The following is a 576716-nucleotide window of genomic DNA, read 5'->3' as shown; positions in this document are numbered from 1 at the left end:
TCGAAGATTCCCGAAGTGCCTTTTGGACTTTGATATGGAAATTTGTAATTTTGAAGCCTTTCGTTGTATGTAACCTACAGAAGCTTTCTCGAGCCATTCCCTTTCAATTAATTTGACAAACATAACAAAAGTCCAAAAATATAACAAAACTGCTGTAACAAAGGATGGCCGAACTATTTAAGAATGTCTTTCGTAATTTGATTTCGAGAAAGTTATCGAAGAAGAAAAAAAAACTTTAAACTCCTAGAATCAACCTAGTTCTTACCGGAGGCATCTCTATCATGATCCGTGAATTCAAGTGAAAAACCACTCACTGTTTGCCGTGTAGCTCAAATTTCGTCAACATACGTCCAGTATGTATGAAATGGCTGGCAGACAGCTTCATTTCTGCCTTACTTCGGATATGTATATTCTAACGTCTGACATGTACATCGTACATGTCTGACGTATAATCATACATAATGCTCGTGACTATTCGTGTCACTCGTATGTTTATACGTCGAACATGTATGATATACATGTCAGACGTTGGAATATACATATCGGAAGTAAGGCAGAAATGAAGCTGTCTGCCAGCCATTTCATACATACTGGACGTATTTCGACGAAATTTTTTTATCAGTGCAAAAACGATGAGGTGACTTGGAATACGTGGAGAGAGAAACCAGAAATTTTCTATTAAATTGCGTTTCGAAATAATTGAAATATTTATTGCTGATATCGATGTTGCTTCACCTTAGAAAATCGCTACTGACAACATTACACAAAATTTCCCATTCCAAATTCACCAACAACATTCCACACAAATCAGGCGCTCTCTTTGTTCCACTTTTTCTCGTGCTTTATGTGCTTTTTCATTAGATCTTGAATATGATTTCGTGACACTCCATATCGTTTCAAATATTCGCTCATTACCGGCCAGGATACCCTAATGCCCACTTCAATGTCACCGGTATGCATATCCAAGTAAGCTCCGTCGCCACTTTCCAGGCCTAATACGCCGGTATCCAGAAAAACGTTGTTGATCTCGTCGGATGCGTTGCGATCGTATTTCAGGCGATTGTCCTCAACCGATAGAAAAACCCCAGTTATCTCGTCGTAGCCATAACTAACGCAGATTGGAGACCCTTGAATTGCGTGCCGTATCGCTGTTATTTTCGGCGTATTCGAGCTCGAGGCCATATTGAATGAATGTTATTTCGGCTTGGATGCAATGTGGTGGCAACCTTTAAGAATTTGCAATTTGTAATTTGTTTTCTCAATTTCGTGAAGAATGGGTGAGTGGATGAGATCGATATTTACCTCAGTTTTTAGGGTAATAACAGCACGATTTTCTAGCTAGACTTTTTTACTTGCTTTACAAATAGTTTTATTTCGGTAAACACTTTATAACAAACTGATTGAATGAATTGTTCCGTTGGTAGAGTGACATATTCTCCTATGAAACACTGTAACACACACTCGAGCTGAACCGTCTACACCTCACTTACACACAGACGAATGAAGGTGTTGTTCAATTTGTACTTGCGCTTGGATATTCGGTTATGTGATACAGAGCTTCTGAATCCTAAAGAGATTATAGAATACCAATCCAACATTGAGCGAGAATATTGGTTTGATCATTGGTCATTCTTTGCTTGCAACTGACGTTTCTGATCGAATCTATTAATATCAACACACAGCTACCAATAGACTGAGTTACTACTACTTTCGCTCCATTAAGTGCATGACCACATTCAGTAAAACATATTTCAAAATATTCCGTCATTTGCTCTTTGTGTTTACGTGTTCATCTCTGTGGACATTGTAAAAATCTACTACTTCACCTTCAAGAGATGGATTATCTTTAAAAATCCGAAGTGAAGATTTTTGAGGCTATGGGATGAGTGGGTTGGCCTGTAGAGGCGCCACATTTTTTTCATAGTACTTCATTCTCTGCGGCCTATTTTCATATGAACCAACTTCACATTTGTCATTACAGAACAAATGTCACCATATGAAGTTGGTTCACATGAAAAGAAGCACAGTGACAGCAGTAATTTTATGACAGAATGTAATAAGCTTAATCATTACAAGGTGTCAAGTCCTGATAATATTCCGTCAATTTTCTATAAGAGATTGTCTCCGTCTGTCAGTTTACCGTTATCAATTATCTTCAATAAGTCGGTCCGTGAAGGCTCGTTTCCGTTAGCCTGGAAAGTTAGTAACGTGACGCCAGTTTATAAGTCGGGAAAACGGTCAGATGTGTGTAATTACCGTCCGATAAGCATACTGGCAGCTGCTTCAAAGGTTTTCGAGAGAATTGTCTTTAATAAAGTTTATCAACATGTGAAAGATTATATTACGCCAGCGCAGCATGGCTTCGTGACTGGTAAATCGACTCTTACGAATTTACTAGAGTTTGCTACACGAGTCACTGACTCGATTTTGGACGGTGGCCAGTTGGACGTCATATTTACAGATTTCTCGAAAGCCTTTGATCAGGTTTCTCACGGGTTGTTGCTTCTAAAGCTACAGAACTTTGGAATTAAGTCAATTACGTTGCAATGGTTTCGATCATATCTTTTCGGAAGAACCCAATGTGTCGTGATTGGAGGGGGTAAATCGGATAGTATTATGCCGACATCCGGGGTTCCGCAAGGATCGATACTAGGGCCTCTCTTGTTTTTACTCTTTATTAATGATTTGCCAGACATCTTCACTTCATCTAGCTCGTTATTCGCCGACGACAACAAAATCTTTCGAAAAATCGAGTGTTTGGCAGACGGAACTAGCTTGCAATCGGACATCTCATCTTTTTCGGAATGGTGTGATAGCAATAATCTAAATCTCAACCCAGAAAAGTGCTCGCCGCTGTCGGTAACCTGCAAACCGCAACCGATCAACTATCAATACTCCATAAAGGATAAGCCGATAGAAAAGAAGACAATCAAAAAGGATCTCGGTGTCACGTTTGATAGTAAAGAAGGCTTCGCTGCTCACGTCAATGAAATCACGAAAAAGTCGTATCAATTGATTGGATTTATCTTTAGAAGTACTCAGAGCTTCAAACGTCCGGCTAGCCTGATCAAGCTTTATAACACGTATGTTCGGAGCAAATCGAGAAGGTGCAACGTAAATTTACGAGGATGCTGTATTATCGTTTCAACTGGATTAAACCCGACTATCAAACTAGACTGGAACACTTGAAAATGAAGTCATTAGAAACCCGTCGCCTTGAGCTAGATGAAATGGTCTTGTACAAACTGGTTCATGGAAGAATTGCCACTAGTCTATCGTCGCGCATCAAACCTCAAGTACCTCAACGGTTTACTCGGCAAAGTGGTCTTCACCTATTCCGCCTTCCTACGCCATCGTCGAACATACAGCTTAATTCTCCAGTATACCGCATGCAGCACCACCATAATATCTATTTCCGGCTCAACGACATTTTCAATTCGTCTTATAACGAATATAAGTCAATGGTTAAGGGACTGTACCCGTTTTAGAATTTCCCCGTCATGTCCATATACTTTTTTTCAATTTCTAAATTTTTAATTTTCTTCTTAATCTTTTAAATTTTACTGTATCAACTTTCTAGTTATAATTTAAGTTTAAGTTCAATGTATAATTGGGCTTCGACTGTTCGTTGGAACTATAAATAAATAAATAAAATATGGGAAAACTCTAGTACATTTCTTCTTAGTTTCTAAACATCATTCTCCTATGTGCTTCTCTTCGCTACTGTGTACGTCCATTGATATGTAAAATCTACTACTTCATCTTCAAGATAAGAATTGTCTTTAGCCCCGTACGAAGTACAAAGGGGCTTATAGGATTACGATGCCGTATGTAATTGATGGAATTCGAAGCAGACGGTAAGGGCAAAGTGTTTGCCTATGTTCATAGATGACGAATCTGCAATAAAAATTTTGTCTGTCCGTCTGTCCGTCTGTCCGTCTGTCACGTCGATATCTTGAGTAAATCAAATCCGATTTCAAAATTTTTTTTTCCCTGAAAGATAGTCGAAATAGTGAGGCTAAGTTCGAAGATGAGCATATTCGGGTCGGCCCTTCGTGACTTAGGGCCACCTAAGTGATTTAAGGTCATTTGGTGATATTTATGGCAAAATAAACGATGGAAATGTAAATGACACGGCAAATGATAGGTATTGTCAATACCAATCCAGGAAAAAAAAGTTTTTTAAAATCGGGTGAGTGCACCGTGAGTTAGGGCCTTAGAAGTGAAATGCTACTAGGGCCCTATGTGTATTTTACATAGAACTCGAGTAAATTTCATTCGTTTTTCGTAATTTTTGTTTGATTTGGAAGGTAATCGAATGCCGAATAGAATGTTGTTGGAAAAAAAAAATTTGGGTCCTTGGCCTAAGGCCGCTACTAGGGCCCTATGTGTATTTCACATATAACTCGAGCAAATTTCATCCGTTTTTCGTAATTTTTGTTTCATTTGGGAGGTAATCAAAGGCCGAATAGAATGTAGTTGAAAAAAAAATTAAATTTGGGTCCTCGGACTGAGGCCGCTACTAGGGCCCTATGTGTATTTTACATATAACTCGAGCAAATTTCATCCGTTTTTCGTAATTTTTGTTTCATTTGGAAGGTAATCAAAGGCCGAATAGAATGTTGTTGAAAAAAATTTTAAATTTGGGTCCTCGGACTGAGGCCGATACTAGGCCCTTCAAAAAAATAAAATTTTAGGGCGATTTGAAATTTTTGTTTCATTTGAAAGGAACGTCGTACGGGGCTTCGTAATTGCGCTATGCGCAATTTGTAAGATGTACACATTACATAATAATTTTACTTTAACTACATTAACCGGCGCAATAGGCTTACGGTCAAAGTAGGGTGACAGACGCACTAGGGTCACGTACGCAATAGATATACGGGTTTGTACGGGGCTCAGTCGCAGCAAACGCTCCGACTGTTCTGATGGCTCGTTTGAAACTATAGAACTACTACAAGCGTAAACATTTATGAAGCTTTGTTGTTTCTATTATGTGTATAGTAGACGTTTACAGCCGGTGTAAATTAATTGATACTTCTGAAGGATTCACAATTAGCACACAAAAGTGATGATTGAGTGTTGAGTGAAAGCTTCAAAAATAGCTCATAAACACTCATATAATACATTTATGATGTAACCACTTTTACTGCCCCATAAACCTAACAATAAAGCTCAATTTTCATTTATTGGTTCGGTAAATAACCGACGAACAGCTGTACAATTATTCATAATAAATATATTTAAAAAAAAAATCTTTTAAAAATGAAAGTTCAACGAAAAGATTTATGATGCTTCAGTCGTATTTACGGGTCAAACAGAATTCTAATAAAAAAATTTATTTCAACAATACTGTCAATAATCATTAGTAAAGTCATAAATCCAAAACTTCAATTAATTAAATAATTTATTTGGAAAAAAAATTGTGGAAAAAAATGTATATCGACGAGGTAAAAAAATGATAATATTAAACCAAAACCGATGTTACGACAGTAACAGCACATACAAAAAAAAAATAAGTTATTTGTGCGTAGTGCTATGCGGGCATAATGTAGAGGATACTCTCCCAGCTATACAGAGTATGAGTATTATGAAAGAAAATGTTTGAAATATTTTAATACCTTTGACTTGATTGATGGTGAAGTTGATGAATATGTTAGAATAATTTTCGGTATATTCCAAAGACTGCCATACATTATATATGTAGACCTATGTGCGTATATATGTAGTATATCCCATATATAAAAGCATATTTTCGAAATGAATTTACATTCTTCGGAAGCTCAAACACTTTAACATTAATCAGGTGTTGTATTTTCATGGTTACATTTTGATTTATTTTCACACATTTCAAACAGTTTATTATTAAGGGTTGAGAGAGTGAACCGTAATTTATCGACAAAATAACAGCCGAAGAAGAAGAAAAATAAAAAAAATCAAATAAAATGTTAAATCCATCAAAAAAGAGTTCTAACCATTTAACCACAAATTTATGTGTATCATGATTGTAATTTATCGAAAATATAATTACTTTCACAAGCGACTCTCATTTGATTCGAGATTTTATTTTGGATTTTTTTTCTTCTTCTTCTCTATTTCGGTTTTCAAAATCGAATAAGTTTCTCGACGGAAAATATTTCTTCCACGACATTGTGTACTCATAATCGTATGTACATTCGTATACATATATTATGCGTACGTATTAAATTATATGATTACAATTAAGGCTTTCGGAGCGATTAGAGAAGTCTCCTTTATTAAATGCAACGAATACAATGCACAGTTGATTGACAAGTTACCGCCCTCTTTGGTCCCAATTTAGAAAATTTACCATTCATTTCACATTCACATAAAATAATATTTAATAATACGAGATGTTATATGTACAGGCTGTGCATGTTCCTGGTTATGTTGGTTACGTTACCAATCTGGAGCAATACTAGCTGCAATTATAGCTAATTTTTTCGGTGTTGTTGTTGTTGTTGAATATATTTCTAGTTTTGAGGGCCCAAGGAAGTGAGTCGTTATCGAGGGACTAAATCACAGCAATGGAAAGTGAGCGAACAAAATATTCAAGAAAATGTCTGTCTGCTAGAGTAAATATGTAATGTTTTGTGGTTTCGAGAGTAGATTTCTATGAGCGCATTTTTAAATGGGTCGCAGCTGCGGTACCAAACTTTTCTGTTAACTTACACTAAGAAATCAAACAAAACTAGATAAGCTAGTATATCCTTATCAAGTTTTCGTTTCAAATTAATCAATTTTTTGAAAAAAACTCTTACAATATTAAGTACCCGTAACGACATTTTAGTCACTGTAATTAAGCACTACCAGTGGAATAGTGCAAAATAGTACTCTTGGCATCTGTCAACTATGATCACTTTTGCTTGAAGTGCGTTGGCGAGACTCAAATACTACATCTTGCAGACACATTGCACATCGTGTCTGTAGAAGAATCAAACTACTCATGCATGAGCATTTGACTTGTTTACAGGTCTGTTGTGTATGTGTCCACACATCGTTCTGATGTGCTCGTTCTACGCAGTATGCTGCCTTGTAGTGGCTATAGCTACAGTACTCCAGCACGTACAGTGTGAGTTTTTTGGTGATGAGGCGTTTTGAAGAATTTTATTTCTTCATTTTGCTAATGATTCGCTAAAAAATAGCGTGTATAAAGTTATGACTACCTCTCGTAGTTTGGTCATTTCTTTGCCACTGTCGCCATGGCCTGATGAGAAATGGTATTTTTGAGCTGTATATTAATGCAACATGTCGAAAGACATATTTAAGTTTCTCACAGATCGAAACAGTGGCCAAACGTACCTCGATTACATCTTGCAGGTACAATGTACATTTCAGTCGTAAAACTTTACATTCTTATCGTAAAATTTACGAAAGACTTAACTATTATTATTGTACTTCACACGAGTAAGTTGTACATTGTACGTACAAGATGCACTATTTGCGTGAGTTATTTTAATTGCAATTGTTGTGTCTCATATACCACCCACACCCTTCGTGAGTCAATTTTGTTTGTAATTACACTGATAGTAAACTAGACACGCCACATACGTTAAAATAAAAATGTCAATACGAGCACCAGAACAATGATAATTGGCGAGATAGAAGGGATATGAGAGAGAATGGAACCAATTTTGTATGCAATTCTCTCACATACGCTCTCTTCTGTCTGTCTTATAATTCTCTTTCAAGATTATCTGTGTATTTTAACATTTTTTGCAGCAAACTGTATTGAATTCAAAGATTTTCTATCATTTTTTCAGAGGATTTTTCTTCGAGTGACCAAGGTTTTTTTACGATTGTTCGACGTTCGGCTAAACTTTTCTTTTTCAAATTTTCAAGTGTATCGCGATAAAATCGTTATAGTTATTTATCTACCAAGGTAGGTATGAAGGTATTTTTCGCACTAGATGTCGATTGTCGATCCGAGGCGAAGCCGAGGTCGACAGGACGTCGTGTGCGAAAAAATACCGGCATACCTACCGTAGTAGATACAACGTTTTTCGCAATTTCGGGCCATAATCACCTTTCCAATGCAAAATATTACCAAAATTTCTACCAAACATTCATATGCAAACATGAATTCATTTGAACGATCAAGCAACCTGCACCAAATACACATTGCAATGTGATGAATAGAGACGCGCCAAATAAAATCAAGTAGTCAATGCTTAGTATGTACGCTTCAACAATACGTTCTGTATAATTGTGTGACTCTGTAGCCGAATGGCTATGGTCGTTGCTTGGTGTTTGGAAGAATTTTGGTGTTGGAAAAAAATTATCAAAAACGCACTGTGAAATAAATACCTTCAAAACGACATTAAATGGATGCATGGAAAGGTGATGATTATGGACCGGAATTGCGAAAATTTTTTTACTTCTCTCGATATAACACTTTGCAAGTTGTTGATACAAAATCTTTTACTTCATTGTCATTAAACATTCAATTTTGCTATATAGTAACACTAGACATAGATTTATCGCCGTTTTAATTTTTGCCGTTGTTGTTGATAACAGATGCAGCTACGCTCTTCTAAAACTAGGAACTTGCCGTGCACCACAAAATCAAGAGGTTCCATGAATGAAAATAATTACAAGACTCGCGATTAGTTGTGAAAGAAATGTTCACGAATTTCAATAAATTTATTACGGCAATGAATCTTTCGCCTTAATCTGATAAAAAACCGTTCGAAAAACAAACAAACCTAAAAACGAACTCTCCTCAATTTTTTTATATTCATGTCATTAGCACAACATTAGCAGTTCTGCTATTAGCTGCGAACTTGTTCTTCAAATTATCGAAGATGGTCTCGTAATTAATTGAATGCCCGAATCCAATATCATGATAGCTAATATGAAATTCGTGCGAGATGTTCATCATTTAATCATGTTTGACGTGAGCATACGACTTATAATTCACTCGACCGACGTTCCGTATAGTTAAACATTCACCCCACATTTTCATCCGATAGTAACTATTTTTCCATTGAAATTATCATGGGGATGGTTTAAATAAGATTATCGTTGATTGCATCAATATGTTTCCTTTAAAATTGAATTATTTTGCGTGCCGTTCTTTTATGAACTGTGTGTGTGTTGTGCAGGCAGTGGAACTGTATTAGGCTGATGGTGGTGATAAATCTGGTTGAGAAGTTTGGTTCGTAGGTAGAAAGAAGCCTATTCTCGGCAGCATTTTAGATACTAAAAGTTACGACAAATTTCAGCGAAAATACATTTAGACGTGAGCAAATATTATAAATTAGCCAAGATCGTGAGACAATCCGTTTTTGTGCGACAGGTGAAAAGTTATTAATTTTCCTCACTTTGCCATGTACTTCGATTGTTTTTGGAAAATGTGTTGGAATATCCAGAGGAAGCAGCTTGATTGAAAGAAAGAATTAGAGTTCAATCTGAATAGCTTTTATTGCAAACAAATAATTTAGTGACTTGATGTGACGAAAAACTTTTATCGAATGAATATTTTCCAGAATGAATTTTGACCGATTACTTGATTGAATACTTCAACACACACCCTCAATCTTGTAATCCAATTCAAATTCTAAATTTTGTATGCTTCGCAACTGGAATCCAAATCTTGCTTCATATAGACGTACAACACGATCGAAATGATAAATCTTTAGTATGCGATCAACCTTTGTCCATTCAAATTCGATTGTATTCTCCCGATTGCGTTCAGATCATGATGACCTGATTCTCTATGCCAATGATGGAAACGATTACCCTTATGTTCCACCAATGCATTCACTTGATGCGATTGCCGAAGACAGTACGTATTATACTTGATATCACCAACACCAATTGTCTCACCATTGCGCTTGATACTGCAAACTGATTCGGTGAATTTGACCGTAAAACCCATTTTTGTCAACTTTTCTTGAAAATTATTTTCCTCCGAAAGTTTGCAATGAAAAACTGATTTAAACGATTGAGCTGGGCCCATAACCTGTTGGAATATCCAGAGGTAGCAGCTTGATTGAAAGAAAGAATTAGAGTTCAATCTGAATAGCTTTTATTGCAAACAAATAATTTAGTGACTTGATGTGACGAAAGGCTTTTTCCAGAATGAATTTTGACCGATTACTTGATTGAATACTTCAACAAAATGATGCTTGCAAGCTATGCTAGCATATTATGAAATTTAGTCCCAAAAAATGTGGATCACTTCTCGGATACATTGTAAGGGACCCCTTTAACAAAATAAAAAAATAGATCGTCTCTAGCATCTATATAGTTTCAACCGATCAAAATTATGAGCAGTGTTATTATATGATTTTGGATCTATTACTTCCTTTTACAAGTTTTAATAGATGGGGTGACGCACTTCCATTTAATCCATTTAATCCATTTAATCCATTTAATCCAAAAAAAATTTTTTAGTTTTACCGAAATAATTAGGCTACCGACCTGAAAAATTTGTAAAGTAATTGCGAAAAATAGATTTGCACAATCCCCAGCTCGTTTAAGAACTCGTGAGGTATAGGAAAATTTTTTTTGTGAAAAATGGTATTAAATTTATTTAATCCATTTAATCCATTTAATCCACTTTACACCAAAAACTCCTAAAAGTGGATTTTTTCGCTTTTTAACATTGTAGTATGAGTTGTAGTACGTGGTTCGATCAAAATCAACAATTTTTAAGACTTTTACAGTATTTGGTAAAATGAACTTTTTTCCTATTTAATCCATTTAATCCAATTTTTATTCCATTTAATCCATTAAATCCATTTAATCCATTTAATCCATTTAATCCATTTAATCCATTTAATCTAGAAGTGAGTTACCCCTCGATAGATGGTGTGAAATCTTTTACTTCATTTCTTTTAACATGGATTTTGCTATATAAGCACACATTAATCAGAGCTTGCTGTTTAATTTTAGGAGTCATTAACGATAGCAGATGAAATAGTTATTTACGTCACTAGTACGGTTCGCTTTCGCGTGACGTATCACGTTTTTCAGGCTTGTTATGGGAACCGAGAGTAAAAAACGTAAATTTAGAGAGGCGAAAGTTTAATTCTACTTCTCAAAAGAAAATCCCTGAAATCGACAGAAAGACTGTAAATTCGCTCGAAGGTTTATAGAGACCTTTATGAGCTACATTTTCGTTCCTTTTTAGCCCCGTACGAAGTACAAAGGGGCTTATAGGATTACGATGCCGTGTGTAATTGATGGAATTCGAAGCAGACGATAAAAATTTTGTCTGTCCGTCTGTCCGTCTGTCACGTCGATATCTTGAGTAAATCAAATCCGATTTTTTTTCCCTGAAAGATAGTCAAAATAGTGAGGCTAAGTTCGAAGATGGGCATATTCGGGTCGGCCCTTCGTGAGTTAGGGCCACCTAAGTGATTTAAGGTCTTTTGGTGATATTTATGGCAAAATAAACGATGGAAATGTAAATGACACGGCAAATGATAGGTATTGTCAATACCAATCCAGGAAAAAAAAGTTTTTTAAAATCGGGTGAGTGGACCGTGAGTTAGGGCCTTAGAAGTGAAAAGCTACTAGGGCCCTATGTGTATTTTACATAGAACTCAAGTAAATTTCATTCGTTTTTCGTAATTTTTGTGTCATTTGGAAGGCAATCAAAGGCCGAATAGAATGTTGTTGAAAAAAAATTAAATTTGGGTCCTTGGACTAAGGCCGCTACTAGGGCCCTATGTGTATTTTACATATAACTCGAGCAAATTTCATCCGTTTTTCGTAATTTTTGTTTCATTTGGAAGGTAATCAAAGGCCGAACAGAATTTAGTTGAAAAAAAAATATTAAATTTGGGTCCTCGGACTAAGACCGGTACTAGGGCCCTATGTGTATTTATACTCAATAAATTAAAATTTTATGGCTATTCGAAATTTTTGTTTCATTTGAAAGAAACGTCGTACGGGGCTTCGTAATTGCGCTATGCGCTATTTCTAAGATGTAACATTCCATATTAATTTTACTTTAACTACATTTACCGGCGCAATAGGTTTACGGTCAAAGTAGGGTGACAGACGCACTAGGGTCACGTACGCAATAGATATACGGGTTTGTACGGGGCTCAGTCGCAGCAAACGCTCCGACTGTTCTGATGGCTCGTTTATTTACATACAGTGCTCTATCGAACAGTATACCGATTTACACATGAGAAAGTCTAGCGAATCATAGTTGCAGGGATTCCACCGAAAATTTAAAGTAAAAAAGTGGAAAAGTGAGTAAAAATAACGAAAATAGTTGCTAGAAATAGTTGATTTTCTGATGAAAAAGTTGGTAAAAAAGTGAGTTTTTAGGAACTTTTGTACCCTATTCTACGTGAAGTCAAGGGTTTTACCACGCCTATGTTTCCCCTGCATGAAGCTACAGGTCATTATAATCGTTTAGCGATATAGCAAAAAAAGTTAAATGAAGAATATACTGTAACCAATGAATTTCATAGACATGAGACAGCAGAGAAATGATAAGTTGGTACGCCTGTGGCGAGATGGAATGCGCATGAGGATGACAGCTGAATTGTATGGGAGAGAATTTCATACAATTTTAAGGCCTGTCTCTCCCATAGCGCCCAGCTGTCATCCTCATGCGCATTCAATCTCGCCACAGGCGTACCAACTTATCATTTCTCTGGGAGACAGGAATACGTCCGAATCGAATGCCGACAAATCAGCATTTACAAAAACCTGAAGCGTTACTTCGTTCATTACTTCAAGACTTTGCTTGCAGAAAGTGGCAAAACATTACAGAGAAATCAGTAGATAGAAAATGCTTTATTCTCCTTGCAGTTTTGTGACAGTCCTAACAGCAACTGGCTCAAAAATACGTAGAAGGTAAAAATTCCAATCTGAAATTGGTAGAAGAATTATGTACAACACGAGAGGTTAGGTCGACGGAATTTTCGCTAAGAAAATTTAATGCAGGATGAATGTTAGGAACTTTTTTAGGATCATACTTCAAGGGTAGTTTTGTTCCTGTAATTTTTATGTCAATTTAACATCCATCCACAAAATACTGACTACAATATAGTGAACCCTAAGGTTCTTCAAGTGAAATAGAAATATTACGCAAGTGACTCAGGTGGAAGTTATTTGTTTTATTTTAGACACTTATAAGTCAGTAGCAAATTTTAAATTTGTTTATAAAATTTCAAAAATGTTGAGGTTGAAGTTTTTGGATGTTTTGAAAATTTACTTATAAGAGCCTGACTTATAACTTGAAAGCGTCTTGGTTATAACGTAAACCTTCCACCTTATACGTTAATTCAATCATTTGCGCAATCCTTCTAAACAAAAAGCGAAAAGAAGGTGCACTATCAGTTAACTCTTTCAATTAACGATTTCCATCCTTATTCATAAGGATTCCAAAAGGAATTGCAATATACTAACAATTTTTAGAGCTTATGATTTTTATAAAATCTTTTTTTTGTGTGTGAACTCGTAATATCAGATGCAAAGGTTAAAAAATATAGCTATTGATGCATAAATGCAAATACGCAGCGGAGATACGTAGATTCATCTCAGAAAAGTGCAAAAACATAAGAAGTAGATGCGGAGCGACGGCACGACGTTTTTATGTGCTCTAGAGTTTACTCTGGTATAATGCCTTTTGCAAGGTAATAGAATTTTTATGGAAGTAAAGAAAGGAAATTTTCCAGCGCCGCAGGCGAAACTTTACAATTCTAACATTTTCTAATCTATTTTAATTGATTTAAAAAAAAGTGAGTAAAGGGTCTGAAAATAGTTGAAAAAAGTGAGAAATAGAGCAAATAGTTCCTCACTTTTTCAGATCTTGAAAATAGTTGGAAAAAGTGAGAAAAGTGAGTGCGTGGAATCCCTGTAGTTGAAATTTGAAATGTAATGTCAACTCATCACCAAACTTCCAAACTCTGTGGTAAAGGTAGCACTAGCTGAATTTCGTTTTTTTCAATTGAAAATGGATTTTTTTGAATTTTTACAAGGTTAATTGATGTAAAACACCATTCTTAGCACAACAAAAAATAATCGTTTTTTTATGATGAACGTACAGCCGCTCATTTAAAAATTTAGAAATGGCGGCCCTGTATTTTGCCTCAACTCTCCTGCAACTTGTAACTATAAGTAAAAAAAATCGCAACTCCCAATTATGGTAGGATATAACAAGGCTGATATATGTTCCTATTAAACATGTGCAGTCTCTGGACGGTTCTCAAATTAAAAAATTTGTTTTTTTTTTCTGTCCATGCTGGATTGAAACATTGCTCATAATTTTCGAACAAAGTTCATCGGTTCAAGTTCATAAATAAAGGGTTTATTTAAATCATTTGTCGAAAGCAAAATTATAAAATTTTACAAATATTTTCAGAAAATCATTTTCCCAAATATCATTGTAGTCAACGTACATTGAAGTATTTATACATTTTGTGTATAAGTGATATACTTACATGCTATGTCTATCTCGCTATATATATACACATATACAGCACACAATGTTGTATATATTATGTGTAAAGCATTAACGTTTTAAAATTAAATGAATAATCCCTCGAAATTATTATTTATCATGTGAAAACACTCTTGAAACTTTTCAAATTTAAACAATGGAAAATTGTATCAAAATATTGCCAGTGGTAACCTAATAAGTATTTTATATATATGCTGTATAGGAAGGTATAACTGTAGTATAAATAAACATAAATAAAAGAATATGGCTGAGAGTCGCTTATTATACGTAAAGTGGTAATTTATGCAAATGTTTGTATTTCTGTATATCGTTCCATATATACAATTTGTTCTCGGCAGCATACTTGGGATACTTTGTGATATTAAAACTTCTCTAATTAGATTCGAATTCAAAAAGTGGGTGAATTGAGTGAAAATGGGCGGAACGGGAACACTTTGGCATAAACATCTAAATTGCTTAAATTGTAAATCATTAATGTAATGCCATAGAGTGTGTCCAACAATTTGCAATTAATTTTAACTTTATATTTTACCAAGCATCCATTAAGAAATCAAAACTTGAATGAATTGTGATCGTTGTGAACGTCCTTAGGTGTCCTTCTTTTAGTTTATAAAGAAAAGGGAACCGTTACATCTCTATATGCCAGCGATAGGACAGTGCTTTCATTGTGTGCACCTTCCCATTCAAAGTTTTTTTTTGCTGCTGATTTTTCTGCATATTACACCGTGAAAAGGTCGAACGGGAATTGTTATTATTTAACAGAAAAAACTCTTCGCTCCATCTAACAAATTCATAATTAATATTTAAATTTAAAATTTCTTCGTTTATAAGTAAAGCGCAGAGCATAGAAGATGAAGAAGAAAAAAAATTGTGCAAAAAAAAAAAACGAGAAAAAGAAAACTTGTATATTAAAAAGGCGTTTCTACATTGAGAAAATTTGTTAAGAAAATCACGTCAGTATAATTTTTGCCCGTGCCCGTGTATATATATAATAATATTTCCCCAACAAGACAAAGTTTATGATGGCATATAATTCATTAGGAAACTTCGCGACAAAGTTTCCTTCACATTGCTTTTCTTGCATTATGTGCGAGAAAAGTTATATTAATTATAAAATGATGAAGCTTTATTCTTATAACATTGATGATGAAATGTATATAAGAGTTTTCTACAAAGTTCCTCGATTCGTTTTTTTTTTCCTTCAAATTTTAGAATAATATTTAAACCATGTTTGTCGGGAGTACGACGGTGTACATATACTTTATATGCAGCTATAAAAATGCTACATCATTGAATAGTTCACAATTCAAATAAATTTAAATTCAAAAGTTTTAGTTCTCAATTTTTAATCACATCGAATGAAGAGAAGAAGAAGTAAAAAAATCTTTCACTTTTAATTAACGTATTTAATCTTTATTATTTTACAGATTATCGGGGAATCATTGTGATGAGACGCAGGGTAAGTAACTACAAAGTTCTTGTTCTGGATGTTGCATTTGATCGGGTTTCATTTTGGAAATTTTAACTCTAATTACGTGTTTAAATCTAGCTCATTTTGATTCTAAAAGTGACACAAAATTGTGAATATTACGACATTACAGTAGATAAAATCATCAAAAACTCTACAGAAACCTAAAATCTTCGGAAGGTCTATGTAGAAACATTAAATGTAATGGGAAATCCCTTAAAAATGTGTGAAAATCATTGAAAATCCACCAAAAATGGTGAAGAAAATCCTCTCAAAATCATTAGAAAATCAATGAATTTTCTTCAGGAAAATCCAAAGTAGTAGTAGGCGCTGTGAAAATGTCTGGATGTGAACATTTTTGCTCGTCGAATTTTTCTAAATTTTTCAAGTTATTTCTTGGTTTTTGTGGTTTGTTTTATTTCAAAGTTGTTTACGGTTGTTTACGGTTGTGTCCGATTGTTTTCGCGAGCGATTGCTGTTTCCCGAATGAAATTTACGACGGACGGAGACGTAGGCTCATGGGCGGTGAAACGGGACGGTTACCAGCATTTTCTGCTCAACAAGCTGTTCAATGGAATTCATGAATTTGAGGGAAATGGCAAGAAATAGGGGCCGAATACCAATGCGGAAACTACAGTGGGTTCATTTTAGTTCGGAACATATTTGAAATTTTTGAGAGTTCTAAAAGTCATCGATGTTCCCAGTCAATAAAGCGTTTCCAGGTTATGATATTTTGGCACAAAATTTGAAAATCCCATAGCGAATTCAAATTTCGCGCCAAAATATCATAGACCGGGAAGAACTTAATTGACTGGCAACCTCGATGTCTTTTAAAACTCTGATAAATCTGAAATTGTTCTTTCTAAAGATGAACACACTGTAACACGAGGGATATCGAAATGAACTGTATCCAGGTCAAACAGTAAAACTCAATGATGAACGCAGGCTCTGATTCTGGTATCAATATGTTGCAAATACGGTTTGTACCGCATATATGATACTCAACTGATACGATCGGGACCCAGTGCAGCACGGTTCGGAGAAAACTCTGACTCCAGTTGAAGCAGATACGGTTTGTATATATGTTAACGGTTTCGGTACGTATGCGATGTAACTTGATGTGTGAGTTGTTGATGCTTTCCAATTGTCATTCTTTGAATGCATCGTTTCTCACAATTTTTCTTTGTCATTTCTTATAAGGAGCATTTACGCTTTTAGTTTGGATGTGCTGTTTTGCCAGCTTTGTCAATCAGATCCTTCACGGATAATCCGGTACGATTAGGAGCCGTAGTCTTGTTTACGCTGTACATTCGTGCCCAAGTGCAAACAGTTTGCAATTGTTTGTGATTTCTCTAGAGTTTTTTCTTTCCGTAATGTTGCGCGCTTCGAGTTTCAGTCTGTTGTTGTTTTAGTTGTTGTCGACGTCTGTCAAGTCAACGAAAGTTGAAAAAACTTGCTAACCGCTGACTCGTTGTGTGACCCTGATCAGTGGAATGTGCAGACTGATGCACTGAAAGTTACGCAAAAGAGTGGAAGTGTTACGTAAAAGAATTTTACTTCGAAATTTTTAATGATTGCTTTAGCGGGCCTTAGTCGACCACTTGGTTGAAATCCCTGTGTCGTTTCTTGTGTGAGATTTTTGCTTTGAGTTGCCTTTCGTGAGGTAATTAGTTCGCTAGGACTAAGTAGAAATTCTCTAGGGTCGGGCCTTTGCGTTACCTTTCTTAAAAGAAGGAAATCTCTAGAGCCGATTTCTCTAGGACCGAAAGCGTCTTTGCGTTACCTTTCGTAGAAGGAGAAATTCTCTGGGACCGAAAAGAACGCCGGTTGACAGTAACCGACTTTCGTCCGCTTTTCTATACAGGATTACGTTAGTTGTCTTAGTCTTCGCTTTCATCCTTCAACTCTTGACTCGTCAACCGCTTTCTAAACCTTCGTTCACTCAGTGGAAGATATGAAGATATACGCATCTAATTTAATATTATCTCCATCGTATGTACCTTGACCTAATGACTTCCTGGAGAACTCTGTTTCGATGGGTGCGAAGAACAAAAGAGTGATTATGAAATGTGGAATTAGGCCACTTAATGAAACAATATTATCTAAAGACTGAACGGAACAAACGGAATGGACAATGGTGAGATTAGTGAGAGTCTCCATAAGACAGGTAATTGTAAAGTTATAACAGGTGAAATTCGAACAACTAATTCGTTATCAGGTAATTGATTTCTCCTTGTGGCATTATATTGTGTCACATTGTATTGTATTATACCTCAATATTTTTCGAGCTCAGGTAGTCGGTTCATCTCCCCACTGCCGTGTAGTTAGTCCGATCACTTTGTCGAGCGACGGTGATTGTTGTTAGATTAAGTTTCAACATACCTCGAGTTGTGATCCAGCGCTGTTCACGGTAAACGTGATTTGTTTAATATACAATGCACGCTTACTATGAACCGGAGAGTAAAAAGGGGGATCCAAGTGGATTAGTCCCACTCTCAGCGGTTTAACGTTCAAACTCTGCTGGTTATGTACACAGGCACCAGCTCTTGATATGTCACGGTCACGGTCACGGTCACGGAAATTTTAACTCTAATTACTTCGTTCATGATGGGATAGAATATTATCCAAATGAATTTCAATAGGCTCGTATGCCATATTGAAAGGGATGAGTAGTCACGGAGAAGGTACATACATTTTGAATGGTTTATGTCTTCATATACAGCATTTATGTTATGGACAGGTATATGGACAAAATCTCCTAAACTACTAAAATTTCAAAATTCTTCTAAAAGCTCCAAAATCTCCTAAAACTCCTAAAATGAATACAATCGATGGATGAGTAAACTAACATGAAAAATTTAGCCTGTGCCGCTTGTTATTTCTTTGATCTCAATAAACAATTATTTCTTTTGGTGATTATCATTTATCAACTTAAAGCTTTGTGGTAGTTTTGAAAAACTACAATTTTTCTGAATATATCCATTTCTGATCCGCTAAAATCATCCTCAATATCTAGTCTAAGAGTATGCTACAACATGAGTAAGAGTAGCCTCACACAACGAGCTATTCTACAAGGAAACATAAAAGGTTGTCAAAAAATATTTTCTTCCCAGCGAACGAAAGCTCCTAAAATCTCGTCACACATAAGTCGAAAAACCTCCTAAAATATGGGGATTTTTAAAGCGTCTGCAGGACTTTCAAGAGATAATACGTTAAAATATTTCGCTTTTCTTGTCAGAGAATGTAATGGTCCATTCAAAGAAAAATAAGTTAGAAAACTCTCTACATATCTTTCCACCGGTTTCAAAAATGGCTTCTGTTGAATAGATCTTGAATTTCTCTTTCCAAATGTAGATTACATGCGAAGGAGCAGAACTTATTGATTACATGGGTGATATTCAGTGCTATGAGCCAATTGAACATTTATTTAGTCTTAGAAGTTTGTAGCCCAAACCGAACCTTATATTTTATCCCTTAATTAGGGATGGGAAACGTTCAAAATTATCGATAATATCAATCGAAAGAAATTATCGATAATTGATTAATCATATCGTTATCGATAATTTAATAATTATCGATAATTATCAAAATATCGAAATTCGATAATTATCAAAATATCGATATTTTGATATTTATCTGAAAATTCATGATAATGTACCGATATATCGGAATATATCGATAAATATCGGATTTTCGGACCGAAATATCGATATATCGAATTATCGATATCTTGATAATTATCAAAATATCAATAATTATCGATTATCGATTATTTGTTTTGATAATTTTCGATAAAAAAAGTCGATAATTATCGATTATCGATAATTGATAATTATCGATAATCATTTTCATTATCGCCCATGCCTACTTTCGGGGAAAATAGGGTCTTATTGGGTTTGAAATTCATCAACACTGAGATATGTACAGTTGAAGTTTTCAACCGAAAAAAGACTGAAAACTCACACTTTTCATACAGCAATTTCTCGAGTTACACGAAATGTACATGGTCATGTGGGGTGTCATATGAATGGTAATTGCATGTACTTTCAGGAGAAGTAGAGCTGTCGGAAGTTTGGTAGCATCTCCGATGCAATATAAGCACTTAAACATTTCAACTTCACATAATTCATCGTAGATGGTACCAAACTTCCGTAAGCTCTACTTCTCCTGAAAGTACATGCAATTACCTTTCATATGACACCCCAACCCCACACAACCATGAACGTTTCGTGTAGCTCGAGAAATTTTTGTAAGAAACTTCAACTGCACATGTCTCAGTGTGGATGAATTTTAAACCCAATAAGATCCTATTTGCCCCGGAAGTACATGCAATTACCTTTCTAATGACACTCCACACGACCCTGTACGGCTCGTGTAACTGGAGAAATTTTTGTAAGAAAAGTGCATGTTTTCGGTTTTTGATCACCTTTCACTAGCCACACAAGCTTCGAAGAATTTTTTTTGAAAGTGGTTTTGGCTTCTGGGGTCGAAAACCTTATTGGTCATATATAAAAAAGTCCAATGGAAAATGCGTCTGATTTCAAGATTCTGTTTTTCAAAAGAATCCCTCTTTATGTTATGGACAGGTACACCTCCCAAAATCTCCTAAAACTACTAAAATTTCAAAATTCTTCTAAAAGCTCCAAAATCTCCTAAAACTCCTAAATTGAAACTTCGAACATCTCATTAACCTTTTATAAATCAGGATCAATACAATCGATGGATGAGTATAACATGAAAAATTTCGCCTGCGTCGCTTGTCATTTCTTTGATCTCAATAAACAATTTATTTGGTAATTACCTTTTGCCAACTTAAATTAGCTTTGAAAGACTACGATTTTTCTGAATATATCCATTTCTGATGAGCTAAAATCATCCTAAATATCTAGTCTAAGAGTATGCTACAACATGAGTAAGAGTAGCCTCCCACAACGAGCTATTCTACAAGGAAACATAAAAGGTTTTTAAAATATTCTTCCCAGCGAACGAAAGCTCCTAAAAATCTCGTCACACACAAGTCGAAAAGCCTCCTAAAACTCCTAAAATATGGAGATTTTTAAAGCGTCTGCAGGACTTTCAAGAGATAATACGTTAAAATATTTCGCTTTTCTTGACAGAGAATGTAATGGTCCATTCAAAGAAAAATAAGTTAGAAAACTCTCTACATATCTTTCCACCGGTTTCAAAAATGGCTTCTGTTGAATAGATCTTGAATTTCTCTTTCCAAATGTAGATTACATGCGAAGGAGCAGAACTTATTGATTACATGGGTGATATTCAGTGCTATGAGCCAATTGAACATTTATTTAGTCTTAGAAGTTTGTAGCCCAAACCGAACCTTATATTTTATCCCTTAATTAGGGATGGGAAACGTTCAAAATTATCGATAATATCAATCGAAAGAAATTATCGATAATTGATTAATCATATCGTTATCGATAATTTAATAATTATCGATAATTATCAAAATATCGAAATTCGATAATTATCAAAATATCGATATTTTGATATTTATCTGAAAATTCATGATAATGTACCGATATATCGGAATATATCGATAAATATCGGATTTTCGGACCGAAATATCGATATATCGAATTATCGATATCTTGATAATTATCAAAATATCAATAATTATCGATTATCGATTATTTGTTTTGATAATTTTCGATAAAAAAAGTCGATAATTATCGATTATCGATAATTGATAATTATCGATAATCATTTTCATTATCGCCCATGCCTACTTTCGGGGAAAATAGGGTCTTATTGGGTTTGAAATTCATCAACACTGAGATATGTACAGTTGAAGTTTTCAACCGAAAAAAGACTGAAAACTCACACTTTTCATACAGCAATTTCTCGAGTTACACGAAATGTACATGGTCATGTGGGGTGTCATATGAATGGTAATTGCATGTACTTTCAGGAGAAGTAGAGCTGTCGGAAGTTTGGTAGCATCTCCGATGCAATATAAGCACTTAAACATTTCAACTTCACATAATTCATCGTAGATGGTACCAAACTTCCGTAAGCTCTACTTCTCCTGAAAGTACATGCAATTACCTTTCATATGACACCCCAACCCCACACAACCATGAACGTTTCGTGTAGCTCGAGAAATTTTTGTAAGAAACTTCAACTGCACATGTCTCAGTGTGGATGAATTTTAAACCCAATAAGATCCTATTTGCCCCGGAAGTACATGCAATTACCTTTCTAATGACACTCCACACGACCCTGTACGGCTCGTGTAACTGGAGAAATTTTTGTAAGAAAAGTGCATGTTTTCGGTTTTTGATCACCTTTCACTAGCCACACAAGCTTCGAAGAATTTTTTTTGAAAGTGGTTTTGGCTTCTGGGGTCGAAAACCTTATTGGTCATATATAAAAAAGTCCAATGGAAAATGCGTCTGATTTCAAGATTCTGTTTTTCAAAAGAATCCCTCTTTATGTTATGGACAGGTACACCTCCCAAAATCTCCTAAAACTACTAAAATTTCAAAATTCTTCTAAAAGCTCCAAAATCTCCTAAAACTCCTAAATTGAAACTTCGAACATCTCATTAACCTTTTATAAATCAGGATCAATACAATCGATGGATGAGTATAACATGAAAAATTTCGCCTGCGTCGCTTGTCATTTCTTTGATCTCAATAAACAATTTATTTGGTAATTACCTTTTGCCAACTTAAATTAGCTTTGAAAGACTACGATTTTTCTGAATATATCCATTTCTGATGAGCTAAAATCATCCTAAATATCTAGTCTAAGAGTATGCTACAACATGAGTAAGAGTAGCCTCCCACAACGAGCTATTCTACAAGGAAACATAAAAGGTTTTTAAAATATTCTTCCCAGCGAACGAAAGCTCCTAAAAATCTCGTCACACACAAGTCGAAAAGCCTCCTAAAACTCCTAAAATATGGAGATTTTTAAAGCGTCTGCAGGACTTTCAAGAGATAATACGTTAAAATATTTCGCTTTTCTTGACAGAGAATGTAATGGTCCATTCAAAGAAAAATAAGTTAGAAAACTCTCTACATATCTTTCAACCGGTCTCAAAAATGGCTTCTGTTGAATAGATCTTGAATTTCTCTTTCCAAATGTAGATTACATGCGAAGGAGCAGAACTTATTGATTACATGGGTGATATTCAGTGCTATGAGCCAATTGAACATTTATTTAGTCTTAGAAGTTTGTAGCCCAAACCGAACCTTATATTTTATCCCTTAATTAGGGATGGGAGACGTTCAAAATTATCGATAATATCAATCGAAAGAAATTATCGATAATCGATTAATCATATCGTTATCGATAATTTAATAATTATCGATAATTATCAAAATATCGAAATTCGATAATTATCAAAATTTCGATATTTTGATATTTATCTGAAAATTCATGATAATATACCGATATATCGGAATATATCGATAAATATCGGATTTTCGGACCGAAATATCGATATATCGAATTGTCGATATCTTAATAATTATCAAAATATCAATAATTATCGATTATCGATTATTTGTTTTGATAATTTTCGATAAAAAAAGTCGATAATTATCGATTATCGATAATCGATAATTATCGATAATCATATCATTATCGCCCATGCCTATCCTTAATCGATTCGTCGTGGAGAATTTTTAGAAAATGTGGAATTAAGGGCAATGACTCCAAAATTCCAATCGGGGGTACAAACAACTCATTTTAAATCTTCTCTTCGAGAATCGGCAGAAGTCATGGTCGGGGCCTGTGGGATTTTTATTTCTGCCTGAAAAATGTCTCGTTATTCCCATATGGGTAACATAACTGTCAGGATCGTTCATTTTCTTTACCAAGGCCAGAGTTTTGAAAGCTCAACCGATAGCATTTCAACTTATGGTGTTTATTGCATTTCTATGGTTTTTCTCTAACAGTGACACTGTAGTTTGCGATAAATTGATTCATCGCATTCGTAATATCTTATGATTTCGATATCCGTTCGGCAGTAGAAGAAGAAACGATGTTTTAAGAACGGTTTTAAGGTTTCTTACAGTCTGGGAAACGTTGTGTATCATACCATCTACCTGATCAGATCATCACTAAAAAAAATATCGAAACAAAATGGATCTTAAATGAAAGATTCTTGATTTAACATTTAATATTCTAGATGAATGTTAACAGTTCTATTGAAATCTAGTTTCTCGAATATTAGTTCGTCAGTGCTCCACAAATCCCACAAAAATTTTGCGATAGAGAAGTGATTAAAAAACCATGATCATGATTGATTAATTCAATTTGGCCGAATTACAGCTTTAGTTCAATTCGACAATCAAATAACTCACCATTATCGACAAGCTCTCTTTTAACAGTAAAATGTGACTTTAAATCACAACACTAGACGAGATGAAAAGGTTATGGAGCACGAATGTACAAAATTGTGAATCGTGACAAAATAGAATGCCGTGCTCTCACAACACGACAACATTCTTCAAATAGGATTTCTCTTCTAACTTTATTTTTTTACTAACAAAAATATTTCAGAAGTTCCTTTCATTCTAAACAAAAGCCATAACTCACCTTTCACCTTGTAAAACGTTTATATTTGCGTAAAAATATATCACTTTTGAAATGCGACATCGTAGGGTAGGTACGTGTGTATGCCATTATTATTCGAATTTTCTACTTATCAAACATTAAATATTTTTTAGCTTATGTTCAGTTGAGTGCTAAATAACGTATATATGCTTCTTCTAAGCGATTAGTAATTGGGAATTTCAATAAACCACGCATGATTGAGTACACGGCAACAAAATTTTGATGTCAGAGCGTCAACATAAATAGGGAATGGTATCGCCTTACGGTATGGCATTGATCGAGCACATCATGATTCATCTTACTATACTAAACATTAATTCCGCATTGATTGTAAAATTGTTTATTTTTTGACTGAATTTAATTACGACGACGATATAAGCGAACGAAGAATTTATAATTTTAATGAATTTTGTTTGGGGTATCCAACGTTGGATGATGCAGTTTTCATCACATATGAACGTCGCTGATGGAAGGATAAGTTTCTTTAATTATAGTGGGTGGTTGGTCTTTCGAAACCATCAGAGATGTTTCCTATTTTAATTTCTTAAATAACTTATGACTCGATAGTATGTCCTGTCACGCATCCCTTCTTTGTAGTAACCGGTCTACTTTAACTTAAGGATTTTTTTTTGTCAGTCTGGTAGATCAAAGCGAAATAATGATTTTTATTGTGGGTGATAACGTCCAAAACCTTACAAAACAGGTAAAGTTATGACATTCCTTACAGAAACATTTATCGGTTAAAAATGAACATTTTGGAAAGGAGTTAAAAAAGCAATTCTGCCATTCAAATTTTGTAATGATTGGATGTTATAACTCGCACTACTTAAAAGATTGTCTGTAATACGTCTCGTTTATACGAGCTATCGCCCGCTCAATGTCGATAAATACGTATGCCTATTACAAACGCTACGCATATCCCCTCTTACTAACGATTTGCTCGTCACTGTTACCTCGTTTTCACACCAAACCAACTGATTATCATTTGTTATTAATAATGACTGCATGAATAAACGACCAGCTAAATAAACGACTAATGAGGTTTTATATAACAAAAAGAATGTTTAAAACAATGAAGTAACAGATCTGAAATCTACGGCTCGAAATTGCTTTGATCAAATGAAGTAATAGATCTGATAGTAAAACTGTTGACATGCTTCTCGTCTTTGACAGGATACAGGCCCGTAGCAAGAAACAAATTCCAATGCAGGCATTGCCCAAACAGTCTTTTCAAAATATTAGTGCAGATAGTAAATTAGTGTTTTATTCCTCGACAACACTAGGTATGTAAGAGTGATATCGCCGAATCTTCAGGTGATTTTTTTAACTTTGGAAACAAGCGGTCGCCGATTTTAATGAGTGCTAGCTCGTTGGATTCGTCTTTCAATTCTAAGAAACTCGTATCTTTCACTTTTTCTATAAAAAAATTGTTCTCTGTGAAAAGCGTTCAAAAGTGAAGACATGTCAGAGGGTACCGAAAACAGTTTTTCGACAATGTACGAATGTCGGCCCTGGAAAGACCTACAGGTAGAGTATACGCACCGCTTGGTACGAGTAGATCGACAAGAGTTATGACTAAAAATATATTGAATGTTCGGAGAGTCAATTTCGTACAATTTCGTACGTTTTGTATTCTCTTTTTATAGTCCATACAGAGAGGAGCACCTTAAAATGAATTTTACCTCACAATGCACAATTTCGTTCACATTTTATCTAAAATCATCGTCACAAAATTTCCAGGTTCAAGTTTGGAGGTCCTTCACATACATTCCCAAGTTCACATCAGCTCCAATTTAGTTAGCGTAAAATCAGTAACCTTTAGTTTTCACCCAATTGTTAAGATTGCTAAGATCTAGGACTTGAGAATAGAATGCAATGGAGTCCGCAGATTTTAACAAACAGCAAACATTATTATTAAATCTGCTACTTCGATTGTTCAAACTTTTTGAGCAAAATCTTTCACATTAAAGTGCACTTTAGTATCATAGATATCTATTACTTCATTAGTCCTAACATAGATTTTTTAATATAATAGAAAACAACTCATCCAGAGCCCAGATACGCTTCTAAAGCCGAGAAGATTTGCTATGGTGTACATTTTACGAAAATGATCACGGTCTATTATTACAACCTGTAGCCATGATAATTCGCATTTAACAGATGATTTTATCGAGAACAACGACAACAATAAATGATGTCCTATACGGTTAGTGCTACTTTATTTAGAGAAATGTGTGGTAAAACTACCGTAAAAGTAGACATTTTGCCGAAAAGTCCATGAAAATATTTTAAACGACAGAAGTGTAGTAAATTTACTTGTTATACCGTGAAGTGCCTGTCGCTTCTGAAAGTCTAATGATTGCATTTTTGGTACAAAAAAGCGTGTTGATTTTGTTAGTGTTATCGACACAATGTAGTTGGCTCGTAAATTATGACCCAACTAAAATCTCTTCGAGAAAAGTGTGACGCAGTCTTTGAAGTACAATTTCTAAAATGAATGATATCGCTAGAGTTGACGCTTTCAGCTTCGTTACGCAAAAATTAAATTTTACACCCAATTTTAGTTCAAACAAGCTGGCTTAGGTTTTCTCATCATCTGCCAAATAATTTTTACCAAAAAAAATTTAGACTGGAAACAACCAAAATTTTACCAAAAAAATCTGCGTCGCAAAGTGGCAGATGTTCAGGAACAGACCAGCAAGAAAATTTATCTGCCACATGCGACGCAGATTTTTTTGGTAAAATTTTGGTTGTTTCCAGTCTAAATTTTTTTTGGTAAAAATTATTTGGCAGATGATGAGAAAACCTATGCCAGCTTGTTTGAACTAAAATTGGGTGTAAAATTTAATTTTTGCGTAACGAAGCTGAAAGCGTCAACTCTAGCGATATCATTCATTTTAGAAATTGTATTTCAAAGACTGCGTCACACTTTTCTCGAAGAGATTTTTGTTGGGATATCAGTCGTTTTAGAAGTGTAGTCAACACTGCTTTTTATAACAGTTTATAACAGATGAAATTCAAAAATTTGACGAAAATCAAAAATTTGACAAAATTTGAAAATTTGACGAAAATCGAAAATTTGACAAAATTTGACGAAATTCGAAAATTTGACAAAATTTGACGAAATTCGAAAATTTGACGAAATTTGAAATTTTGACGAAATTCGAAAATTTGACGAAATTTGACGAAATTCGAAAATTTGACGAAATTTGACGAAATTCGAAAATTTGACGAAAATCGAAAATTTGACGAAATTCCAAAATTTGATAAAAATCGAAAATTTGACGAAATTCCAAAATATGACGAAATTCAGAAAATTTGACGAAAATCGAGAATTTGACGAAAGTAATTCACTATCTGCCACCATTCAAGAAATATCTCCAAAACCCCAATTGACCCACCCATTTCCAACTTTCGACATTTTTCACATATGCCCCTCTGTTCTACTCGTAAAACTCTGAGACTTTGCCGAAGAAAGTAATTCTCTATCTGTCACCATTCAAGAAATACCTCTAAAAACATAATTGACCCACCCATTTCCAACTTTCGACATTTTTCACATATGCCCCTCTGTTCTACTCGTAAAACTCTGAGACTTTGCCGAAGAAAGTAATTCTCTATCTCTCATAACCCAAAAAAATATTAGTCCTTTCATCCTACGCTCGAGTAGCTCAAAATTTGGTCACTCTAATCACTCTAGCTCAAACGAATTTTTTTAATTATTTTTTGTTCGAATCGTGTTACGAATACCTTTCATTTGATGGGTCGCACGCCTCTGTAGGTTTCAATACAGCTAAGCTACAGCCGAAAACGCGTTCCCGACCCTCGAAAACCACACTCAGAAACCACTTCCAGGCCAATAAAACAAAATTCTGGTTTTTCTTGGGGTAATGGCGTATCACATTTTCATTTTTATGCCCACCCTGAGGTTCCTGCAAAATTTCATGGAGATTGGCTGACTAGTTTCCGAGATCGACCGTCGATAGATAGACAGATAGACAGATAGAAACATACAGAGTAAGTTGAAAGATTTTGATTGTTTGGAAAACGTTAATTTGGTGCATTTTCTATCAAAATGACCAACTTCAAAACGATGTATCTCCGGCAATTTCAAAGTTACATAGTCGAGTGATAGCTCGTTTTACTCGTATTTGAAGCGCGAATAAGATAGAATAGGATTTGTGGTGATACAGGCCAAAGGAAAGAAACTGAAATGTTCGGCTATATATAGTTGCCGCGTCTCAAAAAAATTTCTTCGTTCTTTTTTTGGAAGTTAGACTGCGTCAAGTCCTCCGCTATCGATTCGGACATGATTTTCAGCAATGCAATCCTACTTGTGACATTTGTATTAGGTAGGGTGCCCCACCCAAACTTAAAAAAATAAATTTTCACCTAAAAATAAAACTCAAATTTCTTGACATCGAATTCTATATTTTCCGAAATAACCCATAAATCCACCACCGGTATAATGATGATGATGGCACATTACTTGTATTATACATAACACCGAGTTAGTGGTAGCAAATGTACGTACATATCTATAGCTTGAATAACACAATATTGTGAATATCAACGAACTCGATATTTTCGCAAGTCACTGTAATGATTGATATCACCTCTCTAATAATTAATAACACACTAGCGCATCGAGTTTATGACAGCTATTCGATTCTTGTGGCTTAGGCGATTTTTATTTTTTCTCTTCCATAACATTTTTCTTTATGGTTTTGAAATAAATAATATTTTGCATCAAATGAGGCAGTAATTTGATTATAGATTATAAATGATGGTTTGGATATTATTCAATGGAGAGAGAGAAAAAAAAGGTTAAACCGCGCTGCTTTACTTTTCAAATCCATTTAAAAATTGCCTAGCCAGAGTAATTGCATCTTGGCAAAAGGTTTCGAAGATATACTGTGCTTATACGCGTAAAATGCTTAAGAAATGCGGTATGAGGTTTTCAAGTCTGCAATGCCTGTTTTCATACGACGAAAAAAAAAATCAAATCAAAATTATAATTAAATTTACTTGATGAAGTGAGAGATACAGTGATGCTAAACATCATTTATAACCAATCCGTTTTTAATTACTGAACCTCCATTTTTGCTGTGGTTGTCTCTATTCGAAATCAACACCAACGCATGCGTTCGTTTGGTCGTCGGAACATTCACATGGAATTACATTCCACTTTTTTTTTTCTTCGTCCCTGTATACACAAATGTCCTGCCGGCATCTCCTGCTACCTATAAAATTATTATTTAGAGTGAAAATACATACCAATAGAGATACCAATGGCAAACATATCTCTCGCTATACACACTACATGCTGAAAAACGTACGAATGAGTGTTCGATGTTGATGCTGTAACGTTTACAGTACGTTTGACTGATTTTACAACACAGTGAAATGAATGTGGAAATTTCGGTTTGATTGGATGGGACACATAATCCGTTTATCGAAGTTCGAACACGGATGGACTAAATTTTCATGAAAATAATTCTTTGTGCAAGGTACCGTAAATTGATTTGTTAATTATGTATATATGTGCAGGTTGGGTATGTATACATACATTCAGACATGTACGTATGGACCGTATATAAGTTACAATGAAATATATGAACAATTTACTGTTTCTCCTACACCAAAATCAATATTCAAATTAACGTTTTGTTAGATGTGGCGGCTGATTATGATTATGGTGAACTAGAGAGAGAGTTCTACCTACTTCAATAGCATTTTGAATTTCATTGAAATGCGCTTTATGTGTGCATCGAGACATCGTGGATTCGACATTGAAATGTCTACTCTATCGATAAATCAGTCAAAAACACTCAAAAGAGTAAAAGTGACGCAAGTCCCTGTGCATACTTCCAAAACAACTGATATCGCTGGAGGTGACGCATTCTGCGCTTGACGCATTCTGCGCAGAATGCGTCACCTCCAGCGATATCAGTTGTTTTGGAAGTATGCACAGGGACTTGCGTCACTTTTACTCTTTTGAGTGTTTTTGACTGATATCAGTTGGAAGAATTAGTAGATTGAAAAAATTTAAAAAATTTAAAAGATTTGAAAAATTTAAAAAATTTAAAAGATTTGAAAATTTTGAAAAATTTAAAAAATTTTGAAAAATTTAAAAAATTTTGAAAAATTTAAAAAATTTAAAAGATTTGAAAAATTTAAAAAATTTTGAAAAATTTAAAAAAATTTGAAAAAATTAAAAAATTTTGAAAAATTTAAAAAATTTTGAAAAATTTTTTAAATTTGGAAAATTTAAAAATTTACAAAATACCAAATTTATGAAAAAAATGAGGCGAGCAGAGCTTCTGCGCAGAAAAATTTGAAAAATTTAAAAAATTTTGAAAAATTTAAAAAATTTTGAAAAATTTAAAAAAATTTGAAAAATTTAAAAAGTTTAGAAAAATTTAAAAATTTACAAAATACCAAATTTATGAAAAAAAAATGAGGCGAGCAGAGCTTACCAAATACCAAAAGCGAACAAAGTTCTACCATACCCATCCACACACACACTTAAAGGTGTTCTTATATGGGGCCTATATGTGAACTTCGAGGAGCCCTAGCTCCGAAACGAGGCCGGTTCCCCCCAATTTTTTTTTCTGGAATGTCTTAGAATGACGACTAGAATCTACTCCCAAAATTTCAACAAAATCTAAAGAAGACTTTAGAAGATAGGAAACACGGACGGACGGACGGACGGACTAACAAAGTAACGTAGGATTTTTTCATTTCGTTTAAAGTACTGAAATTGACCAAAATGAATGGAAATGGGGCTTCTTGGAAGATTTTTTGCGTGGCCAAATTTTAAGCTGCAAGAACGTGTGATACCTCGTTGAACTCGTACGGACGCCTAGTTTTTTTTAATGGTAATTTGGAGTCATTTGTCTTTGAATTGTAGAACTTCAATATTTGCTGTTAATATGGTTCTGCAGTGTACGACAAAAAAAAATTTTTGAAATTTTTTCTAGTAATAGGACTTGCGTCACGGGCGCTATGCTAACGCGCGCCCATGATATAGAACCACACTGACTCTGATTTATTGGCAATCTGATCCGAGTGCTTAATTGTTGTGTTCGTTGAGAGCTCGCGAGATTCTAATGAAGATATCGTAACTTTTATAACAAAAGAGTCTTTTACATGTTTTTGTTTTCCGTAGGATCGAAAGTGGCTTATTACGCACCTATAGGTGGTAAAGAAAACATACAAATTGATTTACGTTCCTAATGCCATCGAGGTTTCTTTCGAACCGTTGTTACAGAAAAAAAATTCCGGTGAGATTAAAATACGTTCTTTAGTCCCTAATCGTCCCCAACAAATCGAAAGTAATCCCACACAGGCTTAAAACACTTTAATCCCAAATTTTTATCTGTGTTGCATGTAAAATGTCTACCACATTCAGTAGCCTATGTCTGAAAGAGTTAGTACAGAAGAAGCATTGGTGAAGATACTGTTGTGATGTATATACTGCAGTATAGCAGTCTCCGATTTCAAAAATATAATTTAATCGCTAAAATACAACCCGTTAAATAATCTAAGCCTAACCGTATATAGTACAGTGGGCACATCATTAAAGTAATTTAAATTCAAATATAAGCACTGGTAAACACACCATAAACTTGGCAAACCCAGTTTATAGCCATTTGCTTACATATACGTATACAACTCAGCTCAGCAACTAACCTAAGATGACATTGACAAATTTATAAAGTTTCGGTCCGATGTGCTATGAATAGGCGTAACTTAGTTATATAATACTCTTAAAAACAAAGAACCGCATGGCCTTGTGGTAATTGAATAATCTTCTCAGTCCTCATTAATCTTATACTCCACCTAAACAACACCACCTCCCCCTACATCTTAAAGGTCTCTCGGTGCGATTGTTCCTCCATTTAAACCATTTATATTTTGAACATTTCGTCTATCGTTTTATACACATAAAATTTTCGGTTCGGTTTGTTCACTTTCTATGTGTTTAAATCCTAAGAGCAACCCTTATTTATGTGTCGTTTATTTATTCAGAATGAATTTTTTTTTCTTAATTTTAAACTTTATAAGAAAACTTCCATGGACTTCAAAACACACAACGCTAAAGGTGCTGTGCTTTTAATGTATTCAACAATGTACGATGTTAACTCTTATAAGTAAATAGGTATGCGGAGAGAGAGAGTGTGGAGACATATACATTAATTTTATAGCCATTTCCTAAGTCCTGACTAAATGTTTAATCTTACATGATTAATAATACTTCTTAGAAAGTATGAAATTTATGTAAACTTCGACTGCATTGTAAAGTGGAACCCCTTGGTCCCCTTGGCGGTGGTACATTATTTTGTGTGTATACGTTGGTTATACATTTTTGTTTTGTTTTAAGTAATGAAAATTTAATATAAGGAAAGCACACTGCTATTGTTGTATTTTGTGCTGCGACCTGCTTATCCATTAACATGACTGGATGCGTATAAGATCGAAAAAAAAACATTCAAAATTAAGTCGATGAAGAAAAAATATCTGCTTTAAAGGTGTAGATTCTAACTAATTAGAGACGACAAGCATATCAGCAGTTTTACGATCGAATCTGTTACTTCATTTGATCTAAGTATTTTGAAAAAATTGATTTCAAATCTTTTACTTCATTGTTTAGAACAGTGTTTCTGCTATATACGTCCGCGTTAGTCAGGCGTTGTCGCTTTTATTCATGAATTTGTTATCGATAACAGATGATAGTCTGTTGCCGTTAGACATAATTGTCCTGAACACTGATCACTGAACACACCGATCAAGAACCGAGTGAAAATGTCTACTGAACTTGCCGACTAAAATGTTATTAGGGTTTGAATGTCGAAAGTCAATATTGTCGGTATGACAGTCTGTCAGCGACGTTTTCGATAGTCGGTAAAACAAACTTCATCGCAACTTGCGTCAAACAGAAATTGTTGTCGTACAAACGAGGCGAGCTTTGGTGACTAACTCTTTTCATTCTTCGTTGATGTACAATTTGTTGAACAAAATAGTTACCTCATGTCCGGCGAAAAGTCTAAACTGCACGCATAACCAGACACCATATGACCGGTGAATTTCTTTTTGCAATTTATCTTGAATCGATTCAATGCGGAGAAAATGACAATTTTGTTGACATCCGACTTCACCTCACCACTAGCTGCAACTTGACGAAAACGCATTCAATTTGTGTGCAACATAACAATACTGACTTCACCTTTAGTGTTTACGTTCTTTGGTCTGAGACGCATATTTATCTTACTTTCGAAGCCTGTCTACCGTATTAATGATATATAATAAAGAAAAACCACATATGGTGACAACTCGCTACTTCTGCTATCAAAATATTCAAAATCAATTGAAATTAATTGAAACTTATTAACTTGTGGAGTAATAACTAGGCATGGGCGATAATGAAAATGATTATCGATAATTATCAATTTTTTTATCGAAAATTATCAAAAAAATATCGATAATCGATAATTCCCTTGACTGAAAGTCAAGGGTCTTATGCCAGAAAATACCCTAAAATGTTAGTAACCATACAGTGTATGAAAAATTATCAAAACTTTAAATGTTTGAAATATTTTTTTTTGTCACGACGATAACTTGAGTAATTCTTAACCGATTTTGATGATTTTTTTTTTTAATCGACGAGGAATGTAATTCCTGAGGTTAAGTTCGAAGATAAGCCATGTCCGGATAAGGTTCTGGAAACTATTCCAGAAAAACATGATTCTATTGATAATTTTAATTGTTGATAATTGTAATTGATAATACAGTGCTGATAATTGATATTTTGATAATTTAATGTGTTGTGGTGATATTATTATATAAAATGTAACTGTAATAACTGATAATTGGTAATAATAATATTGTTCACTTGGCTGAAAGTCAAGGGTCTTACGCCAGAAAATACCATAAAATGTTTGTAACCTAACAATGTATGAAATGTGAAGGAAAACGTAATTGTTTGTAACCTATTTTTTTTTGTAATCACGATAACTTGATTAATTCATAACCGATTTTTATGATTTTTTTTTTAATCGACGAGGAATGGGATTCCTGAGGTTAATTTCAAAGATGGGCCATGTCGGGATAAGGTTCTGGAAACTATTACAGAAAAACAGGATTTTACTCTGTTGATAATTGATAATACATGTTAATTGAAAATTAATATTGATAATTTAATGTGTTGTGACATTTTATGAAATGTTATGAGAAACGTAATTGTTTGTAATCTATTTGTCACGACTTGAGATGACTTGAGTCATTCTTAACCGATTTTAATAAAATTTGTTTTAATCGACGAGGAATGGAATTCAAAGATGGGCCATGTCGGGCCTAAGGATCTGAAAGCTATTCCAGAAAAATTCATTTTACGCTGCTTATAATTGATAATTGATAATTATTGGTAATTGATAATTCCCTTCACTGAAATGTTTGTAACCACACAAAGATAGTTGGAGTTGGATAGGTCATGTGGGCCTAAGTATCTGGAAACTATTCCAGAAAAACAGGATTTTACTCTGTTGACAATTGATAATTTAATGTCTTATTCCCTTGGAATTCCCCTGGCAGAAAATAGTGAAAAATTTTGGTTCCTAAAATTATACATCTGACATTTGGAAGGTTAAGTTCGACGATAAGCTATGTGTGATCAACGCTTCGGAAGTTACCCCAAAAAATAGAAATGCAATGTAATAAATGAACAATATCATTGATATTCGATTATTGGTATTTGATAATTGATAGTTGATTTTTATATTTGATAATTAACAAGCAGCATATATCTATACAGTGAGTATATAGTATTACAAAAGTCAAGCAATTCTAACATTAGGCAACTTCGACGAGTGTGAAGCTTACGGCCCGAGCGAAGCGAGGGTCGTAATTCACACGAGTTGCGGTATCATATTGCAATATTAGACAGCTCGGCCTTGCGAGAAGTTTGCGATTAGACCAAACCTAATATTAGACAACTGATGAGTGTGAAGTTTGCGGCCCGAGCGAAGCGAGGGTCGTAATTCACACGAGTTGCGGTATCGTATTGCAATATTAGACAGCTCGGACAAGCGAGAAGTTTGCGATTAGACCAAACCTAATATTAGACAACTCTGACGAGTGTGAAGTTTGCGGCCCGAGCGAAGCGAGGGTCGTAATTCACACGAGTTGCGGTATCGTATTGCAATATTAGACAGCTCGGACGAGCGAGCAGTTTGCGGCAAAGTATCAAGCAGAGTAATAGAAAAAAATAAAGCAGTTAATTTTGGCGGTGTCAAATGTCATTTTGATTTGGTAAGATTTTTACACTCGTAAAATTGCGATGAGAGCCAACGTATATTTGAAAAATAGGCACCAACGTTCTTTCAATGAAAATGTGATCACTGAAAAAGGCTTTAAAACACAATAGAATTTCATTGTGTCTTTATCGGATGCGCTTCTTTGTCACGTTGTAGACGATTAATCTGATATGAGATGAAAAAATCAGTTAAAATAAATTAAGATATTTATAATAGTGTAATATAATTGGTTAATTATTTTGGAAAAATTATCAGTCATGGGACCCGACCCGCCCAACAGGTGGGACCTAGTTATTGATATTTTGATAATTATCAAGATATCGATAATTCGATATATCGATATTTCGGTCCGAAAATCCGATATTTATCGATATATTCCGATATATCGGTATATTATCATGAATTTTCAGATAAATATCAAAATATCGATATTTTGATAATTATTGAATTTCGATATTTTGATAATTATCGATAATTATTAAATTATCGATAACGATATGATTAATCGATTATCGACAATTTCTTTCGATTGATATTATCGATAATTTTGAACGCCTCCCATCCCTAGTAATAACATTCTTTCAACTATACTTGTGGAAAACAATAGTTTTCTCACAGACATTTTATACTATATTACACCCATTACCTCTGGCTGTTATCAGAATGTTCGTTTCATCTCATTTTTACCGTTTAGCTGAAGTATATACACACTGATAGAAAATTGAAAGTGCTGGACGTATAACTGGCCATTTAGAGAGCGACTTTTGGTAGATGTATAGTGTCAAAATTGACAATAGAGCAAAAGAATTCTGTCAACTTTGACACTATACGTCGCCCATACGTCGCTCTCTAAATGGCCAGTAAAGGTGCCAGCGCACTTACACCGTTTAGCACTCCGTTTACGAGCGAACAATGTAAGCTCCTCCCACTTTTCATTGTTAAAACATCAACGGAGAACTAAACGAAGTAAGTGCGATTGCAGCTTAAGTGTACGTGGTAGACGTCTAAAATGGCTGGCAGACAGCTGTTTTCGGATCGTAGTTCGAGTACGTTAGTTTACCGGTGGTGCGTATGTAAACGTCCCATACGTATGTTCGAATTCGATATTTTCAATTTTTGTATGGAAATTAACATGCAAACGTTGATGTCTCCGTTGTTTTTAAAGAATAAGAGCCAGATTTTGCTAGGTACGACACGTGAACCATTCATACCCGACGTATACTGCACACATCCGAAGTGTATCATACTTCATACATATCCAAGGTATACACCTCAAACATCTTTTTTATCAGTATAGAACTTCAAATGACTGAAAAAATCATTAATAACTGGGACAACCGGCTTATCTAAATGAAATTCTTGGTCGGTCAACTCGTACGAAGCAATTTGTCATGCCTCTGCTTTAAAGGTGTAGATTCTAACTAATTAGAGACGACAAGCATATCAGCAGTTTTACGATCGAATCTGTTACTTCATTTGATCTAAGTATTTTGAAAAAATTGATTTCAAATCTTTTACTTCATTGTTTAGAACACTGTTTCTGCTATATACGTCTGCGTTAGTCAGGCGTTGTCGCTTTTATTCATGAATTTGTTATCGATAACAGATGATAGTAATGAGTCGCATTTTTTTGATGCAGTTAATTGATTGCAATGTCTATATCCCCACTCCTCCACAACAACGACAAATTTCCATAATACTCATCAAGAAAGAAGGTTTTACTCTGCAGTTTTACAGAACTAAATTTCACTATATCATCGGATGAGCGAAAGCACTGCTTAGAAACTATCCATATGAACCAATTGCACATTGCACATGTTTGTAAATAGCCATGATGATCGAAAACGGAAATCTAATGTGTGTTGAGGGCTATCAAACTAAGCTGGTACGGCTGATGTTTATTTATTTTTTCTCCTCCTTGAGAGACATACAAACGACATTGTAATACATTTTCACATGCATGTGTCCATACTGTGTGTGCAATAATTCCTATTTAGAATATTCCATTTTCCACTCAAACATTTTCGTTTAACATTCAGCCCATATAATAATACGAAAATGTCAGAAACGTAAAATGGTCAGACCGAACTGAAAACCGGACACTTGCCAACTTTAGTTTCCGTTGCTTGACATCCACTGATGACATCTTCCCTGTAATATTATTTATATGATTTTAGTTATGCCAGGATGTGTTGTGTCGCTGCTGAACATTTAAATATGTGTCCCTTGTGTAAATAAAACTTCCCTTTTGGTTGGGAAAAAAAATTATCTTTTTGCTATTTTATGTTGAACCAATGTCAACGGCTTCATTAAATGAAGCATTTCCAACTGCTGGATTTTTCCAGCCACTCCGTGGTTCCACTTTTCCCATTTCTTGCTAACAGAATTTATACATTTCATAGAGCCTTGAAGGTGTCTACCTATATTTTGACGTTTCCTTTCAACGAAGGCCACGCCACGCCTCAGATGATAAGTTCTGTTTTAATCCAATTTGATTTTTTGTGTGTCAGCAATTGTTGGTGGAGGGGTCTTCTGTTACTTCAAATATGATTTTTTAAAGAAATTATCAAAAATGAATAGGTCATGCCGATAAACCATTCTTCCTTGAACAATTAAAGCTTTCTCGACAGTCAGTGTCTAATAATTTCATTTACAAAATATCCATTTCTCATGGAACATTTCTAATTCGGCGTTCACCCCGTATAAGATGCTAACAAGATATATACCCATTCAATTGAAATCGAATCACAATACTTTCTATAATGGAAAAGGAAACATTTAATTTTCTCATCAAAAATTATTTTCATAATTTTTTTTCATTTCTTTCTTTAAACATCGCCATTCGTAACGTACTTCCAATAACAAAAGGGAAAAAAAAGGTAAATCCACCCTTGTTGTCAAATAATAATAAATAATGCATGTTTATACTTAATACAGAAAAATTCCAATTTCTCTGCCCAGCCTCCCATTCTACGCGATTGAAATTTTAGAACAGTTTTCCTGTTTCGTGGCCGCAAAACAGAGGGGTTACTCAAATTATTTTTTTTGTTATTGCTTTGGTCTCGTTTTGTAAAAAAGGAATAAATCGTTGAAAATATGTTCGGTACGTGATAAGGAAGCTTTTTTCGGTAATAACCAGAGTAGAGTCGGTTAGCGTGTTCGTCCAACCTCTTAATAATATCTGACAATTAGGAGTTCTACTTGGACGTTTATAGTTACACTACAGAAAACGTCATTGAAATTGACGCATGAATTTCTTTCAGCTGTTTTCTCTCTGTATACGGTTTTATAATTACCACGCGAGCAGGTGTTTAGTAATGCGTACAAAGACGAAGAAGTATAAGCAGTTTACGTCATGTTTAAAGTTTACTGACGTCGACTGTACTTAAAACGGTAAATGTTGGGGACTTTAATCGTTCTTATAGCTCAAAATCAATATGTAAATTTATGGTCAAACAAATGAAGTAAAAGATTTGATATGTCTCTGTGTGGTAAGACTAACATTATGCATCAGCTCGGAGATGGAGTTTGGGTTTATCTTTGCATCGACACATAAAAAATGACATGCACCTATGTCCAAATGTTTATTTTGACAAAGAGGATTATGATCCGCGTCTTCTGTTTAGGATCACAATCACCAACTCGTCAAAATGAACATTTGGACTCAGGTGCATAATATTTATTGTTTCACTCCCTTGGAGACTGCAGAACAAAAGGAGTAATAGATTCGATAATACTGAAGGTTTCACAAGAAACGGATCGTTACCTTTTGCAGAATGGATCCGATCGTTGACTGTACGTAGGTTTGGACAGTCCTGTCTCTAATTCCCTTGACTGAAAGTCAGGGTCTTATGAAAGAAAATACCCTTAAATGTCCGTAACGCTAAGTTCACTTTGATATTTTGAAAATGTTCTACACTGGGAAAAAACGTTAAATACAGAAAACGTCCGTACACTTGTGGACTCGATAACTCGAGTAATTCTTTACCAATTTGCTAAATTTTGGTTTTAATCGACGGAGAATGAAAATCATGAGGTTAAGTTCGTAGATGGGCAATATTGGGGTAATGAGATGGGAGTAATTCTCAAGAGAATTTTATTCCTTGTTACCGCGATAACTTCCCTAATTCTTATCAGATTTTCAATATTTTTGTCTTAATCGACGAAGATTGAAACTCTTGAGGCTGAGTTTGCAGATGGATAATGTTCGAACAACGAGATGGGAGAAATTCTACACAGACGCTATAATGATATTGGAGTAGTGAGTTTGGAGTAATTGTAAACATAACTTGTTATACCACGACATTTTTGCAACGGATTTCCAGAAAAATTTCTTATTTGACGAGTAGTGAAATTCTGGATTTCTGGTCTAACAATTTAGATGTACTTCCCAAAAAAGTTTTTGCTTGCTTGAGAAACCAATAGTAGGAGTAATTCAAAGAGGCTTAAAAATCAATTTCGTCCAGTAGCGTAATTCATGTGGTTAAACTCGAACATTAAATTTAATTGGACTAGTAATCTGGGATATACGAAAATTTTTGCGTGAAATCGTATTCTTAAAAGATTTTTTTTCGTTCCTAAAATGTTTGAACGAGTGTGAACTTTGTCAGAGCGAAGCGAGGGTCGTAATTCACATGAGTTTTTTTCGATCTTTCGATCTTTTGATCTATTACTTCATTTGATCGAAGATTTTCAAAGATTGATTTCAGAAATCTTTTACTTCATTTGTTTTGACCACTTTTTTTGCTGTACAATACCTCATTTGTCGATGCTTGTCTTTTATTATTGCTGTCGATGTCGATAGCAGATGACAGCCGTCTGTAACATGTTAAAAGAAATTTTTTCGTTCCTAAAGTGTTTGTACGAGTGTGAACTTTGTCAGAGCGAAGCGAGGGTCGTAATTCACATGAGTTTTTTTTTCAAGAGGTAGGCAAGAAATGCGCCACCTGTTCAGCGCTTCTAGTAGACTATATAGGAGACTCATATTAGGAGTAAGACATCGCCCGCTGGCTCAACTGATAGCTCTTTTTGTTTCTTCATGAAATTTGTTGAACTTTTAGTTTTTTGGTTTTTGTCCAACCCTAATCTATTTGCATTTGTATAAGTATAAATGCCCTCAGCAGTATGTGCACTTTGCGTATACTTGAACATATTCAGTTCTGTACAAACAACCGTGCAATAAAGCTGTTCTTTAAAATCGAAACTCACTGCGTTCTAATTCAAAGTCAAAAGGTTATAAGGCCCAGTTATTGCAAAATCGTTTTTTTTTGTCGGAAGTGTTATCGGAGCTCGCGGATACTGTTGGTCAAGTTACAGTGCGTGGATAACGGACAATAAATATACAGAGGCTTGTGCGGTTGTTATCAAAGTAATTCGGAAATCGGAAACAATCGAATATGACGGACTCTAAAGAAAGCGTTGATTACGCAAGAATCGAAAAATTGGATTCAGTTGAAGGATGGTTCATCTGGAAGTTTCAAGTCAAAGTAATGCTCAAGGCGAATGGATTGTTTAAAGCTGTGGATGGATCATATTTGAAACCGGCGCTCGCTGCACATGCAACTGTTGATTTATTCAGAACAGCGTTGGAGGAATTTTCAAAGGTCGACAACAAAGCGCAGAAGGTCATCGTTCAAACAATAGGCAAGCAGCCGACGCTGCATATTATGAATTGTGCCACGGCTCTCGATATGTGGAAAAAGCTTGAAAATGTTTATGAGCAAAAGTCTGAAACATCGATTCATATGCTACAAGAAAATTATTATTCCTATACGCAAGAACCGGGTGATGATATAGCTACATATATATCCAAGTTGCAAGCATTGTGTCAGCAGTTAAAAGATCTTAAAGAAGAAATTTCCGATTCGATGCTCATGACTAAGATTCTTATGACATTACCTGATAATTTGAAGCACTTTCGGAGCGCATGGGAATCAACAGCTGAGGCACAGAAGACGATTGAAAATTTAACAAATCGATTGATGGTTGAAGAAACACGAGCGAAATTGGATGGACAAACCAGTTCAGGGTTTGATGCTTTTGCCGTTAGAAACTCTTCAAGGAAATTTTCGCATAAGAACGCACAGCAGAATCAACAATATTCACGATCAAAGCCTGGAAAATGTTTCACTTGTAACGGAACGGGACACTTCAAGCGCGATTGTCCATCGAGGAAGAACAAATCAAGCGGCGCAGATGAATACAAACCGAATTCTTCTGGAACTGAGCCAGTCAAGCAAAAGTCGATTATTTACAAACGAGGCGATGCATTGATGGTCAGTAACGTCAGTAAGGCAGTTGCATTATCTACAATAAGTCAACCGAATGACGATTGGTTTTTCGATACGGCCGCCAGCTATCACATGTCACACAACAAAAATTGGTTTCACAATTACAAAGAATTTGACGAACCGGATGGCGTTCGTATAGGTAATGGAACAATTTTACCTGTTTTGGGCTATGGAAATATTTCGATTTTGGCACACAATGGAATCGAGTGGAAGCGCAGATACATGGAGAATGTATGCTACGTACCGAGTCTTCAGGTCAATCTATTTTCCGGTATTACGGCAATGGACAAAGGATTGCAATTGGTGGCGGATAATGTTGGATGCAAGTTGATCCGAAACGGCGAGACAATTGTTCGTGGCATCAGACAGAATCGAATGTTCAAACTTCAAATCAAAGTGATGGAAGAAGAGTTCGAAAGTTTGGAGGATAACGAAACTTGGGAACTAGTTGAATTACCAGCTGATCGAAAGGTAATTGATAATCGTTGGGTTTATAAGCTAAAATTAAAACCGACAGGCGAAATCGACCGATACAAAGCGAGGCTTGTGGTTCGTGGTTTTACGCAACGTTTTGGCACTGATTACGATGAAACATTTAGCCCAGTCGTAAAACTTCCATCTGTGCGAATGATATTGGCAATAGCAGTGGCGGAAAAGATGGAAATGCAGCAATTCGATGTGAAAACGGCGTTTTTACATGGCGAATTGAAGGAAGAAATTTTTATGAAACAGCCAAGGGGCTTCGAAGACGGCACCAATCGAGTTTGTAAGTTGAAGAAGAGCTTGTACGGTCTCAAACAAGCGTCGCGATGCTGGAACAAAAAATTCACAAGTTTCCTGGAAAAGTTCAATTTTCGAACGAGCACGGCAGACAGTTGCGTTTTCATCAGTGATGTGGAAGGAAGAAAGATCATTTTGGCTATCTGGGTAGACGATGGTCTGGTTGTGGCCAATAAAGTCGAAGACATCAATCGACTTATCGAATTCATGCAAAAGTCATTTGAAATAAAGGCCAAACCACTCGAGTATTTTCTTGGACTTGAAATCAAGCGAATGAAAAATGGTTCCATTCACGTCAATCAAGCAGCGTATGCCAGGAAAGTGTTGGCTAAATTTGGGATGCTCAATGCGAATCCGGTATCTACACCAGCGGATTCATCAATTCAAAATTTCGGTTTGACTGACGATGTGATCACAAAGTATCCGTATCGTGAAGCTGTTGGAAGCTTAATGTACTTGGCAGTGGCAACGCGTCCAGATATTTCGTATGCGGTTGGTGTAGTCAGCAGATTTCTTAGCAATCCGAAAGAAACTCACGTCAATGCAGTCAAACGAATCCTAAAATATCTGAGGGGCACCATCGATTACGGTATCATTTTCGAAACGAATCAAAAGCAAACAATTTTGTGTTACAGCGATTCGGACTATGCAATGGACCCCGAGACGAGACGTTCAACTAGTGGTAATGTATTCATGTTGGGTACAAGTGCCATATCATGGGCTTCACAACGTCAAAAATGTGTTGCTCTCTCGTCGACCGAAGCAGAATTTGTTTCTGCCTCACTTGCTGTGAAGGAAATGGTTTGGATCGATCGGTTGATGGTCGATATTTGGTCGAAAATTCAAAATCCTTTGTTATTGGTTGACAATCAGAGTGCCATTCGGCTCATCAAGAACATGGAATTTCACAAACGCTCAAAGCATATCGATGTCATGTACAACTTTATACGTGAAAAGTTTCATGATGGTTTCTTCACACTGTCGTACATCGATACGAACAATCAGATCGCTGATATATTTACCAAACCGTTGCCGAGGAGTAAATTTCAAAAATTCAGAAGTTTGATGGGAATTTGTCGGTGCGAATAATTTTTAGGGTGTTCCCGTTAAGCTGTATAATTTTTTGTTTTTTGCGAAACTTTTTTGAATTATTTTTTGGTTAAGCGGTTCCACCAAAATTGCAATTGTTATGATATTAGGGTCGACAAAACGGGGGAATGTTGAACTTTTAGTTTTTTGGTTTTTGTCCAACCCTAATCTATTTGCATTTGTATAAGTATAAATGCCCTCAGCAGTATGTGCACTTTGCGTATACTTGAACATATTCAGTTCTGTACAAACAACCGTGCAATAAAGCTGTTCTTTAAAATCGAAACTCACTGCGTTCTAATTCAAAGTCAAAAAAATTAAATAAATATGAGTATAATGAAGCATGTGATGACTGCTGTTTTCTAAATAAAAGAGACATCACCTTTTCATGTGACTTTAATTTTGTGATCTCAAAAACACCACCTCATTTAACCTGTCACAGACAGAAAGCATGTTAACAGTTTTACTAGCTGATCTATTACTTCATTTGATCGAAAATTTACATAGATGATTTCAGAAATCTTTTACTTCATTTGTTTTGAACATGCTTTTTGCTATATAAGACCTCATCAGTCAGAGCTTGTCGTTTATTCTTGCTGTCGTTGTCGATAACAGATGACAGCCATCTGTAACAGAAATTATAGAAAAAAATAGCCAGTCATGGGATCTGACCCACCCAAGAGGTGGGGCCTAGTTTAATTGACTTCATTATTTCGTAGCTGACGGATTACATGTGGATTAAAATCATCATCATTGCTTCAATATTAGAAAAAAACGAAATGATTCAATTGCGCATCCCCTTTGTCATCGGGTTAACTGTTTTTTATTTGCGTATTAGAGAAAACTCATCTCCATTTTCGATTTAAATATTTTAACAAATTATAAGTTACACTTTTACTTTATACGCAACAACTTTTTTTTTTGGTACATAAAAATGTGAAACATGCAAAAATCTAAAGAAATTGTCCACCATGTTATATGGTAAGTATATACCAAAGTAACATATAAACATGCAATTTCATTTTTTTTCCTTTGTATCACATACACATATTGTTCATGCGTTAAATTTGAGATCCTCTTTTTAATCTTAATCACTGAGGCTAAATGCGATGTGCTCTATTGTTACCCAGGTGTGCATGCTGCGGCATATTCTTAGAGATTTTTTTTTTCTTCTCTTCGTTATAGTTTTAGTTCTTTTCTTTCGTTATTTTTTTGTGTTAAGTTTGGGGTCAGAAGGAATAACACGTGCATGCATATGGATATTCAGTTTTTTTTTCAGATATTTTTTTTTTTAAATCTTCAGAAGTAATTTTAAAATGGTAGTTTTGTTATGTTATGCATATGCATTAAAGGTAAGAATTAGTTTTAGAGATTATTGAAGATTTTCTGAAAAATTCAATTTATTAAGTATAACGTTGCTGGCATGTAATTTATTTAATTATGCATTTTAAATTAATATCCACATCCCATACGAGCACCATGTAAATGTCTCAACGAAAAGGAAATTTTCGGATTACCTTCAAATGTCTGGTAGTATTTTGAACGATAGAAGACAAAAGGAAAGGCTTCTGCAGTATAGATCCTAGATTTGTTCATTTTCGTTCAAAATTTCGCAAAAGGCGAGAATATCATAGAAGAGAGTATTATAAAGTCCACCTTTTATCTATAACTGTAATAGCGATTCAGACTAAGAATGTTACAAGAGTGAAGGTAGTATTAGACTAAGCGGGTTTTGATAAATCCTCTGTTTATTACTCCTTTCGAACAAAATCTTTTACTTCATTTGTTTAGCCATAGATTTTCTTATATAAGGTCACATCAACAAAAGCTGATTGCTATTCTGTTAATGATCAAAGAAAGGCTTCTACAGTGTTGATTCTAAATTTATGCATTTTCGATCAAAATTTCGCTGACGAGGCGAGCATATCGCAGAAGAGAGTTTTATCAAAACCCGTCAAGCTTACTTTTCATCTACAATAGTAAGTGCGAGTGAGATAGACATATGTCAACTATGAATGTTACAAGAGTGAATGTAGTATTAGACTAAGCGGGTTTTGATAAATCCTATGTTTATTACGATTTCCTATGTCCTTTTATTTTGTCAAAGTAGATTGTGATCATTTTACATGGGTTTGTTTTTTAAATATTTATAACTTGAAAATTTCGTCAAACTTATTGCTTGTTGGGTGGGTACCTAAAATGCTGGCTGCGTTGCCTTGTTGAATAGCCAAAGATAAACGGTTGTATAAGAATTGTTTCGCTCGAATGTCACCAGTTTCTTCAATTAACATTTTGCCAATTGAATCTACGAATAATTTTGTTTCCTTGCACCACGGGCCTAATGTTTCGAATGCTAAACCAGCCAACAGAAAACCTGACGCTTTGAGTTTCGTATAATGACTGTGCTTCTGTTGGCATGCTCGTTCAGCCGCTGAACCTGTTACCTTGCTTGTAAGGTGAAGATATGATGCTGGCAAAGTGTCGACACAGGTAACGTCCCAAATTAATCGTTTTCCTTTGGACCATGGTGCGAGTGTGACGCCATCTGAGCGTTTACCATCATCACGTGAAAGGCCTATCGGTTCCAATGTATTGCCACGACGTGCAGATGTCAAAGACCTATTGAAGATCTGATTGAGGATAACGTGTCTTGGATATGTTCCCTTAGCGTTCGGGCAGCTAAGGCCATGTGTACCAGATTCGTCTACTAACGAATTGCATATGCATTTGTGTGCGGAGTAACAGTTGACACCGAGACGGAGAGCAACACAAACTTGAAAATCTTGATGTTTGTTACTACTTACGAACAAAATCTTTTACTTCATTTGTTTAGCCATATATTTTCTTATATAAGGCCACATCAACTAAAGCTTATTGCTATTCTGTAGATGATTAAAGTAAAGTCTAGTATTTAAGGACCAAATACGTCGAACGTTTACATTTAAGTTTTTAATTCTAAAAGCGTTTTTTTAATGCTCTGGAGGGAGCCTTGCTTCTTATACCTAAAGGAAAAAGGCTCCCTCCATAGCATACCGGAGAAATGCTGTCTGCAGAGGAGATGTTAAAAACTAAGTTTACACGTTTACACGTTTGGCGTATTTTGGTCCTTAAATACTAGACTACTTCTACAGTTTTGATTCTAAATTTACTCATTTTAGATCAAAATTTCGCAGACGATGTCTAACAAAATCTTTTACTTCATTTGTTTAACGATAGATTTTAAGTTCACATCATAGTAAAGCTCACGGCTTATTTTGTCGACAGATGATCTAATTCCAATTTTTTTTAATGACATCCTGAGGGGGACTGACCTATATTCTTCTAAAAGTAAAAAACTATTTTCGAAAATCGGCTTGTACCGCTGTTCCGATCATAGTTCCGAAAACATCAGAAATCGCGTTCTTAGTCGGGGGTACGTAAAAGAAATGTACATAAATGTGAACGTAATCTGGAGATCCCATGTTCAATTTACATTTTTTGTATCTGAGCACATCTAACACAAAAAATAATCCGAAAATGATCCTCTCTCGTACTCTTTCTAGCGTAAAGTGAATCCTAATCACAATTTTTTATTATTATTAAAAGTATTGTTGTTGCTACGCTTTACAATATTTAACGAGCTGTTATGAAGACGAAAGAAGAGAAAAAAAAAACTTTTTGAAAAAATCGTTGCGACGATCGTAAAGCCATTTGATATAAACGGTGCACTTCACATTTTTATGAAATCAGCAGGACATGGTCTGATTGACAGCTACTAGTTTTTTTTAACAATATTACTTGAACATTTCAAACGATGGGAGGGTTGTTCATATTTTATCGTTAAAATAATTAATTTACGAATGGATTTCTCATTATTAATGCCTTTGACGATAATTGGTTTGGTTCGTTATCGTAATAACAGCGATGTGTGTTTGCCGGGAACGAAGTCAAAAACTGACAATGTTAACTGTTACAACGTTGCTTAAGCTGCCGAATCTTAATGAGAAATGAGTCTTAGAATGCAGACTCTTCATTTTTCCAGACCATTAAATTACAGATTACAACAATGTCAACAACGTTGCGTCTTTATTGCATCAATGTAGCCATATCTCCATGGTTGCAGAAAATTTGTTTCCTTAAGAGAGTAAAAGACTTTTTACTATGTTTTAAGATGTTACACAACTATTATATAGTCGAATTTTCAAAGACAAGCCAAGACAATGGCTCCACAGAAAGGATACGTATATAGGTACTGTATTATATGCATATAATGTACACACAGGAAAGATGCTCTCAGGTAAACTTTTCAATTATATATTGTACATTGTACAACCCACACTGACATGATGTTCTTATGTCTGAAAAGGAGAAAAAAAAAGCGTAAGCAGAAGCAAAAATTAAACTGAAAATATATTCATGTAACATGATCTCATTATCAAATCCACCGCGTTTACGATCTATGAATGAACGATATGTTTTCGTTATTATTTCTTCTATTTTTTCTCTCCCGTAAAACGGATGCCTTATCTTAAATTCGATGAGAAATATTATACACATTACACGACTCACGGTATAACAGAGTACCAAAATACAAATTTATCTGCGTCTAACCTAGAATTCAATATGACTATAAAAGTGTAGATGGTTTGTTGCGAAATTATATTGCTGTAAAGTTTCGTAAAGAAAAAAAATCGAATAAATTTTCTTGGAATATATTGAAACATAATACATGCTACAAGAACGTTAGCTGAATGGAATCAGATAATTTTTATGATCGATAGATATGGATCCGGAGTTTGAAAGATCGTACAGTACCTTTTTTCATGTCTACATGCGGTTTTGTTCTATCACTACAAGCAAGACAAAAACAAATATCGAATCTTCCACATAAAGTTCAATTTCAAAACCGATATTGTTAGTAACTTGATATGCTCTTCTGGTTTCGTTTACTTCGAAAACAACCTGGCTAAAATTACTGACCGAAATTACTCGCAAAAATCTATAAATTTCATTCAACATTTTGACGGCACCTGGGCATGGCTCAATTACTTCCTAGGCAGTAGCCCGAACCGAGTAGATTTCGTTTTTATCAGATTTAAAAATCAGACTCTGGCATAATTAACAAAATATTGATTCTCAGGAACGCAACGCAATCGAAAATGTGTTATGCGTTACCATGCGTTTCTTTGCGTTTTCATATTGCGGTGCACGTTCAGAAAAAGAAATAATTGTCAATCATGATGCTCTAGAGTATTGTCTAGTATCAGATAGAGAAATGAAATCGACATCGCTCTGGAAGTTCTGAAGTTTTTTCTTACGTGGGCAGAGCTACTAGGTAGTGCACCTTTTCCAGTTTCATCATACAATTTCGGCTTCTGTTAAATGCCCTTCGGCAAAGATCGATTCTAAGTCGCCTTAAATGGTATTCGCAGTTTGCCTGTTACATACGACTACTCATCTGTTATCGATAACGACGACAAAAATAATAGCAAGCTCTGCGTAACATTGTCATTTGTATAGTAAAATGCATGTTTAAAAAAATTGAAGTACAAGATTTGAAATCAACAGATTAAAAATACTTTGATCGATGGAAGTAATAGACCCGATAATACCACTGGTCATATGCTTGCCGTATGTAACAGGTTAACTGTTATGTCAAGGGTCTTACATCAGAAAATACGTCTTGAAGTGTAAAAGAACGTTTCAATATCTTTTGATACCTTCGTCAGTCAAGGGACTCTGACCCAAACCTACATTTAGACCTTGTATCTTTCAAGCACACATTTGTATGACTCGATTTACGCTTTCGGCGTTATTACAATCTAGTTCGTGATCGTGGTATAAGGGATCGTTCAAAAAGTATATTACGAGTGTGAATGAGATGCAAGATATACTTGAAAATATGATAGAAAGAGATGCAACACACCAAACATACTTTATAAATGATGCCTAAGGAAAAAGCCTTAAAGTTCATCACTCTTACCATACATTTCTCATTGTGATTTCATGCCAAAAATTGGAAAGATCAGATGAAAACTGAACTAGAGCCTATTTCGACATATTCCACTGCTATAAACACTTATAGTTTACGGTGTACCATGGTTGACATAACTCGACTCCCTATATTACGGCTCTGTCACGGTACTGTGTACACGTTTTCCCCATTGATGCGTGACATACTTTCCGAACGAAGCCTTATTTACTAAATTCTCTACAGCTTCAAATCTGTTATCAATAGGACGGCTTTAGTACGTGTTCCCCGAATAATTAATTGAAGTATTGTCTCCCTCCACTCAATCCATTATACTAATTTATTTGTTTAAAGGACAAAACAAGTTCCATTGTGCTGCCATATGTGCAAAAATGTATTTCCAATTATTATTGCATAAATTCCAGACCGTAAATATATCCGTTGACGCTAAATACATCATCAAAATCAGAGCTTAAATAAAATACAATCTGGTGCGTCTTAATAATAATAACATTCTCCCAATTTATCCGATTCAGTACACCAACAACATTGCATGGTTTCATGAGTATGGTGTGTATACCTCTCCATATCCAGATATCAAAATCCGACGAGAGAAAAAAAAAATTGTGGATATGCGTCGGGAATCCATTCAACTCCAAAGGAAATAATAATAAACTACGTACAGACATCAGGGTGGAATATTCTATACCAATCACATCAAACAGAACTCTAAATATCGCGGTTTTTTAGGGTTATTAGAAAACACTATACAGTGCATGTACGTTTGCGAAAAACCATATCCACAGCGGTGAACATTATAGCAAAAGTGACATAAGCATGGGATGGAATTATGCAATCAAATTGAGATTACCCTCACAAAACGCCCTCAGTTATATTATTTAGATTATTTCCAGGGAACAAAAACCGGGAGTATTAATAATAAGAGTGGAGAAGTAGATATTAATTCGGTAGTAGATTAAAGTCTCCTGTGGTGAACTTAATAACGATTGGGTATAAAATGTACTGACTACTGACACTGCACACTGTACGGACTTTTTTTTTATTTTGTTAGATCCATTGTACCAGTGCTGAATTATTGTAATGAAAAAAGAATTTTTGTCTGAACATTTTAATGAAAATAGAGTAAAGCTTTGATGTAGTTTGCGGAGCTGTTACATGTATGGTACAAGTTTTTCTTGGTCCATTGCAAAGTTGTTCCATTTTTTATCATTTATGAAAATGATAACCTACATAAACGTTTCACACAACGACGATAGCCAGCCCACGACGAACAGACAGAGAAGTTCGAGCATTTTTACACTTTATAATAATGCGTATGTACCATCGAATTGTGTATTCATTTCGTTTGGGTTTTTTTTTTTGTCATACACAATGCATGAAAGACATTAAAAGCATTAACTTCATGGGAACGAAACGCATAACGACACATTCATTTCACGTATATATATGTATATCGAAGTCATACGACATATCATTTGTTACTGTCGTCTATAGAAAATGCTTAAGTACATATGATTCCGGCAATAAAGATATTCATGATATGACAATTGGTGTATTTTGTTCAAAATTGTTAGAATGATACAAAATTGCCAGGAAACATTTAGGTCCACAATTTGCAAATATTATGCATCGTTTTATCTGTGTATACGTATATCTCTCGATGAACGAACAGTCAAACCATTTGAGGGGATGATTTCTGGCGGTTTCCTCTAATTTTGTATAATGAATGATGGATATTGTTCTGGGAAGTTGGGATGTGTTTAGAGGGTGTGTGCTAGATGGATATGGAGAAGAGAAAAAATTAATTATTTTGATTTTATGAATTTTGAATGGCTACGAAATTTTGGCCGAAAAAATGGTGGTGGTCATTAGGGGGTTTCCATTAAATGTAACTGAAGACTAAGTGAAATGGTTATGTGAAATTCAGTAAATATTTACATTTGTAACCAGGGACTATTTTTCGGAAAATAGTTTGCCATAAAAAATATTTTTGTGAAATTTAGGAAAATTCGGAAAAGGGTTTTGAAAAAATGGGAAAATGTGTTTCCCTGTTTATAACTGACAAAACAAAGTGGAGTTATTGTGACACTAAAATCAACTCAATTACCGTGCTCCACATCGTTCTACATGTTGTCAACAAAAGAAGCGTAAAGAGAATCGTTTCACTCACACGTACGTGTGGAATTGAAGAAACGTAAATAAAAGCGATACTTCTATGGAGTTACTTATGTTCGATGATCAAATTTCAACATAGACAGTAGTGTCATCTGTTGAACGTGAAAATCACGAACAAAGTACGGTTTCCACTCAACAAAAAGTACTCCGTGAGAGAGCAAGCTGTCAGTTAAACAAAACAAAAATTGAATAAAATTCAATTTTGTCTCTTACACGGAGTTCTTTTTTGGTAAGTGGAAATCAAGCATAAAACTCCAGCTGCCGTTGTTACGATAGTAAATGATAGACTCGTTTGTGACTGTCACAAAGTTTCCGATCAGATAAATCGTTAAAATTGTGCACTATATAGCAACTATCCATCACTTGTATAACTTCTCGCCTTTTACAACGGAGTATTATGGAACAAACCTATGTCGAAGTGTCTAGGGGAAGACCTGATGCGAATCAGGCTTACTAATTTCAGGATCAGGTCAATCTGAAAACTGTCACCGAAAATTTCAGGTCAACCTGAACCTGAGTTGAACTGGAAGTTATCAAACGTACAATAGAAATTTCGGGTTCATGTTCATTCAGTACCTGAATTTCAGGTTCAACGTGAACCTGATCTGGTTTAATTCAGGTTTTCTCCGACCATTAGTTTCTAGTGGTTTTAGCAGGTCTGACGCTTCTTCCAAGCCTTCGCCTTGTCGATCAACGTCGACGCTAATTGTTTGCAATACCAATTGTCCAACAAACATACACAAATACACAAATTTAGTGATAAGTTACAAAAAATTCTTAGATGATCTTTTCCAGTTAAACCGCTAAGTTCAATCTAATTTGCACTCTGAAACCAAAAACGTGCTCTTCACAACACACTTTACAAAATTAATATCCCGTTAAGTCTTAATTCTGCGAAACCACCCCCTTCACCATACCATCAGTTCAGCATATCCTAGCTTTACATCAATATAATGGATATACATTTCATTTTATTAAAAAAAACACAAAAGATCTGTTTGAGTTTATTCACTTTTTTTCCTCGCTCTCGTCATATTAAACTCATTCAAAAGTTATTCTCCATTCTATGGGTACACCGTATCCTTCAACTATGAACATAAGTTGACTTAATTGTTCCAACACATTGTTGTTTTCAAATTAAAAAACGTAAAGTGAATGCTGCTTAATTCACACCTCGAAATGTTATGTCTACAGTTAAACAAGAAAAGCGCGAATCTCATAAGTTTATGGAGAAATTCGTCTTTTTTAAAAAACACTTTAGACTCGAGCTTTTTTCTATTATTTAAGAAGTAATTTTCCAGTTTTGTCTTAATTAAGTTTAATTTATGCGTTTTCATTGTGAAAATGTTGTTGTTTATCGTGATTAAAATAAAAATTGCTTCGTTCTGGGAACATTTTTTTTCACCCTCTTCACGAGTATTGTTTTCATCATCGCCAGGGATACACACGATGTTAAAGTGGAACTCTATGTGTGTTTGTATATATATATCAACTCTACTCATATTGTGTGGCATTATGCAAACTACAATGTAATTATGAATGCAAATGACCTTATTTCAGTCTCAATATTTAAACTTTGGCGCATAAGTTTTTAATGATTTTTTTCTCGACTTAAATTAATTTTTAATCTCAATCTAAATTTTTCTTTCTCTATCTAAGACGCATTCATAGTAGATTCACTGCTCCCGACATGATATTGCAATATGTCCGGTGAGTGGGACTTTCTTGAACTTTGCACGTATCTTATGATTCTTTGATTATTATTTGTTGTTTTTTTCATACGTGGGATATGAGCTTTGAAGGTGACGTTGAGGGGGAGTAAACTGTTTCCGCGACTACAGTCAATGTGATATGAATCTATCATTGGAACGTCTCACGGAATTTATAAATGAAGTTATAATAGTACGTTCTGTAAGAGATGAGATATTATGTACTAAGACGTATGTTCGTAGTTTGTTAATCTCTTAAGGCGTATCGCGATGTCATCACTAAATCTAATACATCTTTTGTTTAGATACTATAAAATATGGTAGGCAAATCTGTTACTTCTTCCTTTTAACATACATTCTGCTATATAAGAACACAATAACCGGAGGTCATCGCTTTTTTTGGTGGTTACTGGCGATAATAGATGACTAGCCGCTTCTGAAAGGTTTCTCCCTCCATAAGCTTGGGTAGTGGGAAAGTTCATAATTGTTCAATGACAACAGTTGAAAGTGAAAGTCAGAAATAAAATCATTAAAATGGTTTGGTAAATTTATTTTCTAAGATACGAGGTAAAAGCGTAATATTTTGCATTGTAATCCATATAGGACATTTCAAGTCATTTTTATCTGTGTTATGTGGTTCTTACATTTGACAGATATGTCACCATTATGTCAAATACGGAGCGTTTTCTTTATAATTTTACCAAAACAGTAGGACTGACGTTAAAATATTTGTTTCTCATTTTTCATCGGTACCAATTAATTTAAAAGTATTTTTTTGATTTCTTCCATCTTTTGCCAGCTTTTAAACTGTGAACGCGACATCTTGCTGGGATGTTACCCAATTCTTGCTTAACTTTAATTTTTATAGACGTAATATCATTCTGCTGACATTTATGTGAAATTGTTTCATAACATCATTCAAATTTTATGAATTCAAGTAAGTTATGGCTGCTGAATATTCGTAAGGGATAGTTTCGTACGACTATTATTTATGAACATTTCCCGCAACTCCAGAGATGAAACGTCTGCTTTTTTTTCGAAAGGTATAGGAAACAATAAAACCGGTGTACGGTTTTCAGTGATCAGACAATATGGCAGTGGGCCGCCATCTTGCATTTTAGTAAAAATGATGTGACTCAGTAAAATTAATACTTAGAATGTTGTTATAATGTGGGGAGTGATTGGGTATGTGTTGAGCGAGTTTAAGGCTCATCTATAGATAACTACTTACTTCCATACTGAGCTATTTATCATTGTCTTCGGCCATATATGACTATAACTTATCCTTTTACAGCTAATAATGTAGTTCAATATAACTGTCTACACATGTTTATACAGTCTTTTACTATATACAGTGTGTGTGTGTGTGTGTGTGTGTGCATATGTTTTGTATGGGTTTGCTGCAATCAACTTTGAAGATAGTTAGATTAGAGATGAATTCAAATGGGAAGATTAGATCCGATCTAGATTGGGTATCTTCAGACCAATTCCTTTCCTTTCAACGAGATCATCTGAGGAGAGATATGCACGAACCGATTTTTTTTTTTTTTTAATGTCTTTTTGTGATAGTTAGTCCATAACTCTCCTCATCTAATACTTAGTCAATATAGGGTAATGACACTAGCTATGAGCAAAACTTATTTCTGTTACGAGTCGTCCAAAGTCTTTTGTTTGGGGGCTCGCAACTGAAACCTGAAACATAGTTTCTCATGTTGATAAAACGTCGTCGTTTGATCTAGACAGCTCATAACCGGTGTCATTACTCTAAACTATTTAGACGAAAGACTTTAGTTTTTGCAAATTTAAAAATAAAAATTGCACGAGATGAATGACTGCGTAGTACCTCAGCAACCATACTCCTTACATGTTAGATTGAGGAAGTTTTTCCTATGTATTAATATTGCTCCTAACAACAATGTGCCACATGTGAATTATTTAAAACCACGTCTCTAGATGTCCGACAACCGACGAACAGTAAAACCACAGTCGTATAGCGTGGCATGTCCACATCATATTCCTAAAAATCACCGCCACCTAATTTTTATTGACCAAAAACTAATTCAATTAATCCATCAGCATTTTATTACCCAAATTAGCGACTCTTTCACATACCACACAAAAAAAAATCACTTCAAAACAGTGTTTAGCGGAACAATGCCCGAAACAAAACCATTTTACATACACACACTTTCCACCAACAATAGTAGAAATTCCTTTTCACAAAAGAACAATAACCTCGTAGTAAATTCAAACAATGTGAAAATATAATAATAAAACGGCTTAACAAATATTTAAAAAAAAAGAGACGAAAGAAGAAGAAGAAAAAAAAACAAACAACTCACCGAAAATCAACAAATAAAAAAAAATTTATCAATGAAATTAAAGGTGCTAACAATGTAATCAATAGATTATTCACTTTAATAATATTACACATGTTATGTGTGGATGAGGTGTATATTTTTATTGACAAAAACTTGCCATGAGTGTACATACAAACACTGAACCATTCCTCCTCACCGTACTCTCCGATTCAACTGTACACAACAATGCACAAAGTCGCGCGTCGTCTTTTCAAAATGTTGAATAATAATAAAAATATAAAAAAAAACTTTTTTTTTGTGCTTCTTATTATTTGGTAATTGAATGGTGAGACTTAGAAAAATACAAACCGTATTTCTGGTACCTTTTTTTCTCTCTCGAACTGAAGTGATCCAAACGTTTTTATTTGCAACAAAATGCTAACAATGCGCCTAAATAGATCATGGTATCAATGTGATCTGTAAATTGAATAAGAATTCAAACACCATTTATAATTCGGTGGCAAATTTCCTTCGTATGCAGCACACGAATATAATGTGTTGTCTAAGATTTTAAGGAGTTAACAGGTATTACGTACAGTTTATACTGACGATTCACACACTAATTTTGAATGAAGACTAGTCCAACGTTAATGTATTGTTCAGAATGTGTATAACATGTTTCAATTACACATTAATATGGATTGTGGATGTCTATCGTGCACTTTTTGTGTACTGAAGACTTTTCTTATTGAATTTAAAGTCTTCTTTTGTTTCCATATTCCGCTGTGTGTCTTGAAAGAAAAGTTTTCTTAGAAAACAGACAACGCTTTCACAATTGGATGCCGTTTTAACAATTTTAATTTGAACTTTGATATACTAAGATCCAAGATTGAACAATAGGCTCAACTGAATTACCTGAAACTTCATTTGACCAGAACCAAAAGATAAGATTTGTGACCTGGTTCGATTCGATCTGAATTTGAAAATCGAAAACCTGAATTGACCTGATTTGTCTTGTTGGACCGGCTTACATCAACTTTTGATAAGTAACGAGGGACAGATATTTGTTAATTTCGTTTCAAAATAGAATCCTCTGAGGATTTTCGAAGATTTTCAATGATTTACCTATTATTTTCCAAGGATTTTTTACTATTCTTCGTATCGTTTACATGTGTTTATTGACCTCGGCTTCGTCTCGGATCAAAAAAAATTTTACACGGAAACTATATTTTTCAACGTTTTGTCTCTTGTTTTTCAAGGATTTTCTTCTTTTGATTTGAGTTTCTTGAACCTTTTACTGGATTTGCTATGAATTGGAGAATTTTCTTTTGTAAAATTTTGAACGATTTTCTCAGTATTTTCTTTTGACTAACAAAGGATTTTCTATGAATATTTGCCCCTCGAACGTTTTGTCTCTTGTTTTTCAAGGATTTTCTTCTTTTGATTTGAGTTTCTTGAACCTTTTACTGGATTTGCTATGAATTGGAGAATTTTCTTTTGTAAAATTTTGAACGATTTTCTCAGTATTTTCTTTTGACTAACAAAGGATTTTCTATGAATATTTGCCCCTCGATATATTACTTACTGTTAATATGAATTTAAGGATGAGTGACGTTCTGTTATGTCCATAAATCCGTCAATCGGGTCATTTCAGGTTAAATCTAAAGTCAGATCAGACTTTGCCTATTTATGAGAAATAATATCCCTAAATTTGCTAACATTTTCTAAAATTTCCCAATATTGGATAGAATTTCCTAAAATTGGCTAAAATTTCCCAACGTTCTCGTCTCATTTCAATCTTCCAATCATTTCGGTGGCGACACTTTTCTGGTATACATTCTTGAATGCTGTGCGCCCAATAATTGTGATCGGCTATGCTCATACCATTCGAAACAATAATCGTTATAGTGACTCCTACAACTCCTAACAACAATACTCGTTTGTGATAAATTTGAGCTCTTAAGACGTATAGCGATGTCATCACTAAATCTAATACATCTTTTGTTTAGATACTATCAAATATGGTAGGCGAATCTTTTACTTCTTCCTTTTAACATACATTCTGCTAGATAAGAACACAATAACCGGAGGTTACCGCTTTTTTTGGTGGTAACTGGCGATAATAGATGACTAGCCGCTTCTGAAAGGTGTCACTTTCCATAAACTTGGGTAGTGGGAAAGTTCATTATTGTTGAAAGACAACAGTTGAAAGTCAGAAATAAGATCTTTTACATTTATTTGCTAAAATGTGAGGTAAAAGCATAATATTTTGCATATAGGACATTTCAAGTCATTTTTATCTGTGTTGTGTGGTTCTTACATTTGACAGATATGTCGTCATTATGTCAAATACGGAGCGTTTCTTTAAAAATTAGTTTTTTAAGATCTTCCATTTTTTGCCAGCTTTTAAACTGTGAACGCGACATCCTGCTGGGATGTTACCCAATTCTTGCTTAACTTTGCCTACGTCAAAGGTAATGATTTTGTCTGCAACAAAAATTCATTGTCATCATCCGAGTGGACTGCCGCCATCAAGTTGAACAGCAACTATGCTAATCTGAATGGAGTTCTTGCAGTTGAAAGCGCTTCCAACCTCTGTCGCAAATGCAACAGAGAGAACGAAACAATAGCTCACGTGAACGACGTGAACGGAAGTTGTCCTTCAAACAACCAGCAAATTGCATCCAGACATCACAAAGCGAAACATCAACTTTCCGAGCTGCTGCGGCCGAAAGGATACGACTGCTTCGAAGAAGTATACGCAATTGACACCGAAGGCCGATCCAGATTCAGTGATATCATTGCCATAGACAGCAAATCGAGGAACGCATTCATAATCGATCCAACAGTACGATATGAGACCAGTGACACCGAACAAGATTCTAAGATCCAATCAGAAAATCAGCAAGTTTCGGAAAGTTGAAATGATCAGTTCGTGGGCTTTGGTTTGGGTCGTGCGGAACGGTGGGGAAAAGTGTGATAGATTTCTTCAGAGAATTTAACTTAGATATTTTAAAGCCTAATCAAATTACGAAAGACATTTTGGTCGATACGATCCGGATTATTAACGAACCACATATATGGTACCTAGTCACTAATAATTTAAAGTTCAATTTTGACTTAGCTTTTCGCTGTGAAAATTTTGTAATTTATATTGATGGATATGCTGTGTGGACGGGCAACCTTCTCTGAGAGGGCAGCACACTTTGTTTTATAAATAAAGATTTTTCTTCACGTAATATCATTCTGCTCACTTATGCTCAGTACCGGACTGGCTCGAAAAAGCCCATCGGGGGCTCCATGCAACTCAATTTAAAAAGGCCCACAAATTAAAAATTCTCATACAAAAATCCAAAAGGCCCATCGGGAATTCCCCGAATTCACCATATGGCCAGTCCGGGCCTGCTTATGCTCATTTGCTCATTATGCTCTGCTCATTTATGTGAAAATTTTGTGCGTCCAATAATTGTGATCGGCTATGCTCATACCATTCAAAACAATAATCGTTATAGTGACTCCTACAACTCCTAACAGTATTGGTTTGTGATAAATTTGACAGTGTAAGCTTCTACATTCGCTCAGGTCACAATAGTACACTGTTAAGTTCTAGACTTTCGTGGTCTTTATATTCAAAAGTATGTCAAACTAACAAACAATTCAACGGGCAATGCAAATAATGATTTATGTTATTTCAATTAACCATTGAGGTAGTTAGCATTTAGCAGCAATAAGGAATCTTCAGTATCGGTTGGCTCTAAAAAGATTTATTCTCACTTAGGGTCCGTTCATAAATTACAAAAACGCTTCAAGAAAAACAGGGTTTATCTACACTGTCAGACAAAAGCTTGTACGGAGAGTGTTAAGAAAATGTTGATTATGTGTCGGTAAGTCATTTATGAACGACCCCTATGCTATTCGGATAATATTGTACTACATTGTGGTACGGAGATAAAATCATAAATTTAAACGAAGATATAAAACGTTTAATGATTGCACGATCGCTCGTGTGAAGAATATTTACTTTTCGATTACGGTAGCGAAAAATCCATAAAAATTTATTTAATAAAAAACTCATCCATAGGCAATTCAGCTGGTTAATGATGTTTTTTCATCCTCTTCTTTTTATTGTAAATCACTTTTTCGGATCGCATTTTTATGGTGCAATGTGAGCTCTGACCGTAAATCAATTGCAAATTTTATTGCGAGCTTATATGCTTCACATTTCTTTAATGGATCGTGGTGATATTGCGTTGTCAATTCCAATGTGAAATGAGATGTTGGTATGTTTTACATCTTTGATTGGAACACACATACCAATCATACTAAAAATAGAAACCTTTTTCTACGTTCAATTTTTATGCAAAACAGTAAAATGTTATTTTCGAACAAAGAACTGGGTATATTACCTATACGACCTATGTCTAGCGATAAATTCAACTATCAAATTTTATGATTCAATTTTTAAAGTCAGGGAAAATTTTGGTTCGTCGTCACAATTACAAATTTAAGAGTGATATCGCCAAATCTTCAGGTGATTGGAAAACAAGCGGTATTCTATTTTAATGAGTGATAGCTCGTTGGATTCGTCTTTCAATTCTAGGAAACACGTATCTTTCACTTTTTCTTAAAAAAATTTGTTTTCTGTGAAAAGCGCTCAAAAGTGAAGACATGCCAGAGGGTACTGAAAACAGTTTTTCGGCAATAACTCAAGAAAAAATTATTTTAAATGGTTGTAATGTTGTACGATTGTCGGCCTTGAAAAGACCTACAGGTAGAGTATACGCACCGCTTGGTGCTAGTTGATCCACTAGAGTTATGACTAGAAATATAGTGAATGTTCGGAGAGTCCGCCTTCTCTGCAGCTTCGATGTACCACGGAACTGAGTATGTGGTGTTGTAGCTGGCCTCACCCACTATCGTGGCACATATACAAACGCTGTTCTGGCAGTTGGGCCCTCAGACAGAAGGAAAAAATCTACATTTTGGCACCAACTTTTTTTTCAAGACTTCTGTAGGCTTGCAGGCCAAAAGTACTGGATTCATTTATATGTGCAACGATAGTGGGTGAGGCCAGCTACAACACCCCATACTCAGCTCCGTGGTACATCGAAGCTGCAGAGAAGGCGGACTCTCCGAACATTCACTATATTTCTAGTCATAACTCTAGTGGATCAACTAGCACCGAGCGGTGCGTATACTCCACCTGTAGGTCTTTTCAAGGCCGACGATCGTACAACATTACAACAATTTAAAATAATTTTTTCTTGAGTTATTGCCGAAAAACTGTTTTCGGTACCCTCTGACATATCTTCACTTTTGATTGCTTTTCAAAGAAAACAATTTTTTTAAAGAAAAAGTGAAAGATACGTGTTTCCTAGAATTGAAAGACGAATCCAACGGATCACTCATTAAAATCGGAGACCGCTTGTTTCCAAAGTTAAAAAATCACCTGAAGATTTGGCGATATCACTCTTAATGAAATAAGAGAAGCCCATTTTTCAGCCCAAAAACTTATGATTATGGACGGTCCTCATTTTTGGGCTCCGTTTGCGACAATAAAATTGATTCCAGTCGCAGACGAACGGCTGCTCGTTTAATGTTTTCAATACGATAAAAGAGGACACACCATCAAATGCTGTTTTGGCACTGAAAGTTTTAATGTGTTCGATCAACTTGTTACATTGACTGTATCGAAGGAAGTTTACATTCTGATATGGAACCGGTGCAATCGTAATTTGTTATTACGGTGATTTTAACAGTTTCCTTTAAGTTTTGCCAAAAAGGAAGACAAAACTTTGTGTTGTAGGCATCAAAAGTTCATAAAATGCACAACAAATGGCTCTCCTTATCGTTGTTAGATTGGTACAAATTGTCAATTTAAAGTTTTGTTATTGAATCTGAAAATTGGGAGATCCGTTAATGATTTACGTCCTGTCGGAATATAATCAGGGCTTATTTTAGAGAATTTTAATTCTGAAAATTCCGAAAATTCTGAAAAAATTCCGAAAAAGTTCCGAAAAATTCTGAAATAATTTTTCCGAATTTTTCAGAAGTTTTTCGGAATTTTTTCAGAATTTTCGGAATTTTCAGAATTAAAATTCTCTAAAATAAGCCCTGAATATAATACTTAGGAACAGAATCATGTACTTTTTGACAGTTGTCGGTTTACTGATACTGAATGTGTCTTTACATTTCATTAACTTATTAGCGACGACACATCTGGGTATTGTTTAATAGTTCACATAAACCATCCTAATAGCTAATGCATGACTTCTCCGAAAATTACCAACACATTCAACGACAATCTGCAACTTGTTAACAACGGATTGAAATCCAGTATCTCGTTCAATCATTTCAATGAGTTTCTATCGACAAAACACACGTCTTTCTGCTCAACATAAAAAAAGTGAAAAAGTTTTGTGCTCCGAACAATCAGTTCAAACTGATGAAAAGGTACGTTTTACATCAAAATAAATTATTGTTTCAATGAGCTTTGGTTAATAATAATTTCTAGATGAGAAAGGAAACGTGCATGATCGAAACGTTTCTTTTTTTCGTCTTATTACGAAATTTAGTGTCGGGCTAATTTTTTGCGTTGCGAAATGGCGGTCGATTGGTATCGGAACCGTTCGGTCGATATTTTTATTTTATGAAATATTTTGAGCCAAATCGTCATTACATATCAAAGTACTTGATATTCCCAAAATGTTTCAAGTGTAAAAAATTGCGTTTTTTTTCATCATCATCAGACACTTAACGGTGCGATGTTTTGACCTTGAAAAAACTACGGAAACATTTTTCACGTGTTCCCTTCGAATTTCTTCCAATTAGAGCAATACTTGTTATTGGGAAGCTAACACTTAAAGCAATTCTGGTCAGAAATTATATTAATTAAAAATTGTTAAAAATCTCATCGCATGATTCAATATGGCGTCGATAACTAATTCTTCCTAGTTGAGGCAACCAATCAGCTAAAGGAAGGTCATGATCTAATTGGAAATCATTGAAAGCCTCATTGTAAGTCATTTATGATTTCGATTCCAATATCTTGCTCTAACCAGATACGACTGGTCATAAGCGGCGTCGCCCGAAGGACCGATAGTATTTTTATATGGATTGGGACTGTCTTGGACTGTCCTGGACACCCGGAGTGTCGACAGGTGAACGAGTCCTGTCCTGTACTCTACTGACCTTAGTTCATCGACAGTGCTTCCACTTCTGTTCGATCAGAACTTTTAAAATCGTTGAGTTCATCAAACATCTTTGAGAATATCCTCCGCGTTCTGCCGCTTCAGACAGTAGATTACAGCGATGCTTCAATGATTTTAATTTTATTCACCCAGTCGATGATCCGACCACATATTCCCTAATTTATTTTGTTAGAAAAAACTCGGCGAAAAAAACGTTTAATAATGGAAATGCTAATAGTTGTTTGCATCTCAAAGCAGCAAGATATTTGGTATACGATTAATGTTAAGACGAGGACAATAAAGATGAATAACAGAAAAAAAACTGAATATGCACCATTGCTGCACGAATAGACTTTCTCAAGTACAACCGAATAATGCAACAATTGTTTATCACCCTAATTGTTGCAATTTGAGTCTCGACATTCATGTTTTTTGTCTAATTTTTTCTTACGTTTTTTTTAAATTCTTTTTTTATCCTCGTTAGAGACATCAACATGCGTACGATTCGTCTGGAGAAGTCTGAAAAAACCCCATTGCCAGCGTTGAGTTACCGCATTCTAACATGGCAGAAACAGGAGAAGCTGGACGAAGTACCAAATGTTTTGGTGTAAATATATTTTTTTCGATTTCGATTTTATTATTTGCTTTTCGTTTTCTGTTTATTTAAATTACTATTTTCGTTTGCATGATTCAACAACAGCGATTTTTGTTTCTTTGTTCAAGTTTTTTTGTAGGACGATTTTTTCCTCTCAGTTTCGTTGGTTTTTTTTACTCGTTCCGTTGTTGTGTGTACGGTTAATTTTTTTCTGTAAACATTGTCGTAATTTCACGCTACTTTTCCAGCAATTAGTTTCAATTATTTGATTACCGAGGTTTGAGGGTTCACAGTTTGGTTTCTTGTTACTTCAAAATTCGAATCCTCACTTTGTTTACAATTGTTGCATGTGTGAGAATCATTGGTTAAACGGAGACATATATGTACAAAATGTTGTATAATACTCGGATGGTGTCATGTTTCTCCTCTACAATTTTAGTTCAACATTTTGCGTATAGTATGTATTATGTATACATAGGACATTCTAACACTTTCCAACAATGGGACGCGTAACAATTTAATTTCCATTGAAAAGGATGAGAGTGACTCAAATCGTCTATGCGTAATTGATTATGAATTTGCATTACGTAATCATTCGTTTGTGTGATTCAAGGCGGAAAAGTAATGAATTATCGCCAAGAGGTTTCGTAGGAAGCGAAAATGAATTTTGCATGATTTGCGAGAATTTCCTTTTGTGGACTCCGCGAAAATAAAAATTGAACAAAATAAATCCCTAGATTTTAGTGTCAATTCATGTAATTAGAGGGACCATTGATATAATTTGAATTATTAAATGCAGAAAAGGGATGTATTACATTAGCAAATTAGAAGAAAAATGAAATTTCATTCATTTAGGTCTTGCCTTGAATAGGCTTACGATTAGTTTAAACTATAACCAAAATAAAACTTCTTTTGACGTCGTCAGCCTATTTGAAGCGAAACCAAATGAATGAAATTTCATTTTTCTTTTAATTCACTAATGTGATCCGTCCCGTTTCTGAATTAACTTTTCATATAGCAAAAATATGTAATGTCCAGCAACGTACTGCTACAACACGTGTATATAAGAGTGCCAAAATTTTGTATCTGTTAACATTATTTGTGTCTGTGTACCCTGTGTACAAACAACAAATACGTTCAAAAAATGGCATCGAATTCAAAATGACGATTCCAGATTCCAATTTTTTATGTCATTCGAATGATGTCCATCTTACACTACTATTCTTGTAGCGAATTATAACCAAAATGAAATTCCTTTGATTAAAGTCTTGTTTCGAATATTAAAAAACAACAAAAATTTTGTCGTCGTCAGCCTATTTGAAACAGATCTGAATCAATCAAACTTCATTTTTATTATAACTCTCTAATGTGACACGTCCAGTCTATTCATAAAGCGATGATATGTAATGTTCAACAACGTTCTGCTAAAACACGTGCATAATAGTGTGCAGGAATTGCGTATTTGTACACACACAACAAAACTTTACGTATTTAAAATGGAACCGAATACAAAATACCGATTCACGATTCCCAATTTTTATCGAATGAAAATAAATTTTCATTTGAATGAAATTATCAATGAGCGGTACGAAATTGTACATCGTTGTGGCTATGAGTGGTCTATACGGCAAGTTTCACTCTCGCAACATTTTGGTAATTTCACAACTTTATTTAAGTTACTTCCCAATCTTTTAGTTATTTTAAAAGAACTTCTTTTGAAAGAAATGTTGTGACAAAAAGAATTCTTCGAATTTTACACTAAGAACCGAAATTTCAAAGAAATTATTTTCTTAAATTACACGAAAGTTTTCGCTATCTGTCGACCTAGTTTTCTTTTAATGTTTAATTCCCTAAATACATAATACGTTAGCCCAGTCGTAACACATATTGCAACTCTTTCTTTGTTCGAAAAAAGGAAAACATCAAAGTCGAGACATCCTGATAGTTTTTCGTTGCTCGTAGTTGTTGCTTACCCATGGTTAATTGAATTATATCCACCAAAAGTATCCCTAACATATCGAATTCCAATAGTGACTCAACCACTAAACACAGGGGTGTAACTTAGAACGTTTTTGATTTTTGTACCAGCCCTGTTGAATGTCGCTCAAAAACATCGACTCGTTTTTTAATTTTCTGAATGTTATAGTTTTCGGCAACAACGATTTTTCTGTTATAAAAGTAACTTTTAATTGTCTTCGGCAATTGCCTAAAATCGATGGTATTTTACGACAATCTTTATGGTAAAGTGGTACACCCGTGCGTGCCACTAAACCACCAATGCATATGTAATTGTCAAGTATATTACGCATTTTATTTATTCATTCAGCACTTATTTAGGCCATTACATCCGCGATGAACTATATTTTTGATTTTCAATTTTTTTTTTCTTTCTCTCTTCATTATTCTGGTGCTTTGTTCTGAACAACAGAACCGAACATAACAGATCTACCTACTTTAACCAAATATACATAGATAGGTAACGCCGTGCCATATATATTCGGAAAAGAACTACAAATAATAAAACTATAAAAATTTTGACACATAAAAAAATGTACTTCTGCTTTGGATATCTCGTTCAATTTGATATTAACAACCCCTACTTAAAATCTTCAACATTAAAATATATAAAAGCAAAAAGAAGCAGAAAAAAAAAATTAGAAAAAAAAAGTCTGAAAACTCGTTGCTTTTACCCCTGTCGCTGTATATCACCCTTATTTTATAAAATGTTCCACGATATAACCAAACTCTGTGTGTACACTCTCTCTACCTTTCGTGTACACTATCCTGTACGTATAAATTTTATTCATAAAAATGCTGTGTGTATTATACACTGTCGTATACATCCGTTAAAGATCTGATTTCGTTTGCTCTGTGCACCGCACAGTATGTATACTAATTTCACAGAGTAAACCAATGGATGTATGTGTATGTATGTGTGTGTGTGTGTTAAAAAACTCATTTTTGCTTTTGTATAAATAAGGTTGACCCCAAGCAACCTTGTAAATTCGGCAACAGTGCCCGACAACACATCGAAAAGCTTCATTTCGAAAATATTTTCTCAAATGTCTTCCACAAACCGAAACAATCCGGTGGGGTATCGAAACTCCGCCCGTTTTCCTATCCGTACATGCGTTCTTTGTAGTTAATATAATTGGTTAAAAATACATCGTACAGGCGTCACTTCGTCTTCATGTTTTCCAGTTTTATGCGACATGGTAGGGATGAGGTCGACGCGTTGGTACCTCAAAACAGGTTTCGCCATACGTTTTTCATATTTATTCATTATGCAAACAGAAAGGTGCCCGTATCCGTACAGTGTTGAGGTATTTTTTCGGTCGCTCGTGAATCGAGCACATTTTAGTTTCGTCTGTGCTACAGATCAGTCGTGATTTTTTGGTCAATCGTACAAGGAAAAGAAAAACCGAATAATCTGTGTGTTTTGTGTCGATATAAACGCAATATTATAAATAGTGTGTCGAAGAGTTATACGTTCCACCATTCGTTTCGTTGTTTTTCTTTCCACTACGACACGTCTTATAAGAAAATGCATTTTGTCGGAATTACGATCGCGGTCGATCAGTTGAATTGAAAAGCGCAAATTGAAATTATTAAAAAAAAGAAAAAATTGGGTGTGTGTCGGACAGAAAGTGGTCGAACACCTTCATTGTTTAACAGTGTTTCGTTTTGAATAAATGATTTGTTTGTCATGTCGAACCGATTAAATTGTTATGATTTGTTAGACCATTATTATACAAAGACAAAGTTCCGGTGGTGACAATAGCAGGTCTATTGTGAAAAGACTATTCGGCGGTTCATTCATAAAATCAACACGATAAGAAAAAAACCAAAACAAAAATTTGAACAAACAATCAAAAGCGATAAATAGCGAACATTCCTGTGCTCGTCCCTAACCATTACGTGTGTGTGTGTTTCGTCTAACTTTATGACTCGAAATTAAACAACATTTTCTCCAAACTGTTTGCACATAGGGACACCAACGATATGTTGACGATGGAGTCAGACATGAAGGGCATATTACATGCAACAATGCCCCCGCATCATCCATCCTCAATACACAGTCATTCGACATCGCCGTACTTAGGATCACTGAGTATGATGAACATTGGACAATCCCAATTGTCCCAATCGCAATTATCGCATCAGCCGCATATGGCTCACATGTCGTCGCACAATTCGAGCAATTCGAATCTGGTCGGCATGTCCTCCCAACATCACAATCAACATAATTCGCATAATACACACGCGTCACCGTTGCATTCGCAGCAACAGCAAGTGACTGGCTTAAGTCCCGTCACATCATCGCAACAGCAGCAGCAACAACAACAATCACAAAACCAAACGAATTCCGCTCTCAGTGGCCATCACATCACATCGACAGGTCAAACTCATCCGCACGGCCTTACATCAAACAATAACAACAACACCTCAAATAAGAATCAAAATTTGGATCGGGTTAAACGGCCGATGAATGCATTTATGGTGTGGTCGCGCGGTCAGCGACGGAAGATGGCGTCGGATAATCCAAAAATGCACAATTCCGAAATATCGAAACGACTCGGCGCCCAGTGGAAAGACTTATCAGAGGCCGAGAAGCGACCGTTCATCGACGAAGCGAAACGATTACGTGCCGTTCATATGAAAGAACATCCGGACTACAAATACAGGCCGCGACGCAAGACAAAGACATTGACGAAGAATAAGGAAAAGTATCCGATGGGCAATCCACTGTTACAATCTTCCGATCCGAACGGAATTCGTAGCTCAGCATCTATATCAGCCGTTCAACAAGCGGCTGCTGTTAATCGTGATATGTATCAAATGCCACCGAACGGATATATGCCTAATGGTTACATTATGCATGATCCGACCGCTTATCAAAGCCAACACAATGCCTACATGAGTAACTACCATCGCTACGATATGGGTCAAATGCACAATGCAGCTGGATCGCTGAATTCATATATGAACGCAACTGGCTACGGTATGTACGGCACAGTCACAGGTGGACAAACATCGCCGTACGGTAACATTCAACAGCCGGGTTCACCATACAGCAGTCTGCAACAGCAACCCGGATCCCCATACGGTTTAACGCAGCCCGGTTCCCAGTTATCTTGCCAAAGTCACAGTCCCAGTGAATCAAGCGTAAAGTCTGAGCCCGTGTCGCCCGGTCCACTGCATCCATCTCATTCGCAGGGCGGCGACATGCGAAGCACATCGACCAACAATAATTTAATGAAACGCGAATACGGCCAGCAACCGGCCGGTCCCGATCTAAATCAAATAATGAACATGTATCACAATATGCCGGACGGTATGTCAACGTCCGAACATCAACGCAATATTATGCACTATCAGAACAGTGTGTCGCCCGATTTGCAAATTCAACAGCAACAGCAATCGCTGCGATCGATGCCACTGGCACATATGTGAGAATCGGTGTCGCTGTTGTCATCGTATCGGCACAGCGGCAGCTGTGGTGTGATGCCGGACACAGGACTAATGGACATATCGACACTGTAATAAAGAAAATCGGAGAAAAATTGGAGAAAATTTCCTCAAAAATTTTTTGTGAAAAATAATTTCGAAAAATGTTTTTAGTGATTTTTGTATAAAGGACAACCAATGAACAAGAAGGAACAAATTTAAAAAAAAAAGTAATATCGAAGACACAATTGTAATTCTAAATAACAAAAAAAAAATGATTTTCATCCAATTTTCCTGATGATGACTAAAACCATCAACAAGTTTGTTAATATTTATAAAATTGAAAAGAGAATTTTCGTTAAAACAAAAAGAAAATCTAAAAAAAACAAACATTGAAAAACCCTGTGTGATATTTCCATAAAAAAACAAAAGTATATGAAAGAGAAGAGAAGAGAAAAATGAATTAAAGTAAAGAGAAGAAGAAGTAATCAAGTGTTCTCGGGTCGTTATAATTCTTGTATGGCATTATAAACGGATCTATACAGGTACATTAGACATTAACAAAAATCCTATCGCAATTTACACTTTTGGCAAAGTTTTTCTCTCCAATTTTTTTTTATTGTTTCAAATTGATTATCATAGATCGGACCGACAGTTACAGATTTTGTTTAACTCGGTCGATGTTGTGATTCTCAATTATTTCATTATGACAAAAATTCTTTCTTTATTTTATAAAATGTTCAATGCAAAATCAACCTTTTTTCCATATTTTTCGTTCGAATACAAAAAGAAAATTCAGCAAATAATTCTCTCTAGTCGAAAACCAGTGCGACTTTCTCACAACCAAAATGTTTTCTTATTTTAATAGTAAATGGAAGCATTTTATTGGATGATACAAAATTTAACGAAAATTGTTTATTTTTTAAGAAACATTGAGAAAGCCGAGTAGCATTATGAATGTAAAAGAAGAAGAAAGAAAATAATCGGATCCACTTTCCACCAAAAACGGTATAGACATAATATCGTCGGGCTTTATGATACACAAGAAAATTAAACATTTTATTATTTGAATTCTCTTATATTAAGAAAACTATGAATTAGAAGACGATTTTTTAAAGACAAAATCAAAATCAAAAAGAAAAATATTTTAATTTCTCGGTTACAAAAAAAAAAACAAAATTAAAATTGCGGAAAAAAGAATTAATTAAAATTGAAAAATCTCTGTATATTAAACACTAAAATAGATGAAAATGAGTTATAAGTAATTTATCAAAAAAAAACACTGAAAAAATGATGCAAATTGTTACTTTTCATTAATAAGTTTTTTTTTGCCTCTCCCCTTCCCCTTAAGTTCTTTATTTACGAATAAATTTTGTTATTATATTTGATATTATTACGCTATGATTTAACTTTATGATTTTTCAAATAAAACATATTTTGTCGAATTATGAAAACCAAAAAATCTTTTCATTTTCGTTTTTTGGCCATGGCCATTTTGAGCCATATGGGCAAGGTGAACGAATCCCGCTGCTACAGTTAGGAGTCGACGAAATTTCCCGAATCAATTTTGAGAGATAGATAGATCGGGGTACTTTATTTGTTTTGAAAAAATATTTACAATCATGTCTGGTTGTTTATACAACGTTTAAATAAAGAGATTCAGACATTCAGTCTTTACAGCTCAATTCGGCACTGATTAAATACATCGAGGAGTTGTTTAATTTCTTTCAACGTTCTACGTTAACGATTTAAGAATCAATCAGTGGAAAACTTTATAAAAACCACTTGCTCTTAACTAAAAGAAAAAGAACTTTTAACTTGGCGAATGATGTGTGGTGATTTACGACGTCGTGTGAACTGGTGATGATGACTAGGAACTAATCGCTGTTCCATCGCATTAACTTGACGAAAGCGTTTGATCCCTTCAGCCTGGTCGACCCAGCGAAGCTTGAGGACCTCTTTCAGTCAGTCAGTTCATTTATTAATGGGTTTGAGGAGTTTTGGCAGCTCTTCATGAATTTCGTGGATTGTTTGTCCCAAACGCCCGCCAGCGGTACCACCTTTGTGGTTTGGTGCAATTTTGAGAGAATTTTGGAACCAATTGATCCAATTGTGAGAGAATTGAAATGTACATTTTACGACACCGTTGTTGGCGATTGACGAAAGTGTTTCGATAACAATTGATATTTCTGCGACGGCGAATTGTGTTAGTTAAACAATCTTATGATTTTTATAGGTTGAAGTAAGACTTCACAATTAGATGTTCATTCCACCATTCAAAACCAATGTTTAAGTTCCACAGAATTTCCTTTTGGTTCAAGTCGATAATTTTTGGTTCAATTTGATCATTTTTAAATGATTAGTATCAATCACTCCATCTTCTTTCTATATCAGCACTAATGATTGCTTAATATCATGAAAATACGAGACCTGCTACTCATACGCAACAAACACAATCAAATTCTTCGAAAAACATTTTTATCAAATTTGATTTCACCAAAGTATCACCCACTCTATACCAAGAAGAACTTTAACGAGATTAACGAAGGAACCTAAACGAAGGACGAGATTTATTACCGAATCGAATTTTAGTAATTTAGACAAACAAGAGATCTGTTTGGTCACGGTCAGTATCTTGAAAGACATTATGTTTAGGACACGCCATCTTCTTTTTCATTTAGATTTGGTTTGGGATTGTGAGAGATTTTGCTCTATTCCGGAAACATTGAAGATTCGGAAGAATTCTTGCCAATAAAATCTTGACAAACTCTTAGCTTTAACTATGATGACCATTTGATCATTTGACCATTTGATCATTTGACCATTTCATCAACCATTTCTTTCCATCAAAGAAGAAAAATCATTTGCGAAACGATCACCAAAGCCACACAGTCATTGTACAATTTCAAAGCAAAGTTAAATCCTCCCTTATTCAAATATATATTCATCGACAAACAACCGGTTTTTACAACATACATTTTTTGATACTCATGTGCATATCCGACGGGAGATTTCTGTCTCAGCATGTCTTCACAAACTGAGCAGAAAGGGGGTAATTTCTGCTTAAAGCCATACGTATAAATACATCGCATGCATCACCCTTCGAACGGAATAATCGTTCTACATGTTTCTCTACGTTTGATATCTGATTAACCACACTGTCGTCATCTTTCTTGAGGTGACTGGTATCGGTCGTTTCATGAATTTTATGCAAATGGAATCATTACAACGTGCAAATGCGTCATTTTAATGAGTATTTTTGAAAAATGTCAGTTAAATGATGTTAAATCAGTAACTAAAGTCGTCTAAAATTTATCAATTCTGTTGAGCCTTGAGGGCTTATGGTTGACCGAATACAATTTTCTTCCAATGAATTGATTTAATGATAGAAATACATTTAAGGGCGGTTTATATTGTCGACTAATTTTATGAGAAAAATCTGTCAATAGTCAATTGGTTCTCGTCCAGTACTGGTTACAAGAGAACCATCTAAAAAAATGGTTTTAAGTCAACCAGTTTTTCAAATGGTTTTCCTTCCGTAATTTTCAGACTTTCGATGATCGTTTCTCTTCTGCTTGTGCAGGTCGTAAATGTCAATCAAATTGCATGAAGTAATTTAAACGTTGAGCAATTGAGAAAAATTAATAAGAAAAAAAAAAATTCCGACGAGTTTTTCATTTAATTCATTTCCACCAGCCGCAGACATGATTCAATTGTTTTCGTTCACGTTTCAATTTAATTTTTTTTTTCTTCTTTCGAGATTGACACCTGTAAGAATGATTTAAATTCCTGTATGTGCGCAGTTGTTATCGACCTTACATTGCAAACATATAAATCATTTTACTTTATTTACTTTTCCACGTCATTTTTTTTGTTCGTCTTTCGTTTTAAACTGCATTGCATTCGACCGAGTAACCGAAACACAATCTTGAATAAATTTAATGCAAAATTGATTACAATGAATGGAAAAAATAGTTTGACGAAGTTTTTTGTTGGCAATTTGCTTTGATAGTTAGAGCTTTTATTTATGCTTAATTTCCTGTCTACCATCCAATTTGTGTACTTATGCTTTCCACTTACGAAAAAAGCACTCCGTTTTCTCCGGTTACTTATTAAACAATAGAAAATAGGCGTGGTTTAGCTAAACGGATCCAAAACTGAGTGGTTTTTTGTAAGTGGAAACCACACTTTAAGCAATTTGTGACAGATCAGCACAAAATTCTTCGTTAAATTTTCAAGAGAATTCGAACAAAATGATTTCCGAGAGAACAGTTGTAACATTTCTCTAAACGGAGAGCCTTATTTTCCGTATTTCTTCAATAATTCACACAGGTCGGTGCGTTGAAAATTCAAATATTATTGACTGCGATGGACCAATATAACGTTCTCTTATAACGTCTTGAGCGTTAAATGGTCCTCTGTACGCAATATTAATTTGAATTAGTGGCGCACTACTGATAACTTTGGTGGACGTTGCACATAAAATTGTAAATAAAAATTAATTAACAGAAAATGAGGTGAAGACGAGGGTGAAGAAGTTCGGGAAATGAATTAAAAAATTTGTAAAAAGAAAATCTGAATTAAACAAAATATGGATACGAGGAGTAGAGGAAATCACATGAAGGAAAAGAATAATAAATTGAGTTAAAGAAAAAGAAAAAGAAAAAGAAAAAGAAAACGTAAATTAGATATATAAAATTTGATAAATTTAGTGTAATTTTTAAGTAGTAAATAAAAAGAAAATCACAAACCATCAAACCCACACAAACACACGAAATCACATCATCTACAACACACTTGAGTATACATAAACTTAGTAAATATCTAACACTAACCATTTCTTTTATTTAAATTAATTAATTGATTTCGTGCGTAATTTCTACTTATTAATATTTTTGCAAAATTATTTTTTACAAAACAAACAACAAAAAATTAAAACAGAAGAAAAAACCACAAAAGTATTAAAAATAAATAAGTGACAATTTGTACAAACAAAACAATTAAAATAAACAACACCCAGTGCGGAAAAACAAAAAAAAAAACACTCACACGCAGATAGAGAGAGACACACAGAGAGGGTGATGGACGACATATGTGAAACAAAAAAACAAACAAAAGAAAAATTGTTAATAAAATTACAAAAAAAGATTTTTTTTTTAAATTATATTATTCTGAAGTGTAAATAACTGTGTTCATAATATTTTAGCCGTAAATATTATTTTGAATCGAAATATAAATGAAAATTATGAAATTGAAAAATCGATTATGGAGTTTTGAGTTATTTATATCGGGTGTGGCAATGAATTGCGATCATGGTGACCAAAAGATTAACCGAAAAGTTGTTCTCGATAAAATTTCAGTTGTAAGAAAATCCAGAAAATCGACTCAAATGTATGGACAATTCAAATCATCACACCACACGAGGTATTAGAACCCATTTTGTAGCTAACTGGAAAATGAAACTTGTCATCGACATCGACCAGCTAGAAATTAGAAGTTTATTTCACAAATCTCCTTAAATTTTTCGAGTTTCCTCAAAGTTAATGAAATAATTTCTCCTTGGAAAATAAAACTCATCGGGAAAGTTAAACTAGGAGTAGCAATATTATTGCATTTAATGCAAATTTATATTAAATTATAGCCTATCAACAGGAACATCTACAACAGGAAATGTATCTTTGTTGCTGATATAATGTACTTCTTCCAAAAAGATTTACCGGCATTCATTATTAAGTTTAGTTTTAATTTAAAATTCAACGCGATTGTACGAGTTTGGTTTAACCCAGGGACAATTTTTGAAAAACGGTTTTCCCATAGTTTCCTATATTTCTCCGAATTTCCTCATTTTTTCGGAAAATTACGGAAAATATGGGATAATTCAAGAAAATATGAAGAGAAAAAATCCTAAAAATAGTCCCTGGTTTAACCAATTACAAATGGCAATCGTATAGCAAAATAAGTAAAAGATTTCAATTTTGTTGGAGTTAATATCGCAAAACTTAAAATGGTAATTCAAATGCCATTCGTGACTATTCTCGTAGCCTTAGAAACTCCAAATATTCGTTACTTAACAGTTGCATGTATAAAATTCCATAAGAACTGACAAGTTATGACTTCTTAAAGTTACGAACGTTTCAAGAATCGGCTCCCAGTACTTTGTTCGAGGTGTAATTTTCTGATATTCTGAGATTATAATTAAAATTACGCATAGTCGATTATTGATTGGATTGATAAATATCGATTACTTTCTTAGAATCGGTTATCAATATTTTCGAAAAACCAATATCAGTGAACATCGACTGATAATCAGTGAACATCGACTGATAATCAGTGAACATCGACTGATAATCAGAGAACATCGACTGATAATCAGTGAACATCGACTGATAATCAGTGAACATCGACTGATAATCAGTGAACATCGACTGATAATCAGTGAACATCGACTGATAATCAGTGAACATCGACTGATAATCAGTGAACATCGACTGATAATCAGTGAACATCGACTGATAATCAGTGAACATCGACTGATAATCAGTGAACATCGACTGATAATCAGTGAACATCGACTGATAATCAGTGAACATCGACTGCAAATCAGTAAACATCGACTGATAATCTGTGAATACCGACTGATAATCAATCGACTGATAATCAATCGACTGATAATCAATCGACTGATAATCAATCGACTGATAATCAATCGACTGATAATCAATCGACTGATAATCAATCGACTGATAATCAATCGACTGATAATCAATCGACTGATAATCAATCGACTGATAATCAATCGACTGATAATCAATCGACTGATAATCAATCGACTGATAATCAATCGACTGATAATCAATCGACTGATAATCAATCGACTGATAATCAATCGACTGATAATCAATCGACTGATAATCAATCGACTGATAATCAATCGACTGATAATCAATCGACTGATAATCAATCGACTGATAATCAATCGACTGATAATCAATCGACTGATAATCAATCGACTGATAATCAATCGACTGATAATCAATCGACTGATAATCAATCGACTGATAATCAATCGACTGATAATCAATCGACTGATAATCAATCGACTGATAATCAATCGACTGATAATCAATCGACTGATAATCAATCGACTGATAATCAATCGAATGATAATCAATCGACTGATAATCAATCGACTGATAATCAATCGACTGATAATCAATCGACTGATAATCAATCGACTGATAATCAGTAGATTATCAGTAACAGAGCATCAGTAAATCAAACGTACAGTGATGGCTAATGAAGAAATTTTATGAAATTGCTTCAGCTGTTTTTCAGCTGGTTCCACTCATACACACAAAACTGCTTCGTCTTAATGCGTTTTAACAACTACAACGCTCGCATGTATAAAAAACATCAGCAGTTTGTTTGTATGAGTGTAACCCTTAGACGAATTAAGGTGGAACCAGCTGAAAAACAACAGAAGCAAATTCACGAGATTATTTGATCGACCTTCACTGTATGATATAGGCGTACACAAATTTACAAACTAGCGGAAAAAACTCTAAAAAATTCTCCGAAACTAAGGTATCTTAGTTAACCTCCTTACTTTCTAAATTTTATTATTCGAAAAACAAACGTTATATCTTGTCTAGCCCATCAGTGTTGGACGATTTCTTTTCTCGAAATTAATTCAATTGAAAGAAAACCATTTCTTGCCCAGTATATGTAGCTTAAAATCGGATTCTAAGATAAACGAAATCGGCATATTTGCTCTCTTAACCCTTGGATTCTAAAGCAACGAAAACAATTATTCAGTTGCGCTTACGGCTAGAAGCATCCGATAAGAAATGGGTCAACGAAATAATATTTTGCTCATTAAAAAGCAATTCTTTGAACACACGAAACACAGAGAATAGCTCAGACAAATGTTAATAGTTGCAGTATAAGTATAGATAATAGAAGTGCAACAATTTAACAATTTTATGAGCGCAAACACTGTCAACACTTTGTCGCTAAATTTCCAGAATCCGAATTTATTGTAATCTCATATTTTTCACTCCCATAGCGAGCTTAAATTTATCACATTGTTGTCAATATAAAAATTATAACCCAAACATCGTCTGTATCCATAATTCCGATTTATCACATCATAAATAACGTTGAAAAAAAAATCCAAATCTTACGCAACCGGTAATTTACAAATTAAATTACCTGATATCTTGCTGAATTTGTTTTCTTCTCGCTTTTTTTTCCGTCGTCTTTTATTTCAAGCGATAAATCATCCCTGAAAATTGGTCAGTCCCACCTATTAATATTATAAATTACAATTTAGCTACTAAAAGGCACACGAATGCAGTTTGGAAATAAAAGAGCGGAGAGAAGAAGAAGAGGGAAAAAAACGCCAAATTGATGAGATCCTTTAATTTATTCGCAGTTTTATACACCAACGAAATTGAGATATATTTTATTTAGATTATGTTAATGTCGATTTCGCGTGTTGTTGTAAACACATTTCGCAGTTTCGGTTGATGGTTTTTTTTTTCTCTTTTATTTTTATTTTAAGCAAGACCATTGACCAAAGCGACAATTACAAAATACACCGTGGGCCATATCGTAAACGTAAAATTATTTTGATACTTTCCGTGACGATTGTACAACAAAAAAAATCACATTCGTACGATTTAGACCATAAATGAATGTAAGTCTACTAAACACCTTTCCGTCTTAATTGGTGAGTTAATAAAGAGTTTGTTACTGTCCGAATGTTATTCGAATTAGCAAGCTTAAAGGTGTAGTGTTACTCTCGTGTCAAGAAGAAGACGAGGGAATCCTTTGAAAAACCGCCTAACGAAATCAGTATTTTTCAATGTGTCCAGAAAGGTCCCTAGAAGCCAAAACCACCTTCATAAAAATTTCTCGACGCTTGTGTTAGTGTTAGTGGGAGGTTCTCAAGAACGGAAAATATGCATTTTTCTTATGGAAATTTCTCTTTAGTACCAAATAGAATCATAGGGTTTAAGATTCATCCACACTGAATGGGGTAAAAATTTGACTATTTCGGTGAGTTTCTAGCTGTTCTTCTGCACCCGAAACGGTGAAGGTAAGTATCCAATTGCGAATGATGCACGTGATTATTTAAAAGAATATGAAATGCCTCTTTGGTACTGGCTTTTAAAAGTCGCATTTAGCATGCGTCACAAAGCAAATTCTTTAACTTCTCTTTTCTTCAGTGTTGTCAAGGATCATTTCTCTTTTTAGGTCTTTTTTCCATACGAAAAAAAGACCTATTGTGGGCACTTCATCTGTCCGTCCGTCCGTCCGTCTGTGTCACAAATAAAATGTGATTGATAAAAGTTAAAATTGCAATGCTACTATGAGCAAACCAACACCAGGCAAATCAATTATTATTTGTTATCTGGTAACCGATCGCTCATAGCAGACATTGCCATTTGGTAGTTGTTGGTAGTTAGACCCGCAGCAGCCCCCTGTAGACCCCTATATAGCAGCAAAGATGTTTCTCACTTGAGAGACGCACACCGACTGACGAAATTATTCGGCCTGCTGGTCTATTTATAAATCGAGTATTTGGTAGTTGACTACCAAAGTGGTAGTTGACTACCAAAGTGGTAGTTGACTACCAAAGTTGTAGTTGACTGACTACCAAAGTGGTAGTTGACTGACTACCAAAGTGGTAGTTGACTGACTACCAAAGTGGTAGTTGACTGACTACCAAAGTGGTAGTTGACTGACTACCAAAGTGGTAGTTGACTGACTACCAAAGTGGTAGTTGACTGACTACCAAAGTGGTAGTTGACTGACTACCAAAGTGGTAGTTGACTGACTACCAACATGGTAGTTGACTAATACGGATGTTGTAGATATGTTTACTGTTTGAGAGCTGCACACCGACTGATGAAATTAATCGGCTTGCTTGCCTATTTATAATTCCAAAATTTGGTAGTTGAATACCAAAGTGGTACTTGAATGAGTACCAAGCTAGTAGTAAACAGAAATTGAAAAAAAATGAAAAAAGACCTCACCAGGCTTCAGACGGTCTATTCTTGTTATTCTTGTTATCACGTCAATCCATTTCTAGGAAAACTACGTTCCCCTGTTACATTCGGCACAGATCAATAAATTGCACTACTGATCGTCACACAGAATCGCATATCGTAATTGTATGTCGCTGTAAACGGTAACTGATTATAGTCTCACGACAAAAGATTTATACAAATTAATCGGTTCGTAATCGTAACTGATATCCGCTGATGTGTACGTTTTCATGAACAATATTAAACCGACCTACACATGAAATCCGAAAAGAACTGGCATCATAATGAGTTTGTAATGAAATTAATACAGATTCACTGAGGGAGATACGGGCAGTGAGCGTGAACTGAAACCTTTAAAAAAAAATTTATTCTGCTGATTATTTGGTTACAGTGTGTAGCATGTAAAGTAGTGTGGTTTACGATTGACAAGGTTTCTGCTAGAGAAGATTTCAAAATTCATATTGTCGCTATCGCAATGTGTTAACCCTTTAGAAACGTCCCGTGATTAATTTATTAGATCTTTTACTTCTATCCAATGGGTATCAACCAATGATTGATTTTGTACTTCCATTGTTCTAACATTCGACTTAATACTAAGAACAAAATTAACCGAAGCTTATCACAGATTTTTTGAATCTATTACTTCCATTGTTTAGGACATTACCCAATGCTTGATCTTGTACTTCAGTTGTTCTAACATTCGACTTAGTAATAAGCTCTAAATTAACCGTAGCTGATCTCTTATTTTTGTCGTTTCTGTCAATAACAGATCACAGAGCCACATATCTTCGACATGTAGGGTCATCACGCACATAATCTAATTGTTGCGTTAAATTGGAGTTCTGTTAATTCCACTTATAATGCCACTACTCTGTACCCGTAACATACGGACCGATAGACATTTTCAACGAAAAATATGGTCAATAAACTTTCACATCAAGCACCGCTAGACTGTTCGGCGTTCTTGCCATGCAAGCATTATAATTCTTATCTTAAAAACTTCACTGAAACAGAACAGGTGTAGATATGTTGACCAGAAAATTTCTACGTAAAGCAATAATTCATCGACTATATTTGGTTGGGTTGGGTATCTATATTAGGTTTTTGTTGAATTTTTAGTTTAGGTTTTTTTTATTACTGTGGCTGCTAAATCAAAACTGAATCGAAGATTAATGGATTTAGTATGTTAGAGCAATATACGATGGTGAAGCTAACTGATTGGTGTGTGTTGTGTGTAAATGGTGTAAATGTTCATGATAGATGTTCATTCGGTACCTGTGTTCAGTTTGTAAAATCGACAATTTCTCATTCGAATAAAAAACTAACAAAAAATCAAATTAAAGTCGATGAGAAGGATAAAAGTCAGCGACATAATTTTCAAAATCGATATTTCCCATATTTTCGAAACTCTTTTTTCTTCAACTGCTGTGTACTGGCCATTACAACAACAAAAAAATCCGATTAACTCTTTTATTAGATCAGAAAATAAGAAACGTATTTAACGATCAATTTACGACGAAATTATAAATTATCTAATTGAATAATGACTTAATGGGCTTAGTGTTTACGTCGGTTCGATAATTATATGATCTTAATCTCAACGTACAATCGTAATACATTACATTTTTATGGGACAAATGATGGATGAGTGGAACGTCTTCGAGTCAAAGAAGAAGTGCAATAATCACCCAAAAAGTCGCTTTCGACTTGTGTGAAGTTTAGTAATTCTCGAGGCGAAGCCGCTGCAAGCTGAGTTCCATTGACTGAAAGGCAGGGTCTTACAGCTACACATTACTCAAAAATGTTTGTAATTTTTTTTTTACAATTAGCAACAACCTTAGGTATGAATATGTTTGTCATGCTTAATCAATCTCTTGATAACTCCATATTTCTTGTAATTCTCAAAGGTTTGGCCAAACTTTTTTTTGTTAAATCGGTCTAGAAATTGTATTCTCAATTTTTGTCTCGTTGCTTCAGCTGTTACTTGTTTGTACGGTTGAAGCTGAGCGTGGTAGTGGTGTACGCAGTTTTGATTGTTTTTGAGGATCAGCTGAAGAACAGCTGAAGCAAATTTATTCACTGTAAGGTCTTCAACCAGTCACTTACGGCTATTCATCTGTTATCGATAAAGACAACAAAAATATCGACAGGTAATATGGTCCTTTATGGTAAAATACATGTTAAAACAATTGAGGTACAAGATTTGAAATCAACAGATTAAAAATACTTTAATCATTGGAAGTAATAATACTGGTCATATGCTTGCCGGAGTTATTCCGAAAAGAATTATTTGACTGATTTCTTTTTAGTGGTTTTTATATATTAAGAGTGATATCGCCAAATCTTCAGGTGATTGGGAAACAAGCTGTCTCCGATTTTAATGAGTGATAGCTCGTTGGATTCGTCTTTCAATTCTAGAAAACACGTGTCTTTCACTTTTTCTTAAAAAAATTTGTTTTCTGTGAAAAGCGCTCAAAAGTGAAGACATGTCAGAGGGTACCGAAAACAGTTTTTCGGCAATAACTCAAGAAAAAATTATTTTAAATGGTTGTAATGTTGTACGATTGTCGGCCTTGAAAAGACCTACAGGTAGAGTATACGCACCGCTTGGTGCTAGTTGATCCACTAGAGTTACGACTAGAAATATAGTGAATGTTCGGAGAGTCCGCCTTCTCTGCAGCTTCGATGTACCACGGAACTGAGTATGGGGTGTTGTAGCTGGCCTCACCCACTATCGTTGCACATGTAAATGAACCCAGTTTTTTTGGGCTGCAAGCCTACAGAAGTCTTGAAAAAAAAGTTGGTGCCAAAATGTAGATTGTTTCCTTCTGTCTGAGGGCCCAACTGGTAGAACAGCGTCTGGAACGGTTCTACGTGAGTAATTTTGGGCCCTCAGACAGAAGGAAAAAATCTACATTTTGGCACCAACTTTTTTTTCAAGACTTCTGTAGGCTTGCAGCCCAAAAGTACTGGGTTCATTTATATGTGCAACGATAGTGGGTGAGGCCAGCTACAACACCCCATACTCAGCTCCGTTGTACATTGAAGCTGCAGAAAAGGCGGACTCTCCGAACATTCACTATATTTCTAGTCATAACTCTAGTGGATCAACTAGTACCAAGCGGTGCGTATACTCCACCTGTAGGTCTTTTCAAGGCCGACAATCGTACAACATTACAACAATTTAAAACAATTTTTTCTTGAGTTATTGCTGAAAAACTGTTTTCGGTACCCTCTGACATGTCTTCACTTTTGAGCGCTTTTCAAAGAAAACAATTTTTTTAAAGAAAAAGTGAAGGATACGTGTTTCCTAGAATTGAAAGACGAATCCAACGAGCTATCACTCATTAAAATCGGAGATCGCTTGTTTCCAAAGTTAAAAAAATCACCTGAAGATTTGGTGATATCACTCTTAAAAAAAATCCAATGAGTGTGAGAGCGAAGCGAGCGCCGCAATTCACACGTGTTTCTTTTTCATTCAACTGGTACGCAATAATATTTTACATGACTAGGTATAAAAAGATGAGAAATAGAGTTTTCGTGTGAATTTTGATGATCCGAGACGTAGCCGAGGTCAATAAACACAATAAAACGAGACTTTTCATTTTCATCCCAAGTTATGTAATAGTACTTTATTGGTAGGCGAGACAAATTCGAGAATTACTTCGTATGTACATATTGTATATAACAAGTGAGCGTAGCGAACGCGTGTGTATACAATATGTACATAAGAAGTGATTCAAGAATTTTTCTCGCCTACCAATACAATGCTTTATCTTCCATGTGTGACTATTTCATACATTCAGCGTTTCTGTATATAAACTCGAAGACATACAAACACAAACACCACTGAAATATTTGGTGTATCTAGTACACAAGCATCATGTGTGACAATCAAGCAAAATCATGGCAACATCGAGACGTAACCGTAAGTCTCGGTGGCCGAATCGGCTAGAGCGCGTCAATTTTATGCACATGATCGTGAGTTCTATTCTCACAACGAACATTTTTGTTTGTTTTTTTTTTCAATCTTCTATCAAAAAATTGTAAATAAACTGATCTCCGGTATCGTAGGTAGATTTTCAATCGAATGAATATCTGCTGTAAACCGAGACCTTAGCCTTTTTGTCATATTGATTTGCAATGACACATTTCTCGGCAGATATTTGTACAATTGAAAAACTAATAACGTTACAGAAATCCTGATATAAAACACTAAACAACGTAATTTTGAATAATGAGAATCCGTTTAGTCAAAATTTGATTATTTTTCGTTCTAAACATACACACGCGACATTTTGTCGTGCACTTTTTAAATTGATCGGACTACCTGCGACAGACTTACTAACACATCTATGCGAGCATCTGTGTTCATTGCTTTTATGTTCTACATACATGTGGGGTTTCATGACAACAAAACTATTTGGAATCATCAATCTCAGTGGCCGAATTGGCTAGAGCGTGAACTTTTTATGCATGAGGTCGTGAGTTCTCTTCCCGCACCAAACATTTTTTTTTATTTATTCATTTTATTAAAATAAATTGCAAATAAACTATGCTCATCTCTTTATCGTAAGTTGATTTTCATTCGTACGAATTTCTGCTGAGCACTGAGACCCTACGCTTTTTTACACATTTTTACACCACATTTGCGATGGCATATTTCTCGGCAGATAAGTTCAATCGGAACACTAAATAATTTACAGAAATCTTGAGGTAAAACAAAAAAAGAAGAAATTTTTGAATGAAGAGTATCCGTTTCATCAAAATTTGATTATTTTTCGCTCTAAACGAATTCCAACATGGCATTCACACATACACGCGACACATTTTGCAGTACATGTTGCTTATATACTTTATAAATTGAGTCGCACAATGCGGCATAAGACAATCATGAGGGTATGTATATCTGATATACCCGAAGACTCTGTGGTCAAATGGTTAGCGTAGTTTGTTCATAAGTCGGAGGTTCCGTGTTCGAATCTCCGTCGGGTCACTGGTTTTTTTCTTCAAAATAAAAAAAACGGAAATAAAATTTACCCTAGAAGAGTAATAATAGAATTATATCCCTAGAAAACCAGAATTAACGTATGTCTTAGAGTTTATATACAGAAACGAGTAATGTATGAAATAGTCACACATGGAAGATAATGGATTTTACATGCTGAGGGAGTTGAAAGTAGTGCTTGAAACATGAAAGGTACGGATTTCAACGCATTTAAAAAATATGTTCAGCGACTTTTAGCAGAAAATATGACCTAAATCAGTTTGAATCAGTATGTTCTTCTTCACATTTACGCATTTTGAAACAAAGTAAAAATTACGTCCATCAGTAAGTCATACTTCCCTTTCTATTTTGAAAATTAATTTTGAATAATTTACATAAGAGGAATGCGAAAAACAAGACCTTTTTATGATATTTCCAAATGTCTGTGGAGAAAATCAGTCAGTCAAGGGACCTTACCCAAACGAAAGGTGGGACCTAGTTACAGAAATTTTATTATTACAATAAAATTGCGATAGGGTTCATGTTACATTGATTACATTCGTTATACACGAACACTTTATGTTTTGCTAAAATTTAGACTGAGCTGTAAACCTTCATGGCATTTGTTTCAGAACAATTACAGCACAAGGCACTTGAATCTATACATAGCTCTAAATGTTTAAGATGCAAATGCTTAGACATCTGTTAACGACAACAACCTTCATGGATAGCCTAGTTTTAATAGCAAAGTTTACAATAGAACAAATGAAGTAATAGATTCGGTATAGTAATCTAGTTCATACTTTAAACTATTGATGTAAAATATTTATTTATTTTATTGTGGTTTGTGAAAGGATCAATTTCCATTCAAAGAAGCTGATATTTACACACAACAAATCAAATTCCAATTAATTCTATCATTTTCATACACCCAAATATTGACAAACTTAATTTAATCATCACTTTCGTCACTACACAAAAGTTAAACGATAAATAAAAACCGTCATTTGTACCCTTGACTCAAATTTTATATAATTATGGAATTAAAATGTACGATCTAACGGTATAAGGGTTAAAATGCGTTTATATCTTACAATAATGGTTTCACATACCAACAACAACAAAGCCAACGAAAAATATAATGAATGAAATCCCTCTACTTTGCCATCAATATATATAGACTCATATACTCACTCATATAACAACCCATCTAGAAAAGATTTGCGTGTTCAGTATACTTGTCTATCTGTCACTTTATTTAGCAATTACACATATTTCAATATGATCACATTTTGCATTACAATGTTTGTGGATGTTATTTTGAACATGTGGGAGACCGTTTGAACGTTCTAACGAAATGCATACCTATTAGTTCTAAAATTATAGGGGTACAATTGTGTGGTTAGTCAACGAGCCAAAGAGTGTTGTCGGCTCGTCAATGTTTCGATGTGATTACACTCATATTTTAAATAATAATTTATTGTTTATTGGGGTGGATAATTCACTGTTCAGATTAGAGGAAAATTTAAAAAAAAAAGTATTTTAGGGCTCTACCAATCACATTTTAAATCCGTAATTGTTTTTTTTTAAAGTCAATTGAAATAATAGTTGGGCAACGGCACAAATTAATTGAGACTGTTCACATCTTTTAACGAATGAACCATTATTTTATGCCAGCAGAACAACCCCAACTAATCAACTTCGACTTCGAATTCGTTCAATTAAAGAAGAATTATAATTTTTGCGAACAGATGAACTGTGTAAATAATGAATTTTATTCATGCTCTCTTTTGAAATTCTTACTAGAACAATCCCTTGAAGATGAAAAGTTTCGTACTACTTCATACCTTTAAGAAGTCACCTGTTACCAATAAGGACGACCAAAATAAAAATTGGTTTTTGGCTGGAGTATTCTTATAAATAGCAAAATGTATGTTATAACAAACGAAGTAATAGATTTTGCCAACAAACTTGAAACAACAGAACTAGCAGATTCATTGATTTTTACTAGATTTTTTGCATTCTGTTCAACAGTTGAAGGACTACAGTCTTTTAGGCTTTATATCCCACCCATCCAATAAAGGATATCAATACACCCATGTTCCCCAAGTCTATATTACAAAAATCTCCGAAACATATTCTTCAAGAGATGAGGAACTTTAGGAACTCTGTGACTTTTTCTCTTGTTCCGTATGACTCCCACAGTGTTTAGACCCGTACGAAGTACTGGGGTCTTATAGGTTTACGCATACATCCGTAACACGTCGAATTGGACTCCCTGAGTAAGGGGAAACCTATTGTGGTTGTCTAGAGATGCCAAATCCGCGAAAAAAAAATGTCCGTCTGTCCGTCTGTCCGTCTGTCTGTCTGCACGATAACTTGAGTAAAACGCATCCGATTTTGAAAATTCTTTTTTTTCCCGTTTGGTAATGTCAAAAGACAGGCTAAGTTCGAAGATGAGTGATTTTGGATCGACCCCTCCCGAGCTGTGGCCCAATAAGTGCTTTACGGGTTTTCGAAGATATCTCCGGACATTTAAACGTTAAACTTGTAAGTGATACGTCAAATAAAAGGTATTTACAATACCGATCGACAAAAAAAAGTTTATGGAAATCGGATGTCCGACTCGTGAGTTAGACCCCTTGGTGTGAGACAGGCACAGGGCGGCAAGCAGTTTTTGCTTGTAGGTCGGCCACATTTCAACATATTTCGTCTGTTTTAGCTTTATTAGATAGGTATTGACCGTACCAATCAGGGAAATTTTTTTTTATGAAATTATGTTCTCCGGAGCGTGAGCTAGGTCTCTTGGAGTGAGCTCTTATCTGGCTACTCGGAAGTACAGTGAACGTGGTGTATTTTGACAATATCTCGAGTAAATTTTGACCGAATTTCATGAATTTTTTTTTGTTTGAAAGGTATTAACGAATGTAAAGCGTCGGTACTATTTCCGGTCTCCTAACAAAATGGCTGCCGGCGGCCATATTGGATTTTAGTAAAATAGAAATATCTTGGGAAAAAGGATACTTAGAGAGTTTCTGTTAACATGGAAATAATTTGTTATGTGTGTGGGGTGTTTCAGGCATTCTATGTATGGACATCTATATATACCTATATACAGCTATATTGAGCTATATACAGGCATATAGAGCTATATAATAGCATATTCATCTGTGAAATGTTTATTTATAGGAAAATATAGGTAAATATAGCGGTATATAGCTGTTTAAATAGGAATTTATGAAAGTTGACTTCGTACGGGGCTGTCTATATTGCCTCCGGCAATTTATTTGTATATGCTAACAAGGCAAAGAAAGATAAAGGGCGAATAGCTTTTCAGTAGAGAATGAAGTAAAAGAAATGAAGAGTTTCACAGTAAAGGCTTTTGATACGAATAGGTGTTTCGTACTGGTCGGCGTTAGCTATGTTTTATTCTGAGCTATAAGTATCCTACCATTTGGGGGAAAACATGTTTTAAAAAAATTTCCTCAACTTTTCCGAATTTTCATATTTTTTCCCTAATTTTCCAAAATTGATTTTTGGAAAAATTTGAGAAAATGTGGAACAATGTAGCCTACATTATGTAGGAAAATGTTTTCCTAAAAATGGTTCCGACAACTAGATGCAATGCCGCCATTTCTTGGCGTAGAATTTTCTCTCAAATCTGTTTTGTAACCATGAAGCCATGACAGCTTAGTTCTTTTGCAAATGTACAAAAAATGTTGATCCACATGTCGTTGTGACCAAGAATGCATTTTTTTTTTAAATTTTCAGAAAAACGTAGCTTCATGGTAAAAAAGGATTTAAAGAATGTCTCAGCCAAAAATATGTCTCTAAGTTCCACGGACCTTTCAAAAGTTAGCAAGGACTTCCTTCCAACAAATCAAAACATTTTTTTCTAAACTATTTCTCACTCTTACAGCTACTACACTCCATACACCCGCTAGTGACCATCAATATACCGCTCTGTTTCCAATCGAACAAACAATGGCTTCTAAAGTACTCCAATATACCACCCACTTCATCATCAACACCGATTATCGTCTTTTTTTTTCCTCTCTTTTCTCTTAAATATTTGTTCAAATCTTGTAAATTCTACACAACCACCTCAGTAAACATGCATGCATAACGCATTTTGAACGAACGTATCAATGTTTGTACGGGAAATCCTCACTCAATAACCAGAAAAGTCTCATGTTCATAACGTGTTAAAATCATTTAACGATAGACTATTGTTTACAAAATGTCAATATTTAATTGCCAAAATAAACAAAAGGAAAAATTATGCGTGTAATGTTGACTTTAACAGTTTATCCAACACCCTTCGTTGGGTCTACTGAAAAAAAAATTATATCGAAAATACGAAACGAACTTCTTCACCGATTCTGTCCAAATAGATGATGATGATGATATGAGCGACTAAGTATATTGTTAATGTTGGATACGTGCATTTTGACAAGATCGTTTTTTTTTTGTTTCTTCTATCAGAATAATAAATTAATGAATGAATATTAATAATGGGATGTATGGTTCGTGTGTGTATGTTTTGTGTGTATTATATTGTGGTTAAGTGTTACTTTATGCTGATTAGATGCCGCATGAAATATGTTACAAATTTTTGGGTAAAAGATGAAGAAAAAAAATTTTTGTTTAAAAAAATAGAAATATCTTGGATTTTTTAGAGAAATTTGTTTATACTAATTTATGACTTAATTTTCTTTAAAAAAGCATGTTTTTTGAAATTTATAAACAGTTTCGATTTACCTATTCATGACAGCCGAGAAGAAGAAGAAAAAAAAAACCGAACAATTTTATCAAAACACTGAAAGTTATTTATTGAATTGAAATTAAGATGTTCACAATAATAATAATCATTTTTTTCATATTTAATTTATGAAAGAATATTTTACAGGGCAATGATCTCATTCTACAAAGAAAAGTCGTTGTGCGAAATATATGACTTCATTGATTCTTTTCGTTGATTGTGTGTAAAAGGATATATCTAATGGATCTGCCGCATATAATTGATATTTGATGAATAAATGAATTTTTTGATTGGAATTTACTAGGCCCCACCTCTTGGGTGGGTCAGGTCCCTTGACTGTTTTTTTTCTTCTATAATTCCAGTCTTAGTTTTCTAACCATTTTTAAATGAGGTGGTGTTTTTGAGATCACAAAATTAAAGTCACATGAAAAGGTGATGTCTCTTTTATTCAGATAACAGCAGTCATCACATGCTTCATTTTACTCATATTTATTTAATTTCCTGAAGAAACAAAAAGAGCTATGAGATGAAGGTCCAGCGAGCGATGTCTTACTCCTAAGTTGAGTCTCCTATATAGTCTACTAAAAGCACTGAACAGGTGGCGCATTTCTTGCCTACCTCTTGAAAAAAAAACTCATGTGAATTACGGCCCTCGCTTCGCTCTGACAAAATTCACACTCGTGCAAACACTTTAGGAACGAAAAAATTTCTTTTAAGAACGCGATTTCACGCAAAAATTGTCGTATATGGCAGATTACCAGTTCAATAAAGTCCAATGTTCGAATTTAACCACATGAATTACGATACTGGTCGAAAACACTTAATATTTTCAAATCTGCGATTTTTGAAGCCTCCGAGAATTACTCGAGTTATCGTGTTATCAAGCAAGCAAGATTGTTCTAGACTTCTAGATTGTTCGACCAGAAATCCAGATTCACTTATTCGTCGAAAAAATTTTTTTTTACAATTATAATCCAACCTCACTACTCCAATATTATCCATCTACAAACTTAAAATCGGGTAGAAATTACTGAAGTTATCACGATAACAAGGAAAAGCGTCTGAGTATAATTTGGCGTATTTCCTGGCTACCTCTTGAAAAAATATAACTCGTGTGAATTACGGCCCTCGCTTCGCTCTGGCCACAAAGTTCACACTCGTTCAAACATTTTAGGAACGAAAAAAATTCTTTTAAGAATACGGATTTCATGCAAAAATTGTCGTATATCCCAGATTACTAGTCCAATTAAATTCCAATGTTCGAGTTTAACCACATGAATTACGCTACTGGTCGAAATTGATTTTTGAAGCCTCTGAGAATTACTCGAGCTATCGGTTTCTCAAGCAAGCAAAAACTCTTTTGGGAAGTACGTCTTAATTGTTAGACCAGAAATCCAGAATTTCACTACTCGTCAAATAAGAAATTTTTCTGGAAATCCGTTGCAAAAATGTCGTGGTAAACAAGTTATGTTTACAATTACTCCAAACTCACTACTTCAATATTATTCTCTGTCAATTAAAACTAAAAAATTGAAAATCGGGTAAAAATTACTCAAGTTATCGCGTGGTAACAAAAGAAAGCGTCTGTGTAGAATTTCTCCCATCTCGTTGTTCGAACATTATCCATCTGCAAACTCAGCCTCAAGATTTTCAATCTTCGTCGATTTAGACAAAATCTTTGAAAATCGGATAAGAATTAGGGAAGTTATCGCGGTAACAAGTAAAACAATCTCTTGAGAATTATTCCCATCTCATTACTCCAATATTGCCCATCTACGAACTTAACCTCATGATTTTCATTCTCCGTCGATTAAAACCAAAATTTTGCAAATCGGTAAAGAATTACTTGAGTTATCGAGTCTACAAGTGTACGGACGTTTTCTGTATTTAACGTTTTTTGCCAATGTAGAACATTTTCAAAATATCAAAGTGAGCTTAGCGTTACGGACATTTAAGGGTATTTTCTTTCATAAGACCCTGACTTTCAGTCAAGGGAATTATATTGCATTCAATTTGAAAATGGCCAATGGCACGTGATACAAAGGAATGAGACACTTTTCTGATCACACCAATGCAATGTCTAGAAACCGCATAATGTTTGTTTAAAATAGGTATTTGGTTACCGGTGGAAAAAAAATTGAAAATTCTATCAAGAGAGAAGTTTTTCGGCCAGAGCGCAGCGAGATCCGCGAATCACTTGAGTTGGAAAAGGCGTCTTGTTGTCATTCTGAGAGTTGACTTTTTAGGTGAGAAAATAATCATTTGTTTGTCTAGTGTTGAATTATCGCGACTTCGTCGCTCATTTCCAGCACACTACAAACAAATCGTTGTTCCTAACTTATGCTAATAGGCTTTTTCAGCGAACTTGATTCCAGCACTCGCCTCCGCCTCTTGCTGGAAACCTCTCGTTCGCTAAAAAAGCCTCTTAGCATGCGTTAGGAAAAATACTATTTCTCGCCTAAAATGGCTGGTTAGCCTTATTGGGTGAGAAAATGATCATTTTCTCACCTAAATTATGGTTGAATGCCAAGACACGGTTTTTAATTTTATTTTCTTCACAGTGAACAAAAATGCGGATTTTTGCAAAACTCAAGCATGAAATAGTTATTTGTGTGTTCCGTAAATCTTGGTTCACAAACTTCTCATTCTCATGTTACAATACCCTCTCAGCTCACACATCCACCTCGAGAATTTTTTAAAATCGTTTTTCGCCTCTCATGATTTAAATAGCTTGGGGAGAAATAGTAAATTCCACCTTTAGGGCCCGTCATAGGGAAATGACAGGACTTCCCGAAAATGTATGGAAAATTTTATCACAAAAATTCACCGAAAAAATTCAAAGAAACTCACCTCTTATGCTTTCCATTGTATTCGGGCATAGTCTATTTAGGTCGCCAAGACATATTTTCGAAATATCGAAATATTTTCTGTGTTTTTGTCGCGACAAAAAAAAAACTTTTTGTTTTTTAATCGAGTAAAAAGTGTTTTAGTGTTCAAATATGCCTTGGCGACCTAAAGAGACTATGCCCGAATACAATGGAAAGCAGTAGAGGTGAGTTTCTTCGAATTATTTCGGTGAATTTTTGTGATAAAATTTTCCACACATTCTCGGGAAACTGTCCTGTCATTTCCCTATGACGGGCCTTAGCGAATTACGGCCGTTTTTTAAATTTCACTTCAAGTTACATTGAAATTGGAGATACATAAGCTCTGTTGAAAACTTATTCTGATCCGATTAAAAGCAGCTTTCATCATACATTGTCTAGCTGCGAATTTTTTTACTCTTTGCTTAGCTTGGATCTTATCCCAAAAATATTAGTGTTACTTGCGACGATTTTCAATATTTACGAAAATGAAAACATTTCCACGAAATGACTTAAATTTACAACGGTTTTCGAATCCTCTTTTGAACTCTATTTGAAACGACTGACTCATGTTGGTTATCAAGAACAATAATTGTGGGGTATTTTTATTGGGGTTTTTGAAATTGATTACCTGATTTACCTACGAAATCTATCAAAACGGTGGAAAAGGAAAAAGTCCACGCTTAAATTTTTAACGGATATTTCTAAAATGCAGTTTCAAGAAGAAATGAAACAATCCATTTTGTGGCATAGACGAATTTATTATATTTTAAGTGAGAAAAACATTTACAATATTATTTAAAAAAAAAATTGACTCTGACAAACCGCTCTCATTCAATGAAATTAGACCTCTGCAGTTATGGGCAACCGCTGCAAGAGCAATCAGAGCTAGAGTTACACTTGGAAGATTTACAACTTTGTAGACCTATTATATCGAAAAGTATAAAAATTGAATTAAAGTTGTTCTTGAATTCGTACTATAACACATCTTCGATTTTAGCAACTTACCACATTTAAAACCACAGGCAGCTACTTCACCTGTAGTGCAATCTGCAGTTGTCTCTGTTGTAAAAATTACATTAGGTTAGAGCATCCTAATGCAACTTGGATTACAGTTTAGTAATTACCTGTAGGAAGTACGGCCATTGCAACCAGAGTTGCTAGAAGAATGACGATAAAAGTAGCCTTCATTTTCAGTGCTGATATAGATAGGTAGTAGTTAAATTGTATCAACGTTTCAATATTATTCGAAGTGAATGTCGTTGTGAAGCTTAGTTATAAACTGAATCGATATTATCCTGAGACTGCCTTTTATATACACTCAATTCTTGTTAAAAAACATAGCTAACGCCGACCCGTACGAAACACCTATTCGTATCAAAAGCCTTTACTGTGAAACTCTTCATTTCTTTTACTTCATTCTCAACTGAAATTCGCCCTTTAAAATCACTTACATTATCTTTCTTTGCCTTGTTAGCATATACAAATAAATTGCCGGAGGCAATATAGACAGCCCCGTACGAAGTCAAATTTCGTAAATTCCTATTTAAACAGCTATATACCGCTATATTTACCTATATTTTCCTATAAATAAACATTTCACAGAGGAATATGCTATTATATAGCTCTATATGCCTGTATATAGCTCAATATAGCTGTATATAGGTATATATAGATGTCCATATATGGAATCCCTGAAACCCCTCACACTTAACACATTATTTCCATGTTAACAGAAACTCTCTAAGCATCATTTTTCCCACTTTATATCGTTTTACTAAAATCCAATATGGCCGCCGGCAGCCATTTTGTTAGGAGACCGGAAATAGTACCGACGCTTTACATTCGTTAATACCTTTCAAACAAAAAAAAATTCATGAAATTCGGTCAAAATTTACTCGAGATATTGTCAAAATACTCCACGTTCACTGTACGGCCGGGTAGCCAGATAAGAGCTCACTCCAAGAGACCTAGCTCACGCTCCGGAGAACATAATTTCAAAAACTTTTTTTTCCCTGATTGGTACGGTCAATACCTATCTAATCCTAGCTAAAACAGACGAAATATGTTCAAATGTGGCCGACCTACACGCAAAAACTGCTTGCCGCCCTGTGCCTGTTCCACATCAAGGGGTCTAACTCACGAGTCGGTCATCCGATTTCCATAAACTTTTTTTTTGTCGATCGGTATTGTAAATACCTTTTATTTGACGTATCACTTACAAGTTTAACGTTTAAATGTCCGGAGATATCTTCGAAAAACCGTAAAGCACTTATTGGGCCACAGCTCGGGAAGGGTCGATCCAAAATCACTCATCTTCGACCTTAGCCTGTCTTTTGACATTACCAAACGGGAAAAAAAAAGAATTTTCAAAATCGGATGCGTTTTACTCAAGTTATCGTGCAGACAGACAGACGGACAGACGGACATTTTTTTTTCGCGGATTTGGCATCTCTAGACAACTACAATAGGTTTCCCCTTACTCAGGGAGTCCAATTCGACGTGTTACAAACGTATGCGTAAACCTATAAGACCCCAGTACTTCGTACGGGTCAAAAAATAATTGTTTTCGCTTTTTTTTTCAAATGAAACTTTTCCAGCAAATTCAGAATATTTCGGTATGTCAACAAGATTGCATATCTGTTTACTGCACGACGGTTTGCTTACTTCATTGTTAGTTTAGATAAAAGTTAGTGTGAGTCACTACGCGGAAATGTTTTCACTTTTGCACTGATGTTGGGGTACACGCGTTAGTTTTATTTAATTTATTGGATATGTGTTGATAAGTCGGTACTTGTTGTTTATTAATTTTAAGCTAATTTAAGCTATATATATTGGAATGATCGTGCGTGATAGTAACTTCCTAAGAATTCATTAAACTATTCTCTACATCGAGACAACTTTCACAGGATATAGTTATAGGTATAGGTAGTCGGCGAGGTAGTCGGTTTTTTAACATCTATTAATCCTTTTGGTATCTTTGGTATGTATACTCAGCAACAATAAAACATGGTCCAAAATTCATGGTTTTGTACCAAAATGCAATAAGATGCAATCAAGGAGTCCCACTTAGATCTACAATGTTTAAATTAAATGATGCGTATACCCCAACGAAAGGGAAAACATTTCCGCGAATTGACTCACACTTGCTGTTATTGTAAAGTGTAACAACAATGAAGTAATCAAACCGGCGTGCAGTAAACAGATATGCATAATCTTCCAATCTTGTTGACATACCGAAATATTCTGAATTTGCTGGAAAAGTTTCATTTGAAAAAAAAAATCGAAAACAATTATTTTTTTTAAACAAGAATTGAGTGTATATAAAAGGCAGTCTGAGGATAATATCGATTCAGTTATAACTAAGCTTCACAACGACACTAACTTCGAATAATATTGAAACATTGATACAATTTAACTACTACCTATCTATATCAGCACTGAAAATGAAGGCTACTTTTATCGTCATTCTTCTAGCAACTCTGGTTGCAATGGCCGTACTTCCTACAGGTAATTACTAAACTGTAATCCCAATTCCGTTATGGTGCTTTGACCTAATGTAATTTTTACGACAGAGACAACTGCAGATTGCACTACAGGTGAAGTAGCTGCCTGTGGTTTTAAATGTGGTAAGTTGCTAAAATCGAAGATGTGTTATAGTACGAATTGAAGAACAACTTTAATTCAATTTTTATACTTTTCGATTTAATAGGTCTACAAAGTTGTAAATCTTCCAAGTGTAACTCTAGCTCTGATTGCTCTTGCAGCGGTTGCCCATAACTGCAGAGGTCTAATTTCATTAAATGAGAGCTGTTTGTCAGAGTCAATTTTTTTTTTTTAAATAATATTGTAAATGTTTTTCTCACTTAAAATATAATAAATTCGTCTATGCCACAAAATGGGTTGTTTCATTTCTTCTTGAAACTGCATTTTAGAAATATTCAATGTATGGACATTTTTCCTCTTTCACCGTCTTCATAGATTGTTTTATTATAAGGATTTTACATTAATTCTAATTAATATAATTCACTTGAGTTCTTGGAAGGTGGGATTGTTAAATAGGGCGTATCGAATTTTTAGAATTTTAAGGGCCGCGATAGCCTGTGTGCGGAAAACGTAGATCATTGAAAACTAATTCCAGGCATATGGTTGATGGATCCGAAGGTGCCCGGGAAGAAGTCCCCCCGGACGACTTTAACTTTCAAATGGTCATAACTCGGAAAGTTGAGAGTATTTCTGAAAACAATGTTCTAGCAGGATGTAGAGCGTTAAAAACTCTACAAAACTGCCAAAGACCGATGGTAACCGAATTCTTAAATATTTTGTAAAAGAGTTCAGCTACTGTTATGGAATGTTATGTGCACTTACTGGCCAAGGTTACCTCGACTCAGCAACACCGGTTACATTGTCTGGCTTCGTGGGCGACGTGGGTACACTTAAAAAGTCCATTCAAAAATGTTGAAAAAATGGTTTCGGATGGATCGCCGACCGGGACAATGCCTAGTGTACTGGTAGTACTCGACCTCCTCTGCAACCTCATGCCAAAAGCTAAAGTTAATAATTTGTCTCTCAGGAAATAAAAGTCAAAAACCAAAATGTCGAACTTTCGATGTTAGAAAACCTCGACAGACACACCTTTTGGACCATCGGTTTCTTTGGCAGTTTTGTAGAGTTTTTAACGCTCTACATCCTGCTAGAACATTGTTTTCAAAAATACTCTTAACTTTCCGAGTTATGACCATTTGAAAGTTAAAGTCGTCCGGGGGGACTTCTTCCCGAGCACCTTCGGATCCATCAACCATATGCCTGGACTTAGTTTTCAATGATCTACGTTTTCCGCACACAGGCTATCGCGACCCTTAAAATTCTCAAAATTCGATACGCCCTATTGTTAAATCAGGCAATCAATTTAATCGAAAATGAATTAATTAAAAATCCAAATTTAATTAAAATCCTATAATTATTTTGCTTGATGCTAGGTTCCTCCCAAGTGCTATTCATAACTTCTTAGATTAGAAGATCGTAAAATTCATTGTAACTTGAGTTCGGTTGTGTGTTATATTTCAGGATGCATTCATACAGGGACGTTCGATATAATACACTGGGGGAAAAGATTCATGTTTAATCGGAAGTAAATAGTCTCAATACTAAGTTAGTATCACTAACAAATAGCGACTAACAAAAAACCAAAAAACGTTTTCGAACTTAAGAGGCATCGGTACTTAGCTAAACTTGTAGCCCACATTTGCGTGTTTCGTATTTCATTTTTGATGATATCTTTTCATCAGAATCTTTTTCGAAAAATGTGCGACCGCAATAGCGACCACGAATGTGTTAGCTTTAAATAAAAATCAGTTTTGGTTGTAGACGTTTGACCAGCTCTGAGAAACGTGAGCAGTTTAACGAAATTTTCTTAAACTGCTCAGTTTTCTAAGAGCTGGTCAAACTGCTAGCTGCTACAACCAAATCTATTTTCTTTTGAAAGGTTCGCTCAAGGTGAAATTTCGTATTTCTCCCCGAGGTGAACACAACGTTTTTCATGCTTACGTTTTGCGAAAATCTGCATTTTTGTCCACTTTGAAGAAAATGAAATAAATAGAGGGTTTTGGTATTCAGCCATTTTTGGTGAGAAAATGATCATTTTCTCACTCAATATAGCCGAATCCGCCATTTTAGCGGAGAAAATAATTATTTTATCACCTTTTCAACATTATTCAAACAAATCAATTAACAATTTTAAGAATAAAAAAATTCGCTTTCAGAATGACAAAAAAATGCAATTTTCACAACGCTTCATAGTGGACAAAATAAGGATTTTAGCATCGCTAGCATGAAAAGTTTTTTGGCCAGAGGTGAACCCAACGTTTTAATATGTGCAAGGTGTGATTAACCGTCTTTAAAACATACATTTTCTCCCCCCAACTGTCATTAGACGTCAATTAAACGTAACTTTCTCATGACCAAGTGGAGAAAAACATATGAAAAATTATAAGACTGAAAATCGGACAGCGTAGCAAGTCATTTCTTGCCATGGAAAAATCATACACTTCCAACATAAACTAAAACATTTTCAATTCACTCAACATTTTCATAATGAATTTCATTTTAGGGGTTACGTTTTTACTTCCATTCAATTTCACTTCTCCTCTTCGTATGTTTACTTTTACCGATCTTAATGCCTACCAAATTTTAAAATAAAATTATCACAAAATCAACATCCAAATTATTGGCCAACGAAAATATCGGCTTCGCCTCGGGATGACAATCGATAACTAGTGCGATAAAGTACCTTCATACGATTCATAAATAACTATTACTTAGAATGTTTTGTCGCATATTTTACTATGGTTTTACAAAGTCCTATTATTGAAGTTCTATTTTTCTCTCAGGTTTCGGATGACTCAGTCATGGCCCTACGTTTTTGAAAAGAAAAATTCCGCAGGACTAACGAACTTTTTGAATTTTGCCCCTTTGCTCCTACTACCCCCAAAGTATTTTATTCGCAATCTGGGCGTCCATACGAGTTCAATGAGCTATCACACGACACATAAGGTTAAGATTTGTCCGAGATATTAAATTTCAAAATTTGGAAATTTGTATGAAGAAACGGATTTTCATACGTTTTGAAATTAAATGAATTTACCAACCTTTGTTACTTTGTATTTCTGTTACGGTGACACTTTTGAATTACTCGGTGGATTTGGCTGAAATTTTCAGGGTATGACAAGGACGTAATTCTAAGAAACTAATTTGAAGGAATTTTCCTAAAAGTTTATAATTTAGGAACTATGAGCGTTTTAAGATATGTGACATATAACTCAGAAAATATGGCAGATAGAAAGTTCGTTTAACAACAAAGTTAATGTGTTTTGGATTCTAGTCGAGACGTGTTTCAGGGTTTATTCCAAAAATCACTCATTTGGGAGCCATAAGCGTATTAATTGTGAGCTTTGTGACCCATATCTCGGAAAGTACAGCAGATAGAAAGTTCTATTCAACGGCAAAGTTATAGAGTTTTGGAATCTAGTAGACGCGTGTTTCAGGGTTTTACTAAAAAGTCTCGTATTTGGGAGCTATGAGCGTTAAAGTTAGTTTTAAAGACAAATTCATAGGGATTTGGATTCTAGTCGACACGTTTTTCATGGTTTTCAAAAAGGCGCAGATTTAGGAGCTATGAGTATTTTAACCGTAAGCTATGTGCAGGGATGCCGACTTGTGTTTGGGAGTAGTGGTGCTCATACAACAAGAGAATCTGGGAGTAGTGGTGCTCTTTCAAGTAAAGCTGGAAAGATGTAGTGGTGCTTGTCATTCGAGTAGTGGTGCCCGAGCCTCGCTTGTCCTTAGAAGTCGGCGCCCCTGGCTATGTGATCTATATCTTGGAAAATATGGCAGTTATAAAGTTCAGTTCAAAAGGAAATTTATAGAGTTTTGGATTTTAGTCGCCAAGTGTTCTAAACCATCTGTTATCGATAACGACGACCAAAATAATGACAAGTTCTGGGTAATATGGTCCTTCATATAATAAAACGCATCTTAAAAAAATTGAAGTACAAGATTTGAAATCAACTGATTGAAAATACTTTGATCGATGGAAGTAATAGACCCGATAATAATGCTGGTCATATGTTTGCCGTCTGTAACAGGTTAAATTGCGTTGAATTCTATATGACCATAAAATATATTCAAAGAAACAACAAAAGTGAACGCTTATGTTTTATAGTATTTTAGTCTCCATATGCATTCCTACTACACACATATTATGTGCACGAAAATTTAATTTACTTCCTACGGTCGCCTCGAGTATTTCGTTTATGAATTGTTCCGCAAATTCGAGATTCCTATAAAATCTCGTTATATACGATAAAGCATACGTTGACAAAGAGGATATAATTAAAAAAAATGGCTTTAATGTCATTTTGTGCATGACATCATTATTGTCTTGTGTCAGCAATTTTCATTTTATTTTTACCTACCAGAATTAAATGCTAACATTACTCGTAGAAGACATATGGAATGACGTTCAAGTGTATAATGTAGACTAAATAATTTCGTAATTATTCACTTAACCACAATTTTATGATAATTTAGCATATATAAGATGATGATCAAGATTAATGCAAAATTGTTAAACCGCAAGAGTTAGATTTGAAAAAAAAAGGTTCGTGGTTTGTAATCAAATTATATTTTATATGGTCGTCTTTTGCGCATGAACGTCAATATAACAGAGGCAACAATCGAAGGCTGGTGGTAACGAAGAAAAAATTGTTAATAGCGATTCTGTTACAAAAATGCACTTGTGTCAGTTTAGGCAAAAAAGGTAGTAAAATATTGTTTGTCTTCGCAAAAAAGAAGAAGTTTGATTGAACACAGAAAGATTAGATGGGATGTACTTCTAAGGAATAGAAAATGTTCCGATTTTCTATCTGTTCCTACAACAGTTGCGGGTTCGCCCTATCAGGTCCACGATAATGACATCTGATTGAATCGGATATTAGGTTGCGTCTTGGATTTAGTACCTTTGTGTTACATGTAATGGTTCGTTGATAATGTCATTCAGTCAGTTAGGCGAATAGCCCGTTGAAGGTGTGTGTTGTCTTTAATATTGCTTATGTCAAACAGAGTAATATTTACACTCATGACCTTGAAACAGTGTAAAAATAAAAATTTACGGTACACTGTTGTAATTTATTACTCTATTCCATATAAGCAACTTTCTGCTATCCCACTAGATGTTTTCGTGTATTGAATTCGACTTTTTCTGTTACAATGTTTGGTTTGGCTTTATTCCAATTGGCTGAAGCCTAAAAGACGTATAGTAGCTTTCAAACCAAGCACAGAATAGTACATTTCGTACCTAGGACTAAAAGTCTTTTTTAGCGTGTGAGAAGTTTCCAGACAGAGCCGAAGGCGAGGTCTGGAATCGAATACGCTAAAAAAGACTTTTAGTCCGTGGTACGAATAGTATTTTTCATATTGGACGGGTCCTAGGTATGAAAAAATGATTTTTACGAAAAATGTTTCGTATTACATCTGATTATCATGTGATCACTTGTTCAAAACCAAAACATTTACCGATGGTGACGTCATACAGGTGTAGAAAAATGAACAATCGAATATTTTTATCAGTAATAGTGACTGAAATAATCTAGAATTTGAAGTGAAATTATAATTGAAATTGAAATTGAATTGAAATAAAATTTTGGTGCCACGACTGGGACTTGAACCCAGAATCTCCACCTTGCCGGGGTATTACTCTAATCAATTGAGCTACCATGGCCATTTTAATTTCAGATCTAATTTCGAACCGTTGTTACATTACTATAGCCAATCGTGGGACCAAAATTTTATTTCAAATTTAATTTCATTGATTCAATTTCTCTTATAATTTCACTTTAAAAATGAACAAGTCTAGCCCTGAGACAGTCGGCCCTGAGACAGTCGCATATTTTTTGTGAAGTTTGTAAAGAACGTTTGTGGCATCCTTTGTTTTTAAGTTCATCTGTTATCTACAACGCCGATCAAAATAAACATTTAGCTCTGGAAGGTGTCCTCTTTATAGCAAAGCAAATGTAAAAAAAAGAAGAAGTAGTAGATTTTGTGTCAAAATTCTGAAAATATTTTCATTGCGAAAAGTAGCAGATTTATTGAGATACGCTCGTGTATATCATTCAATGGAAGTATATATTGGCTATTTATACAAGAATATCTGTAAAATATTGTCTCGGATCCAGGTGAAGTAAGTGGTCCGAGAACTGAGGCATTAATTTGCATAAATAGTTTTACATATAGAGTTTGAATGTTTGAAAGGAAAAATTATGCTCAAATTCAGCTGAAACGTTATTGAATACTGTTTTCCAAAAAAAAGTCTAAACGAACACGAAAAATGTCACAATCTCTCCTAAGTAGGACTTGTGGTATTTTTGCAACCAAAAAAAAAATTCCATTGAAGTTTCCAAAACCGTAAGCCACAATATCTCATTTCGAAAAGCAAGAGAAAGACTAAAGAAATATAATTTCGTCGTAAAAGTTACGAAGAGTTTAACAATATTATTAATCATTTTCGATAAAATGGAGATACTTAAGTTGTAATGGTTAATGTCTTCATTTGTTTTAAGCTTTTTACGAATAAAATGGCTACGGCTTATCCCAAATAACATAATTCAAAAATCTACATAAATTTCAGAGACATTTTTCAACAAACAAACAAACACACAAAAAATTGACGATTAATGAATCAATTTACCCAACTCAATTTTAACATCCATGTTACGGTAATCAAATCATTAATCCTTGTCTGTTCTTATCAGAAAGTTTTAGCACTTAATAATACCTATGGAAATGAACATCTCCATAACATATACCGAACAGAGAGGGTACCAGTGCTACACTATATGATTCTATTCTGTAGCTCAAAGTGGAAGTTTTCCTTTTCTATATTTCACTTCACGAAACAGATTTCTAGTTTTGGTGACGGGATAGTTGAAAACAAAATTTTTAAAACAACGAAATGATAAAATCTCGGTGGAATAAATGACAATAAATAAACGATAGCTGAACGAACACAAATTATAAATTTTACTAATCGTTAATACAATAATAATAAAAAAGATTATTACGGTGTGCGCAGCGCAGTTTTGCAATTTATCCGAAAACCATGATGGCAATTATTCCAGTGGTTTATTTTCATATCTTTTTCGGGCATATTTTCTCAAAATGTTTGTTTTATTAATGTTGCTAAATTTGTGCAGTCATGCATTATGCCATCATGTGCTATGGTGTGTGATGATGGGTTTGTCTTTTATAGAGATAGAGCAGAGGAATTGCTACATGAGAGAATTTACGGTGAATTTTGTTGCACGAACGAAGTGTTTATGTTCGATGTAACATTGTGGGTAAAATTTTTTAAGCGAACGCTTTCGGGTGTTTAAGGATCAGGTTGTTAATTGAGACTCTACTAATGCCGAGTAGACTATGTGCGAGGGCAGATAAAAAGCAGGGGCAGATAAGAAAATCCTTGAAAATCATTTGTGGGAATTTAAATATCATTAAAATTCTTCGCTGACGATGCTGAACTGATAGGAAGAGGGACACTAGCAGTCAAGGAACCTTTCATAGATATGGAAAGAGAAGCGTGTAAAGTTGACTCGTGGTAAACGAAGAGAAAACCAAGTATATGGCATTAGAGCGCAGTCAAGGATCTCGTGTGGGGCAAAACGTGACCATGGATACGTACAATTTTGAAGTCGTGCAGTCATTCAAGTATTTTGGTTCGACATTAAACGTAACCAGTGATATAGAGGAGGAGATCAAAATGAGAATTACGCAAGGAAGCAGAAGCTTCTATGCACTGAAACACCTGTTCAAAAGCTCACTGTATCCCGTGCAACAAAACTCCGACTCTATGAAACTGTAGTTCGACCCATCGTCATGTATGGTTGTGAGACGTGGTCCATGACATCCAAACAAGAGCAGATGATGAACTGCTTTGAAAGAAGAATATTAAGATCGATTTGTGGACCAGTACATGAAGCAGATGGTTGGAGAAGACGAACGAATATGGACTTGTCCGAAATTTTTGGGAAGAATTTCATCACAACTGCAGTAAAATCAGCGAGGCTCCGATGGGCGGGGCATGTGGCTAGGATGAATGATGACCGAACTGCCAAGAATCGAGGAAATTCGAAGGACGTAGACCGAGAGGGCGACCACGGAACAGATGAATAGACTGTGTGGTCGAAGATACTAGATCATTGGGGGTCGCGGATATGAGAAGTCTGGCCGAGGACAGGAAAGAGTGTAGGAAGTTAGTAGAGTCAGCCAAAACCCGCTTGGGTTGACAAAGGCTGCTAAGTAAGTAAGTAAAATTCTTTAAAAATATCCTTAAAATTCCCAAATTCTTGTATTCCTAAACTTAAGAATTTTAAGGAATTTTTAACAATTTTTAAGAATTAAATTCCTTAAAAATTGTCCTTAGAAATCGTGTAAAATGCTTGAAATCCCATTGAAATCGACAAAAGATCCTTTCGAATCCTAGAAACAGTGCCTATTTTTAAGAATTAATTTACAAAAATCCTAGAAATTCTTAAAAATTACTAAATGCAAATTTTGGAATTTTTTAAAGAATTTTTATGGAATTTTTAATAGTTAAACAAATGCAAAAAACACTTCGCAAAATCCTACGAGGATTAAAATCTCGTACCAAGATAGAAGACTAGCACCTCAACACTCAACTGGTTTAGGTTATTGAACGCAGCCACAGTGAGTAAACCAACAAAAATTTATGCAAACTAAGTCTTAATCCGCAATTAGTATAGGTAAATCGATAATTAATTGGATTGTGTTTGGTTTTGTAAAGATACCTCTTAGTGCTTAAAATGATGTAATTAATTGATGATGAACAACAATTTATAATATTTCTGAAATGAATTAATAAAAACTATCTCAAATCTCTGGTTGTAACAAATATATTTTTTTTAGATAAAAATATTTAGTCATCCAACGAAATATCTGAGCACGTATCGCCATATACACCGAACGCATATACTGAAGAAACCAGTTTTCATTTTTAAATACATTAATCAATAATTTGGCACTTAGGTGAACACCAATGGTGATTTTTAGTTATGTTACTGTTGTGTTTTTATAATGCGGTATGGACCGATGGTGTGAGATGCGACACCCGGCAAAATGCTGTGATTAAAGAGAAGCAATAAAATACGACCAAAAAGCGAGAAGCACGAAGAAGGCAAAAAAAAATAATTTTGTTATGAACCTACCTGAGTTCTTCTCTTTTTTTTCCATACTTCGGTCTTCGGCTGGTGATGGTGATGTTTATTGAGAAATTTGTTGTCGTTTGTAGCTGTCGATGTCGCGCAGAGAAACACTCTATCTGACAAAATATAACGAGATGCTAAGATTAAGGGAACGAAATTATTTTTCATTTTTTGTTTTTTGGGATTTGATTGCATACTCAATTTGTTTACATGATTAAAGATTATGACACCAACGACCGCACGGATATTATTTACCGATTTGCATATATATCAGTTTACTGCGTAGTGAATATTGTTCAGTAATGACTGTGCGGTTTCCTCAAACTATTTGAACGCAACACAGATTTGCACAAACAAACACATTTAATGTGAAGATACCGTAAAAATCGTCTCAAAATGTTGTGTAATCGAATCATACGCGGGGTTGTAAAATGATATACGGTAGATTTAATTCGAAACAAGTTTATATGTGAGCATGGGGGCTGTATGTAAACTATATTCCAGTAAGTACAAGTACAGGGTACTTCTAAAGTACCAGTAGCTCTTTACCTAAGGCTCGGAACGGGTCGGGTTCGGTCAGACCGGAACCCGAACCTGAACTAAGAATTCGGGTTCAACCCGAACTTGACCCGAACCTGAATTTTCGATTTTGGGTTCAAACCGAACCCGACCCGAACCCGAAGTTTTTCAACCCGAACTTGACCCGAACCCGAATTTGCATTTCGGGTTTGACCCGAACCTGATCTGAACCCGAGATCTTCAAATAAATCAAGTCCGGTTCGGGTTAACCCGAAATTTTTGGCATTTTTTAGTGTAAAATTTTCGGGTCACCCGAATCGGACCTGATCTATTTGAAAAATTCGGGTTCAGATCAGGTTCGGGTCAAACCCGAAACGGAAATTCAGGTTCCGGTCAAGTTCGGGTTGAATAACTTCTGGTTCGGGTCGGGTTCGGTTTGAACCAGAAATCGAAAATTCAGGTTCGGGTCAAGTTCGGGTTGAACTTAAAGTCTTAGTTCAGGTTCGGGTCTAAAACCGGTTCGGGTCATAACCTGAACTGATCAGGTCAACCCGAACCCGTTCCGAGCCTTACTTTACACTCAAAGCCAAAATGTCATTGAGTGGATGCTATTCAACGGAAAATGTTGTTAGTTAGAAAGATTTTGAGGGATTTGTGAAAAGGCAACTTTGATTTGAATGTAGGCATCAACAGAATCTTTTACTTCATTTGTTTAAAATATAAATTTTTCAGAAGACTAGTTCAAGTTTCACCATCTGTAGGTTCAATTCATTCCTTCACTTCTCGCGGATTTTCCGACAAAATATCCGCCCAAAACACTGATTCGTCAATTTTATTAAATTTAATCAAACGTAACCCTGTACATTGGCATCCTTTAAAAAAAAATGAACCCTCGTAATAAAATATTATAACCTACGATGTCTACGTAGCAATAACAACTCGATGCAGCTGTTTTCTGACACCCAGATTATAATTCTAATTTTTTATGGATATCGAGATTTATACGTTGTGACATAATTTATATGCCACGGTTGATTCGCTTTCAAATTCAAAGCTAAAACGAGCAAACGTACGTTCAATTTTTGCATCAAATCAAATTCATTTAATTCGTTGTGTTCGCTACTAGTCGGAATAAAACAATAATCAAACTATTAGCGAAATTAAAAGAATTTTTAAATCACAGTTATAAAACTGATTCACGTATATCCTATATATATATAAATGTGTACGTGTATAGTCGTCTCACATAACATAGATGGAACGCAAAAGGTAAAAAAAAAATCTGCAGCTGCATGACATAGAATTTTTGTGAAATTACTGAACACGTACTCTACCGGTCTATTGTTATTTTTCCTCATATATAATATACATAATATTCTGTGCTATATAGAGAAGCAACCCCCAACTATGATTTTATAGATGTAAACGACATACAGCATACACATATATATATGACTGGTTAGATTGCATCCCTCTCAACAAAAAAACCAGGTGTCATTAAATTATTGAGTTGAACAGGATGATTGAGAGCAGAACAATTTTTGTGTTTACTAGGAAAACAGGAATTTTGTTTTTTCTAATTTATTATTTATAATGTTTGTATGGTTCGGTCATTCTCAGTAATGCAGCAACAACCGTTTGTGTGCGACCTTTACAAATATTTGGCAAATTGGCAAATAAGAACAACAACAAAATCGAATAAAAAACCACGTCGAACGGCTGTTTTTGCGATTAACATTTTTGTTTTGGCGAGGCGAAAAAAAAAATGATAATTTTAAAAATGTCTATGATGTCAATAGCTAAAATTATGCTGACAAATAACATCTAAAAAATTCAAATTTTTTCTAGAGATAAAAATTTATTATTTTGTTTTTTGAGGCGAAAATTATCAATTTATCGCCCACTGGCAAAACATTTGTTTTTTTTTTAATTCCATCGATTTATTTATGATAACCAGAGCTTTTAAAATTCTAAAATATTTTTTTTCGTCTCGATAAAATGAAAAATTCACAGAAGTACAGTATAACTGGAAAAGTGTTATACGATTAACTTCATATAACAGGAAATTTTTTTTCGTTGTTGATAGATCTAGTCAATAAATATGGAAATATCGTACATCAAAAGTCGTTAGAAAGTCACACAAAATTTTGATTTAATAAAATGTGCCGGTAGCTAGATGTATTATACCTTCCATTTCTACAATTATACACAAAATTAAGGCTACATAACTGGAACAGTGTTAAGATGACGAGTTAGAGTTACAAGACTGAGTGATCTTTGCTTCGATGTATAAATGCATAAATTTGCGCTCTCTAGGATTTGCCTTAATAAAAACATCTGAAATTTCTTTGAAGCAATGTGTCAATTTAGTCAAATAATTAAGAATTTATTACAATTTTCAGCAGTGGATTCCATTGGGTCATTATATGCATTTGTACCAGGGCCTATTTTCGTGAAATTACTTCATGAAAATTCTCGAAATTTACACTCACTAAACCAGAAGCTTGTGCATAATCAAGAACAGCTGAACTTCACCAGCTGATCAACAAACACACTCTACTTGTATTATGTACAATCAAAACAACGAGTTTACTACAGTCATACGTGTTATGTGCGTACGTAGTGACCTCAAGTGTATGTAGCTTGCCTTTGAATTGTTTTCAATACATATTGTTACATCACTCCAAATACATGCACAAGTAGAAAATTTTGTAAGAAAATGTTAGTCGACTGGCATGATAACCATGAAGAAACATGAAAGTCGACTAACATTTTCTTACAAAATTTTCTACTTGTATTTCGACTGCTGTGGCTTTCTTATTTCAGGGGGGTCCGTCGGAAAGTTTTCTTAATTCAATCTATCTTTCTATGGCAAACCAAACACCTTCCTAATACAATTTATTGAAGAGCGAATTCAGTTGCCGTCTATAATTTGGCTCTGTAAATTTAAATTAGTTGAGATCTTAGATGAGAGATCTTGGTTGAAAATTGTCTACACAAAAATTGGCACCATCTTAAAAGGGGTCAGCTGGAGATGTTCTACTGTTGCTGATTCGGCACAATGGTTTAGTGAGTGTACGAAAATTCTCAAGAATTTCAGCAAAATAGGCCCTGATTTGTACGAAAGATGATTGCTTCTGCTGATGAATGAGTTGAGGAGTCACAATAAACGATTGCAGACATGTCGAGTAGACTCAATCAATTCAAATCTTTTATTTACAATTACAATATGCTGAATATAATATATGCTTAGTGTAATACTGTCACTATACACCACTGGCTGCGAATAACATCTGCCTAATTGTAGTTATTATATTAATGTGGATAACAATTAATGGAAAAATAATTAAAAGAATGAAGAGAGCGGCATATCCTAGTGTTATATTTGAATACTTAAATACAGAAACTGGATGTGTCGCATCAGCGAATTATAAGAAAAATGAAATTACTTTCATTTAGCTAGCACCGTTTCGAAATAAGCTATGTTTCCTCTTTTTAGTTAAAAAAAAAGTCTAGTGACATCGTCAGCCTATTTGAAACGGAACTAAATCAATTAAATTTCATTTGTCTTATAATTCGATAATATGACACGATTCATCCTTGTATATAATTCTTCATTTGTAGTTTTTGTTGGACTTATTGTTCCATTGTATGATATCCTTTTGTGCTTGCACCTTTTTTGTAAAATTGATATGAGGCAAATTCAAACATCGATCAATTTATCCGCTCTTCAAAGTAAATATTTAATTCAATACCTGACCAGCATTTCGTCCTTCAACGACTTAGTAAATCATTGCCATCCCATCATCGCCGTACATAGATGGTGTTGAAGTTTTTGTTGTAGATTTTGAATTCAAACTTTTATTATCCGCCTCATCCCAATAATCGAAATCATTGTGATCAAAAGTTGCATGACTGTCTAAATGGCTCTCCGGTTCATTATCATTACTTGGATATGCATATTCGTCATCGTTCTCATCCGAAGGTGCGTAGTTCTCTAAGTGGCTATCCGGTTCATCATCGTGACTTTGATGGGAAACAACCTGTCCATGAACAACATTTGCAACGTTAGGATTGGCCCAATTACCCGAGTTACCGAAATTATTTGTTGGACTTCTTGAACCGCTCTGATGGTGCCTGTTGTGGTTCAATAGGCTCGCATAAAGTATTGGACGCATTGCTGTTCGTCCCCAGCCTCCACCAGATACTCGTCTCGGTGCACCTTTATTTAGCTCTACGCTTACAAATAGCAGAGCTAATAAAACAACAGTACGACTGATTGCCATCGCGACGAGGAGTTAAAGTAAGAAAAAATTCCAAATTTCTTTTTCGAATTAGTAATTGTCTTATCGTTTCGTGTTGAATCAGTCAGACCACAATATTATTACTGAAGTCGATGACAATGAGAGAAGTAGTCTAGAGTCTTCTTGATTCGTACCATACATTATTTCATTAAATTCAATTGACTGTTTATTTGGGATCATACTAGGTGCTATACAACGTTATTAATAGGTATTAGGTTATGGTACAAAGACTATAGAATACAACAACAACAGGAAAAAGTTCTGTGACATGTACTTTACGTGTTGTCTTGCCCTGATATTGAAATTAATGTCTCCGTCGGCTTACATCTTAGTGAAACCAAATTGCAACCTAAGTACAAAACATTATTACCTGTCCCTTGCGAAAGTTGACCGTTACGTAGCAATTTGCTGCCTGTGAAAATGAACCATTACATGAAGAATATTTTCGGTTTATTTTCGGTGGGTGAATATATTGGACACGTAATTCCCCACTGTAATGAACCATGCGAGCATAGTTCTGAGTATCAATTAAGTGTTTCCGGCCTTTGATATTTTGGCGCAAAATTTGAAAACGCCATATAGGGACTTCAAATTTTGCTTGTTGCTCAAAATTTTGATCAAAAAACACCAAATTGTTACTTTATGGAATGAATTACTTTCGCCGCATCTAATGTAACCTCCTGTTATGGAAAGGTCTGTCTGAAAATTTCATGAGCAGAATCCAATAAGAATCACAAGCAGATGACACCGGGGGACCGAAGCATAAGACATTGTTTTGGGTATATAAATATCTCTTTAAAATATGCTAATTCCATATATAACATGCCACGGATTACATAGGATTCATTTCATTGAACAAATCACATGTGTCAATAATCTCGTAAATCTTTCAATTTTTTTTAATGTTCACTGCTTGGCTACCACATTTACATATCATATATGTACCTTAACATTATAACCACTCAGCTGCTAAACACAAAATCATAAATTTATTTTAATCAACAATTAAATCAACGTTATGCCTAATTTTAGGGACTCAATTATTTCACATAATGGAAATCGATTAGGTTTCAGTCACAAATTCATAATCTGATAAGAATCAGCAGGGCTTTAATTATATTCAGAAATTTATTTGGAATCCCATAATAATCTATTCGAAGTAAAATGCTGGGTTTTATGAAAATCGTTTTCTCTTTACGACCGCTATAGTAATTATGTTTCATAGTCGATGGAAAAAAAAATGTTTTTTTTTTGTTTTGAAACGTAAAATGACTTATATGCATAATGGGATATATAATGTATGAACGTGTGACATCAACGAATGATTACATTTTCACGGAATCAGCAAGTGCATACAATTTTCTTGAACGTTCGGTGCGCCCTACCTGAATTTTTCAGAATTAATTTTTTGAGAATATTTTCATGTGGCACCTACTATCGATATTTTAATCACAAAATCATGTACGACGATATTTCATCTTTGAAAAAAATCGTTTTACCAGAAAAATCAATACAATTTGGCAATCAATTTAATAATTTTATGTTTTTTCAAGCCTTCTTCTACACACAACGGAATGCTTTTACATTCATTTAAATGTCCAATAAACACTCAATTTAAATTTTTATTTCACTAAACACGGCGATATGTAATAACATTATTAATGTAATATCCATTTGAGGCATGCTTTATTGTAAAAATAAATAAAAATAAAAAAATATTCAAAACACCAGCGGTCAGTATGAGTAATGCAAGTGAAGTGTTTGTGTTGTTGAATTTGCACATAATCATTATTTTTTTGTATTGGAGAAAAAATTAGGTTTAAGTTTTAGTTTCAATTGGAATTACGTATTGCAATTTGATTTTATAAAAAAATTATTTTTTTCTCCTTCGTTTTCGTAACCTTGGTGAGAGGATGTTGGAAAAATATCTTAGTTGAAAACTAGTTCAAATAGGTATTTTCCTAGTGCATGCTAAAATGTTTTTTTTAGCGAATGAGAGGTTTCCATCTCGAGCCGGAGGCGAGTGCTGGAATCGAGTTCGCTAAAAAAAAAGTCTTTTAGCATAAGTTAGGAACAACGTTTTTCTTAAACGACGTCGGAAATAAGCGACTATATTACAACACTACTTAGGAAAATACTTTTTTAGCCCTATAAATCGATGAACGGCGAGCCCGAATCTTTTTACAGCCCCTGTTCTAAATAACCTCTAATTCCTGAGTCCGTCTGAATTTCAAATCAAGCAGCTATCGACATTTGTAGTCATATATGTAGGCATTTCCTATATATAAACGAAGCAAAGCTCTTGTGACATGAGAATGCCCAATTTATGAAATTTAGTCTAGTGATGAGTCGAAATTGCATTTCAACTATGTTTCGCTATAGTTGTTCATGTACAAAATGGTATAGTGTTCATAGAGCATTGTAGAAATACCACAGTCACTAAAAGACTCATTCCAAATGTTACACTTATTACCTATATAGGATCACCGAAACTGATTGTAACAGAGCCAATTAATTCCCAAAAACTCCCTAAAAATCACAAAAAAATCAATTCAACTATGAACAAGCAAAGAAAAAAAAACTTGCGAATTTTAGTGAATTAATTACCAAATATAAGCTCTGGATTGTAAACAGTCCATAGATAAAGAACGTTTTTAAATAAAATTGTAAAAAGTAAAATTATCATTTCTAATTAATAAAAATTATCTCAGAGTAAAAGAGCTTAAAGTGAATTTCTATGCTTTTTTGAAACAATGTGTAATCTGTTATCGACAGGGACGAAAAAAATAAGTGACTACCTATGGATAGAGGGATCTTATATGGCAAACAATATGATAAAAACAATGAAGTAAAAGATTTTTTCTGTCAATCTTTAGGTCGTAAGAATTAGAAGTAATAGATTTTAAAAGTGTGTTAGTTATAAATTGGACTTGGTGCTCTGATTATATGGATCAGATTTACACACTCATGAACTTTCAGTCCTCGTTTTCTCACAACCTAGACTTGCTTTCCTTATCTTCCAATTCTTAGTCAGCATGTACGTATGTACTTTAAACGTAAAAAAAATGGTTCAACCTTTTCATTTCTTTGAGTTCAAAGTCTAATTTTTCTTTCAGTAGCAAATTACTTGAACATTAAATTTCGAAATTGACCCATCAAAATCATTTGTAGACCCAGTCGATAATCCAATAAATTTGTTTTAATGTGATACAGCAAGCCACATTGAATTCATTAAACACTGAAAAAATAATTTAAATTATTCGACATCCTATCTCCACTGTTGGCGTTGTTTCTTATGAGGTTTCTATGCGCTGGTATTTACAATATATAAAAGGCACCTAATAACATAAAAGTGTCGCACGTCTTAAGACTGAAAAATATGGAGAAGACGACGACGAAGAAGAAGAAAAAAATTTCTTTTAAATAAATATTAATTTAATAATTTTTAATTTAAAATTTATATTTTCTATATACACCGTTTCGAATAATAATAATAATAATGGCTCAGCTACACTATATATATGTGTAACATAACTATGTGGATCTGTGTGTTTTATTGTAGTTAATTTTAATCTTAATTTATATGATTTTAAATATCACAAACATTTTGCATGACACATTTATGTTACAAAACGGTGAAAATACATATAATACGACAAGAAGAAGAAGAAGAAAAAACGAAGTTTTTTTTGGTACAACAATTGACAATACAATCTTCTGTGTGTTATATGCGAACATACCAATAAATTGTTCCTACGCTACGATTGTTTGGCTTCCATAGATTGTGTATTTATGTAAGATTTGGCACTTGGGAGAAGCCGAAATATTTTTTTTTTTTTTATTTATTTACATTATTTAGATTATGGTGGTGATGATGATATGTTGTGTGTTGTATTCTTTTGTATTTTTATAAATTTTTTTTGTTGTGCGTGAAAAGATATTGCTAATGCTACCAGTACGGTAGTCAATGTCTCTGTTTTATTTATCTTATTGATTCTATTGTAATTCGGAAGTAAGGACGCTACTGCGTCGTTCGAACAGGATGTTGATGATCCAAGAATACTACTCAGTCGATTTAATTTCATTTAATCAGTTTTTAACCGAAAGGAATGAAAGTAGTTGGAATATAGCAGAATTAAAGTCATTCTAAAGAAAATCGTAGCGAAAATTTAATGTTTTCTCTGGAGGTGTCAGATAACTGTTCTTCCATTTATAATCCTTTTATAATCATTGATAAAATAGATTTCGGTTTTTTCAACGATTGTATACGATTGTAAATACGTCTTTCGACGTTTTGCATTAATATGCAGTTCAAAAATACCATTTCTCATCAGGCCATGGCGACAGTGGTACTCGATACAATGCTCTAAGAACACTATACCGATTTGCGCACGAACAAGTCTAGCGAATCGTAGTCGAAATGAAATTCCAACTCATCGCCAAATTTGCTAACTCGTGGCCAATCAGTGGTTTCTTTACATATGCCTCTCTGATGACACGGATTCGTTGTTGAAGTGCTGAATGCTTAGCATTCAATTCAACCACATATAATTAATGACGTAGTCGTCTGGTGGTTGAAAATTCAACAAATGTAGATACATTGCACTTCGTATCTTTAGAAGAGTCAACCTTAGTCGCATATGTGTGACTTATGAAGGTTTGAAAAAACGTTCATTTGATAACATTCAAACATATGTGCAAACATTTGCCTAAGTTATGATACATATACATACGTAAATATCGTATCATTGGTAATACATGTGGGATAAATAGCTTAAACAGTTTAAAAACGACGGTCTCAGTTAATTAAGTGATTCCTAGTAAATGATATTTTGGCGCAAAATTTGAACTCGCTAAGGGATTTTCAAATTTTGCGCCAAAAGATCATAATCTGGAAACACCTTTTTGACCAACGATGATTTCTAAATTTCTAAAAAAATCTGAAATATGTTCCGAACTGACAAAAACCCACTGTAATTGGATGTTCCACGAAATCATTGTGTTAACGGAGAGTGGAACGAAAATGATGCAAAATTCAGGTTAAACAAAAACAAACAAAAAAGTGAGTTGTTGAAACGTTGTTTTAAGAAATTGGCTGTAATAATTGAACATTACTCCTGCTATTCCCATTATTTCCAATTGATATTACTTCACTCCTCGAAACAAAATTAAAAACAAAAATTCTTGGCAAGAAATCGGTTCGAAAGAAATGTTTAAAATTTGCTAGAAAATATTGACCTCTGATGAACAACAGAATTAGAAACATAATATGTCGTCAACCTTTCCGAATGTTTTTCAACTCATTAAAAGGTGATATTTTAATCGATCTCTGCAAAAAAAAATGTCTTGTCTCTCATTCGATTGGTCGATGTAAAACACGAACCGGATTCTTTCAGCTGAATTACATCGATGATCGATGGAGACACGAGAATCTTTTGTTTAATTTGTTATTTTTATTGTGACATCATATTTTTGGTGGCATATCTGACTCAAAGGAATTCTAATTTCTTCGGTATAAATACTCCACCGAATGTCAGACACACTCAGCTCTGTTGCTGATAAGAATTTTATTTGCTTAATGCTCGCATTCCCGGCGTAATTTCTGTAAAAAGGAGCACTAAAACAACTTTATTCGTCGTATTTACCGAAGACGAAAAATCGTTTCTAAGAAGTTACAAATAGGAATTACATTCTTCAAGACGAAGAAAAAACCCCTACACACACTAAACTTGAGTACATAAAAATATTAAGATAAGTCCCTGAATATCCAAAAGATGCTGTGTGATCATACTGAGAGATTTATTATCCCAGTTTGAGCTTATGCTTCTTCTGTACGTGCATCTTAAAAATCAAGGTATAAATTTGTACACATATCCTTAATGCTTATGTACCAATTTTTGTATATAAATAACATTTTCATTTTCAGGTAAAAAAGGACTCCCTAATCATACACCTTATAGCTCTCGCTCTGTGTGTAAACATATATGGATAGATATATGCATTTACCATTTTTGAGCGTAGCATTAAGCTCTTATGTACTATAAATGATCTTGCGGCATTTTCATTTCTATTTTTTTGCTATATATGTGATGCGATGCGTTGGATGATTTATGAAATTGAATTTGTGTGTGGCATTTTTATGTTAATTCCATCTGATCTGTTTTTACTTGAGATTAGATGTTCAAGGATAACCATCGATGAAAAGCAATTACATTTTCGATTTAAACAAAACCACCGTTTTACAGAACATCCTATGTTTATTCCAGAGAATCGAATTCGTTTACAACATCACAACAATCTGGTAAACTTTGTGGTGTAAACATTAATTACACCGTCGCTTAGTTAAACAGATTTCGTCCAAAAAAAATGTAAAAAATTAGGTTGAACTTTGGTGAGGTGAGAACCTCTCTGCCATGCCATTAAACATTAATAAGACAACGAACTTCGACGAACTGGATACGTAGAGGTATTTTCATTTGATTTCCCACAAACAATATAGAGCACATAAATCTTGTTACCGAACTACTCAAGCCTGAACTATTTTAATAACTCAATTTCTATAACAATGAAAAAAAAAGAGTTCGAATCATTAGTCCGAGTGGAAATATTATGTTGCGTTTTTTTCAAGCTTCATCTCGTTAAAGCATCAACGAGAATTAAGTGCGGAACAATAATAAATCTTCAATTTCTGTGACGAAGATGTGAAAATGTAGTTTTTTTTCCATCTTCTTCTTCTCCATCTTCGATTTGGATAATAAATGTGGATGGACTGTGCGATGTTATTCACGCCATTACAAATTAAAAACAAAAATAAATTACATTTGTACATTTGGAGTATTATAAGTAAATTTTTCAATTAATTTTAAAAGTTTTTTTTTTATCCGTATCATGAGTAAAATTACAGTTGTATGTACAGTATACAGTACACACACAAAAAAAAACAACAAAACGTGTACGATTCACACTTATTAACGGCCGTTGAAAATCATAAAAATATTTAGGATGCAATTGGCAATGTGGTGAGAAAAATCACATGTAGCTGTTGACGCTGTTAAATTAAATAAACTTTGGGATCGCTTCAATTTTGAAATTAAAAAATTTAATGAATTTGCATGTTGCAATTAATTTCAAAATTTTAACAGTTACGCAAATTCTAGTGGCATTAATATACAATTCGCTGAACAACATCAAGACGTAAAGGGTATGTGGGTTTATAAGGCAAGTGAAAAATTGCCACTTAATTAAAATGATTCTCACTTACTCACTTAATCCCATTTAACCGAAGTGTTTCAATTCTCGTATCTTGGGAATTTTGCTTATCGGAAATCAAATTTTGCAGAAAATTTAGCAGATCTTGAACTACCCTTAGACTAAATAGTTACTGTTTAGTATGAGTACCTCGCTAATATCAGTCATCAAAAAGAGTCAATCATCCAGAGCTTTGCATGTTTATACAATGATTGGACACTAGGTTCCGTAGTCAATACTTTTAACAAAAGAAGTGATAGATTCATTGATCAATTTGTAATTTGTCTAACTTTGATGGATGTGTTGTGTTAAGTTCGCGACCTGAGTTTCTACTTATCGTATAAGTTTAACAAAGCCTCCCACTTACACCTGACTGGTGCTATTAAATTCTTCACTACCATTGGGTCACAATATTACAAGGGAAATAAAGGTGATTAAATAAGGTTAAATAAATTGGCCATATTTTCTGATTTTGGAGTTGTCCACAAGAATTTCGTTGAACAAACGGAAATCTAGATTTTTATTTTCTGAATCATTCACAACAGCTTACAAATCAGAAAACATGTCGAATTTCACTTTTCTCTCCCTGTATAATTTAGTCTAACGTTTATGACTGATCTGCTTCGATCAATAAGACTTTCCTAGAGATAAATGAATGATCTTGCGAAAACTTATGAAAATTGTGAACGAACAGGACGAAAAGGAAAGAGGGTAGAAGTCACCTGTTGTGTATTTCACATTAACACACTCTTTAAGATTGAGTCTCATCGTATTTTCTGATGCAACTCTTTCGCCCATGGTAAAAAGAATTACAAAAAGACTAAAGTTGACAAAAAATTATTTGGTTTTCCAACCTTAAATCCAAACGAAAAAGATTCAAGGATTTCGTTTTACCTGTTGCTTGACTGAAAAGAAATGAGAGGATCCAGATTTGTCTTACCGAAAAGACGAAGAATATACAGTTTTTTTCAGGGCTTCAAGCTATTTGTTTAATTAGAACATAAATTAAAAATTGAAGTGAAAAAATAAGAAAAAAAAATTGTCCGAAAATCACTATGAGAACCCCCGTGGTGTCTTTAATTTATTTCATTTTCTATTTTCTGTTCAGTTTTTAAGTAGACAAATAGGCGCTCCATTTACGATACACCTTTTTTCATTAAGAAAAAAATATATCGGGTACAGAAACCCATAAAAAATGGAAACCTGGGGCGTCTTTTCGTCTACCTTTATTACAATCTGAATGGTATTTGGCATTGGAATGCGAATATAATGGATTTATTTTAATTTATCGATCATGAGGAGGATATTTTTTTTTTATTTTTTTTAGAAATCTAGGACTTTTTTACCATGTAATTTATTAAATGTCATGTGACAGGATTGATTGAATGGTGTGTTGGTAATGGTTTTTTTTTCTGGTTTGTTTCAATGGAGGTAGAAAATGTAGGGAAAAAAGTATTTAGTTTTATCAATGATCATTTCGCCCATTATATTATATGTACCCTTACTCGGAAAAAAGATTTCGTTCGGTGATAGTTTTGTTGGTCATTGATAGTTTACCAGAGTTTACCGGCCTTAACAAACTTGTACTGATTCTGATTTTTTGAATGCTCGAAGTGTTTTTTCTTATTAGCTGAGAGATTTATCTTCAAAATTCGTCGATCCACAGCATATTTTGTTCGCGTGCGATTTGAAGAAAAATCGTGAAATTGAACGAGACAAATGTTCATTATTTTTCAGAACTCGCGAAATTGTCTAAAATCTGCCGTCCACAACAGATACGATCATTTCTTTCAAACGTATCAAATTTTAAGGGACAGACTGAAAAAAAAAACGTTCCAGTTAAATGTAGGAGAAAGCGAGAAAGCGCTTAAAGTAAAGAAAGATGCCAAAAAGATCTATTAAATAGCAACCAAAAGTAAATTTAATGAAATTACTATAGGCGAGCTTCATATTTCCAAGTCGCCTCACATGGTCAGACCTTGGATGAAAGAAACGTGTTATTATTTGGTCCCGTGGCATGCAAACTCATTTGTTATTTAGATAACGACGATTTAGGAACGACGATCGAAAAGCGATACGCGATGTTTAGTATATTCTTATATAGCAAAACGAATGGTAAAATTAATGAAGTAAAAGATTTCGTATCAAAGGTTAAAGGCTTATTAGATTATTTTGATATTTGAACAATGAAACTATTTTACTCATACTTTCGGCAAGTGATACATCGCTGGAGCCTGTCCAATTAACCAGTCACAGACGACAAGCATATCAACCGTTTCACTATCAGATCTATTCCTTCATTTGATCAAATCATTTTCAAGAAATAAATTTCAAATCTGTTACTTCATTGTGTTAAACATTCTTCTTGTCATAAGACCTCATTAGTCAAGGCCTGTCGTTTATTACTGCAGTCATTGTCGATAACAGATGATAATGCAATCTTACACTATGACTGGCACTTATCTCTGTTGTACGGATATCGGTGTCAGGAAGAAGTACGAATCGCAGGCTCTCCACAAACATAGAAGTGTTGGAATCAGTGCCGGACCGGCCCTATGGGCGTTCGGGCGATTCCCGAAGGGTCTTTTGATTTTTGTATGGATAAATGAAGACGAAGGGCTTTTCGAGAAATTTCTCCATACAATGCCCGAAGGGATTTTTTGAGCCAGTCCGGCACTGGTTGGAATCGGCAGGAATCTTGGACATAAGTTCCAGTGAAATAACGATTTATGTAAAGAAAAGTTTAATGAACCAGAACACGACAAACACACAATTTAGACTTAAGTTCCTATGATCACAAATTCGATGTGATTGCTAAGTTGATCTCCAACACTCCTCGTCAATCAGATCGACTTGATGACCTTAATTTTTCATCCTCCTCCTCAATTTATGACCTCCGAAGATACCATACCAAATTGGTTCTTTACGTTAGTGTGTCCAATCAATCCTTCATTATATATATTGACTGATGTTGTGCTTGGTTATACTACGCTATGCATGACTATGCATCTTGCTATGCTTAGCTACGCCAATTGCTATGCTCAGTTAGCCATTTGCTATGTCGTTGCTGTGCAATGCTGTACCAAAGCCACGTCTCATAAATCATCAAAATTCACCGAAATAAATAATGTCTACAGTTGATCGTGACATTTAGATGTGCTGCTATGCCTTGCTACGCTGCTATGAATTCCTATGCTGCCATGCCTTGCTATGCGAATGTATGTCGCTATGCCTTGCTATGCTTCTATGAAATTCTATGCCGCAATGCAATGCTACGCTTAGCTATGTTAATAATAGCTTCCACACGACTTGATAAACGCTCCTGGGCCCATAACCTGTTGGAATCGGCAGGAATCTGGGACATAAGTTCCAGTGAAATAACGATTTATGTAAAGAAAAGTTTAATGAACCAGAACACGACAAACACACAATTTAGACTAAAGTTCCTATGATCACAAATTCGATGTGATTGCTAAGTTGATCTCCAACAAGAAGTTCCTGGCAAAATATCAAATCTACAGAATTTATTCATTCCACATGCGTAACATGAAGGGGATTGAACTTGTTGGATCTGAAATTACACTGCTAACAAAAATATCGTTTCTTGCTCTTTGTTACTGAGTAGAGTTTTCAACAGCTTTCATAAGTTTTATATTAAGCCGAAAGAGACATCAAGATCAAAATAAATATTTTGTTGACGTAGCTTAGTTTGTTTTAGAGATAAATTAATGACTCAACCACCAATAAACTCATCCACTGCATTGATCATTTAATTGACAAACCAGAGAACACAAACGTAAACGAATTGATTCAATTAACAGAAAACAAATTTATAATTTAACAGATTTACACGAGCGCACAGCACAAAGTTTACCTGAAATAATGCTAACTCATATAACAACCAACACTCACCGCACAGTTTTGTTTTACGCCGTGTAATTTATGTATTTTATTTATTTCCAGATTCGTCAAACAAAATGTTAAACGAAGCGCATTATTTAAAAAAAAAAGAGTAATGCAAAAGCGAGTCGAATCAAAGAGGATGCCAATCCAAATCATTGCATATACATGTATATGCATGATCGATGACTACATATATTATACCAAGAGTGTAGAACGACGCTAGTGTGTATATATAAGTACATGTTATTAGTCGGTGTTCAGTCATCGCAAAATCAAAACATATCGAGATATACCGGATATTCATCTAGCGATACCAAGCATAATATATTGTATGGTCGCGTACCATGCACCGAGGTATGTGCGTTACATATTCTAATCTATAATATTGCTCGTCGTGTACATAATAATTTTAAGGTGGGAGGAGACCGTAAGGGGCTAAACTCTCGACGATTTGTATAATTAATTATGCTGCATAGGCAAAACCGGAACCGGAAATATTATCTTCGTAATATATGTAACTAATTGTATTGATAAAATTTTTTTGTATATGTGTCTAAGCTAATGGAAGTGATTGATTTGGAACTAGAGCTTTATGTAACAGAATAAACTACATTTCCAAATTACATCGTCAAACAGTATTATCAGAGCCATATGATTCTGGTGGTTTTCTTTCTTCGTCATCGTCGGATTAGTTTGATTTATAATTAAATTTAATTGCGACAACATCGATCCAATTTATATCAATCAGTATGTCAGTTGTAGAGACAATTCGATCCACATAATCAATTTCCGAAAAATTCGAATTTTAAGGAATTCGTCAAGAAGAAAAATGAAAATCGAAAAAATTTCTTTTGTGGAACAATCAAACCGTTTCACATAGTTCGCGGAACAGCTAACCACAAAGTGCTCGAACGTCAATGAAATGTGAAAAATGTTTCAAAATTGACAACCAAAACATTTTTTCAATAAAAAATGATTTCGAATAAAAATAACACTTGGACGTTGGACGTGTATCAATATAAAAGTGTTTAAGTTAACCCCTCTGCAAGCGTTATTTTTTTCATCAAATATTTTTATCGTCACGCGGTCAATATTAATTGTGGCGCATTCTTGGCTGTGTATAATAATGATTCGGCATAAATGTCAATTTTTTTTCATAAGATCACCATACCAACATATTATTTCTATTTCTTTCAAGTGAAAGGAATGCCGACAACGATTTATTACAACTTGAGAGTGTTAATAGAGCTAACGTTTTGGTGCGGGAGGAGTTTTTTTTCTTCATTTTTTATTTTCCGAAATATTTTGTTAAAGATAATTGAAATGGAACGCGTTCAGCCATACGAACCGTAATTTTTACTCAATACTGAACTAAGAGACGAAAAGAAATTTTAATACTGAGTACGCTTCATATGGTTTTTAGAATTGTTTCTAAGCTCTCCGGTATCCTTAAGTTAGTATCTTTCTTTGAAAGAAGGTAAGGATTTTCTTCAACGTTTCTCTTTAAATGTTTTATGACGCTACAACGGCAATTATAGACCCACTAAAAAACTCTACGACTCTACTTCGTTCGGTTTATTAGACTAGTGAAACAACAATAAAAATACAATAAAAATAATCCCAATTGTAACAATTAGAATCAGATTCAAAATGATATAATCAGACAAAAACAAATGATGAACTCTGTCTGAATTTCTTTTATAATAGCAAAATATTTGCTAAAACCATTGAAGTAATAGATTTCAATTTCGCGAGTTGTAGCCCGAACGAAGTGAGGGCAACATGCGAAAGTATGCCTAAAATCAATCGTCCAAAACAGATACTGAAAAAAAATTGCATGTAAGTGGTCGAAAACCAGAGAAAAATTTCAAAACTCCCTCATTTTCGGCCCCGACACATGAAAAGGACAATTAACAGATTTCTGAACATTTTTATTTTACATTACCGTGATACACTCTCTAAATGACAGTCTTTTTCTAAAACTCTTATTCCCTTGACTGAAAGTCAGGGTCTTATGAAAGAAAATACCCTTAAATGTCCGTAACGCTAAGTTCACTTTGATATTTTGAAAATGTTCTACATTGGCAAAAAACGTTAAATACACAAAACGTCCGTACACTTGTGGACTCGATAACTCGAGTAATTCTTTACCGATTTGCAAAATTTTGGTTTTAATCGACGGAGAATGAAAATCATGAGGTTAAGTTCGTAGATGGGCAATGTTGGAGTAATGAGATGGGAGTAATTCTCAAGAGATTTTTTTACTGGTTACCGCGATAGCTTCCATAATTCTTATCCGATGGAAGATTTTGTCTAAATCGACGAAGATTGAAACTCTTGAGGCTGAGTTTGCAGATGGATAATGTTCGAACAACGAGATGGGAGAAATTCTACACAGACGCTTTCTCTTGTTACCGCGCGATAACTTGAGTAATTTTCACCCGATTTTCAAATTTTTTGTTTTAATTGACAGAGAATGATATTGGAGTAGTGAGTTTGGAGTAATTGTAAACATAACTTGTTTACCACGACATTTTTGCAACGGATTTCCAGAAAAATTTCTTATTTGACGAGTAGTGAAATTCTGGATTTCTGGTCTAACAATTAAGAAGTACTTCCCAAAAGAGTTTTTGCTTGCTTGAGAAACCGATAGCTCGAGTAATTCTCAGAGGCTTCGAAAATCAATTTCGACCAGTAGCGTAATTCATGTGGTTAAACTCGAACATTGGAATTTAATTGAACTAGTAATCTGGGATATGCGACAATTTGTGCGTGAAATCCGTATTCTTAAAAGAATTTTTTTCGTTCCTAAAATGTTTGAACGAGTGTGAACTTTGTGGCCAGAGCGAAGCGAGGGGCCGTAATTCACACGAGTTATATTTTTTCAAGAGGTAGCCAGGAAATACGCCAAATTATACTCAGACGCTTTTCCTTGTTATCGTGATAACTTAAGTAATTTTTACCCGATTTTAAGTTCGTAGATGGATAATATTGGAGTAGTGAGGTTGGAGTATAATTGTAAACACAACTTGTTACCGCGACATTTTTGCAACGGATTTCCAAAAAAAAAATTATTCGACGAGTAAGTGAAATTCTGGATTTCTGGTCGAACAATCTAGAAGTCTAGAACAATCTTCCTTGCTTGATAACACGATAACTCGAGTAATTCTCAGAGGCTTCGAAAATCGCAGATTTGAAAATATTAAGTGTTTCCGACCAGTATCGTAATTCATGTGGTTAAATTCGAACATTGGACTTTATTGGACTGGTAATCTGCGATATACGACAATTTTTGCGTGAAATCGCGTTCTTAAAAGAAATTTTTTCGTTCCTAAAGTGTTTGCACGAGTGTGAATTTTGTCAGAGCGAAGCGAGGGCCATAATTCACATGAGTTTTTTTTTCAAGAGGTAAGCAAGATATGCGCCACCTGTTCAGCGCTTTTAGTAGACTATATAGGAGACTCAACTTAGGAGTAAGACATCGCTCGCTGGACCTTCAACTCATAGCTCTTTTTGTTTCTTCAGGAAATTAAGTAAATATGAGTAAAATGAAGCATGTGATGACTGCTGTTTTCTGAATAAAAGAGACATCACCTTTTCATGTGATCTCAAAAACACCACCTCATTTAAAAATGGTTAGAAAACTAAGGCTGGAATTATAGAAAAAAAAACCAGTCAAGGGACCTGACCCACCCAAGAGGTGGGGCCTAGTTTCTCCCATTTCTCCATAACGAATATACAGAAAGAAAGAAGTAAGTAAGAGAAATAAGAAATTCAGGAAAAGACGGTCATTTAGAGAATTTTTAACAGTACTGTAGATTAAACTTGTCAGCCGGGTAGATAACGGATATTTTTGCGCTGTATTCATTTATTTGCTCACTCATTTGTTAGTGAAATACCTTTTAGAAACACGCCCCTCCTCAACAAAAAAGAAGTTTTTCCGAAATAAACCCAAAAACTAAGAACGCACATAGATTCAGTTACCTATTGGGAGCTCAAAACAGCATTCAGTAAAATAGGACCAGTTCCTTCCCCATACAAAATTTTTCATTTCAAGAAATTTCATCCACCTCTCTGAAACCGTTGTATCACAAAGGTTCAGTGAATGGACATATTTTGATTGAAGCAAATTTTTATCTTATAGACAGAGGCGTAGTGGTCGGTTCATCCCAGCACATAAGCGTAAACAAATCTATATGGCCTATGTCCATTGCCATCTAAACTACATGCTGCGTATATACAGCGACTGTCCAGCGTACAAAATGAACGAGTTACAGATTATACAGAACAAATGCCTCAAAGCGATGTATCGTCTGCCAAGGGAAGCGCACACCACCTACCTATACAGCAGCCGACTGTTACCTATTTCGAAGATGGGTTTCGTTGAGAGAGTAGTAAACATGCACCGGATGGTGAATTCGATGACTAAACATAAGTTTAGCGTTATATCTCGTAACGCCAATGATAATGACGTTTGTGCGATGACTTCTGTGATTAAAGAATATAATGATCTGCCTGTTGACTTGAAGAGGATAGAGTGTCTGAAAACTTTTAAGAGGAATGTTGAACTAGCTGTGATGACCTGTGATGACTATCATGTGATTTCTCCGTTTTTGTTTGTGAACTAGTTTGTATGGATTTTATCCTTAATTAACCTTGACCCAATTTCTTTCTTTGATCTTAAGTTTGTTCCAATTCTGCTTGTTATTACTTTTAGACAAAATTCTTGTTGTTTCTATTTTAGTCCACTTGTAAAATATTAGACACCAGCAAATAGTGTTCCACACGTGTCAAACACTCGGAATGATAATAAAGTTATTATTTAAAAAGAGGACCTCTCTAACGATACCCCAGTCAATTTCGTGTGAGAAAAATCACTTTGTTCACTTGTAAAATTGTCGTGAAGTCTTCTTCCTTTTTGTTGAGGAGGGACGCGGAAACTTTATATTTTAGCGCTACAAACTTGGGAAAATAAAAAGTTCCAAACAATCACGTAATCTACGAATTCTTCTGACTTTACTAGATATTCGCTCAAGACCTGCAACGAAAACCTAAAACATACGTATAATCTAGACTCTTTTACTTGTAAGACTAAATTTATGTTTTAAATTCGTCGAATCACACTTCTCCGTAAGTTTATAAGTCAATTTGAGAAAAATGTAAACATGCAGTTGGGACGAGGTTCTTTCTTCAATCAACTTTTCTAGATGTCTCAGCATTTTTCTCTGAAATAATCATATTCACTCCAGAACATTACCATTAACATGTTAATCGTCGATTATTTGAATAATTAATAGTCATATATAGAAAGGACATGTGTCACATTGGCGAATTGTAAGAAAAATAAAAAATTCCAAAAAGGCTGACAATGTTTTCTGTTTGAAACTATCAAACATCGTTAGTGAATAGTTTGTCTTTATAAATCGTTTCGAAGATCGTTTGCAATAAATGACTCCTAGGCATAAAATGTAATTAATTTTAATCTGAAAGTAAACTTCTTTCTTCTGTGAACCCCATAATATCACACAATAACTGTATTGATTAACATAAAATCAATTATTTTTTAACTAAACTTTTCATCCCCTGCTCGAAAGGGTGCGAAAACCATCACTCCTGAATGTTATTAATTGAGTTAATGTCAACACTTATTCGGATATCATATCTCCAGGTAACCATTCATCATTAAAACGTATGGGTATGAAACTATGAACTGCAGTTTGCAATCGAGCAAGGCAAAGAAGATCATAAATTTACTTGAAATCTTTATACTTTTAAGTACTTTGCCAAACAATTTCGAAACGTGAGAAAAGAAATTCAATTTGTCAATCATTAAAAAAAAAAACTTTTACGACAACCGCGCAATTTCAAATTTGTAAACCACGAACCTATCGTATTTATCATGTGTTTATAAATAAAGCGACCATATATTACACAAGAGCGTAATTTTAAAAACGAACGAAGTAAAAAAATTATTAAAATATTGAATAATATAAAACTCATTACATATGCATCCCACATAATGACGCATTTGCGGTCTCTTTACCACTCATTTATTAGGTGAGGTACGTGAGATTACTTTTTAAGAAACATTGCATATTGAAATTGAGTGTTATAAACGCGTTTAACAGCACAAAAATTGATGCATTCGAAAATTTATGATTGTCGTGTATGTTATTCTTAGGAGCTCCACTTCTGATCATATTTTTCGTCAGACGAAATATTATATTCAAGACGCCATCTTGACGGATAAGATGGACGAATCACATTTGTCATTTTGAAAACAATTTTTCATTTTTCATTGAGACGATTAACACTCGTTCCATAGTTACATTATAAATGTACAAGTACTACATTGAATATGACTTTGATATATTGTGATTTTGTTTTTGTCACACACAGCCTTTTTTTCTCTCTCGTTTCTCATATGGGACGAGACATGGGCACTTGGAATACGTTCCATTGAATGGGGTTATACAAAGTACTACATTGTAGGGTTAAATATGTAGCTGGAATATACCATAATTGCCCATTTAAGAGTTGGTCTGACGATAGACAAACTCTTTTTCCATTAGGAGTGAAATGTCTTTTTTAAGATTTATGAGCTTTTGAGCAAGTGTTTGAGAGCTCATTCCACTCCATAGAGCTATTGAAATAGTGCAGACGCAGCTAAAAAAGATACGAAGTGTCCTCAAACGCTGGATGTAGGAATTGGACACAAAAATATTATCGAAATGTATGTAGATAGCATTACTATGAAATTGCTGGGTAAAGTTTAAGTTTAAGTTTAAGTCATATCTTTTCATTATTATCTACAACGACGTCCACAGAATATGGATTAGCCATGAAATCTGAGCAGCATGATCTCTTATGGATCAAAATACATTTTAAAACAATTGAAGTAAAAGATTGTGTGTATTACGAGGCGAGGGAAGTAATATTGAGGGAAACTCACTACGTTTTATAACAGTTATTTTTGTGCCAATGGATAAAAGGTTATACAATCCAGTTTTTGTGTGAAGTCCGAGTCGAAGCCGAGGTCAATAATCACGCGAAAACCTTACTTTTCACTTTTATCCTGAGTTGCGTAATGGACCTTACATAACTAGGGATTAAACGATGGAAAGTATAGTTTTCGTTTGAATTTTGTTGATCCGAGACGTAGTGAAGGCCCGTCATTGGGAAATGACAGGACAGTTTCCCGAAAATGTATGGAAAATTTTATCACAAAAATTCACCGAAAAGATTCAAAGAAACTCACCCATGATGCTTTCCATTGTATTCGTGCACCGTCTCTTTATGTCCCCAAGGCATATTTAAACACTAAAACACTTTTTGCTCGATGCAAAAACAAAATTTTGTTTTTTGTTTTGTCGCGACAAAAACACAGAAAATATTTCGAAACAATTGTGACACTCCGCTATTATAAGTACTAGAATGAATGTTTGCTGTGTTCACTTCGGCGGTAAAATATTTTCATTCAAAAAAGTGTCCGACCCTTCAACGATGGTTTCAACGACATTTATTAAAATTGTAACATCTCCCACTTCTTTAGTAAGCTAACAAGAATTCGCTGAGTCTAATTATGCCACCTCTTTGAACAAAAATATCGGCTGAGGTCGAATAATTCTCCGCTGAGCTTTAACAAACCTCCGCTGAGCTCTAATAATTCTCCGCTAGGCTTCAGTAAGAGTCCGTCAGACCTTAGCACGTTGTAGTCAATAAGCATCAGCGGATACCTAATAATTGTTGCTATGATTTAATAAGACTTCACTTAGCTTTGGCAGATCTCCGCTGAGTGTCCGATTCGCTCCATTAAGCCTTCCTGCAACTTGCTTAGGCCCAACGGACACTTCCTGAAGCCTAGCGGAAAATTATTAGAGCTCAGCGGAGGTCTGTTAAAGCTCAGCGGAGGTTTGTTAAAGCTCAGCGGAGAATTATTAGAACTCAGCCGATATTTTTGTTCGAAGAGGTGGCATAATTAGACTCAGCGAAGTCTTGTTAGCTTACTAAAGAAGTGGGAGAGGTTACAATTTTAATAAATGTCTACCATCGTTGAAGTGTCGGACACTTTTTTGAATGAAAATATTTTACCGCCGAAGTGAACACAGCAAACATTCATTCTAGTACTTATAATTGCGGAGTGTCACAATTGTGTCGAAATATTTTCTGTGTTTTTGTCGCGACAAAACAAAAAAGAACTTTTTGTTTTTGCATCGAGTAAAAAGTCTCTTAGTGTTCAAACATGCATTGGCGACCATAAGAGACTATGCCCGAATCCAATGGAAAGCATAAGAGGTGAGTTTCTTTGAATTTTTTCGGTGAATTTTTGTGATAAAATTTTACATACATTTTCGGGAAACTGTCCTGTCATTTCCCAATGACGGGCCTTTTAAGGTTAATAAACACACGAAAACAAGACTTTTAACTTTTATCCCGAGTTATGTAAATGGACTTTTCATGCTGATAGCATCGAAAGTAGCGCTTCGACTCATGGAGTATCTTACCACAATGTGACTCGTGTAGTATCCTATCACAAGGTGTCTAATATACCTGCTTTCGTTTATTGATAAGTATTTTTTGATTGTAAGACTGCGAGTCTGACTGTGCAAATATATTGTAATCGGGTCTCATTACGGTTCTGCTAAGGAAATTCATCATTTTATGATATGCAACGAAGCGATACACATCGAAGAAGTGATTTCTTCAACTGAACGAACTTCAAACAATTTTGTGCTACCACAAATCACTATCTAAAACGGGTCAAAAGAACGATTTTCTAATTGAAAATATTGCTGCTAAACCTTTGAAATTGTAAGAATAAACTTTTCATCCATCAAATTTGTGGGCTCATTCGAACGCATTAGAAATTACTTGAAATATTTGTACCGGCGAACTAAAAAAATGTTTCGACGATTTTTGTTCTGACGACCGTAGAAGGCAAACGTTGTATTATCTAATCTTTTTTTCGGTTCACTGTTAAATGAAGTTTTTTTTCGTAATTACTGATTATGCCAATAATCCACATGAGAACATGGAACTTTAGCTACTGGCGAAAATATTGATTTGCCGGCCACCAGGATTTTATCATGTTTATTTCTGTTTATATCAAAATATTGTTTGCCACTAATAAAACACTTTATTGCTAGTGGCCATCGATATAAGGTACGTACGCAGTATACACTCGATTTTTGACCAAATCCCCCTTCTGTATGCAATTTTATATGGAAAGAATCCGAAAATGATCAATTTTAGACATTCCCCCAACGCACTGAAGATAATTGCGACTCGCTGAATTTCGGCTATCTCGATTGCTGTTAAGGAGTCAGGACATACCTCCAAAAAAAATTCTAAAAATCTAGAGTCTGACTAGCCGCAATTGTCGGCACTGTGTTAAGAGCATTTGAATAAACTAACTTGTGTTATTAGTTACTACGATTGATGACAAAAACACCCAATGTTCGATATAAAATCTTCTACTTCACTTGTCAAACCACACGATTTCCTGTATAAACGAACACTCAACTTACCAAATCACTGGTATTAACCTGTCACAGACGGCAAGCATATTAACAGTTTTATTTTCTGATCTTTTACTTCATTTAATCGAAGATTTTCAAAGACTGACAGAAATCTATTACTTCATTTGTTTTGACCACGCTTTTTGCTATATAAGACTTCATTTGTCAAAGCTTGTCGTTTATTATTGCTGTCGTTGTCGATAGCAGATGATAGCCGTCTGTAACAGGTTAATAATTGCCCTTGAACCTCATTTATTCGTATTATTATGCTTAGCTGTAGATCATCTTCAAGGCCGTTTGAAATGCCATCCACGATAAGAAATGCCATCCACGTTAAAACAAATCTCATACAAATGAATGAATGAACGAAACATTTAACGAAACTTAAGTGAGGTTACGTGTGAAAGTACCGTATCTTGAAGATGATCTGTACAACAGGTTCCGTCGATCAGGCCCTCTTACAACAATTCGTGTGTTTTGTTGTTAAAGTGTCTTAGAAAGAAATACATTTGTTAAAAGAAGCCAGTCGAATGATCTGCTATTCGTGTTGGATAGTTTTTGAGCTAAATTGTCGCATATCAAAGCGGACTATGAATTTTAGGTTGCTGAATTCGAGGAATCACACTGAGGTTTCCATTGTTTAGCAGCATAATTGCCCCAGCAATACAACACTGGTAGTGTATTTTCAGCTAACATACACAAATTAAGGACAACAATTTCCATTTATTTAAAAATTAACTTTTTCTTTCTGCTAGTTTTTGTTGTCATCTTCATTTGTCAATGTATTTTCAAGGCCACTGTGTATAGTCAGCTGGGTATTGGCACTTTGGATACATACGTTGCAAAGATTCTAATTGCTCTTGATTCCTTGGTTTAGGTCTTGAAAGAAAAAGAAAATCAAAACATAATCAACACTTTTAATTATTGTAGAACTCTCTCTATCTCGTAATATTTTCTCTCGCTCTTACGTAAGATAATACAGTGAACGACATCTCAAATGTCTCACTGTCATTTTTTTCAGAGAATGTCATTGTGAATTTGCAATGACACAATAAAATTCTCAGAAAAATTTGACAGTGAGACATTTGAGATGTCGTTCACTGTATATCGAACCATACAATTTAAGAGTGATATCGCCAAAACTTGAACCAATTTTGGTGAAAATAAATACAATGGTTCGGCGATCCAGGCAAGCTATAGCTCGTTAGAATCGTCTTTCAATTCTAAGAAATAGGGATCTTTTAGTTTTTCTGTTAGTTTCCCATTTTCGGAGTGAACTCTTGAAAAGTCATAGCATGTCAAGGGGTGGTGAAAACAGTTTTTTTGTGATAGCTCAAGATAGACATGTTTCTAAAAGTTGAAAATTTGTAGGAATATAGGCCTTTGGCAGACCTTTATAAAGAGTATAATCATCGGTATGGGCCGCCACCCGTTCTAGACTTATGACTCAAAATATGGTCAATGTTTGGTCAGTGCTACTGGCTTGCAACAGAATTTATCCGCGGAACTGACTATAGGGTGTTGTAGCTGGACTTACCCTCTTTCATTCCACGTATAAAAAACCCCAGATAAATTCTGTTGCAAGCCATAAAGTTAGTTGAAGTAAAATGTCGCTCCAGGAGACCCATATTTTTCAGTGTTTTCAACTTGTTTTTGGTCTTCAAACAGGCTGGAGCGATGGGAATGAAATAAACTAAATCAAAATTACATGTTCAGCTCGAAATTGTCCTGAACCGCACGATCATTGGTCTTGAAAATGTTGCTTTCCTCCTTCTTCGTAGAAGGTGGAAAACCTCATTTCTTTTACTTCACAAAATGAACAGAAACTCAATTGCTTGCTACGAATATAGGTTTATTGTAAAGCAGAGATGCGCAGCGTTCGTTTACAGTCGGCCCATACCGATGATTATACTCTTTATGAAGGTCTGCCAAAGGCCTATATTCCTACAAATTTTCTACTTTTAGAAACAAGTCTATCTTGAGCTATCACAAAAAAACTGTTTTCACCACCCCTTGACATGCTATGACTTTTCACGTGTTCACTCCGAAAATGGGAAACTAACAGAAAAACTAAAAGATCCCTATTTCTTAGAATTGAAAGACGATTCTAACGAGCTATAGCTTGCCTGGATCGCCGAACCATTGTTTTCAAATTGGTTCAAATTTTGGCGATATCACTCTTAAGAAATGTCTAAATCAAATTTACCGTTAATGAACTTACACATTTTTGAAATCGCATGGATCTGGAGTTGGAGGACTCGTAGCTCCAGCGAAAACAGCAAATAATGCAAAAATTACACTCAAAATCACAAACAATTTCATTTTTTTTCTTGTGTTTTAAGAAGCTTAATCCAAATTAAACTGATTAGAAACTGCAGATTCTTTTGGTTTTTATACACAGTTTTCTAATATAATCCCAGTTAACAGAAGCTGAATTTTAAAATGTGATGCTACCCTCGATGCTACCTAAACGTGCATATGTAAGTAAACGTATGTGCCTTATTTTTTGAGCATTTTAAGAGAGATGGCAATGCGAAGGGTTGCGCACTTGGGTAAATGATGACACAGGTGAAAATACCATTTGATGCCAAGGAAATGAGGAAATGATGACACCACTCGAGGTTATGTGAATGTGGATTGTAGCATTGCTTGTAAACATATGTATTAATCAACTCGAAGACGTAGTGGACGAGAAAGTGAATAACTCATCGACATCACTCGACTGCTAATAATGTCATGCATCGATAGCTTGATGGGGTTCTGAAGGGAAAACTGATAATAGTTTTAAGAGATTTATGCCCCACTAGTACTGTTCACAGTAGGCAAACTTCTGCCTGTCTTGTCTTATTTTTTGAACAATAAGTGAGGATTTAGTGTTTGATACACTGTCCTGTTTTAGTACTCTATTTGTGACAGTTGGAATCAAAAGTCGGTCTATTCCATCTGTCAAAGTGACGTTTTAAACGTCAAACCAAACATTTTTGGCCAAATAATCACAAAATCGTTAATTTTTCTATAAGTCATTTCACTTATAGAATTGAGGAAAAATAAACGACTTCTTAACTATTTGGCATAAAAATATTGGTTTGACGTTTAAAACGTCACTTTGACAGATGGAATATATCGACTTTAGATCCCAACTGTCACATTTAGGGTGACCACTCATGCTTGAAGTGCGTTGCGTGTATGCAATTGTTAATTGGGAATTATTTTTTGTTAGAAAAAACTGATTTCGCAGTTTTTTTTAGTGCCAAATTTAATTTTTGTGAAGGCCAACAGGCTTGCAAATATTAATAACAAACATTTGCATAATGTCTTATCAGTTTGATTATTTAATTAGCTGGTTGAACTTATACTATGTTGTCGTCGGGATAGGTCAAATAAAAGACAATTTTTTTAACACAAAGTCATCATCCAGGGCTGTAACAAAGTATTTCAATGATAATAGTTCAAATTACTTGCTCTACGAACATAAACTCTGCACCCAAAGCACCAAGCAAGTAAAAAATTCTTTCTTTGTGCTCCAGATGCTCTTCTGGCAGTTGGGCCCTCAGAAAGAAGGAAACAATCTACATTTTGGCACCAACTTTTTTTTCAAGACTTCTGTAGGCTTGCAGCCCAAAAGTACTGGGTCCATTTATATGTGCAACGATAGTGGGTGAGGCCAGCTACAACACCCCATACTCAGCTCCGTGGTACATTGAAGCTGCAGAGAAGGCGGACTCTCCGAACATTCACTATATTTCTAGTCATAACTCTAGTGGATCAACTAGCACCAAGCGGTGCGTATACTCTACCTGTAGGTCTTTTCAAGGCCGACAATCGTACAACATTACAACCATTTAAAATAATTTTTTCTTGAATTATTGCCGAAAAACTGTTTTCGGTACCCTCTGACATGTCTTCACTTTTGAGCGCTTTTCACAGAAAACAATTTTTTTTAAGAAAAAGTGAAAGACACGTGTTTCCTAGAATTGAAAGACGAATCCAACTCATTAAAATCGGAGAACGCTTGTTTCCCAATCACCTGAAGATTTGGCGATATGACTCTTAACTTTCTTACATCCAAAGTAATCCAAAGTAATGGAAGAGCTCTGGCTGAGCGTACTATTCGCTGACGACATTGGCCAGGCAAGCTAAACTAAATTATTAAACGCTGACCTGGAAAGTTGAAACAACTAAAAATCAGGAATATTTTTGCATTCATTAGTCGTAGGCAAAAAATTAAGCGAGGAAGAAGAAGAAGAAGAAGGACTATCGTCCTATTCCTTTGATCATTGGTCGAACGTTCTCCTTGGTCGATTCGGCCGCTTCTTCTTGCTAGAATACCTTCACTTACTTTTAAACAATAATGTTGTAACTGAATCAACAAATAAATGATTTAATTCGATTCCATCAAAAGATTTTTTAAATCTCTTGACTTAACTAATTTTAAAAAAATGGATGAAGTAGATTCCCAATGTTTCCTACATTCCACAACGGTCACAAAACGTTTTCACGTCTCCCCCTCTAAACGTAATTATTCGTCAAACAAAATCGATTTCCGTTCACAGCAATTTTCAGTGTAATTTGTTAATTTAACGAAAATCGACTTATCGCGTCGATCTTATTTCAAGAAATTAAAAATTCATGCATCAGCCACGCACTGCTATTATAATATAGATGAACCGTAAGAGAAATTGATTAGACGTTTTAAATATATGCTCACATAAATGTGGTCAATAGAACATAGCACGTAGGTAGGAGAGATATTTTAATATGGACCATATACCGTCAAAATCAACCGTTCAACACTCAACATGAAAATGGTAAATAGCAATAAATTATAATATGCGTCGAAGGGAAATTAAAATCTTAAATATATATAAAAATTATGTGTGACTAATTTTATTAATTGTGTTTACGATCAAATTAGTCAGATAGGAAAAGATTTTTTTTTTTACTTCGTGTCTGTTTTGTTTTGTTTCGCATTAATTATCAAAATTATAACAAAATGATTGGAGCCAACACCTCGGCTCGGTTCGTTTTTTTTTGTGTTTTGTTAAATATGAGGATGAGGTAGATCTATCTATTTAAGCTATGAATATTCCAATAATCCAACACCGTAATGTATAATTATCAAATAACTTAAATGCTTAATGTTATTTAATTGCCTAATTTATTAAAAAAAAAAGAGGAACGACGAAAAAGAAAGAAAGAAAAAAAATCTCTTGAATTAATGTCGTATAATCGCTAAAAAAGAAAATTTCAATATTTTGTCGATAAACGATGGATTTAACAGGTATATGAATTTATGTTGTTGTTGTTGTTTTTTTTTTCTACTTTAACCGATCAGAGACCGTTCAGAGGATAGGTGAGAAATGTGTGGCTTACGTCGTGCTATACATACATGTGTGTGCTTAGGTTTTAATAAACATTAATTTACATTATTGATAAATTCGTTATTGATAAAATCAGAAAGAAAAATGTTAGAGAAGTTTTATGCAAAATTAGTCGATTTTTTCTATTCGTATGCATAAATTAGACATTAAAATTTTCTTAAGTTACATCTTAATATTTAATTCGATGAAAATTTATGATCGTCGATGGACCGTGGATAGGTATGAGTTCTTAAATAAAAGTGCAATAAATTATCAGCGTTTTTTTTCACCTCTCTATCGCTATCTACTCGAAAAGCTGCGATAATGATTATAATATATAAGAAATTTAAGCAATTTACTGATGGGATATTCAATATTATTTATATATTGATTTTAACATATTCATGGACTCTATGGAGATGTTTTGTCGTAACGGAATGTGAATATATCCATCTCCAATGTCCAATTCATGTATAAATATTTATAACAAAAAACAAATGTATTTGAAGGAATGATGAAGAAAAAAACCACGTCTTCGATATAAATTGAGATATCAAATGTACCTAGTGTTTGCATTTTTATAAGAATATAATTTATTGCTTAATTGTATTATATATCTCTCGGTGTATAGCGGTATCCGATTTCTATTCGTATGATACACACTGAATGTTTAACCTATCGGGAAATATTATTTATGAACTTAGCGACAGTAAATAAATCAAACGATTTCATTTAGTCCGATAAAATGGACTTTACATTGAAAGTTACAGTTGATCAATCTCAAATTTCCAAAATCAAAATTAGAATTATTTAAAAGCTCCAATTTAAAGAAGAAATGACACATAACAGTTTAGATTATATATCCTAAACACCAGCAAATATTTATTAGATTTATTCTTGAAGACTTAAGAACGATTATAGTAAATCTTAAGTATTAACTAACATTTGTCATCGACAGCAATGCAAAGAGAAGCGATGACCTCCAGTTAATGTGATCTTAAATAGTAAAATGTGTGTTAAGATGGAATGAAGTAAAAGATTTTGTATCAAAGATTGGACTATATTTTGAACAAAAGAAGTAACAGATTCAATGACTCTAAACGATAAATTTAAACCTAACATCAAAAGACTTAGCCCTCCTCACGTAGTTATAGTAGGGCTCACTAGCTGCATTTTGGTGCATTTTGGTAGAAAAGCGTGAATTTTTTACCATTGATAAATATGCATTTGGGGATTCCAAAACGATTAGGAGACTTTTAAAAAGTGACCTCTAGCGCCATCTACATCCGGTTGAAGTTTTCGATGCAGAGGTAACTTTGATGAATTTCTGTGGGAATCGAAGCTACGCAGGTGATATTGGTCTCAAACGAAAGCTGAGGGTTCAAAGTTTTTTTTAGTGCAAAAACATTTCACAAATTTTCCGATTTTCCCGCAGTTTTTCCGAATTTTCTTTAAAATGATATTTTAAAACTGAGGTGAAAGTTAAGTAATTTTTAAAATTGATTCAAAAAAGTTTTTTTTTCTTCGCTATTATCGCTGCACGTTCAGTTTCCAAACTTTTAACGATGAAAAAGTTTTTGGATGTTCCGCAGCAGTGGTAAATAGTTTCAGTTTTCATCGAAAATGTGAACCCTTTTGCACGGCGAATTTTTTTCGGCGAATTTTTTTTTCGTAAATTTAATGAGACAAGTGCTGGGAATGCTGGGCATATTCAAAAAACAAAATAAAACCAGTTTCCGATTTTTAAGAAATATTGAGTTTCCGAAATCTGCTAAAATCTATAAACGCCGCTAACAGCACAAGACTACTTTAAATGCTTAGCTGGGACCCTCAGCTTTCAAACGATACCAAACACTCCACCTCCGGATCAAAGGATGTATGCCTTGTGATGTGAGATATGTGGTTGGACCCAATTTCAAGCAAATTTCGAAATATATGAGAGGTAAGTGGAAAAGCCGCAAAAATCATTTTTAAAGGGATATTGATTAGAAAACGGAAGTTGTCAAAAGCTGACTCACCCAAAATAATTAAAATCGTTTTTGTTTTGCCTTTTCCACTTTCCTCTCATATATTTCGAAATTTGCTTGAAATCGCGTCCAACCACATATCTCACATCACAGGTCATACATCCTTTGATCCGGTTGTGGAGTGTTTGGTATCGTTTGAAAGCTGAGGGTCCCAGCTAAGCGTTTAAAGTATTTTTGTGCTGTTTGAAACGTTTATGGATTTTTTAGGGTCTGTCAAAGGTCGCCGAAGGAGGAAAATTTACAGATTTTAGCAGATTTCGGAAACTTATAATTTTTTTAAAAATCGGAAACTGGTTTTATTTTGTTTTTAGATCATGCCCAGCACTCCCAGTACTAGTCTCATTAAATTTACGAAAAAAAATTGCGCCGAAAAAAATTCGTCATGCAAAAGGGTTCACATTTTTGATGAAAACTGAAACTATTTACCACTGCTGCGGAACATCCAAAAACTTTTTCATCGTTAAAAGTTTGGAAACTGAACGTGCAGCGATAATAGCGAAGAAAAAAAAACTTTTTTGAATCAATTTTAAAAATTACTTAACTTTCACCTCAGTTTTAAAATATAATTTTAAAGAAAATTCGGAAAAACTGCGGGAAAATCGAAAAATTCGTGAAATTTTGTTGCATTAAAAAAAACTTTGAACATTCAGCTTTCGTTTGAGACCAATATCACCTGCGTAGCTTCGATTCCCGCTACACAGAAATTCATCAAAGTTACCTCTGCATCGAAAACTTCAACCGGATGTAGATGGCGCTAGAGGTCACTTTTTCAAAGTCTCCTAATCGTTTTGGAATCCCCAAATGCATATTTATCAATGGTAAAAAATTCACGCTTTTCTACCAAAATGCACCAAAAAATGTATTTTGTTCAACTAGTGAGCCCTACTATTATAAAGAAAACATTAAGGTGACTAGTTCACATAAGGGACCATTCAAATAGTGCGCCCGCTAAAAACACGACACAAAACATCATTTTTGTATGCGATTTGAATCCCATGTTTTAGAGTGTGCGCTATTTGAACGGTCCCTAAAATTCATATCCTAATGGCGCTATTACGATGGCGTCAATTCAGCCTCGACCAAAAAAAAATTAGTGGTCGAATGTTTTGTTTATTTGTTCGATAGGTGTCTATCTAATGGCGTATTCGTTGTTGATGTGATGAGTGTTTAGCATTCGAGTTAACCACATATAATGATGGCTTAGTATAGTCATCTGTTGGTTGACAATTCAACAGATGTAGATATAATTGCACTTTGTATTTGTAGAAGAATCAAGTCAAGTAGCATGGGTACGTTTGGCATACGAAGGTTTTATGCTGAGGAATTAAGTGCTTTTCAATGGCTTGTTCCGTGTCTAATGGAAATACTTTGCTCAAATCGAACTGATTTACCATTTGGTGATTTACACCTTCTAAGAACGCGTACACTCTCTAGATTAAGTCAGGACTTATTTTTTTAAGAAAATCGAGTCGACAGAATCCTTTAATTTTTCAGAGATTTGCACTTTTTTGAAAACGAATAGTTCCGGTTTGATCAAATTTTTTGACATCAGTGTCCTTCCATATGTTGACACTGAGACAGAAAAAGTTGTCCTTGAACCAAAAATTACTTGAAAACCAAGTGATTCTCGAAAGGTCGTATATCAAGCGACAATTTCGTATATCCGCAAAAAAATATGAATTTTTCGAAAGATTGGAACTTTAAATTGCTCAGCATGGTTTCATCGACCCAACGAAAAAAAAAAACGTACTGTCAATCAGAAACACAGTATATTGCGTACAGAACTTTGACTTTTTTCCTCGTCAACGTTTACCTACATGTAAATGTGAGTAGTTTATTTTTATATTTGCATTGCAGGGGTCATGTCTAGATGCTGTTTAAAAAAAAAAAAGTTTAATGAGAGACCATAAATCAAATTCGCACTTTTATCCATATACTTTACTGAAATATTATCTTACATTATGCGTCAAGGGTGGCCAGTAAAAAAAATTTATTGGTTTTGGTAATTAGTTAGGTTTTCAGATAGAGAAAGTTTTGGTTTCGAAGTCATGTGTCGTTTGCGTAACATTCTATAGGTAGGATCGAAAAAAGAAGAAAAAAAAGGAAAATTTATGATTTTGACTTTCGCAATTTTTATAGCTTCGGGCATTGTTACGGCCTTTATTTTCCATTTTATTGTGCCGTATACCACTTAGCCATTACGAATGGTTATTTATGAACCACAACCCTCTTGTTATTTATAATGTTTTGATCGGAAGCAATGTTTGAGGACGCATTTTCGCGTTAAAGAAATTCGTTTATTGAAACGATTTCAATGATCTCATTCAAAGATGAAATTTGTTTCAGCCAAGATTCTCGCAGAATCATTCATTTAAACAAAATGTCATCTATTATCGACAGCATCTACAAAAATAAACAACGGCTCTAGCTAAAGGCCACTTATGTAGCAAAATGTATCGTAAAACTATTGAAGTAATAGATTCTCAGTTTTTTCATTACCTCCAAAGATTCAATAGATTTCAATATAAGAGTGATATCGCGAAATCTTCGAACAGCTCTGGGAAAAGGGGTCACGGATATTATTGAGTTATAGCTCATTGTCGACGATCGAGATCAAGAAGTAAGGGTCTGCCAAAAGAAGCCCAAAATCATTTTCTTGCGATTAGTCGAGGGAAACAGTTTTGAGAAAAAAACTTTTTAAGCTAGGCTTCTAGGTCTTGAAGAGACGCACATTTTGAGTATACACACCACCAGGTCCATGTTGACCTGTTGGTGATAACAATGATTTTAGGAGAAAAAATAGGTGATATTTCCAAGTCCCCTACCGCCTGCAGTGACACAAGTCCGTGACATTTTATGTCTGGTAAGATTGCCTAGCCTCAGTAGTACCATGCTATGGAAAAACATCCTTGGATAAGTTTCACCGCAAAGGGTTGGAGCGACTTTGGCGGGAGTCTACCCCAAATCGACGAAATTTTCTCACTTTTTTCCCATTTGTTCCGCTTTTTTGAAGTTTTTTACGTGGTTTTTCATTATTTACCGCTGATTAGAGTGAGATTAACTAAAATGAAGAGTTCCTAGATGCATCCACGTGGGTCACTTACTCTTGGAACCCGAATTGGGATCTATTTGGACTATTTTCTGTATAAAAGTGAGGTATGAAGCATTTTTTGGTCTTTTTATTGGATATTCAACAGTTATTTTTAATAAAATTGTAATTTAAAGTGAAATAAGATAAAATAAAGAGTTACTTGATATATCCGCGTTGGTAACCTTCCGGAGCAAATGGGAAAAGTCGCCAAAGTCGATCCAACCCTTTGCAGTAAGACTTATCCAATGATGTTTTTCCATAGCATGGTACTACTGAGGCTAGGCAATCTTACCATACATAAAATGTCACGGACTTGTGTCACTGCAGGCGGTAGGTGACCTGGAAAAATCACCTATTTTTTCTCCTAAAATCATTGTTATCACCAACAGGTCAACATGGACCTGGTGGTGTGTATACTCAAAATGTGCGTCTCTTCAAGACCTAGAAGCCTAGCTTAAAAAGTTTTTTCTCAAAACTGTTTCCCTCGACTAATCGCAAGAAAATGATTTTGGGGTTCTTTTGGCAGACCCTTACTTATTGATCTCGATCGTCGACAATGAGCTATAACTCAATAATATCAGACCCATTGTCTTAAAATGTCTGATTTTGTTCGATGTTTTGGCGATATCACTTATAATAAATATGTTGGTGGGGTATACTAGCTGTCTGAAAAATGTATAACAACATTTTGTAAGAACATGAAGGACAACTACTTCTTGTCCTGCTATAATCATAGAACATAACGGCGTTGAACTCGCTAGTAATGCGACTGGCATTTTATGTAAATAATAAGAAAAGTTTACTTGTTTAAGGTCTTGATACTGACAGGTAATTACTTTTCATAGATAAACATTGGGCCAGCAAACCGTTCCTCAGTGCATTGGCTTTGATTGAAAAATTCAGCTTTCACAAGGTGTACTACTACAATAATGGTAAGTTCACAAAATAGTTTCTTTTATGATGATTCTATGAATATTGAACGTTTTCCGTATTTTTCCATGTATATACCCACCCAACCTAATAACAATTTAAAATTGAACGTATAATTTTATGCAAACAGAATGCCGATGTGTATATACATACCGGGGTATTATACTCGGTAGAGATAAGTTTTTTAATTACGAAATGCTAATTATGTCCGCCAATGCAGCACCTCTCTATCGAGGTAAAAACTTTAGAAAAATTGCATTGCACGGTGAATGCAAGCATGTTACTGTAGCATAGTGTGTTGGGAATGGGAAAATGTTAATGTAATGGCTATTTGTTTTCGGTTTCTTTCTTTTTTTTTCATAGGCTATGTCGACGTTAACAAGAATTGTTTTTATGTGCACAGCTCAGAGTGTTCCTAGAATGAGTGTGATTTCTGTTTCGTTTTATGCGAAACTATGTGGTTCTATAGCACATTAGAAGTAATAGTTTCCAGTGTGAGACGGAGACGTATATCTAATAGGAAGAGCAGGATCCATATGATTCAGCAAAGTGGCTTAATGTCACGTACCGAAATTTTCATAAATAAATTGCCAAACTCGAACAAAATATTTTCCAATTACTAATCAACACACGCCATATCCTCGAAGGCGAAAAATATTGTTATATGAAACTACATATTCTTCCCTCGCACCGTGTCCGTCAACCACAAACAATGAACACATTTCGGACACAAATAAAAAAAACAAACAAAAATGAAACAAAAATCTCTGCACACTCGCACTATCCATCCAAATAAACCGAACACTTATATTGCTTTTGAATCTAAATCAAGCTATGATGGCAATGTTATATGAGTACACATTTCCACACATGAATGTGTAGCCAGCCACATTCATATAAGTACATCAGTTTTCATATACATGCGATTTTTGTGTGGTGAAAATGTACGGGGTGGCAGCAAAAACATATTTCATTTTTCTCTTTCATGTTTTTGGTAAACACATTAACATGGTGGCATTTTTGTACCATTATAGATCATGTGACGGGTATATTCGCACCATATAGTTATATCTACTCATATATGGGTAAAGTGTGGCTGAAACATAATTCATTATCGGATACAATATTACCTAGCACAGCGTATATGTACTAAAAAAAAATTAGTCAATGAAACTGCGTACAATTTATTAGCTGGTGCTATTAGAGTAACGATAATATGAAATATTGCTGTGTAATGACCTTCGGCATTATGTTTATTTTTTACATGATGTTGTTGGCATGTATTTTGTCCAACGATTTCAGATATTCTTGATGTTGACATTTTTCGGATTAACTTTTTTTTTTGTGTGTAACAATTGCAACAATATTGTTCTGGCCTTTGGTCAGACCTCCCACATCTTCATCTTCATCACCTTTAGTGTTTCTAATAAATTTCCTGTTTTTTGTGTAACCTCGGTGATAAGAACGAAACTTTGGAACTCTCACACCTGTGCCTATAATAATTAGTAGGCAGCACGGGTTTCGTGCATGGATGGCAGCATAGTGTTGGATAAGTCTCAGTGCATTTGGTACGAAACATGCATCCGTTGGTCTCAATGAAGTCTGTGGTTCAGCTGCATCGGCTTAACAAAAAAGTAACGGGAACTGGACAGTTATGAATGCAGCAAATATCTAGGGTGTCCTAAACCCATACAGTGGGTTTCCACTATCTATCATTTAGTACAATATCGAAGGTAGACAAATATGGGGAATTTTTATGTATACCTTTGGAGTGGTCATTTGAACTCATTGCACCCTTGATACCCGCTGCATTAATAACTGTCCCGTTCCCATTACTTTTTAAATTTAATTTTTGTGAAGCGACTGCAGTAGAGCCACAGACTTCATTGGGACCAACGGATGCGAGTGTCTCACTTAGTGCATCGAGACATATTAAACGCCCTAAGCCATTCCAAAAGTTAAAAATTGTTTATAATTATCGTTCATTGATTTCCGATTCGGCGGTGATAAGAACGAAACTTTGGAACTCTCACACCTGTGCCTATAATAATTAGTGGGCAGCACGGGTTTCGTGCATGGATGGCAGCATAGTGTTGGATAAGTCTCAGTGCATTTAGTACGAAACATGCATCCGTTGGTCTCAATGCAGTCTGTGGTTCAGCTGCATCGGCTTAACAAAAAAGTAACGGGAACTGGACAGTTATGAATGCAGCAACTATCTAGGGTGTCCTAAACCCATACAGTGGGTTTCCACTATCTATTATTTAGTACAATATCGAAGGTAGACAAATATGGGGAATTTTTATGTATACCTTTGGAGTGGTCATTTGAACTCATTGCACCCTTGATACCTGCTGCATTAATAACTGTCCCGTTCCCATTTACTTTTTAAATTTAATTTTAGTGAAGCGACTGCAGTAGAACCACAGACTTCATTGGGACCAACGGATGCGAGTGTCTCACTTAGTGCATCGAGACATATTCAACGCCCTAAGCCATTCCAAAAGTTAAAAATTGTTTATAATTATCGTTCATTGATTTCCGATTCGGCGAACACATCATGATGCATTCCACTCAATTAACTGAATCATCGTTGACATTGTCGCTTTTAAAGTTTCTGAAAATATTTCCCGTTCACATCCGAAATGAAAACCTATCCCAAAGTCATCTAATTACACGAAACCTTTGAATTGTGTGTGTTTATACATGTATACCTCTCGCCGTACATACATACGTCTGTGAACACAATACGAGAAACTTAAAGCATTCCCTGCGGTATTTTAGGTGATGCTTACAATCCTGAAGGGATTTCCCTTTTTCACATACGTCTCCACATAGGGCGAACATGTATATTGATGCTAGCGATGTGTTGTACTATAAAATATGTTTCGCTAACAAGGAAAACGCTTTGTTCAAACGCGTAACTTTGTGTAAATTTAATCTCTCAAGGGGCTTTTTCAGTTTATATAAACAGAAATTCATAAATTATGAATTATAATCGCGAATTCAAAACATATTATGTATGTGGTATATATGTAGCGAAGTAGCATGAGACTGCTGGTGCAGTGTTATGCTTTATAGTATTACATTCTACAATAACACACATATGTGTACATACAATGGACTATGTGCAAACACAATCTAATATACATGTGATATGAAAGTATGTTCCACTATTATGTACTGCGTTGTACTGTACACACATGCTTCTATAAATTATTTAATAGTACATAATGCACTGAGGATATAACCGCCCGAATCGAATCAATTTAATGGAGTATGAAACAATTTTTGTTGCCTTTAAACTTGAATATCTGAACGAATAATAAAATATATCGATTCTCGAATCTGTATATATATTGGGAAAAGCATCATTCATGGATTTGGTGCATGTTGGTGGACCGAAAATCAAAAACAGAGGAGTGTAATTTTGCTTCAACGCATTCCGAATGTCATGGATGGAGATTTGTTTTTTCATTCGGTGAATAAAAGGGGTCGTCGCAATGGTACATGCTCAGCGTTATATCGTGTCGAATGTTCAAAAATTTGGATTTGGACTTCCGGTTTCCGGATCCGGCAAACGCACCGAAAACTTTTTTTTTGTAATGCACTTTAAACAATTATAAGTGCATGGAATGGAATAGCAATCTTCTGCATCAGCTGAAACAGTCGAAATGGTCGTTTTTCGTATTTGTTTTTGAAGTTTTTATGGAATGAATATGGTGGAAAGATAAAACTATATTCGATTTATTGTAAATGGTACAGGACTGCTCATGAACTGCGTGTGTGTCTCTGTGTTATTTTTTATCAGCATCCGCGTGTATCCATCTCTCTTTCTCTCAGTGCCGCCTTTTCCATATGGGCCAAATGGGCAAATGCCCGTGGCGCCCGAAGTGGAGCAGAAGTAAATTGCGCCCGAGGTCCTTAAAAAAAATTAGCTTTACTAAATTGGCGCCTATTTTTCCAATTGCCCGATGGCGCCCAAAAGCTAAAAGCGGCACTGTATTCTCTACAGCCGGCAACAAAGAACAAGCATTTTTTTCGGTATCTACGACACCTGACTTATCGTTTATATTTTGGAACTTGTAACAATTGGAGTCCACTGTTTCCATAAGTTCCGTAAAAAAGACTTTAGTTACGCTCAGACCATCTTTCCATCTTTCCATCTTTCCATCTTCATCATGTGTCATTACGTCCCTATTTTCAATTATGGAAAATGAATCTCACTGGAAAATAACGTCACCTTTGTACGAAAAATGACTTCGTCTTCCAGTGAGATTCATCTCCCATGACTGAAAATAGGAACACTGTTTCGAAAGACTCCCGCCTCCTCAAATGGAGGCAGCATTGCACAAAATTATTCAAAAATCATTACACCAGGAACTTGGAGAGAATTTGTATTATTTACAATTTAGGGAAGAGGCAGGTACAACTCCAACTCCAGCATACGTACCTTGCGGCTTTTTTCTTCTACTTCAAATCCACAGAAATCGATGTGTGTGCGAAACTGTTTTCACGAAAATTAATCTTTTCGATCGTATCCAAAAAACTGATAACATGGCACAACGTACAACAGTACCTATAAGTTCGTCCAATAAAAATCTACAAAAAAAGAATAATTCTCCTAGTCCGAACGCGTATGACGTCATCACTAATAATATTACAAAAGTATCCTTCATTCATTTGACCTTTTTCTTTTGTTGTTCAGACAGATTGGCGGCACATTTTTGTTCCATTTTCTTAATGGCCATTTCTTGTAAATGATACAGCCAAATTGCTTTTTCTGACCAATTCGTTTCACATAGAAATTTTTGTATGTTATGCACTCACAGCATTATAAATATGAATGTGTCATACAAAACATTAAAAAAAAAATTATTTCCATTTTCAAGAGTGGTGGAAAGAATATATTTTGAAGATAAATGTTTGGTTAGCCAAGAAATCAGTAAAATTTGAGTAATTAATTTGGATTAAAATTCATTTTACTACCTGCGTCATGCGAAAGTTGACCATTACAAATCAATTTACCCCCTATGAAAATGATCCATTACATGTGTGAACTATTTTCAATTCATTTTTTTCATTTTGTTGCTTAAAAACACACTTTTGCTTTTACATCAAAATTGTTGCCTAATGCAATAAATTACTCTCGCAGCATCCAATGTAACCGACTATTAAATGGATTAAGTGGATTCTAGGATAAAAAATTAGGGTAGTTCCAGAATATGTTACCGTTACCCATATTAGCGACACTTATACCAAATGCATTTTTCCAAACTTCCATCCATCTGTTGTTCAAAATTTTTTACATTTCAAAAAATTTAAGTGCAACTCATGTCATCCTCAAGATACTTGCTCTCGGTATATACATATTATGCCCAACAATAAAATATATAAAAAAATCCGACAGCAATTTTTACAAGATTCACATTTCATTTCCACATACCAGTTAACCGTTATACACGATACATCATCCACATATATATATACCTCACTCTCATAATAGTAAAGCATTTTTTTTTCACGTTGCAAACTCGCCCTTCAATGTTTAAAAAAATGAAAATTAAGAGCGTCTAGCTATACGGTACGTCGCTTGTAAACATTTCGTTGTTGAGTGGTTCGCTCTTTAGACTGGCAAATCCAAATTCCACACAAACACTTAATGAAATTTTTTTTTGTTCATTTGAATCAATGATGATAATGATGCTTAGACCAGTTAAGTACTTCAAAAATGGCCGTTTTGATGTGAGAGTTAATGAGCTTTCCCAATTATATATCGTAATATTCTTGTTGATATTCACAAATACCTGGCACTGGCATTTTGATTATTGGCTGAATTTCTCAGATACGTTCATTATATGATAACTGCGAACATTTCTCACTCTCTCTCTCTCTCTCTCTCTCTATCTGTACGGTGTATCGACTAAAAAAAGACACCGTGGCTTTGTGTATCAAACCAATTCATTTATCAAGCAAAAACAAGATGTCATTTATCTCCAACAACATCAACATTATAAATTTTTTTGTTCAATTATTTTACATTTGTTATGTCATATCGAATTAGCTGCGATTAGATTTGTATAACATGCATCAATAGAATCGGTTTTATGTTTTCGGAAAATAGGGTTAAACATCTTTGTCAAAACAACATGCTCCCTATTATATTTAGTTAAACTTAGACAGCTATCGCTATATATATATTACGCATCGACCACTATCATTGTTATGATTCGTTCAATGAAATAAATACCATTCACAATGTCGCATTTAGTGCAGTGAAGGATCTATAATTACATTTTGTATTTTTTTGTTGTTGCGTATATTGTTGTTCAAATCTACCTTCTAAAGATACGATGTACCGATGTTTGATTTTCGAATGAGGTCATATTAAAACTTATGAAGTAATAGATTTGACACGGCTCTGTTGAACTAAAATTTACTATGACGATGGACGGGTAAGGTAGGTATATTCCCATTCCTTAGAATTATAGCGCATACGCGGTGCATTTAACACGTAGGGGATAATGCTCGAGCAGGCACTTTAGACACACCGGAAAGTTCTAACGGAGTCGATGGACACCTCCAAATAAATTTCTAAAAATCAAAAGTCAAATTTTTGATTTTTAGAAATTTATTTAGAGGTATTCCTCGACTCCCTTAGCACTTTCTGGTGTGCCTAAAGTTGACAAGTCGCAATAACCGGCAACGTGTAAGAAAATATTTGAAAATAAATGAACTTGAAATTGATAAGATTAGAAATTCGTGTTTCTCGGCCGTATGGACATTGAGTCAATAAAATTTGTTAAATGCAGGTTTAATGCAATTTTCCTAGCTCGTGCACTAATTTTAACTTCGTGAGTATACATTCTCGTGCAGGGCCTATTTTCGATAATTTAAATTCTCGAAATTATCAAAAAATTCTCTAAATTCTATAAAAATTATCGAAATTCTTAAATTTATTTTTGGAGAATTTTGATAATTTTTCGATAATTTCAAGAATTTTTTGATAATTTGGAGAATTTAAATTATCGAAAATAGGCCATGTTCTCGTGTCACTGAAAAGTTTTGATGAAGAAAACCACTGATAAGTAATCAATAAAGTAATCGGGGATAAACAAACAACCTACACCTAACGAGCCAATTCTAGAGGTTCAACCATCATTTACTTACAGTTCCCATATTTTGAAGTACTAGATTGCCGATTTGTTTAAATCTCGATGCACATTCTGTCCCACTTATGCTATTTTGACTTTCGAAATACACGAGCCCGTTTCCTTCAATTGGAACTGAACTAATTGTTTCAAGTTCTTTGAAAATTTCATTTAATCGCGTCTGATCGTCTCTGATTTCTTCTAGGTTTAACCTCCAATGTATAGGTGAATTAGAGTTCAACTTTAAAGAACTGTAGACACTCTCGTCTCTGTTAGTTTTCCCCACAGATTTTTCGCGTCTACATCCATTTAGTACCTAATTCAGTTTAACAAAGAACACTGTCGGTGCACAATGCATAAAATGTGTTCTGGATGTTCATCAAAACGAAGAATGTACGGAAAGTATATGTATACGTGTGCATCCCATGCTGTATTTAAACCCGCACCACCGAAGAACATCTAAATATTCACAGTAAATTGAAAAAGAATATTTAAACATTTACCTGTACGATGCCAAATTGTCTAGCAAAGTATCTTAGGGATTTTAGCAGATTAAAAAAAATATATATATATTGGAATATAGCAGCAACAGCAGCAGCAGAAGCAACAACAACAACAGCAGCAGCGGTGTTTTTTAAGTAAAGCAAAAAAAAATATGAAAATACGAGAACAAAGAATTAGTGAGCGAGAAATTACTAGGAAATATTCTTTAATATTGCCGTAAAATTAAATTCAGTTCTTTTTTTGCTGCATTTTTTTGTGAAAAGAAGCTATTTCGATGATTAATTATTCTTTAAATTGATTTATTAGATTAAAATAACAATGGAGATAATTTCAGGGGTGGATGTTTCAAATTAAATGAAATTTAGAAAAACCATATCCGTAATGGACTGATAGACTTGTCCCGTATAGGTTTCACACTATTTATATGACCATCCCTAAAATTGATTAAAATACAAGAAATGGTCATGAGTGCGTTATCGACATCGGACCACTTAATACAAACTGGTACATACAAACAAAGGAATCGTTACCGACCATTGAGTAACCACAGCTTCCGAAACCATAACTTTAAAACATTTTGCTTATATGTTTACCAAACCATATCCACTTCTGTCATTTATTTTGTACATCTGATACACATCATGTTGTGCCAACAAGTTATATACGAGAAGTTAAATATTACGTTTTACAAGAACATATGGTTTTATTTGATGGAAATCATGTTACCGGTGGGTACGTTATAATATACATTGTAAGTATATATCGACTATGGTTGAACAATATTGCTAAACTACTTGTTAAATATTGCGGATTTATATTTGCGTTGTTGATGTAACTGAAATTTTCAGTTTCCAAATCCAATTACACGATTTCAGCTGGTTCGATAAAAATTTCTTCCCAGTTGTATCAAATTTCTCGTTGATGTTTCGGCAGAGAAACTCCAATGCCAATCGTTTGTAGACCCTAAACGAATTTAAATTCCATTTCAATTCGGTATTTATTTTAAGCGTCTCCCTTCTATAAGTGCTTGCTTTTTTAATAATAATGCGACGTATTGGTGATATCGACTCGGATATTTGTCGCGGCAACTATATATAGCCGAACATTTCAGTTTCTACGCTTTGGTTTATATCACCACAAAACATATTCTATCATATTCTCGCTTCAAATACGAGCAAATCTATCTATCTATCTATCTATCTATCTATCTATCTATCTATCTATCTATCTATCTATCTATCTATCTATCTATCTATCTATCTATCTATCTATCTATCTATCTATCTATCTATCTATCTATCTATCTATCTATCTATCTATCTATCTATCTATCTATCTATCTATCTATCTATCTATCTATCTATCTATCTATCTATCTATCTATCTATCTATCTATCTATCTATCTATCTATCTATCTATCTATCTATCTATCTATCTATCTATCTATCTATCTATCTATCTATCTATCTATCTATCTATCTATCTATCTATCTATCTATCTATCTATCTATCTATCTATCGACGGTCGATCTCGGAAACCAGTCAGCCAATCTCCATGAAATTTTGCAGGAACCTCAGATGAAGTGGCAAATGTTCAGGAACAGACCAGCAAGAAGTCTAAATTTTTTTTTTGTAAAAATTATTTGGCAGATGATGAGAAAAACTAAGCCAGCTTGTTTGAACTAAAATTGGGTGTAAAATTTAATTTTTGCGTAACGAAGCTGAAAGCGTCAACTCTAGCGATATCATTCATTTTAGAAATTCTACTTCAAAGACTGCGTCACACTTTTCTCGAAGAGATTTTTGTTGGGATTTTGAATTTCAAGAGTCTTGAACTCCCCCCAAAGCGTCTGAAAATTTCTAACAATCTCCAAAATGGTGCGAATAGTCACTTTATAATACTTTGGCTATTCGCACATTGTGCGAAGTATTATAAAGTCACTATTCGCACAAATTTCGAATAGTCGTTTTTGAAATCTATGGAAATTCCTAAAAATTCACGAAAATTTCCGAAAAATTGTACAAATTCTTGAAACGAGGCACGGTGGAGGATTTTTTCGAAAAATGGATAAACTAATGTGACGTCATTTGTGAACTGCCCCCTGATGATCCACATTTAGTGTAATTGAAAAAGTGTTTTGTCTAACTTAGCTCAGATGCATCTCCAAGTAAGTTTTCAGCAAATTTGCAGATACACGAAACAATCTACAAATCAACAGCCTTCAGAGTGACTCTGACAAAGTCTGTCTGTAGAGTAGAGCTCAAAATTCTGAGAATTCGTAATTCGAGAAAAATAAAAATAATTTTAACACAACCGGTCAACCCGACAATCATTAATCAACATTTCATTCTAGCAAACTTACGAATTAAAGGATTTTTGTTCGAAAGATTGATATTGACTTAATTTTTACCGATTAAATCAACCAACTAATGTAAAAATAATAGACGGATTAAATCAATCATAATACGTATTCGATTGCGTGCGATGTAAATATAATATTACTAATAACAGCAGTCCGTCATTCCGCGTCATATACCCCGTCCATGTCTTTTATCGAGACTTTGTTTTGCTGTGTATATAAATTACAAAAAACCACAATCCATTACGGGTTCACATTTTACGTGTACGTAATGAATATGGCAAAAAAACAAGAGGAAAGCGAGTTTTACACTTCAAACATTAGACGAATTCCAAAGGTGAACAGAACCGAATTGATATTCTCTCTAACAGAAATGGAAATAAAACAAAAACCACAAAGTGCAATGTGTGACATCGACATGTGAAGATTGATATAGGCTGCAGCTATGCATAAAATACATAATTAGATCAGTCGATTTTCCCCCTTTTGTTTTTCTACGAAACGGTGCAACACATAAAAAGTGTACACACAATTGAATGCAAGTACGTTTTGAGACTTACACGGCACATATTCCCACGATTTAATGAAAATTTGAAAAAATATTTATTTACAGAGGGGAAGTTTGATTTTTCTGTTGATTTAATCGAATTGAATTAATTGTTAGTTTGTGTGTTTGGTAATTTCGAATTAATGGCATTTACAGAACATTTTGTTTAACGACTTATGGATGGATTGTCGTTTAATTCTGACGGCTAGGTATTAATCATAAAAATTAATGGAGTCATAATTCACGGAAATGTTACGATTTACATTGATTTAAGTCTTAGCTGACCGGTATAATTGTCGAGGCTGTTTCTCTGTGAGTTCTATTGATCTAAAGATTTTCAACGGATTAAACCAGAATCTATTACTTCATTAGTTTTAACATGCACTTACCTTTACAATGTCACGTTGGTCAGTGAACATTGATTCTTTTTCTCATCATCGCTGTCAACAGCAGAGAAATGACATGATAAAATAAACTCGGACGATTGGAACTACCAGTAAGAGGTAAGAGTCTCTGAGCTACTTTTCTCCTGAAACTTGATTGAAAATGTGTACAACTGAGGTTTGGTCAGCCGTTTCTGAGTCCTTTATCACTTTTCGACGAAACGATAAATTCTGTAAGTGTAGATACGATAAAAATGGAAACGAAAGGTGTTGAAAAAGGCTTTGTCACAAAGCAATATCAAAGTGGAAAGAAAAAGTAATGGAAATTGATTCAATGTGCTGTGCGCCTTCCGGGATGGGTTGTACTAAGAGTTCTGTGTTTTTACTAAAGACTGAGTAGATTGACTGACTATATCATATTTTCTGTTTATAAAGTAAATGGACTTCCAATTCCGAATAGAAAGAGGAAAGAAATTGCGAGGAATGCCTAGGAATTTTTACAGAATCTAACGGAATTTTTGGGAATTTAAAGAAATGGAATGGATGCTCGGACATAGTATATATTGAGTAGCACAATGGAGACCTCTGTGGGCGTTCCTTTATTCGTAGACGAACAAATACCCTTTATTGAGTAAATTGTATCAGTTTTCCTGATTCCTAAAAGTTAATTCATGGATAATAAATCCATGACCCGCCAATCGATAACATTGACTAAATTTGCATGGAAAATCAAGCCGTTATTCCGTTATTCATAGTTTTCAGGCTGTGACCAAAAATTGACCGGCGCACATATCTAGTTAGCATTCTGTTAACGACGATCTAATAGTATGAAAGACAAATCTTTCCTCTTCATTTTATAATCGTATTTTATTCCCTTGACTGTAAGTCAGGGTCTTATGCCGGAAAATACCCTAGAATGTTTGTATACCAAAGGTTGTATGAAATGTTATGAAAAACGCAATTGTTTGTCCCAATATTTTGCTTGTATACACGATAACTTGAGTAATTATCAACCAATTACCAATTTTATTTTTTTAATCGACGCAGAATTGAATTCCTGAGGTTAAGTTCGAAGATGGGATATGTGGGATTAAGGATCTGGAAGTTATTCCAGAAAAACAGTATTTTCCACTGTTCGAAAATTCAATCAATCGAAAAAGATTACTTTGATGAAATTTGATTTTGTCGGTTATATTAGTTATCGCGTATGTTAGTTGGCTATCATGGTGATAGTCAGCTATCACGGTGATAGTCAGCTATCACGGTGATAGTCAGCTATCACGGTGATAGTCAGCTATCACGGTGATAGTCAGCTATCACGGTGATAGTCAGCTATCACGGTGATAGTCAGCTATCACGGTGATATTCAGCTATCACGGTGATAGTCAGCTATCACGGTGATAGTCAGCTATCACGGTGATAGTCAGCTATCACGGTGATAGTCAGCTATCACGGTGATAGTCAGCTATCACGGTGATAGTCAGCTATCACGGTGATAGTCAGCTATCACGGTGATAGTCAGCTATCACGGTGATAGTCAGCTATCACGGTGATAGTCAGCTATCACGGTGATAGTCAGCTATCACGGTGATAGTCAGCTATCACGGTGATAGTCAGCTATCACGGTGATAGTCAGCTATCACGGTGATAGTCAGCTATCACGGTGATAGTCAGCTATCACGGTGATAGTCAGCTATCACGGTGATAGTCAGCTATCACGGTGATAGTCAGCTATCACGGTGATAGTCAGCTATCACGGTGATAGTCAGCTATCACGGTGATAGTCAGCTATCACGGTGATAGTCAGCTATCACGGTGATAGTCAGCTATCACGGTGATAGTCAGCTATCACGGTGATAGTCAGCTATCACGGTGATAGTCAGCTATCACGGTGATAGTCAGCTATCACGGTGATAGTCAGCTATCACGGTGATAGTCAGCTATCACGGTGATAGTCAGCTATCACGGTGATAGTCAGCTATCACGGTGATAGTCAGCTATCACGGTGATAGTCAGCTATCACGGTGATAGTCAGCTATCACGGTGATAGTCAGCTATCACGGTGATAGTCAGCTATCACGGTGATAGTCAGCTATCACGGTGATAGTCAGCTATCACGATGATAGTCAGCTATCACGGTGATAGTCAGCTATCACTGTATTTTTTTTTTTTTTTATTTATCACGTGATAGTCAGCTATCACGGTGATAGTCAGCTATCACGGTGATAGTCAGCTATCACGATGATAGTCAGCTATCACGGTGATAGTCAGCTATCACGGTGATAGTCAGCTATCACGGTGATAGTCAGCTAGCTCATGATAGTTTTCTACAACGGTGATAGACAGCTATTACAGGCAAAATTAGCATATTTCACGGCATGACATAAAATATTTATAAAATTTTATGAAAAACCATTTTTTCGTTATTCAAATGTATGGAATGACACTAAAAAAACAATCAAACAGAAAACTTTAAAACTCCCACGAGTGTGAAGTTTGCGGCCAGAGCGAAGCGAGGGCCGTAATTCGCACGAGTCGTGCTATTTTATTCATGATTAAAGGTTTTGTGAATGTAGAAAGTACCGGGGGGTACATAAGTGTAAGGGAAGAACGACTGCTAGGAATTTCGCGCCGCGTCTTATATTTTGTATAAGGAAAATGTCACTTTGTGGGTTATTGTGAATGACACGGCGTGAAATTCCTCAACACCGGAAGAACGTCTACCGTCCTATTTTATATTGTACCAAAGTGAAAGAGTCCTCTAATCGTTCCAAATTCGCATCTTTTACTTTTGTTTAACAATTAGACTAAAACTGAATAATAGACGACTTATACGAGTGGGAAGTTTGCGGGCAGAGCGGAGCGAGGGTCGTAATTCACACGAGTCTCTGTCTATTTATGTATATTGTTGATCAAAAATCTGGCCGCAAATTTACAAGAAAATAGAGAACAGAAAAAGTGATTTTCCAAAAACCTTGTACTCAAGCGAAGGTTTTATATCAGTTATTTGTGATGTTTCCGAAGATTAACAATGGAAAATCAAATGAAATTGATTAAAAATATATTGAAAAAATTGTCAGTCAAGGGACCTGACCCGCCCAAAAGGTGGGGCCTAGTATAGTCAAATCTATTACTTCTATTGTTTAACACTTTTGACAAAAATCTGTTGCGTCATTCGTTTTAACATTAATTTAACTAAAAAAGACCACTTTGAACAGAGGTCAGTTATTGCATTTGTCGCGCGTTGCTGTCGATAACAGATGATAAGCTGTGTCTAAAAGATTATACTCGCTGCATTCAAATTGTATTGAACAGAAGTTTCGGCGCTAAAAATTCATTCAGACATAAAAATTGCGACAAAAAGCTTTATCGAATAAATAAAAACCTGTGTACGCTCTGTGACAATCAACTCGTTATGTGGGTTAAATGCAAAACAATATCGTACACGTCCATTTCCATGATCTGAATTAAATTAAACTTAACAACCGAATGAATTTGCGTATTTGTAGAAAAATAAATAATTATATTTTGCCTCTCCGCTTCTAGTTTCCATGTTCTGTATATGGAACGTTTTATCGAGGTAAATTTCAACGATATTACTAGCCCATGTGCCCCTTTTCCGGTGACCGGAAATATTAAATCGCATATTCATTAAATTACAATTTTATGTGTAATTTTCTCAATCAGAAGCACAATCACTAATCTAGTTGTCAAATCTAATTTGCCTGTTTATTTTCTGATTAATTTTTCGAGTATATTTGGGCAGGGAAAAACACTTTTTTTATTATGCACCGATTGAACATGGTTGAGAAGATTTTTCTGTTGTTTGTCGGTCAAAATTTCTTGGTAAACAAAAAGAAAATGTTTTCATTTGCAAGTCAATTTTCCGCTCAAAATTCTTATTCTGTCTTCTGGATCAATGCGAATTTAAGGAGCATTCTCGAAGATATTGAATGCACCAAGCCTGATGTCTGATTTATACTTTCTCAAATTAAGATTTTTCTTTGTTACATTGCATTGGGAACAATGTGCCCCGTTATTGATGGAAACAGTCAATCAGATGCAGCATAATTAAAGCAATAATTTCAAGATACAAAAAAAACACCAACCGTCCACAAAAGAAGTTTCCTTCAACTTATTTCGTAACACGGTTGGCCGTAGCAGAAGGTGTAAATAAACCATAAAAGCGTGTTGTGTTTTGTTGTTGTAGCACGTAAGACATCTGTTGTTTGATCATCATTAACCGTAATTACTGTTGCATATAAATAACATTAGACTCCAATATCTCGTTGAACATATTTCTTCTTCGTATGATCTTCCGAATTTCCCCATGTAATACAAGTAGAAATTTACTAAAAATCAATTATTTCCAGACATATGTAGGATAAGTTAATTGCTGGTACATGCAATAAGAACACCGAACAATTATTACAATTTAAGAACCCATCATGCGATTGATTCTACCGATTCATTTGATGGTTCTATACACGGTACTCGAAGGGACGATTGACTTTTAACGACAAATTCGCTAAAAGCATCCATTACACTTGGTAAAATAATTTTCACTTAACAGGCACACACACCCAAACTCTCATCGGTGCCGTGAAAAAAAAAGGAAATTCTGGAAAATGCATTACCATAATTTATAGTGTGTCACGTGTCACAATCAAATTTCTGAACTTGTTTTTTTTTCCAAATCATTTGTCATGCCGTGACATTAGATGATTTTGAATTTTGTGAACTGCACCGTAGTGCCTGGTAGTAATACCGGGACTATGTCATATCATTATTAGTTTCCGCAATATACCGAAAAACCGGAAACTCTTGTCACCTTTTACACACCGTACGTAGTCATAGCCGCGACGTTTTATTTTTTATTCGAAATATTGAAAAAAAAAAAAAATTCTTTTCGGATGGAATGGCATGAACTGATATTTTCGGAATATTTTAGAAGTTTATGGTTGAGGTTTATGATGTAACCGATAAAATAGTTTGAAAGAATTTGCCACATAAAATGGAGTTTTTGGCATATTGTGTGGCGGCGAAATGGAAAACATTATGCTGTGGAATGCTGATAAGCAGGATGAAGTGCGTTCAAAATGAAATTTCGATGTGGGCAACTGTTTCGTTATTTTAGCGACGCGACAACACACACTGAATATATTGAAGAATTTAGATTATTTCATTTGAATTTTTGAATTGTTGAGTGTAATTAACAAAAGATAAAAAACAATATTTTTTGGAGATTAAACTGTGAATAACGACGACAAAAATAATGACAAGCTCTGGGTAGAAACGTAATATGGTCCTTCGTATAGTAAAATTCGTGTTAAAAATATTGAAGTACAAGATTTGAAACCGACCGATAAAAGGTACTTTGATCGATGTGATGAGAATTTGACTTAATTTTTACAGTACTACAAAAGAAAACCTTTTTTACAACACTAGGGCTGTAATAGTAGATTACGTTGAATGCGGCGGAAATCATTCATTACGTGAAACAATTATTTTGGTAGGGTACAAAGTAACAGTTTTCAAACCGAAACAGTTTTCAAGAAATAAACCGTCTGCCCAAAGGAAATGTTACGCAAATTCATTGTAGCTCGCAGGTCAACTTATGCGTTCGTATTGCATTCTTGTGAAATTCTTGTGTCAATTGTAAGCCACAATAACTCCCAAACCAGAAAACATTTCGAATTTCACTTCTATCATTAAAAATGTAGAAAAATAGGGAAAATATGGGAAAATGTTGCAGTCCCTGCTCCTAATACAGTTCGTTTTTGTGCAAATGTAGAGCCATAAATTCGTCACATTTCCCAATCTCAGTCTGGGTGTGTATATTCTACGGTTTGAAGTTAAATGCAAAAAAATCGCAAACCACAGTTTTCTCCTAGACGAATCATAGACTTCTCTTACCGAGGCTGATCCCTCGCGTCCTGCTGAACGGTATTGTTATCCCCTATGTTGATGAAGTTAGGGACGCCGACTTGTGCTTGGGAGTAGTGGTGCTTATACAACAAGCGAATCTGGGAGTAGTGGTGCTCTTTCAAGTAAAACTGGAGAGATGAAGTGGTGCTCATCATTCGAGTAGTGGTGCCCAGCCTCAGTTGTCCTTAGAAGTCGGCGCCCCTGGATGAAGTGCAGCATAAAGTCCAAAAGAAGACGTTGATGGATCAAGTAAGCGATGTTTGCTCGAAAGTTTTTGGAAGGCTTCGTAGAGCAGTCATCTTTTCTCTCAAAAGACTCGAATTATGCTGGTTGGGTCTTTTGTTTTGCCTGCCTTTACGTATTAGGATTCAGTCTAATCTACCAACCTTTCTGCATCTGCTATCCGGTCGTTGGAAGGAGCATTTACAGTATGTTTGCGATTCGTTTCTTGCTTGAGACGCTACGCCAGTACTCGCGGTGACCATAATGAAGTCCTCGTCATCAATACCGTCTATACTGTAGATCTCGATTGAATGTTGCTTGGGCGTGCTGTCACCCATGTGATTAGAGTCTTTTGTAACGTTTACTTTTCCTTTTTACGTTTTTTAATTTTGAGGATGATGTAAGTGAGTGGGTGGGACTATCTGGTGCGTGATAATGTGAGTCAATTTACTTTTATTTAATTTCTTCTTCTTCTGTTATCAAACTTTAACGATAACGTCTTACTTCCGACTAGTATAGTATTCGGTTCCATAATATACATCCATTATAACCAAAAAAAAAAAAAATTGCAATTCCAAATTGGTCAGGGTTTTTACAGTCGAGTTACTTTTATTCCCTTGACTGAAAGTCAGGGTCTTATGAAAGAAAATACCCTTAAATGTCCGTAACGCTAAGTTCACTTTGATATTTTGAAAATGTTCTACTTGGCAAAAAACGTTAAATACAGAAAACGTCCGTACACTTGTGGACTCGATAACTCGTGTAATTCTTTACCGATTTGCAAAATATTGGTTTTAATCGACGGAGAATGAAAATCATGAGGTTAAGTTCGTAGATGGGCAATATTGGAGTAATAAGATGGGAGTAATTCTCAAGAGATTTTTTTACTTGTTACCGCGATAACTTCCATAATTCTTATCCGATTTTCAAAGATTTTGTCTTAATCGACGAAGATTGAAAATCTTGAGGCTGAGTTTGCAGATGGATAATGTTCGAACAACGAGATGGGAGAAATTCTACACAGTCGCTTTCTCTTGTTACCGCGCGATAACTTAAGTAATTTTTACCCGATTTTCAAATTTTTTGTTTTAATTGACAGAGAATGATATTGGAGTAGTGAGTTTGGAGTAATTGTAAACATAACTTGTTTACCACGACATTTTTGCAACGGATTTCCAGAAAAATTTCTTATTTGACGAGTAGTGAAATTCTGGATTTCTGGTCTAACAATTAAGAAGTACTTCCCAAAAGAGTTTTTGCTTGCTTGAGAAACCGATAGCTCGAGTAATTCTCAGAGGCTTCAAAAATCAATTTCGACCAGTAGCGTAATTCATGTGGTTAAACTCGAACATTGGAATTTAATTGGACTAGTAATCTGGGATATACGACAATTTTTGCGTGAAATCCGTATTCTTAAAAGAATTTTTTTCGTTCCTAAAATGTTTGAACGAGTGTGAACTTTGTGGCCAGAGCGAAGCGAGGGCCGTAATTCACACGAGTTATATTTTTTCAAGAGGTAGGCAGGAAATACGCCAAATTATACTCAGACGCTTTTCCTTGTTATCGTGATAACTTAAGTAATTTTTACCCGATTTTAAGTTCGTAGATGGATAATATTGGAGTAGTGAGGTTGGAGTATAATTGTAAACACAACTTGTTACCGCGACATTTTAGCAACGGATTTCCAGAAAAAAAAAATATTCGACGAGTAAGTGAAATTCTGGATTTCTGGTCGAACAATCTAGAAGTCTAGAACAATCTTCCTTGCTTGATAACACGATAACTCGAGTAATTCTCAGAGGCTTCGAAAATCGCAGATTTGAAAATATTAAGTGTTTTCGATCAGTATCGTAATTCATGTGGTTAAATTCGAACATTGGACTTTATTGGACTGGTAATCTGCCATATACGACAATTTTTGCGTGAAATCGCGTTCTTAAAAGAAATTTTTCGTTCCTAAAGTGTTTGCACGAGTGTGAATTTTGCCAGAGCCGTAATTCACATGAGTTTTTTTTCTCAAGAGGTAAGCAAGAAATGCGCCACCTGTTCAGCGCTTTTAGTAGACTATATAGGAGACTCAACTTAGGAGTAAGACATCGCTCGCTGGACCTTCAACTCATAGCTCTTTTTGTTTCTTCAGGAAATTAAATAAATATGAGTAAAATGAAGCATGTGATGTTTTCTGAATAAAAGAGACATCACCTTTTCGTGTGACTTTAATTTTGTGATCTCAAAAACACCACCTCATTTAAAAATGGTTAGAAAACTATGGCTGGAATTATAGAAAAAAAATAGCCAGTCAAGGGACCTGACCCACCCAAGAGGTGGGCCTAGTAAGTGATATAGAAAAGAAAATCAAGTCAAATTCAAAATAATTATATTTTACACTGCAATATTGTATAAACTAATGTCCATTGCCACATCTTTTCAACATTCAATTAGGAGACGATTCTTATTAATAAACTGGGACACACGTCACCGACATAATCACATTTACTTCTAACTCAAGTTTTTATCCGTTCACACGCGATAAGATTACAGTATCTGTTGCAGTATTTTTTGAGCGATTGAAATTATGCGAAATTGCGAAATTCCACTGCCAAACAGACACGTAACACAATTTTATTTACAAATCGTGCAAAATCATGAGATAAATACTGAAACTCCTCTACTTTTGTCCCTGAAAATTTTAAGTGTGCCTGTTGCTAACTCACTCCGCACAAAGCTCAAAGATATTACATTCATTCAATACACTGTAGAGCTGCGCTCCATTACTATTTCCTCTGTACTAAATAACTCATGATGTTGACTACAAACACACAGAGCGAAATTGAGATGATTTTCAATTTACTATTTTTAAGTGAAGACCCAGACCCCGAACCAATCCGCACAGGTATTGATTGTGGATTTGTGTTAAAGTAATCGTCAGGATCAACTTCAGTTTTAATGTCAATTAATCTCTCCAAATTCACGCCGTAATATCTATCCAAAAAATCATCCATTTCATCATCCGGATAGTTTTGATAGGAACTCGTGTGATTCAAAACTTCTTTGCTCCGTTCGAAAAATTCATTCAATCTGATCGACGTTTCTGGATCGTCTTCCTTCTCACGAATCATGTAAATATAAACGTAGTAATATGCGTCGCGATGCAGGAAGACCGAGTCATTTTGTGCATCATAATCCTGCATTTTTCCGGCAAATGTTTCAGCGCCTATATGTATGGTGGGCAGACTAACATCAATGAGTAATTGCTGCAACGCCAATATTTCGTCTGGATTCAGAAGTTTTCGCACAAAAAACGATTTCGATTTGAACCATTCGGATCCAATGCCGTAACTGTTGATTTTCATCAGATCGCTTGGTTCTGTCAGGTTGAAATTTGGTTTCAAGTAGCCATAATCGCGTGTAATTCGCAAAAAGTCTGTTAAAAGTTCTCGGTATTGAAAAACCATTACAACACTTTGACTATCTGGAGAAGGAAACAAAGCGAGTACTTCTTCAATTCGGCTTACGCTAACATTTTCTGCCTCTGCTGCATTTTGCACATCAAAAAATATTCCGCTCACTTCCATTTCGTCCACCATGAAACCGTAAAAGATGGGTCTACCACGATTTTCGCTCATGAATGTTTGATAAACCGAATAAAATTCATTAAACCGGTGCAAACTGAATCCTACGAGTCCCTGCACAATCTGATGAGGTGCTGTATGTAACTGATAGGTGAACTTCGTCACAATGCCGAACGATCCAGTCACTCCGGCACCACGTAAAGCCCAAAACAGATTCACATTCGTACTGTTGTTAATCGTAAGCAATTCTCCATTGGCGTCCACCATCTCCATTTCGATCACATTATCCGAACCCATACCATGTAAATATGAAAACATTGAATGTCCTCCTCCGAGAGTATATCCTGACACTCCTACTGAGGCGCATGTCCCATACGGAATCAGAAAATTTCCATTTTGCCACAATTGGTAAGCAACATGTCCTAAACGTGCACCAGCCTCGACAGTAGCAATTCTTCTTTCCTGATTTACTGTTATACCATTCATATTCTGCAGATCCAAGACGAGTGTTTTACCATCGTGTTGACCATAAGCATACTTTAAGTAACCATGACCACCAGCCCGTGCTACGACGGCCAAATCAAGACTTCTCGCACATTTAACTGCAAATTGTACATCGGATGCTGATTGGACTTTCAGGTAAGCCAATGGCAGTCGATGTCCACCACGTTCTTGCCATTGGAAATTGATGTCAATGTATGATGTGTAGTTCTCAAACGTTCGTTCAATTAAATTTGTAGTTACGTTGATACCGGCTAATTCAAGACATTCAGATATATCCGATGCGTTAGACGTTGCGACTGCGACCGTGATAATCAATAGACTGAGTACTTTTGCCATTTCGCAAGATATTCTCGTGCAAATATAACGCAACAGTTAACGTAAGATTAAGTATTTATACAATCGCAGTTCCTGCATGGATTTCACTCGAATTTTGAATTCGCTGACTCAAGCACTCCAACCTAATCTTATCTTTAAGTGGGACAATTAATATCAATCAGTGGAGTGAACCGAATGCTTAAGTTTTGACCCGTGTAAATCTTGTTAACATCTTAGAAACTGAAGATGATAACATTGAAAGAAAGCGAAATCTTTGCGATAATCAAATAGTTGTAAATTTGGAAGTTTTTAAGTTTTAAATTAAATTCGCACGGAAAAATGCATTGTCATAGGTCCGGTTAGTATCTCAAACCATTTCATAGTACGAAGTAACATTTGTAAAAATATGTTGCCATCGCAACTCACCCTGATTTGGGATGGATTCGGTTGAATAAGAGCAATGATTCACTAATTCCATCCATTGAGATGGTTCCAAAATTTTATTTTGATGACCTTATAGCCCGATCTGCAGGGTATTACCACTCGTCAAAAAATTTTGAACCACGTACGTACTGAACCATCCGATGCGGTATGTTACGGTATTTTACTCTATAATAAAGCAACATGTTATCTGTTATCGACAGAGATGACAAAAATAAGCAGTACTATCGCATTTTTGGGTTATTATGTAGCCAACCGTATGTTAAATTATAATGAAGTAATAGATTTTTCTGCAATAGTTTTGTCAATAGGGGGATTCGAAAAAAGATGGAAATTGGATTTTCTCGGGAACTTGTAGAGAGAACACCCTCGCAACGCAATTTCCAACTTTTATTCTCTCCGTTGAACAAAGAACTATTCCCATTTATTGGCTGTAAAAGGCTGTTAGTGAGGTCTGTAAACGGACAGATCAAATAAAACAAGACAAAGACTTCGCGGCAACGAAACTTTACCTATCAATATGACAAACGATAAAAAAAATAGCTTCTTGTGTGTTGATTGACGTCGGCTTCGCCTCGGATCAATAATTTTCACACAAGAAATACCATTTCCATATTTTCCATTAGTAAGTAATGTACTGCTATACATACGTTACCATCGCAACATTGATAATGCATGTGGATTGAATAATGATAATTGGATGTTAACTTCGTAATTTTCTTCGACTGTATGCTTTACCTGTCGTATACGTTGAAAAGGATTAGACACGTTAAAAATTGAATGTATGTGTGCAGCGATGTACCAGTACGAAGGAAAGATCTTTATAAAGTTTACGAAGAAATGTAGGTGGCGGGACATTTCCACACCGTCAATATCGTCAGGAACGATTTTATCGTTTTTTTGGACGATACTATCGTCTAAAAAACGATACTATCGTCTAAAAAACGATAATATCGTTTTTAGACGATATTATCGTCCAAAAAAACGATAATATAGTTTTTTGGACGATAGTATCGTCTCAAAATCGATATTATCGTTTTTTAGACGATACTATCGTCCAAAAAAACGATATTATCGCCCTAAAAATTTTCATCCAGGACGATAATATCGTATAAATTGAAAAATTCTAAAATATTGTCTGGACGATAGTATCGTTTTCTTGTCGATATTATCGTTCAAAAAACGATATTATCGTTTTCTGGACGATATTACCGTTCTAGAAAATCTAATGGATATTTTCGTTTTCTGTACGATAATATCGTCCAAAACGATAATATCGTCCTGGGCGATATTATCGTTTTTTTAAACGATAATATCGTCCAGGACGATACTATCGTTTAAAAAACGATAATATCGCCCAGGACGATATTATCGTTTAGTTTTGGGTGGTAATATTGTCCAGGACTCAATTTTACTCAGAGGTGCAGCAAGAACCGAATTCTCTTCCAAAATATCGAAAAACAATTGTCAGAGGAAATCACCTACACATCAGTGTTTAAAAAAGGCGTTTAGTTCGTCCCTAAATAATTCATCTTTTTACGAAATGAATACCAACTTTGATTGTACATAAAAAGCGTTTTAATACGCCGAGTGATCCGGCCCATTGCCCCGGAGCGAAGCGGAGGGCCGCAATGCGAGCCGGGCGCCGGAACGGTGACGGAACTTAGGAGTTAATTTTTTTTTCTCGCATCGTCTCATAATTAGTCTGTGTAATTTTTCTATATAAAATTTAAATTTACGGAACCAAATGAACCAATTTTTAATATATATTTGCCGTCTATAAAAAGGTGTTTATCTACAAGATTTTGTGTTTCGTCTTCAACAACCATACAGAACGATAATTACGCCCAGGACGATATTATCGTCTAGAATTTTTATTTTTAATAAATTAAAAACGATATTATCGTCCCAAAAATTATCGCCGAGGACAATAATATCGTCCAAAATAACGATAAATTTGTTCAGAAAAAGAAAATAACGATAATATCGTCCAGCGGATATTTTCATCCAGGACATTATCATCAAAAAAACGATAGTATCGTCCAAAAAAACGATAGTATCGTCCAAAAAAACGATATTATCGTTTAAAAACGATATTATCGTTTTTTTAAACGATAATATCGTCCTGAAAATATTTTAAAATTTATAATTTTAGACGATATTATCGTCCTGGATGAAATTTTTTTGGACGATAATATCGTTTTTTAGACGATAGTATCGTCTAAAAAACGATACTATCGTTTTTTGGACGGTACTATCGTCTAAAAAACGATAATATCGTTCCTGACGATATTGACCGTGTAGTTATGTCGCCTCATCAAAAATTTAATTCGGGGCGTATAATCAAAAATAAATTAATTTACTAAATTTTGACACATTTTGCGGCCTGCTTACCTATGTGCATTATTAAACGATAATTCTTAGAATTACGCTAAGTGTTACCACCTCAAAGCGTCTAATTTATTCACCGTGTATATATAAGTATAAAATTACACTTTATGACTTTATCAATTTGTAGATAATTTTCATCTACTGGTAACCTGTAATGTTATTTAATTTTTTTGTATAATTCGTTTTTTTTTTCCTATCCACATGGAAGATTAGAATCTCAATCACCTATAAACTCAATTATAAATCGTTTATGAAACGCCCACCCGTTACAAATGGAATTATACATTCATTTTCACCTTCTATCCATCCGTTGTTACAATAATATAAAATACCAAAAATTGTTTTCTAATTCGGAAGGTGTTAAATAAAAATTAAAAAAAAAAAATCGAAATGAAAATGTGTGTTATACGTATGTATGGTATGTTGTAATGTGGTGATTACATTTTTGTAGACTATATTGATTTAATATTATAATAATAACGGTTGTTATTCGAGATGACTAAACACAAATTATTTTACATACATTTTACCGTGTTCGGTATATATACATAACATGGTATCAGCACCATATATCGCCTAGCCGCAATAACATACAAAATAACACGAAAAATGTTACAATGTTGTTTTAAATAGGAATTTTCGGGTTTTGCTGGTTAAATTGGAAATGGCTTCTAATTTTCGTAGTGACCAAATGTGTAAATATTTCAAAAATCTGTTTTTGTCAGTCCAGCATTTATTTTGGTACCGCATTGTAGCAATTAAAAATCGATCGAACGGATAAAGCAATGCTGAGAGCCGATTCGAAAATTTCGACGGCTAGGAAGTCAAATAAAAAGGTTTCGAAGTAGGTGAAAAAGTGCCTGGAGACGCTTAAAAAAATCGGTTTATCCAATTAGGTTAAAAAATATTTTTAAAAAAATCCATTACAGCTGTAATGGCAGCCGGGCTTCTCTTCAAACTCCTGAAAGAATTGAAGTCTAAAACATCTCCGTGGTGCTAGTTTAACTACCATAATGTGACATATACTTGTGAAAGAAGTCAATGGAGTTTTAGTGTAGTTCACAAAGAAAAGGAAAGTCGGAAAATTGCTGATAATTTACGATTTCTTTTTGTTCATCAACTGTTAGAGCAGTAGCCATAGAAGTGCCCGTGTCCATGAAAGGTGCACGGGATGTCTTGGGTGATTTGGATAGCTCTTGGTACACTGAAAAAGAAAAGTTCGGGTGACAAGCTTAAATCCTGTCAGTTTTCGGAAAAAGGAGGGGGAAGTCTGGAGTGCACTTTTTCAGTTTTCGATCATTTTCGAGCACTGTGAACAAAATATTTCGTATTTTTTGTGGATTTCCATGGACACCGGGTACTTCCATGCTACTGGACTATATAGGACCTTTTAAAATATGTTTTGTGGTTGTAGTACACAGATCTTGTATTGCTTTCGATGATACTCAGAAAAATAGTTGAAAAATCTAGGTCATCACAATTGTCAACATTTACAGAGTCTGAGTTAACATCAGAACCATATGAATTCATTAATCGGTTTGGCATTTCTACAGCAATCATGTTTTTAAGATATTATTGATAACTTGTGGATTTTGTAGTCGGGGTTACCTTTTTTGAGTAATTCGAGGTGGCTCATCATCGAACGGTTGCACAAAAAATTGCAAAGATAATCTAAGACCCTAAAATTGAAACACTTTTCCTACTGCCACACATTTTTCAAATAGACACACACATACACCCAAAACACTCATTTTATATACACCTATATTGGGCTTCTATGCCAACTTCCGGAATCCTTTGTTCCCAAACGAGATCATTGACCCCAAATTTTTTTTTTGCCAAAAATCTTAGAATAATGTCCAAAAACTACTCTTAAAATTTCAGCAAAATCGTAGGAGCCGTTTTCGAGATAGAAATTTTCCACAAGCAAACAAAGATTGGGTCAATTTCGACCATTTCCAAGCAAAAATTTAGATTTAAAAATACAAAATCTCGGCCAAATCTAAACCAATTATAGTTTGAACATGCGTCACGGTGCCTTACTAACAGATACTGACAATGACCTTCAAGAAGTAACTAGTCATCTATTATCGACAACGATGAAAAAATAAACGATGGTATCTGGCTAGTGTTATCCCATTTATTAAAAATGTTTGCCAAAACTGATCAAGTAAAAGATTTACCGATAATATGTAATAAAAGTAGTAACAGATTTAATGCGTAACGCCGTTTGGCATTTATAAACGCTACGCTAACAAACTGTTGACCGATACTGTTGTTTCAGGAAATTACATTTCGCAAAATATTTAAAATGCGATTGACGGAATTTCTTTCCAGGTACTCCTCAGCAAGATCAAGAAAATATCATGCTGTTGAGTGGTTAGGCGTAAGATCCTGCTGTGAAATGTCAAAAATATTCCTTTGAGCGGTATTCATGCTGCTTTCTATTTTCTATATGTTTTTTTGTATTTGTTTCAAGACACAGATATTCAATAATATTAGATCGTTTCGTATGCATTCTAATAAGAAACTACTTATAAGAGTACAGATTTCGGTTAACTTTTAGCGCATGAATGAGCAGTAAATCGTAAATTAATGAAACAATGATAAAGGGGTTAAAGTTTCCGAACTACTTTTTTTGCGCTCACGAACCGGTAATAACGGGTTTTACCAGCGCCTATTTTTGGAAATTTTGGAATTTTTTTTCCCAAAATTTCCAAAAAAATGCCAAAAATTTCCAAAAACTACGAACGTCCAAAAACCAAATTTTTTCACCATTTCGAACGGTTTTGGCAACTGCTGAATCAGCCTTGCGTTTTAACTGACTCTCGATTATTTCTTGACACTATCAGGTTTCAAATGAAGACGAGCATGATTAATTTGAAAGATGAGAGCGTCAATAATCAAACATAAATCATTGAGAGCCGGCTAAAACATACGGCTGAGCTCCGGGGTTGCCAAAACAGTAAGAAATTATGGAAAAACTCGGTTTTTGGACGTTCGCAGTTTTTGGAAATTTTGGAAAAAATTTCCAAAAATAGGCCCTGGGTTTTACTGTAAAGCTTATAACTCTAAAAGGTTTCGGAAACTTTGAACCAATACCTAAAACTAGTACAAATTTTTGTCAAGTGACCAGAACTGCCTTTTCACGGAAAAGTTGCCCAAAAAAACCTCTTATTTTGAGGCTCATTTCACTGGTCATTTCTTATTCAATGTTGACCCCACACTTTTTGGAAAGGTAATTTCGCTGGTCGAGCTCTGACAGCACAAAGAATCGGGCGCCACAGCTCTAGGAAGAACCAGTACTTTTCTCTCAAGTTTTTTTGTTTCACAGAAAACTGTGTGAAATAAGCGTTTCGAACGATTTTTACTTTAGAAATTACAGGACTATGATACCTTTGAATGATATGTAACTGTAGGACTGGATCTGAGTCTTCCCAAATGCATACCAAAGCTAGAACTCAAGGAAAACAAACATTTCTAGCAGTTTTTGTGATGTGTCCTCTGGATTTGAGGAAAGATTGATGTGTTTAGATGTCAGTTCTTAGAATTACATCACTGCGAAAGATCTATCCTCTTCCCAAAGTTAAGAATCAATGAAAACTAACATTTCCAGCAGTTTTTAGAGCCGTACGAAGTAGTGGGGTCTTATAGGTTTACGCATACATCCGTAACACGTCGAATTGGACTCCCTGAGTAAGGGGAAACCTATTGTGGTTGTCTAGAGATGCCAAATCAGTGAAAAAAATGTCCGTCTGTCCGTCTGTCTGTCTGCACGATAACTTGAGTAAAACGCATCCGATTTTGAAAATTCTTTTTTTCCCCGTTTGGTAATGTCAAAAGACAGGCTACGTTCGAAGATGAGTGATTTTGGATCGACCCCTCCCGAGCTGTGGCCCAATAAGTGCTTTACGGTTTTTCAAAGATATCTCCGGACATTCAAACGTTACACTTTTAACTGATACGTCAAATAAAAGGTATTTACAATACCGATCGACAAAAAAAAAGTTTATGGAAATCGGATGACCGACTCGTGAGTTAGACCCCTTGGTGTGAAACAGGCACAGGGCGGCAAGCAGTTTTTGCTTGGCCACATTTCAACATATTTCGTCTGTTTTAGCTTTATTAGATAGGTATACCGTACCAATTAGGGAAAAAAAAGTGTTTGAAATTATGTTCTCCGGAGCGTGAGCTAGGTCTCTTGGAGTGAGCTCTTATCTGGCTACTCGGCCGTACAGTGAACGTGGTGTATTTTGACAATATCTCGAGCAAATTTTGACCGAATTTCATGAATTTTGTTTTTGTTTGAAAGGTATTAACGAATTTAAAGTGTCGGTACTATTTCCGGTCTCCTAACAAAATGGCTGCCGGTGGCCATATTGGATTTTAATAAAAGTGATATATATTGGGAAAAATGGTACTTAGAGAGTTTCTGTTGACATGGAAATAATTTGTTATGTGTGTGGGGTGTTTCAGGCATTCCATACATGGACATCTTTATATATCTATATTCACCTATATTGAGCTATATACAGGCATATAGAGCTATATAATAGCATATTCATCTGTGAAATGTTTATTTATAGGAAAATATAGTTAAATATAGCGGTATATAGCTGTTTAAATAGGAATTTATGAAAGTTGACTTCGTACGGGGCTGTCTATATTGCCTCCGGCAATTTATTTGTATATGATAACAAGGCAAAGAAAGATAATGTAAGTGATTTTAAAGGGCGAATAGCTTTTCAGTAGAGAATGAAGTGGTAAAAGAAATGAAGAGTTTCACAGTAAAGGCTTTTGATACGAATAGGTGTTTCGTACGGGTCGGCGTTAGCTATGTTTTTTTCTAGATTTAAGGAACGTTTGAGGTAGATCATTGCTTAATCGTGTACCTACCGTTTTTGTCGAGAACATGTGAGGAATTAAGAAAATTGTTATTGTCACAAAAGTATCCGGAAAGATAAAAGTTAGTTTCACGCTCGGCACGTTTAGTGCACCAAACAGTTATAAGCTTAAATTTCCATCATCCAAAATAAAAACCCGACAAAATGTGAAGAAACGTTCGTATTACTGTACACAAAAATAGCCCATGCACATTAAATTTAAATTTGACTTTGACCGGATCGATTTAAGCAAGAAGAAAAAAAAAACGAAAAAGAAACAAAATTTTACGATAAATATTTATTGGAATTGGTATGCTGTACCGTAAGCTGCATTTTTATCTTACCTCATCAAGAATGACAATCAATTCGAAAACACTCTGAAAGTATAGTCATGGTATGTCAGCTGGCAGTAATTAATCGATCAGCCTGGGTGTCAATGTAACAGATACAATTCGTGGATTTTTTGTTTGTATCTTAATGTGTTATACAGCAACGTATTCTATGACCTTCGTATGAGAATTATACGTGAATATATATGTGGACTAGAAGAGTGTAGAATGTAATTTTATTGAGATATTTTATATATAAATGTGGTGTATGGTATTAAAATACACAAAATGATGAAACTTGATGTTGTTGTGGATATTAGGTCATGCGTATTCATTTATCCTTGGGATTATGTTAAGTTCATGGTTCACCTATTTGGGTTCAGCCAAGAGCTACAATTTCTTACAAATTAAAATCTAATTAAATTAATTCCACTTATCTGTCCATCTCTTTGACATTTAATTAATTGTGTAAAGGACTTGATGGAATTTTACGTACGAAATTCGTTGGCGTAATAGTTCTTTGATAATAACACAGCATACGAAACAGAATCCCATGCTATGAAATTAGATCACTCCAAAAACGCAGACATAATGCTTTAAAGTGATTTGTGAATGTTTAATGTTTAATCTACTAACTGTAGATTGTGCACCTTGGTCCAGAATGTTGGGTGGTAACACATAGTCACAGTAGGAGTTTATAAAATAATTTGAATAAACACATAAACGTTGGTTCGGCCTCGCCGGTCGCACAACATAATTTTCATGTACCATCCACCGGACCGTACGTTTTCTTTATTTTAAATAGTCTCTACAATTCTAAGAAAAACAAGCACAATTAATCTGCGAAAACTAGTGGGACACCGATATCGGCTGAACGAGAGAGCGACAGCATATTACATATAATGCAGAAATATAGGATTTCAATAGAGTTTCCAATACGCGGGATTAATTTTACAAAATTTGAGCTACAATGGGTAAATTTCACTGATGTGCAGAATTTGCAGCACCTGATGTTCTAAAATGTTTGTCTCAAAATGTTCACTATGAAAATGTTTGTCACACTTTGTCCTTGATTCCTTGATAACACGATTACATGATGTAATCCTCAACGGATTTCCAAAAAACCTTTTTATTCCACAATGAATGAACCAGCTATATATGGCAAGCGTATGACCACTATTATTATCGAGTCTATTACTTCCATAGGTCAAAGTATTTTTAATCTGTTGATTTCCAATCTTGTACTTCAATTATTTTAACATACATTTTACGATATAAAGGATCATATACCCAGAGCTTGTCATTATTTTTATACCCGTACGAAGTACTGGGGTCTTATAGGTTTACGCATACGTCCGTAACATGTCCAATTGGACTCCCTGAGTAAGGGGAAACCTATTGTGGTTGTCTAGAGATGCCAAATCAGTGGAAAAAAAAATGTCTGTCTGTCCGTCTGCACGATAACTTGAGTAAAACGCATCCGATTTTGAAAATTCTTTTTTTTCTCGTTTAGTAATGTCAAAAGACAGGCTAAGTTCGAAGATGAGTGATTTTGGATCGACCCCTCCCGAGCTGTGGCCCAATAAGTGCTTTACGGTTTTTCGAAGATATCTCCGGACATTTAAACGTTAAACTTGTAAGTGATACGTCAAATAAAAGGTATTTACAATACCGATCGACAAAAAAAAAGTTTATGGAAATCGGATGACCGACTCGTGAGTTAGACCCCTTGGTGTGAAACAGGCACAGGGCGGCAAGCAGTTTTTGCTTGTAGGTCGGCCACATTTGAACATATTTCGTCTGTTATAGCTTTATTAGATAGGTATTGACCGTACCAATCAGGAAAAAAAGAGTTTTTGAAATTATGTTCTCCGGAACGTGAGCTAGGTCTCTTGGAGTGAGCTCTTATCTGGCTACTCGGCCGTACAGTGAACGTGGAGTATTTTGTCAATATCTCGAGTAAATTTTGAACGAATTTCATGATTTTTTTTTGTTTGAAAGGTATTAACGAATGTAAAGCGTCGGTAAAATTTCCGGTCTCCTAACAAAATGGCTGCCGGTGGCCATATTGGATTTTAGTAAAATTGAAATATCTTGGGAAAAATGGTACTTAGAGTGTTTCTGTTAACATGGAAATAATGTGTTATGTGTGTGGGGTGTTTCAGGCATTCCATATATGGACATCTATATATACCCATATACAGCTATATTGAGCTATATACAGGCATATAGAGCTATATAATAGCATATTCCTCTGTGAAATGTTTATTTACAGTGAAATATAGGTAAATATAGCGGTATATAGCTGTTTAAATAGGAATTTATGAAAGTTGACTTCGTACGGGACTGTCTTTATTGCCTCCGGCAATTTATTTGTATATGCTAACAAGGCAAAGAAAGATAATGTAAGTGATTTTAAAGGGCGAATAGCTTTTCAGTAGAGAAGGAAGTAAAAGAAATGAAGAGTTTCACAGTAAAGGCTTTTGATACGAATAGGTGTTTCGTACGGGTCGGCGTTAGCTATGTTTATCATCTTTAACAAGGTAACAGGTGAATAGCCCTATATGACAGATTCCTGAGGTTAAGTTCGAAGATGGATGGGTGGTCTTAGATATATTGATATCTTGAGGAATCCTCGACGAATCTACCCTTTCTCTATATATTCGTTATGGAGAAATGAGAGAAGCTAGAGAAATAACAGCTTTAGAAAAATGCGGTCAATTAGAGAGTTTATCACTGTACTGGAGTAATAATCCAGGATTTATTCCGAAAAGAATTTTTTGAGTGATATCTTGGTGTTGATGATAGGAAAAAATAAAGTTTAAACGAGTGTGAAGTTTACTGCCAGAGCGACGTGACAGCCGTATTTCACACGAGGTTCATTTTTATTCAAGAATTATTCTTTCCAGCGTCTTTTAGCAGACAATGAGCTTCAAGTATCGCTTGTATGAAAATGGTTGTTGGGAAATCTGGTACACGAAGCAAAAATGAAGTGTATCTTTAACACAACTCAATAATGCAACTAAATCTCACCCTTCAAAAAATATTGTGATTTTCTCGAATTCAACAGACAATAGGGTCCTATAAGTTATGTGTTCCGCTGAGTACTTGCATTATCTTCAGTTGTTTTATGACGAATTCCATGATCTGTCCACTGCTGTAATTCGGAAGAGAAACAATTTCCAATGAAATTACAAAAGAATTAATAAAAATTCTTTTGTTATTTCCACTGGAAATTGTTTTTCATCCAAATTACGGCAGTCCAGTAATAGACGATTTCTTTTCATCCTTCATGGAACTTGATATAATCTACTGAATTCAAAATAATCCAAGTTGATTTGAGCCACTTTGGTTAGTGACTTCTATACTTGCCGATCAAATTATTTCTTTCGATAGCAAGTTAGACTCGATATTATACCAATCAGATCGAATGGAATTTCTGGATTTTTCAAATATTATAAATAATTCTCTTGAAGATTATATTAAGTATCCGGTAGGCTATCAAGTTAAATGAGGAAGTAGTTATGCCATACATGTTTCACTTAAGCTAATATTTTATTGATGATGATGCCATTGGACGCAGCTTTAAGTTTTAATTTATTTAAATTTCAAGAAAGGTATACACAACTCTTCTTCAATATCTATCTCCCCGGTCCAAAAAAAAGCATAACATCATCGTCAAATAAGGATTGGCATTTCATGCTATAATTTACTACTCCGTTTTAATTTTTCTAGCCTGAATTTTATTATCATCGCCTTTCCTATATATACCAAAAAATAATATCGGCTCCGAAGAAAAAACCAACCGAAAAAAATACATTTTTCATATACGAAATTTTAACGATCGTTCTTCACACTACTTAAAATGTCATAAAAAAAACTTTTTTTTTGTTTCAAGAAAAACAAGTTTTGTTGAAAAGCGGAACCAATCGTCTCAAGATTTTATGTGTGAGCTGTGTTTTATAGGAATATAAACCGTGCTCATGTGTCGTCTTATTTTGTATCTGAAATGTACACACATAGGGACAGTACTGTCAAAATATCGTTTTTTTTTTGTTCTGTTCATCTTTTTCGAGTATTACCGGTCGTCTGGGTATGTATGATATCGAAATAAATTATTATTAATTGATTGATATGGGAACTGAGATTTTTTTCCACTTCTTGTTGTTGTTGTTCGTCTGTTGAAGGTATTTCTGTTGGTAAGGTTTAGACTTTCGATTATAAATACGAATTTGATTACACAACTTTTTTTTGGAATTAGAAGAATTGAGAGGAGAAAAAAAAAGAAATTGAGAAGCTGTAGATAATGTGTTAACGAGTAGGGTGACTTTGCGTGATGATTTATTAACTACGGTGTAACCTTAAGTAACAGTTGAGGAGAGGACTTGTCTTTCAGGAATTCAGTTGGTGCTCAAATAACGTAACTTGAACAATAACCGTAATTTGATTTTGAATTAAAAGTTATTACTGAAGTTCGAACTCAATTAGTATTCGTTTTCCATAGTTGCCACTAATTTCCTCCCTGTTTTTAAATGCGTTTGCTTGAAGGAGTAGATTATAAGTAGTTATAATTTGGGTCCATATAACGAATAAATACAATGAATTGTACCATTGTTGGTTGGCATCGTAAAAATAAAGTTCTTTTCGCTTATCTTTTCATTGATTACCCTTCCACATTAGAAAACTTTATCACTTTTATATTTTTAAGGTCTTTTACTTCATTTGTTGTCAACAGATCTACACAAAAATCGTTTACGTCATCAGTTTGCACATACTTTTTGTTGTGAAAGACATTCATTGGCAATTGGCAGGTACCAATAGTTTCTCAGAGTACTTCTCGCTTATTTTTGTTTTAGCTCTCGATAACATATGACAGAGGAGGTTGGTAAATTTTGCATGCCTTAGGCATAAATTTCGGAATTTTTCTCGTAATTTAGGCCCTCAGCATCTGTTGTGAACGATTGATTTTAGGCACTTTCGCTCGGCGACCTCACTCCGTTCGGGCTACAACTCGAGAGATTGCCGAAAATCTAGCTTCCACCACAGATACGTAAATAACTATTTTCTTAGTTCTGTGGATGAAATTTCTATTTTCTTCCATGTCAAAACAAGAGAAGAAAAATAGAAATTTTCTTCACTGTCAACGCAAGATGGTAGAAAATAGACATTTTCTTCACTGTCAACGCAAGATGGTATGAAATAGACATTTTCTTCACTGTCAACGCAAGATGGTAGAAAATAGACATTTTCTTCACTGTCAACGCAAGATAGTAGAAAATAGATATTTTCTTCCCTGTCAACGCAAGGAGGTAGAAAATAGACATTTTCTTCACTGTCAACGCAAGATAGTAGAAAATAGATATTTTCTTCCCTGTCAACGCAAGGAGGTAGAAAATAGACATTTTCTTCCCCGTCAACGCAAGATGGTAGAAAATAGACATTTTCTTCACTGTCAACGCAAGATGGTAGAAAATAGACATTTTCTTCACTGTCAACACAAGAGGTTAGAAATCAGACATTTTTTTCACTGTCATCACAAGAGGGAAGAAAATAGACATTTTCTTTCCCTAACTGTCACCAGACAAACTGTCAACCAAACGTCATTTTCTCATGGTGTTTTGAGTGGAGAAAATAAGTTTAATCACGTTGCTTATTGGTCTATGTTTTATTCCTGCATTTTCTTTGCTTTCTTTTTCGTACAACAATATCCTTGTTTGTGTTCTAGTTCATCTTTGTTCCTAACTTAACTTCTATTAAATATTCGACCATCGACCATTAATCGTATGTTGTTCACGTAGAAATAAATTTTTTTCTGATCGCATGGTTTTTGTATGTTCCGTACTCTATTTATTCCTAACTTTCTTCCTGATTGAAGAACACAATATACACAAAATGTATCCAACCTGAATAGCAAACAGTATGCTCTCCTGTATATATCTGCGACTATATTTTATATTATACAATCCATTTCATAACATCTAGCGCAATGTATTCATCGTATACAACTTACTATATATGTAAGTTCATAATAATGAAACTACTTAGAAATGCATTTCATATACTCTACTGGGGCAGTTTACTTAGGCACTGTGTGTGTTCATGCCTCCGAGCGTCTTTTGCATTAAGAACACAATTTCATCGTGGGTGGGTAAATGAATATTGTCGGGTGGAAAAATGTGGGTGTTACCTTCAAGTTGGCTTGTAAAAGGTACGTTTCTGCATTTAGCTATTTTGTTTAAAGTACAGAGAGCGTCTAATTGAATGAATCTATTTAGAGTATTTCCTTCAACAGCAAAATGGGAAAAAAAACTTAATTTACTTTTTACAACAAATTTAATTAAAATAACTTTAATAAATATTCCTGTGTATCACTTGTCATTATCTAACCTTGGTGTGTACATGAATTGAAGTGTAATTTTTAGTGATATACAAAGATCATGCTGAGTTGCGAGAAAATGAAAGATTTTTTTTTTAAATGAAATATTGTTAGCATAGGTCAGGTTACCTGACTCAAGTATAGAATACAAAAATAGTAAATCGTTTGTTTTGCAGCACAGCTGACATTATTAATATTGGCACGGAAAAAAGAACAACGACGCAAGACAATGGGATAAAATAATTAATTTAAAAAACGAAAATAAATTATTAAAATTCGAGATAAAATTTCTTCCATTTTTTTCCGATTATAATTAAAAACGAGCTTACGGTCGAGCGAGAGAAGAGAAGAAAATGTAAATGTCACCATCATCAATGCCAGCATTCGACAATAATGTACCAACACATAATTTCTAATCAGTTAATGGGATGCTGTACAAAACATTATAATTTCATATGAAATGTTAGCGTGTGTGTGGTTCTTGTTTTTTAAAAAAATGTTAAAATTTTTGTTTGTTTAAACATTAAACTGGGTCGTTAAGTTTTATGATGGAAGATCAAATTAATTTTATATCTTCAATAAATCTCCGATTAATTTATGCGCGAAGAATCATGCTCACCGTGTGTATATATATCTGATGTTTATACAATGGCATTGGGTTATTGAATTATGTAGCTCGATGTTTTGATTGGTGTTTAAATGATTTTGAGATCAATAATGAAATCAATTTTACTTAATCTACATATGATGAGGTCGGTGGACGTGGTCAGACTTTCAAGTGAATAACATTTCGGTATTGAAGCGAGTGATTTATAGTGGGAAATTTCCATAGAAGAGGAACGCTTATACAGTTGATTGAGAGAATACTCCGTGTTTTTAGTGTAGTACAACATGAACAAATAGTAAAAGGTTACCATCGTCATATGTCTGACCGGTAACTTCGACGATAAATCACGTCAACCATGCAGCCTTACCAATAAAATAAATTGATTGCATCAGATCTTAACATGATGATACGTGTACAACATGCATGGTAACGTCCGTCGATACATCTATTGGAATGAATAAATTGAATCCTTTTGCAGCGTGATGAGTTTTGAATCTACCGGGTATATGGTTGGGGTACAGAGAGAAAGCACAAGCACGTCAAGAATAAACTTGAGTCAAACAATAAGGGTCTTCCCAGTCCTTTCGATTGTGCATAATGACCGTGAATTTGCTGTTTTCGCTTTGAAAAATCTCTCATTGTAAATTTCAGCCCTTTCAGCCTTTGCTGAATAAATAAATAATCGAGGATAAAATCAAGACTGGGAATATCGTTTTTCATTCTGTTTTTCGAAAGTGTAAAATTATGTGCCGTCACGAACCATAGAGTTATTACTCGAGTGCTAATCGACACCCAACAATTAGATGAGTACACCAGACATGATCCAAATAACTAGAAAGTAACCCTATGTCAACTCTACCGATAGAGAACGATTCACTATTTAACTGAAAGGTGTCGCTGCAACAAAACCAATGTCAACAGAAAAATAATTAATTTTTGACTCGTGTAGCACATGACCTCAGGAATCCGGAACACTTATCAGTTTTTCAATCGGCCGTATATTTTCTTGGAGATAAGGGTTTGAAATCATGGGCGCGCGTTAGCATAGCGCCCGTGACGCAGGTCCTATTACTAGAAAAAATTTCAAAAAATTTTTTTGTCGTAGACTGCAGAATCATGGGCGCGCGTTAGCATAGCGCCCGTGACGCAAGTCCTATTACTAGAAAAAATTTCAATTTTTTTTGTCGTAGAATGCAGAACCATATATACAGCAAATATTGAAGTTCTACAATTCAAAGACAAATGACTCCAAATTACCATTAAAAAAAACTAGGCGTCCGTACGAGTTCAACGAGCTATCACACGTTCTTGCAGCTTAAAATTTGGCCACGCAAAAAATCTTCCAAGAAGCCCCATTTCCATACATTTTGGTCAATTTCAGTACTTTAAACGAAATGAAAAAATCCTACGTTACTTTGTTAGTCCGTCCGTCCGTCCGTGTTTCCTATCTTCTAAAGTCTTCTTTAGATTTTGTTGAAATTTTGGGAGTAGATTCTAGTCGTCATTCTAAGACATTCCAGAACAAAAAAATTGGGGGTAACCGGCCTCTTTTCGGAGCTAGGGCTCCTCGAAGTTAGCCCCATATAAGAACACCTTTAAGTGTATGTGTGGATGGGTATGGTAGAACAGATTTGTTCGCTTTTGGTATTTGGTAAGCTCTGCTCGCCTCAATTTTTTTTAAAATTTTTCTAAATTTTTAATTTTTTTTAAATTTTTTAAATTTTTCAAACTTTTTTAAATTTTTCAAAATTTTTAAAATTTTTCAAAATTGTTTAATTTTTAAATTTTTTCAAATTTTGCAAATTTTTTAAATTTTTTTAAATTTTTTAAAATTTTTTAAAATTTTTAAATTTTTCAAATTTTTCAAATTTTTCAAATTTTTAAATTTTTTTTTTCAATTTTTTCAATCTACTAATTCTTCCAAAAGAACTGATATCAGTCAAAAACACTCAAAAGAGTAAAAGTGACGCAAGTCCCTGTGCATACTTCCAAAACAACTGATATCGCTGGAGGTGACGCATTCTGCGCTTGTACGCAAAAACTGTAACAGCAAAAATTTGACCAAAGAAATTCTAGAAACAAAATTTTACCAAAAAAATTTTGCGTCACAAAGTGGCAGATGATTCGGACGTATTAGGACGTATTCTTGCCTATTTTTAAAAAATTCTTAAAAGTACTTTCCTCAGCATCTGCCACTTGTGACGCAATTTTTTTTTGGTAAAATTTTGTTTCTAGAATTACTTTGGTCAAATTTTTGCTGTTACAGTTTTTGCGTACAAGCGCAGAATGCGTCACCTCCAGCGATATCAGTTGTTTTGGAAGTATGCACAGGGACTTGCGTCACTTTTACTCTTTTGAGTGTTTTTGACTGATAGTCATTTATAACACCGAGTGCGAAGTACTTTATTAGGCTCTAGATGTGTAATTATGACACGAGGCCGCAGACCATGTGTTATAATACACATCATAAGCCAAATGAAGTATTTTGCATCGAGTTTCATCCAACATTCTATGCCACAGTGGCATCTAAAGTTTGCAAATTTTTCATATTACGATGCTGAATGGCATAAAAACTAATTACTGTTCCAGAGTCCTGAGGTTATGTGCTTTATTATGCCATTTTATTTCAACGATATATTTCAGCGAAATAGTGAATGATTCTCTATCGGTAGTAGAGTTGACATAGAATTGAGAAAAGTGAACTGATGACGTAATCCCTCTCCACTAAAGAGTCTCCAGACGAAGGAAGGAGCCTAAGAAACCTTTTTAATGTTTTTTTTAAGGTTATATCATCTGCTATCGACTGTAATGAGAAATATTTATATTCGCCATGACGTCTGCATTCTATGGTCTTATATAGCGAAATTAAAGACGTAATTCCCTTGACTGTAAGTCATGGGTTTTACGAAAACAAATACACCGTACATAACACGTTCACTATGATTAAAAATGTATCGAAATGTGATGAAAAAACGTTAAATGTAAAATTTTGTGCCCTTTGTTAACACGATAACTTGAGTAAATCTCAACCGATTTTCAAAAACTTTTTTTTACTCGACGAAGTATTGAAATCCTCAGGTCAAATTCGAAAATGGGCGGTATCGGTTCAACCATCTGGGAGTAGTTCTCGAAGAAGCCTTGTCTGCTTTTTGTTAACACGACTGGAGTAATTCTCAACCGATTTAAAAACAAAATGTTTGGTGGAGAATGGAATCAATTCCTGAGGTTAGGTTCTAAGATAGATTATGTTGGTCTAACGAACGAGCTGATGTTGCTAACAGAATTTTTGTATCTATTTCAATAGTATTTTTCTTGTTATGTGACTGCCTTGTAAACAAAACCGAATAAATAGAACAAAAATTAACGAGTGTGAAGTTTGCGGCCAGAGCGAAGCGAGGGCCGCAATTGACACGAGTTAAAATGTATTTGAAAACATACGTCATTTTTTACCGGGGCATTTTATATACATAGTTTCGAAGATTTTCAGTGAAACTAAACAGAATTAAATCATCAATGAGAGATTTATTAGACCGTTCGTAGTTCTTCTTCTAAATGCGTTTTTGTGGCAATTGGCAATCAACATACAAAATTACATTTCATTGAAATAAATCAATAAATCATTGTCAATAAAAATACTATTGAGAAGCTCAGACAAACAGTCAAGCGATCTGACCCACCCAACAGGTGGGGCCTAGTTAAGTAAAGTACTAGATTTTTCTTAGTATCAATCTGTTGAAAATTATAAAAACAATAGAAGTGACATAATCCGGTTATACTGCTTATATACTTACTGTCCGTGAAAACTTTTATTGTTACACTAAACTTCGACAATTCTAATCTAGCAATTCTCTACGAATATTCTGTTGTTGTTCCATCATATTTGAAAGTCTTGAAGTCTCAAAGTTTTTCTGACTTTTCGAAATTGTCATACACAACCATTAAATGTATGAACATGTAATGTATTAATGTAATACGTGCGTGAAATTAGTTGTAAAATGTAACGAGCCATGCAATGCAGCCTCATGCTCAATTTAAAAAAAAAAAATAACAAAAAAAAACACAAAACTACAGCTGATTTTGTAATTAGACATTGATGTGTACTTATAAGAAGACATGCTAATCGACCAGCTATCACAAAAATTACATAGCGTAACGACAGAGAAAAAAGACCCGATGAATGCAGTGTTTTTTAAGACATTAACTTCAGATCGAGATTTAACGGTCAATCAATAGTTTGTAAATTGCATGTGAGTGCCGTTAATGAAGGAGTTAAGATTTGACTTAGAACATATTGTTCTAAAATTCGGTTTACATTCATTAGGTGAAGTTATTGACTGAACTAAAGTAAATGATGACTCGCGATGTTTTCTCAGCTAAATTTGTATTGAACTAAGATATCTCAGGACTGAATCAGAGACATAATGATTGCTGAACGTACCCATATTTAGTGATTAACGTCGCTTCATATGATGTATCACATGAATCGATGACAAAACAAAACCAACATTTCTCTCCCTATCACTAATATTTTCCATATTTTTTTCGGTTGGTTAAAGGATTCAAAATCACAAATTACAACCATCGACAGACAAACTCATAAAATTAAATTGCCCTGAATTCCCAGCGGAGAATGCAATAATTTCCTCCCAATTATTTCAATATCAACTGCATCATCGCTAATATTTTCTACTTAATTTACCCACATAATATTTTCCATTTCACGATATCAACATAAAATCAAACAATTGTGCATTGCGTCTAGGTAGCTGGGAGGTTGGGAGTATAGGCAATACAGAGGATATACTGATGACTAGACTTTCACCACAGTATATTATAATACAGAGAGCTCTATGATTTCACAATTTTCTTCTCGTTTTGTAAAATGAATTCATATATACCCGACAAGATTGCCTGAGGGAATCATTAAGGATGGATGTTTTTATATAATATAGGTTTACCATTTCCCTCGTTACTTATGTTGTGCAAGGCAAAATAGAGAGAGGAGAAGAAAAAAAAAAACATATTGCCACAATAATGCATTTTTGAAACATTTTATTCGCTTTTTTATGAATAATTTAGTGAAAATTACGAAATAGGAACATTTGAGCAAATATTAATTAAAATGCGGCTCGTGACGATGTTTACTTTGTTGATCGTTCGATGCAATGTTTAAGTAGCAATTTTATGGATCATTAATTTGGATGCCACACCAACCAGGTATACCAATTTTACTTTCTACTTCTTCGTTCTATACAGCAGTGTTAATATTTTAGGAGGGTAAATTTCCATATTAAAAATTCTTTTGCATTTTTGTTGGTTTATTGAGATACATTTCAGTGGCCGTAAATTTGTTTGATACACTGTACCGTTTCAGTACTCTATTTAGATTACCACTCATGCTTGAAGTGCGTTGAGTAAAGTGTATGTGGATGAGAGGTTGCACAATGATTTTCTTTTGTAGCGAACATCTATATAAACAAAATTTTAGTCATGAAAAAGCTGTAGGTGCCGAAGGAACCGATAAAAAAACCTGTTAACGTACAACGTGGACAGCACCTGCGAACCCTATTTTACTCCACAAAGCGAAACCAATTTTGAGAGCATGAAATAATATTCGATTAATCTCCATAATAAGACTCAGACCAAGGGAAGTAGTAGACTAGATATAATTGCTAGAAAAATCCCATTTGGAATTGTCTGACACGGGAATCGAACACGGATCATTTTGGTGGAAGCCTAGTACGTAACCACTGAGTGATACGTTTATGTATTTAAGGAACGTGAAGGAGCAAAAACGTTTCTAACTTATTTTTGTCCAATGAATTTCATTGAATGTAGGGTAGGTCACAAATTTCTCCGTCTATTTCGAACGATGGTATGTATTTCCAGATTATATGTAATTTGTTTGGCTACTAAATTAAACATCTATGTCAGACAATCAGAGCCTAATATTTGGAAATTAATTCTCTAAATTCCCAAAATTCTCAAAAATTCCCAAAAATTCCCTAAATTCCCAAAAATTCCCAAAAATTCCCAAAAAAAACAACAAATATTTCAGAACATATTGAATATAATATATTCAGTAAATTGAGCTTAAGCTGCATATCGCCAAAACTGGAGATGATGGTGATAGGGGAACAAGTGGTCTCCGATTTTAAGGAGTGATAGATTCGTCTTCAATTCATATCTTTCATTTTTTCTCGAACATTTTTTTAAATTTTCGGTTAAAGTGTTCAAAGGTTCAGAGGGAACCGAAAACCTTTTTGCGGCTATAACTCAAAAATAATTATTTTAAGAGCAGTCTACACTCCGACCTTCTATGAAAAACATTTTCGATGATAACTTCTTATTAGAATATTTTTTGAAAAAAGTGGTTTCATCGTTTGGTGCCACAACATATAAAGTTTCGATAGCCACCAGAATAAACCGCGAGCCTTTTTTAATAAAAGTTTAGTTTTGTTATAAAAACTTTTTCTATTTTTTTATAGAAATTAATTAAAAAAAACCACTGCCATGATGAACTCACGTACGGAAACTCTAAAGAATCGAAATGTTATATTAGGTATCTGTCAGCTGATAGGAATATTTTGTTTGTTAGTGTTGGTTTTTTGGTTATCTCGGTGATCACAATTAAAACAAACTGTCAACAAATAAAACATCCCAATTTGTTAAGTCACGAAATTGTTTTGTTTTTTTCAAGCGCGAGATTTTTTGAAAATTGGAGCGGCTTTTTAAACTGAAATTAAGAATTTAAAATTCCACTTTTCCAATATCAATATACATTTTCAGTGTGTTTTTGATGTGTTCATTGAAATAAAAATAATATGGACTAACGCTCGCGGTTTATTGTCAAAATTGATGCAGTCTACGCCGAGAAAACTCAAAAGTCCAAAAAATATCACAAAAAACACAAATTTTAGGAGTTTTGAGTCTTTTCTCAGTACACTACATCAATCTGGACAATTCCAGTGGCTATCGAAACCTTATGTGTTCTGGCACCAAACGATGAGGCCACTTTTTTCAAAAATAATTCAAATAAAAAGTTATCATCAAAAATGTATTTCATAGGGGGTCGGAGTGTAGATTGCTCTTAAATTATTGTAGTGTTGTACTAATGTCGGCTTTGGAGAGACCTACAAGTAGAGTATACGCCCTGGCTGGTGCGAGTACATCGACAAGAATTATATCCTTCAGAGCATAATATTTGGGAACCAATTCTCAAAAGTTCACTAAAATTCCAAAACAAATCCAAATTTTTTTTGCTTGTTCATAGTTTTTAAAGGTTTTTGAACTTTTGCTGATCTTTTACGAGCATTTAATTATAAAAATACAGAGAAAAGAAATTTTTTGGGAATTTTAGGGAATTTTTGGGAATTAATTCCCAAAATTCCCAAAATTTCCTAAAAATTCACTAAATTCCCAAAAAATTCCCAAAAATTCCCTAAATTCCCTAAAATTCCCTAAATTACCAAAAATTCTCAAAAACGATTCCCAAATATTAGGCTCTGCAGACAATGTATGAAAAAAATCACGAAATCCGTAAGAAAAAAATCCGTGTAAAAGGTTGAGTGATCAGCGACAGAATCAATTATGAAACTGAGCATCTTTTTCCCCAGAAATTATCATTTTAAATTACAGAGAAAAAACGTTAGAATTTTTGTGGAACATAGGCCTAAAAGGTTTATCTATCAATTTTACAGTAAGTCAACATAACGAAGAAGATTATCCATTTTTGTTCTAAATTTAATTTATTTAATCGATTTTGCATAATAAATTTGTCTCTTTTTTTTTCTTAATTTTTTTAAGAAAATATTTTGAATATTAATTGCATGTAATTAGTAACTTAATACGTTTTCGATTAATCAGCGATGCGTTTAATGGTACAATTTATGTGAAAGCTTGATTTTTATATCGAAAGCTAAAAGTTAACATCATCAGCAAGAGTATTTGTTGATATTTCGGTTTGGATGGATAAGGTGTGAGCGAACAGTTATTAGTGAAAATTAAAATAAAATTCTGAAATTTATTCTGCGTCGAATGTCGAAGAATACACAAAATGTGTGATTTAATGTTCAGAAGCATTTAAGATATGGCGAAAAGGTGACTGGAATGTGCCATTATCAGTTTTAAATCAATTAGCGTTTTGCGATTTTTTTATGGTGTGTGTTAATAGCCAAAAATAAATTAGTGAAAATTGATATTTATTTCGCAAAATGATGAGCAACCGAGTGTTAGCGGAAGATCGTAAACGGAAGATATTCATGAACAATAGAACAAATATGAAATATCAGATATCAAATTCCTTCACTAGAATAGTCACCAGTGAAGAAATTTGATATCTTGTATCCAGATGAGCAATAGAATCCGAGTGCTTTAGCCTGAGGTACTTTAGCTAATCGTGATATCAGATATCAAATTATTTATACACTTTATATACTTTACCAGCGGTTTCCCTAGCACATTCCTACCCTAGTAAAGTCCTTGCTGCTAAGCGATAAGAGTTTGTAATTGATCAAATGAGAGCGAACGGTTTTCCTAATTCTTATCGGGTAGCAAATATTTGGCCGATTGAAAAACTAATTACTGTACCATCGCTTTGAAATCTCTACATGTTGGCATTTCAATTGGCCTAAATTCATCTAGTAAAAACAGTAAAAACACAATGTTCTACCGTGCTTCGCTATTTCACAAAAGATGTCGTTGCAATAACGGGTTTATTGTAACGACATCTTTTGAGAAATAGCGAAGCAGGATGAGTAGAAAATTACTGTCGTACTGTTGCTACTGCATATATTAGGTTGATTATTATGTCTCTTAATTGTAAACAGTGTAAACCATAACATTCGGGCCATCCATCAAAATAATCTGAGTTCCATTCCAGTGTCAGAAAATTCAACATGGAATTTTTCGAGCGATTACATCGCAGTGTAAACGTCCTTAAATTCACTCACTTGGCTGCAACGATGTATACTACAATGTGTAACTCCGGTGACGTTACCTAAATACGATTAATTTGTACATGTCTAGTTTAGCATACATTTAGGCGGGATATCAATTAAGCACCTAACTTTCGAAAAACGCACCCTACCCTTCGAACAAAATTTGTTTGTTTTGACCCAAAAAATTGAAATACGAAGAGAAATTAGAGGTAGAATCGCCTTTTGATGAACTGAGTGGACAAGGAAACGACTAGTCATCTGTTTGCGACAACGACGACATAATTAAATGATGTGCCCAGTTTCTGTTAATAAAGTTTTAGCAAAATCTAAGCTTAAACTTTTGAAGTAAAAGATTTTCCTTCGAACTCTAAACAGGAGAAGTAACAGATTCGACAATCAGTAAACAAAGCTTGATTATGTGTGTCGTTTATTAAAGGTTAAGCTTCTGGTTATATTCTAACGACCATAACATAGCGTTATTACGACACTAATTTTTTCGCATTCAAATTTTGAGCACAAGGTTATCAGAAACGTTGATAAAAAAGTGAAATTTTTAGAATTCAATACAAACGACTCGATAATATCAAGTCAAAAAAAAAAAGTCAAACTAAATTCCGAATGTCATTTATCCCAAGAATTATTTTTCTAACCAAAAAAAATTTAATCTTCTAAATGCTCATGGGATTAAAATATTTCTCAAAAAAAATCCGGTTAACCGAAAAAATCGAAGCATCTAAAAAATCTGAAAATAAATTTTTAGCAAAAAGAAGAAAAAATCAACAACAACAAAAAAACCGATCTCCATTCCATACATAATTTCTACTCGATGCTGCACCTGTTTAAGCCTTGTGTATGTGGTATTATGCTAACCTTAAAATCTTATCTATTCGATACGATGAATGTTAAATTTACGATCGATCATAAACAATCGGGATTTATTGAACAAAAATACCAAATAAACAATTTGTTAATCATTTCCAATAAAATAAAGTAGAAAAGAAAACAACACACAACGATCATCGAAAATGATCCAACGCACGTATCACATTTTGATACCACCAAGTATGAAAGCAATAAAAATTATTATCTCCGAAAAAAAAGTGTCATATTAAGTATACTTCAAATCGAATTATAACTGTCTCAAAACATAGGAATTAAAATTCTTCGTAAATTTAAATTTAATTTAATGTGTGAATAATCTAATAAAATAATCGTAAAACTTACAATATTGAATTTTACAATTTTCTAATATTCACCGATGTATAGATACGTGAAGTATATTAACGAAGGAGAAAAAAATTTACCGATTTTTATGGGCTTATTTAACCGAAAATTTATTTTAAATTATTGGTAATAAAACTAGCCAATAAATTTTTTTGTTGTTCCAAATCAAAAATTATTTTTTTTTTCAAAATCATTTTTTTATCTATTTTTTACTGTCTAAACAAGATGAGAAGAAAAAAACCACCATCCAGCCAAATAACTATAATTTTGTCACCTTTCAGTCCAGGTCAAAGAACCGCTGATGAATTAACAACGCGTTTTCTCGATAATAAAAAAGCTACTCGCATAATAGCAGTTTATATTGTACTAACGACCAATTAATTAGTAGTCAAATAAGATCTTTCGGAGAGAAATAAATAAAAACAAAATCGCATTGAATAAATTTGGTTACATTTCTTCTGTACAACAATCAAATTTTTTTTAAATATTTTATTGTTATGCATAAAAGATCGAATTTATTTAAAATCGGTCTTAACATATTAATACCTATCCCCAAACCAGTTTAAATTATCTTCGATTTTTCTCTCCAATTTTATTCCTTTTTTTCTTGCAGGTTGTATTAATATCGGACTGAAGCTTCTTTTTTTCGACTATTACATCCATGCACCGCATATAATATATACATAAATGCACTCAACATCCAAGAGTGGTTGGCCGTATATATATATATATTTAACTACAATCATCATAGCACACACACGGCTTAAACGCGTTAACATACCAAAAGAATCAAAACATCATCATGTCGCAATAACTGTCAGAAATACTGTTTAGTCACTCATCATAACGAGAATTTCAGCCACGTCGAACAGAGATTATCATGAGATAAAATTAATAAAAATTTTCGAAAATTAATCGAATATTATGTAAAAAAAAAGAAAAAAAAAATAAAATTGAAGAAAAGATAAAAAACGAACTGCTCTCCGATTCGATGGATAATTGTCCACCAGCAAAATATATTTTTCTCAAAAATTTTAATGTCGAATTATTTTGTACACTTTTGATATTAAATATTTTCGGTGTGAATACCAGTGAGTGTTGCGCAATGGTAAGGTTTTCACTGATATATAAGCGAAATTTTGTTATCGAAGAAGTCAATTGAGTGTTAATTCGTTACCACTTGTAAGTGGATTTCATCACCAAATTGCAATGAAATTAGAGAAAGAGAGAAAACCCGGTAAGAATCGACAGATTTTGAAATTAATGACAAAATTACATTATAAGTGTTTGCAAGACAGTCTTGCCAATATTTAAAGTAATTGATCTACACTGTTACGAGAGCACCATTTCCCTGCCTGGTCATAAACCGATCAATTACATTCCACGATATTTCCAATTATTTTAATGAAATGATTGATTGCACCTCGCAATTGGCTTCATTCATAAATTCTATTATCAACTTATTACTCACATTCTGCATCTTCATTTGTGTCTCTACATGTAAAGCGTGTAAAACCAAATCCGAGTGATTCTGTGATGCATCCAACCTTTGTTATCCACTTCAAAAATAAACAAAAAGTTTGGGGCTAATTAATGAGCTAAAAAATCTCGTATCAGAGACTTAGTGATTGAATTTGAAGTAGTAGATTTGAGGGATTTTTTTGAAAAACAGCCTACCGAAATCGGACGCATTTTCTATTGGAATTTTGTATATTTGCCTAGAAAGGACTTCGACCCTAGAAGCCAAAACCACTTTCAAAAAAATTCTTCGAAGCTTGTGTGGCTGGTGAAAGCTGATCAAAAACCGAAAACTTGCACTTTTCTTACCAAAATTTCTCCAGTTACACGAGCCGTACAGGGTCATGTGGGGTGTCGTCAGAAAGGTAATTACATGTACTATTGAGTCAAATAGCCACTTATTGGGTTTAAAATTTATCCACACTGAAATATGTGCCGTTGAAGTTTTCCCAAAAGCACATAAAATTACCTTTCAAATGATAGTTACCCCACACGATCATGTACGTTTTGTTTACCTCGAGAAATTTCTGTAAGAACAGAGTAAGTCTTTGGTTGAAAACTTCAACTGCACATATTTCAGTGTCAATCAATTTTAAACCCAATAAGTCCCATTCGGCTCAATAGTACACGTGATTACCTTTCTAATGACACCCCACACGACCCCACACTGATCTGAGTCATATGATTTCGCCTGAAGTATTGTCAGATGAACTGACAAGTCGGTTCCCGGAAGAAGAAAAAGAAAATAATTTCTAACTATAAGTCGCATAGTATACGAACGAAGTCGCTCGTAGTAAATTAAAATCCAAATTTATTCAGAAGTTATCGAAGTGATTAGAGATAAGGAGAAATCGTTTTTAACTGTGGTGCGTGTGTGCTAACGTCGTTTCATTTGTTTTTTCTAATTTGCGAGACTAGCTGTAAAGGTAAAACGATTGAAATGTGATGGCGTACCATGTGCGTGAAATTGAAGATATTTCTTTACTTTAGGCTTATGTCTCTATTGAATTGAAGAAACGGCGACGAATTTGTTCTTAGCTAATAGGTGAACGAATTCAGGTAATTTGTTTGGTCGTCGCATTGAAAATTTCAGTACTCAAGTAGATTTGCATTTAGATTAGCCAAAGAGTACGCACACGCATATACAGCCGTTAAGAAACGTAGTCGTTCTATCAAAGGGAAACTAAACGTAAGATTGATTTGTAATTGATTTCCTGAGGTAGTTTTCTTACAAAATTGTTATTTCTTTTATACAGAAATTTGAAGTTTCTTTACCGTGGAAACTGATCAATAAATTGTTAAGCATCAATTGGATCGTGTTTCAAGTTACTATCAGATTGAACTCCCTTGTGATACGCCGTTGAGACGATTCTCAACAGCTCGTGTAACTGGAGAAATTTCTGTAAGAAAAGTGCAAGTTTTCGGTTTTTAATGCCCTCTAGCTAGTCACTAGGGTGTAGCGGTTTTACAAAATGTGTTAGTTCTGTTAAGGCTCAGCCGGAAATCCACTCAGCTGGTCCATCTGATCATTTTATGGAAGAAATTTTTTTTTCAAACTTTGATTTTGTGCTGCCGCCAGATCGATTTTTGAAAATTTCGTCGTTTTCGGTCCACGTCACATATATCGATTTTTTACGGTGGGCTCGGTGTACATAAAAAGTTGAGTCAACATGGTAATCTAATCTCCAGGCTTCACAGATTATGTTATAAAAATGATCAAGTCTAAAAAATATTTTTTGAGTTCATGACTGATTGTCAAAGTTCCCCGATGGTGATTTTGAGACTTTAATCTCGCCACAAAATTTGATGAAAATGTGCAAAAATGTAAATTAAACTTTAAATATGCTAAATGGACCGCGGTGAGTCAAATACAACATCTGATTTGATTTGGGACACCTAAATTTGATATTTATCTGACAAAAAGTTGTGTTTTTGGTACATGGAATATTGGTGGCGAAAGTCGAATTACCTGAAATCAATAATTTTTTAGCTTATAATGTATTCCCAGGTTCTGACAATGCGAAACCTTCAATTTTAAGCGTTTTCTAAGCTAATTTACAACATTAAATACATCAAAATTTGAAAATGTAAAGAGACGTAGCCACTGGCTCTAGAACTTGTCAACAGTACGTAAATTAGCTTAGAAAACGCTTAAAATTGAAGGTTTCGCATTGGCAGAACCTGGGAATACATTATAAGCTAAAAAATTATTGATTTGAGGTAATTCGACTATCGCCACCAATATTCCATGTACCAAAAACACAACTTTTTGTCAGATAAATATCAAATTTAGGTGTCCCAAATCAAATCAGATGTTGTATTTGACTCACCGCTGCCCATTTAGCATATTTAAAGTTTAATTTACATTTTTGCACATTTTCATCAAATTGCGAGGCGAGATTAAAGTCTCAAAATCACCATCGGGGAACTTTGACGATCAGTCATGAACTCAAAAAAAAATTTTTAGACTTGATCATTTTTATAACATAATCTGTGAAGCCTGGAGATTAGATTACCATGTTGACTCAACTTTTTATGTACACCGAGCCCACCGTAAAAAATCGATATATGTGACGTGGACCGAAAACGACGAAATTTTCAAAAATCGATCTGGCGGCAGCACAAAATCAAAGTTTGAAATTTTTTTTTCTTCCATAAAATGATCAGATGGACCAGCTGAGTGGATTTCCGGCTGAGCCTTAAAAGAACTAACATATTTTGTAAAAACCGCTACACCCTACTAGTCACACAAGCTTCGAAGAATTTTTTTGAAAGTTGTTTTGGATTCTGAAGTTGAATTCCTTTCTACGTACATATAAAAAATTCCAATTTCGATAGGCTGTTTTTCAAAAGAATCCCTCATTTCTGATTAAATCGGAAGTACTAGATTCAATGATTTAATTGCGGTACGTATGCTGTTTATGCAAGAAGAAGGAATTGTTTCCAAAACTTTAAAGTTACAACAATTCGAAAATCCTCTACATAGCAAATCCGAGACTATTTATTTGTAATATTTGCCGAATCCAAAACAGTGACACTCTAGCTCTTCTATTTATTTACGATTATTCGAATGTATAACCGCTTAGTCTGGCACTCTGTCATTAACAGTTTCCTCTTCGTCGTTCAATAGCTGGGACACAATTCTTATCCATTAGCAGAATTAAGCAAACAAAGCGCAAAATTTTTGTTAATATTTGAACATTTAATTGCTCCATAATTGTATGGCAATTACAAAGCGTTCTAATGGATTTATTTTGTCTCTCTCTCTCTCTCTCGACATTTCGAATTTTATATTTTTCGACATTTTTCGCTTAAATTTGTGTTGATATAATCGATGACACAAAGTGTTTCAGTTGCGATGGTGTGGCATCTGAATGCGTTCCGAAAATGTAGTGTTCAATTCAGACTAATGTAATGGGTACTACCACTTGGGTATAGTGAATGGTATCAATGAATGTTAGAAACAAATGGATACAAAACTTTCGAAAGACAACATCAAAGTGGGAGGTCGGGAAGAGTTTCTCATACAAAGTAGAAAATAAATAAAATTTTCTGTGAGACCTAATTATGCTTGATGGTAAACCACAAGTACCCGTGAAAGCTGAATCAGTATACCCATTTTACAAGCAATTTCATTTACGATGTGAGGTAAATAATTGTGGTTACAAAGATGATGATCTTCTATCGTGAACCTACCAAATTTTTCGGAGAAAACTCATTTTTTAGCCCCGTACGAAGTACAAAGGGGCTTATAGGATTACGATGCCGTGTGTAATTGATGGAATTCGAAGCAGACGGTAAGGGCAAAGTGTTTGCCTATGTTCATAGATGACGAATCCGCAATAAAAATTTTGTCTGTCCGTCTGTCCGTCTGTCACGTCGATATCTTGAGTAAATCAAATCCGATTTCAATTTTTTTTTTTCCTGAAAGATAGTCGAAATAGTGAGGCTAAGTTCGAAGATGGACATATTCGGGTCGGCCCTTCGTGAGTTAGGGCCACCTAAGTGATTTAAGGTCTTTTGGTGATATTTATGGCAAAATAAACGATGGAAATGTAAATGACACGGCAAATGATAGGTATTGTCAATACCATTCCAGGAAAAAAAATGTTTTTTAAAATCGGGTGAGTGGACCGTGAGTTAGGGCCTTAGAAGTGAAAAGCTACTAGGGCCCTATGTGTATTTTACATAGAACTCGAGTAAATTTCATCCGTTTTTCGTAATTTTTGTTTCATTTGGGAGATAATCAAAGGCCGAATAGAATGTAGTTGAAAAAAAATTTAAATTTGGGTCCTCGGACTGAGGCCGATACTAGGGCCCTATGTGTATTTTACATATAACTCGAGCAAATTTCATCCGTTTTTCGTAATTTTTGTTTCATTTGGCAGGTAATCAAAGGCCGAATAGAATGTAGTTGAAAAATTTTTTAAATTTGGGTCCTCGGACTGAGGCCGATACTAGGCCCTTCAAAAAAATAAACCTGCGCTATGCGCAATTTGTAAGATGTACACATTTCATAATAATTTTACTTTAACTACTTTAACCGGCGCATAGGCTTACGGTCAAAGTAGGGTGACAGACGCACTAGGGTCACGTACGCAATAGATATACGGGTTTGTACGGGGCTCAGTCGCAGCAAACGCTCCGACTGTTCTGACGGCTCGTTTTTTTGAAGATATCGTGCGATGCCAAAGTAAATAAATATTTTTTTTTTTGTTTTATTTAAATGTAGTGCATCACACATGACTACAACAGACGGTAGAAATATTATATGAAAAAAAAACCTCGATGCAAATTGTCGATTTTAGTAAGGGAAAACACGCAAACTAAAATCGTTAATACTGTCTGTTCGAATATGGTTGTTGACTTCGACGGTTCCACTTAATTAAATAATGGATAGCGCCAGCAAACGCAAATTTTTAATGAATTAAACCAGAACCAGTGGGGTTGTATGCGATGTCCTTTAACCTATTTTCAATTCGCTTCTCATTCAAGAGGTCTGACCAACTAATATGAATATGTTCATCAAAAAGACCAGTTTGGAAATTCTTCGTAAATCGCATGATACGGACACTACAATTATCCAATCGAATTACCAATAAACCAAATCAAAGGTAAGATAATTATTATTCTTTTAGCCCCACGATATATAATATACTTTCTACATATGTGCCGAGTACAATCGGGGCATCCAATATATTTTACCTCAATTATTATTTTGACCCTTGTCTCTTTTATATCTATACATCAATTACTTAATCGCCTTCTGTTTTACAAGCACACATTATATTAAGAACAGAAAATAGATAATAAACGCCCCACAAATCATAAATAACATACCGTTTCCATTGCCCCGTTCAATATATATATATGTGTATGGATGTGTAATGTTCGAAGGTGTAATTTATAATATTTCTTTTGTATCACACATACATCAATTATACACCTCTAATATTGGTATTATGTTTAGATCATTGAATTAAATTAGATATTGTGGTCGGTTTCGGAGAGACGGAAAACCGCTCCCTATAATTTACGGCGTGAATAATATGATTATAGACAAACCGACCGAGAATTTCTTCATATCAACGTCGAACATGTAACATCTTCAATATTATACGTATAATCGGTGAAAATACATAAAATTTCTGTTGGATTTGAACTTGTAGGAGGTGCATTGGCACGCGAACCAATATTGTGTGTGAGAGTGCGAACCGGATTCGATGGAAAAGTGTTTCGCATTTCCTACCAATAAAAATCAAATTTTGTATTTAATTACGGTTGCGTCGGGCATATAATTTAATTTCAATTTCTTGACACCTTCTCGTCAGAGGAAAGAAGAAGAAATGTGTAACATTCCATGTTAAAAGTAAATTGATATTTTCGATCCGGAAGTGGATGCTTTGAATGGTAGTATTGTCTCAATGATATAATAAATGGTAGACGGAGTGAATAGGAAGACTATTTTTGTTGGTAACGCAGCAATGAAATTGTATTGCGGGTTAGTTGGCACTATACTATATCCCAACAAAAATCTCTTCGAGAAAAGTGTGACGCAGTCTTTGAAGTACAATTTCTAAAATGAATGATATCGCTAGAGTTGACGCTTTCAGCTTCGTTACGCAAAAATTAAATTTTACACCCAATTTTAGTTCAAACAAGCTGGCTTAGGTTTTCTCATCATCTGCCAAATAATTTTTACTAAAAAAAAATTGACTGGAAACAACCAAAATTTTACCAAAAAAATCTGCGTCGCAAAGTGGCAAATGTTCAGGAACAGACCAGCAAGAAAATTTATCTGCCACATGCGACGCAGATTTTTTTGGTAAAATTTTAGTTGTTTCCAGTCTAAATTTTTTTGTAAAAATTATTTGGCAGATGATGAGAAAACCTAAGCCAGCTTGTTTGAACTAATTGGGTGTAAAATTTAATTTTTGTGTAACGAAGCTGAAAGCGTCAACTCTAGCGATATCATTCATTTTAGAAATTGTACTTCAAAGACTGCGTCACACTTTTCTCGAAGAGATTTTTGTTGAGATATCAGTCGTTTTAGAAGTGTAGTCAACACTGCTTTTTATAACAGTTTACAGTTTTAATTCAAAAATTTGACGAAATTTGACAAAATTCGAAAATTTGACGAAATTTGACGAAATTCGAAAATTTGACGAAATTTGAAAATTTGACGAAAATCCAAAATCTGACGAAATTCAGAAAATTTGACGAAAATCGAAAATTTGACGAAAGTAATTCTCTATCTGCCACCATTCAAGAAATATCTCCAAAACCCCAATTGACCCACCCATTTCCAACTTTCGACATTTTTCACATATGCCCCTCTGTTCTACTCGTAAAACTCTGAGACTTTGCCGAAGAAAGTAACTCTCTATCTGTCACCATCCAAGAAATATCTCTAAAAACATAATTGACCCACCCATTTCCAACTTTCGACATTTTTCACATATTCTACTCGTAAAACTCTGAGACTTTGCCGAAGAAAGTAACTCTCTATCTGTCACCATTCAAGAAATATCTCTAAAAACATAATTGACCCACCCATTTCCACCTTCGACATTTTTCACATATGCCCCTCTGGTCTACTCGTAAAACTCTGAGACTTTGCCGAAGAAAGTAACTCTCTATCTTTCATAACCCAAAAAAATATTTGTCTACGCTCGAGTAGCTCAAAATTTGGTCACTCTAATCACTCTAGCTCAAACGAATCTGCCCCGATTTTTTTAATTATTTTTTTGTTCGAATCGTGTTACGAATCAAACCTTTCAATCAACCTTTCATTTGATGGGTCGCACGCCTCTGTAGGTTTCAATACAGCTAAGCTACAGCCGAAAACGCGTTCCCGACCCTCGAAAATCACACTCAGAAACCACTTCGAGGCCAATAAAACAAAATTCTGGTTTTTCCTGGGGTAAGGGCGTATCACATATTCATTTTTATGTCCACCCTGAGACTCCTGCAAAATTTCATGGAGATTGGCTGACTAGTTTCCGAGATCGACCGTCGATAGATAGACAGATAGAAACATACAGAGTAAGTTGAAAGATTTTGATTGTTTGGAAAACGTTAATTTGGTGCATTTTCTATCAAAATGACCAATTTCAAAACGATGTATCTCCGGTAATTTTAAAGCTATATAGTCGAGTGATAGCTCGTTTTGCTCGTATTTGAAGCGCGAATAAGAATAGGATTTGTGGTGATACAGGCCAAAGGAAAGAAACTTAAATTCTCGCCTATATATAGTTGCCGCGTCTCAAAAAAATTTATTCGTTCTTTTTTTGGAAGTTAGACTGCGTCAAGTCCTCCGCTAACGCTCCGGACATGATTACTTGCACAAAAACATGTATAAACAAGCACTATATCTTTGAGTGCAATCACGCAATCTTACTAATATCGAGCTTATTGACTAGACTGTTTGCTGTTTGCCCAAGCGACATATAGTTTAAAAGTCAACTTATAAGTTGGAAATTATAAGTAATAGTCCAGAGCTTCTTCTATGAGTAATGTGACTTATAATTTCCAACTTCTAAGTTGACTTATAAATTATATGTTCTTTGTGCAAACTGTCTATTGATTTGTTTGTTTCGTTTCACTTTGTGGCCAATAAAAAGTTCAGTCTGAACCACCAGCTTAATGTCATCTCGAAGTATGCAAATACTCTCTGACTAAAGGTAGATGCTTAAATGATATATCGCCTAAATTTAGACTAGGCAACATGGCTAAAGGGCGTCCTACCAGTTTTTAAATGACCATATCTTTGCATCCATTGGTCGGATTTCGATAAATTTTTTTTTCAACTGTCAACATTTGAGAGATTTTAACCAGTTACAGACGGTTGTCATTTGTTATCGACAACGACACCAAGAATAAATTACAAGCTCTAACTGATGAGGTCTTATATGGCTAATTCCAGCTAATTTGTGAATTTTCGAAATATTTTCACCGAAATGCGTCGTTTAAGCCCCATAATAGGTCGGTGGCCGAAAATCTCAGAGAGATACCACCCTAAAAATGTATGCTTGTTTTTAGCAAATTTTTGAAAATTCTAGGTTATGTCACGAAATCTGAACCGATTTCATTAAACTTTTTTTTTGCTGAAAGCTATAGACTGTTATGATCAGAGCGAGAGAACCGAAGACTAGTTAATTATAACTTGCCTTGGGGTACTTGTCAAAATATTGCTTTCTCTTTCAACATGTTACGTTGAGAGCGAGAGGACCGAAGACCAGTCTATTCTAAGTTGTCTTGGGATACTTGTCAAAATATTGCTTTCTCTTTCAACATGTTACGTTGAGAGCGAGAGGACCGAAGACCAGTCTATTCTAAGTTGTCTTGGGGTACTTGTCAAAATATTTCTTTCTCTTTCAACATGTTACGTTGAGAGCGAGAGGACCGAAGACCAGTCTATTCTAAGTTGTCTTGGGGTACTTGTCAAAATATTTCTTTCTCTTTTAACATGTTACGTTAAGAGCGAGAGGACCGAAGACCAGTCTATTCTAAGTTGTCTTGGGGTACTTGTCAAAATATTGCTTTCTCTTTCAACATGTTACGTTGAGAGCGAGAGGACCGAAGACCAGTCTATTCTAAGTTGTCTTGGGGTACTTGTCAAAATATTGCTTTCTCTTTCAACATTTTACATTGAGAGCGAGAGGACCGAAGACGAGTCTATTCTAAGTTGTCTTGGGGTACTTGTCAAAATATTTCTTTCTCTTTTAACATGTTACGTTAAGAGCGAGAGGACCGAAGACCAGTCTATTCTAAGTTGTCTTGGGGTACTTGTCAAAATATTTCTTTCTCTTTCAACATGTTACGTTGAGAGCGAGAGGACCGAAGACCAGTCTATTCTAAGTTGTCTTGGGGTACTTGTCAAAATATTTCTTTCTCTTTCAACATGTTACGTTGAGAGCGAGAGGACCGAAGACCAGTCTATTCTAAGTTGTCTTGGGGTACTTGTCAAAATATTTCTTTCTCTTTTAACATGTTACGTTAAGAGCGAGAGGACCGAAGACCAGTCTATTCTAAGTTGTCTTGGGGTACTTGTCAAAATATTTCTTTCTCTTTCAACATGTTACGTTGAGAGCGAGAGGACCGAAGACCAGTCTATTCTAAGTTGTCTTGGGGTACTTGTCAAAATATTTCTTTCTCTTTTAACATGTTACGTTAAGAGCGAGAGGACCGAAGACCAGTCTATTCTAAGTTGTCTTGGGGTACTTGTCAAAATATTTCTTTCTCTTTCAACATGTTACGTTGAGAGCGAGAGGACCGAAGACCAGTCTATTCTAAGTTGTCTTGGGATACTTGTCAAAATATTGCTTTCTCTTTCAACATGTTACGTTGAGAGCGAGAGGACCGAAGACCAGTCTATTCTAAGTTGTCTTGGGGTACTTGTCAAAATATTTCTTTCTCTTTTAACATGTTACGTTAAGAGCGAGAGGACCGAAGACCAGTCTATTCTAAGTTGTCTTGGGGTACTTGTCAAAATATTTCTTTCTCTTTCAACATGTTACGTTGAGAGCGAGAGGACCGAAGACCAGTCTATTCTAAGTTGTCTTGGGGTACTTGTCAAAATATTTCTTTCTCTTTTAACATGTTACGTTAAGAGCGAGAGGACCGAAGACCAGTCTATTCTAAGTTGTCTTGGGGTACTTGTCAAAATATTTCTTTCTCTTTTAACATGTTACGTTAAGAGCGAGAGGACCGAAGACCAGTCTATTCTAAGTTGTCTTGGGGTACTTATCAAAATATTGCTTTCACTTTTAACATGTTACGTTGAGAGCGAGAGGACCGAAGACCAGTCTATTCTAAGTTGTCTTGGGGTACTTGTCAAAATATTTCTTTCTCTTTTAACATGTTACGTTAAGAGCGAGAGGACCGAAGACCAGTCTATTCTAAGTTGTCTTGGGGTACTTGTCAAAATATTTCTTTCTCTTTCAACATGTTACGTTGAGAGCGAGAGGACCGAAGACCAGTCTATTCAAAGTTGTCTTGGGGTACTTGTCAAAATATTGCTTTCTCTTTCAACATGTTACGTTGAGAGCGAGAGGACCGAAGACCAGTCTATTCTAAGTTGTCTTGGGGTACTTGTCAAAATATTGCTTTCTCTTTCATCATAACACTCTATTGACAAGATGCGTAGTTTGACACCAATATGAGGTCTTGGACATTACGTCTCGGGGAAAACGCTACGAAATGACACGAAATTAAATTTTTAGAAGATTTTTGGTTCATTCTGCTTCGAAGTAAGGTAAAATCAGCTCGACCCAAACGTTGCCGAAATTAAATTTTTTCATATTTATAGAAAAAGCATGTTCAAAACAAATGAAGTAAAAGATTTCTGAAATCAATCTCTTAACTGTCTTAACTCTCAACTGTTTATATGCTTGCCTGTGAAAGCCTTGTATAATGTCAATCAAACCAATAGTTTGAAAGATATAGTCGTTTAAAAAACGGTAGGCCGCTCTTTAGTCATGTTGCCGACGATATGTAACACAAATTTATCGTATCTGGATTACGTCTTACGAGTCGTTCATCATGTTCATCGTTGCAGCAGCCAAACACACTGCAACTATCCAAATTATGAAGCTTGAGAACTTTAGGACATTGCCAATGCTATATATTTCCCAGGAAATTCCATCTAACACGGTAATCGAGATCGAATCATTTTGGTGGAAGGCTAGTACTCTATGTATGCGGTCATTGATCACATGTAGTTTATTCATAGTACATCCCAAAATATCGAACTGCAATCGTAATCAGATTAATCCTCCCTGTTAGTTAACAGTTAAGAATATCGCTGTTGAATCGAAATGCTTTTAACTAAACACGATAACGATCGTAAGTGATTAAAATGTTAGATTTGACAAAATAATGAAGTGACTGTTTCAAAATCGGTTAATCATCTGTTAATAAAAACGACGCCAAAAATAAGCGATCAGCTCTGACTAGCACTTTCTTATAAATGGAGGAAAGTCCATGTTAAAATTTATGAAGTAAAAGATTTGGAAACAAAAACCAGAAAATATTGTTAATATCAGAAGTAATAGATTATGCCGTGACCACAGTGGCATTCTATTGAGAGTAACACCCTGAGTAACAGTAGAAATGATTCTGCTGTGTTCCCATTCACTTCCGACGAACAGACAGTGTCTTAAATTATGTAAATGACTCTGTAAATGCCATATGATGATGAGAGAATACACTTTTCTCATCGTTAAGTGTATCCCGAAAAACAATTGAACCAAAATCGCATATGATCGCAAAATACAGAAGGATGCGTGTTTTTAAACATTTCGAAAACAATTCGGACAGCATGACTGAATTTACTCGAAAATGGCAAAAAAAAAGAGCTCTCTCAATCATTTAACCGAAATAAAAGCAAAACGATATTCCCATTGTTAAACCGAATTTGACCTTTTCCGTCTTTGCATTACCTTTTATGTTTATGGTATAGATTACCACTTACATTATTATATCCTTATGGTGCGATGAGAAAAATAATTTTTTTGGGAAAAGATGATGATTCTGCGTACTTTACCATTGCGTGAATATTAACATTATCTCTATTGCAACTTAACTAATGTTTTTGCTACTGTGTGAAAATTTTACGATTTTTTTTTCTTCTTCTTCATTTCATCCGAAAATTTTTAATGTTTTTTTTTTGTAAGCCAAATATAACAACAAAAGATGAACTTCTCGTAATATCTTAATTGCCTTTACTTCCTACTTGCATCAAACAGATAACGTTCATAAATCATGCGAATGTATTCCGACTTTATCTCACACGAACTGTTGCCTTTAAAATACAATATTAATCGATATCTTTATCTTTGGTTGATTATTATTTAAGTTTCGTTTTTTTCTCTCTCCTCTGTCGCTGTGGAATAAATTGAAATTCATGTCAGAAGTCACACATAAGGCAGGCAGCAGCTTATAATCGTATGATAAATCACAGCGCACTTAAAAAAACAACCTTTAAATATATTTATGAGTAAAGGGTGTGACACCCTCCTTTTATTTAAATAAAATCCATCAATAAAACCAAATCAAATGAAAATAGCCTTTAAATGTCGTAAGTGAAGTTAGACCTCCTACACGATTAATACATCGTGTTATGGGCGACACATACATATATACATAACTGTTAAAGGGGCACAAAAACCATATTCTCGATCGTTATTAACAAACATTAACAACGGATAAAAGGGTGCATAAATTTAAATGCAGTCACACATCTATTACGAAATCTTAGCTGTTGGATCTGAATGTAAATTGATTTGTACGAATAGCAATGGAAGGAAATGGAGACATTTCAAATCGCGGGAATTTGAAATACTTTAAAGTGATTTGTTTTAGGGATTTTGAAGTTGAAAAATATTTCGCAATTTATTCACTGATTTATCGACGGTGGGTGCTCAATATTGGAGACTTGGAATATTTCTGAAATTCATGGGAAGTGAGTCCGAAATAACATATTCTAGAAGGTAAGAAAAGCATTGCTGTTTGCCTGTGGCCTCGTATCATAATTACACATCTAGAGCCTAATAAAGTACTTTGCACTCGATGTCATAAATAACTACTACGTTGTGTTTACCAAACGAGCGAAGCGAGTGACAAAAACAACCACATTTCGCAACTTGCGGACCAGATGGCTCAGTGGGTTACGGACTAGCCTTCCACCAAAATGATTCGGGTTCGAATCCCGTGTCAGACAAATTGTACATGGAATATTTCTAGCTATTATATCGCATTGGTAACGTCCTAAAGTTCACTCAAGCTTCATAATTTGGGTAGTTACACAGGGCGTTTGGTGGCTGCAACGATGTACACACGGAATGACTCGTATGACGTAATCCAAATACAATGAATTTGTGTGCACAATGTCTAGCCTATATTAAAGCGAGCAGGGCCTATTATTTGGGAATCGATTTTAGGAATATTTGGGAATTTTTGGAATATTTGGGAATTTTGGGAATACTTGAGAATATTTGGGAATATTTGGGATAATTTGGGAATATTTGGGATAATTTGGGAATATTTGGGAATTTTGGGAATATTTGAGAATATTTGGGAATTTTGGGAATATTTGAGAATATTTGGGATAATTTGGGAATATTTGGGAATTTTGGGAATATTTGAGAATATTTGGGAATTTTGGGAATATTTGGGAATTTTTGGAAATATTTGGGAATTTTTGGGAATATTTAGGAATTAATTCCAAAAAATTGATCCTTTTGAATATATTCTGCCAAAATGTTAGGTTTCTTTTTTTGTATTGTTATCAACCAGGCTTTATGAGTCGTGTCTAAATGCCACTGACATTTAATGACATCCATCAGAAGTTTTTTTTAGAGGGTATTCTTTTGAATTTCGACTGACCGAAAGCAGCCCCATTTTTTCGGAACTTTCTTATATGTAGTGGTAGTATATAAGAAAGTCCCGGAAAAAATAGCGCTGATTTCGGTCAGTCGAAATTCAAAAGAAAGCTAAGAGTAGCTGTTCACGAGTGACTTAGGAATATCCAGCGACATTACAGCAGGTATTTTCTATCGTATACATTTCTTCAATCTTCTACTTCCCAAATATTCCCAAATATTCCCAAATATTCCCAAAAATTCCCAAATATTCCCAAAAATTTGCAAATATTTCCGAATATTCCCAAATATTCCCAAAAATTCCCAAATATTTCCAAATATTCCCAAAAATTTGGAACCTCGGACGTAATGTGCTTGACGTGATTAGGCAATGTCAATGCATATTCCTTATGAACAAAGTGTTATTTTCACTGCACTTAACACTTAAATCTTTTGGGGTTCCTCCATAGGCTTAAAACAGGTCATTTTGTGTAATAAAAAGTTTATAAGAATAATATCCACTGATCGTTCAAATATTTAAAGGGTAGTTCCTGAGTGAAAAGACATCTGCGTCTCTACAGACGACTTCTTCAATTCAGTTCAATATTTGGGAATATTTGGGATTTTTTGGGAATTTTTGTGAATTTTTGGGAATTTTGGGAATTAATTCCCAAATAATAGGCCCTGAAAGCGAGATGTCCATTACACAACTATTTGCATACTTCGAGGCGTGGTTCGGAAGTCACGTTAAGTCGGTGGTCCAGACTGCACTTGAACAAATCAAATCAAATCAAACTTGTTGCATAAATTACTATTGTTTAATACCACGGGCACTTGTCCAACGTTATCATATAGAAAAGCCGGCAATGGTGTCATTAGAGTCTAAGCGTACCAATTTAAAACAAAATGACCGGCATGTAAATAAGAAGCGTAAGAAGCTCATTCAACTATACCCTACTTAATTCGCCACTTTGCCCATCCTTCAGCAACAATAAACCAATAGATTGTTTGTTGTCTATTTAGCATCACTTGAAGAAAAATGGTTAGTTGCATGATCAGATCACGTCAAGTTCTCTTTTACTATGCATACGAACCGTATGATCATGAACGTTCGCGGTCATAATACACTTCTTTATTCATGAGAACGCATTGCATGATCTCGACTAAATATGCATGCTGTAAGTTTTATCAATGAATTCATTCTCAAATCTTCGATAAATTACATTTGAATGTTGTAAAACTCGCCAAAATGCAACATTTTCGCGTTTTATGAAATTCTCGTAATTAAGCGCACGCAAAACGGCTACTGTGCTGAATGATGCTGGTCTTTCCACGCTTTTCATTCATATTTTTATTACTTGGTGTAGTTCAATGCAATCGAAACTGAAGAAACATTTTCCCTTTTTTTTTTTGCTCGTAGTGCCCTTGAGGCTACCCCAGCAATTTTTTGATAATATTTTTTTCTGTTTTAAATGCAGATTTTGTTTTGGTTTTCTTTAAGACGATGAACAGTCGATATAAGTGGAGCCTTAGGGAAGAGCATACTACAAGAGTGAGTTTTAGAGAGAGTACAGCCAAACTTTTTCTGTGATTTTAAGTTCCTTATGAGAATTCATCGTTAATGTCGGCGACAAAAATAGACAATAAGTCCTGAGTCCAACGCACGAGTAATTCAGAGCAAAATAAGCGAATCGTCACTGAGCAAACTCTTAGATTGGGTGTGCTTAACCATGGAATCACAAGCAGTTCCACGTCATAGTAGTTCAACGTCTACAAGAAGTTTAACCTGTTTTGTTATAAAGGTCGGAAGTAATTGAAATTGGACCTATCTTTAAACTACCATTGAAAACGTTAAAACAAATGAAGTAAAAGATTTTGCTGCAAAATGATTTAATCAAATGAGCTAATAGACTTAATGGTTGAAGTTAATCTTGGTAAAGTAATGGACACAGCTAAACGACAACATTTTTCGTCTGGTAACGTTCATTTATTGACTTTGTCGTCTTTCTTTCAACTAAGATCAACAGAATAATCGAATGGCATGGTCGAATTGGCTGGGAATGTAACTGTAAAATTTTTATAATCCTGCAACAGACCATTGGGATCATATCTGACTTCTGGTGTAATTAGTCGCACAGCTACAGACCAAAAGCCAACTTCAGCGTTAATTGCAAACTGATCGTTGAACTCTGATCTTTCCTGACCACCATGGAACCATCTGATTTCTAGACTTTCGTCCTCTACTTCATTATCAGGGGCTCTCAATTGACCCAGCTTTAACGTGTTAACCTCCACTCGTTTAGTTTTGTTGTCATTCGGAGTGTTGCTTACGGTGACGTCGTCTGTGTGTTACCGATAAGAAACGAAAACTTTGTTGTCCATATCAAGAGGTAACTACTACGCCCTTACCAATAAGAGAAATTCTCTGCAAAAATTGGTACCACATTCCTTCCTTACAAACCGGACAGAGTTCCGAGTGCGTCATATTTCTCATTAGACAACCAGCGTTTGTTGGACGATACGTAACTAACGTGAAGACAATTTCAACTGTGTGAGACAAATTTAAATACCTGCAATTTACTCACCTCGCCTCCTTACATCCCACGTTGGGTATGCTGACACAATATCGTTGTCCATGTGGTATTCTTCCTCATTCCCAAATTCGTGCAGAGTAATAGAACAAATCATTCTCGGAATGTCTTCGTTTGTTGAATTGGTCTTAGAGCGAACGGAGAATACATGTTCACCTGAAGCAGTAATGTGTTTCTACGTAATCAATGTTTCGTAGTGTTTCCGTGAATTACCTGCAGTAAATCCAATTTCTCCAGACCAATCATAGAATTCTCTGTCATCCGAGCCTCGTGACTCCCATGGAAGTACTTCACCGTCAAGCATAAACTCAAGAGAATCAGCTTCGCCTGCAGCACTTACTGACAAATCAAGGTACCATCGTGAGTACAGTCCATCCGAAGTGAATGTAAAACTTTGTTCGCCAAGAGATAAGTCTGCCCATGGATACTCGAGCAATCTATAAATGGCTCGTTCTTCTCGAACATTTTCGTGACTTAACCAGTGTCCCCATTTAGTCGTAACCATTGGTAATGAGGGCGCCGAATTTACTCCAGAATACACTGATCCGTCATCGTACTCTTCTCCCACATTTACGAAATTGTGTCCCATTTCATGACGTAGTACAACTGTACCTGTGCGATTAGATTTGGTTGAGATGACAAATTCACCACCCAAACCACCGTAATAATCATCGTTTCCTATTAAGGAAGGGTAATCACAGCCACTGGGTCCTGTTAGTCGACAAATCTAATAGAAAATTGAATGGCACGTCTTATCTTCAAGAAATCGTTCATTCAGATAATCTCAACTCACTTCTCGTGCAAACTGTGCGTTGCCAGGGAAAATTCCCCTTAACTGACCAGCTGACCTATAAAGCTGAAACGCAGTATCTTTAGCACCATTGTACCCGATTCCGCTCTCCACACTTTCAACATAAATGGCCCAAATATTAAAAAGTGGCAGATACGACCGGAACGTATCGCCATTGAACATATCATCGGTCAGGCGACGAATATCACTAAAAAACTTGTCGCGTTCTTCGGCTGTATATCCATCACCCATGAAAACAACGTCAATCCGATTGGCCTGATCACCACCGTCGATAATTTTTTCGATTTCTGGATCTTCCAGAATTTGTTGTTTAGAGTACGACGGAACCAATTGCTTGGTTCTACAAATTGCGTTCGTATAGGTTTCCAAGACGTGCATCGTCTTTGCGTAAATTTCAACGATTCTTGAGGTGTCGTTGATTCTCAGCTGCATTTCAGATGGTGCGGAAATGGCAGGTTTAACGAATGTTTTGAATTCATTCGTGTCGGATGTCTGAAAGCCTTTAAAAGTGCGAGCCGAATTTTGCTCAAGAATCAAACAACTGTGGTTCTTCTGAGGACTCTGCAGCAGTTTGGTGTAGAGAGCTTTTTCTGCCAAAATCCTGCACACGTTTTACAGTCAAAATGTGAAATTAGAATCTCAAGAAATGGATAGTTACGGTAAGGCAGCAAGTAAAATCAGCCAAATGTATTTCATCTTCTTCGAGTTGAATTGTTCGTGTCAACACCAATCTGTCTGCTAGATTGAATTTGATTGAATTTTTCGGACAGCTTATCATATTGAGAACATTGGGCTTCAGGCTGTTATCGTCGCATTGCTTTATCATCTGTCTAAAACTGATAATTTTGAAGTGATGTAGGTACGACTGGTGGTTTAAGACCGGACTGTATTTGATTCGAAGAACTTATCATTGACTCAACGAATGAAATTTTAGACCCGTACGAAGTACTGGGGTCTTATGCGTTTACGCATACGTCCGTAACACGTCGAATTGGACTCCCTGAGTAAGGGGAAACCTATTGTGGTTGTCTAGAGATGCCAAATCAGTGAAAAAAAATGTCCGTCTGTCCGTCTGTCCGTCTGCACGATAACTTGAGTAAAACGCATCCGATTTTGAAAATTCTTTTTTTCCCGTTTGGTGATGTCAAAAGACAGGCTAAGTTCGAAGATGAGTGATTTTGGATCGACCCCTCCCGAGCTGTGGCCCAATAAGTGCTTTACGGTTTTTCGAAGATATCTCCGGACATTCAAACGTTACACTTGTGACTGATACGTCAAATAAAAGGTATTTACAATACCGATCGACAAAAAAAAAGTTTATGAAAATCGGATGACCGACTCGTGAGTTAGACCCATTGGTGTGAAACAGGCACAGGGCGGCAAGCAGTTTTTGCTTGTAGGTCGGCCACATTTCAACATATTTCGTCTGTTTTAGCTTTATTAGATAGGTATTGACCGTACCAATCAGGGAAAAAAAAGTTTTTTAAATTATGTTCTCCGGAGCGTGAGCTAGGTCTCTTGGAGTGAGCTCTTATCTGGCTACTCGGCCGTACAGTGAACGTGGAGTATTTTGTCAATATCTCGAGTAAATTTTGACCGAATTTCATGAATTTTTTTTTGTTTGAAAGGTATTAACGAATGTAAAGCATCGGTAAAATTTCCGGTCTCCTAACAAAATGGCTGCCGGTGGCCATATTGGATTTTAATAAAAGTGATATATCTTGGGATGGTACTTAGAGTGTTTCTGTTAACATGGAAATAATTTGTTATGTGTGTGGGGTGTTTCAGGCATTCCATATATGGACATCTATATATATCTATATTCACCTATATTGAGCTATATACAGCGGTATATAGCTGTTTAAATAGGAATTTATGAAATTTGACTTCGTACGGGGCTGTTTATATTGCCTCCGGCAATTTATTTGTATATGATAACAAGGCTAAGAAAGATAACGTAAGTGATTTTAAAGGGCGAATAGCTTTTCAGTAGAGAATGAAGTAAAAGAAATGAAGAGTTTCACAGTAAAGGCTTTTGATACGAATAGGTGTTTCGTACGGGTCGGCGTTAGCTATGTTTTTGATCTGATTTTTATTTTCAAACTCAAACGGAAAACATTTTAAAAGTCCGATGGATAGATTGGCATCGTTGAATTGACTGGGAATGTTATTGTGAAATTTTCGGAGTCCCGCAACAGACCATTGGGATCATGTCTTACTTCTGGCGTAATTAATCGCACAGCCACAGACCAAAGGCCAACTTCTGCGTCGATTACAAACTGATCGTTAAATTCCGGTCTCTCCTGACCTCCATGAAACCATCTAACTTCCAAACTTTCGTCCTCAACTTCATTATCTGGTGCTCTCAACTGTCCCAGCTTCAGCGTGTTAACCTCCACTCGTTTCGTTTTGTTTTCATTGGGAGTTTTGCTAACGGTGACGTCGTCTGTTTAACAATGAGAAGATAAAAGCTTTGTTGTCTCTACCAAAACGTAACTACTACGCCCGCCCCTTACCAATAAGAGAAATTCTCTGCAAAAATTGGTACCACATTCCCTCCTTACAAACCGTACAGAACTCGGTATGGGTCATATTTCTCATCAGACAACCGGCATTGGTAGGACGATAGGTAATTCTTCGGCTGACATCCCAAGTCGGATATGCGGACACAATATCGTTGTCCATGTGGAATTCCTCCTCGTTGCCGAATTCGTGAAGAGTTACAGAGCAAATCATTCGTGGAATGTCCTCGTTGGTTGGAGTTGTCAGAGAGCGAACGGAAAAGGTATGATTGCCTGCACGAATGGAATCGATTCTCTAAGGTTCTAATCTATCTAGCAAGCACCGAGAAAACCTTACCTTCAGAAAACCCTTCGTAACCGTACCAACCGTAAAATTCTCTGTCGTCGAAGCCACGAGATTGCCATGGAAGAACTTCACCATCGAGAACAAATTCAAGAGAGTCTGCCTCTCCAGCCGCACTAACCGACACATGTAGATACCATCTCGAGTAGTTTCCATCCGAAGTGAACGTGAAGCTCTGCATGCCATTAGCAAGATCTGCCCATGGATAAACCAACAGCCTATAAATCGCTCTTTCGATTCGAATATTTTCGTGACTTAGCCAGTGTCCCCATTTGGTAGTCGCAACAGTCAGATTAGGAGCCGAATTGACGCCTCTGTAGGCCGATCCGTTATCGTATTCCTCCCCAACATTTACGAAATTATGTCCCATTTCATGTCGCAGTACAACCGTTCCCGTTCGGTTAGATTTCGTTGAAATAACGAACTCACCTCCCAGACCACCGTAATAGTCATCGTTAGCAATTAGTGATGGATAGTCGCAACCACCGGGTCCAGTTAATTGGCAAACCTAAACGAATCGGATGTAACGAAAGGATTTTGCATAATGCCACTTTCAGTGTTACTTCTCTCGCATATTGAGCGTTTCCTGTATATATTCCTCTCAACTGTCCCGCTGATCTGTATAATCTGAACGGAGTGTTTATTGCACCATTGTACCCTATTCCACTGTCTTCACTTTCCACAAACACTGCCCAGATGTTGAATAAGGGCAGATAGGATCGAAACGTTTCACCATTGAACATATCATTGGTAAGTCGACGAATATCGTCAAAGAACTGATCCTGCTCTGCAGCAGTGTATCCATCTCCCATAAAAACAACATCGATTCTGTTGCCCTGATCGCCTCCGTCGACAATTTTTTCGATCTCAATCGCATCGGTAGTCACTTGTCTTTCGAAGGAGGGCGTCTGTAAACTTTCTCTTCTCCTACAAATCGTATCTAAATATGCATCGGCGACGAACAACGTTTTTGCGAAAATCTCAATAATTTTCGAATCGTCAGCAGAAGATAACTGCATATCTGCTGGAAATGATACAGCGGATTTGGTAATAATTTTCAGTTCATTTGCGTCACGAGTCTCAAATCCTTTAAAGATGCGAAGATTGTTATGTTCCAGTAACAAACATTTGTGGTTCTCTTGTGGACTTAGCCGCAGCTTCGTGTAGTAGGCTTTATCGGCACTGTAAGGGGAAGACTGTAGTGATTTTAATAGATTTTGATAAAAATGAAGTCGTACGCAAAGACAAATGGAATGAGCAGAATCGCCCAGATACACCGATTCATGTTGTAAAAGGTCTCGTCTATTCACGTTAAATATCGAACAACGACTCACCTAAACATTGCATCAAAATTAGGTAGACAATCGCATGTACTACAGCGTACAATCTTATCAGAGCAAGGTAGGTATTATCAAAGAATAATTAATCGCTTCGCGCACGAGACTTATCTTCACATTTGGTTTTTTTTCCTCGAAATATCTCAATAACTCTGGCTCTCATTTCGTTGATATATTTACACAGCCAAACAGCTGCATGATGCATCACAAGAATGTTGCAAGAGTCGCTAAAGCAAAATACAAAGTGATGTGCAATCATATCATTTCGACGGTGGTTTAGTCTGATTGCGTTTGAAAATTATCGTCGCGAGCTAGTCCTTCGGCGATTTTAATTTTATAATTTTTGCCATTTATATGCATCTTACATCTGAACGAAACAAATAATTTCATTGCGATGATGATAATTGGAAGTAAATTTAATTTGTGCAACAGAGTATCGAAGCTTCACCCGTTGGCTATGAAAGACTTTTTTTTTTTTAAATAACCTTTCGTAGTTAGAATGCGTGACTTAAACCAAATTTGTCACAAAGTAGTGATTCTGTTTTGCTCTGACTCTTGTGCAGGGCCTATTTTCTAGAGAAGTTTTTTTTTAATTTTTCTCAAATTTTCTAGTTTTTTCTACCATTTCTAGAAGTGATTATCATGTCCGTAGCGGTAGCGGAGGACTTGACGCAGTCTAACTTCCAAAAAAAGAACGAAGAAATTTTTTTGAGACGCGGCAACTATATATAGCCGAACATTTCAGTTTCTACCCTTTGGTTTATATCACCACAAAACATATTCTATCATATTCTCGCTTCACATACGAGCAAAACGAGCTATCACTCGACTATGTAGGTTTTAAATTGCCGGAGATACATCGTTTTGAAATTGGTCACTTTTCGTACTAAATACACCAAATTGACTTTTCCCAAACAATCAAAATCTTTCAACTTACTCTGTATGTTTCTATCTATCTATCTATCGACGGTCGATCTCGGAAACTAGTCAGCCAATCTCCATGAAATTTTGCAGGAACCTCAGGGTGGGCATAAAAATGAAAACGTGATACGCCATTACCCCAGGAAAAACCAGAATTTTGTTTTATTGGCCTCGAAGTGGTTTCTGAGTGTGGTTTTCGAGGGTCGGGAACGCGTTTTCGGCTGTAGCTCAGCTGTATCGAAACCTACAGAGGCGTGCGACCCATCAAATGAAAGGTATTCGTAACACGATTTTAACAAAAAAATAATTTAAAAAATCGGGGCAGATTTGTTTGAGCTAGAGTGATTAGAGTGACCAAATTTTGAGCTACTCGAGCGTAGGATGAAAGGACTAATATTTTTTTGGGTTATGAAAGATAGAGAGTTACTTTCTTCGGCAAAGTCGCAGAGTTTTACGAGAAGAACAGATGGGCATATGTGAAAAATGTCGTAAGTTGGAAATGGGTGGGTCAATTATGTTTTTAGAGGTATTTCTTGAATGGTGGCAGATAGAGAATTACTTTCTTCGTCAAATTTTCGAATTTCGTCCAATTTTCTAATTTTGTCAAATTTTCGATTTTCGACAAATTTTCGATTTTTGTCAAATTTTCGATTTTCGTCAAATTTTCGATTTTCGTCAAATTTTCGATTTTCGTCAAATTTTAGATTTTCGTCAAATTTTCGATTCTCGTCAAATTTTCGATTTTCGTCAAATTTTCAAATTTCGCCAAATTTCCGAATTTCTGTTATAAACTGTTATAAAGAGCAGTGTTCTAAAACTTCTAAAACGACTGATATCTCAATAATTTTTACCAAAAAAAATTTGACTGGAAACAACCAAAATTTTACCAAAAAAATCTGCGTCGCATGTGGCAGATAAATTTTCTTGCTGGTCTGTTCCTGAACATTTGCCACTTTGCGACGCAGATTTTTTTGGTAAAATTTTGGTTGTTTCCAGTCAAATTTTTTTTGGCAGATGATGAGAAAAACTAAGCCAGCTTGTTTGAACTAAAATTGAGTGTAAAATTTAATTTTTGCGTAACGAAGCTGAAAGCGTCAACTCTAGCGATATCATTCATTTTAGAAATTGTACTTCAAAGACTGCGTCACACTTTTCTCAAAGAGATTTTTGTTGGGATACTTGAATTCTAGAATTTTCTAGATGGTTGAATGTTTCTAGAATTTCTTAAAAATGTTAGAATTTTTAAACATTTATAAAATCTCTAAAAATTCTAAAATATTCTAGAAATTTTTCTAAGACTTCTACAAAATTCCCAAATTTCTAAAAAAATTCTGTAAAATAGGCCCTGCCGTCTTCAGTTGTTTACTTTAATATTATGTTCTAAAGATTGCTACCAATACAATTAGCCGTTTAAGATCCGCTCTCTCTCCCTACAGCAACTTACGGTACTTTATTCACCCCAAAAATATAATTTTATCTTCGAACTGAATATAATTACTAAAATTAAGGCTAAATTATTATAAAATAAAATGGCGGAAGGAAGAAATAAAGATTTCAGTTCTTTACGACATTAACAGTGCTTTATGGTTCTCATATATTGCGTTTTATTATACGAACCCCTACCGTTGTAGAGATTGCTTAACACATATACTCCCCCCACTCCGCATATATATACATATACATAACCAGCAACATAATTTCCACCTCACCTTAAACCACAAGAATCATTAAATTTATTTTTCTTTTAAAAACCAACCATTGGACTGATTTGCCGTTCGTGAGCTAGTTGCTCTACTCTCTATACGTGTTTTTTGGAGGGTTGCTTGCAAATTTATTTTTGTTATGGCGCGAAAATTAATGGTGTGAGAGATATCTGTTTAAGACGAGTAAAGATCATGCATCATCCTATTGTTATGGGAAAAGTTAGGCGGTAGAGAGATATCAAAAGCCATTAGTCGAGAGGAGAGAGAGAAAAAAAGCCCATCTATTACGTACAGATACGTTGTTTTTTCGGTTATCGCAAGGTTGTGTTGTTGTAAGATGCATAATTTATTTATTTTGATGATAAATTAATTGTGGGATACAATTATAACAGTTTCCCAACCGGAAATTATTTTCTTTTTGTGTAATTTATGGACGAAACGATTAAAAATATTTTTAGTTTTTTTTTTAGAGAATAAAAAATGTTTCTAGCGAAATTGGGCTACCCAATCAATGAATTTGCATAAATTCAGTGTTAGAAAACCGAATTGGTTTTAGCTTTGTCAACGACAGAGACCGTTATAATCCAATATAAAAGTCTCAATTGGAAGAAAATACGAAAGAAAGTTAGCCAACCAACATATGCATAGCAACACACAACAGAAACTGCTATCATAAAAAATGGTCTTAATAATTCACGGTGAATTGAAAAATTCTTTATTATTTTATCCGAGACAAAGGTAATTTATAAGAAACATTATCCTCGCGATAATGAAACTAGATATGTGGAATATTATTAATTGGAACTGCAGCAGACACAAAAATATTTATATTTTGTCAAACATACGTGTGGTGTGTAATATGTAAAAAGTCCGGTAGCACCAAAGATATAATTTTTATTCACTTTTTTTATGGCATTTAAACACCGATGTATAAAAGTCGATAAGGATATTTTGTGACATGGTTATGAATGGCAGCTATTAGTTTATTAATAATTTCAATCATATAATGCGTACATGCTTATATGGATGGTATTTATAACTTCGTTTATTTTGAACATTTATCAGATTCGATACACCAGATTTTTTAGCACAGATAATAAACAAACATTGTTTATACTCCACTCATATGGTGTGTAGTTTCGTACTGGTTGTTGGAATTTTTTTTTTTATTATTCTGAACATACAACTTTTGAGGTGGAAGGAGCGTGGAATGAGAACCGATGATGCCATTATCAAAATTAAAGACTTTTGTTTTTTTCTTGAGGCTTCTTGGAACGATAGCTATTTCGTTTGGTTCCAGTGCATACTGATTTACACTGATTTATTATTGCAATTATGTAATTATGGATCAATGGTCCTATCTCTCTAATCTGTATCGATTAGTCTAATCTGGTCCCACGACTTCTAAATGTTAAACTTCAAGTCTCATTGAATTGTGCAAAACCGAGCCTATCTAGTGGATTGGCTCTCGCTAATCCGTTCTTTTCGCATCTTCTTAGTCTTTATTTTTGGTTGTACTAATCAGAACTGCTTGCTGCTTTAACCTGTCACAGACGGCAAGCATATTAACAGTTTTATTTTCTGATCTTTTACTTCATTTAATCGAAGATTTTCAAAGATTGACAGAAATCTATTACTTCATTTGTTTTGACCACGCTTTTTGCTATATAAGACTTCGTTTGTCAAAGCTTGTCGTTTATTATTGCTGTCGTTGTCGATAGCAGATGATAGCTGTCTGTAACAGGTTAAAAAGTTTCTGCTTTTTTGTATTATGTAAGTCGTGTCCTTCTTATCTTGTATTGTAAACAAACGAAAATGTAAGTATAGTCAGTGGAATTGATGAAATAAATGAATAAAAATAATAAGCACAGTTACCCAATTATTCAATACAAGTTCAAACGGCTATAGACATCTGCTATCAAGAACGACGACAAGAATAAGCGATGAGCTCTGGTGGTAAAGATATTGAAGTAATAGATTTTGTATCAAACATTAGGATACACTTTAAACAAATGAAGTAAGAGATTTGATGATTTTGTTGTACATTTTAATACATTTTTACGAACTTAATGAATCAGAGCCTATTATCATAGCCTAATGCCCTGGTTCTACACATCTTTCAAAGCTTTCAAAACAAGCTTAGATACAATTGGAATTTCAGTGTAACTTAACTTAATAATGGCAGTTTCCAACCCGTATGTTAACCAAATTAATTAATAAATGTTTTAAAATAATGGCAGATTGGGCAAATTATTAGCGAAAAATTGGGCCGATGTTAATCGCACGCGCGTGCGATTAGTCTATTTAGGACGCACACGTAAATGAATTAATCGTTGTGTAAATGTAAATTTAAATGAGGGTCCTTTATGTCGTAATCAGTCTAAAAATTTTAACTGTTGATGCCTTTTACAAAAGGAAAAGTTTCGCTGCACGCGGTTCAAGATGTCTCTTATTGTTTCTATTCGCACCATGCCAAAGTTTTATAAAGAGACTGAGAGTAAGACACTGACAGTAAGCAAAAAGCATCGCTCTCTTTCATAATATTTCTTTCGTAGCACTTTGTAAAAGGAATTATCACTCCTTTATAGTTACATTTTGAAGAAGAAATTACAAATATGCTATTGGCATCAGGTGCCAATAGTCTCTTTATTATTCTGTGGCTAATGGCACCAGGTGCCAACAGTCTCTTTATTATACTAATGCTAATCACACCCGGTGCCATCAGCCACAGTATTATAAGGAGACTATTGGCACCAGAAAAATTTAAAATTTTAATAAACGAGCCATCAGAACAGTCGGAGCGTTTGCTGCGACTGAGCCCCGTACAAACCCGTACATCTATTGCGTACGTGACCCTAGTGCGTCTGTCACCCTACTTTGACCGTAAGCCTATTGCGCCGGTTAATGTAGTTAAAGTAAAATTATTATGGAATGTGTGCATCTTACAAATTGCGCATAGTGCAATTACGAAGCCACGTACGACGTTCCTTTCAAATGAAACAAAAATTTCAAATCGCCCTAAAATTTTATTTTTTTGAAGGGCCTAGTATCGGCCTCAGTCCGAGGACCCAAATTTAAAATTTTTTTCAACTACATTCTATTCGGCCTTTGATTACCTTCCAAATGAAACAAAAATTACGAAAAACGGATGAAATTTGTTCGAGTTATATGTAAAATACACATAGGGCCCTAGTAGTGGCCTTAGTCCAAGGACCCAAATTTAATTTTTTTTCAACCACATTCTATTCGGCCTTTGATTACCTTCCAAATGAAACAAAAATTACGAAAAACGGATGAAATTTACTCGAGTTCTATGTAAAATACACATAGGGCCCTAGTAGTGGCCTTAGTCCAAGGACCCAAATTTAACTTTTTTTCAACCACATTCTATTCGGCCTTTGATTACCTTCCAAATGAAACAAAAATTACGAAAAACGGATGAAATTTGTTCGAGTTATATGTGAAATACACATAGGGCCCTAGTAGCGGCCTTAGGCCAGGGACCCAATTTTTTTTTTTTCAACAACATTCTATTCGGCATTCGATTACCTTCCAAATCAAACAAAAATTACGAAAAACGAATGAAATTTACTCGAGTTCTATGTAAAATACACATAGGGCCCTAGTAGCATTTCACTTCTAAGGCCCTAACTCACGGTCGACTCACCCGATTTTAAAAAACTTTTTTTTCCTGGATTGGTATTGACAATACCTATCATTTGCCTATCATTTACATTTCCATCGTTTATTTTGCCATAAATATCACCAAAAGACCTTGAATCACTTAGGTGGCCCTAACTCACGAAGGGCCGACCCGAATATGCCCATCTTCGAACTTAGCCTCACTATTTCGACTATCTTTCAGGGAAAAATTTTTTTTTGAAATCCGATTTGATTTACTCTAGATATCGACGTGACAGACGGACAGACGGACAGACAAAATTTTTATTGCAGATTCGTCATCTATGAACATAGGCAAACACTTTGCCCTTACCGTCTGCTTCGAATTCCATCAATTACACACGGCATCGTAATCCTATAAGCCCCTTTGTACTTCGTACGGGGCTAAAAATCCGGATATTTCGAAAATTAAACTTGTTTTGTTCACAATCCAAGGGAGATCATCTCTTTACGAAATGTAACGTAAAGGTAGTTTGTTCGATCTTAGGGAATTCGACCCCTTGCGAAATATAACGTAAAGACGGGTTGTTCGATACCTTGGAACTAATCCCTTTACGAAATATAAGGTAAATTCGTTTTGTAGAATACGAGGGAATTCATCCTTCTACGAAATGAAACGTTACAGTTTGTTCATTTCATTTTTACACAGTTTCTAAAGATTGTCGATATGTCAGAGTTTTTAATGTACCCAGTCAATTAAGTTCTTCCCAAATTGCGCAATATTTGAATTCGCGATAGAAATTTTAAATTTTGCGCCAAAAATTCATAATTTGGGAAGAACTTAATTGACTCGGTACATTCAAAACTCTGACATATCTAAAACTGTGTAAAAATGAAATGAACCAACTGTAAGCCGTTTTGTTGGATCACAGGGAATTCATTCTTTTACGAAATGTAACGTAAAGGTATCGAGCAATCCCCCTTTACATTACAATTCTCAATAGGATGAATTCCCTAAGATCGAACCAACTACCTTTACGTTACATTTCGTAAAAGAATGAATTCCTCAGGATCGAACAATCCGCCTTTACGTTAAATTTCGTGCGATTCGCGAGTCACTTCGTTTTTTTCTTTAAATTTTTTGCGTTCACATTTTACTTGCCTCTACAAAGAAAGTCAGCCATTATCGTTCTTTTGACATTTTTCCCATATATTTTATGTCAAACACCTACTAAATATCCAACTTTAACCCTAAAATATCTATGTGAAAATATCTATAAATAAGTTGAACGATTTTTTTTTTCAGCCCAGCTTTTGACTTGACCAGATTCGAGACTCTAAGATATTGATTATACATCAGATCGAAGGATATTATTCTAACTTTGTCTCCTCTTTTTTAATTATTTTTTTCTACTTATCTAAAAACTTTCAATTTTTTCTGTAAAAGTACGTTCTATGTAACCGGAAACTAAGTTGCACAAACTACCCACTAAAATGTAAAAGAGTTACACTCCGTATACGACCTATCAGTATATATATTAATATGAACTGAGCTGAACCGAACAACACGGATAGTAAATTATTTATTAAAATAAACATGAAATTCAATATGTTTTAAGTTTATATTGTTGTCTTTCATTCATAACCATAAGAATAATATTAAAATAATACTTGGTAGCAAAAGGGACCCCACAACTGTTTTGACACCAAAAACAAATGAGGTTACGTGCACTATCTTGATTGTAGGCATAACACAAACATATATAGATAGATACACACAAAACAAACCCATTTATGTATCGTTTCTTGGATTTTCTACATTTTGTTGTTAAATATAATTTAAGAAAAAATGATCATTTCGGTCGGTTATCACTGTTTAATATTTATGGAGAGACATACACACACGTACATCATACGTAGATGGGATGCTGCTTCTTAATAAAATGTTTTAAATTTAAATTTCGAAACAAATGTTTGTTATATTATACTGATTATTTGAAATATAAATCTATCCATACTCAACTCATATATACATCGCCAGCCCCATAAGCACACCTGTGGCGCAATTTTCTTTGAAGAATGAATCCGATGATTTTTTTCTTCTTCTTTTATATTCACGATAATAATGGAACCGTAAATAGACTATTGTATACAGGTGTGACATATTAATTTTTAATATCATTTGCATTAAATCATTCGACGAACATATGAGATGAGCTAAAAAAAAATGTCCGATGCACGAAAGCATTTCACCCGTTTCGTCGATCAGTTAACTAGAAATGATACGATTCCCATAACAACACTATTTTCGTCTATTAGCTGGGGGTGTAGGGTAAGTTTTTTTGGGGGAACGTTCGTTCATCAAATGGAATTAAGAACGATCCACAGATTGAGAATCGTTGTCTTTGGTTTTGTTGTGGTTTTTAAATGATTTTACACAAAATTTGTTTAACAAATGAAAATCTAGATTTTTATTTTAGTATTTCATTCTAGTTACGAGCCCGTACTTTAGAGGCATCATTCATAAAGTATATGTCATGCATGCAAAAGAGATGTAAGATATGGTTGAAAATATGATAGAAATAGATGCAAATGGTCGTAACGCGTGACACACTTTATGAATGACTTCTAACACAGCCCTGCTACTAGCATGAACACTGAATTGGGGCTACCGCTTAGGATTGTTTGTATTGTATGTTTTAATTCTTACAACAAAAACAAGTCATTTGTCTGTACAACGGAAACGAAGTGCCTTTCATCAGCCTCCGAATATTGTCTATGTTCATGCTAGAAGCAGTGCTGTGCTTCTAACCAAAATTCAGAAAAAGGAAATCTAGATCTTCATTTGTTCAACGAAATTTATGTAGAAATAATTTCAGACCACAACAGCTCCAAAATCATAAAATATTAAAATTTGCTTCTTGTGATACGTGATTTGAAAGGCATTTCGATAGTGCATGTATTGAAAAGTAAAGAGAAACTTTCAGAAATAGTTAGATTCCAATTATTCTGAGGTGTCACTGATGCAAGGCTAAAAATGGGACAAAACTATGGATGAAACATAGTGCGGTGAAGTAATAGATTTTCCAGCCGACGAAATGTCTGTAAATATGCAATGAAAAGTCGAAGAAATGGGAAAATAATGTCGCACAATTTTGAGTAGTCGAGATTTTCTATTACGCGCCAGGCAATCCTTCAGCTAAAAGAAGTAAAGGACTCGATAGTCACACTGGTGAAAATCGTCTTTCAAATTTTAATAAAATTCGGAAAGGTTCGGAAAGTATCTGAATTTAACAATTCCAGGGAAAAATGAGAATTTACAAAACTTGGCCACATTTCTTCATCGGAGTTTTAGCATTAATAAACCTCAATCACAGGTAGGTCTATGTCCGAGCTGTAAACCTTTAAACCGATATATACCCCCTAACTACAACTAATTCGACAAAGCTCATACTTAACCATAAAAATGCTAAATCATTCTGATCAATCGACAATCCAAAAATAGTTTTAAAAATTTTTTTAATATTTTTTTCTTCCGATAACTAAAATCAAATTTGATAAATAAACACGAATTAAAGATCTCTCGAAGTGTTAGACATATTGAAATATGTCGAGAAAAGTGTAATGTAACACAAAGTACTTTGCCGACAATAAGTTCAAAGTCATCAATGTCTCATTTTGTAGACTGATTTTTTCTCTCCTCCAAATTTTTTATTTTTTTATTTTGATCTTTTCTTTGTAGATACAATTAAAAGTTGGTTCAGTGATATAGCAATAATTCGATATAAATTGATGTTACATTTTGTGTTACACATGTCCATAATTTCGAACGTAGAAATTGGTCTAATCAGTACAACTGTCGAATTAATTTCAAATAATTATTATCGCTTTTTCGTATGAATACCAACGATTTCTCAATGCATAAAAATGTCAGTTCATTTCTTCAGAAATTTTCTTTTCATTCCATAAATTACATGCAAAACATTCGTTTCTATGGGATGCCATCACACAGTATGATGCTTCACATATTATCACACACAACACAAATTTAAATCCTTGTCAATTATACAATGCGGTAAATAAACGTCATAATTATTTCCCTCATTTGCATTATTGGCTTGATTATACATCTACGTGCACAAACCGAAAACCTTTCAACGGAGGAACACATTCACAACCATCATAGATAACACTGTCACTGGAAGAGTTGAAGTGTGTGTAGTAAATACTTTGAAATAAATATTGACTGCAACGGCAGTACATTTCATATTTTTTGAATTAACGTCAGAAGGAGTTGAAAGAAAATCATACAATTTGAAGCATTCAAACAAAATACATCGTTAAGATTTAATGACGCGAGTAATTAAAATAAAAATAAAAATTGAAATCTTAATTGCAATTAAATCTCGTAAAAAACGACCGAAAACTATATTCGCTTTGAATTTCATAATGGGGATGATTTCAGCATTCAGTGCTGCGAAAACAAAAGGGCTAAGTGTAGGCGTTTAAAAAAAAGAATTTACTTTTTGTTTTCAGAACGATACTTTATAGTCATCTTCTCAAGTTTGTTTGCACAAGATCCGTTGTGTTTATCAGGAATTTGAAAATCGCAAATTAAAAGCTGCCACTCAGGGCGGCATGTCTCCTCACTATTCTCACTTTTCAGACTATTTTTGAGAGGAGTGATAGTGAGTTACTTTTTTTTGCATTTCCTCACTTTTCTCACTATTTCTAACTATTTCAGACGAAAGCGGATAACTTAAGGAAAATTTTCATTACATTTAATACTGAAGTTACAAAATCAGTATCAATCAGTAACTTTAGGATCAAAAATTTCGCCTGCGGCGCAAAATCTACTCAAAGTTCAAAACATTGGTTCATACAATTCACTAGTGCAGTTTTAGTAGCGATATACACAAGAAGACTGGATTTTTTCGGATGAACAGGTTTTCGTTATTTCGATTTTTACTAAGCGTATCCTTATCCTTAGACTTTATTGGCTTTTATCAAAATGCTAACATTATATGCACGGCATAGTAAAACCAGGCAGGAGCGCTTGATTTAGTAAAATAATTTTTTTAATCAGCATTTGAACGTTTATACAGTTAAATTTAGTTTAAATTTAGATCGCAGATCGCAGGTAAAACATTTCCTAGTAAAATAGAATAAAATTAAGAACTGACGTCAGTGTTCATTCGAATTCATTTTCATAATGTATGGATAGGTCCAGCTGACATCAGCAAAATGAGCTGTTCCTGCCTGGTTTCATAAAGCTAAATGTAATAAATCATTGATCGTTGGTGAGGTGTCGCTGGTGGTTGAATATAGGGTACCAGTTTATTTTTGAAATACATAAGATTAGAGGAAGGAATTTGTTCGTGTAGTTTTCGTTTGATGGCCCTGCCACAATGATCACAATCGTACACATTATATTTTCAATATTTCTCAATTGTTGACAGTTACTTTACACAAAATTTGTAGTTGTGTTAGTGTAATTTCAGCGGCCTCCCTTCATTTCAGCCATGTTGAATCAGCGATACAAAATTATTCATTTACGAGCCAAAATATTTTTTCGAATATCTTTGGTAATTCTTACCAGAAACGCTTCCGATCGCAATATTCCTCTGTTTTGGTTCATCTGTAATTACTGAGGTCTGTCGTCCGTCTCAAACTTTGTGTTTACATTTTGACATGTGAAGGTTGGTCACACTTGCTCATATTTGGAAAAAGTTAGATCATGACAAGTGGACCGCCAGCAGCTTTCAGTGGGTTTTGAACTTTTGTTTTTTACACGTTGTCACACTTACAGTTGTCAAATTCAAGATTTTCATACGAAGGTCACTCAGATTGCTTGGTGAAAAAGGACTCTACCTCGCACAAATTCAATTTCTTGGCACTATACTTTCTGCAACATAAAAAAAATCAAAAACCACTGAAACACAGTGTTTTCACCTACGTAGTAAACACAAACTTGTCGAGCCAATCTCACTCTATGGACTTATGTTAGTCCTAATTTTTAAAGTTGACCTGATTTTGACTCGATGGTGACTGACAGGTGTGAGTGATATTACTGTTTTTACACTACAGTCACTCGTTTTTAGTCACTTTTCAGTTACTTTTTTAATTCAAAATAATAGTGTTTACCAACTATTTTCGGAAAAATCGCTCACCTATTCACTCTTTTCGCAAGAAAAATCACATGCCGCTCTGCAATTTTATTTTTAAATTCGGATTAATGCTAGTCGGCGAAGTAGTTATTCTGAAAAAATTTGAACCATATGGAATCTACTACTTCTTTTGTTGAAACATCGCCTGTGGTGCCCGTACGGTTTTTTAGGAACGTGACTTTGTTTAAATTTTGACCCGTGTCAAAAAATTCAATAAAATAGCGTAACACAATTTGTGTGCGGTCCCTAATGTTCACCACAAACTCTACTACTTCTTTAGTTTTGCCTCATCATGTATCTATAAGAGAATAATAAGGTAAATGATCTGCATTTATTATCATAGTCGTTTGTCGGTAACAGATTGATGAATACCATTGCGTCTAAACGAATGCTACACTATTTTCGTTATGACTAACACCCTTTAACGGAAACAACAAGTTCAGTCTGGACGACTGGCTTAACGTGACTTCCGAACCAAGCCTCAAAGTATGCAATTACTATGTACTAAGAAAAATTGGGCACATAACTGATATGTCGCCTAAATGTAGGCTAGACCCAAGCTAGATATATGGGAGGAGGTAATGCCATGTATAACCGAATCAGATGTGCTGTGGCACATTTTGTGAAACACAAATAAATCATAGTATGAAATGAATAGTAAACCATTTTAAAAAAAGGTGTCATTAGCATCGAACTATTGTGCTAGGACGCGAGTCTTAATGGCATTACCTCCGCCCATATATTTTATATTTTTTTTGGTATTTGGTTGGAATCGAAGACCATCGAACAGAGCGAGATTCCTACATTAGGGTATGATTTTCGCGCCCATTCAATTTTTTCAAATCTTCGTGATTTTTGGAAATTGATGCGAACTCAGAGTAGAGTGTTTTCCAATAAAAACTAAAAATTTGGAAATGCGTCCGTCCAATGAACTAAAAATGGGAAATGCGTGCGATCACGACGTTAAGTTTTTCCAGCACGGTGGGGCTGAACGAACTTTAAATAAACATGTCGACTTCCATCTCGGTTCTTTTCATAGCTGAGTTAGGGGAGGCGTGTACTATCCAACGGCACATGTTGCGGGCGCAACCGCTGAGCCGTTTCTGAGAACTAGGAATATCGTCGCCTGGCTCCGCGGAAGTTGCTGGAACAGTGTTTGAAACTGGAATCGGTAGAGGGACAAATTCTAAGAACAACCATGTAAAAATTATTGCTCTCGGTCATTTGGTCGCAGAGCAATAGAAGCTGAAAGTCGAAAATTCCACCTCTTCAAGGGGTGATGCCTCCTCGACGAAGTTCTCGATCCAGCACTTTAATAGCGTTTCTAGACAAGGTTAATGTGCTCTTTCGAAAGGCAATAATTTTTTTTTGAAAGATGTCTCTTTTGGTACATTTTCAGAAAAGTCACTTTTTTGCAACCCTCGGTGAACTTTGGCTACTCCCATACCTTGCCGGTTGGAATATTTCAACACGACATACCTTGTAACAGTTAGCCTGATGTCTAAGCTTTCTAATGATACCAAATATGCCATGTATGATTTTCAACAAGAACTGTTTATGATAAAGATTTTGCAACGAGGTCGGGCTACTAGCAAATTTAGGGTCATTGAAAACGAAATTTACAAATATTACAAATTAATGTCTTTGAGTTATGTCTCATCGACTAACGTGAGTTATCCATTGTTTCATGTCTGCTTATTTTGCCATAATAAACATAAAAATAGAAATTTCGTTTTCAATGACCCTAAATTTGCTAGTAGCCCGACCTCGTTGCAAAATCTTTATCATAAACAGTTCTTGTTGAAAATCATACATGGCATATTTGGTATCATTGGAAAGCTTAGACATCAGGCTAACTGTTACAAGGTATGTCGTGTTGAAATATTCCAACCGGCAAGGTATGGGAGTAGCCAAAGTTCACCGAGGGTTGCAAAAAAGTGACTTTTCTGAAAATGTACCAAAAGAGACATCTTTCAAAAAAAAATTATTGCCTTTCGAAAGAGCACATTAACCTTGTCTAGAAACGCTATTAAAGTGCTGGATCGAGAACTTCGTCGAGGAGGCATCACCCCTTGAAGAGGTGGAATTTTCGACTTTCAGCTTCTATTGCTCTGCGACCAAATGACCGAGAGCAATAATTTTTACATGGTTGTTCTTAGAATTTGTCCCTCTACCGATTCCAGTTTCAAACACTGTTCCAGCAACTTCCGCGGAGCCAGGCGACGATATTCCTAGTTCTCAGAAACGGCTCAGCGGTTGCGCCCGCAACATGTGCCGTTGGATAGTACACGCCTCCCCTAACTCAGCTATGAAAAGAACCGAGATGGAAGTCGACATGTTTATTTAAAGTTCGTTCAGCCCCACCGTGCCAGAGGAGGTGAAAATTAAAACGGAGGCGAACTCGATCTAGAATGTTTTCAGAAAAAGTGAAAATGAGTGCGAACACGACGTAGAGTGTTTTCCAAGAAATTGAAAATTTTGAATGGGTTCGAACTCGATCTAGAATATTTTCACAGAAAACACTCCACATCGAGTTTGCACCCATTTCCCATTTTTAGTTTCTCAAAGAAAATACTCCACATCAAGCTCACATCCAGCCACGGGAATCGAACCCGAATCATTTTGATGGAAGGCTTTTACGTAATCACTGAGACATCCCATCTGTCATTTTACTTTGTTATTTCCTCTACTCGTTTCTTTTCTTTTTTACTGATGATATAGTGCACTGACAAAAAAAAGTTGAAAAACTTACCTGCAGCAGGTAACTTTGTCTCCAGGTAATCTAGAATAGCTTTCACAGCTGAAGCGCCTCATACAAAAAATACAGCTGCAGCAGTTATTCTAGATTACCTGGAGACAAAGTTACCTGCTGCAGGTAAGATTTTCAACTATTTTTTGTCAGTGTGATGATGGATGATGGTGATGTTGGTTTAACTAATAAAACTGAAAAGATATTTCCAACTGATAGGTTATCGTTCCTGATTTTAGTTTTACTCATTAGATATCTAAAAATATTAACTTTGAAACCGAAAGATTGTGAAAACAGAGAGCGCAATATTTTCAAAATATTTCCTGTTGAACGATTTCCGAGATAACTCGACCCGGTTTTATTTCGTCGATGAAACATTAACATACCCAAAGAAATGGTAACTTCTGGTGCACAACCATTTTATTTACGGTTACATAAAGATAAATTGAAAATAAATAAACAACAAAAATGCTAAATGTTCGAAAAGTCATTTTTCACTCAACCACAAATTAAATTAATTAAAAAAATTGCACGTCACATGAAAATATTGCATTCATTAATATTCACCTTTTTTTTGTCAGATCTCTTCGATACACATAAACGAAACCACCGTCGATATTTGTTAATAAATTAATAAGACGTAAAAAATCCGCAATATTGGCGTATTATATGCGGTAAGTATATTTTCAAACGTGATGCTATACATAACATGCATGCAATATACAACCTCAAATATTGCACTCTTCGGTATGAGATGCGAAAAAGTCGTAAAGGAAGATATAAGACAATTTGTAAATAAATGGTTAGGCGGTAGAGTGTGTGTTGTGTATTATTGAGATGTGAGGTAAAATGTTCACATATATATAGTATAACAACTCGATCAAATCGGATACGATACATCGCAGCAGGGTGCTTCTGACTACTGGCACTGAAATCGACATGGTAGAAAAAGTGGCTGGAATGTAAGAAGCTAAATATGTCATTCATACAAGAGCCATCTCTTTCATAGGTGGGTAATAATTCAAAAGTGTTGTGGAGCCACGGGTAATATTAACCTTGAACATCTTTATTGCATGTCAATACATATATCGCAAATGAATTCATCGACATTTTGTTTCCATTCAAAGTTGGTAAAGTCCTGGGATATTAGGGCTTCGTATCGCAACAACAACAACATCCACAAATCTTTTACTTCATTTGTGTGGACACCTATAGTAGGACGTATCGAATTTTTAGAATTTTAAGGGCCGCGATAGCCTGTGTGCGGAAAACGTAGATCATTGAAAACTAATTCCAGGCATATGGTTGATGGATCCGAAGGTGCCCGGGAAGAAGTCCCCCCGGACGACTTTAACTTTCAAATGGTCATAACTCGGAAAGTTGAGAGTATTTCTGAAAACAATGTTCTAGCAGGATGTAGAGCGTTAAAAACTCTACAAAACTGCCAAAGAAACCGATGGTCCAAAAGGTGTGTCTGTCGAGGTTTTCTAACATCGAAAGTTCGACATTTTCGTTTTTGACTTTTATTTCCTGAGAGACAAATTATTAAGTTTAGCTTTTGGCATAAGGTTGTAGAGGAGGTCGAGTACTACCAGTACACTAGGCATTGTCCCGGTCGGCGATCCATCCGAAACCACTTTTTCAACATTAATGAATGAACTTTTTAAGTGTACCCACGTCGCCCACGAAGCCAGTGCAGACACTGTAACCGGTGTTGCTGAGTCGAGGTAACCTTGGCCAGTAAGTGCACATAATATTCCATAACAGTAGCTGAACTCTTTTACAAAATGTTTGGGATCTCGATGGCCGACCGGGACAATGCCTAGTGTACTGGTAGTACTCGACCTCCTCTACAACCTCATGCCAAAAGCTAAAGTTGATAATTTGTCTCTCAGGAAATAAAAGTCAAAAACCAAAATGTCGAACTTTCGATGTTAGAAAACCTCGACAGACACACCTTTTGGACCATCGGTTTCTTTGGCACTTTTGTAGAGTTTTTAACGCTCTACATCCTGCTAGAACATTGTTTTCAAAAATACTCTTAACTTTCCGAGTTATGACCATTTGAAAGTTAAAGTCGTCCGGGGGGACTTCTTCCCGGGCACCTTCGGATCCATCAACCATATGCCTGGACTTAGTTTTCAATGATCTACGTTTTCCGCACACAGGCTATCGCGACCCTTAAAATTCTCAAAATTCGATACGCCCTAACCTATAGACCTAGTGTTTGATACAACATCTATTAATTTCGCTATTTAAGAGAATCTTGGTCACTGGCGAGAGTTCATATCTCGTTCTTGTCGTCGTTGTCGATAATAGATTCTGTTTCACTCCACTTTCTTCTACAGATCGACGCTCACGACCCTGTTGTTCCAAAGTCTTTGTAGAATAAGTCCTTGTTTTTTTCGTTGCGTTTGTTCAATTTCAACGCTATTTGCTTGATTGTGACTGGCCATTAATTCCATTTAAAATAGGCCCAGGTAATACGCTCCTTTATATGGTAAAATTAGTGTTTAAAAAAATGAAGTACAAGATTTGAAATCAACAGATTCAAGATACTTTAATCGAAGGAAGAAATAGACAGAAGTACGAAAGGTACCTCTACTTTAAAATAAAGAAATAACAGAAAGAAATGAGTTTTAAGGCTCATGTCAATGATCTAATGATTTCCCCGTAAGGAAGTGACTAAAAAAAATTCTTAACCTTTTACAGACCGCAGGCGTATTCTGCTTCCTCTTTTCTAATTATTTTCAAATTCGTACAGATTTATTCAATTAATTCGTTTAAACGAATATTTTGCTACGTGAGATCGGATGAGCCTGAGTTCATCGCATATTTCAGAAATAAAAGCCATTGTACGTACAGGTCTAATAAAAATGAGATAAAGTGATGTGATAAAGTTGGAACAATAACTTTATAGAATTGCTTTTCCTGAAAATAAGATGACAAAACCATTTGAAAAAGTTCTCATGGTTTTGCCATAAATCAAGTGATCAAATTACTGTGTCGAAACGAAACGTTTTGGCATAGCCAAATTTAAGAAATTTTAATAGCTTGAGCTTAAGTGAAAGAAATGCGTCAAATGAAGCTTGTGTTAAAAGCTTCAATTGTTTGCGAAATCTTCCAACATCTCAAACCCATAATTCAACATAAAATATTGAATTACATTGACCTTTTACTAATCTAAAGAAGATAACGGGCGCCCGATACTGACACTTCAAGAAGATTTTTTTGTTTGTTTGTTTGTTATAATGTTATAATAAAAGTATAAATTACTATTAACATTTTTATTTTTATTTTCATTTATGCTAATATTTGCCACTAAAAAAATTTTCGACAGTCAAAATATCCACACCTAACTATTTAATATTAGATAAAACCTAAAATTATTTATATAGATTTTACCAATAAAAACGAGAAAAAAAAACCATTTCGATCAATATATCAGAATTAACTAGAAATTTGAGAAACCGATCGCCAAGAAGAAGAAGATACTCAATCGAAAATTGATAGTCGTGGAGCCTCCTGCCGATAATATTGTTTAATGAATTCTGAATCAATCTTTTGAAGTTTACTTATTTCTAAGTGTCACGCAAAGAAATAGCGAATTATAAAAAAAATGATAATTACAATCTTTTGATACTTTAAAAAGAGAATTCAGCAAATACCGAAGTATATTCAGAAAAACGTATCAGTGGATGTATCAAGCTTCCTTTGACTGTGTTGGCTATACATTTATTACCATGAGAACAGGAAAAGACGAAACTTTATGTGACCATGGAATCACAAAAATCACTCAACGTAAGAACGAAGGTTGCTAAGAAATTGTCACACTTTCATGTTTACATTTCGTTTTCTCTGTAATTCGCTAATTTCTTCCATCTCCCACTTGCCCTGTCTCCGTCTGTACATTTCTCTTTGTAATTTTGTTCGTGAGTGTCTTTACCTGTTCTCTCAGAAACATTGAGTCTAATGACGATTGGAATACGATTTTAACTCAACACGATTTCCCGGACTATACCTTGAGTATTTTTTAAGTCGAATCATATACCCAACACCATTTTTGACATATGACATACCGACACACTGTCTACATGAGTTTTTTTTCCTCATGTTATTTTGTCAGTTGGTGTGAGGTATTATGCATATTAGGGTATCCATATAAAACCGAACTTTTTTATTGGATGTTATTGGAATATATCGGGGAACCTGTTTTTTTTTTCTTGTTCAATCGTCTCTTCCATTAAAGATTGTTCGCATAGATTCAAACATATTCCAATATTTATTTGACACGAGCCAAAGGAATGCCGCACATTTATCTTTATATAATTAATTTTATAGTCAGCATAGGTTCATTTACACCAATAATAATATTTATTATGGTTCATCAACGGGATCATATACTATACATGGTGTTTGTTGTAATGCCAATATCATTTCGTAATCGCATTAGATGCTGCATGAATTGAGAGATGAATGGATGTTGAAATGTGGAATCAAACGGAAATTGGTGATCTTGTATGTCTAATCTAACGACATGGATGTGCGGTGTTGTGTTAATATATCTGCAAGTTGATAATGAAAAAAATTATAATAAAGTAGCGAACTATATGAATACGATACGAATAGAGTCATCGAGAATAGTGTTATTAATGGGGCTGTTTATAAGTTACATAACGGTTGACGAACTACTATAGGATGCAGTTTCAGCCACAGAAATTTATTATAGTCTCATAAGAGCCCCAAATGCAGGGAGCCCACTTAAAATTCGGCCTCCTTTTTAAGGAATAAAGGAGGATATTTCGATAATTTAAGGAGCATTTCAGGAGTTTTAAAATATGAGACTTTGGATTAAATTTGATGAATTCGAAATTTTGTTGACTATCCAAAGTCATATTAAGTAGATTTTTTGGTGTTTCTGAGAGAATATTCTTTGGAAAATATTTTCCGAATTTTTCACAAATATTTTATCGAAGATTTTTCCAAAAAATGTTTATTCTAGATAAGATACCCAACGTACCCTAAGTTCACGTAGTTAGATTTTTTTTTAAATTAGCCTACTTACTTAGTTACTTAATTTTTTGTCTTTTTTTCATTTTTTTGATTTTATCTTCTTGCTACTTGTAATGCCTGCATTTAAAATCATCTTTGCCTTGGCCACTGATGATTTATCTAATTTACGTTCGCTAACTACAGCTGATGAAGTGTTATTTCCATCATCAATTAACTTTTCGGCTACTTTTAACTTTAAAGTCTCCTCTGCTATTTCAACTTCGATGCTTTGAATTTTGGCCTCTTTCTTATGCTTTACGTTTTTGTCTGACTCGTTTTGTTTCGATTTTGCTAATAACGCCTAGGCATGGGCGATAATGATAATGATTATCGATAATTATCGATAATCGATAATTATCGACTTTTTTTATCAAAAATTATCAAAAAAATATCGATAATCGATAATTATTGATATTTTGATAATTATCAAGATATCGATAATTCGATATATCGATATTTCGGTCCGAAAATCCGATATTTATCGATACATTCCGATATATCGGTACATTATCATGAATTTTCAGATAAATATCAAAATATCGATATTTTGATAATTATCGATAATTATTAAATTGTCGATAACGATATGATTAATCGGTTATCGATAATTTCTTTCGATTGATATTATCGATAATTTTGAACGTATCCCATACCTAAACGCCTTTTGCTCTTTTTCTACATCTAAATGTAAAAAATATCTTTTACGGGCCGACGAGCATAGGTCCAACAATTTTCGAATAATTGGAAAATCTTCCACTTTATCGTAGAAATACAAAGTATTCTAACTATCCGAATAGCCGCAATCGTTTCTTCTAAGAGCTGCTCCTTGAAATTTCGGGAAACACAAATTTATTTACGCTAAATCCTCACTCAGGATCAGCATTCCTATGATTGAGGAATAAATACCGCATTGGCTAACTTAGCCAGATGGCCAAACTTTTCTCAAACACGATACACACCAGACGAAAGTTAACAATTTATTGACAATAAATGATTAAGTTGCCAGTAGCATCAACACAATCGATGAAAAGAACAATTGAAGCAATAGGGTTTTGCAAGTACATTTTAGCACTATCGATCTCATTTGTTGAATTATTTAGGTTTCATGAGCTTTTTTTGGTGAATATATATGGTTCCACAGTCAGAATTAAAATGTTAGATGTTTTAACTAAAGTGAAACTAAAAATAAGGAGTTTGAGGAGATTAAGGAGGTTTCAGAAGGATTTTTGAAAATCAAGGAGATTTAAGGAATCAAGGAGGAGTGGGCTCCCTGCAATTGGCTTTTGGAGGTACCAGTACCACTTTCTCCCCAAGTACTTCGGTTTTTGCGTTTTTTCAGAGAGAAATCAGAGAATATTTAACGTTACCTCACTCGAGCAAAACCACAGGACTGCTCCTAGCATGAACACTGAATTTTGACAATTGTCAAAGTTGGAGGCTTCAGTGAAAAGAGCTACAGCTTAGAATTGTTTGTATTATATGTTTTAACTCATACAACGAAAACAGGTCATCTATCTGTACAAAAAAACGCAGTTCCCACTGTGATATCGTCAGCCTAATGTCAAAAGGAAGGCTAGGTTCGAAGTTGGGCGGATGGGTTTATATCTATAAAGGCTCAAGAATATCTTGACGACATATCCGGACATTTAAACGATATACTTGTAAATGATAAATTCAAACGAAAGGTATTGATGTGAACCAGATGCCAAGCGTTTTTTGCAAATATATGAAGCAAATTTGAACAATTTCGACAGTTCTTCCTTTATTATATCGGCATTGACCATACCAATGTACCTTGCAGTGAGCGCATATCCGGCTGTATTAGGGAATGCAATCCCGGAATTAATCCCGGTACTAATCCCGGAAAACTCCAGTACCGAAAACCGGTTTTCACCAAAAAATACCGGGATTTATCCCGAAAGATTAAAATTAAATAAATTGAAAATTTTTAGTCGGATTTTTAGCATTTACAAAGCGATTTCGTATGGCAACAGCTTTTGATGATTAGACAGGAGTTGAATTTTTTCGAAAATGGTGAGAATCTAGTGATCAAAAGCATATGACAAAATGACAACGTGTTAACTACGCGTTTACAACGCATCATAAGGTGCCTGACCTTTGATTTGGCATGGCTACATACATTTAAGCGAGCAGATGTTGTACATATCAATAGATAAGGTTCCAGGTATTTGCCTACACAAGGATTGATTCACGCCTTCTGTCCTGAGAATCTTATACAAACATCGGAATAAAGTCCAGAGATACTGGATCACTTTTTAAAAAAGTCGCATCATGAAATGGTCTTAATGTACATGATTTAATGTTCATACATATTCATGAGTGTAAACTACTCATCAAACCGACTAGCGTAGAGTTGAGTAAAGTAGAGTAGAGATGGCTTTTTCTGATTGCGGTTATTTGTGTCGTTCAAGATTAAACGGTGAGACGCTGCAACACTTGTGCTTTCTTTGAGCGTTTTTCAGAGAGAAAATTGACGTTGCTAATGTCATTAGAAATGAGTATATTAAGGTTTGTACGTTAAATTTAAGAATTTGTCAAGCCCGTAGTTAGGAGGAAATTTGCTGTGATCCTTTTGGGATTTAGAAAGAAAATAAAAATTTTAAACTAATAGGCCAAAAAATTTTTTAAATTCAAAAAATTCTTTACTTGCCTCTGGCATATTTCTAACTTTTCATTTATCTTGCATACTAATCAAAGAAAATCTAATAATTAGCAATGTTAGACTTAACATTTGTGTAAGTTGAAACGAAAATTTCTTTGCTTTTGAAAACTCATGTAGTTTCATAATATTGCACACAGCCCGTCTTGTAAAACCACCCCGACTACAGGACCCAGAGTATAGACTACATTGTAAAGTTTCAAACAAAACGACGATAAGTTTTTTGAATTCTGCTTTTTAAAATTTCTTCTTAGAAATCCAAATTTTTATCAAGAAATAAGTCATTTCGATTTTTCTTTCCAATCCCGAAAATACCGGTATTCCCGGTATTGATACTGAATCAAATCCCGAATCCCGGTTTTGTAAAAACGGTCCGGGATTGCATTCCCTAGGCTGTATAGTGAAGGTGGTGTTTTTTGCGTATATCTCGAATAGACTTTGACCGAATTTCATGATTTTTTTTTAGGACCACGTAGCGTCAGTACTGGTATCAGTGCCTAACAAAATGGCCGCCGGCCGCCATATTGAATTTTAGTAAAAACGATATAACTCCGTAAAAATGATACTTCTACTTTCTGTTTGTTAAATGGTAAATAATTGGGTATCTGTTGGACATGTTTCAGGTAACCATGCTGTGGACATATACAGCTATTAGCTTAATATACACCTACTTTGGGAGCTATATTAGACCTATTTGGAGCTATATACTAACATAGTTAACTGTAAAATGTTTATTTAGCGTTATATATAGGTGAATATAGTGGTAAAAAGCTTTCTAAATAAGAATTTATTAAATTTGACTTCGTACGGGGCTGTGAAGATTGCTGTCAAGAATTTTAATGAGATGAGTGAGTTAGTTTATGAATAAGTTTAAATTATAGAAAGATTTAAAGATTCAGTGTTACAGTGTAGTTTCAAGATATATGACTTCTATGGACAGGAAAAGGTATATTGCGTGGACTACGTGGACTATTCGTACGGGTCTCGCATTTTTGTTTTGCATAACAAACACGTCATAGTGGCGTTAATGTTGTAGCAATATCAATCAACCCAAATTTGCAGACATTAACACAACTCTTCGTTATTACAATGAATGTAAATATATATCAACTTCCGTACCATCCAAGCTGATTAACATGAACGTCAACGACTGACTCTTTTTTTACTGATGTGTGTATTGTGTAATACACATGTCTTTTTTTAGAAGTTTCAAATAATCAAACAAGATCGTTTAACGCCTTCTGAAGTTCATTGCTTCGATATTGCTTCTCTTCGCATTCATATATATACATGAGTAGAGTATATACATAATTCCGAAACCACAATCATTCATTTATTGATTGCTTTTGTTCACGTCCCATTAAATTGTTATTGTAATTTAATTCGTTTTGGACACAGGCACGCGACAAAAAAAAGGCACCAAAATAATACAAAAGAGACCAGAGGAGAGAAAAACAGAAAGAGGTGCATTAATTAGTTTTACACCAAACCTGTTCGATTTTATTTACAAAAGATCAATTAAAATTAACGAAAATCATTCGGATTTAAATAAAAACAAAAAGAGTTTTTTTTTCTCTCTCATCGTTCGTATAACATTGGGCATGGTGTCAGCACAATTTGTTGAATTCGTTAAATTATTGGAATGTGCGGAATGGAATGTTGAAAATTACTATTCCAAAAAACGGTGGTACAGAATTTATACGATACTGTAGATGGTGATAGTTTTTTTTTTCTTTAAACTACAACGCTAACGGTATAAATGTGCTCTGTAGCGACACATCACAATAATATAATGTCATCGATTAGAATAATTAGCAAATTAAAATCTTCTTAAAACAAACATTTTGGGATCTCACAATTATAGTCTTCCACAAATAGAAAAAAAATTACGTCGGACACGTATAAAGTGTGATAAGGAAGTTATACGCCAGCCAGACACGTATGCGTGCTAACGTACGACACGTATTGTTATACATACGTCTTGTATAAAATACGAGTGGCATGTTTCTTACCTTAGTCATCGTATATTAGTCGTGTGTAAGTACGCATACGTGACTGGTGTATAACTACCTTACCACACTTTGTACGTGTCAGACGTAACCTTTTTTCTCAGTGCATAAAAAATCAAAATTTTGCCTTTATAAATAACGACGAGCCAAGACAGTTTCTCACTTCGACTTAGGTGTGGATTTAGTTATTATAACAAGAGTTAGGTATGAACGTAACTTTTCGCACCATATGTTGGTTGTCCGAGGCGAAGCCGACATCAAGTTTTAGCATACCAACCGACATTCCCATCAAAACATAAATTAATTTTACATATTTATGCACGGTAAAGTGCACTTTACGACAGTGAAAATGCACTTACCGTACAAAAGCATGTCAATGCATTTACATGGACGATTCAAGTAAAGCACTGTTCGTGGGTCAAAATTTTTATTTTGACGAGTGTGAATTTATTTCAGTTTACATTCTAAGTTGCCTTAGATGCTCAAAGATTCAAGAATGACACTACTAATCTCATTTCGTTTCGTAATAGACCAAGCCTCGGACTAAGTTCTCAGGACTTGCAATCATAATTTTCCTATTAACATGCTCACAATGAGGGATGTGACCTGCCCCTAACTAAAGGTGTTATCGTAAAGTTCCTCAAAAGTGATTGCTTTCGCACTCATTTATTTTACCGGAAACGTATACACATTTAAACTTAAGCGTTTCCGCTAAAACGTAATTTTTAAGATTACCGCCGACATTTTATTTCTACTGGGTCATCTCTTTTGAACTTCACATCACACCAAACGACAATATGGTTGTTTGTTTACATGATTGGTCAATGTAAATTTTTCGTAATTTCGGTGGTTTTGACGAATATTTTAAGTCAACCGTTGATTGCACTGTTAACAAAACACAAGAAGCACATTTCCGCACAAAATCTGAATTAAATCACATCGAAATCACCGAAATGATTACAATTTTCACAGTCGACACTAAATTTTTGTGTTGGTGATTTGACGTTTCAAAAACAATACTCATGTTAAGATTAACGACTTTGACGACGATTTTCTTCGTTAAGCCATACTTGACTAAGTTCAGAGTGGATGTGATTTGGGTGTGAAACTGAGTGGGAAGTGCTATTTTCATCGATTTTCTTTTTGTAAAATCTTTTATATGAGACAATATTTTGAGAATGCCCGATGTACCAGTTTCTAATTTTTCGTGTTTCTACTGATATGTGACAAAAAATCGCGAAAAAAATCGATCCGTCCCTCCCTTATTCTTCATCTTTTTCTGACTTTCACAAACATTGTGATCCACCCTGTTTTGTCCAGATGCTTGTAACCTAATTTCTAATTGTTAGATATTCGACAATGAGTGAACATTAAAATGGAATTTTGCTATTTTGGAAATGTCAATGTATATCAAAATACTGGAGTTTACAGTAACTCAACATTTGTTTAAAAATTTTCCTCGTGAAATCTTATTTCTTTCTTTCCCTGAACACCATGTTACACTTAACAAATCTTTGAGAAATATAATTCCATCGTCATTTTAGGACATTTAAGCGACTTTTGTTAAAAACTTCTATCATTATTTCCTTACATATGAGAAATAATCACTGTTCAGGACCGTCCTGTAACCTTCAGGGGCCTTTAGGTATTTGAAAAATTTTATATTTATATCCGGGCAACAATATTGTAGAGCATTATCTAAACATAAAATGTTTGTTTCCATCTGAAATATGATCAAAACAGTGAAAAAGTAGATGTTTCAAAGTATTTCTTCACTTTGACCACATTTTTGGACCACCCTGCCTATGTTGTCCAAAAAATTGCAAAAAATTCTCTATAGATATAAAAACACGAAATATTAAGTTTAAGAGTGTTCGAAAATGGTCGAAATTTAAACTGAAATGGTGCAGAATTCCCCCCGTCCTTCTCCCTAAAACTGACAGGATTTCAGCTTGGCCAAACTTTTATTTTTCAGGATATCAAGGCCTATTAAAATCACCCAAGTAAAAGAGAGATGTACTAAAATTTGCTACATTAAAAGTGGAAGTCGTTCAGACAATTCATTGATATGCCTGTGAAATGTTACCTGAAACTTAACTGAAATTTTTTCGACCTCGCTATTTTTGTATATAATTCTTATACTTTTGCATGTGATTTAATAATTCATTCGGTTGCAGAAGAAAATTTACATAAACCGTTCAAATTTGGGTAAATACCAACTGCCTTCGTGATCAAATGGAACCATTGAAATTTCCCATAGTCGCCAAGATTTATTTTTCAAAATGAACCCACCACTTTAAATTATGTCAACGCCATCTGTTTTATGTTGATGACACTTAAACCCATTTTTGACTGTAAAATAGAGCAGCCGTTTTGACAGCGTTGACATTTTTAGTGTCACGACACAATAGAACTATTACGCTGAATAGCTGACAAATAAAAATGGTGGACAAAAAGTGCTAGGAAAACGAAAAAGAATTTTCTTTTTTTCCCGTAATCAATTCCAAGTGTTTGTTTAGCGTTAATAATAGCATATTTTAGTCAAGTAATCACAATGGGACGTTCTCGATCGAAAAGTAGAACTCCAAAGAAGCACCACAAAAGTAAGCATCGCAAAAAGAGCAAATCGAAAGAAAGGCGTTCATCATCACACACAAAACACCGTGACAAAAGTCGTGAACGAAGCTCTAGGTTCGTGATTTTTTTTTTTTCAATCCATTTTTTTGTTGTTATCGACTTTACAAGATCAATTACGAAAATTAATTGTTGTCGTTCAATTATAGAAAACGTTCGCTTTCCATAACGTCGAGTAGCAGTGATGATCTGTCATCGATACAATTACCAAAACACAGGAAAAAGCATCGTAGCCGGAAAATGGATGAAGTGGAACGTTTGGCTGAAATGGAAAGACAAAGAAGACAAAAAGAAGCTGAACAAAAGGTAAGCGTTAGCTCGCGTTGTATATTTTCCGGATGTTATTTGAATGTATGGAAGAGGAGGGAGTGGTTAGGATTTTGAAGAAAAATCCTAGCTCTTCAAATAAGTCCTTTTATTCGAGAAAAAACACGATCGGAATTGGGTGTCAATGTCAAACTATATTCAAGTTGTCAATGGCTTCCTTGTCGGTATGAACTCTTAGTTCCTACGGTTCCTACTCTGTTCCAACACTACATTTGATTCACATATCGTGCATATTTGCGCAGATGTATAGTGCAAAGTGAAGAAATGTCTTCAACGAACTAAGTAGTGGCATCAACCATGGTGTACAATTGATCAATTACTGTTCATTCTAAAGACTTAGTTCGAAATCGTTGAAACATGAAAGGTTTTTGTAATTTGTTGCTAAATGAAAAGACATTCACAGGATCACATTTCATATATCGATCAAGTTTCTGTTGTCTTGTGTCTTGTGTTATAATATCGAAAATAAAGAACGAATCGCAATGTATGTCAATGCCAACATCAAACAAAAAAAACATTCCGTCTTGTCTATGCAAATCATATAGCCACCCGTCATCACATTACGGTAGTAAACGATAAAAAAACAACTTAAATTTCCATTTTGACTGCCGACAACTATCGATCGACATATCGTGTCATATCTTGCGAAGAAAAACAAGTGTGAAATCTAAAAATATTTTCGTTTTTCGAATATCTATGAATGAGTGAAGCGGCACGATTTCTTTATTGGTTTTTATGTTTTTCCACAAGTTTTAAGTGTCACAATCATTCAAGATTGTACAGAGAATTTCGTCAATCATACTTGGCACTAAGCACGAACGAATTTTTCACAATTTTTAACGGCTACCTCAAATTAAAATTTATGAGAAATTCAAATGATCGGCCACAGGGTTCCCATTAGGGGTGTCCGTTGGATAAAGGATCGAGACTGACGTCAGATATTCACAACAGGCTAGGGACAAGAGAACAAGGGAAACAGCACCATAATTACCAATCCCACAACTCAATCTCAGTCGCGTATTTTCAGCCTAGAATTTAGGCTTGGAACCTGAAAACCTGAATAGTTCCAGCGATCTGAATCTGACCTCAACGTGAATAATTAAGATCAGATAAGACTTCTTAGAAACCTCATCGTTCAGGTTTTATTAGGTCAGATTAAACTAGGTCAGATTGGATTAGGTCAGATTCGATTAGGTCAGATTTGAATAGTCAGATTTGATTAGGTCAGATTCGGTTAGGTCAGATTCGATTAGATCAGATTCAATTAGGTCAGATTCGATTAGGTCAGATTCGATTAGGTCAGATTTGATTAGGTCAGATTGGATTAGGTCAGATTGGATTAGGTCAGAATCGATTAAGTCAGATTAGATTAGGTCAAATTCGATTAGGTCAGATTCGATTAGGTCAGATTAGATTAGGTCAGATTCGATTAGGTCAGATTAGATTAGGTCAGGCTAAGTCAAATTCAGATTCTGATAAATATCAACAAGAACATGTCCAACTAATCTGTTCCAAACAGAATTAGCAGAAGTTGATATTGGACTTAAATTTTCAATTTGCCTGGATCTACAATATCCAATTTATTACCTACGAACTCTCACATCTCATCGAAAATTTCTTAAAACAAACCACAACGTGTTTCACATTCCACCTAGATATAAAGAGCACTACACAGTCTGTTAAATGCAATCGTTTCGTTGCATGTAATACGCCACACGTCGAAAGGCATTGTTACCGTTTAAAGAGATCGCTTAATCCATTATAATTGAATAATAATTTTGTTATGGCAATAGTACAATTGCTGCCATGCAAATATTTTCGAAAATGAAAAATTGTGAAAAAATGTAATGGTCAATTGAGTCGAATTAACCAAACCAAATCAGGTTTTTACGTATTTAAGTGGTGTGACAATCGTTCTAACACTTCAGTATACGTCCACTGTTCAGCTTGTGTGCTTCGAGTCCAAGAATTTGGAGACATGAAATTGGCAATTCATTGTCTTGTTATTTACGTGCAGTTCCTATGTCTATCTGCAGAGCAAAGTGCATTTCACGATGGCGAGGCTTGTTTGATTCAATACTTGCAAAAGAAAGGAAAATTGGATGACAATTTCAAATCGATGGAAAAACCGTCTCCGAACTGTTTATTTGTTATGCCGCTGACTAAAATGGTTCTGCGGAAGACATTTACGGATCGGATCGACAGCGAAATTCCCAACCATTCCGACTGTTTGAAGGCCAGATTCGACAGTCAAGATACATTGGACTTGGTGATCAAGATCAGTGTCATTCGGGAAGTGGATATAAAAACTGAATTGGATCCGGTTCGGCAAGCACTGCATGAAGATCTTAAAGGCATCATGTCCCATTGTGACACGAATGACGAAAGTTTTCTTGCCATTTTCAATGATTATCTGGGAAATAAAAACGAAACCTTGGCGGTGCTGCAGGAGGATTATTGTGTGTCAAAGTATGTGGCCGATAATAAAATTTTAGACTTGACGGATGTCGAACTGAACCCCAGTCAGATCGACATTGAAAATCTGAACTGCAACCAAATGGTCGAAAAGCTGAGAAATGATTCGGAAAAGGAACTCAGCGACAAAATCTCAACGTTGCCACATGGTCAGAAGATATTGGTGTGCGTTATGGATGCGTATAAGATTAACAAGATCTTCGACACCGGTATTGCGCTGAAAGTTCTTTACAATCTGGACGTTCCGAAGGATATAAAAGAGGCGGAAAAAGTTCGACTGACTCAGATACTTTCTGGCTTCGGTTTGGCAACATTCAATTGTTCTTAGGCTGATTTGTTCTTCAGGTGCGGTCATGATTATTATATCAATGGCTAGCATATCCACCTATACATCCTTTACATTATTGTTAAAATTTTGTTAGTTGATGGAAAGAAGAGGAATAAAGAGTCTGATGAAGAGGAAACACTTTTGTGTTTTGTACTTAATCGGGATTGCCAACTGAACTGATCCATTGTTTTATTGAATCTGAATGTGAGGACATTTTTGTTGTTTGGCCAATTTCGGCATTCGACATATTCTTATACCTCCCATTCCCGAGTTGTTAGCTTATCAATTCGAATTTTGGTCGGTTTGTCGAAGTGGCAGCAAAGTTCAGACTGAGCTTTACTGTTAGCATTGGTAATGATCCTATTTACTTCGTAACTGGTCACATTGGCCGAAACGCCGAAAAAATTAGTTCGATTTTGGGAGTTTAGGGAGTGCATTCTGTGGATTTTTAAATGGTTAAACTCAATTCACCCTAAGTGTTACTAGTATTGAAGTCCCTCTTCTGAATTTGTTTTATTCCCTTGACTGTAAGTCAGGGTCTTATGCCGGAAAATACCCTAGAATGTTTGTATACCAAAAGTTGTATGAAATGTTATGAAAAACGGAATTGTTTGTCCCAATATTTTGCTTGTATACACGATAACTTGAGTAATTATCAACCAATTACCAATTTTATTTTTTTAATCGACGCAGATATCAATTCCTGAGGTTAAGTTCGAAGGTGGGATTAAGGATCTGAAAGTTATTCCAGAAAAACAGTATTTTCCACTGTTGGAAAATTCAATCAATCGAATAAGATTACTTTGATGAAATTTGATTTTGTCGGTTATATTAGTTATCGCGCATGTTAGTTGGCTATCATGGTGATAGTCAGCTATCACGGTGATAGTCAGCTATCACGGTGATAGTCAGCTATCACGGTGATAGTCAGCTATTACAGGCAAAATTAGCATATTTCACGCCATGACATAAAATATTTATAAAATTTTATGAAAAACCAATTTCTGAATCGTTATTCAAATGTATGGAATGACACTAAAAAAACAATCAAACAGAAAACTTTAAAACTCCCACGAGTGTGAAGTTTGCGGCCAGAGCGAAGCGAGGGCCGTAATTCGCACGAGTCGTGCTATTTTATTCATGATTAAAGGTTTTGTGAATGTAGAAAGTACCGGGGGGTACATAAGTGTAAGGGAAGAACGACTGCTAGGAATTTCGCGCCGCGCCTTATATTTTGTATAAGGAAAATGTCACTTTTTGGGTTATTGTGAATGACACGGCGCGAAATTCCTCAACACCGGAAGAACGTCTACCGTCCTATTTTATATTGTACCAAAGTGAAAGAGTCCTCTAATCGTTCCAAATTCGCATCTTTTACTTTTGTTTAACAATAAGACTAAAACTGAATAATAGAAAGGAAGTTTGCGGGCAGAGCGGAGCGAGGGCCGTAATTGACACGAGTCTCTGTCTATTTATGTATTGTTGATTAAAAATCTGGCCGCAAATTTACAAGAAAATAGAGAACAGAAAAAGTGGTTTTCCAAAAAACTTGTACTCAAGCGAAGGTTTTATATCAGTTATTTGTGATGTTTCGGAAGATTAACAACGGAAAATAAAATGAAATTGATTAAAAATATATTGAAAAAATTGTCAGTCAAGGGACCTGACCCGCCCAAAAGGTGGGGCCTAGTTTTTTTGGAAGATTTCTGTCAGAAGTCTTACTGCTCATTCGATTCGTATCATCATCTTTTAAGTGAGTACATTCAGAACATTGCAAATGATGTGAAACGAATATTCGTAGGACAAACATTGCATCAATAGAAATAGAAGTTGCCTGTGCGTTCTGGGCGTTACTAACAACCACAAAATCAGACCCAGGGCTTAATCATTGTTAGAAATACGCCTGGCTTGACTCAGAAAACTTATACTATCAGCTAGGTTGCTTTCGCAGTCTATGTAAAAGAAACATGCTCTCTGGGGTGCTATTACCATTCTATTTCCGAGGTTATTATGGTTTTGTAAAGTCCTTGAGCGTCGGTCAATGCAACGTAGTAATTGTAGCGTTTATAGCTCTGTGAGTGTTATTAGCTGAGTTTTAATGACTCTCGGGGGATATCGACTAGAAGGTCAATGTTCCTCACATTGTATCAATCGATTGGTGGCGGGACATTTCCACACCGTCAATATCGTCAGGAACGATATTATCGTTTTTTTGGACGATACTATCGTCTAAAAAACGATACCATCGTCTAAAAAACGATAATATCGTTTTTAGACGATAGTATCGTCCAAAAAAACGATAATATCGTTTTTTTGGACTATCGTCTAAAAACGATATTATCGTTTTTTAGACGATACTGTCGTCCACAAAAACGATATTATCGCCCAAAAAATTTTCATCCAGGACGATAATATCGTCTAAATTGAAAAATTCTAAAATATTGTCTGGACGATAGTATCGTTTTCTTGTCGATATTATCGTTCAAAAAACGATATTATCGTTTTCTGGACGATATTACCGTTCTAGAAAATCTAATGGATATTTTCGTTTTCTGTACGATAATATCGTCCAAAACGATAATATCGTCCTGGGCGATATTATCGTTTTCTTAAACGATAATATCGTCCAGGACGATACTATCGTTTAAAAAACGATAATATCGCCCAGGACGATATTATCGTTTAGTTTTGGGTGGTAATATTGTCCAGGACTCAATTTTACTCAGAGGTGCAGCAAGAACCGAATTCTCTTCCAAAATATCGAAAAACAATTGTCAGAGGAAATCACCTGCACATCAGTGTTTAAAAAAGGCGTTTAGTTCGTCCCTAAATAATTCATCTTTTTACGAAATGAATACCAACTTTGATTGTACATAAAAAGCGTTTTAACACGCCGAGCGATCCGGCCCATTGCCCCGGAGCGAAGCGGAGGGCCGCAATGCGAGTCGGGCGCCGGAACGGTGTCGGAACTTAGGAGTTAATTTTTTTCTCGCATCGTCTCATAATTAATCTGTGTAATTTTTCTATATAAAATTTAAATTTACGGAACCAAATGAACCAATTTTTAATATATATTTGCCGTCTATAAAAGGTGTTTATCTACAAGATTTTGTGTTTCGTCTTCAACAACCATCCAGAACGATAATATCGCCCAGGACGATATTATCGTCTAGAATTTTTATTTTAAATAAATTAAAAACGATATTATCGTCCTGGACGATATTATCGTCTCAAATTTAAAAAAATAAATTAATTAAAAACGATATTATCGTCCCAAAAATTATCGCCCAGGACGATAATATCGTCCAAAATAACGATAAATTTGTTCAGAAAAAGAAAATAACGATAATATCGTCCAGCGGATATTTTCATCCAGGACGATATTATCGTCAAAAAAACGATATTATCGTTTTTTGAACGATAATATCGTTTTGTAGACGATAGTATCATCAAAAAAACGATAGTATCGTCCAAAAAAACGATGTTATCGTTTAAAAACGATATTATCGTTTTTTTAAACGATAATATCGTCAAGAAAACGATAATATAGTCCTGAAAATATTTTAAAATTTATAATTTTAGACGATATTATCGTCCTGGATGAAATTTTTTTGGACGATATTATCGTTTTTTAGACGATACTATCGTCTAAAAAACGATAATATCGTTCCTGACGATATTGACCGTGTAGTTATGTCGCCTCATCAATCGATTCTATAGCTGTGACAGAACATCTCTTTTTGCGCCAAAGACTTCCATCGAGTTTTTCATTAGAAATTAACAAAAATTTTAAAATTTCTCCCACAGATTATTGAAGATGAAGCTGCCAAACGCATTGAACTGCTGGTGAAGCGGCGCGTCGAGGAAGAGCTCGAAAAGCGCAAAGATGAAATCGAATTGGAGGTGTCGAAGCGTGTCGAAGCGGCGAAAAAGCAAATGGAGCATGAAATGATGATTGAACTGGAAAAGCGGCGTGAATTAGCTCGCGAAGAAGAACGTAAACGTGAGGTAGGTGTCGCAATATTGCGATTGTTTGTTTCCATTATTCGACCGATATACTTTTCCGTTTTTACTATTTATACATCCTTCTATTTATCTACTTTTTTGGTATAAAATTTAATTTATTTATTTTTTTTAACAAGACAAATCTTGAAATTAATTTAACCACCCCACTCACCCCACCTCAATAAATTAAAAGAAAAAAATTATTTATTTTTTTTTGCTTCGATTTTTTTATTATCATAAATTGAGATTTGATGCGAATGACTGACCGTATAATTGTGATATTGCAGTGTCGAGTGAATGTTGCAAAATAATTTCAAATTTTTCAGATGTCGAGCTGTTTATTGCAGCAGCTCTGTAATTTTATTAAACACTTTTTTTTGTACAAATGTTACACTTTGATGAACGATTACTTATAATAAAATCAACCAAAAATAATTATTTATTCAAATTGAAGGAGTAGACTAATATTTATATTAAGTTGTAGCCATTTTCCATAGACAATTCTATGAACTGATTCGATTGATATCTGTAAATATTTGAACATATTGCCGAAAAATTGAAATTTTCAATTGCTGACTCGAAGCAAACCTGAATGGATCTGATTAGTTCTTGACTCGAAACTGTTGTAGACCTATTTGGACCTGTGCCTATCAGCTCGTTATAAGGTCACAGTGTTTGGAGTCTAAGTCATGTAAAAAATTGCCAAAGATTTCCAACCGAGGCCTCGTAAGTGAATGATATGGACGTGACTCTCGGTCTATTTAGATTACCGAAATCTAACTGAAATAAAATTGTACAGAGAGTGTCCTCTAAATTGTAGAATTGTGACGAAAAAAAGGTAAGGTAGGCAATGGTAACAGTATTACCACGGTAATTGGTCATATTTCAAGCTCAGAAAACGATTTTTTTTAACTGGTCATCGCCATGTATGGTTGTTATAAAATATATAAAATATTAGTCGCTCGTACGAACGAAGACAATTTCTGATTTTAAATCAGCTGTTATATCATCATCTTCTCTGAGAACTCTCACCGAAGTTCCCGGTTCCCAGTCACTTTTTTTTTTAAAGAGTCAGATCAGTTTGTTTACATTTAGTTAATCCTTTGACTTATCACCAATTCAGATCTCGATAATTTTTTTCAAAATCAATGAAACTTTTCAGTTAGCATGACTGTTTTGAGATATTGGTATGCGCGTAGACCTATTGATTATGTATTTCCAGTTTCAAGCACTTTATTATTGCCATAGAAGCCTCATAATTGCACTAACAAATATTATTCTCCTTCCTCTATTTCGTTTTCTTTTAATTTCGTTTCAAATTCGATTGTATGTGGCGGTCTATATCCTAGCTTTGATGGTCTGGAACGTATGAATGTTTGTAAATTGGATTTTAAAATGACTGAGAAAAATGTGAAAGATATTCGCAGAGCCGAAGAAGCTTTTGCAGGCACAGCAATGATTTTTGACGAAAAAAAAAACGTTTTTGTTGTACTTAATACAAGAAATATGAACCTCTGTCTTTGTAAAATTTGTTTTTGTAAATAATACAGCCAGACACACAGTCTTATTGTGTAGGGAAATGGATTATGGTCAACATTTCACCATAGTCTACGGTTGCCACAGCTTATCCCAAAATTCGGGAAAATAAGAAAAAATAAGAAAATCGAAACATTTTCTCGAAATTTTATCGATTTTTCCAAATTTCAGAAAACTGAGAAAATTTTGGAAAATTGGAAAATTTTGGCAAATTGGAAAATTTTGGAAAATTGGAAAATTTTGGAAAATTTTGGAAAATTGGAAAATTTTGGAAAATTGGAAAATTTTGGAAAATTGGAAAATTTTGGAAAATTGAAAATTTTGGAAAATTGGAAAATTTTGGAAAATTGGAAAATTTTGGAAAATTGAAAATTTTGGAAAATTTTGGAAAATTGGAAAATTTTGGCAAATTGGAAAATTTTGGAAAATTGGAAAATTTTGGAAAATTTTGGAAAATTGGAAAATTTTGGAAAATTGGAAAATTTTGGAAAATTGGAAAATTTTGGAAAATTGAAAATTTTGGAAAATTGAAAATTTTGGAAAATTTTGGAAAATTGGAAAATTTTGGAAAATTGGAAAATTTTGGAAAATTGAAAATTTTGGAAAATTGAAAATTTTGGAAAATTGAAAATTTTTGAAAATTGGAAAATTTTGGAAAATTGGAAAATTTTGGAAAATTGGAAAATTTTGGCAAATTGGAAAATTTTTGGAAAATTCTGGAAAATCAATAAAGGTTTTCTAACGCCCTAGGCTGATGTTACAATTCATATAACATACCGAATTTCGTGTTAATGACACTTATAGATCCGAGTGATCCATTCGGTCCATTTCTCGAGTATCTTCTAAAGCAGTTTATAACTTAGCCTCCGAGAGTAACACATTTATCAGAGCTATATAGAGGAGTTACGTGTCCCGCACAGTATTCTTCCTTAACAAAAATTCCTCAAGAGTAACGAATGCTCAACAGCTTAAAATGCTCCGAACTCCGATTACTTATTCGAAAACTTTGAGGCGATACACTGTTTATGATCATCGAGTCATTTCACATTAGTTTGATCTCGATAAAGTAATCTCGCTACTTTCTTATGCCACATTAAAATGGTCTCATCACAACCAGGGAGCTTCGGTGAAGGTTTTCTCATGAAGAGCAAAATTGACCATCGATCGTTTTTGAATACAACTCTCGAGTCGCTTGGCCGCTCATTTTGTGTTGAACCGATGGTTGAGTCCGTTTGCTCTTTCGCTGAACTCTCATCCAAATTTTCTATTTACAGAATTTAATTTTTTTTTGGGTATTTTGATATTATATTGAGTTACAATTGAAGGTGTATTCACTGAGACGTATAAATACCTTGTAAGTGTCCGTCTTCTTCTTTAAAAGAATTTGTTTTTCGAATTTTAAGAAAAGAGTTAAAGGGAAATGAGAACTTAATACATTTTGGAAGACCAGTCCATATTGGATCCTTTTACTTGGCAGACAGGCATTGATAGTAAATCGGAAACCGAATGTTGATAAAAAATTCTCTTAAAAATTATATATTTTTGTAGTCGAAGTTTATAATGACGTGCGGTCATAAAGAAAGAAAAACAGCCAAACCAACACGAAATAAATTGTCTGACTAGCTTTGAGAGGATCTATTGATATAATGCACGAACTGAACGAAATGCTTTAAATATTTTGGATTACAAACTGCGAAATCAAGACCGAAAAGAAAAACTTTTACAAATTTTATCGATTCGACCACACTGTAAGAAGAGAGAGACAAAAAAAAATTATTGTAAAAATCATGCCGTTCTCATTGATAAAAGCAAAATGAAAATAGGCACACCTATTGCCGATGAGATGGATCTCCTCCTCTATTTTATTATAAATAGTATACAATGCAACGCCGGAGCAGGTATTATTAATTTAAATTTTTTTTTTTGTTTTTTTTTTTTAACGTTTATTACAATTTTTATTATTACAATAAAATTATGAACAAAATTTCAATTCCATCTTGAATGGTACTGAATTCGCGTTGATTGTGAATGATGTTCAGTATTGTTTCGGATTGATTTTGTTTGTTTAAAAAAAAAAGAATTTTTGATTTGGAAGTTCATTAATGTTGAAAATTGTTCGATGAAAAATTAATTTTCCGGTGTTAAAATTCGGTCGTCCAATCCTATGGAACGAACAAACAATTTTCAACATTAAAATTTCTGAACAAACGAAATGATTTGACATCAAATATAATCTGCCCCATCAAATGTCATTAACTTGGAGAATAACTAAAATCTCATTTATAGGAAGAAGAACATAAGAAACGAGAGGAACTCGAAACAATTCTTGCCGAGAACAATAAAAAGATCGAAGAGGCTCAAAAGAAATTGGTAAAACTGGCGTGATTCCCAACTGTGGTCATTTTACTAAGAATTTTTTTTTTCTTCACAATTCCCTGCAGGCCGAAGAACGTCTCGCTATTATTGAAGAACAGCGAAAAATGGATGAAGAACGGCAAAAGATGCGCAAAGATCATGAACGTCGTGTAAAGGAAGAACAGAAAATGATTTTGGGTAAAAACAATTCACGTCCAAAATTATCGTTTTCGCTAAAAACTGGCGCATCCTAAAATTTTGACATCCGGCGCGCCATAATTTCAATGTTTTTTTTTCCTTTTCGTTTTATTTCAATTTATCATTTTCAATTAATTCATACGTGTCGAATGCTTCAAATCTCTCTCTCTAAAAGATCATCTTGTGAGTATACAAAATGGCACTTTAAAGTCCAATTGAATAGTGGCTCTTCAGGTGACTCATTTCAATGATCATGCCGTGTCCATGACAGCCATTTGATCTTTAGTTGAATGTGAGGCGCCTTAGGGGTTGCTGATTTTGTTTAAACTAAATTTACAAACAAGAAATCGTTACGGCTCACATTATGGGAGCCGATTAAAGTCAAAGAATGGTAAACAAATAAAGAATATTTAAGCCGCTAAAAGAATAATCCAGCAAATGATTCAATAAAACGTAATTATAACAAAAAAAAAATCCCGAAGATGTGTTTGATTTGAACTGACTACAATTATGCAGATCCACCTAGCCCAGCGATTAGTAGAAGTTCCGCACTCTTCAAGATTTATTGAAATTTATTGGGATTTTGGGATTTACAGAATAAATAAATTCTAATAAGAATTTCGTCAACGGTTATTATCACAGTCCAGTCGCTTTATTGATAGGTATTGACCGCACAAATCAGGGAAAAAAAGTTTATGAAATTTGGTTCTTCGGAGCGTGAGATAGGTTTGGAGTGAGCTCATATCCGGCTACTCGGCCGTACAGTGAAGGTGGTGTTTTTGCCAATATATATCTCGAATAAACTTTCACCTAATTTCATAATATGTTTTTCTGTAGAAAGATATTGACGAATGTAAAGCGTCAGTACTATTTCCGGTTTCCTAACAAAATGGCTTAGAGAGTAGGGCGGACGACTTTAACTTTCAAATGGTCATAACTCGGAAAGTTAAGAGTATTTTTGAAAACAATGTTCTAGCAGGATGTAGAGCGTTAAAAACTCTACAAAACTGCCAAAGAAACCGATGGTCCAAAAGGGGTGTCTGTCGAGGTTTTCTAACATCGAAAGTCCGACATTTTCGTTTTTGACTTTTATTTCCTGAGAGACAAATTATTAAGTTTAGCTTTTGGCATGAGGTTGTAGGAGGTCGAGTACTACCAGTACACTAGGCATTGTCCCGGTCGGCGATCCATTCGAAACCACTTTTTCAACATTAATGAATGAACTTTTTAAGTGTACCCACGTCGCCCACGAAGCCAGTGCAGACACTGTAACCGGTGTTGCTGAGTCGAGGCCAGCAAGTGCACATAATATTCCATAACAGTAGCTGAACTCTTTTACAAAATATTTGGGATCTCGATGTAGTGCCTAGTGTACTGGTAGTACTCGACCTCCTCTACAACCTCATGCCAAAAGCTAAACTTAATAATTCGTCTCTCAGGAAATAAAAGTCAAAAACCAAAATGTCGAACTTTCGATGTTAGAAAACCTCGACAGACACACCTTTTGGACCATCGGTTTCTTTGGCAGTTTTGTAGAGTTTTTAACGCTCTACATCCTGCTAGAACATTGTTTTCAGAAATACTCTCAACTTTCCGAGTTATGACCATTTGAAAGTTAAAGTCGTCCGGGGGGACTTCTTCCCGGGCACCTTCGGATCCATCAACCATATGCCTGGACTTAGTTTTCAATGATCTACGTTTTCCGCACACAGGCTATCGCGACCCTTAAAATTCTCAAAATTCGATACGCCCTATTAGAGAGTTTCTGCTAACAGAAAGGTATTTGGTAGGGGGCATTTCGTTTCTAGCAATCGTTTGAGTTTCTCAAAAAAAACTTTTTTTGGGATAATTTTAAGCTAAACCTTCGCCGCAAATTGTTAACGTAAGTACAAGATGAACCAAAATTTGGCCTATTTTTTAGGAAACTTTCAAGAAACATTTAAGAAACTTCAGATACATTTCCGAAATTTAAAACTTTTCATTTTTAAAGTCTATTTGTCAAAACAAGTTGTATGAGACATGAAAACAAGCCATCGGCGATTTTTGGAGGGTATACAGTAATTGAAGTAGGGGACCCTCCTGAGTCATTTGCAACAAAAAAAAAATCCTCAGAATTCACGCCAGAAATCATGAAAAAATGGTCTGCACTAGGGTGACTAAAATAGTTTTTACTATGCTGGTGCATGTAATAAGGCTATTACATGTATAGGCAATAACCTTTTCATCACTCGCATAGTAAAACGTCGTACTACACACGGAAAATAAAGTGATATCTCGTATCACGATGAGTAAAAGTACCTCGGGCTGCCGCCCTCGGATACTTTTTCTCATCTGGATACGAGATATCACTTTACTTCCCTTGCATAGTAATGTACTATTGTTGCACATCACCGACAATACGTAACGCATTTATCTGAAATTAATGTGGTTGGCAGAGGTGTTGAGGTGTTTTTCGTGTATGTGTGCAGTACGTAGCTATTTTAGGGGAGAAAAATTCGAACTTTTGGAGAGTGTTTAAAAAAAAAACTATGATACCATGAACCTACCGCGGCACCGCACGACTTATGTTGAGCTTCAATTTTGATTGAAGTGTACTAACACAAAAATTCTCTGGAATTCCACTTTTCTGACGTATGACACAATTTAAAGTCAAGGCTGGAGTTAATGTCACCTTACGCTTCGGGAAATTTTGTTTAATTTGAAGAAAAACCAACTAATTCAATTTTGTCATATGAAAATTCATCGGGTATCTCCCGACTTCCCAGTATGGCCAGTGCGGCACTGTATCAAGTGTTTACGAGCATATTAAAATCATATTTTGTACGTTGTTCTATTTTGCAAATCTTTTGGAAACGAAATAGTAAATTTGACCTAAATTCTTCACAACTTCAATCAGTGCCTTTGGAAAATTCTTCTAAAGCCTGATCTATTCAAAGGCTTTGAAAGCCTAAAATTGACGGTTCAAAATATTGCCGTAATTTGCATAAGAGACTTAACTTTTTTCCGAACAATAGAAATTCTTTTGTTCAAAAACAAGTTAAGTCCCTTGTGCAAATTACGGCAGAATACTTTACAGTTTTCGCGAGATCGTCTAGAATTAGTAGTGTAAGACTAATCACTAATACGATCTAAAAAGTATAAGAAATCAAAAATGGTTCTGTTTATAAAGACCTAAAGAACATAATCATTATCTCGGTCTGAAGAGAATAACTTGTTTAGGTCGATAGCATTCGAAAGTTTGGGTAGCTGTGGCCCCGAAACGGAAACGTTTATCGAAAGTTTAGAGAAGATGATGAAGAAGGCTTCGGGAGAGAAGAAGTCTTTAGATTACTTGCTTCAGAAGATTTCTATATCGATACAGAGACGCAATGCGGCTTGTATATTAGGAACTTTTGAAAAAAGAGTTCATGATTTTTATTTACTCTAGTTTTAATTTTTGTTCAGAATGAGTGGTATGATGCATTTTCGAAACAGGGCCTATTTATCAAAAATGTTTGAGAAATTTGAGAAATTTTAGAAATATTTTAGAAATTTTAGAAATTTGAGAAATGTTTGAGAAATTTAAGAAATTTTTTAGAAATTTTGGAAATTTCATACGCGTTATGTTAAAGAAAATATTTACGTAATTTCAAAGGTACTTTCTAAAAAATATTTACATGCCAGGACGCGGTAAAGTACACTTTACTTCATTGTGAAAATATGCTTACAGGACGCTTACATGCAACATGACTTAATTTAAAAAAGGTATTTTACTCCCTTGCACCCCTGGATAATGATTCATTACCTGACGACATTTGTCAGTAAAATAGCATACGTGCATCTTTCCGACTGGCTATTTTGACTAGCGTGGTTCAAATTATATGAGTCAATAGGATATAGGATAGTTAGAAGTGATGGCTTTGTATTTGGGATAAACATCGTCAGTTAGATTCGGATATGTGAATTATTTTTAGAATCTCCAGTTTTATTCCTTACAATATTTCGAGAAATTAAATTTTTGAAACTTACGAAATTATATTGTATGTAAGTTCGGTTAAAAATGCCACAAGTCTGGGTGTTAAGCTATATTTTAAGAAGTGATTCATACTTTTAAGCAATTTACCTATCAAATTAATTCAAGTATAAATCTAATCGCCCGCACAATACAGAGTTCTGTAGAGTACAAATATTTCTTCGACAGAAAATTTTGTCAAATATCTGCATAGTATAGGTTACTCTGGATACTGAGGTAACAATTTTGTGATAAAGCAAACTCTCAAGTGTGTTTTTGAGCAACTTGTTCCTGTAACTGTCTTTTTGACAAATGTAGAGTCTTTATATCCGAGATGAAGTCGATGTATACATTTACACTTGTCGAAAAACAGTTACCGACGCAAGTTGCTCAAAAAGCCACAAATGAGTTTGCGAGTATCACAAAGAAGTTTCCGGGTTAATGAAGTACGGAGCAGCTTCCAATGTATTCTGGTTTACTACCTGCCCCATACGAAAGTTGATTTCCACATATGGAAAGGGAAGGGAAAAAAATTAACCCAATAGTCCACATTTTCAAATGGAAGTAATTTTTATCTAGAATAGTGATACCCTACTGAACTTTTTCATCCTGGAGTACATAAAATCTTGTTGCTAAGACATTGGTGTTCTCATCTCTTGCGCAAAACTATTCCGGTGAAGTTTCAACTGAAAATCGGTCGATTCAAATTTGTTCGATTCTACAAAATGAAAATAAAAAATCTTTTACAAATCGACCGTAATCACAAAACTTTCAATTTTTAAGCACTAGTTAAGGGCTCCCCATAAATAGAGTGTGCACTATTAGAATGGTCCCTAACGAGTGCTTAAAAATGGCAAGTGGTGGAAATGAGGAAAAAGGAAATGTGGGTCTGAAAATCAACTTTTTTACCTTGCGCACTATTCCGAGGTCCAGATTTAAAAATCAATAATGAAGAACAGTTTATTTTTTCAAGTCAATTCCGAAAAAAGTTTGAAGACTCGTTTTTATAAGTGTTTACAAAAAAAATAGTGAATTTCAGGATGACAAAGTAATAAAGTATGCAAATTTAACTAATTTGACAATAAAAAATCATTGAAATTGACGTTTTACATTCAGCACTTCTCAAATTTTAGAAATTTTAGAAATTTGAGAAATATTTTAGAAATTTTAGAAATGGCATTTTTGAAAAATAGGCCCTGTTCGACAATGTGGATGATATACCGAAATCATTCAACTATGATAAAGTCTGGTGTTTATTTGGCTGAGTTCTTTGTAATGAACAATAATTGAAATTTCCTGATCACTCAAGTTTCTCAAGTATCTAAAATTTGAGAAATTCAAGAAACTTTGAGAAACGATGAAAACGATGTTTCTAAAAAAAATAGGCATTTGAACCAAATACGATTTCTTCTTCGATTCGTACAAAATTTATGCATACGAATTAAGAAGCGACGCGACGTGACGTATAGAAAAAGAAGAAGAAATCTTGTTTTGTTTTGCAAGCTGTCATAGAAATTTTGCTGACTGCTCTATCCAAATCACGATACATTCAGAATCGTTCGTTTTAATTTGAGTTTACTTTAGATTAAATGTATTTTTTTTTTTAAACAATAAAGTGACAAGTTACTGGAAAAGTGTAGGGAAAATCGAGAGAAAGATAGATGGAGAAGGAAATAAAGTTGATATCCTAAACAAAAAAAAGGTTCTTCTAAAATTGATATCTTCAAAAAATGTACCCTAAAAAAGGCTATGATTCGCCCGATTAGTCCTATGAAGTTATTCTAGAAGTTTTGTTGTAAAGTGGAAAGATCTAATCTAGACATTTGTTAAGTACAAATGATTTAAAAAAAATCGTCAACATATATGTATGACATGGCTGGTAGACAGCTTGATTTCTGTCTTACTTCGGGTATGTATATTCCAACGTCTGACATGTATATCGTACATGCCTGACGTATAATCATATATACTGCTAGTGACTATTCGTGTCACTCGTATGTTTATACGTCGAATATGTACGATATACATTTCAGACGTTGGAAAATACATATCGGAAGTAAGGTAGAAACGAAGCTGTCTGCCAGCCATTTCATACATACTGGTATGTTGACGAATTTTGTTTTATCAGTGTAGATTTAAGTCGGTTTCTCCACACATATAATAACGTAAATATAATGAAGCGACGACGCAGTTTCGACCTCGGGATTGAGTGGTGGTCCGAATCTTTTAAAGTCAAATTTCTGTAGTATGTTGTCTGCTCACTGTGCTGCAATTTCTGATACATTTTAAACATCCAAACCATTGGTTGTGTAACACTATTTCTCGCACGTCAAGAGATAAATTCAAATTTCAACCATTTTTCAATTCTCTTTAATTCAAATTATCCTGAATGTTAATTAAATTCATTTTTCGCGAGAATATTGTTGAGAAAGCCTTCAAGCGCGCCAGCATCGTCCATCCCTAAAACATCCGCAAGAAATTACGCCATTACTAGTGCAACAGACTTGACAATCTGTACGGCAGAAGCAAATTCCCCAGCCGCATGGTATTGTCCCTTCACAAGCAATCGGCTAAAAAAATACATTATTTACTTTGCATTCAATCAATGGTCACTGAATGCTAAAAAGTCTTTACTATAGACGAATTGGTATCCAAAGTAGGAAGCGTATTGGAAATTTCGTCTACGTTATCCCTAGCCATGGGAGTACTCTCAACATGACCAACGCACACAGAAATAATGACAACCACAATAGTGGCAATTGAGTAATTGAGGAAAATTCGCATCTGAAAAAACATTAAATTTTGAAATATCAACGACAGTTTATATAAATATATGGACGTTAAAAGAAAGCTCCCACGTACCTTGTCTATTCGGCAGACTTAAGATTTTTGAATTGAAGCGAAATGAATTTTTTCTATTTATAAGGAAACGATAGAAATCTATTTATTATCACAATTTACGCGATGTCCACACATGTGGTACGTTCGTCATTGCATGTGAAGTGAATTGATTCCTATCTGTGTTTGAACTTTGTCTAATAAATGAGGCGATTTTTAGTGTCTGTTCACATCCCAATTTCTGTCCATCAAATTTAATTTGGGGGTAAAAGAGGGACTGGCTTTTTAGCCCCGTACGAAGTACGAAGGGGCTTATAGGATTACGATGCCGTGTGTAATTGATGGAATTCGAAGCAGGCGGTAAGGGCAAAGTGTTTGCCTATGTTCATAGATAACGAATCCACAATAAAAATTTTGTCTGTCCGTCCGTCCGTCTGTCCGTCCGTCTGTCACGTCAATAACTTGAGTAAATCAAATCCGATTTCAAAAAATTTTTTTTCCTGAAAGATAGTCAAAATAGTGAGGCTAAGTTCGAAGATGGGCGATTTTGGGTCGACCCTTCCGGAGCTGGGGCCGAATAAGTGCCTAACTGTTTTTCGACGATATCTCCAGACATTTAAGCACTACGCTTGTAAATGATACGTCAAATGAAAGGTATTTACAATACCGATCGACAAAAAAAAAGTTTATGAAAATTGGATGACCGACTCGTGAGTTAGACCCCTTGGTGTGAACTAGGTACAGGGCGGCAAGCCGTTTTTGCTTGTAGGTTGGCCAAATTTGAACGTATTTAGATGGATTTTGCTTTATTAGATAGGTATTGACCGTACCAATCAGGGAAAAAAAAGTTCATGGAATTCGGTTCACAGGAGCGCGAGCTAGGTCTCTTGGAGTGAGCTCATATCCGGCTACTCGGCCGTACAGTGAAGGTGGTGTTTTTTGTTAATATCTCGAGTAAACTTTGACCGAATTTCAATTTTTTTTTTGTTTGAAAGGTACTAACGAATGTAAAGCAGCCGTACTACTTTCCACCTCCTAACAAAATGGCCGTCGGCCGCCATTTTGGATTTTTGTAAAATCAATATAAATCGGTGAAAATGATACTTACTTAATTTTAGGTCAATTCGAAATTTGTGTTACATTTGAAAGGAACGTCGTACGGGGCTTCGTAATTGCGCTATGCGCAATTTTTAAGACGTACACATTTCATAAGAATTTTACTTTACCGACGTTTACGGGCGCAGTAGGCTTACGGTAAGAGTAGGGCGACGGACGAACTAGGGTCACGTACGCAATAGATGTACGGGTTTGTACGGGGCTCAGTCGCAGCAAACGCTCCGACTGTTCTGAGTGATGTTACACCGTAAGATGAAAAAAAAATCGAATTATAAACTTTTTCGTAAAAACACATTGATTAAATTTTGATTGATTGATTGTCCTGTTATGAAACACCATTTCGTGGTTGATTCGGTTGATAACTTGTGCATTACTGTCTTGGTGATATTTTTTGCAGAGACGTATGGTATCGTTCATCATTCCAGGAATTTTTTTTTCTTGCTGCACTGTTAACCAAGTCATATCATTTCATGTTTGATGATACAATTCAGAGTACTATAAATAAATTATCAGATAATTTGTCGATCGTGCGTACTTCAATACAATTTTTAGGTTTTCATATTTTGCATAGCTGAGATAAATGTTTGTTGGAGGAAGATAATGTCGCTCACCAAAACCAACACATTGTCACCTCAATAATCTCGAAATTCCAGAAGGGAGCCCAAAAAACGTCACTAATCCTTCAAATTCACTCCCATGGTAGACCTCTTAAGAGGCATCGATTCTTTGCTGAAAGACATATATTTGGGCGTTTTTTTAATACTGGATCAGGCATGAGCGCCGACGGAGAAACCTCGGCGGCGGCTAGCCGAAAAAAAATTCTCGGCGGCGGCGAAAAAGTCGGCTTGAGCCGGCTTAAAACGGCTCGGCTGGAGGTTCCTTTTAACTTTTTTTTTTTAAATAAAAACGTTCAGATAAATTTATTTATTTATTTATTTATTCCGTTTATAGACCAAATAACAGGCCGAAGCCCAATAACAATTCAGTCTGATCACAAAAAACAAATAACTAGATAAGACAAGATCCGTAAAACATTATATAAGATAAAAACAAAACTAAGAAAATGAAAAGAAAGAAAAAAGTCAAATAAAAGAAACCATCAAGATCAAGCATAAATTAAGTTATAAATCAATCAAACAAATAAGATCACCAGACAAAATATTTCTTCACTGATCTAGCAAACGCCACTGATGAATTGTTGACAATGTCGAGATCTCTGAAGAACGTATCATGATTCCTTTGCATCCTATGTAACGGTGAATTCGATTGATAGTTTGTGACCATCCTCGGAGGATAAAACACATCCATCTGCCTCGTGGTCCTAACTGGATGCCGAAATGAGAGACGCTGAGAAAGCACAGAGTTAACACGATTATGAATCATCTTGTGAAGCATAATTTCATCCCCGACCAGGCGACGCGTTTCCAACGATTGAAGTTTTAGATGCATTAGACGTTCATCATACGGAGGCCTCGGGTGTGCAATACCAAACTTGAAATAGAACATTCTTGTTAGTGGAGGTCCTAACTGATTTTTTTGTGCATTTGATGATAAAGGCGTGAAAATTGCACCATCGATAAAGATTAAAATTCTGAGTATTTTTGGATAGGGACCCCAAAATTTCCGCCCCATGTGCCCCCCTGACCCCCCTTCAAAGTTTTCAATGTAGAGGTAACTTTGATGAATTTCTGTGAAGCGACTATCGAAGATAGAAAGGCAATATGGGGCTCAAATGAAAGCTGAAGGTTCAAAGTTTTTTTTAGTGGAATTTTTTTTTCAGAATTTTCCGTTTTTCCTGCAGTTTTCCACGTTTTTCCGGAAGGTCAACAAAAAAAATTGGTTTTGAAGCTATGTACCTTCTAAATTACAATTTTTGGATGATACATATGTTCACAGCTTTTGTTCTCCGTTCAATTTCCTACAAAAACCCAGAAGAAATGAATTTTCTATCTTTCGCCCAGGAAGATCTAGAACCAATTTTCCACCATCAGGCGAGTAACTAAGAAAAGAAAAACTTATTTTATTCTGTAACATTTGTGCGTCTGCTTCGCTTCTTTCGACTAAAAAACACATTTTCAATATGGGACTAATGTTCCTGGTAATATTTGATGATGTTCAGGACTTCTCATCCAGAGGGTCCACCACTCAGAACTGGTGGATTAATTGAATTTTCGAGAGATTTTTTTGTATGTGTTCAGAACATTGTGTTCTGCACTTACAACAATGGAAAATTGTTTACGTTAGAGTTCTTTAGATTATGGACGCATTTCGCAAAGAATATAAACTACTAGGTAGCTGTGGTACAGCTGCAAATGTCATAGATTTTATTCTTCATTTTGGTGAATAATTTCATTATTAATTTTTGGATCTAATTGTCGTTGACAGTTTCCTTTGCAACCGCAAAATATCGCACAAGCAATACCAGCCTTCTTGCAGCCGCACCTGTTAGAACAGATGCCTTTTTTGCAGTTGCATTTTGTGAAGTCACGGCAGGCCTTCGATAGCTCCGGCAGATCTGTCCAGTGAAGAAAATATTGTCCGTTAGACAAAGTCCAGCCCCACAAACTAGGATCAGGGAGAGAAATTGTTTTTTTAGAAGACCCCCAGCACATAATTCCTTGATAAACGGCCCGTTTCAAATGCTGGAGAAACGATGCGTTTGTCGGTGGAAGGTTTTCAATATTTGTTCGACTTTGCTCAACGAACAAATATTGTCGCAAATTGTCCAACTGTAGGCAAAAAACTTTTATTAATTCGACATCAAGTCATAAGGATATCGTAGCTTACAGTGGCGTGAGTGCGTTCCGAGAATTTACAGTCATAAAGCATGCTAACAAATTTTTGGATCATTTTGTAGTGGGATGAGCATTCAATTTTTTCCCACGATTCTCCGGCTATGCACAAGAATGCTTCAGTGAGCTCATCTCCAATTAAGTCCCAAACTTCCCAAGCTGTCTTTTTACCGCGACCATAAAACCAAGATACTGTTTCATGCTATAACTGGTTGCGATACAGTATCTTGGTTTTATGGTCGCGGTAAAAAGACAGCTTGGGAAGTTTGGGACTTAATTGGAGATGAGCTCACTGAAGCATTCTTGTGCATAGCCGGAGAATCGTGGGAAAAAATTGAATGCTCATCCCACTACAAAATGATCCAAAAATTTGTTAGCATGCTTTATGACTGTAAATTCTCGGAACGCACTCACGCCACTGTAAGCTACGATATCCTTATGACTTGATGTCGAATTAATAAAAGTTTTTTGCCTACAGTTGGACAATTTGCGACAATATTTGTTCGTTGAGCAAAGTCGAACAAATATTGAAAACCTTCCACCGACAAACGCATCGTTTCTCCAGCATTTGAAACGGGCCGTTTATCAAGGAATTATGTGCTGGGGGTCTTCTAAAAAAACAATTTCTCTCCCTGATCCTAGTTTGTGGGGCTGGACTTTGTCTAACGGACAATATTTTCTTCACTGGACAGATCTGCCGGAGCTATCGAAGGCCTGCCGTGACTTCACAAAATGCAACTGCAAAAAAGGCATCTGTTCTAACAGGTGCGGCTGCAAGAAGGCTGGTATTGCTTGTGCGATATTTTGCGGTTGCAAAGGAAACTGTCAACGACAATTAGATCCAAAAATTAATAATGAAATTATTCACCAAAATGAAGAATAAAATCTATGACATTTGCAGCTGTACCACAGCTACCTAGTAGTTTATATTCTTTGCGAAATGCGTCCATAATCTAAAGAACTCTAACGTAAACAATTTTCCATTGTTGTAAGTGCAGAACACATACAAAAAAATCTCTCGAAAATTCAATTAATCCACCAGTTCTGAGTGGTGGACCCTCTGGATGAGAAGTCCTGAACATCATCAAATATTACCAGGAACATTAGTCCCATATTGAAAATGTGTTTTTTAGTCGAAAGAAGCGAAGCAGACGCACAAATGTTACAGAATAAAATAAGTTTTTCTTTTCTTAGTTACTCACCTGATGGTGGAAAATTGGTTCTAGATCTTCCTGGGCGAAAGATAGAAAATTCATTTCTTCTGGGTTTTTGTAGGAAATTGAACGGAGAACAAAAGCTGTGAACATATGTATCATCCAAAAATTGTAATTTAGAAGGTACATAGCTTCAAAACCAATTTTTTTTGTTGACCATCCGGAAAAACGTGGAAAACTGCAGGAAAAACGGAAAATTCTGAAAAAAAAAATCCACTAAAAAAAACTTTGAACCTTCAGCTTTCATTTGAGCCCCATATTGCCTTTCTATCTTCGATAGTCGCTTCACAGAAATTCATCAAAGTTACCTCTACATTGAAAACTTTGAAGGGGGGTCAGGGGGGCACATGGGGCGGAAATTTTGGGGTCCCTATCCAAAAATACTCAGAATTTTAATCTTTATCGATGGTGCAATTTTCACGCCTTTATCATCAAATGCACAAAAAAAAGTGGTTTTATATGAATGTGGACCTCCACTATGTGAACTTCTTCTGAACTCCTTCAATCTGCTGCATAGCCTCATGATAACAAGGACTCCAGACCGATGAGCAGTATTCAAGCCGGCTTCTGACGAGTGATGAGAATAGTAGCTGAAGACTAGACTGGCTAGTAAAGTACCTTCCACAACGGAATATGAACCCAAGTGTCTTGTATGATTTACGAACCAAATGATCAATATGCTCACTAAACGACAACTTGTCGTCCATAATAACTCCAAGATCCTTCTTTATTGAGACTCTTTCCAGCAATACTCCATCAACAGTGTAGGGAAACGATATCTTGTTTAGACTATGAGTAGTAGACATAACTGCACACTTTTGAACATTAAGAGTCATGTTATTTTCCTTGCACCATTTGACCACCGTCCCAATGTCATCTTGAAGTAGTTGGCAATCGTAAGATGTACTTATCATTCTGAACAGCTTGAGGTCGTCCGCAAAACCCGAGCACGATGGCAGCGAAGCTAACAAGTCGTTTATAAACATAATGAACAACAAAGGACCTAAAATAGAGCCTTGCGGAACTCCTGACGAAGGCACCAATGCATCCGATCTGAAGCCACCAATAACAACGATTTGAGTCCTGTTACGCAGATATGACGGAAACCATTGAATTATGTCAGCCGAAAGACCAAACCGTGTCAGTTTATTGAGAAGAATGCCGTGATCAACTTTATCAAATGCTTTAGCGAAATCTGTATACACTGTATCCACTTGTCCACCATTTACAATGGTATCAGCAACTGACGAGACATATTCCATAAGATTAGTTTGTGTAGACCTCTTCTTGTAAAAGCCATGCTGGGATTGATGTATATCGTCCTTAATCGCTTCGAACAGTTTGTTGAACACCAGCCTTTCAAATACTTTCGATATTGCACATAAAATACTCACCGGTCTATAGTTCATAACGCAGTCTTTATCACCCTCTTTGAAAATAGGAGAAACAAAGCTCAATTTCCAATCTGAGGGAAACTTCATTTCAGTCATCGATTTATTAAAAATAATAGATAGCGGTAATTTGAGTGACAGCGATAACTGGATGAAGAACATCATAGGAATACCATCCGGACTGGAAACTTTGTTTTTATCAAACCCCTTCAGTGCCTCTTCAACCTCATCAGGACAAAACGTCATATCGGACAACACTAAAGAGCGGGGTTCATGGTGACCAAACGGATCCATAACTACTTCACGAGAAATTGACACAGTCGGGTTGTAAACTGAATTAAAGTATTTAGCAAACAAATTACAGATAGAAGGCCTATCCACGGCTTCATCACCCAAGTACTTCATGCTGCTGGGCAGCGAGTTGGTCTTCATCAAAGACTTGGTGAAAGCAAAAAAGCACTTAGTGTTGGTCTTCAACTTCTCTTCACAATTACTCACATAATCATCGAAGCACTTCCTTTTCATGGTCTTAACTGCTTTACGAAGCACACTAAATTCATTCTTAAGCCTCAATTCAGACACTGGACAAGACACACCTTTCAACTTCAACCTCAGGGAGTCTTTCTTCTTGATCAGAGAAATCAACTGATAGGAATAATATGCTGGGTAGTCTCTAGACGGGACAAAAACTTTAGGTATTTCATCAATAAACGGCTGTATCACATAATTGAATTTCTTAACCGCATCATCAACGTCTGAACCATCCAATTCAGCATGCCAATTGACTCTTGACAGACCCTCATTAAGCTTGGCATAGTCCGCCTTGTAAAAGTTCACCTTCGATGGTCTATTGTCAGCTAACAGCTTGAGCCTCTGAGTCTTCAGCTTCACAATAAGCGCTGGATGAAAACCATCTTCCCTAACCAACGTCCCTAACCATGGAAAATGAACTAGTAAGCATGAAAATGAAATTGTACGGAAAGCGAAAATGTAGGTAGATTAGGTTGTTCAAAGTGCAAGTGGAACTGGTCTTGTTACAAGAAAGTCTCTAAGTCTAAGGTTCACTAACACGTCAAGTGTTGTTGCCTCAAAACTTGAACTAAATGGAAAATCATGCTCCGGTACACTCATTTAACTCATTAAGAAAATGGTTTTCGAGAAGAAATCGAAAGCTCACGAAAATCAAGTAAAAATTGAAAAGAAAAAAAAATCGAGAAAATTCGCAAAGATCGATAAAGTTTTCTCAAATTTGTGAATTAACTGATTGTGCGCCTTCGGCTCGTTCCGCAAAGCTCATACTTGCCAAAACAACAAACTTAGAAGCGAGGTCGTAATATAACATTCTGGAAAATTCATGAAAATTCAAGAAAATTTTCAAAATTTTCTTAATTTTGAAAAAAAAATTCAAAAAGTACTTGAGCTGCTTAGGATCAACAGGAATCTCGGTTTTCAAAATTATTATTATTATTTTCGGCGGCTCATTTTCGGCGGCGCTCATGCCTGTACTGGATTTTTGTTTACTTTTGATGATATTTTTACACCAGAATCCGTTTTCAAAAGCACATTCGTGGTCGTTATTGCGGTCGTTACATTTTTCAAAAAGGACTCTGATGAAAAGATATCATCAAAAATGAAAAACGGGACACGAAAATTAATGTAGGGCTACAATTTTAGCTGGCATCGATGCCTCTAAAAAGTTGGAGGGATTTAACCAATTTTGAACCTAAGCTTTACAGCGATACCCATATTATTTAGTAGTTTGGCACGTGATTGAGCAAAAGATAAAAACTGTGTGTTCCACTCCGCCTCCATAATTGTCAATCCCACAACGCAAAATTGGTCGCGTGTTTTCAGCCTAAAATTTAGACTCTGCACCTGAAAATCTGAATAGTTGCAGGTCAGCTAAAGCCATCTTTTTGGCGATCTGAATCTGACCTCAACGTGAACAATTAAGATCAGATAATCTTCTTGGAAACCTGTTCAGCCGACTTGAACTAACAAATTTCCGTGTTCAGGTTTTATTAGGTCAGATTAGGTCAGAATGGATTAGGGCAGATTGGATTAGGTCAAATTGGATTAGGGCAGATTGGATTAGGTCAAATTGGATTAGGTCAAATTGGATTAGGTCAGACTAGAACTAGAACATGTCCAACTGACCCGTTCCAAACTTTAAAAGAAATTGGACTTAAATTTTCAATTTGTCTGGATCTACAATATTCAATTTATTACCTACGAACTCTCACATCTCATCGAACATTTCTTTATGCAAACCACAAAGTGTTTCATATTCCAACTAGATATAAAGAGCATTACACAGTCTGTTAAATATAATCATTTGGTTGGATGTAATCCGTTTAAAGAGATCGCCTAATCCATTATAATTGAATAATAATTTTGTTATAGTTGCAATTGCCGCCATCCAAATATTTTCGAAAAAGAAAACTTGTGATGGTCAATTGAGTCGAATTAACCAAACCCAATCTGTTTTTTACATATTTCAATAGTGTCACAATCGTTGTAACACTTCAGTATACGTCCACTGTTCAGCTTGTGTGCTTCGAGTCCAAGAATTTGACATGAAATTGGCAATTCATTGTCTTGTTATTTACGTGCAGTTCCTATGTCTATCTGCGGAGCAAAGTGCATTTCACGAAAGCGAAGCTTGTTGGATTAAATACTTGCAAAAGAGAGGAAAATTGGATGCGAATTTCAAATCGATCGGAAAGCCGTCACCAGACTGTTTGTATTTTAGGATACCGGTGACCAAAATGGTTCTACGGAAGAAATTTACGGATCGGATCGACAGCGAAATTCCCAACCATTCTGACTGTTTGAAGGCCAGATTTGACAGTCAAGACACATTGGACTTGGTGATGAAGATCAGTGTCATTCGGGAAGTGGATACACAAACTGAATTGGATTCGGTTCGGCAAGCATTGCATGAAGATTTGAAAGGCATCATGTCCCATTGTGACACGAATAACGAAAGTTTTCTTGCCATTTTCAATGACTATCTGGGAAATAAATACAAAACATTGGCGGTGCTGCAGGAGGATTATTGTGTGTCAAAATATGTGGCAGAGAATAACATTATTGATTTGACGGATGTCGAACTGAATCCCAGTCAAATCGACATTAAAGGTCTGAACTGCAACCAAATGGTCGAAAAACTGAGAAATGATTCGGAAAAGGAATACAGCGACCCATTGTTACCACGCGGTCAGGAGATATTGATTTGCGTTATGGATGCGTATAAGATTAACAAGGTCTTTGACACCAGCATTGCGCTGCAAGTTCTTTACAATTTGGACGTGCCGAAGGATATAAAAGAGGCGGAAAAAGTTCGACTGACTCAGATACTTTCTGGCTTCGGTTACACCGCAGTAAATTGCTTTAAGTATTGATCAGTTGATGCGGTGATGCGACCCTCAGCATCATTATTGTATCAATGACTAGAATATCCAACCACACATTCTTTACATTATTGTTAAAATTTGGTTTGTTTTGATATTTAAGTCGATACGATGGAAAGAAGAGTAATAAAGAGTGTGATGAAGAAGGAAGACTTTTGTATTTTGTACATAATCGAGATTGCCAACTGAATTGATCCATTGTTTTATTGGATGTAATGTGGGAGCATGTTTGTTGTTTGGCCAATTTCGGCCAAATATTCGATATTTCTAACGTTTAACGAATTGTCAGTTGCAATGCTGCGAGCCAAAATGGTTTGAAAGCAACATTTACAAACGCAGCCACATGAAGTTTGTGCTGATGATGGTTAGAGTGTAGACTCGGAAAAAATTCCTCAAAAGTTTTCCTACTTGTGACATCTATCACTTGAAAATCCTCAAAAGTATGGAAAGTGAATATGTTTAACGACAGACTAGCAGGTAAACAATTTATTGGTTTATTAATGTCTTTGGTTCTCACCCTCGCATGTGCATTATATTTGATCATTATGTGGGATTGAGTCATCAGCCGTTTTTTAACGGTTGTATTTGGTTGTGCGTTTGAGAATATAAAAACTCTTCAAAGGTTACATTTGTTCATGTTCGAAAACGCCTGTGACGAGGCAATTTGTTCGATGTTAAAAGCATAAAAGGAGCTTTGACAACTCATTTGTTCTATTAGTCCAGTAGTGTAGAATCGCTACACTACAAGTTGGGGCTGCAGAACCGGTGCTGTTACGTAGCTTTGGAAATTGGACATATATCCATTAACGACAACAAATCCTACGAATGTCAGGGACAGCACAAACGAAGCATTGAAAACGTATTTTGGTCCTAGTTTTCATTGACAGATGCAGCAATCGCAATTTTCGATAGAGAAATTTCTAACTTTATTTGACAGTTACGACAATTTCGTCATGAAAACAAGGACCAAAACACGTTTTCGATGCTTCGTTTGTTTTCAGCCTCAGCGGTTCAATCAGAAATGCCTCTTCTCGGCAGGAGAGAGTCGTTGATAATTTATGTAACTGTTGTCATTGATGAGGTTGTTCAGAACATCCGTTGAACTTTCAAAAATTGAAATTTTCTTCTACGTTACAACAATTGTTGCCATAGCACTAGCACAATATGCGAAAAATTCGTTAGAAGCCAGAGTATGGTTCCGCTTCGGGAACATAAGAAACCTGCGTGATCTTGTAGTAAAGGCGCCGAGTGATTTCCAAGGGCTATCCAAATAACACAAGACTATATGTCTTCCGCAAAGGGTTTGCCAATTTTTGATCGCGTGTTTCGAGAGATGGCGAAACTACAACCTATTGTTCCATCTCGGGGTCTGCTATCAGATTGTTTTGTATTATCGATGACAGCAGACCCCGAGTTGATTTTCCATCTCGCTCTACTTAAACACCGACCGCATTGACTGACTGTCCCGAGTTTTGTGAAGGATATGAACCATCGTAGAAATGGAGATGAAATGGACAATGGAGGTAAATAACGTGGAATTGAAACATTAATTCAATAGGAATTGAAAGAAATTGATGGGAATTGGAAGAAATTGAAAGGAAATAGAGCAGATCTGTCAATTAGATGAATTTTTTCGGTAATTGAGGTATCGTTACTTGACACACCGTACATGTGTGCCAGTTACAAGTTCGAAAACCTATGGAAACTTTTCGCTCCTGATTATAAATCAAAAAAAAAAAACAAATTTCTAGGACGTCTGGGTCAGGAGCTAGTCCCGGTTCTAAGTTAAATGGGAATTCCATTGAAGTGAGCGTGACAAATTTTGTTGTCTCTCTCACACCAATGGAATTCTTATTTAACTTAGAACCGGGTCTAGCTCCTGACCCAGACGTCCTAGAAATTTGTTTTTTTGTGGATCTAGAACCAGGAAGTAGAAATACCCATAGGTTTTCGAACTCATATCTGTAGAAGTTTTTTATTTACCTTCTGTAGAGTAGTAGAGTAGTGAATTGACGGAATTCGAAATTGATTTGCCACCGTTATGGCCAGTGAAGGACCACTCGGAAAGCATAAACTATTTACTGTGCATGAGTCAGATAGCATGAACAACCTCAAAAAATTGTTGTTTCGAACCATGGAGAGTTGCCATGCTACTACATTTTCAGATTCACATGTGCGGCCACATTGATTCTGGACATTTTTTTTTGTAGATTTAACTCTACACCACTAATCGTTTTCAAGGTGACCGTTCAGTTTGTTTTAGTAGTTGGGATAGCGTAGACCTCAAGTTATAAGGAGAGAAAAATGGAATTCGGATTTTTGTGGGCTGTTGCTTTTATTCAAGCTGCTACAGGTGGTAAGAACCTGGATGACGGTCTATTACAAAATGTCACATACGGTAGAAATGAAACAATTAAAATGAGCTATGAGGACGTGTACGCGCTTCATCATGCCGTCACGTTTGAAAGAAGAAGATGGAAAAATGCGGTGGTTCCTTATGTAATGGACGAAGCATTTACCGGTAATAAGGCTAAAACGTTTATTTATGTGCAATGCAAACATATTTCAATTCGATACTCTATTGACCACAGAGAAAGAACGAGTTCGAATAGCCAATGGAATGATGGAGATTGGTCATGACAGTTGTATTCGTTTCACTACGTATAATGCAAGAATACATACGTCGTATCTGTCGATCATAAAGGACTATGAACATGAGTAATTTCTTTTGTGTCAATGTTATTATATGGTGATAGAACGTGACTCTCTTTTGTGTAGATTGATCGCGCGATCTGATTACGGATGTTGTGGGAGTTCAGAACCATCTACATTAGAATTTGGCTCTTCCAGGCTTTCTGTAAGTATCATTTTCATCTTTTCTTGACTGTTGTCATGATAATTGTCGCCGATGATGTAGGGAATTTATGTAATACCAGAGGCGCGGTCTGCGTGGGGAAGCAATAGTACACAGCCCCGGTTTGGTGTACATTTACACAATAATGTGACGAATGTAATCAAAGTAGTAAAGATTGACTAGATGTCATATTGCAAATCCGAGGCTAAGCCAAGGCTGGCAAGACGTCGTGTGCGATAGTATACCAGCATGCGATTAGTGTTGCATACAACGTTTTATGCAATGAAGAAAATCGAATAGATATCAATGATATTCGTAGTGTGACGTCAGCAATACATGTCTTTTTTCGCACTAGTGCGAATAAAGTCCCTTGCAAATCCTTTATCGCACAGGTTGCGTAAGTCTCAAATATCATCACTGAATTGGATAAAATAATTTTTGCAATTCTGCGCCATAATCATCACCATTTCATGCATCGATTGGATGTCATATGAAGGCACTCTTTTCACTAACATTTTCAATATGGCCGAAACGTTCTCTCGCACGCTTTTTGACTATTATCTTGAATAAACGGTAAATTTTTCTATAATAAATAAACATCTTGCCGAGACCAGATTTTGAACCCCCGACACCAAATACGTTTTGATTTCGAAGCAGCGACTATTGATCATTTAAGAGTGATATCGGCAAATCTTCAGGTGATTGGGGAACAAGCGGTCTCCGATTTTAATGAGTGATAGCTGGTTGGATTCGTCTTTCAATTCTAGGAAACACGTATCTTTCACTTTTTCTAAAAAAAAAATTGTTTTCTGTGAAAAGCGTTCAAAAGTGAAGATATGTCAGTGGGTACCGAAAACAGTTTTTCAACAATAACTCAAGAAAAAATGATTTTAAATTGTTGTAATGTTGTACGAATGTCGGGCCTTGAAAAGACCTACAGGTGGAGTATACGCACCGCTTGGTGCGAGTAGATCCACGAGAGTTATGACTAAAAATGTAGTGAATGTTCGGAGAGTCCGCCTTCTCTGCAGCTTCGATGTTCCACGAAATTGAGTATGGGGTGTTGTAGCTGGCCTCACCCACTATCGTTCCACATATAAATGAACCCAGTACTTTTGTGCTGCAAGCCCACAAAAGTGTTGGAAAAAAAGGTGGTGCCAAAATGCAGATTTTTTCCTTCTGTCCGGGGGCTCTACAACGTAAAAGAATAGTTGACGATAAAAAATGAGTGACATAGTACCGTTCCAGATGCTGTTCCAGCTGTAGAGCCCCCGGAAAGAAGGATAAAATATGCATTTTGGCACCAACTTTTTAGACCCGTACGAAGTACTGGGGTCTTATAGGTTTACGCATACGTTTGTAACACGTCGAATTGGACTCCCTGAGTAAGGGGAAACCTATTGTGGTTGTCTAGAGATGCCAAATCCGCGAAAAAAAATGTCCGTCTGTCTGTCCGTCTGTCTGTCTGCACGATAACTTGAGTAAAATGCATCCGATTTTGAAAATTCTTTTTTTTCCCGTTTGGTAATGTCAAAAGACAGGCTAAGTTCGAAGATGAGTGATTTTGGATCGACCCCTCCCGAGCTGTGGCCCAATAAGTGCTTTACGGTTTTTCGAAGATATCTCCGGACATTTAAACGTTAAACTTGTAAGTGATACGTCAAATAAAAGGTATTTACAATACCGATCGACAAAAAAAAAAGTTTATGGAAATCGGATGACCGACTCGTGAGTTAGACCCCTTGGTGTGGAACAGGCACAGGGCGGCAAGCAGTTTTTGCTTGTAGGTCGGCCACATTTGAACATATTTCGTCTGTTTTAGCTTTATTAGATAGGTATTGACCGTACCAATCAGGGAAATTTTTTTTTATGAAATTATGTTCTCCGGAGCGTGAGCTAGGTCTCTTGGAGTGAGCTCTTATCTGGCTACTCGGAAGTACAGTGAACGTGGTGTATTTTGACAATATCTCGAGTAAATTTTGACCGAATTTCATGAATTTTTTTTTGTTTGAAAGGTATTAACGAATGTAAAGCGTCGGTACTATTTCCGGTCTTCTAACAAAATGGCTGCCGGCGGCCATATTGGATTTTATTAAAAGTGATATATCTTGGGAAAAATGGTACTTAGAGAGTTTCTGTTAACATGGAAATAATTTGTTATGTGTGTGGGGTGTTTCAGGGATTCCATATATGGACATCTATATATACCTATATACAGCTATATTGAGCTATATACAGGCATATAAAGCTATATAATAGCATATTCCTCTGTGAAATGTTTATTTACAGTGAAATATAGGTAAATATAGCGGTATATAGCTGTTTAAATAGGAATTTATGAAATTTGTCTTCGTACGGGGCTGTCTATATTGCCTCCGGCAATTTATTTGTATATGCTAACAAGGCAAAGAGTGGATAATGTAAGTGATTTTAAAGGCTTTTGACACGAATAGGTGTTTCGTACGGGTCGGCGTTAGCTATGTTTTTAGTCATAACTCCCGTGGATCTACTCGCACCAAGCGGTGCGTATACTCTACCGGTAGGTCTTTCCAATGCCGAAATTCTTACAACTTTACAACAATTTAAAATAATTTCTTCTTGAGCTATTGTCGAAAAACTGTTTTCGGTACCCTCTGACATGTCTTCACTTTTCAACGCTTTTCACAGAAAACAATTTTTTTTAGAAAAAGTGAAAGATACATGTTTCTTAGAATTCAAAGACGAATCCAACGAGCTATCACTCATTAAAATCGGAGACCGCTTGTTCCCAAAGTTACAAAAATCACCTGAAGATTTGGCGATATCACTCTGAAGCGTTACGCTATTTAGGTCAAGATTCAATTCGGGAAAATGAAGCGTACTTTACTATTCGTAGTTGAAGGCGATTTCGTTTAACAATTGTCAGTTTACACTCCCACTGAAATCGTTTCTTTCTAAATCTAACACCAACAATCAATTATCAACAGAAAGAAGACTACAATGTCACCATTCTCCATGAACTTCTTCACGTGCTAGGAATCGGTCATCAACATCAACGTTCGGACAGAAACGATTACGTCAAATTTCATATAGAAAATATGGATCTAAATAAAACAAACCTTCAAGCAGATTATTGGAGAGCAGTGGAACCAGATAAAACCATTGAATTTGTAACACAGTTTGACTTTGAGTCTGTGATGCTGTATTCTCCATACGCACACTCTAAGAATAATGAGTACCCGACTATAAGTTCTAAGATTGTGGATAAAAAAATGCTTCGAACCTCCGAAAAGCGTCACCTATCGAAGGGCGACAAAGTTTTGTTGAATGAATTCTATAAATGTGCGGACAAAAATCAAGCAGATGGTCATTATTCGTTGACAGAGGAGCCTTTTAGGCCATTCGATCTTTCAGCAGTGAAGTTTCCTAACTGCACATCTGTCGGAGGATGTCTTAATGATACTTTGCTGAACGAAACGATGGCTGCAGAATATCCCGTTAAATAAAAAGGGTTTATTTACAATTACGGGATGAAATATTTTCGTATAATCGAAATTTTTATGTGCAACTATTTTCATGAATACTTTACAGTTTCGCGTGAAAGTTTTTTATTTATTTATTTTGTCAATGAATTTTTGTGAAAATTTCTTTTGAAAGTTATAAAGAATCGTGAATTTTTATGTTAATACAAATGTGAATGAATATATTGGTAAAGACTTTTCAATCACCTTCACCATTATAGGTTAGAGGTTGTCCCTATGAACATAAAATGATATCGTCTAGGACCAAAACCATTTGGGAGTTAGGTAAGATACAAACCCATCAGCCAGCCCTTGACCAAACCTGTAACAAGCGTTATTCATGCCACTCAGCATCATAATATGCATTTGCAAACTTTAGATGCCTCTGTGGCATAAAACTTTGCATGAATCTCGGTACAAAGTACTTTATTAGGCTCACTATGTGTATTGTGAATCTCCTTCTGCCGTCTCGATGTCATAAGTTGTAACTATTATGTAACTGACGGCACACAGCATGAGCTGCATCGTTTTTCGTTAAGAGTGATATCGCCAAAACTTCAGGTGATTTTTGTAACTTTGGGAACAAGCGGTCTCCGATTTTAATGAGTGATAGCTCGTTGGATTCGCCTTTTAATTCTAGGAAACACGTATCTTTCACTTTTTCGAAAAAAAAATTACTTTCTGTGAAAAGTGTTCAAAAGTGAACACATGTCAGAGGGTACCGAAAACAGTTTTTCGGCAATAACTCAAGAAAAAATTGTTTTAAATTGTTGTAATGTTGTACGAACGTCGGCCTTGGAAAGACCTACTGGTAGAGTATACGCACCGCTTGGTGCTAGTTGATCCACGAGAGTTATGACTAGAAATATAGTGAATGTTCGGAGAGTCCGCCTTCTCTGCAGCTTCGATGTTCCGCGGAACTGAGTATGGGGTGTTGTAGCTGGCCTCACCCACTATCGTCCCACATATAAATGAACCCAGTACTTTTCTGCTGCAAACCTACCGAAGTCTTGTAAAAAAAGTTGGTGCCAAAATGCAGATTTTTTCCTTCTTTCTGTACGCCCAACTGCTGAAACAGCGTCTGGAACGCTTACAAGACTTCGGTAGGCTTGCAGCACAAAAGTACTGGTTTCATTTATATGTGGGACGATAGTGGGTGAGGCCAGCTACAACACCCCATACTCAGTTCCGCGGAACATAGAAGCTGCAGAGAAGGCGGACTCTCCGAACATTCACTATATTTCTAGTCATAACTCTAGTGGATCAACTAGCACCAAGCTGTGCGAATACTCTACCTGTAGGTCTTTCCAAGGCCGACATTCGTACATCATTACAATAATTTAAAATAATTGTTTCTTGAGTTATTGCCAAAAAACTGTTTTCGTTACCCTCTGACATGTCCTCACTTTTGAACCTTTTTCACAGAAAGTAAATTTTTTTTCAAAAAAATGGCAGATACGTGTTCGCTAGAATTAAACGACGAATCGAATGAGCTATCACTCATTAAAATCGGAGACCGCTTGTTCCCCAATCACCTGAAGTCTTGGCGATATCACTCTTAATCAGTAAGCTTCCACAAATTTTCCAATTTCATTTATTCACGCAGTGAACTAAAAATACGTGAGAAGCAACTCTTTCATTCTCTTTCGTAATTACGAAAAGTCGAAATTATAAGCTCACGAATCTATAGTTCACAACATAGCACTGAAACAAGCAGTGGAACGAAAATTTGTAAATGGTATTACTCGATGCAGTACAGTCAAAATTTCGGAAATAATATACGTTGGTATGGTATACAATGCTCCTACATCCCAAATTTCTAATTTCGGTTCTAGGTGCTGTTGGAATGCTATGGTCAAAAGATATCATTCAAACTAGCTTCTCCTCCTCAGTTGTACTGTAACCAGAATTGATGGTATACTGATTTCGACGTTCTGCAGTTGAATTTTTCCCACACGCTTCCATATTTTAAGAATGAATTTGCCAAGGTATCGAACAACTGAGATTCAAGCCACATCCGATCCGAATGATCGATGGCTCTATAGAATCGCTAGTCTCCCCTGACAATTTTGTGAAACAACTTTTTTCTGGTTGTCTTTTTATTTTTTGCAGTAAAGTTGTAAAAGTGAGCTGTGTCGCATGTTGAATAATATTTATTTGTGAACTAAAAGTTGAATTATTTCACCAATAAACAGACGATTTATTTGGAAGTGTGCAGGTTTGTAGGGCTTAGAAAGACGCTGCCATAGATACCCAAAAAAAGGTCGAAAGGTCCGTGTGTGGAAGCGCTAGACATCGAAAATCAGTATATGGTTTCCGTTTTCGGAATCTCTTGGACAGCAGCGACCAAACAAGTTTGACGATGGATAGTAGAGAGTAGTCCACCAGGAGTCCAACGATACTACGGATGCCGTTGGCTGTCGCTGTCCAAGGTTGTGACAGGAAATTGAGAAAATTTGACTACGTCGGAGAACTTCTAAGGGCTTCTATGCTATTAAGCCACTAAAAAACGATACTATGGGTCTCTACTTTCCAACGATATCAAACACGTGTGGGTAGAGACTCGACGAATGTATTTTTTGTTAGTAAATGTAAATGTGAATCGTCTATGTGAAGAGGGAAAAAAATGCGAAAAACGACGACAGAAGTTAACGACAAATTCTTATTAATGTGGAAGGAATGTGTATGAAGGAAAAATCTTAAACAAAAGAATTTGACTACTTCCCGCATAGTAGAACAATTAAAATTTCCCCGTCATAACAGTCTATTTTAGTCGTCTAGTGGTAACGTCGCAAGGGCTTCAAGTAGCTGGTTATATTTTACTACCAATAATGCTATTTCTTCAACAAGAGAATTTTTTATCCAGAAAAAGAAAACTCAAAATGTAAACAAATCTCACAAAGAACTGGAAATTGACTGAACAAAAGAGAATTTTTACACTGCACGCATGAAATAGTTATTTGCATCACTTGGATTGAAACCACGAAATTACAACGTGTGAATTGGTATACCGAGAGAATACTTTTTGCATGAGTATGTATGTTTCGTCGAGACGAAGTCGACGCCTCGTGGTATACGAATTCACACATATACTGTGATTGAGTGGTTTCAATCCTGTGATGCACAAAATTTTACACTTGCCACACCATGAAATACACAAACAACAAAAACAAATACAAAGCATTTCTATCGCATTTGTACACATCGTTCAAGGTAAAACTTAAATGTACAGAAGAAGACTAAGAATAAAAACGAAACAGAAAATACGCGATACAAAGCCGAACGAGTCGATCGTTCGATGTTCATTATAATACGGATAGTAAGCTCCGCCTTCGTTTTCATTTAAAATCAAATTTCTCTCTTTGGCGAATAACGTAAATAACCACAGGAAATTCCACTATTAAGTAAAACATTGCTCACATCCCTAGACCTGTTTACAAGGTCTGCTGAGAGAGAAATAAAAAAGTGTGGTTTCCGATAACGTTTGGCGCGTGATACAAAGAGTTCCTATCCTGTATAGTCCAGATGATTGTTAGCCGGTAAATAAAGCAGGACGAAACCTGTCATTAAAACAAAATTTTATGGAAATAGGTTTAAAGTTTCACGCACTCACCTAATATATTGTACGTTTATAAAATGTGTATAATTCCCAGGTCGTCATGGTGTCTTTAAGTTCGGTACATTAAAAGTGACAAAAGGCAAATTCAAAATGTTAAAACATGAAAATATTGTTGGATCATTTTGTTGCATTAAATTATACAAAACTGACATATTTTCGACTTAGCTTCGCTTCAAGCTTTACCTATTTCCACATTTTCTGAAGAAATCTTTCTAATTGGCCATAAAAATCGGAACACTTTCAGCTGAAATTTTAGGATATCCTCGACATATTTGCCATTTTTAGCACTTTTTGCGAATATTTCTCAAATTCTCAAATAAAAGAACTTTAGAGTAAATTTTCCATCAAATTCATCTTTTTGTAGCGCTTTATGCAGCGCCGTAGCGCAATTAAAATGGTCAAATTCTATACTATTTTCTAGAACTCATCGAGACCTTTCTAACGAGTATGATCACAGCCCTGCTACTAGCATGAACATACAAAATATTCGGAGATGACTTCGATGTGTGAGTTAAAACATACAATATAAACAATCATAAGCGGTAGTCCTTATCACTAAAACCTCCAAATTTGACACTTGTCAAATCAGTGTTCATGCTAGGAGCAGTGCTATGATATGACACAATACGTTAAAATTTTGATAATGACATCAAATTTTATCCTATTTCCCAGTACTCGATTAAAACTAGGAAATAGTATGAAATTTGACATAGGTAGGTTGCGTGATGGTTTTGCAAATTCCTCCAAACTATTCATTTTCCAGACAATTGGTGGGTTTTCATTTGATCTCAGTATTTATATCAAGGAAGAGACTATTGGCACTGGGTGCCTATTCGTTATATAAATTAAAGATTTCAACGATTATCCATCGAAATTTGACTTTCAAAGTTCGAAACATACCCAATTTTTCTTTGTCGATCATCAATAGTACATTTCGTACCTAGAGTGCAGTAGCCATAGAAGTGCCCGTGTCCATGAAAGGTGCACGGGATGTCTTGGGTGATTTGGATAGCTCTTGGTACCCTGAAAAAAAAAAGTTCGGGTGCCAAGCTGAAATCCTGTCAGTTTTCGGAAAAAGGAGGGGGGGAAGTCTGGAGTGCACTTTTTCAGTTTTCGACCATTTTGGAACAAAATATTTCGTATTTCTATGGATGATATCGATAGAGAATTAAATTTCCTAAACCCTAGAAGTTTTTTCAAATTTTTTGTACAACATAGGGTGGTCCAAAAATGTGGTCAAAGTAAATAAATATTTTGTAACACCTATTTTTTCACTGTTCTTGTCATATTTCAGATGGAACCAATGATTGTATGTTTAGATAATGTTCTACATTCTTGTTGCCCGGAATATTCTAAATGAGGGATTCTTTTGAATTTCGACTGACCGAAATCGGCGCTATTTTTTCCGGGACTTTTTATATATGCCTAGTTAGGCCTTGGTGCCTAGGCCCCAAAACCAGTCTCAGATATTTTTGATCTTCCATACCTGGCTGGTTGTAAGTGGCCAAAAGTCGAAAAATGAGGTTTCGTAGTTCGGATTTCATTTCAGTAAGGTGGCGAGGACACGGGCGTGTATGGGTTCGTTGGAAAGCTGAGGTCAAGTACTCCTGGGGCAAATATTAACTTCATAAAATTTGCTGATAAAGTGCCGAAAATATGACTTCTGGAAAATTTCTCAGAATCGATGGAACCTCCGTGAACTTTGATGAGAGCTGTGACCTCACTAATGCAATTATTTGATTAAATTATTACTTATTATGAATGTGGAAGGCCTCAGCTTTACAGCGATACGCATATTTACTAGTTTGGCGGAGTGAAACACACAGTTTTCATCTGTTACGTAGTCACGTACCAAACTACTAAATATGGATATCGGTGTAAAGCTGAGGTCCTCCACATTCATAATAAGTAATAATTTAATCAAATAATTGCATTAGTGAGGTCACAGCTCTCATCAAAGTTCACGGAGGTTCCATCGATTCTAAGAAATTATCCAGAAGTCATATTTTCGGCCGATTATCATCAAATTTTATGAAGTTAAAATTTGCCCCAGGAGTACTTGACCTCAGCTTTCCAACGAACCCATACACGCCCGTGTCCTCGCCACCTTACGGAAATGAAATCCGAACTACGAAACCTCATTTTTCGACTTTTGGCCACTTACAACCAGCCAGGTATGGAAGATCAAAAATGTCTGAGACTGGTTTTGGGGCTTAGGCACCAAGGCCTAACTAGGCATATATAAAAAAGTCCTGGAAAAAATAGCGCCGATTTCGGTCAGTCGAAATTCAAAAGAATCCCTCAATGAATTGGACAGATGACATGTCATCTGTTATCGACAGCATCGACAAAACTAAGCAGTGAGCTTCGACCATTGTGATTTATTTTTATACGTAAAGTAAGTGGTAAAACTAATGAAGTACAAGACCGATGTGTCGACCTGTTGAAAATTACTTCGATCAAAATAAGTAGCAGAATGGTTCATTATGCTTTCGATAAGGTTAATTTCTGTATATACCTACATTTCTCTGTGCTGTCGGAGGAAACCCTAATCTTAATCAGTCTTTGAAAACTTTTTCAGCCAAACCTTAGAAATCATTCGACTGACGAAGTATTTGGAATATTTCAAGATCACATCATCAATGTTGAAAACACTAGAGCGATTGAGATTTCTTTCAGAGAAACTTGCATTTTCGTTCCCTCCTCCATTATCATTATCAAATCATAGTCGAGTTAATAAAACACAGAACGTCGAGTTCCTATTAATGTTTTACAACAATCAACAAACAGGAGTTACCATACAGCTTAAAAACGATTTTTTTTTCTCTAAAACACAGCTTAGGCTCGTTTAACACGGATGTGTACTTGATCCGAATGCAACGAATTGTCGGGACTGGGATTCGGAAAGGATTCTTCCAACAATTTGATGTGTTCAATACTTTGCGGATCGTCCATTGGATTCACCGCTGGTGATTTAGCATCCACCGACCGCTTTGTTCTGGATCTCGGTCCAATCAAACTGTTGAAATAGGGATTTCGAACGGCATCCCTTGCGGTCTCACGTTGGTAACGTTCTCTCCTTTTGAGGGAATTTTCAATTTTACCTACTGGAACGATAAAATCGGTTCGAATTTTGGCCCTTTTCTCGTCAGAAGATACGACGAACTTACTTTCCGATTGTCGTTTGTAATTATCTTTCAAAAAGTCGATTCTGGCATTCATTACTTCTTCACGCGTCAGCGGTGAGAATCGACTGAATCGCTTGAATAATTTGCTCGACCTGTGTCGCTCACCTACAACTTGAGTTTATTGAACGTTCAAACAAAATCTCTTTTGGCTGTGAAAATGTTACCCGGTTGTTGTTCGTAAGTTATGATCTGCTTGTAGCTATGCTCGCCCAGATCTTCTGAATGCTTACTATTACATCCATACCGCGGATCGCAAATTTTATCCGAGTCACTATACGCAATGCCCCGTTTTTTTATAGTTGACGTCGATGCCTCATTGTCCACAACCTTTTCCAACACTTCCAGTTCTCCTTCGCTTAATTTGGACAAAGCTTGTTCAATATCCGCATCAGTAAATGATCGGATATCTATTAATGACGGAAGCACAACGAATGAGTGCATTTTATCGAAATCTTCATTTTTTTTGTGTCAACCCACGAACATTACCTGTAATCACTTCTGTCTCCCTTTTCTTCATATTTTTTACATCTTCAGTTTCATGGTCATCAATGTCTGGTTCGGCATTACCATTTCGATAGTCATCGTCGTTCAAGTCTTTCTTGATGTTCGTAACGAGATAATCATCCGACCATTGATAGTCTTCGAGGGATCTTTTCTCTTTTCCGAATTCTTGTTCATTTACTTTAGGCTCAGCGTTGATGGCATACGAACAGATGATATTGGTGCAGTTAGGAAAAACAGCAAAGATAAGTAGAAAAATAAATTTGGTGTTCATTTTGATGGGAGTGACATTGAAGTTTTTGAATTAAATTGGAGGGCTGCTACAAGTTAAAAATTCCAACCATTGTCGACTGGCAGCGTTATTTAGACTTAATGGATTGGAGCAAGGCCTTACTTGTGTTGATTTGAGGAAGGACTGACAGTGGCGATCTACGTCACCTCCCCAAAGCTTTCAGCCTTGCTTTCATCAGTAGCAGTGGTCACGTGATAATATATACTTACTTACTTAGGCAGGCACTACAACCTACTATTGGTTTTGGCCTCTTCCAGCAATCTTCTCCAATCGTACCTATTCCGCGCCAACGTTCTCCAGTTGCTCACTCTTAGTACTTTTAGATCAGACTCAATTGCATCTTTCCATCTCGCTCTTGGTCTTCCTGGTCTGCGTCTTCCATCGGGATTTGTATTTAGCAGTTTCAGTGGTACACGTTCCTCGTTCATTCTTTGTACATGACCGAGCCATCTTAATCGATTGATTTTGATGAATTTGACTATATCAGGCTCCTTGTACAGCTGATACAGCTCATGGTTGTATCGTCTTCACCAGTTACCGTTCACATTAACACCTCCAAAAGTTGATCGAAGAATTCTTCTTTCAAAAACCAAAAGTGTCGTCACTTTGTGTCATGCACCAAGCTTCCGATCCATATGCTACAACTGGTCGAATCAGCAGTCTGTACAATTCGCTCTTAAGTTTGCAGTTGAGTGTTGTTGATCGGATGAGTTTTTGAAGACTGTAGTAACTCCTGTTACCAAGCGTTACCCTTCTACGTATTTCCTCTCCGATGCTATTATCACTATTGACCAGCGACCCAAGGTAAATAAAGCTGTCCACAGTCTCGAAGTGTTTTCCATTCACCTCCAGCGTATGGTTCGTTGATCTGCCATCAGACAATGAAGTTGTCATGTACTTGGTTCTTCTCTCACTGACCTTGAGACCGAACTCAGCACCCCTATCTTCAATTTTCGTGAAATTCTCTTTAACGATGTCAATGTTCCGTCCAATTAAGTCTAGGTCATCAGCATATCCTAACAACTGACTCAACTTTCTGAAGATTGTTCCGCTGGTTTCCACGTCGCTCTCTCTTATCACCTTCTCAAGAACAATGTTGAAGAATAGAGCTGCCAGTCCATCGCCTTGTCTAAGTCCTTCCAAGGCTTCAAAGGTCAAGTGAGAATATTGTATTTAAACGACAGTAGTAACATTTCACGTGTAGTCAATGCGAGAGCCCTGGTACAGTTCATCCTTTTCTGATTAAAAATTAATTCAAGCTCACCGTGACTTATCTCACAAGGCGAACTAGCTAAAAATCCACTCAAATATAGCTCCTGTTATGACGTCACTAGTCGTTTATGTTTCACGTTGTTTTCTTTGTGACGTGTACACATTCCTCATCAACCAAAACGGAAGTTTCGGAAATCGTTGTCAAGTAAACAAACTTCTCGTGAATTAGGGTCAATGCAAGTGTATTTGTCGAATCCATTCATGCCAGCAATGTTTTCATTTCTTTAAACTGGGTTAACTTCAGGTTGTTGCACTGAATACCAACATTTCTGTGTTTATCAAATGAATTTTTGCGCGCGCATAAGGGACACGAGGAATGAAAAAAGCCTTTGTTAACGTTATTTTTAGTGATGTGCTGAGACAGCGAAATAAACGAAATTTAGTCGAATTCGAGCACTTCAATCAAATCGAAATTTCTTCAGTTGAACGTTGTGCTTTGAATTGATAGAAAGGAAAATCTTACCTTTGGAACGACTGTGGTGAAAATATGGCTATGTTGAGTGTAAAGAATAAATCAAATGGAAAGCTAAAAGCTACCTCAGCTTATGTTCGACCTAATTTGAAATCGACATACACCTCAACCCACCAAACTCTATCCGCTCGCTCTAAAGTAAGTCAGAAGACAGACATAACTCCCGCGGATAAGAAACCAACAGCAGAAAAGCTCAATACCAGTGAAGATAGTGACAATGAAAAAGAGGAACACGAATCGGCCGATTGTAACAATGAACCTGAAATTCCTGAAGTGTACAAAAAGCAAGGGACTGCCACATATTCCTCGTGCACAGGGTATTCAGAGACTACATGTCTATGCAGTAGTTACGACGATACGGCCGCCCTAATTAACTCGAAACGATTGTCGTATTCGGATCGACGAAACTGGATCAGCACCGAACGTTTGTATGAGCTTCGAAAGAAAGCTCAAGACGCAATCAAACACAAGAAAACGTTCACCATTCGCGGTTGCTTCTATTCGATACGTAAAGGATTAATTGAACGAGGCTGGGTGGAAAAACTGGATATTCATCGGCGGGCTCCTGTTACCGGATTGTGTCAAGTGGTGTTGGAGGATTTTACCCAACATTTACCAATTCGACGGCCGGGTGAATCACGGCGACAGCATCTACTTAAGTGTGAAAGGAACATCATTTCGCGGTTCTTGGAGCATATGCCAATTGACTTTTTGTGGTCAGCCCGGAAGGAGAAGACTGACTGGATTGATATGGCACGGAATCCGTCGATGACAATAAATAAATTCCACAAAAGTCCATTCACTACGAAAGAAGGTATACGCGCGTAAGGCTGCCATTTTAACATCAAATTTACATAAGACCCGAATATTGTAGGCCTGAACAATGTGTTACACGATTTTCATTGGTTTTTCGACGAAGGCAAGTCGGAGACATATTTTCCGCGAAGTTTTAACGTTTGGAGTCAAGACGAACTAGGCGAATTCATCGATAATTTCCGTCTGAGCGCTTGCATTTCCCTGCTTCGATTCATTATGGAAACATCAAGCGAAAAAGGCGTTGACGCCATTATATCTCCATCGGGTCAAATATCTGCCGCTTGCATTGAATTCGCAATGAAACAATGCAAGCTGTACGTTCGTTCACGTTTGCATTTCGATATTGATGAGGATGTTGAACGAATTTGGGACCATGAATGGGATGTGTTTTTGATGCAATCACAAATGGTGATCCAGGAGGGGGCTAAGATAAAAGATTCCGAGGTGAATTCGGTGGAAACTCTACTCATGATCATCGAAAAGGTGCTGGAAGAAATGGCCGAACATTGGTCACAGTATAACCTTGACGGTGTCTATAACATTTGGATCGTTAAGCCGTCGAATAGGTGTCGCGGACGTGGCATTCATTTGATGAACGACCTGAAGAAAATTTTAACCTTCGTCAATCCACCAGTTGTGAATAAAGGACATTATGTTCTGCAGAAGTATATCGGTAAGGTATCCGTTTAGCCGTAAGGCTCGGAACGGGTTCGGGTTGACCTGTTTTAGTTCAGGTTGACCTGAACCGGATTCATGACCCGAACCTGAAAAATTATTTCGGGTTCAACCCGAACTTGACTCTAACTTGAATTTTCGATTTCGGGTTTAACCCGAACCTGACCTGAACCCGAAATTGTTCAACCCGAATTTAATCAGGTCGGGTTCGGGTAACCCGAAATTTTTGACTTTTTTTAGTGTAATAAACGCTCAAAATTTCGGGTTACCCGAACCCGACCTGATTAAATTTAAAATTTCGGGTTCAGTTCAGGTTCAGGTCAAATTCGGGTTGAACAATTTCGGGTTCAGGTCAGGTTCGGGTTAAACCCGAAATCGAAAATTCAAGTTCGGGTCAGGTTCGGGTTGAACCCGAAATAATTCGGGTTAAATCAAGTTCGGGTTCCGGTCTGACCGAACCCGACCCGTTCCGAGCCTTAGTTTAGCGAATTCCCAATACTTATTTTTATCTGATTCATAAAAATGTCTGCATGGTATGTGTAATGGTGAACGTGTGGCATATAAGTTACAGGCAAAATAATCAACAACAAAAAAATGTTGCTCTGAATGTCTTAAGTGTTGCGTGTACATAAGGATTATGTGTCTTTATTCCAAGTATAGGTTTCGCAAGCTATTTCGGATTCTACCGTCTACACACACGTTTGTTAGACACGCGAAAATAAATTTATCGACGAAACTATTTCCGAACTTTCTTATCTTCGTATTGAGAACAGACAAAGTTTTTACCACTGCATTCCACGCGGTATTTCATTTGGCCTAAATTAGTGGAGGTTTTAATGTACGTTTGTAATTGGGGTTTAATTCATTTCCAAATGAGAATTAGGTTGATTAGGCGCGTGTTTCTGGTCTGGTAAAATTTCCGAACCTTGGTACGTTCAGTTACAAGCGATTGTTCGGGACCGCACTTCATTTCACTATTATGCTTCTTGTAGAGTCGATTGAACTTATGATTTTTGTTGTCAAAAGTTATTACGGTTTAGGGGATAGGTACACAAAATTAGTGTTGAGAAATTCAGAATGTAGATTCTAATCAGGGAAAATGAAAATTGTTCGTGTTCAATGATTCAAGAATGTTTGTGTTGAAGATTGTTTGGCAGACAGTAGAGAAAGTGTGTCGATTTAATTACTAAAAATCAATGAGCTAGAGAGTGATAACGTGACTTTAAATGATGGCCAATAAATCGATTGTTTCAGTCTTTATAAAATGTGACCTATCCATGAGTCGATTTTAATCGTCTGGAATTTGATTTTGACCTAGAAACCGGGACTATTTTTGGGAAAACTTTTTCCTAAACAGCCTCGATGAGGCTTTTTAAATCATAACACTGTCAGTGCTATGCCCAAATCTATTTTTATTTAAGAGTGATATCGCCAAATCTTCAGGTGATTTTTTTAACTTTGGGAACAAGCGGTCTCCGATTTTAATGAGTGATAGCTTGTTGGATTCGTCTTTCAATTCTAGGAAACACGTATCTTTCACTTTTTCTAAAAAAAACAAGGCATCAGAACAGTCGGAGCGTTTGCTGCGACTTAGCCCCGTACAACCCGTAATCCTATTTCGTCCGCAACCATAATACGTCCGTAGCCCTAATAAGCCCGGAACCCTAATACGTTTACAACCCTCTAATGCGTCTGTTACCAAAATGCAAGTCAAGTTGGGCATTTTCAAATTTACTGAAACTGTTCATTTTTAAAATTGCGCATAGCGCAATTACGAAAGCCCGTACGAAGTACCTTTCAAATAAAACCAACAATTTACGACATTATTTTAGAAACCCAAAATTTTTTGCCAACTTTCCATTGGGTATTCAATTACCTCTCAAATGAAACAAAAACTAGCAAAATCGGATGAGATTTACTCGATTTATGTGCAAAAAACACGTTGCATCTTACCCAAAAACAATGTTCAGCAACTTTGTTCTACTCGTCAATACCTTTCATTTGATATATCACAAGCAGCTATTGCGTGCGTATTTCGGTAGATATCGTCGAAAGACTGAAAAACACCTATAGGGCCCTAGCTCTGGAGGGGCCGACCCTACCATGCCCATTTTCGAACTTGACCTTACTTTTGTCGATACCAATCGGGGAAAAAAAGAATTTTGAAAAAAGCTTGTGATTTACTCAAGCTAGAGGGGTCACGGACGGACGGACGGACGGACGGACATTTTTTTTATTGCGGATTCGTCATCTATTAACATAACCAAATGCTTTGCCCTTACTGTCTGCTTCCAATTCGACGTGTTACAAACGGCATATTAATCTTATAAGCCCCCAGTACTTCGTACGGGGCTAAAAATGTTTTCTGTCAAAAGCGTACCGAAATAGTACATTTTGTTACGAGTGATGAGACCAATATTTTCTACGCGACAGGAGTTTGTAGGTTTGCACCCCAGAAGTACTGGCTTCATTTATATGTGTAACGATAGTGGGTGAAGCCAGCTACAACACCCCATTCTCAGTTCCGTGGAACATCGATGCTGCAGGGAGGGCAGACTCTCCGAACATTCGCTATATTTTTAGTCGTAACTCTCGTGGATCTACTCGCACCAAGCGATGCGTATACTCTTCTGGTAGGTCTTTCCATGGCCGACATTCGTACAACATTACAACAATTTAAAATAATTTTTTCTTGAGTTATTGTCGAAAAACTGTTTTCGGTACCCTATGACATGTCTTCACTTTTGAACGCTTTTCACAGAAAACAATTTTTTTTAGAAAAAGTGAAAGATACGTGTTTCCTAGAATTGAAAGACGAATCCAACGAGCTTTTACTCATTAAAATTGGAGACCGCTTGTTCCCCAATCACCTGAAGATTTGGCGATATCACTAGCTAACAAATTCGTTGTCGTCGTAATTGCGACTGCACATTTAAAAAAAAAATTCTGATGAAGAGGTATCGATCAAATACCACTTACGGTGGAAGTGTATCGCAAATCCCTTTATCCACTTACAAAAGAACAGATATCGGTGGGGGTGACGCTCACAGTTTGGACAGACAAAAACAAATGCGTCACAATCGGCAGGTGATGAGAAAAGCGTAAATAACTGGTTCAAGAAATTGTTTTTTGAAGATAAGTTACTTTTTTATTATAAGAAAAATGCGTCACAATACTTATAGTAACTTTGCAGACCCGTACGATTGCATCCAACTCCCAAACTCAGCTTAAATTTTCAAAAAAAACCCTGAAGCGTGTGCTGATTAGAATCTTAAACTCTATAACTTTGTCTTTGAACCGAACTTTCTATCTTCTACAATTTCTGATGTACATCCCACATAGCTCACATTGAAAACGCTTATAGCTCCTGAATGGGTGATTAAAAACCCTGAAACTTGTGTCGACTAGAATCTAGCATCCATATAACTTTGTCTTTTAAACGAACTTTCTAACCGCCATATTTTACGATCTATGGCTGACATAGCTCACACTTAAAACGCTCATAGCTCCTAAATGAGCGATTTTTGCGGGAAATTACTGAAACACGATAGTTCCGAAATTATTAACTTTTATGAAAATTCCTTCAAATTAGTCTCTTAGAATTACGTCCTTGAGATACCCTGCAAATTTCAGCCAAATCCACCGAGTAATTCAAAAATTTTACTGTAACAAAGTGACAAACTGACAAAGGTTGGTAAAATTCAGCAATTTCAAAACTGAATTCATACGAATTTCCAAATTTCGAAATTTATTTTTTCTGCCAAATCTAAACCTATTTTAACGTGTGATAGCTCGTTGAACTTGTACGGACGCCCAGATTGCGAATAAAATACCATTGTTCTGCAGTTGTGTCAAGTTTCAGTACCCTATTTAGAGTACCACTCATGCTTGAAGTGCGTTTTGTTGTGTCACATTTCTAGAATAATTTCAGATGTGGAGTTCCGACCACATTTTTCTGAATTCGCTATTCATCTGTTATCGATAACGATGAGAAAAATAATGACAAGCTCTGGGTAATATGGTCCTTTATATGGTAAAATGCATGTTAAAAAATTGAAGTACAAGATTTAAAATCAACTGATTGAAAATGCTTTGATCGATGGAAGTAATAGACCCGATAACAATACTGGTCGTATGGCTGCCGTCCGTAACAGGCTAACAACATAATGAATGATTAATTTCATATGTTCGCAACGAGTCTGAAAAGCTACGGATTGGGCGATAGGTTCCCGGATTCATTATGTGATAGGAGTCGAGTAGTGTGATAATAAGTTATCGACAACGACATCAAGAATAAACGACATGCTCTGACTAATGAGGTCTTATATAGCAAAAAGCATGTTCAAAACAAATGAAGTAAAAGATTTCTGAAAATCAATCTCAGTAAATTTTCCATCAAATGAAGTAATAGATCAGATAATAAAACTGTTGATATGCTTGCCGTCTGTGACAGGTTTTAATGGATTAGTTTTTTGATTTACCGCTGCTTTCTTGCATACCACCATTCTAGTGGTTTATTTTCATCAATATAATTGCCATTAAATAACCAATAACCATAGAACGCCCACTAATCATCCACAATTGCAAATTTGATATTCGTCAATGGTTTCTGGTAACCAGTGTTCAGCCACTCGTCATATGTGAGTGTAGAGTTGGATGTAAAAAATAAGTTTCAAAATCAAAATTCCAAAAATTCATCTAGGGATGTACAACGAAAGTTACTTGCGGTTCAGTTCCCAAGAATTTACGTTGGTGGACTTCCATGAATCGGTTCATCTAACAAATCATGCGGTCCAAAAGCGTTACAAAAATGGTCAACGTGACGAAAGGCTTCCCCGAGAAAATATGTGGGATTGTCACACATTCCAAGCGTATTTGCGACAAATTGGCAAAGCTGAAATGTGGTCGGAGAAAATCTATCCCGGTATGCAGAAAGCACTGATCGGTGAGTCGATGACTAAAGCACAAAAAATGAATTTTTATTAAATTCTGAATTGCAAAGGAACGCTGCTGGCGTCACAAGACACAATGGATCGTCGATTAAATACCTTTGAGTTGTTTGGCGCAGATTTTATGGTTTCGGAGGATTGTCAACCGTGGCTTATTGAGATTAATTCCAGTCCGGATCTAGGTGCTTCCACTAGTGTTACAGCACGACTTTGTCCACAATGCTTGGACGACGTACTGAAAGGTACTCATTGTTATTTTGGTCGATTGACTAAATGCCTGATTCCATAACGTTTCAGTTGTAATAGACTACCGTAACGACCCAAAAGTTTCCACCGGTGGATTTCAAATGATCTATAAACAGGTAAACAAGATGGATGTTTATAAAGGCGCCTAAAGTTCGACCAACGTAACAACAAGACAATTTCTTAACAGGTCATTCCTCCTGCTCCTGCCTACTTAGGTCTGAACTTATTCCTCAAAGGAACGCAGATTCTGCACCACAAAGGATCAAAGAAAGACAAACTGAACAAGAACGAAATGCTGCGGAATACTAACATCAAGCCACCACCCGTTATTCAGCCTCATTACACAACCAACAAGGAAGTAATGCCAACCATAAATGCTAGCCGCACATTTATCATTGACTTCACCGAATGCGACAGCAAAAGTCCCGAACGAATCAATCGTATACCACGGAAACCAAGATTGCCATTGTTTAATAAGAAGTCGAATTACTTGACGGACTCCGCCGTGAAACCCAAAATACAGTCGTCAGTGTTGAGACGCACATCCGGATCGAAAATTTTTAATGAAAATAGTGCCCGAGGGAAACCACTTGATTCGGCCAGACGTCATGCGAGCTGTGGACCTCGTCTCACGAGTATAGTGCAAAATTCGAATGTGGATGAGTTACCACCGACGAATTCCATCATCCAGCCGGATCCGATCGAATCGAACAATAATAAAAAGGAATTCGAATGCATCGGCAACAAGTGTTGCGTTGAGGGTTTGCCGCAATTGGCAACTGATTGTAATGAAAATTCGATTGTAAGCAAAAGCTGTACGCCGAGGAAAGGATCGGTAGAGAATTTAAATTTGAACAATAAAAAGCAGAAGATGGGACTGGTGAAGTCAAAAACGAGCGGTAGCATTCCGTTGACGAAAAACGGCAAACTGTTGGCCTGCATCGACAAAGACTACCAAAAGTTTGTCGGCAAAAATGTGAATGCAAACAAAATTCAAAATCGGCCAGTCAATGATGGATACTGTTCACATTTCTTTGCCGTTGGTTTGAGCCTGAGAGCGTGGCGGTCGAAATACAATAAAATTGCTAAGCTCCAAAAAGATGGTCCTCTGACACCAATACCCAGTAATGTTCATGCCACTAGCGATCGAAAAATTAAGAGCAACGAACTATTGAAAGTACCAAAATCCAGTGAGACCTTATCGTTGAGTTAATAAACTGTACCAGATATAAACTGCACCTCCGAAACTTTACGTTGCATTCGAAATTAAAAGCTTCTAGTCTCTGCGAATATAGAGCGTGTTCAATTTTTTCTGTGATGTTAACTCCGTACAAAAGTAAAATTTAATTCAATCAATAAAACCCGATGAATACAACAGTGCGGTTGCGTTTTTTGATACACCCTAAGCAGAATTGCGATCTTCAGTGATCGCGTGTGCAAATTATGTGTATCCGTGGTATCCAGGATACCGGGAAATTTCTGAAATTTTTTTTAGGATACCGGGATATCGGATTATAGCTGCGCAAACCAGCGGGAAATATATGTAGTGGGAAGTCACTTTTACATTTTTGGATACCGGGAAATCCGGGAAATCTTGACTCGGATACCGGGAAGAAAATATAATTTGCACACGCGTCAGTGATGTTATCTCAACGGATCACAAACGTTTCGGAAACCAATTTTTGGTTACTAATTTTGTTGACTGAGCGATAGAGTGTAAGATACCAAATCTAGTACTTCATTAGTTATACCATTACGCTTCACAGTGAAACTTTCACTAATTATCACACATCACTAGCCTGAGTTCATCGATTAAGTTTTGTGATTAAGTTTTGTTGTCGGTGCTGATAACAGATCTGCCCTACAAAGCATATAAAACTTAGTGCAAAAGAGATGCCCGATTTTTTTAGGGAAGTTCATACTCTCTAAAAACTCTTTTGGACTAAGTTCTTTATGCGTTGTATGGCATATGGCAAGGATAAGTAAGATCGGTTTTGAAGGTAGAGAGAGACAAACGAGCCATCAGAACAGTCGGAGCGTTTGCTGCGACTGAGCCCCGTACAAACCCGTATATCTATTGCGTACGTGACCCTAGTGCGTCTGTCACTCTACTTTGACCGTAATCCTATTGCGCCGGTTAATGTAGTTAAAGTAAAATTATTATGTAATCTGTACATCTTACAAATTGCGCATAGCGCAATTACGAAGCCCCGTACGATGTTCCTTTCAAATGAAAATTTTAATTTATTGAGTATAAATATACATTGGGCCCTAGTACCGGCCTCAGTCCGAGGATCCAAATTTTTTTTTTTTTTCAACTACATTCTATTCGGTGTTCGATTATCTTTCAAATGAAACAAAAATTACGAAAAACGGATGAAATTTACTCGAGTTGTATGTAAAATACGCATAGGGCCCTAGTAGCGGCCTTAGTCCGAGGACCCAATTTTTTTTTTTCAACAACATTCTATTCGGCTTTTGATTACCTTCCAAATGACACAAAAATTACGAAAAACGAATGAAATTTGCTCGAGTTATATGTAAAATACACATAGGGCCCTAGTAGCGGCCTTAGTCCAAGGACCCAAATTTAAATTTATTTTCAACAACATTCTATTCGGCCTTTGATTACCTCCCAAATGAAACAAAAATTACGAAAAACGGATGAAATTTACGCGAGTTGTATGTAAAATACGCATAGGGCCCTAGTAGCGGCCTTAGTCCGAGGACCCAAATTTAATTTTTTTTCAACAACATTCTATTCGGTCTTTGATTACCTTCCAAATCAAACAAAAATTACGACAAACGGATGAAATTTGCTCGAGTTATATGTAAAATACACATAGGGCCCTAGTAGTGGCCTTAGTCCGAGGACCCAAATTTTTTTTTTTCAACAACATTCTATTCGGCTTTTGATTACCTTCCAAATGACACAAAAATTACGAAAAACGAATGAAATTTGCTCGAGTTATATGTAAAATACACATAGGGCCCTAGTAGCGGCCTTAGTCCAAGGACCCAAATTTAATTTTTTTTCAACAACATTCTATTCGGCTTTTGATTATCTTTCAAATGAAACAAAAATTACGAAAAACGGATGAAATTTACGCGAGTTGTATGTAAAATACGCATAGGGCCCTAGTAGCGGCCTTAGTCCGAGGACCCAAATTTAATTTTTTTTCAACAACATTCTATTCGGTCTTTGATTACCTTCCAAATCAAACAAGAATAGACCGGCTGAAGCCTGGTGAGGTCTTTTTTCATTTTTTTTTCAATTTCTGTTTACTACTAGCTTGGTACTCATTCAAGTACCACTTTGGTATTCAACTACCAAATTTTGGAATTATAAATAGGCAAGCGAGCCGATTAACTTCATCAGTCGGTGTGCAGCTCTCAAACAGTAAACATATCTACAACATCCGTATTAGTCAACTACCACGTTGGTAGTCAGTCAACTACCACGTTGGTAGTCAGTCAACTACCACTTTGGTAGTCAGTCAACTACCACTTTGGTAGTCAGTCAACTACCACTTTGGTAGTCCACTACATCACTACCACTTTGGTAGTCAGTCAACTACCACTTTGGTAGTCAGTCAACTACCACTTTGGTAGTCAGTCAACTACCACTTTGGTAGTCAGTCAACTACCACTTTGGTAGTCAGTCAACTACCACTTTGGTAGTCAGTCAACTACCACTTTGGTAGTCAGTCAACTACCACTTTGGTAGTCAGTCAACTACCACTTTGGTAGTCAGTCAACTACCACTTTGGTAGTCAGTCAACTACCACTTTGGTAGTCAGTCAACTACCACTTTGGTTGTCAACTACCACTTTGGTAGTCAACTACCACTTTGGTAGTCAACTACCACTTTGGTAGTCAGTCAACTACCACTTTGGTTGTCAACTTCCACTTTGGTAGTCAACTACCACTTTGGTTGCCAACTACCAAATACTCGATTTATAAATAGACCAGCAGACCGAATAATTTCATCAGTCGGTGTGCATCTCTCGAGTAAGAAACATCTTTGCTGCTAAATATTTTGCGGGTCCAACTACCAACAATTACCAAACTTTCAAATTGCAATGTCTGCTATGAGCGATTGGTTACCAGATAACAAATAATAATTGATTTGCCTGGTGTTGGTTTGCTCATAGTAGCATTGCAATTTACCAACGTGGTAGTCAACTACCAAATATTTGCGTTATAAAAAGGCAAGCAGTCGGAATAATTTCGTCATTCGGTGCGTAGCTCTCAAACGGTAAACATCTTTGCTGCTAAATATTTTGGGGGTCCAACTACCAACAACTACCAAACTTTCAAATTGCAATGTCTGCTATGAGTGATTGGTTACCAGATAACAAATAATAATTGATTTGCCTGGTGTTGGTTTGCTCATAGTAGCATTGCAATTTTAACTTTTATCAATCACATTTTATTTGTGACACAGACGGACGGACGGACAGACGGACGGACGGACAGACGGACGGACGGACGGACGGACGGACGGACGGACGGACGGACGGACGGACAGACGGACGGACGGACGGACAGATGAAGTGCCCACAATAGGTCTTTTTTTCCTATGGAAAAAAGACCTAACAAAAATTACGACAAACGGATGAAATTTGCTCGAGTTATATGTAAAATACACATAGGGCCCTAGTAGCATTTCACTTCTAAGGCCCTAACTCACGGTTCACTCACCCGATTTTAAAAAAACTTTTTTTTTCCTGGATTGGTATTGACAATACCTATCATTTAGCATGTCATTTCCATCGTTTGTTTTGCCATACATATCACCAAACGACCTTAAATCACTTAAGTGGCCCTAACTCACAAAGGGCCGACCCGAATGTGCCCATCTTCGAACTTAGCCTCACTATTTCGACTATCTTTCAGAGGAAAAATTTTTGAAATCGGATTTGATTTACTCAAGATATCGACGTGACGGACAGATGGACAGAAGGACAGACGGACAGACAAAATTTTTATTGCGGATTTGTCATCTATGAACATAGGCAAACACTTTGCCCTTACCGTCTCCTTCGAATTCCATCAATTACACACGGCATCGTAATCCTATAAGCCCCTTTGTACTTCGTACGGGGCTAAAAAGATGAACCTTCACCGGATCACAACTTGTGATCCACAAGTAGAATATTTGATCAAGTTTTGTCGATGGTGGAAGAGTCCCCCAATGAAAGTCTAGAACAGGTATGGTCGATCGGCGAATTCGACTTAAACGCACTCACATTTTATGTCAAAATAATATGAAAATGAGTGCGTTTAAGTACGAAAATCAAATTTTTATGTCCTCCGGGCGGACAATAGACCATACCTGTTTTACACTTTCATTGGAGTCCCCAGCATTAAATAGACGGTCGAGCATTGACTGGCTAGCGATATTACCTGAACGAGGTAGCTGTGAGAACGCGTAGTAGTTTTAAAGAGAAGATTGTATTTAAATAGGAGGATTTTAAGGGATAATCAACATTTTTAACAAATTGACTTTTTAGCCAAGAATTTATTTACTTCAAGTTATTTTAATGTTAAATTCATAGTCCACTTTTTTGTGAGGCACCAAATCTACGCTATAACGCTTAGCTCTATGTACTCAAGTTTTTAAGAGAGTAAACGGAAGACGTTTTTTTTCACAAAATCGTGCATCTCCTTTGTAGTAAGTCTTTTATGCGTTGTAGGGCAAAAATATTTTCTATGTCATTGCTAGTAGCAATGTTATAATCTATGAGACAAGATCTCACTTTCTTTCCTTTTTTGTTAATCGAAGGAAATTAAAATCTCAAGTGTGGACTGTGTGATCAATGAGAATCGAGCAACAGACTACTAAATTCAACGGATTGCTAGTAGTGATACAACGAGGAAACGTTGAACTAATTATTTAAATTTTTCATTTATTGCTAAAATAATATCTTGGTGATTCACGCCTTCAGCGACACTGCCGTAATTCACGACGACGTAAATTTGAATTTTAAGTGAATGATTCGATGAAAAAGTGACCTGAAAAATAGGTCTCTTCAAAGGCCGTTCAAAATGTCAAGCGTTATCCGGAGAGAAGACAACACAACCTCACTTTGAAGTTTTAACGAACAAATTTGTTCAAGTTGCGGTTATGTTTGCTTCTGTGGATGACGGTCGGTTGTTTTCGGTCTGTCAAAATTCGTTTTTACCGTACGATGGAAAAAACCAAGGTAAATATAGTGAGGAGGTAATGCCATTCAGACGCGCGGTCTAGCACATAAGTTCGATGCCACTGACATCTTTTTTTTAAAGGTTGACTACAATTTACTTGTATTCCACAAAAATATTTTCGCTATCTCACAACAGATGGCCCGACTTTCTATTCCATTTTTTGCTTTCAGCGAAGGGATGAGATGATGTTTGTATCGAACTTTAGTGCCACCGCACATCTGATTCGGTTATATATGGCATTACCTCCTCACTATATTTACCTTGGAAAAAACCTATACATTTCAACGCTTCATTGTATGAAAATGAGGCTACGTTAGAAAGACCTCCGCACTTTCCATTTTAAATTTCAACCGCACTTACGGCGTGAATTTGGATAAAAAACAAGCAAACCGGTTTGAACAATAGAATTCTTTTTCATCCGTCCGGCATAAATAACCAAGGTCAGTAAACATACTGAAGGTAACGCAAATCCGCAAGAACTTAATTATTATGTTAAACATCACGGTTGCAACATAACAAATCTTATGTAACCCGAAACTTGTGGTCCGTATTTCTTGCTATTTCCTGAGGTTTTGCGTTTCCTTCAGTATGCTTGTGAATAACCTTATTTTCTCTACTCAAATGTGGTGAGAAGACAGAGTTTTGTCAGAGAGAGTGATGACAGTTAAATTTTTTATTTTCTGTCTTCTTGTTTCATGGAGTGACCAAGAGTCTTATCTCTTTGCAGGTGACACTTTCCTATTTTTCCCGTTGCCAACCGTTGTTATTTTGACAGAGTTGGTTTTTATTCCAAATTTCGGCAGAACAATACTTGAATTTAGTACCGCCATAAAAATCCCTTGGTCTACTCACTGGAAACGCAGGTGACACGCCACGCTTATGACGATGAAGATCCTTTCGATAATAGACGTATTTTCACGAAAGAACAGGTTAAGACACCTCTGAGTTGATCACAAAGGCGGTGACACCAATATTTCTCTGTGGCGCCATCTAGGTTTATGAAAATTTATATGACGACTTCAACCTAACAAAAATAAAAAAATTTTTAATTTCAAGTTGAATTTTCTCACAATTTCTAATGAGTCTGTTTAACAAAGTTGGGGTCACCCGCCTTCGTTGGTGTCAACTTGAAGAAAATGTTTTTTTTTGGAAAATTCGGAATTTTGTTTTTGCTACGTTGCCTTTTTCATATAAACTTCGTAGCCGCTGAACTCAATGTGTGTGTCACCGCCTTCAAGATTAACTAAGAGTTGTCTTGATCTGGTTCTTTCAGAACCTTGGGTGTCTTAATCTGTCCTTTCAGAACCTTGTATATTCATACATAAAAACTCACCTACCGCGGATTGTCGTCGTCGTCGTCGTCGTGATATTGTGGGGAATTTTTTGGATATGTAAGATAATCAGAAGTTATGTGCTCCCTCGTATCTTAGAAAAAAGATGACAATGACTGACCTCAAAGTTACCAGCCTCTTCTACCCGGAAAAATTTTGAAACGAAATTCAATTTCTTAGCGCCAAAAACGAAACATTGTAAACCAGCAATAAACTTTGCATTTTGATGTATGACATTTTGGTAAAATTAAAATGGCGTTGAGCAAAACACACTGGATTTGTCATATAAATTTTCATGCAACGTAAATGTCGAATTATCATTTCCACAAACAAATTAGTGTTTTAAGTGAAAAATACGATTTTCGTTCGGTCGCTGACAGTGATTAAATACATTTAGTGCTAAAATAATTCAAATCGTTTCGAAAACAGTAAGTGTTCGCACAGTGTTTTCGTCGAATTTTATCCTCTCATATCCAAAATAAAATTTTTGTCCACCTGAGGAATGCTGGCAAAAACAGTTTCCAATTTGTTATTTTTAGTTAAAATTTTCAGTTAATTCGATTAGAGAAAAGGTTTATTTTCACATTGTCCGAATGGTCGCTAATATGATCCAATTAAATGAATTTTAAAAATACACCGCAAAACCATTCGATATAAATTCATCAAAATCACCGACGACGCAAAGTCAAACGTCTTTGGTGTATATATTGTTTTTATCGCGATTGTAATTGATTAAAGAAACTTTTTTTTATTTTATTTTGGTTATAATGCTGAAGCACTTACATCGATAGATTAAATTGTGGGAGCGTATGCTTTTCAGTGCTCTAATACCTTTGTGTAATTTCGGTATGAATTGGAAAATTTAATGTTTTCATTCTGAAAAGTCGAAATTGTTTTTTTCTTTTTCATTCACCTATACACAGCTGCTCATGCTGAGCTTAGTCTCTCTATTTCATGATCTTGTATCGTCTGTGAATTGAAATGACGCGTTTTAAATTACCGCTAATTATTTTCGCTAATATACCAAGACGAAGTTTACGATACAAGTAAACCGTACAAACACGCATATTATATAACTCAACTCAACACACAAAAAACCAGCAGATTCACAGATTGTTTTCAATGCAGTATATGAGTGTGTCTTTTTATCAGCATTTAAAACAACGCTCCGCGTACACAGTTCCAGGTTCACATGAATAGTCTAATTGATGTCTATTAACCAATAAAGTAACAAAAAGTAAAGCACAGTGTTGATCGTTGAAAACGAAATATAAAAAAAAGAGAATTTTGCTTCATAATAGCGCGCCTAATTCGTACACTCATTCATTTCACTTCCTCTAAAAGGTTGTTTTTGTTTTCTGATTCTCTGTTTCCAGTGTCAACGTGATATTAGAACGTCGGGAGTGTTTTGTGTTAAATTGAGACCATTCTCCAGTGTTTAGTGCAAAAATTTGTCTGTTGATTGTAATTTCGACGAACTACGGTTACGTGCCAGCTGGATTGCGGTCAACTGTTCCACAATGGACTGGTCAGAGGTGAGTTTTTCGTTCTGCATTATCAATCGATTTATGGACTCAACTCATTGAATTATAAATATTTTGTGTGATGGAGATGAAGAAAATGGTTCCAGAGTTCCGTCAGTCAACTCATTTAAAATTTCCAATCCAGTCAATTTCCCCATTAATAATTAAATTCGAATTAAACTTTCCCCCTTGCCGTTTTCTCTGCAACATTCGTCTTCGTATCCCTTTTGTTAATTATGTAACTCGTACAGCTCGGGTAAGAAACAAAATCAGCTATTCCATCCGAAGTATAATACTCTCGCCTGGTATACGGTGTTTCCGTCATAATTTACCTTGACCTTTTTTCTTCCTCCTTCAAACAGAATGTTTAATAGTTACACATCACCGATGTACATATATGCATAGTGGTACACGAACAGTGTAACTAATATCACACTTGGTATGAACAGCATTTCTCCATCCTCTCGTTGAATTTTAGCATAAGTTCTGATTGTGAGTATGCTTGGCTCGTATATATTGCACTTTGTAAATAAACTATAAGAAGCAGAAATAATCGGGCGGTGTATAGGGTGCATCATGGAAATGATGAATTACTTCCGGTTGGGACGAGGGAAGTGTTGAAAATCTATTGTTGGAAATCTGTACATTAGAGTGGCTCGACTAACTGAAAACGGATTGAAAAAGAAAAGTTTTGGTTGGGGACATTCATAAAGTCATGCCAGAGATGTTCCAATCCGCTCAATCTCTTCATGGAAATATGAATTTTTTAGCGAAGAGTAGGAAAGGGTTTCAATTCGAGTGAACCGGTCTATGGTATGTGTTTGCTTTTTCGGATAATTTTTAGTTTTTCCTTGTTCCTGTTGACATAGTATCGATGGGAGGGCAATCATAAATTGAACGCGTTCGATTTCAGACTGGTACCTAAGAACACTCGGCCTTGGCTTGAAATCTGTGTCATATTTATACATTACCCTGGTAGAGCCAGAATGTGTACATCTCGGCTGACGGGTACATCTCGGCTGACGTGTACATCTCGGCTGACGTGTACATCTCGGCTGACGTGTACATCTCGGCTGACGTGTACATCTCGGCTGACGTGTACATCTCGGCTGACGTGTACATCTCGGCTGACGTGTACATCTCGGCTGACGTGTACATCTCGGCTGACGTGTACATCTCGGCTGACGTGTACATCTCGGCTGACGTGTACATCTCGGCTGACGTGTACATCTCGGCTGACGCGTACATCTCGGCTGACGTGTACATCTCGGCTGACGTGTACATCTCGGCTGACCGCGGCTGACAGACATGGTAGAAATTAGAGTCAAAATAAAGGTATTGGAGCCAAATGAACTTTCAAAACTTAATTTTCGTTAACAATTTTGGCGCGCCTGACGCGTCGAATTTTTGAATTTTCGACTTGTACGCCCGATCTTCCAACGAAAATTTTATTTTTAATTTTAATTCTTCAATTGGCACTGATTCATTTTGCCTACAATTTTTCTACGATGTCAGACGGCCTAAGTAATAGACTGGAGCTACTTAGGGTCTTCGATTCGAAAAGTCGTTGGACAAATGTTTTTCTTGTCGGGTAATGTAACAAAATGGCACAGGTGTCAAGCCGTGGCTTTATGAGGGACTCAAAGTGCCATGGCACAGGTGTCAAGCCGTGGCTTTATGAGGAGCTCAAAGTGCCGTTGGGCATCAGTATGTAGTCTGTTTAGTGAAGGTGGCTGTTGGACTCGTTACCTTGGGAAATTACAGAATTTCTGAAAACAAAGGCCAAAAATTTCCGTTTTTTTTCAACAACTTAGTTCTGCTGATGCTGTAGGCAGGGCTTAATTTCAACAAATTATTTCGTTGAACTTCATGAAATTGTTGCAATTTTATGATTTTCTTGAATTTAGTGAGAGAGAAATGTGGCTAGAGAAATGTTGGCCGCAGTCAAAAGACTCGATGACGTGAAATTTTAAGTCATGTCAGTTGACCAGTCATTTTTATACAAAATTGTAAAAAAAATCACTTCGACCTGAGACTTGACCTGATAGGTCTACCTAATTTCTATATTCATTTCGAGGTTTTAGGTCAAAAATTTTCGAAGTAATTTCCGATAAATTCAGGTTGACTTGACCTGTCCCGAGAATTTTTTTTTTCTCGATAAATTGAAAACAACAATTGAAAAAAACCTGAGAATCTACGAAATGCTCTACAGGAAATTAAACAGAATCTCAGCTTCCACTCTTTTGTCTTTGTGAAGGGCTTATTTAACATTATTAAGAAACCGTAGCGGCCTTTCAGTCCTCCCTGTAAAACCATCCACGTAACATTATGTATACACCATTCATAAACGTGTATATGCTGGCATTCGTTCAAATATTTGCCGATTTCGTTTGAACAAGATTTTTAAAGTATTTTCGATATTCCGAACTTTTGGTTCGAATTCAGTATTTTTGTAAAAAATTAGCAGTGTTTAGCAATGTGCTTAGCAAATTTTCAAGGATACATCCGAGAGCAGAAGAACGTTGTGTTGTGTGTTGTGTATATTTGTTGTTGTTGACATTGTGCTTCGTCTGTCTACGACAATGACGTAAGCCGAACGAGAGAAGTTTAAAAAAAAATCAATTTACAATGACAAGCATCCGTTGATAGCCCAACAAAAGTATAAATATTTTATCTGCATCTAATGCATCTCTAGTACAAGTATAACTACAAGTGTTCATGCTGTTGGTGCAATGCGACATCAATGTATATGTACTGGATGTATATAAAATGAACCAGAAAATATTGGTTCTCTTTTGCAATTTCTAGGTCACCTTCAATTATTTTGTCCTCTAATGCATCTGGAAAAGTAAAATGCTTTTTCAGTCGTTTTGATGAATGGAACGCTTTTTGATTGTCATGTGTATGTATGTTCACTGCTGAACCATTTTTAGACCCGTACGAAGTACTGGGGTCTTATGCGTTTACGCATACATCCGTAACACGTCGAATTGGACTCCCTGAGTAAGGGGAAACCTATTGTGGTTGTCTAGAGATGCCAAATCCGCGAAAAAAAAATGTCCGTCTGTCCGTCTGCACGATAACTTGAGTAAAACGCATCCGATTTTGAAAATTCTTTTTTTTCCCGTTTGGTAATGTCAAAAGACAGGCTAAGTTCGAAGATGAGTGATTTTGGATCGACCCCTCCCGAGCTGTGGCCCAATAAGTGCTTTACGGTTTTTCGAAGATATCTCCGGACATTCAAACGTTACACTTGTAAGTGATACGTCAACTAAAAGGTATTTACAATACCGATCGACAAAAAAAAAGTTTATGGAAATCGGATGACCGACTCGTGAGTTAGACCCCTTGGTGTGGAACAGGCACAGGGCGGCAAGCAGTTTTTGCTTGTAGGTCGGCCAAATTTGAACATATTTCGTTCGTTTTAGCTTTATTAGATAGGTATTGACCGTACCAATCAGGGAAAAAAAAGTTTTTGAAATTATGTTCTCCGGAGCGTGAGCTAGGTCTCTTGGAGTGAGCTCTTATCTGGCTACTCGGCCGTACAGTGAACGTGGAGTATTTTGACAATATCTCGAGCAAATTTTGACCGAATTTCATGAATTTTTTTTTGTTTGAAAGGTATTAACGAATGTAAAGCGTCGGTACTATTTCCGGTCTCCTAACAAAATGGCTTCCGGTGGCCATATTGGATTTTAATAAAAGTGATATATCTTGGGAAAAATGGTACTTAGAGTGTTTCTGTTAACATGGAAATAATTTGTTATGTGTGTGGGGTGTTTCAGGCATTCCATATATGGACATCTATATTCACCTATATTGAGCTATATACAGGCATATAGAGCTATATAATAGCATATATTTATCTGTGAAATGTTTATTTACAGTGAAATATAGGTAAATATAGCGGTATATAGCTGTTTAAATAGGAATTTATGAAAGTTGACTTCGTACGGGGCTGTCTATATTGCCTCCGGCAATTTATTTGTATATGCTAACAAGGCAAAGAGTGGATAATGTAAGTGATTTTAAAGGGCGAATTGCTTTTCAGTAGAGAATGAAGTAAAAGAAATGAAGAGTTTCACAGTAAAGGCTTTTGATACGAATAGGTGTTTCGTACGGGTCGGCGTTAGCTATGTTTACGAATGAATTTCAATATGGACACATGGTGTCGACATACGTTCAATTAATATTGTCAGCAATCAGTCGATCTATGCATATGTATGTAACGGTAGAACTGTGTGGGCAGAAATATATGTTGCAGCTAGTTGTTTATTAATGAAATGTAACTAAATGCCGTCAATCACATCAGTCGAGTATTTAATTGCGAAATAATTGGAACCAAAGAATTGTACCGTGCAGTTATCAATTAGCTTCTCTGTCTACCTATAACACTTTTGTCTGTTTCCTGCTCATTGTGTGTGTCTGGCTGTGTGTTTCCTAATTCCATAGGTCATAATTAAAGCGTCCTACGTGCTCTGATGCCGAAACGAGACACGCTCAAATTGGTTTAATTTGCTTCTGTAGAAATGAAACTTGGTTCTATATTGAGCATGGAACAGTGAAAGTTTAGCAACACCTCAGAGATGTGGATTGTGTTTTGTCGTCGGAAGATTGTTATGTGGACGATGACTAAATAATATTTCACATTTTAAATGTTAAATTCTGAATTGATGTCCCAATGTCCTTCCTCAAACCGTTTTAACGAAATGAAAGACTTTTCAAGGTGAAAGCAATGAGTTTTTTTGCTGGCTGCATTTTATCTCATGGAAACTTTACCGTACGTGAGAATGAATCAATGTAGAAAGGTGTGCAAATCCTTTTTAGCCCCGTACGAAGTACAAAGGGTCTTATAGGATTACGATGCCGTGTGTAATTGATGGAATTCGAAGCAGACGGTAAGGGCAAAGTGATTGCCTATGTTCATAGATGACAAATCCGCAATAAAAATTTTGTCTGTCCGTCTGTCCGTCACGTCGATATCTTGAGTAAATCAAATCCGATTTCAAAATTTTTTTTCCCTGAAAGATAGTCGAAATAGTGAGGCTAAGTTCGAAGATGGGCATATTAGGGTCGGTCCTTCGTGAGTTAGGGCCACCTAAGTGATTTAAGGTCTTTTGGTGATATTTATGGCAAAATAAACGATGGAAATGTAAATGACACGGTAAATGATAGGTATTGTCAATACCAATCCAGGAAAAAATCGGGTGAGTGGACCGTGAGTTAGGGCCTTAGAAGTGAAATGCTACTAGGGCCCTATGCGTATTTTACATCGAACTCGAGTAAATTTCATTCGTTTTTCGTAATTTTTGTTTGATTTGGAAGGTAATCGAAGGCCGAATAGAATGTTGTTGAAAAAAATTAAATTTGGGTCCTTGGACTAAGGCCACTACTAGGGCCCTATGTGTATTTTACATAGAACTCGAGTAAATTTCATTCGTTTTTCGTAATTTTTGTTTCATTTGGAAGGTAATCAAAGTTCTATTCGGCCTGTTGTTGAAAAAAAAAGTAAATTTGGGTGCTCGGACTAAGGCCGGTACTAGGGCCCTATGTGTATTTTACATACAACTCGAGTAAACTTCATCCGTTTTTCGTAATTTTTGTTTCATTTGGGAGGTAATCAAAGGCCGAATAGAATGTTGTTGAAAAAAAAGTAAATTTGGGTGCTCGGACTAAGGCCGGTACTAGGGCCCTATGTGTATTTTACATACAACTCGAGTAAACTTCATCCGTTTTTCGTAATTTTTGTTTCATTTGGGAGGTAATCAAAGGCCGAATAGAATGTTGTTGAAAAAAAAGTTAATTTGGGTGCTCGGACTAAGGCAGGTACTAGGGCCCTATGTGTATTTTACATCGAACTCGAGTAAATTTCATTCGTTTTTCGTAATTTTTGTTTCATTTGGAAGGTAATCAAAGGCCGAATAGAATGTAGTTGAAAAAAATTTTAAATTTGGGTCCTCGGACAGAGGCCGATACTAGGCCCTTCAAAAAAATAAAATTTTTAGGGCGATTTGAAATTTTTGTTTCATTTGAAAGGAACGTCGTACGGGGCTTCGTAATTGCGCTATGCGCAATTTCTAAGATGTACACATTACATAATAATTTTACTTTAACTACATTAACCGGCGCAATAGGCTTACGGTCAAAGTAGGGTGACAGACGCACTAGGGTCACGTACGCAATAGATATACGGGTTTGCACGGGGCTCAGTCGCAGCAAACGCTCCGACTGTTCTGATGGCACGTTATCCATCAAAACGTTTGAACAACAGCCCGTGAAAATTCGTAATTTATTCCATTTGAGTGGGTCGGAGTCGGCTTATGTCGTGATGATAACTATTTTAATTATAGTTAATATGCGAGCATACAGCTTGAGCTTTAATCTGGGAATAAAGGAAACTTATGCGAACAATGTCACATTACCTCCGACGAAAAATGTTTGTTTTTCTTGTGGGTAATAGTATATAATATCAGCAGCTTATAAAGTAGCGAAACTAAATAAGTGTCAACATAAGTAAGAACATTTATCTCCTGCAAGCTGATATTTCATACATTACGCGTTTCTGCATATAAACACAAACACATACATAACCACAGCCTATACGATTGGATAATTCACACATAACCCACCTAGGGTAAATTTACTTTCCATCTACATATTTGAAAAAAAAAAATCGCCGAACGGCGGAAGCGAACACGGGACCAGCAGCATATCAACCAAACATGCTGACCACTACGCCAACAAATCACATAACGCGATGCAATTGGTGTCGTTAGTGGTTCGTAAGCCACTTCTACATCGATCAAATAATCAGAGTAGTCGGAATGATGTGATTTGAACGAAATGTTGAGGTGGATAGTATATGTGTGTGAGTAAGTAAATAAAGGATTCTCTGTATGATGTTTTTTTTTTGTTGTGAATGCGTTTTAAAACAACATGCTTAATTAATTAATTTTAAATCCAAATTTTTGTGGTTATTTCGCTAATGTATGAAATATCAGCTTGCAGGAGATAAAACATTGTTCTACCTTGGTGTATATTTCTCGAATCACTTCTTATGTACAATTGTATATACACTCGCTGGCGCTCGTTATATACAATTGTACATACGAAGTTATTCTCGAAATATACACCAAGGTAGAAAATGTACTATAAATTACCTGTCAAATGACACCTCACACGACCCTGTACGGCTCGTGTAACTACAGAAATTTTCGTAAGAAAATTGCAACTTTTCGGTTTTTGCTCACCTTTGACCAGCCACACAAACTTCGAAGAATTTGTTTGAAAGTGGTTTTGGCTTCTAGGGTCGAATGCCTTTCTAGGCACATATAAAAAAGTCCACTGGAAAATGCGTCCGATTTCGGTCGGCTGTTTTTCAAAAGAATCCCCCACGATGTTTCAGATATACACTAGGCCTACAATAAAACCGTCTTTAATCGAAAAAAGTTCGTGATAATTGGATGTACTAGATTAAGCTTTAAAAAATGGTAAGAGTGTCACGGCACATTCGACAGTTTACGCAAATGACGTATGGTTTGTAAGTCGACTTATTCACTTATAAGTTATAAGTATTGGTGATGTAGGTCAGATGTATAAGTCATAAGATACAAGTCGATACTTTTAAAGTAAAATGTATAAGTCGATACGTCACATGCTTATAAGTCGACAGATCTAGTACTGGAACGATGTTTAAGCATGAGTGAATGGTGAAATTTTAGGAACTGACAAAACTCATCTCAACAATCTTAAGAGTCCTTAATGAAAACATGCAAATAAAAAATCCTTAGGCTTGATTTCCACTAACCAAAAAAGTACTCCGTGAGACAATATTGAATTTTTTCAATTTTTGTTTTGTTTACTTGACAGTTCGCTCTCACACTGAGAACTTTTTCTTGTGGGGAAACCATACTTTACAAGTGCTAAGTTCTAGAGAAGTAGTGGAACCGGTGAATGAGGCAAAAATCTTTTACTTTTTTAGGGAGAGAATATGCCTCGCTCGTAAAGGAAAACGCCGTACCATGCACGTTAAATAATTTTATTTTTCGTATTTATCACGATGAGTAAAAGTACCTCGGGCTAAAGCTCTCGGATTCCTTTACTCATCTTGACATGAGACATCAAATTCCTTCACTGGTATAGTAATGTACTGTTTGTCCTTTGACCTCAAAAATGCAGTTCATGCAAAAGTTCTAATTAGAATACCATCGGAAAGTGAACTGTATCTGTAAATAGAATATAGTCGAGTCGGTAAGGACAGAACGTTTACCGAGCGGATTTGGCAAATCGAGTGATTGGAGATTGTTGGGGGCATCGAAAAAATAGGTTCTAGAAGAAGAGACAAAATTTTCGGCCTCTATCAGCTCCGCCTCGCTTCTTTAAAGTTCAAGTGCAGAGGTGACTTTGTCGAGTGATTACTCCGGCTGTGATATCACGTAGAATACCTTGTGATAGCTCAAATGAAAAGTAAAAGTCCAAAGTTTCTTTTGGCCTGAAAAATTTTCCGCGATTTTCCAATGTTCCTAGAGATTTTTCAGTTCTTCTCGAAAGTTGACTCTCATTTTTAAGTTAAAAGTTAAATATTTTTTGAACTGAAATTGTTGGAGTCTAACTTTGTTCACCAATAATGTTCTACGTTTCATTCTGCACAATTTAAAAAAAAATCGATTTTTTTACTTTCTTGGGTGCGATTTTACATGCAATTTTCCACCGATTTGCGCGGACTATTTTTCGTGTACAGATGAATGCTTTTTGCATGATTTACGGAGTTGTGTGCGTCAGAGAGTGGCGTGTGATAGCTCAAATTGAAGGTATTGGTCTCTAGTATTTTTTAGCATGCTAGGGACTTTCAAGTTTTCCGATTTTCATCTTAATTTTCCTAGTTTTTCCTAAAATATACAACAAATATGAATATGTTGCTTGTAAATCAAATATTTTCAACCGGATTTTTCTGATTCTTTTCATTTAAAAGGTGAATAAAGACCAAATATCACAAGTGTTCATGTTCAAACAAGACAAAATTTCTAACAAAATGGCTGACATGCGCCATATTGGATTTTATTGGATTTAACATATGTTAAAATTAATCCTAAATTTGTATCTGTAGATGACACAAATTCCACCCATGGAGTGGCTTCTATTCTTAACAAAAATTACCGTACTCTATTTATCCAGAACCATAGAAACTGGCCTGCTTCTCTTGCCTAAATCGGAAACAAATTGCTTTGCATGAGGACCCCATGGACCTAGCGTTTCAAAACCTAAAGGAACAAAGAGATATTGGCCCAGAAACATAAGAAACATCATTTTTCGATGGTATTTCAAAGAGCTTTTGGATGAACTTTATTTCTGAGGTCAAATACAAAAAGATTTTTCCTCATCCACCAGTTCAACCAATTCATTTCTCTAGAATTTAGCGAATGTAAGGTTTTTGAGGGTTTTTTTGTAAATTGTGTTCTGGACTTTTGAGATTATTGAGACAGGTGCAGTAGGTCAGCTCCTAAAATTTCGTCACTCAATCATACTTAAACATCGTTCCAGTACTAAATCTTTCGACTTATAAGCATATGACGTGACGTATAGACTTATAAATTTTACTTTACTTTCGCGAATTGTAACTTATGACTTATAACTTACAACACCAATACTTATAACTCATAAGAGTTAGGATAAGTCGACTCACAAACGTCATTCATTCCCACTGGCCACAATATTCCAATCCGAAATCTATGGCATCCTTAGCTGTGGCAGGAAACTCCTGATCAGAAACACCCACGATCAAAAAATCTGCATCTGTTCGGACAGCCAAAGCTCAATTGACGCTATCAGTGCCTTTAAATTCCAATCGGCTCTGGTGTTGAATTGCTACGATACCATCCAAAGACTCGCCTCAACCAACACGGTAACCATATTATGGGTACCAGGACACAGTAATATTGAAGGTAACGAACTGGCCGACGAGCTTGCAAGAGCAGGCGCAGAAAAACTCCCTCTAGGGCCAGAGCCTCGACGAAAAGCTCCCCCATCTTATTTCAAAAAAGTTAACCTAGAATGGAAAAAAAAGCTTTCACGAAACATTGGAAGTCTATCACCCACGCCCGCCAATCTAAAAACAACATCTCAATTAGCCAAAAGAAGTCAAGATACTTCCTATCGCTTAGCAAGAAAAACATCAAAAGAATCACCGGCGTCCTCACAGGTCACTGTTTCCTAAACAAACACGCCTATACAAACGGCGTACACAACGACCCCCACTGCAACAAATGTGGAGAAATAGAATCATCCGAACAATTCCTATGTAAATGCCCAGCGTACATAACTGAAAGAGCCAAATGCCTAGGAGCCTACATCCTCCCACATAACATAATTTGGAGCATTTCACCTAACCATATACTCGATTACCTCAACATAACAAACAGGTTGTAGGTAATTATAAATGGGTAAGCACAACAGGCCCACTGGAGGCTTAGGTGCAGGGGTTCGCCCCACCCACTCATACTAAACTAAACTACAAACGTCATTTGGGTAAACTGTCTAATGTGCAATCGGTAAATCTATTACTTCCGATGTTACTGATGTTTCATTCTAAATCAAAATCTTTTACTTTTTTCATTTTAACATTCCGTTTGTTATATAAGGCAACATCAGCTTGAGTTCAGTACTTATTTGTACTGATCTCTAACATGGATAGAACGTTCATATTTTCTGAATATTTCCTGTCTAAAAAACGTATAACAAAAAACCGTCAAAAACTTGTAATATTCATGAGACTTTCCACAAAAAAATAACTTCAAATTATTCAATAGTTTGTAATCATCGATAATAATCAACATTTTTCCACCAAAAAACCTGTCTTTATAATCACAATAATTCTATTCGATGAAGAAGTATTCTGATGCTAAGAATTGTAGGCTTATAGCATGGAATATAAAATGATTTTATTTTAATTCTTAGATCAGCCTAGACAGTTTGTAGTTTCGTTTCTGAAATAATGCTTGAATTGAAACGAGTTTGATTGGTTTTCTTATCAAATCAAATATTTTATAACCAGTTCAACCCAACGAAATGACTTTTATGAACTGTTCCTCTATATAAATGTGAGAAACCTGATGTTTTGCCTGATTGCTGAAGCAACTGGTTTTTTTCTTTCTTTATCCAATTGAGTAGCTGTAACGTCCCCGTAATATTATTTTTCATTGCTCATTTGGTGGTCATGCAATTATTTGTTGAGGATGCTCTTCGAAAAGTTGTTGGGTTCCTTAATATAGTCTTATTGGCTATTATCATATTCGAAATACATGTCAACGATTTTCCGTGTTATTGTTCCTCGTTAGTCGTGTGTAAGGGAACTAATAGTTTTCTTCCTCCTCTTTGCCATTCACCATTCCACATATATTCATCAAATAAAATATTTTACAGTTACGCGTAATCGAACAAGAAAACCAGCATAGCTGGTCTCGAAATTCAACTTTGCAAATTGATGATTGAACAAGATCAAGTATATGCAATACCAAACGTGACCGTTTCTTTTTTCAATAATAAGATCGACCATCAGTATGATTTGTTTCGTGATGTGGTCTATATGGCTTATTAAAACGCCCGAGACTGTATCGAACCGAATTGAATAGATTTGAATAGAAGTTTAGAAAAATAAATAAAAACGAAAAAAAAAACGAGAGGCGGAAGACGAGGAAGGTATAGCAAACGAATGTTGTGAAATGTGTTAAGTGCGAATCTATAAGTGTGCATTCATCCAGCCAATAGTTTTACTGTTTAAAAAAAGAAAAGAAAAGAAAAACAATTGAAAAGCGTTATCGACATTTAATAGTTTGTTCTCTATTCAATCAATTCCATTAAATTGATTGAACGCATTCAATAACTTTTATCCGCAGCTACTCCAAATTCCATTTATAATAGAGATTGATTTCAGTACAGAAACCTCTTCTTCTTCAAACACACACATTTTTCTGGAAATATCTCTTCCAATATCAAATTGATGTTAAGCACTTAAAAGCAATTTATTTGCACTCGAATTAAATGATTTTCCGAGCAATTTTTCTTTTATTTCGATTTTGCATATATTTTACCAGTCTGAGTGTAGTCAATGATGTATACGTATGTATATATAAAGACACGATAGAGGTGTGTTTCTAGCATTTTATCTGGTTCTGTTGTTCAGTAATTTTTTAAAATTCTGAGTTTAAGTTTATTGATCTCATTTGAATTTCATTTTAAATTGGCTACAGAATATGATTTTGTATTTATATGAGAAAATGGGAATGAGAATATCGCTTTTGCTGCAGTAATTCGGATTAATCAGATCAAGAACCTTATATACACGTATCGCGCGTATTACCATATCCGTTCAACAAAGTCAACGATTTTATTTTTACGAAGAATTTTCATTTTTTTAAATTCAATTTAGAGTTTCAACAAAAGCTTATTTGCAGTGCAAATTTTGTACTGATGGATGTGTTTCGATATCATTTATTTATTTGATCTCTTTCTGAGAAACTGAACTTTGTATTCAGGGATCATGTCCGGAGCGTTAGCGGAGGACTTGACGCAGTCTAACTTCCAAAAAAAGAACGAAGAAAATTTTTTGAGACGCGGCAACTATATATAGGCGAGAATTTAAGTGTCTTTCCTTTGGCCTGTATCACCACAAATCCAATTCTATCTTATTCCCGCTTCAAATACGAGCAAAACGAGCTATCACTCGACTATGTAGCTTTAAAATTACCGGAGATACATCGTTTTGAAATTGGCACTTTTCATAGAAAATACACGAAGTGGTTTCTGAGTGTGGTTTTCGAGGGTCGGGAACGCGTTTTCGGCTGTAGCTTAGCTGTATTGAAACCTACAGAGGCGTGTGACCCATCAAATGAAAGGTATTCGTAACACGATTCGAACAAAAAAAGAATTTAAAAAATCGGGTCAGATTCGTTTGAGCTAGAGTGGTTAGAGTGACCAACTTTTGAGCTACTCGAGCGTAGGATGAAAGGACTAATATTTTTTTGGGTTATGAAAGATAGAGAATTACTTTCTTCGGCAGAGTCTCAGAGTTTTACGAGTAGAACAGAGGGGCATTTGCGAAAAATGTCGAAAGTTGGAAATGGGTGGGTCAATTGGGGTTTTGGAGATATTTCTTGAATGGTGGCAGATAGAGAATTACTTTCTTCGTCAAATTTTCGAATTTCGTCAAATTTTCGAATTTCGTCAAATTTTCGAATTTCGTCAAATTTTCGAATTTCGTCAAATTTTCGAATTTCGTCAAATTTTCGATCTTCGTTAAATTTCGTCAAATTTTCAAATTTCGTCAAATTTTCAAATTTCGTCAAATTTTCGAATTTCGTCAAATTTTCGAATTTCGTCAAATTTTCGAATTTCGTCGAATTTTCGAATTTCGTCAAATTTTCGATTTTTGTCAAATTTTCGATCTTCGTTAAATTTCGTCAAATTTTCGAATTTCGTCAAATTTTCGAATTTCGTCAAATTTTCGAATTTCGTCAGATTTTCGAATTTCGTCGAATTTTCGAATTTCGTCAAATTTTCGATTTTTGTCAAATTTTCGATCTTCGTTAAATTTCGTCAAATTTTCGAATTTTGTCAAATTTTCGAATTTCGTCGAATTTTCAAATTTCGTCAAATGTTCAGGAACATACCAACAAGAAAATTTATCTGCCACATGCGACGCAGATTTTTTTGGTAAAATTTTGGTTGTTTCCAGTCAATTTTTTTTTGTAAAAATTATTTGGCAGATGATGAGAAAAACTAAACCAGCTTGTTTGAACTAAAATTGGATGTAAAATTTAATTTTTGCGTAACGAAGCTGAAAGCGTCAACTCTAGCGATATCATTCATTTTAGAAATTGTACTTCAAAGACTGCGTCACACTTTTCTCGAAGAGATTTTTGTTGGGATAATAATATGGAGTCAGAGTCAAGTGTCTCTCGTTGGAGTTTTAACGCCAAACAATAAAATTAAATCTCCTATCAACTGACACAGAACATTATGTCACCAAACCAAATTTCATCATTGAACTCTAGTGAATCAAATTAGCAAAAAATCACTAAATTATCTACCAATAATATTGGTCTGATTGATTGGGAGTCTTCGTAATTACATGTTTGTTAATTAAAATCGATGTTAGCATAAAGGTACGATAAATTGGGCCAATACATTGTTAATTTCACACTAATTCAACGCCAACTCTGCAATTACATTGGTAAAACATTGAAAATGATTAGATAAATTCGAACTTGTCTGTGATTCCTCGCATTGCGTTCGTTGCTCATACTGTGGGTGATTCCAATAAATTTAGTTGAGTTATTCACATCGGCAGATTTCAGTGTGCTCCGTTGTGATCATAAAAATGGAAAATACCACGGAAGGCAGCGAACATGGGGTCACAGGAGTGAATCAACAACAAGAAATCGGTTCTCAATTACCGCCTCCATATTCTACCGATCCGTCGGTTTCAGATTTTTTGCCGATCAGTTATTACGACCCAAACGTTCCCAATTCCACGTTGAATGTGTTTGAGGAGACCTTGAACAACGAAGACAGATTCCAGCTGACTCCAATGGGACGTGTCAACTCGACCGGAAACATTTTTGTGCAATTTCAAAACACGGCACAACAACCCATTATGTCTAGTAAGACTGTGCCGCCCGTACAAAACATTTCTACTGGAATGGACGATTCCGCTCGTGCAGGTCATGTCATACAAATAACCAACACGTCGTCGGGTCAACTATTGATGACTGGAAAGCGAACTGGTGAAGTATGCAACAGCTCCTAACAGTAGAACAGTGTCCCCAAGTGACGAATAACTCTCTTTCAAAAATCACACAGTCGATAATAATATCAGCTGGAGATCAAATTATAGGAGTGGTGGAAGGAATGTTCAATACGAGCCTATTTACCACAGGTGCGCTGGGAGAGATACTGTTTTACAGTACCCGAAGCGCTAATTCGTCAGAGTTTACGCTAATGTCCAATGGTGGTGTCGCGCTTGCGCGCATCGAAAAAGTACGAAACGATTCTGCAGACGTCTCAATTACACTTTTCGACTCGCTTAACGTTGATTCACGGACGAAGGCTCTTCTAATATTTACGGGATACTTAATGGTGAGGTTAGCTCTACAAAAATCAGTTGCGATAATCGGAAATATCTTTCTTTCCTTACTTTTAGTATTGTCAATTCGTACAGGAAGCTATTTTGCGTAAGCTTTTCGCCAGACCGAATTACGCGTTCACACGAGTTGTATGCTCATACATTTTTTACTTCGTTGTTCTAATGCTGTTCATATCAATTCCAGTAATCATTTTAGCGCATTTTAACCTGGAATGGGCCAAATTCTGACATCTTCCTAAACCCAAAATGGTAGCCCCTTCAAGTGACAACTTGATAGTATAGTCACAATGAGTAAATATGATAAATAAATGAGTAACACTCTGATACGTGTAACAATACTTTCGCCAATGAAAGTCTAGAACAGGTATGGTCGATTGACGAATTCGTCTTAAACGCACTCACATTTTATGTCAAAATAATATGAAAATGAGTGCGTTTAAGTACGAAAATCAAATTTTTATGTCCTCCGGGCGGACAATAGCAATGAAAGTACAGAACAGGTTTGGCCAATCTTAAACGCACTCACAATTTGTGTCAAAATAATATGAAAATGAGTGCGTTTCATGGCGGAAATCAAATTTTTATGTCCTCCGGGCGGGTGATAGACCATACCTGTTTTACACTTTCATTGACTTTCGCACTTCAATAATTTATTGCTACCGTTTCTATAACGATATCATAACGGAATCGGAAAGTGTTGACGACTATCAACGATTTCAAAGTTGGCTATTAGGATAGTGGTCACGATTCGATCTTGTTGTTCTCATGATGTAGTCCGATTGATTCAATCTTTATGGAATGCTAATTTTACCATTACCTCAGTGCAACGAACTCGAAACAGTTTGCAAAACAAACTTTGGAGTCAAATCGCAAGGCTAAGGCAATTCGACAGACATTGTTTTGTAATGTTGTAATCGTTCTTGATGGAAGAACACGCAAGCATACACCATATGAATGTGAATCTAGGTTTTCATTTGTTTGACAACATTCATGTGAAAACGATTGCAGGTTACAAAAAACTCCCACATCGGAAAACATCTCACATTTCACCATTCGATCAGTAATGGTCTAACACAACAGACTGGTGTCCTGAATGTGAGATGCACATCCCTTAGTTTCCTTCACCCCTGATTTTCGTAGTAGCTGTTTCAAACCAAAATTTTAAAAGATTGGTGAGGTGATCGTCATCAGGCACTGTGACTACGAAAAACATCTCAAAATGGGCTATTGCATCAAGTCTAGTTCGATATCAAACGTAAAGATTACGCGATGAGGAAATTTTTTGTCTTCGATTTCCAACAAGAATATTCCATCCTTTTAAAAAGTGTTTGAGGAAGGCACTAATCTAAAGAAAAACATTCGCCAGATATAACCTTTTGAAGTTCATCCAAATTTCCGGTCTTCGGCTGAAACATTCTTATTGTTATTTTCGAACAGAACATGTAAGATATCTGTGCTTGCCCCGTATCTCCTGGACAATACCTATCCAATGAAGCCTCAATAATTTATGTCCATAGCCTGTCGACTTTTTCGACTTTTGGTGGAAGTTGAATCGTCAATAAAAGAATATTAAAATTAAACGACTGCGGTTTAAGACTATTGGGGCCAAGGACTATCTGGACATCTAAACAACACGTCGCTAAAAAAATAGCTCCGACGAAGCCTGGCCAACTTTCAAACAAATCTTTCTTTAAGAAAATTAAGTTTTATAATTAGGCACATTGTGCAGATATCGATCCTCTTATTGGCACTATATGTCATTCGACCGCAATTAGACATTATTTACTATTTGCACCGGGTGCAATAGCATACACGGAATTTAAAAAAAGCTCTGTAGAGGGCTTGATCATGGGCGCGCGTTAGCATAGCGCCCGTGACGCAAGTCCTATTACTAAAAAAAATTTCAAAAAAAATTTTTTGTCGTAGACTGCAGAACCATATATGGGTAAATCCACGTATTTTGTGACAGAAATTTTTCTCTTTCACTCTCACAACATCCCCATTGTATTGTAGCGATGGCGCTCTACAATATGCATAGTCACATTTGGTAACATGACTTACGGTATGTTTTTTCGCATCTTCTTTGGTGCGTATTCGTACATCAAAAAGAGACAAAATTCTGTTTGTGTAACATGACTTACGCTGGAATTTCCCATATACAGCAAATATTGAAGTTCTACAATTCAAAGACAAATGACTCCAAATTACCATTAAAAAAAACTAGGCGTCCGTACGAGTTCAACGAGCTATCACACGTTCTTGCAGCTTAAAATTTGGCCACGCAAAAAATCTTCCAAGAAGCCCCATTTCCATACATTTTGGTCAATTTCCGTACTTTAAACGAAATGAAAAAATCCTACGTTACTTTGTTAGTCCGTCCGTCCGTCCGTCCGTCCGTGTTTCCTATCTTCTAAAGTCTTCTTTAGATTTTGTTGAAATTTTTGGAGTAGATTCTAGTCGTCATTCTAAGACATTCCAGAAAAAAAACTTTGGGGGGAACCGGCCTCGTTTCGGAGCTAGGGCTCCTCGAAGTTCACATATAGGCCCCATATAAGAACACCTTTAAGTGTGTGTGTGGATGGGTATGGTAGAACTTTGTTCGCTTTTGGTATTTGGTAAGCTCTGCTCGCCTCATTTTTTCCCTTAAATTTAGTATTTTTGAAATTTTTAAATTTTTCAAAATTTTTAAATTTTTTTAAATTTTAAATTTTAAATTTTTTAAATTTTTTAAATTTTTTAAATTTTTTAAATTTTTTCAATCTACTAATTCTTCCAAAAGAACTGATATCAGTCAAAAACAGTCAAAAAGAGTAAACGTGACGCAAGTCCCTGTGCATACTTCTAAAACAACTGATATCGCTGGAGGTGACGCATTCTGCGCTTGTACGCAAAAACTGTAACAGCAAAAATTTGACCAAAGAAATTCTAGAAACAAAATTTTACCAAAAAAATTTTGCGTCACAAGTGGCAGATGTTGAGGAAAGTACTTTTAAGAAATTTTTTAAAATAGGCAAGAATATGTCCTAATACGTCCAAACCATCTGCCACTTTGTGACGCAAAATTTTTGTGGTAAAATTTTGTTTCTAGAATTTCTTTGGTCAAATTTTTGCTGTTACAGTTTTTGCGTACAAGCCCAGAATGCGTCACCTCCAGCGATATCAGTTGTTTTAGAAGTATGCACAGGGACTTGCGTCACTTTTACTCTTTTGAGTGTTTTTGACTGATATAGTTGACTATTCAACTAAAAAATGTCATGCGAAGAGATTATTCGGATATCAAAAATGACTAACGAAAGTAATATTACGGACGAAACTTAATACCCTTTCCCTCAGGATTCAACTTTGATTATCGCAATGATCAACATTTACCAATTTTTAAAATCCAACAAAATCATACCAACAGTGGTATCTCTCAAGTGGTCTTGTCTCTTTGACGTCATCATAAATACTTATTCTTGATTTCCATCGTTTTGCCCCATTCCATTTATTTTTATCGTCTTGTCACATGTTTCTCAAACGTTTTTGTGACAATCTAAGTTGCAAGATTTGCATGAATTGAAAATATCGAATGGTTTGCCAATTCATATTCATATCTAAGGCATGGTGACCAAGTCTTGTTTTGCATAAATCAATACTTTTAAGCCGCAGCTACTGTATGAATATAATTCATGAGGCAGTTGCCAGCAGATCTTTGTGGGTGCTGCGGGAAGTTAATCCACAAATGGAATATATAACGTCGTGGTTTTAGGGGTTTTAGTTTTTCATAGTTGATGTTTGAAAACGTAACAAAGAATATTTCGGTCGACGAATTTTTCATAAATCCGCCTGGCACATAAACGTGCTTTAGTAAGCTCAATTTTAATGTCTTTCCTGTTACCGAGAACATGACTGATGCTGATGCATCTCTCTGTTCTCTTTCAATGCTATTTCCTGCAGCACCTACTATTCTGTAAATCTTCGCGAATAAATATAAAAATAGATAAATGTCCACATTCGTATCATTGGGTGCATTTATTTCTCCATTCACGAACCTAATTTTGTAGCCTGATAAATCGCCATTGACAGAGCATGGTCGAAACGGTCATAAAATGTACATAAATAATTCTTTCAGTGTTCCGTCTATTTTTACAACGAATGTTCCCTGACTGCATTATATCATGTAAAGAAGTGTCGATTTGTCGGTTATTTAGATTGTGATTTGATGTAGATTTACATCAGCTGAACACGTCATCATCCGTAGTACGCAAAACCAGTTACAATTTATTCTAATTGACTTTCTGTTCGACAAAATATTTGCATTTATTTCGGTATTTCGTTTACTCATTAATGCGGTTAATCCAGTCTAACGATATACCATGAACTGGTTTCCATTAAAGGAAAAAAAAAATTATTTTCTTATAAAATACCAACTTATGCAAATTGATACCACAACTTAGCTGAGAGAAACAAACTTCGTCGTACAGGTGTCACTCGTAATTTCTAATTTATTTTTAATTTCTGCGTACGTTTTACACAATACCAACACTCGCAGAGCCACATAAATGATCTTCGAAAGGTGATTGTGTACGTATATATAACCAACCATGATCTATACACAACTCAGTTTTGTTTGTAAATATTCTTTTACGAAAATAAAAATTTTTGTGCATACTAATCGAGTGTATCTATACACTGTAGCATGGTGTGTTATACCTTATCGGTTTACACATTAAATATATAAAAATAAAAACCGTTGCTTTGACCAAAACCAGTTGCGTAATTCCGCAATATATTTCGAACTCGTCTCGCATCGGGTGATATGGTGCTGATGGTGCCGATGCACAAGTGATGATACTATTTTAGACAAAAATTCATTTGCGTGTTTCAATGTTTCATATAAATATATTCCCAAGAGTGAATTTTAATGTTTGTTCCGAACCGTTTTCAATCGAATAGTCACAGTGATGAAAATAAAAATTGCATCTACACACAGCAGTGTTTAATTCCCGTCAAACCATACTGAAAAGCGGTGTCATTTATATCGAGAGAAAAGAACATGCCAAACAATCGTACGAGCTAGTTGTTGCTGTTTATGTGTTTCTTTTTTGTATGTTTTCCCATTCACCACATCTAATTATAAAATTCAATTTGCCGCGAAAATGTACGTTGCAACCCACTATTACCATCATCAGCACCGAATACCAGCAAGTGCTCGATTGATTAGCACGGAAATCGATACACCTTGGCAAATGTCATCGTATAAATACTATTCGGATTCAGTGTCTTGGTCAGGGTCATCAGACAGTGAATATGCCGTTAAAGAGGTACATTTTGTTTTATTCATTTTTGCTTTTTATGATACGCGATTTACATTTGATGTGAAATCGGTCTGAGTGTTTGCTTTTTATTGTTACACGAAAAAACTATAAAAATAGATACGATCTCTGATGTTGATGTGTTTTTGTATGGACATGTGTTTACCAGAAATAATTATTTTAGGGACAGTACGAGATATTGTTGCGCAAATACTGAAAAAAAAACATTTCAATTTTAATAGTCACCAGAGTCATGTGCGTTCATTTTGCGAGCACCCACCCCATGAATCTATTTTCGGTAATGTTACATCTTAGGTATCACGAATCTAAGACTGTTAGACAACAAAAAGTCTCAAGAAAAGAACGAATATTTAGAGTTGCCATCCGTGCAATCCATGTGTAGTGTTGTCAAAGTAGTCTAAAACAGGCATGAGCGCCGCCGAAAATAAGCCGCCGATCAAGCCGCCGCCGGCCATTTTTGAGCAAGCCGCGCCGCAGCCGAGCCGGTGCCAAAAACACGGCTCAAGTCGGCTTGAAACGGCTGGAAAATGAAATAAAGATTTCGAAAGGTGAATGGGTGAAATAATTTTGAAAACCGAGATTCCTGTTGATCCTAAGCAGCTCAAGTACATTTTGAATTTTTTTTTCAAAATTAAGAAAATTTTGAAAATTTTCTTGAATTTTCATGAATTTTCCAGAATGGTATATTACGTCCTCGCTTCTAAGTTTGTTGTTTTGGCAAGTATGACCTTTGCGGAACGAGCCGAAGGCGCACAATCAGTTAATTCACAAATTTGAGAAAACTTTATCGATCTTTGCGAATTTTCTCGATTTTTTTTCTTTTCAATTTTTACTTGATTTTCGTGAGCTTTCGATTTCTTCTCGAAAACCATTTTCTTAATGAGTTAATTGAGTGTACCGGAGCATGATTTTCCATTTAGTTCAAGTTTTGAGGCAATAAAACTTGACGTGTTAGTGAACCTTAGACTTAGAGACTTGCTTGTAACAAGACCAGTTCCACTTGCACGTTGAACAACCCAATCTACCTACATTTTCGCTTTCCGTACAATTTCATTTTCATGCTTACTAGTTCATTTTCCATGAATTTATCTAAACGTTTTTAATTTTGAAAAAAAGTTAAAAGGAACCTCCAGCCGAGCCGTTTTAAGCCGGCTCAAGCCGATTTTTTCGCCGCCGCCGAGAAATTTTTTTCGGCTAGCCGCCGCCGAGGTTTCTCCGTCGGCGCTCATGCCTGCTAAAATGACTTAGAATCATAGAAACACAGTTAACCCCAATCGAACTTGTGACGCAGATTGCATCAGCTGTTTTTCAGTTGGTCGACTCATACAACCTCACTGTCTTATATATGTTTATACGAGTTTAGTAGTGATACACACGCGTAAGACAGTGAGCAAATACTGGGACAGGTGCTATCTGGTATGTGTACCAACAGATGCAATAGATGCCAATAAACTCCAATACTTACCAATAAAAGGAAATTGTACGGCAATACATGCTAATAGTCCTCAATATAGGCGGGTTCTTCGGCATGTATTGACGGACTTTTTCCTTATATTGGTAACTATTGGTATACGTCAATAGCTACCAATAGACGGCAATAGACATCAATAACTACCAATAGACATTAATAGTCACTAATATACGTCAATAGGCACCAATGGAAGTAGGTTGGACAAGATTTACTGGCGTAGTTTCGCCATTGTAAGATAGTGAGGTTGTATGAGTGGATCAGCTGAAAAACAGCTGAAGCAAACTGCTTTACAAAGGTTGGGGGTAACTGTTTTACTGATTATCCACACAACGAAATTCGAGTCTAAGTAGGTGAATAGATGAATCAGTCAAAAACACTCAAAAGACGCAAGTCCCTGTGCATACTTCCAAAACAACTGATATCGCTGGAGGTGACGCATTCTGCGCTTGTACGCAAAAACTGTAACAGCAAAAATTTGACCAAAGAAATTCTAGAAACAAAATTTTACCAAAAAAATTTTGCGTCACAAAGTGGCAGATGGTTCGGACGTATTAGGACATATTCTTGCCTATTTTAAAAAATTTCTTTAAAGTACTTTCCTCAACATCTGCCACTTGTGACGCAAAATTTTTTTGGTAAAATTTTGTTTCTAGAATTTCTTTGGTCAAATTTTTGCTGTTACAGTTTTTGCGTACAATCGCAGAATGCGTCACCTCCAGCGATATCAGTTGTTTTGGAAGTATGCACAGGGGCTTGCGTCACTTTTACTCTTTTGAGTGTTTTTGACTGATATCAGTTCTTTTGGAAGAATTAGTAGATTGAAAAAATGTGAAAAAATTTGAAAAATTTGAAAAAAATTTGAAAAAAATTGAAAAATTTGAAAAAAATTTGAAAAAATTTGAAAAATTTGAAAAATTTAAAAATTTTTGAAAAATTTAAAAATTTTTGAAAAATTTAAAAGATTTGAAAAATTTGAAAAATTTAAAAAATTTAAAAAATTTTGAAAAATTTTGAAAAATTTAAAAAATTTTGAAAAATTTAAAAAAATTTGAAAAATACTAATTTTAGGAAAAAAAATCTAAAGAAGACTTTAGAAGATACGAAACACGGACGGACGGACGGACTAACAAAGTAACGTAGGATTTTTTCATTTCGTTTAAAGTACTGAAATTGACCAAAATGTATGGAAATGGGGCTTCTTGGAAGATTTTTTGCGTGACCAAATTTTAAGCTGCAAGAACGTGTGATAGCTCGTTGAACTCGTACGGACGCCTAGTTTTTTTAATGGTAATTTGGAGTCATTCGTATTTGAATTGTAGAACTTCAATATTTGCTGTATATATGGTTCTGCAGTCTACGACAAAAATTTTTTTTTGAAATTTTTTCTAGTAATAGGACTTGCGTCACGGGCGCTATGCTAACGCGCGCCCATGATGTGTCGTCCCCCAGCCTTTAGTCAAGTCAATGGTCAACCCATAGACAGTTGCTAGGACAGGGCTCAATACTCGGAACTTAATTTAAATAATTTTTAGGAATTTTTAGGATTTTGGAAGTTTCTCTTAGAGTTTTTAAGAATTTAACAATTAAAATTCCGAACAAGAAGCACTGTGCGACAAAAGATGCACACATTTCATCAAAAAATTCACCAGTGTTCACTTCCATAAAATCCAATCGATGACTGCCATCGGATTTTAATTCTTTTCAATTTGCCGTTGATGGGAGCACACTAAATCTTAATGTAGCCGATTTCTGTAAAAGAAAACTAATGAAATTGTACCCTGCAGGGAGAACTAATGAGCTTTTTCTATTGTTCCATGTAATTGTTTAATTTTTTTTTTTCACTTGTGAGATAAGAAAAGAGAGACAGCAAAATGTACTTGCAACGTATGCTCGTACAGAAATAGCAGGTATATCATTATAGACTCCAGCAATGTATTAACACATTAACCATATACTTTACTTACATTTATTGTTCAGTGTTCAACTACTTCAACTTAATGAAAAATTCATTATTGTTCGTCTTCCCACACGTTGCAGCATTGTGTCGTAAATAAAATATAAAAAGCATGAGTGGAATATTTCCAGAGCCTCTAACATTCCTATATATATGTTGAAGCGGTTGGCACTACACATTTAATTTTATATCTGATTCGTCGGTTGGAGGTTTTCTTACATTATTCTAATGAAGAAATGTACTTTCAACACTTTCAACACTTGTTATCTGCTTTTCTGATTGATAAATGGACCAAATTGTGTTTTGAAACGACCATTCGACAACTGAAATGATTTATTATTTCAGTAGGTTAACTCAACCATGCATGATTTCTTACTACATTCTCGTTTAAAATTTAGCTTTTTCAAGGTATATATGCGGTTATGACCATATTATGTGCATTGTGCTGTATGCATTCTGCTCCACCTAATTCCTAATTCGTGCTCAACATTGGGAAGTGGCAACAGTAGTTATTTATGTGTATATCTAACGAACCACTGGACTATTGTAGACACATGACGACTTAACATTATACCCGTAAAGCAGTGTAGCTATTACCTGAATGAACCCCATTTTTTTTGCCATTTATACCAAACATTTTAGCTGTAAATTTCTCGTTAGCTATAGCTGCACAGCTGTTTTCATATTCATTTATCCATTGTCTTCTTCGACATCTATTTGAACTAAATATTTCCGAAAAAAAAACCCTTAACTTCAGATGGTAAATTAAAACTTTTACTGAACCATTGACACCCACATCCAACCTCCGTGATAAAAAAGCAAAGAAAAAAAGATCAATAAACTGCAAGGTTAATACCGAAAAGGACGTCACCTTTGGAAAGGAATGCGTTTGAAATGCGCGACAGTGTATCGAATGCATATTACATAAATGATGCATACAGTAATATAGACAGTATGCATACCGCATATATGCTGCAGGTAATACAGCGAAAAAGCTTTTTTTCCCATTTTGAATTATTCATCAATTTGTGAACGTTTGTTTTATACTCGTTCACGTTCATTTGTCAATCATATCGAAAACCGAATGTTGACCGTTGAATCATTTTTAAATTGCATTCCATGCTAAATCGTTCGTATACGAGGACGATAATGACGAAAATAAACATTTTTGCGGTTAATTTGGGTTGTTCATTCCGTCACTCGATGATGACGTTGTTACCAGTTCAAAAAAGATTCGGTTCGTTACAGAATGCAGACCCTGAGGTTTGTGTGTACATATTAATGGTCGGAAATTGTAGTGGCATCTGCTATGTTTTAAACGGAACAAAATCAGTTGAACTTCAAAACGAAACTGAATGCTCACACAGTACACGTACCTCATTTACATTTTCGTCAATGGTAAAGTTCTGCACGCATACACAACAGAATTGGATCGTCTTATGAACGCGCATAAATGATGTAATGGATGTAATATCATTTTAATCTATATTGTGTTTATGGCGATAGATAGTCGAACAGTTTATGTTATGTACAACAGCACTTACAAGAGAGACCGAAAATTAATTATAAATCGTCCCAAAGTCAAGCACTTGTAGCGTGACACATGTATGCATAACAAAACAAGTTAAGAGGCTCCAAATTATTTCAGGGCTTATTATTGGGAATTTCCGTTCTCAAAATTCTAAAAATTCTAAAATTTCTCAAAATTCTTAAAAATTCTTAAAAATTCTTAAAAATTCTTAAAAATTCTTAAAAAATTCTTAAAAAATTCTTAAAATTCTTAAAAATTCTAAAAAAATTCTAAAAAAATTCTTAAAAAATTCTTAAAATTCTTAAAAATTCTAAAAAAATTCTAAAAAAATTCTAAAATTTCTCAAAACTCTTAAAAATTCTTAAAAATTCTTAAAAATTCTTAAAAAATTCTTAAAATTCTTAAAAATTCTTAAAAAATTCTTAAAAAATTCTTAAAAAATTCTTTAAAAAAATTCACAAATATTTTGCATTTAACATGAAAGTCAGGGTTTTATGACAGAAAATAACCTTAATGTACGTAACGCTAAGTTCAATATGATATTTTGAAAATGTTCTACATTGGCATAAAGCGTTAAATACAGAAAACGTCCGTACAGTTGCTTCCGCGATAACTCAAGTAATTCTTTACCGATTTTCAAAATTTTGGGTTTAATCGATGGAGAATGAAAATCATGACATTAAGTTCGTAGATGGGTAATATTGAAGTAGTGAGATGGGCATGGATTTACATGACATTAAATATTTTCTGGTGGTTCCGACTAGTGGGTAGTGAAGTTCGAAGATTGGATTTTTATTGGACTAGTAATCTGGAATCTAAGACAATTTTTGCGTGAAATTATATTCTTAAAAGAATTTTTCACACGAAAGGGAACATTTGAACGAATGTAAATATTGCGACCAGAGCGAAGCGAGGGCAGTAATTCACGAGGTAGGTAAGAAATATGCCACCTTTCCAGTGCTTTTTAGTAGACTCATATTTATTGGGTGTAAAACATCGCTTGCTGAACCTTCAACTCAGAGCTCTCTTTGTTTATTCAGAAAATTAAATTAATTTTGAGTTTTCTAAACGGCCAGTGAAAGTAAAAGAGATACACATTCAATGATGTGGCAAATAGACCATTATTGTATCGCTTTTTCATCTGAATATAATTTTGTGTTCTTAAAAACACAAGCTTATTCAAAAATGGTAAGAAAACTGGGACTGCAATTATTGGAAAACTTAGTCAGACAAGCGAGGTGGGGCCTAGTTTCAAACTCAAAATAACTTTCTTCACATTAATTAATGGTTTTTTGTCGCTTTGACAATCAGAGGCGACTTCATCAGTCGAAATCGTATCAGACACAACTTCATGCGATAAAATTGAATTTTGAATTGTTCGATTTTATAATCGTAATTGAAATATAAAAATTGACTTAGATACGTAAATTTGCATGAACTTATCTTTTTACAGCAAAAATCAACCAAATTCTTAAAAAATTCCTAAAAATTCTTAAAAATTCCTAAAATTCTCAAAAATTCTTAAAAAATTCTTACAAAATTTCCAACAATAAGCCCTGAATTATTTGTAATACGCACAATTTAGTTCCCAGTTCGGGTGGTTAGGTTAAAAATTCAACTTCATTAAAGAAGAGTTACAGAAAGTCTTCAAACTACTCTTCAACAATATTCCAAGCAACGACAATTCCGTCGACTTGCGTTGTGCGTGTACAAACTGTATCGTTGAATAATACACACAAAAAAACTAAGTTAGTTTTCATAGGATATTATAATTAAAGGAACGACAATTGTTTGGCTACGCACATTACAGCTCATCGAAATACAATATGATAACCGGAACAAATCTGGTTTTGTTGTTACCATGCAATACATAAAAAACGATAATCGATTTCGTATGCATACATCTCTCGAATATTATTTACAATTCACTGAAACCTCGACTGAAACAGTACCAAGTTTTCACTGACATTAACTGTCTGCTTATGGAACGATGATTGAAATTTATTTAAATTTTCGGATTTTATTACAGAGTCAAATAGAAAGTTTGTTTTCTAATTACGATTTTCAACCAAATTTCGATTTTATAATGAAATGATATTCTAACTGAAATGAGATTCCGATTATTTGGTTGTTTGTGTGGATCAATCAACCTTCAGAGTTTAATTTACTTCTCGAACGCATTGTGAGACAAGTCTATTTTGTACCACGAAAAGAATGCTCAGTAAATCTTGGTTGACCAAATTTCGTATTCATGTCGTTCGTCTACAAAGGTGAATGACTCTAAGTGTTTTAGAGAACGATTCTATTTTTGATCGCTTTTTTTGTAGTACTTCCCACATATTGACGCGGTTCTACGTGTTTTGTCTGCCTTATTCATTACTCATTGCAATCGAGTACTGGACAAATTGTGCTCTGTATCAGTATAGAAGCACATAACATAAATCATAGTTATTTCGATGATCGTTTATTTTACGACTGAGATGAACAACCATCAGTTAAAAATTCTGGAACCAACACGTAAAGATGTCTAACTCTTTAAATTGAAATTCGAAGTATCCGCGATCTTTAATAGGACTGTGTCTTAATTACGCGGTAGTCTCTAAACGTATCTGACGAAAGTAAAAACCGTTCCTTTTCATATCCTGTATGTAGCTCAATGCTGCGACCTTGCCCAGCTAATATTATTTTCCCTCTGTCCACTGGCTATGTCAATGTCATCCACTGTCTATATGCTGTACAGCAAGATGGATAAATGATGTCAATGAAACTATACAGTCGGCAAATTTGAAATAAACGGTGCATTATGTTTCAGCTGCCTTTGAGCTGATCCACTTATACAAACATACGTGTTAAAGATGTAAAAACACTTTTATTTTACAAGGGATGTAAAGCGGCCTTTCCCTCCCTACGGAAAAGTCTTTAAAACGTTCGTAGAGTAATAGTTATTTAAATTACTAGAGGTGAAAAACGATTTTTTTAAATTAGAGGTGTATGTGTGAGATGGGAGGGTATTGTATCATGAGAATGCGTGTTTGTGAACCGAGGTTTACCGAGTAGATTTTAGGCAATTTATCGCGAGTTATAGCCTGAAGTGGTAGCGACAAGCGACACGTATACAATTTTGCATACCGAGGGCCTAAATCACGAGAAAAATTCTGACATTTATGCCAAGGACGTGAAAATCAGTTGAAACGAAATTCAGTCCTTTTTTCAAAGTCACCGACTGTACTAAGGGATTCTTTTGAAAAACAGCCTACCGAAATCGGACGCATTTTCCAGTGGACTTTTTTATATGTGCCTAGAAAGGTATTCGACCCTAGAAGCCAAAACAACTTTCAAAAAAATGCTTCGAAGTTTTTGTGGCTGGTGAAAGGTGATCAAAAACCGAAAACTTGCACTTTTCTTACAAAAATTTCTCCAGTTACACGAGCCGTACAGGGTCGTTTGAGGTGTCATTAGAAAGGTAATCACATGTACTATTGAGCCGAACAGGGACTTATTGTGTTTAAAATTCATCGACACTGCAATATGTGCAGTTAAAGTTTTCAACCGAAGACTTACACCGTCTTACTGAAATTTCTCGAGGTACACAAAACGTACATGGTCGTGTAGGGTGTCATTTGACAGGTAATTTAATGTGCTTTTGGGCCAAATAGAGTCCTATGACGTTTGGATGCATCTATGATGAAATATGTACACCTAAACATTTAAACTTCCATTTCATCATAAATGCATCCAAACCACATAAGACCCTATTTGGCCCAAAAGCACATTAAATTACCTGTCCAATGACACCCTACACGACCATGTACGTTTTGTGTACCTCGAGAAATTTCAGTAAGAACAGGGTAAGTCTTCGGTTGAAAACTTCAACTGCATTTATTTCAGTGTCGATGAATTTTAAACACAATAAGTCCCTATTCGGCTCAATAGTACGTGTGATTACCTTTCTAATGACACCCCACACGACCCTGTACGGCTCGTGTAACTGGAGAAATTATTGTAAGAAAAGTGCAAGTTTTCGGTTTTTGATCACCTTTCACCAGCCACAAAAACTTCGAAGCATTTTTTTGAAAGTTGTTTTGGCTTCTAGGGTCGAATACCTTTCTAGGCACATATAAAAAAGTCCATTGGAAAATGCGTCCGATTTCGATAGGCTGTTTTTCAGAAGAATCCTCACTTTAAAATCAACATTTTTTTGGTTTCTCAACTTTTCATCTGAAATCCGAGTGCTAAAATGTTTGGCTTTCAGTTTTGTTAGCACCCTTGAACAGAACAGTGTAGTTTCATTAGTGGACCAGTTGGTGGAGCAAACTTAGACAGAAAATTTGGCTGACATTAACTGTAATTCATATTGTTGAACTACGAACTAAGTAAAAAAGTGGGACTTTTTTGAAAGTGGACCAGGCTCCGTCGGAGCTATTTTTTAGCGACTCTTTGTTTACATGCCCAGATAGCCGTTGGCCCCAATAGTCTAAAACCGCAGTCGTTTCATTTTATTATTCTTTTATTGGCTTCGGAACTTCCACCAAAAGTCGGAAAATGGTGTTTTTTATACGTGATTTACTGCCGCTGCAGGCTATGGACATACATGTGTGTGGGCTCATTGGATAGGTATTGTCAAGGCGATACGGGGCAAGCACAGATATCTTACCATTGTTCGAAAATGACAAAAGTAATGTTTCAGTCAAAGGCCGGAAATTTTGATGAACTTCAAAGGGTGATATCTCGAACCTGGCGAATGTTTATTTTTAGATCAGTGGATGCTTTGATAGAAGCTTAACCTATCTTTACAATGATACCCCATTTGTCCTAGAAGTGACAGTTTCAGGATACTTTTTTGGGTACAAAGTGGATAGTGTTCCTTCACTCGAAAGCAAAATATTAATTTTAGAAAATTACACGAAATATGCTGTTTTTGATGTCTGTACCCACTGATCTAACCATAAACATTCGCCAGGTGCGAGATATCACCTTTTGAAGTTCATCAAAATTTACAGCCTTCGACCGACACAATATTTTTTGTTATTTTCGAACAACGGTACAGGACATGTAAGATATTTATGCTTGCCCCGTATCTCCTTGACAATACCTATCCAATGAGCCCACACACATGTATGTCCATAGCCTGCAGCGGCAGTAAATCACGTATAAAAAACACCATTTTCTGACTTTTGGTGGAAGTTCCCCAGCCAATAAAAGAATATTAAAATAAAACGACTGCGGTTTTAGACTATTGGGGCCAAGGGCTATCTGGTTTACATGCATGTAAACAAAGAGTCGCTAAAAAAAACTCCGACGGAGCCTGGTCCACTTTCAAAAAAATCCCTCAAAAGCAATTTCCACCCTTTGAAAGGAGCTGCTTAAGAGCCGCACTGCGGTTATAATTGAAAGTGTCTTAATTAAACTTCCAAATCAACCAAAATTGAGCGATTCGAGACAAAACAAAGAATTAATTAAACTTCGCTCCGATATTTTGACAGAATAAAGTATTCGAATCGATGTCAATAACATTAAATCTGCTCTGAAGCAATTGACCGAATTCTGTAGGTAATTCCCTGGAGCTCTTTGAATTAATCACAGATAATCCACAACTAACCTAAACTTTATTAATTGAGATTGTTTCGTTGCTGCTTATCTTATTTCGAATATCATTATTTCACCATTGACCACACCGATTCTGTCTTCACATCGTAATTTTGATAGTACAATTAATTGGGGTCACGAAGACTTACAACAATTTCGTTTATTATTAAAATATCATTTTATCCGATCACTCTTCATCCGAACAATAGGTCCGCTTTATTGCGGCTGGTAGCTGTGTATTATTTTAGATATTATATATGAATTGTGTGTATCATACCTGGCGGAGAAGCACAAAATTGATAACAGAAATGTTCGAATGGTATTCGTTGGAAAAACAACCACTTATAATCACTCATAAATCTTGAGAAGAAGAAAGAACTTAGGAACTGAGATTTTCAACTCAAACATTATATTGCTAACTTTTCTTTTCGTTTCGATAAAATACACAATAAAACTTTTCTAATAACATTTTCATATCCTTTCATGTATCAAGTAAAAAAGAAAAGAACGAAAAGAAAGAAATAAGAAAGAACTCCCGAACAAACGGTAAATTTCTTTAAAGAAAGTAAGAAATCTAATGCCTAACCCACCTAAACTAAACCGTCTATATAGCTCTACAGATTTAATAACTCCCACCTCAATTTTTAGGTCTTTTTTCCATAGGAAAAAAAGACCTATTGTGGGCACTTCATCTGTCCGTCCGTCTGTCCGTTCGTCCGTCCGTCCGTCTGTCCGTCCGTCTGTCCGTCCGTCTGTCCGTTCGTCCGTCCGTCCGTCTGTCCGTTCGTCCGTCCGTCCGTCTGTCCGTCCGTCCGTCCGTCTGTGTCACAAATAAAATGTGATTGATAAAAGTTAAAATTGCAATGCTACTATGAGCAAACCAACACCAGGCTAATCAATTATTATTTGTTATCTGGTAACCAATCGCTCATGGCAGACAATGCAATTTGAAAGTTTGGTAGTTGTTGGTAGTTGGACCCCCAAAATATTTAGCAGCAAAGATGTTTCTTACTCGAGAGACGCACACCGACTGACGAAATTACTCTGCCTGCTTGCCTATTTATAACTCAAATATTTGGTAGTTGACTACCTCGGTGGTAAATTGCAATGCTACTATGAGCAAACCAACACCAGGCAAATCAATTATTATTTGTTATCTGGTAACCGATCGCTCATAGCAGACATTGCAATTTGGTAGTTGTTGGTAGTTAGACCCCCAAACTATATGGCAGCAAAGATGTTTCTTACTCGAGAGACGCACACCGACTGACGAAATTATTCGGCCTGCTGGTCTATTTATAAATCGAGTATTTGGTAGTTGACTGACTACCAAAGTGGTAGTTGACTCGACTACCAAAGTGGTAGTTGACTCGACTACCAAAGTGGTAGTTGACTCGACTACCAAAGTGGTAGTTGACTCGACTACCAAAGTGGTAGTTGACTCGACTACCAAAGTGGTAGTTGACTCGACTACCAAAGTGGTAGTTGACTCGACTACCAAAGTGGTAGTTGACTCGACTACCAAAGTGGTAGTTGACTCGACTACCAAAGTGGTAGTTGACTCGACTACCAAAGTGGTAGTTGACTCGACTACCAAAGTGGTAGTTGACTGACTACCAAAGTGGTAGTTGACTGACTACCAAAGTGGTAGTTGACTACCAACATGGTAGTTGACTAATACGGATGTTGTAGATATGTTTACTGTTTGAGTGCTGCACACCGACTGATGAAATTAATCGACTTGCTTGCCAATTTTTAATTCCAAAATTTGGTAGTTGAATACCAAAGTGGTACTTGAATGAGTACCAAGCTAGTAGTAAACAGTAATTGAAAAAAAATGAAAAAAGACCTCACCAGGCTTCAGCCGGTCTATTCTTGTTTTATTCACCCGCAACTATACTCCTTGTGAGCCCATTTAATACCTTTTTTCCTTTATTTTTTCTGTTAGATTTTCTTCGTCTTTTTAAATTACTCTACATAAATTGTACATGCGATGCGATATATACAATACATTTGCAGCGATGGTGCAACATTCCATGTCCCATTCGGTGTAATATTTTTGCTTCGACTGCGTTTAGCTCTGTATGTTTAAAATGTTTTCGAAAGGGTGGTGCGGTGACGTGAGTTTGGGTGGTGTGCTCTCAGTTCTGAATACAAAATGCTTTATATTCCGTCGTATGAGATATTACATAGCGATTCGGTCTAACACACGACTGGAGAGAGTGGTTGGTATATGTGTATCTATATATGTACGGAATGTAGACGAGATTGTTATTATTATTTATACTTGAAATTTGCTGTTGGCAGACTGGTGTTTTTCAGGGGCGCTTTTCCTTTTTTGTTTTTCTCCAACCCCACAACAACCCGACAAAACGAGAGCCAAGTCGACGAGAGTTTCTTTCAATATATAGAATATCAAAAACAGTATGCCTGAATCGTTGGTGGTGAACGGTCGTTTTCACTTGGTTCGGTCGGGACAGGAAAATGTGTTTTGTCGGTTTCTGTCGACATAATAATACGGACATTGAGACGAGAGTGAATAATTTTTTTCGTCTGGAATTTTGTGATAAATTTATATGAAATCCGAATTTGTGTGGTAAAAATAAAGGAGCGAAGTCACACACAAAAATATAAATTCAAAATTTTGTTCGTTTTTTTCGTTGCTGTTGGGAAAAATCCAGTGACTCATAAATAATGTTGCGCTTTATTTCCCGTGAGCTTTTTTTCTCGAGTATAAAGCTCTGATATTTATGTGCCGCAGCTATACAGTTTTGCTTTAAATCGACCATCTAACCAAGCATTTAAACGCATTTTGTATTGTTTTGAATATTGTCTGTGTGCTTTTTTGTTCCGTCGCTCTCCGGTTAATTTATGGGACAATTTAAGTCTCTTTAGGGATTATAATGGAAAATAAACATAAAGTCAAAATGATGGCAGTTGACACTTAAATACTCTTCGAAAAAATGTTATTAGCTCCAAAGCCACACACAAAATCGTTATGAAAATTTTTGATCTGATCGGAGATGGGAGAAATATTATGTTCGGTGGATTAAAATGGAAAATTTGTTGTTTTTGTTTTTCGCCTGTTTATTTTCACATTCACCATGTTAGAAAAGGTTGTCGCCGTAATGAGACCTGTTCATTAGGGCGTATCGAATTTTGAGAATTTTAAGGGTCGCGATAGCCTGTGTGCGGAAAACGTAGATCATTGAAAACTAAGTCCAGGCATATGGTTGATGGATCCGAAGGTGCCCGGGAAGAAGTCCCACCGGACGACTTTAACTTTCAAATGGTCATAACTCGGAAAGTTGAGAGTATTTTTGAAAACAATGTTCTAGCAGGATGTAGAGCGTTAAAAACTCTACAAAACTGCCAAGAGTGTAAAAGAGTTCAGCTACTGTCGTGGAGTATTATGTGCACTTACTGGCCAAGGTTACCTCGACTCAGCAACACCGGTTACAGTGTCTGCACTGGCTTCGTGGGCGACGTGGGTACACTTAAAAAGTTCATTCATTAATGTTGAAAAAGTGGTTTCGGATGGATCGCCGACCGGGAAAATGCCTAGTGTACTGGTAGTACTCGACCTCCTCTACAACCTCATGCCAAAAGCTAAACTTAATAATTTGTCTCTCAGGAAATAAAAGTCAAAAACGAAAATGTCGAACTTTCGATGTTAGAAAACCTCGACAGACACACCTTTTGGACCATCGGTTTCTTTGGCAGTTTTGTAGAGTTTTTAACGCTCTACATCCTGCTAGAACATTGTTTTCAGAAATACTCTCAACTTTCCGAGTTATGACCATTTGAAAGTTAAAGTCGTCCGGGGGGACTTCTTCCCGGGCACCTTCGGATCCATCAACCATATGCCTGGAATTAGTTTTCAATGATCTACGTTTTCCGCACACAGGCTATCGCGGCCCTTAAAATTCTCAAAATTCGATACGCCCTACTGTTCATATTTTTTCTTTGCGTTGATGAGTGAAAATTTATGAATGCCAAGTGTTTATTTGAAGTGGAACCGTTTTTTCACGTCGTTAATTTTGTGATTTAAAATATGGGGAGGGTGGTTTTACTTATCATTTTTTTCGTCATTTAAATAATTTAGATTTTGATGAGCAAACCGATTTAAATATTACATCAGTTCGCAGTGGAAAGCAGACTCGTGTACGACGGGAAAGAATACAAACGAAACATCCTGTTCATGACAGAAAGACCAAAACCTTTTTTCAAATACAACTCCGCACTTACGCCTAGTTTTATCAATATTTGTAATCGTTTGATGAGTCAGACTACCTTTAACCTTTGCCTATGGTATAACTTTCGGCAGGTTGTTTTCTCGTCTACCGTTCTCATACATACAAATATTAGTCACGAAATCATAGTTGAACATGTTCTTCGTCTTTATTAAACCAAGTTACTCAATCTTATATGTCCCGGCCCCAGTTGTTTATTTTGCTTGAGTGTTTTGCGATAATTTCAAATTTTAATGTTCGCTATATTTAACTGGCGATGCTATGTTTGCAATGTTGTCGAACACATTTCTTGAAGTTGTAACAACACGTAATCGCAAAATGTCTATTGATTTTCTTTAGTGGAATTTTCTTTTGAAGGTTTTCCGAAGGAAACAAATTTCATAGTCTGCTTATAGCACATTATGTGCCTATTACAGCAATTAAAAGAAAGCCAACTTGAAATTTAATGACGACAAATTGTAATTCAATTAAATTATTGTACGTCAGTCACCCCTCCCGCAATATAATGGAGCAAAATGTTTTTGAACTACACAGGTGATGGAAATTGAATTGGAAACAGATTCACTTTATATTGGCAAAATTTGATTTTGTTGTTGTCTGAAAAATCTGGATAGTCCGGGAATCGTAAATTATGCACAGCGATTTCATACTGTGCACCATTGTTGCCTACAATAATAATATATATTCGGTGGCTTCGGTGTGTCATTAATTAATTAATCCAATAAATGTCTGAATCAGCAATTTGCGTCGGGTAATTAGTTTTGAAGACTTAAAACAAGGCAACCGAAAAGAGTGGAACTCGTTTGTAAAAATACAAATTCGCCTCCCACATAGCCCACAAATTCAAATTGCCAATTTTGAGGGGGCTTCACTGAGGAAAAAATAAGACGATTTCAATCTAACGATTTTGTAAGGACAAAACTGGATTGTTGGATTGTCTATTGGGAAAGAAAATTTTTTCTTTTATTTATAAATGGCCCATTTCCATCCATCAGTGTTAGGGGTTCAAAAGAAACGAGAACAGAGTATGTGAAACCGGATGAACCGAATGTTCTATTTATATCGACAATGTCATCCAAACCGTTCGTATGATTTTATTGCAATAATAAAATGGATCTGAGTAAATACACACAGATCTGACGAACGTATCAAGTTTTTACGCAATTCCATGATTACAATAAAATTGTGAGACGATTGGATTGCATTTCTGTATTGACGTACTTTGTCTCCTTGAAGCTGGTTTGTTGTTTTTCCTCAAAGAAATCATGAGTTTAAGACAACCCGATTACGGTGGTATGGTTTGCTCATTATGAAAAGTGTAATTTGCCTTTGTATAACACACGAACCGAACATAATACCGTGTGGTTTATGTAAACTTATACTTAACGTACGACGATGATAAGGGTCAGAATTGTGTATATGTCAAGTCAAGTTTTGAATAACGAAACGTTGTGGTTTCTTAATTTGCATATACACACGAATAAACATTAGCTAAGCGCGATTTGTATATATTATTACGACGTAGTAAGAAAAAAGAAACGTTTTGTGTGTGTCTAATGTATATGAAACTCATTGCAGTGCTTCCATTTATTAAGTAGAACAGAAAATATGATACACAAGAAGAAAAACGTTAAATAAAGACAAGTAAACGTTGCCTTTCGCCAAATGCAACCCCGAAATTGTAATTAAAATTTTTGCGCTAAAATTTCCGACTTTTTTTTTGTAAGCGAGAGAGAGAGAGAAAAAATACGAAAATTAATTTCCTAAAGTTAATAATCGGTCTAACAATATTTCGGCGTTGGAGAGCTGTTCACGGGGCTGAGGATCGTCCGTCGCCATCCGGCTTCGCGATGGTTATCCAAAAAGCCCCGTCCACATCAAATAATAAATCGTGCAACCAGAAAACTGTCAACAACACTCCCGTCGATGATGAAGCCAGGATCAAAAAATTGGTAATTGATTTGTCGGCCTCTGTGTGCTTTTTTTTGTTCGCTTCATTTTCTTTTCATCCAGGGAACAGGAAATGTGTGGAAATATCTACTCTGTCTACTATAATACCCAAATTTGATTTGAATAAAATGTTACACGCCATTGATCCTACACATAATCATATATTTTACACATTTTCTATTCTCTGGGTACTACCTGCTCTTTCTTTTTGTTGTTGACATTGTAAGTGTATTAAAGGTATTCCAATTTGGGTTTGGGGTTATATTTTCCCGAGTATTTATTTTAGGAAAATCTAAATTTATTTCTGATAACATAAAAAGGGATATAGTGAGCCGGTTTTTTAGAAGCAGTAGTAGTATACATCACATCATATCAAAGCAAATTCCTCGTTCAAATGAATTTATCGATTTTTTTTTCACATAGTTGTTATATTGGATAGGGAAAAAACAAGTTTCGTTTAAACTTTTCACCCTCGTATGATTTTCATATTTTCAATAAATTCATGGACTTTATTTTACTATGAAAAAAAATTATTCAAATAGCACGCACATTTAAACAGATAATTTATCTCGTGATGTCAGTTCGCTGAATCCGAATAAATATTGTAATTTTGTTATGTTGTTAGTTATTTGAACTGTAATCAAAAGGTTACTCTCTGAAATTATTACGATTTTTTTTAACAACAATTTTATGGTACATTTTTACGGCTCTGATTAAAATAAGTAGCTCCTGTGGACTGATTCATTTTTATCAAATTTGAGATTGTTGAAAAACAGACGCCGCCACAGTGTTCCAAAACGTTACTGCCACATTCATAAATCTATTTTTGACATCAGTACGTCACTTTGCGACCCCTTTATGTACCGAATTACCCTACAGTAACAGTAGACTTTCGAAAAACCAAGAAAAATTTTTGTTGGTTTTTTGGGTTTTGGAGCCCATTTTCCCCGTGAGGGGATTGTAAATTTTCCTTGTTAAATATAAAAATCCTGAGGCCGTTGCAACTTGCATTGAGACACCTCAAGCATACTCCTTATGGTATTTTCTATGTTCCCGATCCTATCCGCTCACCAATCGCTGTAAAACAGATATCATATCTTATTCCACATTTTCATCAATAACCAAAAAAATTCAAAAAAGCCTCATGAAATAAAATCGTTGTCTCTAACATTTCTGCAGTAGTAAGTGAAGGCGAGAGGCAGGGGAACATAGAAAATACCATAAGAAGTGTGCTTGAGGTGTCTCAATGCAAGTTGCAACGTCCTTAAGATTTTTATAATTAACAAGGAAAATTTACAATCCCCTCACGGGGAAAATGGGCTCCAAAACCCAAAAAACCAAGAAATTTTTTTCTTGGTTTTTCGAAAGTCTACTGTTACTGTAGGGTAATTCGGTACATAAAGGGGTCGCAAAGTGACGTATTGATGTCAAAAATAGATTTATGAATGTGGCAGTAACGTTTTGGAACACTGCGCGCAGTCAATGAAATTTAGACCACTCATACTGTAGAGAGAGATTGTATGTCTATCTACAATAAAACACTAGATGTGTCTTCGGCCGAAGCCGGGAATGGAATGAATTGTATTTCGAATGAACTCTGTATATAAAGGGAATGCAAAGGCAACATGATGTAAATCAATTCAATGGCAATCTTTGATGAATGCATATTGTGAAATCACCACAATACTTCCCCCGTCGGAAAAACTTTGAACGGTCCGTTTTGATTCTGATGGTCTGGTTCAATTCATTCGTGAGCAGGAACATTTGTTTTGAGGGTTGAGCAGGATTTTCCATGGTATTGGGGTTGCAGCAGCTTTTTGTCGTTTACTGTTCCAACGATTGATCTTGGATTGGCTGACCATACGTAGTATTGTGTGAATGATTTGAGCATTTTCTTGAAGTTCGAATTCTTAACGTCTAATGCTGGCAGGCACCGCAGCAGGGTGGTTTGATTGTTGAGTGCTCCAAATCGTATGGGTCCAAAACGATGTATGTGACGAATGTTTATTTGTTTATTCCCACAGACTCAAGAAGTTGCTTTAAGCAAGTTCAAGTTTGAAAGAGAATATATTTGAATTTTAAAGAAATTGCCTTTAAGTTTTTAGCTAGTGTTGATGTGTTGTCAAGAATAGGAAAATACATAATTTTAATCTTGATTAGTGAGTTGACTGTAATTTAAGAGTCTTCACGTAAATGGACTAAGATATTGGAATGTTAGTCGATTTGTAATCTAGTTTTCAGTATGATGAAAAGTAGGTTGACAAGAATTTAGGGTGTTTGAAATTTTGATTTTATTGGAAAATTAATTTGCAATACAGTTTGTGTAGAGTGATGCGTAGTTCAGTCTACGAATTGTTCTTGAGTTGTTGTTTAAAATGGTTTAACAGTTTTGATATAATTTGACTGATCTGCAATTTCGTCGAGGTTTTAGCCTCGATGATTGACTAGAGTGAATTGACTTAAAGGGTGAATCCACTGTAGGTTTTGGAATTTTTTCAGTTTGTGGAAAGAGATGTAAATGTTTCCAAGTTGTACTGCTCTGAGCAAGGCTCTGAGTTGCATAGAAGACACGTCTATGTGCGAAATAAAAGGCATGCAGTAAAATACATTTTATTTCGACTGATATCGTGATGTTGGATCCGGGTTGTGTGATATCAGATTCTTGTTGTTTGGCAACACTTTAGAGAATTTCTTTAGTGGTGACAAAGGTTTTTGTACAAGTTTGTGAGACTTGTAGAATGTTAAATCATTTCTGATTTAAATGAACAATCGGATGGTAGGATTGTTGGTTGTCAAGTGTACGATTATGTCCGTAACTTGAGTTCAAAAACTATTGGCTATTTCTTTGTAGCAGTTCTGTGTCGAAACTGGTAAGGATTAGTGAGCAATATTTTTGAATGGAAAAGAATGTTTGCGTACCACGAGAAGCAGATCGGCGTCTGGTTCGGTTGGCAGGCATCATTGTTGCTGCTTCCATACGGACAAGAGTTCGTTGAATTGAAATAATACCTTTGATATCCTCTCCTTTGATATCAGCAAGTTCCTGTAGCACTTGGTGTAGAGACATTTTTACTTTTATTTTTTATTTTACTGATATTGACTTCGTCAAGATCGTAATAGGAATGACGACTGTCTGGAATGTTTTGTCGGTTTTATACCCAAAGCAAGGCCTTAGTTGATCAATTTTAATTTTAATCTAGGAGTTTGTATGATAAAAACTAGTAGAGTAATTTATTTCATAGAAGTGTACAGTATTTATAGCTGAGTTTGGAGGCTACTCCGTTAATTCTAATTTAACGGCAATCTATGATCGCCACCACAATACTTCCTCCACAAATTGGTCAAAGATTGCCATTGAATTGATTTATGCATATTGTGGAATCACCACAATACCATTGTGCCTTATAGTTGCACGTTTCCTCTCTCAAGAACACTTCCCACATAACTGCACATATTTCAGTGTCGCTGCATTTTAAACCCAATAAGTCCCTATTCGGCTCAATAGTACATGTGATTACCTTTCTAATAACACCCCATACGTCCCTGTACGGCTCGCGTAACTGGAGAAATTTTTGTAAGAAAAGTGCAAGTTTTCGGTTTTTGATCACCTTTCACCAGCCACACAAACTTCGAAGAATTTTTTTGAAAGTGGTTTTGGCTTCTAGGGTCGAATACCTTTCTAGGCACATATAAAAAAGTCCACTGGAAAATGCGTCCGATTTCGGTAGGCTGATCTTCAAAAGAATCCATCGAATAAATTTCACTGACGTTCCCTGCAGTAATTTTTCAATGAAATTTCAATGGATCCGATAGTACCTAAAACTAGTCATAAATTATAGGTTTCCGGTCACAACACATCGTTTATTTAATAAGCTTTACTGAAGAACATATTTGTACAAAATTATGAATATCTTATAAAACACAAAGGGGACGTGTCAAATTAGCGAACTATAAGAAAAATGAAAATTCAATGTTTTCACCGCGTTTTGAATACTGTGACGATGTCAATAGAAGTTTTTTTTGATACTGCAGAAGAGAAAACATCGTCAGCCTGAAGCCAACTCCATGACAATTCATTTTTGTTATAATTCGCTAATTGAACAGTTAGACAGGAACTATTTTCAGGAAAATATTTTCCTATTTTTCACAAAATATATTTTTGGGATAATATGAAAAAAAATTGGAAAATATGGGAAAGAAGTTATTTTCCATGACTTTTGTCGATCATAATCTTATCGATGACACATAATTCCATGGGACATTTTCAACAACATAATTCAAGTCAACAGTGTTGAGATTTTGAAAAATGAACTCAAAATAATTAAATCTAATCCTAAGGACTCGAACTTTACAGTTTGAGGTTAACTTTATTATCCTGCACTGTACATGTGCATTGTTGATCATGACTCCCATCTTCAAACATCCTTGGTACTTAAACGCTTCAAGTGCCTTTCAACCATATTCCAAATGTTTACTAATGTTACTCTTTCATATACGAAAAGTAATAAAATTTTATATTCTTTGTGAAGGATTCCACAGAATCTGTGTCAATTCATGGTATAACACTTTTAACTTTTAATCTCAGGAAAGTGATTTCGGTTGTTAAACCGTTTGTGTCGGTGACAGCCAGAGATATCAGTAAAAATGCGTTATTTCCTTGATATATGTTTCTTGTTCCATATGCCGTTCAAAAGGGGTAAAAGGTTTCACATTATCAAAGGATTGATGTTGAGCACCTTGTTTAATACGTTCGGTTGGTAAACATTTTATTTTTTTAGGATTTAGACAAATTTTACACCCATAGTATTGCTATAATAATAAAATGAAATTCTTCGGTTTTAGAAGGTCCATTAAACTGCAGTAATTTTTTAAGAATTGCCAAGCGTATCACGATATTATTATCTTAGAATCTATTACTTCATTTGTTCAAAGTATTAACTACTGGTTGATACAAAATCTTTTACTTCATTTGTCTTACTATGTTTCGTTTTAAAGAGTCGCATCAATCGGAGATCAGCTCTTATTTTTATGTCGGTGTTGTCGATATCAGATGACCGCCGATCTCAGTTGTATCTACATTGAACTTTAGATGCATCTATGGTGAAATATGTCCACCTAAACATTTCAACTTCTATTTCATCATAGATGCATCTAAACCACATAAGACCCTATTTGCCCCAAAAGCACATTAAATTACCTGTCAAATGACACCCTACACGACCATGTACGTTTTGTGTACCTCGAGAAATTTCAGTAAGAACAGGGTAAGTCTTTGGTTGAAAACAGTAACTGCATATATTTCAGTGTCGATGAATTTTAAACACAATAAGTCCGTATTCGGCTCAATAGTACGTGTGATTACCTTTCTAATGACACCCCACACGACCCTGTACGGCTCGTGTAACTGGAGAAATTTTTGTAAGAAAAGTGCAAGTTTTCGGTTTTTGATCACCAGCCACACAAACTTCGAAGAATTTTTTTGAAAGTTGTTTTGGCTTCTAGGGTCGAATACCTTTCTAGGCACATATAAAAAAATCCACTGGAAAATGCGTCCGATTTCGGTTTCGATTTCGGAAAGAATTTCTCATGAAGCATTCAAATCCATTACAAAAATAATGCGAAACTGCATCTACTATTGCCTAAAGCCGGAACGGACAAGACTATCTACTGTAGCGTCGATATTTATCTTCTGATACATTAATTAATCAAAGAAAATTGATTATCATCAATAACCACTTAACCGTTTGATGTATTATTAAGGTAACACATTAGTAGATAATTGACTGGATTATTTGATTCAAAACATATTGTCAATAAGCTTAAATGGTAGAAGACATTAGGTCGAATATAATCTTCTTATATTGTCTGTAAACTTCTTTCTCTCTTTTTACTTATTGTTCCCAACGAAATCGAGGTGCAGTGAAAATGTTTGTTTTTCATGTAATTCAACTCTGCCAGCAAACAGAAAGCTTTTCTAAATCATTTTCACCAAAATGTTGGTGAATGCGAAATTATATTTTATGTCACATTAGGATAACATAACACACATGACAAACAAAATGTCTAAATTATTTAGGTGTTGGAGGAAAAATACAAATTGTATGGATCCTGTGAATATGAAGATAGCTCTCTAATTACCGTGAACATTATGTCTGTAATTACTTTTTATATTTAGTAACATGTGTTGTCAGGAAAAAGTTTGTTTGAAAAGCTTGAATAATTAACAAAAGAGGAATCGTGTTAAACAATGTTTGTGGTGTGGTGTGGAAGCATTAGGACATTTAAATTTGAATGTGACTCTTGATTTTCGTTACACTTTTTTTTCGTTTGTAAATGAGCACATCCCTAAATGTTAATGTATTACAGTTGCAAACTTTATGCTAGCTTTTTTGTCCTCCAGTTTTCCAACTATTGGTTAAAGCAGTGCTTCGACTAATGATATTTATTTTTCAAAGACTGTAGTGTTCTGGAGAAATTATTTTTCGTCTGTATGACATTTCGATTGTTTGCAGAGACTACTTTCGTGGAAAAGTTTTCTCAATTATTTTCCAATTTTCCCACTTTTCTTCAAAATTTTCGTCTGTATGACATTTCGATTGTTTGCAGAGACTATTTTCGTGGAAAAGTTTTCTCAATTATTTTCCAATTTTCCCACTTTTCTTCAAAATTTTCCCGAAAATTGTATTTTCGAAAAATACGAAAAAATTGGAAAACTGTTTACAAAAATTGAAATGTTTTTTTAAACAATTGGGGTACAATTAGAGCAATTGGGGTAGAGTTAGAGTCGTGGAAATTTCAGCATGAAGATCCGGTGATGTGAAAAGTAACATAGACGCATGTTTGTTGAAGAATAAATAGCGACTCCACAGAAAATAATTTTTGTTCGATTCTCCTTCATTCAGTTCTCCAGTTCTTACTAATCTTGATATTTTCATGTTCTGATCCTTGCGGTAGGTCTTGAGTCTTGTAGAAGGAATCGTAAGCCTCTTGTGTTGCAGTTTGTTGGAGGGATCCCTTGTACTCCACGCTAGTTTGTAAAATAATCTCGTTTTCTCGTGTGCGAATCAGGGCCTATTATTTGGGAATTAATTCCCAAAATTCCCAAAATTCTCAAATATTCCCAAAAATTCCCAAATATTGAACTGAATTGAAGAAGTCGTCTGTAGAGATGCAGATGTCTTTTCACTCAGGAACTACCCTTTAAATATTTGAACGATCAGTGGATATTATCCTTATAAACTTTTTATTACACAAAATGACCTGTTTTAAGCCGATGGAGGAACCCCAAAAGATTTAAGTGTTAAGTACAATGAAAATAACACTTTGTTCATAAGGAATATGCATTGACATTGCCTAATCACGTCAAGCACATTACGTCCGAGGTTCCAAAATTTTGGGAATATTTGGAAATATTTGGGAATATTTAGGAATATTTGGAAATATTTGGGAATTTTTGGGAATATTTGGAAATATTTGGGAATTTTTGGGAATATTTGGGAATATTTGGGAAGTAGAAGATTGAAGAAATGTATACGATAGAAAATACCTGCTGTAATGTCGCTGGATATTCCTAAGTCACTCGTGAACAGCTACTCTTAGCTTTCTTTTGAATTTCGACTGACCGAAATCAGCGCTATTTTTTCCGGGACTTTCTTATATACTACCACTACATATAAGAAAGTTCCGAAAAAATGGGGCTGCTTTCGGTCAGTCGAAATTCAAAAGAATACCCTCTAAAAAAAACTTCTGATGGATGTCATTAAATGTCAGTGGCATTTAGACACGACTCATAAAGCCTGGTTGATAACAATACAAAAAAAGAAACCTAACATTTTGGCAGAATATATTCAAAAGGATCAATTTTTTGGAATTAATTCCTAGATATTCCCAAAAATTCCCAAATATTTCCAAAAATTCCCAAATATTCCCAAAATTCCCAAATATTCTCAAATATTCCCAAAATTCAAAAATATTCCCAAATATTCTCAAATATTCCCAAATATTCCCAAAATCGATTCCCAAATAATAGACCCTGGTGCGAATAGTATATCTATTGGCTATTCGCTCTTTTGTATGATAATCAAGTGTGTTCTCTTGGAGATTTGAACTTCCGACGAAGCTCTGAGTTTTCTCGAGGTTTCTATCGGCGGTTTTCGAAGATTTGCAACTCAGCGATACTTCAGCGACATTATTTGTTTTTTTTCCTATGAATTCTATTGAGTCAAAACATCACTCAGACTTCAAAACAATCCATTTTACAACTCGCGAAATTACCTAAAATCAATAGTCCAAAACAACAGGAACGTACTCTACCATTCAAAAGTATTCGATCATTGAGTGTTTTTAGTGTAAATTGACAAACTTTGAGAAGGCGCCAAAAATATCGAAATGGTACCGGATTTTCACGAAAGATGGCGCATTCGATAGCTTGATCCTTAATCTTTAAAGGAAAAATATAAAAAATATTTTCACCAACTATGAAAAATTTGGACTAATATTTCCTGAGATACAGATGATTATGTTTAGCTTGTGGTATGAGGTGGTAGGGGAGGTCGAGCACTACCAGTGCACTAGGCATGTCCCGGGCAACAATTCACCTGAAACCACTTTTTCAAAATTTTTGAATGGAATTTTTAAGAGTACCCATGTCGTCCAAAAGCCATTGAAGACACTGCAACCGGTGCTGCTGAGTCAAGGACACCAGAAACCAGCAAGTCACATTTTTGTTGTTAGGCAATCTCGGTAGCGGCACCTTTTGGACCATTGGTTTCTTCGGCAGTTTTGTAGAGTTTTCAACGCTCTACATTCCGCTAGAACGTTGTTTTGAAAAATACTCTCAACTTTCCGAGTTATGACCATCGGAAAGTTAAAGTCGTACGGGGGGACTTCTTCCCGGGCTCCCTTGGATCCATCAACCACATGCCCGGACACAGTTTTCGATGATCTACGTTTTCCGCACACAGGCTATCGCCGACCTCAAAATTCGCAAAATTCGATACGCCCTATTGGCGAACTTTACTGTGATTAGTAAGGTGATTAGTCACTTTCGTTTTCAACTACTAAATCCAATAAACCTTTAGCCTGTCACTTTTGCCACCACAATTCATTATCGTCATTAAACTCACTTAACTTTTGTGGAAAAGTTTTCTCTGCAGCAAAACACAATTTTTAATTGAATCAAACTATGTGAAACAATGTTGTACATCACAATAATTTTGAATTAATTTATTACACCTAAATAAAAAGGTCATCGACGAGTATTCATCACTCGAATGGAAATGACGTCAATTTTATATCATAATATGAAGAAGAGACTAACAGACACAGTCGTCCAATGGAAAGAAGTTTTAAATAAAATTATAGTTTCTGTGTATGGTACCACATAATGGGAAGTCGTAATTTCTTCGTTTACACCACAGCGAAATATATGTATGACGCTCTCGGAAAGTTCTGTTTCTGTCATATACTTATATTACGGGAAAAGTTTTTAGGTTTGCTCTCAGCTGAAGTGTCCTTTACATTCCTGTATTGTATACCAAAGGCAATTCGACTCATTCTTCCTTGAAATCATAATTCTTTTTCGTTGTCATCTGCAAGCATATGTAGATGATTTAATATATAATTGATTTCTGCAGAGGTCAAGGTCAACAGAATCCGTTCTTGTCTTTCTCGGATTTTTGTGTTTACGAGCGAAATATGTTGTGTTGCTTATAAAAATCACTGACACAACATGGTCGTTGTAGTTGCATCATTAAAAGTATAAAAGAACGAAGGAGAAAATTCGTAAACTTTCAACTGCACAGAAGTTTTTATTCCTTCGAGACGAATGCGACATTCTGTTCGCAAAAGTTTTTTTTTTGTCGTCTTTTATCTTTGCTTAAGTAAATCAACTGAAGGATAAAGTTAAAAACAATCCAATGAAATAAATTTGTTGAAACGGAATTGTATTACAGTTTCCACTCTTTTGACAAACTATGAAGAACTAAATGATACCGTTGAGGATACACATACAATACATGGAAAGTTTATATAATAATTTTAAGCAAATTACACGCTGTTGAACTTTAAATAGCATCCCTTGTGGGTTCAAATAAAAATGTTGAATGCCAGACAAGACAAAGAAAAGAAACAATTCGCTGTCTCGATTCCTGACAATCACGTAATATTTTCATTTTTATGATACTCGAATTAATTTTGAATTGAAAGCAAAACAAAAACATAGCTAACGCCGACCCGTACGAAACACCTATTCATATCAAAAGCCTTTACTGTGAAACTCTTCATTTCTTTTACTTCATTCTCGACTGAAAAGCTATTCGTCCTTTAAAATCACTTACGTTATCCACTCTTTGCCTTGTTAGCATATACAAATAAATTGCCGGAGGCAATATAGACAGCCCCGTACGAAGTCAACTTTCTTAAATTCCTATTTAAACAGCTACATACCGCTATATTTACCTATATTTCACTGTAAATAAACATTTCACAGAGGAATATGCTATTATATAGCTCTATATGCCTGTATATAGCTCAATATAGGTGAATATAGATATATATAGATGTCCATATATGGAATCCCTGAAACCCCTCACACTTAACACATTATCTCCATGTTAACAGAAACTCTCTAAGTATCATTTTTCCCAAGATATTTCTATTTTACTAAAATCCAATATGGCAGCCGGCAGCCATTTTGTTAGGAGACCGGAAATAGTACCGACGCTTTACATTCGTTAATACCTTTCAAACAAAAAAAAATTCATGAAATTCGGTCAAAATTTACTCGAGATATTGACAAAATACTCCACGTTCACTGTACGGCCGAGTAGCCAGATAAGAGCTCACTCCAAGAGACCTAGCTCACGCTCCGGAGAACATAATTTCATAAATTTTTTTTTCCCTGATTGGTACGGTCAATACCTATCTAATAAAGCTAAAACAGACGGAATATGTTGAAATGTGGCCGACCTACAAGCAAAAACTGCTTGCCGCCCTGTGCCTGTTTCACACCAAGGGGTCTAACTCACGAGTCGGTCATCCGATTTCCATAAACTTTTTTTTGTCGATCGGTATTGTAAATACCTTTTATTTGACGTATCAGTTACAAGTGTAACGTTTGAATGTCCGGAGATATCTTCGAAAAACCGTAAAGCACTTATTGGGCCACAGCTCGGGAGTGGTCGATCCAAAATCACTCATCTTCGAACTTAGCCTGTCTTTTGACATTACCAAACGGGAAAAAAAAGAATTTTCAAAATCGGATGCGTTTTACTCAAGTTATCGTGCAGACGGACAGACGGACAGACGGACATTTTTTTTTTCACTGATTTGGCATCTCTAGACAACCACAATAGGTTTCCCCTTACTCAGGGAGTCCAATTCGACGTGTTACGGACGTATGCGTAAACGCATAAGACCCCAGTACTTCGTACGGGTCTAAACAATTCGATTTTCTCTATAGATTGAAATTGAAATAAAAAACCGATGATTTCTTTACACCAGCCATTATTCGATTGCCTTTCTAACTTACAAACTATACCAATATACATTTTGATGAGCTAACATTTTATTTTCTATTTCTTCCAGGTATGTTTCAGCATTATCTTGCCACATTACATCATAAAAGCGAGCAAATAAAAACACCTGTCCAATTGAAAATAATATAAATTTTATGTGAGTAAAGAAACAATTAAAAGAGATATGAAAATGAATGGATCGATGCTGTGTTTACTTTGGAGGGTCGTATTTACATTCAGTTCTCAGTATTTTTGTTTATTTTACAGTTGTTTTTTTCTTCTTCTTTCTATGCTTATCCATTACTCGTTTGATTGGAGAAAAATTAAACAATCCGGTAATGGAAAAATGAAACGGTTTTGATAGACAATTGTATATTGTCATTGGGCGAAAACAAATCCATTGAAGCTCGATGTTTTAAAGGTGATAGTCAAGGTTTATATGTGTCATTTTAACGTTTATCATTAATTATCACGATTTGTGGTAAATCTAGTACTTCTTCTGTTGAAGTATCGCTTAGTTCTTGACACAAAATCTTTTACTTTATTTGTTTTAACAAACATTTTACTATAAAAGAAATCATTTTTAAGATCTATCGCTTATATTTGTCGTCGTTGTCGATAACAGATGACTAACTGTAAGAAGTCTAGTGATCTAGTCCATTCTCTCATGGCCATACAAAAATTCATCCGAAGATGAATGCTCTACAGTTCATTCCTGGAATCACTGTAAGAGGCACAGGTCTTTTCAATTCGAACTTTGAGATATATGTTATGTGTTGTACTGATCCCATGTACAGCCAGAGAGGCATTGAAATTTCAGCATGAATTTGCTTAACCTGATCCACAGAAACAATCAAAACTGTTCAGACGTCTTTATACGGTTTTACCACTTCCATGGGCGTGCGTTTAGCAGCTTCAATCGTATAAACAGTTTTGATTGTATGTGGATGTGTGGATCAGCTGAAGAAAATTCATGTTGAAATTTCACTGGATCTCTCTGTAAATCGACTTTCGGTTTTAGATTTTTGTGACGGGGCGGGGAGTAGGAAGTGAAACTCGAAATTTTTTATGTTTTGTAAAAACATTACGCGAAGCACGACGTGTTGATTAAGTCTGTGTTGATGAAGGTGTTGTGTGGTATACATATTTTCACGTGTGACAACCGGTACGTTAAGTTTAAGTGCGTATGAATTTAGGTTACGCACAACAGGCTGTTACCTACTAAAATTTCAGTTATTTTACGCCAAAACGTGAGGTAAAGTTAACTTTACTTCATGGTGTCAAAACTTTACCTCAAGCTCTTCAGTAAAATGCCTTATTTAGCGACGGTGTAAATAATGGAATTGGTACTTCTTGTGTGAAATTTACCGATATGTGACACCCATATCTTTAACACGTTGCCGGTTATTGTGACTTGTCAACTGTAGGCACACCGGAAAGTGCTAAGTAGGGCGTATCGAATTTTTTGAATTTTAAGGGCCGCGATAGCCTGTGTGCGGAAAACGTAGATCATTGAAAACTAATTCCAGGCATATGGTTGATGGATCCGAAGGTGCCCGGGAAGAAGTCCCCCCGGACGACTTTAACTTTCAAATGGTCATAACTCGGAAAGTTGAGAGTATTTCTGAAAACAATGTTCTAGCAGGATGTAGAGCGTTAAAAACTCTACAAAACTGCCAAAGAAACCGATGGTCCAAAAGGTGTGTCTGTCGAGGTTTTCTAACATCGAAAGTTCGACATTTTGGTTTTTGACTTTTATTTCCTGAGAGACAAATTATTAAGTTTAGCTTTTGGCATGAGGTTGTAGAGGAGGTCGAGTACTACCAGTACACTAGGCATTGTCCCGGTCGGCGATCCATCCGAAACCACTTTTTCGGATTTTGTAAAAGAGTTCAGCTACTGTTATGGAATATTATGTGCACTTACTGGCCAAGGTTACCTCGACTCAGCAACACCGGTTACATTGTCTGCAATGGCTTCGTGGGCGACGTGGGTACACTTAAAAAGTCCATTCAAAAATGTTGAAAAAGTGGTTTCGGATGGATCGCCGACCGGGACAATGCCTAGTGTACTGGTAGTACTCGACCTCCTCTACAACCTCATGCCAAAAGGAAAACTTAATAATTTGTCTCTCAGGAAATAAAAGTCAAAAACCAAAATGTCGAACTTTCGATGTTAGAAATCCTCGACAGACACACCTTTTGGACCATCGGTTTCTTTGGCAGTTTTGTAGAGTTTTTAACGCTCTACATCCTGCTAGAACATTGTTTTCAAAAATACTCTTAACTTTCCGAGTTATGACCATTTGAAAGTTAAAGTCGTCCGGTGGGACTTCTTCCCGGGCACCTTCGGATCCATCAACCATATGCCTGGACTTAGTTTTCAATGATCTACGTTTTCCGCACACAGTCTATCGCGACCCTTAAAATTCTCAAAATTCGATACGCCCTAGTGCTAAGGGAGTCGAGGAATACCTTCAAATAAATTTCTAAAAATCAAAAATTTGACTTTTGATTTTTAGAAAATTGTTTCGATGTATTCCTCGACCCCCTTAGCACTTTCCGGCGTGCCTAAAAAGCCTGCTCGAGCCCCTACGTGTTAAATTTACCGGATATACTGAGTATATTTCTGTACATTTCCAGCTTCGTGAATTTCCTTATTGTTTTTCTGGAAATTCGGTTATATTTATTTGTTGATTTGTTGTTTGTTACCGAACCGATAGAAGACTTATGGACGACAATCGAGACGCCAATTTTCCACTTCAGGCAACACTCATTGTGCAATCAAAAAATAGGAAAAATCATCAAAAGAAACTTCCTTATCGGATTTCAATTCAAATTGTCTCTTAAACAACAAGTAATTGGCAAAGTCTCACCCAATTTCTTTTATTACCCATTTCCATTGGTCGTTTATATCGCCAGGCAGTGACCATAAGTATTAATCTTCGAGATCAATCTTGAAACGTATTTTATGCATCTCTTTCTCTAATGTGGACAACATTGTATGGTAACCATAGATTTTTCGATTTGTACATCGTAGACCGTCCTTTGTGTTATTAAGACAAAATTATCAGATAATATGCCCACAACGGAATTCAAGTAAAGCAAAAGCGTACACAATACAGTGAGAAACGAAAACATCAATCAATATTAACCTTTTTCTAAAAGCTTTTTGTTGTTCGTTCCCTTCAATAATTTGTATTAATTTTTGTCAGTTTTTTTTTCAGTTGAGAAAACAACATTTTTGTTACAAAATTCCCTTCGTAGTATTTCATGTTTGTTGGGTATTTGAACGAACAGTCATTGTGTTATGTACAAAGTACCAAGGAAAACCATTTTTCTTGAAGAAATCATTTCAAAATTGGCATGTGTTCGACATAAAATCAATATTTCGATACTAATTGCCATTATCAAATTAATTCGTCATTATAATCAGTGTACATACAAGAAACGTTGCACAACCAATCCAGCTGCAAATTAATCATAGCAAAATACTTTATTTATAGTTGCCCATATTCACACAGCGTGTATAGAGTGTGTGTGTGTGTGTGTGTGTGTGCGAGTGTTGTGTGATAATATTGTCTTTTTTATTCATCATCACAATGCTTACAATGGGAATACATTATTAATGTTTGTGTCTCGAACACTCTGCAGACGAAATTTTATTTCAGAATTTAAAATTTATTTGAACAATCGAACCAATCCCTTCGTTGCATTGCATATAAACACGGTATACTATCGATGGTATATAAGATTGATGCCTGATTGCAATGAACGTGCTAGCCATATGTGTGCTAATCGAGTCACGATTCTAGATTAGGCGCAATAGACGGAGAAGGTTTGGTTACAGTAAAAACACATTTTACACTCCTTTCTCTTTGATTCGGTTTGGGTAGACAAATCGGTTTGGATTGAATCAACCTACGGAGTAATCAATTGCAACATTGGCTATTACAAATCAGAAAATTTCTTTCAAGTCTGTAGCTTTGAGCTAAGAGACGCAGTGGCGGTATAATAAATTTTAATAAAAAGAAATGCATTTTACATGGATGGCATGTCATGCTTTGATAGCTGAAGGAAAGGATTTCCTAAAGTATACGTTTTGGTAAACATTTGATTGAAAAGGCGACACAATTGGCCTTAAGCTATCAAGGGAACTTTCCAACCTTAGGTGGAATCAAAGGCATTCCATTTCCTCCTAAAATTTTCCTGATCATGTCTTGATTACGACATAATTAGTGAAGCTGTTACTTCAGTTCTACTATTTGCTACAAAATCTTTTACTTCATTTTGTTGATTCATTTTTCTGATGTTTTAATTGATGACAGTTTGGGAGAGAAAATAATAATTTTCTCCCCTAAATTGTCACTTTTGTTGGTTTTCCAGGTTCCAGAGACTAATAAGCCAACACAAAATGTAGAAAATATAAAGAATTTTTTCATAGACAACCGAATAGATCCAGTAGTATAAACGGACTAACTAGATTCGTTGTAACTTACCAATCGAATACTACATCATGAAATTGTAAAACCAACACACCTCCTCAATATTATGATCTAGTATTACACCTCCTGAACTATAAAAATTAGCGCACCTCCTTAACACTCTTGACATCAAAATAACACCATTCTTCCGCACTTATCTTACAGTACCGTTCCCATTTCCCGTAATGTAAAATTTTGATTTCTCTTCAAATTCCGATTGTTCCATAGATTCCATTCGTGTTTAACAATTCCAAGTTTGTGCCGATTCCGATATCGATTCCAGCCGTGTGCCCAGACAATTCCGATTGTTGTTTCCAATCGTTTGCCATTTCTAGAGCCAATTCCGATTGTTGTTTCCAATTGTGTGCCAATTCCATTTACGTTTGTCAGCTATAATTCCGATCGTTTGTCGATTCCAATTCCAATCGTTTTCTAAATTCCAAACGTGTCCTTAATTCCGATCATGCCTTAAATGCAGGTCGTTGGCAAAATTCAAAATTCCAAGCGTATGAACTAATTCCGATCTTTTGCACACTTGTTCATTTTATATTCCTGTACGTGACTGCAGTCATCCTGCATCACAAACGTCTGGTGCCAATTCCGATCGTGTAGCGCTTTCCAATGGTCCACAATCCAATCGTGTACTCCATTCCGATCGTGTCAAATTCCGGCAGCAGTCAATATTGTAATGACATTCGACAATTCCATATTAATGAAGAAAAATTTAGCTTATTCTTCTCTGACGCAATATTCCACGTCACCTGGGCCCATAACCTGTTGGTTTTCCAGGTTCCAGAGACTAATAAGCCAACACAAAATGTAGAAAATATAAAGAATTTTTTCATAGACAACCGAATAGATCCAGTAGTATAAACGGACTAACTAGATTCGTTGTAACTTAGCAAATCGAATACTACATCATGAAATTGTAAATCCAACAACTTTGTTTAAGGCCAGTTCATGGTCGCATATATCGCAAAAATGTATGCGAGTATGAACTGGCCTTAAGGCCAGTTCATGGTCGCATATATCGCAAAAATGTATGCGAGTATGAACTGGCCTTAATGTTTTTTTACGGATTGAGGTTTTTGTGGAGAAAAACGGTTAATCTCAAACCACACAATTGAATAAAAACGTTCTGTTCACCTCGGGGAAAAATTGGAAATTCCAACTCGATTGAATCGGAAAACTTTGCCCTTGCTAGAATTTCCTATGTTCTCCCGTCGGTGATCGGTAAACAAATTGGGGAGAGATACCAAATTCCTCGTTGAGTTACATAAATCAGCAAATGTGATGTCAGTAGGTTTATAGAATGTAATGTGACATTGAGTGTAAATTTACATATTTGTTTTGTAGTAAAAATAGAGCAGGAAGTGATAACGAGGTCGTTATATCTAGGAAAAACTATTGACGAGTGTCTCAACCAGAACTACAGGCTCAGATTTGTGTTGGAACAATCATGTGATTTGAAAGACAATTTTCTTAAATGATTTATGATGATAGGTACAACGACGAATACTACATCCAGAATTGAACTCCATTCCTTAGCTAAGTAGAATTAATTGCTTTCAAATCGATCGACGATAGGATAATATATTTGCATTATAGACATGACAGATTTATCTGAACGACACTAATTGAAATTAGTCAAAACATTGGTGAACTCGTCTCGACAGAAAATGTTTCATTTAAGATTGAATGGTTCAACAGAAAAAAAAATGTTTGAGTTTCAGTAACCGTTTAAGAGACTTGTAGAGACGTTAATACCTTACCGTTTGTAAGTTTTTTTTTTAAATGCCATGCTCAACAGTATAGAGTCTACAGCATTCCTTAAAATTTGGTATAATGAGAGTTATTTATGGTTAATAAGATTTGTCTTTCATTCAATGTCTGTCGTGGTTTTTTCTTACATTGAACCGATGTAAGTTCCTTGACCTTTACAATTTTACTTCATCAAACATTCATAAGCATCAGCATAAACGAAATTTTTGCTCAATGTCAGCTCTGAATCAAAAATACATTTTCTTTGATTTATCATTAAAAAACTGTTTCATTGTTACATATGTTCTACTCCATTGACTCAACGAGATCTGAAATAAACAAAAACAAAAAAATTATTCAAAGTTGAGTAATGAACAATTAATATTTTTGTGTTAATTTCACAACAATTGGACACAAAAAAAAAACATCACTTCTTAATGCTAAGTTTCCATATAGGTAAGTACTCCGGTGCTGTTTGTTTTTGTTCAGTTCTGAATCTTAACACAGAGAGTACGTTATATTCGTTGGTGAATGGTATGATTCACGGTACAGTGATTTTTGTTTCTCCTTTGAATTTTTATTAATTCACGGGTGTATTGTAAATTCTTGTATCGTGGATACGGATAGCCGTCATATGATATTGTTCAACCGGCAGATTTTGTTGATTTATACTATTTGTCTTATATTACCTTATACGAATGGCAAGCGTATCGTCATGTGATGATTAAATCTATTACTTCTCTTATTAACAGTAACGTCCAGCGTTCAAAAGAAACTTTTTTATCATTCGTCTTTGCAATAGTACATTACTATGCAAGGGAAGTAAAGTGATATCTCGTATCCAGATGAGAAAAAGTATCCGAGGGCGGTAGCCCGAGGTACTTTTACTCATCATGATACGAGATATCACTTTATTTCCCGTGTGTAGTATAACGTTTTACTATGCGAGTGATGTAAAAGCTATTGTCTATACATGTAATAGCCTTATTACATGCACCAGCATAGTAATACTCTTTTACAAAACGAAGGATAGAAAAGTAAAGTTTTCGTGTGGTTTTTACTGATCCGAGGCGAAGCCGAGGTCAATAAACACACGAAAACAGGTCCTTTCATTTTTACTCCGAGTTATGGATTTTACATACTTTCGAGCTTTAAGTCAATTTACTTTTCATCCCTAGGGTTGTAATAGGCCATTTTCGACCCTAGGGAAGAGAAAAGTGTCTAAAATATGTAAGAAAACCCTGTATAGAGTTCGTCGGTTTTTGTCGTCATTGTCAAGAAACGGGTCAAAATAAGAGCGACGGCTGCGTCCAGATCGCAACGATTCGGGAGCAAGTGTTTTTTCAAATACTTCCGAAACTCTATACAATCTAGTAACTGAATATTTTCCACTTCTTCTGAAAATAACTATTTCGTTCCCGTTGGATAGGAAATGAGACAAGAAATTGAAGTGGAAAAAAGCACGCCTTCCCCACACAAAGACACTGGGATAAAAGTCTAGTGTACCACCTTGCAGTAGTTTTCCGTGACGCTTATTTTACTGTCTCATAAACTCTTGTAATTGGAAAATTGTTTGGTGGAAAATTCTCCTTTGTTCGCCGCTTCGGAAGAGTCTACAATCAATTTTAGTTTTCATTTCCCGTTTTATCTTTAATTGCATTAGATATCGTAAAACCAAGCGAACCGATTGTATCTATCTACTTGAAACAAAGAGAAAAAAAGCAAAGAAATGTCTGACTACGAACTCCCCATAGCAAAACATAGCCGTCTCTCTATATACCTTCCATAATTGAATCCATTGAGTTATGCCGTTTGAGTGTAGGAATATTTTTATGTTTTAGTTTATACGCAACCAGTTGTTTTTTACATTCGGTCCGTATATTACACGCTGTTTTTTTCGTCGTATACAATAGTAACGATAGTAATGTTTTAAATGTTGACGTATACGGTTTATATGCTTCTTTAGTTTTGTGTACACGTATCAAAATAATATCATCAAAATATCTATTGGATACAAGAGAACCGTTTGAATTCGTTTGAAAAAAAGAAAGAAGTCGCTCGGGAGGAAAGGAAGGCAGATAAAAAAAAAAGTATTTTCAAAAATAAAATGTAAAGTGTTTCCATTTCGACAATAACGCCTCAAAAACCCATCATTGTGGAAGATTAATATTTACAAGAAAAAGAAAGAAAAAAAAATAATTTCAAGTGTCGACTCTTCGGTACAATGAATTAAATAAGTGATTTTCCAGTACATGTTCGATGGTTTAATGATTGAAGTATATTCAAATTACGTGTGGTGTTTTAATCGACAGAAAAAAACCATTTAATTCCAAAGATTTAATTTGTAGTGAACTCAAAATCGGTTTATAATAAGTTAACTTCAAGTTTATCAGAACAAGACAATGAGCACTGGTGCAATATTATTTTCCATTCATGACACTGTTTTTTGCTTCAATTAACTTAATCATATCATTTGATTACCATATTCCAAAGATTTCTGCTGTTATACTCTTCAGTTGTTTGGAATACTTAATGACGTCGTTTTAAATGATCTACTCTGAAACTGTACATTATTCGACGATGACTTAATTTTATGTAAGATAACGTTAAATGTGATGGAAACAGTTTTATATATATCTATTCCCCCAGTCCAATGCCATTGAGGTTTATTTTTCCGTATTATATACGGAATGAATGAATCCAGTTTGAAAATCGCATTAAATGAATGTGTTTTTTTCACTTAATTTGGTATTGTATTTAAATCATTTCTTTTTAGTAGGCTAAACGAAATGCAGAATACTAAATGAGAAATAATTTACTTTCGGAATGAGAAACGACCAGAGAGATACACATAAGTTATTCCCTTGACTGAAAGTCATGGGTCTTACGGATGATAAACACCCTAAAATGTTTGTCACACAATGATCACTACTATGATTGAAAATGCATGAATGTATGACCAAAAACCTTAAAAAAAGAAAATGTTTGTCACACTTTGATGATTCGTTGATAACACGATAACTCGAGTAGCTTTTAACGGATTTCCAAAAACTTTTTTTTAATCGACGGGGAATTAAATTAATGAGGTTAAGTTCGAAGATGGGCTATTACGGTCGGGTGTTCTTAGAGATATTCCCAAAAGAATTTTTGTCTCGTCCCTTGATTCCACGATAACTCGAGTAGCTTTTAACGGATTTCCAAAAACTTTTTTTTAATCGACGGGGAATTGAATTAATGAGGTTAAGTTCGAAGATGGGCTATTACGGTCGGGTGTTCTTAGAGATATTCACAAAAGAATTTTTGTCTCGTCCCTTGATAACACGATAACTCGAGTAGTTATCGACAGATTTCCAAAAACTTTTTTTTATTTGACGGGGAATTAAATTCCTCAGGCTAAGTTCGAAGATGGACTATAACAGACGGGTGATCTTAGAGATATTCTCAAAAGAATTTTTGTCTGGTCGCTTGATTCCACGATAACTCGAGTAGCTTTCAACGGATTTCCAAAAACTTTTTTTTTAATCGACAGGGAATAAAATTACGGAGGCTACGTTCGAAGATGGGTCGTAACGGGCTGGTGATCTTAGAGATATTCCCAAAAGAATTTTTGTCTCGTTCCTAGGTAATACGATAACTTGACGTAATCCTCAACGCATTTCAAAGACTTTTTTTATTCGACGAAGAATTCCATTCCCGAGGATAAGTACAAAGTTGGGCTATGACGGTCGGGGGATCTCAGAGATATTCCTAAAAGAATTTTTGTATCGTCCCGACATATTATCGGGTTATTAGTTGAGTAATTCTTAATGGTCCACAAAAGACAATTATCCCACTAAGAAAGACATTTTTGGGTTAAGCTTGTTAATGGAATATACTGGAGTAATATTCTAGGATTTATTCCAAAATTTTGTGTAATATCTTTATATCGATGATAAGAAAAAAATTAAAGTTTGGACGAGTGTGAACTTTGCGGCCAGAGCGAAGCGAGGGCCGTAATCACACGAGTTTAATTTTTATTCAATATATAAGCAAGAAATTCGCCTCTTTCCAGGGTCTGCTAGAAGACAATAAAACTTAAGAGACATCGATGCTTAGCTAAAATTGTAGCCTACATTTGCGTATCTCGTGCTGCCTTTTTGATGGTATCTTTTCATCAGAATCCTTTTTTCAAAACACACGACCGCAATAACGACCACGAATGTATTAGCTTTCAACAGAAATTTGGTTGTAGTCACTTGACCAGTTCTGAAAAAAGTGATCAGTGTAACGAAATTTTCATAAACTGCTCAGTTTTCTCAGGGTTGGTCAAATTGCTACAACCAAATCTATTTTATGTTGAAAGCTAACACATTCGTGGTCGTTATTGCGGTCTTGAAAAATGAATCTGGTGGAAATATATCACCAAAAGACAGTATTTAAAAATCACCCAAATGTACACTTTTCAGCAAATCATCGATGCCTCTTAAGTGCTGAAAATACGTATGAGCCAGTATATGGTCAAGTGCTGGAATTTCTCATATACGTATTTTGTATCGAAAGTAGGGTACGCATACCCTGGTATACTTTTATGTACTTTTAGAGTGATTTTTGTTTGCTCGGATTACAAAAATCATCTTGAGAAAAGTAGTCAGTCAGTCAAGGGATCTGACCCATCCAAAAGATGGGGCCTAGTAATGAAACGATGTGATGTCTAAATGGATTGAGGATTTATTCGTTTTTCCAGCGTTTGAAGACAATAGACTTAAACGAGATGGTTAATCATAATTTATGTTACGTACAGTCTCTCGATTAACTGGCTTTCGAAAAAGCATATTATTGTATATCTGTTGAATGAAACATTTCCAGAGAGATTAGCATCGTAAAAAGGACACAAAAAAATGTGGTTTTTATCATAAATCAACACACCTGTTACGAATGAACGAAATTTTTATCGATGTGGGTGGTTACTACAGGTATCGTTCGCTCAATAAATCCAACACTACAACACAAGAGAGTTAGGATCAAAATGTCGCATTTAAATTAATGCAAGTGAGGGGGACGAAGTGAACAGAAATATTTATCGTTTTAATTAAAATCGTTAAATTTGAAACTTAACATCAAAGTCAAATTGATGGAAGGGTTATTGTAAGTGTCAACCCATAATATTTATCAAAGAACCGACGTGCTGCAGTGTATTCAATTTATGTTTGACAACGACCTGTTTTCCTTATTTATTTTCCCACAAATTTTCACTCCGAAAATATTTTGCTATTTTTGACCAAATCGGTCGTGCAAGGAATTGAGGGAGACATTTTTTTTTGTATCAGTTTGGTGGAGACGGTTGGCTTTTCTATTACCATTAGGCTTAACTGTTCTTTGGATGTAACATGTTCCAATTTTACGAATTTACCCATAGTCATGGGTACACTGTCTCGCAGAGCTATACAATAAATATGAAAGCAAACCTAAACGAAATACTAAGTGTACGAAATAACATGCATATTGGATTATGAGTAAATGTGTAACATAAATCTTTGCAGATTAAATTCAACCTTATTTCGGATATATATCGGGTTGCACAACTATATACAGAGTAGACAAATAGAAGAATGGACATTGCAACTGAATAAATAAAACAACCATTTGGTTGGTGTCTCATAACCGTAATTTAGAAATTTATAATCAGATTTATTCAATAACATAAAATGGGGGTATTCGTTCCGTAGCACCGGATTGAATCAGACATTTTCCACATTTTCTTCACATTTTCTTCACATTTCTTCGAGCTCGTCCACTTTATAATTGGATTGAACCTTTTCTTTGCGAACGAGGTGAGAAAACCCGGTGTAAGGGTCTAGTCGAGTGTGGCTATGTGTCTTACACGCGTTATTCGTTATTGAGTAGAATCTAATCAGCTTACCGTAAATCTTTGTCTATGTAAACCGTTGCCAATTAAAATAAAGGTAGGGCAGTGTGAACGGCGAAGATGGCCTTCGACGAATTGTGCGAAAATATTTTAGTGTGAAATCAAAAATTGTTTTTCTGTAGTGCAAATGGAAATGTATACGGTTCGTGGTGTGCTTGGATGAGGCGACATAACTACACGGTCAATATCGTCAGTATCGTTTTTTAGACGATACTATAGTCTAAAAAACGATATTATCGTCCAAAAAAATTTCATCCAGGACGATAATATCGTCTAAAATTATAAATTTTAAAATATTTTCAGGACGATATTATCGTTTTCTTGACGATATTATCGTTTTTAAACGATAATATCGTTTTTTTGAACGATACTATCGTTTTTTTGATGATACTATCGTCTAAAAAACGATATTATCGTTCAAAAAACGATAATATCGTTTTTTTGACGATAATATCGTCCTGGATGAAAATATCCGCTGGACGATATTATCGTTATTTTCTTTTTCTGAACAAATTTATCGTTATTTTGGACGATATTATCGTCCTGGACGATAATTTTTGGGACGATAATATCGTTCTGGACTATAGTATCGTCCAGAACGATAGTATCGTTTTTTATTTATTTATTTTTTTGAATTTGAGACGATAATATCGTCCAGGACGATAATATCGTTTTTAATTTATTTAAAATAAAAATTCTAGACGATAATATCGTCCTGGGCGATATTATCATTCTGGATGGTTGTTGAAGACGAAACACAAAATCTTGTAGATAAACACCTTTTTATAGACGGCAAATATATATTAAAAATTGGTTCATTTGGTTCCGTAAATTTAAATTTTATATAGAAAAATTACACAGACTAATTATGAGACGATGCGAGAAAAAAAAAATTAACTCCTAAGTTCCGACACCGTTCCGGCGCCCGGCTCGCATTGCGGCCCTCCGCTTCGCTCCGGGGCAATGGGCCGGATCGCTCGGCGTGTTAAAACGCTTTTTATGTATTCATTTCGTAAAAAGATGAATTATTTAGGGACGAACTAAACGCCTTTTTTAAACACTTATGTGTAGGTGATTTCCTCTGACAATTGTTTTTTGATATTTTGGAAGAGAATTCGGTTCTTGCTGCACCTCTGAGTAAAAATGAGTCCTGGACAATATTACCACCCAAAACTAAACGATAGTATCGTCCTGGACGATATTATCGTTTAAGAAAACGATAATATCGCCCAGGACGATATTATCGTCCAGAAAACGATAATATCGTTTTTTGAACGATAATATCGTTTTTTGAACGATAATATCGACAATAAAACGATACTATCGTCCAGACAATATTTTAGAATTTTTCAATTTAGACGATATTATCGTCCTGGATGAAAAATTTTTGGCCGATAATATCGTTTTTTTGGACGATAGTATCGTCTAAAAAACGATAATATCGTTCCTGACGATGTTGACGGTGTGGAAATGTCCCGCGACCTGTGCTTGTGGACATGTGTGTATTTGAAATGAAAAATTGGCGCAAATTAGGATTGGAACGTTGGAACCTGACTTGATTTTCGAGTCAGGGTCAAGTCAAATAATAGTCAGGCCAAATCAGGTCTCATGCAAATTCTGGTAAAATTCAGGTTGACCTGACCTGTTCCGAGCCTTAAATAGGAAATTTTGGAAATTCATTGTGAAACAGCCAATGTGCCACCAAATACAAACGTCCATTCAAAAGTAATAGAAAATCTCTTTGAGATGACATAGCCGGATTACATTTGACATTTTGATAATTAATTTTGCACGAAAATAATGACCAATCGTTACACTACACAGACAACCTCTTTAGATTTTGATGCGAGCGAGTCAGAACTGTCAAACCTATCTCAATTTTTGTACGTCCTTTTATACAACATTTTCGATACAGGCAATCTCACAAGAGCTTAGAGGCTTCGGACGATGTGACATTCTTTCTCTTTTTGTTCTTTCTATTGTTAGTTTCAATGGCTTGAAGTAGAGCATTGCGATGAATTAATCATAAAGAGAAAATCTGACTCTTCAGAAATGCATTTTGTTGAGCTCGAGATAACATTTGAAAACCATTTTACATATTGTAATAGACCAACCTTCACCCCCGAACGAAACCCCTTTCAGATAATTATTACGGAACCTCCATACACATACATCGTGTGTGAATCATCGCCGTGGTCGATTTTATTTTGTCAGAGAAATTGAAAACTAATCGAAATTTCAAATCTAATATTTGTGTTAAAATGATTGAACCGAACTGATTGAAAATGTTGATGTAATAACCAGCCCGAACATCGGCAGCATTAATTATTTTATACTTCACCACACCATACATTCAATTTTGTTTCGATTGGAATTTCGGTAAAGTAGGTGATTTCATTAAAGTTTTACGAATTGAAATTGGTTGGAAATTTAAACTCGACAGCAGACGAACGAAACAAAACAACAACAACAACACAAAAAAAACTCACATTTTCAAAGGGGCAATAAAAATTGTGTACATGGTTGAGTTATTTGCCGTTGACCAATTAATTTGATCTTAAGGAGTACATAAGTTTGTTAATGCTGTACTGTAATTGGAATTGGTTTTGTAACTTCGGTATTACAATGGCAATGATTGAAAATTAATAGACTCAAATTGATTTACTTTAAAAAAGTCGGATGATGACTATAACCAGTTTTTGTTTCTGGTAATTATTACGGTAGAAAATAAATAAGTAAATTAAGTTGCTAGACATTACCAAGACATATAATTTTTGCCAATTTCAATTGACTTGATTCTGTGTATGGTTATGTATCACATTCGGTTGAAAGAAATGGATTGTTAATTCATCTGTAAATTAGACAATTTTCTGTCCATTAATTTTGAAAGTTTTTTTTTCATTCCCATGACACGTGACCACTAAATTACTTTTAGTCTAGGGGCCACTGTATCCACAGTTATACTTAAAAAAAACTCGAAATCGAAGAATCTGTACAAAAAAAAATACGAATTTTTTACCAAGATCGACTTTCGAGGCCAAATCGATGAAAACTTTGACAATTTTTAGACAATCCTGAATTTTATACACGTTTTACACAAGTAAGTTTTGTTGGTTACAACTCTACATTTTTACCATAGAAACTAGGCCCCACCTCTTGGGTGGGTCAGGTCCCTTGACTGGCTGTTTTTTTTCTATAATTCCAGTCTTAGTTTTCTAACCATTTTTAAATGAGGTGGTGTTTTTGAGATCACAAAATTAAAGTCACATGAAAAGGTGATGTCTCTTTTATTCAGAAAACAGCAGTCATCACATGCTTCATTTTACTCATATTTACTTAATTTCCTGAAGAAACAAAAAGAGCTATGAGTTGAAGGTCCAGCGAGCGATGTCTTACTCCTAAGTTGAGTCTCCTATATAGTCTACTAAAAGCACATTTCTTGCTTACCTCTTGAAAAAAAAACTAATGTGAATTACGGCCCTCGCTTCGCTCTGACAAAATTCACACTCGTGCAAACACTTTAGGAACGAAAAATTTCTTTTAAGAATACGGATTTCACGCAAAAATTGTCGTATATCGCAGATTACCAGTCCAATAAAGTCCAATGTTCGAATTTAATCACATGAATTACGATACTGGTCGAAAACACTTAATATTTTCAAATCTGCGATTTGCGAAGAATTACTCGAGTTATCGTGTTATCAAGCAAGCAAGATTGTTCTAGACTTCTAGATTGTTCGACCAGAAATCCAGATTCACTTACTCGTCGAATAATTTTTTTTTCTGGAAATCCGTTGCAAAAATGTCGCGGTAACAAGTTGTGTTTACAATTATACTCCAACCTCACTACTCCAATATTATCCATCTACGAACTTAAAATCGGGTAAAAATTACTTAAGTTATCACGATAACAAGGAAAAGCGTCTGAGTATAATTTGGCGTATTTCCTGCCTACCTCTTGAAAAAATATAACTCGTGTGAATTACGGCTCTCGCTTCGCTCTGGCCACAAAGTTCACACTCGTTCAAACATTTTAGGAACGAAAAAAATTCTTTTAAGAATACGGATTTCACGCAAAAATTGTCGTATATCCCAGATTACTAGTCCAATTAAATTCCAATGTTCGAGTTTAACCACATGAATTACGCTACTGGTCGAAATTGATTTTTGAAGCCTCTGAGAATTACTCGAGCTATCGGTTTCTCAAGCAAGCAAGCAAAAACTCTTTTGGGAAGTACTTCTTAATTGTTAGACCAGAAATCCAGAATTTCACAACTCGTCAGATAAGAAATTTTTCTGGAAATCCGTTGCAAAAATGTCGTGGTAAACAAGTTATGTTTACAATTACTCCAAACTCACTACTCCAATATCATTCTCTGTCAATTAAAACAAAAAATTTGAAAATCTGGTAAAAATTACTCAAGTTATCGCGTGGTAACAAGAGAAAGCGTGTAGAATCCTGTGTAGAATTTCTCCCATCTTGTTGTTCGAACATTATCCATCTGCAAACTCAGCCTCAAGATTTTCAATCTTCGTCGATTAAGACAAAATCTTTGAAAATCGGATAAGAATTATGGAAGTTATCGCGGTAACAAGTAAAAAATCTCTTGAGAATTACTCCCATCTCATTACTCCAATATTGCCCATCTACCTCATGATTTTCATTCTCCGTCGATTAAAACCAAAATTTTGCAAATCGGTAAAGAATTGCTCGAGCTATCGAGTCCACAAGGAAAAGCGTCTGTGTAGAATTTCTCCCATCTTGTTGTTCTAACATTATCCATCTGCAAACTCAACCTCAAGAGTTTCAATCTTCGTCGAATAACACAAAAAATTTTAAAATCTGCTAAGAATTAGGGAAGTTATCGCTGTAACAAGGAATAAAATTCTCCTGAGAATTACTCCCATCTCATTATCCCAATATTGCCCATCTACGAACTTAACCTCATGATTTTCATTCTCCGTCGATTAAAACCAAAATTTTGCAAATCGGTAAAGAATTACTCGAGTTATCGAGTCCACAAGTGTACGGACGTTTTCTGCATTTAACGTTTTTTGCAAAATATCAAAGTGAACTTAGCGTTACGGACATTTAAGGGTATTTTCTTTCATAAGACCCTGACTTTCAGTCAAGGGAATTATTTTTGTATCTTTTCGGATTTTTTTCGGAAGTTCCTAAGAATTTTAAGAAATTTTTATAATATTTAGGAGATTTTAGGATTTTTTTTAAAAATTTTAAAGAATTTTTAGAAAGTTTTCATAATTTTTAAGAATTTAATTCTTTTAAAAAATTCTTGAAATTCGTAGTTCTAAGAATTTTTTCGATGCGTAACGCACTTCTATATTAAATGGATTTTTTCTCGATTTTTTTCCAATTTTTGTAAGATTTTTTTAAAGAATTTAAACAATTTTTGAGAAATAAAATTTCTAAAAATTTCTTAAAATTCTAAAATTTAATAATTTTTTTAAAATTTTAAGAATAAAATTCCGAATAATAAGCCATTGTTCTCTTGATGTTCAACTAAAATTATGAAAAACATGATTTTGTTAGCTTTGAGCCTAAAACCTAAGTTTTCTTCGCAAAAACATTTTAACATGCTCCGTACCTCACTTTGGTTGCAGATCCGTCAGTAGTCCCTGCATTATTTTTCTTGTTGTCTTGAACAAGTCTACGTCACTTAAACGTATCAGCCTTGAAAATCTCTTATTTCATTTTATCCTTTGGCGCTACACTTCAACTTTAAGTTTTACTCGACTTCAAGTCTTTGCACATACCTTGTCATAATTCTGTATGGATTGTATGAAAGATCCACCCTATTAATTATTCTGTATGGCTTACGAGAGAGCTTGTTACTATTATAAAATATGCTATTCAAACAACATTTCATTGAAAAATGTAATATTTTCTTTAAAAGGCACGTATCTGCGGGCTATTTTAATAATTATAAAACATTACCAAACAAAGTTGTAAACACGTTGTTGAATGTAATGTTATGTATGTGCGTAGAATATTGCCTCGTTCTGCTCTACTCCATAAAAATGACCAGCCATAAGTATGTATACATTTGTAAACCATTCGTACACCAGCACTCTCTACAAACACTCATATGTATATTCTACTGTTTATGATATAGTCATGAAAACGGTAGATTCTGACAAATTAAATGTTAAAATTTTTGTGACTTTATAGCAGCCACAGCACATTCAGCCTCGACCATATTAAATAAACTCTTTGGGCTTAGCAATCTGAAATTTGAGCCGACGAATTTTCATGTTGGAAAAAAATCGTTTTGTTTTCATTCCTTTGTTTGTTTGTTCATTTTTGTGCCTCAGTGAAAATTACTTTGAGTTTTAGATTCCATGGGCGTCACCATAGCTTTTCAACGACAATCAGAAAAGTGATCATCTCATTTTACACAATAACATAACCGTGCTAGGAATTCAAAGCACATATTTGCATACGGTCAGTTCGTAGTGTTCAGTTTTTAGACCCGTACGAAGTACTGGGGTCTTATGCGTTTACGCATACATCCGCAACACGTCGAATTGGACTCCCTGAGTAAGGGGAAACCTATTGTGGTTGTCTAGAGATGCCAAATCCGCGAAAAAAAAAATGTCCGTCTGTCCGTCTGTCTGTCTGCACGATAACTTGAGTAAAACGCATCCGATTTTGAAAATTCTTTTTTTTCCCGTTTGGTAATGTCAAAAGACAGGCTAAGTTCGAAGATGAGTGATTTTGGATCGACCCCTCCCGAGCTGTGGCCCAATAAGTGCTTTACGGTTTTTCGAAGATATCTCCGGACATTTAAACGTTAAACTTGTAAGTGATACGTCAAATAAAAGGTATTTACAATACCGATCGACAAAAAAAAAGTTTATGGAAATCGGATGACCGACTCGTGAGTTAGACCACTTGGTGTGAAACAGGCACAGGGCGGCAAGCAGTTTTTGCTTGTAGGTCGGCCACATTTCAACATATTTCGTCTGTTTTAACTTTGTTAGATAGGTATTGACCGTATCAATCAGGGAAAAAAAAGTTTTTGAAATTATGTTCTCCGGAGCGTGAGCTAGGTCTCTTGGAGTGAGCTCTTATCTGGCTACTCGGCCGTACAGTGAACGTGGAGTATTTTGTCAATATCTCGAGTAAATTTTGACCGAATTTCATGATTTTTTTTTTGTTTGAAAGGTATTAACAAATGTAAAGCGTCGGTACTATTTCCGGTCTCCTAACAAAATGGCTGCCGGCGGCCATATTGGATTTTAGTAAAATTGAAGTATCTTGGGGAAAATGGTACTAAGAGAGTTTCTGTTAACATGGAAATAATGTGTTAAGTGTGAGGGGTTTCAGGGATTCCATATACGGACATCTATATATACCTATATACAGCTATATTGAGCTATATACAGGCATATAGAGCTATATAATAGCATATTCATCTGTGAAATGTTTATTTATAGGAAAATATAGGTAAATATAGCGGTATATAGCTGTTTAAATAGGAATTTATGAAAGTTGACTTCGTAAGGGGCTGTCTATATTGCCTCCGGCAATTTAGTTGTATATGATAACAAGGCAAAGAGTGGATAATGTAAGTGATTTTAAAGGGCGAATAGCTTTTCAGTAGAGAATGAAGTAAAAGAAATGAAGAGTTTCACATTAAAGGCTTTTGATACGAATAGGTGTTTCGTACGGGTCGGCGTTAGCTATGTTTATTCAACAAGTGGCTATATGATGACCACATCAATAACAAACAACAACTGACGGGTAGCTGAGCTAGTGATTCAAAGGCATAATAATAGCGCCATACAAAAATTCTTTCGGTTTTTTTATTTGTTATTTCTTGCTGGTGATCTTTTTCTTTGTATTATAAATACCGGTAAACGAAGCAGTAAGGAGCTGCTTTATCATTCATATAATAATCGAATATACCATCGTCGCTTTATACACTAAATTTCAATTGGATACTTTTATTACAAACACATAAATATTTACAACGATTTGACCTCCAAATTTATTACATTTGTGACCGGATTTTCAAGTTTCACACGACATGATCTTTTTACAACTTCTCTCTTTTTTTTACTTCTTTCGATATGATGTTATTAACACTCGCGTTGATATTATTTTCTTGTTTATTTACATTCAATAGCTAATAATATCGAATGACTTTAACGTATGGATATAGTGTTCGTACAACTATATAGAGCCTATAACCGATTGATGGTGGATAATGCGGTATTTGTGTAATTGTGTGCGGATATTTTCATTTATATACAGAAAATGTGGTCAAAGAAACTTTAAGGAATTTCATGTGATGATGCAAGTTAATAACATTAATTATTTCGTACATGCTGTAATGTGTGCAGCACAATTTGTTATGTAAAATTAATTAACTTTTTGGGGAATCTGATGTGATCATAGACTGGTGGTGCAGGTACATTTCGATTTGTGTAACGGTTTAATTGTGAATTTTAGGTCACGACAGAGCGAGTCTTCAGATAGAAATGTTTGACTTATCGTATGCGTAAAGCCTAATTTTCTGCAAAATCATACCGAATCAATATCTAAGTTAGACATTAAGAGTGATATCGCCAAATCTTCAGGTGATTTTTTTAACTTTGGGAACAAGCGGTCTTTGATTTTAATGAGTGATAGCTCGTTGGATTCGTCTTTCAATTCTAGAAAACACGTATCCTTCACTTAAGAAAATTTGTTTTCTGTGAAAAGTGTTCAAAAGTGAAGACTTGTCAGAGGGTACCGGACACAGTTTTTCGACAATAGTTCAAGAAGAAATTATTTTAAATTGTTGTAAAGTTGTACGAATGTCGGCATTGGAAAGACCTACCGGTAGAGTATACGCACCGCTTGGTGCTCGGTCCACAAGAGTCATGACTAAAAAAATAGTGAATGTTTGGAGAGTCCGCCTTCTCTGCAGCTTCGATGTTCCACGGAACTGTGAATGGGGTGTTGTAGCTGGCCTCACCCATGTGGCCATAGTTCCACATGTAAATGAATCCAGTAGGAAAAAATCTACATTACGGCACCATCTTTTTTCCAAGACTTCTGTGGGCTTGCAGCACAAAAGTACTGGATTCATTTATATGAGGAACGATAGTGGGTGAGGCCAGCTACAACACCCCATACTCAGTTCCGTGAAACATCGCAGCTGAAGTGAAGGCGGACTATCCGAATATTCACTATATTTCCAGTCATAACTCTCGTGGATCTACTAGCACCAAGCTGTGCGTATACTCTATCTGTAGGTCTTTCCGAGGCCGACATTCGTACAACATTACAACAATTTAAAATAATTTTTTCTTGAGTTATTGTCGAAAAACTGTTTTCGGTACCCTCTGACATGTCGTCAATTTTGAACGCTTCTCACAGAAAACATTTTTTTTAATAGAAAAAGTGAAAGATACGTGTTTCCTAGAATTGAAAGACGAATCCAACGAGCTATCACTCATTAAAATCGGAGACCGCTTGTTCCCTAATCACCTGAAGATTTGGCGATATCACTCTTAAAATGTCCTATGTTGGGTTAATTTTCTTATAACATTGGAGTTTGGAATCACAGATTTATTGTCCACTTAATCCATACATAAAAACTGACGTATTTTAAGACCGACGTTCTCTCAGTATCGTGTCATTCGGCACCAGTGCGATAAAGTAATGACAACGTTGCCTGGTTACAAAATGTTTTTGTTTTGCGTAGAATGATAATTGCCGAAATTGATGTTTGTTTCGACGAGTGCTTTAGATAAAATGTTGTTCCAAAACTTGTGACTTTTTAGCACAAGTTAGGAAACAGTTATTTATGCAATCGAGGTGCAGAGTACTTTATTAGGCTCTACACGTGTAATTATGACACGAGGCCGCAGGAGTTGCATACAACGTTTTATGACACACAGTCATCTAAAGTTTGCAAATTTTTCACATTATGATGCTGAGTGGCATAATAGTATTAATTTACAACATTTACGAAATGTATAAACTCACCCGATGCATTGTATAAACTCCCCTGAACCTTGTATTGCCTACATCGTATTTTGTGCTCAAAAGCTCAAAGCAAGCACACAACTTTGTCTTCAATATTTTTGGTCCGAATTCCGTACGATTTCGATTTTCTTATCCTCGAACAGTATCGATGGATCTAATTTCAATGGAAAGCTACTTGCCTTATTTGTCTTATTGAAGATAAAAATCAGAGTATTCATTCTCAACTGACACTCATCGTCAGGAGAGGTGGCCCTTCATAATTTTAATTAAAAAAACTTGAATTGTTTGAAGGTAGAGTCTCTTATCAAATTATCCCATTTCCATAAAGGTTTTTTTTCTTCAATTATTAAATCTCCATTTTTTACATCGCCAAAAATTTATCGTCGAATGAGTCAATTAATTAAAGAAAAACCAGCCGACGACAGTTTTCGGAATTTATTATTTATTTCAAGATATTAATTGAAGTCCGATAATAATGTTGAAGATAGACCCGACATTCATAATATTGAAAACACTATCGAATGTGGTTGGTTATTCATCACCTGATTATTGTGGCCACATTTTTTTTTTGTTATTTTTTAGTGTTTCCTCTGTTTAATCTTATCATGGGACTGCGTGTGTTTTTCTTTATTGTTTCAATTAATTCACTTTATGGGTCAGCCCGGTTTCACGATTTTGTATTGTTATAATCTAATGCCGAAACTTGGACAGTTGGAACATCGAGTGGCTTATCAAAGGTCCATCTCATAGTACAAAATGATAATAAATAGGACGGCGGCCGACATCTCTGTTCAAGCTGATCGATAATTGTGTTATTGTTTTCGTTGCGTATTAGGAATTGTTTGAAGCCAGCTGGCGGAAGAAAGACGCAAATTTTGATAAAATTTCATTACGAATAAAATTCCACAAAATTGTTAGACAAGAACACGTTCATTCCACATCCTGGCACATCCAACGCACCGAATGAATGCTACATACATTTTACAATGCACCGAATGAATATTATCTCGCAATATTATGCAGAAATTTCCATGTTTTAGCTAAAACTATCTCCATTTAATAATGGCATACTGTCATGCATCACTTACATTCATTTTATAATGAATAACATGCATGATATTCCGAAACAATTGTGTGTTGCATGATCATCTATACGCCCATCCTATATCAAGCAAAAGTCTATTCACATTCAGGCACTCGATCAAATGTACACTTAATGTATTTGAATCCAAATATAATAAGAAAACGAAAGATGAAACAAAAACGAATTTATTAATAAAAACGAGCCATCAGAACAGTCGGAGCGTTTGCTGCGACTGAGCCCCGTACAAACCCGTATATCTATTGCGTACGTGACCCTAGTGCGTCTGTCACCCTACTTTGACCGTAAGCCTATTGCGCCGGTTAAAGTAGTTAAAGTAAAATTATTATGTAATGAGTACATCTTACAAATAGCGCATAGCGCAATTACGAAGCCCCGTACGACGTTCCTTTCAAATGAAAATTTTAATTTATTGAGTATAAATACCCATCAGGCGCTAGTACCGGCCTTAGTCCAAGGACCCAAATTTAAAATTTTTTTCAACTACATTCTATTCGGCCTTTGATTACCTCCCAAATGAAACAAAAATTACGAAAAACGGATGAAATTTACTCGAGTTATATGTGAAATACACATAGGGCCCTAGTAGCGGCCTTAGGCCAAGGACTCAAATTTAATTTTTTTTCAACAACATTCTATTCGGCCTTCGATTACATTCCAAATGAAACAAAAATTACGGAAAACGGATGAAATTTACTCGAGTTATATGTGAAATACACATAGGGCCCTAGTAGCGGCCCTAGGCCAAGGACCCAAATTTAATTTTTTTTTCAACAACATTCTATTCGGCCTTTGATTACCTTCCAAATGAAACAAAAATTACGAAAAACGGATGAAATTTACTCGAGTTATATGTGAAATACACATAGGGCCCTAGTAGCGGCCTTAGGCCAAAAACCCAATTTAATTTTTTTTCAACAACATTCTATTCGGCCTTCGATTACATTCCAAATGAAACAAAAATTACGAAAAACGAATGAAATTTACTCGAGTTCTATGTAAAATACACATAGGGCCCTAATAGCATTTCACTTCTAAGGCCCTAACTCACGGTCCACTCACCCGGTTTTAAAAAACTTTTTTTTACTGGATTGGTATTGACAATACCTATCATTTAGATTTCCATCGTTTATTTTGCCATTAGTATCACCAAAAGACCTTAAATCACTTATGGGGCCCCAACTCACGAAGGGCCGACGCGAATATGCCCATCTTCGAACTTAGCCTCACTATTTTGACTATCTTTCAGGGGAATTTTTTTTTTGAAATCGGATTTGATTTACTCAAGATATCGACGTGACGGACAGACGGACAGACAAAATTTTTATTGCAGATTCGTCATCTATGAACATAGGCAAACACTTTGCCCTTACCGTCTGCTTCGAATTCCATCAATTACACACGGCATCGTAATCCTATAAGCCCCTTCGTACTTCGTACGGGGCTAAAAAGTGTTTATTGTTTCCAGTGTGATGTTTGCTATCTATACAGCTTTCATTTAACTATCGTTCAATGATGGATCAACCTTATATTCTTCGGTTACTAAACAAAACAAGTCAATGTGGAAATTGGGAAAAAAAAGAAAAATTTTGTTCACACAATACAATCGCAATGACTAATATTATGGAGGTGTAATATTCGTGCACTTTTGTTGTTCAAAATGTTGGTGTGAAGACATACAATTCGTTTAAAAAAAGGCCACATTTTATTACTACTACCTCATACTCGTTTAATCTATACAATCATATCACCATACTATCTCTTGGTGCTATAGTGTTATAGTATATATGCGTGCAGTACGGTTAAGCCTCAAAGAATTTAAGATATTTATTTAGCAATGATAAAGCAAAATGTTTTCATATAAAATTAATTACACATTATCTTATTGTTTTGTTATTCACGTCTGATAATTTTGAACAGAAAATACACAGAAAACGCCAAGTAATACAATCGAGAGAGTACAGCATGGAATTCGATAGTGAATGTTTTTCCACACAAATTTTTTTCTTTTTTTTTGTTGAATGACGATGAATGATGATTAAGATAGTCTATGTCCTTGTGATATTTGAGCTTCGTAACGAAGTGACAGAATTTCATTGCTTTTTGGCATGTATTGATATCAGTAGGTCCCAATATTTGGGTGGGTCAGGTCCATTGACTGTAATTTTTCTCAAAAGATTTTTAAATTTTTTTTAAATTATTTTGAATCGTGAAGGGGGTTCAGACCGTGAATTTGGCTCGTTCCATTCGTTCCACATACATAAGAGTAAATAAGAGACTCTCTTTTCATTCATTCCACTCCATTTTCTGAATAACGTCGTTAATGTTTAAGCATGGACAGAAATTCACGAAAGGACAGAAAGCCACTGGGAGGACAGCTGTGTCTCACCCCTTAGACCTTACACTAATGACAGCGACTAATGACATTGTCGCCCGAATCACAGTCCTTGTCATTGGGATTGATAAAGCCTGTGATTTACATTCCGCTCGATATTGACCTAGTCCAGTCTTATATTTCATAAGACTAGCCCGTTCGAACGTAAGCTTTCTCTGCAGTGGGCCAATATGAAAGCCGAGCCAGACAGAAGCGTCACTCAGCAGCGCGCCACCAAAAGGTCATCCGCCAAACCTTTCCATTATTTAGCCCAAAAGCCCTTACTTCCAAATTAGACTGACGGACGAGCCACCTTTGAGACGAGGACCTTCGGTGCAAAAAGCGAAATGACAGCGTTTCCAGACGATGGCACACCACTGTATAGCACAACGACCCGACACGGCGACCATATCGTCCCTTTGCAAAGAGTTTTACACAACATGGAATACATTCCTCGAATATTAATACAGAGAAATGTACCCTCATCGAGTGTACGTTGTCTTTGCGAGGAATCAAAATAAAAGCCGGGAAAAACTAGCATCTCTCAGCGACATAACACCACCAATCCATCCGTCGACCTTGTCCACTCTATAGCCCGAAAGCCTAAGCTCTATGAATAGTCCGGATCATTTTACACATATAGAAGCAAAATAGGACCCAGCCACATCAGTGAGTAAACTTTTAGACCATGAACCAGCCGGAGAGCTAAAGCTGGCGAGTGAGGCAAAGCAACTAAGAGTCCTGACAGTGACACACCACTGAGAAGAGTACCAATCTCGCCAAGCCTTCCTAATGTCTCCTCGCAAAGAAATTCCGCTCACAGCGTCCAAAAATTCACCGAAGTATGTTCTCGAAATATTCGTCGTGAATTTCTGTTGGTTCCAGCTGTCACTATTTTTTCGACGGTACGCGTACACATTGTGAGGTTATGACGAGCACCGTCGTGAAATGACAGTTTTGACATTGACATTTTTGACGTTGTCATTTTTGATACCTGCTAAAATTTCGTCATGAACTCAATTGAAAACGTGAACTGTACACAAAACTGACAGTATCATCGTAAATATTACAATATTAGCCTTAACACTGTAATATTATTCGAAATTGATTGTGCAGAGACGAGTTTTGTGAACAGTTCACGTTTTTCAGTTGAGGTTATGACGAAAGTTTTCAGATGCCAAAAATGACAACGTCAAAAATGTCAAAGTCAAAACTGTCATTTCACGACAGAAAGTTTTGATGTGGTTTGGCCTCTAATGCAAGGTTCTGAAAGAACAGGTTAAGACACCCACGAGGGCGGCTGACACACAAATTTTGACAAATAGATGCTATTTATTGAAGATACTCATTACAGATTGTTTGAAATGTCAACTTGATGAAAAAAAAAAGTTTTTATCAGGTTGGCATTTCAGACAATCTGTATTGAGTATGTTCAATAAATAGCATCTATTTGTCAAAATTTGTGTGTCAGCCGCCTTCGTGAATAACTCAGATGTCTCTTAACCTGTTCTTTCAGAACCTTGCTCTAATGAAGTTATCTTTGTATCGATTCCTGTGTCAGACAATTCCACATGGAATTTTCCGATCGATTATCACTGGTAACGTCATTAAGTTCATTCAAGTGTCATAATTTCATACACACTGAATGATTCGTACAACTTAACCTACATTTAGGCGAGATATATCTAAGAATGTAACTTTCCTCAGAAATTATTTGCATACTTCGAGGCGTGGTAAGGAAGTCACGTTTTGCCGGTGGTCCATCAGACTGCACTTGCTATTGGCGTTAAAAGGCTGTCCAATCGAATGCAATCAAGAATAGTTTATTTCTCATTAATCGTTACGGACATTTAAAGGGAGTTTCTGTCATAAGACCCCGACTTTCAGTCAAGGGAATAAGACCCAGCAATGACTCGGTTAATTTTCATACATACACATAGAACCAAAACCAAACTTACCATTTTAAAGTTAATAAACTGTATGAAAGCGAACAGCCGAACACCACCAGACGGTAAACAATGTTCAATAAAATCAATTACAAATAAATTTTTTTTTTATCTAATTACTATATCTAATGAGTTTAGTGGAAAAGACAAAAAAGAAATACCTAGAGAGACAGAGATATAATCTGGATATAATAATACTTATTGCGAAAGCAATTTCAGTATCAGTTAAGATAGCAAAATAGTAACACAACTTTCAATGGAAAAGATTTCATTTTTTTAAGTTGAAAATTTTCATAACTTTTTGTTTAAATATACGTTTGATGGTTCACAGTATTCATCTGTAGATAAACAGACCAAACGAAGTGTTATTATAATTATAACATTTTCTCCAGTTTTTGATGTGGATAAATTAGTCGTATACAATTAACGAAGTTCATTAATTAAGTTATTAGGCATTGTGTCGCTATTTTCACAACAAAAATGAAATTTTGACATTCAAACAAAACAGTGGATCATTGTTTCGGATGAAAATTTAATGTTCTGTGTCGTAATTTTCGGCGAATCCGGGAGTGAGAAAGAGAACGATGGTGAAATGAAGTGTGTGTGCTTTCGAAAGAAAAACGTTCCTTTTAATGAACAACGAAATGATTAATTATTCGAACAGATAAAACGAAAGAATGTTTGCATTCAGTTCACGATATATCTTCGGTGCAATGTGAAAAGATAATTTTGCACATAAATTGAACGAAATTGTTGCTTTACAAATTGCTAAATGCACAGACATTTGATGGCTTTCATACCAATTTTACCTTCAAGTTGGAAAGGCTGTTACAAATTTGAAATGAAATCGGAATTGCTTACGTTGACACTTTGATCAACTATTTCGAATTAGCATTCACATATTATTAGCAGGGTTCCCACGTCTTCACGTACTTCCTGATCTCTTAAGGTGAAAGAAATAAACTTTCTTATACCAAATCGGAACACTTTATTACTTTACTACTTAGGTGTATCAATCAAGGTTCATTTTATTGCCTTTGTCTAGCCAGTTTTATGTGTCAGTCTGACAGAACTTCCTTGTTATCTTTTCAAATAAAAAAATTTGAAAAGATTGTTAGACCAATCGGCTCACCCCTCACAGTTATCTTTTCTAGAATTACTCCAAAAATGTAAGAAAGTGCCGATCAAATCAAGATCACTAAATCATCAAGCGTCTGACCCGGTCTGACCCTTGTGGGAACCCTGTACAATATATTTTGATTGTTAGCAATCTAAAATCTGTCTTGTCATTTATGTATGATGTAAATTGAATGTTTAGCTAAAAAATTGCAGTTAATTTCGATCTTAATCACAGCGAACGTTAACTATAGACTATAGAGACAACAAAGAATAAAAAGAGTTGGGACACCTACTCAAACATTTTTTTTTAATTATTTCGAATCTATCATTGTGATTGCAATTTGGAAATCATGTCTTGACGTACGCAACGCCCTGTCACCATTGAATGACTATTTAAGATAATTATTTTAATGGTTAAACGAATACTAATCGCTGGACTTTAAACAGTCTCAGTTTCCATGTAGGTCATCTATTAGACCATAGCACTCTCAAGCACCGAAGATGATTTTGACATCACTCAAAGAGAGTGCGCTATGATTAGAGTCAAAATGCTATCAAAATCATTGCCTCTCATTCGGTAGTTCGATTGAAAATATTTCTTTCGATTGTTAAATTTAAAGAAAAATCTCACTGTCCTGTTCCTGCTGTATTTATTTTATAGCAAACATTTGATGTACTTGAAAACAGGAAAAAATGGCAAATATACGTTCAACCGAAAAAAGAAGTTTGAATATAAAAACAAACACAACGAGTGGTTGAAGAACTTTTTTATGTACCTAAAGGATATCCGGAATCGTTTTTAGGCTTCCCAGTTTTTTTATGCCATTTAAACGTACTGGTTCTTTTGTCGTTTTGTTTTGTTTGATTTGAGTGATATAAATTATGCCTGGACTATAGTTATAGATACAGAATATAACATCATACTTATATGGATGTGGATCAGGGCTTATTTTCTAGAAAACCCTGCAACTTCTGGATATTTCTTGAATTTTTTAAAGTTTCTGTAAACTTTACGATTTAAAGAAATTGCAGAATTTTGTAGAGAATGGTCTATAAAATATCATAAATTTCCTTGGCTGTCCTTGAAGTCAAGGGTCTTACGTCAGAAAGGACAGTCAAGGAAATTTATGATATTTTAGAGACCATTACACTACAATTGAAAAAATAAGCTTCGTAGCCTAATGGTTGCATAGTGCACTAGATTGGCCTCGGTGTCCTGAGTATGAAACGTACTACCATTGGTTTCCATAACGTCAGGAAAATTTGAAGAATTGTATGAAGAAAAATTTGGCCCATGTATTTCGTTAAATTTTCCTGACGTTACGAGGACTATTGGTAGTGTGTTCCATACTCAACCTAGCGCACTATGCAACCATCAGGCTAGAAAACCTTTGTTGGCTAGTGAATCGATCTTGTATACCTTTCACAAATTTTAGCAAAAATCCGAGAAAAAAAACCGAAATGTCTGCAACCCTTGATGGAACGATAACTTGAGTAATTCTGAATCGATTTTCAAAAATTTCGTTTCAAACGACGAGGAACAAAATTCATGAGGTCATGTTCGTAGATGGGCAATATCGATCTATTGATCTAGAAGTAATTCCTAAAATAATTTTTTTCTGGTTTTTTGATGGCACGATTAATTGAGAAATCCGGATCCACTTTTAAAACTTTTTGTTTTAATCGACGAGACGTGACCTTTTTGGGGTCACGTAGCTGGACAATATCGGACTGATGATGGAACCTAAGCTGACTTGATTTTCCAAATTTTTGTTTCCTTCGTTGAAGAATCAAATTCATGAGATCTGGTATACAGATGAACAAAATCGATCTAATGTTCGAAGAGTTTATTCCCGAAAGATTTTTTCCCTGAATATTTGATGGACGATATCTAGTAACTCTGAACCGATTTTTCAAAAACTTTTCAAAATTTCCCATTGAACAGACATTTTTTTTCCAAACTTCACTCACAGACTAATACAAGTAGGCCCTTCCTCTTGAGCCATCAGTACGCACAATGTATAAATTTTTTGTTTTACAATTATTTTTTAATGTTTCCCCTTCCTGTGATATTATCTCCAAATTTGGACAAAAAAGTTTCGAAAAAGTCACCTGTCGCAGGTAACTTTGTCTCCAGGTAATCTACATCATCTGCCGCAGCTGTTTTTTTTTTGTATGGGGCGCTACAGCTGTGGCGGCTATTGTAGATTACGTGGAGACAAAGTTACTTGCAACAGCTGAGTTTTTCGAAAAAAAAATTTCAGTGAACCTTTATGCCGTCATTTGCATAAGAAACTTTACTTTTTTCGAAACAATAGTTCTAAAAAAAAGTTAGGTTTCTTATGCAACTGACGGCAGCTTTGCCTTCGATTTTAATGTTTCTTTTTATAGTTATTTTTTACTCAGTGCCCGTTTGGGCTAATCTATTATCTGGTCTTTAATTTTCTTTTAATAGTTCATCAGTCAATGGCTGACTGACCCACCTATTTTCTGCAAATTCTACAAAATTCTAAAAATTCCATTTTTAAAAAAAATTTTGTGTAACTTGTAGAACTTGTAGAAATTTATAGAAATATTTCTAAAATCTCTAAAGAAATCAGCTAGAATTTCTAAAGATTCTATAAAATAGGCCCTGATGTGGCTGGTATAAACTCACATTGAATATACTTATACTGTACTGCTAGCACGAATATGAATACATAATTTCTGTTTATAAAATAAAAAATATTTTATGCAAATACCTACCTCTATCACTGTTGGTCTTGGTATAATATATAATATGCCACATTATAAAATGAAAAAAAGAAGAAGAAATATTCAATCGTTTCACATACTTACCATTTGAGAGAATATTATTTTTATAAAAATTTATTTTCCATTTGCTTGTCTCTAAGCATCCATCGAATAATAGTCTATGTTAGGCTTCGATCGATTCCGGTCATGCAGAACACGTTTTTTTTTTGCGTTTATTGTGTAACTGTTTAGCAAACGTAAAATTGAAACGAAACAAATTGGTCGATCTGTGTTTTATTTGAGGAAAGAAATGTCTTTCGTTGTATGTCAACGAATGTAATGTTAAAATATTTTGTGTTTAAAGTTTTGTATGGTGAATATATATCAACAAATTATCCATAATCTTCACGATCAATAACAACACGACTTGTATGAACTATGAAAGACTAACCAAAAAAAAAACAACAAAAAGTTATGTTTTCGAAAAGAAATGTTCTTTATCAACTTATGCCGAATGATTGATGGCTTGTAACAGTGTAACAATGTACGCAACAGAAAATCGTGAATTTCTGACAAGCGAAATCTTTTTTACAAAATTAATGATGCTGCGGCGTGTGTTCGGTGGGAAATGAAAATCTCACTCTCTGTTCTAATTGATCAGTGAGCATTTAATGATGCTAATTTCGTTTAATGCCTCAACTTCATGCCGTAATATTAATAAATTTACAGAAAAATATTTAAATTGAGTAAAAGTTTCTCGATAAAAATGTTTTTCTTTTTTTTATTTAAATTTCATCAAAACGAAATCTTACTCTCTATGTCTCTCTCTCTCTCTCTCTCTCTCTGTCAGTCTCTATAGGCTCATATTAGTGAAGCCATATTATATTCACTGCACAATCCATATATTTAGCTATTTAAATTCGAAAAAAATTATTATTTTAATTACATCACGACTGACTTTTCTTTTCTAAAGACACCGAGTCATATTTGCTGTCGTGACAATATTCGTTCTATTTTAACTCTGTGTTTTAGACATCTGAATATTTTATACCACGACAATACACACGGCTTTTAACGTTTCTTATTATATTCCCCACAAAATACCAATTTGTATCTTTACGAGATTTCATTCAATAAACGGGGCATAAAACACAGAATTTTCCCACAGCACTCCGTAGATTGGCCAATTTTATCTAATTTAAATTTGATTTCTTCAACAACATGTGAATCATACGAAATAAGTTGTTTATACTTGTATCCACTACGGTTGGTGTGCTTATTAAAAACTGGCCATTGTCTTTGGCGAAAAGATAGAAAAACCTTTTTTAAACCAGGGAAAACATCTCAGTTCAGAGTGCATAATAACAACGCCAATGCCATTGTCTGCTGATATATTATTCTACTCGAAATTACACGGCTATGAGTTCAATACGTTCTTGAATTGATATATCGTGTTAGAGCGGAATGGAAATGAAAATAACGTTTTTATCTCTCCATTTAAGATTATTAGAAGCCAGTTGATTTGTAACAGAAAAAACTAAAAATTAAAGTGCCATCATCATGACAGTGTTGTAGTATTCTAGTCAGTCACACCAAAATCACAAAACCAAAACCTAATCAGTACAAGTGTTTGAGAAAAAATCAACCGAAAAATTCCGAAAAATTTACGATAAAAATGTGGCGTGATACAAGTGCGACCCAGGTACACCAACCATTAAATTCGTACCAGCATTATCCGCAATCATCTCAACCGCCACCACCAGCAATAAACGGAAATAAATGGAATGTACCCGGTCAACGTAGTTCATACTCGTTACCACATCCCGGCCATGTTCAAAGCAACATGCGCTGGCAACACCAACAGAAACCCGATCCACAACTGTCCAGCTCTACCCGGAATTTAACACACACTCCGTCATTTTTACATCCATCAAAGGATATCAATCGACAGCCGTCGCATATGGGTCGACAGCGACCGAATTCCATGTACGAAACGCCGACGACTGGAGGAGGTTTCCATCAAAATGGTTTCGGTGGAAAGTCGCCAGCAATTCCGGTCAACGGATCTTTGAAGCAAAAAGCAGCCGAGCTGGTGAGTCACTCCGTCGACAGATATTGTTTGACATTATAAATTGGTTGAGGTTGAAATCGCTGTGTGCAGAAATGTGAGATTAATTTTTGGGCCATTGTGTGTGTGGTCGATCTATTAGCTAATGAATTTGTTATTTATTGTGATAAGTTCAAGGTTCGCGTCGGTCAGGGTTCAACAGGCATGTGATATTTATTGTATGCAAATTGAGCTGAAAACCCATAAACAAAAATTAATAATCTCGAAAATTAAACGATTTCCTTTCATTAAATACTGTTCGAATCCATCGATATGGAAATTATCTTTCTGTAATTGAGCATTCATTCGGTATAATTGACCTTGCCATAATTTCCGATAGAGTTTTTTTTTGTTGTGCATTTTTATTCGAAGAATTCAATTCCATCATTTTTACTAATCTACGATGTGTGTACGTTGCAATTTAAGCATTTCGAAAATTTTGCAATTTATTCATGCAGAAAAAGTAGATCATAACAGCAACAATAGCAACGAAGTAACGTTTTAATAATAATTGTAAATTGCTGCTGACTTATGCATAAATTACGTTCGTTTCATTAGGAAAATTATGTTCCAAAAAATATGATTTGTAGTCGCATTCAATTCAACACACAGAGGGAGAGAGAGAGCTAATATAAATTCAATTAAATTTTCGTTATTCTAACAGAAGCCATTTAGAATTGAACATTAGGTCATAATCATGTTACGTATCAATCATTTCTCGATGGATTTAGATCCTTAGGCAATTCAATGTTGAATTGTACAATTCAATATTATTCGAATTGTTTCCCAATTGACAACGTGACTGTTTTAATTAGGGTGATGCAAACGCTCGTTAGATTCCAGAAAACCATTTAACATCATTTTACTGTTAGATAGGAAATTGTGTCTTGTAAAATATTGACCTCTGTTAGTTTCAGAGAGTTTACGATTACTGATAACTTCTTACCCTTTGCCCACTTTACAACTTTTTGACATTTTATCTAACATTTTTTTAATATTTAATCTATTACTTCATCTGTTCGAAGTGTTCGATGCAAAATCTTTTACTTCTTTAGTTGAAGCAAATATTTTGCTATATAAGGCAACATTAGCCAGAGTTCAGAGATTACTTTTCTCGACACTTTCGATAACAGATGATAGCAATTGATAAGAATATTTTTTATAAAATTTATCAAACACTTTGCACAAGGTCAGGTCACTATTGGACAGTCTCAATAAGCGGTTTTGCTTGCGAAAATTCCAATTGGAACCCCATAAGAAAGTTTGTATTTGCCACCAATGAAATGAGATGACATTTTTAGCTTTTTATTGCGGAGTAGAGACCATGCCTTCTAACAGTGACTGTGAAGATCGGAAAAATTAACTTTCCTTATATGATGGGTAATTCAAGCTAATTTGTGACTGTTCGAAATATTTTCATTAATTGAAATCCGATATCGGCAAACTTTTTTTTCCTTGAAAGCTGTTGACCGGACGCGTCGTTTAAGTCCCATATTAGGTTGGTGGCCACAAATCTCGAGGATATACCACCATAAAAATGTATGCTTGTTTTCAGCAAATTTTTGAAAATTCTAGTTTATTTCACGAAACCTGAACCGATTCCACTTCTGCTGAAAGCTATTGATAAGACGCGTAGTTGGACGCCAATATGAGGTCATTGTAAAATGCGGTCTCTGTTCCTGTAGATGTGAACGCTATAATTCCACAATTGCTCCAAATGACACGAAATTAAATTTTAAAAGATTTTTGGTTCATTCTGCTTTGAAGTAAGGTAAAATCACTTCAACCCAAGCGTTGCCGAAATTACATTTTTTCAAATAAAAACTGAAGATCGGTGCCATTCGAAAGCTACAGCATATGACTTCACGAGAAAAATAATTTTGAGTCAATCAGGTTAGTTGGGTGAGTAAAGTAGGTGAAAACAGCTTCCCAGTGGTGATAAAAGTCATCCTCGAATTTTAACTCGTCGAGGTTATCTCGAAAAATTTTGTAACCATTTTTTTAAACGGTTTTGAGCGAGGGGTGACTCACTTCTAGATTAAATGGATTAAATGGATTAAATGGTATTAAATGGATTTAATGGATTAAATGGATTTAATGGATTAAATGGATTTAATGGATTAAATGGAATAAAAATTGGATTAAATGGATTAAACAGGAAAAAAGTTCATTTTACCAAATAATGTAAAAGTCTTAAAAATTGTTGATTTTGATCGAACCACGTACTACAACTCATACTACAATGTTAAAAAGCGAAAAAATCCACTTTTAGGAGTTTTTGGTGTAAAGTGGATTAAATGGATTAAATGGATTAAATAAATTTAATACCATTTTTCACAAAAAAAATTTTTCCTATACCTCACGAGTACTTAAACAAGCTGGGGATCGTGCAAATCTATTTTTCGCAATTACTTTACAAATTTTTCAGGTGGGTAGCCTAATTATTTCGGTAAAAAAATTTTTTTGGATAAAATGGATTAAATGGATTTAATGGATTAAATGGATTAAATGGAAGTGCGTCACCCCTCGGTTTTGAGCCAAAGCAACATTTTCTGTGGGGTAACAACGACCAATTGCGGAAAAAAAATTGCTGGCTATTAATGACCTCCGAAAAATATTACTTTTTTAGACATATCTCCCCCAAATTTTGGGTTACCAACTTCATATTGGGCTTAAACTGCGCGTCTTGAACATAGCTTTCAAGGAAAAAAAGTTTACCGAAATCAGTTTGCATTTGGTGAAAATATTTCGAAAAGTCACAAACGTGTAACTAACCGCCGACTTTTGTGATCACACAAGTCATACTTCGCAGGCTCAAAATTCCAATTCTTGTTGTGTCTCCTGAGTATTAGAAAATTTATAGACTGACGCAAAACATAGCCAACACAACTTACTTTATGACTCACAGATAACGAAATTTGTAACGCAACTAACCATGGAATTACCCATATGGGCTTTTACAAAACCGATCTGTAACTTTACGTTTGAAATAAAAGAAATTAACTACTTCTACAAATAACAAACGTCAAACGATACAACCATTTAATCTGTTACTTCTTTTGTTCAAATTTGTTCAAAATATCTCATAGTGCTTGATAGAAAATCTTTTACTTCATTTGTTTTAACAAAAACTTTTGCTATACAAGAGATATGCGTTTACTTATGTTGAAGCTGTTGACAACATTTGACTAGCGATTTTCATAAGGTTAGGTAACCACTCACTCATGGATAATCTTAAAAAGTTGTTTCATTTACGAAAAGTCAAATGATTTTATGTAAACTCGAACGTTTCGACGCAAGAGTCTCACATAAAGTCTCTCTCCTCATAACAATGACCCAGATTTCAAATACAGAAATGAAAACCCTCTTATGTTGCCTCTCATGATATTAAAAGTGCAGGAAATGGAATATTACCCGGAGCAGAGGCACCATAGAAACATCAAGCCATTTTTTTTGGTTGAACAAATAAAGCAGTCACTTCCATTTTATGTTCCGCCAAAAGCAAATGCGAAGAAAGTAACGGGCATTGAGACTGCATTTAATTTAGTTATTCAGTTTTATGATGTTTTCGAAAAATTATTAGCGAGGGCAACAAGAAAATGTTCTCCATTCTGCCACAATTAAATTGGATAAACTTTTACAATTATTTCGTAGAAAATTGCACCAACAAACAACTTTATTTCTTGCACAAAAATCAATTATTTGGTTGGTGCTGTTTCAAAAACCGCAACTTTGTTCTTTACCCCAACAATTATATGTATCGTCATACCACAACCATACTCGTATACTGTTTAACAAACGCTTTTTTCCTTCTATATTTTAATCGTCAAACAATTAAACTGAAAAACAGTCGGGTATTGTCTACTCCTGTCTAGGTTTAACGAAAGAACGAAAAAAAAACATTCAAATTAAAGGTTATTCACAGTTCCTTGCCTTTAGAGCATTATTATAATGCTCACAGCATTTCTTATAAGACTATCCGTTACGAACCATTTCAACCGCATTTTCTTCTATTAAAATAAAAACCAAATCTTTTTTCGTCGTTTTGTGTGGGTTTTTTCTTAGTTGACATAGTTCAAACGTTTCTCGGATTTTTATTTTTTTTTCTCCCTTTCTTCTCTCTGCTCATGTTTTGTTCCATTGATTGAACACACATATCTAAAATGTACAAACAAAAAAATTATTTTAATTCAAATTTCAATTGTTTTCAATGTTTGCAATTATGATCTGGGTTTAGGAGTGGCGTTCATTTAATAGTTTTCATTGTTTGTAGATTTATTCGAAAAAACAATTTTTTATTTCTTCACATTACTAAGTATATGTCTGTTCGAATTAAATGTCCGATAAATGCATTCACAGCTGTACAATTTACAATTTACAAAAACAATGATATTAGTGGGGCCCTGTTTATACGAATTACAATAGTAAGTACATGTAACAGATTTTGACAAAGCGTAAGATTGTTGACAACCTTCTGAATAACATATTAAAAGCTCAAATATAGAACAAAATGTAAGTCTGAAATCAATGTCACGTCAAACGATCAAAATAGACGCAAATTGTTGCTTCGTTGAATACAATTTGATTAATCAAAATCGACGAACAAAGGGAAGACATCGTAACAAAAAGCCCAGTTTTTATGTTCATATTCCTTAATCGAAGTGGCTATTTGCATCAGAGTGCGAATAGTCTCAAAAATGCGATTTGCACTCCGGTGCAAGTAGTCTAAAAAGTATTATCTGCACCCGGGTCTAAAATAAACTTATTGTACCAGCGTGTAAACTGTCGATGAAACACTATTTGCATTTGCACCCATAGTCTTGAAACGATTCATTTTTCCTTGCACAAACTGTCCTAGAGAACCGGTTTTTTACTGAAGCAATTTGAATCTTCTGAATCAACTGGGCTAACAATTCGGTGTTTCAACTAAAGCAACTTGAATCTTCCTTTTGTCGCACAATTTGATGTTTGAGCGATTGAATCAACTAGCATCTTCCTTGTTCAAACTGGCCTAACAAGTCGGTGTTTCAGCTGAATCAACTAGAATCTTCCTTGTTCAAATTGGCCTAACAAGTCGGTGTTTCGACTGAATCAACTAGAATCTTCCTTGTTCAAACTGGCTAACAAGTCGGTGTTTTGACTGAAGAAACTTGAATCTTCCTTGTTCAAACTGGTCTAACAAGTCGGTGTTTCGGCTGAATCAACTATAATCTTCCTTGTTCCAACTGGCCTAACAAGTCGGTGTTTCGACTGAATCATCTAGAATCTTTCTTGTTCAAACTGGCCTAACAAGTCGGTGTTTCGACAGAAGCAACTTGAATCTTCATTCTACAAACTGTCCTAAGAATTGAGTGTCTCGCCAAAAGCAACTTAGATCTTCTTTGCACATATTGACTTAAAAATTGGTATATGGACCGAAGTAACTTGAATCGTCCTTGTAAAAATTTGAATCTCCTTGAACAAACTGGCCTAACAATTGTATCTTTCGACAATTTATGTGCAAATACCGTTACTTAACCTTTTCGACCCTGTTTCAAATAGTGTATTTTAGACCGTTTGCACCCCATCCGGATGCAAATATTCTGTTTTAAACTATTTCCCATCATCGGATGCAAATAGCATAAGTATTTCAAAGACCAATGCACCCGGTTGCGAATAGTCTCCAAAATGCGATTTGCACCCGGATGCAAATAGTGTCTACCTTCTTTAATCATTGAATTTTGTTTGAATACGACGGATATCTTTTTTGGGGGGTGAAAGTTGTGTTTTTAGTGAGGATGTTTTTGCTCATGTTTAACGGAATATATTGATCGATCCCAATCAATTTAATGTATTATGTCTCGTTGTATCGTTTGTTCGTCCACGTTTTTCTCATAAAAATGAACAAAAAAAAAACAAAACTTTTTTGCTAGAAGCGCTGCTGATTGGTTTCATTCCGATGATGTTTCTAATGGCTTTGAGTCCTTTGCCAACAAAACATTGTTTTCATATCCTATCATATCGAGTCAGACCGAGTCAGGTCAGGGCTATAATGTAATAAAATATGCAAGTTACATGCTCTCGTTATACAAACACACTGAAATTAATGTTACACTTTTGAGCGAATTGTATTTACTCTATTTGTTTAAGCCAAATCACCATCGAACATACGAGCAAGTAGCTTACCATTCCGGAAAAAACTAATTTTGTTGAAGGAAATTCCATTTTGTATAATATTTAACTGGAGTTTAGAAAGTGCCAAATACCTACGTTGAATATACGGTTCGAGTATGTTGTTGAAAAGTTTTTAATTTAAAAAGAACGGCTGCAAAATAACATTCATAAAGAACGGCTGATACCGTTTCCATAGACTCAGGATAATCCCATCGTAGACTTCATTCGTGTGTATAATACAAAAGTAACAAACTTTCTCCCTGAATGAAATGATCATGCAGCAGGTCTTTTAATTCGAATCGTTGTACATTCACACATCCTTTCAGCGCACACCTTCGCAATAATGTACTTATTTGCCGTTTCCCCTATTATTACTCGATTTCACCGTCCTTTTTTTCATGTCGAATATGTAGGTATGTGCTGCATACCATTTCCTGTTGCCCTAATTTATTCGTGGAAAAATGCAAAAAAAGAAAAAAGAAAATTCTTCTTTAACTGCGACCGTATAATGCAATATTAGTTTTTCGCTCCCGGGGGAACAATTTTACGGTTTATAAAGACGTTGCAAAATAAATGATAAAGTAAATCAAGTCAGGGAAAAAGTCAGGAAAAGGAGGCACGTGCTTGACGCTTTCATTTCGTTTTCGTTTTATACCAACCGCACACACACACTTATACACGCATAGACCTATCAAACATATCACGTTTGTGGATAAATCCCTAATATCATAAATATAAACGAGTTTCTTGAACCATGCACATAAAAATTGCTTTAACCCCGCGCTGTAAATTGTATCACAACTTGCGACATTTGCATGCAGGAAAAACTTTAAGAAATCCCTTGCATATACGGCATAGGATTTTGTGCTATAGCCACACAGCATTTTTCCATTTATTTAAATTTATTTTTATTTTTTTTCTTGTGATAAGAATCGCATTAAATTTGGCAACGTTATCTTTATCGCATTTCTCGTCGTCGTTTTTTTTCTTCTTCTTTTTCTTTAAAACCTCTCCTAATGCTGGGCCGTTTATTTTAATTATGAATGTATTGATTGTGAGATAGGTCTTCAAACGGTGCTATTACGTAAAATGTAAGGGGGTGGTGATTACGTCGAATGAAAATTCGAAAATCGCGTGGAACACTGGCGGAAAAGTTGAAAAGCGAAAAACTTGTTCATTCTTTGTTGTTGCTTCTTTTTACACCGAATTTCACTCCATTAATAGACTTGCTCTAGTTTACGCTAGTTTTTAATGGTTTATGTACAGCTATAACTCATTTACAAACAAAAGTGAAGAACCTGCGAGAGTTTTGATCATTAATGATTTTCAATACTTTTTCTACCATAACGATATCTGTATAAGCCGTTTGCTTATCTCGTATCCTTTCACTTCGTTTAGCTTTTATAGTTGTGCCAAAACTTTATTTTAATCTTGAAGAAAATTTAATAAAATTAAGTGAAGACTTTGCGATGTCTTAGGATTGTAGAAGACCTTAAAAGAACTTGGCAGCGAATTAAAATATTATAAGAAATACGAAACAGTTCTGAATTCATTCGAGCAGACATGTTGTGACGATGGGTGCTGTTTTACAAGATACAATTTTTCGTTTAGTTTTTCTTTCTTTCTATAAAACGAACAGTTGGCACTGTTTGAATTTCTAACTAGGCCTTCTGAATCCAAAAATGTTCTGCTCAGTATTCTATTGTCAAACCTTCAATATTAACATAACATGACCATCTGCACAATTTAATAAAATTCAATTTCTCTAAATGCTGGTCCATTGTCCACAATTTCGTTTAAATTGAATGTCAGGCCCATCTAAATGAACTACCTAGAGACTACAATATTAGATTGTTATTATGTCGTAATAACATGCCATTTACTACTTCAACCATTAAAGTTTAAATTGCTGGATGAATATACCTTGCTCGAGAAACATGTTTATTTTGCCAAAAAAATTCTTGCGTGGGAATGCAAAGTACATAAAAAGAATATTCAACAAACGGCATTTTTAATACTTTCGTATGAGACTATAAGATAAGACAATTTACTTTAATAGTCCGCAATTTTTTTGTCTGTCCCAATGGAACAGTAAGGTTTTGCTCAATATTTAAGGTAATTTGTACGAATTGTTTCGTTTACTTAATACAAAAATTGATTTCTACTTTACACTTTGCTGAAGGAAAAAACCAACATTGTAAGTAACTATGGCTTTTTGCGTACATTACATTTGAAATAATATTTGCTCGGTAAACAGAAATCATAAATATTCCGAAATACGTCTCTTAAAAACCACAGTGTTCAAGAGCATCGCATAAAACGATTAGTTTTCAAAAGTTCGGTCAACGAAACTCTTATAGCAATGAATTCCATTCTTAGACGGCGTTGTGAAAAAAAGACTAAGAACGAGAAACGAGTAGCGTATCTCCGAATACGATAATAAGATCTGCTACTTCTTTTGTTAAAATTAACTTTTAATTTAGGAATCGGAACTGTACCTTACACAAGTGACGTATACGTTGTGAATGATCTCTTACTTCATTTGTTTGAACATATTTTTTTCTATATATGACCAGATTAACCGGGTGTGATGGCTTATTTTTGTCATTTCTACCGATAACAGATGATTAACTGGTTGTAAGCTAATATGGCTTTCCCATTTGTTTTGCAAATGAGAATCTAGATTTTTTATTTTAGTATTTCATTTTTATTGCGAGCTAGTAGCTAAAAAAAATTTGAAATATAAAATCTAGATGTTCATTTGATACAGTCAGAGGTAGTGGAATTTTAGCATGAATTTGCTTCAGCTGATCCACACACACAATTAAAACTGTTTACACTTGATTATACGGTTATACGGCTGCTACAAGACCAATTGGAGAAAAATAACGTTATTCTGTAGAGGAACAGTGACAACGAAATATGGAGATTCTTATTTAAAAAAAAAACTTTTAATTAAGTATCTGAAATACTAACCAACCCACACGCCTCAGCTTACACTGTGTCAAACTCATAGCGTCTAAAGCGCTGTAGACAAATTATCTATTGGACAGTATAAGTGCAAAACTTTCAGTGCATTTAACACTTCTTCACTGAATGTTTAGATTTGTAAAATGCTTCGGAAAGTTTGAAAATACAACTGTCTTATCAATTCGGCCGTAACGTGTGCCTGTTAATTGTTGAGTCTTTCTATAATAGATTCGACACTGGTCTCTATAAGTGGTATATGATTCAGGATATACGATTATGTGAGAAATAGAAACTCAATAAATATTGTTTAATATCGGTCTCTCTCTCCCTCTGACTTTTAATAACAATTTGTTTTCTTAAATGTAAAATCATCGCCCAAAGTAAACTATCTGACAAATATTAGCATAAAATAAATAAATAAATAAATTGTCTCGTATAGCTCTTAAAGCGTTCAGAACCTCATCCACACCTACAACAGAAATTTAGAGACCGAGTGACCAAGAAGATAGCAAAAAAAAATCAATGCTTTCGAGTCCCCCCGTCATAGAAACGTATTTTTTTTCGGAATATTTTTCTTGTTTATTTTTTGTAAATTATATTTTATCGTATTGATTATAAACATTCATTAAGTTTATTTACATATCAATGACTAAAAAATTTATTTTTGGCGATTCGCTGATATGAGTGCGTGACAAAATTAAAGAAGAAGAAGAAACGAATTTTATCTTTGGATTTTAAATTTATTGTGTTCAGATTTCTATCGCATTTGGGTGGCTAGCTAATTCGTGTTTCGTTTGTACTATATCATTGTTACGGTCTGTTATCACATCTCATGGCATATCTGGCGATAAATTATTTTTTTTTTTGGACTCTACAACTACGACTCATAGATTCCGTCCATATCAGTGGTTAATTGCTTATGTCATTAATATATTTTTTCCACTGATTTTTATAAATAAAGGAAAAATCGTTCCCACCGTAAACGAACGAACGATAAACTGCAACGGTTGTTATAATATCGATTAAACATTACCAACCATTCCCATCTCCAATGATTTTTTTTTTTGCATGAAGCGAAGCATATTTATAACATATAGAATGTTTACTAAAACATTCGGCGCCCTGAGGGAGGTGCGGGAATTCAGAGCTCTTAACTGTGAAACTTAAAATATGATTCCATCACAACTCCATTAGAAAAAAAAACAAAATTTAAACAAAATCTCGCCCAAAACAAGAATCGCACCATCTGACATTGGTGACGAAAGTAAATTGGAACACAATTTCAGTGAATTCAATTTCTGCGTGTTATTTATTTTGGTTGACTCAATTATTGATATTCGTTTCTTGACCGTAAAACGTGAAAATTGTCATAATTGTATGTGAAATTCTCGAAATGCCTGTTTCAAATTGAATTTTAGACAACAAATGTTCGTTGATCGATAAAAGAATCAATGAGAAATCAATGGAAGGTAGCTTCATTTGGCCGTTTTTGAAGTTATTTCGTTATTCAAGTTATTGAACATTTAAAGATGGATAAGTTCTAAAAACAGAAATTAATTCAAAATTCAACTAACACATTAAACAGTGGGTGATTTCACTGTGACAATAATAGGTCTGTTCCAAGTGCAAGATCGAAATGTCAAACGTCATCGACGACGGGTGACGTTTTGCAGTAAACTGCAATTTACACCTGCACTTGTAACATATATATACTACGAATCTCCAATCGCGATTGGCGCGTAATGTCGGTGACACTACTTTCTATGTTCGACAAATTTGAGTATCGACATAAGTATGTTCAATTTTTGCTCACTACACATATCACCACTTCCTATGTTGAAAAAAAGTTGAGCATCGGACTATAAGTATGTTCGATTTATTTCCGCTATGCGTGGCACCCTTCGTTGCCAATAGATCGTCGAAAATATCAAAAATGGATGTTAAATGGATGTGTTTAATTCTTCATTACAATTGGTACAAGTTTTGATCGTTACGTAGAATTTGATTTCAAAATGTAGTTCATACAATGTGTCCGAAACTGTGATTTCCCGCAGCTCCCTCAGCTCGAAATGATATTATGATATTGTGGAATGGTACATATTATGCTGCAAAAAATGTCCCGAAACGTTTATCCACTTACATACCCATACAATCTGCGCGTATGTTAAAGTCTAAACAACCATTACAGTTTCGCCAATAGATTTTTTTCTTGGTATCCCTTACATTTATCATAAATTTCATAATGCTGACATTTCTGCCTTAATACTTGACGATCGGTTAGGATATTAAAAAATATTTTAGAACAACTTTTTCGCTCAGCCTATAATATATTTATCATCATATCCATTTGGTATATGTACAGACCCATATAACAATATGTCTGGGTTTGAAGCTTTTTTTTGTTGTTGTGTGTGTTAACAATGCCCCAGACTGATGATATTATTGGAAATAAATCCTTTGACCAAATCCAGATAAATATTGAAGGTTGTAATGCAGACATGAAGTGACTCAGGGTTTTTTCTTGATTGAAAGGAGATGGGCTTTAAGGGATGATGTGTATTGACATGAACATTTTATTAAAAAAAGATCTGATATGTTTTGCGGTTAATGTTCCATTTTGATGATGAAATTTTCTTTTCACCACCTCAATCAAAATTTTAAATTAAAAAAAAAGAAAATTTATAAAGAAGTTGTCTGTGATGACTTGTATACCACTAAAATCATCTTAACTTTCGAACATGTTTTACCTACAACCTTTAAACTATTTTCACTTAATAAAAAAACCGTTAAAACTACGATAAGACCTATGAAAGCGACCACACAATCAACCAGTTTTGGTTTTTAATATCATTAAATTTCTCTACCAATTTCGTTTTTTACAACACTTTTTTTTGTCACGTTGTGTCATTGAGACCGATACACTTTTTGCACTTACGTCTCCTCGTATAATAACAGCTCAAATATATTGTTTGCGGGATTTTTTGTGTGTAAACAAGAATGTTTGAGTGTCAACAAAGGTTGGACAATGAAGTAGTTAAAGAGATGTTTTTGCGCTGAATAAATGGGTTAATATAAACATGTTATTTGGTTAGCTTCATGTGCGTTAATTTTGTTGGCTTTGATTGTTGTTGGTTTTTTTTATCTCTCGTACACAGTCCACAAACGAAAAATGTTTACCTTTCTTGTAATAACAGTATAATTGGAAATGTTTACTGCATAGCATTTGTGGTGGACATGCATTTGGTGTCTCTAGGGTCGAAAGTGGCGATTTACACTCCTATTAAAAACCAGAAAAATGATCTAGGTTTCAAAAGCATGTAGAATCCATTACAAAACTCGGAATTGAAGTTGAAAAGTCTCGTTTTTGTGTGGTTATTGACCTCAACTTCGCCTCGGATCAACAAACTGCACACGAAAACTGAACTTTTCAAATTTGTATCCCTTGTCATGTAATAGCACATTACTATGCAAGGGAAGTAAAGTGATATCTCGTATCTAGATGAGAAAAAGTATCCGAGGGCGGCAGCCCGAAGTACTTTTACTCATCGTGATACGAGATATCACTTTATTTTCCTTGTTTAGTACGACGTTTTACTATGCGAGTGAGGTAAAGGTTATTGCCTATACATGTAATAGCCTTATTACATGCACCAGCATAGTAAATGACTATAACATGCTGCATGCGTCGAAAACCGTTCTTTCCATGTTTCAAGCACTACTTTGATTTCCCTAGGGTCGAAAATGGCTTATTACATTGCTAGGGAAAACAAGAACAAGAGAGATGGGAAATCACATCGTATCATGTTACTAGGAAGAAAAAGTTCGTTTTCGACCCAGGTCACATCCTATTACATTACAAGGGATAAAAAATTGAAAAGTCGAGTTTTCCTGCGACGAAGGAATTGTTCGTCAATTTTGGAGAGTGAGCCTTGCCGATGCGTTCGTATTCAGGTTCCGTTTTGTGTTGAAAAAAGTTTTCTTTTGTTCGTAATTTGTGCAATTTATTGTACGTTTTTTTTTTGCTGCGTTTGGGGATGAATTCATGGCAGCTTCCGAAGTTGTCCGAGTTTCCATCAGTTGATGGTAGTTAATCTGAAAAAACTTTAAATCACTCGTTCGAACGTAAAGTTCTTCGCTGTCTTGTGAAAAAGGCTAGCGGAAGCAACTGAAGATGGTCAGTCCACTCTGACCTGGGACCGCCGCTAGTTCTCGAGGTCGAAACAGCCTTTTCTTCTCTTTGTTTCCACTTTACGTGATGTACGGGCAAGGGAAGAGCTATAGCTCTGTTTGTCGTTCCAAATGAGTTTTCTTTCACTGTCAGAGTTGTGAAGAAAGGAGAAGAAGAAAAGTTAAGTTCTAGCTTTCTGAGCACCTGAACTTTTCTTGAGTGAAGGTTTTGTCGACGGAGGATGGTTGTGAATGACATGACGTAGATGTCGAAAGTTCAGGAAATTTAACGAAAAAACGATTATCTAAAATCCATTAAAAACTCGTTATGAACGATGAAAAGTCTTTTTTTCGAGTGATTATTGACCTCGGATCAACAAAATTCACTCGAAAACTCTATTATTCAACTTTACAACATTACAAGGGATAATTCTTGCCAGAGAATTGCCTTCGTTCTAATTGTCACGAATTGTCATGCGTTGCACAAGTACTTTTGTGAGTGCGTAAATAAAAAATGTTCGACCTTTTGATCTAGTTAATTTTAATAATCTGACAATGACAAGAAAGAAAGATAAACTAGACAAGCAACTGGGAAAATAGAAATTAATTTAAAAGAAAAACCTTTAACTTTAAGTCAGCGTTTTACGAAAAACCAATTCTATTTGAATATCTGAATGTGTGCAGTACAAAAGAATTTGTTCCCTGTTCAGTCGTAAAACAAAGTTTCATTTCGTTGACAAATTAAATCCACTTATTCACTAAGGCTACGAATCCCATCTCGCATAAAACTCTGTCATTAACCGTCACATCTTTTCTATTTACAGAAAGTGGATCCGGAACTCATTTTCACAAAACAGGAACGAATTGGTAAAGGTTCTTTCGGCGAAGTTTTTAAGGGTATTGACAACAGAACACAGCAGGTAAATATCATTTGTTTTTCGCTTTACGATTCAAAATAGAAAATTCAATTGATTTAATTTTGTTTACAAACTTTTGATGATTCGTTTCAAATTTGCATATTAATTTAAATGTAAAGGCAAATGCGCCAGTAAAACGTAGTATAGATACGGTGTTCTACCTATATTTATGATGTCCATACAGTGTGACCATTAGTTTCAACGAAATAAATGTTTTTCTTCCATAGGTGGTGGCCATAAAAATTATAGACTTAGAAGAAGCTGAAGATGAAATCGAAGATATCCAACAGGAAATTATGGTGCTATCTCAATGTGATTCCCCCTTTGTCACAAAATACTACGGTTCTTATCTTAAGGTAATTTTGAAAATATTTATAATATCATTTTGGTGGTGTTGTTGTCGGTTGGAATAGTGAACCATTTTCGACACATTTTTATCTGATTATATCACACATACAAAACGTCGAATTTTATTATCTCTTATATTGTTATATTTTTCGCTGCTGTCGAATGACTATACTTAATACACGCTTTGATGTTTGGTTACGTAAGGCATAAAAACACAATTTTGATGGAAATCGTTTCAATATAATACAGCACGTATGTCTGAAATAACAATCAATCCATCCATCCAAAAGGAAGTGGAATTGGTTTTCTTCTTCGCATTTCGGTCTGAATTAACATTTTTGTGTTGACGCAGAATCATAAGTCTGACAGTATTTACTGATCGGAATTTCGACAATGTTTTATCGTCGTTGTTAAGACGTATCTTCGACACTTAATTTCGTAGGCATCTGTTGATTTTGACCAGTAGATATTGATTTTTGAGGAGATAAAGACAAACTTTTGACTCAGCACCACTCTTCCACCTTCTGTATCCAGTCTACGTGAATATAAGAGTCAGACAAAACATTTCACATAGAGCAAGCGATAGTCACCAAATCTATTACTTCTTTTGGTGGGAGTATCTTCAAGAGATTAAGGCAAAATCTTTTACTTCATTTGTTTTGTACCATGCACTCTTGCTATAAAGGTATGTATCAGTCAGAGCCTATCGCTTATGTTTGTCATCACTTTGTCGATAACAGATAGATATAAAGCTTCAAAATAACTTTCACAATTGTCACACTTCTTGTGCGATATTGAAATTGTCTTTCCTCTCGAGAAAATCATATTATCAGTTCACAGCGGCTCTACATAAAACTTTAAAATTCAACTTTCTCGATGCATCTACGCCGAATCTATGGAATGTTACAACATTTCGGTCGGATTGCAATTAAAATCCTGCAATGAATGTTCAATCATCATAAAATTATCAATATTTTCCTTCTTATCTCGTAAGAGCTAAAGCGGACGAAACTAATACCCAGCCAGATTCGACTTAATCCGCACTTATATTACCATCATAAATCGAGACATTTTATATTTCAATCTTGAATATCGCAAAAATGCCAATCTAATCAAAATCTCGTAAAAGGAATGTGAGCTTATGTATGTGCGGATACACTGTACTCTATAGCTTGGTCATACAAAAAGCATAATAACTGTGGATTACGAAATCTGTTGATTGCAATTTATCTAACAATAAATACGTTCAATATAATGACGTAACCCATAAGGAATTCCAACGAAGTAAAGTGTTTTTGCCGATCAAAATTTACTGGAGAAAAATCTGTAAAGTCTTCTAAACATGGCATCGAAGTTGTATACCGCATTTCGTAGACCTCATAAAACTAAATTATTTCTTGTAAATTCAATATTGAACTGTGTTGAAAGCTTGCACTCTCTGTGAATTTATGCTTTTTATATGCAGGCGACACAATATCTCTATATGAATGAACTAAACTGAAAAAGAGAAGAAGACAACAACAACAACAAAAAAAAGCGAACTGGAAAGGAACGTAATTGCAAAGTGCAGAGATATTGTAAATTATGAATGTCGTTGTCGTGCCATTTGGTTGGCCTGTCGTGTTTCGATGTTGTGCAAGATAGAAATACAATTTTTGTCATTTCGATTAGACTTCTGTTTGCTTATTATTGGCGCTTTTTCTTGTGTGGTGGTTTCATTTGCGAAATAGGTTCTGTCGGATCCCTTTCATTATGCTTTGTTGCTTTTCGAGGACATGAACCATGAAAGAATCTCAAACGATTTTCATAAATTGACATTTTCGACATCGTTGATGTTTATGTGCATAAATGGTATAATGGAGATACCACGACGTAGAGTTCACAGCGCTGTCGTTTGATTGCACAATAATACTGGCTCGATGTTGGTCTTTTGTTTTATGATAATTCTGATAGAAATTCGATGCGGTTCTTAGCGGGCTTGGGTGGGTATAAAAGATTGTGACTATTCAATTTGTTGACTGGCTGGTCAGTGGTCTTTTGTTTATCACAAGGGTTGTCATAAATACAAAGAAATCTGAATTGAATACATCTGTTATCAGTGTCTCTCCTGTTTTTTTGAATTTTGTTGGTGGCTGGATCTTGTTTTTCGGAGTGGGTCTCTAGAAGAGTCTGAGTTTCTTTCAGTGAAACCAGAGACTAATTTTGGAAAAACATTTTATTAGATTTTTCCATATTTTCTTGAATTTTCCAAATTTTCCTTGGCTTTACAAAAAAAAAAATATTTTGGAAAAATTTCTAAAAATGTAGGAAAATTCTTGAAAATGTAGGAAAATCCTGGAACCGGAAAATTTAGGAAATGTAAGAAAATTCTAAACAATGAAAACGAAATGAAAATTTAAAAAAAAATTAACTCACGAAGGTTGGAGGAAACATTGCATTTTCGGGAAAAATCATCATGAATGGCCAGAACACTTTTCGTCTTTAGGTAGTGTAATAGTGTAATAAGTTTCAAACCGTAAGGTAATGAGTGACTTATGTGCACGTGAAATCACGATGTACTAATTTGTATATTGAGTCAAGAGGTTGTCTCGCTCGTCGTTCATATGCAGAAGATTTTAAAGTTTAAACTTAAATTTCGTATAGACGGTATACCAACCATAACACGATTTTACAAACTTTTAACATTTATAGCGTAAATTTAATATGCCTTCATCATTTTCAATCAATATTTTCATCTAATTTCTTAACTCAATTGGTTTTCTCATAATATTTTGCTCAGCTAAATATTGTGCGGTATACACACACAACCTACAACAACCTCTAACTGATTACCATCAACTATAAAATTACAAAAACCGTCAACTCATCCAAATTACTCACTTTACTTTCACAGGGCACGAAACTATGGATTATTATGGAATATTTGGGCGGTGGCTCCGCCCTGGATTTAATGAAAGCCGGTTCATTTGAAGAAATGCATATTGCCATCATTCTTCGTGAAGTGTTAAAAGGTTTAGACTACTTACATTCGGAACGAAAACTCCATAGAGACATTAAGGCTGCCAATGTACTGTTAAGCGAAATGGGTGATGTTAAATTAGCTGACTTTGGTAAATGATTATTCAAATTATTAAAATGTTAATTCGCATTCGGAGAGAGTTTACCTAACGCTTTCCATTCATTGTACGATGCAGGTGTTGCCGGTCAATTAACAAATACCACATCCAAACGTAATACATTTGTGGGTACACCGTTCTGGATGGCACCCGAAGTGATCAAACAGTCAATGTACGATTCAAAGGCTGACATTTGGTCGCTGGGTATAACCGCAATTGAATTAGCCAAAGGCGAACCGCCCAATTCCGAATTACATCCGATGCGTGTGCTATTTTTGATACCGAAAAATAATCCACCACAATTGACGGGAAATTATACGAAACCATTTAAGGATTTTGTCGAGGCGTGTTTGAACAAAGATCCACAGAATGTAAGTGTTGTTGTTGGTGAAATTATTATGCAAATTCCGTCACAAAAGAGACATGCCATTCGGCACACCAGATTGGATTGCAAATTATTAATTTATATGCCGTCATCTCACTGATTGATTCCATTCTATGTGTAGCGACCAACGGCAAAGGAACTGCTGAAATTTCCATTTATTAAAAAGGCTAAGAAGAACTCATACCTAATGGATTTAATAGACAGGTACAAGAAATGGAAAACGCAGAAAGGAGAAGAAAGCGAAACAGAATCGGAAAATTCGGATTCGTAAGTTGAATTTCTTTATTTTTTACTTTTTTAATGTTCTTTTCGTTTTGGCTTCAGCTCGCCATTTGTAGCAATTTGTTTCATTTTTGTTTTACTGAAAATTTGCACGTTTTTTTCACTCTTGAGTATTGAAAATTTCTCGCTAGATGATGGTTTGAAAAGGGGAGCAATTTAATTAAAGTCAAAGGGCTTGAGCACTTTTTCCCCCTTGCTCTTTTTCCGTTTGCCATCGAACGTTTTCTGTGTCTTTTTTTATTATCGCCGATAATGGTACATACTTGACTATGCACAAAAAAAAAATCGCGTCGATGATGAACGGTGACGTACTATCGATTATGTGTTTTTTGTTGTTGTTGTTGTTGTTGTTGAATAATTTAATATCGGAGACAGAGCATCCTAATGGCATGGCTGTTGGTGTTCATTTCCGCATCAACCATGCGATGGTAAATTATTATGCATAATGTTGTTGATAGCATCGCTCTCTATCATTATGGTGATGGGTGAATTAGTTGCATTATTCATTGGATAAGGTAGTGTGCGATGTAGATAGAAAGCCGCATACGATGCGATAATTTGCGTTTTGATAGAAGTGCGGATAATGTTGTCGGTATGTACGATAAAATACTCTCGAGAAATCAATGAACAATCTTACGTGCAATGCAATTTTGAGACTGCCGAAAATTGTTCAAAGGAATTTTGACTTTGTCGATTGTACGTCTTCATCAGGTTGTTAAAGAATGGTCATGCCAAATTAAATTGCGCCTTATCAACGGATGGAGTAGTTGTTATGACCGCATTAAGAGTATGAGGAAACTGCCTTTTAAGTAAAGCAAAGAAATTCGTAAATAGTCGAATTGGGCGAATCCATACGAGACGTCCCCAAAGAGAAAGTGATATTCGACACACCTTCGACAAAATTGTGTAATGTCCAAGGTAATGTCCTCTACGGACTACTATTTCCTTACAATGCTCGGACACCGAACCTGAGCTATGATTTCAGGCTCGACCCGAACATGAGCTGAACCTAAAATTTTCGACCCAAATTCTGACCCGAACCTAAACTTTCACTTTTAGGTTTGACCTTAACATGAACCTGAAATTTTCAGAACGGATCAGGTCGGGTTCGGGTAACCCCCGAACTTTTCCGTGATAGTCTGTGATTTCAGGTGTAAGAATTTCTGGTTCAGGTCAGCTTCTGTTCACACCCGAAAGTAAAAGTAAAGGTCGGTTGGAGTAGAACCAATCAGGATCGGGTCCGGTTCAGATTGAACCCGAAATCAAAAATTTTGGGATCAGGTCATGTTCGAATCGAAAGTGAAATTTTGGTTTAAATTCGGGTTGAAATCTGGTTCGGGGCTACCTGAATTGAAACAGGTCAACCCTAGATTCGAGCCTTACAGAGGACTACATTAGTGTTAACGAATGCATAGTTAGAAGGCGAAGCAAAGCTAAATTTCTAGAGAATAATCACCCGATTTTTCGTCGTTTACAGTGAAGAATCAAAACCGGATAGTGACTTAGACGAACCATGGATAATGACCGTTAAAGGAATGCATAATTTCAATAAACAAACCGTACTTATGGGTGAAGAGCCACTGAGTGCTTCTCCAAATAAACACAATGGTTCGCCTAGGGATTCCAATTTAAATCACTACAAAGTAAATCAGGTAATTTGCCCCGGTCACACGCAACGCCCTAATCCGAACTGTCGTCGTATTAATTCGAAAAATAAATTTTCAGTCAAGGCCTTCCACAACATCACCAATAACACATTCGCCATCGAATGACAATCGAAAAGAACGTGACATTCAGCCGATTCCACTGTCGCCCGTTCAGCAAAAGGACCGCGAACGTGAAATCGAACGACAGCGGGATATTGAATGGGAACGGGATAGAGAACGAGACAGGGAGCGTCGAGACGAGAGATCATCGAAAGATGTAAGTACAACCTATGCTATGCTATGCTATGCTATGCAATGGCTTGGAAAATTGTTCGGATGTTCTGCGTTAAACTATCTAACAATCGATTTCAACCGTTCAGCTAATACAAATATTGGCGATGGTAATTTACCCCACCAACAAGAAGTTTTGTTAATTCAAAAAGTTTTACGATGTGAGAGAAAACCCACATGAAGTAGTGTTCTGTTACTGGATTATAATTGAAAATCGGGCGAAAACTTTCAACATTGTGGACTTTGTGCACAAACTTTTCCGTTAGTAAACCATACAATGCATTGCATGCACATAACGTTCATGTGGAGCTCATGTTATCCAAAAATGTAACCATTTTAATGGATGTTTTGTTTCCATAAAACGTTCGAAAGTGGGACAATGTCGCATTGCTATTATTGGTTAATTGCCAGACCAGCAGCATGGAAATAATTTTTTAGTGGAAATTTTCGCGAATATCCAGTTGTCGCACATTTCTCGTCAAATGTTCAAATTTAATGATTTCCATGACAGCTGCCGTCTCGAAATTTAGACAATCCTCTCTTTACACGGTGGCGGGAAAATATGAGCGAATGGCATTCGATGACAGAATTTTCCGTTGTAGTCCCCGTCGTCTCAGGTACGATATTATCGTGTTAGTATCGCTCTGGGCTGTTAATAACACCAATTTTGGTCATAAAGCCCAGTTGGCGTTAATACCGTCTGTAGCGAAGTCGTCGCAGGCGATTTGGTTACACAACCGCCTCTGTTACCTAAACAGCCACGATGGCTGTTAACGCTTCGAGTCTTCTGTCTTCGAGCGATTCATTTGTTTCAATCGCTGCATCCGATGTCAGTGTAACACAAGAACTTGACAGAAACAAATTTCATTTTCCAGATAATACCCCTAGACCATAGAGGAGGCGCCGAGACTCCAACATCGGACGAGCGCAGGTCCAGCTTGCGCAGGGAACGTGAGAAAGAGCCTACTCACAACGGAAATGGTAACACAGGAAACAGTATTACAAATATTACGCCGACCAAAAATGGCCGACTAACAAACAACAGCGCCTGTTTGAGCAACGTTATTTTTCCTCTATTATCAGACGTAAGTGACCGAATTCCGAATTCGATTGTCGTGAGCGAAAAATTTTGATGAGTTTTTTTTGTTGGTTACAGTTACAGCGTAAATACCATTACACATCAAAAACACCGACAGCCGTTGATGTTGTGGATTTGAGATCAGCATTCGAACACGCCGAACGAAGTTATCCCGGTGTTAGTGATTTATTTGTCAAAGAAATTATTCACAAATTGGTGCCCGGTTTCTCGGAGACCCGAATCAATACGCTTATGGATAAGATAACACGGTAAAATGGAAGTTTTTTTTTTCGTTTTTTAATTATTTTTTTGTGTTGAATATTTAGACAAAAAAAAGCTGCAAAAAATCCGATTAAAATAAAAAGTTTTTAATGGGGGAGATGGATAGGACGGCAGGGGAATAGTGAATTATAGTCCTTCTGTTGGAGTAATGTGATAAATAATAAAGAAAAGAAATAAATTGTAATTGTTCCATAAACGCAATGAGGTGAGAGCAAATTGTTTCTGTTTTATCTTGTTTGATTGGTCCAATCCAATATAATATTCAATTAATCAAAAAAACTATATTGTTCCACTGATCCAACGATATATATATATATAAATATGCATAAATGTAGCATGAAATGGATCATTTAGTTAGATTTATATTAATTACCGTTTATTCTCGTCTACCCCCATTAGCATGAATTACAAAAAAGAAATAAAAATTTAATAAAATCAGCCAAAATGCAGCTCGTTTTCCTCCCAAAGTAGACTAAATATAAAAAGTGAAAAATTATAATAATGGAGATGAGAGTTAATTAAAATAATTAGAATGGAGAACAAAAATTGTTAAATAATTAATTATAAAAATGAAGAAGAAGAAGAAGAAGGAGAAACATTAGAACATAGAGAGAAACAGAGAGTTAGAGGGTGAAGATTTATCATCGTTAAAAAACAAATATTTTTTTTTTTTGAATTAGTTAACAACACACCTTAGTACCAGGACGAGAGACAAAATAATAATAGAAATTTAAAAAGAAATTGTAAAAAATATTTAAACAAATAAAACATTAAAGAGAAGAAAAATATTTAAAAGCAACAAAGAAGAAAATTACAAAAAAGATTTTAAGCAACAAAAAAAACTAAATTTCAAATCAAGACAAAAACAGAGAGAAAAATTTAATTTTATGTGATTTGAACGTAAATGGGTCGCATGTTGAGTTGTATGAAATTAAAATTAACAAAACAAAAAACAAACAAAAAAAATTTAATTATTTAATTTAATTTAATTTGCAAATAAATGAAAAAAAAAACAAAATGGAGAACAACAAAATATTATAATTTATCGAAAAAGAAGAAAGATATGCAAACAAAATTTATTGTTTCCGTGTAAATAGTTTCATTGATAAAATAATTTTTATTAAAAATAACATCACTTGTTGAAAACATTATGTGTCTGGTGTGTTTCCATTCTATTCATCCAGTTTTCTGTGTAAGCTGATACCAAAGTGACGAATTTTTACGAAATCATGGCCCTACGTTAGTGAAGGGCTGTGACGCAAGTCCGTTCACACTGAAAAATTTGACAAAAAAAATTTTCCGCAGGACTGAGGAACATATATACACGGACTTTTGACTCTTTGCTCATACTACCCCCAAAGTATTTTATTCGGAATCTGGGCGTCCATACGAGTTCAACGAGCTATCACACGCCTCATTAGGTTAAATTTTGGCCGAGATTATTAATTTCAAAACTTGGAAATTTGCAGAAATTTGTATGAAGAAATTCATTTTCATACATTTTGAAATTGATGAATTTTACCAACCTTTGTCACTTTGTCACTCTGTTAACTGAATTTTTTGAATTTACCGGCGGATTTGGCTGAAATTTTCAGGGTATGTTAAGGGCGTAATTCTAAGAAACTAATTTGAAGGAAATTTTATAAAAGCTTATAATTTCGGAGCTATGAGCGTGTTAAGCTATTGAGCTATGGGACCTATAACTCGGAAAATATGGCAGATAGAAAGTTCGTTTAAAGGACAATTTTATAGAGTTTCACATTCCAGTCGACACGTGTTTCATGGTTTTCCTAAAAAGTCGCGTATTTGGGATCTATGAGCGTTTTAAGTGCGAGCTATGTCAGCCATAACTCGGAAAATACGGCAGATGGAAGCCTCGTGTAAAAGACAAATTTATAGAGTTTCACAGTCTCGTCGACACGTGTTTCATGGTTTTCCTAAAAAGTCGACTATTTATGGGAGCTATGAGCGTTTTAAGCGCGTCAAATTTTCGATTTTCGTCAAGTTTTCGATTTTTGTCAAATTTTCGATATTCGTCAATTTTTAGATTTTATTCAAATTTTCGATTTTTATCAAAGTTTTGATTTTCGTCAAATTTTCAAACTCCGTCAAAATTTTCGAATTTTGTCAAATTTTCGATTTTCGTCAAATGAAAGCTGGAAGTTTCAGATCAAAGAGAAAGTTATACAGTTTTGTAAGAAGAATATTTTCGTTAAAACTGCACAATATGATTGTCTATTATCTGCGACCAAATTCTAAAAAATCACAACTTACAAAAGAGCTGATATCGCCCAAAACCACTTACAGTGGAGGTGTGACGCAAGTCCTGTTATCCACTTCCAAAGGAACTGATATCGGTGTAGGCGACGCTTACAGATTCTACACGCAAAAAGGTATGCGTCACAAATGGCAGCTGATGAGGAACGTACGCGAAACTTTTATAAAAAAGTTTGCGTCACAAGTGGCAGATGTTGAGGAAGGAAAATTTTTAAAATTGTGAAATATATTGCTTTAAAGAATGGAATTCAAACGGAAGAAAGCCGAATCTCAACATCTGCCACTTGTGACGCAAACTTTTTTATAAAAGTTTCGCGTACTTTCCTCATCAGCTGCCATTTGTGACGCATACCTTTTTGCGTGTAGAATCTGTAAGCGTCACCTACACCGATATCAGTTCTTTTGTAAGTGGATAACAGGACTTGCGTCACACCTCCACTGTAAGTGGTTTTGGGCGATGGAATACGACCGCGAAAGTTGAAGTAAGTTGTAAAGGCTCGGAACAAGCCAGTTCGACCTGAAGCTGAGATTATTGAATTAAATAGAACTGAAGCTGAATTGAAATTTTTTACAAGACCTAAACCTACCTGAAATCTGAAAATCAGTAAAAATTCTAGTAAATGAGGTTAGATTACTGACCTCCCACACCTCCTAAAACTCCTATAAATTTTTTAAGTAAAAATGCTTTTTATTTGGTTCTAAACATTTTCGGTGAGTGTTGGTAGCTCGATCAAATGGTGAAATATGTTGGAACGTTTTCCTGTCCTAGAAGTCCTTGAGTTACCTTTTAAATTAGCTTTCGCAATCACATATCGACATATCACTTTTTATCAAAGTTTTTATCAAGCCAAACATCGATAAATTTGACTCCATCTCAAAAACCGGAAAACCAACTATTTTGACGTTTTTATATGACTCTGGCCGACATTATGCAAATAAAAAATAATTAAATGTAAAAAAAGATAAACTCAAAGGCAAGTAAAAGCACAAACCTCCAGCAAGCTATCCGAGTAACAAAAAGGTATCACAAAAAAGCCAAGGGTGGCACCGTCTAAATTTAAAAGTAAAATATCACAATAATAGCCAAATGACATCGTCTAGATCGTAATATATCAAAAATAGCTATGAACAGTTCAAAATCAAAACAAAATCTCGAAACGATCATCAACACTAGCAGGTAGCAAATGTGCCAAACGCCGAATTGTCTAGTTCCGTGACAATGCTGCGAAATTCTCGCGATGGTAGAGTCGGGTCTACGTGAGTCGCTGCCAAGTTAAACGGGGAATAAGTCAGGTATTCTCGTCTGTGAGCATCAATTCGAATCAAGGACGAGTTCCGCAGGGTTGTTGATCCATCATTCAAGGTAATTCTGTCACTAAGGGCTTGGGAGTTGACTCTTCCGGTTAACACATCGGTTAACAAAGAATACTGCTGCGTTTGCCCGCCGTCTTACCAGCGACTGTAAGTTTAATTCGGCGCAACTGTCGATGTATGGACGGAGGCGGTAACTTTCGTTGTTTGAGTCGATATGACGACCGTGGTTCGCATGCAGTACAAACTGTCGTTGGACATGTCTGAACATGGGTATTATGTTAATTCTTAGCTATGTCCACATCAAACCGACCATAACACTGACGCCTGATAAATGACAACATGTAGTGTCCTCTATTCGATGAGAGCTCGAAATGCATGTTGAACGTAAAGTTTTTCTTTTTAGGCTGTTAGACCCAGATCTTTAATGTTGTTTACCTGTTTAGTCTGCTTGCCACTTATATGATATTCAGCCAAAATAGAAAAAAAAAACTTTCTTTGGTGTAGGAAGAGCCAATTGTCCAAAATTGAACTTACAGTGAGGGATTATTTTGAAAAACAGAAGACCGAAATCTGACACATTTTCTATTGAAATTTTCTATATGTGCCTAGAAAAGTATTCGACCCTAGAAGCCAAAACCACTTTCAAAAAAATTCTTCGTAGCTTGTGTGGCTGGCAGAGCCTAATATTTGGGAATCGTTTTTGAGAATTTTTGGGAGTTTAGGGAATTTTTGGGAATTTAGGGAATTTTTAGGAATTAATTCCCAAAAATTCCCAAAAAATTTCTTTTCTTTGCATTTTTATAATTAGATGCTCGTAAAAGATCAGGAAAAGTTCAAAAACCTTTAAAAACTGAACAAGCAAAAAAAAAAGGATTTTTTTTGGAATTTTAGTGAACTTTTGAGAATTGGTTCCCAAATATTATGCTCTGAAGGATATAATTCTTGTCGATGCACTCGCACCAGCCAGGGCGTATACTCTACTTGTAGGTCTCTCCAAAGCCGACATTAGTACAACACTACAATAATTTAAGAGCAATCTACACTCCGACTCCCTATGAAATACATTTTTGATGATAACTTTTTATTCGAATTATTTTTGAAAAAAGTGGCCTCATCGTTTGGTGCCAGAACATATAAGGTTTCGATAGCCACTGGAATTGTCCAGATTGATGTAGTGTACTGAGAAAAAACTCAAAACTTTTTGGGAATTTTTGGGAATTTTTGAGAATTTTAGGGAATTTTTGGGAATTTTGGGAATTTTGGGAATTTAGAGAATTAATTCCCAAATATTAGGCTCTGGTGGCTGGTGAAAGGTGATCGAAAACCGAAAACTTGCACTTTTCTTACAAAACTATCTCTAGTTACCCGAGCCGTACATGGTCGTGTGGGGTGTCTTTAGAAAGGTAATTACACGTACTATTGAGCCGAATAAGGACTTAATGGGTTTAAAATTCATCGACACTGAAATATATGCAGTTAAAGTTTTCAACCGAAGACTAACACTGTTCTTACTGAAATTTCTCGAGGTACACAAAACGTACATGATTGTGTGGGGTATCATTTGAAAGGTAATTTAATGTGCTTTTGGGCCAAATAGGGTCTTATGAAGTTTGGATGCATCTATGATGAAATATGTACACCTAAACATTTCAACTTCTATTTCATCGTAGATGCATCCAAACCACATAAGACCCTTCACCCCTTGTACGGAGGCTATTGACAGGTGCCTGCGAATAGCATTTTCTCTTTTACACAGGCTATTGGCAGGCGCCTGCCAATTACATTTTTCCTTCTATAAAGACTATTTGCAGGTGAAATGGCCTGCCAATAGCATCTACGTCATTCATTTAGGAAAATTTACCAAATTTAATTTTTGGGAAACTTTGGATTTTTTTAACCACAAATCGGCCCTCACACAATTTCAGTTCAATTAGTTCACATGGGATGAGTTCTCATAATAAAAACACCGCACGTTTCCAACTTAGATGGTGTAATAATCCATAAAAAAATTTAATTCTCAACGAAATATACATACAAAAGCATCTTAGGGTTATCGATCCACACATGGATCATTTGAGCCGAAGACTCTGTCCAGCACGGCTTTGCAATAGTAGACCGTTTCCTGAATAAACAAAACCAGAAATCCGTTTCAAATGACCAATTCGATCAATGTAGCATTTTACACGTACCTCTGATGACGGATCTCCCAGCTGCAGTTTTATAACATTTTCAATGCAACTTTGAACGTTTAACTGAGCCTCCTCCCGGCATACTCGTTGTCCTTCCGGGCATTCAGTGACATTGTTCAGCAATGAACACGCTGTTTCAATCAGTATGTCGTACTCGTTGGTTGCATGCTTGAACAGAGGCATGATTTTGTGAATGACTTCCAGCTTCAGTATCTCGTCTGCAATAAACAAAATTGTGGTTTACGAGCTGTTCCACGAAGATTTGAATTTCGATGAGCAGGCAGAAAAACAGGCACCTGAAGTAAATCTGCTGAGTCTTACCTCTGATCATGGGATGATCGGCAATCATGGAATTCAGCATGAACATGGCTTGGGTGCAAATTTTGTCTACACCGCCTGAGAGACAGGCCAGTAAGCACTCCAAACCACCAATGTCAATGAAATGTGCGGTAGCCGGTTCGAATGAACGTATGACACCAGAAAGTCCGGACAAAGCTTTTGGACCCACTTCCGGATCGGTCATCAGTGCCATCAGTTTTTCAACAAATTTCTGGTCCAACAGTTCCTTCTGACAGAACGGATTATTCTGTGACATTGAACCAATGGTTCTAGCCGTACGTTCTCGCAGCAACGTTATATCGCTGTCCAGACATTTCGATAAGACCGGCAAGCCTCCAATCTTGCAGAAATCGTTCGCCGTGTCTATGTTTTCCACGTAATCGCCCAGATGAGACATGGCTTCCAATTTCTCATTTTCGGTTGCATCGGAACTCACCAGAATGCCGCATATTCGTTGCATTTCGGCAACTACATCGACAGACATTGATTTTAGGGCTTCTTCGAGAAACTTCCGTCGCTCCGGATCCATTTCAGCGAAACTGGTTGCATTTGGTGCATCTTCGCTCTTTGTTGCCTCCAATGCGAAATGCAGGAGACCCTGAAGGAAGGAAGGAAGGAAGTGTTGAGTATTGTTAGTCAACAAAAACAAATTGAACTTTTCACGGCCGATTCATTATTCGATTTACCATAAGATTTTGTGGTCGTTTTCGGTCATCGTTTGGATTTTCGTCAGTTATTTCGTTCACGTCAGTCATTTTGTTCACTTTCGGTTAAGTGTTTCACTTAAATTTGAATAACTAATCAAAATCAACTGTAAAAATGGCAGCAATTTCGTTCCAGAGTTTCTAGAATAAAACATCAGAAGACTATTGACGCATGGTGCATGGTTTACAGCGTGCGATTCGGTTAACTTTACACTAGGACATCTGCTTGTGAAATTGTGAATCAGCACAGCTCTATACCCTCTATAGAGTGTTTATGTGAGAGAGATGGCGAAATGACAGCCTATTGTTCCATCTCGGGGTCTGCTGTCAGATTCTTTTGTATTATCGATGACAGCAGACCCGGAGTTGATTTTCCATCTCGCTCTACTTAAACACCGTATAGTCTGTACTATACTCGTTGTACTGTTTTTAGACAATGATGTATATAAACTACCAGGTATATTGGGTCTATTGTCACCTCGGCTGACAAAACTATTTCAAAAACGGATTCAAACGCACTCATTTTTGTATTATAGAGTGTTATGATGAAAGAGAAGAAGATATTTTGACAAGTACCCTAAGGCAAGTTAAAATAAACTGGTCTTCTGTCCTCTCGCTCTCAACGTACCACGTTGAAAGAGAAGCAAATACTTTGACAACTAGTCCAAGGCAAGCTATAATTAACTAGTTTTCGGATTTTCTCGCTCTGATCATAACAGTCTATTTTGACATAAATAATGAAATACGTTCAAGATAAATCCAACGATTTCGAAGAATCGGCCATACCTGGTATGTACGTTCATTGGTTTTAGAAACACTTCTTTGCTTCAAACTGTTGTAGTGAAACCAGCTATTTGCTCTGGTGTAACGTCCAACCCAATGAACTGATTTCTTCGGGTAATATTTAGAAAGAAGACATTATGAATAGTAGGCACTAAATTTAACCGTCACCACTTAACAATTCTGCATCATTCAATTTTGTACCAAAGTGGGTTGGCGCAAGGTTGTAAACTTTGGGGAGCTCACGCGAGTGACATACAAAACTGGAAGATAATATCAACGTTCTGAAAGAACAGGTTAAGACAACCACGAAGGCGGGTGATACCAAATTTTATAAACAGCACACTCCTCCACAGCAGTCAGCTGTCATTAACATGTTCCTTTTATCTCGTTACAACCAACCTATCTTTTCCTGGAATCGTGTTTTTTCAATGGGGACGTAACCAGAGTCCGTCTTCACTACATTAGATTTAAATTGATGGATGAAATTTTAATAGATTTTTCATTGAGAAACGTCAATTCATGCTGGTGTGCTTTAGAATTTGACTTTCGGACTGTCGTAATTTGCATAAGAAACTAACCTTTTTCGAACCAAAATTCTGGTAATTTGTGGAACAAAGGAATTTCTATTGTTCTCGAAAAAGTTAAGTTTCTTAGGCAAGTATGGCAGTGGGTAAAATAGTGGATGAACAAATGAATTGAAATAGTTATTTGTGTATCTGTTTTGGACGATTTTCGACTTTCACACTCACTTCGTTCGGGCTACAACTCGCGAAATTGCCTAAAATCAATCTTACAAAAACATTTTCAGGTAAGGTGGCGAAAGCCCGAGAAAAATCTCGAAACTCCCTCATTTTCGGCCCCGTCATATGAAGAATAAATTCCAATGAACTCTGATATGAAAGTATCATGAATTGCCGGAATTACCACAGCTTTGCTCATAACATGAACATAGAAAATATTCATAGTAGGCACTGGTTTCTTATGGAAAGACAGATGACTTGTTTACATTTTGTGAGTTAATAGTATGTTACGTCACTGTTTGTAAATATTTGTTTAGGCAAATGTGAGGTTTGCGAAACGAGCCGAAGGCGAGTGAATTAATCACAAGTGCCTAAACAAGCATTTACAACCAGTGACGTAACACATTTTACATGTTTGTGGACGGTAAGTGCATTTTCCCTGTCACAAACAGTGATGTAAAGTGCACCTTACCGTGCATAAGCATGTAAAACATACAATACTAAGAGGTAGCTCTTATCACTAAAGCCCCCAAATTTGACAATGTGAAATCACCCATATACGACGCAGCGTTTGATTTGGGTTTGACATTTTTTAAGCTTAACGAATGAAATGTCAAAAATGGCTGACTTTTTCCAAAATTGGTCGGTTGTTTACAAAATAATTAATTTTTGACTACAATGTTTCGAGAAGCAGAATATGGAAATACGTTTGCATCGGTGTCAAAATTAACGTAAAGGGTTTTATTTGCAAGGTACTTTCATATTATCTGAGATATACGCCTTCAAAAATTGGTCTCCAAAATTGCTTTTTTCAATTCGGAAATTGTGTACGAATACTGAATCTGATTTAAAAATAAATGGACTTACGTTCATTCTGATCCCACAAGGATCATGATAGCAATTTATTTCATTAAAATTGGTGATGCTCGAAACGGCGTCCCAGCCGTCATATTAGCATCTCTCTGGGACAGATTTCCCTTTTTTTACGGGTTTGTTTTGAAATAAACTAATCCACTAACCAGATAGTCATTAATAAGTCTAGTTGTTTGACGCAATGAAAGTATAAACCAGGTATGGTCTGTTCATTCAAACCGGAGGACATGGCGATTTCATATAAACAAACTCACCTCTCATGAGAGGTGAGTTTATTTATATGAAATCGCTTTGTCCTCCGCTACATACAAAGTTTGACATTCCACCATACTTTGTGTTGACGCTCATTGGTTTGACGCCGGCTGATCCAAAGTATATAAACACTGAAGGTAATGCAAATCCACAGTTACACACGGATCCAAACCTTCAGGTGAATTTTAGCTCAGTCATGTTGCACCCGTATTGAAATCGTATGCGTCAAGTTGCATCTAGTGGTGAATTTGGAACGTTTTAGCGACGTTATGTTGCAAGCAGATAAAATTCGTTTGTGTCAAGTTGTATTTAGTGGTGAATTGGAAGGATTTAGCGCCGTCATATTGCACAAGTCTAAGTTAGACAACATACGAAAATGATTTCACCTGAAAGTTTGGATCCGTAATTTCTCAGATCCGCTGAGGGTCTGCATTACCTTCAGTGTTTATACACTTTGGGCTGACCGAACGCACATTCATCGAAACATCCCTCAAAGTTGTTGACAGAAATCTGTCCGTGCGAATCCATCGATTGGGTTTACAATACCCCATGTCACACAATCTTTTTTTTTTGTCAATCGAACATAGTGGTGTGATTTGTGTGACTTTGACAGTCACAAACGAGACAGCTACAAAAATATTTCATTCAGCGAAACGAAAATGTGTAAATTAATTTGAAAATTATGACGCTGTCTCTGACATAGACAAGATTTATCGTTATTCCGCGGAAGACAAGCCCCGATATTTTTTGTGTGAATTGATATCCAAACGCAATTGATTCTCGTCGATTTAGTGTAAAAACAAAAGAAAATAGAAAAGAAAATGTGGCAGAGAATTCTCACCGCGGAATATTTAACCGAAACACATTTGTCTGGCTTGTCATCATACAAGGTAAGTTATTATACATTTGTGGCCCTGGTAGTAGCTATTTCAGTGGATTAGGACGGATTAACCTTTTGTGATAAAAACAGCTCAATGAAACTTTGCACGAACATCGGCTGACTCTGTGTGACTGAGACATTTATTTTCGAATGAATGGAAATCAAAGGGACACCTACCTACCAATGCCCATCAATCATCGCTAATCAATTTCGTTTTTTTTTCTCTCGCATTTACAGTACAGTGCAAGAGATACTTCACCGTTAAGCATCTATGTTATGCACCCATTTTGGAACCATGTCGTGGAGGTACCGCACCGTGATTGATTACTAACGTCCATAAATGACTAACGAACGAATTTTCAGTATTTTCCACGGTGGATAGCACCGAACGTAATGACTTTCGTTGGATTTCTCTTCACTGCCTTAAACTTTGTCCTGTTGTCATATTACGATTGGAGCTTCACAGCTAGTACCGGCAACGAAGGTACAACACCGATTCCAAACTGGGTTTGGCTGTGTGCGGCGTTTAACATTTTTGCTGCATATACCCTTGGTGAGTGACGCTGAACCGGTGTGTTGATAATAATTACTGAAAGTTTCAATGTTCCCTTACCATTTAGATGGAATTGATGGTAAACAAGCGCGCCGTATCGGTCTGTCTGGTCCACTTGGCGAACTTTTCGATCATGGCCTGGATTCTTATACGGCAATACTGATACCGGGGTACGATCCACTGTCATTTAATCGACAAATGTTGTCCAGTCTAACGTCCATGTCCATTCATTGTTTAGATGCCTGTACAGTTTGTTTGGTCGCGACGATTCGTCGGTGCCTCCCATTCGAATGTACTACATTATGTGGATGGTGTTCTTCAATTTTTACATATCGCACTGGGAAAAGTACAACACAGGCGTGCTGTATCTGCCATGGGGCTACGATTTCAGTATGTGGGTACGTGAGGCCATTGATTGGAAATTTTCGTTTCTCAGTGGTTTTGGTGTCTAAAAAACGACTTTCCTTGTACAGGGATCCACTCTGCTGTATCTGACGACCTGGCTGGGAACGTATGAAATTTGGAAGCGCACGTTACCATTTGGCATTGCACCTGGGCTCGCAATGGAATTCATTTTGCATATCAGTTGTCTCTCTAGTCTGCCGATGGTTGTGTACAATGTGTATATGTACGACAGCATATGGAGTTTCGAAGTTGGTCAGCGTTGATTAATTCCGTCGTTCGTTTTTTTTTCTTTCGTTCCGCAGGTCGTACAAGGAAAAAACTGGCAAAATGCGGACACCGATCGAGGCGGCCCGACCACTCATTTCGTTTTTCTTTTTCCTGGGCCTGTTTCTGTACTGGGCATTTAAGTCGCCGAACAATATCATTGAAACGGACACACGAATCGTTTATCTGCTCAGTGGAACACTGTTCAGTAACATTAGTGTAAGTGTGACCACTGAGTGTTGTGTTCAATCGAAAATTTAATACAATTTCTCTCTTTCTCTGTTCATTTCAGTGCCGTTTGATTGTTGCGCAAATGTCTAGTACACGCTGTGAGGCCTTTCATTGGATGACTCCGTTGTTTTGTTTAAGTGTTTTGATTAGCTTGTATGTACCGTTTCTGGAGCGGCCGCTGCTGTACTTATTATGCATCTTCACAACGCTGTCCCATTGGCATTACGGAACCAAAGTGGTGAGTTGAACATTTTCTTCATTTTAAATTCTTTTTAGTCGGTTTCGATCGGAGAATTGAAATGTTGGTCAGCTAGTTTCAACAAGAAAGGAGATCACATACCGTTTCGTCCCACTGATGTGATGAATACCAATGTACAATAGGGCGTATCGAATTTTTAGAATTTTAAGGGCCGCGATAGCCTGTGTGCGGAAAACGTAGATCATTGAAAACTAATTCCAGGCATATGGTTGATGGATCCGAAGGTGCCCGGGAAGAAGTCCCCCCGGACGACTTTAACTTTCAAATGGTCATAACTCGGAAAGTTGAGAGTATTTCTGAAAACCATGTTCTAGCAGGATGTAGAGCGTTAAAAACTCTACAAAACTGCCAAAGAAACCGATGGTCCAAAAGGTGTGTCTGTCGAGGTTTTCTAACATCGAAAGTTCGACATTTTCGTTTTTGACTTTTATTTCCTGAGAGACAAATTATTAAGTTTAGCTTTTGGCATGAGGTTGTAGAGGAGGTCGAGTACTACCAGTACACTAGACATTGTCCCGGTCGGCGATCCACATTAATGAATGAACTTTTTAAGTGTACCCACGTCGCCCACGAAGCCAGTGCAGACACTGTAACCGGTGTTGCTGAGTCGAGGTAACCTTGGCCAGTAAGTGCACATAATATTCCATAACAGTAGCTGAACTCTTTTACAAAATATTTGGGATCTCGATGTAGCACATTATATTGACACGGTATACCACGAAGTTCAACCTTTTGTAAAAATATCGAAAAATGTGTATTTGCAACGAAATCGACTTCTTACTACTGTTCGTGGGTCAAATAACTAATTAAATATTTTGTAAAAGATTTCAGCTACTGTTATGGAATATTATGTGCACTTACTGGCCAAGGTTACCTCGACTCAGCAACACCGGTTACAGTGTCTGCACTGGCTTCGTGGGCGACGTGGGTACACTTAAAAAGTCCATTCAAAAATGTTGAAAAAGTGGTTTCGGATGGATCGCCGACCGGGACAATGCCTAGTGTACTGGTAGTACTCGACCTCCTCTACAACCTCATGCCAAAAGCTAAAGTTAATAATTTGTCTCTCAGGAAATAAAAGTCAAAAACGAAAATGTCGAACTTTCGATGTTAGAAAACCTCGACAGACACACCTTTTGGACCATCGGTTTCTTTGGCAGTTTTGTAGAGTTTTTAACGCTCTACATCCTGCTAGAACATTGTTTTCAGAAATACTCTCAACTTTCCGAGTTATGACCATTTGACAGTTAAAGTCGTCCGGGGGGACTTCTTCCCGGGCACCTTCGGATCCATCACATATATGCCTGGAATTAGTTTTCAATGATCTACGTTTTCCGCACACAGGCTATCGCGGCCCTTAAAATTCTAAAAATTCGATACGCCCTACTGTTCGAAAACAGCCATTCAAAAAAAGGAAATGAACTCATTAACGTGCGGTTTGGGTGGCAGGTGCCTTTCAGAAAGGTGATCGAAAAAGGGAGCTGTAATTTCCTGAACAAAAAATATTTTTCTGGTCAGGTCTTTCCAGTGCTATTCGGAACTATTCGAGTAGAGGAATATAGTCTCAAAGTTAAACTTCAAAGGTACATTCATCGGGACACTACCAATGTTTGGTGTAATTCCCAAGCTGAGACCAGTGGTGAAGATGAGGCCAGTAGCAATCAGGGACAATAGTTTTTTTTTATGTTTTCGTAGCGTTTCGGATGCAGACTGCAGAGGAACCGCTAGAAGTTCACGAAAATAGTCAAATTTGTACCCAATTTATCAACTGCTCATATCTCAGAGTAGATGAATTTTAAACCCAATAAGACTCTGCTGTCCCCAAAAGTACGTGCAATTGCCTTTCTAATGACACCTCGCACTACCTTTTACGTTTCGTGTACCTGGAGTAATTTCCATAAGAAAAGTGTATGTTTTCGGTTTTCGATCCCCTCCAACCAGCCAAACAAGCGTCGAGGAATATTTTTGAAAGTTGTTTTGGCTTCTACGGACTAACACCTTTCTAGGCACAAATTAAAAAGTCCACAGAAAATACTTCGGATTTTAATAGGTCGGTTTTCAAAGGAATTCCTCGTTGAGTTTTTCGCTTTTTAGGGGCGACAGAGTCTCTGACGGACAACGCACGCTTCATACATTTTCGAAATTTTCATTTTTTTTATTTGACCTGGGGAATCATATGAAATTTGGCATTTTTCACCACTCGATTCATTAGTTATCAACTCAAATATTAATTCTGAATTTTCAACGAAGCTAATTTTCTTTTTCTCTCTCTCTACGTGTTTACTATTCCAGGTGCAGCAGATGTGTCTGCATTTTAATCGTATCTGTTTTAGCGTGAAGTTTCGAACACCCACAAAGAAATTGTCATAAGTTGTGTCTCTAATCAGTAAGTCAGTAAAATTTTGTCCTAGAACTAATAATTTAAGTTAAAAAAACAAAAACAAAACAAAAGAATTTATTGTAATTGTGAAAGTGATGATTTTAGTTCAATTCAACCACATCCATTTAACATAATACGGTGTGGATATTAGAAACGTAAAATTTGATGAAATTTTAGTCAAAACAAGATGGAACCACACTGATCCCTCATAAAGTAAATTTTGTTAATTTATGTTCGAACGGAAACGGAAAATTTTATTTTTAATTTGATAGTCAAAGCTTGGCAGTTCTAGTATTAAAATTTTGAATAACAGCCGTCGTCTTGACGAAAATATCCCGGAACAAAAAACCCTAATTCGAATAAAATGCGAAGCTTTTGTCACAACTGAACGGAATGGATTGAATGTTGAAAGAGAACAGTACCACCAGGCTAAAATGGTTTGTTAAAATGCATGTCTCGTCTCGTATGCTTCCCTTGATGAAAGTCTCTAAAATTGCAACTTGGCATGACGTAACCAGTAACAGACTGTGAATCTCGTTGTTCATCAGAACGACTCAATTTCAAGTAATTTCAATTGAAGGGCTCACTGCTGGCGTGGAAATAATGTGATGTAGTTGCCGGGAATTTGAGCCCTTGCTGAACGAACCCACTGAGAAATGTATGACTGGGAAGCCTATTTTATATATTTGGTTACGCGGAAATTTTGACTCGGTTCCCGAGAAGAAAACATTATTTCCATGTCCGCTTCACTTATTTACGTGATGTTCTGCTTTCGGATTGATTGGATCATCACAAAATCGCGTCCTGCTTTTGTTGAGGACACAATTTCATTCAATTTCATTCAATTTTACCCCTAGGAACGTTATGAGTGATCTACTCTTCAAGCTAGAATGGGAAGAAATGTCCTCTCGAAATTCTGCTCGAAATAATTGTCTTTGCCACTCACAATTGATTTTAGTCCGGCAATTCGAAGAAAATTGGAATTTAAAAGGAGGTCAGTCCAATCACCTTTCGGTCATTAAAATTATTGGAAAATTTCAATGTCGAGTGCTTTAAACAGCTATGATAGAAGCATATTGATGCCAGCTGGTATAAATAAATCAATTTTCTTGCGACATTCAATTCAAGTGACTGATAGCTAAATGTTCCGACCGTTCGTTGTTGTAAAAGTAATTCCTTATACATACCATGGGGCCTGTATCAACGACAATGTTTTCGCGAATTTTTGTGGTAGTTCATGGGTTTGACGATTTCCACGAAAATTCGCAAAAAAACATTTTCCTTTATAGAGGTCCCACCCCACATATACATTCGACCGCTAGATTACAATTAAATTAGACAAATTACAATAAAAATACGCTTAATACGTGAAACAGTGAACGAAAAATCGTTAAAAATCGAATCCAATGGACCCATTCTCGATATCTCTAAATTATGCCACAGTTTACGCATCCATCACAAAGTAATTTATTTGTAGAGTCACGTGCGTGAGAGAGATATTAGAAAGAAAGAAAGAAAGAAAGAAAGAGAGAGAGAGAGAGCACAATGTAAATAAGAACAAAAATTTAATTTTAATTTCCCAATAGAGCAATTCATATCTTGCTTACTGTATTGGTGATCCTAAGCCATGGGTCTGAACAAATTTTCTTACAAAATAAACCCGTGACGGTTACACATAGTCAAAGTCATATGAAAATGAAAAGTGTATCGCAGTGCCCAGTGGAATCGTGGATTCGTTGTAGACTTTCGATCTAGTTGATTCCACAATAACCTGTTTAGTATCACCAATGCCAAATTGATTTAAATTGAACGCATTGATAGGATATAAGAATAGCAGTGACTGAAACGTTTGGAACATGACAAAAGCTGTTGAGTTTTGATGAATTTTTCGACAAAAATTTTTATCATTGTCTCAAGGGCTCTAAAGGATCGATCAACATTAGAATAATCAATTTAAAATGAAAATATTTTGAGTATGTTTACCGAATTTCATAGGAACTTATCAGGACCGGACTGGGTCGAGAAATCCCTTCGAGCGTTGCATAAGTAAAATTTGAAATAAAAGCTCTTCATTGCCTTTAATTCCTATAAAAATCACAAAGTCCTTTCGGCGTTAATCGAAAGCCCATACGGCCAGTCCGGGCCTGGAACTTATGCAGAACCTTCTACAAACGAATCGTCATTTAAATCATTAAATCGGTCACTTCATATATGTTAAGTGTTGCCTAGTCTTTGATGCAATATCCTTGAAATAAATACTTTGAACACGTACATGTAGCCGGAGGTCATTGCTTATTTTTGTCTTTGCTGTCAATGACAGATGACTACCCGTTTCTAAGAGGTTAATCTGCAATGAATGTCACGTGTATTTCCATCGAATATTCTACCTAAATTTCGTTTTTAAGCTCTGAATTAAATGTTAATTTACTCTTAGTAGTGACAACTACATTGAACCATCGATATTGCTGCATTTAAAATTTAAAATTTAGTTTTTTCAACTAAAGTAAGAAGGAAAATACAGGGAATTTCCTCTCCTACTAACATTCGTCGCTCATTTATGCTACAGTCAGAGACAGTGAAATTTTCGCATGAATTTGCTTCAGCTGTTTTTCAGCTGATACACACATCCAATCAAAACTGTCTTTACTTATTTATACGGATTACTACACGCACGTCTGTGCTTACGGTAAAACCGTTTAAAGACGAATAAACAGGTTTGATTGTTTGTGTGGATCAGCTGAAAAACAGCTGAAGCAAATTCATGCTGAAATTTCACTGCCTCTGTCTGTAACCTATTGACCGTAACTCCTTTCGAATCAGAACTAACCCTTCAAATTTTGCTATAAGAAAATCATCGAACAAAAATGTTTGAAATCTCAGTTCATCGAAATTATTTATCAGTCTCCCTTCATCTTTGCCATTGTCATTGAAAATTTGGAAGATCCAACAATTTCTTTCTTAAAATTAAAATTGTAAAATTGTAAACTTGACGACTATTTATGCTTATCATAATGTAACCAACATGAATTTAATTAAAATTAATTCAAACCTAAATTAAAGATTTAACTTTTTATTAAAATAAATATTCGGAACTGAAGAAGTTTGTAATGATGTTGAATAAATTGATTCTTTTTGTTCAATGCCATGATCTGTGTCAGTTTTTTAAGGTTTTTGTTGTAAACTTCGATGCAGCTATAACAAGAGATTCCGGCGAGGAGAAAACTATTTTGTCACAAGTACAATAGAACATCGAAGTCTTCGACCTCACCTTAGTTCCCATGTAAAATCAGAAATTTCTGAATACTAAGAATTAACCCGACTCTACGGTAGAAAGCAGACCAAACCAAACTCTTACTATTACTGTCGTTCTTGGTGAATCCTGTAATGCGATGTTTCTTCATAAAATTGTCGATAATATTATAACGAATGTTGAGACTGGCTGGACATGGACAATCGAATATTTCTGTTATCAATTGTGTTCATTTCGCATTGACACGCTAAAATGGCACCTTCCTGGATCAAATTACAAAACAAAACCAACACACATCGCACATGACGCCTTTGCTCAATGTTTCAAAAATTCTTCAGACGAAGGATTAGTAAGTTTTGTGGCATGGAACCTACCATCAGCATATGAGCAGGTGTTGTTTCAAGAGCACTTAAAACCAATCTGGTTAACTTGTCTTCTTTTAACTAATTGAGTGAAAGTTCAAAACTCAACCGCAGTTTAGGTTAGGTAAACTTGAGTGTAAAGCGTTTGGAGATTTCGTACGACCTACCCGCAAAGATTGTTTACTAAACAATGTTTAGAGCTTTCGCGTGCAAAAGCATCTGATTGAATCGATTTTGGCAAACTTGAGCGTAGATCGCATAGAGCTTTTGCACGGCCCATCCGCACAAGCAACTAATTGAACCGATTCAAGTAAACTTGAGTGTAGATCGTTTAGAGCTTTCGGGTGGCATACTTGCAAAAGCATCTGAGTGAATCGGTTTTGGTAAATTTGGGCGTAGATCGCATAGAGCTTTTGCACGGCCCATCCGAACAAGCAACTAATTGAACCGATTCAAGTAAACTCGAGTGTAGATCGTTTAGAGCTTTCGGGTGGCATACTTGCAAAAGCATCTGATTGAATCGGTTTTGGTAAATTTGGGCGTAGATCGCATAGAGCTTTTGCACGGCCCATCCGAACAAGCAACTAATTGAACCGATTCAAGTGAACTCGAGTGTAGATCGTTTAGAGCTTTCGGGTGGCATACTTGCAAAAGCATCTGATTGAATCGGTTTTGGTAAATTTGGGCGTAGATCGCATAGAGCTTTTGCACGGCCCATCCGAACAAGCAACTAATTGAACCGATTCAAGTAAACTCGAGTGTAGATCGTTTAGAGCTTTCGGGTGGCATACTTGCAAAAGCATCTGATTGAATCGGTTTTGGTAAATTTGGGCGTAGATCGCATAGAGCTTTTGCACGGCCCATCCGAACAAGCAACTAATTGAACCGATTCAAGTGAACTCGAGTGTAGATCGTTTAGAGCTTTCGGGTGGCATACTTGCAAAAGCATCTGATTGAATCGGTTTTGGTAAATTTGGGCGTAGATCGCATAGAGCTTTTGCACGGCCCATCCGAACAAGCAACTAATTGAACCGATTCAAGTAAACTCGAGTGTAGATCGTTTAGAGCTTTCGGGTGGCATACTTGCAAAAGCATCTGATTGAATCGGTTTTGGTAAATTTGGGCTTAGATCGCATAGAGCTTTTGCACGGCCCATCCGAACAAGCAACTAATTGAACCGATTCAAGTAAACTCGAGTGTAGATCGTTTAGAGCTTTCGGGTGGCATACTTGCAAAAGCATCTGATTGAATCGGTTTTGGTAAATTTGGGCGTAGATCGCATAGAGCTTTTGCACGGCCCATCCGAACAAGCAACTAATTGAACCGATTCAAGTGAACTCGAGTGTAGATCGTTTAGAGCTTTCGGGTGGCATACTTGCAAAAGCATCTGATTGAATCGGTTTTGGTAAATTTGGGCGTAGATCGCATAGAGCTTTTGCACGGCCCATCCGAACAAGCAACTAATTGAACCGATTCAAGTAAACTCGAGTGTAGATCGTTTAGAGCTTTCGGGTGGCATACTTGCAAAAGCATCTGATTGAATCGGTTTTGGTAAATTTGGGCGTAGATCGCATAGAGCTTTTGCACGGCCCATCCGAACAAGCAACTAATTGAACCGATTCAAGTGAACTCGAGTGTAGATCGTTTAGAGCTTTCGGGTGGCATACTTGCAAAAGCATCTGATTGAATCGGTTTTGGTAAATTTGGGCGTAGATCGCATAGAGCTTTTGCACGGCCCATCCGAACAAGCAACTAATTGAACCGATTCAAGTAAACTCGAGTGTAGATCGTTGAGAACTTTCGGGTGGCATACTTGCAAAAGCATCTGATTGAATCGGTTTTGGTAAACTTGAGCATTTTTAATTTTTTTCGTAAAAATGATGGAAATGCCTATGTCTTGCAGCCGTCTGCTATTGTTCAACATCAACTAGATCGCTTAGAGCTTTCGCACAGCCTATCCGCAAAAGCAACTAATTGAATTGGTACAAGTAGACTAGAGATTTAGAGATTTCGCACGGCCTACCCAATCATCTGATTGTATAGGTTCTGGTAAACTTGAGTGTAGACTGTTTATAGACCGCAGACCGTTTATAGACTGAATCTGTTACGTATTATGGCCTCTTCAAACACTGGATCCTAGATATGACTAGGATAATCGTCAACGATCAAGTGTGCTACATGAATGAACCGAATCGAAGTGCACACGGGCGTGATTGATGTAAAACAAGAGAAAATAAGGTCATTATTAGCGAACAGTTCGCGGTGACAACATCCCCAATTAAGATCGTTTCAATGTAGAATAGTACAATTCCTGACAAGTGGCGTAGCCTGAAAACAAAAGGAAATAATCCTTTGGTGAAAACGCTCCGAAAAATCAGTGTTTGTTTGCGGTCGTTCGAACGTCGATTGACCAGAATCGACATAGAAGATAAGCAAGAGCTATGAGAGACGTTTCAACAATTCATCCATATATAGTCGTTCGCGAAATGATAAAAAGATCGAGTGCTTCCGGAGTAAGTTGAACCAGTCAAAAGAAAAAGAAAAAGATCCGCGACGTTGAGTGACAGGAGATATCGTGATTACGCTTCCAGGAAACTGTTATCGAATCAGTATCGTGAAGTGTCAACAGCAGTATAAAAGCTTCAAAGACTGCACACTGTGCACAGGATGATAGCGAATCATCTGCACCGCGCGGAGTTCTGTGTATCGATGGCTAAGCGGGTGATGGACGAATCGGATGGGACCTTAAAACGCCAACACCATTGGATATTGAACGAGTTTTCAGTCGTGACGCGTGAAATATGAAAACGAAAATTGGAACAAAGCTCAAACACCAGGCGTTGGTTCACGAAAATCCAGCAGTTGAACCAGTCGTTTACTTAAATACGGTGGCTCCAAAAATGTTCTTGCTGATATAGTGCCGTGTAATGCGAAATTTGTACTCGATGCCAAAACGTTTAGTTCACATAGTACAATTCCTGACAGAATCGGTTCAACTAAACTTTAGTGTAGATCGTTTGGAGCTCGATGGGAATTATCACACGGGGAATTTTCGCCCAGGAATTATCACCCAGCTCGATAGGAATTATCACCCAGGGAACTATCACCCAGGAATTATCACCCAGACTAAGTGGGAACTTTCACCCGGGGAATTATCGTCCAGGAATTATCACCCAGCTATCTGGTAATTATTCCCCAGCTAGTTAAAGCTGAGGAATTACGGCCCAGTAAATTTAGAATTATCACTCAGCTATTTTAAATTGAGGAATTATCGCCCAGTGAATTTGGAATTATCACCCAGCTATCTGAGATTGAGGAATTATCGCCCAGTGAACTTGGAATTATCACCCAGCTAACTGAAATTGAGGAATTATTGCCCAGAAATTTGTGTTCAAAGTATTACCGAGTCAGCAGTTACTTTTCAACTATGTTAAAAGATTTATCACATTTTCGATATACACATCTTTTACTCCTATTAATTTGGTAAAACATTATCTATAGTAGAGAAAGATAACTTCCTCAGTGTGTAAACTTTAATGCGAATTTACGTCTGATCTAATCAATTGTGCACCTTCTTCTGTTAATCTCATTCGACCTAATCGATTGTGCATCGTCTTAGGGGAATGCACATTTGATTCAATCGATTTACCTAAGACGATGCACAATCGATTGAATGAAACATTTAGGTTAACTAATTGTGCATCAACTTAGAAGCACCTACAATTAGTCTAGCAAATGTGCATCATCTTAAACGGATGCACATTAAGTCATTAAGTGATTAATGTGGATCTACACAGCCATAGTCAGGCCTATGCTATCTTATGCAGCTTTCATCTGGTGGCCTCGCTGTCATGTTGGTACTACCCAAAAAACACTATCAAAGATACAAAGACTAGCTCTCATGAGTATTACCGGTGCTATGAAATCCACGCCCACAGCAGCACTTGAAACTCTCTTAAACGTCGAACCACTGCACATCCACATTGAATCTGTCGCTAGAGCAACATGCCTCAGAATGCACCATTCATCTCTCCTCCACAAAGCCAATTATGGTCACGCAGCTCTGTGGAAGACAATGGTGGCAGAATCGCCATATTTCGAACTGCCTTTCGACTCAACTACCCCAACCTTTTGCTTCGATAATAAATTTGAAGTAACTATCCCATCCAGAGAGGACTGGTCTAATAACACCGTAATTCCCTCCAACGTAGACCTCATCTGGTACTCAGACGGATCAAAATTCAACAACCTAGCTGGCGCAGGTATCTACTGTCCACGACTTCAAGTGGAAAAATCATTTCCGCTAGGTTCATTCGGAACTATCTTCCAATCTGAAACCTTCGGAATCTCACAGTGCTTTAAAGAAATGATCGCCGGTAATGTTTCCAACAAAAACATCATGATATGCTCCGATAGTCAAAGCTCTCTAGATGCCATTGGAGCTTACAAAATTTTCTGCTCATCCGTCCTCAAATGCAGAACACTAGCTCAAACCGTTGCTACTAATAATAGCGTTACTCTAGTCTGGATACCTGGACACAGTAACTTTGAAGGAAATGAGACTGCTGACCGCTTAGCTAAAGCTGGAGTTGTTGCACCGCTCACAAGTCCTGAACCCTTCCTCAAAGCCCCACCTTCATTTTTCAAAGGCCTCATTAATAAATGGAAACATACCAAATTTACTAACTATTGGTCATCCACTAACCTATCCAGTCACGTTAAAAACTGCTTGAGAATTAACCCAAAAAACACTAGATTCCTGCTATCTCTTAGTAGAAGAAATATCAGAAGAGTGACGGCTACCATTACCGGCCACTGTCCGCTCAATAAACACCTACACACTATGGGCCTCGTAAATGACCCCTACTGCCCCAGCTGTGGTGAAATAGAATCGGCAGATCATTTCTTACGTAAATGCCCAGCGTACATAACCGCTAGAGCAAAAGCATTTGGGGCTTTTATTTTGCCGCAAAATAACATCTGGAGTCTCTCACTTTCCAGCATCCTGGACTATCTCAACCGTACCGGTAGACTATAGATAGCCCTTCGTGGGTACGCACAACAGGCCCAACAGAGGCTTAGGTGCCGGAGCTTCGGTTCCACCCACTCAAACTAACTAACTAACTAACTAAGATGATGCACAATTTGCTAGACTATATGTAGGTGCTTCTAAGTTGATGCACAATTAGTTAAACTAAATATGCATCCATTTAAGATGATGCACAATTTGCTAGACTAATTGTAGATGCCTCTAAGTTGATGCACAATTAGTTAGACTAATTGTAGATGTTTCTAAATAGATGCACAATTAGTTAGACTAAATGTGCATCCATTTAAGATGATGCACAATTTACTAAGATTGATTGTAGATGCCTCTAAGTAGATGCACAATTAGTTAGACTAAATGTACATCCGTTTAAGATGATGCACAATTTGCTAGACTAATTGTAGATGCCTCTAAGTTGATGCACAATTAGTTATGCTAAATGTGCATCCATTTAAGATGATGCACAATTTGCTGTACTAATTGTAGGTGCTTCTAAGTTGATGCACAATTAGTTAGACTAAATGTGCATCCATTTAAGATGATGCACAATTTGCTAGACTAATTGTAGATGCCTCTAAGTTGATGCACAATTAGTTAGACTAATTGTAGGTGCTTCTAAGTTGATGCACAATTAGTTAACCTAAATGTTTCATTCAATCGATTGTGCATTGTCTTAGGTGAATCGATTGAATCAAATGTGCATTCACCTAACACAAGACGGTGCACAATTGATTAGATCAGACGTAAATTCGCATTAAAGTTTACACACTGAGGAAGTTATTCCCTTGACTGAAAGTCAGGGTCTTATGAAAGAAAATACCCTTAAATGTCCGTAACGCTAAGTTCACTTTGATATTTTGAAATTGTTCCACATTGGCAAAAAACGTTAAATACAGAAAACGTCCGTACACTTGTGGACTCGATAACTCGAGTAATTCTTTACCGATTTGCAAAATTTTGGTTTTAATCGACGGAGAATGAAAATCATGAGGTTAAGTTCGTAGATGGGCAATATTGGAGTAATGAGATGGGAGTAATTCTCAAGAGATTTTTTTACTTGTTACCGCGATAACTTCCATAATTCTTATCCGATTTTCAAAGATTTTGTCTTAATCGACGAAGATTGAAAATCTTGAGGCTGAGTTTGCAGATGGATAATGTTCGAACAACGAGATGGGAGAAATTCTACACAGACGCTTTTCCTTGTGGACTCGATAGCTCGAGTAATTCTTTACCGATTTGCAAAATTTTGGTTTTAATCGACGGAGAATGAAAATCATGAGGTTAAGTTCGTAGATGGGCAATATTGGGATAATGAGATGGGAGTAATTCTCAAGAGAATTTTATTCCTTGTTACCGCGATAACTTCCCTAATTCTTATCAGATTTTAAAACTTTTTGTGTTATTCGACGAAGATTGAAATTCTTGAGGTTGAGTTTGCAGATGGATAATGTTAGAACAACAAGATGGGAGAAATTCTACACAGACACTTTCTCTTGTTACCGCGCGATAACTTGAGTAATTTTTACCCGATTTTCAAATTTTTTGTTTTAATTGACAGAGAATGATATTGGAGTAGCGAGTTTGGAGTAATTGTAAATATAACTTGTTTATGTTTACCACGACATTTTTGCAACGGATTTCCAGAAAAATTTCTCATTTGAAGAGTAGTGAAATTCTGGATTTCTGGTCTAACAATTAAGAAGTACTTCCCAAAAGAGTTTTTGCTTGCTTGAGAAACCGATAGCTCGAGTAATTCTCAGAGGCTTAAAAAATCAATTTCGACCAGTAGCGTAATTCATGTGGTTAAATTCGAACATTGGAATTTAATTGGACTAGTAATCTGGGATATACGACAATTTTTGCGTGAAATCCGTATTCTTGAAAGAATTTTTTTCGTTCCTAAAATGTTTGAACGAGTGTGAACTTTGTGGCCAGAGCGAAGCGAGGGCCATAATTCACACGAGTTATATTTTTTCAAGAGGTAGGCAGGAAATACGCCAAATTATACTCAGACACTTTTCCTTGTTATCGTGATAACTTAAGTAATTTTTACCCGATTTTGAGTTCGTAGATGGATAATATTGGAGTAGTGGAGTAGTTGGAGTATAATTGTAAACACAACTTGTTACCGCGACATTTTTGCAACGGATTTCCAGAAAAAAAAATTATTCGACGAGTAAGTGAATCTGGATTTCTGGTCGAACAATCTAGAAGTCTAGAACAATCTTGCTTGCTTGATAACACGATAACTCGAGTAATTCTCAGAGGCTTCGAAAATCGCAGATTTTAAAATATTAAGTGTTTTCGACCAGTATCGTAATTCATGTGGTTAAATTCGAACATTGGACTTTATTGGACTGGTAATCTGCGATATACGACAATTTTTGCGTGAAATCGCGTTCTTAAAAGAAATTTTTCGTTCCTAAAGTGTTTGCACGAGTGTGAATTTTGCCAGAGCCGTAATTCACATGAGTTTTTTTTCAAGAGGTAAGCAAGAAATGCGCCACCTGTTCAGCGCTTTTAGTAGATTATATAGGAGACTCAACTTAGGAGTAAGACATCGCTCGCTGGACCTTCAACTCATAGCTCTTTTTGTTTCTTCAGGAAATTAAATAAATATGATAGAAAACTAAGGCTGGAATTATAGAAAAAAATAGCCAGTCAAGGGACCTGACCCACCCAAGAGGTGGGGCCTAGTCTTTCTCTACTATAGATAATGTTTTACCAAATTAATAGGAGTAAAAGATGTGTATATCGAAAATGTGATAAATCTTTTAACATAGTTGAAAAGTAACTGCTGACTCGGTAATACTTTGAACACAAATTTCTTGGCAATAATTCCTCAATTTCAGTTAGCTGGGTGATAATTCCAAGTTCACTGGGCGATAATTCCTCAATCTCAGATAGCTGGGTGATAATTCCAAGTTCACTGGGCGATAATTCCTCAATCTCAGATAGCTGGGTGATAATTCCAAATTCACTGGGCGATAATTCATCAATTTCAAATAGCTGGGTGATAATTCTAAATTTACTGGGCCGTAATTCCTCAGCTTTAACTAGCTGGGGAATAATTACCAGATAGCGGGGTGATAATTCCTGGGCGATAATTCCCCGGGTGAAAGTTTCCGGTTAGTCTGGCTGATAATTCCTGGGTGATAGTTCCCTGGGTGATAATTCCTGGGCGAAAATTCCCCGGGTGATAATTCCCATCGAGCTGGGTGATAGTTCCTGGGCGATAATTCCCCGGGTGATAATACCAATTAATTTTTGAAAAAATCTGTCTGGGCGATAATTCCCTGGGCGATAATACCCGTCACCCATCATAGATGGCACTATCGCTCATCTTATAACCTCCGGATGAGTAAAATAATTCGAAAGTAAAAGGACTTCTTGAGTAGAACCATATGCAGCGAAGTTAGCGAAACATAACCGTTGCTTGAGTATACAAAAATTGGCCAAAATTGAATATTTAAAAATTTGAGTTTAATTTTAGTTTTCGTTTTTTCTTTTAATTGTAAACAATGTGTAAAGACATTAAAATAAAATCTGAAAAAAAATTTGTTAACTCACTGCGATAACAATAAATATATTCAGTTCTTGAATGAGAATGGTCAAATTTATCGTCAAATAAAAAAATTAAATTTTATTTTTGCTTTGCCCTAAAATTTTATCTCAAAAATGTTTTTTTGTTGTTGTTCATGCAAATTGTGATTGATTCCGATTAATTTGTTCTAAAATGTTATTTTGGTTAAATTTAAATATTTCAAATTGATTCTTAATTGGATGTCATTGCGTTTTCCCGATATCAATTTTCCTTTGAATAATTTCTTTGCGTTAAAAAATATTTTTTTTTTTTTTTGTTTATTTTAAACTTTAGTAGGACGTTAATTTGCGATTCTTTCTCTCAAGGATGGATATAAGCTCAGAATAAAATGATTTTCAATTTGATCCTAAATTTTGACTACTAAATTTTTGCTCGTCGTCTAGCATTACCACGGCAACCGTCTGTACTCAACAAGTGCAATTTCCAGCCTCCATCTAACGGTGCCTCCACTTCGTCATGACATAACGGACATCGTGCGATGTTTGGCTTTAATTCCTGACAATGATCTTCCATGGAATGGATTTCATACAGATCCTTGTGCACCGCTTCGGTGCAACGTTTACACGTTATGTAACTTATTTTGGCGTCACATTCACCTGATAACAGAACAACTCATAATTCGTAATCCTTGTAGTCCTACCCCTCCAAGACCTTCACTTACCTGTTAAATGTGCATTGAGAGCAGCAACCTCTAGCACTTGTCGACATTGTGGACATTTCGTTAAGATTGGACATGCCTTCCAGAAGTGTTTGTCCAACTCATCCTGAGCCCCGTTGTACTCCCAATCGCAAAACGGACAATACTGTGGCTTTTCATCGTCGAACGAATTGGAATTGAATGCGCTCAGCGCCATAGTCTGTTTCACTTTCACGTTGTATTCCTCCTTACCGTTTTGACGATTAGGCACTTGGTGCGTTACTCTGTTCCTGTTCCCGGTATCCGAATGCGTTGCTCCATTTTTGTTCAGTAAAATCGACTTTTTAGGACTAGCCGTTGCACTGTTTTCGCAGCTGTCATGCTTCACAGTTTTTGATTTCCGTTCTAAACTAAACTGAGGAGATTCAGTTTTGGCACAATTAGTCGGTGATTCTGCTCCCGCGTCACCCGTTCGCGAGCCGGCTAGCATTTCTTTGCGTCGTTGCATGTCTAACTTATCGAATTCAGTGAAAAGTTGCCGATACAGCAAATTCCTGCGTGTAACATCATCGTCCGGTGGTAACTGCTTCCTGACCAGTCGTGGATTTATCTTGTAAACAAGAAGCAAAACTCTTTCAGCCACCTTGCGAACTGGCTCGGATGGGTGATGTATGCCGGAACAACCACAATCCGACAGGGCACGACACGTCAAACCACTCTGTTTGTCTGCATTGATTCCTTGACTGAGTGCCAGTTGTTCGAGCATCTGCATGCGACTCAATGCTAGCCGCGGATGAGTTCCTGTTCCAACCGATCGTGATAACGCTGGTGCTATTAAGTGTTGTTCGCTAAGTGAAACAAGTGGTCAGTGATCTGGTTATGTTTCGAATCGGATCTGTGTTTACCGAACTTCAGGACAAGCGGCAATGGTAAGGATCGTATGTTGGGCTAATGTATGAATTCTCGGAGACGGATCGCCACTTTTGGCCAATAGTTCTGGCAACAATCGATCAACACATCGAGCCACTTCACTAGCAGACACTCTCCCGGGCACGAATTCAACGAAAAGGGCTCGTACCGTTTCGGTGGCATAGTTGAAAACAGAAAAAACGGCGTCTCTGACGGCTCTGTGTAGGAGTAGTGTTGCGCTTCTGGCAATTTTGTTCAGACCAACAGCAAAATCCAACGAACTTTCACCTTTCAGTATTGCGGTGAGATGAATGAGTCCATCCTCGCGGTCTTGATATTGCCGGGAATAAAACATTTCCACCTGAAAGCGGTTCATCGATTAATTGAATGGAAATCGTTGCCGATTCTGATCGTCTTACCATATCATTTCCAAATGTTAGAATGGGTAACGCTGCCTGTCGACGTTCTCGTTCGTTCAAACGAGACCTACCTCGACATGGATCGCTTTCCAGTAATGCAGCACCCTGACATTCCCTTAAAAATTCATTAGTATGTGAACTGAAATCGGAATAGAAACACGACATCAAATCAACAAAAAGATAAACGAACACCGAGCGTCAAACACAAAAATGGGGCCGCGCCGATGAAAGCACTCTTAAAACCCAAAAAAAATTTGAAAATCATTCGCCAATATTAAAAGTACTTTCCACCCATTACATCAGTAAAATCTACAACGTCTACACATCAAGTGGCTAAGTTAATCTTACTGTCGCAGGGCGGGCACTGCTCTTTCTTCGTAGTCTTCGTAGCTACTTCTTGGTGCACTCTTATTTCTTCTACGCAACGATCCAGTTCTTGAATTACTAGCTGACGAATCCCTGTATGGACTGCGACCGATTTGATTTAGTTGCGGTGAATTCGGCGCATCGACCTGAGTCACTGATGCTTTGCTCAGCGATGCTGAATAGGATTCAGATATCGATGATCCGTCTGTTGACCCAGTATCACGATGGCCAAGTTTCGGACTCATTGTACTGGACAAATCTGCTAATGTGGCTGCAACATCCTGCAGGCTTGGTGGTTGTGGAAGGGTCGGCTTTTGAGCGTAGATCTCGGAGAACGAGTCATTTTCTTGATTTGTCTTAAAGTTGGGGGTAAAAAGTGAAAAATTTTCTTTTTTAGAAATGAGGCGTCGATTTTACCTTATCTCGTTCCATTAGGACCTCCACTCGAAGGTGTGCAAACACCGCATTTTTATACATTTCAATTTGCTCTTTGCGTAACTTTGCTGCAATAAAGTCTTCCTGCACAACTGCCTGTCGTTTAGCTAGAGCATATCGTCCCATTCGTTCGCCAGCACTTCGTAACGCGCTCATACAAAGCTTCAGTTTTCTCGCATACTCGAACCTTTCGTCTACAAAAAAAAGTCAGAATCAGACCGAGTGTCCATGAACGAATCGCGAGATGGAAATATCAAACCATTTACGGCCTTCTTCTTCAGCATCTCGATTGCGCGAACTGTGTCAGTTATCGATTCCTCCACGTACATCGAAAAAGATAGATCGTCACAAATGGACTGAAGCGGTATATCAGTTCCACTCTCCGTCAATTTTATTAAATCCTCGGAACCGATGTCGAATCCGATAACATTTACTGCGATCAGTGCCACCTAGAGATTTTCAATGTTTTAATCGAGCATTTTCGATGGAAATTCGCATCGCAAACCTGATTGTTCGTGTTCAAGTGATTCGGATGGTTCTGGCCCAATCTTAGTTTCACATGCGTGCCTTTCTGCGGTCCAACCGATACACTTTGTAGCTCACGCGACTTAAATTTCGTCGCAGAATTATCGGACAGCGAAATGTAGCCAAGATACTCGAATGTTTGGCTGGATGGAGTGGTGGGAGCTCCTTTCGGTGAAAAGTGAATCCAAATTTCAATTCTTTCCGCTGCGAAAGAATTAACGGTTTCGTAACCATACGATTAGACAATAAATGGAGTGCAACTTACGGATCAAAAACTGATGAGCTAAAACCTGAATTCGACATATTTGCGCAGGATTATGCAGACGTAGAATAATTTCTTGATTCGGTATCACACTTTCGGGATGATTTCTCCATCCTTGTACGGTTGGTCCATGTGAATTTAATTCGTTTGACGGAAAGTCCAGATCTTCATCTGGAAATAATGTAACATTCAGTGGAACAACTAAGTAAGGAATGTATTGGTTCGTCAAGCGAGTCTCCACTGACCATCGGTGGGTTTTGATAATTTATTTTTACCAGTTGGCACACGTCCATTGGTACATTATATCCCCTGAAAACCCGTGCTTCCACCTACATAATAAACACATACTAAACGAGCTAACCTTAATCTATTGGTATGTCAGAGTCAGTTCGTTGCTGTAGATCCTATAAGCCTAATATTCAACATTCGAGTAGTATTAAGCGTGAAGACTATTTGCATTTCTTTCCTTAACATTTTAAACCACATCTTGCCCTTGCCTCTCTTACACACGGGTAGCTCTTACTTTATTCATGATTCCCTTTATTCATGATCCCAACAAAAATCTCTTCGAGAAAAGTGTGACGCAGTCTTTGAAGTACAATTTCTAAAATGAATGATATCGCTAGAGTTGACGCTTTCAGCTTCGTTACGCAAAAGCTAGCTTGTTTGAACTAAAATTGAGTGTAAAATTTAATTTTTGCGTAACGAAGCTGAAAGCGTCAACTCTAGCGATATCATTCATTTTAGAAATTGTACTTCAAAGACTGCGTCACACTTTTCTCGAAGAGATTTTTGTTGGGATATCAGTCGTTTTAGAAGTTTTAGAACACTGCTTTTTATAACAGTTTTTAACAGAAATTCGGAAATTTGGCGAAATTTGAAAATTTGACGAAATTTGGAAATTTGACGAAAATCGAAAATTTGACGATAATCGAAAATTTGACGAAATTCGAAAATTTGACGAAAATCAAAAATTTGACGAAATTCGAAAATTTGACGAAATTCGAAAATTTGACGAAAATCGAAAATTTGACGAAATTCGAAATTTGACGAAAATCGAAAATTTGACGAAAATCAAAAATTTGAGACTTTGCCGAAGAAAGTAATTCTCAAAAAAATATTAGTCCTTTCATCCTACGCTCGAGTAGCTCAAAATTTGGTCACTCTAATCGTTCTAGCTCAAACGAATCTGCCCCGATTTTTTAAATTATTTTTTTGTTCGAATCGTGTTACGAATACCCTTCATTTGATGGGACGCACGCCTCTGTAGGTTTCAATACAACTAAGCTACAGCCGAAAACGCGTTCCCGACCCTCGAAAACCACACTCAGAAACCACTTCGAGGCCAATAAAACAAAATTCTGGTTTTTCCTGGGGTAATGGCGTATCACATTTTCATTTTTATGCCCACCCTGAGGTTCCTGCAAAATTTCATGGAGATTGGCTGACTAGTTTCCGAGATCGACCGTCGATAGATAGACAGATAGACAGATAGATAGACAGACAGATAGACAGACAGATAGAAACATACAGAGTAAGTTGAAAGATTTTGATTGTTTGGGAAAAGTCAATTTGGTGTATTTTCTATGAAAAGTGACCAATTTCAAAACGATGTATCTCCGGTAATTTTAAAGCTACATAGTCGAGTGATAGCTCGTTTTGCTCGTATTTGAAGCGCGAATAAGAAAGGAAAGAAACTTAAATTCTCGCCTATATATAGTTGCCGCGTCTCAAAAAAATTTCTTCGTTCTTTTTTTGGAAGTTAGACTGCGTCAAGTCCTCCGCTATCGCTCCGGACATGATTCCTAACACCTATTTTCTTCGTGGAATTCCATCAGTTACAAACTGATCATTAAACGTATTAGCACCCTCTACGTGGATGAGAATTCTCGACACCCTCGATTAATGAGCTTCTTATCTGGTCTATCAGATTTAACACCAATCTGTTGGTAATTCTTCAATCGAAGCGAGTAACGGATTCGGTGTAATACTGACAACTTCATCCTTCCGTCTCTGTTTTCTATTCGTTTACCATGCCATCAATTTTACTCAGTACCAGTACAGATATTACGACGACATTCAACTACGAATGAAACAATTAACAAGTCAAATTAATAAATTTTCCTCTAAACCGAGCATATCCAACGGATATAATCCACATATACATCTGCTGTGTTCACAGCTCATATAACCACCGATAAACGTCGGTTGAAATTACATAAATGAAAAGTCGTTTTCTATAATGCGATTCTCATTGCCAGATACCGATTCTATTTACACGTATAAACTGTCGAAGTTTCTAAAGTTTTCTTATTTTCCTAAAATAGCATATCGATTCCGTTATAGGCAAGACACTATATAATGAAAAGCGATATCATCAGTGTGTATTACCAACCGCAAACGAGGTGGATGAGGTACACAATTTTTGTAATTTTTCAGTTCCTTCGACTCTTTATAATATGAAAATTAAGTTGAACGTTTTCAATATTTGATGAACAATGTTGCACACATAGGCTGTTCATTGGACTTCAACGATCCTCGTCCATAAATTATTCATTGCTGATTATCACGTTACATAATTTAGTATAGCCGTATCGTCATACATTGAAGTCATGCTACTTAATGATACCCTTCCCTATCTCCGGAATTACAGTTCGCGTAAGGACCTTTAACATTTTTACCATTTTCTGGTCATGTCCGGTCAAATCGAGACTACTTTTTCTCCGTTTATCTGCACTTCATGACTTAAAGTACAATTAAAATTTATTAGTCCCCAATCGCATCTCATACGAGATACAGTACAGCAGATAGACATATTTTTATGTGCATGTGTACCATCGGCGTAGTAAGGACAAAACAAAGTGTAACAAAACATTTTATCGATTAGTCAGAACGTATAAGTGTACCTAAACTACCAACTGCGAACACGAACATCGGAATTTTTTTTTTTTTTTATGAATTTTCCATATTTACAATCTGTGAATTATGCATCGACCAAATTACTTACCAGACACGAAAATTACATTGAATGGTATGCGCTTAGCCATAATTCGATTAATTTTGCTTGCATTGTTCAACGTATTAGGTTCGGAGACATTCCATTTCGAAGTGAAAATCTCGGTGAAAATGCTTCAATTTAAATGGGAAAAATAAGCCAAAAATTGAACTAGAAATTCAAATTAGAAAAATTTATTTCACTAAAAGTCACACTAATGTAGTTAACACGTCTAATCAAATTGGACTAAAACTATGGTTGATCCGTTCACTCTAAATCAAATTGAATTTTTCTAAACTTTAATCTAATAAAACGAAAACCCTGACTGCAGAGTGATGAATGAAAATATGTTAAAAGGAACATCTGAACGAATCGACGATTTTCTTACTTCTCCTGTGTCGTTAAGATAAAGTGGCAATCATGCGCAGTTTGAGTGTTATTGTTTTTCCTGGTGCACATTTCACTGTGTTGTCGGCAAATATTCTTCTTACATTTACTTATCAGTAGAGCCCATAACAAGAGTGTCAAGTCAGTATCCTTTGGAAAGCATGGACTTTGTAACTTATATGCGTTTGGTAGGAAAATTTGTCATAAATGATGGTAGGTATGTTGAATAGGGCGTATCGAATTTTGAGAATTTTAAGGGTCGCGATAGCCTGTGTGCGGAAAACGTAGATCATTGAAAACTAAATCCAGGCATATGGTTGATGGATCCGAAGGTGCCCGGGAAGAAGTCCCCCCGGACGACTTTAACTTTCAAATGGTCATAACTCGGAAAGTTAAGAGTATTTTTGAAAACAATGTTCTAGCAGGATGTAGAGCGTTAAAAACTCTACAAAACTGCCAAAGAAACCGATGGTCCAAAAGGTGTGTCTGTCGAGGTTTTCTAACATCGAAAGTTCGACATTTTCGTTTTTCACTTTTATTTCCTGAGAGACAAATTATTAAGTTTAGCTTTTGGCATGAGGTTGTAGAGGAGGTCGAGTACTACCAGTACACTAGGCATTGTCCCGGTCGGCGATCCATCCGAAACCACCTTTTCAACATTTTTGAATGAACTTTTTAAGTGTACCCACGTCGCCCACGAAGCCAGTGCAGACACTGTAACCGGTTAAGACAGTAGTCACATTTTCTTCGTGTGTGTCAAAACATGCAGCACGGGGAAGTGTACATCTGACATAAAAGTGTTACTGCTAGCAGCAGTGCTGTGACAAATTGACCAATTAGGTAAGTCGCAAGCAAGGCTATAAACTTTGGTAATGTCACGAAGAATGCCGTTCCAAAAGACACGCTGGAAGATACTACTTCTGATGATTTTACCGATAAAGTAGACCACACGTCAATCATCACTGGATGTGAATGAAAATCGGAAATATTGTCAAGTGTGGTGTGTTACCCGCGTATTTGATAGATCTCCCCAAAGTTTACAACCTTGGTCAAAAGTACTATCTTGTATCTAGTGAATCATTTAACGTGCAAATAAGTACACTTTCTCGCCAGTGGACTTTGTGGAATTTTCTGGGATTTATGATAACTTAAAATTCATCAAGGAGAGTGACGACAATAGACGGATGCAGGGCAATGTGAAAATTGGTGGCGCGGGACATTTCCACACCGTCAATATCGTCAGGAACGATATTATCGTTTTTTTGGACGATACTATCGTCTAAAAAACGATATTATCGTCAAAAAAACGATACTATCGTCTAAAAAACGATAATATCGTTTTTAGACGATAGTATCGTCAAAAAAAACGATAATATCGTTTTTTGGACGATAGTATCGTCTCAAAAACGATATTATCGTTTTTTAGACGATAGTATCGTTTTTTAGACGATATTACCGTTCTAGAAAATCTAATGGATATTTTCGTTTTCTGTACGATAATATCGTCCAAAACGGCCCCGGAGCGAAGCGGAGGGCCGCAATGCGAGCCGGGCGCCGGAACGGTGTCGGAACTTAGGAGTTAATTTTTTTTTCTCGCATCGTCTCATAATTAGTCTGTGTAATTTTTATATATAAAATTTAAATTTACGGAACCAAATGAACCAATTTTTAATATATATTTGCCGTCCATAAAAAGGTGTTTATCTACAAGATTTTGTGTTTCGTCTTCAACAACCATCCAGAACGATAATATCGCCCAGGACGATATTATCGTCTAGAATTTTTATTTTAAATAAATTAAAAACGATATTATCGTCCTGGACGATATTATCGTCTCAAATTTAAAAAAATAAAAAAATTAAAAAGGATATTATCGTTCTGGACGATACTATCGTCCAGAACGATATTATCGTCCCAAAAATTATCGACCAGGACGATAATATCGTCCAAAATAACGATAAATTTGTTCAGAATAAGAAAATGACGATAATATCGTCCAGCGGATATTTTCATCCAGGACGATATTATCATCAAAAAAGCGATATTATCGTTTTTTGAACGATAATATCGTTTTTTAGACGATAGTATCATCAAAAAAACGATAGTATCGTCCAAAAAACGATATTATCGTTTAAAAACGATATTATCGTTTTTTTAAACGATAATATCGTCAAGAAAACGATAATATCGTCCTGAAAATATTTTAAAATTTATAATTTTAGACGATATTATCGTCCTGGATGAAATTTTTTTGGACGATAATATCGTTCCTGACGATATTGACCGTGTAGTTATGTCGCCTCATCTGAAAATATTTCGTTTACTGTCCGTATTTATCACCAATGGTCAATACCTTAAATTTTACTCGATGGCATAAAATGGTTTCACATCACATTTCATCGTTAAAGTTGGCGCAGGCGCCCAATATCAACCCAGTAAATTAATGTAGCTTTTAGACGTCGAGAATCCTATAAAGTCCTGCATTTCCAATTTGATTTGATTAAATAGTAAATTCAAAAAGTTTATAAATTTTTTACCATTTAGTTGTGTTACCCTGTCACTAGACAATCATATTAACAAATTGATTCATCGACTTACACTCGACAAGAATTATTTTAGTGCATCGACATATTGTACAACCACTGCGAGCTTGCATACACTATACGATGCTGTGAAAAGTAATTTTGTGTCTACCGGAAAAATCAATAAGAAAATTTGAAGAAAATATGGCAAACGATCCTAATATGTAGAGGTGTTTGTCGGTGGAAATGCAAGACAATTTATCCGAATTTCTATGAAAGATGTGCTGATATCCGCACTTGTTCCGAATAGATTCGATTTGGAAGCATGGATAGTTGGTGCTACGTTCTCCTCGGAGGTACAGGGGCTCTATTATTTTTGTATGCCTTATTTGAAGTTCATTACTTTCTACGAATGTGCCTTTGTGTAATTAATGCTCGATTTATAAAACGGAACGCTGGTATTTTGGATACTTTGCAAGTAACCGGTCAGTATTTGGTGAAATCAAATTTTTTTTCTTTAACCGGAATTGATTGGAAAACCTTTCCACAGGAATCTGTTTATCCAACGATGTGGACAATCTGCTCTATCACATGAACAATTCCCGGTATCTACGAGAAATTGACTTTGCCAGAGTGGATTTCTATGAACGAACACAATTGTACAAGACAATTGTGTCGAAAGGTGGATCAGTGGTGCAAGGTGCCACTACCATTCGGTATCGACGGTTTATTCGACCTTTTACCTTGTTCAAAATTACTTCAAACATCATTTATTGGGACGATCAGTTCATTTACATGGAACATCGTTTTGTTTCACCGGTAGACGGTTTCATACATTGCATTGCGATTTGTCGACAGCGAGTGATTGGCGTTGTAGCAGACGAAATAATTAATCTGCTGTTGCTGACTCAGGACAGCAGTGTCATTAAGAGTGGATTGAGCAAAGTTGAGAATGGAGATTTAGTACGCGGAAAACCTGAACTATCACTAGAAGTAAATTACCGTAAATTACCATCGTTGAAAGTGCTCTGATTTTAATCAATATTTTCATTTTAAAGGTGGCCAAATGGATTGAGTATAACGATATTTCAAGCAACAAACTGCGCAAAGATATGGCTGTTGTTAATTTAAGATAATTTGATGTGGTTAAAAATTGAAGATTTTGTCTAATTTAATTAGCACAAATGTTTATTTACACTCTACGGTTACGCTAAGTTTTAATGTCGACCCGTGTAAATACACCAAACTTAGACAATTATTGCTTGATCAAATAAAAAAAGTGAATGTTTTAACAGTCGTCTATAAATGACCGAAACCAAAGCACTGACAGTGCTTTGCCGAAACCGGATTGTCTTCTCTAAATGCAATAGAGAATGAAATGAAAGTGCTAACCCTGGTAATAGTAATTCCTTTCCCTAGGAGCTGTATCTAAATACTAGGGCGTATCGAATTTTGAGAATTTTAAGGGTCGCGATAGCCTGTGTGCGGAAAACGTAGATCATTGAAAACTAAGTCCAGGCATATAGTTGATGAATCCGAAGGTGCTCGGGAAGAAGTCCCCCCGGACGACTTTAACTTTCAAATGGTCATAACTCGGAAAGTTAAGAGTATTTTTGAAAACAATGTTCTAGCAGGATGTAGAACGTTAAAAACTCTACAAAACTGCCAAAGAAACCGATGGTCCAAAAGGCGTGTCTGTCGAGGTTTTCTAACATCGAAAGTTCGACTTTTTGGTTTTTGACTTTTATTTCCTGAGAGACAAATTATCAACTTTAGCTTTTGGCATGAGGTTGTAGAGGAGGTCGAGTACTACCAGTACACTAGCCATTGTCCCGGTCGGCGATCCATCCGAAACCACTTTTTCAACATTTTTGAATGGACTTTTTAAGTGTACCCACGTCGCCCACGAAGCCATTGCAGACAATGTAACCGGTGTTGCTGAGTCGAGGTAACCTTGGCCAGTAAGTGCACATAATATTCCATAACAGTAGCTGAACTCTTTTACAAAATATTTAAGAATTCGGTGTAGCACATTTTGTACTACAAAATCTGAGAAAGTGAAATCTGTGTGAAAAACAACAAATAATCGTTTTAATTAGTTATTTGACCCACGAACAGTAGTAAGAAGTCGATTTCGTTGCAAATACACATTTTTCGATATTTTTACAAAAGGCTGAACTTCGTGGTATACCGTGTCAATATAATGTGCTACATCGAGATCCCAAATATTTTGTAAAAGAGTTCAGCTACTGTTATGGAATATTATGGGCACTTACTGGCCAAGGTTACAGTGTCTGCACTGGCTTCGTGGGCGACGTGGGTACACTTAAAAAGTCCATTCAAAAATGTTGAAAAAGTGGTTTCGGATGGATCGCCGACCGGGACAATGCCTAGTGTACTGGTAGTACTCGACCTCCTCTACAACCTCATGCCAAAAGCTAAACTTAATAATTTGTCTTTCAGGAAATAAAAGTCAAAAACGAAAATGTCGAACTTTCGATGTTAGAAAACCTCGACAGACACACCTTTTGGACCATCGGTTTCTTTGGCAGTTTTGTAGAGTTTTTAACGCTCTACATCCTGCTAGAACATTGTTTTCAGAAATACTCTCAACTTTTCGAGTTATGACCATTTGAAAATTAAAGTCGTCCGGGGGGACTTCTTCCCGGTCACCTTCGGATCCATCAACCATATGCCTGGAATTAGTTTTCAATGATCTACGTTTTCCGCACACAGGCTATCGCGGCTCTTAAAATTCTAAAAATTCGATACGCCCTACTAAATACCGCAACACAGAACTAAGGTTCGTAATAGGTCCGCGACTGAAAATTCAGGTCAGGTAATTTTTTCAAGATTACCAGACCTGACCTGAGCTGAACCTGAAAATTTGCACCGGTCGACCTGAAACCTGAGGATTTACCTGACCTGACTAGCACTTTCAGTTTCAGGTCAATGCAGGTCATGTCAAAATTTTCAGAATCAGGTTCAGGTCGAAACGGGTTTTAGGTAATTTCAAGTCAGTTTCAGGTAAACCTGACCTGTTCCGAGCCTTACAAATGTTAGTTCGAAAACTCTGGGTTTTTGACTAGTTGAACAGTTTCGAACTACTCCAAACGGTTTTTTGTGCAGTTGAACGATAACTTGACTTCGCCAGAGTGGATTTCTATGAACGAACACAATTGTAAAAGACAATTGTGTCAAAGGGCGGATCAGTGGTGCAAGGTGCCAGCACCATTCGATATCGACGGTTTGTTCGAATTACTTCAAACATCATTTATTGATTATTCACAAAGACGATTACTTTTATCGTCTGAAGAGATGTTCTAAAGAAGTTCAGTTTCTAATCAAAGACATCTGAAAAGATATTGGATTCTGTATGTAAAGAAGTCAGGATCCTCGTCAAGGCGATTACTTTTATCCATTTAAGATGTTCGATTCCACATGTAAAGAAGTTTAGTTTCTCATCAAAGACATCTCATCAACTTAAGATGTTGGGTTGTACATTTAAAGAAGTTCGGTTCCTCGTAACTTTTATCATTTTAAGACTCGTCACCGAGTGATAAAAGTTATTTACATAACAAGAGATAAAAAGTTGAAAAATAGAGTGTTTGTGTGAAATTTGTTGATCCGAGGCGAAGCCGAGGTCAATAACGAAACTTTTCAACTTTTATCCCAGTTTTTGTAATGCTTTTGAAACCTTTATGCAATTCAGTGATGATATTTGCAACTTACGCAGCCTGTGTGCAATGTTATATGAACGTATTTTATCGCACTAGTGCGATAAAAGCCACGTGTTGCTGACATCACACTACCAATATCTTCGATATTTATTCGTTTTATTCATTGCATAAAACGTTGTATGCAACACGAATCGTATTCTGGTATATTATCGCACACGACGTCTTGCCAACCTCGACTTCGCCTCGGATTGGCAATCTGAAATCTAGTGCGATAATATACCAGAATACGATAATAAGCCATTTTCGACCCTAGGGAAAACGAAAGCATGAAAATGCTTTTTTGAGCACTAGATGTGCAAATTGTCACTCGATGCCGTAGGTTATTCGATTACGTAACATTATTCATTATTAAATCCTCGTAAAATCTGAATTAGTTATTCAGACGATTGAGAGCATCCACATCAATTGTTGTTTGTTTTGGACATTTTATCTGTTATCGACAGCCACATCAAAAATAATGATTGAAACTAGATGAAGCCGTCTTATATATAGCGAAGTAAATGTTATAACTATAGAAGTGATAGATTTTATAAGAATCCGTTGTAAAGACTTGCATTAAAAGAAGTAACAGATTGGATAAATATATTGCTGCTGTGCTTGCCGCCTGTGGAAGGCTGAAGATTCACATCAAATGAACTTGATATGGGTATTACTTCCTTTTACGAACACTTTTTACATTTTTGCGCAAATGGTATTATTGCCACACATTCCAAATTACAAGAAAATTTATAGAAATGTACAATGTCATATGTTGCTGACAATGACGACAAAACATATGGTATGAACTAATCTACTGAGTGGTACAGATCATCTTCAAGCTACGCTACTCTCAGACGTAACCTCACTTAAGTTTCGTTAAATGTTTCGTTCATTCATTCATTCATTCATTAACGTGAATGTCATTTCAAACGATGATCTATTAACCTGACGGCAAGCATATGACGAGTATTATTATCGGGTCTACTTCCATTGATCAAAGTATTTTTAATCTGTTGATTTCAAATCTTGTACTTCAATTTTTAGCCCCGTACGAAGTACGAAGGGGCTTATAGGATTACGATGCCGTGTGTAATTGATGGAATTCGAAGCAGACGGTAAGGGCAAAGTGTTTGCCTATGTTCATAGATAACGAATCCGCAATAAAAATTTTGTCTGTCCGTCTGTCCGTCTGTCCTTCTGTCCGTCTGTCCGTCTGTCCGTCTGTCCGTCTGTCCGTCTGTCACGTCGATATCTTGAGTAAATCAAATCCGATTTCAAAAATTTTTTTTTCCCTGAAAGGTAGTTGAAATAGTGAGGCTAAGTTCGAAGATGGGCGATTTTGGGTCGACCCCTCCAGAGCTGGGGCCCCATAAGTGCTTTAACGTTTTCCAAAGATTTCTCTGGCCATTTAAAGGCTACACTTGTAAGTGATACATCAAATGAAAGGTATTTACAATACCTATCCACAAAAAAAAGTTTATGGAAATTGGATGACCGACTCGTGAGTTAGACCCCTTGGTGTGAACTAGGTACAGGGCGGCAATCCGTTTTTGCTTGTAGGTTAGTCAAATTTGAACGGATTTAGATGGATTTTGCTTTATTAGATAGGTATTGACCGTACCAATCAGGGAAAAAAAAAGTTTATGAAATTCGGTTTACCGGAGCGTGAGCTAGGTCTCTTGGAGTGAGCTTATATGTGGCTACTCGGCCGTACAGTGAAGGTGGTGTTTTTTGTTAATATCTCGAGTAAAATTTAACCGAATTTCATGAATTTTTTTTTGTTTGAAAGGTACTAACGAATGTAAAGCAGCCGTTGTACTTTCCACCTCCTAACAAAATGGCCGTCGGCCGCCATTTTGGATTTTTTTTAAATCAATATAAATAGGTGAAAATGATAATTCCAAAATCACTGATCAGTGGGAAGTGTAGTTTGTGTTACTCTTGAAAGGAACGTCGTACGGGGCTTCGTAATTGCGCTATGCGCAATTTTTAAGACGTACACATTGCATAAGAATTTTACGACGTTTACGGGCGCAATAGGCTTACGGTAAGAGTAGGGCGACGGACGAAGTAGGGTCACGTGCACAATAGATGTACGGGTTTGTACGGGGCTCAGTCGCAGCAAACGCTCCGACTGTTCTGACGGCTCGTTTTAACATGCAATTTGCTATATAAAGGACCATATTACCCAGAGCTTGTCATTATTTTAGTCGTCATTATCGATAACAAAATAAATGCAAAATATACGTTGGAGCTTCTGTTGATTTTGCAACAAACTCTTGTAAATGTGTAAATCAAAAGAAGTAACAAATTCCATCATTATATGGGTGATATGCATGTGAAACGATGAACTAATTAAGTAACTAAATAAGCAAGTAAGTAAAGACTAACATAGGAATTTAGTTATCAAAGCATTTTATAATGACCGATTTGACCACGGCAGCGTAAAATAAACCAGGCAGGAGCGGTTCATTTTCGAAACGTCAAATAAGGGACCTAATACACGGGATGAAAATGAACTCAAATGAACACTGACATAAATTGAAAAAATTTATTCGCAAAATATCAAGGGCTACTAGATTATTCAGGTCCCTAGTCAAACAAGCGCTTCTGTCTGGTTAACTTTACTCTGTCGTGATTTGACTGTTTTGAGGAAATCTTGATTTGAAAATAAGCACAAAATTTCGCAGCGATAATTTCAAACATTTGCAGCGAAGAAAAAATGTGACGCGTAGCGGGCATCTGTTCATCGTAAAAATCGCTAAAAGCTTTCATAATGCTGATACAAAGACGCTATTAAAGTCTGTACTGGTAAAGCAATCAAAATCGATCAATATAAAATACCCCGGCTTTATAAACCTTTAGCTCAACTGGAATGAATAACATCAATTAAATTGGATTGTATTCGTTGAAAATGTAACTGTGACCTCTCGCACTGTGAGGAAAACATGAGAAAAAGTAGGACAATTAAGGAAACATGTAGCATCCCTGGCAGAATTGAGTCAGGGCGTCTCACTAACGTATAAAAGAATAATTATTCCTTCGTAATGCCATAATCGAAGCGATAATTTTATTAACTGATTTTAGTGACATCGAAAGACTTTCAATTTTAATATTTTGTCCCTAGTCGTATCCAACGTCGAACTGCACCAACTTTTCGTTGACTTCAAAGCAGCATACGACAGTGTGATCAGAAAGAAACTGTGGAGAGTGATGGCCGAGTTTGGCATCCCCGAAAAACTGATCGCCCTGACGAAAATGACGTTAGAAGGAGCTAACAGCCGTGTAAGGATTCGAAACAAACTGTCAGAATCGTTTGACATTAAGGCAGGACTACGCCAAGGAGATCCTCTCGCAACGCTGCTTTTCAATCTGATTCTTGAAGCAGCAGTGAGGGCCACCCAGACAGACACCAGCAGCACCATTTTCACCAAATCCAGTCAAATACTTGGTTTCGCAGATGACCTGGATATAATCGGCAGAAATATGGAAGTTGTTAAAGAAAACTGTGTGGCCTTGGAGAGGAAAGGTTCCGACCTCGGATTAAAGGTGAATGACACAAAAACGGAATACATGATCATCACCCATTCGAACCGACCGCGCGAGCAGAATGTACAAATCAACGCTCACACTTTCAAGGTGGTGAACGAATTCGTGTACCTGGGATCTCAGCTAAATACCGACAACAGCATCATGGACGAAATCAAACGGCGAATAACTTTAGGAAACAGAAGCTATTATAGTCTGTTGAACATCCTCAGGTCCAAGTCAGTTAGCAGAGTTTCTAAGTGCACATTGTACAGATCGGTAATAAGACCGGTTGTAACATACGGCTCGGAGTCGTGGTGCATGACACAAAGAGAAGAACAGACGTTACTCACGTTTGAAAGGAAAGTCCTGCGTACAATATTCGGACCGATTCTGGATCCGAATCAAAACAGATGGCGCAGACGATTCAACTTTGAGCTAAAACAGCTTTATGGAGAGCCAGACATAGTCAGGATCATCAAACTGAATAGACTTCGGTGGCTCGGTCATGTGGAACGGATGGAGGAAAATCGTATTTCGAAGAAAATATTGAAAACCAAACCTGAAGGGAAGAGGAATGCAGGTCGACCAAAGGCCAGATGGTTCGATGCAGTCCTCTCAAATCTTCAAACAATCGGTGTCACTCGTTGGGAATCGTTAGCCGCGAATAGGTCCGGTTGGAGAAGCATGTTGGAGAAGGCCAAGACCCTTAATGGGTTGTAGTGCCGGTAAAGTAAGTAAGTAAGTATCCAACAAAAAATAAAAATCTAGTTCTTCATTTGTTAAAAAATGTGAAGCGTACGCGTAAAGACATAAAATCATAGCACGGACAATAAAATGGGCACATTCTTCGATTGTAAATCCAAATTTAATCATAAGTTAAATATAGTTCTGAAGGATGGTCTGGTGAATGTATATCTAGCTATCCAATCAAATATCAATTAAACAATTATGTCCCTTGAATCGTGTCCATTTAGTAGTACACATAATTTCACTTAAATCCACTCAAGTCAACTTCAACATTTATAAATATCATACAGTGCAACGAACACATTCAGTGGAAAAAAAGGGAACCCAGACGAAATTAAAATCAAGTCATAAGAGTGAAATACACTTTTTTAAATTAAAACAACCCCATAATACAACGGTACGCGGGAATTTAGTAAACAAAACACGGGGATTTTGTTTTTTAAATTGCTTTCCAATATAGCGACTGGATAATGGGAAGTGGAAAAATATTTTCATAAATCAAATATTTGAAACAATAATAAAATGGAAAAAAAAATTTCATTTTTCGACTTCAGCTAATGTATGACTTTTGGAGAGCACTCTTGAAATATACTTTTTACAAAATATTTTTTTATTTTTCAAGCGGATCGTATAAATATGTGAATAATAACACAAATATGTGTATTGAAATCGCCCGTTCATGTTCATAAAATAATAAATAAATTAGTTTGCGTTGATTGTCGAGTAAACGGTGCAGTTCAAAAATTCAAATTTTATTAGGGTAAATTTGTAACAAATGGGCAAAGTTACTCGTTGGTGGTGTTCGTACCTTTCAAACTACATAAATTAATAATGTTATACGAAAGGAAATATTGAGACCAGTCACGGTGTCACTCATTCAAAATAGAGTTTTATCAAAAGCTACTCACAAGAGGTTATTACAAAAATGTATAAAGCGTGCCTGAAAGAGCGTAAAACTAAACAGGCCTCAATTGAATTCGTTCTGACCATACATAAATTTCCACGTTAAATAGTCCTGCTACAGTTTCAATTTCATGGTTCATTATGATGAAGCCTTATGGACCCCAACCGATTGAACACCGTGTAGAGACCAGTAAATTATAAAAGTACCCGTAAAATTGACATCGTCGTCTTGTTTATTCAAAATTTTGATTCATTTATTTGTATACAAAATCCTAATTCGGACTCCAGAATACTATGAGGGTAGGTTAACGGTAGATAAATGTAAAATTACTGAATTCCTTTCTTTCCATTCACAACACAGCATTGTTACTTCCGGGTCTATTACTTCTTTTGATCTAATAAATTTCACATGATTGATGCGAAATCTTTTACTTCATTTTCTTTAACGGGGATTTTGCTATGTATAAGCTCACAATAAGTCAAACCCTGAAGATATCGCTGAAGAATTTGCGATTCAGTTTCTAAAGAATCATGAACTCACTGCGAACGATCTGAGCCCAGCCGAAGAACTTGTGCAACAATCAATCACTGAGATCAACGGTATCGACTGTATTGTTAAATTCAGTGACGTAATCCTAGCGAACATTGAAAGCGACGACCAACTGAGAGAAATTGAGAGTCGTTTGCCCGAAAGCGACAAAGGTATTCTCACGTCTGCAACTGAGATAGCCGAAATTATCATGTCAAGGAAAAACAAAGTGTCTACGGGAGATGACAACCTGCCTGGCACTGTGTTGAAGAAACTGACTTTCGCCAACCTCGTAAGGATTACGATAATTTTCAATCAATTACTGGCATCAGCTTTTTTCCCATCCAAGTGGAAGCATGCAATAGGATGTCCCATCCCAAAACCTGGTAAAGATTCTAGCTGTATCGTAAACTGGAGACCGATTTCGTTATTGAATTCTATCTCCAAGATTTTTGAGGTGATCATGAAAAGAAGAATTCGAAGTCATTTCGACAATAACAATGTTTTGTGTTCGGATCAATTCGGATTTCGTCCGTTTCGCTCAACTTTGCACGCGTTGGCCAGACTCAGTGACTCCATCACTTCGGCGCTCAACGGTGGAAAAATCATAACCGCAGTTTTACTAGATGTTCGAGCCGCTTTCGACACTGTATGGCATAATGGACTAATTCACAAACTCATGAAGTTCGGATTGAAACCACATTTGTGCAAACTTGTCCAAAGCTACTTAGCGAATCGATCAATGTCCGTCAAAATGAACGGAATTTTGTCAGCTCGAAAGGACATTCTCGCCGGAGTGCCACAAGGCAGTTGTGTATCGGACGTTCTTTTTCTGGCATACATCAATGACGTTCCTTCTCATCCCGGAATCGACAAATCTCAATTTGCAGACGACTCGCTCTTCTACCGCACTCATAAAGATCCATTGCTAGCACAAAGGACGTTTAACTCATACCTACAACGCGTGTACAAATTTTTTAACTGCTGGAAGATGAAAATCTGCGAACAGAAAAGCCAATTTATAAACATCTTGGGCCGTTGCTCCGATACCAGTTCCCGTTTACGAAGCGAAGCGAATAAAATGGAAATTAAAATCAACGACAAGAAAATAGAAAAAGTTTCATCGCTGAGGTATCTGGGTATGTGGCTACAGCAAAATGCAACATCAAAAATCCACTTAGACAAAGCTATCAACAAGTCGAATATAGTCCGAAGCAAAATACAACATCTACTACGTAACAATCAAATCCACACCACCATTAAAACAATGTTTTACAAGACAATCATCAGGCCAATACTCTGCTATGCATCACCGATTTGGGCGAATCCGTCACTTACGTCATCTGCACAAATGGAACGGATACGTCTCTCTGAGAGAAAAATATTGCGATCAACCACGAATACTCGACGTAATCGAGGGGACTATCGTTTCGACAACAATTCAACTTTGTACCGAAGAGCGAAAACTTCCAGAATCGACAAGTTCATAGCCGATAAATCCCTAAACTTCATTGATCGATGTGCAACCAGCGAAGACCAGTCGATACAAGCAATAGCCCGTATCAACAATTTCACCGATTCAAAGTACTTGCCAGTGTCGTTTTGGAGAAAGAATAGCGACAGTAACGTTTTGTTTGAAAATGGCGATTTTCTGATGTTTAACAGAGGCCACCGCGATCCGACCCGCACAGTATACAGCACGAACCAGTGAGATACTTCTAGTTACGATTTCTGTGATTTCCTAACTTTCGTGTCCTTTTGGTTTTTTTTTACGTTCGCGTTGATATCACTTTTGTAATTTCACTTCATTTCTCGTATGTATGTACGCTCGTACTTTGTTTGGTAACTTCTTTCATGTGCTATATTTTATAATGGTTCTTCCAACAGAAAATAGTAGAAATCATGTTAAGATTGTATTTGTTCTTTTAAACAAATAAAGAAAATTAAAAAAAAAAAAAATAAGTCGAAGCTTGTTGTTTTTTTTTGTCGTCATAATCGATAGCAGATGAATTGCAGATTCACCACTTTTCGTTTTCTCCTCGTGTCGCCAGAAGTGAAAGACTACTCGACCCTAAGTGTCTTTTGTATATAACTCGTGGAAATTTCATCCGATTTTGTTAATTTTTGTTTTATTTGTAATGTAATCGAACACGGAATAGAATTTGGTTGAAAATTTTTGAAATTTGGGTTCTTGGACTCGGCCGTAAGTGGTAACTCCCATTTCTTTACTGTTTTTTTACCGTTGCCAGATGTAAATTAAAATTTTAGGTCACTTTGAAATTTGTGTTAAATTTGAAAGGAACTTTGTACTGCGCAATGCGTAAATTCTATATTATCGAAAAATTGTGATGAAATGATGTCATATGTGTTCACGAACCTTTAAGAGGATTTACATAGGTAAGTTGCTTCAGTAAGATTCAAAACTATATTTTCCACCGGGAAATCCCAACCAATCCCAATTGTTACTTTCACGTACCTCGTGAAAATTTATGGAATTCGATGAAACACACAAGGTAAATATAGTGAGGAGGTAATGCCATTCAGACGCGCGGCCTAGCACATAAGTTCGATGCCAATGACATCTTTTTTAAAATGGTTGACTACAATTTACTTGTATTCCACAAAAATATTTTCGCTGTCTCACAACAGATGGCCCGACTTTCTATTCCATTTTTTGCTTTCAACGAAGGGATGAGAAGGTGTTTGTATCGAATTTTCCTGCCACCGCATATCTGAATTCGGTTATATATGGCATTATGGCATTACCAAGGTAAATATGGTGAGGAGGTAATGTCATATATAACCGAATCAGATGTACGGTGGCACGAAAGTTCGCTATAAACGCCATCTCGTACCTTCGTTGAAAGCAAAAAATGGAATAGAAAGTCGGGCCATCTGTTGTGAGATAGCGAAAATATTTTTGTGGAATACAAGTAAATTGTAGTCAACCTTTAAAAAAAAGATGTCAGTGGCATCGAACTTATGTGCTAGGCCGCGCGTCTGAATGGCATTACCTCCTCACTATATTTACCTTGGGCATTACCTCCTCACACACCATTTTTTACATTATTTCGAAAAGCGCCCTCTGGGCCACTATACCCTTCGAACAAAAGTTGTTTGTTATGACCCAAAAAAGTGAAACACGTAGACAAAAATTTTTGACTAAATTTGGTTCAGGCACACGTTTTCCTGGCAGGAACTTCCTGCGAATTTTGATCACTCTGCAGATATGTTCAGTTGCGTGGCTTAATCTCTTGGCAAGTGCGAAAACTTGTGATACTACGCTTCGGCGAATATCCAGCCCCCATAAATCGACTTTAAAAGGGTTCCAATCAGAGCCTAATATTTGGAAATCGTTTTTGAGAATTTTTGGGAATTTAGGGAATTTTTGGGAATTTTTGGGAATTTAGGGAATTTTTGGGAATTTTTAGGAATTTAGGGATTTTTTGGGAATTTTTTGGGAATTTTGGGAATTAATTCCCAAAAATTCCCTAAAATTCCCAAAAAAATTCTTTTCTTTGCATTTTTATAATTAAATGCTCGTAAAAGATCAGGAAAAGTTCAAAAACCTTTAAAAACTGAACAAGCAAACAAAAATGGATTTTTTTTTTGAATTTTAGTGAACTTTTGAGACTTGGTTCCCAAATATTATGCTCTGAAGGATATAATTCTTGTCGATGTACTCGCACCAGCCAGGGCGTATACTCTACTTGTAGGTCTCTCCAAAGCCGACATTAGTACAACACTACAATAATTCAAGAGCAATCTACACTCCGACCCCCTATGAAATACATTTTTGATGATAACTTTTTATTCGAATTATTTTTGAAAAAATTGGCCTCATCGTTTGGTGCCAGAACATATAAGGTTTCCATAGCCACTGGAATTGTCCAGATTGATGTAGTGTACTGAAAAAAAACCTCAAAACTCCTAAAATTTGTGTTTTTGTGATTTTTTTGGACTTTTGAGTTTTCTCGGCGTAGACTGCATCAATTTTGACAATAAACCGCGAGCGTTAGTCCATATTATTTTTATTTCAATGAACACATCAAAAACACACTGAAAATGTATATTGATATTGGAAAAGTGGAATTTGAAATTCTTAATTTCAGTTTAAAAAGCCGCTCCAATTTTCAAAAAATCTCGCGCTTGAAAAAAACAAAACAATTTCGTGACTTAACAAATTGGGATGTTTTATTTGTTGACAGTTTGTTTTAATTGTGATCACCGAGATAACCAAAAAACCAACACTAACAAACAAAATATTCCTATCAGCTGACAGATACCTTTCGATTCTTTAGAGTTTCCGTACGTGAGTTCATCATGGCAGTGATTTTTTTAATTAAATTCTATAAAAAAATAGAAAAAGTTTTTATTACAAAACTAAACTTTTATTAAAAAAGGCTCGCGGTTTATTCTGGTGGCTATCGAAACTTTATATGCTGTGGCACCAAACGATGAAACCACTTTTTTCAAAAAATATTCTAATAAGAAGTTATCATCGAAAATGTTTTGCATAGAAGGTCGGAGTGTAGACTGCTCTTAAAATAATTATTTTTGAGTTATAGCCGCCAAAAGGTCTTCCGTACCCTCTGACATGCTTTCACCTTTGAACACTTTAACCGAAAATTTAAAAAAATGTTCGAAAAAAATGGAAGATACGATTATCTAGAATTGAAGACGAATCTATCACTCATTAAAATCGGAGACCACTTGTTCCCCTAACACCATCACCTCCAGTTTTGGCGATATGCCGCTTAAGCTCAATTTACTGAATATATTATATTCAATATGTTCTGAAATATTTGTTGTGTTTTTTGGGAATTTTTGGGAATTTTAGGGAATTTTTGGGAATTTAGGGAATTTAGGGAATTTTTGGGAATTTATGGAATTATTGGGAATTTTTGAGAATTTTAGGGAATTTAGGGAATTTAGAGAATTAATTCCCAAATACTAGGCTCTGGTTCCAATAGAATAGATAAAATTTTCTTTTTTTTTTTTCGTCTAAGAGAACCATCTAAGATGATAAGACCTAACATTTTCGAGCTTTTAATTTCCTCCAAATTAAATTATTTATCATCGACAGCGACTGTTATGTTAAAACTTGTGAAAGATTTCACATTGTTGAAAATTGTTTAGATCAAAGGATGTAACAGACTCGATAAATTCTATGGTGACGTGTTTCCCGTCTGTGAACGGTTAATGAAAATGGATTTCATATTTTATTTGAAATTGTTCAGTACAGCTATCATAGAATCTCAACTGCCAACATTGCTATACAATCCGTAAACAGAGATACATTTAATGCCCATACTGATTGTTCTTCCCGATGATAAATTTTTGCAGATCTCAGTGAATATGACGAATTCTTTCAAATGTTTTCGCGGTGTGTGTATATATAGAGCACTCTTAACAACATAAATAACAATATAAAGTTAAATGCCACTACCAATTCAGATTGTCAGGAAATATATGTATGCGCTTACCATCCTACCCGATTAAAATGTTAGAGGCGGTACTAACATCGTAAACAAAAAATGACGAGAAATCTTTACATATGAAAATGGTACGTACGTACGAACGTGTGTGTGTGTGTGTTAAGACCATTTCCATATAACCGTAAAAAAGAGTAGGGATGCGACTTCCAAAATGGCAATAAGGTTTAATTTCCCCTATTTTTTATGTAGTACATACACAGTGTCTTGCCATATAATATTTGAATTGCCATACAAAGTTGAATAATAACACAACGGTATGACGGTATGATATATTCAGAGTTTTCGCAAATTTTCCTCGCAAAAGGAAAGTCTATTCACAAGAAAAAGTTGTTGAATGAAGGAAGCAGAAATAAAAAAACTCCCGTCCTGAATTGTGTGCATAGTATATATACATGAGCCATTTCGGTGAAGACTAAAAAAGAGAGTTTTCATTTGATATATGAGTGACGCTTTTGCTTGTTGGTTATCATCCGTTCGGTCGGCGGGGAAAACGGTGTAACATACCTAGAAGTGTACATGTATATAATACACCATAATATAACAGGGCAGCGACCAAAAAAAGACTGGGTTAAAAGGACATCAAAAGTTGACATGATCGCGCTTTTATACGTTTTGCAAATGTATGTGTTACATTATTTCGAAATGAACTATGGCCTGATTGATATATATGCTATAAAATGTTAGCTCAGAGTTAGATGGTTGAACAGCGATTCGAAACTACCTTTTGGCAGTAGTAGGTTGTGCAAACCAACACTTTGTTTGAATTTCATGTAAAGGGACTAGTTACCAGTTACCAGTTTTTTTTGCTGCCATTGTACATTTTCCGGCGGCATTGTGGCATGATTAACAAATTAATTTTGTTCTACTCGGTGTTGTCGAATTTTTAAAATTGTGTTCTCGGAATTGAGTTTTGTGCGGTAATTTTTGAATTTAAATTTTCAAATTTTTGTGGTGAATTTGATTTTAATTGATACGGAGATACGGATAACTCAATTGGGACCATCTTAGCCGAAATATTGGTGAGTTGCATTAAGAAAAGTGTTATACCGAATGGTGATTTTAGAAGTGCTTCTCTCCAAAAACTAAGTTTATCTAAACTCTCATACTGAACAAATTATCCTCGTGAATAATTCTACTCATCAAAAATTGGGAAGCCAATTTTACAGTTTAGCAAACTGTTTTGAAATTTATTTCAAATTCACTCTGAAACGGCATTTTCGGTTCTAAAGGCATGAAACAGTATTTTATGTAAAAAGAGAAAAAGATCTGTTAGATTCTTGCAATATGTGAATTTGCCATTAACTTCCATTCGTAGAAGTGGTATTTGAGTTCATTATTGAGTCACAGGCACCGAAAAATGTGCACTTTTGTGCTGCGACAATTTAGCACTTTCTTTCGACTCGGGTTACAAGCTTGAAAACAACATTATTCCAAGCTGGAATCTAGCTGGAATGTAGCTGTACTGTTATGAACTTGTGGAGCATATAACGTTTTCGGAGACAAAACTTCCACAATTTCAAAAATATAAAGAGACCAAAAATTCCGGGAGCTTGTTACGTTACAGTTTGATAACGTCGGCTTACGAAACATTAACTGATGCGACATAAAAAAATCTAAAGTGCAGTTTAACCGAAATGACTTTACAGATTTATTACTAGATAGGCTTTGTTAAACAAATGAACTTCTAGATGTGGTTTTGCTTGTTTGGATCGAAAGAAACGTTTGTTCGGATATAATTTGTTTATTGTCCATGTCCATGCATTCGGTCATACTGAACAAATGAAGTGAAAGATTGTGTTCAGAAATAGCTATTTAAACAGAAGTAGTAGATTTCATAATTATATGGTTGTCCTAAGTGAAAGGACTTCATAACTCAGGATAAATAAACCCCAATTATCGTACATACTATTGATATAATACTAGAAAGCCGTTGGGTTTTAAAAAAAACGAATTTCGGATTGTCCTGATTTTGAATGGTTCTTGAAATCAAATAACCTGAAACAACCCGAATTATTGGAAGCAACTGTAGAAGTTGCTAGTTTATTCATTTGATAAAAACGATTTTTCTTGCTATCGTATCAAGTAAAGAATTTGAGAGCACCCTCTACCCATAAATTCATTTTTCACATCTTGTAACTTTTCCTCGTTATATTACGCGCAAATATCTTACGGATAACTTTTTCTCATTTAAAATTATCTTCGAATCGGAAGTTTAGTACAATACTCAGACAATCTGTACATTTCAGAACCGGCATCGGTTATCGGCAACAATAAACCAGTATCTCAGGCTAGTGTTCTTTTATGTATAGCCAAACGTATTGCTAAGGGAATATTCCGCCAAAAACGGTCTGTTGCGTTACAATTTTTAAGACTGAAAACTCTAGTTTCAAGAAAAAATCGTAGTTTCAGGCATTAGACTGGTCCTTTCTCTATTGCCTCAAAGTGTTAAAAATTTGATATGAGGCCATACAAAACTATTGCAATTGGTGGAGGTCTGCATTTTCAAACCCATATTCTACGGCGATCTCCGCTATCGAAATTTTTTCTCCGCCAATAACGGATTTGTTCCATAGTTTCTCGCGCTCTATCGTCTCCAGCAAGTTTTATTCGTTCACCACAGAAACTCAGGCGTCCGCTGGTAGACGATTTTACAGATTTTGAAAATTTACCATCAGCCGAGTTATGTGGGAGGACATCCAAAACTTTCGGGTATGGAAAGAGCCGGAAAAACTGTGGAACAAATCCGTTATTGGCGGAGAAAAAAAATTGATAGCGGAGAATTGCCGTGGCTCTAAAGTTCCAATTCAAAAAAATATATTTTTATTAAACTAAGCGATACATGCAACACAAGAAGTAACAGATTTAATCGTCATCATGTAATGTAAATTAGAATAAGCCATACGTTCACCGTTTATCAGTCGCGGATCCACTTATTTGCGGTAATAGCTGTCGTAGGGGTCAGAAGGTGATTTTCACACTATTTTTTTTGTGAAGGACAACCACCAGTGGGTCACAAATTTTTTCTCTTTTATCCGCCGAAGCAAAAGCTGGATCCGCCCATTTATGAGAGGTAAATTGTGTGGACCATAAAAGAAAAAAACTTTCAGTTCATTTTGTTACCTTCTATGTTACCTTTTAGAACCAGCTAATCGTCTGTTATGAACTGAAATGACAAAAGTAAACGATTTCCTAAAAGGCATGTAATTAAATGAATGTTAAAATGAAGGAAGTAAAAGATTTTCTAACATAAGGCTATATTTCGAACATAAAAATTATATACTTAACGCTACCGTTTCTAACAGGTTTATGCAACCTTGTGTTTCGGACAAAATATTAAATCTCATTCGATATTTCAGGACAATATATGATACGAGTTGTTTAGACTTCGACCTAGCCGGTTGATACAAGCATAAAGGAGTGGTTCAAATTTTCCTGAAGGCGAGGAAATCGAAAAATGTTATTGAAAAATGGACAAAAATGACGTTTTAAACATGTTTAAAGACGTAAATTTTGTGTTTCTATGTATTTTTTACGATTTCAAAGCAATTTAAACAATAAAATCAAAAAAAAAATTGACCAAAAAACCGGTCTAAAAATCCTATGCGAAACCATGGAATTTTTTCATGAAAAATCAATGTGGCGCCTACACTTTGCAAAATACAATTATACTTTCTTCGGCAAAATTGTAGCAAATGACACAGAGAACAATATTACTAAAAAAAAATTTTTACTTCGGAACATATTTAAGAAATTATTTAACTTTAACCTTAAATTTAAAACATCAATTTGAAGAAAAGTCGGAAAAGTCTTAAACGATTTGGAAAATTCGGAAAATCTAACTGCGCCAAAAAAAACTTTGAACCTTTACCTTTAAAATGAGCTATCACACGTATCTCTCCGTTTCACACAGCCCTGTCAATAATTCGACAAAGACACCTCTGCATTGAAACTTTGAAGGGGTGGGGAGGGGAAGGACGAGGAGGAATTTTTTGTCTCTTCTTCAGAAAATTGTTTCTTCGATGTACCCAACAACCTCCAATCACTCGTTTACCGGAACTCGCTCGGTAAACGTTCCTTAACAGAATTTGCGTTATCGACTACACTACTTTCTTAAATCACGGGTATACAGCGGGTATACTCATCGATTCTAATTTAAATATTTTTGATCAAAGCTCTTTCCACAAATTAATGCAAACATGACTCCATTATGCCCATCATTATTAGATTGAGCCAGCAGCCGTACTTTTCTGAAATTCTGCATTTCTTTACGAAGGAATTGAATATTTGAAAAAAATTTAAATCCTGCAATACGAATCATAAGTAACCACAACTTTTCGAGATTTTTATCAAAACAAATTTTTTGTCACACTTAACTTTAGTGTCCATTTTCCCTTCCTTTTGCCCCTTGAGTATGACGTCATTTGCTCACGATTTTTCTATGAGCTTGTGAAACAACTTATTTCTTCCTCACGACAACGAAGTTTGTCTCTATTTCCTCGATAACATCCTTTATGGGAAAAATGTATGATGACTTATACAACTTGAATGAACCAATTTAAACGATTTAATCGTGTAGAACAGTCCATTGGCTGTCAAATTGAAAATTTGCAATTGCCAATGCACGGAATCCCGACGGATATTACTTTCGAAGTAATATTTTCTAAGTACAGCCAACTAAATTATCATTAGAAACGTTTTTCTGATTTGATTCTCTTTCCTGTGTAGCCCACAAATATTGCTCACTTCGAGGATTGGCCTCGAAGTAGATTATTCTTCACAGTAAGACAAGTAAATTCCAAATCTAGTACTTAAAGTGGTTTTAAAAACATGAATTGAAGGTGGGTGGTACCTTGTATCTTTTCTTCCAAAAATACAGAATACAGAGCGCGGTGTATTCACGCTACTACAACAAATACTATCTACCCACTTGCATTGGCAAAACTATATTCGAAGTAGTGAAAACATTATATCAAACAAACTGAAGTCATTATTGTTCATTACTTACCGGAACCCGTACACATTTAATTCAATAATTTTGTGTGACTACTGAATCTAGCTCTTGTTTTTTATTTATAATTTGCTCACTTAGCTCTCGAAAACAACAAATTCAATTAAATTAATGTCTCGATAATACGACTGGTTAAACGCATCAAATAAAGGCGACACTTCACCCACATAAGTTAGCAGTAACAGTTAAAACCGCTCCGTTAACCATCTTAATCGTCTAGTTGCGATAAAGTACAAAATTTGATGCGAAAATGATGGCATATGAACACAAAAATCAACAACTAAATAATGCTTTCCCAACTGCATGGGTCTCGGCATGGGCGTGTGTAACAGTTTCAAATTACTTGAAAAACCCTACATACAGACGATGAATGACAGTGGGTTGTCCATTATATTTGTAAGTGAAAATCAAGTTGGAGGGCTAGACGAGCATTGAACACGAAAAAGTTTCGTGCAAAATTATTGCTCTTATTTCCGTCACCAAGTCTTGGACCCTTACGAGTTACGCATCTGGTTCAAGTCGTCATTTCGTCAATTTAGATTTGCATTTACTGTGCACTTTTTCGTTGCCGACGTGTGAGCCTCAACTATAAACGTTTCCATTTATGTTTTTATATAAAATTATTCAATACAAGTTTGATACACATAAAAGGCTCTTCAATTGAATTTACAATCAAAGTTATAAAAAAAGGGGAATCAAATCACAGCTGCCTCTATAACTATAATATTCTCGTCAGCAGCACATAAACGTATATCCTCCATAATACTCAACGTTTTATACACGTAAAATAAGCTGCGTGTACGATCATTACGGGCATGTTTATATAATGTAATATTACACATATGGACGTCATTTCGTCGTTTCCTTTTTTTTATTCAATCAAAAAAAAAGTTATAGAAGATCTACTCACATTGTTGCACAGTTGGATCATACGGTTCAAATGTTCATTTATTGTGCCGTTGGGCAATGATTTTTTGTGGATTTTCTGAAATTAATAAGGGAAAATATTATTTATTTGCGCTGATAAATCTGCTCAGTTTGTCCCTTTGATGTAATTGTTTGATATGAAACTTCCGGTTGTGAATTTAAGCCGTGTTTGTAGAAACATATTCGCCGATCAACTACGTATGGACTGATACTTCAGTCTTTCAACAGATAAATCGTTAATTTGGTGGTGAGTACTCAAGATTTTTTTAGGGTTCATGTTGACTTGAGGTCTGTCTCCAAAAAAATATTTTCTGAAATTCTTTCGAAATGTTATGTTACTGTTCTGCAGGGCGTATCGAATTTTGAGAATTTTAAGGGTCGCCATAGCCTGTGTGCGGAAAACGTAGATCATTGAAAACTAAGTCCAGGCATATGGTTGATGGATCCGAAGGTGCCCGGGAAGAAGTCCCCCCGGACGACTTTAACTTTCAAATGGTCATAACTCGGAAAGTTGAGAGTATTTCTGAAAACAATGTTCTAGCAGGATGTAGAGCGTTAAAAACTCTACAAAACTGCCAAAGAAACCGATGGTCCAAAAGGTGTGTCTGTCGAGGTTTTCTAACATCGAAAGTTCGACATTTTCGTTTTTGACTTTTATTTCCTGAGAGACAAATTATTAAGTTTAGCTTTTGGCATGAGGTTGTAGAGGAGGTCGAGTACTACCAGTACACTAGGCATTGTCCCGGTCGGCGATCCATCCGAAACCACTTTTTCAACATTAATGAATGAACTTTTTAAGTGTACCCACGTCGCCCACGAAGCCAGTGCAGACACTGTAACCGGTGTTGCTGAGTCGAGGTAACCTTGGCCAGTAAGTGCACATAATATTCCATAACAGTAGCTGAACTCTTTTACAAAATATTTAAGAATTCGGTGTAGCACATTTTGTACTACAAAATCTGAGAAAGTGAAATTTGTGAGAAAAACAACAAATAATCGTTTTAATTAGTTATTTGACCCACGAACAGTAGTAAGAAGTCGATTTCGTTGCAAATACACATTTTTCGATATTTTTACAAAAGGTTGAACTTCGTGGTATACCGTGTCAATATAATGTGCTACATCGAGATCCCAAATATTTTGTAAAAGAGTTCAGCTACTGTTATGGAATATTATGTGCACTTACTGGCCAAGGTTACCTCGACTCAGCAACACCGGTTACAGTGTCTGCACTGGCTTCGTGGGCTTCGTGGGCTTCGTGGGCTTCGTGTACTGGTAGTACTCGACCTCCTCTACAACCTCATGCCAAAAGCTAAACTTAATAATTCGTCTCTCAGGAAATAAAAGTCAAAAACGAAAATGTCGAACTTTCGATGTTAGAAAACCTCGACAGACACACCTTTTGAACCATCGGTTTCTTTGGCAGTTTTGTTTTCAGAAATACTCTCAACTTTCCGAGTTATGACCATTTGAAAGTTAAAGTCGTCCGGGGGGACTTCTTCCCGGGCACCTTCGGATCCATTAACCATATGCCTGGAATTAGTTTTCAATGATCTACGTTTTCCGCACACAGGCTATCGCGGCCCTTAAAATTCTAAAAATTCGATACGCCCTAATAGATATGAAAGTGGGATTTTTTACGTGGGCAAAGCAGTATTAGCAAGTCTCTTGGATTCATTTTGTCCATTGACTCTTTAATATTGGGAAAGAACAGCTTCCTCTAGAGACTCACATTACGTTTGTAATAATGGAGGTTGCATCCCTCGCGTCCATTACAACTTTTATTTATCGATGGAAAATTGCGTACAAGTTGCACATACGGATTAAAATCGTGTTAATATGCTCTGACCTCAATCTACTTCTCCATTTCATATACCATTAACTCCAGTACCGTTGCTACACATCTGAAGCGCCTTCGGCTATTTCAAATGAATCATTACGTGCACCATAAAAATGTTTTGCATTATCGTTTCAACAGATCTCTCAACCCTTTTCAAGTCAAACATAGTTGCTGTTTCTATCGCGTCGGTTCGTTATAATCAGCTGAAGGCATTTTACAGAAATGCATCCACACTGTGGTCTATTATTACATCAGAGACGTTGCCATTGCAGCTCTTTTGAGCACTTTGTTTTAACAATTCTGGTGTGTGAATGAATGGTAGATGCAATAATTATATTTTCGTATTAGAGGTAGGGCACAGACGACCTGGAGTGAATACATGGATACCTAATGTTCCAGTTACGTGATTGATATGGATAAGTCATTCAATCACTCCTGTTTGTTTCTGTGTGTTTTCCTTTCGGTCTTATTGAGAGTCATATGAATGTGTTGAGATCTTTGATTAGTCGAGTTGAAATCGAACAAATTGCATGGAATGTTATTCAAACAAACGGCAAAGTTAATTAGGAAAATGGATATATTTTTGCCTTGCATCAACTGTGTATAACATGTATCGTTCGTTCTTGGCAAAACATTATTTGAAGTACAAAACAAAAAATGTTTAAAGTTTCTTGCATTGTCTTTTTATTTGCACAATGTAATATCCAACCCTTACATTTTCAACGATCCCCAGCTCATATATAAATCCCTATAAGTACGAAGCAAAAAAAAAAGCTCAAACACTTAAGAAATCCAAGTATAAATTGTCATCACAAGCAAACGAAAATAAATAATGAAAAACAAAGAAAAACAATTCATGTGAATTGTGTGTGCGGGTTTTATTATTATTTTTTTGCGAACAATAAAAAAAAACGGTGTAGTCGTAGAACTCAACACATTCCACCCCCTCCGGTAAAGGCACGTTCGTATAAAGTACGTACAAATGCACTGATTGCATCAAAACAACAGGAGAAAAAAAAAACTGTAATAAAAGAGCCAACCGACAATCAACGTAAATTATTATCAAAAAAAGTGCTAGAAGCATTTTATTCCTATTGTTGAAATAAAAAGTTTTCCTTTGCGGGGGCGGTTGTTGACGGTCATGAAATAATACAATCGGTGGAACGTTAATCTCAAACATGTTGTTTGAGATTCATGAAAAATGTTTAATTTGATTTCGTGACGTACAACATCTGATCTTCAGAGACAATGCACTTTTTCGACTATATTAGGTGTATTAGGACTGAAGTGGAAGGATTCAGGGAAATTCATGTGGATATCTCTCACACAAATATGGTTTTTAAAGAAAATTCTAGAAATTGCAAGAAAATATTTTTACTTGCAGCATCCTGCGAAAATGAAATTTTCGCAAATGGTACGGTACACCGTTGAAGTAAAATACCTTACGTAATTGTTTGGACTCGGACCACAAACCTCTTTCTCGGTAAAATAAAAAAAACATAGCTAACGCCGACCCGTACGAAACACCTATTCGTATCAAAAGCCTTTACTGTGAAACTCTTCATTTCTTTTACTTCATTCTCTACTGAAAAGCTATTCGCCCTTTAAAATCACTTGCATTATCTTTCTTTGCCTTGTTAGCATATACAAATAAATTGCCGGAGGCAATATAGACAGCCCCGTACGAAGTCAACTTTCATAAATTCCTATTTAAACAGCTATATACCGCTATATTTACCTATATTTTCATATAAATAAACATTTCACAGATGAATATGCTATTATATAGCTCTATATGCCTGTATATAGCTCAATATAGCTGTATATAGGTATATATAGATGACCATATATGGAATGCCTGAAACACCCCACACACACAACAAATTATTTCCATGTTAACAGAAACTCTCTAAGTACCATTTTTCCCAAGATATATCACTTTTATTAAAATCCAATATGGCCACCGGCAGCCATCTTGTTAGGAGACCGGAAATTTTACCGACGCTTTACATTCGTTAATACCTTTCAAACAAAAAAAAATTCATGAAATTCGGTCAACATTTCCTCGAGATATTGACAAAATACTCCACGTTCACTGTACGGCCGAGTAGCCAGATAAGAGCTCACTCCAAGAGACCTAGCTCACGCTCCGGAGAACATAATTTCAAAAACCTTTTTTTCCCTGATTGGTACGGTCAATACCTATCTAATAAAGCTAAAACAGACGAAATATGTTCAAATTTGGCCGACCTACAAGCAAAAACTGCTTGCCGCCCTGTGCCTGTTCCACACCAAGGGGTCTAACTCACGAGTCGGTCATCCGATTTCCATAAACTTTTTTTTTGTCGATCGATATTGTAAATACCTTTTAGTTGACGTATCAGTTACAAGTGTAACGTTTGAATGTCCGGAGATATCTTCGAAAAACCGTAAAGCACTTATTGGGCCACAGCTCGGGAAGGGTCGATCCAAAATCACTCATCTTCGAACTTAGCCTGTCTTTTGACATTCCCAAACGGGAAAAAAAGAATTTTCAAAATCGGATGTGTTTTACTCAAGTTATCGTGCAGACGGACAGACGGACAGACGGACGGACGGACGGACAGACAGACATTTTTTTTTCACTGATTTGGCATCTCTAGACAGCCACAATAGGTTTCCCCTTACTCAGGGAGTCCAATTCGACGTGTTACGGACGTATGCGTAAACGCATAAGACCCCAGCACTTCGTACGGGTCTAAAAATCCAAACAAGGACGTAATGCACTATGTTGATTACGTTCTTCTTGTTATTTTGGCAAGTGTGATGGTAACCGTCCAAGCTGACACGGCAAAAACAAAGTTTCGATTAATTAAGTAATACCCACTAGTAATTTTCCACCAGGAAATGAGTCATTACTTCATTGTTGTAATTGCTCACTACAATAGTTATTTGGATCACACGGGACGACGTAAAGAAATTCAACCGTGTGCGAGAGTTGCTGCCCGCGCCGAAGGCAAGGGCCGCAATCGCACAGGTTGAATTTCTTTACGTCGTCCCGTGTGATCCACATAACTTTTTATCACGAGAACTACGAAAATTGTAATTGAGGCACATAAACTCGAAGAAATGCGTTATCGTATGATGAATTAAACCAAAATATGCTGACATTTGCGGGGGTCCAGGGGGCGGCAGCCCCCTGGTATAAGAAAATAATAATATTATCAACCATCACAACAATCAGACGTAAAAACAACAACAATATCCTTTGAATTATTCGTCATCAACTTTGTATGCTAACATTAATCAGAGCACTGGCGCACGGTTTGTTCAATATTGATCAAAGTAAACATCTTGACAAGATTTGACTTTCGCATTATGTACATCGACTTTCGCATTATATACATAGACTTTCGCATTATGTATTAACCGATTTCGATACATAACTTGCATTTTTTTACTTTCGCTTCCCGTTTGGGAACCGAAAATTACAATTTTCGTAGTTCGTGTGATGAAATAGTCATTTGTGTACCTGTTTTGGACGATTGATTTAAGGCAATTTCGCGGATTGTAGGCCGAACGAAGTGAGGTCTACAAGCGAAAGTGCCTTAAATCAACCGTCCCAAACAGGTGCACATGTGAGTTTTCATGCAGAGGGCCGGAAACCCGAGAAAATTCGAAAAATTGCCCTCATTTTCGGCCCCGAAGCATGAAAAAATAATGAAAAGCTCTGGTTAATATGGTCATATATATGGTAAAATGCATGTATTAGTATTGAAGTACAAGATTTGAAATCGGCCGATTAAAAATACTTTGATCTATAAAGTAATAGATTCTATAAAAATACTGGTTATATGCTAACCGTCTGTAACAGGTTAAATCTCATTTTCTAAGTAAGTCATTGTCGTAACTCAGTGACGAAAAGTGAAACTTTCGTTGGCTTTTTTGAGTGGCATAAATAACTATTACTAACAATAGATGCAAAGTTGAACAATACAGTCTTTGTGGGAATTTGGTTGATCGGAGGCGAAGCCGATGTCAATAAACTAACGAAAACGTAACTTTACATTCTTATTCCAAATTATTTAATCGATTTTGCATGCTGAGAGAGCGTCGAAAGATGTGTGTGAATTGTGAAATGTACTCCTTTCGACTTACGTGATTGTTAACTTTGCAAACTTTGTCAAACTCGTCTACATAACATACCTCTGTTGTTGTCAGTCCTTCATTCTATTGTCTGGACCTTGATCGTAGGATAGGATTGGATACAATTGTGACTTACCCATGATCAAATATATATCACTCTAAATACCCAAAACCTAAAATACCTTAAAAAAAATAAAAATAAAAAGAATTTCCACAAAAATCATTTGCGTTTTCAAAAATTTCGCGCACAATAAAAATCCATATCACCCTCATTCATTTGTTGTCATTGTATAAACGGCGGATGTAAGGAACGAATCCGACGTTTAAAAATCGGTCAACTTTTGCCTGGTATAGAGCCTTTGGCTTGATACGATAGCCCACTACTATCGTTAATGACCCACTGTCATCGACTTTGATTACGATAGCCCACTGCTACCGGTTTGGATTTGTTTGATGACGATAGCCCACTGCTATTGGCGATGACCTACTGCCAACGACTTCTCGTTCGTACGAATTAACTCACTCATTGACTTGCGACAACCCACTGTTGCCGACTTCGGTTTCGGATTGCGACAACCCACTGTCATCGACGATAGCCCTCCAATATCGATTTTGGTTCGGTTGGCGATGACCCACTGTCATCGACGATAGTCCTCCATTATCGATTTTCGATTCAGATGTAATAGCCCAACTGCTATTAGAGACAGCTTAACTGCTGCCGACTTTCGGTGCGGATACAACAGCCCAACTGCTGTTGGCGATAGCCCTCTACTATCGACTTTTGATTTGGTTGACGACGACCCACTGCCGTCGGCGATAGCCCTCTACTATCGACTCTCAATTCTGATACGACAACCTAACTATTGTCGGCAATAACCCAACTGTTATTGACTACTCGTTCATGTACGACAGCCCAACTGCTGCCGGCAATAACCCAACTGTTATTGACTTTTTTTTGTGAACTCTAACATCACTGGAACAGGCCAACTGCTGTTTTCGATTCGATTCCAAAACTTTATTTACAATTTTCCTCCTTCCTCTCCGTGTCCTGGGCCCATAACCTGTTGACTTTCAAGGACCAGCGAAGTTTCCGAAGACTCACAAAAGAATAATTTAGAGACAAACACGTCTATTCCGAAAGATAATTTTATTTAGAATGATTTCTCTTTACTTCGATCACTAAATTAGATTCCAATTACCGGTGACTATGATTCTATCAAATTGATAAATCAACAAATTGAGAAGACGCGTTCACTGACTCTAGACCCATTCGCTCTTCACTTCAACAAAATATTATTTTTTCGACATTTTTGGCAGACAGTAAAAGTTTTCATTATTTTACTGGTTCCAACAATCTAGTTACGAAACATTGTTTTGATGATTTTAATCCAACAGAACTAATGAGAATATTACTCTTTATTGTCACATGTGTAATTCTAGTTTTACCCAATATGAATAAATATTAAATCAGTCATTGTGTTCGATCATTTCTCCACAAAACAATATTTCAGTCCAATGTAATCCCTCGAATTTGCTACAATTTTTGGGACCCGTAAACATACATAACAATAATGTGCTTAATTTCGAAAAAATATCATAAACGATGTTACAAACAACAAAATCATTTCAATAACATTATGTCCGGTTAGATACATAAATGCGGTTTTAGTTCAAAGGTTGCATTAAAAGATTACCGCTTCGGATTAGGGATGTTTTGGGTGGATTCGTTCAAATAAGCCGATTGTATTATTTGTTCTCACAAGTATAAACAGATTATCTGCCCATCGATTTACTTATAAATATGCACAAAAATTGAACTTGGAAGACATAAATAGCACGGTAGCAACATCATCATCATCATCCAACTCAATATTTTCATACACCAGAGAGGGAATAACCAAAAAATAAAAATTGTTTTATTGAAAGGTAAAAAAGTGCCGCCCTTACTAATTCGGGCATAATAGCATTGAATGAAAATGTAACTAACATGAGTCTTCACGTGTAACAAACCACAGAAATTATTGTTCAGAATTTACGTATTGTTTGCTCCAGATGTGTTTAATATCTTATTCTCATGCTCAAAACATTTGAGGCAAAACGAAAAGGAGAAAAAAGTAAATTGATAAATAGAGACACACAAAACATAATTTGTTTTGGGTATAAGCCGGAAAGTAGAGCTATTATTTAATTTGGACAATAATATTACATGGTATATGATGGATTTTGGTTGAATGAATGGATTACACATATAAATAGGTTGTAATCACCAGTAATAAGAGAGTAGCAGGTAATAATAATTGGTTTTGATTTACTCTGTTTATCGATTCCTTTTTTGTGCAACCGACGACCATACGAGGTACGTAATTAGTCGCAAGCATTGGCGAGTAGAGTACATTAAAATCTAAAATTGTGTATATTGCCGCAACTTCAAAGCTCGTCTCAATAGGACATGGGTCTTATTTACGCTTCCACCACTTGTCAGCAAATTTTCTTCAGCTGAATACGTCACAAAACAACCGTATTCAGCTATCAGAACAGGGATGGTGCTTTTGTAGTTTTCATTTCCATTACCTTCGGTGTTAACTCTGATCTGCTGAACCTTTCCAAAGTTTACGGGCTTTGTATGTATCTCCAATAGGATCGTTTTTCGAATTTTTATAATCATAAGGGATTTTCTCGACCCACATTTTTGATATTTATTTGCTAGTGCGAAAAACAGATAGGTAATGTCGACATTAACTATCGGTTTTAAGGGAGGTAAAGTGGGTTCTCGCACACGCAGATAAAATATAGGACCTAACTGCTTCCAAATTTTGATTTTGGCCTGTGGGAAGTTTATAGCACGAGCCGAAGGCAGGTAGGTAATGAACTATATGCAAATATCATTACAGTGAGAGATTTAAAATAATAATCTTTTCCTAATTTTAACATGTATTCTACGTTGCTAATAGTACATTACATGGCCCATCGCGGAAGTAAGTGATTACGCGAGGGATATTTTGAGCACCAAGCCGTGTATTGCAACGACATGAATTTTGTGGCCTCTCTTCGCTCTTGCAGCAAATTTCACTATCGTTGCAATTTTTTGCTTCTAGTGCCACAAACTTCATGTCGTATCCCTCTAGAGCATTAGATAAAAAAGTGTATGCACCTCTTGCCGAAATAGTTATCTTGACATGTGGTCATTACCGCTCTCGCCTTCGGCTTGACCTGCAATGCCAACACGTTTCGATAACAATTTTGGCAATAGGCAATAGGCAATAGGTGCATGCCGCTCCGAAAAGTTATCATTATATGTATGTATGCCACAGAGGAACAACTACGAAATAACCTTTTTCGTGCTCCATCAGAACAATTACATTACTTCCTTAGGGATGTAATATTCATTAAGGTTGTTACCGTCCCTATGGAGATAAAGTATGTGAGGTAATGAATGATTTCCGTGAGGGCATGCATCAATGTAATTTTAACTTTTCGGAGGGGCATGTATTAATAGTATATTACTGAACAATGTACAACGTGCAGTAAAGTTAAATTTACCCCACGTTTTTGAATAAAATATATTTTGCGCATTTCTTACAAAAGAAAGTTGATCACTCGAATACCTGGGAAGTCGTTATTTTCATTAGTTAAATCAACATAGAACTCTACCTCTTCATATTATATTGTCTCTTCATACTATTGATGAAATTACTGTTGCTTTTTAGACCCGTACGAAGTACTGGGGTCTTATGCGTTTACGCATACATCCGTAACACGTCGAATTGGACTCCCTGAGTAAGGGGAAACCTATTGTGGTTGTCTAGAGATGCCAAATCAGTGAAAAAAAAATGCCCGTCTGTCCGTCTGTCCGTCTGCACGATAACTTGAGTAAAACGCATCCGATTTTGAAAATTCTTTTTTTTTCGTTTGGTAATGTCAAAAGACAGGCTAAGTTCGAAGATGAGTGATTTTGGATCGACCCTTCCCGAGCTGTGGCCCAATAAGTGCTTTACGGTTTTTCGAAGATATCTCCGGACATTCAAACGTTACACTTGTAAGTGATACGTCAAATAAAAGGTATTTACAATACCGATCGACAAAAAAAAAGTTTATGGAAATCGGATGACCGACTCGTGAGTTAGACCCCTTGGTGTGAAACAGGCACAGGGCGGCAAGCAGTTTTTGCTTGTAGGTCGGCCACATTTCAACATATTTCGTCTGTTTTAGCTTTATTAGATAGGTATTGACCGTACCAATCAGGGAAAAAAATTATTTTGAAATTATGTTCTCCGGAGCGTGAGCTAGGTCTCTTGGAGTGAGCTCTTATCTGGCTACTCGGCCGTACAGTGAACGTGGAGTATTTTGTCAATATCTCGAGTAAATTTTGACCGAATTTCATGAATTTTTTTTTGTTTGAAAGGTATTAACGAATGTAAAGCGTCGGTAAAATTTCCGGTCTCCTAACAAAATGGCTGCCGGCGGCCATATTGGATTTTAATAAAAGTGATATATATTGGGAAAAATGGTACTTAGAGTGTTTATGTTAACATGGAAATAATTTGTTATGTGTGTGGGGTTTCAGGGATTCCATGTACGGACATCTACATATATCTCTATTCACCTATATTGAGCTATATACAGGCTTATAGAGCTATATAATAGCATGGTCCTCTGTGAAATGTTTATTTATAGGAAAATATTGGTAAATATAACGGTATATAGCTGTTTAAATAGGAATTTATGAAAGTTGACTTCGTACGGGGCTGTCTATATTGCCTCCGGCAATTTAGTTGTATATGATAACAAGGCAAAGAGTGGATAATGTAAGTGATTTTAAAGGGCGAATAGCTTTTCAGTAGAGAATGAAGTAAAAGAAATGAAGAGTTTCACAGTAAAGGCTTTTGATACGAATAGGTGTTTCGTACGGGTCGGCGTTAGCTATGTTTTTTGGACAGATTTGATATTATAAATAAGCAGCTAAAAAATTGTCATCAATTGTACTCGTACAGCCCTAACGATGAAGAATAGAATTCAATTGACTTTCACTCTGCCCGCCAATTTTGTTTTTTGCTTTTGACAGATTATTGTATTCGCAGCATCTGTTTGCGAAAATTCGAACTGGAACACTAAGCAGCTGTTTAATGTCAGTTTTGCCGGTTAAAATACGTGTTACTGATGTCTTCAGGAGAGCATCTAATGTTGTTATTGTGAAATCAACTCGATCGTTTACCTTACCATAAAGCATTAGTTAATCATTTGGTTGAAATACGTGTAAGAACAAAGCTATAAAAAATGGTGATCAACCCAAAGTACCGGAAAATGAACATTAAACCGTGTTTCGTACAATTACAACAGATTGATACCGACCTGTTGAATCGTGGAATTTATGGACGAAATCATGGAAATCACGTACCAATACTATCGCACAAGTGCCCGAAGTGTAATCGAAAGTTTCTTTTGGAGACAACCTTTAAAAAACATTTAAAAAACCATTCAAGCAAATACAAGCGCTCATCCGAAAATTCTTCGTTGAAGGAGAACGTTTTTCCGTGTAAATTGTGCGACAAAACATTTAGACAAAGCAGTTCCTTGAGTGTACACCAAAGAATACACGAAAATGTCAGGCGATATTGCTGCAGTCATTGTCCAGCAAAATTTCGGACCAATGGAACTCTGCAGTCCCATACTAGACTTCATACCGGAGATCGACCTTACGCTTGTACCGAATGCCCGGCTGCATTTATAACATCAAGTCAATTGAAGGTCCACATCAGGGTGCACACGAAACACAAACCGTACGAATGTTATGTTTGTAAACGCACATTTAGTCAATGTGGTGGTCTCCGAAGTCATTATAGCCGGATACACTTACGTACGAAGTATGCATGTCCAGTTTGCTATAACGTGAAATACGCCTCAATGCCCACTCTAAGGCTGCACATGTTAACCCACTATGAAGTGATTGGAAGCAAAGTCGAAAAACGGTCATACGAATGTTACGTCTGCCACAAGCCTTTGGCCCAACAGAGAGGCATTCGAAAGCATTTGCTAACTCACTATTTGGAGGACAGCTCCATTGAGTGTGATATTTGTCACAAGAAGTTTGCGCAAACAACTCAATTATTACAACACATGCCGACGCACACCAAAGAAAATGCATTTCCATGCTCGATTTGCAAGAAAATGTTTCGTTTCCGCAGCAATTTGATAAGACACCGACTTACCCATACAAAGGAGAAGAATTTCGTCTGTTTGGTTTGTACGGCCAGATTTGCACGGTCGGACAGTTTGCAAAATCACATGATATGCCATTCTGACCAAAGGGATTATAACTGTAGGAAATGTGCTAAATCCTATAAGCGATCGGTGGACCTACAAAATCATATGTACACGCATGAGAAAGAGACTCCATTTCAATGCTATGTTTGCAAGAAGACTTTGGCCAAATTGCAGTCGCTGCGACGCCACTTCAGATGCCACACCGGTTACATGCCATACTCGTGCGATGTGTGCGGAAAAAAATATAGGAACGGCTCATCGTTCAAATACCATGTTGGAACCCACATAAAAAACGTCCGTCGTCGTTGCTAATTTAGCAAAGCATAGATGTAATGCCATGCCTTTTTTGGAACTTCAATAAACGTACGGAATTTTAAACGAAAATTTTTATTTAGAAAAAATACTTTTGGTGCAACGACAGGAGAGGTCTTCTCCTATATATTCATCTCTCCAGATCCCCAGTTATTGCCTTTGAAAAAATATCAAAACTTCATATCATTGCTGGTTGATTAAGCCATCAAGGTAACAAAGCTGAGGTAGGTGTTGTAGAGTACTGAAAGTGATTACCTTTGAAAAAATGTCTAAACTTTACCATCGCCCCTTAACGTTGCATTTCGTAATCCTTTTCGGATCAAACCTATTCGATTTCAAGGGCAAACTAGCATATCATGAGACTATTCGCCCTTCAAGGACGAATAGCATATTCGAAGATTATTCCCCCTTAAGGGCAAACAGCATATTAGGTAACTATTTGCCCTTAAGACGGGAATTTCTCTAAATTTTAGTAAATGAATTGCAAAATGACAGTCATAGTGAAATAGTGATTACGTCTGCTAACATCCTGACATACTGGCATCGAATAATTAATTCCAACAACGCACTTCAAGCATGAGTGGTACTCTAAATAGTGTACTGAAACATGACAGTGTGTCACACAACTGCAAAACACTGTAATAGTACATTACGGTGGCGGGACATTTCCACACCGTCAATATCGTCAGGAACGATAATATCGTTTTTTTTGGACGATACTATCGTCTAAAAACGATATTATCGTTTCTTAGACGATAGTATCGTTTTTAAACGATAGTATCGTCCAAAAAAACGATAATATCGTTTTTTGGACGATAGTATTGTCTCAAAATCGATATTATCGTTTTTTAGACGATAGTATCGTTTTTAGACTATAGTATCGTCCAAAAAAACGATATTATCGCCCAAAAACTTTTCATCCAGGACGATAATATCGTCTAAATTGAAAAATTCTAAAATATTGTCTGGACGATAGTATCGTTTTATTGTCGAAATTATCGTTCAAAAAACGATATTATCGTTTTCTGGACGATATTACCGTTCTAGAAAATCTAATGGATATTTTCGTTTTCTGTACGATAATATCGTCCAAAACGATAATATCGTCCAAAACGATAATATCGTCTTGGGCGATATTATCGTTTTCTTAAACGTCCAGGACGATACTATCGTTTAAAAAAACGATAATATCGCCCAGGACGATATTATCGTTTTCTTAAACGTCCAGGACGATACTATCGTTTAAAAAAACGATAATATCGCCCAGGACGATATTATCGTTTAGTTTTGGGTGGTAATATTGTCCAGGACTCAATTTTACTCAGAGGTGCAGCAAGAACCGAATTCTCTTCCAAAATATCGAAAAACAATTGTCAGAGGAAATCACCTACACATCAGTGTTTAAAAAAGGCGTTTAGTTCGTCCCTAAATAATTCATCTTTTTACGTAATGAATACCAACTTTGATTGTACATAAAAAGCGTTTTAACACGTCGAGAATCCGGCCCATTGCCCCGTAGCGAAATGGAGGGCCGCAATGCGAGCCGGGCGCCGGAACGGTGTCGGAACTTAGGAGTTAATTTTTTTTTCTCGCATCGTCTCATAATTAGTCTGTGTAATTTTTCTATATAAAATGTAAATTTACGGAACCAAATGAACCAATTTTTAATATATATTTGCCGTCTTCAACAACCATCCAGAACGATAATATCGCCCAGGACGATATTATCGTCTAGAATTTTTATTTTAAATAAATTAAAAACGATATTATCGTCCTGGCCGATATTATCATCTCAAATTTAAAAAAATAAATTAATTAAAAACGATATTATCGTCCCAAAAATTATCGCCCAAAATAACGATAAATTTGTTCAGAAAAAGAAAATAACGATAATATCGTCCAGCGGATATTTTCATCCAGGACGATATTATCGTCAAAAAAACGATATTATCGTTTTTTGAACGATAATAACGCTTTTTAGACGATAGTATCATCAAAAAAACGATAGTATCGTCCAAAAAAACGATATTATCGTTTTTTTAAACGATAATATCGTCAAGAAAACGATAATATCGTCCTGAAAATATTTTAAAATTTATAATTTTAGACGATATTATCGTCCTGGATGAAATTTTTTTGGACGATAATATCGTTTTTTAGACGATACTATCGTCTAAAAAACGATAATATCGTTCCTGACGATATTGACCGTGTAGTTATGTCGCCTCATCGTACATTACGGCTATAAGGCTGTATATAAGAGACGTCTACGTAAACGAGCCCTTGAGCGAGTATTAGTCTGAGACTATGTCAAAAGACTAGAGTAAAATAAACCAGTCAGAAGCGGCTCATTTTTGAAAGGTCAAAGGTTTACTCTACTCTGCCGTGTTGTCATCAATATTGGAAACTGTCGGAGGTACTTCCACTAAAATTTTGTCACGCAATAGTTCAATGGTAGCATTTACATGTACACATAATTAAGTCAACAAATGCAGCCAAGGCTGCTTCCTTGCTACAGCACATGACCAATAGATGATGTAATGTGTATCTGTCTACCATTCAAAGTTGCTGCTTTTTTACATTAGTAATTCTTTATGGTTGGTACATACAGAAATTCATAAAAAAAAAAATCTTTTCAAAGAAATGGCATTCAAGACATTCAAAAAGTACAATAAATGAAAGAAAATTATTGAATCGCTGAAGTGAGGGTATAAGCAAGAAAAATTACCGATAAAATGGAAAACCAAATTGACTCAAATGAAAAGTCTGGAAATGACGATTGACGATACATGGTACGCTGAATGGAGGATTTAAATGTTAATAGTCGACTGAAGATATGAATATTTTCAATAGGAGAATGATGAGATACCATTTTTTTTACAATATACAGGAAACAGTATTTGCATGAGCTGACTGATGGAATGAAAATAACAGAACTGTTCCGATTCGCTCGTTTTTTTTAGAGCCTTTAATTTATGTGAATTCAGGGTGAAGTATCATTTCAGCCTTTCACAATGGGCAAACTTCAATATGTTCTCCGATCAGCACTACAAATTTGAAATTAATCGTTTTAGCTCAAATGTATTAAAAGTCAGGGAGTAGAGAACAGAGGATCTTTGTTCTGACTTCCTCCTTCTTAATTGAAGAGGCCTCCTAAAATTAAGCAGAATCTATGTTCCGAAGTCTGAATCAGGCTTATTTCAAGTCATAAGATACTACTAATTAATATACTGGGTTCCCGACTCTTTGATTCATGGCGATTTCCGAACATCTAAGAGTCTGATTCACTATATGAAGGATCTCTTCAGATCATTTTTTAAAAAGTAGTTGTAGCCAATAATTTTGAAAAAAAAGAATAAAATTTCATCTAAAAAAGGAAACCTTTGGCTAATTTGATGAATGCCCCTAGTCACCATGAAAACTCTAGAAAAAGTGAACCTCTATACTGCTGCACAGCATAGCACTAAACCAAGCATGGCAACGGAATTTTTAAGAAGGGCTTCCTCGACGCAGAGTCAAAATTTCTCATATACTGGGCGCGCGTTAGCATAGCGCCCGTGACGCAAGTCCTATTACTAGAAAAAATTTCAAAAAAAATTTTTTGTCGTAGACTGCAGAACCATATATACAGCAAATATTGAAGTTCTACAATTCAAAGACAAATGACTCCAAATTACCATTAAAAAAAACTAGGCGTCCGTACGAGTTCAACGAGCTATCACACGTTCTTGCAGCTTAAAATTTGGCCACGCAAAAAATCTTCCAAAAAGCCACATTTCCATACATTTTGGTCAATTTCAGTACTTTAAACGAAATGAAAAAATCCTACGTTACTTTGTTAGTCCGTCCGTCCGTGTTTCCTATCTTCTAAAGTCTTCTTTAGATTTTGTTGAAATTTTGGGAGTAGATTCTAGTCGTCATTCTAAGACATTCCAGAAAAAAAAATGGGGGGAACCGGCCTCGTTTCGGAGCTAGGGCTCCTCGAAGTTCCCATATAGGCCCCATATAAGAACACGTTTAAGTGTGTGTGTGTGGATGGGTATGGTAGAACAAATTTGTTCGGTTTTGGTATTTGGTAAGCTCTGCTCGCCGCAATTTTTTTCCTAAATTTAGTGTTTTTTTAATTTTAAAATTTTTTAAATTTTTCAAAATTTTTAAATTTTTTTCAAATTTTTCAAATTTTTTTCAAATTTTTCAAATTTTTTAAAAATTTTTAAAATTTTTTAAATTTTTTTCAAATTTTTCAAATTTTTTTACATTTTTGAACATTTTTCAAATTTTTGAAATTTTTTAAATTTTTGAATTTTTTTGAAATTTTTGAAATTTTTTGAAATTTTTTAAATTTTTCAAAATTTTTCAGTCAAAAACACTCAAAAGAGTAAAAGTGACGCAAGTCCCTGTGCATACTTCCAAAACAACTGATATCGCTGGAGGTGACGCATTCTGCGCTTGTGCGCAAAAACTGTAAGAGCAAAAATTTGACCAAAGAAATTCTAGAAACAAAATTTTACCAAAAAAATTTTGCGTCACAAGTGGCAGATGTTGAGGAAAGTACTTTTAAGAATTTTTTTAAAATAGGCAAGAATATGTCCAAATACCTCCGAACCATCTGCCACTTTGTGAAGCAAAATTTTATTGGTAAAATTTTGTTTCTAGAATTTCTTTGGTCAAATTTTTGCTGTTACAGTTTTTGCGTACAAGCGCAGAATGCGTCACCTCCAGCGATATCAGTTGTTTTGGAAGTATGCACAGGGACTTGCGTCACTTTTACTCTTTTGAGTGTTTTTGACTGATAAATTAAGTTTGTAAGGTTGGTAAAATGCTATTACGTTACGCTGCGTTAAAAAGACCTTCTCATGTTCCTTTTTGAATTGTCAGCGCACTTACGGCATGAATTCACTCCAACGTTCCATACAAAATAAGAGACCAAATGACAGTTAATAAAATCTGTTCCTGGGCAACAATCCCAAATCGTCGATTTACGCCATTGACAGCAGTATGCTTCTAGCCATTTCATACACCTCATTCCAAAATGTCCAAAATAATTTCCGAAATTCCTCGAAATCCCCTAAAATTGACGCTGTTTATGAGTGACCCCTAACGGTACGTGAAGTTATACTGACATTTTTAAAGTTGCAGATTGGCAAGACAAGTCAAAAGTAAATGGCAAATGTTTAAAATTGTCGTACGCTTGGAGCAAATTGTCTGACTTCGTTGGTATAAGAGAAGTTTGGCTAGAGAGCATCCCTTATTTTTGTCGTTGATGTCGATAGCAGATGAAAAATCATAGAACTGGTTTTTCGGATAATTTAGTTCAATCAAAATAACGGTAGGATGATAGAATCACCCATATACACAGTAGAGTATACTCATTTAATGAACCAATTCCTCCGTAAGGATCTAATTATTTACTCACATTACATTCATAATCAGATTGGAAGTTAGAAAAAAAGGCAGTTGGCACGAGCCAAACAATATTATTCATTTCTCATTATGAATAAAATACAGGCGAGATTGCTGGTTCGTAAAATGTTTTCTTTTTTTTTCTCCTAAAAGACCATACATTTAACCGGAAATAGAACACGCGTCGCGTCTCGCAATTACAAAACGTTTCCGGTAATGTTAAAAATACCGAATTATTATGTTCTTGTTAATGCCAACAACAAAAACACGGATCAAATCACATCCAGACTTACCATCAGTCTTTCTACTTTCGCATAATAAAGAAATTTCTGTTACCGGGGTGTGTCATTACGTGAACAAAACGTCTTTTCATAATGATGACGATTACATTAGAAGGTACAATATAAATATGAACCTACGATATGAAGAAGTTGGTTAAGAAGGCAGCTGAATCGTTTTTGCATGCATTTTTTATTAGATCACAATTTTCGTGTGCATATGCCCGTTGTCATTCTCGCTGCTATGTTTGAATGAAATGAAACGGTTCGAGTGAACGATATCACTTATAGCACTCTTATGTTCTATACCGTCGTTTCGGAGCGATTTAAGTGGTATGATGTCGGTAAAAAACATCTTTTGGGAGTAATTTCGATGAGGCGACATAACTACACGGTCAATATCGTCAGGAACGATATTATCGTTTTTTAGACGATAGTATCGTTTTTTGGACGATAGTATCGTTTTAATATCGTTTTTTTGACACCGTTCTGGCGCCCGGCTCGCTCGGCGTGTTAAAACGCTTTTTATGTACAATCAAAGTTGGTATTCATTTCGTAAAAAGATGAATTATTTAGGGACGAACTAAACGCCTTTTTTAAACACTGATGTGTAGGTGATTTCCTCTGACAATTGTTTTTCGATATTTTCGAAGAGAATTCGGTTCTTGCTGCACCGAGTAAAATTGAGTCCTGGACAATATTACCACCCAAAACTAAACGATAATATCGTCCTGGGCGATATTATCGTTTTTTTAAACGATAGTATCGTCCTGGACGATATTATCGTTTAAGAAAACGATAATATCGCCCAGGACGATATTATCGTTTTGGACGATATTATCGTACAGAAAACGAAAATATCCATTAGATTTTCTAGAACGGTAATATCGTCCAGAAAACGATAATATCGTTTTTTGAACGATAATATCGACAAGAAAACGATACTATCGTCCAGACAATATCTTAGAATTTTTCAATTTAGTCGATATTATCGTCCTGGATGAAAATTTTTTGGGAGATAATATCGTTTTTTTGGACGATAGTATCGTCTAAAAAACGATAATATCGATTTTGAGACGATACTATCGTCCAAAAAACGATATTATCGTTTTTTTGGACGATACTATCGTCTAAAAACAATATTATCGTTTTTAAGACGATAGTATCGTTTTTTAGACGATAGTATCGTTTTTTAGATGATAGTATCGTTTTTTAGACGATAGTATCGTCCAAAAAAACGATAATATCGTTCCTGACGATATTGACGGTGTGGAAATGTCCCGCCACCGTAATTTCATCAGAAAAAGTTAAAAGTTGCAATACATTTATGGTGGGGTCGACATTAGACTATACAATGGTTGTAAACTTTCATTGAACGTTCTAACATTCAGTGAACTTCACTCATTCTTTCGTTCGACATTAATTCCCTTCGACCCATCATAGTATGCCTTGACCTTTTTCTCAATCGTGTCAAACATTTACTTTCACAACAAGCTACAACGATCACACTCAGCAACAAAAGAAAAGCCGAGAAAATACCTTTGCAAATCAGCGAAATGGATCAGGTAATATACAGAAACAACCGCGAAACGATGACACGGATTACATTTACAAATTGATTCTACTCAGAACTCCGATTCCGACGACTTATTAACGTACGCGTTAACCTTGGCAGCAATAAGTAGCAGCTCTGACACGGACGATATCTTAATCATGGCATTGGCTCTGCTTCTCGACGAGGAACGTCGAGCCAGACACCGAAGATTGCGGAGACGTCTTGTGCAAGGTGTCAGACGAAGAAGGTGAAAGAAATTAATTTGCCTCGGAAGGGACATGATTGCTGGTCTTCTCTCCGGAATCGCTGTATCGTTTTCATGATAATTTTTTGTGTAAATGAAATATGTTGTTGCCGGTGGTGTTAATTTAACATTTCCGCCGTGTCATAATGCCATCATAAAAATATTAAATCATTTTTCCAGCAATAAATTTCGTTCCGATTTTCTGATTACAATCGCTCAGATACTCAAGCACGAAATGGATATCTGGTATAATTGATAGCTGTAATGCCACCAAGCACACACCACATTAGTTTGGTAGTGGATAAATTTGAATAAATTCTTTAAAACGACACTGCTGTGCTGTGCGAGGGTGTACTGTGTATGTACATATTTGCCACAGTCACGTGAATAGAAACTATAAGAAAATGTCGGTATTGAAACACAACCCCATTCCATAGTCTTAGGGCACTAAATTGATATGTCACGAACCGTCTTATCTCAAGGATAAAATCGTAATGAGTAATTTGTGCGAACGTAGGTTAACTTTTTTATTATTCAAATTAAATCGAGAGATGGTTACGATAAAACAGGGAAATGAAAAATCAACTACTTAACATATTTTCGTCTTCTATGTGGGGGTTGTGTCTGTGTATGTGTGTGTGATCAATTTGCGTTTATGCCTATTTAATATGCAACGATTTGAAAATGGTATAATGAGTACAATGTGTGCTTGAGTCACTTTTTTCTGTTCTTTTCGATCGACATGTATGGCTTTCATGTACGTGAAATAGATGTTCTGATTATCGCTAATCTTAGTGAGTTTGAAAGTTTTTTCCTTATTCTAGAGACAGTGTGATGCAGGCAACAGTTGATGTATTCCATAACAGTATATTACGTCACTAGGAACACAATAGTATTTTACATGACTAGGGATAAAAAGATGAAAAGTAGAGTTTTCGTGTGAATTTTGTTGATCAGAGACGTAGCCGAGGTCAATAAACACACGAAAACTAGACTTTTCATTTTTATCCCGAGTTATGTAATGGATTCTACATGCTGAGGGCGTCTAAAGAAGTGCTTGAAACATGAAAAGTACGATTTTCGACGCATGTAGCATGTAAAGGTGAATGTGCTACGCTGCGATACATCCTTGTAGTTTTTCACCATCATGGTACAATGGTCAAAAATTACATATTTTTGGTGCGAGTAACATATACCGTTTTATATTCAGACGCACCAAAAAGACACATTTTGAACAAAAGTTGACACAACTGGGAAGAAAACTGTTTTCGTTTTGGCTCTCTATCTGGAGATGAGAGAATGGAACGTTTTTGGTCCGCCTGAAATTTTTTTTTTTGAATGTCTGAATTTCTACCAGTGCACAGTAGACAGTCTATCTCGGATTCATAGTTTAAAATCTTATAAATTCTAGTTCCTATGGGTCCTAAGTCTTCATCAGTAGCTATCAGTGTACCAACGCACTTCATACAAAAGTACTTTTTGTTAGACTGCCCAGTTTCAGTTCTCTATCATGGGCGCGCGTTAGCATAGCGCCCGTGACGCAAGTCCTATTGCTAGAAAAAATTTCAAAATTTTTTTTTTGTCGTAGACTGCAGAACCATATATACAGCAAATATTGAAGTTCTACAATTCGAAGACAAATGACTCCAAATTACCATTAAAAAAAAATTGGCGTCCGTACGAGTTCAACGAGCTATCACACGTTCTTGCAGCTTAAAATTTGGCCACGCAAAAAATCTTCCAAGAAGCCACATTTCCATACATTTTGGTCAATTTCAGTACTTTAAACGAAATGAAATGAATGCCCGTCCGTCCGTGTTTCCTATCTTTTAAAGTCTTCTTTAGATTTTGTTGAAATTTTGGGAGTAGATTCTAGTCGTCATTCTAAGACATTCCAGAAAAAAAAAATTGGGGGGAACCGGCCTCGTTTCGGAGCTAGGGCTCCTCGAAGTTCCCATATAGGCCCTATAAGAACACCTTTAAGTGTGTGTGTGTGGATGGGTATGGTAGAACAGATTTGTTCGCTTTTGGTATTTGGTAAGCTCTGCTCGCCTCAATTTTTTTTCCTAAATTTAGCATTTTTTAAATTTTCCAAATTTTTTATATTTTTTAAATTTTTTAAATTTTTCAAAATTTTTCAAAATTTTTCAAAATTTTTCAAAATTTTGCAATTTTTTTTAAATTTTTAAATTTTTTTTAAATTTTTCAAAATTTTTTAAATTTTTCAAAATTTTTAAAATTTTCTAAATTTTTCAAAATTTTTAAATTTTTCAAATTTTTTAAATTTTTCAAAATTTTAGAAATTTTTCAAAATTTTAGAAATTTTTCAAAATTTTAGAAATTTTTCAAAATTTTTCAAATTTTTTCAATCTATTAATTCTTCCAAAAGAACTGATATCAGTCAAAAACACTCAAAAGAGTAAAAGTGACGCAAGTCCCTGTGCATACTTCCAAAACAACTGATATCGCTGGAGGTGACGCATTCTGCGCTTGTACGCAAAAACTGTAACAGCAAAAATTTGACCAAAGAAATTCTAGAAACAAAAAAAATTTTGCGTCACAAGTGGCAGATGTTGAGGAAAGTACTTTGAAGAAATTTTTTAAAATAGGCAAGAATATGTCCTAATACGTCCGAATCATCTGCCACTTGTGACGCAAAATTTTTTTTGGTAAAATTTTGTTTCTAGAATTTCTTTGGTCAAATTTTTGCTGTTACAGTTTTTGCGTACAAGCGCAGAATGCGTCACCTCCAGCGATATCAGTTGTTTCGGAAGTATGCACAGGGACTTGCGTCACTTTTACTCTTTTGAGTGTTTTTGACTGATGTAGAGTACCAATCATGCTTGAAGTACGTTGACAAAGCCATAACCTTGACGTTTTAAGAGTCAGTGTTCGAGTTTACAGTTACTTTCACTTGATCTATAGTATGAGAATCTCTAACTTAGGCAAATTGAAGCCTTACTGTATTCGATCCTAGAATTCTTTCACGGCTGGTGAAGGAAATGTAAAAAGACTATTCTCAAAGCCAACGAAAGATTACATTTTCGTCCCTGACACGATTCGTTTTCCCCCAAAAGAATAGATCCGTTACACAAATCGTTCACGTTTTCATTTGATTTTTGGCTTCGCGTAGGACCAATAATTTTACGCGGAAAAGGGCTTTGTCATGTAAATAACTGTTACATGCATAAGACTAAGACCACACCAATCGCGAGGTCGTTGTACCCATATTTAGTTTTTCGTTAGGCTGAAATCGCAATCGATGAAACTACATCCTCATCCGAATATTTTTCCCATAAAAATATCGAATTAAAACAATAAACATATACGATGAATCGATATCCCATTGACTTCCGAGTAAATTGCGGTTACAGTCAACTATATCCGGAAATGAAATGTGGATCGCCTATTTAACTTCTATCCCATTAAAACGACGAAAAAAGCAAACAAACAATTTCCAGGATGTAAACAATGTTACGAATAAATCGAAAATGAAAACAAGTTGCAAACGTGTGCCCGACCGACGTTCAATTTACCGATTAACCAAAAATCGTCCCCGCAAATAAATAAGACATCTGATTATAAATGTGTTTCCCATTTACAATTTTATTGTATTTATCAGCCACCCCTCCTACAAGCCCGTCGAACGCACATCTTTTCGCTTACAATTCATCCGAACCCCAGAGGCTTTTTTTTGTGTTGTTGAGGCGGAATGAATTTCGGGTGAGAATTTTGATGTCTCTTCGTGCTAACAATGATGATGATGTGATGAAGATGTCAAGAGAATATTGCTAGTAATGTGGTACTAACAGCAACACTTCATAAAACATGCGATGATACAGGAAAGTTTACCATGTAATTTTGGGGGCTAATACGAAAATATGTGGGGGGGTGATAAAAGATGTGAAAAATGTCGGTAATATGGATTTATGAGATGAGATTCTATCTGTGCAACGTAAATACCATGTGAGCGGAATGTTATAATGTGTGGGGTTAAGTAGTAGATTGCCAATTAATTTATGTTCGACACAAGAGGCGAGATATTTGAGGAATGTGGATATATTGCTATCTTAAATTGCAGGGCAAGAAGTTTAAGACCTATCCATAAATGACTAGACAATAGAATCACATTAACGGATCAAATCTAATTCACTCTTGGTTTGGAATTTAAAAAAAAAAACTATTCGACAGAAATCTGGTGAACTTTATACCTCTGTTATGCTAGTTGGATTTGCTGTTCTACATAGTTAAACATTTTGAAAAGGGTTGATTATTTCTCCTTGAGCGCATTTATCCTTCAGCTCCCACGAATATTTCACAAATATATCCTTTGTCGCAGTCCATGCGTAATGTCACCAACATTTATTTACTGGTTCTACATTCGTGTGTGCAGTGCACGTCAATTTTGAGAACTGTTTAAGGGATTAAAATGATTGAAAAATGGGATTTAGTTTTTGAGTTATTTAAATTTTAATTGTTTGTTGGATTAAGACGAGAACTTATTGTTGTGTCATTTAACGGATGGTCGTGTGGTGTTGATAATGATTAAGATTTTTACAGATGAATTTAATTCCTTTATTGACGGCATCCAACAACGGAAGTCCAATTAATACAAATGATTAGTTTTCACACACAAAAAACATTTGATTTTAATCTTGTAACCTTTCATTAACTGACCTGACTACACTATCCATTTGTTATTCAGGACGAAAATAACCGATCTAACAATTGATGTTGTGAATGAATGTTGAAAACAAATGAAGTAAAAGAATTCGTGTTAAAAGGCCCGTCATTGGGAAATGACAGGACAGTTTCCCGAAAATGTATGCAAAAATTTATCACAAAAATTCACCGAAAAGATTCAAAGAAGCTCACCTCTGATACTTTCCATTGTATTCGGGCATAGTCTCTTTAGGTCGCCAAGGCATATTTGAACATTGAACACTAAACACTTTTTACTCGATACAAAAACAAAAAGTTTTTTTTTGTTTTGTCGCAACAAAAACACAGAAAATATTTCGACACAACTGTGACACTCCGCTACTATAAGTACTGGAATGAATGTTTGCTGTGTTCACTTCGGCGGTAAAATATCTTCATTCAAAAAAGTGTCGGACATTTAAAAACAATCATCAAACGGTTGACAAAGGGTAGCGTATACATTTAATAGTGCTCATCGACCATTTTTTAAAGCTTTACGAGAGCTCAGCGGACATTCTTTCAACGATGGGAGAACATTTATTAAAAATTTAGCCTCTCGTAAGACTGCACTGAGCGTAAATAAATGTTCGTTTCTCTTTAGTAAGCTAAGAAGAATTCGCGAAGTCTAATTATGCCACCTCTTTGAATAAAAATATCGGCTGAGGTCGAATAATTCTCCGCTGAACTCTAATAATTCTTCGCTGAGCTTTAACAAACCTCCGCTGAGCTCTAATAATTCTCCGCTGGGCTTCAGGAAGTGTCCGTTAGGCCTAAGCAAGTTGCAGGAAGGCTTAATGGAGCTAATCGGATACTCAGCGGAGATCTGCTAAAGCTAAGTGGAGTCTTATTAAATCATAGCAACAATTATTAGGTATCCGCTGATGCTTATTGACTACAACGTGCTAAGGTCTGACGGACTCTTACTGAAGCCTAGCGGAGAATTATTAGAGCTCATTAGAGGTTTGTCAAAGCTCAGCGGAGAATTATTCGACCTCAGCCGATATTTTTGTTCAAAGAGTTGGCATAATTAGACTCAGCGAATTCTTGTTAGCTTACTAAAGAAGTGGGAGATGTTACAATTTTAATAAATGTCGTTGAAACCATCGTTGAAGGGTCGGACACTTTTTTGAATGAAAATATTTTACCGCCGAAGTGAACACAGCAAACATTCATTCTAGTACTTATAATAGCGGAGTGTCACAATTGTTTCGAAATATTTTCTGTGTTTTTGTCGCGACAAAACAAAAAAAAAACTTTTTGTCTTTTCATCGAATAAAAAGTGTTTTAGTGTTCAAATATGCCTTGGCGACCTAAAGAGACTATGCCCGAATAAAATGGAAAGCATAAGAGGTGAGTTTCTTTGAATTTTTTCGGTGAATTTTTGTGATTAAATTTTTCATACATTTTCGGGATACTGTCCTGTCATTTCCCAATGACGGGCCTTCAGTACAAAATTTTTTGAAATTGTTGTATTAAAACAACACGTCTCCTTAGCAAAGGCTATCTATCTAATAGTCGCATAGAGAGCCTTTGGCACAAGGTGATACTTTGAGCAAAGAAAGTAACAGATTCAATGAATATAAAGCGATAGGTTGAAGGTTAAAGATAATTGAAAAAATCGCTTGAGTTCTAAATCGGTTACGTTCATTGCATTTGTAAAAAAAATGTTTTTGGAATCTATTATTTGCGGTCATGAAAATTAACGAAAGCTCTTGATGAAAACTAATAACAGTTCGTGAAATAACGGAATTATGTCAACGAATCTTTGCTCTGATGCATCAGTTAAATTTGTACTCAAATAAAAGTCTGGTGAACGTCTGAACCAATTATTTTTGAATTTATAATTTCTAGATTTTACAATTAAATTACTGTTTGTACATACCTCCCACTCGACAAAATAAAACCAATGACGTCAACCAACGCACCCCAAAACAGGCACAAGATTTAAAATCAGGAATCTACTGGACTCCGTAGTCAGAATTTGTCATTTAAATTTAGTTTTTTATGTTGGCATAATACCACTGCGGTGATCAAAATAAGAGGCTTTTTGACCATTAAAAAATTCTGTTCTTGTGCCTGTTCTTGGAGTGCGTTGCGTCAACACATTGATGACGTATAATCTACTACTTTTTGCCGTAAAACTGACGCCTAAGAATAGCACAAGGAATACAATCTTGGTAATGCAGCCTATCCAAAACTTTAGGGAAATGATGTTTCGAAACTAAAGCTCAAACGTAATGGTTTTTTGTACAATTCTATTACATTCTAGTACTTTCGTCTTAAATTTGCGATCTATTTTTTTGTGAACTGACTTCGACTGACTTCATTGCTATGACATTGCATGTATATTTACTAGATTGAAGTTATTTCACGTGAATATTTAGCGCAACGAATGCAAAACAAAAAAAATGTGGCGTCTCTACATGTGAACCGAGGTTTCATAGATCTCTTCGTGTGGTGAAACTAATGACGGAAACGTGAGGAATGGTGGGGAAAAGTGTGCAAACTAATCGAAACCAACTTCACAATTTCACATAGTAATGAATAAGTGAGTGTGTCCAATTCTTTGAAATGAACCAAATACGGCGAATTTCCTTAGAAGCAAAGTTGGTTGTCATTAGTTTGCACACAGAACCGAACCGTCGATCGTCACGCCAGCGGTCATTTTAGTGATCTATATACACCAACTTCAATTCAATTTTGCGGCAGTACGGGTAGCTGCGTATTCATTTTTTGAAGTAGTAGAATTAGTTCCGATTATACAGTTGTTTTTGGAACCAGATTAGAAACATATAAAGATTCATCGATGGACATGGTTCTTAAATATTCAATTGAAAAAGTTCATCGATTTCAGTTAGTCGAGTTATTCGTGCCAGGGTTTTCAATCAATGAAAATCTAAAAAATTAAAATTAGTTTACTTCAGACTTCTTTAGTTATTTTTTTCCCTCTAACGTATCCAGTCAATTACCTCACAAATTCTAAAACTTTTAATAACATTGCTATGAACCATTGACAGAAGGTACTTATGTACTTATGTATCCCAACTACTTGAAATTTATCTTAAAGGCCTCCGTTAATTGGAATACATTAATTAAGTCACAAAATAATTTTGCTCAAGGAGATGTAAGACTTTCGTTGACTTGTTTGAGAAAAACGTTGTAAGCAAGTCTATGTTGAATGATTTTTTACTCAAACTTTTCAATATAAAAATTTTTGACTTTTTTCGTGAGCAAGACGTTAAAGCACCATTTATTTTTAAACAAACAAAAATATTAAAAATAAACTTTTCAAACGACTTGTCGTCCCAAACGTTCTTCATCATCCCTGCTACAATCTAACGCATATGTGGTAGCACCACACCGAATAGATGGTCTCAGTTAATACACAACAACATCGACATTATAACAAAAATAATACTTCAACTCTCTTCTCCGAGTTCATTTTATATATATCGCAAAACTGAAATTGTTTCACAAAAAAACCCCTCTGTATCAAAATTGTACATACGATCACGTCTACATGTATGTATACGAGAAACCTTTCCTTTCATATCCTTTAGGGCGGTAACTTTTACTCAACACCACTTAATATTGTGTGCTGCAACTGAGTTGAGCAAAACCATATATTTAACTGCAGTAGTGTGTTTCGGATGCTAGTTTTGTTATTTTCATTTCGAATTTCCAAGTGAACGTTTGTTGAATGGAGAAAAGGTTTTGTGTGTGGAATTGTTGAAAAAGTAAAGACGAACATCACGTACATGTTGTGTTAACATTTTAGCATTGAATCTGCATTAGAGTGTTTGTTTTCAAAAACGAATCGATTTTAGAAATTCGCTAAATTTAAGGAAGTGTAAAATAAGGAATTTGTCTTGTTGAGTGTCAGAAAGTGAAAACATAATCCAGTGCTCATCACCGTGTTCGAGTTATGGTATACTTTGTACGTAATTTTTGCAAATTTTATTGTTTTCCGTTGAATTTCCCTTGAATTTAGTTCTGCTCTTTCTTGACGCTTAATCTAGTTCTTTTCAATTCAATCAACCTGTGCTTTGGTGAAAATGATGTTTAGTTTCTGGGTGCATGAACAACCAGAGCAATACTTTGTCGGAGTTTTAGAAATTCATTAGAAAAGCGGATACAGAGTGATTGATTGTGTGAAACACATCAAAACAAAAATATCTCGACACAGGATTGTCCTGTAATTCAACGATTTTTTTATGGCCTTAAATTGAAAAGTGAAAACTGTATTTTGTACCACGAGCCAACACAGTGCTCTATTGTAATTAGCAAAGTGATGATACACTGTATCAGATACAGTGTTTCGGTTCTCCAGTTTAGTGATGTAATTCTTTGTTTCTCTTCTTGTGAACACACAAGTTAAGTGTTTCAGCAGTTTTGCTTTCTTAAGAAATTAAGGATAAAATTTAGAATTCGATGTAATTTCCTTCTTTGTTCACATATTACGACCTTAGTTCCTTGATCAGTTCGTCTCCTGTACTTTACTTCCAGAAGTAACAGTTATTGATTGTTTCTGCTAATATCCAATTCACTTGGACTATCTAAGAAAAAAAACTGATTTTAAGCATGGTATTGAAGCGACAAGGGGTAGCCAATGTGTTCTTGTACACAATTGGAAATCTCATCTTTGTATCCATCTCAATCTTCATTATCTGCTGCAGTTGTAGTTCTTGTATAGGCAGGTACAACTGTGGCAGCTATTGTTCATTACCTGGTGACAAATTTACCAGTTAGAGCTAAGATTTTCAACTCTTTTTTGTCAGGGTATTGTCAAATGTTAAGACCAATGAAGTAAAAGACTTCATATCATGAGAAGAAAAGTAATTTTAAGACGAAAAGACGTTGTTGTGTACTATATATGCTTGCGCTAGGTTCAATAACATAAATCTATATGGGTAATTCCAGGGTTAGTTGCGTAACAAATTTCGTTATCTGTCAGTCATAAAGTTAATTGTGTTGGCTATGTTATAGCGGTAACAAATCAGTCTATAAATTTTCTAATACTCAGGAGACACAGTGCTTTCATTCCAACAAGAATTGGAATTTTTAGCCTGCGAAGTCTGACTTGTGTGATCGCAAAAGTCGGCGGTTAGTTGCGTTACACGTTTGTGACTTTTCGAAATATTTTCACCAAATAAAAACTGATTTCGGTAAACTTTTTTTTCCTTGAAAGCTATGGTCAAGACGCGCAGTTTAAGCCCAATATGAGGTTGGTAGCCCAAAATTTGGGGGAGATATGTCTAAAAAAGTGATATTTTTCGGAGGTCATTAATAGCCAGAATTTTTTTTTTTCGCAATCGGTGGTTGTCGCCCCACAGAAAATGTTGCTTTGGCTTAAAACCGTTTAAAAAATGGTTACAAAATTTTTCGAGATAATCTCGACCAGTTAAAATTCGAGGATGACTTTTATCACCACTGGGAAGCTGTTGTCACCTACTTTACTCACCCAACTAACCTGATTGACTCAAAGTTATTTTTCTCGTGAAGTCATATGCTGCAGCTTTCGAATGACACCGATCTTCAGTTTTTATTTGAAAAAATGTAATTTCGGCAACGTTTGGGTCGAAGTGATTTTACCTTACTTCGAAGCAGAATGAACCAAAAATCTTCAAAAAATTTAATTTCGTGTCATTTGGAGCAATTGTGGAATTATATGGTCCACATCTACAGGAAAACAAATTTACAAAAATCATTTGAGATTTATTGAGAATATCTCGGAATGTCGAATACAAACAAACACTTTTTGGTCATATCCCGAGACAGCATTTTATAATGACCTCATATTGGTGTCAAACTACGCGTCTTGTCAATAGCTTTCAGCAGAAGTGGAATCGGTTCAGGTTTCGTGAAATAAACTAGAATTTTCAAAAAATTTCTGAAAACAAGCATACATTTTTATGGTGGAATCTCCCCGAGATTTTTAGGCCACCGACCTAATATGGGGCTTAAACGACGCGTCTGGTCAACAGCTTTCAAGGAAAAAAAAGTTTGCCGAAATAGCATTTCAATTGGTGAAAATATTTCGAACAGTCACAAATTAGCTGGAATTACCCATATAATGTGTGAGAGAGGAAATGACGTCATTCGCCATTCGCAATTAATTAAAGAAAAAACTTGAGTTCAAATATTACGATGCCTTTTAGAAACAATAGGCGTATCACGATAAAATCAATAAATCTGCTACTTCGTTTGTTAAAGCCAGCACCTAACGTTCGATACGAAAAAAAAATCTTGTACTTCATTTGTTTTAACATTCGTTTTATTGTATAAAACCACATTTTGTCGAGTTTATTGCTCATTTTTGTCACTGTTGTCGATTTTTCTGCCAATTGATCATTGCTTCAGTTATTTTTAAATTCTTGCGCTTGACATATCGCTTTGGTTTCGTCATTATAACTCTAGAAAAGACAAAATGTTGGACGCATTGAGAAGAAGTTGCAAATGAATCATGGGCAACGATCAGATTAGTCGTTTCTAAAAGGTTTATAAAATCGGTAATTTCACTCAAGGTATCTGGTAACTATGTAGTTGTGGGGCTTGTTTTCGTTATTTGAAGCATATTCTAGAAATCTCGTCGAATGAAATTCTAAGAAAATATTCCTAAAGACCATCAAAATGTTCCTCTATTGTAAGGTGGTTAAATAACGTATCTTGTTCACTGAACCGTGTTAATGAGTTCCAATCGAAAACAGCACACGCCCTTTATTTTTGTTTGTTTTACATTTAATTTTTTTTCATTCAAATTACCAATTACCACAGAAAGCTCACAACCATTGTCAACTGAATGATTTCAATAACAAAAACTCTTTGAATTCTTTCTGGATAAAACACAATTTAAAGTTCAATTATTCCAATCTCACAGTTCCAATCTGTTCCAATAACTTTTCTCGACTTCTTTCAAACAACACTCGGGGTGTGTGTGCGATTATGTTTTTTTCTTTGGATCTTTCGCCTTGGAATATTAATTTTCATAAAGGGAATGTGCAAAAACACATGAACGCAGAGCGGTAAGAAGGGCCCCGTAACCCTTTTTCAATTGTTAACATTATATGGTTTAAAAACAAATGTTTTGGTTCGAATGGAAAAATAAAAAAAATAAAAATTTTTAGTGGGTTGGGCAGTGTGTACCGACGATTTTGGGCTTTGTTTTATTGAAATTGATTTTTATTCAGATTTTTTATGCAAATCACTCCGAATTATTAACACTTCCGTGACTTCGAATCAAAATTTCTGTTTATTATTACGATCCGCAACTACGTAGACCGTTAATTGATCCTGCGGTTAATTTAATTCATTTTTGTTCTCTCTCCCTCCAGAGCCCTCGTGGAATGCAACCGTGTTGCAGTCCGCCAAGCATTCCAATGGCTTCGAAAAGTCCAATAATGGAAACGGCCAAAAACATCTGCGCGCTGACTGAGTCAAAGCAGCAACGATCCGGTTGTCCGTTAAAATTTTCAATAGCAAAAATCATGGAACCAGACGAACGAATCGAACGAAATCGAAGTCCGATCGATGAGGACAATAGTTCGTCGGATGTTGACGTCAGTACAACCACATACGATTCGGCGTTCAAAAAATATATTCCAACCGCCAATACGGTGCATCAATTTGTCAGTAGTCGACAGGAATTGATGAATCAATATCCATTGCTGTATTATCCCGGTCAATTAATGTGTGCAGCCGCTCAGTATGCCGCTCTAACGCAACATCCAAGTGCCGCCAGTTTATTAAGTTCGACAAATCCCACCAATCCGTTGCATTTGAGCGCCGTTAATTCAATGAATCATTTACAAAATCAATCGATACGACGATCCATATCAACGGCAGAAAAGGCACAGCTGCAATCCCCAGTGAAACCAAGCAGTGTGACGAAAAGTTCCATTTTACCATCGCCAACTTCAAGAGACTCATCGGCATCGACGAAACAGAAAACGTTTGCGTGCCAAGAATGTGGTAGGTGCTCGATTACGAATTGCTTTTAATGTTGAAATGATTGAAACGATTTAGGATGTAGATCTCGCGATTTGAAGTCAATGCATAGTACACTAACCTCGACTAATTTTTGTGTTTCAGGAAAAGTTTTCAACGCTCATTACAATTTGACGCGACATATGCCGGTACATACAGGTCAGTATTTTGTGAAAATTTATATTTTTCTTCGTTCTTTAAAATCGATTTATCATTTACACCCTTAACGTTTACTTGGCTTTTCATTTCTCGATGAACTGTGAGGAAATCCAAATTTTGTCTTTCGGTCTTTGAATTAAATTTTGAACGATGAACATTGAGCTAATGAATTGTAATAATAAAGTGGACAAACGAGAGTGTTTATTGCAAATGAATGTTTAATTTCATCGTCGTCTCGGTTCTGATGAGAAGGAGTTTCTGTCTGATGACTATTCGAAGAAGAAAATTTTTATTTTCCAACCCGTGCGACTCTTGGCCCTCGCTTCGCTCTGGTCGCAAAACTTTGCTCTTGTTGGAATTTCCTATCTTTTCCACTCGGTAAACTAATAACTATTGCATGCTAGCTGCATGTGCTTTCTACTCATCACATAACTCGGAAAACAAAGTTGTAAAGTCACATTTTCGTGTGTTTATTGACCTCGGCTTCGCATCAAACCAACAAAATTCACTCGGCTTTTCAACTTTTTATCCGTTTTTATGCAAAAGCAGTAAGAAAGATTAGACGAGAACAGGCCCGGCTCGACTATACTGTGAATTTGGTTGATTCTCGAAGGGCTTTTTGGATTATTGAATGAAAATTTTTCGGTTTTTAGCCCCGTACGAAGTACGAAGGGGCTTATAGGATTACGGTGCCGTGTGTAATTGATGGAATTCGAAGCAGACGGTAAGGGCAAAGTGTTTGCCTATGTTCATAGATGACGAATCCGCAATAAAAATTTGGGCCGTCTGTCCGTCTGTCCGTCTGTCTGTCACGTCGATATCTTGAGTAAATCAAATCCGATTTCAAAATTATTTTTTTTCCCTGAAAGATAGTCAAAATAGTGAGGCTAAGTTCGAAGATGGGCATATTCGGGTCGGCCCTTCGTGAGTTAGGGCCACCTAAGTGATTTAAGGTCTTTTGGTGATATATATGGCAAAATAAACGATGGAAATGTAAATGACACGGCAAATGATAGGTATTGTCAATACCAATCCAGGAAAAAAAAGTTTTTTAAAATCGGGTGAGTGGACCGTGAGTTAGGGCCTTAGAAGTGAAATGCTACTAGGGCCCTATGTGTATTTTACATAGAACTCGAGTAAATTTCATTCGTTTTTCGTAATTTTTGTTTGATTTGGAAGGTAATAGAATGCCGAATAGAATGTTGTTGAAAAAAAAAAAAATTTGGGTCCTTGGCCTAAGGCCGCTACTAGGGCCCTATGTGGATTTTACATATAACTCGAGTAAATTTCATCCGTTTTTCGTAATTTTTGTTTCATTTGGAAGGTAATCAAAGGCCGAATAGAATGTAGTTGAAAAAAAAAAATTAAATTTGGGTCCTTGGACTAAGGCCACTACTAGGGCCCTATGCGTATTTTACATATAACTCGAGCAAATTTCATCCGTTTTTCGTAATTTTTGTTTCATTTGGGAGGTAATCAAAGGCCGAATAGAATGTAGTTGAAAAAAAATATTAAATTTGGGTCCTTGGCCTAAGGCCGCTACTAGGGCCCTATGTGTATTTTACATATAACTCGAGCAAATTTCATCCGTTTTTCGTAATTTTTGTTTCATTTGGAAGGTAATCAAAGGCCGAATAGAATGTTGTTGAAAAAAAAATTAAATTTGGGTCCTTGGACTAAGGCCACTACTAGGGCCCTATGTGTATTTTACATATAACTCGAGCAAATTTCATCCGTTTTTCGTAATTTTTGTTTCATTTGGAAGGTAATCAACGGCCGAATAGAATGTTGTTGAAAAAAAATTAAATTTGGGTCCTTGGACTAAGGCCACTACTAGGGCCCTATGTGTATTTTACATATAACTCGAGCAAATTTCATTCGTTTTTCGTAATTTTTGTTTGACTTGGAAGGTAATCGAATGCCGAATAGAATGTTGTTGAAAAAAAATTAAATTTGGGTCCTTGGACTAAGGCCACTACTAGGGCCCTATGTGTATTTTACATATAACTCGAGCAAATTTCATTCGTTTTTCGTAATTTTTGTTTGACTTGGAAGGTAATCGAATGCCGAATAGAATGTAGTTGAAAAAAATTAAATTTGGGTCCTTGTACTAAGGCCACTACTAGGGCCCTATGTGTATTTTACATATAACTCGAGCAAATTTCATTCGTTTTTCGTAATTTTTGTTTGACTTGGAAGGTAATCGACTAAGGCCACTACTAGGGCCCTATGTGTATTTTACATATAACTCGAGCAAATTTCATCCGTTTTTCGTAATTTTTGTTTCATTTGGAAGGTAATCAAAGGCCGAATAGAATGTAGTTGAAAAAAATTTTAAATTTGGGCCCTCGGACTGAGGCCGATACTAGGCCCTTCAAAAAAATAAAATTTTAGGGCGATTTGAAATTTTTGTTTCATTTGAAAGGAACGTCGTACGGGGCTTCGTAATTGCGCTATGCGCAATTTCTAAGATGTACACATTTCATAATAATTTTACTTTAACTACATTAACCGGCGCAATAGGCTTACGGTCAAAGTAGGGTGACAGACGCACTAGGGTCACGTACGCAATAGATATACGGGTTTGTACGGGGCTCAGTCGCAACAAACGCTCCGACTGTTCTGATGCCTCGTTTTAAGTTGTATGTAGCACCTGAGAGCTTTTTTCGAGTCGATTCGGCCCTGGACAAAAAGCTTTGTTTATTGGAGAAAAAAAAATCGTGTTCGTCGACTATATGAGCAACAGTCCCATAATTTCCTATCCTTCCCATCTCATCAATTTTAGAAACATTTTACTCGCACTTTCACTTCTGTAATGTTCATCAGTTTGGCTGTCTATTGATTTTGTTTGATTTCAGTTTTTCTTTTGCTTTTCACCTCACTTTTCCAATTCCACGTCACAGTACGAGAGCCTGTCTCTTAACTCATCATTAAACTACTCCCTGTTTTGAATAGGAGCCCGTCCGTTTGTCTGCAAAATATGTGGAAAAGGATTTCGTCAAGCATCGACTCTGTGTCGTCACAAAATAATTCATACGTCGGAGAAGCCGCACAAATGCAACATCTGCAATAAAGCATTTAACAGATCGTCGACGCTAAATACCCACACCCGAATACATGCCGGATATAAACCGTTCGTTTGCGAATATTGTGGGAAAGGATTCCATCAGAAGGGAAATTACAAAAATCATAAGCTCACTCATAGCGGAGACAAAGCATACAAATGCAACATCTGCAATAAAGCGTTCCATCAAGTGTACAATCTGAATTTCCATTTATTTACCCACAATGACAAGAAACCATTCACTTGTCGAATCTGTACCAAGGGATTTTGTCGAAATTTCGATTTGAAGAAGCACATGAGAAAGTTGCATCATGAGATTGGTCGAGGTGGTGCGATTGCACACAATGGTAATAACCATCATCAACAGAATCGTTCAAATCACTTGTCATCAAGTGCGTCTTCAGTGAACTTAACGACGACAACAACAGCAGCAACTGCATGGCATGCAACAGCTGGTTTGCATCAAAGTGGTCTTAGTAATATTCGATCTGAATATGCAAGTCCTTTTATGATTGGACAGAGAATGGATACTCCATTCATTGCCAAGGTGTTTTGATATCGACAAATATTCACATAGAAGCGTGTGTCTCTGCTCCATTGAATGGAACGCTGGATGTTAATAATATAAATAATTAATGTGGTTCAAAGTGATCGTTCGAAGTGTTGTGTTGTGCAAGAGTTGTTATTAATGTCATAATTGATGTAATGTGTGATTGTGAACGGTTCAATTGGTATATGAACGATGGCAAGCACAAGAAGTTGTAGATGGAAATGGATTTGTTTCGTTAAAGTGAATACAAAACGAAACCTTCGTGCTTGAATGTGCAATAAGAATTTTTGTTATTTTTAGGACGAAATTTAATGTCGAGATTTTTAGATCGTTTGAAATAAATGCTTCGATTTTAATACAAAAATAAGAAAAAAATTCGTTTTGCAACTTCCTTTAGGAAAGTTAAAATATATTAGAATCACTGCGTTTGTCTCTTTTATTTTACTTGTTGAGCTGTCGTATCTTGCCTTTTGAGCTAAGATTGAACGTCAGTTTTCACTTCAATTGAATTGGTGGCAGGGGCTAATTTTTGAAATTTTTCTTTCATTTTTTTAATTTTTTCCAAAAACTTGGAAAAGTCGAGAAAATATGAAAAAACAAGGCATCAGAACAGTCGGAGCGTTTGCTGCGACTTAGCCCCGTACGACCCGTAATCCTATTTCGTCCGTAACTAAAATACGTCCGTAGCCGTAATACGCCCGGAAACCTAATACGTCTACAACCCTCTAATGCGTCTGTTACCAAAATGCAAGTCAAGTTGGGCGTGGTCAAATTTACTGAAAGTGTTCATTTTTAAAATTGCGCATAGCGCAATTACGAAAGCCCGTACGAAGTACCTCTCAAATAAAACCAACAATTTACGACATTATTTTAGAAACCCAAAATTTTTTGCCAACTTTCCTTTGGGTATTCAATTACCTCTCAAATGAAACAAAAACTAGCAAAATCGGATGAGATTTACTCGATTTATGTGCAAAAAGCACTTAGGGCCGAGAAGCGGCCTTAGTGCAAGGGCCCAAATTTGAAACTTTTTTTTGCCATCATTCTATTCGGCATTCAATTATCTCTCAAATGAAACAAAAACTAGCAAAATCGGATGAGATTTACTCGATTTATGTGCAAAAAACACTTAGGGCCGAGTAGCGGCCTTAGTCCAAGGACACAAATTTAAAACTTTTTTTGCCATCATTCTATTCGGCATTCAATTATCTCTCAAATGAAACAAAAACTAGCAAAATCGGATGAGATTTACTCGATTTATGTGCAAAAAACACTTAGGGCCGAGTAACGACCTTTGAGCCCTCCCAACAAGCCCACGTTGCATCTTACCCAAAAACAATGTTCAGCAACTTTGTTCTACTCGTCAATACCTTTCATTTGATATATCACAAGCAGCCATTGCGTGCGTATTTCGGTAGATATCGTCGAAAGACTGAAAAACACCTATAGGGCCCTAGCTCTGGAAGGAGCCCATTTTCGAACTTGACCTTACTTTTGTCGATACCAATCGGGAAAAAAAAGAATTTTCAAAAAAGGTTGTGATTTACTCAAGCTAGAGGGGTCACAGACGGACGGACGGACGGACGGACATTTTTTTTATTGCGGATTCGTCATCTATTAACATAACTAAATGCTTTGCCCTTACTGGCTGCTTCCAATTCGACGTGTTACAAACGGCATATTAATCTTATAAGCCCCCAGTACTTCGTACGGGGCTAAAAATGTTTTCCCAAGAATCAAGCGAGATCAGCTATTGCCAGTTTTGAAAATTGTAAGAGAACTGAAGTCCTCTATGGTAATGCTGATGAAATTTTTTAATAGGAAAAGCACATCCCTGCGTGCACTATATTGGTTTTTTGTCGATTTTTATTCCTCCTTCACTCTAACACAAGAAAGTCGACCAATCAAGAGGGTTACCGAGTGGCAGATATTTGAATATTCCATTGACAATGGATTTACAAAAAGACAATCCTCGGAAGATTTTCAAGGATTTTCCTATCGTTTTCTAAGGATTTTCAGAGGATCTACTGATTCTGAATGGATTCTCCAAAGAATCTTCTTCAACTTTCAATGGTTTTGAGGGATTCGTTTGAATTTCGACTGACCGAAATCGGCCCTATTTATTCCGGGACTCTTTTATACATGCCTAGTTAGGCCTTGGTGCCTAGGCTTCAAAACCAGTCTCAGATATTTTTGATCTTCCATACATGGCTGGTTGTAAGTGGCCGAAAGTCGGAAAATGGAGTTTCGTAGTCCAGATCTCATTTCCGTCTGGTAAAGAGGACACGGACGTGTATGGGTTCGTTGGAAAGCTGAGGTCGTGTACTCCTGGGGCAAATATTAATTTCATAAAATTTGATGATAAACGGCCGAAAATATGCCTTCTGGAAAATTTCTCAAAATCGATGTAACCTCGATGAACTTTGACGAGTGCTGTGACCTCACTAATGCAATTATTTGATTAAACAAGAGGAGATTGACGCGGCAGGCGCGTTAGCAATAGACTCGCACGTTTCTAAACTACATTTTTCGCAATATTTCCACTCATATCGTAGTTGAGTGTAATTGCTATTACAATTGCCACAATCGCAGTAGTCCTTATTACATAAATTCAATTACGAAATTCATGGTAAAATTGTGAAATCACATAATAGTCAACTGTCAAATGTCGAACAATGTAGGGTTAGCGGATCATACATTTTAGCGGATCATACATTTTAATCAGTCAAGTCGTGACGCTCGTCTAGTTAACATCTCCGCTAAAACATTCTCTCTCAACTATCAACTATTGATAGTTGACTATCAATAGTTGAGGGAGAATGTTTTAGTGGAGATGTTAACTGGACGAGCGTCATGAATTGACTGATTAAAATGTATGATCCGCTAGCTACTAGATTGTTCGACATTCGATGGTCAACTATTGAAAGTTAACTATCACACCAATTTCGCAATATTTCCACACATTGCGTAATTGAATTTATTACAGAAATTTACAGCAATTTACGCAGCCCTCGTCTGGTGAACATCTTCGTTGAAGCATACTGCTGGCCACTTTCAGATACTAATATTTGAGTTCTCATCGAAAAGGCTCACCCTCTATCACATATCAGACATACGTGAGAATGGTAGTTGGGCAGAGTGAATTCGATCTGGACTAAAAATCTGAATGGAGTGATGTGTGTCGTTGCGCGAGACGCTGTGACCTATAAAATTTTCAGTTCTGATCGAAAATGCTCACCCTCTATCAATTTACCAGACTCAAGTGATAATTGTAGATGGGCAGAGTCAATTAGATCGGGACCAAAAGTTTGGATAGTTTGAGTGTGTCGCTTCAACCGTCCTTAAATCATATTTTTCTAAAGTAACGACACACGGACAGACAGACGGACGGACGGACGGTCGGTCGGTCGGTCGGACGGTCGGTCGGACGGACGGACATGGCTCAATCGTCTTATAATATCATACTGATAATAATTGCCCACTACGATATAGGCCGTTTTCGATTATTTCACTTACTTACACGATGGTGGGCAAAACATATAGACTCTCACGATTTACTTCGTATCGTGCGAGTCTAATTATTACTTATTATGAATGTGGAGGACCTCAGCTTTACAGCGATACGCATATTTAGTAGTTTGGCGGACACACACAGTTTTCATCTGTTACGTAGTCACGTGCCAAACTACTAAATATAGGTATCGGTGTAAAGCTGAGGTCCTCCACATTCATAATAAGTAATAATTTAATCAAATAATTGCATTAGTGAGGTTACACCTCTCATCAAAGTTCACATAGGTTCTCTAGATTCTGAGAAATTTTCCGGAGTTCATTTTTTCGGCCGTTTATCACCAAATTTTTTGATTTCCACCTCACGGAAATGAAATCCGGACTACGAAACCCCATTTTTCGACTTTTGGCCACTTATACAACCAGTCAGGTATGGAAGATCAAAAATATCTGAGACTGGTTTTGGGGCCTAGGCACCAAGGCCTTACTAGGCATGTCAGTCGAAATTCAAACGAATCCCTCTTTCTCCTTTTTATTTGATTTTATTGAGCCAAAGGAATTTCTATGAATTTTTAGACTTTCTTGAGTATTTTCTAGTGATTTTCTATGAATTTAAGGAATTTCTTTCGTAAAATTTTGAAGGATTTTTACATAGTAATAATTTCACATAGTTCCTCCTCTTTTGTAGCTGTTGTGGTTCGCACACACAATTTGTTTAACAAATGAAAATCTAGATTTTCATTTGTTCAACGAAATTCTGATTCAGTTTCAAACCACAACAACTCACAAATTAGACAAAAAAGTCTAATTTCACTTTTTTCTTTTTGTACAAAGGATCTCTATGAATATTTGCCCCTCGAGGATTACTTATTCAACGGTGAATTTTCTCTTGCTCCTAACGATTCCCTTATGGCACTAACATTCTCCTAACTGTAAAGATGTGTTCAACTCAGTATTTCTGCTCATCTGTTGTGTCTATCACAAAACATAACATTTTATCGGACAAAAAAAATTTATTTCAAAATAAAATTTGTTTCAAAAAATAGGCGCCCGCCCATTCATATGCAAAATATGTGGAAAGGGATTTCGTCAAGCATCAACTCTATGCCGCCACAAAATCATCCATACATCGGAGAAGCCACACAAATGCAATACATGCGGTAAAGCATTTAACAGATCATCGACATTGAACACCCATACGAGAATACATGCGGGTTATAAGCCGTTCGTTTGCGAATTTTGCGGGAAGGGATTTCATCAGAAAGGAAATTATAAGAATCACAAATTGACGCATAGCGGTGATAAAGCTTACAAATGTAACATTTGCAATAAAGCTTTCCATCAGGTGTATAATTTAACATTGTAAGTACTCGAGCTGTTGAGTTGCTTACCTCTTTCTGTTGACCTTTCACTATGACGACAAAAATAACGTTAGCATGATTATCGAATCTATTACTTGATTCGATCTGAGTATTTTAGCCGGACTGTAAAAGAATCTGTTACTTCATTTGTTAAAACATATTAATAAAACCACGATTGCTACAGCTATTCACTTATTTTTGTCGTCGTTGTCACCAACAGATGATAATGTCGTCCGTAGAAAGTTGTGTTCGTTTGCAATCTCATGATGTTTTTTCTTCCGCAATTTAGTCACATGGGAACACACAGCGACAAGAAGCCGTTCACGTGTAAAATATGTGCCAAGGGATTTTGCCGCAATTTCGATTTGAAAAAGCACATGCGAAAGCTCCACGAAGCTGGTGGCCGTTCGGCCCGATTTCACAGCCAATCGACTCATGTTTCGTCGAACACAACGATATCGAATAGCACACTAGCCACAACAACAACAGCAGCCGCCGCCTGGCAAACAGCATCCGTATCCAGTCTGCATCAAAGTACTTTAAACACAATCCGCTCGGAATATGCATCACCATTTCTATTGTCAACGGCGGGCCAACGAATGGATGCACCGTTCATAGCGAAAGTGTTTTGACAGTCATATTATTCGGAGACGATACACAGTTCAAAGTACATGTCGTAAGAGGGAATATTTGTTTAGAGAAAAAAAAAGATTTTATTTATTGAAATGACGGATCAATCATTTCGGATTTGTTAAGTATTGGGATGATGATTATGTGGATTTAATGGTGTACAAAGAAAATGAAATTACAATAGAAAGATCTGTTGACAATCCTGATCTAATGGACCACTCATAAAGTACAATCGGAATTCAAATAAAGAATGAAAACTAAATCCTCAAGGTGTCTAAATGGACGACCTGACCTCACTCCTCAAATTTAATTCCATTATGAGGAGTGAGGTTTATCGACATTTTGACGATTTCCGTTGCACTACGGTTTTGAGATCCACATCCTTTGACTGAATCCTTCCATATTTTTTGTGTGCAAACGAATCAAATCCGTAAACCGCCTTTTAGCCTACCTACAACCTCGTCGTGTCCCAGTTAATATATTTTGTGAGCGGTCCATTACGAATCCATTTATTAAAATTAATTTTATGTGCAATTGATTGACGAGATACAAAAAAAGTCTTATCAAAATTATGATTTTTCGTGCTCTAGAATCGAAATAAATATTTTATTGTGAATCAAATCTGTATTTTGTTGACTCGAGGCCACGATCAAGCAAGAAATCACGTATTTGGAAACATCAGAATTCATGTTATAGCAACTTGAAGGTAAGATTATCGATAAAAGACCAGTTTCCAGCATTAAGAAAAGGGAAATTTTAAAATTGTACTCAGGAGTATTCAGCTTGTTTTAATAAAAATTCAAGAAACTGGCATTCAAGCATGGCATTTACTGTTACTTCATAACTTAATGGATGGCTTGGCACGTTGAGCTTCAAAATTTTTAGCCCCGTACGAAGTACAAAGGGGCTTATAGGATTACGATGCCGTGTGTAATTGATGGAATTCGAAGCAGACGGTAAGGGCAAAGTGTTTGCCTATGTTCATAGATGACGAATCTGCAATAAAAATTTTGTCTGTCCATCTGTCCGTCTGTCACGTCGATATCTTGAGTAAATCAAATCCGATTTCAAAATTTTTTTTCCCTGAAAGATAGTCAAAATAGTGAGGCTAAGTTCGAAGATAGGCATATTCGGGTCGGCCCTTCGTGAGTTAGGGCCACCTAAGTGATTTAAGGTCTTTTGGTGATATTTATGGCAAAACAAACGATGGAAATGTAAATGACACGGCAAATGATAGGTATTGTCAATACCAATCCAGGCAAAAAAAGTTTTTTAAAATCGGGTGAGTGGACCGTGAGTTAGGGCCTTAGAAGTGAAAAGCTACTAGGGTCCTATGTGTATTTCACATATAACTCAAGTAAATTTAATCCGTTTTTCGTATTTTTTGTTTCATTTGGAAGGTAATCGAACGCCGAATAGAAAGTTGTTGAAAAAAAATTAAATTTGGGTCCTTGGACTAAGGCCACTACTAGGGCCCTATGTGTATTTTACATTGAACTCGAGTAAATTTCATCCGTTTTTCCTAATTTTTGTTTCATTTGGAAGGTAATCAAAGGCCGAATAGAATGTTGTTGAAAAAAAAAATAAATTTGGGTCCTTGGACTAAGGCCGCTACTAGGGCCCTATGTGTATTTTACATATAGCTCGAGCAAATTTCATCCGTTTTTCGTAATTTTTGTTTCATTTGGAAGGTAATCAAAGGCCGAATAGAATGTTGTTGAAAAAAATTTTAAATTTGGGCCCTCGGACTGAGGCCGATACTAGGGCCCTATGTGTATTTATACTCAATAAATTAAAATTTTAGGGCTATTTGAAATTTTTGTTTTATTTGAAAGGAACGTCGTACGGGGCTTCGTAATTGCGCTATGCGCAATTTCTAAGATGTACACATTACATAATAATTTTACTTTAACTACTTTAACCGGCGCATAGGCTTACGGTCAAAGTAGGGTGACAGACGCACTAGGGTCACGTACGCAATAGATATACGGGTTTGTACGGGGCTCAGTCGCAGCAAACGCTCCGACTGTTCTGATGGCTCGTTTTATTCGACCTCTCGTGGACATGAAATGTTTTTAGTGGTTTTTGTAGACGGCGGCACCACGAGTAAGAATAACATAACAAGAAAATATTTCGATGGGAAAATTTTTAATTAGATCGATTTTTCGTTTTTTTGGGACCTGCGGGAAGGTTTCAAGACTGTTTGGACCCTACTGGTGACTTGTTTGATCACAAAAATATAGTTACTGCTTAGCCTGAGGTCTAAACTTTACAGCGATACCAATCATGATATTCATGACTAACAATAAACATATCAGTCAAAAAATTTGTGAAAGAAAATTTTACAACAAGAAATTTGCGTCACAAGTGGCAGATGTGTTGGGTTAGAAAACTGTGACTGTACACCACCAAGTCGTCTTTTGAAAATACATCACTTCGATGAAGATTATACAATCTGGCAAATTCTGTTGCGATATTCGCTAGAATACAAATCTAGGCATGTTCACTGAAAAACATCATCAATCGATGATAAAATTTGAAATGTTAAATTTCCAAATAATCCTCGAAATAGTCGGTCCAACATCAGTCGAATGTTTTATCGATAATCGATAAATACCGACTGATCATCGAATTATCAGTCGATTTTTATCGAATTATCAGTCGATATCTATCGATTATCGATAAAACATTCGAATAATCGATAATTTATCAATCGAACGTGCCTATAAAGATCAAATACAGCAAATTCGATTAGGATTGGGATCGTACAAGTTTGTATTTTGGTAGGACTTGCGTCACTCGTTATCCACTTGATGGATTTTCATAAGGTAGTCCGTTTTCTTCTTGGTCATGACATTTTTGCAACAATTCCTAATTTCAATTGAAAAAAACCGATTTTACGATCCATTTTTAAATTTATATGTCGAGGCAACGCACTTCAAGTATGGTGGTATTCTAAATAGATGATGATGATGTGGATTTTTTTTTCATACAAATTAGTACCCCGAGTAAAATTAAAAGTCTCAAAAGTTCGAAAAGTGACGTCTCACGGTCTCAAATCCTTTGTATTGTGAGACGTGATTCGTCTCTTTTCGAGCCTATGAGACTTTTATTTTTATTCGGGTACTCTTTTTAGCAGTGTTGCGACCCGAAGTGTTAAATTTGACTAAATTTGGATTGAATCTAAAAGAGTAAAAAAACGGAAAATTTAAATTTAAATTAAAAAAACGCTACGAGTCGGATTCACTTTTGCTTGAAGTGCGTTGGTCGAGGAAAATTTTTATCAACTTCGAGCTTATGTAGTGTTAAATACGCCACTAAGCATATTAAAATGCACGTCGTCAATTATCAACGTCTATATTAACGTTTTACGAAATTAATCTTCAATAAAAAATCTAATTTGAGTAACGAGATACCACGGTCAATAAATCATAGGTTTTTATACTAAAGTTCAGTAACTGAACTCAACGAATTGAAACGATTTTCTGTACATTTTAATTATCGTATAAGTCTTGACAGCCTAAATTGAGGCTGCATCGAAAATAACTACTAGGCATCGATATACATTAGGCAATAATACTGATCGTCAGACTGCCTTAACCTGTTACAGACGGCAAGCATATAACCAACATTACTATCGGGTCTATCACTTCCATCGATCAAAATATTTTTAATCTGTTGATCTGAAATCTTGTACTTCAATTTTTTTAAACATGAATTTTACTGTATAAAGGACCATATTAACCAGAGCTTGTCATTTTTTTGTCGTCGTTGGAGATATAACAAGATTGTTTATAATTTCTAATTTGTATGCATAATTTCACAAATTTTTCTACTAAAAGTAATCTTCACTTAGCAAATTTTTAGCCTACATTTGGGCTCAAAGATTTTATATTTTTGATGTCAATTAGCATCTTTTTCTAAAAAAGTAAAAACATAGTTTGGTATTGCTTTAATGGTTTTAATAGAAAAAAAAAAGATTTTGGTTCAGAGAAAACATCAAAAAACGAATATTTTTCCGCCTAAATGTAGGCTAAAAATTTGCAAAGGGTCTATTGCTCTTAACCAAATTGCCCCATAAAGTTATAAAATGCTACTTCTATTCGACTGACATAATAATAATTTTTTTGGAGTGTAACCGTTTCCAATTTTATCAATCGAGAGAATTTGGAGTATAAGATTGCCAGTGAAAATTCGAACACATTGATAAGATTAGTTTCATTCACATATTTTTTTGGTTGACAAGAACTTTAATCATCCAGCACCTGATACGCCAATTTAAATGAACGATTTGTTTTTAAAGACATTCAACAATCGATAGCTCTAAAGGTTAAATTACGTATCAGCTTCTGTAAATTAAATTTTAGTTCTTTTTTCGATAGTGGATGTGTTTGGTCAATAAAATTCGCTTGAAAAATTTGAAGAGATAAACGTAAAATTATGAAACTACCCGGTGCCTACGCCAGTGTTGATTTTAGACATGTTAAAAATCAATATATTGCGGTTTTCTGGGGTAAAAAATCTAAAAATATCAGCAATAAAAGTGAAAACAACAGCCAACAGATGCAAAGTGATTCCGACATCTTTAATGTTTATGACTCAATCGATTGGTTGTTGTTCATTCATAAAAAGCCTTGTGCCTTCAGGCTAAAAATAGTTTGAAATACAAATTCGATTAACATTTCAGTGATGACAAGACAACAGTTGGCTATACTACAATTGAATCTATTACTTCTTTTGGTCTAACAAAAGTGTAAATAGATTGACGTGAATCTGTTACTTGATTTCTTTTAACATGTATTCGGCCAACGCACTTCAAGCAAAAATGCATCGAGTGACAGCTGTCAAATAGAGTACTATTTTGTATGAAAAATGTTTCCAGATTATTTTACATTGCCAAAATTTGTTCTATACATTGTCCCGTATCAGTACTCTATTTAGAGTACCACTCATGCTTGAAGTGCGTTGATTCGGCTGTACATGACCTCAATTGTCCTAAATAAACATTGAAGATTGAGAATACTTTGAATTTCGATTGAGTTGTGCTGGTCGAAGTTTTCGCTCAAATTCACTCCGAAAAGCTAAAGAGAAATAGTTGTTTTCTGCAACGGCGCTTCGAAAAGTGAACTTTTTCATGCCTCATTTGGGTGACGTATGAAGGATCTTTTATTCACTGGTTCAGTAGCGGCTTTCCTTTTCGTCACTAGTTCCGAAAAGTAAACTAGTGATGAAAAGTAAGTGGTGTTAACGAGATGATTAATGGGTTGATAGAATTCGGAATAAATTGGCCATTAGGGCGTATCGAATTTTTAGAATTTTAAGGGCCGCGATAGCCTGTGTGCGGAAAACGTAGATCATTGAAAACTAATTCCAGGCATATGGTTGATGGATCCGAAGGTGCCCGGGAAGACGTCCCCCCGGACGACTTTAACTTTCAAATGGTCATAACTCGGAAAGTTGAGAGTATTTCTGAAAACAATGTTCTAGCAGGATGTAGAGCGTTAAAAACTCTACAAAACTGCCAAAGAAACCGATGGTCCAAAAGGTGTGTCTGTCGAGGTTTTCTAACATCGAAAGTTCGACATTTTCGTTTTTGACTTTTATTTCCTGAGAGACAAATTATTAAGTTTAGCTTTTGGCATGAGGTTTTAGAGGAGGTCGAGTACTACCAGTACACTAGGCATTGTCCCGGTCGGCGATCCATCCGAAACCACTTTTTCAACATTAATGAATGAACTTTTTAAGTGTACCCACGTCGCCCACGAAGCCAGTGCAGACACTGTAACCGGTGTTGCTGAGTCGAGGTAGCCTTGGCCAGTAAGTGCACATAATATTCCATAACAGTAGCTGAACTCTTTTACAAAATATTTGGGATCTCGATGTAGCACATTATATTGACACGGTATACCACGAAGTTCAACCTTTTGTAAAAATATGGAAAAATGTGTATTTGCAACGAAATCGACTTCTTACTACTGTTCGTGGGTCAAATAACTAATTAAAACGATTATTTGTTGTTTTTCTCACAAATTTCACTTTCTCAGATTTTGTAGTACAAAATGTGCTACACCGAATTCTTAAATATTTTGTAAAAGAGTTCAGCTACTGTTATGGAATATTATGTGCACTTACTGGCCAAGGTTACCTCGACTCAGCTACACCGGTTACAATGTCTGCACTGGCTTCGTGGGCGACGTGGGTACACTTAAAAAGTTCATTCATTAATGTTGAAAAAGTGGTTTCGGATGGATCGCCGACCGGGACAATGCCTAGTGTACTGGTAGTACTCGACCTCCTCTACAACCTCATGCCAAAAGCTAAAGTTAATAATTTGTCTCTCAGGAAATAAAAGTCAAAAACCAAAATGTCGAACTTTCGATGTTAGAAAACCTCGACAGACACACCTTTTGGACCATCGGTTTCTTTGGCAGTTTTGTAGTGTTTTTAACGCTCTACATCCTGCTAGAACATTGTTTTCAAAAATACTCTTAACTTTCCGAGTTATGACCATTTGAAAGTTAAAGTCGTCCGGGGGGACTTCTTCCCGGGCACCTTCGGATCCATCAACCATATGCCTGGACTTAGTTTTCAATGATCTACGTTTTCCGCACACAGGCTATCGCGACCCTTAAAATTCTCAAAATTCGATACGCCCTATGGCCATGAATGAATCAAATTTATTGAAGTTCATTAAACTGAATGGAGAAATTAAATGGAGAAATTGTGTGAAGTTTGCATTTTGAAAGATCACTTTCCGCAGCAGGTTGCAGAAAACGTTGTAGGCAATACGTTGCGAAACGACTTAGTTTTCGTCAAACGCCTTTTCTCAACTTGTTGCATAAATTACTATCATGCCTCTTATCATTTTCAAGCCAACATGTGCGCTATTTCGTATGGAAATCTAATTGGTTGGTTATCACCGTCACTCCTACTACTTCTTTCACAAAATTCACCGATAGATACTGGTCCAATAAACACAACTCAAGCATCATGGTTAGGATCGATATCCTATCTGGGCGGATTTTTCGGAACTTTCATATTTTTGGTCATCATTAAACTGCTGGGAAGGAAAATTGCTTTTTGCATTCTGGCAATTCCGTATTTTGTAATTACAAAGACAACCGTCCCTCATCCACAAGTCAATTTTGATTTTTTTTTATCTTTTCAAAGCTTTTCTGGTTGACTGTAGTACTAGCCAATAGACTGGAATTTTTATACGCTGCCAGAGTAATAGCTGGGATAGCCGGTGGTGGAACAAGCATTGCGATTCCTTTATTCGTTTCGGAAATAGCCGATGATACGTAGGTATTTTCCGAAATAGAAATTCAGTTTCTGATTATTGTGCTGCAAATCGGGCAACATGAAACATTGAAATGATGTTCGTTCTTCAGTATCAGAGGTATGCTGGGCTCGATGCTGATGGTTTTCGCATGCTTCGGAATTCTGCTGGCTTATGTGACTGGATCGTATATGACTTACAAAACAGCGCCATACGTTATGATGGTATTCCCTGCCGCTTTGTTTGCTTCATTTGCATTTCTTCCGGGTGAGTTTCGGTTAACATGATCTACAAATTCTTCAAGAAATTTAATCCTTGTTTTCCTCGCGGGGAATTCACAGACACTCCCATGTCTTTAATGTCACGGAACAAAGCGGAGGCGGCCGAAAGGTCTCTCAAATTTTACAAAAATTGTACGGGCGGTTCAAAGCAAGATATCGATAGATTTGAAACGGAAAAGGCAAAACTGTACTCAACGATTAAGGCAAACCAGGAAAAAGGGGAAAAATTGGTCTGGGCAGATTTTAGTAAGTTTTGAGCTTTAAAGATCAAATTCCACAGCATCACGTCTATGCTGGACCAATTAGTGGCGTGAATACCACTCCCCAAAGTAAACGAATTTTTTCGTCATAAAACAGCCACCAAGGAAGCACGAGTCGGCATCGCCAGAGGCCTATGCGTAGTTCTACTGAGCATATTCTGTGGATCACCGGTACTATTGAATTATGCGTCGATTTTATTCGCAAATTCTGGATCCGGTCTCGATCCGTCATTGTCTGCTATCGTTATGATCACCATTCAATTGATAGCCACAGCTACATCATCTTCATTGGTTGATCGAATCGGAAGACGCATTCTGTACATACTATCCTCTGGTGGAACGGCAATTGGAATGGCAGCCATGGGAACGTACGTTTATCTATCATTTAAGGGAACCGATTTGACTGGCTTCGATTGGGTACCAGTTACCAGTCTATCATTCGCTGTCTTATCTTGTAATATCGGACTGATTCCGTTGGTGTTTGTTGTTTTGTTGGAAGTGCTTCCAGCAAAGGTATTTCTAGTCAACGGTTTTTTAATGAGGAAATTTAGTCAACTGTCGTTTCAGATTCGAACGGTTGCGGCAACTTTATGTTTGTCCCTAATCAGTTTCTTCATGTTTTTAATGGTGAAATTTTATCCAATAATTGCGGAAGCTGTAAACATGCATTCTTGTATGTGGTTCTTTGCACTCGTAAGTGTGTCGGGAGTAATTTTTGCGATCTTCTTTTTGGAGGAAACTAAAGGAAAAAGCATCAACACATGAAATGTGTAGCAATATTTCGAAGCGATGTAGCGTGTAAATACAATTACGATTGATATTCAGTTTACTTGTGTTTCCATTGTTGCTCTAACTGCTCCCACAGTACGAAAGGAATTCTCCCAACATCGATCCAAACTATATCATTGACTGGTGAGGCGACATAACTACATGGGCAATATCGTCAGGAACGATATTATCGTTTTTTAGACGATAGTATCGTCCAAAAAACGATAGTATCGTTTTTTAGACGATACTATCGTCTAAAAAACGATAATATCGTCTAAAAAAATTTCATACAGGACGATAATATCGTCAAAAATTATAAATTTTAAAATATTTTCAGGACGATATTATCGTTTTCTTGACGATATTATCGTTTAAAAAACGATAATATCGTTTTTAAACGATAATATCGTTTTTTTGGACGATACTATCGTTTTTTTGATGATACTATCGTCTAAAAAACGATATTATCGTTCAAAAAACGATAATATCGTTTTTTTGACGATAATATCGTCCTGGATGAAAATATCCGCTGGACGATATTATCGTTATTTTCTTTTTCTGAACAAATTTATCGTTATTTTGGACGATATTATCGTCCTGGTCGATAATTTTTGGGACGATAATATCGTTTTTAATTAATTTATTTTTTTAAATTTGAGACGATAATATCGTCCAGGACGATAATATCGTTTTTAATTTATTTAAAATAAAAATTCTAGATGATAATATCGTCCTGGGCGATATTATCTTTCTGAATGGTTGTTGAAGACGAAACACAAAATCTTGTAGATAAACACCTTTTTATAGACGGCAAATATATATTAAAAATTGGTTCATTTGGTTCCGTAAATTTAAATTTTATATCGAAAAATTACACAGACTAATTATGAGACGATGCGAGAAAAAAAAATTAACTCCTAAGTTCCGACACCGTTCCGGCGCCCGGCTCGCATTGCGGCCCTCCGCTTCGCTCCGGGGCAATGGGCCGGATCGCTTGTTAAAACGCCTTTTATGTACAATCAAAGTTGGTATTCATTTCGTAAAAAGATGAATTATTTAGGGACGAACTAAACGCCTTTTTTAAACACTGATGTGTAGGTGATTTCCTCTGACAATTGTTTTTTGATATTTTGGAAGAGAATTCGGTTCTTGCTGCACCTCTGAGTAAAATTAAGTCTTGGACAATATTACCACCCAAAACTAAACGATAATATCGTCCTGGGCGATATTATCGTTTTTTTAAACGATAGTATCGTGCTGGACGATATTATCATTTAAGAAAACGATAATATCGCCCAGGACGATATTATCGTTTTGGACGATATTATCGTACAGAAAACGAAAATATCCATTAGATTTTCTAGAACGGTAATATCGTCCAGAAAACGATAGTATCGTTTTCTGAACGATAATATCGTCCAGAAAACGATACTATCGTCCAGACAATATTTTAGAATTTTCCAATTTAGACGATATTATCGTTCTGGATGAAAATTTTTTGGACGATAATATCGTTTTTTTGGACGATAGTATCGTCTAAAAAACGATAATATCGTTTTTTAGACGATACTATCGTCCAAAAAACGATATTATCGTTTTCTTGGACGATACTATCGTCTAAAAACGATATTATCGTTTTTTAGACGATAGTATCGTTTTTTAGATGATAGTATCGTCCAAAAAAACGATAATATCGTTCCTGACGATATTGACGGTGTCGAAATGTCCCGCCACCTCATTGACTATATCAAAGTCGTAATTTATGACAAGACCTTCATACATCAACAGTGAAATTTTAAACATAATTCTCTCTCTCTCTCTCTCTTTTTCTCTCATTATAAAGCTTTATGAGAGACTTACATCTTCCACTCATATCAATATTGAGTAAAAAACGCGTTGGAGTTACTAGTGAACTTAGTTGTGTACTGTTGAATGGGGATAAAATGTTCATTAACATTAACATCAGCGATTAAACTGTCACATACGCCTATATTCATCTGTTATCGACAACGACGACGAAAATAATGACAAGTTCTAGATAATGTGGTCCTAAATATAATAAAATGCGCGTTAAAAAATTGAAGTACAAGATTTGAAATCAACAGATTAAAAATACTTTGATCGAAGGAAGTGATTGACCCGATAATAATACTAGTCATATGCTTGTCGTCTGTAACAGATTAAGAGTGATATCGCCACAACTTGAACCAATTTTGGGGAAAATCAATACTAAGGTTCGGCGATCCGGACGAGCTATAGCGCGTTGGATTCGTCTTTTCCTTTTTTTATTAATTGTGTACTCTTGGTGTAAATTGGTAGAATGCAGGCACATGTCATAGGGTAGGGAAAACACTTTTTTAGTATTAACTCGAGGTAGACGATTTTTTAAAAGTTGAAATGTTGTGCGAGTGTGCGCCTCTAAAAGACCTATCACTAGAGTATAGGCACGAGTCGGTAACCACTGTACGTTCGGGAGTAAACAATGAAAGTATGGTCGATTTTTGCACAGTACTGCTGGCCTGCAACAGAACGTTTCCGTGAAATCGACTATGGGGTGTTGTAGCAGGACACACTCACTATCATCCCACGTAAACTAAATCTCAGAAAAATTGTGTTGCAGGCCAGGAAGTTGCACGAAGTAAAAAGTTGCCCAGATTTAACCAATTTTTTCATAATTTCGAGTTCAACCAACGGCGTTAAAGTCTGATTGTGATCAAAAATTATCCTAAAGTGATGCTATTTGCATTTAGGGATCATATCATGAGTCCAAGAACGAACAATGCCATTATACTTTGTGTATACTCACTAGAGTGGTTTTTTTCCGTAAAATTTCAATTTCAAACCGCCTCAAAATATGGTTTTAACTAGCTTATTCCAAAAATATTTTTTTTAAATTTTTGGAATCATTTTAGTGGTCCGGAAAAATCATCAAAGTTTGTATGGGAATATATGAGAAAGATTTTTTTGTGCACAACTGCGCGTTGACTGGTCCAAGGTTCAAAAAATGTTAGAGCCAATGCGATTCGTATTCCCATCGGAAAACATAAGACAAACAGTGCCACTTTCTCCCAGTGCCAGTGAGGGTAATCCGGCACTGATTCAAGGGGAAACAATAAATTTATTCAATTTTTTTTTTTAATTAGTCAGCTTTCAACTTAAGATAATGACAATTTACCTAGTCAATCTAATCTGATGGCACATGCAAGGCGTTGTCCATTAAAAACGGTTTAAATGGAATCAGTCATCAGCGAGTTTTTGAAATTGGTTGAGAGAAAATGTATTGAATTCTCTCTCAAAAACCCAGCTGTCATTCGACATGTCGCGACATATTCCCTAGTTACGTAACTAGGTACGAAAAGTGACGTAACTGGGTGCAAAAAGTGACGTAACCGGGTACGAAAAGTGACGTAACTAGGTACGAAAAGTGACGTAACTGGGTACGAAAAGTGACGTAACTGGGTACGAAAAGTGACGTAACTGGGTACGAAAAGTGACGTAACTAGGTACGAAAAGTGACGTAACTGGGTACGAAAAGTGACGTAACTGGGTACGAAAAGTGACGTAACTGGGAACGAAAAGTGTAAAGAAAGTGAGAGAAAAAGTTGTTGTTTTGGCGCTCTATCTGGTGAGAGAATGTGACATCTTTGGTCCGCCTGAATAAAAAGTATTTTCTTGGCCACAAGTAGTACAGAAAAATTGAACTTTTCGATCGAAATCCGTCGAATTTCAGTCTTCAAGCGCCAAAAAATTAATTGTTATAATTTTATTGAATTATCAAGCTCGGTGCGGTGTTTTATAATTGTAATCCCACTGAATAACTACATCAATAAAATTAATCGCCTTTCACCTCCAATAAAGCTTATCAAAGCGATCAATAAAAAAAACTGCTGATTACGAATTGAAACGCATTCAATTCCTTATCAACTGTTAAAGTCGTTTTTCAAATTGTTAAAGTTACCGTCAGAACCAGTAAGTAACTCTGACTATCTAGACTATGTAGCTAATTTATGCAAATAGTATAAGTGGTGCATAATATGTGTTCATGGCGCTTGTAATTGTTTAACCCTAAACAAATAAAAAGAACGCATTCAGTCCCATGAATTACAATAATAACTCAACCAACTTACCGTGTCGCTACACCCTCTCGTTTTTCTTTCTTTTTTTTTTATGAAGTGTAGCTTACGTACATTTTTAGATAATAAAAAAAAAGTTCAGTTCTTTATCTGATGACATTTTATACAACACTTTAACGTAAACACGTTGGATTATATAATATTGAGAAAATGTGCATATGGAACTAGAATTTGTAAGTGCACCCAACCAATTAAATTTGCAATTTAAATTTTCATTTTTGTTATGCGTGTTCATTTCGCCATTTGATTTAGTTGTTGGCAGCTAAAAACATTAAAAAAATTATTGTCCTTTTATGAGTTTCACGGGCGAGCATTTTTTATGTATGCAGAAAGGTTACAGTAGTGACACACATATGGGGTTGGTTTCACTTAAGTGAAAAATTTTTATTTGAAGCATTAAAAGGAATGCATAGCGCAAATGGTTCACTTTCTTCACATCCATCTATTCATACAATGTATTGTGCTCTGTTCATAACATTAACACCCGTTAGGATTGGCTTGAATTGTAGAAAATGCTCTCCAACTGTATGATCTTCATCACTGGATTCGATTGAGTTTTCCTCAATTAAGTCAATTAAATCAAATTTCCTTTGCAGCCCACATACGAGTAACAAACCTATATATGGACACGGAGGAAGAGCATTTTCGAATTAATCACATTAGAGATTATGTACACTCATGTGAGCACTCGTCTTGATAGGCTCTTAATATGTGTGAGATAGCGTGGATTTTGAAAGTTTCTGCCATTAATTAAGAACAGTTTAACGGTTAAGGTTGATTCAATTGAATGTTTCTTTCACTGCGAAATTCGCAAATGATTTCTGGTAGTTGGGATCATTGCGTACTTGTTACATTAGACGGAGATTTAGTGTAGTAGTTACGCATCGACTCGGTTGAGAATTGTAGCATTTTTTGATAAATAATCACAGATATCAGTACTGGCTACCCAATAACCACTCAGCGGCTCGAAATATTGATTTTTGAAATTTAAGAATTTTTGGTGGCCTAGATTGCTGGCGGCTCTTCGAGTTTTAATACTTGATGGAAATTTGTTATATTTAAATCGAGATATTTAATACTTGGATGTAAAAATCGTATATCACACTAGTGCAACAATAATGTGTTGTGTTACAAGTGTTGTAATGTTGATTTTTTCAGCACTGTACCCAAGTTTACCACACGAGCGCAGCGAGCGATGTTTCAACGTTCTTGCAGCTTAAAATTTGGCCACGCAAAAAATCTTCCAAGAAGCCACATTTCCATACATTTTGGTCAATTTCAGTACTTTAAACGAAATGAAAAAATCCTACGTTACTTTGTTAGTCCGTCCGTCCGTCCGTCCGTGTTTCCTATCTTCTAAAGTCTTCTTTAGATTTTGTTGAAATTTTTTTAAATTTTTCTAAAATTTTTAAATTTTTCAAAATTTTTTACATTTTTAAAATTTTTCAATTTTTTTTAAAATTTTCAAAAATTTTTAGTAAATTTTTTCAAAATTTTTCAAAATTTTTCAAATTTTTTTAAATTTTTCAAAATTTTTCAAAATTTTTCAAAATTTTTCAAATTTTTCAAATTTTTTAAATTTTTCAAATTTTTTTTAATTTTTTGAATTTTTTCAATCTACTAATTCTTCCAAAGGAACTGATATCAGTCAAAAACACTCAAAAGAGTAAAAGTGACGCAAGTCCCTGTGCATACTTCCAAAACAACTGATATCGCTGGAGGTGACGCATTCTGCGCTTGTACGCAAAAACTGTAACAGCAAAAATTTGACCAAAGAAATTCTAGAAACAAAATTTTACCAAAAAAATTTTGCGTCACAAAGTGGCAGATGATTCGGACGTATTAGGACGTATTCTTGCCTATTTTAAAAAAATTCTTAAAAGTACTTTCCTCAACATCTGCCACTTTGTGACGCAACATTTTTTTGGTAAAATTTTGTTTCTAGAATTTCTTTGGTCAAATTTTTGCTGTTACAGTTTTTGCGTACAAGCGCAGAATGCGTCACCTCCAGCGATATCAGTTGTTTTGGAAGTATGCACAGGGACTTGCGTCACTTTTACTCTTTTGAGTGTTTTTGACTGATAACATACTACTTCCTAACTAGTGTTAAAATATCGTGACTTTATCGCTTATTTCCAACGTCATTCAGGAAAAACGTTGTTCCGAACTTATGGTAAAAGTATTTTTTTTTAACGAATGACAGGTTTCGAGCACGAGCGTTCTGGAAGCATGCGTTAGGAAAGTAACAATTTTTGACACAAATTCCTTTCATAGGGTCGACACTATAACAGAACATAATGAAATAAAAATCTTGAGCCAAGTAGAAGCGCGATGGGATTATGACGGTTAGTCTTGATTTTCACCTACGAAAAAAGCACTCACTTTAGACAATAGAAAAGAGCGTGGTTAAGCTAAATGTAGGCAAAACGGAGCAGTTTTTCTGTAAGTGGAAATCACGCCTTAAGTTAGCCCAAAATTATTGAAATTTTTTCCACACATATGTATGTTAGCAAACTCGTTTACGACTTCCGAATATCCAATAGTTCCTCCGAGAATTTGCCGGGAACTCTGCCATTGTTAGCTTAAAAGTTTTATCAAGCGAAAACGAAGTGGTATTTTTCATATTTGATGATATCTTTCCATCTAAGTCCTTTTTCAAAAATGTACGACCGCAATTTCGACCACGAATCTGTTAGCTTTCAACAGAAAATACATTTGGTTGTAGTTGTTTGACCAGCTCTGAGAGAAGTGAGCAGTTTAATGAAATTTTCATAAACTGCTCACGTTTCTCAGAGCCGGTCAAACTGCTACAACCAAATCTATTTTCTTTTGAAAGCTACCACATTCGTGGTCGGAATTGCAGTCGTACATTTTTCAAAAAGGATTCTGATGAAAAGATATCATCAAAAGTAAACTAAAATCCAGTGTTTAAAAATCAGTCAAAAACACTCAAAAGAGTAAAAGTGACGCAAGTCCCTGTGCATACTTCCAAAACAACTGATATCGCTGGAGGTGACGCATTCTGCGCTTGTACGCAAAAACTGTAACAGCAAAAATTTGACCAAAGTAATTCTAGAAACAAAATTTTACCAAAAAAAATTTGCGTCACAAAGTGGCAGATGATTCGGACGTATTAGGACGTATTCTTGCCTATTTTAAAAAAATTCTTAAAAGTACTTTCCTCAACATCTGCCACTTGTGACGCAAAAATTTGTTGGTAAAATTTTGTTTCTAGAAATTCTTTGGTCAAATTTTTGCTGTTACAGTTTTTGCGTACAAGCGCAGAATGCGTCACCTCCAGCGATATCAGTTGTTTTGGAAGTATGCACAGGGACTTGCGTCACTTTTACTCTTTTGAGTGTTTTTGACTGATATCAGTTCTTTTGGAAGAATTAGTAGATTGTTATATTTAAAAAATTTAAAAAATTTAAAAAAAATTTTAAATTTGAAAAATTTGAAAACTTTGAAAATTTTGAATTTTTTTTTGATAATTTTGAAATTTTTCTTGAAAATTGTAAAAAAAATATTTGGATTTTTTTTTTTAAATTTGAAAATTTTGAAGAAAAATTTAAAAAATTTAAAAATAAAGTCGAAGCATTATAATTTGATCGATTCTATTCATTTTTAAATAATTGTAGTTTTCGAAGAAATCATTTCGAAAACATTACAGTATAAAAGCTTACACATGCGCATTAGAGCTGTTTACTCTCTACCTGCGGGTAATCCGTTCAAATGCACGCGTCTAAGCTTTTATACTGTAATTAGGGAATGCAATCCCGGGATTAATCCCGGTACTAATCCCGGAAAATTCCAGCACCGAAAACCGGTTTTCACCAAAAAATACCGGGATTTATCCCGAAAGATTAAAATTAAATAAATTGAAAATTTTTAGTCGGATTTTTAGCATTTACAAAGCAATTTCGTATGGCAACGGCTTTTGATGATTAGACAGGAGTTGAATTTTTTTCGAAAATGGTGAGAATCTAGTGATCAAAAGCATATGACAAAATGACAACGTGTTAACTACGCGTTTACAACGCATCATAAGGTGCCTGAGCTTTGATTTGGCATGGCTACATACATTTAAGCGAGCAGATGTTGTACATATCAATAGATAAGGTTCCAGGTATTTGCCTACACAAGGATTGATTCACGCCTTCTGTCCTGAGAATCTTATACAAACACATCGGAATAAAGTCCAGAGATACTGGATCACTTTTTAAAAAAGTCGCATCATGAAATGGTCTTAATGTACATGATTTAATGTTCATACATATTCATGAGTGTAAACTACTCATCAAACCGACTAGCGTAGAGTTGAGTAAAGTAGAGTAGAGATGGCTTTTTCTGATTGCGGTTATTTGTGTCGTTCAAGATTTAACGGTGAGACGCTGCAACACTTGTGCTTTCTTTGAGCGTTTTTCAGAGAGAAAATTGACGTTGCTAATGTCATTAGAAATGAGTATATTAAGGTTTGTACGTTAAATTTAAGAATTTGTCAAGCCCGTAGTTAGGAGGAAATTTGCTGTGATCCTTTTGGGATTTAGAAAGAAAATAAAAATTTTAAACTAATAGGCCAAAAATTTTTTTAAATTCAAAAAATTCTTTACTTGCCTCACTGGCATATTTCTAACTCTTCATTTATCTTGCATAAGTTACTAATCAAAGAAAATCTAATAATTAGCAATGTTAGACTTAACATTTGTGTAAGTTGAAACGAAAATTTCTTTGCTTTTGAAAACTCATGTAGTTTCATAATATTGCACACAGCCCGTCTTGTAAAACCACCCTGACTACAGGACCCAGAGTACAGACTACATTGTAAAGTTTCAAACAAAACGACGATAAGTTTTTTGAATTCTGCTTTTTAAAATTTCTTCTTAGAAATCCAAATTTTTATCAAGAAATAAGTCATTTCGATTTTTCTTTCCAATCCCGAAAATACCGGTATTCCCGGTATTGATACTGAATCAAATCCCGAATCCCGGTTTTGTAAAAACGGTCCGGGATTGCATTCCCTAACTGTAATGTTTTCGAAATGATTTCTTCGAAAACTACAATTATTTAAAAATGAATTAAATGAGTAGAATCGATCAAATTATAATGCTCCGGCTTTATTTGAAAAATTTAAAAAATTTTGATAAATTTTGAAAATTTTAAAAAATGTAAAAAATTTTGAAAAATGTGAAAATTTTAAAAAATTTAAAAAATTTTGAAAAATTTGAAAAAAATTTATAAATTTTTCAAAATTTTTCAAAATTTTTCAAATTTTTGAAAAATTTTGAAAAATTTAAAAAAATTTAAAAAATGTAAAAAATTTAAAAAAGTTAAAAAAATGATGAAAAATTTAAAAAATTTAAAAAATTTTGAAAAATGTGATAATTTTAAAAAATTTAAAAAATTTTGAAAAATTTAAAAAAAATTGAAAAATTTATAAAATTTTGAAAATTTTTGATAATTTTGAAAAATTTTGAAAAATTTAAAAAAATTTAAAAAATGTAAAAAATTTAAAAAAGTTAAAAAATTTTGAAAAATGTAAAAAAAATTTGAAAAATTTTAAAAATGAAAAATTTAAAAAATTTTGAAAAATTTAAAAAATTTTGAAAAATTTTGAAAACTTTTGAAAAATTTAAAAAATTTAAAAAATACTAAATTTAGGAAAAAAAATTGAGGCGAGCAGAGCTTACCAAAAGCGAACAAATTTGTTCTACCATACCCATACACACACACACACTTAAAGGTGTTCTTATATTGGGCCTATTTGGGAACTTCGAGGAGCCCTAGCTCCGAAACGAGGCCGGTTGCCCCCAATTTTTTTTTTCTGGAATGTCTTAGAATGACGACTAGAATCTACTCCCAAAATCTTCCAACACAAGAACAGAGACATTGCTTTGATTAAATTAGCCGAAAATGTCAACTTTACCAATTTCATTCGTCCTTTGCTTGCCAGACAACGACCAATACAATTTCACTAAACTTTTTTTGCATATGTGCAAAAAAGAGTCCAAAACTTCGGCCGTAAGCACAGTGATTGCATCACCACTGTCACCACAAGATTGTGATATTATGTTCCGAAGGAAAAAAGCCACAATCACCGCGGAAGAGTTTTGTGCATGGGATGAGACTGGTGATTCGTGCTCAGGCGATTTGGGTAGATTCTAATCGAAAATAATTGAAGGTGCAAAATTGTTGAATAAGAAAAATCGATTTATTTCAAGGTGGTCCACTAACTGCAATCGATAACGGGAGATACAGCGTTATTGGGCTAAATTCACATATTAACACAAGGGTATGCCAAGAGTAATTTCGTTGATAGAATGATTTTCTACTTCGTTTCTCAGGTGAAATTTAATTACGGCGACTATCCAGGCATTTATCTACGAGTCGGATCGCATCTATCGTGGATCAGAAAAGTTACAAGTTTGAGTAATTAACAAAAACGAAACCAATAAAATCAGTATACAAAATGGCAGCGTCTGTTATTTCTTGCAGAAATTACAATTGTGCGCTCCTCTTATCTTACCGTTAAAGTGAAATTGAAGTTTGAAATTTTACGCTCAATTGTCTTAAACTAAAAATGTCTTGCCACCACGGTGAAGCCAGGGCAGTAACATGTGCCTTTAGAGTGAGGGTATCCAGGACAAAATGAAGAAATTGTTATCAAAAGTTAAACACCAGATTATATGAAAAGACGAAATGATAAGCAATTTGAAGGTATAGATTTGGAGAACCATCATAATTTGTAGTGATGTTGACGTGACTACGCTATAGGGATGCAATAGGGTTACGGATTTTGACTTACTAACAGATGTTTTTATAGATTCAGAACTAACGCTTCTGATTCATTTACTAGGAAGGCAATGGTTCCGAAAGGTTGTGTAGCCAGGGGCGGATCCAGCTTTTGTTCTGACTCGGGCGGTTAGAAGACAACAATTTTCTGACCCGGGCGGTTTTTGTTTTTTAGAAAAAATTCCATATAAAAATCACCCTCTGACCCGGGCGATCGCGATTACCGCGCATAGGTGGATCCGCGCCTGTGTGTAGCGTTTAATGCTCAGTGGCTACAGTAGTTTGACCTGTTCATGCTCGTCAGCAAAGTATTCAGGACGGAAAACGCTTATCAGCTTATCCGGTCAGGAATCTGATAATATTTCAATTAGTACCAATCATTTCAACAGGAACTTCAAAACGATCCCAACGATTATATTCGAGCGTTACAAATTGAACAAAGATTGTCTGCACAAGTATGGCTTTCAACATATTTTTTACCTCACACATTCATTTTTAATGTGATAGTAATACTTTATACGGGTACTTCGAAGAAGTAAGACCTTCAGTTCACCAGTAAAGATGATACTTTTTGCGAGGGCAATACCTTTACATAAAACAATTCAACAGATTAATTGGATGCGCGATAAAGTTGATAATTTCCCGCTGTACGTGACGTTACAACAATATTGTATGTTGAGATGAATAATTAAATGCCGACATGTTCAATTAGTGAGACAAAAAGAAATTAAATTTTGCTGACTCGAACTCGTTTCGCACTCATGAATAAGGCTCGGAACGGGTTCGGGTTGACCTGTTTTAGTTCAGGTTGACCTGAACCGGATTCACGACCCGAACCTGAAAAATTATTTCGGGTTCAACCCGAACTTGACTCGAACTTGAATTTTCGATTTCGGGTTTAACCCGAACCTGACCTGAACCCGAAATTGTTCAACCCGAATTTGACCTGAACCTGAATTTTCAATTTCAATTTCGACCCGAACCTGAACTGAACCCGAAATTTTAAATTTAATCAGGTCGGGTTCGGGTAACCCGAAATTTTGAGCGTTTATTACACTAAAAAAAGTCAAAAATTTCGGGTTACCCGAACCCGACCTGATTAAATTTAAAATTTCGGGTTCAGTTCAGGTTCGGGTCGAACTCGAAATTGAAAATTCAGGTTCAGGTCAAATTCGGGTTGAACAATTTCAGGTTCAGATCAGGTTCGGGTTAAACCCGAAATCGAAAATTCAAGTTCGGGTCAAGTTCGGGTTGAACCCGAAATAATTTTTCAGGTTCGGGTTAAATCAAGTTCGGGTTCCGGTCTGACCGAACCCGACCCGTTCCGAGCCTTACTCATGAAATACATTCCACTTTTCATGTTGAATAAAGGCTCACTGGTATGTGCGTAGCTGCTGTTATGTTTTTTGTAAACATAGAAACTGATTGGCCCATTTTCCACCACTGAATAATTTCTATGTTAAGTGTTATCAGTAAACATGTATAGCTTCTCCACGTATTTTGACTTTATAGTGTTGATATCTCTGTAAATCCACTAAAAATATCTTGACTCAACTATGCGTGTTGTTGAGAAAAGATCACCTCTTGCGAAACTAGAGGTCATTGTCTGATAACCGAAAAAAGAGAGAAAAAAATTCTTTTTACGAATACATCAAAAAATGTAAATAGCAGCGTTCATCATCAGTTGTAATAGTTATCTTGATCGTGCAACGTAAAAACTATCAATTCTGTAGTAACTGCAACACACACACACACCGAAAAAAACCATTAAACCGAAAAGTATGATTAAGCAAAGTATTTTATTGTTTGTGTTTTTCTCATCGACAAATGCATTCGCGATTAATGATGCCAGTTCAAATCGTTTACACCATCGTCGCTTCAAACGCAACATTAGCGTTAGTACACCAAACATAATCCAAATTACCAACGAACTAACAACAGAATGGCCTTTGAATGAGAATGATTCTATCAGAAACGACTTGCTGATAGGTCAATGTGGCATTCGTGATCGGAGAATTCATACCGAAGATATATTGGTGGAAAATTCAGGGCCGAGTACGCTGAACGGAACGCTAGAGGTATTTTTTGTTTTGTTTAAAAATTATGTGCAAAAACGGAATCACAACTACTTCAGATCTACGTTAATTCACCCATTGCGATGACTTGCGTTAAAGTAGAAGACAAAATTGGTACGGGAGCAATTCCGAGTTACAATTCCGGCGGTCCAGGACACAATTGGATATTTATTGATGTTCAGTGTAGGTATGGACAAGGTTTTCACTTTGAAATCCACATTTTCGGGGAATGAACACGAACAACACAGAGATTGTCTAGTTTATCAATCGGTTTTATGTGTAAATAAATATTGCAGTGGGCTTCAACATTAGTTCAATTGAATAGCTATTCAAATTTCCATTAAATCTAAATTAATACGGAAGTAAGGCAGGCGAACCTATTTGCTCAGTGGTTTCACCCGAACGGGTGGTGATGGATCAATGTCGGGAATGGTTGGATCTTTGTTAGGAAAGTTTTTTATATTTTCGCTCAGAGATTGCTGGTGGGGATATTCGGCCTTATCGAAGTTTCGTGATCTAGAACTCTTTGTACTGCTGCTACCGCCAAAACCAGACGATCCTCCACTACCACCGCCAAAACCAGACGATCCTCCACTGCTACCGCCTAAACTAGACGATCCTCCAGTGCTACCGCCGCCGAAACCAGATGATCCTCCATTGCTATTACCACCAGATGATCCTCCACTGTTACTACCGCCAAAACCAGACGACCCTCCATTGTTGCTTGATCCTCCATTAGTGCTACCACCAGATGATCCTCCATTACTGCTACCTTCAGATGATCCTCCATTACTGCTACCAAAAGATGATCCTCCATTACCGTTACCACCTGATGGTCCTCCGTTGCTGTTACCACCAGAACCAGACGATCCTCCATTGCCACTTGGCGATCCATTACCGTTTCCATCGAAACCCGGCGATCCATTGCTGTTGCCGGAAGAAGAATTTCCGTCCCCTAGCCCGTTAGCTGGACCGTTTCCGTCTTGTTTGTCATCTGCATCTTTCTTCCCTTCAACAAAATCTAAAGAAGACTTTAGAAGATAGGAAACACGGACGGACGGACGGACTAACAAAGTAACGTAGGATTTTTTCATTTCGTTTAAAGTACTGAAATTGACCAAAATGTATGGAATTGGGGCTTCCTGGAAGATTTTTTGCGTGGCCAAATTTTAAGCTGCAAGAACGTGTGATAGCTCGTTGAATTCGTACGGACGCCTAGTTTTTTTTTAATGGTAATTTGGAATCATTTGTATTTGAATTGTAGAACTTCAATATTTGCTGTATATATGGTTCTGCAGTCTACGGCAAAAAATTTTTTTTAAAATTTTTTCTAGTAATAGGACTTGCGTCACGGGCGCTATGCTAACGCGCGCCCATGATCGCCCGAATGTATGCTTTTCAGCAAAGTACCGATGCCTCTTAACAGAGGCCAGAAATACTGGCTGCGTTAATCGGATAATTATATTTTCTGTCGTAGACGCGGCCGCAATTTCCAAGTGGAATCATCATTGAGGATAAAGTAAACAATAATTTCCGTTCAGTGAGATTAGTAATTTCCGTTTAATTAAATAGTTGCAAATAATTACGTTTCCATTTAATCGGAACGGTTTCGCATATGGCAAATAAGGTCATACAATATTTGAACATAATAAATCCTCTTGTGTTGCTACTACTGAAACAATTTCTAAGTTTAATGGTTGAATCTCGCCCCCGGGTTTTATTTCGTTATAATACTTCAATTCGTAATACCACACACTCTTAATCCAGAAATATAAACCAATTTCCCGAATGCAACCAATAAATAAATATATCCCCCCGCACACACATCATCATTCCGTTTAACAGTGATGTTAGCTCATTGATTCCCGGTTATTATTTATTTCGTTTCGGATTTGTGTGAACAAGTTAGAATATGCTTGAGCGCGACTAAACTCCCCCCTCTGATACAAGATTTATTTTTGTTTATTATTCGCAAGCAATTTTCCATACAAATTGATGCGGGATTTCTATTAACAAGGGCATGTATGCCCAAAATTGTCTGTTTGTTTAGATTTCGAAATGATCATGACATTATAATATGTGTGCTTTCTGTTTTTCGATTCACAAGGCACGGCTATGCCATTCAGACTCGTCTTCATGCAACATGAATGAATATTTTACATCGAATAATGTTCTCCTCTCTGTACAAAAAACTGTTTTTTTTTTTATTTTCATTTTATTTTGCGTAATAAGGATATGCAGTGTAGAACGTATGGAGTATATTATGAATTCGAATGATATTGAACCAATGCGACAGCTTGCGGATTGTGGATTTAAATCAACCGTAAATTTATTTGTATTCTTTATGGGCTTAGTATACATATTTATACGACTGAGGTATGTGAGTGAGTGTTTAAACAGAAATTTTTTATTATTCATTTTCTTCAATTCAATTATTTTCGAGGGTTGTTTGGTGTAACAGCAATGAATTATTTGTAACATATTTTTCAAGTTAGAATTCGGTGGACGATAGTGGTGATTCGTTTAATTGATGATGATGGTGTGGGGTCACTTTTAGACTCTCTTTTCTCTTATATATATAGTATGAGATAGATGACGTTGGTGGTGAAAATGTTTCTAGAAATTCCGTTGGAGTGATGTCATCCACAAAATCCCCCCTGTTCACAAGAAAACTCATCAGAGTTTCCTCTGCTGTGCTTCATTGAAGAAATTATTTTTGAGACATTTTAAAATTAGGAAACCATGGACTATTTTTGGGAAAACGTTTTCACATATTTTCCACGATTTTCCACCAAAAAAAAAATTGGGAAAAATTTGGGGAAAATTTAGGAAAATGACTTCCTTCCTAAAAACAATCTTTACTAAGTTGGAAGTTATAATTGTCTGGCTATAATCACCATTATATTTAACTACTCTCTTCCCCACCAGAAAAAAAGAAGATTTTGCGGGATTCTTCTGAAAAACAGAAGACCGAAATCGGACTCATTTTCCAGTGGACTTTTTTATATGTACCTAGAAAGGTATTCGACCCCAGAAGCCAAGACCACTTTCAAAACGAGCCATCAGAACAGTCGGAGCGTCTGCTGCGACTGAGCCCCGTACAAACCCGTATATCTATTGCGTACGTGACCCTAGTGCGTCTGTCACCCTACTTTGACCGTAGACCTATTGCACCCGTAAACGTAGTTGAAGTCAAATTATTATGAAATGTGTACATCTTAGAAATTGCGCATAGCGCAATTACGAAGCCCCGTACGACGTTCCTTTCAAATAAAACAAAAATTTCAAATAGCCCTAACATTTTAATTTATTTAGTATAAATACACATAGGGCCTAGTATCGGCCTCAGTCCGAGGATCCAAATTTTTTTTTTTTTTCAACAACATTCTATTCGGCATTCGATTACCTTCCAAATCAAACAAAAATTACGAAAAACGAATGAAATTTACTCGAGTTATATGTAAAATACACATAGGGCCATAGTAGCGGCCTTAGTCTAAGGACCCAAATTTAATTTTTTTTTCAACAACATTCTATTCGGTGTTCGATTATCTTTCAAATGAAACAAAAATTACGAAAAACGGATGAAATTTACTCGAGTTGTATGTAAAATACGCATAGGGCCCTAGTAGCGGCCTTAGTCCAAGGACCCAAATTTAATTTTTTTTCAACAACTTTCTATTCGGCGTTCGATTACCTTCCAAATGAAACAAAAATTACGAAAAACGGATTAAATTTACTTGAGTTCTATGTAAAATACACATAGGGCCCTAGTAGCTTTTCACTTCTAAGGCCCTAACTCACGGTCCACTCACCCGATTTTAAAAAACTTTTTTTTTCTGGATTGGTATTGACAATACCTATCATTTGCCGTGTCATTTACATTTCCATCGTTTATTTTGCCATAAATATCACCAAAAGACATTAAATCACTTAGGTGGCCCTAACTCACGAAGGGCCGACCCGAATATGCCCATCTTCGAACTTAGCCTCACTATTTTGACTATCTTTCAGGGACAGACGGACAGACGGACAGACGGCCCAAATTTTTATTGCGGATTCGTCATCTATGAACATAGGCAAACACTTTGCCCTTACCGTCTGCTTCGAATTCCATCAATTACACACGGCATCGTAATCCTATAAGCCCCTTCGTACTTCGTACGGGGCTAAAAATTCTTGGAAGATTGTGTGGCTAGTGCGAGGTGAACAAAAACCGAAAACTTGCACTTTTCTTACAAAAATTTCTCCAGTTACACGAGCCGTACATGGTCGTGTGAGGTCTCATTAGAAAGGTAATTGCTTGTAATTTCGGGGAAAATAGGGTCTTATTGGGTTTAAAATTCATCCACATTGAGATATGTACAGTTGACGTTTTCAGCCGAAAAAAGACTGAAAACATACACTTTTCTTACAGAAATTTCTCGAGGTATACGAAACGTACATAGTCGCAAGGGGTGTCGTTAGAAAGGTAGTTGCATATACTTTCAGGGAAAGTAGAGCTTACGAAAGTTTGGTTGCATCTGCGAGTCAATATAAGCACTTAAACATTTCAACTTCTCATAATTCGTCGTAGATGCTTTCAAACCCTGATAAGATCATATTTGCCCTGAAAGTACATGCAATTAGCTTTCTAATGACACCTTACACGACCATGTACGTTTCGTGTACCTCGACAAATTTCTGTAAGAAAAGTGTAAGTTTTCATTCTTTTTTCGGTTGAAAACTTCAACTGTGCATATCTCAGTGTGGATTAATTTTAAACCCAATAAGACCCTATTTTCCCCGAAATTACAAGCAATTACCTTTCTAATGAGACCTCACACGACCATGTACGGCTCGTGTAACTGGAGAAATTATTGTAAGAACAGTGCAAGTTTTCGGTTTTTGTTCACCTCGCACTAGCCACACAAGCTTTGAATAATTTTTAGACCCGTACGAAGTACTGGGGTCTTATGCGTTTACGCATACGTCCGTAACACGTCGAATTGGACTCCCTGAGTAAGGGGAAACCTATTGTGGTTTTTCGAAGATATCTCCGGACATTCAAACGTTACACTTGTAACTGATACGTCAACTAAAAGGTATTTACAATACCGATCGACAAAAAAAAAGTTTTTGGAAATCGGATGACCGACTCGTGAGTTAGACCCCTTGGTGTGAAACAGGTACAATCACGTCTTTCCAGGGACACACGGTACGTACACGCAGTTTCAATTAGACGCACTTCATATCTAACTTTTCCTCTATTTTACATTCCCCAGAATGAAGTGAATGCCATTAAATGGGATCCCCAAGGCCAGCTGTTAGCTTCGTGTTCCGACGACATGACATTAAAGATTTGGTCAATGAAACAGGAGACATGCGTACACGATCTGCAGGCTCATTCAAAGGAAATTTACACAATCAAATGGTCACCAACGGGACCAGGCACATCCAATCCCAATATGAATCTGATTCTGGCTAGTGCGTCATTCGATTCGACAGTACGACTGTGGGATGTAGAACGTGGCGCCTGCATACACACGCTAACCAAGCATACCGAACCGGTATATTCGGTTGCCTTTAGTCCAGATGGCAAATACTTGGCATCGGGTAGCTTTGACAAATGTGTGCACATTTGGAGCACCCAAAGTGGGCAGCTGGTGCACAGTTACAAAGGAACTGGAGGAATATTCGAAGTTTGCTGGAATTCACGCGGCAGCAAAGTTGGTGCTAGTGCTTCAGATGGAAGTGTTTTCGTTTTGGATTTGAGAAAATTATAACAACAATCGTGCGGCGTTTAAAGACGATCGTTTGGCAGTGTGCTGCGACAACATCGCTCATTACTTTTTAGTGTATATCGTCATCACAGCCAATGTGTAGTGTAACCGGCGTCATTATTATTTTATATATATTGTGTACCGCTACACAGCAGTGACTGTAACTCTTCGTATTCTTTTTCTTATTAAACAAAAATAAAATTTTATTTCACATCACGGATGGTATTTCCTCTACGGTGTATACTTTCCTAGATGGATGCGAATTAGCGATCATGCAGGAAGTGAATTTTTAGATTTGGAAAGCCTGCAAGAGGAGTAAGAAAACGGATTGCTTTACCACACTGTTCATATGCGATTGGTACAATGTTGTTGTCTATTTTAAGAAATTGTACGTCAGAGAAAAGGAAATTCTGGCAATAATTTCTGCGCGGGGCTATTCGCTGAATAGATTTCGGTTCCATTTGTTTGGCCGGTCTTGGACATGGTGAAATTAAAAGAAAACGTTTTCAATGTTAGGGGTGAGAAAATTCGTGTTTTGTCGCGTTTGGGGTGAAAAAAGTTTTTTTTCTCAACTCGACTCCGTGACGAAACGCAGGTTGTATGCACCTCGGTGATACATGTTTTTTTGGGCACACGATGTGTATGCGGCCTCATATGATAAATAATCTACACATCTAGAGCCCAAGAAAGCATTTATCACTCGGGTGTCATAAACAACTATTCCCGGGTAAAAAAAAAGTGAATGTGAGACCCCTTTTGAGACCGTTTTTTTTGTATGGAGGTGAGACGTCTCTTTTCGAACCTTTGAGACTGGTTTCTTCTCATATACTGATGAATTGATGATGATGATGATTGCGAAACCGATGAGAAGTCTCGTTTTAAATGTTTTAATAGACTGTATGAGACTGACTGAGTGGTCTCTTCTTCTGTATTTTACGAGACTGACCGAGTGGTCTCTTCTCCTGTATTTTACGAGACTGACCGAGTGGTCTCTACTCCTGTATTTTACGAGACCGACCGAGTGGTCTCTTCTACTGTATTTTACGAGACCGACCGAGTGGTCTCTTCTTCTGTATTTTACGAGACCGACCGAGTGGTCTCTTCTCCTGTATTTTACGAGACTGACCGAGTGGTCTCTACTCCTGTATTTTACGAGACCGACCGAGTGGTCTCTTCTTCTGTATTTTACGAGACCGACCGAGTGGTCTCTTCTTCTGTATTTTACGAGACCGACCGAGTGGTCTCTTCTTCTGTATTTTACGAGACCGACCGAGTGGTCTCTTCTTCTGTATTTTACGAGACCGACCGAGTGGTCTCTTCTCCTGTATTTTACGAGACTGACCGAGTGGTCTCTACTCCTGTATTTTACGAGACTGACCGAGTCGTCTCTTCTTCTCTATTTTACGAGACTGACCGAGTGGTCTCTTCTTCTGTATTTTACGAGACTGTCCGAGTAGTCTCTTCTTCTGTATTTTACGAGACCGACCGAGAGGTTTTTTTTTTAATAATTTGCGAGACCGACTGAGTGGTCTCTTTTTTAGATTTGACTATGTTTGAGACTCAAAATATTTTTGAGACTCTTTGAGAAGTCTCATTTCAGTTTTTTCTAGATCCTTTTAGAGGCCATCTGAGAACTATCACTTTCTTTTCGACATTTTCTGAGACCATCTGAGAACTCTCATTTCCATTTTCCATCTGTGAGATATTTCATTATCTTTAGGCAGTAGTTTCTTCCCGCATTCACAGATGGCACAGTTTTTTATTTTTTCTTATAATTCGCTGAAATGATAGAAATTTTAGTGATATTTGATTTTTTTTTACCTTTTTTTATTTCGTAATGTATTTTCCGGTCACCACTCCAAGTACTAACCGCGCCGAATGATGCTTAACTTTAGGATTGGACTGCCAGCCACCTTACGCGTGTTGCTAAATTGGATATATCTTCGTATAAGTCTTATTTCGAACCGTTGTTACAAAAACTTTGAGGCCGACTGAGTGGTCTTCCTTGGATTATTTTTCGTTGGACTTTGGGAGACTGACCGAGAAGTCTCGTTTTGAATATTTTACGAGAATGTAAGAGACCGACCGAGTGGTCTTTCTTGGATTATTTTTCGTAGGACTTTGGGAGACTGACCGAGAAGTCTCGTTTTGAATATTTTACGAGAATGTAAGAGACCGACTGAGTGGTCTTCCTTGGATTATTTTTCGTTGGACTTTAGAAGACTGACCGAGAAGTCTCGTTTTGAATATTTTACGAGAATGTAAGAGACTGAACGAGTGGTCTTTCTCGGATTATTTTCGTTGGACTTGAGGAGACTGACCGAGTAGTCTAGTTTTTGAATATTTTATGAGAATGTAATCGAACGACCGAATGGTCTCTCTTGGATTTTTTTTTCGTTGGACTTTATGAGACTGACCGAGTGGTCTCATTTCAAGAACATATTTTTTTTAAATGCAGAGGCCAACTGTTTCAATTTTTGACATACTTTGACTCTGATCCACTGTAGAGACCTTTGAGAGTTCTCTTTAGAACTAAACTTTTATTTTACCTAATTATTTAAATTATTTATGAGACTAATGATACAGTAATGATGTGAGTAATAAAGTTTTTTAGAAAATAGTTACGAAACCAATACCAGCTGATCAAAATAAATACGCCGTCGAAATGGCTACTTGTTCACAGAACTCGATGCAAACACAGCAGCAAAACTTGATAGAAACAAAATTGCGTTTATAATTAAAAGTTAATTTCAAAAGAGAACTCTCATAGGTCTCTGCAGTCGGTCAGAGTCAAATATTGAAAAAAAGACCGCTCAGTTGTTTTCTATTTCAAAAAAATGAGACTGCTGATTTGGTCTATGTATTTCAAAAAAATATTTTCTTGAAGTGAGACCACTCGGTCAGTCTCCCAAAGTCCAACGAAAAATAATCCAGGAAAGACCACTCGGTCGGTCTCTTACATTCTCGTAAAATGTTCAAAACGAGACTTCTCGGTCAGTCTCCTAAAGTCCTACGAAAAATAAACCAAAGAAGACCACTCGGTCGGTCTAAAAAATCTCATAAAATATTGAAAAAGAGACCACTCGGTCAGTCTCGTTCAGCCAAAGTTCAACAATCATCAAAGAAATAAAATATTGAGAATGAAATGAGACTGAAATGAGACCGTTGATCATGCGCATTTTACAGTCTCACTGAGACCTTAATTTTCACCCGGGTTCTAGGATTGAGGAAGGAAAATGCTTATTTTCTCTCATTTAGAGAAGTAGAGGAAGAAAGAAATTACAAAGTTGTAAATTAGGGAAGAGCATCCCGCGTCACTCTCAAGGTCTGTGGTAACTCCAGGCGAAAATTCCAATCCTAGCAATTTACGGTACTCGGCCTCCTGCTTCAATGTGTCTGTAAACTTTGCACTTGATGTCGTATTTTTCATCTGAACATTAGTTATTTGTTCAACTAGTTTCCCTCAACCTCAGTGGAGGGGAGAAATTGCCTATTTTCTCGTCTGCGTTAGAATAAATGAAAGCCAATCATATACTGTTGCTAGTTTCTGTACTTATCGTGATTAGGACATAAATGGGCCACGGACATTATTTCGTCGAAATTTTGTGAGAATTCGCAAAAATTCAAAAAAAGATTGGGAAATTGTTCCGAATTGAGCCCAGCATCTTTACCATCTATAACAAGGTTGTGACATGAAACGTATTCATGAGGAATTCATAAATGTTATACGTAACACGAAACGAAATAGAGATTTCGTCACCTGTTTTGAAAATAGCTATATATTGTTCAACAAAAGACCGTTATGTCTGTCATTCTACGTCGTTCAACACAAAGCGAAACAAATTTCTCAGTCAGACGTGCTTTCTTTGGATCGCTAACAAAATCGGAAAGTTGAGTAAATTTTTCAGAGTTATTTTTGTTGTGAGTTACACAAGATGGACAAAAAGCCCGGCTACGAAAACACCGTCGTGTGTCCCTATAACAAGTGTCACGTTGTACTGAAGAGTCGCTTCCAAATTCATCTTTCGAAGTGTGCCAAACAGTATCCATGTATTAAATTTTCGTCATGCCCATACGACTTAATGCATAAAGTTCGTGCTGAAGAAATAACTGTAAGTGAAGCAACGAATATGCATTACACTTGACGGACTAGATCTTATCACATTTTACGTTTGATTGTTTACAATGATAGGCTCACGTCGAGAACTGTCCAAGCTACGAACGTTTCATTTCGAAGAAAACTGCAGAGGAACAGCAACAAGAGCTCGCACAGCAACAACAGCTGGCACACCAACAACAGCTGGCACAGCAACAGCAGCTTGGACCACGTATAACCTATTACGAGAAGGACTGTGCATAAATCGACACTCCATCATCCTGAATCATATCAAAGACATTCCCATTTTTCATCAAATATTTTGCAAAACGTTTTTCCTTACATCACATCAATAAGGATAACATATTCCAGTCGTGTAAGATAAGACAATTTTCCACTGGTTTGGAATAAAGTCTCAATTGAATATTAGCTTCGGGGATGCGATTTTTTTAACTTAAAGTTTTTAATTATTGGAAGATGTCAACAGTCTGTTTATTCATCTACACTCACACGTCCCACTAAGAAGTCTCAAATTCTAAACGGTCAGAATGCGATCATCAAGAGGTGGTGAGTTGCCCTCCTTCACATGACCATCAAAGTCATATATAATATGCACGCATTTTGTGAGACAATCATGTCGACTACGGGTCGGCGTTAGCTATGTTTTTGAAAGTGGTTTTGGCTTCTGGGGTCGAATACCTTACCGGGCACATATAGAAAATTCCAATAGAAAATGTCTCCGATTTCGGTCTTCTGTTTTTCAGAAGGATTTCTCGAAAGTTTTTGTGTGTGATAGTCCGGACATCGGATGGTCTCAAATTTTCGGCTGTGGTCCGACATTCATACAAAGTTTCAACTTTTTTGCTCAAATTATATTGCTGAAAAAGGGTTTTGATCCTTAATTTTAACCTTACCTTACCTTACTTGTAGACCCAAAGTAAATTGAATGTCGAAAAAATATTTGTTAGAATTGAACGACTTATCGAACGAGCTATAACTCAGTAATATCGTTGAGTGAGTTTGTTTTGCAACTGTCTTAGAAATTCGTGAATTGACTCTTAAAGTCGTTCCAACAAACTATATACATCGTAGGGGGTTGTTACTTTCTCAAGTTCTCCATGAATAATCGAGAAAAATGGGCACTAGCTTCAAAATCTGAACTCATATTGGTAGCTAAATTACACACATCAATTACGAAATTCACAAAATTGTTGAAAAACGAAAACATCGAGACATGAAATTGAATAATGCAAATTATTATCAAAACACTCGTAACATAATGCATAACATCAAACGATTCCGAATGTTCCGAATGGCACTCGAGATAAATAAGTAAGTGCATGTCCTTTAAATAATACAAATCTTTTATCATGTTGAATTGACAAAACCAAATGCACGCTTTATTGAACCAAAATAATGACGATTGCGCATTCATATAATGAATAAAAAAGCTTTTGCTTTGATTATTCGTTGACATTAATTCAACAAGTTCTCGTCACGCATCATTCATCATATTTTAATTCAACAATTTTTATGGAGCGTAATTTAGTCGGGATAAACTTTGCGGAATAAAAAAAAATGCGGACTGTGTGTGTGCACAGAAAAAACTGACAGACGGAAAATGGAAGCGGAACATTAATGTTGTTTGCTTGCGGGGAGGTGCGGGAATTCAGTAAAAACCTAACTTTTTAGCAAGTGGAAGCGGTTTATCAAGGTTGGGAATGGGCCGTTTACCATTGAAAGAAAGAGTGACACTTTGCTACGCTCAAACATTAGAGTTATTAGTGAAATTATGAGCCGCCCGAAATTTCCCTGTCGTCGACAAAATTGGATTCGTATGATAACAAGCTTCAAATTGAAGATAAACATTCAAACAATAATGCTTTCGTTCTATCGAAAGGAAATCTAATGTTTCGATGTTTTGCCCACTTTCATTTTTATGTCAGTCAATACCAAACAAGAAAAAACATTTTTCGAAATCTACGTACTCTCGTGTAATTTTTTTATGTATTTATTTATTGAGTCAATTCAACAGCCTGTTACAGCCAATAACAGAATTAACATTAAAAAAAAGAAATTACAAATAACAAGAACATAATCAAAAGGAAATCAGAATCAGTGGTAATATTACAATTTCGACAATAAGAAAAAAAAAAAACAACCGACTGAGAATGGGTCTCAATCATGACATACTTATTCTTAACTTTAGCCTTGAACGAATTAAGCGACGGATGAAAAATGTCTAAGCTATTAAAAAGACTATTGTGATTAGTTTGCATTCTTATAATCGGCGCATTACTCTCGATGTTCGATACATAGGTTGCCGGATAAAATGTTGGAGCTTCGTGTCAACTCGGGCGACGTGAATTGTACAAGACCACATCATTATCCAAGGCAACTGTGAAACGACCATTGACCACTTTGTAGAGAAAAATTTCGTCAGAAATGAACCGTCTGGATTCTAACATTGGAAGTTTGAGTCGCGCAAGTCGTTGTGGATAATCGACGTAATTCCAATTGAACTTTCGATAAAGCATTCGCGTAAACTTCTTCTGAACTCTCTCGATTTTTCCAATGGAATTCTGATAAATCGGTGACCATACCACGGTGCAATACTCTACCTGACTACGAACATATGCCTTGTACAAAGTAATGATACTGTCAGGTTTACGGAACCGTTTGCAAGAGCGGAAGATGAATCCCAACATTTGATACGCTTTCCTTGTAACTCTATCAATGTGTTCGTTGAAGTTCAATTTCTCGTCGAAGGTGACTCCCAAGTCCTTCTTCACCGAAACTCTTTCCAACACAACGCCAGACACAACATAATCGTAGATCATTTTTACCAGTTTGTAAGTCATCGTAAGAACTGAGCATTTTTTCACGTTCAAATGAATTTTGTTGAAAAAGCACCAGCGGCACAACGCATTGATGTCTTCCTGAAGCGAAATGCAGTCTTCAATGGACTCGATTTTACGGGAAATCTTCAGATTGTCCGCCAACTGAAGGCTGCTACTTTTCAGTTTAGTGAGTTTGACGAAAATCAAAAACAGCAACGGGCCCAAAACTGATCCCTGTGGCACCCCTGATTTCGGACGCATTAGAAAAGATCTCGAGTCACCCAATACCACATATTGCGAGCGATTTGACAAGTAGGACTTAAACCACTCCAATAATGTACCACCAATGCCAAACGAGCGCAATTTCATGATCAATAGCCTATGGTCCACCATATCGAATGCCTTAGAGAAGTCCGTGTATATCGTGTCGACCTGCCCACCATTCATAACATTATGGCATAGAAACGTCATGTGATGTACCAAATTAGTCTGCACTGAACGCCCATAGAAGAACCCATGTTAACATGAATGTTATCGGAATGTTATTAGGACTACTCATCTTATTACAATCGAAACTGCTCAAAATAGAACTCACATCCGATTCACTGATTGTGACATCATTCAAACGTAGGCGGTCAATCGACAAATCGTCAAAAATGTCGCTAGTATCTCCGCTGTCTTGGTAGACTGAATCGAAGAATCGTGCAAACAAGTTACACGCAGAATCCTTATCGTTAACGCTAGAGCTTCCATGACTTAAATTGGCAGGCAAAGAATTCGTCTTTCTTATTGATTTAGTGTACGAAAAGAAGCATTTCGAATTAGACTTCAAGTTATCTTCCGTATTTCTAATATAGTCATCATGACACTGAGATATAAGCTGTTTCACAGCACGCCTCAAGTTCTTGTATTCCTCAATGTCAACAGTATCTCCACTCTTTTTCTTCTTCCTGGCTTTAGCCTTTTAGCAATCAACGCAATGAGTTCTTTAGAATACCAGCAAGGAAACCGTTTATCCTTACCCGTTGACTTCGGCAGCTTATCAATATGCTCATTAAGAATCTCATTAAACTTCTCGACACACTGGCTAACAGTAAGGAAACAAAAAAGACTTACCCAATTGACGAGAGCAAGCTTTGAACTTAAGGTAACATAATCAGATTTGAAAAAATTAGTTTTACATGAGCGTTTTTCGTTTACATAGCGTACTGGAGACGTCCGTACCGTGAAAGACAAAGCCGGATGATGATCGTCCTCACTTACGAGCGGATAGCCAGAACGTTTTAGCTTAACGCACTCAGGATCCAAATTCGATAACACTAGATCCAGCGACCGATCGTTAACATTCCCTACGTGATTAAACATACGAAGACCCGTCAAAGACTGCATCTCAACTACAGCATGGGCAATATCATTTTTCAAATCAGACGCAACACAAACTTGCTCATCACAACAAACCCACGTTATAGAATCCTCAAGGTTATAGTCCCCACAAAACACAAACTTAGAATTCGGTTCATCATTGATAACTATCTCATTAATCTTGTCAAAGCACAGTGCGCCAGAATTTTTAATATCTGGCAACAGCTATATATCAAAAAATATAAGAAATACAAAAAAACTTTGTTCTGAGAAATTGTGTAGTAATGTCAGATGAATATTAGGCGCTTATTAAAAATTCAAAATGGCCGCTATTTAAACCGGAAGTGATCAGTAACTTCTAAACGACAAGGCCAATCGGTGTCGTTTCTTCAGCAAAGTTATAGCAGGAAGCGCCAGTACCATTTCCTTATAATCAAAAATTCAAAATGGCCGCTCTTTAAACCGGAAGTGGTCAGTAACTTCTAAACGACAAAGCCGATTGGTGTCGTTTCTTCAGCAAAGTTATAGTAGGAAGCGCCAGTAGCATTTCCCTATAATCCAAAATTCAAAATGGCCGCTCTTTAAACCGGAAGTGGTCAGTAACTTCTAAACGACAAGGCCAATCGGTGTCGTTTCTTCAGCAAAGTTATAGCAGGAAGCGCCCGTAGCATTTCACTCTAATTAAAAATTCAAAATGGCCGCACTTTAAACCGGAAGTGGTCAGTAACTTCTAAACGACAAGGCTGATCGGTGTCGTTTCTTCAGCAAAGTTATAGCAGGAAGCGCCCGTAGCATTTCACTCTAATTAAAAATTCAAGATGGCCGCTATTTAAACCGGAAGTGGTCAGTAACTTCTAAACGACAAGCCCAATCGAAGTCGTTCATTCAGCAAAGTTATAACAAGAAGCTTCAGCAGCATTTACTCTTCAATAAAAATTCAATATGGCCGCTCTTTAAACCGGAAGTGGTCAGTAACTTCTAAACGACAAGCCAGATCAGTGTCGTTCCTTCAGCAAATTTATAATAGTAATTCTCTGCTATAATTTTGTTGAAGAAACGACATCGATTTGGTTTGTCTTAATTTTTTAGACTACTTCCGGTTTGGGTAAAGGGTTAATCGGATTTTGAAATTGTATAAAAATCTGCGGTATAGCCTGCTAAGACTTTGTCAAAGAAATTGCGCCGATTAGACATGTCGTTCAGAAGTTACTGCACACTTCCGGTTTAAAAGGCAGCCATTTTGAGCTTTTGCATATTAGAAAACTTATTGCTGGTCCATTCTACAACTTAATTGAAAAAACGATGATGATTCTGGATGCCGTTTGATTGGTATGGGTCAATTTCTGTCTAGGTAACGGCTATTTTGAATTTTCATGTATCAGAAAACTTTAAATAAGAGCCTAACATAACTTCAGTGCTGAAAATACATTTTTTTAGTATGTTACGTCACTGCTCGTAAATATTTGTTCAGGCAAGTGTGATGTTTGCGGAACGAGCCGAAGGCGAGTGGAATAATCACACGTGTCTAAACAAGCATTTACAAGCAGTGACGTAACACATTTTACATGTTTGTGGACGGTAAGTGCATTTTCCCTGTCACAAACAGTGACGTAAAGTGCACTGGTGTAAATAGTTTTGAAAGCTTTTTTTTAGAAATAACACTTTGTACTATAAGTGAAATATTCGATTCACCCTATTATATGTTCTAGAAGACACATTTACATATAATTGCAATTATGTTTGTTTTTTTTTATTGTCAAACGAATATGACAGATATGGAAAACAATGCAGAAATATGAATGTATCTTGTCCTTTACTTTTTTTTACTTGTATTGTGTTGTGATATTTTTCGTTTCTATTTGAGATGTCCAGCCAAACAGATTCAGACATTTCGCGTTACAGTTCGTATGACACTGGATCTCAGTTTAGAAATATAGTAATTGAAACGTGTTTACCTAAATTGTGAAAATGTCCAACAGTTCTATATGTGATAATACGGTTCACGACTGCAATGACATGGACAACGAGTATTACATGTTTGCAGGCAACAACAGTTGTCTTGAAGAATTTATTGTGCTAAATAAATGTGTTGAACGAGATGAATTTTTCTATGATACACTTGTCGACGCAACCGAACTTGATTTTTCTGGAAACGCCGGTGCTGTGATACCGAAAAGTGTAAATCAAATCGACCCTATCCCAGCGCCAGCAGCATCAGCGATTCGATTTCAAAGTTCGAAAGATCAATTAGACAAGCTGGATATGATGGCGGAGGATGAAACTGAGACAGACAAGGACGCAAAATGGAGTGCACTAACAGCGAAGTTGAATGAACTTGGCCCTGCACGCTCAACACAAAACTGGAAAAGAATATGGGCTGCGCGAAAGTACAATTTGAAAAGAAGTGCCTCACAAAAGCGTAAACTGGGTAGGTAAACATCACTGTCTATCGCCATCCACAAGTATACTTAGGGGCCATCCCCGTGCACGGGAAAAAATTTGAAAGTGTATGAAGCAATGCTTCATTGCGTAATATTTGAATAACCCCTTAGCCCAGCCTTCTTATCTTCTCATACCACCTTCTTGATAGTGAAAATTTTGTCTTTCAGAAACTTCAACAGAAAATTTGGAAGAACCGAAGAGAGATCATCAGATCGATTGTGTCGAACGGTCGGGATTTGTTGACGATAACGAAAAATCGAGCATTTGTGTGTGTGCAAGAACATCAAAGTTGGAAGAACCGAAAAAAAATGTACAGATCAGTAGTCTCGAACGGTCCGGATTCGTTGAAGACAACGACAAATTGAGCGGTTGTGTATGTGCGTGTGCAGGAACATCGAATATATTTCCTATAATTGTGGAAAAACTTGATGCGCTGATAAATTTAATGAAAACAAGCAATTCTTTGCTTTCCAAATTGTTAGACAAATAACTTCTAAATTCATTAAATGTTGCGTTACAGTTAAAATACTTAGGGGCCATCCGTAAAGTACCTATGTAAGTACGTTAGGGAGAGGGGTCTCATAAAATCGAATTTCTTTATAGTGAATACGCATACGAAAAGGAAAAATGGTAGAAAATCAACGATACACCGCGTACGTACCTTATGGACGGCCCCTTAGCGTATCATTTAATACAAACTCCGTGTTTGGTGAAACGTCCTGTCTTGCATCCTGTCGATTTCAATTTTGCAATAGTGGAATTCAGCTGTTATAACTATGCAGTAAAAAGACTATCTGTTTTACTTGTGGAAAATAAGTTAGAAAATTAAGCGAAAGAGCCTTCCACATCCGTTTAAATGGCTAGTTTGTATATACGTCCCATTCAATATTGCCTTGATTTCCACTTACTCCGTTTTGCCTCCGCCGCGCCGTTTAGGAAAACCGCGTTTTTTTTTTAAAAATATCCAAAGAGCAAACGGTTTAAGTGGAAATCAAGTATAACATAATAACAGAAATATTACTTTCATCTATTACTGAATAGTACCCCAGCTCTGTCCTTTTCGAAATAGATTCGACCGAATGCATATTGCAGTCTCTCATTGTAGCGCAACGGTCTTATTCGGTAATATGATGAATAATTTTTTGATCTTAAGATAAGTGAAAAAAAAGACTGCTCAAATTGCACAGCCAGTAAAAAATCGATGTTTTCAAAAACAGAAATTAATAATAGTGAACCAAATGAACGGATCTGCAAATACTTTTTGTTGCCAATTTAGTGATTTAAACGCGTTATGGTCATATTTGAAAGATCACAGACAGAACTCCATTTCAAAACTTAATTTTTTGTTTTTGGGTCATCTAAAATGATTTCGTAGATGCAGTATAGCAAATGCATGAGTGGTGCTTTGCACTTCAAGCAGACTGTAATAGTATTTTTCATGTAAAATGGAGTATTTTCTGCAGCTGACACATTTTGAAGTGCGTTGGTCCGTTTCGTTTCGTGAATTTTTCCAACACTTTGCGAGAATATTTCCCACAAATACTTTACTTGCCTAGCATATACTTCGAATATATTCGGTAAAATTGACATGAAATATCGCGTACGATATCAGACACAGACGCAAAATCAAAAGGGAAATCTGATACGATATTTATCAGCCGTGAGACCACGTACGATATCACAATCGAAATCGCGTACGATATCACAATCGAGATCGCGTACGATATCACAATCGAGATCGCGTACGATATCACAATCGAGATCGCGTACGATATCACAAGCGATATCGCGTACGATATCACAAGCGAGATCGCGTACGATATCAGCCTAGCAGACGCATGATTGACTGTATCAAATGGCATCTAGTAGAATCTAATTTCGGTGCGGTGTAAACTTGTAATGAAGTGACAATAAAATAATTTCAATTCGGTTAATTGTTGGTAAGATTCTGCACTATCTATCATTTAAACATTTTTGCTGTAAATCTTGTGCATTAATAATTTTCTCATAAATAAATCGGTAAGAAGTCATTCACAAATTACGAATGCTGAAGGTTACAAATTTCAGACCCCATTTGAAAAATAATGTTCTCACTGGATCATTATCGATTATCATTGCAAACATAATTTAACTTTATCGAAGGTAGCCTTCGATATTTTTACAGACTCTACATACCCAAGTTGACTTAGAAGATTAGAAGATTCAGCGGGAAGACTAACATATGTAACTTTGCCTTCGCCTTCGATAACAAAAACAAACTTGTAACCATCACTACCTATTTAATTAGTAAAACATTAGTGAATTCGCGAAACATTTTCGTGAATTTTTTCAATTTTCACGATTGTAGGCTCTGTGGTTAATGCTTCGAATAGGTCTGTGTCGGAAACTACCTGACCCCTGCATAGGCCTGGCTTGAGACTGACCTGAAATTGTGCTGTAAGTCAAGAAAAATATTCTGTTTATCGATTGTTCAGCGACCGCAAAATCGGATTCCGTTGACGATGCGTAAAAGTTAGACATATATGCCAGTTCGTGCGAGCAAGCATCGACAATGTTTCCTTTAATATGTGTTATGTATATAGGAATATTCAGGAATATATACAGTTCGACTTTGTATTGGTATTCCTTTTTTCTATTCAGGCCAGCCTAGATTTCGTTTAATCTCCGTTTGCTCTCCGCTTACTTTTAAGAAATAGGTGGAATGTGGAAAGAGCTCTAAATGTAAATGCAAAAGGTGCGAGTGCTAAACGGCCGAAGTGGAAATTATAAGTAATGTTCACAAGGGAATTCTGAGAATCATCACAAAATTCGTTAATGGATTACACCATGTTGTATATACAAGAGAATCATGCTACAAAAGTTTATCGCGGCCGCAATGCTTTTCTAGAATTTATTTTTGTTGAGTCCCTCCTAAACATGCTTCCTAGCTACGGCCTTGCCCTGATTCAGTTGGCTTCTACTTACGTAAAAAATAAAAGTGCTTGTGCTTGTATGAAGCTTGTGATAAATGGCATTCCCTTACCGATATAACTCAACAAAAACAGAGTTACTCCCACGTACATAGCCTTCCAAAATAGTCTGGCATGACATATTCTGTTCGAGTCCTTACAGAATTTTTGTCTAGGTCATTCATTCTTTATCGCTATGCATCGGTCGTGTGACCAAAATCGAAGTTCAGAGCCACTTTGTGTTCGTTTTCGGACTACTCCAACTCCTTCACTTGTCTGCAGGAAGAACTCTTCCAAGGTATCCATACCGACCAATCTTTTCTGTTTCGGTGGATCTATGGACTTTAAAAATTGCTGCAATTTGTCACATGAGATGGGACTAGACAAATAAGACGACCAGCAGTTACAGCCGGCAGCGACGATATGACACGTTCTAGAATCTCAAAAATGGGACGGAGATATTTTTTGAGTGCGACATCGATCGTAAATTTCATTTTCCTGCCATTTCAATCTGGTCGACCCAAATAAAGTTTGTCGTTTACCGGAACAACCCCAACTGAGGGCAGATGAATTAATTTGGTCATGTTCTTCCACAGTATCTTTCAAATATGTCAGCAGCATTGACACAACTTCTATTCTTATACATAAACACGTTGATTAGAGCAGGAAGAAAGTATGTACGTTATATTCGTCTCGTGTTAACCAACACATTTTTGGGTATTTGAATATAGTACTGCTACCACTTCGATCCATTTAATTTTGTTGGTGGAAGAAATTCATATTAGAAAAACAGATTCTTAGATCCAAAGAGTAGAATTTGGATATCAATATTTTGCTAGATCTTTAGGAAGAAGACCTTCAGGTTGTTGAAGAAAAAGCAGTTTTTTGCAAATGACAAATCACAATTTTCGAATTTTCGCATTCAACAATTTCGGCTTTTGTAACAATGACCTTATATGAGTATATGTGTTTTCGAGATGTGTGGCAGGGTACGGTAATGATAACATGAGGCTTCTGAATTGAGTTCTCGTCTCGTCTACTTTTATTTTGCACGAAGTTATTTTAAACGAAATGGATATTATAAAAACGTAGGTGTAGGTGCTGCAGATCTGAGCGTATTACCTACTAGAATGCGTTCGCTCGTATAGAACTCTGTCGGGTTAACTTGATACTGGAAATATGCCAACCCTGACGATTTTTCTCTTTTACGTTGCTGTCGCCGACACAAAAATCCGTCTCTTTTCAAAAGTTTTTGGAAAAGTTCGAACCAACAATTCTACCAAATTCATCAAATTTGAGTTTTAGTAATTCAAAATTAATTAAAATCAGTATTTTTCAATACTAAAAGCTGTTGGGTCAATTCTATAAACTGAGTGAATGTCGCGAACAACTTCTATTCCGAAATTCAGCTAAAAATTCGGTTTTTCAACTTTGTGTGTGAGAATTATGGCGGATCAAAATGTACCGACAATGTTGTTGTACATGGATTTAATTCGATGGTTTTTTGTTGACGACAAACTGATAGGGAAACACGATTGCAGAATCGGGAACTGTTTGCGTTTTCTTCGTCAAAAATTACCACCTCTTACTGAAAGAGGTCGACAATCCACAGAAAAAGCTGTTAAATCTGTGGAGACTACATTCATGAAGAAATGGCGGGAGTTCAATCGTTTGGATCTGGCGGTGTTTTTTCAAGAAAATGAGAAGTGGGTCCATACGACCCTTAAGGTAGTGCAAATTCAGAATTGTTTTCGTACGCTAGCTGTAAGGAGATATTAGAAACTTTACAGCTTTTCAACAGTTAATCAAAACTGTCTGTGGCATATTAGTAGAATTAAAGAAATTTCAAAAGCTTTCGTAAACTTTCCAAACCCCTTACGGCTTAAAGCTTCGTCGAAAATAAAATGTTCAAGTTCGTGATGTTTCGTAACTTTACAAATGCATTGCAAACATTCGCCTCGCAAGCTTTTGTAAATGTAGCATTTCCATCGCTGCGCTGGCTAACGTTTTAGCAATGAAGTCGCGAAACGTCTAAAACTCTAAAACTTTTTTTTCGAGCTCGAACTTCTTATTTTGATTTGGTTACTGGATCGACAAATTAAACAAAACTCCATCAATAAAATTTTGCCACTATCAAACAAAAATATCAGCAAATTTTTAGAGAAAAAGAGCTCATACAAATCGACTGTCTAACAGACTTCCAGATAAGTTAGAGGAAATCGATGTCAGTTCTAGCTCACTATTCTAGCTCATGATCTTTTTCCTCTGAACTTAGTCGACAGTTTTTAATTTTTGCTCAGATTGATACTTCCGTACACTGAGAAAAAAGATTACGTCTGACACGTATAAAGTGTGGTAAGGAAGTTATACGCCAGACACTTACGACGTACGACTAGAGTTGTTATACATACGTCTTGTATAAAATACGAGTGGCATATTTCTTACCTTCTTAGTCATCGTATATTATACAATGACTATGTACGTAAATACGTGTCTGGTGTATAACTTTCTTACCATACTTTATACGTGTCAGACGTAATTTTTTTTCTCAGTGTACAACAAATCGTTTTTTACCTTACAGCTTTCATCATCAGTTACAAACGGAAGTAAGCAAGGAGATCGGCAAACGAAAAGTTTCGATCAGCTCTCGGAGCGACAAAAAAATCGTCGAGTGGAAGAACTGGCTCAAAATAAGATTGAAGCATTGCTGCTGGCATCGGTGAAAACGGCGAAAAACGAGAACAAGAGCGACTTGGAAAAAGTGCTAAGATTACTTTATAAGGATCAGGAAATGGCAACAAAAATTTGCAGTTTACTGAAAGAGGAAAAACAACAGTTGGTCAAACCTGTGAAACTGGATCCTTTGCGTGCGTTAACACATCTCTTGGACAATGGGTTCTCGGCGCGGCAGTACACCAACACAAGACTGTTGGCGATCGAGCAGGGGGCCAACATCTTCCCTGCATACAACACAGTTCGAGAGGCGAAAAAGGAATGTCGTCCGCCTGCAGACTGCCTGGAAATAAGCGATGTCGCCGTTGCCTTGCCGTTACAGCAATTGATGAATCACACGGCAAATCGCTTGTTGTCATTGCAAGAGCCGGTGATAGCTTCCATCAAAAATCAAGGAGCCAACATCACAGTGAAACTGCAGGCGAAATGGGGATCTGACGGCTCATCAGACCATTCCCGGTACAATCAAAAATTCAATGTACAGGCTGAGAACAGTGCCAGCCCTAGCGATGCGAACCTCTTTGCAACCACAATGGTGCCACTTCAAATGACAACAATTGACGCTGATCAAAGAATCATTTGGAGAAACCCTACGCCTCAATCAGCCAGATGGTGCAGGCCAATACGCCTCAGTTTCGCTAAGGAGACCGATGCGTTCACCACAGAAGTGATTGAGTCAGTGATAGGGGAGGTAGAATCCCTTAATCCACTTGTAGTCACATTATCAGGTGTGACTATAACAGTCCTGTATGAACTGTACCTGACGATGATCGATGGCAAGGTCTTGGCTGTTATTACAAAAACAAAGTCCAAACAATCGTGCTGCATCTGTAAGGCGACGCCGAAAGCAATGAATATATTGACGGACATGGAAAGACGCTTTAAGCCCAAACCAGACACGTTAATTTATGGATTGAGCGTCTTACATTTGTGGATACGTGTCTTTGAGTGGCTGCTACACGTATCCTACCGGCAAGACTTCTGTAGGTGGCAAATACGTGGACCTGAACGAAAGAGACTGGCAAAAGCTCGGAAGTTACAAGTGCAAACTGATTTCCAAGAAAAAATGAAATTAAGAGTTGACTTCCCGTCAGCAAGGGGCACCGGAAACTCTAACAACGGCAATGTTTGCAGAGTGGCCTTCTCTCAACCCGACGATTTATCAAGTATACTCGGGTTGGAGAATGAATTGATCCAGAGTATGAGAATCATCCTTATCGCCCTTTCGTGCCAGCTTCCACTCGACGAAGAGCTGTTTCACCAACATTGCATGAAGACAGCACGATTCTACGTGAAGTACTACAGTTGGTTCCCGATGCCGCCCACCATCCATAAAGTGCTGATCCACTCACGGGACATACTGCTGGCAAATGACCTACCCATGGGAGTTCTCGCAGAAGATGCAGCGGAGTCGTGCAACAAATTCTACCGTCACAATAGACAATTTCATGCGCGAAAGAACAGCAGAGAAAATAATCTGAAGGACGTCTTCCAAAGGGCGCTAGATTGGTCCGACCCCATCGTTGCGAGTTTTGCAATGAAGAAAAGGCAAAACTCGAGAGCCAGAAAAAATCTTCCACCCGAAGTGCTAGGTCTACTAAAAGCGCCCGAAGCTCCAGTTGCCGCCATACAAGAACTTGAAGAAATCGAGGAGGAATCTTTTGAACGAGATACTTTTGAAGAATTTTCCCAAAACTTGGACGAGCTCGTTTTACCTGAGGACAAATTCTACAATACGATCATCAACGATCATGACATCGACGACTGTAGCACTGAGGACACTGAAGATGAGGATTCATGCAGCGAAACCAGTGGCACTGGAGATGAAAACAGCGAAGATTTTATCTAATTACTTCTAGTACAGGAATTATATATTAATCATTTATTTTTTCAGGTAGAATCTACTTCTTCGTCCTGTGGGGTGTTGTTTTTAATTTTGGTGGGTAAACTGAAGATGAGAACAACGAATATTCATGCAGCGATATCAATGGCACTCTGGCTCTGGATGAAAATAGCAAAGATTTTATATAATTATTTCTTTTACAGGAATTTTCACTTAATCACTTATTCTTTCAGGTAAAATCTACTTCTTCGTCCTGCAGAATTATCCGATTGGATTGAGCAGATTTATTTTACTGATTTTTATATTTAATTTTGGTGGTAGCTTCAACTATGTTTAACATAAGTTTTCGTGGTGGACTTTTAGTAAATTTATCGTCTAATAATTATAACAAGACATTTCTGAGTGTTGTTGTTGATTTGTATGAATTTTTAAAAAAGATCGATTTTTTACTGGCTGCGCCATCTCGTGAGCAGTCTTTTTTCATCGCTTTTAAAATAAATAATATCAAAGGGGGAAAAAATTAGCTTTTATCTATTCACTTCCTGTTGGATTCCCCGTTGGCCCATAATTTCTAAGTTGCAGTTGCTTCATCAATATTATGGGATGTGTATTTTCCACTATTTAGTGGAAGTGGCTAATCTACTCGAAATGACATTTCAACTCGGCGTCGTTTCTTCGTTTCTCATGGAGTTCTGGGTGCCAAATATAAAAATGGGTGATTGATTACATCAAATGAGAGGTAGAGTTAATATGTTTAATGTTTATATGTACTAGTTAGTTTAGTGTACTTAGAGTAGATAACAAATTGTTGCCAGTTTTCAATAAAGTGATATGAGGGACTATCGCTTAACATTTTTCAATATCATAATTCATAATGTCGGATATTCAAGCCGTAAATATCCAGTAACTTCTAGACGAAAGGCCTATTCGTTTCTGCGTCTTCGTCGGTTATAGGGGACGCCCACTATTTCAAAGTCCTATATAAATCGGAAGTGACCCATAATTTTATAGTTACAAACAGAAACTGAAGATGTATTCTCCACTATTTCAAAATCTGGATGACAATAACTTCGAGGCAAAAAACAAAATCGATTTCGTTTGTTCAACAAAGCTATAATAGGAATTAGAAACGAGACCGATTGGGCTTGTCGTTTAGAAGTGACTGACCACTTTTGGTTTAAACAGCGGCCATCTGGAATTTTAATTAAAGTGAAATGCTGCTGGTGCTTTCTGCTATACATTTGCTGAAGGAACGACACTGATCTGGCTTGTCGTTTAGAAGTTACTGACCACTTCCGGTTTAAAGAGCGGCCATATTGAATTTTTATTTAAGAGTAAATGCTACTGAAGCTTACTGCTTTAACTTTGCAGAAGAAACGAGACCGATTGGGCTTGTCCTTTAGAAGTTACTGACCACTTCCGGTTTAAACAGCGGCCATCTTGAATTTTTAATTAAAGTGAAATGCTGCTAGAGCTTCCTGCTTTAAATTTGCTGAAGAAACGACACCGATCGGCCTTGCTGTTTAGAAGTTACTGATCACTTCCGGTTTAAATAGCGGCCATTTTGAATTTTGGATTATAGGGAAATGCTACTGGCGCTTCCTGCTATAACTTTGCTGAAGAAACGACACCAATCTGCTTTGTCGTTTAGAAGTTACTGACCACTTCCGGTTTAAAGAGCGGCCATTTTGAATTTTTGATTATAGGGAAATGGTACTGGCGCTTCCTGCTATAACTTTGCTGAAGAAACGACACCGATTGGCCTTGTCGTTTAGAAGTTACTGATCACTTCCGGTTTAAATAGCGGCCATTTTGAAATTTTTATAAGCGCCTAATATTCATCTGACATTACTACACAAGTTTTCAGAACAAAGTTTTTTTTGTATTTCTTATATTTTTTGATATATAGCTGTTGCCAGATATTAAAAATTCTGGCGCACTGTGCAAAGTGAGGCTTATACGTAGACACTCCTACAGTCAATGTATTTGACATTGAAAAAGTCTTATTACCACTGAGTACTTTTTGTTAAGTGTAAACCATACTTAACTCAAATACACAAATACACAATACATTGAAGTAAAAGATATCAAACAATTTCAACAAACGAAGTAAGAGATTCAATGATTATTGTGTGACTATTTGCTTGATTTTTTGAAAAGGTAGGTCTTTCTGACCCGACGTTCAATTTTTTCCAATTGGATTTTTTTCGAAACTTGTAGACTTACCGTCAAGCAACCAGACTACGTTCAGCATATCATTTTTTTTTCACTTTAGTTACGTTCTTGACTATCGAATCATGTCTACTCATCCCGTAATATCGCTAAAAATTCCTCAATGCCATACGATCGTAAATGGATGCATATCCTAAGACCGTGTACAAAAATATCCTTGAAATTAATTGATATTTCTTTTTCGTACATTCATTTGATTTTGTGTGAATAAAGAAACCACTTATATTTCTCATCGCTTTTTTTTCTCAAATAATTTTTATTTTCCCTTAACATAATGATAGGGATCGACTTTGCGATTCACATTTTTTTTTTTATTTTTATAGAAGAGAATCATGTACAAATCGCTTCTCCTTTTCAGTGCTTTTGTAAAAACATAAAGAGCTGAAGTGTTGACGTTTGACATCAAAGTAAAATAAATGCAAAATACGTTCTCTCTACACATTGACACGACGAGTATACTTTCAGATAAATTAAAATTTAAACATCAGTAATTTCGGTGGAATAATTTTCCATATTAAAATGTTTTAAGCGTACACATACACTTCATGTACATGAACTCAATACTCCTTCAACATTTTAGAGATAAATTTTGTACTTTCCAAATTGTAATATTTATACAACACTGCCTCGCCTCATTGAAAGTGTAAAACAAATCGGATATCTAATTTTATGTATATGCTGTAGAAAGTTGGAGTGCAAATAGCCGCCCAGAACAAAAACCGTTCATGGAATGCATTAATAAGCAAATTCGAGTACAATAAACAAAATTTAATCCGTTTTCAGTTCAGAAAATGTATTATATTTGAACATTTCATTGATGTGCATCATTCTGTTACCAGACATAATAATATACGTACCGTACACATCCTCCGCATCACACTGGTACATTACGCACATTTACATTAAAGTGTGAATATTAACACCTGAATAAAAAATGATTATTCACGTGTCACAAACAAGGATCAAGTCTGGTTCAATTATTTTCAATCAAAAATAGAAATTTTGTTTTCAATTCAGACTTAATAACGATATTCGAATCCATGTAAGTGCCACATGATTTTTCGCACCTGAGAACAATACACTTTTTATGTCTTGGTTTCCCCTGGAATCGGAATGGCGTGTTGATTCTAGAGGAAATTCATTGTTTTCTTGGTAGAGAGTTTTCGGGTGAAATTGTATTCAAACTGCGAACAGCGGATAGGAATTAAAGGAAATTTTGCAATAGATAACTTTTGAGACATAATAGTCGAATTTGAGCCATTTTTCGATAGAAATGGAAGTTGAAATGGCACAGAATTTTGGAATTATTTGCTTAAATGTAGAAATAGTTTGGCTTATCTGTTTTGTTGACCTGAGCCTGATTTAATCTATTATCTAAATCAAGCGACGGGCCTTGGTTAGTGCTTGTTTTTGTTTATTACTCTTCAAGAGACTGAATTTTTTTTAAATCTTTTTTGTTGAAGAGTCAATTAACTTTTTATTTAAGTATTTTAACCTTTTTATTGAGACTCCCTAGCCCTATTTATTAGACAAATATCAATCTAAAGATTTATGCTAAATTATGCCAAATGAAACCAATTAATCATTATCCAAACTATTATGCGAATTAATCAACGAGATCCAAACTGAATCAATAAAAAAACATAGCTAACGCCGACCCGTACGAAACACCTATTCGTATCAAAAGCCTTTAATGTGAAACTCTTCATTTCTCTTACTTCATTTTCTTCTCTGCTGAAAAACTATTCTTCCTTTTAAATCACTTACATTATCCACTCTTTGCCTTGTTATCATATACAATTAATTGCCGGAGGCAATATAGACAGCCCCGTACGAAGTCAAATTTCATAAATTCCTATTTAAACAGCTATATACCGCTATATTTACCTATATTTCACTGTAAATAAACATTTCACAGAGGAATATGCTATTATATAGCTCTATATGCCTGTATATAGCTCAATATAGCTGTATATAGGTATATATAGATGTCCATATATGGAACCCCGGAAACCCCTCACACTTAACACATTATTTCCATGTCGTATCCTTCATTTCATGAAAATGAGAAGACGGTTGATTGCACTAGGCAAAATATATTTTTTATTGATCAATATCACTATGCAATTCACAGTACTTTCACTCGACGCGAAATCACCTTTCGAACACTATTGTTCATAACAATTCTCTCAATTACTTAGACCTTTCCAGCCGATGGATAAAAACACTTCTCTTAATTCTCCAAACCTTTCAAGTCGACGTACAAAATAATTCTGATTTTTTTATGTTCATTGCAATCGACCGTTCGGTACGATTGATATTCCACAATTCGTCTATTTTGCATTATCAGCAAATTGATGTGAGTGCATTTGCACTTCACATCCGTCCAACCTCGATAGCGATTTCGTGGACGATATATTTCCATGATATTTGATTCCGAATATTTGGAAATTCAGCGATTCACCAAATTGTGGAATATTTTCACTGCCATTCGGCATGAGGGGTACCACAATACTCCCTCCTCAGAAAAATATGACTGTCGTCCAAACTGGACAAAAGTTTCTCATCGCAATCCTTTTCCTCATCTTCATCAACCTTTTCGCAATAATTTCTTGAGCCATTCGCTCATATGACCAAGTTTTTGAGAAGTGATTTCGCGCTTTCACATCAGTTCTTAAGCTATACAATCAAAAAATAACCTTGAAATGACCAAATGGTCCTAACTACGACCCCAAAATGAATAAAATCCCAAAAATTGTAAAATTAATAAAATTCAAAACACTGTAACATAAACGCAGTTTACTGTAACCCTAACCTAAAGTTTTCAAAATCCCAAACCCCCTTGTCGCCAAAGTTCACTTATCTCATTTCCAAGTTGTTCGTCGATTGCGCCAGATCATGTACCCGCTGTATTCCCTCTGCTGCTCTTCGGAAGACCTCACTTCGGCATCGTATGTACCATACGATACCCGCCCCCATAATGAAAAGGACTGAGACAAAGGCCATCAACGACCAAATGGACCAACCGTAGCTTTTGATCTGGTCAAACTGTCCCTGGTGTTCTCGGATTATCGTTTCGTCACGCCAATCGTTTTCCAACTGTTCCGTTTCATGAATGGCTGAAATGATAGAGCGAGATAAGTCCGCATGCGAGCTTACCCGTAGTTTATCGATCTTTCTCTGCGGCATCTCTCTGTCTGCCAACCATTTTTCATCCCATAGTGGTTGTATCGGTGCCACCTCGATCACGCGTGTTGTCTCAATCTGTCTCTCCTGAGTGTCGATTTTTCGCCGGAACATCAATTTTGATTCGCCCACCACCACATCGCACGCTTCAGTTATTTTCAGGATTCCATTTCCCTGTATCACCACCGACTGTATGTTCCCCGAATTTTTGCAAATTGGACGAATCGTTGTGCGCCCATGAGTTATGACTAACGACCAAATTGACCAACCATGACTCTCGATTTTGTTGAACTGTATCTTGTTTTGTCTCACTACTTGCTCTCTCTTCCAGTCGTCTTCGATCCTCAACTTGTCAATTTATCGGTTCGACCCAGGTCCGTCCAACAGCCATTGCTCATTCCGCTAGGGCTGTCTTGGTGCAATATTCATAGTGTTCGTTGTCTCGACTCATTTCTCGTGCGTTTCAATCCGTCTCAGGAGCAACAGTTTCGTCTACCCGCTCATCCAGTTTATACAAGGCCTGCCGAAACAGTGACTGTCCATGGTTACGACCGTCGATGTTAGTGACTGTCCATTGACTGTCGGTGTTGGTGACTGTCCATGGTTAAAACTGTCGATGTTTGTGACTGTGTAAGTCAGTGATTGACCATGTTGTTCAAAGATTGTCAATGTTTCTAAAATAAAATCAAAAATATATAAAGCAAGAATTTTCAAAAAAAAAATTATAGTGACACTGCGACAGCGAGTGGCCGTTTTGCTGTAACTACGAAATATATCATTTACATTATCATTTCCCCATTGTAATTAATCGGATACCCAATGCATTTTCACCCAAGCGTAAAGATAAAGTAACTATCTCTAAAATCACCTCATCATCATTGAGGTTTTAAGCATTCGTCTTTTTCTCACTCGTGGCCTGGCCACATTCATTCACAGTATGCTATAGCTCTCACCTTTCATAAAAAATGCCTTCATATCATCAACTTCAATCATCATTCAACCCGCGTAATTCATTCATTCATAAAATTTATCTAAACGCAAATATTCATTTTCCCAAACAAATGCATTTTCCTATGCCCAAATCAAAGATTTCATATATGATTCAATCGTCCATCCATTCATCATTTACAACAAATAATATCGAGCTCAACAAATTTCAACCCGATACGAGACAAAACAGAACTTCAAATCGAAATCTGCAAAAATGAAAGTCGGATCAACAACCTCAACGCCAAAACATGGCAAGATAAAATTCTGCCAAATATAAACTTTTTCAATCCAAAATAACAAAAAGCAATTTCATCTTGCAATTACTGAGGGAACAAAAAGTAAAATCAAAACTCGAATCTAACTAAATCAAATTCAAACATATAAAATCAACAACTTGAAAAATACAACTAAACATGAATTTCGACCACAATGAACCCGATGTATCAACATTATTTTCCCAACGGCCTTTTCCACAAGCTGTTCGTGTCAACGGAACATCCTTGAATTTGTCATATTCTCATATTTAGTAACGGCTATCATGTCATGTTTCTTCGCGCCACTATTCTCAGCCCAGTCTCATGTGTTCTGACAACAGTTTCATCATTTTCATACCTTTGCCAGTTCAGCTCAGCGGGTTAACCCAATTAAATTCAAACTCCATTTCTTCCACTTCTACTTTTTCGTCGTTTTACCAACATTTGTTTTCCAATGCTCATTCGAGTCCAACGTTTACAGTTCATATTTGCCATACGTCCATACGTAAGTACGTTCATCGACCCTTTCAACAATTTTCATCATGGATCATTACCTTACTTAGCAAGTACGTTTTTAACTTGCTATCGTAAGTACGTTCATCGACCCTTTCAACAATTTTTATCATGGATCATTATCCTGCGGCAGCGAGTACCTTTTTACTTTGCTATCGTAGGTACGTTAACCGATCCTTCTACCAACAATTTTCATTATGGATCATTACCCTACGGCAACAAGTACGTTTTCACCTTGCTATCGTAGGTACGTTAACCGATCCTTCCACCAACAATTTTCATTATGGATCATTACCCTACGGCAACAAGTACGTTTTCACCTTGCTATCGTAGGTACGTTAACCGATCCTTCCACCAACAATTTTCATTATGGATCATTACCCTACGGCAACAAGTACGTTTTCACCTTGCTATCGTAGGTACGTTAACCGATCCTTCGAACAATATCAATTTGTACCCAGAGCGCTATTGTCTCTGATGTTTCATTTCTATTTTACTAGCAACCAAAACCAAAACCGTTTCAAAGAATGAGTGAGAAAACAAATTTTGAACGACAACATACTAACTCACCGTCTTTTTCACACTCACCCTTCATTTTCATCCGAGTCAATTTATATAAGCTCAGGCCCGTCACTCACAATTTTTGATCGTCAGTTATTTTACGTTTGCACCCTCTGAAGTTGTGTTTCTCTCCCCCACAGCGACGACATAGAAGTCTCCTCGGACATGTTCTAGCAACATGCCCCTTTTCGTTGCAAATATAGCATTCTTTCGCGATTTTCATAGTTTCACGTGTAGTCTCGCTTTCGCACGATCCTTCCTTAACAACATTCAATTTGTTCCCATTGCGCAACGAGTATATTTCAGCTAGCATTGACTTCAAATCGTGACGCAAACGCGATAATTCTTCCAAGTAGTCCTGTGTGTGACCCATGTTCTTCCAGTTGACTGTATTTGGCGCCGCTTCTGCCCGTTCTTTTTCGTTGACCCCATTTGGTATTATTTCCGCAAAATCTTTTTCATATTCCAGGGCAAGTTTCATCGTATCTTTGATGTTGTCAGGTGCTGGTCTACAGTGTAAAACCATGTGCTCGGTAATATCTGTCCTCAACAAACCCATTTTCATTGCATAAACGGCTTCTTTCTCCAACATTTTGTCGTAGAATTCAATTTCAAGCTGATTTTGGTATTCTGATTCGACTGCTTCACAACCCAATCTATAAAGAGTTTGCACTTTCAGTAAAAAGCATTCCAAGCTCTCATTCTGTGCCTGTTTGCAATTCCATAGATCTTTTTGACAGTCTTTGAATGAGTATGGTTTTTTATATTTCGAAATCAGCAGCTTTTTTATTTGTCCATACGTCACACACTTCTCATACTTCACTTCTAGATAAGCTTCTCCAGTCAGTTTCCTTTTAATACATTCCAGGATGTTTCCTTGCTCTTCGGGTCTTTCTATCTCCAACGCAATTTCACATCCTTTTAAAAACTTGTGTAAGTCCGCCTCTGTATATTTTTCACCAGGGAACGTTGGTATGATTTTGTCAGTTATTCCAATCAACTCAACAATACTTCTCATTCTTACAATATTGTTTCAGGCATTTATGCTTATACCCTAATTCGTTTCATCGACCCGAACACTTCTGAATTTCACATGTTTATCAGATACATCTTATTGTTTCGTCTCACAACTTACACGTCGTTTGTGCATGCTACATTCATCTTCTAGCCACCTCCTCAAAGTTCAACACGTTACAATTTAACCATCTTCTAAGTTTTTTCCCACTTATGTCTATCGTATCTATATAACGCAAAACTTGTCAAGAATTTCAAAATTTCATCAATTGACTTCTTATAATCGTTGGTTCACACACGTATATTCATCACCGTTCTCATTTTCATTCTAGTTTCAATTTAAAATTCTTGTGAGACGAGTCCCCATAAAATTCACAAACGTTTCTGTCAAAGTTCACTGAGTCTCCGAGTTAAATTTTCCTTTTTATTATTAAGATTTCTTCACCGCTTTAGTTTTCCGACCTTCACATTTAAATAAACAACACACTGCCCGTCATATGCAAGCTTTATTCATGATTAATGTCATATAGAAATATGCATACGGTAACAAATTCAAGCGCGAATTCATGTTTATGTGTACTGTCTTTCTGGTTACTTTACACGTAACATTGCACGTAATACACGTAACGTTCTCATATTTTGTTTTTATATGCACATCAAGAATTGCACATTATTGCACATATACACAATTTCCATCTTTCAACGATAACCTGTCACCGAAATAAGAATTGTCCGGTATTTGTACATATCTTCATTGAATTCTGCATATTTATAGGCTTCATCACATATGCGTTATGTGCGAATGTCAAAATTATTTAACCGTGGGGTTTTCACGTTGGGCGCCATTGTCAAGTGGCGGATACGTCAAGTGTCTTGTCGAAGATATCTCCGGACATTTAAACGTTAAACTTGTAAGTGATACGTCAAATAAAAGGTATTTACAATACCGATCGACAAAAAAGTTTATGGAAATCGGATGACCGACTCGTGAGTTAGACCCCTTGGTGTGGAACAGGCACAGGGCGGCAAGCAGTTTTTGCTTGTAGGTCGGCCAAATCTGAACATATTTCGTTCGTTTTAGCTTTATTAGATAGGTATTGACCGTACCAATCAGGGAAAAAAAAGTTTTTGAAATTATGTTCTCCGGAGCGTGAGCTAGGTCTCTTGGAGTGAGCTCTTATCTGGCTACTCGGCCGTACAGTGAACGTGGAGTATTTTGTCAATATCTCGAGTAAATTTTGACCGAATTTCATGAATTTTTTTTTGTTTGAAAGGTATTAACGAATGTAAAGCGTCGGTAAAATTTCCGGTCTCCTAACAAAATGGCTGCCGGCGGCCATATTGGATTTTAGTAAAACGATATAAAGTGCGAAAAATGATGCTTAGAGAGTTTCTGTTAACATGGATGTGGTACCCCTCATGCCGAATGGCAGTGAAAATATTCCACAATTTGGTGAATCGCTGAATTTCCAAATATTCGGAATCAAATATCATGGAAATATATCGTCCACGAAATCGCTATCGAGGTTGGACGGATGTGAAGTGCAAATGCACTCACATCAATTTGCTGATAATGCAAAATAGACGAATTGTGGAATATCAATCGTACCGAACGGTCGATTGCAATGAACATAAAAAAATCAGAATTATTTTGTACGTCGACTTGAAAGGTTTGGAGAATTAAGAGAAGTATTTTGTCCATCGGCTGGAAAGGTTGAATAGTTGAGAGAGTTATTCTGAACAAGTATATATATTGGACAAACAGGTGTTTGAAAAGTGATTTCGGGTCGTGCATAGAAGTGTTTACTGAATTTTACTAAATAAAATAAATATTCTGTGTCAACCACAAAGCATCGCATTCTTATTCCACCTATCAGGATTCGAATAATTGGATAGAGGAAATGAAGGATACGACAATGGCGCCCCACGTGATTTGCCCCACGTTGGGCGCCATTGTCGTATCCTTCATTTCCTCTATCCAATTATTCGAATCCTGATAGGTGGAATAAGAATGCGATGCTTTGTGGTTGACACAGAATATTTATTTTATTTAGTAAAATTCAGTAAACACTTCTATGCACGACCCGAAATCACTTTTCAAACACCTGTTTGTCCAATATATATACTTGTTCAGAATAACTCTCTCAACTATTCAACCTTTCCAGCCGATGGACAAAATACTTCTCTTAATTCTCCAAACCTTTCAAGTCGACGTACAAAATAATTCTGATTTTTTTATGTTCATTGCAATCGACCGTTCGGTACGATTGATATTCCACAATTCGTCTATTTTGCATTATCAGCAAATTGATGTGAGTGCATTTGCACTTCACATCCGTCCAACCTCGATAGCGATTTCGTGGACGATATATTTCCATGATATTTGATTCCGAATATTTGGAAATTCAGCGATTCACCAAATTGTGGAATATTTTCACTGCCATTCGGCATGAGGGGTACCACAATACTCCCTCCTCAGAAAAATAAGATCATCGTTCAAACGGGATAACAGTTTTTCATCTCAATACTTCTCCTCACATTCTTCAACCTTCTACTATATTGTCTTGAGCCATTCGCTCATTTGACTAAGTTTTTGAGAAGTGATTTCGCGCTTTCACATCGGTTCTTAATCTATACAATCAAAAATATAAACTCGAAATGACCAAATGGTCCTAACTACGACCCCAAATGAAACCCCAAATATAATTGTAACAGTCTAAGTGACTATAAAAATCAAAAACATTTTAAATGACTATAAAAATCAGAAATTTTCACCCCCAACCCTACTCTAAAATCCTCAACCATTGAAAGATTGTCCCTGGATCGTGCCAATTCGTGCATCCGCTGTATTCCCTCCGTGGCACTCCGGAATATTGTGCTTCGGCATCGTATGTACCATACGATACCCGCCCCCATAATGAAAAGGACTGAGACAAAGGCCATCAACGACCAAATGGACCAACCGTAGCTTTTGATCTGGTCAAACTGTCCCTGGTGTTCTCGGATTATCGTTTCGTCACGCCAATCGTTTTCCAACTGTTCCGTTTCATGAATGGCTGAAATGATAGAGCGAGATAAGTCCGCATGCGAGCTTACCCGTAGTTTATCGATCTTTCTCTGCGGCATCTCTCTGTCTGCCAACCATTTTTCATCCCATAGTGGTTGTATCGGTGCCACCTCGATCACGCGTGTTGTCTCAATCTGTCTCTCCTGAGTGTCGATTTTTCAGCGACACTGAAAATTCAGCGATTCACCAAATTGTGGAATATTTTCACTGCCATTCGGCATGAGGGGTACCACAATACTCCCTCCTCAGAAAAATAAGATCATCGTTCAAACGGGATAACAGTTTTTCATCTCAATACTTCTCCTCACATTCTTCAACCTTCTACTATATTGTCTTGAGCCATTCGCTCATTTGACTAAGTTTTTGAGAAGTGATTTCGCGCTTTCACATCGGTTCTTAATCTATACAATCAAAAATATAAACTCGAAATGACCAAATGGTCCTAACTACGACCCCAAATGAAACCCCAAATATAATTGTAACAGTCTAAGTGACTATAAAAATCAAAAACATTTTAAATGACTATAAAAATCAGAAATTTTCACCCCCAACCCTACTCTAAAATCCTCAACCATTGAAAGATTGTCCCTGGATCGTGCCAATTCGTGCATCCGCTGTATTCCCTCCGTGGCACTCCGGAATATTGTGCTTCGGCATCGTATGTACCATACGATACCCGCCCCCATAATGAAAAGGACTGAGACAAAGGCCATCAACGACCAAATGGACCAACCGTAGCTTTTGATCTGGTCAAACTGTCCCTGGTGTTCTCGGATTATCGTTTCGTCACGCCAATCGTTTTCCAACTGTTCCGTTTCATGAATGGCTGAAATGATAGAGCGAGATAAGTCCGCATGCGAGCTTACCCGTAGTTTATCGATCTTTCTCTGCGGCATCTCTCTGTCTGCCAACCATTTTTCATCCCATAGTGGTTGTATCGGTGCCACCTCGATCACGCGTGTTGTCTCAATCTGTCTCTCCTGAGTGTCGATTTTTCGCCGGAACATCAATTTTGATTCGCCCACCACCACATCGCACGCTTCAGTTATTTTCAGGATTCCATTTCCCTGTATCACCACCGACTGTATGTTCCCCGAATTTTTGCAAATTGGACGAATCGTTGTGCGCCCATGAGTTATGACTAACGACCAAATTGACCAACCATGACTCTCGATTTTGTTGAACTGTATCTTGTTTTGTCTCACTACTTGCTCTCTCTTCCAGTCGTCTTCGATCCTCAACTTGTCAATTTATCGGTTCGACCCAGGTCCGTCCAACAGCCATTGCTCATTCCGCTAGGGCTGTCTTGGTGCAATATTCATAGTGTTCGTTGTCTCGACTCATTTCTCGTGCGTTTCAATCCGTCTCAGGAGCAACAGTTTCGTCTACCCGCTCATCCAGTTTATACAAGGCCTGCCGAAACAGTGACTGTCCATGGTTACGACCGTCGATGTTAGTGACTGTCCATTGACTGTCGGTGTTGGTGACTGTCCATGGTTAAAACTGTCGATGTTTGTGACTGTGTAAGTCAGTGATTGACCATGTTGTTCAAAGATTGTCAATGTTTCTAAAATAAAATCAAAAATATATAAAGCAAGAATTTTCAAAAAAAAAATTATAGTGACACTGCGACAGCGAGTGGCCGTTTTGCTGTAACTACGAAATATATCATTTACATTATCATTTCCCCATTGTAATTAATCGGATACCCAATGCATTTTCACCCAAGCGTAAAGATAAAGTAACTATCTCTAAAATCACCTCATCATCATTGAGGTTTTAAGCATTCGTCTTTTTCTCACTCGTGGCCTGGCCACATTCATTCACAGTATGCTATAGCTCTCACCTTTCATAAAAAATGCCTTCATATCATCAACTTCAATCATCATTCAACCCGCGTAATTCATTCATTCATAAAATTTATCTAAACGCAAATATTCATTTTCCCAAACAAATGCATTTTCCTATGCCCAAATCAAAGATTTCATATATGATTCAATCGTCCATCCATTCATCATTTACAACAAATAATATCGAGCTCAACAAATTTCAACCCGATACGAGACAAAACAGAACTTCAAATCGAAATCTGCAAAAATGAAAGTCGGATCAACAACCTCAACGCCAAAACATGGCAAGATAAAATTCTGCCAAATATAAACTTTTTCAATCCAAAATAACAAAAAGCAATTTCATCTTGCAATTACTGAGGGAACAAAAAGTAAAATCAAAACTCGAATCTAACTAAATCAAATTCAAACATATAAAATCAACAACTTGAAAAATACAACTAAACATGAATTTCGACCACAATGAACCCGATGTATCAACATTATTTTCCCAACGGCCTTTTCCACAAGCTGTTCGTGTCAACGGAACATCCTTGAATTTGTCATATTCTCATATTTAGTAACGGCTATCATGTCATGTTTCTTCGCGCCACTATTCTCAGCCCAGTCTCATGTGTTCTGACAACAGTTTCATCATTTTCATACCTTTGCCAGTTCAGCTCAGCGGGTTAACCCAATTAAATTCAAACTCCATTTCTTCCACTTCTACTTTTTCGTCGTTTTACCAACATTTGTTTTCCAATGCTCATTCGAGTCCAACGTTTACAGTTCATATTTGCCATACGTCCATACGTAAGTACGTTCATCGACCCTTTCAACAATTTTCATCATGGATCATTACCTTACTTAGCAAGTACGTTTTTAACTTGCTATCGTAAGTACGTTCATCGACCCTTTCAACAATTTTTATCATGGATCATTATCCTGCGGCAGCGAGTACCTTTTTACTTTGCTATCGTAGGTACGTTAACCGATCCTTCTACCAACAATTTTCATTATGGATCATTACCCTACGGCAACAAGTACGTTTTCACCTTGCTATCGTAGGTACGTTAACCGATCCTTCCACCAACAATTTTCATTATGGATCATTACCCTACGGCAACAAGTACGTTTTCACCTTGCTATCGTAGGTACGTTAACCGATCCTTCCACCAACAATTTTCATTATGGATCATTACCCTACGGCAACAAGTACGTTTTCACCTTGCTATCGTAGGTACGTTAACCGATCCTTCGAACAATATCAATTTGTACCCAGAGCGCTATTGTCTCTGATGTTTCATTTCTATTTTACTAGCAACCAAAACCAAAACCGTTTCAAAAAATGAGTGAGAAAACAAATTTTGAACGACAACATACTAACTCACCGTCTTTTTCACACTCACCCTTCATTTTCATCCGAGTCAATTTATATAAGCTCAGGCCCGTCACTCACAATTTTTGATCGTCAGTTATTTTACGTTTGCACCCTCTGAAGTTGTGTTTCTCTCCCCCACAGCGACGACATAGAAGTCTCCTCGGACATGTTCTAGCAACATGCCCCTTTTCGTTGCAAATATAGCATTCTTTCGCGATTTTCATAGTTTCACGTGTAGTCTCGCTTTCGCACGATCCTTCCTTAACAACATTCAATTTGTTCCCATTGCGCAACGAGTATATTTCAGCTAGCATTGACTTCAAATCGTGACGCAAACGCGATAATTCTTCCAAGTAGTCCTGTGTGTGACCCATGTTCTTCCAGTTGACTGTATTTGGCGCCGCTTCTGCCCGTTCTTTTTCGTTGACCCCATTTGGTATTATTTCCGCAAAATCTTTTTCATATTCCAGGGCAAGTTTCATCGTATCTTTGATGTTGTCAGGTGCTGGTCTACAGTGTAAAACCATGTGCTCGGTAATATCTGTCCTCAACAAACCCATTTTCATTGCATAAACGGCTTCTTTCTCCAACATTTTGTCGTAGAATTCAATTTCAAGCTGATTTTGGTATTCTGATTCGACTGCTTCACAACCCAATCTATAAAGAGTTTGCACTTTCAGTAAAAAGCATTCCAAGCTCTCATTCTGTGCCTGTTTGCAATTCCATAGATCTTTTTGACAGTCTTTGAATGAGTATGGTTTTTTATATTTCGAAATCAGCAGCTTTTTTATTTGTCCATACGTCACACACTTCTCATACTTCACTTCTAGATAAGCTTCTCCAGTCAGTTTCCTTTTAATACATTCCAGGATGTTTCCTTGCTCTTCGGGTCTTTCTATCTCCAACGCAATTTCACATCCTTTTAAAAACTTGTGTAAGTCCGCCTCTGTATATTTTTCACCAGGGAACGTTGGTATGATTTTGTCAGTTATTCCAATCAACTCAACAATACTTCTCATTCTTACAATATTGTTTCAGGCATTTATGCTTATACCCTAATTCGTTTCATCGACCCGAACACTTCTGAATTTCACATGTTTATCAGATACATCTTATTGTTTCGTCTCACAACTTACACGTCGTTTGTGCATGCTACATTCATCTTCTAGCCACCTCCTCAAAGTTCAACACGTTACAATTTAACCATCTTCTAAGTTTTTTCCCACTTATGTCTATCGTATCTATATAACGCAAAACTTGTCAAGAATTTCAAAATTTCATCAATTGACTTCTTATAATCGTTGGTTCACACACGTATATTCATCACCGTTCTCATTTTCATTCTAGTTTCAATTTAAAATTCTTGTGAGACGAGTCCCCATAAAATTCACAAACGTTTCTGTCAAAGTTCACTGAGTCTCCGAGTTAAATTTTCCTTTTTATTATTAAGATTTCTTCACCGCTTTAGTTTTCCGACCTTCACATTTAAATAAACAACACACTGCCCGTCATATGCAAGCTTTATTCATGATTAATGTCATATAGAAATATGCATACGGTAACAAATTCAAGCGCGAATTCATGTTTATGTGTACTGTCTTTCTGGTTACTTTACACGTAACATTGCACGTAATACACGTAACGTTCTCATATTTTGTTTTTATATGCACATCAAGAATTGCACATTATTGCACATATACACAATTTCCATCTTTCAACGATAACCTGTCACCGAAATAAGAATTGTCCGGTATTTGTACATATCTTCATTGAATTCTGCATATTTATAGGCTTCATCACATATGCGTTATGTGCGAATGTCAAAATTATTTAACCGTGGGGTTTTCACGTTGGGCGCCATTGTCAAGTGGCGGATACGTCAAGTGTCTTGTCGAAGATATCTCCGGACATTTAAACGTTAAACTTGTAAGTGATACGTCAAATAAAAGGTATTTACAATACCGATCGACAAAAAAGTTTATGGAAATCGGATGACCGACGCGTGAGTTAGACCCCTTGGTGTGGAACAGGCACAGGGCGGCAAGCAGTTTTTGCTTGTAGGTCGGCCAAATCTGAACATATTTCGTTCGTTTTAGCTTTATTAGATAGGTATTGACCGTACCAATCAGGGAAAAAAAAGTTTTTGAAATTATGTTCTCCGGAGCGTGAGCTAGGTCTCTTGGAGTGAGCTCTTATCTGGCTACTCGGCCGTACAGTGAACGTGGAGTATTTTGTCAATATCTCGAGTAAATTTTGACCGAATTTCATGAATTTTTTTTTGTTTGAAAGGTATTAACGAATGTAAAGCGTCGGTAAAATTTCCGGTCTCCTAACAAAATGGCTGCCGGCGGCCATATTGGATTTTAGTAAAACGATATAAAGTGCGAAAAATGATGCTTAGAGAGTTTCTGTTAACATGGATGTGGTACCCCTCATGCCGAATGGCAGTGAAAATATTCCACAATTTGGTGAATCGCTGAATTTCCAAATATTCGGAATCAAATATCATGGAAATATATCGTCCACGAAATCGCTATCGAGGTTGGACGGATGTGAAGTGCAAATGCACTCACATCAATTTGCTGATAATGCAAAATAGACGAATTGTGGAATATCAATCGTACCGAACGGTCGATTGCAATGAACATAAAAAAATCAGAATTATTTTGTACGTCGACTTGAAAGGTTTGGAGAATTAAGAGAAGTATTTTGTCCATCGGCTGGAAAGGTTGAATAGTTGAGAGAGTTATTCTGAACAAGTATATATATTGGACAAACAGGTGTTTGAAAAGTGATTTCGGGTCGTGCATAGAAGTGTTTACTGAATTTTACTAAATAAAATAAATATTCTGTGTCAACCACAAAGCATCGCATTCTTATTCCACCTATCAGGATTCGAATAATTGGATAGAGGAAATGAAGGATACGACATACGGGATCGAAAGGATAGTGCTTTCGAACCCCACTTGAATCTTTCACATTTTTACTGTAAAAAAAGACTGCTCAAATTGCACAGCCAGTAAAAAAATCGATCTTTTCAAAAACAGAAATTACAATAAATAAAAATCGTCCACTCTATTCCTTCCCAACGTTCTAAGAATACATGCTGCGTTTCCTCATTGAATAGCAATTGAAATTCTTTGCAATAAGTAATCTGTTGAACGCTTTTCCCCTGATGCTTTTTTCATCAAAGGTCCTAATTTCGTGAAAAATTTCTTTGTTTCTGGGCCCATGTAACCTAAAGATTCAAAAGCAAGCGGGGTGAATAAATAATTTTCACATCCCATAAAAGAGATTTACCATGACTCCATGGAATTAGAGTCATACCATCAGGTCTTTTACCGTCATCTCTAGAAATTCCTGGTGGCTGCAACAAAGTTGGAACATCTGCAGCAGAAAAAGCATGAGAAAACTCTCTGTTTACAGAATCATGTCGCGGCGGTAACCCTGTCTTAAGCTTGCATGATAAGCCATACAAACCGTCCTTTTTAACTAACTCACCACAGACACACCTATACTCCTCGCATAATTGGGATCCTAAACGCAGACCAACAGCAATTCTCGCAGCATTGTTATCTAATAGCAAACCTAGCTGACTCGACGGGACAACCTGCAGCCACTTTGAAGATTCTTTTATTGTACTTTTCATGGAGATATAACTCTTCAAAACTCCACTGACAGTTAGGCCTTCAAAATTTAAAAAACAAAATGACACGTACCTAACAAGTGCTATTTCTACTCCCAAATCGTAGTCCCGTGTACTGATTCGATATTCAAATCTGCTAAGCCTAAGAAAGCTACCTGAAAGCTTGTTTACGGGATCGATGGGAAGAAACGAGATGGCCGTTTTACTACATTTGAAAAAGCAAAGACGGCCAGGGACGGAACAGGTTTTATGGTATTCAGCAAAGCTAGAACAAGATGATTGACCTTGTGTATGAAAATTCTTTAACCTGTCATACGGATATTCATCTGTTATCGATAACGACGACAAAAAAAATGACAGACTGTGGGTAATATGGTCCTTTATATGGTAAAATGCATGTTAAAAAAATTGAAGTACTAGATTTGACATCAACAGATAAAAAATACTTTGATCGATGAAATAGACCTCATAATAATAGTCACATGGCTGCCGTCTGTAACAGGTTAAGGCAGGTCGACCAAAGACCAGGTGCAGGTTCTGCGAATTTAATTACAATCATAGCTCCTCGTTGGGAATCGTTACCCGCGTTCAATTAACGGATGGAAAAGAAGTAAGCAACTCGGTGATAAATTCTTTTTTAGGCACACGATGTGTAATGTCTTAATCAGTGTTTAAGGGCCTCAGCAAGCATTAATCAGTGATAAATTATCACTAGGTGTCAAAATAACTATTATGCTTTTTAGGCAATAGGTGTGTAGTTTGTTAATCGAGGCCTCAAGCTTAGTGTCTCGATACTCATTTAAGAATTTTAAAAAAACGTGTAACGAAAACTTTGTCACTTAGTTGAGAAAAATTAATTTTAATTCTCTGTGAACGAAAACAATGATAAGGTTCGTTCAGGTTCAGAGGAATAAATACATTTGCCGGCCGAAGCTATAAATTGAGTCGTAATAGCAATGAGGTATTGTTGGTTCAATACAAAATAATATTCTTCGATTATGCTCTCAATATTTGCTCGGGCCCTCTGTACACACCGAAAATTAATATAACAAAATACTGACTGAATCAATACATACTTCTCGTTTTTTGTTTGGCTCTCTACACAAAACTAAAATGGTTCTTACGGCAGGCAAACAAGATGCCAATAAAATTGCGAAGAAAAAAATTATTCACTTCATTGAACAGTTCCTTTTGTTGTTATCACTGAATTTCGAGAAGAAAAAAAACTGCAATTTTCAGTATTATATCTTCGATGAAAGAAATGGCTTTTTTCCCATTCAGAAAACAGACAACTCAAGTGCCTAATTATATAAATAAACGAAAGGAAATGTTCGCATTGTTGAATTTTGATATTATTTTGACCAATTTTAATGTAAACATGTAATTTTGTTGTTAAACAAAACTCTCCATCATATCGAGATATCCCATTGATCATTATTTGAAAATGTTAAGCGAGAAAGAAATAGGCAGAATTTCGATGTACAAATATAATGTATGTTTTGTCAACACGCATGGAATAAATTTGTTGTTACAAATTTGATATGATGGTTAAATGGATATGGATTACACAGACACAGACTGTTATGCGCTAGCAAAAATCCATTTAATTTTGTCGAATAGCTATCAGCTCCGAATCTTTTTCTCTTTCTATTTCATTTTCTACCATTCAATTCAAATTCTATTTTGTTTTTATGCAAGGGCAATAGAAAACGGAACAGTGTGTAGTGCTACCCTTATAGAGCAAAATGTTTCTTTTTTTTTACCTAATATTATTTTCCTATTCCATCAAAATTAAACGAGTCGAGTATGGTATGGTATATATAGCGTTTGAGTTCAAAACATAAAAAGAAAAGGCTTATCGCGTGTTTCTTTAACATAAAATCGTGTCGAAAATCACTGGAGTTTTTCTTTGTCTCGTGCTTTTAGTTAATTTCAGAAGTGGATTGCCAAATTTTGTTATTTTAATATGATGACAAAAAAAAACACTTTTTTTAGTATGTGTGGCTGTGCTAATCATATCATCGGCTCGCACATCTATTGGCGGCGTATTGAGAAATGACTCTGTACTAGACGTGATGTCAATAAAAATTTGTATCAAAACTCATTCTTGTAGCAATAGGGCATGGAACGACGTAGTACTTTACCCTGAAGACTACGAAAGCATCGCCCTGGTTCTCATAGCTGAATACTGTTGTTTTGTGAAGTTAAAGTTTTACCCTGCTGACAAGTGGTGAAAACGTTGTTGATCTATGCCCTATTGCAAAATGTACATCAAGTAGGATCAAGTAGAAAGAAATGATGAATCGCCCAAAACCACTTACAGTGGAGGTGTGACGCAAGTCCTGTTATCCACTTACAAAAGAACTGATATCGGTGTAGGTGACGCTTACAGATTCGACACGCAAAAAGGTATGCGTCACAAATGGCAGCTGATGAGGAAAGTACGCGAAAGTTTTATCAACAAAAATCTTACCAGAAAAATGTTAGTAAGAAAATTATAATAAAAAAGTTTGCGTCAGTGGCAGATGTTGAGGAAGGAAAATTTTTATAATTGTGAAATATATTCCTTTAAAGAATGGAATTCAAACGGAAGAAAGCCGAATCATCTGCCACTTTTTGACGCAAACTTTTTTTATAATAATTTTCTTTCTAAAATTTTTCTGGTAAGATTTTTGTTGATAAAACTTTCGCGTACTTTCCTCATCAGCTGCCATTTGTGACGCATACCTTTTTGCGTGTCGAATCTGTAAGCGTCACCTACACCGATATCAGTTCTTTTGTAAGTGGATAACAGGACTTGCGTCACACCTCCACTGTAAGTGGTTTTGGGCGATATCAGCTCTTTTGTAAGTTGTGATTTTTTAGAAATTGGTCGCAGATAATAGACAATCATATTGTGCAGTTTTAACGAAAATATTCTTCTTATAAAACTGTATAACTTTCTCTTTGATCTGAATCTTCCAGCTTTCATTTGACGAAAATCGAAAATTTGACGAAAATAAAAAATTTGACGAAATTCGAAAATTTTGACGGAATTTGAAAATTTGACGAAAATCAAAACTTTGATAAAAATCGAAAATTTGACGAAAATCGAAAATTTGATGCTTAAAACGCTCATAGCTCCCAAATAAGCGACTTTTTAGGGAAACAATGAAACACGTATCGACTAGAATCTAAAACTCTATAACTTTGTCTTTTACATGAGGTTTCTATCTGCCGTATTTTCCGAGTTATGGCTGACATAGCTCGCACTTAAAACGCTCATAGCTCCCAAATAGACGACTTTTTAGGAAAACCATGAAACACGTGTCGAATGAAATCTGAAACTCTATAAATTTGTCTTTTAAACGAACTTTCTATCTTTTATATTTTCTGAGTTATGGGTCATGTAGCTCAATGGCTCAAGACGCTCATAGCTCCGAAATTATAAGCTTTTAAGAAAATTCCTTCAAATTAGTTTCTTAGAATTACGTCCTTAACATACCCTGAAAATTTCAGCCAAATCCACCGGTAAATTAAAAAGTTTCGCCGTAACAGAGTAACAGATAACAGAGTAACAAAGGTTGGTAAAATTCATCAATTTCAAAATGTATGAAAATGAATGTCTTCATACGATTTTCCAAAGTTTGAAAATTAATATCTCGTCCTGAACTTTATGTGGTGTGTGATAGCTCGTTGAGCTCGTATGGACGCCCAGATTACGAATAAAATACTTTGGGGGTAGTAGGAGCAAAGGGGGAAAAGTCGGAAAAGTTGTGTATATATGTTCCTTAGTCCTGCGTAAAAATTTTTGTCAAATTTTTCAGTGTCAACGGACTTGCGTCGCGGCCCTTCACTAACGTAGGGCCATGATAAACGAATTATTAAAAAAAGGATTGAATTCGAAACCATTGTCGTCTAAGGAATTCATAAATATCGTAACCATTTTTCAGTGCTGTCATCATACTTTAATCTTTATTAACTTGATGAAAATACACTCCATGACGTCAACATTATGTTATACCCTCATTTAGAGCAAAACATTTTGGGGCTGAACATAATTTCAACTTCGTACAGTTCGCATTTTTGGATTTTTTTAAAATTCTATTGTGATGACAGCACTGAAAAGGCAGTACGTATTTTACGAATGATCCCTAACCAATCGTAGCACTTTAATTCTTCACTACGGTTACCACTTTGTGAGCGATTCCGATTGGTTAAAATTATTCCCGTGACTGTGTCTGTCAAAAGAAATCCATAGTTGATAGCTGGATCGGAGAAGTCTAAATTTTCATTCCTTTTAACCTTTCATTATTCTAGGTAACTTTATAAACCAGTTTGCTGCTCCATTTGATTTAAACATTTTCAAATAATTTAAATGAAATCTTTTACTTCATTAGTTCAGCTATAGTTGACTACATAAGCCTGGGCTCATCGTCCATTTGTGTCGTTGCCATAGATGCTGACGTATTATTATTAGTTTTGAAAAAGACATTTGCAGCGTTTTACATTATCAACGTGTGTTAGCTAGCACTCCTGGCTGTCTGCCTTCAGCTTTCACAGTATACTATATCCTACATAAAACTGCACGACACAAAATTCGTTGATGAACCGGATTTAGCAGATTACCGCTTTTTTTTCTCGTCAGTAATAAACTCTCAATGGATTTCGCAATGTGCAACCCAAAAACATACAATGCGTCAATGACAAGGTGTACGGAATGAACAGAATTTATTTCTTGAATTTGTCGAAAGAGGATTACCGTTCATAATGTGTCAATGGCATAGATGGAATTTTAATTCAAAATAACTCGTGTGCAAAATACTTGAAGCAAAAACTTTTTTTTTTCTAAAATTAAATTATTGACTCATTATATCGGTAAAAGTAGGTCACCCATACGTCTTCATTTTTCTACACAAAACGCTTTATAGAGTTAAAGATGGTTGGGTTTGAAAAAAAAAAGACTTTTAATATCTGCGATTATTAAGATTTTAAGATTCATAAAAATCGTGAAAATTGACGAAAACTCGCGAAACCTTTTTTGCGACTACAGGCTCTGATTTCTGATAGAAATCTATTACTTCATTTTTTTTAAATTATATTGCAAGACAACATTAAGGAGCAGTGAGCTTCTGAACCTGGCTATAGAACGGAACTAAGGCGAGTAGTTGGGCACTGACAAACCACTGCAAGCTTAACGGTCATCTTCACAGAATAGATAAGTTGATTGACTGGTGAGACTGGTGTACACATCCTAGGAATTGCCTGCTCCACATACCTCAGACTCAAGACTTTCTTTTATTACTAACTACACGATGAGGATTTGTCATCTTCAGATGGTAATCATTGCAACGTATTGTGAAATATGATCTTGGAGAAAAAGACTTCAATGTGTTACGAGATCTGTATACCATCTATCGCGCACACCGAAAAACAAAAAGGGAACAGACTGTGGGGGCGACAGATTACCCGTGCGATATTTCGAGAAAAACCAACAACGAATCTAAAACGGTAAATCTTTGTTGAAATGATTGAAACATTGTCTAATTACAGTAAACGAGATGGACTGAGTGGGCGACAGATTACCCGTGCGACATTTTGAGGAACCAATATCAAATCTAGAACGGTAATCTTTATTGAATAATTGAAACATTGTTTAATTACAGTAAAAGAGAATTCAAATGAGCTGGGCCAAGATGTATACATTGTCAAGCGAAATTATCGACCCGCGGAAACAAAGTAAAAACAGTTGGGGCAGTTTCAAAGAGAAGAAAATCTGGTACGGTCTGGAATTGGTCAAAGAGAAGAAAAGGAAGAAACCTTACAGCAGTACCATTCCATGGTGGGACAACGGTTGGGCAGCAAAGGAAGCACATCAGCAACGTGAAAAACGTGTCCACTGATAGCAACAGGATACTCAAATGATGATGGCAATCGGGAACGAGTAACGTTGACACAACCAGATATGGCCCTATGACGATCAGAAATTCGCTCCTCCAACCGACGAACGTTGACGCCACGTTTGCCTATAAGCCAACCCATGTGCATTCACGATATCAGGATTAGTAGACACATTATGTGGATCGGTAGCTGTAGCCAAAAGACGAACGGTGACGTGGTTTGATGAAGGAATCGTAGCGGTGGGTGCTATTACAGTCTTATCAGGAATAACATGGACGCGAGTTTCCCGGGTGTCGCTCACACAACTCGAGTTCTGGAACACCGTCACAGCCAAATCTCTCAAAAATGGAATGTTACGTTGTATCTGGTTCATAACAGTATCAAAGGCCTCGAAACCTCGAAATTCGGGACAAAGGCGGTGTACACAGGTATATTAGCAACTTGAAAGCAATCGGAAGTTTTATATTCACAGAATGCAGAACAATGAGAACAAATTGCTGACTTCACGATTCAACACTAAAGCACATTTTGGGCATTTTTGGATATTTGCACATTTCTAAGTTTTGTTTATGTTCAGGTAGTTAATGTCATAGCGTAAGAAATTGGGAAGAGAGAACTTTTCGCTAATGCTTCGCACTACAATAGATACACTTTAAAGAATAGTGAGAGAAGTATTGACATGTCAAAAATAATGTTTCCACAGATGAATGAGGTCAAATTGAGCAGTTAGAATGAATGTGGGGTTTGTTCAAGTTAAAACTTGGAACCCAGCGAATGAAGCGGTTGACACGGACTAATATCCGGAACCGCCAAGTGTAGTGAGAATTCAAGTAGCTGTGAACCATTATGTTTGACATTCTGAGAATCGTAGAGAAAGGTTTGATGCGTCCTCAAAACAACTGGGGAGCTACGATTGTGATGACCCTGTGTCATCACACCAAATTGCTTAAATAGCAATCTCAAAGAGGTTCGGTTTGCAGAATTGCACACGCAGTTCCAAATGGGAACAGTATTTAGTCAATTCATACGCGGAAACTCAAATAATTGGGAACAGTATTTTGTTGTTTCACACGCGGAAACCCAATTATCTTGTGTTTTGACATCATTAGCTGTTTCGAATTTTAGTGCATCGAACCGCTAATCAAAAATGCTGAATTGCATAATCAGCACATTCGATTAGTGGGTCACTGATGCATTTTGGTTCGTCACAGAGTCGATGTCTAATGAAACATTGCAAATTTTAGTCAGTTCATTTTCGTGAGTAGTAGCGAAGAGTTCTCGATTTCAAGGTTTTGTGCCGAGTTTTATGTTCAAAGAAAAATAGCAAAGTTTATGTTCAAAGAAGAAGTCTAAGTTTCATGTTCAGAGAAAAATAGCAAAGTTTATGTTCAAAGAAGAAGTCTAAGTTTCATGTTCAGAGAAAAATAGCAAAGTTTGTGTTCAAAGAAGAAGTCTAAGTTTCATGTTCAGAGAAAAATAGCAAAGTTTGTGTTCAAAGAAGAAGTCTAAGTTTCATGTTCAGAGAAAAATAGCAAAGTTTGTGTTCAAAGAAGAAGTCTAAGTTTCATGTTCAGAGAAAAATAGCAAAGTTTATGTTCAAAGAAGAAGTCTAAGTGTTATGTTAAAGGAAGAATAGCAAAGTTTGGTTTTCGAAAAAGAATTGCAAAGCGTTAAGTTCAAATAAGGACTGCAAAGTTGTTCAAAGAAGAATTTCTAAATTTTGTGTTCGAATGTGAGAGCTAGTTAAATAAATATTGAGTCATTGTGTGCAAAGAAAAGTTCTAAGTTTTATATACAAAGAAGAATCCAATTTTTACGTTCAAAGAAGAATTACATTATAAGTTTTATGTCCAAAAGATAAGGGTTAGTTCAATAAATATTTTGTCATCCGTGAAAAGCATTGTGTGTTTGGTTTAGTAAAGTTGCTGATGATATTGCTATATTGATGAGAGAGAGCGAGTAGCCATAGCGACCAGAGAATTCTGTGACCCTAGAACCCGGGTTATCACAATGTGCAACCCAAAAACATACAATGCGTCAATGACAAGGTGTACGGAATGAACAGAATTTATTTGTTGAATTTGTCGAAAGAGGATTACCGTTCATAATGTGTCAATGGCATAGATGGAATTTTAATTCAAAATAACTCGTGTGCAAAATACTTGAAGCAAAAACTTTTTTTTTTCTAAAATTAAATTATTGACTCATTATATCGGTAAAAGTAGGTCACCCATACGTCTTCATTTTTCTACACAAAACGCTTTATAGAGTTAAAGATGGTTGGGTTTGAAAAAAAAAAGACTTTTAATATCTGCGATTATTAAGATTTTAAGATTCATAAAAATCGTGAAAATTGACGAAAACTCGCGAAACCTTTTTTGCGACTACAGGCTCTGATTTCTGATAGAAATCTATTACTTCATTTTTTTTAAATTATATTGCAAGACAACATTAAGGAGCAGTGAGCTTCTGAACCTGGCTATAGAACGGAACTAAGGCGAGTAGTTGGGCACTGACAAACCACTGCAAGCTTAACGGTCATCTTCACAGAATAGATAAGTTGATTGACTGGTGAGACTGGTGTACACATCCTAGGAATTGCCTGCTCCACATACCTCAGACTCAAGACTTTCTTTTATTACTAACTACACGATGAGGATTTGTCATCTTCAGATGGAAATAACCTTAACGAATCTTTGCTGAGAACTGGAAGGTTATGGTGATAGAAGGAAGTAGTAACCTGGTAGTAGGAAACAAGGCACCTTAGATCTTGGTTTCCGCCTCTATGCATAGCCCGGCATTATGTATTTTTTGTCATCGCTATCGATAACCAAGTGTCCTCGTTAATGTCATTCTTGTATGTAATACGATAGATCAATGGTAAGTTAATCAAAATTTCAGTGGTTGCAATAGGTCGTTTATGGTCTTATAAAAGATAAGTAGTTCGAGAGCTCACTTTAAAAATGCATTAGGTTGGTAATCTTCACAAATTTATACCCGAAGCAATCCTTATGAACTCGAATAATATTTTCTGCAAATTATGTACCTAGGCTGTCTTTATTGCCAATTTTTTTTTGTAATAAAATTTGATAAAAGAAAATGAAAAAAAAAATATTTTCTGGACTAATGTACACACAGTATGGATTTAAGGATTACAACGATTATAGTTGTTTTGGGCGCATTTCGAAAACAAGTTCTTTTGTGTCGATGATACCTTTGTGAATTTTATTTTTATTTTTTTTTTACCCAACTCAATACTTTTATTCATTCGCCTGACGTCTTTAAGTAGATTAACTGCCCAAACAATTTTAGAAAAATTGAGTTTGATGTGTTTCACATAAACAATGTCCACATATTTATGGGAATGTTACGAATGTTGTTTTGTATTAAATGGATGTTCTGTGTGTGGGTAGACTCAATCGAAACGTTTATTAAATCGATTGGAAAATTCTACAAAAATAAAAGTGTCAACGAAAAACCGAATTGAAAGTCATGTACCGGCCTATATAGGTCTCCGTATACATAGTAGATGGATACAATTTTCCTTCTGCGTTTTCTTTTGATTTTATCATCATGCGCTTTCCATAAATTGTCTCTCGTTTATATACAGCAAACCATTTTCCGCGACTCTACCCTCACAACTGTGTGTACCTATATGTAATATTCTCTTCTCGATATAGTTTTGTTACTGTTTGGATCCGCCTACAAATATTTTCATTGGTCCATGATTATGGGGTCGAGTAGCACTTGATTGGATTTTTCTCATCAAAAATTCATATTACAATTTTTGTCTGTGTTCGCATATTAGGGGAAATTTGAGGAAAATTCGTTCGAAATGAAAATATTTCTGCACATAAATGGGCTAGCGCGTTATGTGCTTCATATATATTTGTCTGTGAAACTGTTGTTGATACGGTGCTAATGGTACATGGCAGTGGTATGAACATGGCTGATATAAAAAAGTTTTGTCTTTTTGACGATAGCAATGATCAATATGAACTAAAACGAGAAATTTATTTTTCTTTAAGCGAACATCGTGCAAACAGACAGTTTTTGTGGGATCATTTTGCTTGCATCAGATGAATTGCCAAACAAAAATTTAGTTCGAAACCCACGAAATTTTAGAAATAGAATTCCAAAAGTTTCACTCAAATCTTTCACTCTGAAGTCCTAGATTCGGCATTTAGTTAGAACAACTTGGATAATAGTTTTTTTGATTTATAGTCGTTTATAGAGTCCTGAAGAGGCTGTTCAGTTCATCTCTGTTTTCATCACATCAGATATCAGGAAACAAGTTTTTTTTTAAAGATGAGTGCACGTACTTGTACGGCTGAAGCATTAAAGTATTAAAATATCACGTCGATTGAAGTGACGAAAGTCCGTCCGAAAGTAAGGCATTCGGGCAACAGTTATGGCACCTGTGGCACCTATGGCACCCGCGGCACCTATGGCACCTGTGGCACCTATGGCACCGTGGCAGTAATAAATTTACGAAAATGACTCGGCTGAAAATGAAGAAGAAATCAATCAGTCAGATATACCTGATGGGTTCGACAAAGATAAACAATAAGTCGACCCAATTTAATCGATATTGTGCCCTCCTCTGTAAATCCTCTATAAATAAAATTTAAAACGATCTCAATCAAACACCGTTTTCCTTACTACCTTCCTAAAACAAGAACATCAATTATTAATTGATTACGAGCAATAAATCATAATCCGGCATCAAAACTTTTGTGTGCAACCCTTCTCAGAATACACACTACTGTATACACACACCAGGACAAATATTTACGTTACGTGAATGTATGTAACACCCTAAACATTTGCTGGACATCTCACCATGATATTAGGTACGGAAACAATGTGAAACGTTTCGGATCACTCCATAACGTAATAATATCGAGCCAATTTTCTTCCGATACGAGACACATTAATTTAGTGTAGCCATTATCCACATTAATAAACTGTGGCACGTGTGGGGGTAGGTTAGCATTTTGATTATTTCATATTTAACGAATTCTCACAGGGAACAAATTGACACGACCGGAAACATATTTGGCAGTAGGTGTGTATTTATGAATTTATTAATGTTATTAGTCCACTTATGCACCGGAAATTGTTAAACAGATCGATTGACGCATAATTGTTTTCGACATTTTTTTTGCCTTAATTTCTCCAGCAATTCCTGAATCTAGATTTCATAAGGAAATCGTTGAAACCAATGACATTTAGTAGGACACAACAGAATCCTTTAGATGTTTTTTTCCTAGGGTCGAACGTCGAAAGTGGCTTATTACAACCCTAGCGTAAACAAGACAAATTACTTCAGGTCTGA

The 576716-nt window shown here is 35.9% G+C and overlaps 24 protein-coding genes and 10 long non-coding RNA genes across 43 annotated transcripts; 19 read left to right on the top strand and 15 right to left on the bottom strand.

Moving 5' to 3' along the window:
- Positions 1-687: 687 nt before the first annotated feature.
- LOC119072850 lies at positions 688-1461 on the bottom strand. Its single transcript, XR_005086935.1, has 2 exons — positions 1303-1461; positions 688-1226 (listed from the first exon to the last, which is right to left on the bottom strand). It is a non-coding gene; the product is annotated as an uncharacterized LOC119072850 (long non-coding RNA).
- Positions 1462-62432: 60971 nt separating this feature from the next.
- On the top strand, positions 62433-70558 carry LOC119072864 (transcription factor Sox-2). The gene is made up of 3 exons (XM_037178171.1): positions 62433-62588; positions 63810-63932; positions 67910-70558. Exons 1-3 carry the CDS (start codon positions 62581-62583, stop codon positions 69372-69374), a joined length of 1596 nt encoding a protein of 531 aa, XP_037034066.1. The 5' UTR covers positions 62433-62580; the 3' UTR covers positions 69375-70558.
- Positions 70559-92822: 22264 nt separating this feature from the next.
- On the bottom strand, positions 92823-93319 carry LOC119072856. Its single transcript, XR_005086939.1, has 3 exons — positions 93161-93319; positions 93042-93095; positions 92823-92958 (listed from the first exon to the last, which is right to left on the bottom strand). It is a non-coding gene; the product is annotated as an uncharacterized LOC119072856 (long non-coding RNA).
- A 2078-nt stretch (positions 93320-95397) lies between these two features.
- On the top strand, positions 95398-95828 carry LOC119072857. The gene is made up of 3 exons (XR_005086940.1): positions 95398-95543; positions 95609-95662; positions 95746-95828. It is a non-coding gene; the product is annotated as an uncharacterized LOC119072857 (long non-coding RNA).
- Positions 95829-120845: 25017 nt separating this feature from the next.
- LOC119072951 lies at positions 120846-189155 on the top strand. The gene is made up of 3 exons (XR_005086963.1): positions 120846-121134; positions 141622-141708; positions 188997-189155. It is a non-coding gene; the product is annotated as an uncharacterized LOC119072951 (long non-coding RNA).
- On the bottom strand, positions 131053-132715 carry LOC119072950. The gene is made up of 2 exons (XR_005086962.1): positions 132520-132715; positions 131053-131177 (listed from the first exon to the last, which is right to left on the bottom strand). It is a non-coding gene; the product is annotated as an uncharacterized LOC119072950 (long non-coding RNA).
- Positions 189156-205728: 16573 nt separating the features above from the next.
- On the bottom strand, positions 205729-207983 carry LOC119072949. Its single transcript, XM_037178272.1, has 6 exons — positions 207824-207983; positions 207148-207766; positions 206568-207081; positions 206349-206510; positions 206173-206289; positions 205729-206105 (listed from the first exon to the last, which is right to left on the bottom strand). The coding sequence occupies exons 1-6, from the start codon at positions 207859-207861 to the stop codon at positions 205774-205776; spliced, it is 1782 nt and encodes a 593-aa protein (XP_037034167.1). The 5' UTR covers positions 207862-207983; the 3' UTR covers positions 205729-205773.
- Positions 207984-209240: 1257 nt separating this feature from the next.
- LOC119072948 lies at positions 209241-211401 on the bottom strand. Its single transcript, XM_037178271.1, has 5 exons — positions 211269-211401; positions 210594-211212; positions 210025-210538; positions 209682-209960; positions 209241-209611 (listed from the first exon to the last, which is right to left on the bottom strand). The coding sequence occupies exons 1-5, from the start codon at positions 211313-211315 to the stop codon at positions 209286-209288; spliced, it is 1785 nt and encodes a 594-aa protein (XP_037034166.1). The 5' UTR covers positions 211316-211401; the 3' UTR covers positions 209241-209285.
- Positions 211402-238673: 27272 nt separating this feature from the next.
- On the top strand, positions 238674-250589 carry LOC119072798 (UPF0430 protein CG31712). Its single transcript, XM_037178096.1, has 5 exons — positions 238674-238960; positions 239053-239209; positions 245841-246041; positions 249861-249944; positions 250016-250589. The coding sequence occupies exons 1-5, from the start codon at positions 238824-238826 to the stop codon at positions 250181-250183; spliced, it is 747 nt and encodes a 248-aa protein (XP_037033991.1). The 5' UTR covers positions 238674-238823; the 3' UTR covers positions 250184-250589.
- Positions 241138-266969, top strand: LOC119072795. Its single transcript, XM_037178093.1, has 3 exons — positions 241138-242060; positions 264263-264267; positions 266936-266969. The coding sequence occupies exon 1, from the start codon at positions 241209-241211 to the stop codon at positions 242031-242033; it is 825 nt and encodes a 274-aa protein (XP_037033988.1). The 5' UTR covers positions 241138-241208; the 3' UTR covers positions 242034-242060; positions 264263-264267; positions 266936-266969.
- On the bottom strand, positions 250615-275326 carry LOC119072809. The gene is made up of 3 exons (XR_005086927.1): positions 275194-275326; positions 252449-252458; positions 250615-250629 (listed from the first exon to the last, which is right to left on the bottom strand). It is a non-coding gene; the product is annotated as an uncharacterized LOC119072809 (long non-coding RNA).
- On the bottom strand, positions 256472-257018 carry LOC119072805. Its single transcript, XR_005086923.1, has 3 exons — positions 256981-257018; positions 256753-256902; positions 256472-256688 (listed from the first exon to the last, which is right to left on the bottom strand). It is a non-coding gene; the product is annotated as an uncharacterized LOC119072805 (long non-coding RNA).
- On the top strand, positions 269111-273333 carry LOC119072793 (low choriolytic enzyme-like). The gene is made up of 4 exons (XM_037178089.1): positions 269111-269403; positions 269474-269600; positions 269661-269739; positions 272703-273333. Exons 1-4 carry the CDS (start codon positions 269187-269189, stop codon positions 273219-273221), a joined length of 942 nt encoding a protein of 313 aa, XP_037033984.1. The 5' UTR covers positions 269111-269186; the 3' UTR covers positions 273222-273333.
- A 4285-nt stretch (positions 275327-279611) lies between the features above and the next one.
- LOC119072794 lies at positions 279612-280828 on the bottom strand. Of its 2 annotated transcripts, none has more exons than XM_037178090.1 (4): positions 280530-280828; positions 280208-280450; positions 280026-280148; positions 279612-279962 (listed from the first exon to the last, which is right to left on the bottom strand). In XM_037178090.1, the coding sequence occupies exons 1-4, from the start codon at positions 280816-280818 to the stop codon at positions 279694-279696; spliced, it is 924 nt and encodes a 307-aa protein (XP_037033985.1). In that variant the 5' UTR covers positions 280819-280828; the 3' UTR covers positions 279612-279693. The 2 variants fall into 2 exon arrangements, with proteins under 2 accessions (XP_037033985.1, XP_037033987.1); XM_037178092.1 differs by having other exon boundaries at positions 279612-279959.
- Positions 280829-281722: 894 nt separating this feature from the next.
- On the top strand, positions 281723-282010 carry LOC119072806. The gene is made up of 3 exons (XR_005086924.1): positions 281723-281832; positions 281879-281881; positions 282000-282010. It is a non-coding gene; the product is annotated as an uncharacterized LOC119072806 (long non-coding RNA).
- Positions 282011-282588: 578 nt separating this feature from the next.
- Positions 282589-290638, top strand: LOC119072804 (tubulin glycylase 3A-like). The gene is made up of 7 exons (XM_037178101.1): positions 282589-283394; positions 283455-284069; positions 288631-288711; positions 288774-289016; positions 289074-289262; positions 289318-289382; positions 289454-290638. Exons 1-7 carry the CDS (start codon positions 282596-282598, stop codon positions 290477-290479), a joined length of 3018 nt encoding a protein of 1005 aa, XP_037033996.1. The 5' UTR covers positions 282589-282595; the 3' UTR covers positions 290480-290638.
- A 6405-nt stretch (positions 290639-297043) lies between these two features.
- LOC119072784 (serine/threonine-protein kinase 26) lies at positions 297044-403223 on the top strand. Of its 6 annotated transcripts, none has more exons than XM_037178077.1 (11): positions 297044-297235; positions 298184-298342; positions 394690-394785; positions 395010-395138; positions 398024-398240; positions 398325-398617; positions 398753-398898; positions 400391-400565; positions 400639-400836; positions 401726-401935; positions 402007-403223. In XM_037178077.1, exons 2-11 carry the CDS (start codon positions 298328-298330, stop codon positions 402199-402201), a joined length of 1674 nt encoding a protein of 557 aa, XP_037033972.1. In that variant the 5' UTR covers positions 297044-297235; positions 298184-298327; the 3' UTR covers positions 402202-403223. The 6 variants fall into 6 exon arrangements, with proteins under 6 accessions (XP_037033972.1, XP_037033973.1, XP_037033970.1 ...); XM_037178078.1 differs by lacking the exon at positions 297044-297235 and adding an exon at positions 297260-297379; XM_037178076.1 differs by lacking the exons at positions 297044-297235; positions 298184-298342 and adding exons at positions 331758-331922; positions 335158-335531.
- Positions 312545-313793, top strand: LOC119072796. Its single transcript, XM_037178094.1, has 2 exons — positions 312545-313115; positions 313187-313793. Exons 1-2 carry the CDS (start codon positions 312705-312707, stop codon positions 313559-313561), a joined length of 786 nt encoding a protein of 261 aa, XP_037033989.1. The 5' UTR covers positions 312545-312704; the 3' UTR covers positions 313562-313793.
- A 4551-nt stretch (positions 403224-407774) lies between the features above and the next one.
- On the bottom strand, positions 407775-409218 carry LOC119072790 (hsp70-binding protein 1-like). Its single transcript, XM_037178086.1, has 4 exons — positions 409016-409218; positions 408312-408927; positions 407991-408208; positions 407775-407923 (listed from the first exon to the last, which is right to left on the bottom strand). The coding sequence occupies exons 1-4, from the start codon at positions 409082-409084 to the stop codon at positions 407852-407854; spliced, it is 975 nt and encodes a 324-aa protein (XP_037033981.1). The 5' UTR covers positions 409085-409218; the 3' UTR covers positions 407775-407851.
- A 3045-nt stretch (positions 409219-412263) lies between these two features.
- Positions 412264-418194, top strand: LOC119072789 (ethanolaminephosphotransferase 1). Its single transcript, XM_037178085.1, has 9 exons — positions 412264-412571; positions 412799-412867; positions 412925-413114; positions 413182-413284; positions 413353-413512; positions 413588-413742; positions 413822-414002; positions 414076-414252; positions 416566-418194. Exons 1-9 carry the CDS (start codon positions 412503-412505, stop codon positions 416641-416643), a joined length of 1182 nt encoding a protein of 393 aa, XP_037033980.1. The 5' UTR covers positions 412264-412502; the 3' UTR covers positions 416644-418194.
- A 10627-nt stretch (positions 418195-428821) lies between these two features.
- Positions 428822-435801, bottom strand: LOC119072783 (centrosomal protein of 104 kDa). 2 transcript variants are annotated; one of them, XM_037178071.1, is made up of 10 exons: positions 435480-435801; positions 432476-432643; positions 432191-432414; positions 431945-432134; positions 431668-431879; positions 431233-431606; positions 430885-431023; positions 430462-430826; positions 429581-430404; positions 428822-429515 (listed from the first exon to the last, which is right to left on the bottom strand). In XM_037178071.1, exons 1-10 carry the CDS (start codon positions 435517-435519, stop codon positions 429280-429282), a joined length of 2772 nt encoding a protein of 923 aa, XP_037033966.1. In that variant the 5' UTR covers positions 435520-435801; the 3' UTR covers positions 428822-429279. The 2 variants fall into 2 exon arrangements, with proteins under 2 accessions (XP_037033966.1, XP_037033967.1); XM_037178072.1 differs by having other exon boundaries at positions 430885-430999.
- A 2481-nt stretch (positions 435802-438282) lies between these two features.
- LOC119072799 (protein THEM6) lies at positions 438283-439668 on the top strand. The gene is made up of 3 exons (XM_037178097.1): positions 438283-438861; positions 438927-439369; positions 439435-439668. Exons 1-3 carry the CDS (start codon positions 438702-438704, stop codon positions 439510-439512), a joined length of 681 nt encoding a protein of 226 aa, XP_037033992.1. The 5' UTR covers positions 438283-438701; the 3' UTR covers positions 439513-439668.
- Positions 439669-453987: 14319 nt separating this feature from the next.
- On the top strand, positions 453988-501835 carry LOC119072787 (fez family zinc finger protein erm-like). Of its 3 annotated transcripts, XM_037178081.1 has the most exons (5): positions 487599-487894; positions 491289-491925; positions 492046-492099; positions 500270-500585; positions 500874-501835. In XM_037178081.1, the coding sequence occupies exons 1-5, from the start codon at positions 487883-487885 to the stop codon at positions 501214-501216; spliced, it is 1362 nt and encodes a 453-aa protein (XP_037033976.1). In that variant the 5' UTR covers positions 487599-487882; the 3' UTR covers positions 501217-501835. The 3 variants fall into 3 exon arrangements, with proteins under 3 accessions (XP_037033977.1, XP_037033976.1, XP_037033975.1); XM_037178082.1 differs by lacking the exons at positions 487599-487894; positions 500270-500585; positions 500874-501835 and adding exons at positions 453988-454322; positions 495055-496000; XM_037178080.1 differs by lacking the exons at positions 500270-500585; positions 500874-501835 and adding an exon at positions 495055-496000 and having other exon boundaries at positions 487620-487894.
- On the bottom strand, positions 467783-489341 carry LOC119072807. Its single transcript, XR_005086925.1, has 3 exons — positions 489332-489341; positions 486128-486286; positions 467783-467793 (listed from the first exon to the last, which is right to left on the bottom strand). It is a non-coding gene; the product is annotated as an uncharacterized LOC119072807 (long non-coding RNA).
- On the top strand, positions 470325-471838 carry LOC119072788 (zinc finger protein 883-like). The gene has a single exon (XM_037178084.1). It carries the CDS (start codon positions 470478-470480, stop codon positions 471774-471776), a length of 1299 nt encoding a protein of 432 aa, XP_037033979.1. The 5' UTR covers positions 470325-470477; the 3' UTR covers positions 471777-471838.
- Positions 501836-505468: 3633 nt separating the features above from the next.
- LOC119072785 (facilitated trehalose transporter Tret1-like) lies at positions 505469-509856 on the top strand. Its single transcript, XM_037178079.1, has 7 exons — positions 505469-505727; positions 508087-508319; positions 508385-508515; positions 508606-508760; positions 508835-509020; positions 509132-509547; positions 509602-509856. Exons 1-7 carry the CDS (start codon positions 505655-505657, stop codon positions 509797-509799), a joined length of 1392 nt encoding a protein of 463 aa, XP_037033974.1. The 5' UTR covers positions 505469-505654; the 3' UTR covers positions 509800-509856.
- A 9946-nt stretch (positions 509857-519802) lies between these two features.
- On the top strand, positions 519803-520388 carry LOC119072802 (clotting factor B-like). Its single transcript, XM_037178099.1, has 3 exons — positions 519803-520086; positions 520154-520224; positions 520277-520388. Exons 1-3 carry the CDS (start codon positions 519846-519848, stop codon positions 520367-520369), a joined length of 405 nt encoding a protein of 134 aa, XP_037033994.1. The 5' UTR covers positions 519803-519845; the 3' UTR covers positions 520370-520388.
- A 2788-nt stretch (positions 520389-523176) lies between these two features.
- LOC119072990 (keratin, type I cytoskeletal 9-like) lies at positions 523177-524305 on the bottom strand. The gene is made up of 2 exons (XM_037178313.1): positions 524239-524305; positions 523177-523808 (listed from the first exon to the last, which is right to left on the bottom strand). The coding sequence occupies exons 1-2, from the start codon at positions 524303-524305 to the stop codon at positions 523177-523179; spliced, it is 699 nt and encodes a 232-aa protein (XP_037034208.1).
- Positions 524306-527958: 3653 nt separating this feature from the next.
- On the top strand, positions 527959-528777 carry LOC119072800 (F-box-like/WD repeat-containing protein TBL1X). Its single transcript, XM_037178098.1, has 2 exons — positions 527959-527996; positions 528064-528777. The coding sequence occupies exon 2, from the start codon at positions 528127-528129 to the stop codon at positions 528562-528564; it is 438 nt and encodes a 145-aa protein (XP_037033993.1). The 5' UTR covers positions 527959-527996; positions 528064-528126; the 3' UTR covers positions 528565-528777.
- Positions 528778-532341: 3564 nt separating this feature from the next.
- LOC119072803 (gametocyte-specific factor 1-like) lies at positions 532342-533086 on the top strand. Its single transcript, XM_037178100.1, has 2 exons — positions 532342-532673; positions 532754-533086. Exons 1-2 carry the CDS (start codon positions 532497-532499, stop codon positions 532919-532921), a joined length of 345 nt encoding a protein of 114 aa, XP_037033995.1. The 5' UTR covers positions 532342-532496; the 3' UTR covers positions 532922-533086.
- A 5619-nt stretch (positions 533087-538705) lies between these two features.
- Positions 538706-539815, top strand: LOC119072797. The gene is made up of 2 exons (XM_037178095.1): positions 538706-539287; positions 539469-539815. The coding sequence occupies exons 1-2, from the start codon at positions 538828-538830 to the stop codon at positions 539789-539791; spliced, it is 783 nt and encodes a 260-aa protein (XP_037033990.1). The 5' UTR covers positions 538706-538827; the 3' UTR covers positions 539792-539815.
- An 11387-nt stretch (positions 539816-551202) lies between these two features.
- On the bottom strand, positions 551203-559227 carry LOC119072808. Its single transcript, XR_005086926.1, has 3 exons — positions 559050-559227; positions 555787-555792; positions 551203-551736 (listed from the first exon to the last, which is right to left on the bottom strand). It is a non-coding gene; the product is annotated as an uncharacterized LOC119072808 (long non-coding RNA).
- On the bottom strand, positions 552242-555589 carry LOC119072792. Its single transcript, XM_037178088.1, has 2 exons — positions 554589-555589; positions 552242-552917 (listed from the first exon to the last, which is right to left on the bottom strand). The coding sequence occupies exon 1, from the start codon at positions 555577-555579 to the stop codon at positions 554635-554637; it is 945 nt and encodes a 314-aa protein (XP_037033983.1). The 5' UTR covers positions 555580-555589; the 3' UTR covers positions 552242-552917; positions 554589-554634.
- Positions 559228-559230: 3 nt separating the features above from the next.
- Positions 559231-562881, bottom strand: LOC119072791. The gene is made up of 2 exons (XM_037178087.1): positions 561881-562881; positions 559231-560209 (listed from the first exon to the last, which is right to left on the bottom strand). Exon 1 carries the CDS (start codon positions 562869-562871, stop codon positions 561927-561929), a length of 945 nt encoding a protein of 314 aa, XP_037033982.1. The 5' UTR covers positions 562872-562881; the 3' UTR covers positions 559231-560209; positions 561881-561926.
- Positions 562882-576716: the final 13835 nt, after the last annotated feature.

This window comes from Bradysia coprophila (genome assembly GCF_014529535.1).
Source record: "Bradysia coprophila strain Holo2 chromosome IV unlocalized genomic scaffold, BU_Bcop_v1 contig_84, whole genome shotgun sequence".
Lineage (NCBI taxonomy): Eukaryota > Metazoa > Arthropoda > Insecta > Diptera > Sciaridae > Bradysia > Bradysia coprophila.
This window is presented reverse-complemented; position numbering and strand designations above follow the sequence as displayed.

Bases quoted from the DNA above. Each gene is read 5' to 3' on its own strand.
- LOC119072864 (XM_037178171.1), top strand. The intron at 63,933-67,909 runs GTAAATATATTT...GTTTGCACATAG, and splicing joins GAAGTACCAAATGTTTTGGT to GGACACCAACGATATGTTGA.
- LOC119072949 (XM_037178272.1), bottom strand. From the start codon at position 207,861: ATGAAATACATTTGGCTGATTTTACTTGCTGCCTTACC. The intron at 207,082-207,147 runs GTGAGTTGAGAT...ATTTTCTATTAG, and splicing joins ACGCACAGTTTGCACGAGAA to ATTTGTCGACTAACAGGACC. The intron at 206,511-206,567 runs GTAATTCACGGA...TTACTGCTTCAG, and splicing joins AGAAATTGGATTTACTGCAG to GTGAACATGTATTCTCCGTT.
- LOC119072948 (XM_037178271.1), bottom strand. From the start codon at position 211,315: ATGAATCGGTGTATCTGGGCGATTCTGCTCATTCCATTTGTCTTTGC. The intron at 211,213-211,268 runs GTACGACTTCAT...TTCCCCTTACAG, and splicing joins CTCATTCCATTTGTCTTTGC to TGCCGATAAAGCCTACTACA. The intron at 209,612-209,681 runs GTAAGGGGCGGG...ATTGTTAAACAG, and splicing joins GCAGAGAATTTCTCTTATTG to ACGACGTCACCGTTAGCAAA.
- LOC119072798 (XM_037178096.1), top strand. From the start codon at position 238,824: ATGGGACGTTCTCGATCGAAAAGTAGAACTCCAAAGAAGCACCACAAA. The intron at 239,210-245,840 runs GTAAGCGTTAGC...TTTCTCCCACAG, and splicing joins AAAAAGAAGCTGAACAAAAG to ATTATTGAAGATGAAGCTGC. The intron at 246,042-249,860 runs GTAGGTGTCGCA...TCTCATTTATAG, and splicing joins AAGAAGAACGTAAACGTGAG to GAAGAAGAACATAAGAAACG.
- LOC119072795 (XM_037178093.1), top strand. From the start codon at position 241,209: ATGAAATTGGCAATTCATTGTCTTGTTATTTACGTGCAGTTCCTATGT.
- LOC119072793 (XM_037178089.1), top strand. From the start codon at position 269,187: ATGGAATTCGGATTTTTGTGGGCTGTTGCTTTTATTCAAGCTGCTACA. The intron at 269,601-269,660 runs GTAATTTCTTTT...TCTTTTGTGTAG, and splicing joins ATAAAGGACTATGAACATGA to ATTGATCGCGCGATCTGATT. The intron at 269,740-272,702 runs GTAAGTATCATT...AATTATCAACAG, and splicing joins TTGGCTCTTCCAGGCTTTCT to AAAGAAGACTACAATGTCAC.
- LOC119072794 (XM_037178090.1), bottom strand. From the start codon at position 280,818: ATGAACACCAAATTTATTTTTCTACTTATCTTTGCTGTTTTTCCTAAC. The intron at 280,451-280,529 runs GTAATGTTCGTG...CGTCATTAATAG, and splicing joins GGAGACAGAAGTGATTACAG to ATATCCGATCATTTACTGAT. The intron at 280,149-280,207 runs GTAACATTTTCA...CTCAAGTTGTAG, and splicing joins AACTTACGAACAACAACCGG to GTGAGCGACACAGGTCGAGC.
- LOC119072804 (XM_037178101.1), top strand. From the start codon at position 282,596: ATGGCTATGTTGAGTGTAAAGAATAAATCAAATGGAAAGCTAAAAGCT. The intron at 289,263-289,317 runs GTACTCATTGTT...ATAACGTTTCAG, and splicing joins CTTGGACGACGTACTGAAAG to TTGTAATAGACTACCGTAAC. The intron at 289,383-289,453 runs GTAAACAAGATG...ATTTCTTAACAG, and splicing joins TTCAAATGATCTATAAACAG to GTCATTCCTCCTGCTCCTGC.
- LOC119072796 (XM_037178094.1), top strand. From the start codon at position 312,705: ATGGAAAATACCACGGAAGGCAGCGAACATGGGGTCACAGGAGTGAAT. The intron at 313,116-313,186 runs GTATGCAACAGC...AAAATCACACAG, and splicing joins CTGGAAAGCGAACTGGTGAA to TCGATAATAATATCAGCTGG.
- LOC119072784 (XM_037178073.1), top strand. From the start codon at position 380,144: ATGTGGCGTGATACAAGTGCGACCCAGGTACACCAACCATTAAATTCG. The intron at 398,618-398,752 runs GTAAGTGTTGTT...TTCTATGTGTAG, and splicing joins TGAACAAAGATCCACAGAAT to CGACCAACGGCAAAGGAACT. The intron at 400,837-401,725 runs GTAAGTACAACC...TTCATTTTCCAG, and splicing joins ACGAGAGATCATCGAAAGAT to ATAATACCCCTAGACCATAG.
- LOC119072790 (XM_037178086.1), bottom strand. From the start codon at position 409,084: ATGACTGACGTGAACGAAATAACTGACGAAAATCCAAACGATGACCGA. The intron at 408,928-409,015 runs GTAAATCGAATA...TCCTTCCTTCAG, and splicing joins AACGACCACAAAATCTTATG to GGTCTCCTGCATTTCGCATT. The intron at 408,209-408,311 runs GTAAGACTCAGC...TGTTTATTGCAG, and splicing joins CGATCATCCCATGATCAGAG to ACGAGATACTGAAGCTGGAA.
- LOC119072789 (XM_037178085.1), top strand. From the start codon at position 412,503: ATGTGGCAGAGAATTCTCACCGCGGAATATTTAACCGAAACACATTTG. The intron at 413,115-413,181 runs GTGAGTGACGCT...CTTACCATTTAG, and splicing joins TTTTGCTGCATATACCCTTG to ATGGAATTGATGGTAAACAA. The intron at 414,253-416,565 runs GTGAGTTGAACA...TTACTATTCCAG, and splicing joins GGCATTACGGAACCAAAGTG to GTGCAGCAGATGTGTCTGCA.
- LOC119072783 (XM_037178071.1), bottom strand. From the start codon at position 435,519: ATGGCTAAGCGCATACCATTCAATGTAATTTTCGTGTCTG. The intron at 431,880-431,944 runs GTTTGATATTTC...TTTTTTTTGTAG, and splicing joins GAAGAAGAAGGCCGTAAATG to ACGAAAGGTTCGAGTATGCG. The intron at 430,405-430,461 runs GTAAACACAGAT...TGTTTCACTTAG, and splicing joins GCCGCTTGTCCTGAAGTTCG to CGAACAACACTTAATAGCAC.
- LOC119072799 (XM_037178097.1), top strand. From the start codon at position 438,702: ATGGATAGTTGGTGCTACGTTCTCCTCGGAGGTACAGGGGCTCTATTA. The intron at 438,862-438,926 runs GTCAGTATTTGG...ACCTTTCCACAG, and splicing joins GGATACTTTGCAAGTAACCG to GAATCTGTTTATCCAACGAT. The intron at 439,370-439,434 runs GTAAATTACCGT...TTCATTTTAAAG, and splicing joins AACCTGAACTATCACTAGAA to GTGGCCAAATGGATTGAGTA.
- LOC119072788 (XM_037178084.1), top strand. From the start codon at position 470,478: ATGGTGATCAACCCAAAGTACCGGAAAATGAACATTAAACCGTGTTTC.
- LOC119072787 (XM_037178080.1), top strand. The intron at 491,926-492,045 runs GTAGGTGCTCGA...TTTGTGTTTCAG, and splicing joins GTTTGCGTGCCAAGAATGTG to GAAAAGTTTTCAACGCTCAT. The intron at 492,100-495,054 runs GTCAGTATTTTG...TGTTTTGAATAG, and splicing joins ACATATGCCGGTACATACAG to GAGCCCGTCCGTTTGTCTGC.
- LOC119072785 (XM_037178079.1), top strand. From the start codon at position 505,655: ATGAAACTACCCGGTGCCTACGCCAGTGTTGATTTTAGACATGTTAAA. The intron at 508,516-508,605 runs GTAGGTATTTTC...TTCGTTCTTCAG, and splicing joins TCGGAAATAGCCGATGATAC to TATCAGAGGTATGCTGGGCT. The intron at 508,761-508,834 runs GTGAGTTTCGGT...GGGAATTCACAG, and splicing joins TTCATTTGCATTTCTTCCGG to ACACTCCCATGTCTTTAATG.
- LOC119072802 (XM_037178099.1), top strand. From the start codon at position 519,846: ATGTCAACTTTACCAATTTCATTCGTCCTTTGCTTGCCAGACAACGAC. The intron at 520,087-520,153 runs GTAGATTCTAAT...ATTTATTTCAAG, and splicing joins TTCGTGCTCAGGCGATTTGG to GTGGTCCACTAACTGCAATC. The intron at 520,225-520,276 runs GTATGCCAAGAG...TTCGTTTCTCAG, and splicing joins ATTCACATATTAACACAAGG to GTGAAATTTAATTACGGCGA.
- LOC119072990 (XM_037178313.1), bottom strand. From the start codon at position 524,305: ATGATTCCACTTGGAAATTGCGGCCGCGTCTACGACAGAAAATATAAT. The intron at 523,809-524,238 runs GTATTTCTGGCC...ATTTTGTTGAAG, and splicing joins TTATCCGATTAACGCAGCCA to GGAAGAAAGATGCAGATGAC.
- LOC119072800 (XM_037178098.1), top strand. From the start codon at position 528,127: ATGACATTAAAGATTTGGTCAATGAAACAGGAGACATGCGTACACGAT.
- LOC119072803 (XM_037178100.1), top strand. From the start codon at position 532,497: ATGGACAAAAAGCCCGGCTACGAAAACACCGTCGTGTGTCCCTATAAC. The intron at 532,674-532,753 runs GTAAGTGAAGCA...TTACAATGATAG, and splicing joins TTCGTGCTGAAGAAATAACT to GCTCACGTCGAGAACTGTCC.
- LOC119072797 (XM_037178095.1), top strand. From the start codon at position 538,828: ATGTCCAACAGTTCTATATGTGATAATACGGTTCACGACTGCAATGAC. The intron at 539,288-539,468 runs GTAGGTAAACAT...TTTGTCTTTCAG, and splicing joins CTCACAAAAGCGTAAACTGG to AAACTTCAACAGAAAATTTG.
- LOC119072792 (XM_037178088.1), bottom strand. From the start codon at position 555,579: ATGAGAAGTATTGTTGAGTTGATTGGAATAACTGACAAAATCATACCA.
- LOC119072791 (XM_037178087.1), bottom strand. From the start codon at position 562,871: ATGAGAAGTATTGTTGAGTTGATTGGAATAACTGACAAAATCATACCA.